Source organism: Balaenoptera physalus, assembly GCF_965194825.1.
Source record: "Balaenoptera physalus genome assembly, chromosome: 19".
NCBI classification, from domain to species: domain Eukaryota; kingdom Metazoa; phylum Chordata; class Mammalia; order Artiodactyla; family Balaenopteridae; genus Balaenoptera; species Balaenoptera physalus.
In genome coordinates, this window is record NC_138900.1 from 21616335 (window position 1) to 22193050 (window position 576716).

Here is a 576716-nt window from a genome sequence, read left to right on the forward strand (position 1 = left end):
CCACCATTCTCCGTGGTTTCCCTCTCACCCCCCCTTTACGCATTTATGTACCTGCAGTTGAATAAGCATTTGAGTTTATGAGTTCTGATGGTATACACCAGACAGAGGGTGGGGGACACAAGGCCCCAAGATCCCAGAGGCTGAGTTATAACCAAGGAAGTCAGTTGGGACACTGAGACACTGGGAAATGCCATCCCAAGTGTACACATGCTTGTTGCCCGGGGTGGGGGAGATGGAGAGGGACTTTGAGCTTAGCCTTGTAGGCCATGTTCTGTGACTGCCTCAGTGCCAGATCCCCCACCTCCCTAGCAAGAGGGGCCTTCTCCAGGAAGGCAAGCCCTGCCTGGGGTGAGGTGGCTGTAGGAAGGGAGCTGGAAAGCCCTGTAAACAGCTCTCTGGCATCTGACTCTGTGCTTGGCACAGAGCAGGTGTCCAGGAAAAGGAGGTCTTTTCATGATTCTGGAAAACCAGAGAGAAGATACACAGCTCTTGGTCCTGGAGTCAGGAGACCCCAACTAGCCTTTTCTCACTGCTGGTCCAGGGCCCACTGGGGCCTCAGTCTCCTCATCTGTCCTTCCTTCCTTGCTGATATTCTATGGAAGTGGGTGGAGCTCCGGGAAACCCCCTGGAGGCAGCACAAGCTCTGATCCTCTAGCTGTCCACCCCTTCCCACCAGAGACCAGCCGTGGGTGGAGGGCTGAGCTCCTCCAAATAAGAGGAAAGACTCGTGACTCAGGGAAAGGCAGAGGTTGAGTCAGCCAAGCCACAAGCTGTGGAAAAAATGAAGTCTCCCTAAGGCTTTTTCAGCTCCTCGGGTAAGGAGCCCTTTCTGAGGGAAAGCTGGCTTCTAGACTTTGGGAACCAGGCTTTCAGGAAAGCACCAGTCTCAGGGTTTTCAGGTTAGGGGTCCCGGCAATCACCTCTGTGGAAAATGCTAGGAATTTTTATTGGATCAGTTCTTTTTTTTTTTTTTTTTAATTTATTTATTTTTGGCTGCGTTGGGCCTTCGTTGCTGTGCGCACGCTTTCTCTAGTTGCGGCGAGCGGGGACGCCTCTTTGTTGCGGTGCGCAGCCTTCTCATTGTGGTGGCTTCTCTTGTTGTGGAGCACGGGCTCTAGGCGCGCGGGCTTCAGTAGTTGTGGCACATGGGCTCAGTAGCTGTGGTGCGCGGGCTTAGTTGCTCCACACCATGTGGGATCTTCCCGGACCAGGGTTCGAACCGTATCCCCTGCATTGGCAGGCGGATTCTTAACCACTGCGCCACCAGGAAGTCCTGGATCAGTTCTTAAGTTCTGTCTAAGTGCCAAGCAGTGTGTGCTACACACTTCACATCATCTTATCTTTCCCCAGGCTAGATCTGTGATTCCCAGCTTTGGGCTAGAGAAAGTGAGACATCTGCCAAAGCATCTAAGGGTGAAGTATTGAGACTAATGCAATACTTTCTCTCACTCTTGTCTCAGCAAGAGTGAGAGAAAACAGAGGGGGCAAAATAGTAACAATTGATGACCTTAGGTCAGGGATCAGTGAAGGGTCACATGGTACATATTCTGGGCTTTGGGAGCCAGGATCCCTGTGGCAACTACTCAACTCAGCCATTGTCGCGCGAACAGGGCATAGATAGTGCGCAAGCACTCGGCAAACATCACTGAGGGACACGCGTCTGACTGTCCTGTCATTTTCATGTGTTGTGACAGCTTCTTCTGAGTTTTTTTCAACCACTTAAAAATATAAAATCCCTTCTTAGTTCACGGGTTGTACCAAAACGAGATGCAGGCTGGAGTTTGCTGAGCCCTGACTTACAGCTGTTCATCATACTTTTCCTGCAACTCTTCTGTCGGTTTGAAGATATTCAAAACAGAAAGTAGGGAAAACAAATAAAGAAAAAAAGGAAACAGAGGCCATCCTGCTTATAACGGGCAGACTTTGAACTAGTCAAGTTTCCATGATTCTCCATGCTGCCTTCTTTATCAATTACACACCTGAGGCTGAGTCTCAAAGCCATGGAAATGTGGGACATTGGGGAAAGATTTCTGTTCAAATGGTTACGAAGATTTGTGTTAAAGGAGGACACCTGGGATGTTCAGAAACTATGATTTCAAAAGAATATCTCTCAAAATTTTTGGATTTGGGGATGCTGAAGTATTGGATTTGAAACCACGACCACATCTACCCTCTGCTAAATCATGGAACTGGAACTGCAGTGGCTTCCCATCCCTCCCTCTGCAGTGTCAATATTTATGCTGTTCTTTGTCTAAGTTTGCCCTGTGTTTGTCATTCCAAGTCTGCACATCCTTTTCATGTTTGTGGACATTATTGTGCCTGTTTCTCATCATGGGTGTCTCCACGAGCCTCTGACTAGGCCAAAGGGGGAAAACAAGAAAGACGAAAAGAAATGCTTGCCTTTGAGAAATGCTTCAGGTGGAGGAAATAAATGCTTTCATCTTAATATAGTCTTCACAGTGATTTAGACACACCTACCTTCTCAAATAGAGCAAAGCTAAGAGGGCTCTGACAACACTGGTTTGACAAGGTTCCCTCTGCGCCATTCATTCATTCAACAAACAGTTCCTAGATGCTTGTTTTGCCACCTCGAGCAGCGGATTCAGTGATGAATGAGGCACTGTTTCTGCCCTTGAGGAGCTCACAGTCAAGCAGGAGGCAGACCTGCGAACACAGGCTTATCCCTGAGGAGCGAGAACTGCTTACCCAGAGCAGAGGGCAGAGGGCAGAGGTCATCTCTGGTGAGAACCGTCTTGTTGGAGAACACATCTTGGAGCACCATTTTGGCATTAAAATGTCAGCGTTTGGGGCCTGGCTGGCAAAGAACTCTTCACCTGCTGCATTTAAGGCAAGAACAAGAATTTTAGGGGCCAGGAGCAAGCAAGCTGGAGAGAGAAAAAAGCCTAGCTCATGGTGTGGGAGAGAGCCAGGGGAAACTCTCTGGCTGAGGAGTGTGACTGAGAAAAGTTTCAAACAGCAAAGGTGGGTGATATTCCATTTTTAATTACTTGCTGAGCTGCCCGAGATGCCCCACATTTTTGGCCATTACCCCTCAATGCTTCATAAAATCCACACCCTCGCTGGTGGGAAAGTCAATTGTTCTATCCAACCTCCATGATGGACCATGCAGCAACATCTGCCACAGTGAAAGATGCCCAGACCCTTCTGTTCAGCTAGTCGACTTCTAGACATTTATTCTAGTGCAAAAGGGTATATGCTCACACTTACCCATTGCAGCTTTGCTTTCAGGAGGGAAACAGTGAGGACATCCCAGACAACCATCAACAGGGGGCTGGTTAAATAAATTATGCCTGCGGTGGAATGGTTTATCACACTTAAAGGGAAGAAGGCAGGTCTTTATGTCCTGATGTGGAAGGATTTCCAAGATATACTGAGTGAAAAAAGTAAGGTGCAAAAGTAAGTGTGATTTCCTGTGTAAGTGTATGAAATACATTGCTGGCAGAATTCACAAGAGACTGGTGACAGTGGTGTTGAAGAGAAAATGAGTGGCCCGAACACATGGGAGGGAGACTCACATTTTATACCCTTGTGGTGTTCACACCCTTATCTAGTTCCCTCCCACATTGGATAGAATGAACCTGTGTAACCAATGGAATATCATGGGAATGACAGAGTGTGACTTTCCAAAATATGTCATAAAAGACACTGTGGCTTCTGCCATGCTCTCTTGGATCACTGGCTCTGGGGGAAGGCAGCTGCTTAGTCATGAGGATGGTTGAGCAGCCCTGTGGAGAGGCTCATGTGGTGAGAAACTGAGGCCTCCTGCCGACAGCTTGCCAGTGTGTGAGGGAGCCAGCCTGGAAGGAGATCATCCAGCCCCAGAGAAGCCCTGAAGTTGTTGCAACCCAGGTCCTCATCTTAACTGCAACCTCCTGGAAGACCTTGAGGCAAGACCATCCAGCTAAGCCACACCCCAATTCCTGACCCACAGAAATTCTGTGGTATAATAAATGCTTATTGTTTCAAGCCAATGAATTTTGAGATAATTTGTTATGTAGTACCAGATAACTAATGTGTCTTTTTACCTTTGTACCTTTTGCATTTGTGCATGTCCAAATAATGGTGGTGATGATGATAATAATCATAATCATAGTAATAACCTAATATACACTGTGGACTTTGTGTGCAATAATTCAGGGATATTACCATTGGGTAGATATGGGGTGGAGAGATGGGAACCACTGCAGGAAAGTGAACCCTGGACTAAGAAGGAACTCTACCAGAGTGCTCAGAGAACCTGGCTTCCAGGTGTGTGTGTAAGGGGTGGGGGCACTTGTGCAGGCAGTGGAAAGCCCTTAGGTGCAGAGGTTTCATACTAGCTGCCTGCAGGCCCACAGACCCTTTTTGTTTGGCTAGCACTTTGGATTTTAAAATCTGAACTTGACACCCACCAGAATTGCTAAAATTATAAATATTGACAATATGAATCGGTGATGATATAGAGCAACTGTACTCTCATGTTGCTGGGGGGAATATAAATTGGTACAGCTACTCTGGAAAACCATTTGGTAGTGTCTACTAAAGCTTAACATATGCTATCCTACAGCCCAGAAATTCTACCTCTAAGTACATATCCAGGAGGATTGATGGCACATGTTCACCAAAATAAATGTTCAGGAATGTTATAAGAACGTTATTCATAATAGCTCCATAATGAATACAACCCAAATGTCTACCAACAGTAAATGGGTAATAGACAATGTTGTATTCATATAATTGGATACTCCTCAGCAATAAGAAGAATACTGCTACAAAATGAAGATGTATCTCATAGGAATGAATCTCCCAGACCCAACATTGAGTGAGGGACGCCAGACAGAGAAGGTTACATACTGTATTATTTGAATTTCAAAAAAGGCAAAACTAATCTACAGTGGTAGAAATCAGGGTAGTGGCAATCTAGGAAAGGGCTGGTATTGATTGGGAAAGGGTAGGAAGGAGCCCTTTAGGGCTGTTGTATAGAATTTTATTTATCTTGATCTTAGTGATGATTCCAAATGTGTATACATATATAAACAGTTCACTTAAGTGTGAACATAAATCTTAAGATTTATGCTCTGTATTGTATGTATGTTATACCTCAATAAAATAAAATAGAAGTAACTTTAAAGAAATCTGCGCTGAGTGCTATTAGAGGGCATGCACATCCTGGTTCCCCGCAGTCTCTCCCCTCCCCAGCGTCTGGGCTCTGAAGGTTGAGTGCAGTTCCTGCAAGACGTGCCCTCTACTGGTGCCTCCCCCGGAGGAGCAGCCCTGGAGTCCGGGTGCGGCGGGCAGCTAGGGACAGAGGAGAGCAATCTTACTGGGATTTTCTTCCCTACGCTGTGCCCAGTCCCCTTACAGTGGAGGCTGAATGAAAATGCATGTGATATTGTGGTTTATAATAAGTGTATATTTGGTCGGTGCCCTGTTTCTGGCACAGGGCTCCTAAAACACTTGGCATTTCCTAAGTGTTGGGAGCTATAAAGATGTCTCTTGTTATCTTAATGAGGTGAACTTTGGGACGCACCTAAGCGTGCGGGCAGGTTGCCAAGAGAACCAACTGCTGGGAATAGAGGGTTGGAACTTTCAGTGCCCTGCCCCCCCCCCCCCATATCAGGAGAGGAGAGGGACTGGAGATTAAATCAGTCTCCAGCAGCCAATGATTTCATCAAGCATGCCTGTGTAATGAAGCCTCCATAAAAACTCAAAAGGACTGAAATGGGAGCGCTTCCAAGTTGTTGAACACGTATAGATTTGGGGAGAGTGGTGCCCCTAGAGAGGGCATGGAAGCTCCCTGCCCCTTCCCTATACCTTGCCCTGTGCATCTCTTCCATCTGTCTGCTCCTGAGATATATCTTTTATAATAAGCCAGTAATCTAGTAAGTAAAACATTTCTCTGAGTTCTCTGAGCTGCTCTAGTAAATTAATTGAGCCCACAGAAGAGGTGTTGGGAAGCTCCCATCTGCAGCCAGTCAGTTGGAAGCACAGGTGACAACCTGGACTGACGTCTGAACTGGGGCGGGTGGGTGGTTGGCAGTCCTGTGGGGCTGAGCCTTTAACCTGTGGGGCCTGATGCTATCTCCAGGTAGACAGTGTCTGGATTGGATGCAGAGTATTAAAGCACTGCTCAGCCTCCAGCTGCCTGGTTAACTGATAGCCCCAGAAGCTGCTTTTCTGGTTTCACTCCTTTCATGGCAAGGCCCTACTTCCTCTAGAGATTGCTCCCAGCCACTGTCTGAGCATGCAGGGCTGAAATACTGGTCCGTTCCTGTGAGATGTGGGATCTTGGGCAATGTCGTAGTCAGTTTGGGCTGCTATAACAAATTATCATAGACTGAACTTAAACAATAAAAATTTATTCCTGACAGTTCTAGAGGCTGAAAGTCTGAGATCAGGGTGCCAGCATGATTGGGTTCTGGTGAGAACCCTCTTCTGGGTTGCTGATGCTGTCTTTTCCTTGTATCTTCATATGGAGAAAGGAGAGAGCTAGCTAGCTCTCCTGCCTCTTTGTGTAATCTCATTCATGACCTATGTGCCCCCTAAAGGGGGCCCATAAAGAATTAGGTTTCAATGCATGAATTTTATAGGGCACATGCTCAGTCCATGACAGGCCGTCCTGGATCAAGGATTCCCTGTTGGCAGGGTACATTTTCTTGGAACTGCATTGCAGTTTGAGACTCTATGCAATTCTGCCTTCTCCCTCTCTAACCAGGTGGTAGACTGGCATGGTAGTCTGCAGGCTCTCCCCACCTTTTCTGGCTACCTCTTCTTCTTCCTTCACAGGTCTTCCTTCCAGTACATCTCCTGCATGTCTGTTCCTGTCTTGGTGTCTGCTTTTTGGAAGACCCCAACTAAGACACAGATTACCAGTGGTCTCTTTTCCCACTACTCAAGACCCAATCTCCAGACACCTTTAAACTGTCTAGACATCCTGCCTCTTCCCTCCCTCTATTTCCTCTCTCCCAAACCCTCATCTCTCTCTTCCGCTCCAGCTGAGTTGATGGTAGACCTTTAATACATTCTCTCTTTACATCTTAGGGCAGTTTTCTTTTTCTATTTATTTATTTAAATTTTTTTTAGATATATATATTTTTGATGTGGACCATTTTTAAAGGCTTTATTGAATTTGTTACAATATTGCTTCTGTTTTATGTTTTGGTTTTTTGGCCCTGAGGCATGTGGGATCTTAGCTTCCCGACCAGAGATCGAACCCCCACACCCTGCATTGGAAGGCGAAGTCTTAACCACTGGTCCGCCGGGAAGTCCCTCTTTTTTTTTAATTAAAAAATATTTAATTTAATTTTAATTGAGATATAATTGATGTATAACATTAGTGTCAGGTGTACAACACCATGATACAATACTTGTATCGAATTGTGATATGATCACCAAAATAAGTCTAGTTAACACCCACTACCACACATTATTACAAAATTGTTTTTCTTGTGATGAGAACTTTTAAGATCCACTCTCTAGCAACCTTCAAATATACAATACAGTATTGTTAACTGTGGTCACCATGCTGTGCATTACAACCCCAGGACTTTATAAATGAGTTTGTACCTTTTGACCCCCTTCACTCATGCCTCTGACAACCACCAATTTGCTGTACTCTGTATCTATGAATTTGTTTGTTTGTTTAGATTCCACATGTAAATGAGATCATACAGTATTTGTCTTTCTCTGACTTATTTCACTTAGTTTAATGCCCTCTAGGCCCATCCATATCATCACAAATAGCAAGATTTTTTCCTTTTTTTGTGGGTGAATAATATTCAATTGTATATGTACATACCACATCTTTACTCACTCATCCATTGATAGACACTTAGGTTGCTTCCACACCTTGTCTATTATAAATAATATTGCAATGAACATGGGGTGCCTATATCTTTTTTAGTTGTGTTTCCATTTTCTTTGGATAAATACCTAGAAGTAGAATTGCTGGACCATACGGTAATTCTATTTTTAATTTTTTGAGGAACCTCCATACTGTTTTCCATAGTGTTTGCTCCAATTTACATTCTTACCAACAGTGCAAAAGGATTTCCTTTCTCCACATCATTACCAACACTTCTTATTTCTTGTGTTTTTGATAATAGCCATTTTAATGAATGTGAGGTGATAAATCATTGTGGCTTTGATTTGCATTTCCCTGATGATTAGTGGTGTTGAACATCTTTTCTATCCATTGGCCATCTGTATGTCTTCTCTGGAAAAATGTCTATTCAGATCCTCTGCCCATTTTTTAATCAAATTGTGTTTGTTTGCTATTGAGTTGCATGAGTCCTTTATATTTTTGGATATTAACTCCTTGGCAGATATATGATTTGCAAATACTTTTTCCTGTTTGGCCTTTTCATTTTGTTGATGGTTTCCTTTGCTGTGCAGAAGCTTTTTAGTTTGATGCAGTCCCACTTGTTTATTATTGCTTTTGTTGCCTTTGCTTTTGATGTCAAATACAAAAAGTCATCACCAAGATCTATGTCAAGGAGCTTACTACCTATGTTTTCTTCTAGGAGTTTTATGGTTTCAGGTCTTACATTCAAGTCTTTAATCCATTTTGAGTTAATTTTTGTGTATGGTATGAGAAAGTAGTCTAGTTTGATTCTTTTGTATGTGGCTGTCCACTTTTCCCAACATCATTTATTGGAGAGACTGTCCTTTCCCCATTGTATATTCTTGACTCCTTTGTCATAAATTAATTGACTATATATTTATGGGTTTATTTCTGCACTCTCAATTCTGATCCGTTGATTTATGTGTCTGTTTTTATGGAAATACATGCCATAGTGGATTTTTTTGTTTGTTTATTTTTTGGTCACGCTGCTTGCAGGATCTTAGTTCCTGGACCAGGGATTGAACCTGGGCCCTCGGCAGTGAAAACTTGGAGTCCCAACCACTGGACAGCCAGGGAATTCCCATAGTGTTCTGATTACTATAGCTTTGTAATATAGTTTGAAATCAGGAAGTATGATGCCTTCAGCTTTGTTCTTCTTTCTCAAGATCGCTTTGGCTATCGGGAAGTTTTCTTTAGACAGAAAAATCATCTCTTTTAAGATACATTCTACTCCTGTTTCTTAAGAAAAACTACAGCAGCATCTTCATAAATGCCCCATGAAACCTCCCTGCTTAGACTCCTGAAAGAGGAGGAGGAGAAAGGACAATGTTTTCAACAAATGATGCTGGAATAACTAGACATCTATATGCAAAAAATGAACCTTGACCTACATTTTATACAAATATTAACTCATAATGGATTATTGACCTAAATGTAAAATGTCAAACTATAAAACTTTTAGGAGAAAACAGAGATAATCTTTGTGAGTTTGGGCTAAGCAAAGAGTTCTTAGATAGATACCAAAATCATGCTCCATAAAAGAAAAAATGATGAATTGGACTTCATCAAAATTAATCTTTTGCTCTGTGAAAGACACTTTTAAAATAAAAAGAAAAGCCACAGACAAGGGGTAAATACTTGCAAAATCGCATACCTGACAAAGGGATATAGGTCAAAAATATATAAAGAACTCTCAAAACTCAACAAAAAGGAAATAAATAGACCAATTTAAAAATTGTCAAAATATTCCAGTAGATGCTTTACCAAAGAATATATATTGATTGCAAATACACACATGAAAAATACTCAACATCATTAGACATTAGGGAAATGCAAATTAAAACCACAATGGGATACCACCACATAACTATCTGAATGGCTCTAAAAACCAAACCAGAACAAAAAATAATAATACATAATAATTCTGGATGCTAGTGAGAATGTAGATCAACTGGAACTTTCATACACTGCTACTAGGAATGCAAAATAATACAAAAACTTGAGAAATAGTTTGACAGTGTCTTAAGAAGTTAAGCATACTCTCACCTATGACACAGCAACCTAATTCATAGATATTTACTCAAGAGAAATAGACTTTTTTTTTAAAAAAAAAGGAAGGGGGCTTCCTTGGTAGCACAGTGGTTAAGAATCTGCCTGCCAATGCAGGGGACACGGGTTCGAGCCCTGGTCTGGGAAGATCCCACATGCCACAGAGCAACTGGGTCTGTGCGCCACAACTACTGAGCCTGCGCTCTAGAGCCCGCGAGCCACAACTACTGAGCCCACGTGCCACAACTACTGAAGCCCGCGTGCCTACAGCCCGTGCTCCGCAACAAGAGAAGCCACCACAATGAGAAGCCTGCGCACTGCAACAAAGAGTAGCCCCCACTTGCCACAACTAGAGAAAGCCCGCGCACAGCAATGAAGACCCAATGCAGCCAAAAATAAATAAATAAAATAGATAAATTTATTAAAAAAAAAAAAGGAAGGCATTCAAGTTTTGTTTTATTTTGTTTTTTAAATTTATTTTATTCTTGGCTGCTTCGGGTCTTAGTTGAGGCACGTGGGATCTTCATTGCAGCATGTGGGATCTTTCTTTGTGGCACGCGGGATTCTCTCTAGTTGTGGCATGCAGGTTTTCTCTCTAGTTGTGGTGCTCGGGCTCCAGAGTGTGTGGGCTCTGTAGTTTGCATCACGTGGGCTTAGTTGCCCCTCCACATGTGGCATCTTAGTTCCCCGACCAGGAGTTGAACCGGCGTCCCCTGCATTGGAAGGCGGATTCTTTACCACTGGACCACCAGGGAAGTCCCAAGAGAAATAAAGACTTGTTCACACAAAATATGTTAACAACTTGTAACAGATTTATTCATAGAAACCAAAAATTGGAAATGGTCTAAATGTCCTTTATGTGGTGGATTGATGAACAAAGTATGTATATCCATATAATTAAATGAAAAGGAACTTAGTCATAATAGAGAATAAACTATTGTAGACCCAGCAACAAGGATAAATCTCTCAAATGCACCATGCTAAAATAAAATCCCAGACTAAAAGGCTACATACTGTATGCTTCCATTTATATGACATTCTGGAAAGGCAAAACTGTAAGGATGAAGAAGAGATCAGTATTGTTTCCGGTTAGGGGTGGGGTGACTACAAAAGAGCAGTATGAGGGGAACTTTGGGGATGAGGGAAGCGCTTTTGTGTTCTGATTAGACACTATGTAGATTTGCCAAAACATGTAGAATTGTACACTAAAAGAGTGACATTGATTGTAAACTAAAAAATAAAAACAAATATTAGTAAAATGCATAATTATGTAATTTATAATTTAAAATCTCATTGCATGTACAGCATTTTCTACATTTGTTCTTTACATGGTTGTCAACTAATTGGAATTTGTGTGTGTGTGTGTGTGTGTGTTTCAAAAGTTTAACGTGTTGGATTTTCAAAAGAAATGGCAAAGTCTGGAGGGGGGTCTGGTGGCCATCCAGGCATTAAAGAAAATCATTTGGGAAAATTCCAGGTTACCTATTGTTAGGAGAGGAGAAAAAAAAAGCAAGCACAATTTTTCATTGTCAAGAACTCTTTCCCAATATGCTTTAGGTAAAGGTCCTTCTTCCATTCACCTAGGGATTCTTCAGCTATTTCCTGACTAGGAGGCCAGGGGTCAGAACTTCCTTCCCTTTTCCAAAGTCACAGGAGGGAATTTCCCAGGTAAGAAGTCAGAATTTCCCTCCCCTGAATCTTAACAAGCAGAACACAGAATAAGTAAAGCTAAATCAGCAAAATCAAAGACACACAGCAACAACAACGAAATGCAAAAACCTCCCATACCAAATGAAATAAAACACAACTAGACAAAACAAACAAAAAACAATCTAGGCATAGAAATGGTCTTACAAAGGCCAGAGCAAAATATCCTGTCAAAAATGTTTCTAAAGGAGCAACCAGAGTTAAGAGAAACAAAATTTCAGAAATGAACCTAGTTCTTATCTCTGCCCTAACCCCTCACCTCCAAACCCCAGAGCTGTAAGGGAGAGAAAGAGTGAGAGGAAAAAATCCTAGTGGCACAACTGAGTACTACCTTCCAATAGAGAAAACTAGACCGAGTTTATCAGCAGGCTGTGACTTTGGGAAGAGCTGCAGAAATTACGACTGTCTTCCACACTCCCACCATCCCCTGCGTCTCACTGGAGGCTGGATAAACCACCTGGCTGCCCTCCTTGTTTTGATTTTTCCTGGTTGGGCGACACAGAGATGGAAGACAGAACAATCATGTCACCATTGCTCTAATTTTCTCCAGCCACAAATTCCATAGGGATTCAGAAAATAGATGACTGCTGTTGGGTCTGAAGAAATGTAGGAATGTCTCCCCACCTAGAGCTGCACTGCACTTTGATTTCTTTTGATTGCAATGAGAAAAAAAATTCTAGATCCCAGGGCAAAAACTGCTCCTATTTCCTATTTAAGTCAGTACCAAGTTTGCACAAGACCCACGTGCCCTTCTTTTGCCCGCCTGTTGGTGGCGGGCCTCTCATCCCAACTGCTTTGCTATCCAGAGTGGTTATTGCCTATTTGGTGACTGGGGAGCAGACCTCAGAGCTTTGCCTAGAGTCTGTGGTCTGGCCCCTGTAGGAACTATGGGGCAACAGGTCAACCTAACTACCTAATGGAGAGACACTGACCTGATCCCTCCCTTCATTCCCCCTTCCAGGCTGGAATCGCTCACTGGGCTGTCCTGAAAGTCTGGCATGAATAGAAGAAATTACACAGAGAACTTGACGTGGCCAGTGTCAAGATTAGCCTTTGCATTGCCTAAGGGCCCTTTAAAGTGTGTGTGTGTGTGTGTGTGTGTGTGTGTGTGTGTGTGTGTTGCTGAAACTGAAAATACTTACTGTAAAACAAACAACAGACAAAAAGAAAAACCAAACAACCAAACAAAAAACAAAACAAAACAAACAAAACAAAAACAAGAGCAACACAAAATCCAAATGTTTTACCAAATTAAATTGCAAAGTTTAATAAACAACACAGTACCCAAAGGTTTATCTTAACGTCCCTCCCTCACGTCTCCTACCCTCCCCTGAGTCAGCCACTTTGATATCTCTTAGCTGCTTTGTCTCAGCCATCTAGGCTTTTTAAAAGCCTTATAGTCAGTCTCAGATGGGACTGAAGGCATCCGAGACCCGCCGAGCACCTCAAGGCAGGGGACTGAGCATGAAGTTAAGGGCTGAATTTTCTGCTTCTTCAAGATAGAGATCAGCCAAGCTCAGAGTGGGTGAGTTAATGCACCGGAAGGGTCTACAGCAGGGCAGGCACACAGCAGGCCGTGTGTAAGGATGAGCTATTTTTATGACTGCTTTCTGCATTGTGACTGGGGTGTGATTTTGGAATATCCATTTCCTGTTTAAGAAAGTGGGTCCCTTCTGCTTTTCCTTCTCTGGTATTAAGACAACCCTGAACCTCCTGTTCCCTTCCTCCCTGCCAACATGAGCATCAGAGTCACATGAGGCCTCTGGCTACAGTCAGTGTCAAGATAGGGTTTCACCTGTCCAAAGGCTGTTTGAATATCTGGAGTCCAAACCTCCTTATTCAATTTACATTTTTCCTGAATTCATCATGTAAAACATAAACAGACTTTCCCAATGGGCAATATGGCAACTAACAAAAATCCAGAATGTATTTATTTTCCATTTTCCTTTGGTCTTGAACATTCCCCAGTTCTGAGCCCAGAAGGGAGCTTTCTTTTCATGGTCATTGCATACAGCTGGGCAGGTTGTTCACTGCACAAAGATACTCAGCAGAGACGAGAGGGGGCTGAAATCCAACCTTCACTCCACTTGCCATGCTGTGTTCTGTAGGCTGCACCAGTCCAGAGGGGGCACCTTTTCTTAAGTTGTCAGTCTAGAAGGGGAGTTGGAAGGTTGTTGTTGTTGTTTTTTAATCTACTGCCCACAACACAACCCCTTTTGAATTCTATAGGACATCTCATTGAGCAAACCAACCGTTGAGGATTGTATGAGCAGGTCAGGCACCTGGGTCTCTTGAACAGCCTGGAGATGTTCCTTTTAAGATTCATGTTTAAAACCAATGGTTTTCAAATGTGAATGATTTTCCTCCCCAGGGGACATTGGACAATATCTGTGGACATTTTTCGTTGTCACAACTGAGAGGGTGGTACTCCTGGTTTGTAGGTAGTAGAGGCCAGGAATGATGCTAAACACCCTACAATGCACAGGGCAGCCCCAGAACGAAGAATTATCTAGCCCCAAATGTCGGCAGTGCTGCTATAGAGAAACTCTATCCAAAGTGAATGGGACAAAGCTATCAGATAAAGTGGGTTGTACTTTCCTGTTGTAGTTCTGAGTGCCCAGCTCATCGCCAGCTCCAGATGGACTGTAGCAACGGCCATGATGACTGCTTTCTTTGCTTATTTCCCTTTTGCTCCTGCCTAGCTTTGAGGAAGTTCTCACCACAGTGTCGGAGCCTTGGCCTGTGTTTGTTCGCAGGTCAGAGTGTAGTGGGTGACCAGGGTCCTTCCTGACTCTGGACCTTTGCACAGAGGGGCGGCAAGGAGGCGGCAAGGACCCTCAGGGGAAGGGGAGTCCTGGGAAAGAGCTGCAAGACCCAGCTGCCTCCACCATGCTGGGCTTCTCTCTGGGTAGCCGCCTTGGATATCCAGGTCTGGACAGTCAGGGAAAGCTGTGATTCCCACACATACCTGCAGCCCTTTAAGGCTGCTCCTTCCTCAGCCCTCAGAGGCTTGGACTACCAAAGGTCTGACACTGGATTTGAGTGGTTCTTCTTCATTAGAGTCAACACCCAAAGCATCGCTCTTCCCCAGTGCATAGGCTGTCAGCGTCCCGGCTAGATGTGCTCAGCCCTCCTCTCACATCTGTGAATCGCCGCCGCTTCCTCTTCTGAAACACCCTTCTCTCTGCGGTTCACCTGGGAAATCTAGCCTTCAGGTCTCAGATGTTCCATCCCTCCCACTGCAGAGGCTCCCGACTCCCGCTCTTCTTCCTCTCTCCCCCAGCATCCTGCTGAGCCCTCTCACTGCTCTGTTGCTCGACATCATGGTCTTCTGTGATTCTGCCTCCCCGGAGACTAAGACCCAGAGGACAAGTGACTTGGGCTCAGTCCCCATGTGCACACCCGTGATATGCAAGGCAGTACCTGTTGTGGTTGATTTGAGTGTCCGTTAGGAGCACAGTCTAGAGTTAGGGAATGTACTAGAAAATGTTCTGGGGCCAACATGTTGAGCTCTGCCTGAAGTTTCAGCCACATTCGTTACATTCATAAGCTGTCTTTTTTTAAGAGGGATCTCTCTTGACTGTTGGCATCACAGTTGTATTTGAAAGTGCTTGCATGTGTCTGTTACTTATGAGGTCTCTTTCCCTTAGGAATTTTCTGATGGAGCATGAAATTTAACCTTAGAATACATCCGTACCTCTGTTTATTACACATGCAGGGGGTCCTCATTATCTGAGGACAACTGCTATCAGAGAAAAGCCCCTTAAAGTGAGTCATCTCAAGATGGGGACACAATAAGAGAGAAAATTTAAAAAGAAGAAAATACCTTGATCTTCAAAAATGAAATAAAATTATGAAAATGTTTATCTTCCATTTAACAAAATGTAGGTTATGCTTGCAGCTACGCAAACATTCTTAGAATGAACAAAGTTTGAGTCATGTTGGTTTGGAGGTTATGCTTGCAACTTCAAAATGTAGGTTATGCTTGCAACTACCCAAACATTCTTAGAATGAACAAAGGTTGAGTCACGTTGGTTTGGAGGAGGCATATATCTTCAGACAAAATGTAATCACTTGATATGACATCCTCCTCTTCTGACTCTTTCTTCTTGGTCATAAGAGTCAGTTTGGCAAAAACATTTAATTATTTTATCAATTTTCTTAACCCATTGAAATTCAAATCATTCTCTTTTGAAGCAACTGTCCTGCCATTAATCTAGTAATTTTCTCCAACTGTTAACTGCTCTATTATATATATTTTTGATGAATTATTTATTTTGTCAAAATGAAACATCTTTTTAAAAGCATTTACTGAGAGAGAGACAGAGTGAGAGCGAGAGTGAGAGAGAGAGAGATGAGAGATGTTTGAAAATTCACAGACATTAACACTTTTAGTCTCTGTAGCATTGGTGAGGTGCACTGAGCTGCCTTGGGAGTGAGAATGGCTTGTTGCTCCTGGCAGGAGAGGAGAAAGTACCTCAAAGTGAGATTTCCTTGTACCCACCCTCCATCCCCCCGGCCCACTGCCCTGTTGACACATCCTATTCCGTGTGTACAGGGACCCATTTATTTTGAAAGATGTTAGCATCCATCCGGCTTGGTGGGTTTCACCATTTGAGCAGGTGTGGTGAAGGAGGGGAAGCAGGGGCAGGCAGCTCAGGCCCTGATGTCGCCCTGACAGCTAGAATCCGCGTTTTCATCTTCTCCAAGCAGCAAAGCCATCCTCCCCCCTCCTGCCTGCAGACTTTTTATAATAGCAATAAGACAACTCTGGGGAAGATCATCTTGTATTAACTCCGGGGAGTAATCATCTAATCACATTCCGGGCTGATTTGAGGCACTCATCTGGACCAAATGCCTCCCCACACCCCAGGAGCAGCTTTATGAGGCGGCAGCCAGGCCCCATCGAGCCTTATTGCTTAATTAAAAACAAATTCCCGAGTAATTTATTTTTTTTTGTTTTTTATTATTTTTTTATTTTTTGTCTTCCCATAAGAGCTCCAGCCGCACAAAGTGTGAGGGAGAGCCCAGCAGTTGGGAGAAGAAGCGGAGATTTACAACTTTGGCTGCTGTGCCGGCACTGGCGCGCTCGGGGTCCACGTGAAATGGGAACATCCTGTGGGGCCGCCTGCGGGCTGTGGAGGGTGGCACGTGGGCGGGACGCATGTATTATTAGACAATAGCACCCCTCAGCCCCTGACCCGGAGTTAGTATGACAGCCCTGCTCTGTGACAGACCCTCCAAAATGCTACCACCCTAACCAGGACTTTAATTTATCTGCTCAGGCTGCAAAGGTACACTCTGTGCCCAGGGGAATCAGCCAGGGGTGGGCGGGGCCTGCAGCTCCCTGGATGCCTCTGGGCTGCTTGCTTTTTCTCTCTGGACCTCAGTTTCCCCAGCTGAACAGGAGGACAGGTCCCACCTGCCTTACGAGGTGATCAGAGTGGACGGTGGTGCTGGAGAGGCAGGGGCTGTCCTCTCACGTGTAGGGGGTGAGGAAGACGCTGTGAGTGTGGGCTGGGCTTTAAACCAGGAGAGGAGGGTCCCAGCCTCCCAGATGAGGCTGCGAGTGCAGAGCCTTCTCTCCATCTGTGCCAGGACTCACCAGGGAGTGGGAGAGAGCCTGCGGAAAGGAGCGTGTGTGTGCTCGTGTGTGCGGGAGGGCTGGAGGCATGTGTACGAGTGTGTGGTGGGTGTGAGTGTGTCTGCAGAGGCCCAAGTGTCTCCCTGGGCCCGTGCATCTGTCTGTGAATGGACAATAACATTAAAGGGCACATACTCTGGGGCCAGGCTGCTAGGATTCAAATCCCAGCTCTGCTTTGGGCTAGTGACTTAACCTCTCTGAACCTCAGTTTTCTTATCTGCAAAATGGGAATAATGATAGCATTGACGTCATTGGGTTGTAGTGAAGCTTAAATTAGTTAATATATGCAAAGTGCTCAGAACGCTGCCTGACAAGTGCTTCATAAGTGTTCTGACATTTATGAGCATGTATATGTGACTTCTAAAAATTACATGTAATATAAATTTCTCCAACTCAAGTCACATTTCCCCATAGACTTTAATTTTAAAAATTAGGGATGAGACTTCTAGAAATACTTTTGTTCCTATGATTAAAATCACCAAAAAAAGTGGCAAATCTTTACAAGTCATGATTTTATACAGGTGGTGTACCTTATATTGGAATATAAACCAGGGAGAAATTGTGCACAAAACTGAAAAGAAAATAGTTCTGTTCTCTACCTTACAATTCTGATTGCCTGAAAAAATTGCCTCCTGAGACTGCAGTTTCTGTAGGAGAGCTGAGCGCCAAACACTTGTCTTCTCCTCTCTTTCCTCTCCTCCCACCCCCATCATCACTTCAGAAGTAAGAGCCAAGTGGCCAAAATCAGCCCTGGGAAGATTGCAATCAGGAGCGGAGATCTTCAGCCACTTCAAAAAGAGGTAGCCTTTCCTGGGAAATTTAAGGGTCATTCATTAGCATCTGCAGAAAAACATTCCTGAAAAGAGGCTCTGGGAAGGGCAGCTGTCACAGAAGGGGAGGCCTTGACTGTGATCACGGTGGGCACCCAGGGAGCCCAGAACAGGGCGCAGAAAGTGACTATTGGTAAAGACAGGCCCTTGAGGTTCCCTGAAGTGGCTGCTTGGTTTTCCTTCTCTGAGAAGTTGGCAGAGCCTGGCAGTGGCCTAGAATAGCCCTGCTGAATTTGTGGGGTGTGTGGGGACAGCAGTCGCTTCAGAGCCAGGCATCCAGGATTCTTATCTGTGCCCTTCCATCTCCCCAGCTGAGGGCCACTTCCTGAAGATTTTCAGGATGCTGAAAGTTGCCTCACTGGGCTGTTGCTAGGATTTGAAGTGATTACTTGTAGAGCAGACAATACTGGCCTAATTAATGTTAGTTCTGTAGCAGACATTTGGTGTCTTGCCCGTATCCTGTAAGTTGAAGGCCAACAGCCAGTCTCTGGATCTATTTACCGGTGAGCTCTCTCCAAAGCTCCAGAACACACCTGTGTTCACCTGCATGGTGGTACAGACATGCCAGGAATCAACCTGCTGTGACAGCCCGCACCACTTGGCCTTGGTGGGTAAATAACCCAGCTCCCTCACCCTTCAGGTGGGATAACTCTGAGGTGGGGTCTCCTGCAGTTGCCCACAGCTCCAGCTTGCCTGAAAACACACCCTTTGTTGGCTGCCTTCCCTTTCCTGCCTCACTTCCTCTCTCCCCTGCCAGTGTTTGTCTTTACCTCCCAAATAAACCACTTGCATTAAAAGCCTTGTCTCTGGCTTTTTCCTGGTGAACACCAACTAAGACAGTTCCTCCCCCCAGTCTTATCCCTCCCCTTCTTGCTGTCAGACTGGCAAAGACTTGACATAACCGTCGTATCCCCTGCCCCTAGCCCAGCCCAGCCTCCTCATTAAAACCAAGTACACCAGGCCTACACAGATGTCTTTATCCACTGTTTTCTCCTGCGTGGCATCATTTCTCTGGCAGAAATACTTGTTTTTTGGGGAGGAACTGAGCCTTTCTCTCCCTTCATTCCTTTCACTCAGAGAGGACTGACCCCAGTCTTAGCCCTGGAGGCAGGTGTGGGATATGAGTCTGCTGGGCTAGGGCACCATGTTCTCCAGCTGCAGTTGGTTCAGGGATGTGTGCACGATCTGAGCTAGGCCAGGATCCAACCCAGGCCCTTCACTGTGCTCCTGGGAAAGGTGTCCCGACACTGGGAAGTTTAGGTTGATCAGATGAGAACCAACATTCCCCAGGATCAATTGACCTGAGTGAGAGTAAAGCCGACCTGGAAAAAAACATGGTTAAGAGATGGAGAAAGGCAGATTCCTGACAGCATCTCTGAGCCCTGAATTCAGCCACGTCTGAAGTTACAAGTGCCCCATCCTTTTCAGTCACATGAACCAGTTTTTTCTGCTCTCCCTGCTTTTTTTACATAAGCCAGTTCTGAGTTTGGTTTCTGTACTTCCAGCTGCCTAATACATAGTTTCATCCTGCTTAGCCGTCTGAGCAGGAGGAGAGGATACATGGCTTTGGAACTTTGCTCCTTTCTGGGTGTAGGTTATCCACGGGTGAAGTAGGTTTAAAACCCTCCAAAGGTTACCTGAGGAAGAAGTGTGTCTACACCATTTATCTGCTGGGATGTTTTCAGCTGCAAGGAGCAGAAACTCCAACTCAAATTGGCTTAACAAGAAGGAATTTTATTTCCTCTCATAACAGGAAGTCGAGCAGCAAGAGAATTTGCGGGCTTGGTTGACTCAGTGGTTTGGCCACGTCCTTAAGGATCCCGTTTCTCTCAGTTCCTCTGCCCTGCGGCCTTCAGGGTGGTGGTTCCCTCGGACTGGCGTCTGGTGTCAGGATGGAGGCTGAGTTCCAGGCTTCTCATCCCTACATAGCACCATGTAGAGGAACGAAAGGGGGTTATTGGCTCTCTTTCTATATGTACCTCATTCTCAGAAGGAGAAGAAGCTGTCCTGGACCCCCCAATAGAATTTTGTAACAGCCAGGAAAAATTGGGTTACACGACAGTAACAAAAAATCTCACAGTCTCAGCGACTTAAAACGACAAAAGTTTATTTCCACGTATGCTACGTGCCAGAGCAGGTCCATAGAGGGCTGCCTCGCTGACATCACTCAGACACCCTGCCGAGGGAGCGGCCGCCATCTTGCTTGTTGGTGGCAGCTGTGCCAAAGGGCTCCCCCCAGCAGTTAACGGCTCTGCCCCAGAAGTGACGCACAGGCCTCCCTCTCATGACTCATTGGCCAAGGTTAGTTTCATGGCCCCGCTTGACCACAAGGAGACCAGGAAATAAATGTTCCCCAGAAGTGCGGAGAAATGGAAGTACTAGCAAACAGTGCTAACAATTGCCACAATGGCTCTCATTGGCCAGATTAGGGCCACTTATAAGCCAATCCCTGGCAAGGAGAGCAGGATGACTATGATTGGCTTAGAGCAACTGTTTGGATGGGGCATGGATTCTGGCTAGTCAAATGCAAAGACCTCTACGTCTTGTGACCGCATCTTTAGATAGTGAGATACACCTAGTGAGGGCATTTTCATTGGGATGAGCCAGGGGAGGGAGGTGGCAGCGGCTGTGGGGAAGATGTTCTTCGCCCAGATGATCCTGTGTCCTGATGGAGTGACTCTAGTCCAGGTTTTCTACCTGGGCCAAAGCTTCTTCCAGAATGGACTTGGGTGCCTGACTGAAGGGGACCCACTGATGGTGCCTGGGGTGACTCGGGAGTCCTCGTAGGCAGGGGGCAGAAGGCTGCTCCTGGCATCGGTCCTAGGTACCATTCCTGAGCTCATCAGGGTGATTCCAGAGCCCCGCAGCTCAGGAACTGTTGTGTCAGGGGTCCATCAGAGGAGCAGAACCTCTGTGAGGTTATATATCATAAAGGATTTATTTTTAGGGACTTGACCTCATCCTATTGTGGGAGTCGGTTAGACAGACTACATGAAGCCATTACTTCCGTGTCTGATCCTGGAACCTGGAGCCTGCAGGGCAGGTGACTGGGAAGGGATGGTGCACGTAACGGGGAGGGCGCAAGGATGGAATGGACCTGGGAGGCTGGCACCGCACCAGCCTCTCACCGTCTCCCTGCCTCCAATTTCACCCATGAGGGAGTCCTGCAGGAGGAGCTGGCATCCTTCTTCATGGCGCAGGACCAGAGGAGCTGAAGGAGGACCCAGCAGGAGCTGGAGGCCCCATGGGCCTGGCTGCAGCCCCAGCCAGCCCTGTGAGCCAGCAGATCCTGCCAATGTGAGCGGCAGTGGAGCCTTGTGCCCGGCACTGACCTTGGAGCTCCGAGGAGATTGCTGCCACTGTGCTTCCGCCTCCCAACTCTCAGGCAGAAGGTCTCTTGTGGCCCCTCACACTGGGAACTGTGCATGAAAGGGAATGCTGGGAGATGGAATTCCACCTCAGCTGAATTACCGCTACCGATCCATCCCAGGGCCCCTCGCTGTGCTGCACCTGTTCCCTTCTTCAAGAGCTCAGTGGAGTGGACATCTATTACTATTATCGTTGCCACCAGCATCCATCCTCCCTTCTTTTAAAATAGCTCCTTAATGCATTTGCAGGAACAACCCCTTTCCCATAATTCATCCAGGTGTTTCCAGGGCAGAAGCATGTGACCCAGGCCTGGCCAATTAGCACGTTGGATGCCCCAGCCACAGAACAGAACAGGGGTGGAGACCTGATCCAAATGGTCAAATCCTGGGACTGGAGGAAGGGCAACCAGAAAGAAACATTCCTTTTCTTTGTAGCTGGACCTCAGCTAGACTGAGGGAACGTGAGGCTTGCTGCTGTGAAGGGAGAAGCTGTCTGAGCAAGGAGGCAACACAGAGCAAAGATATGGCAAGAGAGGGTCCTGAAGATGTTGTTTCATCTGGATCAAACCATTCCTGAAGGTAGTGCTACTCTGACCTTTCAATTACGGGGTACAATAAATTCCCTTTTTGTTTCACCAGTTTGGGTAGGGTTTCCTGTTACTTGCAACCAAAATAGCCCCAACTGATGCACTCAGTGGCCACAGGCCAAAGTCAATGATTCCTGGAATTGCAACTCAGACACCTGTCTGCATGGGGCCACAGTGGAGAAGACTCACCCACCTCAGTGCTCCTGAGCCAGAGGAGACCCTGGGCTTCCACAGAGGTGTGGATGAATTAGGGCCTGGGTAATGGAGTAAGGAACTTAGGCTGGAGTCCAGCTCCACCCCGGATAATTCGTGACACATTGGGCTTGCTCCCTCACTCCTCTGAACACCATTTCCTTGTTATATGCTTTCACTGTCCCTCATACCAGGTATTGGTGCAGAGCTCCCTAACATAGACCCAACTCAGCACTCCTTGTGCCTGGAGACCTCCATTTTCACATATAACTGAACAAAATGTGAGGAAGTAAAGTGTCCTGACTTTATTATTATAAAATGTGCAATTTACTTTGGTATTTTATTCCACAGTTTATTCTGTTTTTTCAAAAAAGAAAAAAAGAACAACAGAACGATGGTCACCACCTGCTATATTGACTACAAGACTCATTAAAGTTTCTGGAATAGACTTTTTGAAAACATTAGTCCAAAGTGCCCTCTGCAAGGCATGCTGGGACATGTGCTGGCCTGCAGGTGGGTCACTGGGTGGGGTGGTCAAGAGAAGCCTCTCGGAAGCACAGTCCTGTCACAGAGAGGGCCCTGAAATGACCCACGAGCGCCTGGCTATGCCAGCTGTGGGCGCATTCGCTGGCTCCCGCCCTCATTCACTCCCCCGGTACCTGCGCGGAGCCTGCTTTGTGCTGAGCCCCGGGACTCAGCATGGGTTTCTCAGAGCTCACAGTCAAGGAGGCAGGTGCGTGTTTATAAGACAGAGTGGAAGGGTCGTGACAAATCCAGGCCCCTGGTATCTGGGCCAAGGGGCACCTGGCCCAGCCTACTGGGCCTGTGTGTAGCCGTGGTCAGTCTGGAGACCGGGGCTACATGTCTGGGGTGGTGAGACACAGCTATTTCCAAAGCCGCAGCTCTCAGACTGGTTCCTGATGCTCATGAGCTATCCATTCAGCAACAGAAAGAGCCAGGACAGAGCAAATAGTAATGAGACTTATTGTGCCTGGCCCTTTTCATTTCTTACAACCCGGGGGAGACATTCCTATTGTACAAAGAGGAAGCCCCGACTCCCAGAGGCCAAGCGACTTGCCGGAGGCCATGCAGCTCGGGAGTGTCTGAGTTGGGATCTGAACCCAGGCTTTTCTACCACTGATTAAAAACATGCAGATGTCGGGGCCCCGCCCCAAGGAATTCTGGCTTAATTTTGGGGAGGTGAGGTCTTGCCTTTGGAATTCTTCGGGAAGCTCCCTAGATGGTTGAAATGTGCAGCCAGGATGAGCAGCACTGAGCTGGACACAGGTTCTCCCTAACAAAGGCCAGCCCCACCCCGTCCTGTGTTCCACCCATGAGTGGGGCGGGGAAGTGTGGGCAGCCACTGCGAGGCCCAGCCCTCTCTACAGGGTGGGGACAGACCTGCGGGCATGGAAAGACAGCTTTGTGCCCCAGCGCTGGGGGGAGGCGGATCACTAAGACAGGATGGTCTGGGAAGCCCTTCCTGAGAGGGTGGCATCTAGTGTGCCCCCCTTCCCCCCGGAGCTAAAAGAAGCCAGACAGTGAACAGGAAAGACCATTGTGGCAGGTTTGCTTGGGACTGCACAGTGGTCCCGGGCAATCCTGGACAGGTTGGTCCCCTAGCGTGTAGCTGGGGCTGAGGTGAGGCTGGAGGGAGGCAGGGATTTTAGGGTTTTATTCTCCGTGCAGGGGCTGGGAGAAACACTCCTTGGTCTCCCTGCAGGAAAGCCTAGGAAATGTTGCCACTTGGGTTTCAGAAAACTGTTGAGCCTCTGGGGCTGAGAGGAAAGAACCTTGGAGGGAGTGCCTCTCTCATCTCATTTGGGAACTGCGCTTCCCCACTTCTTGGGGCCCGTTAGCCCTCTGTCCTCATTATTTAAGGCCACGACTTACCTGTTACTCAACAAAGCCAGAACGGGGCTGCCACCATAAACGCCCCTGGAATGGGGCCCAGGCGGCTGGCAGGGCCTCCGCTGAGAAACATCAGCCTCGGTGAGCGGACATTAACTATCATTTACATTAATTAGGCAGCCGGATAATGGGGTGTTCAATAGTTATTGCAGTCTAAATTCTGCAGCAAACGCTGCCAGGAGCCAGGAGCTGGCAGGGGTTCCTGCGTCGCAAAAATCAGTCCTGTTCTCACCCTGGCAGACAATGATGGGGCTTTAAATTCGGGGGGAAAGGGAGTCTTTATCAAATTCCAGAAGAATAGCTGATGTGGGGAGAGAGGCCTAACCACGTGTTCCAGCCACCATTGTGTGATCCTGGGTGGATTAATCTCAGTGTCCTCTGCCAGCAAACGGATGACCAGTGCAAAGTCTCCACCAAGAGTGTGGCCACGGAGGGGACAGCTTTGACAACTGACCGCTCCTGTATGTTTGAAAGATGAGACCATACATTGTGGGAACTCTCTGAGGTGATACGCATAGTAAATCTTACTCATTGTGCTTTACTTGTGATGCTTATTTTATAGACGGTGACACTGAGGTACTGCAAAGTGGTGGCTTGCCTAAACAACAGAGCCAAGCCAGGTAAGGACATCTCGGAGGTGTGCCCACACCACTCTCTATTCTTGGCCCAGCTTTCCCATCTTCCTCCTCATTTCCTGCTGTCCAAGGGCTCCTCCTTCCTCTCCTGCCTGCCCACTGGCTCATTCATTCCTCTCTTCCCTGAGACAGCTCAGCTGCAGCCTCTGCCCTCCTCCTTGGCCCTGCCGGCTGTGCTCCAGCCCCTCTGCTCACTGCCTGGCTGGCTGAGGCCACCCTCTGCTTATTCAGCCGGGCTCCGCCTTACAGCCACTTGGCTGTGAATGGAGGCTCAGGTGGGGGCTTGTGGGAGGAGGCTTGAGAACGGAACGCCTTGTCCGTGGGGAGTTGTGTGCACCCTTCAGACCTATTTCTTGGGTATCCCTGAGGCCGGCGCGCTGGTCCAGGCCATGGACACTCCCTCACAGGCACAGCCTCCTTGCTGGTCTCCCAGGCCTGGCCGTGGCCTGCTCTAGCTCACTCCTTGTCTCTCCTCCTCCCCCAACCCTGGCTTCCCGCCGCCCTGCCCAGTGTCCAAAGCCTCTAGCTGCAGTCAGCACTCTCCCGTCCAGGCCCCTCCTCCCACCTCCACTTCCTCTGCAGGAGGTCTCTTTGCCTGCCTGGCTCCAGCTCAGCCCTCTGGCCTCATCTTAAGATCAGGTCCCAGGGGAAGCCTGTTCCACCTCCAGACCTACCAGGTGCCCCTGACACGGGCCCCGTTTCCCTCCCCACCCCACTCTGCAGCCCCCACGGGCCCGTTCCCACCACTCACTGTCTGTCACACCTACTAGAGCGTCTCATGGGCAGGAATGAGGACATCTGTGGCCATCACACCCTAGTGACAGCATTGCTGACCTATTGGTCCCTGGAGGTCCAGGGCAGAGAGAGAGAGAGAGAGAGAGCGCCAGTATTTTGAGAGGGAGGTGTTAAAACTGTAAATGTGGTGACACACCACATTTCTTAGGACTTTGGGTTTCCTTGCTTTCAATCCATGATCCTTGAGCAAGAGCCATTAGGGTAACTCAGCACTGCCATCAAGAAACAAGATTTCAGGGAGATGCTTAACTTTCAGAAATGTATGAAGCACCCATGTAATAGACTCACACGCAGAAAGAGCACAGATCTTTCATTTCCAGTCCTGTAAGCTATCAGCCAGCAAATGCACTCATGTTTCCAGCCCCCAGCCCACAGTGTTCCATCTTCTGTGGGCTGGGTGCCAAACAACCCCTCAGGCTCAAATCGTGTCGTCAAATCTCCTGCAGGGTACCCTGCAGAGACAGACCCTCCTCTCTCAGGTGGTCCTGCTCACAGGGCTGGAACTTTTCACGGCCTCTCCTGCACACAGAGGCGCTGACCGGTGTTGCAGGCGGCGTGCTGGTAAATGGTGAACCAGCCTGATTGGTAGCGTGGTCTAGAGATTCCCGCCATGGTTGGTCTCGAGTTGCCAACACGAGTGGTGCAGTGAAGCCGGAAGAGAGGCACACATCAGCTCTCCTGGGTGGGGGAGCCCCTCCAGCACACCACCGGCTTAGGGTCTGTGTTACTGTGAACAGCATTACAGTCGCACACTTTTTGGGGAGACAGAGGGCAACTGAGGATGCTTTCCATCTCACACCACTGCAAGGTAAGTTTCTACCTAACGGAAGGGCAGGGCCATAGGCAGCTCCATCTGCAACATTATTTCTCTCCTGCCCTTTCTTCTGGCAGAGGGTATAGTTTAATTTGTGTAGATTAAATGAAACTACCATCAACACGCTTTTTTCACGTCCTTTGTGGTTGAACCTGAAGGTCAAGAGTAAGCTGGACCTTGAGCTCGAGTTTCCTTGACTGAATGCCGGGCTCCTTGGGCTCAGCCCCTCTCAGGCCGGGTCACTCGCACCAGCCACCCGTGGCCCCTGCCCACACCCTGGGGTCCAGTGGGCGAAGCTGGAAAGGGCAGAGGAGCACTGGCCACATGCACTGCATGTCCCACAACACACAGCTGAAGTGTAAGTGCAGCTGGCTGAGTAGCCGGGAAGGGCAAGGCCTGATGACCCAGGGAACTGCTGCTGCCTGGGGTGCCTGACAGCGTGGAAGGTGGGCAGCCTGTGGGTCCCAGGACACAGTGCTGCTCTGCTCTGGACAAGTGGTGATGGGGGCGGTGCTGTCTGGGCCGGAGGGGGTCGTGGCCAGTGTCTCGGCTGCTGGGTCCCAACACGTATCTGTCATTAGGACACACCCTTGGCTCCTTGTTTTTTTGTTTTTTGTTTTTGGTCAGACAACAACTATTTAACCGAACACTTATTATGTGCAAGGCAGTGTTCTAGATTGCACTGAGGTCATGATGGCTGTAATGTCCAACAAGACAGGCAAAGTCCCAGTGTTCAAGGAGCTTACATTCTAGTGGAAGAAAATGACAGTAAACAACAGATAAGATTACGTTAGATATTAAGAACTGCTACAGAAGGTGTAAGATGGGGGTCATACAAGAGAGGGACTGGTGTGGGAGGCTGCTCAGAGGAGGCCCCTCTGAGAGGGAGGCCAGTTGTGGAGAGCTGAATGCAGAGGATGGGCTGCCTTGTGGTTGAAGGCCCAGGGTAAGAGAGTCCCAGGCAGAGGGAGTGACAGGTGCCAACAGTGAGTTGAACAGAGGTATGTAGAGAAGGCACGGGGGTGGGACACTGGGGAGGTGGGCTGGGCCAGGGTTGGAGATGCTGGCTGCGGTTGGGTGTGGGAGGCCCCTGATGACCCTGGTCAGGAGCTGGCTTTCATTCTAAGTGCACTGGGAAGTCACTGTGGGTTTTGAGCAGAAGGGCAATATGATCTGAGCCACGCTTCACAAAGGCCACGTTGGCTGTCGTGGGCCCCTGTGTGGAGGCTGGGGTCCAAGGAGGGGCTCTGACTGTTGGCTGAGATGACAGTGGGTAGGACAGGGAGACGGCAAGGAGGGCTGGAAGGAGGCCACCAGCACTTAATGAAAGATTCGTTGGGGGGCATGAACGCAAGAGAGGATGACGCCTGGGTTTCTGGCTTAAGTAACGGGAGAGACGTGAGGCCGTTCGCTGAGGTGGGAGCAGAGGAAAGTCAGTAGTTCTGTGTGCAGCATATTAGGCTGGGAGGCCATTAGATCTGCAGGTGGGGCTGTCAATGGGCACTTGTTTTCATTCCCTCTTGGAGCAGCTGTTAGGGGTCAGACAGTGCTTCTAGATCACTAGGGGGACAGCAGAGATCAAAACAGAGTCGTTGTCCTTCAGGAGTTCACATTGGAATTGGGGGGAGGCAGGCAATAAAGTTACAGATTCGGGTCTGTCTGGGGTTAGGAGGAAGCTAGGCTGCCGATACGATTTTGAGAGTCAAGTGTATTTGAAGTTGTGGATGAGACCACCTACGGAGCAAATGCAGAAGAACCCAAAGATGGAGTTCAGGGCTCAACCAACATTTAGAAGTTGGGAAAAGGAGGAGGGTCCATGAAATAACACTGAGAAGGTGTGGCGAGGGAGGCAGGAGGAAAGTCACGGAGCGTGGGCCTACACAGCTGTTTCAGGGGGCAGGGCTTGGTCAGTCATGGCAAATGCTGATGAGAGACCAAATAAGATAAGAGAACTGACTACTGCTTTTGGAAAGATGCAGTGCAGTGGAGAGCTGTTCAGTGGAGTGGGAGGGCCAAAAGCGATAGAATGTTTCCCTTCCATTCCATCTCATCCCACCCCCCCTGCCCATTCCAGCCAATCCTGCCCTGTCCTAGCCTGTGCCACCTTTCCTGATCCGCGCATCTATGGTATTTAGTGAGAATCTCTGCGTGAGTCCTCCTTCCTGCAGCCCCCTCCCACATCCAGGAGCTCAGTCCGAAGGACCAGGTCAGCAAACGTTTTCTGTGAAAGGTGTATGAAGGGGCAGAGCAGGGCTGTGCTCCTGAGAACTGCTTCTTACGACTGGACAGCAGCGCCCTCTTTGGGCAAAGCTGACCAGGACACAGAATGGTTGAACCCTGCTTGGGGCCTTGTCTGTCCATTGTGGACCCCGCTAGGGATGCCAGCTCCAACACTCCTCTGTGCAGCCCATCTCTGTATCTGTCTACTTAGCAATGCCTGCCCTTCACAGCTCAGGAAAGATTACCAAGAATGTTATTGACTCTAATTTTAATTTGTCTAGCACTCTTGTTAATGATGTCTATTTAAGACATCCATTAAAGGCCCATGAGGTTAATTAAATGGACAATTCCAATACAGTTCTATTAGAACCCCCTCTATTAAATTAATATTATAGACATTTAACAGATGTCTTAATTAGGCATTATAACTAAGAAACGCAAACTAAATTAGAACTAAAGCCATTGTCCAGAAAGAACGCTTTTTAGCATAATTTATGGCTTTTGGGGGGAATGTTCCTGTTTACTCTTCAGAACCTGAGAGATCTGTCATTTGACAATCTTTTCTGGCATCGAGAAAGCACCATCCCGAGAGGCCCAAATCTTAAATCACCGTCCAGATGTCAGAGCTGGAAGAGACTTTAGACACCATCTGGAGTCCATGATCCTCAAACATCAACGACTGGAGGAACCAGCTGGGGTCTTAGAGAAACACAAAGCTATCTGGGCCCCACCCCTGGAGACTGATTGCAGCCCAGGATCTGGCTGCTTTTAACACGCATCCTGATTCTCGTACAGGAAGTGCTAGAATACAACTTCGGGAAACCCTGATCTAGTCTCATGGCCACACTTGACAGATGGTGACACCCTCAAGTGTCAAAAGACTTCAGAACTGGGTGACTGGATCAGCAGAATTCCACATTCTGCCCCATGGATTAGAACTTTGCTAGCGGCTCCCGCCATCTCTCCCCTCCCACTGATAAGCTAGGCGTCTCCTGAGTTTGGCAGCCATAGTCCCACAGCCCTTCTTGCCTCTCCTCTTGTTGGCCCTGGGCCCTGGGGGCAGATTTCCTGGGTCCTCCACCTTGGCCCTGCAGGCCCCTGCCCTGAGCCTGTGTGACCACACTCCTCACATCCCACAGCTGCCTGGATCCAGAGCTGCCTCCTCCAGGGAGCCTCCCTTGCCCACCCTGCCTACCTGTGTGTGCATTTCCTCCCCAACCAGACTGTGCCTGGTCCCAACAAGAGGGCGAGGGAAGAGGATTTCAGCCGTTGCAGAAACGTAAGGGAACCTAGCCCCCTCAGGGCTCCTGGTACTGGAGGGAGAAGCTGAACTGAAGTTCTCTGAGCAGGTCCTAGAATCCTGTGGTGATGGGAGCTCAGGGTCCAGCGGCTGGGCTGGGTGAGCTGGCTAATGGTCCAAGCACTCCACATGGGGGTGTGGGAAGGCCAGGCCAGGCCAGTGTCCGAGGATGGGGGTCAGGGTGGGGGGCACAACTAGTCTGTCCCAGCTGGGACAGCTCCATGGCTGTTACGGACTGAATTATGTTCCCTCCAAATTCCTATGTTGAAGCCCTGGGCCCTTAAGGAGGTAATTAAAATTAAATGAGGTTATAAAGGTGGGGCTTTAATTCCATAGGACTGGTGTCCTTGTAAGAAAGGAAGAGACACCAGAGATTCCCCACCCCCCCGCCCCTGAGTGCACACAGAAGGCCATTTGAGGACGCAGTGAGGTGGCCGAGGAGAAAGCTCTTCCCAGACAGCAATCCTGACGGCACCTTAATCCTGGACTTTCAGCCTCCAGAACAGTGAGAGAAGAAATGTCTGTTGATTAAGTCGCCACCTGCAGTATTTTGTTACAGCAGGCCGGGCTAATACAGTAGCCGTGGCCCATCATGTCCCTCTTACCCTCCAGGTGCTTCACTCTTTTCCTGCCCTAGAGGCTCTGACCTGTCCTCTGCAGGCGCTACAGTGCGGCTGTGTCCTCCACAGAGCTGGCCCTGGGGGATGTGAAGGGCCTGGGGCCCACTCGCTGTTTGGGGAACAGTGGGTCACTGGACTGATGTCTCCTGACCCCGTGGCCTCCTCCATCCTGTCCTGAGGTGTTAACCATTCTGCTGCTACACAGGCCTCTCTGGGTCAGAGTTCGCCTGGGCATGAAGGTTTACACACAAGGCGAATTTAGCTGTGTCTCACAGGTATCCTACATGTCAAAGGCCCCAGCTCTGCTGGGGTCCTGCTCCCTGGGCAGTGGAGATGGGAGAGACTGGACTGCAGAGTACCACACCGCTCTCCATGACAAGCCCTGTGTCACAGCCATGGGGACACGGCCAGCCCTGTGCGCCTCCCTATGCAGAGATTAGTGCAGCTTCATTGGGAACGCTCACTCAGAGCCAGGGCCCAGCCTGGCCTGCGCCCTCCTCACCCACTCCTCTGCCTGGGAGGACGGCATGGTCCTTGGAGCACAGGACCCAGTGCTAAGTGGGCCTGGGGACAACAGGGCGTCCCAGAAACAGACACGCATAGCAGCAGCTTCGTGGCAGGTGAGCGTTCTCACCGAGTCTCCCTGGGGACGGGGAGAGAAGTCTACAAATTAAACATCCACTCACATGGAAACTTGAGTCTGTGCCAAATGAAAAACAGATTTCACATGGCAATTGGTTCCAACAACTTTTCTGGAAAGCAACTGTACATTTACACAACATTGGCCGCCTTTTACATTGCAGAGGGGTGGGTGAGAGCAGTGGGGTTTAGGAAATTATAGCACCTATGCTGTTACCAGTGTGGCACTTTCAGATAGCCAGAAGAACAGAAGCCATATTACACGGAAGACCAGAGATTCCCTCAGTGGGAACCCAGGTAATAAAGGGACCACGTCATGCACTTTGGAGTATCTTCTCATCCTTGCGGCCACCCGTGGCTCTGGAGCTAGACTATGGGGTTCAAATCCCAGCTCTACCTGTCTCAGGCTGTGAGGCCTTGGGCGAGTGACCTTGTGGTCACACCCGAGGGCTGTCACTGGGTCAGGCTGCCCGGTCTGAGGTGGTGCTGGCACTTGAGCTCCCAATCACAGGCAGTGATGGCTAGACCGGGGAGAGCGCCCAAGGAGACTCAGACCCTCCTGGTCAGTGAGGGACACCATGCACAGACGGAAGCGGGGCCGAGCCGCCGGGCACGTCCGTGGGAGACCCTGGGCGCGCTCAGCCTTCGGGAGGTGCAGAGGCACCGCTAGGTCTTCTTGCTCTCCTCCAATAACGTGAAGTCCGTGTTTACGCTCTCCCCTCCACTGTGGTGTTTCTCGTCCAGTGTGGAGTCTGAGCGCAAAATGCTGACACAGTGAAGCCTCTGGCATTGCTGCTTCTCTTGGTGCGGAAGAAAAAGCACATGAATTTGCTGCCAGTTTGTCGCCAGGAATGCTTCTGCCCTCACCCTGTTGGTCAGCAAACACTTGCTTCTCAAAAGAAAGGGGCGATAGGGCCTTCTGAGCCATGTAGCTTTCCTGGTAGCAGACCCTGGAAGTCTGGTCCCCACCCCGTCCTCATTCGGCCAGTCTGTACTCAGGCCCTGCACAGAAGGGCCCCTCTACTGGCCCACAGGCACACTGCCCAGAGGGCTAGGGTCAGACTGCAGAGCCTGCAGAGCCACGGCTTCCAGCAGCAAAAATGGGACTAAGACGTCAACTAAGGTGCCACTGCTGGGGACTCAGGCTTTCCTAGTAGGTTAGGCCTTGGGAAGAGCTCCAGTCTTATTTTCCCTTCAGCCCACCTTCCTTTGGAGTCTAACAGACTCAGGAATTGAGAACACTCTTGTAGGCTTAAGCTCCTTATACTGGAACAAGCTTCAATAAGCACACCTAGGCCTGGCATTCTGCCTTTGTGGTCCACCTCAGTTCGAACTCCTGAATGGGCCCTAAGTCACTGAGCAACTTCACCACTCATTCCTCTTCAACTTTCTTGAAACAGCAAAGTAAACCTCAGGTCAAAGAGTTCGACAGCAGGCATGATTTAAAGTGATGTATCAAAGAAGCAGGGCACCACTGAACTAGTGAGACACGGTGCCTGATGACAGAACAAAAGTAAAGGCACGAGCCAGGCACAGCTCGGGCTTCCCCTTCCCTTCCATCCTGGCAGTGATGCAGGAATCACTCCTGTAGCCTGTTCACGCCCACATGCATATTTTATTATCACATAAACAACTCATTCATCATAGAACATTCTGAAAACACTGAAAAGTATGAAAAAGAAAAACCAAATAAACTCACTATTCAAGTCAACCTGTGTTAATTCTGGTGTTTTCTGCCAATCTTTTCTGTCCATGGGAGTAATACAAAAACAAGAGCATCTATAAAGACACATCCCTGTGGCCTCTGACTTCTGTGCTCAGTACAGTGTGCTTCTTCCCAGATGATTAAACGTCCTTAACTCTGATTTAGACCGGCTGGAGGTGGTCTATAACCAGAACTGGCCCGACCATCTCTTCCCTGAAAGGTGGGTAATTCAGGTTGTTTCCAGTTTTTCGCTGTCATAAACGATTCCCTTAGGCAGGAAGAGCTCACAGGTCAATTGTTCCCTTTGCTTTGAACTTCTTCGCAGACCGCTCGCTTGACCGCAGCTGGAATTTGCTCCCATAAATGTAGGAAATAAAGCCATCGATCTCCACAGTGAACACACAGTTTAGCTTGGGGATAACTAAAAAAAAGCAGGAGAAAAAGGATGAGGGAAAAAATCCTGGCAGTAAGTTCACTTTTGTGGAGACTATTATTCCCAAGATGTTTGTATTAGAAAATACAACAAGCTAATAGGAAAAAATAAGAAATGGAGGAACCCACAAAGGTAACAGCACCAGGATTAAAGGGGATTATTCTGCCAAAAGGCCAATCTATTCACATTTTAAATATAACTCAACACCTAGTTTTCCGGGTCAAAGGCTATGAACCGAACTCCCAAAACCAGAAACCCCCAGAAAAACTGCCAGAAACAGGTTTTGCCGCATAACTTTCAGATGGACTCATGGCTTTATGCTTACTGGGGAAACCTGTACACCACTTTCTGAGGTTTAAAATGAGAGCAGAAGAATATAGAGGGGAATGGAACAAAGCAACAAGAAAACCAAGCTTCAAAAAATTAAAGGAACAAAAACCTCCCGCTGTGGTTTTGAAATCTCTGGATTCATGGGCAAGGAGGGGATGTGGAAATCCTGACAGACTGGCCGCTCGTCTCTGCCAGAGCGGTGAGCTCTAGCACACCAGGCGGATGAGCTTGCACTCGCTTCCCTGGAACCCAGAGAATCACCACCAAGGGCGCTGGCTCTGGGAACTGCAGGGGCAGGCGCTACCTTAGCTTCATCCCTGCTATCTGTCTAGCTGCAATCCCCTGGGAGGCAGCAGCCTTTGGGCAGGTGGAGGGTCCCAGTCCTGGAAACAGACCCAGGTGTCTGGAGGCACAGCCAAGCAGCCCTTCCTTCCCTTGATCACATCCGGCCAAGGCTGCTGGCTGGGCTCATGAGGACCTCAGGGAGGGCCCTGGGTGCTGGGATGGTCTCTGCAGGCTTGGAATGTAAGGTCAGCAGGTACCTACAATCTGTGCTGACTTGAAAGGCCAAACTGAGCTTTAGAGCCATGAGGAAAGGGCCGACAAATCGGCTGGGGAGGCCACAGCCCACGGCGATCCAGTTACGTACCTTTCAGGCGGTCTTCTTTAGTGATAATTTTGAAAATGTGCTTTGTTTCCTGTAGAAGGATTCCTGTAACGCCCACATAGGAGGGGCATTTGGATTTTGTAACTGCAAAGGAAAAGGGTGGTTCAGGGCTCAGGCCTCTGTGGTGTTAGGGGAGCCACAGGCAGCCAGGCCTGCGGGGGCTGTGGGTTCTGGTCCCAACCTTGAGCCAGCAGAGGAAGAAAGACTACCCACAGGGGCAGGGTGAGGTGGAGGCTCCTTGGCTGGGCAGCGACCAAGTGGGATGAGAACCTAGGCTTCCCAATCCCTTGGCGGTGGCTTTACAGCCTCTGTGCTCTGATAAGGTGTCCTCTGGAAGGCCTGCTGCCACAGGGGTCCTGGGCAGGATTCTGGAGCCAAGAGGTCACACGTGTATCTAGCACCACCAAGGCCCACAGTCGGGTTGCTCTGGCAGGGTCAAGCCTCACTTACAGGACCTGAATGAACGCCTGTTCATCATGGTCTTCCCAGAACCTTCTGAACTCTGGACAGAATGGGAGCCCACTATAGGCCACGCAGCAGTGAGCTGCCACCACAGGCAGCAGGCCTCTCACCTCCCCCAACCCATCCCCCAGTGTAGTCAATACACATTCACTGAACGCCTCCTATGTGTCTGGCACTGTCCTAGGTAGGTGCTGGGCACAGTAGTAAGTCCTGCTCTCACGAAGCTGCTGTTCTAATAGGGGGAGGGGTAATGTGTACCAAACCAGACAACTGTATTTTCTGATAGTGATGAGTGCTATGAAAAAAACAAGGGCAGGGTAATGGGGTGGGGGGTCATCTTTAGCTATGGTAGACCCCTGGGAAGCGACATCTGAGTAGGGACCTGAATAATGAGAAAGAATCAGTCCCTGAGCACACAGAACTCTCTGGGTAGAGGGAAGAAGCAAATGCTAAGACCCTGTGGCAGGGCCAGGCCTGGTGAGAAGCAGAAAGCAGGCCAGTATGGTTAGACCTGTGCCCAAGGAGTTTGGACAGGCTGTTTAGACCACAGTAAGGAGGCAGAAGGGACACAACTTGATTTCTGTTGTAGAATCTTCACTCTGGCTGCCTGGTCAGGGGAGGAGCAGTGTGTCAGCAGGGAGAGGGTTAGGCAGCTTTGCAGTAATCCAGGGGAGATGGCGGTGGCTTAGATTTGGGTGTTAGGACGTGCTAATGGATTGGAGGTAGGCAATTAGGAAAGAAGAAACGTGGATACCTCCTAGGTTTTTGGCTTGAACAACCCGGGTAAACAGTGGCACTATATTAGTGGCACTCAGTAGTACTCAGTGGTATTACTAAAGGTGATTCTCAGTGGCAACTTAGATGATGAAGGCCAGGGGAGGGGCTGATCTGAGGAGAGGCCCAGAGTTCTGTTTTGGATAAGTATAGTTTACAATGTCTACTGCACGTCTGGGTGGCTATGTCCAGTAGACAGTTGAATTCAAGGAGTTCAAGGGTAAGGTCTGTGCTGGAGATGACAACTTGGGAACTGTTGGTCCATAGCCGACATTTAAAACCATGGGGCTGTTCAAGATACCAGGCTGTGGGTGAGTGCCAGCAGCTGCCGTGTCCTTTGGGATACCAGCAGGGGTCTTCTGTGTGGAGAAGGTACACAGAGGCCATTTAGAGTATCCAACAAGTGGCCAGAATTGGCTAAGACAGCCATAGTCATCATCCACCCTAAGTGCTGGCGATGTAGGGATATCCACATAGCAAGGAATTGTCACTGAATGATGGCTTGGGCATCCAGATGATGTGCTCTTAGGCAAATTACCTGAAACAATAGCGCCGTGAAGATCTGCCTTTAAAAGCTTGGCCTGAATCATCTGTGGCTGCCTACGAGGTAAACAAAAGCCCATAATGTATACCATGAAAATGAATTCGGAAAGAAGTAAACAGGTCTACAAACTTCTGCAGCCAGGCAGTGCTGATAGCAGGCTCCGAAAGCTGCATTTACAGTGATCCTAAGACTTGGGCTCTGCCTCAAAGGGCAAGGCTTCAGAATTGTAACTCACATGTCTGGTTTGAGACCATTGCACAGATCCCGGATGTACTGTTTCCAGAGTTCATGTAGAGGGAGAAAAAGACTGTATCTGTGGCAAAGTCAGATAGAGGTAAAACGTTAGGCAATGTGAGCTTGGGATTATAACATCCAAAGAGCACAGAGCTTGGCTTGACGCCAAGGACCATGACCTGAATCACTGGGGCCTGGGTGCAAATTCTAGTTCTACTCCCGATAACTGCACTAAAATCCAGTATTCACCTCTCAAACCTTAGTTTCCTCACTGGTAGAACCCTCTCAAAGCTAAGTTTTTGCTAATGAGAAGAGGAAGGCGTTGCCTTCCTTTGCCCCTTCATCCTTCCTGCTGGTTAGATGCAGGCATGACAGCTGGAGCTCAAGCAGACATCTTTGACCACGAAGTAACAACTACAAACGGTGGAGCAGCAAGGACGCACCCAGGGCTACACTCCTGGTTGTCTGATGGCTGTGGAACTGCCTACCACACCAGCCCAGGATGGTGTTCATCTAGACTTCTTTTCACAAGAGAAATAAACTTCCATCTTATTTAAGCCACTGCTATTTTGAGGTTTTCTGTTACAGGAAGCTGAACCCAGTAAGCCCTCAGTAAGCAGGAGTTGCTGATTGTCATAAGTCCCCGTGCAAGGTGACAGGGTCTGTCTGGAGGATGAGTGAGAAGTGGCGGGGTGAAGGAGAGGGAGCAGGTGAGACGACCCAAACGGGCCTTCCTGGCGCTTCACGGGGAGTCCATTTAACGAAGCTACTGGTTAGAGAAATGAGAACCTCAGGCTCAAACCCAAAGTGGACTCTCTTGGTGGGGACATGGGCGAGGCACACCAGGGGCAGGCAGCAGTCCCTTCCTCCTCCCAAAGCCCAGCTGACTTTGTGAGAGGGGCCATGAACAAAGTGACAGACTCTGTCTTGTGGGATGTGGGAGGCTATCTGGTTACAGATCTTGGAGCAAAAGCATAGGAACAGTCCTAAGACATGCAAATGCAGAACCGCGGCCAAGGAGGGATGGAGTGTCAGCTGGAGGGAGAAACATGTTCTCCCACAGAGAGTGACGTGTCTCTTTCAGAAACTTCTGAAACATGTGGGCAGCACGTTCTTTGGCAATAAGACCCCAATGGGTGATTCTGTCTAGTGCTATTAGAAGCTACAAAGAGATATATGTTAAGAAATATCAGTTCCCCTTTTTCTAAGAAAACTGAAAGACAAATAGTCTGTTGCCCATGGCTTATGGCACTGGTCTTATTAGTTAAGGACAGGACAGAAGCCAAGCAGAAAAGCCAAACCCAAACAGTCCGAATTGGTAAAGGAAGCCTGCCCCCTTGTGGCAGAAGTGGGAGAGGCTCTCTTAGCTTAAGCAGAGCAGGGGCTACCTAGCTTCCCAAGTCCATACTCAACACAAGGAAGATTAAGTCTCTGGGGTGGAAAGGCAGGAAAGGCTTGCCATACTTCTGTTGCTCTGGATTAATGTCAAAGAGCCGCAGCTCCCTCCTCTGCTTGGCAGAGAGGCCTTTAGATTTCTTTTTCTTTTCCTTCTGCTTCCGGTGAGTGAAGTACTCCAGAACAACGGCCTTGCGTTGCAGGTGGTCCTCCTGGGCTTGTTGGCTCATGCGGGGCATGCTCCGCTTCAGGAAGGCCCTCACAAAGGCCTCGGCCCGCTGGGTTCCTGGGTGCTGCATGAGGACAAGATGATGTGGTGCTCACAGCTCTGGTTGGGGCTACCCAGACCCCCAGGCCCTCCCCCACACCGCTGCAACAGCAGATGGGCCGCCTTCACTGACCCACCTATCTACCCACTGAGGCTCACACAGCCTCTCATCTGCTGCGTGTTCGCTACCCTCAGCTGGCCAGATGTGAAAGTCACATTCAAATGCCAATTCGTAACTGCCACACAAAACAGCCACGTCAAACTCCAACCTCCTACCCTGCTCTCTGAGGTTATTCTGAGAATAAAAACAAAACAAAACAAAAAACAACAACGAAAAAATTAAAGCAAAACAAACAAAAAAAAACATTACCTTTGGAATAAAAGACTTCTCTCATCCTTGAGAAATGTATGACAACGGTATTTAAACTGTCATGATCAGATGAAGGCAAGCTCAGAGTAGAGCCAGGCTATGGCCTTGAAGGAAATGACCCCAACACTAGGAAAAACGGCATAACCAAGCACTCCAGGGTGGGCCCAGCCGCAGCAGGTAGGGATTTTGACGTTGCGGCCATATCATAATACTCTTTACTTGAGTTTCCAGCCTGTGGATGCAGCATGGCTATTTTCCTGGTCTGCTCTGGCATCACTTGAGGAAATAAACTGTCAGCGTATCTTGGCCCCATGTGTTCACTCTTTTTCACATAGAGCAGAGCATCACGTGACTGTGACTGAGCACCTGCACTTACAGAGGACTTCTGGGCAAAGTAACTATCATAAATTGTGTGTAATTCTTGAAAGAACAAGCATCACTGTTTCTCAAGTTGGAGTTCCACCAGTCTATTCCTCATTCGGATGCTTTGCCCTCATGTTTGCCACAGCCCTGGGGAGCACAGTCTACTGAGGTCCTCCCTCTTGACGGCGCCATTTCCTGGACCTTTGTTGCACTAACTGGGCTGCAAACACCTTGCGGCTAATGTGTCAATAGTAATCAAGCTCTCATTTCATGGGCAGAAGCAGGCACGTGGATGGGTGGGAGGTGGGGATAAGGATGTGATACACACGCTCTTCATGGTATCCCATGGTAAGGAGGGCAGTCAGCTTCAGCTTTGTACTTTTAGAAAGTAAAAATTCATTATTATCAGTATTATTACTATAAGAGGACATTTGATTCTTTAAATACCTAAGTGGCCCATCTTTCATGGAGAAGCCAAATTAAGGTGTATCAGTCTTTCAAAATCTTGATTTAAAAAGCAACTCCCTCATTATGAGTCACCAGTGAAGCTTCTGCCAAACTGACAAAGAATGTTTGTAGCACCCAGATATGATCCATCAATTACACTTATGAAATGTGATCTGACTGCCCTCTTCAGGAGTGAAAGGGGCACAGTAACAAGGTCAAATGACAGTGCTTGCCACGGCAGGTGTCAGGTGAGCATAGCCTAGTGTCCCCTACACAGTGGGATGTGACACAGATCAAGAAATCCCAGTTAACCAAACTTGACTCTGGTATAATGGGAAAGGAGGCCAGCAGAACAACAAACCTTGATTAAGCCTAACATGTCTGCTGGAAACGTGAGGAATGAAATGTGGGAAAGGACATCTAAAACAGCACTAACGGTTAAGAAGCCACTGAGCCATCTTTGTCATCACCTCTGTTGCTCCCAGACCTCCTGCCAAGCACTGTACCTGAATGTCGAACTCTTTTGCCTCTTTCTGAGAAAAGGCATGGTAGATCACACCTGGGGGATTTAAAAAAGACAAACACGAAACGATCAACTCTGTTGGCTATGGCTATAAGACCTAAGACTTTTATAACTATGAAAATAACTATGCTTATTCAGAGACTGAAGATGGGGGTAATACAATGAGCACAGCTTCAAAGCTTTCTTGGATGCCTCTTGCCCTACCCTCCAGCCACATCTGTGCTAGAAGTTCCAATGGTGTGCTTTAAAATAGTGCTTCTCAAACATGAATGTGTGTCAGAATCTCTGGGAACTTATTAAAATGTAGATTCTTGGGCTCCACTCTCAGATCCTGCATTTCTAACAAGTTCTCAGATGCTACTGAAGCTCAGCAGATGATACTTAGAGTTGCCCTGGTTTAAAATACCACAGGTTAGGAGCCTGAGCAGTTGCTCTAGAAGTCTAATGATGTAACTCATTTAAAAGTTATGTGACAGGGCTTTCCAGGATGAAGATAGTTAGAACTATTACATTTTGTTTACTGTTAGATGTTTAAAAAAGACTCTTCACATTTTAATATCTACGAAACTGAGATGTATTATACAATTGATGGTGTCCTAAACTGATAAAATACAGTAGATCTTTCTTCAAGCTCAAAATACACATTGCTTAATGTGGTTTTAACCTTTAAAAACTCACACTCCTGTTTCTTAATTTGCCTGAAGAAGAAAACCATGGCACTGGGGACAGAATATGGGTGTGAATGTAATAAGAATGAGACAAAGGCCTGGTTTAAGGGCCAAAAGACTAGAAAATTTGGTTCACGCTCTATAAATTCCATCCCAGCTCTACTGTGCTTCCCTGAGTACATTTGAACCAGCAAACCAAAGTGGTTACAAGTTTTATATAGAGTCTGGTTCTCTCTCAGATGGAAGATAGGGATTAAAACCTGTCTGTAGAGAGCAACTTGCAGGGCTTGGACACCAGGAATGACTCTGTACCTGTCACAGGTGCCTTGCATTAGACCCAGAAGTCTTTTATTTCCTATAACAATAGACACCTTAACAGTTATTGAGCCCTCATTGCTTGCCATGCCCCTGATTAAAAGCTACATATATTTTATCTCATTATACTTTCTGAACAATCCTTTAAAGGAGTTATTATTCCTAGTATGCACTGAGAAAATTGAAGTTAAAACATGCTGAGACACTTAACTTGATCACACAGGTAGGGAGTGGCAGAGGTGGAACTCAGAATCCAGTTTTAACGGTGTCATGCCCCTGCCTCTAAATGCCCTGGGTGCTTGCTCCCCTCCTTGGCACACCTCTGCTCAACTCTCAAAGCTTTGGGCTAGTGGCATCAATCCCCAGCACGCTCCCTGCGCTTTACACCAGACAAGGGTGATTCACAGAATAGCAGGCTGGGCAGGCATCATTATCAGTACCTTACAAAAGGGGAAACCGGGTTGCAGGGAGGAACAGGGCCTTGACCACGCCAAGAGGGAGATAGTGGCCAAGTCGTACCAAGGCCTTGGGCCGGCCTCTAGCACCACTCACTACTACTGAGCAGCCCCCAGAGAGAACCTGCCTCCAGCTCTGACATAGTTCAGAGACTAGGCAGGCCAACCGGGACTCCGGGCCACAGTTACACTTAGGTAAGGCGGGACAATTTCCACAGCAGATCCGTTCGGACTCCGCAGCGACCCTTTTCACCCACCAGTACCTACACCTAGTCTCCGACTCTTTAACATCCCACCCCTCTCCAATTTCGTTACCCTCAACACGGCTTACTGTTCATTCTCGGACCGCTTCCGGTGCGCTCTGTTGACGTCTTCTCCAGGCGTCGCTCACTCTCTACCTCTCTCTACTTTCTTCAGCAGCCCTCGGCCACCACAGCCTCTCTCGTCAAAGTTTGTGGTGGAAAGGTTCCTTGTGCCCGAAGTCGCGCAGTAAGCTAAGCTGACAGACTGACACGCTCCTACCGGAATCAGGAACCACAAGCTCCAAGCTCGAGGATGGCGCTGTCCGTGACGTCACCGACGCGCGCCGACTTAGGGTGGCGCATGCGCCTCGGAGCGGACTCCGCAGCGTGGAGGACTGCTGCGGGTTTTGAAACTGTCTCTCCGTGGTGGGGCTCTCTCAGTGTGTGTTTTGTAGGCGAGGGAAGGCCAGAAGCAGTAGGGTTGGAGTTGGGGAGTGTGGAATGCTTGTGAAGGCCTGGAATAGAGCGAGGCGAGTCGACTTGGAGAGGTCAGAGGGAGGTTGGGGACCAGGGGAGGGTGGACATGGGATGGGGAGGGTGGTGGGAATGAGGTCTTTGCGATCCCTAATCGTGCTCTCCACACGTCAGCCGAGGCACTGAAGTTGGGATAGGAGGCTAGCTGTGTCATCTCGCTTAAGGCACTTCCCATCTCTGGGCCTCACTTTTCCCGTGTACTGTGTGAGTGGGGTTGGACTTGATAGTCTCTGAAAGTTTTCTTGAGACCCGGCATATTAGTTTCTGTCAGTAAGATAAAAGGCAAGGAATTGATTCTCGTTGCCCTGGGGAAGGGTTCAAGAAGTGTGCCTGCAAGGCCTGGTGGAGACCTCTTAGATGAGACCCGATGCTGCACAGAACTGTGTAGCCTTAACTTTTACTGAGTGCTGGGCATGGGCAGGGTGCTGCTCGGGAAAGAAAAGCAATATGGTTTGTATTCTAAGCTAGTGGTTCTCACCTTTCAGTATGCTATAAACTCCTTTTAAAGAAAAAATATTTCTCAGAGAACCCTGGGAGTATGTCCACGCATCCTAGTTTGAGAAACATTGACTTAAGTTTCTTAAGTGGCGGTGACCTTGTGCCATTTTGATCTTAAACATAAGACTGCAGGCCCTGAAATTGAGTGACTTGTCTAGCATTTACCTTATATGTATATTACCATCACAACTGAAACACAGCATTTAAACCAAAACGTATTGCACTTGCAGATGCCTGAGAATACTTAGGAGTCTATGGAACTAAGTTTGAGAAACTGCTCTTGGGGATCCATACTATGTGAACTACCATATCTGTTTTTTTAAAATAGCAGCAGAAGACAGCAAGAGCCAATTTCAGTGTTATACTCAAGGGGGCCCTTTTGAGCAGGACCTTTGTGATTATGGAGATAAGGGAGAAGGCAGACCTCTGTCTTTGAGAGTTTTTCTAGGGTTGTTAGGACTCTGAACTCCCAATTGACCCCTTCTCGAGTAGTCAAGGCAGCCCTGGATGACTGCTAAGTCTTCCCTAGAATTCCCTGATTGTGGTGGGGTAAGCACTCCCAGAGCTGCAGTTACTCTATAGTTCCCTGATCACTAAGTCTTTTTTAAAAACGAACAAACCACTTTATTGTCCTCAGGAAACAATTGTATATGTATGCAGAGAGATACCTGTCCTTACAGGTATTGTTATCATTGTGATTGTCATTTAAGCGGAAATTTGAAAACTACTTGATGTTTGAAAATAGTGGATTAAACAAATGAAGTATGTAGGTTAATTAAATGCATTATAATCACAGGGTAAGCTTCAAAAATTCATATTCCTTGCCATACCTGGAGATTCTTATTTAGTAGGTGGGTCCCAAAGAATGTTCCCAGGTGACTCCGTTGAGTAATTAAGTTTGGAAACTACAGTATGGTATGTTTATATAACATATAATGGAATACCATACAGCCATTTAACAAATTACATACAATTTTTGAAAAGGTTGCAAAATATTAACATATAAAACCAAATAGTATATACACAAAAAGGATTGGAAAGAATATAACAATATACTGAAAGTTTCTGTAGCTGTGTAAGTGAACTTATGAGAGATTCTTTTTTTGATCTATTGTCTAAATTTCATTCAGTGAAAATAAGACTTTCTTAAATTTCTTTTTCTTTTTTATAGCTATCAGTGATAAACTTTCAAACATGGATACACATGTTTTCCCACTAGCGACCTTGTGAAAGTTCCATGGGAAGTCAAGATTTGTTAGTATCATTGCAGGTGACTTCCCTCTACCCCTGAACAACTTATTGTCAAAAACTTCAAATATACAGAAAAATGGAAAGAGTTCTATAATGAACACCCTTATGTTCTTAGATTATACAATTAACATTTTCCTTTAATTGTACAGGTTTCTTTTGATTGCTGCTTTAAGACATTCAGGCTGTTAGGTTGAGTACTCAAGAAAAGTTTTATATGTAAAGTGAAAAAGATTAAACCTCAACTATTAAATAAGTGCATATCTATGAAAATTAGGACCTCCATATAAATAAACACAACTAAATCCATAGAAATCCTTTATCTAATGCCTCTAACAATACAGTGGAAAAATATTTTTTCTGCACTCCCTTTTCTCCACTTTTGGATTAAAGGAAAACATTATTTCTAGTAGATTTTCTGCCATTCCTTTAAGTGTAAGAAAAGGTAATGATCCTGAAGAAATACCAGCACATCTGCAATGAGAACATGGAAAGCTTTGTTTTCAATGAAAGTTGTAATCCTCCAAGTTAAAGTCAGCATGTTATTGTATATATTATATATATATACACATATATATGTGTATATACATAGATATATACACACACATATATATATGTAAATTTTTCTTTCTTCTGTGTTTAAGTGATTAAAGAGGGATAAGGGCTGTCTGTGCTGCTTTTCTACAGTAGGAAGGCCTTGTCTGTAATGGGTTGACAGCAGTACCTGCTTCCTAGGGCGCCTTTGAGCATCCAGTGCAATGATGCCCATGTTCAAATGGCCTGGCATAGACAGCACGGTTTGAGAGATGATAGCCATCATTATCTTAATCCTTACAAAGCTGGAACAGTCCCTCAGGCTCAAAATTATGAACTTCCCTGGCCCTGCTTTACCTTTGGTCTATACCCTGGTCCAGAGGTGGTATACTGACAAGGGGAGCTGGGAATGGTGGTGGTGGTGGTGGTGGTGGGGATCTGGACGCACTGGCACCAGCAGTCATTCCTCAGGCTTAATAGTGCCCTCTGTCCACTCTGACAGAATGAAGAGACTAGGCAGTAAGGTACTAGCGCTGACATTGGACATTTCTGCCAGGCAAACCCTCTCCTGCTGGGTAGTTGGGTGCTCTGGCTACAAGAAGCAAAGGACTGATGTTTACGGGAGGATGCCATATCAATCCCTTCTGGTCAAGAGGCGGCACTGTGCTCTACGTCAGTTTAAGACCGACTATTTAGGATTCTGAATAGCAAGGACTGTTGCTATTGGCAACACACTTGGCATGTGTGGTCAAATAGCAGTATCTGAAAGCCAGGTTTCTCAGTCAACATCCAGAAGTCACACTTCAAGGCTACCTTGATCCCCAAGGTCTAAAATACAACTCTAATAGATTTGCCCAGTTCCCTAAAGAAGTTTCACTCTGAGCTGAACCCACTGAGAAACACTTGGTTTTGGTTTTCATGGTGGAGTAGCTGAATGCACAGGAGGCTCTTTGGGGTCCTAAGAGGTCTCCTTCACTGGATTTATGGGGTAATTCTTGAGGCACTTGAAGGATTTACAGGGAAATCACTGCAGGCTTCAGGGGGCATGTGTGCGTGCAGCTCCTATTTCTCCTCACCTGTTCTGCCCTGTGCTCACCTTTGGGGAAGCAGTCGTTGGCTTCTGGCCAAAGAGCTGTGTGTTTACATATGTGTGAGTCCATTCTGGTCCAAAATATGGGAAAGTGGGAGGGAGAAGGAGCTGATATAAAATCACCCCAAACTGGAATTGGGATGGGCTGAAAAGTGAAGAGGCCTGGTTTTGTATTGTTTGAGTCAAAGCCCTGTGGGAGGTAGGGGACAGATAGTCTTCTCTCTTCTTTTCTGTTCTTTAATACACACCATACAGCTTAAGATGTGAAAAGAAAAAAAAACACCACAACAGTATATATGACATGCAAAGAAGCAGGAACTGTGACCGTAATCGAGAGAAAAGAATGGTCACTACCACAGGACTGTAGATGACCCAGCTGTTTGAACTGAAAGACAAGCCTTTAAAATACCATTATACAATAAATACATCAAAGAGCTTAGAGAAAAAGAGGGACAAAATGGGTGTAAAGATGAAGAATTTCAGCTGAGATGTGGAAATTCTGAGCTGAAAAAGACTTTCATTGTTCCCTGTGATGGCAATTGTGATTGCCTGCATGTTCAAACTTAACATTTTCATAACTACTGAGAATACGTTCCCAGACCACACACCCCCTTCTTTTTAAATCATCTGGTAAATATTTATCTCCCATAAGCCCTGAGACCTCTCTATGCCCTTGTGTCTTGCTTGAGGGAACCCTGGGGACTCTTACCAGCCTCGCTGCAGCTCTTGTATGACCCGGTGCTAGAGGGGTCAGGTCCCAGAAAGGTTCTCTGTGCGCTCTGGGTCCTGAGGGCCGCTTTACTTGGCCAGAAGCCCTCTGAGCAGCCTCAGGCATCAGAAAAGTTGGGACGCGGAGCTTGCCAATGGAAGAGTGGCTCCACGTTTAGGCTGGACTCTCAATTGTTTTCCATCTTCTCAGTACCCACATTCATGAGGCTCCATCTCTGCCTGTCAGTGCAGTATTGGTGACCAGGCCCCACTTTATCCACGGTGCTGGTCTTCAGAGCAGTCAGGACTTGGGGGTGGGGGGGGGCTGCAGCCCTCTTTGTGAGCGTGGAGTGGCTCCTCTGTCTCAGGTCTTTGGATTCAGTGGGGACCCCCAGGAGCTAAATGTAGTGATGGTGGATACATCTCCAACACACACCTGAAAACCTGCTGACCTTTGCTTTTGGAGCATTGATGGCTGTGAGGGAGGCCCCCACGCTTTGCCCATAGGAGTCAAGAGGAGGGCCTCAGTCCATCTGACACTGGGTTGGCTGTTGGGAGAACCTGAGGGAGGGGGTGGCTGGAGGTGCCAATGATAGGGCATACTTCAGATTTTTGACAATGATTGAGTCTGCTTTGAAATCTCTTTTCCTATATAATGATGTTTCTTGATGTTTGAAGAAGAATGGCTTGAATATTAATCTGGCCATTTGGACTATGACAGGTTGTATTGGCATTTATTATTTATAGGTTTACTCCCCCTCTCCCCCAGCTTAGGATGTTGGAGGTAAAAGCTGCCCACGGTCCACAGCAGATATCCCATCTGTCACTAGATGGCAGCCTAACACAAGGATTGAATCAGTGGCCTGGCACTTCTTCCTCAAGTCTTGGAGTTATTTCCCTCCAAGCCCGTTAAAAATCCGCTTTACCGGCCACTTCAAAGAACTGCAGCCTGTGGTACTACAAAGCACCGACATCCAGAAGCTAGGATTATTTCTCTGTAAACAGTTGATTTTGATCAACACCACCTCTGCCAGAACGGACAGTACAGAGTCAAGTGGTTTAAATAAGAAGTTTAAAGGAGAGAGAAGTTATGAGACCCTGTGGAAGCGGTGCGATTGTCAGTGACATTCTGAAATTGATGGCTCATTAACGAGGTGTAAGGAGAAGAGGCAAGGAGCGGTTCTGCTGGCAGGATTTGCAGTGGATTGTGGCCTGTTCCCGACTGCGCTGCCTAGAGGAAGGTGAGGGATGCAGTACCACTCCTGTCGGGTTTGTTTTTGGAGGTGTCCCTTTTTCCTTTTACTATGAAATGATTATCTGCCCAGTGACCTTGTTATTACCATGGAAAGAGACACTCATACCTGAGGAGCAAATAATATGACACTGGGCAGTGATGTATAGACATGAGCTCATGAATTTCATGTGAAAAGTGTCCTTTTCTGTGTTTATAGAGGTAGAAATTGAGACAAAGGGAGCCGAAGTTACTTAGCAAAATTGCTACCAATTTTTTTTTTTTTGGCTGTGTTGGGTCTTCATTGCTGCACCCGGACTTTCTCTAGTTGCGGCGAGCGGGGACTACTCTTTGTTGCAGTATGTGGGCTTCTCGTTGCAGTGACTTCTCTTGTTGTGTAGCACGAGCTCTAGGTGCGTGGGCTTCAGTAGTTGTAGCACGCGGGCTCAGTAGTTGTGGCTCACAGGCTCTAGAGCACAGGCTCAGTAGTTGTGGCACATGGGCTTAGTTGCTCGGAGGCATGTGGGATCTTCCCAGACCAGGGCTCAAACCCGTGACTCCTGCATTGGCAGGCGGATTCTTAACCACTGCGCCACCAGGGAAGCCCCCAATTTATTTTTTACGTTAGAAATTATCTGGTGACATTTATTCATGACATCTGGGTTAGGAACCACTTGATTGCAACTTTCCCTCCTTCTTATCAAGGGACAGCCAGCGCTTGTGGAGGAGAGGCCGACAGGCATGTCAGGATCTCGTGCATCCACAGTGCTTGGACGAGGCACTTGAGAGCATTTGTGGAAGGAGGCATGCATGAATGACTGAATGTCTGAAATCAACTGAAAGGCACAGAGAGGGGCCACCTCATGCTTAGGCCAAAGAGGTGGCTTCCTAAGCAGTGCGATTCCAGGGGCACCATAAAATACCACCCTTCTACCCCCAACAGTGTGATAACAAACAAGCTCCTGCCCCCAGGGAACCAGAGTGCCTGGAATTCCAACAATGGAGAGTCATTCTTTTAGGCAGAGCATTGCTTTCTCAAGAGTTTTATTTTGAAATGCAAATATCCCTATTGAGGCTAACCCTGCCAGGTGACTAGGTGAACTCCTCTAGGGGCAGCTGAGCCATTACTGAGGAGTCGGAATGGGGTGGGAGGCGAGGGCATAGAGAGGAGCTAAAAAGTGGGGAGACTTGGGACTGACCACACACTCGATTGATTTGCCCATTTATCTTCACAGTGAAAACCTGGACCTAGAATATCATCTGATGAGCGTTTTGTTTTTTGTTTTTTTATTTTATTTAATTTATTTATTTTTAGCTGTGTTGGGTCTTCGTTGCTGTGCGTGGGCTTTCTCTAGTTGCAGCGAGCGGGGCTACTCTTCGTTGTGGTGCACGGGCTTCTCATTGTGGTGGCTTCTCTTGTTGCAGAGCACAGGCTCTAGGAGCGCGGGCTTCAGTAGCTGTGGCACGTGGCCTCAGTAGTTGTGGCGCATGGGCTTAGTTGCTCCGTGGCATGTAGGATCTTCCCAGACCAGGGCTCAAACCCGTGTCCCCTGCATTTGGCAGGTGGATTCTTAACCACTGCACCACCAGGGAAGCCCCTGATGAGCGTTTTGAGAGCTTGACTTGTCTCACTTGGATGTAACTGGGGAGAAGTCAATTGTTTTCCTTCTTTATGAATCCCTGGCCTCCTCTCCATGGAGGTTCTGGTTACTGGTATGCAAAGACTACTCAGGGGCAGGTGTGGGGGCCAGCAGTGCCTGCCTCTTCTGTACAGTGGGCCACTCTGCTTTACCCAGCAGTGGCAGGCATGAAGCTCTGTTTGCCCCGAGTCTGGTTGCTTCAGGAGGTGCTGACTTCTTCTCCTTCCTGGAGACACACATGACTTCCTTGGAAACACACAGCACAAATTTCTCATTGGGCTTGAAAAGTCATCTGTTATTAAGGCAGAATCCAGAGCAGAGAACAGTCCTGAGGTATATAAGTGCTGCATGGGAGGCACATAAATTCACTCTGATGCCAAGGAAGCCCTTCCTCTTTACCCCCTTTTGTTAGGTCACTGATCAGCAGCGTTGATCAGAAGAAATTATGCCTTGTTGACCATGTTCTTGGTTGAATATCAACGATGTTAACTTTCAGTACATCAATACCCGCATCAGGTGCTAACTGGAAGGGATAAACCTGTTCAGTGTATCACCAGGTGGAACCTGGAAACCGCGCCCTTGAAGGGTGTCCAGATTTGATTTTACCAACCTATTCCTCAGATAATAAAATGGTAGGTGGACTCTGAAGACAAGTTGAAAGTCCATTCCAATCCTCTAGTGCTGAGAAGGACAAATGACATAGCAGAGCTTAGGAAAGCCTTTGTTCCTTCTACCCCAGATATGAGCCTCTTCTTTCTTCCCCTCCAGCACATGTTTTATTTTCGAAGCCCCATATCTTGTAACCGTTGTGAGAAAACTTTACTGTGAAAGATGACAACTGTGTCAAGGCTTCTAGGGTTTTAATTTGAGTGTTGACCTATCGCTTTTTTTTAATGTCATTTTTTTTGTGTTTTGGTCTTGAAGGTGGGCCCGAGTTATTTTCACCTTCGTGAGAAATGCTTGTTATCGTGTGAGTGAAGGTGCAACGTTTCTAGACAGCTGGCCAGGAAGGGGATCAGGAGTCATTGTCTCCCCGGGGTTCTGGGAATCTCAAGTGTCAAAGCCTCTGCTATGGAGTGACTGCGCTACCCTGTGACGGAGGGGGAACTGCCATAGACGGCGGGCCCAGTTGACTCGAAGACTCTAGTCCAGCCTGGCCTTTGCTACGGTAGCTTTTCTAGGCCCTGGTTTTTGCTGAAGTTTCTGGATTCTCAGACACTAAGTTGAGTAGGTTCCTTTCCTGTGACATCTCACCTCTTTACTGCTTTTGCCTGAGGTTGAATTATAATGGCAGACTGTCTTACAACTCCTGGGCATGGGGGGGGCCTTCACATTTCCTTCTTCCAACTGCCTATTTGACTTTAAAACAATTTAGAGGGGTTTTAAGCAGAAATTATTGTTAGAATAACCAAGTGTTTTTTTGTTTTTTTTTTAGTGAGACCAAAAAGTCAGGAAATTGGGTTTAGATGAAAACAAAAGGGAATGTCTTCAGATGATTTGACCAATCTGACCATCAGGGTACACTGAGTGGTTGAGAGAAGGTGAGGAGTGTTCCTGCTCCCTTGAGATTTAAAAAATGGAATAACCAGCCACCTACTGTAGATAATGTTGCTATTCCCCACCCAGTGACAGGTGGTTTTCAAGGTTCCCTGGGCTTGAGGGGTCCAGGAGTGCTGTAGGATGAATCAGTAGTTGTGAGGGTGTCCTGGGAGCTCTTGGGGATCAGGACCTAAGGCTGCCTGCGATGGACTGAATTCCACACACCCCCATACCCCCTGCCGCCCCATTCATATGTCAAAGCCCTGATCCCCAGTGTGAGGGTATTTGGAGATGGGGACTTTGGGAGGTAGTTGGGTTTAGATGAGGCTCTCATGATGGGGTTAGTGCCCTTATGAGCAGAGACACTGGAGAGCTTGCTCCCTCTCTTGCTGCCATGTGAGGACACAGTTAGAAGCCAAGGAAGAGGGTCCTCACCAGAACCCAACCATGGAGACACCTTGATTATGGACTTGCAGCCTCCAGAACTGTGAGAAGATTTCTGTTGTTTAAGCCACCAAGTCTATGGTATTTTGTGTGGCAGCCCGAGCAGACTAAGATACTGCTCAAAGAGGTTCAAACTACCGTGTCTGCAGAGGAACATGGTGATTTGGTCAGTAGTCTCTTTGTTTTGGAGGTTGGGCAAATTTGATTAACCCCTCCAGGCAGGTGTCCTGGAGACTTCAGTGGGCTCACAGTCACGGGCACTTTTCTCTAGTTCTGCTTGGGCACACCAGGTTTCCTCCCCGCTCTGCCCTGTAGACTCTTACTTAACTCCTGCTAAGAAAAAAGATCCAAAGAATTTAACTTTTTTCTTAAGAGATTTCTGTATATCTTGGGGAAAAAAAAAAAAACCCAACCCAATCAATCAATGACCCTTTATCAAAACACTTTCCTATGCTCTCAGTGACACTCTTCAATGGCTGAAGACATATGTAATTTTCCTGCCCAAGAACCAGCAGGGTAAAACCTGGAATTCAAGGGTCTCTTGTCACCAGATGTGCAGAAATGTGAGAGGCCCATGAGGAACTGTCTCCCAACATCTCTCCCAAGGGCTCTGCGTTGCCACCTTAGTGGAGTGCCAGGTGGTGGTGGGAACGTGTTAAGTCCTTATTGATGGGCTGTTTGAAGCCTGTGACTTGGCAGGGATGGTTAAGCAGGCGTGTGCTGCTGATCTGTGCTGCAGTGAGGTCCTCCTTGGGGTATTGAGGTTGCTGGTTGGACACAATTTCCTGAAATTGATTGCATTGACTTGTGGATTCTTTTGCAAGCAGCTGTTGTCTCTGCAAGATGCAGCCCCTGAATCACATCCAATTTGTTGAGATCTGACTTGTTGGGTTCAGATGTTTTCTGTTAATTAAACAGCTGCATTTCTCATTTTGAGCTACGGAAAGGGATTGCTGGGAGAAGGAAACACTATGCTCGCGAGGTTTCTCCCCTACAGAAAGAAATTTAAGTTAATCTAGTACATGTTTATTGAGCATTTACAGTGCACAGGGGGCTTGGGGATGTAGAGAGGCAGAGGGCATTAATGACACCCTGGTCCCTGCCCTCCAGAAGTGTCCATCCAGCAGGGAGGGGTCGTGGCACTGAGGGAGAGCAAGTCCTGCAAACATGAGACAGATAGCAAGGAGACAAGACTTGTTAGCCTGCAACTGGAAGTGGAGTTATATTACTTAATACTGCATAACAGAGTACCCCAAACTGAGTGACTTAAAAGAACATCTATGATCTCAGTTTCTGTGGGTCAGGAATTTGGGAGTGGCTTAACTGAGGAGTTCTAGATCACGGTTTCTCATCTTGCAGTACAGATGTCAGCCAGGGCTTCGGTAATCTGAAGGCCTGACTCGGGTTGGAGGACCTGCTCCCAGGAGGGCTCACATGGATATGGGTGGGGGTCCCTGCTTCCTCGCTGTGTGTGCCTTTCCACTTGCTGTTTGAGTCTCTTCACAAAATGGCAGCTGGCTTCTCCCAGAGTGAATGATGCAAGAGAGAGCAAGGCAGAGGCCGAAGTATCTTTTATGACCTACCCTCCAAGGACATCATCATTTCTGCAATGAACTGATTGCACAAGCCAGTACTACTCAATACCAGGAGACAGGGGTCATTAGGGACTATTTGGGGGGCTGGCTGTCACAGGACTGTCTCCTGCCTGAAGAGGCACCGGGACTGGAGAACCAAACCCTCAATTTCCCTATCTATATTTTTCTCTTTTATTTATTTACTTTAATGGTAAAATATGCATACCATACAATTTACCATTTTAACCATTTTTAAGTGTTTGGTTCATCCCTGTCTACTCTTACTCCTGATCAAACTGACAGCCTCTGCAGGGACTACTTTTGGAACCTCTGCCTCAGGTCCCCACCAGTGGGGAGAGCTCTGAGTCTGCCCTGGAGGTGTTGCTGGTGCCTGCTCGGGAACACAGATGCCCCTGCTTCAGAGGGCTCTCCCGGCAGGACACAGGGGAAGCAGCAGGTGGCTGTGCACTCCGTTTGCCCCCTGAGCTGGCTCCCATGTGATTACTCCCTGTTCTTCACTTTGCATCATCAGTGTGGAAGCTTCCTCGACCCTTCATCTAAGCTGAGGTTCACCTCTCTAAAAAGGAAGCTTTTGCATTGCTGACCTAGATTGGTCTCTGCAAAACCAAGATGCGTTTTTTCCCAAGATCCATGGCAGTCAGCCCCCAAATGAAGTTTATTTAATAAAGGAATTAGTTTCAGTTCAGTTCTCGAGATGAGATTATGGGTTCATTTGAAGTGAAATGAAAGAGGCAGCAGGCTCCAACGTTGAGGAGAAGCTAATGAACACTGTTTTCTAAGCATACATGATGCACAATCTGAAAAATGCAGTGTTTCCAGAATGACATTGTTGTTTTCCAAGCTTGTGGCTTACTCTTTCTCCTTCTCACACATATCCTACGAGGACTACATTCCATCAGAGATGCATGCGTAGGCCATGGCTCCTTGTGTCTGTGTTTTCCCCTCCAGAGCTGACACCTTGGAGTAGGCCCCTTCAGATTTCTAGTTGTAGGGGACACTAGTTATTTATACCTCCCAGCATGCGCCTCCCTCCTAGGAATAACTACTTGTTCTTTGCTCTTAGCCCATGTGCATCCAGTGAGGGTGAGTCCATCCTGGGCTCACCCAACCAGCCCATTTAGTCCCTCTGGCCCTGGCGATTTGTTCCAATGAGCATATGATCCAGGCCAGGCCAGTTCGAAAAGTACTCAACTCCGGTACTTTTGTTGAGCTGGTGGACCTGCTGCCATGGGCTCACCACCATGTGTAGCCACCTGTGCATCAGGCAGACCTGAGAGACAGCAAGAAGAGGCCAGACCTTAATGCTTCTGTGCTCTGGACCCAGCTGCAGCCAAATCCAGCCCATATATTCTGTTTTGGCTTGAACCAGTTTGGATTGCCATATTTGGTCAATATGATACACTTTTACTTCTTAGAGATCAGGTGGGTCCACCTCTCCTACATGGAACCTGATACTTCAGGTACAGGTGCTGTGGAGAATGGATTTCTTTAGTGTCTGTGTGTCACACCATTTGAGTGAACCAAGGGAGTCCTAAACTGTGGTCTTGAGCACCATGCACGGATGTCCACTGCATCCATGCATTTATGGGACATCTGCCACCAGCCTTGAGGACAGGTCTCAGAATTGTAGGCTTGGGCTGGTAGAAACAAATCTGAGGTTTGTGGTCAGGCTGTCATAGTCTAGCATGTGACCTGTCTGTGTCTTGTCAACCTCTTTTGGCAAACAGGGAGAGTGGTACTTGGATTGCAGACTTGTTCTCTCTCTAGTCTTCAACCTTCATTGCTTTGGTACCCATTCTTCCCTGCTTTCTCCTTCCCATCATCTAGGATCTTGCTCCATCAATTATCCTCTCTTCCACCTCTCAGGTTCTACCTGTTAATTGCCTTTTCCTCCCATGCACAGATTGAAGGCTTGGATACTGAGCAGAAAGTGTCCTCTACCCTGGCCTTGGTCCCGCCATCCTCTAGCTACTAATCTCTTTCCCTTGTCAGCCAAGCTTCTTGAAAATATAGTCTATACCACTTCCTCCCATCTCATTCACTCACCCCCACTGCAATCTTCTCTGGTAAAGGGGACCAGTTTGCCATATTGGCAAAATCAGTGGAAACAGCATACACAAAACCACAGCACAGAATGTACTCAAGGCATGGGTGGCTTTGTGCCTGTGTATGCCCTTCTGTGTATGTGCCTGTGTGTAGGTCTCTGGGGCATTGGATATTTGGAGCCCTTCAGTTACTTGAAACTCTCCAAGCCCTGAGTTCCACGACCTCATTCTCTGATGAGTTTTCTTCTAGTTCTCTCTTTCTTCCACTTCTCTACTTCATGGTCTCCTCTGTGTTCCTGCCTCTGTGGGTTTTGCCTTTAAGATGCTGTCCTTCCTCTGCTACAGACTCTCTCCAGTGGCACTCATGGTTTTAGGTACTAGCTCTATGCACTTGCTCCTGAATATTTATCTCTGGTCCCAACCTCTCCCATTACTTACAACTGTTGGGTAGATATCTGCAGTTGGGTATTCTGCAGGAACCTCAAATTCAAAATGTCCAAAGTGGACTTCTGCCTCTGACCATGACAGAGCAAAAGGACTGGACTTATCAAAAACAACTAAAAAAAAAAAAAACAGACAAAATGGATGTAACAACTGCTCTCAGCCATTGAATAAAAGGCAGCACAGGGCAGTGATCTATGAAAGAAGGGAGACAAATGAGGTGAGGCCAGATTGCCTGAGCTTCCTGCCTGGAGTGGGTTTCCAGGGAGACGGAGTCCACACAGAGCCCAGTGGTTTCCCTGAGTTGAAAGGCTGAGTGGAGGATTCAGGGAGGCAAAGTAGCTAGAATTTACAGGAAGAATACCAGAGAAGAGATGGAGAGAGCATGATAGAGGGCCCTGGAAATTTGCAGATTCTACTCAAGTCTTTAGTTGAGTATTGGTCAGTGTGTGAATGTGAGGAAAGTACTTGAGGCCACTGGAAGAAGCACCAGGAAGAAGCAGGTAGAACAATCTCTGGAACTGATACAGGTCCAGAATAGGTCATGTTCCCAGTGGCCAGAGTGGAAAAATACTCAGTATTCCACAATATAGATAAAATGGACAAATTTCTTGAAAGATACAAATTACCAAAGCTTACTCAAGAAAAAAAGTAGATAACCCAAAGAGCCTTATATCTATTAAAGAAATTAAGTTTGTAGTTAAAAACCTCCCCACAAAATAAACTCTAGGCCCTGATGACTTTAGTGGGGTATTGTACCAATCATTTAGGGAAGAAATAATATCAATTCTATCCAAACTCTTCTAGAAAATGAAGTCGAGGGAACACTTCCCAATTCATTCTGTAAGGCCAGCATTACCTTTAATTTCAAACCCAGAAAAAGACAATACAAGAAAAGGGGACTGCAGTTAAGATTTCTCATGAACATAGATGCAAAAATTCTTAACAAAATTTTAGCAAATTGGATCCAACAAAACATAAAGAATACATCATGACCAAGTGGAGCTTATCTAAGGAATGCAAGCAGTTTAACATTTGAAAATAAATCAGTGTAATTGACCTTAAACAGACTAAAAAGGAAAATCATATAATCATCTCAATAGATGTAGAAAATAATTTGATAAAATCCACAAACGAACATGATAAAAATCCTCAGTAAACTGAATAGAAGACATTTGCTCAACCTGATAATAGGTTTCTATGAAAAACCTTCTGCTGACATCATACTTAATGGTGAAAGACAAAGTGCTTTCCCTGTAAGATCAGTAACAAGACAGGGACGTCCATTCTTATTATTTCTATGCACTTCTCTTCATTTCTATTCACTTCTAGCAAGTACATTGTATTCCTATATACTAGCAATAATCATAAATTTAAATTTAAAATAATATAATTTACATTAGCATTAAAATTTTGAAACATCTAGAGATTGGCAATAAAAGTGCAAAGCCTATAAACTGAAACCTACAAAACACTGCTGAAAGAAATTAAGAGACCTACATAAATGGGGAGAGATATACCATGTTCATGGATCAGAAGACTCAGTATTGTTAAGATGTTAATTCTCTCCAACTTGATCCTATAGATTCAACATGGTCAAAAATTCAATCAAGATTCCAGAAGTTTTTTTTTAAGAAACCAACATGCTAATTTTAAAATTTGTATGGAATTGCAAAGGTCCTAAAATAGCTAAAATAATTCTTAAAAGGATGAACAAAGTTGGAGTACTTGCACAAACTGGAAAGGAAGCAGATAAATGGCTAATTGTGTCTGGAGTTTTATGGCCAGGCTGGATTTGGCAAATCTCCTTCCATCCACATCTCGTTGCCATAGTCGAGTCACTTCATGTTACAGACTGGGTGTTGGCCCACCTTGATCCTCTTGGGTCACTTTCATCAACTCCACGCACCTATCTCTGAGCATCTGTCTGTTTTCTGCTTACAGATGGCACCTGCAACCTTCTGTGGGCTGCTCTTGTTTACCAGAGCCTCCTCCCATATATGTAGAGAATATTGTGTGACATGAGACATGACTGACTGCTGTGGGAGAAGAAAAGACCAGCATTTCTGCCTTGAGGCAGGTCAAACTCCAAGATGTCATTTATGCTCTAGAGCTTCCCACGGGTCAGGCCGAGTCCGGGACTTTCGTGTGCAGTCACATCAATCACATTCTTGTTTGCCTTCTCCCCTTCTCTATCCTGCTTCCTCCCTACCTCCTTGCTAGCATCTTCAGTAGCATATTTTCAACAACTCAATTGCACCCAAGAGAAGCAAGAACTGGTGAGCACCTACTCAGTCTCATAGCTCCTTATTTACCTAACTTTTTCTTTTGGAGACTCAGGTCTAGGCTTCTCTTTGTGAAGAAACCTCCTCAGCTCATCTCCATCACTGAGTGGCTCTGTTGACATGACATGTCTGTTTTCCCTCACTGGACTGGCTCTCCTGCAGACAGGAACTAAGCCACATTCATCTGTGCATCCCAGGTGCTCACACAGCCCAGCAGCAGGCATACAGTGGACACACTGTTCCTAAACTTTGCATCCCTTCATGAGGTTCTGCTGCAAGGGTAGCATGAGGTACGGTCCAAGGGATCTTTGTTCTCTGCCACCTCCCTGATGTGGAGAGAGCTGAACTGTCCAATGAGACAGCTGGAGAGAGAGGCTGGACTCTCAGTGCTGTCCTCAGGACAGTGTTCCCAACTCTGGACTTTGCATGAACAGTTAAATCATTCTTGGCCCCCCAGGCATTACAGCTCCCAAATTACACACTCTATTGCTTTGCAATTAAGCAATACTGCAATTAGAACTAATGCAGCAGAGATGATGATCTGTGGGGCTCGTTCATAAAAATGCTTCATTTAAATATTGAGCTCAGTGCTGAGAAAGAATAAACAGACATAATTCTCTTTTTCTTTTTCTTCTTTTTTTTTTTTACGTAAAAAGGAATTTGTCTCAAAACAGTTGTGGGTTTTATGAGTCATCACTTCTGTTCAGCCAGCAGCTTTCTGCTGTGAGATGCATCGGGGTCTCGCCCTCGTGGTGTCCACTTTGCTTGTCGCCACCGTACAGTGGGGGTGGTTCCACAGGCAGATCATGTCTCTTGCCACTTGTGCAGCCCCTCTGATGCTTTGCCATGCAGTGCCTGGGGACCCGATGACAGTTACCTTGTACTTTCTACCCTCTTCCCTCTCCTGGGGAGGTGGGGGAGGGCGGTGCTGAGTCAGTGCAATGGAAGAGGGGCCATAAAAGCAGAGCTTTATGCCTGGAGCACAGAGCAGTGGCCCCAGGCAGTGGGCATGTGGCACTTTCCATGGCAGTGGCCCCAGGATGGGCTTCCCTGGCATTCTTTGTCAAGGTGGAGAAAGTCAGCCCTGGAGACTCCAGAGTGATGTGGGTCCCTGGCTCCCAAAGCTCGTCTGATGAGCGCAGTGCAGACAGCACAACGAGTGCTTCATGTCTGGCATTGTGAGACAGAAACCTTCCTATATTTTTGGTTAAAATAGTCTTACCTATTTGAAATGGAGTTTTTTTCCCAATGTTCTTGCTTACTAAAGTCAGTTACCCAGATTGTTTTGTATTCAGTCGAATCATGTGAAATTGCTAATATTTGACTGTTTTGACCTATAAAAATGGCAAATTTGCTTTTATTTCATCATTTGACCAATAAGAATGGCAACTTTGGATGATTCAATCTAATAATTTTACTAACGCTTGGGAAACCAAACATCTGGGGCCCCATGGTGTAGTTGGAAAGAACCATATGCCAGGATTGGGTGGGTTTTGAGTCGAGTTTGGTTCCTACTTCTTCCATCGACCCTGGTAACTCCCTTGCCTGGATGAGTCTGTGGAGTGGAACTCACATTCCATGTCCTTCTCACCTCACAAGTCACATGCCTTTTAAATGGTAAAGTGCCCTGTGCACGTGGGTTAATGGCCTACAGCTGGGAAGATTCTTAGGTGTCATGATCAAACCCTCGGCTTGGACTTTTTGGGAGCAAAGTGTTCCTTCTTTAAACTCCAGTTTTTACCTCTTTGGGATGAAGACACTTGGGGCCCAGCTCTGGGGACTGGCCAAGGTAGTCTGCGAGAGGCTAAATTCTATATCTGTTATGGTGACATCTCATCAAAAATCAGAACAATTGGGTTAAAAGTGCAAAAATCAATCTGTCAGTTACGTTGTCTCCAGAAGATTATGCAACCAGTTTGGATCTTTTAAAAAAAGAAATTGACTTTAGAAAAAAACCTTGAAATTCAGTTTTCCCTTCTTGGGGTGGCTTAGAGACCATGTTATTTATAAAATGTTTTGAAATTCTTAGAATAATATCAAAGAAGAAAAAATTATCATTATTCAGGAAAATGTTTCTAACTTTTAAAGCTCATAAAGTGACTTTACTCAACATTCTACCTATGAAAAATCTCTACTAACTATGTTTTTGTAAAGGGCCTGATACAGTGGTACATGGTATTTCTATTACAGACCTGGAGGAACTGAAACATTCTCAAGTGCCTTTAGTACCTCCAAAACAATGTAGTTCAGTCTAGTCAGCCTTTGGAAATCGCGGATGTTGTTGGTTCCCTGCCCATGTCCTGTTACCCTTCTCACTTTAGTGCATGTGAGCCTTGTTTCCAACAGCCAGCACCTGCATCTCTTTCCCGGAGGACTCCTTTGTCACTGGGCACTGTAAGCCAGAAGAGCTCCGGGAGCAGTTCTCAACAACAGCAGGAGTTGGTGTCTGAAACCCGCAGCTCCCTCATTCCTTGGGTGGGATAACTCTCAGGTGTGACTTGCTGGCTTCCAGAGTTCCCCAGTGGGATTAGTTTCAATCTCCCATCATGGTAACTGGCCTGGTAACATACCCTTTATCGACGGCCTTCCTTCCGTTTCACTTTCCCTCTCCCCTATAGATATTTCATGATCTCCCAAACAAACTACTTTTGCTCACATCTTTATCCCAGTAGCTGAATCTGGGGTGACTCAAACTAAGACATTCAGTATTCTGGGGATGTTGTGTGTGTGGTCCCAACATATTAACCAGAAATATAGGATTACCCATGACCTGCTATTTCTTGGGCATGCTGGATAATGGCTTATATAACATTATGTAAAATAATTACAATTATAAGAACTTATGCATTGTCCCCAGAGGTCTAGTTGCTTTAGCCAAATTATAATGTGCTTGCCTTCTTCTGGAGCAGTCCCTCAACTTCCCCTTCAGGAACATTCTTCTCCCACCCTCTGTCCTCAGCTCTAGTGAGAGGCTTATAACTCATGTTGGCCAGTGAGAGTGCCACATCTTCCTGGCCACCGTGGTTGGCTCTAAGTTTGGCATATAACCCAACCCAGACCAATGAGAGGCAACCCCAGGATTTTTGCTGGAGTTTTAAGGAAAGAGGTGGTCTCTTTCCACAGGTTGCTAAAGCAGTGGGATGCAGGCTGGGAGCCACAGGAGTTACCACATGGAGAGGGGCCTGCCCAGGACCCATGTGAGCCTCAAGGAAGGCAGAGCTGGGAGGTGGAGGGAGAATAGGGCCTGGTAATGGTGTCATGCCTGCACTTTTCATCACATGAGTTGTTTTTCTGTTATTTGCAGTTGAACCAGTCCTGACCAAGCTGCTGAACTGGGAAGAGGGTTTCCCTGGGGGAGTACAGGGTTCCCTTCTCAGAAATGGCTTTCTTAATGGAGGTGTGGGCTACTCTTGGGTGTGGTTACTGAGAAGAAAACTCCTGGCTCTGGTGCCAGGCCTACAAAAGATTAAACTCTATGAACTGGGAAACTTGCCTTTGGTGGCTTTTCCTAGAAGAGAGGTATACAAGAGTTTGGACAAAAAGGTGGGGTACAGGGGCATGTGAAATGCTGAGTAATAGGGGTCAAGGCCGCGCTGCTCCTGCAGCCTCACCCATGGAGCACAGTGCCAGGTGGTCCCCCCCGGCCCCTGTGGAGCCTTACGGACGGGCTCTGCAGAATTCAGGTGGTAGCCTCTCCACTGAGATTGTGTTGCTGCCCTAAATGGGCACCCCTTCTACCCCATGGTGGTTTGGCCACAGAACTTAGGCATCTCCTGACTGGCTATTAAGAAGGGAAGGGCTGTGAGGGGCATGTGGCCACAGCCAAGAAGAGCAGGTGAAATAGGAGCACCTGGTACTGGTTGTCACTGAGGCCACAGACAGGGCAGGATAGAACAGATGCAGATGGAGGCAAGGGGGGCTGTAGGGGAATGAGATTTACCAGAGGCTGGGCCAGGATGGACAGCTGAGAACACTCCAGGGGCTGGGTAAAGGGGACAGATGAAGCACACAGACCACTTTGACTTGGCCAGTTGATGTGACTACACCAAAAGTGCTATGTTGAAATGTAAAATCACGCTTTTAATTAATCAGTGATGTTCCCATCACAATCCCTGGCAGATTATGGGGTAAGGCGCAGGCCTGGGGTCTGATGTGATCTGATTTGATCATTACTTGGTAAAAGTAATTACTTGGCTATAAGTTTAATGGTTTGGTTTGTAGGCTGAGTTAAATGTCCCTGTGTAAAAACAAGGCCCGTCAAAATGCCATTGACAATTCACTCCTTATCATATCTCAACAGTAAGAAGTCTTCCTTTCTGCCTTTGCTATTTAGCAAAGAGATTTCTGTTGTTGGGTGTGGGGAGGGTGAGCCCTTACTTAGTGGACTGAAGAGGGCTGAGTGTGTCCTCCTTGGCTACGCAAAGTATGGACTGTGCGCTCACATCAGCACCACCTGTTACCCCAGACCTGCATTTTAACAAGATTCTCCAGTGGCTTGTGGCACAGAGAAGTGTGAGAAGCACAGAAATAATGGATCCATTGTAATATCTTAGCAGATCACAGTGGCACCCTGTTCCCTCACCAGCAGAATAGGGTAGGGCTGGCAGCCATACTGGATACCATGACCCCAGCTCCTTGTCACATTCAATTAGATTAAGGCTGGTCATCTGACCTAAGATTTGCCAATCAGAGCCCTTCTCTGGGAATTTGGAATAGGACTGGTGTGTGTGTGTGTGTGTGTGTGTGTGTGTGTGTGAGAGAGAGAGAGAGAGACAGGGGGCGGGGATACAACTTCTCCTTGGGTAAGTGGATGTATAACAGGTGTACTTTCACCAGCTGCAGGGCCCTGAGCAAAGGGAGCCAGTTGGTAGAGAAGACAAGCAGATGTGTTTGACAATGCGTAGCTTGGCTGTACACTGAGAAGCAGGCAGAATGCTTTCCAGAATGATCCACCTGAGGATGGTGAGGCAGGGGCATTCACCCATGGGATCCTCCAGGGCACTGCCCACCCCCAGTGTGCTTCTACTGTGTCTGCTCTTGATGGAACCAGGTTCCACGGCTTAGAGGAAGCCCTTGGTAGGAAAGCAGAGAGCACAGGCTGCACCTTGAGGTGGGGCCTCAGTCATTGTCTGGAAGCATCCACCACAGCTGCATGAAGTCGGAGAGGGCCGAGGCAAAGTCCTATGTGACCCAGAAAGTACCTGCCACATTCAGGACACACTGACAGTCACATCTCCATCCCCTCTGTGCCTAAGTAACCCAAATGTGGGAACGTAGTAGATGCCCCCAAATTGGATGGCTGAAATGATCACCTCAAGTGGTATTTGCAAATGATCTTCCAGCGAAACTTCCCTTTTAATCTTTACCAACGGCATAAATTGGGAAATTGAGAACTTATTTATAGTAACAAGCAAGGACAAAAATCTCTGAATTTTCTCCCCGGTTTTATGGACTTCTTTCTACGATTTCTATTTTGTAGAAAATGCACACTGTAGCATGCCAAACACCGTGCAGCTCTTTCATAAATAAAAACCAACTGCTGAAATATTTTCTGCCTGATAGATCATTTTCGTAGTCCCTATCTTATAAAATTTAGGAGGGAAATGGCAAATTTCTCATTTATTTGACTGATTTTAGTTTTCTACAAAGGCAACAAATACATCCTTTGGACCCAGATCTGCCTATTCATTTGCAAAATTTCCACGTGGCTCATGTTTCTGTTTTCCCAGGTGAGTCTCTGTGCACAGACTGGCCAGCTCTGGCAAAGCTGAGAGCAGAAGAGCTGACGTTTCTTCAGTCTTATTTGACTGGAGTTTTCCTTGTTATTTTTGATTTGTGGTGTGCCTGGCTTCCCCCACATCTGTCTCCATCATTATAGGTGCCCTCTGATTCACGTGGCGCAGCACTGTCTCTCCCAGGCACCGCCTGCTTGGAATGGCTCAGGACGGGTCCCACTCCCTGTGCCTGACTCAACTCTGCACCTGCTGCCTGTCACAGCTCTGTGCTGACCCGTGTTCATGAGTGGGCTCTGAGACTCCCACATGGCTGCCTTTTGCTCAGACACCCTGAGACTCACTGGTTCTTGTTTCCGTATCTCAACACACCTTGGAAAAAGATGTAATAAGGCCTCTACTTCTGGTGACAGCCATTTGTGAAAAAGCACTGAGTTTTGCCCAAATGACAGCAGCTCTGGTGGTAGGGGAAATCCAGCTGTGTCTGGTCTAATAGGACTCTCCAAGCACTGGGGAGGAGGGAGGCCTCATAAGTCTCAGCTCAAATGCCACTTCAATTCAATTCCACTAACATTTGATGAGTCCTTGCTATCCCTCCCCCACACCTCCTCACAATTAATTATTCCTCCCTCGGGGCCCCTTTCTACCCCATTTCTGTGCTTATCATGGTCCAACTTAAATTCCAGTTAACTGTGGATGTGTTATCCCTCCTGCTGGACCACCAGCTCCTTTATGGGGTGGGGGTGAATCCTTCCGTAGTCATCTCTTTCTGCTATATGGGGCAGTTTACAGAATAATAATCAATGTGTTTGTTGAACGAATACAAGTAGCTAATGTCCAGGCCCTGCAGACCTTGTGGGTCCCTGGCCCCCAGGACACCCCACATCCCTAAACTCCCCTTCCTCTGAGTCCTGGTTGCCACCTCTCCCCTGCTTAGGCCAAACAGATCCATTTTTGGCGGTGGCAGGTGTGGTAGATCACCCACCCCAGGTGTGCCTCAGGCTCCCTGCCTCAGCTATCTGCTTCACTCTCAGCCACCAAGGAGCCAGGTGTGAGAAAAATTACATTCCTGCAGAGCCTCTCCATAGAGTAAACGTTCTTCTGAAAACCACTGGGAAGTTACACCTTCATAATTGAATCTTCCTTTGTGTGTGTGTGTGTGAAATTGTCTTTTCTTTAATTAAAAATATTTTATTGCTTTTATCTTATTACAGAAGTAATAAATGTTCATCACAGAAAAGTTGAACCTCACAGTCAGGCATTAAATTATACATCATCCCACCCACCATGTAGACATAAACTTTTAACACCTTGATATATAACCTTCCAAACCTAATATTTGCAGTGTGCTTCACTTTCTCTGTGTAATAAAGTTGGGATTCAAATCCTATTTTAAATATGCTACAGGAGCTTGCTACTTAAAGGAATTCTAAAGTGATTCCTTTTGGGATGTGAATAATTCCTCTGGGATTTATTTGTGCTACTGGATCAGGCAAAATCTGGAAGTCATAAACTGTTTATGGTTGGGGGGTTTTGTGTCTGATAATTTTTGAAAATTTCTATCTCTATCTCTGCCTCCATATCCATCCATCCATCCATCCATCCATCCATCCATCCATCCATCCATCCATCCATCCGTCATCCATTATCTATTAGCTTATCGTATATTTCCTGAGTGTTGAGAGATTGAGATAAAGAGACAGGCAGGGAAGCCAGTGCTGGCTTGATTGAGTGCCCTCCTCAGGGAGCCTCATGCACTCAGTGCCACATATTCATGGTGTGCCCCAAGGACTGGATTACACGGCAAAAGATTAACATCCCTGCTGTACAAATTAAAAATGTTCTATCATTTGCAGCATGGAGCAGACTAGCGAAAGATGAGCATCTTCTCTTTGAACAATATAATTGAATGTCTCTCAGCCTGAACCCCTCGTTGTATTGATTTGAATTAATTATTTGTGCATTTGTAATCTCCTGGCTTCCCTAGTCCAGGAGTGCCCACATCACAACACTGCGTGGCCGCCCCCTCCCCAGCCATCACCTCTAGTCTGGAAGCCTTGACAGTTCTAAGGACAATTAATCAGTCAAATGGAATCAGTTTTTGCTGATAAAGGAGAGCCTTCTGTGTAAAACTGACATTCCATTTTATGGGAATTAACGTTCTGAAAAGTGACTGTGCTCTGCCTTAAGAATGTTCAGTACCTATTTCAAAGAAGTGGTTACTGCCCAAAATCGTTTTAGAACTTCTCTTTGGGAAGGGCCTTCAGAGCCTAAAAAAATTATTCTGATAGTCTCCATGATGGCTAATCCCAAAGAACTGTTGCAAAAATATTTTGAGAATAAAATCATAAGATTGATGCCTCTGGAAGGAGTGCTTTGAAGTGGGGAAAAAAAAAAAAAAAAAAAAAAGCACCGATGATCTGTGAGGGCCCAGTTCGGGGAAGCTGTGGGAGGAGGTGGTGGAGGGATCAAACTTTCACTGTGGAAGCGCTTAGAGCTGGGTGAGTGGAGGGAGATGGAATAAGAAGACCAAGGCTTTTGGTGTTCAAGGAGCAGGAATCTGTTCAGCTACAAACCGAATTAGTTACATAAAGTATGTTGGTAGATTGTGTTGCAGACACACCGCAGACCTTCCAAAGCAAAATGGAAAGTTCTGTATACTATAATTTACTAAAAACAAAAGGCACAGAAAAATTAGCATTTGCAAGGAAAAGAAAACTTAGGTTATCTGCAATCCAATTGAACTTTGCTGTGTGCTTAAATAAAAAACTGGATACATGGTACTTGAAAACATCCATTTACCTGCTTTGGGAATGGGATTCTGGTGAGCCCTGAAACTTCTCTTGCTTCAGCCTCTTTGAGGAGCATTCTGAATGGCTGCTTTCTGGTCCTGTAAGTGACCACAGCTGTCAGAGGCTGCTGAGGGGAGAGGCGGGATGGAGATGGCAAAGGACCTGGGTGCATACTCATTTTCCTGCAGGTGCTCACAGACTGTGTATCTGCATACAGCAGGCTGGGTAAGGTGATGGGGAGTGGTAGAGCTTGTAGGGAAGTGGGGAGACTGTCCTTTTGTAGGGGACAAATACTGCTTGGCACCCACACATCCACCATGTGGGAATGTGGGCCCCATGTGGCCACATATTATGATTTTTTTCAAGAGAAGCCGGAAATTTGATTTTAACATGAGAGTTCCCAATATTGTAAAGTAATAATAAAAATCCTTGTGCAGGCCAAACATCCTTGTGTGGCCCACAAACTGCCAGTTTGCAACCTCTGGGTGGGAGATTAAGATGTGCATTTGTCTTGGGGGCTTGGAAAGGGAAAGTTATTTTGTTTTTGGTTTTAATATAAATCCCTGATAGGTCTCAGTCTTTTTTGCTTCTTTTGTTTTTAATTTCACCTGCACAGAAGGTCTGTCCTTGTTTATGATATGTCATTGTTTATGATAGGCTCTCACCATTGATTCCTGTATGGCATCATTCATTCATTCAAAATAATACAGTAAGTTCCCTACCCCACCACTCAATTCGAAAACTAGGATCATGAGAATCAGCTACATCCACCTGTGGGCTCCTCTCTCCTCTACCCACTTCCTGCCTTCCTCCACCAAGGTATCCATATTCATCACTCCCTTACTTTCCTTTTTAGATTCTTTATCTCTTGGTTTTAGCTGGATTTTAACTTTATAAAAAGGGTATTATACTATATGTAATCTTTTGTAACTTATTTTTTTCAACTAATAGATGCTGAGATGTAGTTCATCCACTTTGGCTCTTGTGTAGTATGCCATCAGCGTGTTCTACAGCAGATTCAGCCATTCTCCTGCCTGTGGGGACTTGTCTGTTTCCAGGTTATGTGAATGGGTCTGCTGTGTACTCTTGTTTATATCTTCCCTGAACCTATAAACCTGAGAAAGAGTTTTTGCCACTTAGGAGTGGAACTCCTGGGCCACAAGGTATGTGGACGTTCAGTTTTGAGAATTAGTGCCAAAGTGTTTTCCAGTGACGTTAGACCAATTTACCCTCCTACAATCAATGAGTAAGAGATCTTGTGATCCACATCCTCTCTAACACTTGGTACTGTCAAACTTTTTAAATTGTTGATAATTGAGTGGGCATAATCATTGTGGCTTTGATTCACATTTCTCTTATCACTTTGAGGCTGAACACTTTTTTATATATTTTCTGGCTGTATTTCCTCTTCCATGATATGGTGGTTCATGTCTCCTGTCTAACTTCCCATTGTATTATTTGTGCTTTTTTATTGATTTCTAGGAGTTCTTTATACATGCTTGATACTAATCCTTTGTTGGTTGTATTTCATGAATTCTTTCCACTTTCTTTACGGTGGCTTTTGAGAAATGTTCTTAATTATAATGCAGTCAAAATTATCCATCTTATCTTTTATAGTGACCACTTTTGATGTCTTATTTAAGAAATCCTCCCTGACTTCAAAATCTAAAAGATATATCATCTATATTTTCCAAGAGTATTACTTAGTGATAAGAGTTATCACTTATCACTTCCCCCTTAAAAAAAAATTAGATCCAGGGAATAAATCTGATTTTTGTTGGTTTTTTTGCTAGTTGCTGGCAGATTAGACTTGGTGTGAAGTCATGTTTTCTGACTTGAAATGTATTTTTAGTGCTCCATGGCTCTTTCTCATTTAAAAGGGGTCACTGCCAGTGTTGTTTCCAGACTTTACCTCGTGCTGTGTCTGCAGCCACAAAATAGGATGGGTCCCTCCTGAAGGACATGGGTTTTCCATGCATTCTAGGGCCCCTGGAGTCCCAGGGACGAGATAAAGTTTCTTCTGGGCTGAGGAAGGCAGGGAGCTCTGCAGGGCAGCCGCATCACTGTGCAGCCAGGTTGGCTGAACTGGTGCACAGGGTGGGTCACTCCGCTGCTGCACCCTTTCCTTCCTCCCTCTGGAAGGAAAGTGTTTAGAGCAGCAGACTGCTAAGCAGGCACGTGCGTGGACACAGGGAGCAGATGCACTGAGCTTCTTGCCTCTTTGTTATCCAGAAAAAGAAGGGGTTGCACCCTCTGAACCCTGGCAAAATGGATGCCAATGTTGTCTGATGTGGAGGTGGGCCTGTATGGGGAAGCAATGCAAAGATAAGAACGGGTACCCCTGCCTGCCTGTGTAAGAAGCACCTTAGCTACAAGCTCAGCTCACAAATGGCTTGATTTGTTGTATTCCAACCAAGGCCAGTCTTGAATCAGTCAGACAGAGCTCTTTGTTCTGACTCAGAGCTGTAACTAAGATTGTGGGGTGGAGATAGAATCAAAACTCAGAATGCCACTGGCTCTGGTCACATCACCTTCTGTCAGACTGAGAATTCCTGTCCCTCCCCCAAGGCAGTGCCCTGAAATGCCGTCTGCTGTTTGAAGGGCCCATGTGGGTCAGCAACAGGAGGTGCTGTCACAACTGTAGATTTGGGGGCTGCTCCCCAACTTGCCTGGCTCCCCCTCACCTCCCCTACTGCTCTCCTCCACCCTCTCGCTCCGCCTCCGGCTGGGGTGGAGTTTGCCCTGCCATCACCTCCCTCCTCTTCCCTCCTGCCTCCACGCCCTCATTTTGGTGTTGGTTGCAATGCTGACAGTCCCTTCAAGCAGAGTGGGTAGTCCTCACAGTCTGGGACCAGAGGTCCTGAATCACCCACAGTGTGTCCTTCCCAAATTGAAATAAATTGTCTTGTCCTTGGACCCCTATCTGCCCTGGGCTGGAACCAAAATCCAAAGGAAAAGGTGGTTTGGGTGGTGAGTCCAATCCCACCTTTTCCCTTTTCAGTGGTGCTTGGCCCTCCTGGTTTGTATGCATCCCATAAAATTCAATGCAGGCTATTCAGTCTTTGTCCTTATCTTGGAGGGCAGCATAAAGGACCCCAGAGAGCATGTGCCCAGATCCCCATCTGTCTGCTTTGTGGATCTGCAGGGGCACACTTCACTTCTCCCTCCTTTGAGTCCAGGGCACTAAACTAGCAGGGATGCTGGGCCATGGGTGTCCCAGGGTCAGAGGGATTTGCTGTTGCCTCCTATGGACACTCATTCCTCCTTAGTCTGACTTCCATTTTCATCTATGGGGGGACAGTTAAGCTCCCACTTTAGGGAACTTGCCAAGCCCCGTCATGACTTCCTTCCCAGAAGTCCTTGATCGCCAAGGAGAGACTTAAGGGCTTGTTCCTCTGGGTGCGAGATACTGCCTCTCTGTGCTGAAAAGGGGCAGCCCGTGGGAGCAGTTCCCCAAAGCACACCTGCCTCCTCTTTCCCACACGCATCACGCCAGGACCAGTTGCTTCCAGGCAGGAACCTGGCTGATTGCACGTATGCAGAGGGATCTGGTTTTGGTGATGGAAAATGGCTCCCCGGCTCCTGGCCCCTAGAGTGATCTGGCACAACATCAGCCCATCACTGACACATTGCTTCCATTCAACCTGGCCTCCAGGAAGTTCCTTTTTCTTTTTAAGCACAGAGGGCCTGTATTTAACATGACAGCCCGCTGCAGTATTGAGTTAACTATAAACAGAGATGATCCTTCTGGACAGAATCACCATCCACCAGACAAAATGATTAAATTTACAACTCAACTGGTGCTGATCAATATAAATGAAATGTGAAACAGCTTAATGTAGCTACCAGAAACAGCTGGCCCAAGGTTGTCTTCTCACAGGTATCCCAGCATGTCAGCTCCACACGGGGGCTCTCTGCACATGTGGGATTGTCCAAACTCACTTTTATTTTCTCTTTCCTCTCAAATAAATATGGCAGTACCTTGCCAAATCAGTAGGGGTAGGCTGGATTATGCTGCAATAACAAACAACTCCAAAGCTCAGTGGCTTGAAACAGCCAAGGTTGATACCTCATCGTGCTGCATTTCCAGTGCTGGCCAGCAGAGGAGGCTCTGCCCATCATAGAAACTTGGGACCTTGGCTGGCAGAGGATTTACTGTCTTGAAAGCTTCCAGTCATACTATCAGGGGAAAAGAATGCTTCTTGCAGTAGCAAACCAATGTCTGGGACTGGAAATCATGCATGCCCCTTCTGTTCACAACTCGCTGGCCAGAGCTGGTGACATGGCCCCACCTTCTTGGTATCCCACGCAGGATACCAAGAAGCACAGTCCTAATCACGTGCCAGCCAGTGAAGAGATAGAAATGTTTGCTGAGCAACATCAGTGACAAGCACATTTGTTTAAAAACTGGCTAGGTTTTGAACGAATCCATGGGATCTGGCGATTTAATGTGATCTTGTCATGGAATGACGAATAACAGCCCCCAGGGCTTGTCTATTTCTTTAAGACATGTGTAAACTGCCCCAAACGCACACATTTCAGAGGCTCAAAGCAATCTCTGGATGCATGAAGAGCGAGCGTGGAATGCCTCACCTTCTCCCCAGATTCTCTCCTCAAACTGGCAGTGAGTCCAACAACAGTAATCACACTTGGGTGCATAATCTCTAACTGGGCAAATGCATTTGCACAGAGAGTTAAGGCAAAAGGGAAAAGAATGGTTCTTGATCTATATCACACCTCTTCCCAGGAACTCCTTTCCTTCAGGACCCAGGCTGGGCGTGCCTTTCACTCCTGGTTCCATGAGGTTCCCTGTCCCTAGCAGAGGCTGGGCAAGCACTCCGGTCTACTCAGTGTGGCCTTGGCCGGGTGCCCTGAGCTGTCCTCCAGGCTGGGCCGCAGCCAGCCGAGGGTGCAGCTGGCATCAAAGACCATGAGGTCACGGCATTCAGCATTCGGGCTGCTTTGGGCACCAAGGCTTAACATTCATACATGTCTGTAGAAAGGTTATTTCAAAGTTGTTTTTTATTCAACTGTTATTCAGCATTATACAATACAGTTTATAAACAAGTGTCTGACCTTGTTTCCAATCTTTATTTAAAAATAAATATTATTGACAGTGAATTTTAATTATGATAAGATGTATCTTTTTTTAATCAAAATGTCTCAAAAGAAATAATTTACTTTAATAAAAAACAGAGAAAAGCCCCCAAAGGAAAAAGTAAATTAAAAATTTCCTAAACACAATAATCTACTAAAAATATTTTGCTTTGTCAGAAAGGCTTTGACCCAGCATTTTTCCATAGTATCCTAAAGATAACTGCTCAACAGTTCGTGCAAAATGAAGACTTGGAGGAAAAGTTTAGAAAAGAAAAATACATTAAAATAGAGAAATCATTGATCCCATGCATACTGCATGGTCCAAACTCCATCTTATTTGGAAACTAGATGCATTATTTTAGGTGGTCTACATTTGTGCAACTTCCCCAAAAATATGATTTATTTATTTTCCACGTGGACTTGGTCATGCTTCTCTGAGTCTGTCTGCGTCTGTCTGGCGATGCAGTCCTCACCCAGGGACTGGGCAGCCACGCGGGCCCACTCAGGAGCGCAGGACGGCGCGTCTGTCAGGGGCCCACCAGCAGGCGGAGGAACTTATGTACAGCTAACAGGAGCAGGGACAGGAGCGGGTCTGTGGCGTAGTTAGGGCCGGTGCCTGCAGGGGACGAGAGAGGGACAGGGTTAACACCTGATTCACCAGAACCCAGCGGCCTACGCACAGACGGGGGAGGATGAGCCCTCCCCCGCTGGGCTCTTGATGTCAGCACGCAGCTGGTACCCAGCTGGCACGCAGCTGCTCTGCGCTCGCTTCCTATTTACCGACCGCACAGGAGCTCACTGTGGTCAGACACAGGGGTGCCCCTGCCTGAAGGGCGTGCGCTAGATAGTAGATCCAAAATCCAAACATTATTTTAGTTGAATAGGAAGACAATATGCTCCCTCTCCACCCCCACCCGCAAGACTACGCTGCAAAGTGGCCTCAGTGTTTAAGGCCCAGCTCCCCACTCCTCCGGAGAGACTCCATGGTTGCGCACAACTCCAGCCCCTCCAACTCCTGCCTGAACTGCACAGTTTTGCATTCACAAACATCCCGCTTGAGGCATCCTGATGTCTGCGCGTGAGTCCTTTCCACAAACTGTCAGTCCAGCCCTTGGGGTCACAGTGGGGCGCTCAGCAATCCCTGGCTGGTGGAGGTGGGTGGGCCAGGGCCCCCCAGGAGTGACCCAAACACTGTCCTGGTGGGAGGTGACTCCCATCTGCTCCTTCAGTGCGGCCTCTAACCCAAGCCCCTGGCCCGCTACTGGGATGGTAACATTGTGCCTTCATCCTCCTCACCAGGGCTGCCTGCTCGGCTCCCCATCTGTCTGTCATAAGGTCTTCATCTGTTTGGAGGGCCTCCTGTGTAACTGGGCGAAAGCCTACCCATGAACTCCAGGCTTCTCACCTGGGAGTGGGATGCTCCCTCCAGGGTCACTGAGAGGAGCCAGTGTGGAAGCACCATGCACGCCCCAGGTGCTGCCCAAACCCTGGGGACATCACTACTAACTTGCAGAATCGGGCTGCATCCGTGGAAGCAGTTTCCAGCCCCACCCTGCTCACCTGCAACATATGGAGGCCTCTCCTCCCTTCACCCCACCTAGCCAGCGGGGCTGGAGCTCTGTACCTGGGAGGAGAGACACAGGAGGCCCTTCCCTGTGCCAAGCAGATGGTACAGAGGTTGTGGCCACTTCCACTTAGCCGCCTGCAGGAGCTGCTGCCAGGCCGGCCAGATTTGTGGCTTCCCTGACAAGGCTGGGCCTGAACCCACAACTTCCTCCCCTTTCCAGGTGGAAGAGCCATTTGTCTTTTCTTTGCAAGGTGTTTCCCTCAATCCCAAATCATTCTTGTGTCTTGGGCCCCAGTCTCCCCTCTGTACAAGGAGGGGGTTGGACAAATGATCCAGGACCATTCTGGCTTGAGATGTCAGGATTCCATCTGTTCATTTTCAAAAAACAAGCGTTGTGTTTGAAGATTTGAAATAAAAGAGGGCATAGGCCATCCGCTGTGCCTGTCTTATCCAAGGTCAATCATTTCTGCACATATTTCTGAGCCCCCACTGAGAAGCACAAGGACAGGAGAATCCAAACGTGCTAACCTTCCCTTGGGGTATTAATTTTTCACACAGTCGTCACTCCTGACCCTCCGTGCAGCTTGGCCCGAGTTGACATCCTGCCTGTTGCCATCTGTCCTTGGGGAGGACCACAGTGTGGTCACTCCAAAGACTTGGGTCTTCTTTTGCTGCTCCTCACTGCCACATGTCTCTGGGAAGGACGAGGGTGGATGCAGTGACGGACTAGTTGATAGATGGCCAGATGCCTGGGTGGATTCACCGAGGCTCAGATGCATGGAAACAGGGATGCAGCCGGCAGAGCACTGGCTCCTGGGCACACAGGGCTCATGTGGCCAGACCGGGCCCACTGGCTTCCACATCTCCTGGTGCCGATCTTTTTGCTCCTGCAAACCCTGACACTCAGGCCCGTGCAGGCGAGACAGAAACAAGCACGTGAGGCATTTAAAAGCAGATGTATGTGTGCAATAGAACTCCAGATCCTCAAGGCACTCAGGGGCAGGAAGCATGGCAAATGGGCTGCGAGCCAGGCAAGGTGAACACTGCAGAACCGTGGGCACAGGAAAAGGAAGGAGAAATTTTAATTTGCCTCCAAATACTGTTGGCTTGTCTTTTCCACTATTACAATCTCACCTACTCACATTTAAAATTTTTAAAAGTTGCACAAGACTTTCAAAAGACCCTGGATTGAAGCAACCAGCCTGCCACTGTGCTGGGCCAAGGGGAGAGCAGCAGGGGCTTGGAGGATGGGACTGGTGGCTCCCAGAGGCCAATATCTGGGGAGGGTGGACACCAGGGTCTTCAGTGTCTCTGCTGGTGGATGTCTGGGGGTGGGGGGAGCCAGGTTTGGCTCCTGGGTGGTACTTCATCCTCTCTCTGACCCAGCATCGCCACAGAGGGGACTAAGGGAGGTGGTATGGGGCAGTGGGCTGGCACCAGGACAGCTTCCAGGCCAGGTTGCTGTGTGACCTGGGCAATACCCTTCACCTCTCTGGGTCCTGTGGCACACTCCATAAAATGCGGATGTGCATATGCATGGCTCCATGAAACGAGTATGTGCAGGGCACGTCTCACCAGGTTGGGGTCCAGATTAGCAAGATTGCAGTGGCAGACTGCAAAAATGGCTACAAATGCCCCATCCTCCCTCATCCACTTGCCCCCAGTGTCCACACTCTAGATAGTGCCCTCGCACACTCACGCTGGGGCTGGCCACAGGACTTCCTTTGGCCAATGAATAGTATCAAATGTGAAGCAAGCAAAGGCGTGAAAAGTGCACTGAGGCTTGCCCTTTCTCTGTGGCTCTTGGAACCCACTGCCATGTGAAGAAGACTGGGCTGGCCTGCTGCAGGATAAGAGCCAGGAGATATCCTAGCAGAGGTCCCTCTAGACCAACCAGCCCCCAAATGAAAGGGCAGATGACCACAGATGCATGAATGAGCCTGACAGACACCAGCAGGAGAAACACCCAGCTGACCCACAGAATCATGACCTAAACAGATGACTGTGGTGTCACACCAAAGCCACCAAGTTTTAGGTCTTGTGTTACACAACAAAAGCTCACTGATAGATACAATCATGTAAACAAAAGGGCCTCAAACAGCCTGGAAGTAAATAAAATGTCAATGAAACAGGCAACACAGTTACTTTTCTGAAAAGTGTTGGAGAAGAACCAGTTTTGAGGTTGTCCTCCTTTTAAGAGAAACATTTTCCAAGATAGAATAAGCAGGGGAAACTATCTCCCCAAGCATTTGTTTTCAAGACAGACTGACATCCCTGGACCTCAGGGCAAAGGAGGACTCAGGTTTTGGAACCTCTTGCTACATCACTCATCGGATACCCAAATGAGCCAGGGAAGACCAAGGAAGACTGGCTTCCAGGCTGCTCCTGGAGGAAGAGGGGTCTTCACATCAGAATGGGTTAGAATGCAGGAGTCTGGCGGCCCACTGTCCCCCTCCCAACATACTATCCGCTTGGAGGGACATTGACCATTGTCTAGCACCTGGCTGTTCCCCCCCGCCCCTCAGCATCTGCTGCCCTAGTCCCTGTTCTCACTTTCCTGGAGCAAGCTAGGACTGCCCACTGCCGTCCAGGGCTCACCTCGACCCTCCAGGGCAGGGGCCAGGAGGGTGCCTTTGGCTCCTCAGTTGAGGCAGGACCTCCTATCCTGGCCTCTTTTGTCACGCGGCGTGGAGAGGTCTGTGTTCCCGGTGTTCCCGAGGACGTGGAGGCTGCCGTGATGACTGGTTGCTAACAGTCTATCTATTTCGTTCTTTCCTAAGGAGTACCGGGGACAGCTCTACAACACGCGGAAGCTTATGTCACGGTTAAGCTGGAAAATCAGGCTGCTTGAGAGGTGAGGGAAGCATCTGTTGGAGTAGTAGCTGATTCACTCTTTATATGAAACAAATATCACCATGTTGTTAATCATTCTTAAAGAAATCAAAGCTGCTCTGTGAATATTAACTTTTATCATGTGGATGGTGAGTGGGATAAGACTCACGCCAGAGCCATTTAAAAGGAGCTCCCAAAAATGTGGGCTCACCCAGACCCATGGGCACAGCAAAGGCGCCAGTCCAAGCAGCTTCCACTGGAAAATCCTGCTTCTCTATTTACCCAGCAATGGTAAAACTCCAAAGACCGTGTCAGAAAACAACAGGGAACCTCTGGGGCCATTTGTCACCTAGTGATGAGAGTGAAGGAGGAGGCTTGGCTCCAGCCACCCTCTGGGATCCTCACTTTGCCCACATTGTCTGGAGGCCAAGCCTGTGAGTCTGGTTCCTGGGGGGATGCAGAGGTGGTAGCTGGACACCCCCACTCTGGCCTGGACTCCTACAGGCCTGGGGGCACTGAGGGGACCACTCCCACTCTGCAGGCATCAGGATCATGGTGGCCTGCTCCCCAGCTGACCAGTGGGGATGGCTAGCCAGGACAGCCACTGCCCTCCCTCCACCTGCCCAGCCCACGCTTCTAGGATCATGGATGGTTCTCTTGGTCTCAAGGGTAACTTCTGTCCCGGCTGTGGTCTGCAGCACCTGTCATGCAGGCTGTGGATAGGAGAGAGCTGCAGCCTCTCCGCTTCCCCACTGCAGGCCTGGGAGCTGCAGCCGAGGGGCCAATCTGGGTCAGGAGTTTGCAAACAGTGCCCCTCAGAGTCTGGTGTTGCTCAAAGGCTGTATTTTTTTTTGTTTTGTCTGTTTTGGCTGTAGCTTAAAAAGTAAAAATTTATTTCAGGTTTGAGAAAATAAGTAAAACTAAGATACATCTGAGGTCTGGTTCTACATGCAAGAATGGCTAACAGGCTGGTTCTGCTCTTGTGACCTAAGCAAATTTGGAGGTTCACTCTGTGGGTCTGCCCTTGCCCCCTCCAGCGCTGCACTAGAATATTCCCATATTGAGTACAGGTAGCCAGAAAAGAACTAGTCCAGTCTCAGTGGACAAAGCCACTCCACCGGTAAGCATGGATATCCTGACATCAGGACTATGATGAGGGCCTGGAGGACAGATCCCTCCTCTGTGTCAAGCAGAGCAAGCCCACTTATGTCCATTCAGCATTTTGTGCTGTCATGACATGTCTTTTGAATAAGGGCTTTTTGGCTAAAAAAGTTAGAAAACCAAGTGGAGTGCCCTGGATGAGGTTCTTTCAGCGTGGATGTTGGATTCTATTCCTTTCCCCCTTTGCTGCCATCTGAGAATGAGAGAAGACGGCCAGCTCCCAAGTGGCAACAGTCTGAGCTTGGCTGGCCTTTATGGGCTGGACTTGGACATCCACTTACCATGGAGACCACGGTTTGTCTGCCTGGGGCAGCTGGGAACAGACCAGCTCTTACACCCTGTTCCCATCACTGGCCCTGCACCCCCAGCCCTGACCCAGCTCCATCCTGGACCCACGCTGTGAGTGTGGTGGTGGCCGAGCCCAGCCAAAGAGGAAGGCTCCCCTTGGAGCTTCCTGGGGCCAGGGTACGAGGAGTCTCTCTGTGCGTTTGCAGGGGCTTGTGGAGTAAAACAGAGAGAGCTCTTAGGAGTCATCTTGGCTATGGTTAAACACCATGCCGTTATCTGCAGGGGAGATGCGTAAGGTCACAGAGCCCAGGGGCAACAGAAAGGCACCAAGTCGCCACTTGAGGATTCAATCTGGACTGCAGAAGGGTCTGATTTGGTGCACACAGAGCTCTAAAAATTGTAAATTATAATCCAACATGTAAAATGTGGGAGACTTCTACCTAAAAGCACAGATCCGAATGTCTACTGGAAAGGCCCAAGACACAGCAGCTCTGGGCCTGCTTAGTCACCAAGCTACACGACCAGCAGCTGTCTTCTCTGCAGGAATCTCCTTCTCACTGCTCTCTCCTGAACCCCAGCTGGGCACAGGGAGGCTGCCAGTTACCTCCCTGGCACCCTGTGCAGTCGGGCCTCCCTTCCCAACCCGCCTTGCTCACCTCCATCCCCCACACTTGGCCCTTTGTGGGTGACTGAGTTTGCAACCTCTGAGCCAGCTCTGGTGTGGGATCCAGGGGGCCTGGCTTTCAAGCCGACTTCATCCCTACACCACTGTGTGATGATGGGGAGCTAGCCCTCCTTGCCCTGACATTCCTGGCTTCCTGATGGCCACCTGCACCCATCCTACTCTGGCTCTCTGCCCTCCCCTGGACGCTGTGCTGGTTAGGCCAGGTGGCCCAGCCTCAGCTGGGTGGGAAGATGCCACCTTGCAAGAGGCTACTTCCGTTGTTGATGTTTTAATTTAAGCCTCTTCATGGATATTTATTCAAAGGGAGTCAGCAAGGAATAATCAAGCACTAACAGAATTGGAGAGAATTAATTTCTGTCATAAGATTAATGTGCGCTGGTAACTAGGGCAAAAACTAGGAGCAAAAAATGGCCTTGGGTTTTAAAGGAAATTGGAAGTGTGGGATGTGGAGATGCAAGAGAAGGGATGAGATGTGGGTCCCTCAGTCCTGTGTTGACCCTGCTCTGCTGGCCTGTCCTACCCCAGCCTTAGGCAGCTGGCTCCTGGGTTTGAGAACAAGCTGTCCTCCTGGTGGGTGACAGCATGTCTACTGGGAGTGATGCCCACAGGGCAGCCTCCTTGTCTAGGCAGTGGGAGGAGCCTGAGCGCTGCTGGGCTGAAAGGGGGCAGACACAGGGGTCGCGCCTATTTTAGCCACGCCTCACTGTGCCCTCTCCCCTGCCATGGCCCCAGTGCAGCAGTGACCTCTTAAAGTGTTTTCCTGCCTCAACTGCCACGCTGTGCCTATCTCCCACCTTCTGACACACCTGGATAACTATCCCTAAGGGGCAAACCTTCGATGGGTTCCCTCTGCCCTCAGGAGAAAGTGCCACCATGTCAGTGGCACAGCTGGGGCTGCTTCGTAATCCTCCCCAGCAACCTCACCCCCTCCGCTCCTCTGCCACCAGTCCTGCGCTCCGATCCACTGTTCCCTGCCAGCACCTCGAGTGCACTCCAGGCTCACCCTGCAGAACCACTGAGTCCGCCTTTCCCTCTGTCTGGGTCTGACCTGTACCTCAAGCCTGGAACAAGTGCGCCTCCTCCAGGCAGCCCTTTCTGAGCACCCAGACACAGAGGGCTTGGCACAAATGAATGTCTGTGTTCATGTGGCCCTTGCCCGTGTCCCCTTCTCCCCCAGCCCCATAAATGGCTTCCTCACACGTCCGACCTCTCCAGACATGGTGGAACCGCACGTGCCAGAGGGCTGGCCCCAGGCCTCCTCCCCTCCTCTGCCCCCAGCAAGCAGCCCCACCCACATCCGGGGCTCAAGTAGACCAAGCCAAGCACTTTCAGGATAATGATAGCAAACCTGGCTAGCTCCTGCTGGGGCCATGGGCACTGTGGCAAGCACGTTACTGGAAATCCCATCCTCTTTACTGCAGGAATTACTATTTTATCCCTATTTTACAGATGGGAAAACTGAGATCTAGAGAGGTAAACTGACTTGCCCAAAGCCTAGGGTTGACAGATAAGATACAGGATGCCCAGTTAAATTTGAATTTCAGATAAACAACTGATAATTTAAGTATATGTTAATCCCAAATATTGCATGGGACACACTTATACTAAAACGCTATTGATTGTGTTATCTGAAATTCAAATTTAACCGGGTGTCCTATATTTTTATTTGCTAAATCTAGCAGCCCTACCAAGGCCACACTAAAATAAATGGCAGGTCTGGGACATGAACCCAGACAATCTGGCTTCTGTCCACATACCTAACCACCACACACACCAACTCTCAGGGCTGAAGAGCCAGAACTCTTCTTCCCACAGTGCCTCGGCTAGACCACAGCCCCAGGCTGCTTCTAAGGGAGAGAGCATGGGAATGAGATTTTTTTTTTTTTTTTGTATTTTAACATTTATAATGGCTTTTTAATGTGGTCAACTTTGTTGCTAGCTCCTTTCCAGCTTCTTAATTCTTTTGAAATGAAGTCTTGCCCCAGATGATCCTTTAATGGTGCCACTTAATGAAAATGGTTAACAGGCTTTTCCCTACGGTTAGGTGGCTGGTGTCTGCAGGGCCAGGGGCAGCCCTGACCACAGTATCAGGGTACTTCCCAGGCAGGGATAGTGGGGGGGTCTCTCTCAGTTCTGGGTCTCGTCTTCAGGGGAGGATCTCCCACCTGCCCATTCTTATTCTTTAAACTTTGAGGCTGCGGGGTGCAAATAGGCCTGTGGTTCTTGGTACTTGGTGCCAAGAGAATTTTTTCCTTTAACGCTCTCAGGAGGCTTTGGGAGGTAGGAACCACTATGCCCTTCCACAGGTGAGACAGAGAGGTAAAGTGACTTGCTTAAGGTTGCACAGCTGGTAGGCAGTAGAGGAGTTATCTCTAGTTTACTCCCTGGTATTTTCGAATAAAGTCCAAGACGCCTTCCTGACCCTACCCTCGGGGAAAGTTCTGCCTCACCTGCCTCCACACTTGCCTCAGGTGCCCCAAGCTCCAGGCAAACTGGGCTGCTGCATAGAGGCCACACGTGCTATCACTTTCCTGCCCCCCAGGCCTTTGTTGGTGCTGATAGACAGCCCTTTCCTGTTCCCTCCTGCCCAGAACCCACCCATCCTCCTCGGCTCAGCCCAGAGACACCCACAAGGTGACCTCCAAGACAGCTCTTAATCTGTCGGCTTCTCACCCCCCGACCCACATTGCCCCAGGCCTACCCCTGCCCTGGTCCTTTAACCCTCCCTCTTACCACATCAGCGCTCAGGTGGGCAGCGCAGTACTCCTGACTGGCCTCTCCACAGCCACTAACCCAACTAGCCAGGCAACTGCCTAGCCAGAGGCCAGAGTGCCCTTTTCAAATGCAAAGTAGACATCATACCCCCACCCCGTCAAACCCCTAGAGGCTTCATCTAGGCTGAAGACCTAATTCCTCACTGGGCCCCTCCTCAGCCCCCCTGCACCCTTACTTCTCCTTTCCGGGTCCAGCATCCTTCCACACTGCTTACCCCCTGTCCTCTCATTCACCACCTGCCCCTCCCCTCCATGGGGCTCCCTCAGACACCACGTCCTCCTTGGCCCTGCTGGAGGCTCTCTTTGTCCCATGGGCTCCGGAGCAAGTCACATTTACGCTGGGCTGTGTTTGGGCGGCCACTGCGGTTTACCTTTCGACCCCTGTCTCCTCTGCCAGTGGGTAAACCCATCATCACCTAGGACCCTGCCCACACCTGCAGTGCTCACGAAGTATTTGTTGAACGAATGAATGGAAGTCTTTCTTAGACGGCCCCAGCAGTCTAAGCAGGCATGATATGCGCCAGGCATCGGCCAGATGCTTCATGTTTGTCATCTTAAACACAAGCTGTATCTTCAAATACACGCTGGGGCTGGAGGCCCATCGCTATCTGACCTTTCAACTGCCCAAGACTGTGTGCACACATCTCTTTGTCTACCTTTTCTCAAATGAACTTCACCATTTTCCCTTTATTCCAATTTCTTCATTAAATAATTTTTGTTCTATTATGCCACGTGCAGCTTTATAAACCGCTTCAAATTTTTCCCTTAGGAGAAAATAATTTATATACATAAAAATATAAAAATGTATTTGTGTATTTTGTATAATTTATATATTTATATATATATATATATATATATATATATAAATATTTGGACTAAATCAGTTGTTTTAAAATCTTTTAAAGCAGTGGAACTCCTTTTTCAAGCTAAATGCTGCATGGAACCCCAATATTTAAAACCATTAGAAGGGGAACTTCCCTCACGGTCCAGTGATTAAGACTCTGTGCTTCCAGTGCAGGGGGTGTGGGCTCCATCCCTGGTTGAGGAATTAAGATCCCACATGCCGGGCAGTGTGGAAAAAAACCCACACAACACCCACCCCCCCCAAAAGAAAAAATTAGAGGCAGAACTGCTCTGGTTGAAGCTGGAGGTAGGGCTGGGGGCCCAGGGTTCCAAGGAACAAAGTTTGGGAACCACTCATTAGAGACTCTCCAGGGCCCCTTCCAGACCTAAAACTTGGACTTGTAGATGCTGGAGTGCTGGTGTGCCCATTACACAGATGGGGAAAGGGAGACCTGTCAAGGCTTCAAGTGAGTGGTCCCTTCCCCTCTTTGGGGCATTGCAGCCCTGTTTAAATCCCACTTGTCCCCTCCATAGCCTTTATGTCCCTCGAGGCAGAGTGTGCCCCAAATTCCCCAGGTCAGGCAAACAGTGAACACTCAATTAATGCCTGCTCAGTGAAGGCTTCTCTCTGTGTGGGTCCAGGCCCCAGTCTCCCTTGTCCCACTCAGTGGAGCTGGGCCTGGCCAAGAAAAAGCAGGAATGACAGACTGGAGGCCCAAGGCTAGGGGAGAAGGGCTGCAGGTCCCTGAGGCCAGTGCAGCAAGGACACAACAGCAGTTCCTTCCTCTAGATTCCACCGAGGTGACACCTGGATATTTCTTTCTGTTTCACACTGAGGACTTTTCTTCAGAAACACAATTTAACTGAAAAGGTTAGCACATTTTAATTGCCCAGGGATAGTGCTCTGAAAATTCTATAACATGTGCTCATTAAATAAAATTAGCACAGAGGAGCTGCCCAGGATATGTCATGCATTAAAATATGACTCTGTAGAACAGAATGCATTATGAATTATTGCCTTGTGTATTTTTTGTTACATTAGTCATTAATGCGAATACAGTTATTCATCTGCCCACCTGGAGATTTGATTTTTTAAATGCTTGAAAAAATATATTAACTTTTACATGGGCAATAATCATCAAGTCTTGGCCAGGCTACATCCACCAGACTGCCCGGTGTCCAGCAGAAGGAGGGGTCCCCTGCTCCTGCCCCTCACCAGCGAGTGACAGAGGTACCTTCTGAAGATTGAGGGATTCAGGGACCTGGGGCAGGCTGGGGACTGGCTGTGTGCCCTTGCTCTACCCGTGGCCTGGGACGGCAGGCAGAAGCATGACCTGGCATGAAATTCTGGGCCTAGCCAGTCTGTGCCATGCCACCACCTGCGACCTTTCTCCTCGTGGCCTCCCCTTCCTGGAGGATGTGGACTGAGTGTACAGAGTGCAGGTGTGGGGAATGCGAACCCTAGGCACGTCTGCAGCCCCAGCCCCACTCCTCCTGCAAGGCCCATCTTGCGTCTCGCATGCACTCATCTTCCCATCCGTGTTTCATGCACATATCCACTCATCCTTCTTTCTATCCCCCATTTACCCATCCATCCACCCAGTCACACCCTTTTCCCACACATTCCTTCCATCCATCCACCCATCCACATGTCCATTCATCCTTCCTCCCACCCACCCCCAACCTCTTAGTCATCCAGTCACACATCCTTCCCTTCACTCACTCATCAGATACTTGTTTTGCTACCCATCCATCCATCCCATCACTCATCCATTCAAACGTTCAGTCCAAGCCCTGCCATCTCTTGGCTGGATCACTGGCTCTAAAGTGGTCTCCCCACATCCACTCTGCTCCTACCTCTCCATTCTCCACAACTGCAGCTAGGGTGTTTTATTTCAAAAAGCATCATGCCCTGCCAGCCACTTGCTCCCCATCCATTGCCAAAAGCCAAAGCCTCCATCTCCATGGGGTTTGACCCCTGAACTACCCTTGACTTTAATTTCCCCCTGCACACCTTCTTGCTCTCTCTGCCTTAGCCATAGTAACTCTTTGTCAGGCCTTGCCACAGGATCTTTGCACGTGCTGTCCCCTCTTCCTGGAAGGCCCTACTCTCTCTCTTTCTCAAGCCAACTCTTAATCGTCTCCCAGATTATGGCTTAAGTGTCATTCCCTCAGGGACCCTTTCCTGACTGGGTCACGTCTCCTTATTCTTAGTTCCCATAGCCCATGGGTCCCTCATTTAGAGTGCCAGCAACAGCTGCAAATTTTTACTTGCTATGTGACTGTTTGATCAATGTCTGTCTCTCCCTGCTCTGACTCCCAGGACCTTGTTGGTCTTATTCACATTGTGTTCTCAGTGCCTAGCATATTTCTTGCACATAAGATGCTCAGCAGACATTTTCTGAATGAACGAGGAAATGAATGATTGAACAAACCAGTGTCAGGCCCAGTGAACATGAATGTGGGGTGGTAGGGATACACACATGAGAAAGAACAGGGCCTGCCTTCCCAGGGCATCAGTCTGGATGGGGTGCTCAGTCAGGCACTGACTCCAGGACAGGAGGGAAACGTTGGGGGCCTAAGACAGCAGTGGGGCCCTTCTGAGTGCTCAGGATGGATGAGACCCCTTGGGCTGCAGGGCCAGGAAGACTTCCTCCCTCTGTGGAGTGATCCCCCACTACCAACCCACCCTGGCTGCACCTTTTCTGAGCCCCTTTTTTGTCCCAGCGGAGCCCTGAGTTCATTCTCAGAGTACCTGCTGCTCAGTCTGGCCACCACTGCTGGGCCATCAGCCCCTCCCTGAGGCAGAGGCGGGGTCTACCTGATGCCCTGGGCAGCCCCCACCCCTTGGCCCTAGCCAGACCAGATATAGTTAGCTAGGAACCCCTACCCCAGCTCAGAATGAGCCATGGAAGTATGTCAGCTCCATCTCCCCGGGGGTTTATTAAGGATCTTTTCTCTGGGCTAAGCGGCATTTGTGTGATAATCAATTGTAATAAGAGTCACTGTGAGGGGACTGACATTGCATTTGGGCTTTCCTGGCTTAAAGAAAACCGAGACTTTCCAGAGGAGAGCAGAAGGGCAGGGGTGGCGGTGGGGGCAGGGGACAGCAGAGGGAGGGGCTCTGGATCTTTGGCTATATCCATCCGTTAAAAGCAGGCAGACCTCCTTGATGAGCCTGCAGTGCTGCGTGGGAGGGAGGCTCATGTGGGGCCCGAAGGGGTCCTGGCCTCCTGGTTCTGCATGCAGCCCGCTCTTCATCCTACCCTCTCCCCATTGGTCCCTGGGTGCCAAGCAGCACCTTTATTGGCAGTCATCAGGCTCAGTGAGCCACAGCGAAGGGATCCAGGCAGGTATGAATATGAAAGACAAAATGCCAGAGCACGTGGAAGACAGTGCAGGCTTGAGCCTGCAACACTGGCCCGAGCCCCATCACCTGACACGCCCATCCCTGCGGGGCACCCGGCCTCCCCACACAAGTGGCTCCATCTCGTGTGGTAAGAGTCCCAGTGAGGAGGACACTGGGCACCTCCTCTCCACTTAGGCCAGCCCTGGAGGCTCTTTGGCTGCTTGACTGTCACTAGGGGGCCAGGTGCACAGATGTGATGGTGCAATGTGCAGGTGGGACACGAGGAACCATAGTGAACCTGTCCTTGCTCACCAAGGAGCTCCTGACTCATGCAAAATAGCCGCAACCAGACAAGGATGAGGACGTGGCATCATCCCCATTTCCTTTCCTCCCCCCTCCAAATGGCACGGGGAGAGAAAGGACAAAAATAGCACCTCACTGAGCCACTGGCAATCTGAGTGCATTTTCTGTTCTGAAGCTCCATCAGCTCCTCTCCTCACCTTTAGCCCCATGACGCGCACAGTGCACGGAGGGAGACACGTCTCAGAGGGAAGTCTCAAGACCGGAGCCCCCAGGCCAGCCCCCAGGCCTCATGAAACGACCCTGGACAGTCAGTGCCATTCCCACGAATAATGCCGATAATAAGAATCAGCATCTACTGAGCATTTTCTAGGTGCCAGGCCCTGTGCTAAGCTCCACTCTTTCTGTGGATTATCTCCTCTGATCCTGCCCCTCGCCTTCTGGCATGGGGCACAGGTACCATCCAGATGATAACAGACGTGAGAACTTGCACGTGGGAGGCAGGAAGCGTTGGATCAGGATTCGAATGCAAGCAGCTGGACTCATGTGGAAAATGAGAAGCATAGTACTTATGAAGGGTGAGAGAATGAGGCATGTACTGTGACTTCTGGGTGGCTGGAGCTCTGTAAGTCCCAGAAATAGGGAGATTGGTTGGCATTCAAACCCTGGCTTGCCTATTAGCCAGCTAGCTGAACAGCTAGCTGAATGTGTGAAATGCAGAGGAAGAATTAAGTGGTTGGAAAAGTGGTAACACTTTCTCCTGAACTGTTGTCAGCCTCTCTCAGGTTTGTTTTGTTTTTTCCACCATAATGGGCAGCTCCTTTAAGAGATCTTGTCTAGGCCCGGACTGACCATAGTCTCCCTGCTTAACAGTGCTGGGTGTCCAGCTGGGTGCACTGGGGAGGTGCCCAGTTCACAGCTGGCCTTCACACATGAGTAGCCCTCTGGAAGGATGGTCACTTCTGAGATGGATGGAGCAGAGCCCGAGGGTGTGGTTGAGTGGGTGAATGGTGGGGCCCCCAAAACACTCTCCTTGAACCACAAAGACCAGAAGCCAGTCCAGAGTAGCTTTGATATTTCAGCCTGGGGGATGGTAATGATGGAATGGAACAACCAGTACTTTCCAGAAATAGCCTCACCCAGGATTGCCGATGCAGGGACAAGGCTTCACAAGGCCTGCCTCTCAAGGGCTGTCTCATGGAGGGTGTGGCGTGAGAGGAGGTCCGAGTGAGGTCCCGGCCGGCCTCACGCCCTCGCTGCTGCTCAGCACCCCTTGCAGCCGCTTGCACGGCTCTCTGTTCAACGGCAGCTAAATCCTAACCCAGAGGAGGCCAAACTGGGTAATCCATGTTGTATTTATACCACACCTTCCCTGAGAACACCAAAACCACCAACAAGCAGGCTGTTTCCCCCAGAAGCTACATCCCAGGGGAGGAGGTTTGTCATCCTTCATAAGGAAAAGGTAGGGATCGGCAGTTGCAGGTGCTGGGCCTGTTCGCTTGTAACCTTAAACTCTCCTGCAGCCCTTACATAAGACAAAGTGAAGCTTCTCACTGCTTTGGAGTTTCCAAGAGATGCCTAGTAACAGTCAGTAAAGCATGGGGGAATAGCAAAGATGATACTTTTTTTTTCTTGCGCTGCAAAGGTGTCTTAAAACCAAGTCGGCATCTGCCGTAAAGCTTAAGAGGTTTAGACCACAGCCAAGCCCTTGCCTCTGTCCACACGGGGCAGAAGTAATCAATATCATATTACAAAAGCTCTTGACCTCATTTATTCCCATGGATGCTTGGGGATTCCTTAATATTCAGAGCTTTTAAAATGTGTGCCTGGCATATTTAATGAGAAGCTCCTTGGTGGGTTTGGCTCCCAGTGACATTTAGAAAGCCTGGCTCTCCGCCCTTCCCGTGGGGCTGCCACCCTGGCTGAGGAAAGGGTCTGGGCTCTGGGGAGGGGACTGTTGGATGAAGTGGGGCAGAAAGAGTCATGGGGAAGTGCAGAAAGGGGGGACATCAGTGAGATGGGTGTGTGGCATACACCAAGTACTCGGTGAAAGGCAAGTATTATTTATCATTATTACAATCCTTAGTGCAGCCGTTTCATCCTTAATTTGGGGTCTCCCTGATGCTGAGAGAACAGCTGCACAGTGAGCCGACTCACTGCTCGGTGATGGACAACGGCCCTTCCATTTGGTGTGACTTTCTCAATCCATGGGGCACAGAGTGGGGAGAAAAAGAGAGGCCTCCAGAAACTTCCGCAGGACTGACCTAAGCAGGAGGACAAAGCCCCAGGAGCCTCTTTCAAGCCTGAAATCACACACTGCCTACAGGAAGCCTCCTCTGATTGCCTCAGCTGGATTGGGGCTATCCTCCCTCAGGACTCCCACTGACACAGACAGCTTTGTCCTGGAGTTCCATGGGCGCCCTTGAGGCCCTGAGCTGAGTCTGTGGCTGCCATCACTGGTTCCTGCTCATGGCAACCATGGGACTGGCTGATGAGGGAGAGGACGCCATGCAGTTGATAATCACACATGTTTGCCACTGACGCGGGTGCCTCCTGTCAGCTGTGAGGCTCAGCCATCTCCTTTATGAAATCCTTTAATTTTCTCTTTCAAGATGCTCAGAGAGCCTCAATTTCTCTTCTCTGGGACAACTTTTGCCAGATTTATCTTCTCTTTAATTATGATCCTTGTGTCACATCAAAGCTTGAGGGAAGAGTGGATTGTTTATTTAAGGTGATGGTTTTCAGGTCCTTGTGGGCCTAGGAAGATGGGAAGACCAGGTGACTGCCGCCTGGCTTGCTGGCCTAGTTGGAGACTCTCCCCACAGCATGGAGATTCTCCCTGGTCACGCTGGTATTGTTTCCGCCAGCTTTGTCATCCACCAGGGGCATGGGTCGAGAGTAAGTGCCTTCACCTTATCCACAGCCCCCTTCGGTCATGGTTTACGGTTGCCATGGCCACACCCAAGGATGCTCCTCTTGATGGCTCCCAGCAGTAACAGTTTCTCTAAAGCCATCACACCTATGGCCTTGGTTGTCTTTCTCTCATTATTAATTGAAATATTGAGAGCCGTTCTCTGTGTGGGCACCAGGCAGCAGTTTGCCACATCCAGCTGGTTCTCTGTAGGGGCCATGGTGGCTCTTCTCGAAGCCGGAGCTCCAAGGCTAATTAGAGGTTCACATGCCACAGAGCTGATCCCCAGGTCCCTGCAGAGGGGAACCTCTTGCCAACATACAAGCCATTTCAGTTGCAAACTGTATTCTATTAAGGCCTCACTTGGCTTCACTGTGGCAACTTTCCAGCTAGAAGGGTTTATCTGGAAGATACCGTTTTGTTTTCTCTCTTTCTTTCCCTCTCTTTCTTTCTTTTTTTTTCTGGAAATGGCAGCCAGCAACAAAGTGTTCATGAAATATTTTCAGTGTTCAGATTAATTAGGAGTCAGATTTATGAACATGGCTAAGAAGGAGCCCAATCTCCTGTGCTGGCTCTGCTGTGTTAATCTAGCCCATGTTATTTTTAAGCACAAATATCAAAATGTCTTTTGACAAATGAGATGTGAAATGAATGAGTTTTGCACATAAACTTTTAGTGCAAATATGTATTTGGCTACATTGGGCATGTATGGAGCACAGGAAGGCTTTTCTGGCCTGGCTGTGCAGTAGCTATAAAGTATGAAGTTCTGAGTAAGTACCCTCATCCCTTTCCTAGCATTAGTAAAGAGGCTTGCTTAAAAAACAGAGCAACACAGTGTTGTCTGGGGCTTCTGACTTTCTCCCAGGAGCAATTGCTTAACAGGTGACTGTCTGGGGAGGTGGGCTGGGACCATCTCTGAGGTTGCCAATCTGAAACAGCTAGTGTATTCACTCAACCCAGGCCTTATGTGACCTCTTTAATTAGAAACTCAGCTCTGGGTTTGTCTTGGAGTTGGGGTGGGGCAGAATTCATCTTCCTCCCTTGAGAGCTGGGTTATTCCCTTTGTCCCTCCAGATCCACCCGTCGGCTTTCTCCACTCTGCTTTGAGCCCCTGGAAGCTGGCCTGTAGAGCCTGCATCACCTGGTACCCTTACTCTCCGCGCCCAGGAAGGTTTGGGCAATGGGAGGCCCTGACAGGGAACTGGAGGGCAGGAGAAGAGAGAGGTTCTGCTGGGCTATTGTGGGTCGGCTGTGTCCCTCTCCCAAGGCCTCAGCTCTTTCAGGGAGGCCTCTCCGTCCAGCTAACCTCTCTGGGTTCTGCTAATTGCTCCCTCCCCTTGCCCCTTTCAGGCCCTTTTAGGCCAGTGGCCCTCAGTGCTACTAGCCCTGGGGACCAGTTCTCATCCTTGGCTGTCCTAACCTTGTTCACACCTTTAAAAAATACTCTCGCTGCCTCTCCTCCATGACTCTGCTTGAGTGTGCCATCTGCTTTGCCAGCATCCTCACTGTTGTACTCTGCGAACACCCTTGCCTGGTAACCAAGTGGCAATAGTCCTTCCTCGCCCCCTCCCCTCTAAGCTGCCAAGGACTGAGAGTGGGGTGACGGGAGTGGTGACAGTTGGGGGGGGGGAGCAAGACTGAGGTCACCGCCTCGAGCTCCCTTTCTGACTCACGCTGGTGGTGGCTCTGGGTGATTGGCTGGCCTGCTGCATCCCAGGGAGGCTCAGGAGGCCCAAGCGCTGCTCAACAACACAGCCCTATAGAAAGGTTACTAATGCTGTGTTATGCTGTGACTCATAACACAGTCTGCAGTCTTCATTCCGTCCACAGCCCACAGGCTTGGCAGCCTTGAGTGGTGAGGCAGGATGGGGCACTTAAGATGGTATGGGTCCCTCCTTGGGATCAAGCCATTCAGGTATGTTTGTGGATTAGAAGTCCTCTAATCCACTTCTCCATGCCCAGAGTGGGACACAGAGGGGCCCACAGCACAGTGATTCTCCCAAGAGCTCACCTGGAGAGTGAAGGTTATGAGCCTTTTGGTCTTCCAGCTGAAGGCCCCACCTTACTGGCCTTCCAAACAGGAGATGGAGAGAAATTTGGGGTTCTTTCTGAGATATGTCTGCATGGTTACTGGCCTGTTCAGGAGCTAGCAATGGTTTTGGGGCAACAGAGACCTTAGGGGTCACCATACCCCTATCCTAGTTGTGCTGCCCTGTCAGCCCTGGTGGGAGCCCAGCTGGCTGTGCTTTCTGGAGGGAAATGAACACTACTTTCCACTCCAGGGAGGCCAGAGGAGCCCCCTGCCTGGGCTGCTGCCCTTATCCATGTGGGCATTAATATGCTGTCCTGTGGCTGGCAGGTGCCATCAGAACTGGGCTGACCTGAGGACCTTCCAGAAAGAAGGGCACTGTCCATGACACCTTCCATGGCTGGCTTCCTGCTATAGCGATGAGTTAATCTGGAGTCTCCTTGTGGTTGAGCCCAGAGACTGGACATCTGACCAGCCATGGCAGGCATAGTCAGGTCAGCCTTGGTTAGGCTCAGGGGGTCAGGCTCTGGGCAGGGGGCAAGGGAGATTCAAGCAGGAATGATCTCTTTTCACATGGCGCTTCCTTGATCAAAGGCTTTAATGATCCCTGTTGCTCCACTCAGCATTCAAGGCCCTCCACAGCTTGCCAACCACCAGCCACTCAACTTCATCTCCCTCAACCTCTCCTCTTTGGCCAGAGCAGATAATGGCCTTGGTGATAACAATGAACTTTATACAGCAATTTCCATTCTGAGTTCCCTCTGAGTTCAGGGATTACTAAAGTATTTCTGAAAGAAGTACTTTCAGAGATGGTAAGCCACTTGCCTAAAGTCACACAGCCAGTAAATGAAGGAGGCACAATGCATATCTGGGCTCTGGCTTTCCAAATCCTCTGCTTTGCCACTATACTTACGGTCTATGGGATATCCCAGAGGAATATTCCAGCCCAAGACACACATGTTTACTTGCTAGTGCCCAAGGGGATGAGGAAGAAGGGTGTTTTCTTCACCAACTAGCATCAACTAAGTCAGTCACCCTGTAAGTCAGTAAGCGCTTTTCCAGTATACGTACTGTGTGCTAGTCAGAGATGGCTACATGCCCCATGATTCAGGCTCCTCTTCCACCCTGAAGAGATGAGGCTGGATAACAGTTGCCAAGCCGAGGATATTTTCTAGCCTGCCTTGCATCTGTTGAACAATCTGACTGAGTTCTGGCCAATGGATGAGGGTGGAATTAACATTTACCACTTCTAGGCCTGGCCTTTAAAAACTCCCTTGCCGTTCTCCAAATCAGCTTTTCTCTGAGAGAATTAAGCCCTACCAAAATGATCTGAGTGGCCATTTTCTCAGTCTTCCAAGAATGACAGATAACTAGATCCATTCTAAATGCATAAGAAAGAAGTCAATTCATCACATGCAATGTGTGCCTTAGAGCCCTAGGGCTTGGTTTGCTCAGAGAACTGGGTTGAGAAGGGCTGCTTCCATTCTCTCTTCCCTTGTTTGTGGGCTGTATGTTGATGCCCAGAGTGAGCTTGGAAGCCGCCTCTTAAAGATTCTTAAAGATGGTAGAGTTTCAGCCTGAGTCCCTGAATGACTGCGTGGAACAGAGCCACTCCTCTCCTCCTCCCCCCCAGTGATGTAAACCAGAAATAATACATTTGAATTGTATTAAGCCTCTGGCATTTTGAGGTTTTGCACAGCAACTGGTATTACCTTAAACTAATATGGGGGAAAGCTCCAAGACAGGTGGGGGAGTTTGGGGAGAGGACCTCCACAGGTTCCCAGCTGACCCCCCTTCCCCCACAGTCTGGGGGAAGGTCTTGTGGGTAGCCATGTGGAGCCTAAGAGGGACGAGGTCTCCAGATGTAGCCAGCAGTCTGAGCCACATGGAGAAGCTCCCACAGGGAGTATAACTTAGTGAGAAACAACTGAACTGATGTGGACGACAACTGGCAGGGTCTGAACTGCTTGAAGGCTTAAGAATCAGCCAGAGAGGGAAGCTAGGATGCCTGTCTCCTTGGATTCAGCAGGAGAGCCCAGGAGCCTGCATGCTTAAAAAGTGCTGATGCTGGTGGCAGGTGGTCTGCACTTTAAGAACCATGAGAGTAGGGCATGACAGTGTGCTCCCCCCCCCCCCACAGTAGGTTTATATACGACTGTCCCAGAGCCCAGCCTCCCAGTGATGCAAGGCCAGTAGAGATGCTCTCTATGGGACTATGCATCAAACAAGACTGAGAGGGAGTGATGAGCCTGAAATCAGACACAGAGAGTGAGCACTGGGGCTGAGCTCATCTCTGAGGCCCCATCTTTGAGTTGGGAGTGGGGGATGCCTTGGGAGGAAGGGCACAGTGGGCAGCAGGCCCTTCCACCCTCCATAAAACCCCACCACTGCTAAGCAGCCCCTCCTTCTCCAGAGCTGCCTGCTCTGCAGTCAGTCCATTGTCCTTACTCTCTGTTCTCTGACTCCCTTCTCACCATCACTCCCTTCCCCTTCCCCCAACCCTCTCAGCTCCCTAGGAGAGCAGGCCTTAACCTCTGGGTGCCCTCCTAACAAAGGTAGAGCTCCAGCCTCACCCCCAACCCCCCACCACGAGGGCCTAAAGCAGACTGGAGTGGCGATTTATAGCAGAGCTTGTGTCTAGGACCAGCCTGGAGGTAGCCAAGGAGAGCAGAGCCTACACAGCCAGGCCACCCGTATAGGCTTGAACAAAGTCTGTCTGTTCAGTCCAGTCAGGCAGCAGCCAGACTTACAAGACCTGAGTTGTAACCACCTCCTCTCACTCTAGACTGGGCGCTAGTGCCCACCCTTTAGACGCTAAGGGTTCCAGGAGAAAAGCAGGCCCACCGCCGTCGGAGTGCAGCCCGCAGGGTTCAGTTCTCCCAATGCAAGGAGGGCTCCCCTCCCTCCAGCCCGTGTGTAGCGGGAAGTCGCCGGCTGGGCAGCCCGCACACTCATAAACACACGTCCTGAATGCTCCAAGCGGCCAACAGTGAAAACAGGAAAACAGCAGGAAGAGTGCAGAAGCGAGGCTGCGGAAAACGCTCCCGGGCGCACCCAGATGAACCACCAACGACTCTGCATCCGCAAACGACCCAAGCCTGACCGCCCCTCCGGCGAGAGCCACCCCCGCGCGAGCGCGCCCTCTCGGCGCCGCCCTTACCCGAGCCGTGCCTCTGGCGCAGAAGGACCGCCTCACGGGGTGGCGGCGACGCTGACGAAGCAGCGGTCGCGGCCGCGACGGTGGTGGTGGCTGCGTGGGCCTCGGAGTTGGCGGCGGCCTCGGGGACTCCGGGACGAGGGGCAGCGGGAGGGCTCCCGGGAGGCGGGCTCTTGTCGCCATGGCCGGGCTCCGAGGTGGCGCGGCCCGCGGCGCCGACGTTGTTGGCATTGGCGGCGCTGGCGGGACCGTGGCGACGCGGGCCGCTGCTCTGAATGTGGGACACGGCTTCGGCGGCCTGCATGTTGGGCGGCGCGAAGCGCGAGAGCACGCGCAGCAGCGCCTGGGCCTTGTGTTCCTGCGTGTCGTCGCCGCCGTAGTCCGACACGCGGCACTCGTAGACGCCCTCGTCCTGACGCCGCACGGCCGACAGCCGCAGCCGGTGCGAGATGTCATTGCCCTGGACGCGCACGGTCTGCAAGACAGCGGGGGCTGGGGTCAGAGGCCGGGATGGGCAGGCCCGCAATCCGCGCTCCTGGCCGGCGTAGCGCAGCTGCGCCCAGCCCCGCAGGGCGCTCCCAGGCCACAGCACCCCAACACTTCTCAGACCCGGCTCTGCCCACCATCACGATTCAGGTTTCCTTCACCCCCGTGGCTCCCCAGTGGTATGGAGCTCCCAACTCTGAGTGGACCCTGGGTGGCCCTGCCCATTGCATCGTGTCTCCAGCTGCCCCATATCTTAAAGGAGTGCTTCAGGTTGCACCCACTGCTCATACAAACCTACCTTCATGTCTTCCCATAGCTTTCCCTTCAGAGCCGCAGAACCCACCCCTTCTTCCTCCCTCTGGCACCTTGGAGAAACCTCAGGCTCGGCCCCGCATCCACTGTGAGGCATGGCCTTACGTCCGGTCCTCCACATCTACTCGCACTAACGTTCCTTAATTCTAGAATTCGGTGGACCGGAGTGGTGTCCGTAGGAAAGCCGCCTTGCCCTCAGAGTGCGCATATATAGCTGCTCCCGGCTCCAGCCCTTCTCAGGCAACCCTCCGCTCTCCCAAGGAGGCAGGTGATGTAGAGGCTGCTGCCGGACCCGCTCAGTCCCTGCTACTTATGAACTTGCCTCTCCGCGGCAGTATGAAGCTCCGGACAAAGCTCATCTCCCTGCGGCCTGGTGGAGACGCCGGGGAGCAACAGCTTTGTAGCCCTCACCGAGCTCCCAGAGAACCGTCACCTCTGAACCGAGCATAAGACCTGGTCGTCTCCAGGCCCTGATACTTCCACGCTCCAGCTGGGAAAGCTTGGGCACGCTCCAGCTGGGAAAGCTTGGGCACGTCTCCTCCCCAACACTGGCAAGACTCCTCCCCCTACCACAACTCCCCAAGCCAGCCCACAACACCCGGCACCGCGACCCGCAACCCAGGCGGAGGAGAGGGCTGCAGCGGAGGGCGCCGCCTGGGCGCCGGGTGTGTGCGGGGCACGAGTGGGGGCCACAAGCCTGAGCACCGGTCGCGGCTAAGGCAAGGAGACTGAAGGAGAGTTTTACAGGTGACTGTACAGAGGAGGAAGGAGATTCAGGCCTGGGACCCTTGATTTACACGAAAGAGAACCCTATCCGCTACCGGTGACAGATGGCGCCCCGACACAACAAGCAGCCGACAATGCAAGGCTGCGAGCAGGGCCCTACACCGCACGGCCACTGAGCCTTTCTAAAAGGGAGGAAGCTGCGGGGCGCAAAGCGGCCAGAAGGGGTCTCCCGCGGCCCGCGCTGGGCTCCACACTTACGCTGATTTTAGTTGCATCCTTATTTGTTACCTAAAATGCAAAGAGGGAGAGAGAGATATTAGGCTGTCGGCCTTCAGGCTCAGGGAACTCAGATGAGCCTCCTGCAAGAGGATCCTCCGCAGGCGGACTGGGACTCGAAACCGCTCGGGAGGTAGCCACAGCTGAGGGCACGAAGGACATCAGGATTTTCAGGAGTTTTACCCCGAAGGAAGAAGGGCTTGCAGCTAGCATGGCGCCCGGCCAAGGAGGGGCTGCCCTAGCACACCTGCCTGCCAAAGAGGGGAGGCTGGATTGCCACCCGGTGGGAAGAAAGGCCAATTTCCCTCCGGAGGAGCATCCTCATTCCCTGCCGTGTTTCTCTAAACCCCTTGAAAAGCTGGATGGAGGGGCCGGTGTATCTGCACAGGACCCAGTGGGAGACGTGAGCAGTAACTAAGGGTGGGACTCTGGGTAGAGGGTAGGTAGGTGGTGTGTGTGTGTGTGTGTGTGTGTGTGTGTGAGAGAGAGAGAGAGAGAGAGGGCGCCAGTGCTAGAGACTGTGGTTTAAGAGGCAGATGGGCAGTGGGGGAAGTCCCTCTGATCCTGCGTGGGCTGGAGGTAACCTGTACACCGTGCTCTGCCGGCCTCTGGAACGCAGCCCAGAGGAGCTTAACTCCTTGGCCCTGTGCCCTGGGGACCTCAAAGTGGCAGAGGGCAGGGAAAACCCGGCCCCAGCAAGGGGTCTTCTTTCAACACCCAGCACCCATCAGCCTCTGGGCCCGCAGCCAGCAAGAGCAGGAGAACTGGATGAGGTGCGGCTTCTTAGGGGCTAGGCGTGGAGTTCGGGGAGGTTTCCGGCGAAGGAAGTGAATTAACAGGATCTGGGGGTAACAAATGCTGCTGTTGAAGGTGCTGTGGGCATGGGGAGGGTAGGAAATGGGTTGCACCACAGGGCGGCGCCCTGCCTTCCTCGCCCGGGTTACCCCAGCCGCCCGACACGAGCCGGGTGAGCACTGGCGCCGCGTGGGCGGCCGGTTACCTTGCTCCGGGCGCCGGGCACGCTAAGCGCCAGCTCGTGCAGCAGCTCCCGGGGCGGCTCCTTGAGGTACCACCACTGAATCTCCAGCGAATACGAGGTGGCTCCGCTAGCCCGGAACGCGCAGGGCATTTCGATGTCGTCTCCCTCCCGTACTGTCACATCTTTGGGGACTTCAGTAAATGTAGCTGGGGGCGGGGGAAGAGAGAGGCGTGACCAGCTGTGAGGCGGAGGCCTGGGGCAACCCCCGGCGAGACGGTCGGTCCCCGGCTCGCTTGGCCGTGTGCTTCCCACCCCCAGCTACTCGTGTGGCCCAGGCGCTGGCAAAGTTCGGTCGAGCAGCTGCCGAGCTGCAGGGGAGACCGGCTACCGCTGCAGGCTGCTTCCCTCCAGATCGCGAGGGGCAGCAGGGGCGGCTTACGCTTCTTCCCCGCGCCTGGCCGCACTACCAGAGCCAGGCTGGGGCGCGCCAACTCCCGGCACCCCGCAAGCCGCCTGTCCGCAGTTGGAGCCCCGGTCCGGCTCCGAACGACCCGGGCGCGGGCGCCAGCGATGCGGCGACCCTTCGCCTCTCTCCACCCCCTACCCCGCCGGGCCCGGGCTGCACACCGGGATTGCTGGAGACTGTGAAGCCTTCACCTTCTCTTCCTCCTCCTCCTCGGCGACCAGGGCAGACTGGCTCTGGCGGCCCCGGCAAGGACCCCCGAGCCCCCAGCGGCAGCAAAGTTCCCGCGCTCACCGTCGGCCACGAAGAGCAGCAGGGCGTGCAGCAACAACGGCGGCAGGTATCCGGGAGCACCGAGCCGGTTCCTCTGTTCCATCTCCCGCAGGAGGCGCGGCGGCTACGGGAGCGCGGGCGCGGAGAGGCGGCTGCGGCGGCAGCTCGGGCTCGGATCCGGCTCGGGATCGGGCTAGGACGCCTCCGAGCCTGCCATGGCCGCGCGCGGCGCCCCCTCCCCCGGCCGCCGGCGGCCGCCAATCAGCCCCGCTCCCTCGCCGGCTTCCCCGGCGCGGCTCCGGCTGGGGGCGCTGCTCGGGGTGGGCAGAACGCGAGGTCCCGCCGGGAGGCTACTGGCGATCGGTCCGTGCCTCCCTCTCTCTGGTTATACACTGGACCGATGGGGACCCGCAATTCAGTCTCTGCCCGGCGGGCCGGTCAGGGGCTGGGCCGCCCCGGGACCCATCCCTGGCCAAGAGAGTGTGCGCCTCGGAGCCGTGAGCTTCTGCCTCTCAGTTTCCTTCTGGTTTGGCTCCCGACTGCCACCTCCTCCGGCTCCCGCCCAGCCCTCCCGCTGTCGCCTCCGCCGGTCCCTCCTCGGGTCTTTCCGCAAGGCAAGTGGGCGCTCAGCCGCGGCGCGCAGACCTGGCGTCCGACCCAGCGCAGCGCCAGGGAGAGAGGGTCCGGCGTGGCCGACCCAGAGCCGGAGAGAGGCAGGAGTGGGGGAGGGGAAGGAGAAAGGGAGGGGGCTGTCAGTGGCTGGGCACTGTGCCACCTCCACCGCTGCATCACCCCTCCTCTCCCCTCCCCTCCCTTCCCCTCCTCTCCCCTTCCACAGCAGGCACCGCCCCCGCCCCGGAGCGCCCCCCCCCCAACCCCGGTCGCTTGGAGGGACCACAGTCTCTCTGGTTGCAGCGCAGCTGCGCCCCGCACCCGCTTTGGCTGGGGGGTCCTCCCACCAAAACTCTCCCTTGCTTCTTTCCAGCCTCCAGAGCCAGAGACGGCCGCTTATCCCTGCGCCCCGCGGGTCCCGAGGCCCTCTCCCCAGACCCCCGTCCTCAACTTCTTACCCCGGTTTGGGCAATAAGCTGCCCCGCTCTTTGTCCCAGGCCCAGGCCATGGCGGGTGGGTGGGCGCCGTGGGCCCGGGAGAAGGGCGGAGCGCTGTGCTGGGCCGGGGACGAGGCTGGGTGACGGCGGCAGCGCCGGGAGTCTGCAGTGTGCGAACGAGAAGTGAGCGCAGAGCGCCCGGCGAGCAGGTGCCAGTGGCGCGGAGAGCGCAAGAGCGAGCCAGAGAGCAGCAGCCGTGAGTGACGGCAGAGGCGGCGGGGGTGGGGTGGGGGGGTAGCGCCTGGCACGACTCAAGGCCCCGGAGGTTTCCGAGAGGGGGTGGGGTTCCTGCACCTTGATCGCTGGCCCGTGCGTCCCCACTTGTTCTTCGCCGGTCGCGGCCCTCGCTTTACCAGGTGCAGGGGGGTATCCCGAAGAGGCAGGAGGCAAAGGTCGGGTCCACAGCCACGTTCCAGAGCCCATCCCCCGGCTTCGCATCCCCCCCCACCTCCCCGCAACCCGTACCTCTCACAGCTTTCACCCGGAGCCTTCTCCCTCTTCAGCCCTCTGCGGGGGTGCAGTCTGGTCCCCAAAGGGAAACGTGGGGCGGGCTTGTGGTTTGGAGGGGCACCTTGCTGTAGGGGCGCCTCCCACACCTCGCCTTGGCTCTCTCTTGCTTCCCTTTCTCAAGGGAGACCCCAGTCCGTGGATTTCAGTATCTCTGTCGCTATCCCTGGTCTCTAACCTCTTAGCTCTGACCTAAGGTTGGGGTGAGAGGAGCCCCTGCAGATTCACGAGGCTGCTATCCCTGCTCACTAACCTTCCTGGAGGCTCTGCCAGAGGGCTCCCCAAGAACTAAGGAGAAGGAAAACGACTGGGCAAATACTCCCCAGCAGCTGACCTGGTCCAGGATGCTCACGGGGGGCAGGGGGTGGGGTGGGGAAGAAGCTGCAGGCCCTTTCTAAGCTATGTCTTTACCAACGGGGTGCCCTGGGCAGGGCCATTTACCCCTCCTAGGCCTGGGTTTCAGCATCTCATCTGTGGCCAAGGAGTCATTCCTACCCCCTCAGGCCACTGTTGCTCATCTATTGAGCCCTTGTTAGCCAAGGTCTCTGGCCAGGAAGGGAGGAATGTCTAGGGCCTTCCTTTTCTTCCTACAGTTTCTCTCCAGGTGCCCCAAGGAAGCAGTTGCCAGCTGCCTTCTGCCCTTTCAACTCCCCCACCCCACCCCAAGAGGAAACTTTCCCTTGATAATTCCACCTTTCTTTAGAAACTACCCTTGGATCGCTGAATGTAAAACCCTGCAGGGCCCCATTGCTGTCCTCAACTTCTAAAGGGAGGGGGCAGACTTGCACTGTACTACACAGACTCAGGACACCAGTGGGATTCTAGGAAAGCAGATTCATTTGGGGGCTGATTCCAAGCAGGGTTATGATAGCAAGAGCTGCATACTGTGCAGTGGCCTGCCTGGAGGTGCAGCGATCTCCTGTCCTGATACCAGCTCCAAGTAAAGCTGGATGGCCAGTGATCAGGGATGCACATGGGGAGAATTCCTGCAGCTAGAGGGAGTTATACCTCGCTTACTTTAAGGTTTGTGAATCTTGTAAACTGTACCACCTGGTGGGGTAAGGTGTTTCTTTCCCACTGCATGAGTTGGTGTTATTATTAATAAGAATAATAGCTATACTTTTTTACATACTCTTCATGTCCCAGGCACTTTCCATGCATTAGTTGTCAACATGACAACTGAGCAATCCTTCTCAAACAGAATTCAGATTATTCTTCCTCTGCTCAAAACCCTGCAGTGGCTCCCTTTTCATTCAGGACAAACATCAGTGACCTTGCGGTGGTTGATAAGGTCAAACCATCTGCCTTCCACCTCCACCTCCTCTGTCCTCATCTCATGTTTTCTGTCTTTTTCCTGGTCACACTCTTCTAGCCACCCTGGCCTCCTTCCTACAATACCACTCACATGGTGTATTCCCACCCACAGGGCCTTTGTACCAGGTGTTTCGTCTGACTGGGATGATCCTTCCTCTGATACCTGGTTCACTAACTCTGTCATGTTCTTCTGATTTTTTGTTAAGAAGTCACCTCTCAGTGAGGCCCACTGGGACCACCATTTTAATATTGCAATTTGCACTCTTCCACCCCCCACCTCCAGCACTCCCAATCCCTCACTTTGCTCATCTTTTTCTCCTTTTCTTAGCACTAACTTCCTTCCAACATACAATCCAATATCCTTATTTATAGTGTTTCTTGTTTGTGGTCTGTAGATTCTACTCAGGTGGGGCTCTTTGATTGCTTTGTTCCCTGATGTATCTCCAGCACCTAGAATAGGGTCTGGCATACAGTAGGCACTCAATAAATAGTTGTGGAGTGAATGAATGAGCTCATTTAAACCCTATAACAGTGGGTAGACACTGATTTTACCCATCTTAGAGATGTGGTGGCTGAGCTCAGAGAGCTTGAGGAATTAGCCCAAAGTCACACAACCAAGTAAGGCTTCAACCCAGGTCTGTCTTACTCTGGGGTCCTAATTCTTAACCCAAACACCCCTACCCCAGGTGAGACTGTGGTCCTTGTACCTGGAGTTGGTATAGAAGGTAAGGCCTCTCTGCCTTGACTGATGGCAGCCTGGTGAGGCCTGAGCTAGTTGTGCATCTTCTTCCCTGCTTTTCAGTGGTGCACAGCAGCTCTGTATCGAAAGGGTCTGTTTGCTCTTCTGTCCTGTCTCGTAGTCTGTGAGGCCACGGCTGCAACTTTCTTCTCTGTGTCTTTAACTCCCAGCTGGGCCTGACCCACGCGTAGGGCTCCGTGAATGTAGGAACTAGGAGCACTGTTAGGAAGTGTCGAGAAGGGTGCTTTGCTCCTTCTTTCCTGGGGCTTTCCTGGTGGGCAGGGCAGGGACTTCTGTCTCTTTCACCTAGCCCTTTGGCCATTTGGAGGATCGGTGAGCTGAAACCAGCCCGCAGCCCTCACCAGTCCTTGCCGATGTCTGGCTGGCCCCCGCTCCTGCAAGGAAGCCAGTTCCTTCTCACTGAGTCATGGTGGGACATGGTCTCAGTTGGAAGCTCTAAGGAAGGCATCTGTGATGGAGCATGTGTGATGCTTCTCCAAAGGAAAACTACTCTCTGGGGACACAGCTACTCAACCCTACCAACTGCCAGTGTCCCTTGGGTTTCCACAAAGATGCCCTGTTTAGAGGGAATATTGACCATGTGAAATGAAGCTGGTTTCCCACGGATGGATTTGTGAGAGAACATTTCAGAACCGTTGCATCACCAGTCCTGAGTGCTCATCAGTAGGTGGTGACAACCATCCTTTGGGCTACAAGGGCTTTCCCTCTCTCTCTCCATCCACAGGCTCTGAAATGCCTGCAGAATCACTGTGTATAGGGACTTGGAGGTGAGCCCTCCTGTAATGTGATCAATAGGCACTCAACCCACCTGACCCTCGGTCTGGCAGTGCCTGGGGGCTTGCTTGTGCCCATCCTCAGCTCTCTAACTCACGCCCACCGTCAGCACATGCTGTTCTGATCAGGCTGTGAGTTGAGGTATGCAGTGCTTGTCAATACCATTTTGTGGCTGAATTCACTGGACTCTCAAAGATGCTTCAAAAGTGCTAGTTAGAAAGACTGCCCAGCCTCTCATGAAAGCACCCTTAAATTACAGCCCTGAGTAAATGGTTTTCCTGGAACTCACTTTCAAAATTTATTTTAACGTTCAGGCCCTCTTGGAGTTTTGGTTTCGATAGTCTTCTCTCGGCTGACCTTTCCTGTCCTCCCCATACCACGTACAGCAACATTGATTTTGCGTAATGTATTTTGATTTTAAGATGCAGTCCATCCATAAACTTTTCTATCAATAATCCCGGCCACACTCTGTGTACCCTACAGCTTAAAGGAAAAGATCAGGTTTATGGGGACTTTTATTTTTGGCCAGTTTAGTCATTCACTTGCCATTAGTGTCAGCGGATAAAGGCCTGAAGTCTAGCCCCAGGAGACTCCCCTCCAAGGGCACGCCTCAGGTCAGCTGCTTCAGCTGAGGGGTGGTGGGGGTGGCAGCGGCGTGGCCCCCTCTGTACCCTGGTGGTCTGTGTCCTGGATGATGAGAGGGAGCTGATGATGGAGTGCCTCCGAGGCGGGGAGGGCAAGTGGGGAAGCTCACAGTTCGGGTTCCTGTTGCCCTCTTTTGCCCTGCATTCCCGGAGAGAGACAGTGGGGCGTCAGCCCCTGAATGGCACAGAGGCAAGAGAGGGCCCTCTGCTCTCACAGGCCGCATGGCCGCCAGGGAGGTGAGCCCACCCCTGCCTGTGTGCACACCGCAAAGTGGGCCTGGCTTGCAGTCAGCCTGTGCTGGGTCGGCAGCAGTTGGGGACCCATAGCTATCAGGCCCCAGGGTCTGGCCCATGAATGCTGTGTCAGTGTCACCACACTGGGTTCCCTGAGCCTGGGGCTATTTGTTTGCTTGTCAGAGACAGGATTGCTGGGACTTGGAGACTGTCTGGAGAGATGGAATAAGGGAGAGAAACTCCAGGCAGAGCCTGTTTCACCTCAAACATTTATTTAGCCAATGTGTCCTGAGAACCTCATCATTCATTTATCCAACGCATTACCTGTGGGCACCAACTTTACCGTGTGCCCGGTGGTGGGGAGCCCACAGCGTCCTGCCTACGGAGAATCTGCATTTCAGCCCAGAAGGGGGCAGAGACACACCCGCAAAGAGGAAACAAGAACTAAGCCTGATCCTCTCGGCCAGTGATGTGTAACGTGCAGCCCACAGCCCGCACACGGACGTGCTCACACACAGACACACACAGTGGGAGTCCTGGTTGTCAGGGAAGATGTGAAGTGTCAGCCAGACAAAGACCTGGGAGAGGAAGGGTGCTGTAGGCAGAAGGCGTGGCAAATGCCGAGGCCAAGGGTAGGGTAAGGGGGGTTGGAGGGTAGAAGGCAGCAGAGCGTGGTGAATGAGGGGCTCAGGTGGGGCTAGGAGGCGGGGCAGGCAGGTGACGGCGTGCGGGGCCTTGTAGCCACAGTAAGGATTTCTGGGCCTAGAAGAGTGGGGCTCAGAGCCCAATGGGAATACAAATCCAGTCCAGAGTGACCCCAGCCCTGGCAGGGGACCTTCAGGGAGGTGGCAGGTGGATCCCACCTGGGAAGACTTCCTGAACTCCTCGGCCCTGAACCCAGAGCAGGATTTTGACTGAGTGTGGGGGCAGGCTTTGGGTGCATCAGCATCCCAGAGTAGCTGCCTGTGCAAGGGTGGGAGGTGGCAGATCTGGGGACAAAGAGCAGAGTCCAGTGACAGCATCATCAGGTGGAGTTGAGGGACAGGACAGGCTAAGGCTTTGGGCTTGGAGGTGACAAGGAGGAAATCTGACCCTGATGGCAGCATGAGGTAGGGGTGGGAGCAGGGAAACTGGAGGTGCCAAAGATGGACAAGGTCTGGAAGCTGGGAGCAGGTGCAAGGCAGTTGCCACAGACCGCTCCTTGTTTGGACGCAGCTCCAAGGAGAGGCCTTTCATGAGTTCTCACCTGTCACTGTTCTCTTCTCTCCCTTGGCACTTGAGAGTTGGCTCTGACAAACAGCAGCACACCTGGCCCAAAAAAGGTGTGAGGGTTTCAGGTGAACCACATGGTGCCCAATTCCCCAGCAGAGTGCCTCACCCTATCCTTCCTGGGTCCTTGACCTGCTGAGGTCTTTGGACCTCTGGGCTTGGTTGGGAAAGCCCTCAAGCCTCAGGTTCTCCAACTGCAATATGGGTTCTAATTTCTGCCCTATCTGCTCTCTCTCCCCCACCTTCCATGGAGATGCCCATGGTGCTAGGCCAGGGTTGGCAGGAATAGTAGTATGTGGGCAGGCTCCCGGGCCTCTAGATACCATCTCTGATGAGCATCATCTTCATGGCCTGGGCTATCCATTGCTCAATGGAAAATTAAGACAAATGCAAAACAAAACAAAGCAGAGCAAGGTGGTGTCCAGGGCTATGGAGTCAGATGGGCTTTGGTTCAGATCCTGGTCTTGCCTTGGCCTCTTGGAACCTCAGTTTTCCCATCTGTAAAAAGGGTATACCAGCTGTGCTGACTGCAGAGGGTGAATAGAAGGATTGATTTTAAGATAAAGTGTTTACAGCAGATCACTCAGCACCTGGAATGTAGTACTAACAGCAGCAGTTCACATTTTAAAGTGCATGCCTATCTGACTTTGGTGTTGTGACAATGTTGGATGGGGGATTTCAGGGTCTTGACTGGCTCTCCTTGAGCCTGGGCACTTGGGAGAGATGGTGTTATTAGGGGGAGGTGATAAGTAGAGCTGAGTGTCCTCTAATGGATTTTATTATAGCCTTTGTGTGTGTTATGTTCATAATTATTTGCCAGAGTAAATCTTACAGACCCATGGAGAGTTGTGTGTTTTTTAATATTCGCAATACACTTGGGGTTTTATTTCCCACTGGATCTATTAGTTTAATTTAGTACAGGACAGACTGTATACTTAACCAAAAATTGCTTTGACATTATGCAGAATTAAGAGGCTGGGGCAGATGGATCTGAGTGGATCGATCTGCTTGAGATAAAACTCTTACTTCCCCATGAGTGTTCTTCACCTTAATGGTGAGAATGGTGATTAGAAAACATGGAGCTGGCTAATAATGACCAGGGGCCGGCCAGGGCTCTGGCCCCAATGCTTTCTCTAGACCCATGAGAATCTCCCCCTTGGCGAGATGTTGTTTGATGGTTCCACTGGAGATGCTGTTGGGGGCCAGAGGTGACCCCTCTGGTGACCTCCCAGTACCTTTGACGAGTCAGCCTTCTGAAGAGTCGGCGTCATGTGGTCAGGGAACCAGGGCAGGCACAGAGCCCAGAGGCCTGGGGCACAGTGCTATGGAGGCGGTGATGGGATGGTCAAAGCTGGGAATCTTGGCTGTTTCTCTGCCATGCTGAACTGAACCTCAGCTCCCCCTGTCAGAGGACACCAGGATCCCTACCTCCTGGGGCTGCTGTGGGAAGTGATGAGCTGAAGTCTGGGAAATAGCTTTGTGAATTGTCATGGTGGGGGATTCATGCTGATGATTATGGTACTGTATCCTCTGCATTTCTGGGTCTCAGGAGCCACTCAGGAAATGCCAGTTGGGCTTACAGATGGCTTCATTTCCAGGTCCCTAAGGTTTTGGCATCTTTCCTTCCACATCCTTCTGAGCCACCATCTAGAAGTTTCAGCCCAGAGCATCCCTATGGGGGCCTTGGGGCCAATGAGAGGCACTGTGGCCCACAGGAGGCTCCCGGGCGCTTGGTGGCTCCCTCTCCCTCCCTGCAGGGTGGGCTGAAGTGGTGCTGGACTGGGTATCGTGACTGGCTCTGAAGGGCGAGGGGAAGCAGCAGGGCTCTCCATCCATGGAGACCGTCCTGGGCTGAGGCGGCCCCTGCAGGTCTGGGGGGAGGTTCACTTCTGGCGCCACCTAGAAGCCCCAAGGCTGGGCTCAGGACGCTGACCCGAGTCCCATTTCACAGCTGCCTGCGGTCCTGCCAAAGCAGTTCAGGCTTGCTCACCTGCCTGTCCACCCCACTCTTCTGGCTGATTCCAGCCAGCCAGGCCCTCTTCCTCCAGTGAGCCTTCTTCATGGTCTCTTCCTCCCCCTTGGCTGCCCTTGCGTTTTGTCCTGCACCCGGAGCGGCCTTCGTGCCTGGGTTAAGCTCTCTTCTCAGGAAGGCCTAGACCTGCTCTCATCTCACAGGCTGACTCCTGTGAGGTGGTGGTGCCTGCTGGGGCTCTGGTTGAGGGGAGCAGGGGTGCACAGCCGGGTTCTGCAGGGAAGCGTGCTGTCATGGATTGGTGACGTCTGCCAACAGCATGGGGGCACCAAGAGGGAGCAGGGGATATGCCACCTCTGGAGTGGATTCCTGGGCTCCCTGATCTCTGGACAGAGCTTCCTCTTCTTGCTTCCCCTCAAGGCCAGCACACGAAGGTCTGTGCCTGGGGTTGGCAGAGCCTGGGAGTGAACCGGAGGGCTCGCTGTAGTGGCAGGGACAGGTGCCAGGGTACTGGTGGCACCATATATCAGCCTGCCTCCCTGCTCCTGCCCAAGTGGAGTTATCCGCAGAAAGAGGACGCTTGTTTGTACCTGCCTGGACACTTTGCCTGGCACGTGGCAGGAAGCTCGGGCAGTTGCACGGCTCCCGGAGAGTTTCAGAGCCAGGCTGTTTTCGAAGGACCTTTCCCGGTTTCATACTAGATGGTGGCCCCTGCCTACTTTGGGGCTACAGTCGGTACAGTAGGGAACGGGCACAGGTTCTGAGTTCAACGTCGTCTTTGGTTTCAGAGCCTCAGAGCATCTGGTCTGGGAGACTCTGGAGGTCAGCTCATGTCCCCTGCTCGGGGGCACCTGGGGAAGCGCACGGACAGGGTCCAGAAGGGACATATCTGTCACGCAGGGGCTCCCACCCTGGCCATCTAGGCCCCTGCCCCCTCGGTGCTGAGGCCTGGGCCTGGGAGAGGCTCCACAGCACAGCGGTGACCTTCATGCCTGACTCGCCCCTGTAGAGTTCCTCCTGCCCTTAGACTGGCAGCTGCCAGTGCTGCTCGGTTTGCGAAATGTCAGTGGTTTAATATCAATTCTGGAGGTTTTATTGTCCCCCCACCCCTGTTTTCCGATGGGATTTTGATCCAATCAAGGCCAATCCAGAGTGCTGGTAGGTAGATTTGTGTTCCTGTCCGAAGTGGACAAAAGGACACCCTGCCTGGGGAGCCAGGGGCTGCTATGGCTTCGAACGTGTGTGATTACTTTTCTGTCCCCCTGGGCTCTGGAGTCAGGCCACACTTTCCCCAGGAGAGCAGTTTCGGGTGGGTGCGGCTGCTTCTCCCTGTGGGGACTCATGGCTGGGCCAAGGCGCCTGGGGGTTTAAACTCAGGCAGTGGCCAGCCACAAAATGCCCTGGTTTTGTTTACAAAATGTCTTTGATGCTTCAGACCTAAATTAATTTTTCACAGTAATGTTTCAAAATGTCATTTTTCTCTTTCCAGAAAAAAAAAAAAAAAAACTGTTGAATGAGATTTTCGGTTTGGGAAGAGGTCTGAGTTGGGGAGACCCCAGGCCCTGACCCTCACTAGCCTGTGCCCCTCTCCTCCTCTCTCTGGCTTGGCCTCTGCCCTCTCCAGTCCTGCTCGTTCCAGGGTGGAGTATGGGTGCAAGAATTTTTGTCAGGTTTTGATCTTGTGCCGTGGCATTTCGAGAGGTGGTATTTAGAGACTCAAGCCAGCCTGGCAAGCCTTTAGTGAGCACCTGCTGTGTGCATGGCCCAGTGAGGGAAAATCAAGCCTAGACAAAGAGGAGCGGTCGAGGGGGCTCTGAGTACGTGTGGAGCTCCCTGGGGACGGGGACGGGGAGGTCTGGCCCCATGGGAGCGCAGCAGCATCCCCTGTGGGCCTCCTCTGAGGTAGGAGGGCTTCCGCAGCGGCTGTGGCTTCCAGAGCCCACCCGGCTGAGGGTGGTGGAGGGAGACCAGCGTGGCCTGGTTGAGGGGCTGGTACAGCTGTGAAAGGTGACAGCTGGCAGTGCTCCGTGGTAAGAAAGAACGGCAGCGTGCACCTGGAGTAACTCCGGGGGGTGACGAAGGAACGTGGCTCTCCCCACACCTGCCTGCAGTCCTGGGCCTGGCCTTCAGACTGGGGAGGCAGCACACCCCACGTCCGCCTTCAGCATGGCCAGGCCCTATCGCTTGTGCGTCCTCTCACATCCTGCAGCCTCTCTCTCCGAGCCAGTCTGTGCCGGCTCCACAAGTCTCCGATGGGCCCGACCTCCTACCCCAACCCTTCTTGCACGGACTGGAGTCCCAGGCTGTGCCCTCAGGACATGGGTGGTAGGCACGTGCTGAGTGTGTTTACATGCAGGGAGGGTGTGTGTGTGTCTGTGTGTGTGGATGGGGCACTTGTGCACAGACAGCCTGCCCTCTGTGTGCACAGGCAGTGTTTGCCTGGATGAGTGACAGCTGGTGTGAGCAGACAGACAGCATAGGTGTGTGTAAATGGTGTGCCTCTGCCCAGACAGTGTGTGCACAGTGTGTGTGCAAGTGGAGTATGTGTGTGGTACACACATAGGCAGGGAGGCAAGTTGTGGCCAGGGGGCTGACCAACAGGAAGCAGGAGACTCTGCTCTCCTTGTCCTGCCTCCCCTCCCCCTCCCTCACTTCCTCCTCTTTCTCTCCCTCCCTTGACTCCAGCTCGCTCCTTTCTTCCTTCCTCCTCTCCTTTTAATGGTTCTCCTCTCTCCAAGGACTGCAAATCTGAGCCAGCTTCCCTTCCTCCTCCTTCCTCTGGGCCGTTCCATCTTGTGCCTGGCTGCTCTGGTTGGGGCAGTGGATGGGGACTCTGGACAGGCTTGGGCTGGCCAGAAGAGGGCCCACCTGCCCACACAGCATGGTACTCCCTCACCCCTCATGCTGAGTCCCAGGCCTCTCTTGGAGGCCCGAAGCCCAGCAGGTGGATTCTCCGGCCTGCAGGGCCAGGCAGACATGTGAAGGGGTGAGGCAGCTGGTCCCAGAGGTGCTGGGGAGTACCCAGGACAGGGCAACCCTCACTGTCACACCCCACCTTGGGGGGGCACTGCTCAGTGCAGACCCTGAGAGGCCTGATGTTCTAGTGTTTTAGATGAAGCTGGAAATCCAAGTTCTTAAGAAAAATCTAATTTTTAAAAGTTGATTTCACAACAAAAATAAACCCTACGGGGTCTTCAGGGTAAATTTGACCCCGGGGACCAGTTTGCCTCATTAGCAGTCCCAGCCGAGGCCCCAGAGGCAAGACACTTTTGATGTGGCCCTCACCCTCCCACTGAAACAGTGGAGACACTGATGCAGGACTGACACTGACACCCTTGTGCGAGCTGTGGGGACACTTGAGAGACCAGAGGTATCTATGAGGTACGGCACTCGTGGATTTTTCAGACTCACCTGAATTTTCTGTCCATTTCAAGTTCAGGTGAGAATGTTATTCTTGAATCGGGCTTTTTTCTTTTTTCAGTTGTTTAGGTCTCTTACCTGTGCTGGCGCCAGAGTGTTTGAGCCCAAAGACTGTCTGGGGTGGTGCTGGCTGCGGGGAAGCAGTGGCCTTGGAGGGGTGGGAAGTGCAGCTGGTGCCAGTCAGGCTCTGTTCCCTTGTTTCACCCCCCCAGCAACCCTGTATCTAGAATTCCTGTCCCTTTTACATGGGGAAGCTGGGTTCACACACAGAAAGGAGGAACTTGGCCTATAGGTCCTGCACTGCCTGCTTTGTCCCCCCGCTCCTGGGATGGAAGGTCTCAGGCTAGGGAGGGCAGATGGTATGTCTTGTTCCTAGGCCTTCCTGCAGAGGCCCACAGAGGCCACCATCCACCTCTCTCTTCCCTTCCTTGGGGCAGCTCTGTGTCTGTGTCCTTGCTGCTCAGTCCTTCTCAGCATGGCCTCACCCTCTTCCTTCATTGCAATGGCTCCCAAAAAGATGCCTCAGTGCCTCGAAATTCTCCAATGTAAGGGACACTGTTTAGTCCTAATCTGGACCTTCTAGCACATTCGGCATGGGTGGGCGTGCTCTTCTCCCTGAAGCACTTGCTCCCTTGGCTTCTGCGACGCTGTCTCTTGGCTTCCCTCCCACTGCTCTGGCCACACCCCCTCAGTCTCCTTGTTGGCTGCTCATCTTTGCCAAGCTGCTGAGTTGCAGTCCTCACAACTTGGTCCCAGGACCTCTTTTCTGGCTCAGATGGGGGTGGTCCTTTGTCTTTGTGGGCTTCCATGTAGATGACACAAAGGATCCTCATGATGTCGACCTGAGGCTCATGACTTCCCTCCACAACGCTGGTCTGCTGTGAACCTGGTGGTCATCTCTGTCTCAGTAACTGGCCTGGCCATCCCTGGACCATGCTGAGGTCTCCTGCACCTAGCATTTGCCTCTATTGTGAAAGAAGCTCTGTGAAGTTGCTGGGTCTTTGTGCTGAAGGGTGGGCCTCTGGCTCTTTCCTGCAAGGCTCAGTCAGTCCTGAGATGTGTTGTCACTTAGGACTGAGAGACACCCACCAGCCTGGTCTGTCAGGAAGTCCAGTGTGTTTCCTTCTTTACCTCATAATCATTCTTACCATTTATTGAGTACCAACAGAGAGTAGATCTGCAATAAATTCTTCCTGAACAAATAAATGAATGAAGGCATGAATGCATTAACACCCTATGGGAGAGTTACTATTATCATTTCCATTATGTAGATGAAAAGTCTGAGTTCTGGAGCGATTTAGTAACATAAGCAAAGTGCACAGCTCTGGTTCCCGGTAGAGCTGAGGGAAGCCTCAGAGGCCAGCAGAGGCCAGGAATTGGAGCTGTCCAGGGTCCCTGGCTCAGCTCCTCGCGTCCTTGGTCTCCTCCTCCTTTCCCGCTGGGGGATTTTCCCCTCTTAGTATCTCCAACTGTGGGCTGTGTAAATGCAGCTACTGGGTTAGTCAGTGCAGACGTTGGTGAGCAACTTGGTAATTATTTCCAAAAATATTGACTTGTAATGTGAAGAAAGCTCTTTTCCATGCCACCCGTCAGCAGAAAATTGCCTTTGGTATTAACATTTCATCAACCGCATAATGTGAATTGATGTAAATGCATAATTAGAAATAATAGCCTGGGAAAATTTACTCTTATTTATAAAATTGAGCTTGTTAAATTAAAATAGGAGCTAACAACTTCCATCTCACTCTTAAAACATGTCTGAGGCTTTGCCTGCCTTGCTTTTCAGGAGCCCCACATCAGTGGGTGCCTGTGTGCATCAGCAGCTCTGCAGGGAGACCCTGGAGAGGGGATACCCTCTGAGGAGGCACGGACACCACCTGTCCAAAAGGTGGCTCTCTAGTAACGTGAACGGGCCTCTCCAAGACATCTTAATCAGCACACAAAAAATGACAGTCCCTGAGGAAAGAAGGCTGGATAATTTCCTCAGCCCTCATGCTTCTTGTAGAATGGGCACCAGGCCAGCTGCCCAACCTGAGTCCCAGAGACATTGTGGGGGCTGGGAAAGATGCTGTATGTTCAGGTGCAATGAAATAGACGAATATGTTCTACAAATTCTAGGAGTTTGCAGAGGACAGTGACAAAAATTTCATCATCATTAATAATATTTACTCATTCATTTAACAAGCACTCTTTTTTTTTTAAACATCTTTATTAGAGTATAATTGCTTTACAATGGTGTGTTAGTTTCTGCTTTATAACAAAGTGAATCAGCTATACATATACATATGTCCCCATATCTCTTCCCTCTTGCATCTCCCTCCCTCCCACCCTCCCTATCCCACCCCTCTAGGTGGTCACAAAGCACAGAGCTGATCTCCCTGTGCTATGCGGCTGCTTCCCATTAGCTATCTATTTTATATTTGGTAGTGTATATATGTCCATGCCACTATCTCACTTTGTCCCAGCTTACCCTTCCCCCTCCCCATGTCCTCAAGTCCATTCTCTAGTAGGTCTGCATCTTTATTCCCGTCTTGCCACTAGGTTCTTCATGACCACTTTTTTTTTTTTTTTTAGATTCCATATATGTGTGTTAGCATATGATTTTTCCATACATATGTGTTAGCATAGATTTTTTTTTTCTGTGAACTCATAAATGTTTATCTTCCTGGGTCACAGAACTTTTCAGAGACAATTAAAACTCTGTCAACTATGATTTCTTTCTGACTTACTTCACTCTGTATGACAGTCGCTAGGTCCATCCACCTCACTACAAATAACTCAGTTTTGTTCCTTTTTATGGCTGAGTAATACTCCATTGTATATATGTGCCACATCTTCTTTATCCATGCATCTGTTGATGGGCACTTAGGTTGCTCCAATATCCTAGCTATTGTAAATAGAGCTGCAATGAACATTTTGGTACATGACTCTTTTTGAATTATGGTTTTCTCAGGGTATATGCCCAGTAGTGGGATTGCTGGGTCATATGGTAGTTCTATTTTCAGTTTTTTAAGGAACCTCCATACTGTTCTCCATAGTGGCTGTATCAATTTACATTCCCACCAACAGAGCAAGAGGGTTCCCTTTTCTCCATACCCTCTCCAGCATTTATTGTTTGTAGATTTTTTGACGATGGCCATTCTGACCAGTGTGAGATGATATCTCATTGTAGTTTTGATTTGCATTTCTCTAATGATTAACGATGTTGAGCATTCTTTCATGTATCTGTTGGCAATCTTCTTTGGAGAAATGTCTATTTAGGTCTTCTGCCCATTTTTGGATTGGTTTGTTTGTTTTTTTGATTTTTTTTTTAAACATCTTTATTGAAGTATAATTGCCTTACAATGGTTACAATGGTGTGTTAGCTTCTGCTTTATACCAAAGTGAATCAGTTATACATATACAATATGTTCCCATATCTCTTCCCTCTTGCATCTCCCTCCCTGCCACCCTCCCCATCCCACCCCTCTAGATGGTCACAAAGCACTGAGCTGATCTCCCTGTGCTATGCGGCTGCTTCCCACTAGCTATCTATTTTACATTTGGTAGTGTATATATGTCCATGCCACTCTCTCACCCTGTCACATCTCACCCCACCCCCTCCCCATATCCTCAAGTCCATTCTCTAGTAGGTCTGTGTCTTTATTCCCGTCTTGCCACTAGGTTCTTCATGGCCTTTTTTTTTTTCCTTAGATTCCGTATATATGTGTTAGCATACTGTATTTGTTTTTCTCTTTCTGACTTACTTCACTCTGTATGACAGACTCTAACTCCATCCACCTCATTACAAATACCTCCATTTCATTTCTTTTTATGGCTGAGTAATATTCCATTGTATATATGTGCCACATCTTCTTTATCCATTCATCTGTCGATGGACATTTAGGTTGCTTCCATGTCCTGGCTATTGTAAATAGAGCTGCAATGAACATTTTGGTACATGACTCTTTTTGAACTATGGTTTTCTCAGGGTATATGCCCAGTAGTGGGATTGCTGGGTCGTATGGTAGTTCTATTTGTAGTTTTTTAAGGAACCTCCATACTGTTCTCCATAGTGGCTATATCAATTTACATTCCCACCAACAGTGCAAGAGGGTTCCCTTTCCTCCACACCCTCTCCAGCATTTATTGTTTCTAGATTTTTTGATGATGGCCATTCTGACCGGTGTGAGATGATATCTCATTGTAGTTTTGATTTGCATTTCTCTAATGATTAATGATGTTGAGCATTCTTTCATGTGTCTGTTGGCAATCTGTATATCTTCTTTGGAGAAATGTCTATTTAGGTCTTCTGCCCATTTTTGGATTGGGTTGTTCGTTTCTTTGTTATTGAGCTGCATGAGCTGCTTGTAAATCTTGGAGATTAATCCTTTGTCAGTTGCTTCATTTGCAAATATTTTCTCCCATTCTGATGGTTGTCTTTTGGTCTTGTTTATGGTTTCCTTTGCTGTGCAAAAGCTTTTAAGTTTCATTAGGTTCCATTTGTTTATTTGTGTTCTTATTTCCATTTCTCTGGGAGCTGGGTCAAAAAGAATCTTGCTGTGATGTATGTCATAGAGTGTTCTGCCTATGTTTTCCTCTAAGAGTTGTATACTGTCTGGCCTTACATTTAGGTCTTTAATCCATTTTGAGTTTATTTTTGTGTATGGTGTTAGGGAGTGTTCTCATTTCATTCTTTTACATGTAGCTGTCCAGTTTTCCCAGCACGACTTATTGAAGAGGCTGTCTTTTTTCCATTGTATACTCTTGCCTCCTTTATCAAAGATAAGGTGACTATATGTGTGTGGGTTTACCTCTGGGCTTTCTATCCTGTTCCATTGATCTATATTTCTGTTTTTGTGCCAGTACCATACTGTCTTGATTACTGTAGCTTTGTAGTATAGTTTGAACTCAGGGAGCCTGATTCCTCCAGCTCCGTTTTTCTTTCTCAAGATTGCTTTGGCTATTCAGGGTCTTTTGTGTTTCCATAAAAATTGTGAAATTTTTCGTTCTAGTTCTGTGAAAAATGCCAGTGGTAGTTTGGTAGGGATTGTATTGAATCTGTAGATTGCCTTGGGTGGTAGAGTCATTTTCACAATGTTGATTCTTCCAATCCAAGAAGAGGGTATATCTCTCCATCTATTTGTATCATCTTTAATTTCTTTCATCAGTGTCTTATAATTTTCTGCATACAGGTCTTTTGTCTCCTTAGGTAGGTTTATTCCTAGGTATTTTATTCTTCTTGTTGCAATGGTAAATGGGAGTGTTTTCTTAATTTCACTTTCAGAATTTTCATCATTAGTGTATAGGAATGCAAGAGATTTCTGTGCATTAATTTTGTATCCTGCTACTCTACCAAATTCATTGATTAGCTCTAGTAGTTTTCTGGTAGCGTCTTTAGGATTCTCTATGTATAGCATCATGTCATCTGCAAACAGTGACAGCTTTACTTCTTCTTTTCCAATTTGGATTCATTTTGTTTCTTTTTCTTCTCTCATTGCTGTGGCTAAAACTTCCAAAATTGTGTTGAATAATAGTGGTGAGAGTGGACAACCTTGTCCTGTTCCTGATCTTAGTGGAAATGGTTTCAGTTTTCCACTGTTGGGGACGATGTTGGCTGTGGGTTTGTCATATATGGCCTTTATTATGTTGAGGTAAGTTCCCTCTATGCCTACTTTCTGGAGGGTTTTTATCATAAATTGCTGTTGAATATTATCGTAAGGTTTCTCTGCATCTATTGACATGATCATATGGTTTTTCTCCTTCAATTTGTTAATATGGTGTATCACGTTGATTGATTTGCATATATTGAAGAATCCTTGCATTCCTGGGATAAACCCCACTTGATCATATTGTATGATCCTTTTAATGTGCTGTTGGATTCTGTTTGTTAGTATTTTGTTGAGGATTTTTGCATCTATGTTCATCAGTGATATTGGCCTGTAATTTTCTTTCTTTGTGACATCTTTGTCTGGTTTTGATATCAGAGTGATGGTGGCCTCGTAGAATGAGTTTGGGAGTGTTCCTCCCTCTGCTATATTTTGGAAGAGTTTGAGAAGGAAAGGTATTAGCTCTTCTCTAAATGTTTGATAGAATTTGCCTGTGAAGCCATCTGATCCTGGGCTTTTGTTTTTTTTGAAAATTTTTAATCACAGTTTCAATTTCAGTGCTTGTGATTGGTCTGTTCATATTTTCTATTTCTTCCTGGTTTAGTCTCGGAAGGTTGTGCATTTCTAAGAATTTGTCCATTTCTTCCAGGTTGTCCATTTTATTGGCGTATAGTTGCTTGTATTAATCTCTCATGATCCTTTGTATTTCTGCAGTGTTAGTTGTTACTTCTCCTTTTTCATTTCTAATTCTATTGATTTGAGTCTTCTCCCTTTTTTTCTTGATAAGTCTGGCTAATGGTTTATCAATTTTGTTTATCTTCTCAAAGAACCAGCTTTTAGTTTTATTGATCTTTGCTATCGTTTGCTTCATTTTTTTCCCATTTATTTCTTTTTCTTTAAAATAAATTTATTTATTTATTTATTTATTTTTGGCTGTGCTGGGTCTTCGTTTCTGTGTGAGGGCTTTCTCCAGTCGCGGCGAGCAGGCGCCACTCTTCATCGCGGTGCGCGGGCCTCTCACCATCGCGGCCTCTCCCGTTGCGGAGCACAGGCTCCAGACGCGCAGGCTCAGCAGTTGTGGCTCACGGGCCCAGTCGCTCCGCGGCACGTGGGATCTTCCCAGACCAGGGCTCGAACCCGTGTCCCCTGCACTGGCAGGCGGACTCTCAACCACTGCACCACCAGGGAAGCCCCCCATTTATTTCTGATCTGATCTTTATGATTTCTTTCCTTCTGCTAACTTTGGGGTTTTTTGTTCTTCTTTCTCTAATTGCTTTAGGTGTAAGGTTAGGTTGTTTATTTGAGGTGTTTCCTGTTTCTTAAGGTAAGATTGTATTGCTATAAACTTCCCTCTTAGAACTGCTTTTGCTGCATCCCATAGGTTTTGAGTCGTTGTTTTCTCATTGTCATTTGTTTCTAGGTATTTTTTGATTTCCTTTTTGATTTCCTCAGTGATCTTTTGGTTTTTAAGTAGTGTGTTGTTTAGCCTCCATGTGTTTGTATTTCTTACAGATTTTTTCCTGTAATTGATATCTAGTCTCATGGTGTTGTGGTTGGAAAAGATACTTGATATGATTTCAATTTTCTTAAATTTACCAAGGCCTGATTTGTGACCCAAGATATGATTTATCCTGGAGAATGTTCCATGAACACTTGAGAATAATGTGTATTCTGTTGTTTTGGGATGGAATGTCCTATAAATATCAATTAAATCCATCTTGTTTAATGTATCATTTAAAGCTTGTGTTTCCTTATTTATTTTCATTTTGGATGATCTGTCCATTGGTGAAAGTGGGATGTTAAAGTCCCCTACTATGATTGTGTTACTGTCGATTTCCCCTTTTATGGCTGTTAGTATTTGCCTTATGTATTGAGGTGCTCCTATGTTGGGTGCATAAATATTTACAATTGTTATATCTTCTTCTTGGATTGATCCCTTGATCATTATGTAGTGTCCTTCTTTGTCTCTTGTAATAGTCTTTGTTTTAAAGTCTAATTTGTCTGATATGAGAATTGCTACTCCAGCTTTCTTTTGATTTCCATTTGCATGGAATATCTTTTTCCATCCCCTCACTTTCAGTCTGTATGTGTCCATAGGTCTGAAGTGGGTCTCTTGTAGACAGCATATATACGGGTCTTGTTTTTGTGTCCTTTCAGCCAATCTATGTCTTTTGGTGGGAGCATTTAATCCATTTACATTTAAGGTAACTATCGATATGTATGTTCCTATTACATTTTCTTAATTGTTTTGGGTTTATTATTGTAGGTCCTTTTCTTCTCTTGTGTTTCCCACTTAGAGAAGTTCCTTTAGGATTTGTTGTAGAGCTGGTTTGGTGGTGCTGAATTCTCTTAGCTTTTGCTTGTCTGTAAAGGTTTTAATTTCTCCACCAAATCTGAATGAGATCCTTGCTGGGTAGAGTAATCTTGGTTGTAGGTTTTTCTCCTTCATCACTTTAAATATGTCCTGCCGCTCCCATCTGGCTTTCAGTTTCTGCTGAAAGATCAGCTGTTAACCTTATGGGGATTCCCTTATGTGTTATTTGTTGTTTTTCCCTTGCTGCTTTTAATATTTGTTCTTTGTATTTAATTTTTGATAGTTTGATTAATATGTGTCTTGGTGTGTTTTTCCTTGGATTTATCCTGTATGAGACTCTGCGCTTCCTGGACTTTATTAACTATTTCCTTTCCCATATTAGGGAAGTTTTCAACTATAATCTCTTCAAATATTTTCTCGGTCCCTTTCTTTTTCTCTTCTTCTCTGGGACCCCTATAATTCGAATGTTGGTGCATTTAATGTTGTCCCAGAGGTCTCTGAGACTGTCCTCAATTCTTTTCATTCTTTTTTCTTTATTCTGCTCTGTAGTAGTTATTTCCACTATTTTATCTTCCAGGTCACTTATCCGTTCTTCTGCCTCAGTTATTCTGCTATTGATCCCTTCTAGAGAATTTTTAATTTCATTTATTGTGTTGTCCATTACTGTTTGTTTGCTCTTTAGTTCTTCTAGGTCCTTGTTAAATGTTTCTTGTATTTTCTCCATTCTATTTCCAAGATTTTGGATCATCTTTACTATCATTATTCTGAATTCTTTTTCAGGTAGACTGCCTATTTCCTCTTCATTTTTTAGGTCTCGTGGGTTTTTTTTTTTTTTTTTTAAATTTAATTAATTTATTTTTATTTATGGCTGTGTTGGGTCTTCGTCTCTGTGCGAGGGCTTTCTCTAGTTGCGGCAAGCGGGGGCCACTCTTCATCGCGGTGCGCGGGCCTCTCACTATCACATCCTCTCTTGTTGCGGAGCACAGGCTCCAGACGCGCAGGCTCAGTAGTTGTGGCGCACGGGCTTAATTGCTCCGCGGCATGTGGGATCTTCCCAGACCAGGGCTCGAACCCGTGTCCCCTGCATTGGCAGGCAGATTCTCAACCACTGCGCCACCAGGGAAGCCCGGTCTCGTGGGTTTTTGCCTTGCTTCTTCATCTGCTGTGTGTTTCTGTCTTCTCCTTGTGCTTAACTTACTGTGTTTGGGATCTCCTTTTCGCAGGCTGCAGGTGCATAGTTTCTGTTGTTTTTGGTGTCTGTCCCCAGTGGCTAAGGTTGGTTCAGTGGGTTGTGTAGGCTTCCTGGTGGAGGGGACTAGTGCCTGTGTTCTGGTGGATGAGGCTGGATCTTGTCTTTTTGGTGGGCAGGTCCACGTCTGGTGGTGTGTTTTGGGGTGTCTGTGGCCTTATTATGATTTTAGGCAGTCTCTGTGCTAATGGATGGGGCTGCGTTCCTGTCTTGCTAGTTGTTTGGCATAGGGTGTCCAGCACTGTAGCTTGCTGGTCATTGAGTGGAGCTGGGTCTTGGCGTTGAGATGGACATCTCTGGGAGATTTTCACTGTTTGATATTACGTGGAGCTGGGAGGTCTCTTGTGGACCAGTGTGCTGAACTTGGCTCTCCCACCTCAGAGGCACAGCCTTGATGCCTGGCTGGAGCACCAAGAGCCTGTCCTCCACACGGCTACCATTTGAAGTCGGGTCCCCAACCTTTTTCCTGCCGTTAGAGGGAGGTGTCCAAGCTAGGCCGCCCTGGGCAGAGAAGCCAGAAGGCTGGTGGAACCCGTGGGAGCGCGGGTAGGGCGGCGAAGAGGGAAGCCAATAGCTACTTTTTAAAATAAAACAAACAGGGACTTCCATGGCAGTCCAGTGGTTAAGATTCTATGCTCTCAGTGCAGGGGTCCCAGGTTCGATCCCTGGTCAGGGAGCTAGATCCCACATAGCGCAACGAAGAGCCCACATGCCTCAACTGAAGATCCCGCAGGCAGCAATGAAGATCCTGTGTGCTGCAACTGCTGGTCTTGGAAGGTCTCTGGGTGAGGAGGGGAGACTGGGGCTTATCCTGGCAGCAGCCGTATTTGGGAGCTCCTTCCACTGAGGGAGGCTGATGCCGGCCTCCAGCTCCTTAGCGACAAGACCTGGCCTCGCCCGACAGCCTGCTGGGGCCAGTCCAACAATCACTCTTTAAGCATCTACTCCATGTCAAACCCTGTGCTAGGTGGTGGGTGTACAGAGATGGAGAAGATATGGTGTCTTGTCTGATCTCCTGGAGCTCACCATCTAGGTGGGAGGGGCAGGCATTTAAACGTACTTTCATTTTGGTTGCAAGTGGCAGAAAAACAATTCACACTATCTAAAACAAACAAGCAAACAAAACGAAATCTATTGACTCATAACTGGAATGGCTTTCAGGCAGAGCTTGATCGAGGGACACAAATGAATTTATCAGGATTCTTGTCTGTTTTCTCTAGGCTCTTTCTCTGCATGTTAGCCTCATTCCCTCTACTCTTGCAGGTTGCACCCCCCAACCCCTCCCCCTCCATGTGGGGAAGGGTGATATTGGCATGCTGTTCACATTTAGAGCCAATGGCTGATTTTTTAAAGGAAAAAGCCTGCAGCTTTTCCACATGGAGAAAACCCCTTCTCGCACACCCTATCCTTATTGGATGAGTGGAGCTAACTTCATTCCCCAGCTTCAGAGGTAGAAATGTGACTCAGACCTTGCCAATCAGAACACTCTGGCTCCTAACCACAAGATTAGGTCCAGGGATGCAGAGGTCCCTGGCTGGAGGTAATGTCCATGTCATGACAAGGAGTCTGGCCAGAGTTACTGGGAAGGCAGCACTCCTTGGTCTCCAGAATGGTGGGCTGTGAAGATGGCCAGAGCCACCTCCCTCTGGGGGAAGGCAGAGCAGACACTTAGCTGATCCTACGAAGTTGCTCGCGTCCCTGGTGCAGCCACACTTGGAAGGAGGTGCACCCCCGGACTCCTCAATTCCATGGCCATTTCCCTCCTTTGTACACTCCAGTTGGAGTGCAGTTTTCTGTCAGTTCCTACTGGAAGAGCTCCGGCAGTATCTGTCCAGGTCTTTATCCCCAATTAAAAATTACTCATTAAATAGAAGCTACTGCTGTTTTTAATAAGGCCCAGCATAAACGAGCCCCCCCCCCCTTTCTAGAAGCCCTTGCTTGTGTGCTCACAGTTTCATCTTTCAACCCTGTTGGCATGTTGTCTGTCCCCCTTTTGTGGCCCCAGTCAGGGCTGAGCCCACGGCTGTGAGGAGGCTGGGAAGCTTGCTCAGGACCCCTGCTGCCTTCCCCTTCCTGACCCTGCTCCAGGGCACAGTGGGGACCCCGAGGAGGAGATGTTTACAGCCCCGCCTGGGTCTGCCCTGGCCCCTTCCCTTCTGCTCCTCTCCTTCCCCCAGGGGACACAGGTTCTCTTGTCATGTGGAAAGAAAGCTGCCTGCTTGTCTCCAGGAACAGCTGGGCCTTGTCCCCTCAGCTGTGGCTCGGCGCCTGCAGCAGGCCACACAATTCTGGCTGTGTCCTGGGGAACCAGGGACCAACGGAAGTGCCTTGGCTCTGGCCCAGGACCTGTGGGGGGCTTTGGGCCTGGGAGGTTGGAGGCGGGGCCCTCAGGGAGTCCATTTCTCCAGGGCCTCCACTTTCTCTCACAGCCCTGCCCATGGGGAGCCAACACTGGCCAAGGGGGAGGTCGTTGAGCCTCCTGAAAGGGATGCTGAAGGCTATGTCTGAAGTGCTGGGCCTGGCTCCTTTCTCACTGGCCTCTGCACTCCTGGGGGATGTGAGCAGCAGATGAGATGGCTGTGGATTTGCTCCCCTTTAGCCACCTTCCCTGACTTTGATGCCACCAGTGGGCTTGAGGCTCTTCCAAGGGGTGGAAAGGAGGAGAAGTGTGGGAAACAGCTGACAGGGTCGGGGCTGGGTTCCCAGTCTGGGCTTCAGTGGTGGCATTGATTTCTGGCTCTTCTACCCTCAGCTCCACAGGCTGGGTAGCTCCCCCCACCGTGCTGTCCCCTCCACGCTGCCCAGCCCAGCCTCATCTCCCTCCACAGGGCAGGGCTCCTTGGGCACCCCCACTACTCACCATAGCCCCATAGGTGGAGAGTTTGTTCTGAACCGTCATCTTGCCAAATGCTCCCCAGACACCACCTCACTCACAACATTGGGAGGCATGTGCTGTTATTATCCTCACTTTGCAGGTGCAGAAGCTGAGACTCAGGATGGTCAAGTAACTTGCCCAAGGCCACACAGCTGGCTAACCTGAATCTTTCTCATTTCAAAGCCTGTGCTCAGAATCAAAAGGCTCTACCGCTTCTCTGGGCGCTTTGGCTCCAGCTGCTGTTTGTTCTGCCTGGAAAGCTGTTTTCTTTATTCAAATGACAACCATTTATTGAGTTCTTACCCTGTGCTTATTCATGGTCTTACATCCTAGATGGGGAGATAGATAATAAACACGTGAATAAAAAGGAAGAAAAATAAAGCAGATAGTGTTCACTGCTATAGAGAATTAAAAAAAGAGGGGTGTGCCTGGGCATGATGGGTGGTGCATTTTAGCAGGGAGCTTAGGGAAGGCTGCTTGTGGACCTGGGACCTGAAAGATGGGAAACTATTTCTACATAGCAATGTAGAAACTAGAGAAATCATGCTGTGTGGAGAGAAGGGCTGGCGACGTCCCTGGGTGGGAGTGACCATGGCGTGCAGGGAAGGTGAGCTGCAGGTGTGGGACTGCAGGAGGGGTGTGGAGGGGGGATACATGAACAGTCGGGGGTGCTGCCCAGAAATGAAGCAGAACCACCTTGTGGCTTTGTGTCACTAGACTCAGTTGTCCTGTCTTGGCATTGGGTCCATAACAGCCCCCTGCTACCCAGGTATCAAAGCTGGAGAGGAGGTGTAGTGACAGGCAGACATCTCTCCTCAAGTAGCTGAAGGACTATCATAGGAAGAATTGATCTGCTATACGTGGCCCCTGAGAACAGAATTAGACCTACTGGCGGAGATGGGTTTTAGGTGTGTTTAATGGTTGTAGATATTCAGAGATGAGAAGAATCACCCCGAGAAGCAGTGAGCTGCCTGTTACTGGCAGAGTCCAAGGGGGGCTATGCTCGGAGTCAGGATCTGGTGCACCAGCCGACCCTTGGTGATGGAGCAGAGGGCTCTTGGGTACTGAAGGGGGTGGGACTTGCCAACACTGGGGTCTCCCTTAGTGGTCTTTGCACTGCTTGAGTGTGCAGGATGAAGGATGTTGGGCTGGAGAAAGGGTGCATGCTCCCTGCAGACCTGGGCTTTTGGATGGCTTGGGTCAGATTGCAGACAGCTCTGAGCTCTGGGCGAGAGTGTGCCTGTTGCTTGATAAATTTAGTTGCTTGATTGATTTCGTCCGGGCCCTGGAGGGAACTGTAGGGAAGATTTCTTGATTTAAGAAGACCAAATTAGGAGCAGATGTCTTTTTAAGCTATTAATAGACAGTTGGGGAACATGGGGCTTTTTTTTTTTTTAATTTTTTTTTAAAGTATTTATTTATTTATTTATGGCTGTGTTGGGTCTTCGTTTCTGTGCGAGGGCTTTCTCTAGTTGTGGCAAGCGGGGGCCACTCTTCATCGCGGTGCGCGGGCCTCTCACTATCGCGGCCTCTCTTGCTGCGGAGCACAGGCTCCAGACGCGCAGGCTCAGTAGTTGTGGCTCACGGGCCCAGGTGCTCCGCGGCACGTGGGATCTTCCCAGACCAGGGCTCGAACCTCTGTCCCCTGCATTGGCAGGCGGATTCTCAACCACTGCGCCACCAGGGAAGCCCCATGGGGCTTATTTTTAAAGGAGCCCACAGCATGCTGGTTGCCGCTTGCCCTCCATTTGATCATTTTGTGTTGGAGCATTTCATATTCTTGGTGGTGGAGTGTCATTTGCAGGGAATGGCCGGGCCCCGCTTTATGCGTGATTCAGGTCATGAGCCAGAGGGTCTAAATTTAACCTCTTCCCCCAAACTGTTCCACTTCCCAGTAAAGGTCCCCAGTACATCTCATGATTCTGAAAAATGGGTATATCACAGAATGATTTTCCAGAGAAAGGTTGGTGAGATGCACAAGACAGTCACTAAATGGCCCAAGTCATCTTTTTATTCTTCAATATGGAAGTTTGGGGCTTGGCTTTTAGGCAAATGAATATGAACCACTGCGGAAGCCATTAGTAGCATTATTCACAATCACAATTGTTGAAAATTAAAATTGTCATCTACTCTGTGTGTGTGTATTTTCTCTCTTACAATTTAAAAACTAGCACCACTTAGCTCATTAAAAATAAAACTAGGGAGGAAAATGGCTTTTCTTTTAAAAAAATCCCCAACATTTTGCCATAATGTGCTCCTCTGAAGAAAGTAAATTATGATGCAGTCAAGAGAATTATCTGACTTGATTTAACTTGGTAGACTGAGTCTCTGTCCTGGTCCCGCTGTGCGCACAGACCCAGGAAGGGAAGAGTCACTTATGAGCAGCCAACTTGGGCGCACGGCTTCCCACACTCGCATCAGGTGGGCAGGAGTCCTCGGGAGGCGCCCAGGTCCCCATGGTGGCTTTTGGTCATTTTTGTCCATAGAGACTAAGCCCTGTGGGGTGCCTACCCTCTCCCCATAGAGGTGTCTGCTTGGAGAGTGTAGTGACCAGCCTGTATCTCCTTGTCACTCATGGTTGCTTTGCTCACCAGCAGCTTCTTGCTGTGGGTACCTGCCACTCTGCCTGCTTGTCCCTCTAGCCATGGAGCATGTGCCTGGAGATACACAGGAACTGATACTCCCAGGAGCAGCCTTCAGCAATGACAAGTGGGCGTTGATGGATGCACACCCCAACTTCCTCACCTTTTGGGTAGGACAGCTCTGACACGTGGTCTGCAGTCTCCTAGTGCGCTGCCCACAGCAACAACCTGCTCACTACCACATCTTGCATTGCTCCTTGCCAGTCCCTAACGGAACTACTGGAGCTTAAGCCCTGGCTCAGGTCTGGCATGGGTGGCCAGAGTGTTGGAGAGGATGGAGGACAACTTGTAGGGCGGGGCCTGACTACATGACCGTGTGCCTGGAAGTGTACTCAGAGGTGTACCTGCCCTCAGCCTGGTGCTAGGGCTGGGAAGTGCCTGGGACTTGAAGGGCATAAGGAACACATTGCCTTCAGGCATCTTCCACTGCCCCCACTCATTTTGGTGCCGGGTATGCTGCTATGGACCCAACTGGGTCCCCCAGCTTCATATGCTGAAGCTCTAATTCCCAATGCCCAATGTGACTGTATCTGGAGATAGGGTCTTTAGGAGGTCATAAGGTTAAATGAAGTCATAAGATTGGAGTCCTAATCCTATAAGGCTGGTGTCCTTTTAAGAAGAGGAAAAGAGATCTCTCTCCCCACCCTAAGCACAGGGTAAAGGCCATGTGAGCAAACACAGAGAAGGCAGCTGCCTATAAACCAAAAGAGGCCTCAGCATGAAACCTACCTTGCTGGCACCTTGATCTTGGACATCTGGCTTCCAGAGTTGTGAGAAAATAAATGTCTGTTGCCCCCAGTCTGTGATGTTTTGTCATGCTGGCCCCCGCTGGCGAATACGCATGCTCAGCGAGCTGATTGTGTTTAGCTGACAGTAAAGCTTTGAGGGCCTTGTTCAGACCACATGTGGGGAGGGGAGCCCCACTACCCTCCCTCCACTGCTGCCAGCAGCTCCACGGATTGGGATGGAGCCAGGAAAAGCCCCTGGTCAGATAATAGAGTGTGTATAACTGACACCTGGGGCCAGCTCTTGCCAGTGTGGGAGCCCTGACGGAGCTGGTTCCTCTGCGTGCGCTGCGGTCCAGTTCTCATGGGCATCCTTCACTTCGTTTGGATGGTGGCACCTTTGCCTCTTTTCTAACAATAGCACCCGTCCTCTTTGGGAGAACTTCTCCCCTCACTCCATCGTGCAGTTCCTGGGGTGAGGGTATGTGAACCAAGCCAGCAAGCCAGGAGGAATTTTCGATCTGGAACCAAGGGAAGAGCCCCATCCCCACCCCGTCATCCCTACGAATGCTGGGGGTTTGTGAGCGCGGAAGCTGTGGCTACCATGGTCCAGCCACATGGAAGCTGCGTATCTGACAGGATGCTGCTCACCTGGGAAGAGCCAGGGTGAGAGAAGGAGCAGAGTCTTGAGGACCCAGGTCGTCCCCAAGGCCCCTCTGGACTCACACCCTTCCTGGGGTTTGCTGTTGAGCCCACACATCCTCCCTCTTTGCCGGATCTGGCTTGGATTGTGTTTCTGTTACTTGTCACCCTGGGTCCTGTCAACCCACACTGAGACATCTTCGTCCAGCCACCGAGGCTCCCCTGCTCATGGTGCCCCTGGTGGCTGCAGCAGCATTGCAGCCCGTCCTTTGGCAGATCTGCTCCAATTCAGCCATTCAGTGAACATCATTTATGACCCAAGGGCTCTGACTGAGGCAGCTCCCAGTCCAATCAAGGACTGAGGCAGTCCTCAGGGAAACCAGGCTGAAAAGAGAGTGAAAGGGACAAGAGGTGTGGCCCCTTCAACTGCCACGGGGCACATGGTTAGAGGAAATGGTGTCGGGGGGAGCTGTCGGTTAACCTTCCATGGCACCCACTCAGCACTCTCTGGGAGAGGAGACCCTGATCTGGACAGAGGGAGAAGCTGGGACCGTGGGGTAGGGAGGCTCTGTGTGCCCGGCCAGCAAATGTCGCTGACACGCAGGGAAGCTGGAGCACACAGAGCTGTATGGGGCGTGGCTGCCAGATGGTCCATGGCTGTGATGAGGACACCCACGGGCCAGAATTCCCTTGATTTCAAATCTGCCCCTTGCTCCCCATTCACACACATCTTGCCATCATCACACTCAGGTCCCCATTAAGGTCTGGGGCGTGCGTCCTGCAGCTGGGACTTCTGGAGCCACCCTGGCCCATTTCCCAAGCCCAGGTGGTTCACTGGTGAGGCTGTGAGTCCGCAGGTCCTTTCTAACCATTTCCTCTGCCCGAGTTCCCAGAGCTGGCTTCTGATTGTATACCTGCCGAGCCAGCCTTCCAGGAAGACTTGGCTTCTAAGTGCCCTGGGAGGCCATCGTGCGCAGTTCCCCAGCCCTGGGCTAATGGGCATTCACGTTGGTCAGCTCACTGGTTTTCTTACTCCTGAACTTCACATCTCTTTACTGAGGAAGTCTCTCCTGCTGTCTGACCACATGCTATCCTGCTTCAAAATGTGTTGAATGTGTTATAAACTTGTTTTTGGGCTGAGGATTTTAAAGAAGGAAGAATCATTCAGAAATGGCCTAATCTCACTAATTTTGTTTTTAACAATCAAAGGATTTCTCTTGACCAGAAACCGATCTTTTCCCTTTCCATCTTTCCCCGCTTCTGTGGGGCTATCGTTCCTCAATCTGCTTGCATCAGGCTTCTCTGATGTCTGGAATCTCGAGTAGTTCCCTGGAGACAGTTGACATCGATTTTGCATTTGTTCCACTGTGCCTGTCTCTCACGAAATATTAACATCAGCTTCTGACATGGAGCTCCTGAAAATAAATATCAGAAACAATTTGATCTGTGACTTTAAAATAATTTGGTAACATGTTAGGCATGGGGAAATTTTAGAGAAGGGAGTATTTTTCAAATAACTAGAGAATTTTGGAGAATCACCAAATTTTGCTACTTTTTGCATGTAATCTTCTTGTCTCTTCTCACACCTGATATTTTTGACACCTGGGTTGTTTTAGTGACTTCAGTATGAGAGGAAAAGATCCACCATCTTCCAGGTTGCAGCACAGGCAGGAGCACTGGGCCAGGAGTCCACAGGGGAGGCTCTACATGACCTTTGGGAAATCACTTCCCCTCTTTGGGCCTCAGTTTCTCCATTGGTGAGATGGGGAGCAGGATCCCTTCCCCCACTACATCTCGGATGCCCGGATGCACAACTCACTTTTTAAAGGGGAGGGTCGGCCAGCTGTCTCTCTCTCTCTCTCTGGATGGACATAGAAATTCCTTGAACTTATTTGACCTTGAGCACCTGAGTGGCCCTCTTATCATATAAACGGAGAAAGAGGGGGATGCTATGGCCCTGTAGAAGGGGTCCCTCAGGACCTGCTCCTCTGGCCTCATAGCCCCAGGGCTGGTTGCTGGGGAAGAGGGGACTTATTTGAATAGACTCCTCCCCAGCCCTAACCCCCTGAAGTGTCACACCCAAGTCTGGCCATAGCAGTAGGTTCTAGATTCCAATAAAATGGATCATGACACTCCTCTCCACATGAGGACTCTATGGAAAAGCCCGTTGCTGAAACAGACAGTTGAGACCAGATTGAGTTGTCACCATAGGAGCTCAGGAAAGGAGAGGACTGCTTCCCCCTGGGCTCCTGTCCCCAAGTCTCTTCCCTCTGTTTCCCTGCATCAGCTCTGCTGCTCAGGGAAAACTGCCCCTCTCTCCTGGGGCAGACACTTGAAGAAATTGGCTTGGACAGGAGATATTTGGCACTAGTTAGAAGGTTGGGCAATTCTCACTGGCAGAGACTGCCCAAGGCGGTCTGATGTCCCCAACACCAGGCTCCTGTCCAGATGGCCTCTTTCTCTCAGTTAGACGTGTGATCTGAAAGAATGTGAGCGCCATGGAGCAGGAACCCTGCCTGCTTTAAACTTCTGGAATCTCCAGAGCCAAGAATAGTGCCAGGTACACAGAACCTGCTTCATTCATTCACTCATTCATTTGTTCATTCAGTTCTGAACACTGGGCTAGGCTGGGGTCTAGGCTGAAGGTGTTCCGAGATTTCAGCTCTTTACTCCGAGGTAGAGGTAGGCCCCTATGACAAGTCAAGGAAAGCAGGGAGGGAGCCAGGAATTGCAGTGTGGGGCTCGGCAGGCCACGGGAGGAAGTTCAGGCTGGTGCCTTTCACCTGCACCCTCCTCCTCATTTTCTGGGACCCTTGGGAGCCTTGAGCTCCTAACTCACTGTCCTCACCAAGAGCAGCCTTTGCGGCTGACAGCACACAACACTCCCACAGGACCATCTTCCTTGGGGAAGTCAGCCTGGATCTTTATCAAAGTCACCTTCAAACTGATGCTTGGCCTAAATTCCTCCTGCTTTCCACCACAGAATTTTCTTCCTGGAAATTGGTGGGAGAGCTGAAGTCCTCCCTTGAAGTTCTTTTGAAGCGGAGTAAGGCCTGCCAGGGCAGTGTCTAGATGAGGCTGGTGAGTGGTGTCTTGGTCATGTGGGAACTGTCACATACAGCCTCCTGTTCCACCTCGGTGTCAGCTCAGTGGGCCTCTGCCACTTGCTACTGCTTTACTTGACAATTAGCCTTGGGAACAGGATGTGCAGCTGAGACTTAATCAGGAGTACTGGCAGGAGCTTAGCAGGGAGGTGTTTATAGGATAAAGGGATTCCCAAATCTAAACTAGGCGGGCCTTTGGAGGCTGCTTTTTTGGAATGCTTGCTGTTGTACACAGTAGAAAATCATTATATACCTGGATTAGGCAAAGAGGGCAATTTGTTGACTCAGTAACCAGAAGGCTTAGGTTTCAGGCATGGCTTGATCCAGGGGCTCAACTGCTGTCTATTTTTATGTGTTTATCTGCCTTCCTCTCTCTGAGCTTAATCCCCTTGCACGCTCCCCCATGTGGATACCCCCTTTGTCTATGTGCTGTCATCTGACCAGGTTAGCTGCTCAAGCAGAAAGAGACCCCCTTCCCCTTCCCCAGTGGTTCTAGCAGTACTTGTAGGAGTGAGTGCCGTCAACCAATTTGAGTCACGTTTCTATACCTGAACCCTTCCTCCCATCCCCCTTCCCTGCCTTCCTCCCTCTCTTTCTCTCTTGCTTTCTTTCCTTTAAGAATAATGGCTTTATTGATTTCACAAAGATAATGCATGATCACAAACAATTCAAGCAAAAGAGAGAGGCAAAAAGAAAAGAAGAGGAAAAGAGAAGTCCTGTTTGCTAACATCTCTCCATCCAGGCATAACTGTTAAAATTAGGTGGTGGTCATTCTAGATATCTCTCTAGGAACATGTAGAGATTCATAAATAGAGTTTGATAAAATGAGATTATTTCAACATGCTATTTAAAAATAAAATTGTCAAATTTTACTTGAATTTAATAGCAGCAATGAAGAACCTGAAGTGAAATGGAAACAATATTTCCTTACCTCATAATCCATCATTCCTAAAAGAGTGCCTCAGATTAAGAAAAAAAAGTTACGAAAAACAATATAAGCTGGGAGTCATTTTATTTTAAGGATGTTTCAGTTCTAGACAACTTGAGCTGCCTTTGGATTCTAAAAGATGAGGAAATTAGCAGGTTTTTTTCCTTCTGAAGATTCTCTGCCAATTTTTATTCACAAAGTTATTCTTTTACTTTGTCTATGCTTATAACTTTTGAATTCTCTTCTACCGGGTTTCTTCTTTCTATATTTTATTATATTCAGTGCTTGTCATTTTTTCATTATTTTTCCATTAATTTTTTTTTCTATTTTGATGCTCTATTTTATTGTGAAATAGCTTTTTTTTTCTTTTCAATAATCATTGGTGCTGTGTTGCCTGAGTTCTCCATGCTAAGATATGACTGTCTCTTGATTTTATATTTCAAGGACAACATGAAACATATACAGTCTTGCCTTTAAAGCTGCCTTTCCTCAGCTATGCTCTAGAGACTCCCAGGTTACACCAAACCCCCTCCACCTCTCTATTTGTTTCCCCTAATATCATGATTTCTCCAGTTTCCTTTTCCTTTGGATATACTTTGCCTATATATAACTGTCAATTAGACATTTAAAGAAAAGTTCCTGGGTGCTATATTTACTGAGTCCCTTCATGTTCTTTCAAAATGTTTGCTGCTCTTTTTGCTCAAATGACAAATTGAATGGTCATAGCATTTTAGGTTCACATTTTCACTGCAGTTTGTAGACATTTCTCTCTTATCCACTGGATTCAACATTGCTGAGGAAAAGCCTGAACCCAGTATGATTTCACGAACCTCTCTCCTTCTGAAAATGACTTTTTCCTCTATGAATGCACAAAGAATTATTTTTCTTTATTAACTATTCTGTTTCTTGATATCTATCACTTTTAACACAATTTTTCCTGAACACGTTGTGCCTTTTGGGTGCAAAAATTAAGTTCTTTATCTTGAGGAAATTATCCTGTGTTATATATTTGAATATCTCTCTTCTTTCATTTTTCACTCATGTGCTCAGGCTGGGCAGGAAGGAAGTGGGTGTGAGAAAAGTGGAAAGGTTTCCAAGCTTAGCTTACAAGGCGAGTCTATTCCAGGCACCAACATCAGACACAGGCAGCAAAAGAAAACCATAGATGAACCTCATTTAGAAACAAGTTACCTACAAAATATTACTATATCATCAAATCAAGAATGAGATCATAAGAAACATATAGTGTGTTCAACTATGGCTTATTCCGGCAACAAGGGACCATTCAACATTGGAAAATATACTAATGTAATTACTTCACTGGCAGATTAAATCATGTGACTCTCTTAAAACAGATTGAAGCAGCATTTGATGTAATTCACCACTCATTCCTGATCCCAAAGAAAAGATGATTAGCCATGTTAGCAAACACCGAACTTAATGTCCATTTGGGAGGGAGACTTGATAAGTCACAGTGGCTGAAAGAGCAATTTGGAGGGTGACCAAGTGCTCCAGTTTGCCCAGGACAGAGGGGTTTCTGGGATGTGGGACTTTTAGCCTTAAAACTGGTGAACCAGGATGGTGGTCACCATATACAGAGGGTGTTAGCAGCAGCTCAGGCAACAGAAGAATAAAAGAATGATTAAGCTGTTCTGCAGAAGAAAATGAAAGTTGTTTTTTCCAGAGAGGGAGGGGAAATAGCAGAAAGAGGGGCAGAAAACAGGAGTAAAGGGGCAGGAGGGTATGAAGGTGGAGTCGTGTGGCTGAGGGGCACCCTGAGGTGTGGGCCTGGGACATTGTAAGAACTGGGTGCCTGATGCTGAGCATGGAGCTGTGTTTTTGTGATGGAAACCTCAGAGCACCATTCTATCTCATCCCTGTCTCGGATGCTGGTGGTGCCCGGCCAGACCCAGTTACAGGGTTACTGGGCTGCTTCTTCACACCCCCCCACCCAAACTGTGAATGTTAGCTGCTGCCCCCTCTCTGGGGAATTGCCCCAAGCTGATTACACACCCCCGCTCTCCACAGCAGATGACTGAGTGACAAAGGGGGTGCAAAATCTGGCCCCCGTCTTGTGCTGCTAGGGAACCTAACCTAAGAGGACTCGCTTCAGCAAAGCCTAGCACATTTGCAAGTGGGTGTGTGCGAATTAAAGATGGGCCAGGCATTCCATTGGAGTTGTGGAATTAAAGAAACCTCAGCTAAAATTGGAGTCAAGAAGGCCTGTAGAGGGAGCTGTCATACTCCCCCGCCCCGCCCCCCGCCCCCCCCCCCCCCACCAGGATGCCTACATCCTGACAGGAAGGTGTAACCCACCTTACTATCAAGCAGGAAGAAGAAAAAACCTCTCCACCCTGACAGCCCAGCCAATCTGAGACTGCAGCAGCCCAACCAATGAGAAGCCTCCATACTTTGGGCTCCCACCTTCCTTCAATGGACTCTGGTTATTACAGCCCCTCCCAACTCCCTCCTTATCCCTATAAAAGCCAGCTCCCTTTCCTTGTTCTCTGGATTTGCCTATGGTCTACCATAGTTTGCATATCCCGAATTGCAATTCTTCTGGCTATTCCCAAATAAATTTGCTTTTGGTGGTAAAATATCTGACTATTATATTATTAAAGTTGACAGAGCCGATGCAGTAGGAAACAGAGGCTGTGCAGTGGAGCAGGATTTGCAGAGATCTTGGGGCGATCACTTCACAGAATGGGGAGTTGGCGTTTGGACCAGTCTTATCTGGACCTCAGAGGGTGGGGAAGCTCCAGCCTTCATCTGCATTACATAGGTGAGCACAAGGAGACCATTAAGAGACACCATAGGAGACAGAGCTGAGATTAGAACCCTGATCTGTGTGAGGCAAAGCTTGAGGCGCTAACAACTGGGCAGAACTGCAGGATGTGTGACTTTGGGCTGGTTCCTTCTCCTCTCTGGGCCTCAGTGGATCTCCAGGGGCACATCCTTTTCTTAACTCAGCATTGGAGGAAGCACTTGATTGCTGGAATGGGTGAGGGACCTGGAGTTCCAGATTCTGCAGTAGGAGGGTCGGTTGATGTCTAAAGTGAAGAGTGACCTGGGAGATTAGGACTCCCAAGCAGGTACAACTTAATGTGCAACTTTTTCTTTAAGAACAACATCTGCTTTTAAGTAGGTTATGCTTACTGTGGTTTGTTCACATCCTTCTTTGCTTAGAAAGCAAACTCTTTCTTCAAAGCTAAGCTTCCTCCTAGGCCTATGGGATTAGCACATACTCCACATTAATGGGGACCAAATTAATGCGATTTATTGTCATGGCTTTCAAAACTGTGGTCTACTTATACAGCTATTTTTTTTTTTTTCCCCCCTGGGCCAAAATTTAGGACACTTGGACCAACAAAATGTATTTTTCTTAGTGGTGCATTTAAACATATGGACTACCTTACAAAGTTATGGAAGTCACGGCACATTGAATAGATATGAATAATGCACGGCAGATAGAATGAAGCGATAGGAGGTCAGGACTTCTTGGGAAGCCCAGGTGTGTGGTCACCATGTTGATCTCGGTTATGAAATAGGAACAATCCATTATCTTCAGCTAGATGATGCTTGAGAATCTCCAAAGCGCTGAATGCTCCCCAGGCTTCAGGAGAGTGAGACAAGATTCTATGTACCTTCCCAATGCAACTGGGTGCACTGTGGTTGAAACCACGTATGTGCCACAGACGGGGTTTCTATGAGCACAATAAGAAGCAGCTGATGGATCCTAAACCCATCATCTCTTCTGAGGTGTGTTTAATGGGAGCTGGTTGAAAACTCCAGTTTGGGTCATATTTGAATGTTTCCCCATTATAATCAAGCAGGACCCTCTGGGGCTTCCTGGGTCAGACCCCTCCCCCGTATCCTCTGCTGTAGCTTCTCTCTGAAGTACCCAGATAATAGTATCTCATGTATATTTCCTGAGTTTTTCAGCTGCTAAAAAACACCATCAAATGGAAGAAATTAACTATTTGATGATCAAGAGCACGTAGCCGCCAGACCTACAGGCGCCTAAGGATTGATAATGTTACCCACCCTGTTACCTCACCATCAACCAATCAGAGAATTGTACATGAACTGATCCCATACCCTGGGATGCCCCTCCCTTACCTGGTCTTTAAAAATGCTTTGCTGAAAGCCTTTGGGAAGTTTAGGGTTTTTTGAGCACGAGCCACTTATTCTCCTTGCTCAGCCCTGCAATAAACCTTTCTCTGCTCCAAACTCCATCATTTTGGTTTGTTTGGCCTCACTGAGCATCGGGCACATGAACTTGTGTTCGATAACACCATCACTGAGAAGTCTGTGGTGGACTGATGCCCAAGACAAGCTGGTTCAGGAGTGAGGGATCTTCAGATTCATCTTCCACTGTCTCTTGGCTCAGTTGGCAACAGGAAGGGGCTGCTCCACAAGAGGTGCCTGTACCTTCCCTCCCTGCGCTCCTGAGAAACTCTGTCCTCTCTTGGCGCCATTTACCTCTAAACGGTTATGCAATTACATTTGTGAATGTAATCCTGCAGGGCATTATTCTAATTATAGCCCTCAATCCCTTTCAACAGCTTTCAGAGAAATAATTTGTGCAATGAAATGGGGCTCTTCAGCCTGCAGGAATGTCTGGAATTCTTGGACACATGCATCTGCCTCCTGGAATCCACATGCCCTTGCTCTTGCTCAGGAAGGTCATCAAAGGGTCCAGTGCACAGAAGCCACTCCTCAGGGAGGGTCCGATTCCATGTGTGTCTGAATTGCACGTCCCCAAGCAACTTCACAGAGCTCCTTTTCGCCCAATAACTTTGCTCAGCTCCTAATTGCTCATTATGCATTCTTTACAAGTAGTCTCTGTGAATTTCATGGTATGTAAATTACACATCAATAAAGCTGGTAAAAAATAAAATAGTTATTAATTTAATTATAATCAAATATGGAAATGTATGTATCATAGAGATAATCATTACTGTGGGCCCAGGCCAGATCTTGTGGAATGAGAATGACCTGGGAATGTGGAGGTGGACACTGAATGATCCTAAGATTTGATTGGCAGAGATGTCCAAAGTAAATGCTGGTAGCCATCTGTCTACAATGAGCTGCTTTCTTTCCTCCCTTCCTTCCTCTGTCCCTTTATCTCTTCCTCCTCTTCCTCTCCTCCTTCCTCATCATCTCCTATTTTTTTGGCCTTGTTTATGCTAGGGGTGGAATCTTTCCAGTCGTGCTAAAGTTTTACAGAATTTATTCTTTGATGTGTACTTACGTTAGGCTTAACATAATAGTGGGCTTCCTGGAGGGTCCTATGAGCCCCAGTTTCTGGCCTCTGCCCTTGGCAGTTCATAGGCTGCAGGAAGAGGAGCCATTATCACAAACACTGAAGCCCAAGAGGAGATGCATGGTCTTTAATCATGTGACTTATGCTCACAGGTGCAGGGGAGCCAGCTTGCTCTGCTTTCCTGAGGGCAGGGCTAGTGCTGGAGGCACAGGATGCCCTCAGGGAAGGAGGCATTAACTTGGTGAGGTCCTTCCTCAAACTCATGCATGCAGCATGCTGTGTTCTCCAAAGTCACTCATTTTGGACTTTCTGTAGAACCTGATTCAGAATTTCTGCCCTCATTATAGTCTTTTCTGCCAATAGACATTTTTGTAAAAAAAATATAACGTTAATATTTAATCATTATTAGTTACTAGCGTGAATTAACCTTAACATTTTCATCAACATCAATTCACCTTTTCAATTAATCTGTATTGGTCATAAAGAACCATATATGTAGGACATTTTAGTTTTGAATGTGATAGCTGGAGTTAAAATGTGGGGGGAGAGAGAGAGAGAAAGTGTAAGCAAGAGAAAGTGCTGCATCTGGGTCGTTCTGGATATGGGTTGATAACCTTCATTCACAAGGTCCGGTCTGGTTCTCATATTGAAGGGCTGCATCTATTTAATGTTTTACAGAGGAAACAGTTTTAATCTAATGAAGTATCCCACAATGTGTATTTCAACAGATTCTATTGGTAAAATCATCTACAAAATACTCTCAAGCATCCATATTGTTTTATTTTATGCAAAGCGTCCATGTTTACATGAAGTGGGAACCTGGATATCCCTCCTTCTCAGGTTAGGACAGAAGCCTGCTTATTGAAAACTCTTCCTTTCTCTGCCTTTCTTACGCTACATTTCATCTATTATTTTCTAATGTATAGAATTGAATGCTCAGTTCATTTACTTTTACTCTTGTTTAGTAATGAAACCAAGCAAGGCTATTAATTTTCCTCTGAGTCTCCTTTTGGATGGATCCCATAGCTTGGGATATGGTGATATGAACAGCTCTTTGTTGTTCTTTTCTAAGTAGCATGCAGAATTTATTAGTATTTAATCCAAGAGTTTTGTGGGAGAGTTTTAAATTTAAAAAAATTTAAAAGCTCCAAAGGGTTAAGTTTAAAAAATTAAACATTTATTATTCACTTCCAGTTTTACTGTATTGTTCATCCTTTCTTCCTTGCAGTTCTTTGTGGGAAAAGAGCTCAGAAGTCAGATGACCCAGATTTGAGTTCTGGCTCCAGCTGCCTCTCCATCGTGGCCATTTGTGGAGTGAAAATATGAGCACAGACTTGGCAGGGCTGCAGGCAGGATCAGGTGAGAGAAGGTTGAGGTGTCTTCCCTCTCTCCCCATCTGAATGGTCCCCCCTCCCATGCCTCTCTTGGGGCTGCTCCTTCCATCTTGCTGGATAAGAGACACCACTGGAGGCCTCCTGCTTGAGGGGGCCTGGTGGCTTATGCATAACTCAAAGAAATGATGCATAGATGGTGCATTTCAGGCATATTTAAGTGGTTGTCGGAGCTTTTCTGGGAGGGCCTCTCAAATTCCACCAGACAGGATGTTTTCCTCTGGTCTCTGACTTAGGGGGTCCTGCTCAGGCCAGCCTGGCTGGGCCAAGTCTTCCAGTCTGCTCCCGGGAAACCCAGCCTGCAGATGGGAGCCAGGCAGGACTTCCCATCTGGCAGCCCCTGCACTGACAGGGAGCATGTGGATGTGGAAAGGGGTGCAGCCAGAGCTGGCAGTCCAGGAGGGATAAGAGCTCAGGTTCCTAGTGCCCAGGCCCATGGGCTCGGGCTGTTCACCCTGTTTCTCCCAGCCCCACTGCCCTCCCTGAGTACCCAGGCCCCAGGGCAGGCAAGGGTGAACTGTTCATTGGAGGATGGGTCCAGGAGAGGCCTCGCCACTACTCCACTTCCCTGTGGGGCATCTGAGAGCTGGAATTGGCAGCACCAGGTAGATCAGAGTCAGTCAGCAGGCCCTAGGAATGTAAGGAGCACAGCTGCGACCTGGGGAAATGAGGCCAGGAGAGAAGCTGGGAGCGCCTGGAGCCCCCACCTGCCAGGCTCCCACCAGGCATCCCCACCTCTGCTGCCTGTGGCCTGGCCTAGGGCTCCCACCCCACTTCCCACCAGGCCAGGACCCACGTGGTCCCCCCACACCTCCTCTCCACTGCCTGGAACCAGAGGCATGGCATTGTGTCCACTCTGCTGGGAGGCCCTGGCCCTCCCCCCTCATCATGTACAAAGTGGGGCTGGACAGACCTTCTTTCCTTCCTCAGGATCAAATGTAGTGGTGGCTTAGAATGGACTTTGGGAAGGATTAGGTATGACACTGAGGGGCTCTGAGGGACAGAGGAGACGCCTGTTGGCTGCCTGCACCCCTCACTCAAGCATCCGTCCTGACCCAGGGAGACTCCTAAGTACTCTCAAAGGCAAGGGTCCTCATCCTGGGCCACTTCGGTCACTGCTGGGGGCAGCCTGGTACAGCACTTTGCAGAATCAATTTGCAGTCAGATGAACCAAGTCCTGTGACCGCAAGTAAATGCCTTAATTTCCCGCAACCTCAGTTTCCTCACCTGGGAAATGGGGGTAATAGAGATGCCGTCTTCAGAGCGTCCATGTGGGCAATAAATAATAGTGTGTGGGAGCGCTAAGCATGTGCCAGCTACACGGAAAGGCTCTGCGGTGGAATAACGGTCAGTGTCACTTCCCCAGGCCGTGGAGCAGCCAGGAACACTGTGCTGAGGGGCCCCTGGGAGGGCGGGCTCTCTGGGCTTGCTCTTTCTCCAGATTTTGTGAGGATGTGGAGGAGTGTTCCTGGGAGCATAGTGGGAAGGGAATATGCTGGTGGGAATTATTTAGTATATTTTAAACTAGGGCTCTTTTCTGTTTTCAAGAAGTTTCCACAAATCTCTCCTGATGCCAAGCTCTCTCCACATACCTCTTCTGGTCGCCTCCGGCCTACAGTTTATCACAGTCCTTGTTCCCGTTCTTCCTGGAACAGTAAATCTGTGCGCTGTGGCCCAGCCAGTGAAACACACTGACATGAAATCGTTTCCTCCTGAGAGCTCCGACGGCACCTCCAAGATCCTCCCCACCCGGGAAATAAAATCAGGGTTTCTCCTGTTCACACGGGGGAGCAGATGTTCTCTTTGGCTTTGTCTCTGCAAAACAGAACTCCCTGGGCTGGTTCTGAGCTGGAGCCATGTGGGGAGACTGGTCCAATGGGAAAGACCCAGACCAGAGCCACCATGTATGCTTTTCTGGGCACTGAGACCCCAAGGAGAAGGCGGTCCAGAGGCCCAGCTAGAATCCAAGCTGTGCCGCTCAGTGCCCGATGGGGTCTGGCCTGGGCGCTCTGCAAGCATTTGTTGAATGGATGTGTGACCAACCAAGTGATGACCGGGGCACACAGGAGGGAGGGACAAAGCATCTGGGTGTCAGGAGCCTGGGATCCAGGCCCAGCTTTGCAATGTGGCCCTGTCTGACCTCAGGCTTTTCGCTAGGAACACGGGGACAGCACAGCTATCCGGGCCGCTCACAGGGCCTCACCAAAATGGATGAGATTCATTTGTGTAAGCTGATGGTTTTCTCCTCTGCCCCCTTCCTTTTTCTGGACCGAGGCTAAGGTAACGGGTAATAGTGTGGGGTGGGGTGGGGGTGGGGAGTCGTGGCTAACAGAGCTCCGGGGGGAGGCAAAGAGGGATTCCAGTCCCACGGTGAGGGCGCCTGTGAGCCCTCAAGCCCCTCCCCTCCTTCTTAGAGTCTGCACCCACGCTGTGGGGGAGGGGCCCGTCAAGGCTGGGAAAGACTGACACTCTCCCCAGGGGCTGGACCCCAAAGGAGCTGGGGGTGTGTGTCTTGTGAAGGGGTTAAAATGCTAGGGTTGTGTGTGCGGGGGCGGGGCGGGGGGGAGTAGGGTGGGCAGAGAGCAGAGGCTGGGCCGACTTCTCTCCTGACTGAGGTCAGTGACTGCATTTTGGGCCCTGAGGGATGGTGGACCCTGGCTGGCGTGGCTGCAGGGGTGGGATGTGTAGGAGAGCTGGAGAAGTCTCCGCTCGCATGGGAAAAGGCCGTGCAGGTCACTCACAACCCTGAGGTGGCTGGTGTGGCCGACAGCAGTTCTGCTCTGCTGTGGCCATGTATGGGGCCAGGAGCAGGCCCCTCTGGCAATGACCTTCTGCTTTCCTAGGGATGTGGAGTGTGGCCCTAGGCTCCGCAGCCCACAGCGACTCTTCTGCTCTCATGCCCCTGAGTCTTCATTGCTTGGGCTCAGGCCCTTTGGTGGGTTTACCCCGTTAGGTCTCAGGGTGTGGCTTGGCCTGGGGTCTGCAGGCAAACCCAGGGCTCAGGCCCGGGGTTCCAGGTTCGAGGCCCCCCCCCCAGCTCCCAGCCCAGTGACGTGTCCACCCGTGCATCCTGGGACCTGGCCTGGCTGCTCCTCACTCACTGCCCCCTTGGGTGCCTCAGCCTGTGTTCTGCCCCTTTTGCTCAGGGTGGCTGTTTTGTCTGCACAGGCTCTCAACACAGACCTTTTAGGGTTTTCCTTCTTCCATATCCAGCAGATTAAGGAACCTGGAAGTGCTAGACTTGAGGCTCCTTTTAAGACCATCTTTTCTGAACATAAAGGGAACCCACATGGCCTTTGGAATCAGAGAGCCCACAGGCCTGTGGGTAGGATGTGTGACCTTGGGTGAGTTTCTTAACTTCTCTGTACCTGAGTTTCCTCAGCTCTAAAATAGGGAAATCAGCAGTGAGCCTTTGGGCTGTTGTGATGCAGGAAAAGCCTGCATTGAGGGAAAGCTTAATTGGTATTGTGGTTATTGCTGGGTACATGAGAAACAGATGCAGGAGGAGCCCGTGGGCCCAGGATTCCATAGAGGGTGCCAGAGCCAATCCTGCAGCTAGGCCTGGGCTCCTAGCCAGGGTCCTTCTGCAAGGAGGGAAGCCTCACTTCCCTCCCTGACTTCCTTGTGCCCAGGACCCTGTTTCTCCAACTTTGCCTGGCTTCCCTGGCATGCCCCTGAGGCGATCAGGCTGTGGCCTGCCTGGCCTCCCCCCTCCCAGTTGAGAGAGTGTGCAGTCCTGGGAAGCAGGAGACCCGCCTCTCCCCGCAGTGGAGAAAGCAAAGCCTTTGGAACTCATTCTTCTTCTTTATGTGCCTTCTGTTCATCAAGGACCTGGAGCGGGGTGGGTGGTTCTTGGGAAGAGTGGGCCCCTGTCTTTCTGGGCTTCAGCTTTCCTGTCTGTAGAGCAAAGAGGCTTCCAGGCCCTCCAGGCCTCTTTCAGCTCTGATTTTCCAGGCTCGAATGGGTCTTGCTGGTCCCTAGAGGGTGCTGTGGGCCCTTCCTAAGGGGGAGCAGGCAGGTAAGTTCCCAGGGTATCTGGGGCGGTGTCCTGAGCCCATGGAGGTGGGGTCTCCCAGTGGACTCTTCCTGGACCCTCTGGGGTGTGCAGTGGACCAGTTCTGCCCAGTTCCAGGGTAGACACTCTTGTTTTTTGGTGGGTGTGCTACATTCTTGGCACTTTCCCCTGGGTATACCAAGGGGTTCAGATTCACACGGTGAGAACTGGCCATGGGCTTAGAGGGAGAGAGGCCAAAGGGGCTGGCTGGCTTTCTGTAAGGAGGCAGTGGGCAGTGGTTAAGGGCAGGGCTTGAGAGCCAGCCTGTCCTTATTCAACCCCAGTTCTGTCCTTTCTCAGCTGAGTGGCTCTGGGCAAGTTACTTAACCTCCCTGAGCTTCAGCGTCTTTATCTGCAAACCATCTGTCTTAACTTGGATTCCTCTGAAAGCAGAGACTGACTGAAGAACTTGGGTGCAGGCAGTTTATTTGGAAGGTGATGCCAGGAAGCAGGAGTGAGGGCGTGGAGAGGGGGTGAGATGAAGGAAGAGGAAAAGGGAGTGAACAGTGTGCTGTTGAGCTGGCTGCTGCCGTGGGCAGCGAGGCTCCCTCCTGCTGGGGACCCTGCAAAGTAGCATGCAGAATGCCCTCAGAATTGTCACCCCAAAGCCAGCAGGTTGAGGCATTTGTCCACTGATTCCTGTCCCCCTTTGGCCGAAGTTTGTCTCCAGGGGACCCCACTTCTGGACAGTTGGCTCCCCAAAGTTGGCTCAGCTTTCCCGTTGGAAGACTTCATCCTCCATCCCCAGAAGACAGCCTTCTGAAAGGAGGGTGGAGAGGTTGGGCAGGCCTGGGTGTCTGCATGCGTGGACCCGCCCACCCCAGCACCGCTGACACCTGGGATGGGCCAGGTGCGAGGCACTGAAAGTTCCAGTGACCCTACCTAACTGGGTTGATTTAGCAAAAACTGATGTCAATGGCGGCAAGTGAATAATAAGTGAGAGTTGTCTTCTATCATCATTATTGGGGTGATGGTTGTATATTACTTGGACCTGCCACTAGCCAGCCCACAAACCAGATGGTAGCCCAGAGGACAAATCCAACTTGTGTACTTGTTTGATTTGGTCCAGACAGATTTAGAGCTTTTAAAATTAGTTGCCACTGTTACAAATTTGAGTACTTTCGTATAAAAATTGAAAAATTGGAAGTTCTGGCATGATGGGGCTTTCCTTCTCATGTGTCAAAACTCAGCCACCCCTACCCCCAACTGTTTCTCTCCTTAGCCTGCTGCTGGTGCCTGAATGCCACCATTAGGGTAACATGTAGTTGTCTGGGGTGTTGCTTCTACCCCACTTATAACCTGAGTGGAGTTGTCCTTTTAGAGGAGCATGTACTTTCTAGGCTGCTGCCCCATCACCCCAGGGACCCCCAGTTGGAGTCCCCCAGTTTGTTCCTGCCTGGTCCCTGCAGGACTGTGTGAGGAGTGGAGGGAGAAGCAGCCTGGTTTTGGGTCAAGACGATGCTACAGCCGTAGGGGTATCAGGCTCTGCTGAGAACAGTGGACCCCAGACCATCTGGAGAAAAACCTCAGACCTGTACAGCAGTGTGTGCTGCCCCCAGAGGCTCCCAGTTCCATGCAGATGAGTAATTGTTCCTGCTGCTCTGAGATAATCCCCTGTGTGGCGGGTGAGACCTGCTTCATGGGCATATTCTTGGCCCCAAGATACCCTGGTATACAGATGGAGCTTGCCCCATGGGGAGAGGGGATGAAGTTACCCAGTATGGATACTGGGCTAAGGCCTGGTGTCGGCAGGTTCAGTGGTCCTGGGAAGGAAGTCAGGAGATGGCCAGAGGCTCCAGCCTTCCTCCCTTCCCTCTTGGGACCTCGGTGGTTAGGCTGGTATACAGAAACCTGCAGGGCTTTCCAGAGCCATTTTCAATTTTGGGGAATATCCACCCCACGGATTGCCCCCTGCCTGGATCGCACAAGGGCCCATGCTGGCCTCTAAGTACTGTGTGTTTTTCCTGATGGTGGTAAAAAATGACTAGTTTGGAGCTTGACTACAACAGATCATCTCCAGAAAATAGAGTTAAGAGCAATCAGAAAGACTGATGGGAGACCACATTGGGATTTCTCTCATTCCCATTCATTTAGCCCTTTCCAACATCTCATATATTAAGTGCCTGATAATTAAGCATAGAAGGTGGAGGTGGGAGCAGGGGGCGGGCTCTTACTTACATGGACCCCCCCGCCCCCACTTAGAACCAGGGGACTGGTGTCTGGATGGGAATGCCCAGAGTCTAATCTCCGGACAGGCCCGCCCAGCCCCTACACTTGGGGCTGCTCTCTTGGTGTGGATTTAGGACTTTTGGGAACGTTCCATCCTGATCCAAGAATTATTTCTTTTCTTAGTTTGTTACTGGTGCCTAATATTCTACTATTAGAGCTCTGTGTGGCCTCCTGGATTCTTGACTCTGCCCCATTTATTAGCTAGGTGGCCCTGTCCAAGTTAATTAACTTCTCTGAGTCCCAGTCTTTTTCCACTGTGAGACAAGACTGAGACTTCCCAGAGTCGTTTTGAGAAGTAAATGTAAAAGCCACCCCGGGTAAACTTTAAGTTGTTGAGCACGGTGCCCACACGATGCATATAGGATCATAGGACCATGCCCACGTGCTGGGAGCTCTAGGGGGTCACAGCCATGTTTTCAAGGGCATCAAGGGGACCTTCCCTTGATAAGCTGGCTATGGGGACAGTTACCTCAATTCTCAAGAATGATTTTCAGAGAGAACAATAAAGCTGGCTTTTATCTCTTCTTGCAGCCCCTGCCCCCCGGAGGCTGGCACAGGGATCGAGACTTCTGGAACCCTCAACCCCTCAGACCCAGAGGTGGTTCTGATAGTGGAATTTAATTCATTTGTGCCCTTATCAGTTCCCCCAGAAACCTGTCTTGGACAAGTCGCTATGGGAGCTAGCCTGGATGTCCAAAATACCAGTCTCTCTTCCACAATCCAGGCTTTTAAATCACAGCAGCTTAGCAAGGTGCTTTTAAAAGAGCATGCGTTGTTTTGTTCAGATTATAAAAGTCATATATGCTTCCTGGGGATAATTTCGAAAATATGAAAAAGTGTAAAGAAAAAATTAAAATCCCCCACAATGCTCTAAGGAGATAGTTGCTCTAAACATTTTGGTGAATTTCCATTCAGTCTTTTCCTTCCTCTCTCCCTCATCTCTTCCTTCTTTTTCTTATTTTTGTTACAAAAGAATTCACACAGAAAGAAACAAAATACAGGGGAAAATAGAGCAATAACCATGTTCTCATCATCCATGTCTCTCTCCTCCTTTCCTCTCTCATTTCTTAAGGAAAATGGCTACAGATAGAATCAAAGACCCTTTTTATACATCTCCCCAGGGCCACTCCCTAAAGTGGGGTGTTTACGCTTCCTTATCAGGTTTTATACTTTTACCTCATGTATATGTATCCATGAAGGATTGTTGTGTGTGATCCCACATTTAACAGAAACAGGATCATACAACACATACCTGCCCCTTTGTTTTTTCTTACTCAACATTATGTTTTTGAGATTTATCCCTGTTAATGTGTATACATATAGTTCATTCATTTTAATGATGAGGTTACATCCTATCGTATGACTACACCACAATCATTTATCTGCTCTCCTATTTGTGGACTTTATATTGTAGCCATGAACATTCATGAGCATATCTTCTTGAGCACGTGTGATCACTTTCTCTGCAGTACATGCCCGGAAGCGGGGTTCCGGAGCCACTGGGTACATGAACTTTGAACTTCATTCGATTTTTGCCAATTGTTTCTGAAAGTAGTTATATCAGTTTTAATTCCTACCAACAACTTGTGAATGTTTTTATTTCCTCTCAACCTCAAGCACCACTTGATATTGCCAGATTCTAAAATTTCAGCTAATCTGGTGATATGCTCTGATGTGGAATAATTGCATCTCATTGTTTTGATTTGAATTCTTTTTGAATATTAATGAAATTAAGCAGCACGCCATATGCATATGGGCCATTAGGGTTTCATCTCTTATGAATTTGACTATTAAACTATTTGTTGCTAATTGTGTTGTGGGAGTACTTTGTATATTCTTGATACTAATATGTTGATTATGTGTTGGAATATATACTCTTAGATTATGACTTATTTTAAAAATTGTGGTGTTTTGACACACAGACACCATCTAAAATTTTAATGTAATCACATTTATCATTCTACTCTTTTTGATGGTGTATGCTCTTGGTATTGTTTTTAAGATTTCTATCTCTAAACCTTTTTATATTTTCACCTTTATAATTTTACAATTCCTGGATTGCATTTTCTAAATATATATATATATACACATAGTATTTATATAAATATTCTTATGTATATATGCACACATATACATACACAGAGATTTATATCAATATCTCTGTATCTCTCTGCACATCATATATAGATATACATACATACTTGCATATGTATGTGTGTATGTATTAATAGATATATCATTGTCCCAGCACAATTTGTTGAACAGTTCACCTTTCCCCACTAATTTGTAAATTCTACGTCTGTTAAAATTCAAGTTTCTATGTTAGCCTGGGTCTGTTTCAGTGCTTTCTCTTAGGTTCTACTGGTCTATTTGTCTTTTCTGAATAATACCACATTGTTTCAATGAGGTTAGCTCTATGACAAATCTATTACCAGGCACGTTCTCCCTCTTTACACTTTATTTTTAAAACTGTGTCACCTATCCTTTTTTTTAAACTTTCAGTTTGAATTTTTGCATCAGATTGCCAAGCTCCATAAAAAAAGCATTTGGATTTTAATTTAAATAGCTTTGATTTTATAGTTTAATATGGGAAAACTTGACATCTTTATGATAATGAGTCTTCTCATCCATGAACTTTAGTATATATTTTCATTTGTTTTGGTATTTGTATATTCTTTGTAATATTTTGCATAAATATATTAAACAGCTGCATTATATTTTTGGCTGTTTTTTTCAGCTACTATGAATGGTACTTTTACAAATGACATTTTCTAATGATTTATTTGCTGGATTCTAGAAGAACTACTATTTTTTGTATGCTTTTCTTGAATCCAGAATTCCTGATGTGTGTGTGTGTGTATACTATGTAGGAACTTCTATGTAGGAATTTTTATTTTCTAATAATAATCATAATTATCTCTTACTTTCCAATCTTTATTCCACTGTTTTATTTATCTTTTCTTATTTAATTGACTGGGACCTCCACCAAAACATTGAATAGCAGCAGTCAAAACTGTCATTCTTATCCTCTTACTATCTTTAATATAAATTATTCTAAAGTTAATAAATTATCCTAAGAGGTATGATGTTTACCAAAAATTTTTAGTGGTTGAACTTTACCAGTTAAGGAAATTGCCTTGGTATGCTAATATTTTTGTAAGTTATGAAGGCATGTTTTATTTCAGCAAATAGCTTTTTTTCTGTATCTGTAAAGATGATCATGTGCTTATTCCTCCCCTCTAGTCTTATTATGGTGATTATCATTAGAAAATTTCCTGATGTTAGAAAATTTTACATTCCTGGGATAGCACACACTTGATCATTATGTAATGCTGGATTTGATTTCTATATTTAACTTAAATTTTTTAAAAAGTCTCTATTCGTAGATGAAATTGGTCTCTACTTGTTTTCCAGTATAGTCTTTATGTGGTTTTGGTATTGAAGTTACAGTAGTCCTATAACATGAATTGGATAGTTTTAGTTTTTCCGTTCACTGAAATAGGGTTTTTTTTTTAAATTTTTAATAAGGTGGTGTGGTATATTTAGAATCTAGGGAAGATTTGCTTGTAAAATATTTGAGCTTGCTGTCCATTTAAGAAGAAGATTTTTGCCTGGAAATACATTCAATTTATTTAATGGTTCTTTGTCCATTCAAGTTTTCCATTTTGAGTCAATATTAGTAATTTATATTTTTTCAAAAGTTGTCTCTGTCAATAATATTTTCAAATTTACTGGCATAAAGTTATTTATATTGTTTTCTTATGATTGAAAAACATCTTTACTTCATTTTAATTTTCTCTCTCCTTCATTCCCAATATTGTTTTAAAAAATTGTTCTTATTTATTTTCAATTTATATACAGAAAAATTCAACCTTTGTGGTGTACAGTTCTATAAGTTTTGACAAATGTAGCCACACTCAAAATCAAGATATAGAGCAGTTCCATCACCCTCCAAAACTTCCTCATAATGTCCCTTTGTAGTCAATTACTATCTATACCCCCAATCTCTGGCAACTATCCTTACAGTTTTACCTTTTCCAAAATACCGTATCACACAGTAGGTAGCTTTTTGAGTCTGGCTTTTTTTTTTTTCCACTGACTATAGTGTATTTGAAATTTATCCATGCTGAACATATCAATAGCTTGTTTCTTTGTATTGTTGAATAATATTCCATTTTATGCCTATACCACAGTTTGTTGATCTATTCACCAGTTGAAGTTTCATTGTTTCCAGTTTTTTTGGTGATTATAAACAGAGCCACTATAAACAATTATGTACAGAATTTTACCTGTATGTAAATTTCAATACTCTTGGTTAAATACCCCAAACTGGAATTGCTGTCAAATGGTAAATGCATGTTTAATTTTATGAGATTCCACCAAACTGTTTTTCATAGTGGTTATACCAATTTACCTTCCTATCAGCAATGTTTAAAAGTTCCTGCTTCTCTGCACTAAGTATTGTCAGTTAAAAAACTTTTAGCCAAGTTAATAGGTAGGTAGTAGTATCTTACTGAGGTTTTAATTTGCATTTCCCTAATGACTAATGATGTTGAGCACCTTTAAATGTGTTTATTCGTTATCTGTATATCTTCTTTGGCCAAGTGCCTTTCAAATCTTTTACCCACTTTGAATTGAGTTGTTTGTTTTCCTGCTGTTGAGTTTTGAGGTTCTTCATATATTCTGGATATAAGTCAATAGTCATGTATATAATTTGCAAATATTTTCTCCCAGTCTGTGGTTTGTCAATTTATTCTGTTAACAGTGTCTTTCACAGAGTAAAGTTTTTGATTTTGATGAAGTTCAATTTTCCTTTTTTTCTATTGTAGATTGTGTTTTTGTGATGTATCTAAGAACTCTTTTCCTAACCCAAGGTCACAAAGATTTTTTCTTTCTTTTTTTCTAATTTTCTAGTTTTACATTTTTGACTTTAATACATTTTTAGTTCAGATTTGTATGAAGTGTGAAGTTTGTATTGAAGTTTTTTTGTGTGTGTGTATGTATGTCTACACAATTATTTAATCATATTTGTTGAAAACATTTTTTGAATCGCCTTTGTGCTTTTATAAAAAATCAGTTGACTACATTTGTCTGGGTCTATTTCTGGACTCTGTCTATTCCATAGATTTGTATATTTATTTTTATACTGTCACACTATCTTTACACTATCGTATTGTCTTGGTTGCTGTAGCTTTATGACAAGTACAATTGATCCTTGAACAACATGGTTTGAACTGCATGGGTCCACTTATATGTGGACTTTTTCACTAAATATGTACTACAGTACTACACAATCTGTGGTTGGTTGAATCCATGGATGTGGAACTGTGGATACAGAGTGCCGACTGTAAAGTTACATGTGTATTTTCTACAGCAGGTATAGTTGACACCCCTAACCCCCATGTCATTCAAGGGTCAACTGTATTAAAATAAGGTAGTGGAAGTCCTCCAACTTTGCTGTTATTTTTCAAAAATTTTTGGCTATTCTATTTCCTTTGTCTTTCCAAATAAATTTTAGAGAGTATGTCAATGTATACAAAAATTTCTATTGGGATTTTGATTGGGACTGCATTGAATCTGTAGATCATTTCAACACTGAGGCACCAATCATTGAACACAAATTTATCACTCCATTTATTTAGGTCTTTGTTTCTCTTCTTTTAGCAGTGTTTTGAAGTTTTCTCCATACAGACCTGACACAAGTTTTGTTAAATTTATACCTAAGTGTTTTGGGGTTTTTTTGGTAAGCTGTCTAAACACATTGTGAATGGTACTGTTTAAAAATTTGAATTCTTAATGTTTATTGCTAGTATATAGAAATACAATTGATTTTTGTACGTTGATCTTGTATCCTGTGACCTCATTTATTAATTGTAGGAGCTACTTTTATAGATTCCTTGGGGTTTTCTGCATAGGCCTCATGTCTGTGGATAAAGGGATATTTATTTCTTCCTTTGCAATGCGTATGCCTTTTATTTCCTTTTTTGGCATTATTGTACTAATTGGGACTTCTAGTATAAGTTTGAATAAAAGTGATAAGATAGGTATCCTTGCCTTATTTCTAATCTTAGGGGAAAATCATTCCATCTTTCTTTTTTTTTTTAATTTTTTTTTTGGCTGCATTGGGTCTTCGTTGCTGTGCATGGGCTTTCTCTAGTTGTGGCAAGTAGGGGCTACTCTTCGTTGTGGTGCACGGGCTTCTCACTTGGGTGGCTTCTCTTGTTGCAGAGCACGGGCTCTAGGTGCACAGGCTTCAATAGTTGTGGCTTACGGGCTCTAGAGCACAGGCTCAGTAGTTGTGGCGCACGGGCTTAGTTGCTCCGCAGCATGTGGGATCTTCCCAAACCAAGGCTCGAACCCGTGTCCCCTGCATTGGCAGGTGGATTCTTAACCGCTGTGCCACCAGGGAAGCCTCCCATCTTTCATCATTAAATTTGATGTTATCTGTACGTTTTTTGTAGATGCCCTTCATCAGGTTAAGGAAGTTCCCATAAATTTCTAGTTTGGTGAGAAATTTAAAAAATTATAAATGATCGAATTCTGTCAAGTGTTTCTTCTGCACCTATTAAGATGATCTCATGCTTTTTCTTCTTTAGTCTGTTAATATGGTGATTTATTTACATTGATTGCAAAGTTGAACTAACCTTGAGTTCCCAGGATAAAACCTCACGTGACCATGATGTATTATTCTTTCAAAATATTATTGCAATTGATTTGCTAATATTTTATGAGAATTTTTGTATCTATCTATGTTCATGAGAGATATTGTTCTGTAGTTTGTTTATTTATCAATTAGTCTTATAATGTCGTTGTTAAATTTGGAATCAAGTTAATGTAGGCCTCACAAAATGAGTTTGGAAATATTAATTCCTTTTCTGTGTTCTGGAATAAATTGCGTAGAGTTGTTATTAATTCTCCCTTAAGTGTTTGCACAGTGTTTAGTTGGACATTTCCCCCCTTAAATCCAAACTGATGATCTCTGCCTTTTTACTTGGTATATTAAGAAAATTTACATTTAATATGATTATTGATATGTTTGGATTTAAGTCCAGCATTTTTTTTTTTTAAACATTTATAGTAACATATTTCCATACATATTTCCATACAAATACAAATATAAGATTTTTAGAAATTTCATGTAATGTCTGAAACATTTATATTAACATATTTCCATACAAATACAAATATAAGATTTTTAGGAATTTCATGTAATGTCTGAAACATTTATATTAACATATTTCCATACAAATAACCCAATGAAAGTTTAGTATTAGTTGTTTTGTTTGCTTTTTTATACTGCAGGTTCTTATTAGGCATCAGTTTTATATACATCAGTGTATACATGTCAATCCCAATCGCCCAATTCAGCACACCACCATCCCCACCTCACCGCAGTTTTCCCCCCTTGGTGTCCATATGTCCATTCTCTTCATCTGTGTCTCAACTTCTGCCCTGCAAACTGGCTCATCTGTACCATTTTTCTAGGTTCCACATACATGCATTAATATATGATATTTGTTTTTCTCTTTCTGACTTACTTCACTCTGTATGACAGTCTCTAGATCCATCCACGTCTCAACAAATGTTAAGTCCAGCATTTTATTTTTTGTTTTCTGTGTGTCTTCTCTACTTTTTGTTCCTCTCTTCTTAGTTTCCTGCCTCCTTTTGGGTTATTTAGATTTTGGTGGGTATATTTCATTTAGATTAATTTATTGACTCTTTCTTAGTGGTTGCTCTAGAATTTTTAATTTTTCAAAGTCCTCAGGTTGCTGCTTTTTGCATTTTGTCTAGAATTTTTGTTGTAATTGGTGAAAGAGATAGGCTATCCTGGGCTTATTTAATCTTGGCTGCCCAAATAGTGCCTTTTCAAAAGTGTAATTTTGGTATTTTTCTAGACATCTATCTACTCTACTGTTCTTTTAAAATAACTGGTTTTGTTGTATTGAGCATCTCTCTTAGTAGTGTTGTTTGTTTTTCTCCTAAGTAAAATTCTGCAGAAGGCTTCGTTGGTGCCCTTACCAAATACACTTATTTCCTGTTTGCCACCTCATTGTGCCCATCTCCCAGCTTCTGCGCGCTCTGCTATTAAAGATTTTCACTTGAAACCTTCAAAGGACTGCTCTTGGGCACTGGAGCCACCTGCTGGTATGGATAGCTAGAAATGCCTGAAGTTGATATCCCTTCCAACCTCAGGATTCTTTTAGCCAATGACTGGCTAGCGTGGGAGTATGAAGTCTCAACTCCTTTGCCACAAGACAGAACAACTCTTCTCCTTCCTTATCATGCTTCCCCATTTCCTTACTGGATTCTTCTGAGAGTACTTTCTTAATAGACTACTCACATTCTAATCCTTACCTCAGGTGATTTGCTTCCTTTTACTTTTTCTGAGTTTATTCTTCTGCTCAAGTTGTTTTCATCCCCCCTTATTTTTTATGTAAATAATTTATCAAGAACTGTATTGAATTTATCCCACAACTTATGGATGTAGAACTTTTGTTTCATTTAGCCCTAAATATTTTAATTGTTTTGAGATTTGCACTTTTAACACATGAGTAATTTAGGAATGCCATTTTAAAGTGCTCTATATTTTTGTCCTAAATGTCTTCTAATTGTCAATTTATAATTTAATTTCATTGGGGTCTGCATTGTTGCTATTTGGTTCTCTGAAATTGGTTGAGACTTCTGTTTTTTTCTACTATAAGATTGATTACTTGTAAATATTTCTCATTTTCTGGAAAATAATGTATATTTTCTTTTGTTGACTGCATATATATAAAGATATTATCTATTAGATCATGTTTGTACAGTGTTGTAAAATTTTTCTATATCCTAAGTAATTTTTGTCTGCAGGACCAGGTTCTGAAACAGTGAGTTAGAGTCTCCTGCTCTGATTATAGATTTCTCAGTTTCTTCTTGTAATTCTGTCAGTTTTGCTTTATGTATTTTTGAGGTTATGTTGCTGTTAGGTAGATACAATTCATGACTGTTATATCTGCTTGGTGAGTCCTTTCCTTTTATAATTACATAGTGTTCTTTATCTCTATGAATGCTTTTTGTTTTAAGTTTGATTTTATCTGCTACTAAAATTGTTATTCTTATTTTGTTGTTGTTCCATTTCTCTATTTTTGGCTTTTCTGGGTTGTTTGTATTAGTGTGTCTCTTGTAGTAAACACCATATCCCTAGATTAAGAAAATTACAATCTGTTAGATTCTGTCTTCTTATCAGTAACTTAAATCTGTTTATATTTATGATAAATATTGATATGATCTATTTGGACTTATTTTTACTATCTTATTTTCTATGTTTTCTTTGTCATATTTTTCTTTGCTTCTCTAATCCCCTTTCTGCTTTACATTTGAGTACTAAAATTTTAATTATTTTCCTCTGTTGATTTTGAAATTATATATATGTATTTATATTAGATTTTATTTGTATTTTTAAAATGATTATCCTTATTTTTTCTTAAGCATATTTTTGAAGTTTAAATTGCCTGAAATTCCAAAATGCAAAACAATCATCAGTATTTTTACCACCATAAATTAATCACTTAATATCTTGGCATATTTGCATCTGGGAAATAATTTTAACTTTTATAAAAATGAAGCAGGTATATTATAAAGACTTAAGATAGGAATGCACAATGAAGAAGTAAAAAAACAAAACAAAACACTTAAGTCCTAGTCCTGAGGCAAACATAATTCCAGACACTTATCTATGGATACTTGTCAGAAGTAACATAGAAATAGTCATAGATTTTTAAAAATTGAAATATGCTTGACGTATAATATCATGTTAGTTTCAGTTATACTCTGTAGTGATTTGACATCTGCGTAAATTATGAAAAGATCTCCACAAAAAATCTAATAACCATCTGTACCCATGTAAAGTTATTACAATATTTATTGACTATTTCTTATGCTGTATATGACAGCCTCATGGCTTATTTATTTTATCACTGGAGGTTTGTACCACTTAATCCCCTTCACTGATTTTGTCCCTCTTCCTCTCTGGCAACCACCCATTTGTTCTCCATATCTGTGAGTCTGTATTCGTTTTGTTTTGTTGTTTGTTTGTTTTGTTTTTTATATTCCACATATAAGTGAGATCATATGACATTTTTCTTTCTCTGTCTGACTTCACTTAGCATAATACTCTCTAGATCCTTCCATGTTGTTGTAAATGGCAAGATTTCAGTTTTTAAATTCTGAGTAGTATTCCATTGTATATATTACTATACTATTTCTTCTTTATCCATTCATCTATCGATGGTCACTTAAGTTGCTTCCATATCTTGGCTTTTGTAAATAATGCTGCAATAAAAATTGGTGTGCATATATCTTTTTGAATTAGTGTTTTTGTTTTCTTTGAGTAAATACCCAGAAGTGAAATGGCTGAATCATTGTGGCTGTTCTATTTTTAATTTTTTGAGGAATTTCCATACTGTTTTCAATACTGGCTGCACCAACTTACCATCTCATCAATAGTGTATGAGTGTTCCCTTTTCTCCACATCTTTGCCATCCTTGTTATTTGTTGTCTTTTTGATGATAGCCATTCTGACAGGTGTGAGGTGATGTCTCATTGTGGTTTTAATTTGCATTTCCTGATGATTAGTGATGTTGAGCATCTTTTCATGTGTCTGTATGTCTTCTTTGGAAAAATGTCTATTTAGGTCCTCTGACCATTTTTTAAAATCAGTTTTAAAAAAAAATTTAGTTGTATGAGTTCTTTGTATATTTTAAACAGTAACTAACTCCTTAGATATATAATTTGCAAATGTCTCCTCCCTTTTAGTAGGCTCCCTTTGCATTTTGTTGGTAGTTTCCTTCTCTGTGCAAAAGCTTTTTAGTTTGATGTTGTCCCATTTGTCTGTTTTTGTTTTTGTTTCCCTTGTCTGAGGAGACAGATCTAAAAACATATTGCTAAGACTGCTGTCAAAGAGGATACTGCCTGTGTTTTCTTCTAGGAAATTTATGGTTTCAAGTCTTACATTTAAGTCTTTAATCAATTTTGAGTTTATTTTTGTATAGGGTGTGAGAAAGTAGTTCTGTTTTATTTTTTTGCATGTAGCTGTCCAATTTTCCCAACATTGTTTATTGAAGAGGACGTCTTTCTCCCACTGTATATTCTTGCCTCCTTTGTCATATATTAAATAACCATATAAGCATGGGTTTATGGACACTCAATTCTGTTCCATTGATCTATGTGTTTTTGTGCCAGTACTATACTGTTTTGATTACTGTAGCTTTGTAGCATAGCTTGATCGGGGAGCATGATACCTCCAGATTTGTTCTTCTTTCTCAAGATGATTTTGGTTATTTGGGGTCTTTTGTAGTTCCATACAGATTTTGGAATTATTTGTCTTACTTTTTTGAGAACTGCATTTGATAATTTGATAAGGATTGTATTGAATCTGTAGATTGCCTTGAATAGTGTGGTCATTTTAACAATATTAATTCTTCCGGTCCATGAGTACAGCATACCTTTCCATTTGTTTGTGTTATCTTTAATGTCTTATAGTTTTCAGAGTACGAATCTTTCACCACTTTGGTTAGATTTATTCCTGGGTATTTTATTCTTTTTGATGCAATTGTAAATGGGGTTGTTTTTAATTTCGCTTTCTGATAGTTCATTATTAGTGTATAGAAATGCAATAGATTCTGTATATTAATTTTGTATCCTGCAACCTTACTGAATTCATTTATTAGTTCCAATAGATTTTGGTAAAATTTTGAGGATTTCCTATATATAGTTTCATGTCATCTGCAAACAGTGACAGTTTTACTTCTTCCTTTTCCATTTGGATTTCTTTTATTTCTTTTTCTTGCCTGATTGCTGTGGGTAGGACTTTCAATGCTTTGTTGAGTAAAAGTGGTGAGAGTGGACATCCTTGCTTTGTTCCTGATTTTAGAGGAAATGCTTTCAGCTTTTCACTGTTGAGTTTGATGTTGACTGTGAGTTTGTGATATATGATCTTTATTATGTTGAAGTTTGTTCCCATCTATACCAATTTTGTTGAGGGGTTTTTTTTTTTTTTATCATAAATACCCGTTGAATTTTGTTGAAAGCTTTTTCTGCGTCTATTGAGATGATTGTATGGTTTTTGTTCTTCAGTTTGTTAAGGTGGTATATCACATTGATTTGCATCCCTGAGTTAAATCCCACTTAACCATGGTGTATGATCCTTTCAATATACTGTTGAATTCAATTTGCTAATATTTTATTGAGAATTTTTACGTCTATGTTCATCAGTGATATTGGCCTGTAATTTAAATTTTTTGTGGTTGTTAACCTGGTTTTGGTATCAGGGTGATGCTGACCTCATAGAATAAGTTCAGAAGCATTCCTTTCTCTTCAAATTTTGGAATAATTTGAGAAAGATAGTTGTTAAATCTTCTTTAAATGTTTTGTAGAATTCATTTATGAAGGCATCTGGTCCTGAAATTTTGTATATTGGAGTTTTTTAAAATTATGTGTTCAATTTTGTTACTGATAATCAATGTGTTCATATTTTCTGTTTCTTCCTGATTCAGCCTTGAAGGTTGTACATCTTTAGGAATTATCCATTTCTTCCAAATTGTCCATTTTATAGTTGTTTGTAGTAATTGCTGATGATCTTTTGTATTTCTGTGATGTTGGTTGTAACCTCTCCTTCATTTCTGATTTTATTTATTTGGGCTTTCTCTTTTTTTTCTTGATGAATCTGGCTAAAGGTTTATCAGTTTTGTTTATCTTTTCAAAGAACCAGCTCTTAGTTTCATTGATCTTTTCTATTTTTTTAGTCTCTTTTTCATTTATTTCCACTCCCCTATTTATTATTTCTTTCCTTTTACTAACTTTGTGTTTTGTTTGTTCTTCTTTTTCTAGTTCCTTTAGGTGTAAGTTTAGACTGTTTATTTGAGATTTTTTTCTTGTTTCCTGGGTTAGGTTTATATCACTATACACTTGCCTCTTAGGATTGCGGGTTTTTTTATTATTAATTTTTATTGGAGTATGATCGCTTTATAATGTTGTGTTAGCTTCCACTGCACAACAGAATGAATCAGCTATACACATACAGATATCCCCTCCCTTTTGGACTTCCCTCCCATTTAGGTTACCACAGTGCATTAGGTAGAGTTCCCTGTGCTATACAGTATGTTCCCATCAGTTGTCTATTTTATACATAGTATCAGTAATGTATATGGGTCAATCCCAGTCTCCCAAATCCTCCCTCCCCACCCCTTTCCCCCCTTGGTATCCATACATTTGTTTTCTATGTCTGTGTCTCTATTTCTGCTTTGCAAATAAGATCACCTATACCATTTTTCTAGATTCCACATATATACGTTAATATACGATATTCATTTTTCTCTTTCTGACTTACTTCACCCTGTATGACACTCTCTAGGTCCATCCACGTCTCTACAAATCACCCAATTTTTTTCTTTTTTATGGCTGAGTAATATTCCATTGTATATATGTACCACAACTTCTTTATCCATTCGTCTGTCGATGGGCATTTAGGTTGTTTCCATGTCCTGGTTATTGTAAATAGTGCTGCTATGAACATTGGAGTGCATGTGTTTTTTTGAATTATGGTTTTCTCTGAGTATATGCCCAGTTGTGGGATTGTTGGGTCATATGGTAGTTCTATATTTAGTTTTTAAGGAACCTCCATACAGTTTTCCATAGTGGCTTTATCAATTTACATTCCCACCAACAGTGTATGAGGGTTCCCTTTTCTCTACACCCTGTGCAGCTATTACTGTTTGTAGATTTTTTAATGATGGCCATTCTGACTGGTGTGAGGCGATACCTCATTGTAGTTTTGACTGGCATTTCTCTAATAATTTGTGATGTTGAGCATCTTTTCATGTGTTTGTTGGCCATCTGTATGTCTTCTTTGGAGAAATGTCTATTTAGGTCTTCCGCCCATTTTTGGATTGGGTTGTTTGTTTTTTTGATATTGAGCTGCATGAGCTGTTTGTATATTTTGGAGATTAATCCTTTGTCAGTTGCTTCATTTGCAAGTATTTTCTCCCATTCTGAGGGTTGCTTTTTCATCTTGTTTATGGTTTCCTTTGCTGTGCAAAAGCTTTGAAGTTTCATTAGGTCCCATTTGTTTATTTTTGTTTTAATTTTCATTACACTAGGAGGTGGGTCAAAAAAGATGTTGCTGTGATTTGTGTCAAAGAGGGTTCGGCCTATGTTTTCCTCTAAGAGTTTGATAGTGTCTGGCCTTACATTTAGGTCTTTAATCCATTTTGAGTTTATTTTTGTGTATGGTGTTAGGAAGTGTTTTAATTTCATTCTTTTACATGTACCTGTCCAGTTTTCCCAGCACCACTTATTGGAAAGTCTGTCTTTTCTCCATTGCATATTCTTGCCTCCTTTGTCATAGATTAGGTGACTATAGGTGTGTGGGTTTATCTCTGGTTTTCCTTGTTTCCTTATTTATTTCCTTATTTGTTAATTTTCTCTCTGGATGATCTGTCCATTGGTGTAAGTGGTGTAAGTGGGGTGTAAGTGGGGTGTTAAGGTCCCCACTGTTATTGTGTTACTGTTGATTTCTCCCTTTATGGCTGTTAACCTTTGCCTTATATATTGAGGTGCTCCTATGTTGGGTGCATAAATATTTACAATTGTTTTATCTTCTTCTTGGATTGATCCCTTGATCATTATGTAGTGTCCTTCTTTGTCTCTTATAATAGTCTTTATTTTAAAGTCTATCTATCTTGTCTGATATGAGTATTGCTACTCTGCTTTCTTTTGATTCCAATTTGCATGGAATATCTTTTGCCATCCCCTCACTTTCAGTCTGTATGTGTCCCTAGGTCTCTTGTAGACAGCATATATACAGGTCTTGTTTTTGTATCCATTCAGTTAGTCTGTGTCTTTTGTTTGGATCATTTAATCCATTTACATTTAAGGTAATTATTGATATGTATGTTCCTATTACCATTTTCTTAATTGTTTGGGGTTTATTCTTGTAGGTCTTTTTCTTTTCTTGTGTTTCCCACCTAGAGAAGTTCCTTTAGCATTTGTTGTCATGCTGGTTTGGTGGTGTTGAATTCTCTTAGCTTTTGCTTGTATGTAAAGCTTTTGATTTCTCCATCAATTCTGAATGAGATCCTCACTGGGTAGAGTAATCTTGGTTGTTGGTTTTTCCCTTTCATTGCTTTATATGTGTCTTGCCATTCCCTTCTGGCCTACAAAGTTTCTGCTGAAAAATCAGCTGAGAAACTTATGGGAATTCCCTTGTAGGTTATTTGTTGCTTTTAATATTTTTTCTTCGTATTGAATTTTTGTTAGTTTGATTAATATGTGCCTCAGCATGTTTCTCCTTGGGTTTATCCTGTATGGAACTCTCTGTGCTTCCTGGATATGATTGACTATTTCTTTTACCATGTTAGGGAAGTTTTTTGGCTATAATCTCTTCAAATATTTTCTCAGGCCCTTTCCTTTTCTCTTCTTCTTCTCAGACTCAACATATTTTGAATGTTGGTGCATTTGATGTTGTCCCAGAGGTCTCTGTGACTGTCCTCAATTCTTTCCATTATTTTTCTATATTCTGTTCCTCGGCAGTTAACTCCATAATTCTATCTTCCAGCTCACTTATTCGTTCTTCTGCCTCAGTTACTCTGCTGTTGATTCGTTCTTGTGTATTTTTCATGTCAGTTATTGTGTTGTTCATCACTGATCGTTTGTCCTTTAGTTCTTCTAGGTCCTTGTTAAAAGTTTCCTGTATTTTCTCCATTCTATTTCCTAGATATTGGATCGTCTTTATTATTATTACTCTGAATTCTTTTTCACATAGCTTACCTATTTCCTCTTCATTTATTTGGTTTTGTGGGATTTTACCTTGCTCCTTTGTCTGCAGTGTATTTCTCTGTCATTTCATTTTGTCTAACCTACTGTGTTTATGGTCTTCTTTCCGCAGGCTGCAGGGTCATAATTCCTCTTGTTTCTGTTGACTGCCCCCTGCCAAGTGAGGTTGGCCCAGAGGTTTGTGCAGGCTTACTGGTGGGAGGGCCTGGTGCCTGTGTTCTGTTGGGTGGTGTTGAGTCTTTTCCCTCTGATGGGCCGGCCTGTGTCAGGTGGTGTGTTTTGGGGTGTCTGTGAGCTTAGTATGACTTTAGGTAGCCTGTCTACTGATGGGTGGGTCTGTGTTCCTGTCTTGATGGTTGTTTGGTGTGAGGTGTTTAGCACGGGAACCTGCAGGCAGTTGTGTGGGGTGAGGTCTTGGTGTTGATATGGATATCTTCAGGAACGTGCATGCCAATTAATATTCCCTGGGCCTGGGAATTCTCTGGTGTTCTAGTGTTCTGGACTCTATGTTTCCACCACAGAGGCCCAGGCCCAACCCCTGGTCGGGGACCAAGAGCCCACAAGCCTCACAGTGTGGCCCAATAAAAAATAGAGAAAAGAAATGAAAAAAGAAAAACAAAACAAGACAAAACCAACAAAGCAAAACAAAACAAAACAACAACAACAACAAAAAATAGACAAACAAAGGTCAGAGCAAATAGCAAGAACAGCAGCAAATAAACAACAGCAACAGCAACACAACACACACTCACACACAGAGACACACATGCACATGGAGAAAAGAATAGAAAAAGAAAAGAAAAGAAGACAAAACAAGGGAAAGACAACCAAAAAAGAGAATTCTAATATGAGAACAGTTGATAAAGATTATACTAACGAAAACAAAGAATGAAAAATAAAACAGAAACGGGGGCAAGCAAACAACATCATCAACAACAACAAAGCAAATAAAACAGAATATACACCTAAAAACAACTGAAAAAAAAAAGAAAAAGGGAAAAATATATCTATAAAATGAAGAACAAAAACAAGACAAAAGCCACAGAGCAACAAAAAAGTAGAGGAAAAATATAAAAATAGAACTTTATATATATTAAGAAAATAACATAATATAAAAATAAAACAATAAAAGTAGAAAATAAAAAATAAAAGTTAAAAAATAATAAAAGCGGGCTTCCCTGGTGGCGCAGTGGTTGAGAGTCTGCCTGCTAATGCAGGGGACACGGGTTCGAGCCCTGGTCTGGCAGGATCCCACATGCCGCAGAGCAGCTAGGCCCGTGGGCCACAGCTGCTGAGCCTGCACGTCTGGAGCCTGTGCTCCGCAACAAGAGAGGCCGCGATAGTGAGAGGCCCGTGCACCACGATGAAGAGTGGCCCCCGCTTGCCGCAACTAGAGGAAGCCCTTGCACAGAAATGAAGACCCAACACAGCCAAATAAATAAATAATAATTAAAGGTGCTAATAATTAAAATAAAATAAAATAAAAGCAACAACACCAACAACTGAAGAAAATGAAACAAACCAACAAAGAATATTAGAAATAAGAATATTTTCTTGGGGTCACCTCCCCAGAAGGTGTTCCAATACCTCTAGGTAGGTCTCTGGACCTGTTGTGGACACTGTGGGGCTAGCTCAGACTGATTTGGCCTGATTCCCATGTGTATTTGCCCACAAAGTCCAGTGCTGTGAAGGCTAGACTGGTCTCAGATGTTGAAACACTCGTTGTCTATTCAGGTATTCCCAAATCACAGGATTTACCCAGCTGATCTTGGGGATTTTATTCACAGCTTGTGCTGCTGTATAGAAAGATTTGTATTTCTCTTCCTTGGTTGCACTGCCCTTTGGGCTCAGTTTTGTATTTAATCCCACCTCTGCATGTGTGCCACCCTTAGGCATCTGATCCTTGCCCAGGTGAGTGGGAGCCCAGGTGGAAAGCACCAGCTGCTTGGAGCACACTTGGGTACACCCAGTAGCTGCAGCAGCAGGAGCTGGCATATGGGATCATTGTCGTCCCTGCCCCCCATGTGCCTCTCAGCAATGGCGCCTCGCTTTCCAGGCAGACCCAGCTTCCTCTAGGGGCATTCCCAGCCATGCGTCCCCTCACTCCCGTCCCTTCTATTGTATCCACACAGCCAACTGTGTTTCTCTCCCGGGTCTGTTTTTCCAACCCCACGCTTTAGCCCTCTGACCCTGCCAGCTTTGGTGGACTCTCGTCCCAGGCAGGGGTTCCCAAAGCTGTTTCCCAAGGAGGTTTTGGAGTGGGCGGTGCTCAGGTCCCAAGAGTCTATGCAGGCAGAGGCAACCGTGGCCCAAGTTGTGGGCAGGCCCACTCAGGTGGGAGCCCCTCTCAATGCCCGCAGAGGCCAAAGAAGCTGGTGGGTAGGGAAGGGGGTTATGATGGTGGCTCCACCCCTTGCACGCCACTTGACAGTGACATGTTGCTATGGTGTCTCAGGCTTTTTCCACAGAGTTTCCTTGCTGTGGCGCCCCTTGCTCCTGTCTCTTCAGGCTGTCTTTTCACAGCCAAGAGCTGTACTCTTCCTGGGTCTGCACTCGAAACCGCTCTTTCCAGCACCCAGCTCCCCTTCACAACAGGTGACTCAGAGTTCAGGCTAGAATGTGCAGAGCTGTGGTGTAGATCATGTGTGCAGTTCTTACTTTGTCTTGCCTTCCACAGACCATCTGCTGTGTTCTCCTTTGATCCCCCAAAGTTCCTTTTCTGTCCCAGCTGATTTCCCCTCCACGAGGGAGTCTTTCTTAATGTGGGTTAGGACTGCTTTTGCATCTCATAGAATCTGGATCATTATGTTTACATTTTCATTTGTTTCCAGGTATTTTTTAATTTCCTCAGTGACCTATTCGTTGTTTAGTTTACCTCCATGTGTTTGTGTTTTTTGCAGTTTTTTTCTTGTAGTTGATTTCTAGTCCCATACCATGTGGCCAGAAAAGATGCTTGATATGATTTCAATTTTTTAAAATTTATTGAGACTTGTTTTGTGGCCTAACATGTGATCTATCCTGGAGAATGTTCCATGTACACTTGAATACGTATTCTGCTGTTTTTGGGTGGAATGTTCTGCATATGTTTATTAATCTCATTTGATGTAATGTGTTATTTATGGCCAGTGTTTCTATATTGCTTTTCTGTCTGAATGATCTGTCCATTGTCAATTTCTCCCTTTATGTTTGTTAATATTTGCTGTATGTATTTAGGTGCTCCTATGTTAGGTGCATATATATTTACAACTGTTATATCTTCTTGTTTGATTGATCTTTTTATCATTATGTAGTGTCCTTCTGTGTCTCTTGTTATAGTCTTTGTTTTAAAGTCTATTTTGTGTGATATAAGTCTTGCTACCTGGCTTTCTTTTCATTTCCATTTGCAAGGAATACCTTGTTCCATCTCCTCACTTTCAGTCTGTGTGTCTTTAGATCTGAAGTGTGTCTCTTGTAGGCAGTATATATATGGGACTTGTTTTTGTATCCATTCAGCCACTCTGTTTCTCTTGATTGGAGCATTTATTCCATTTATATTTAAAGTAATTATTGATAGATTTGTACTTATTGCCATTTTGTTAATTGTTTTCTGGTTGTTTTTGTATTTATTTTTTGTTCCTTTCTTCTTTTGCTCGCTCCCCTTGTGATTTGATGAGTATCTTTAGTTTTATATTTTTATTCCATTCTCGTGTGTGTGTGTGTGTGTGTGTGTGTGTGTGTGTATATCTATTATAAGTTTTTGGTTTGTGGCTACCATGCGGTTCATATAAAATCATATATATGTGATTATTTGAAGTTGATTATCTGTTATTTCAAACACATTCTAACCACCTTCTTGTTTTACTCCCCACTCCAAAGTTTAATATTTTTGATGTCATATTTTATGCCTTTTTGTTTTGTGTATCCCTTAACTACTTATTGTGCATATAGATGATTTTATTTTTTGCCTTTTAATCTTCCTACTAGTTTTATAAGTGATTGATCTGCTACCTTTACTATATGATTGCCTTTACCAGTGAGAGCTTTCTTTTTATAATTTTCATATATGTAGTTGTGGCCTTTTCTTTTCCACTTAGAGAAGTCCCTTTAGCATTTCTTGTAAAGCTGGTTAAGTGGTGTTGAACTCTTTTAGCTTTTGCTTGTCTGTAAAACTATGTCTCCTTCAAACTGAATGATAACATTGCCAAATAGAGTACTCTTAGTTGTAGGTTTTTGTTTTTTTGGTTTTTTTCTTTCATCACTTTGAATATGTTGTGCACTCCCTTCTGGTCTTCAAAGTTTCTGCTGAAAAGTCAGCAATAGTCTTATGGAAGTTCCCTTGTATGTAACTAGTTGCTTTTCTCTTGCTGTTTTTAAGATTCTATCTTTAATTTTTGCCATTTAAATTATACTGTGTCTTGGTGTGACCTCTTTGGGACCATCTTATTTGGGACTCTCTGTGCTTCCTGAAGCTGGATGTCTGTTTTTCCCAGCTTAGAGAAGTTTTCAGCTATTATTTCTTCAAATAAATTCTCTTCCACTCTCTCTCTTTTCCTTCTGGGACCCCTAAAATATAAATGTTAGTACACTTGATGTTATTCCAGAGGTCTTTTAAACTATCTTCATTTTTAAAAAATTATTTTTTCTTTCTTTTTCTTTTTTTGTTCAGCTTGGGACATTTCCACTACTTTGTCTTCTAGGTCACCAATCCATTCTTCTGTGTCATCTAATCTACAGCTGATTCCTTTTAATGTATTTTTAATTTCAGATATTGTATTCTTCTGCTCTGTTTGGTTCTCCTTTATATTTTCTAACTCTTTGTTGAAATTCTCACTGTGTTCATCCATTCTTCTCCCAAGTTCAGTGATCATCTTTATAATCACTACCTTGAACTTTTCATTGTATAGATTCCTTATCTCCACTCTGTTTAGCTCTTTTCCTGAGGTTATGCCTTCTTCCTCTGTTTAGAACGTATTTCTTTGTCTGCTCATTTAACCCATTTCTTTTTGTTTATTTCTATGTATTAGGTAGTTGGTTATGTTTCCTCATATTGGAGAAGTGGTCTTATGTAGGACATGTCCTATGGAGCCCAACAGCATGCTCCCCTCTGGTCACCAGAGCTATATGCTCTAGGATTATCCCCTATGTGGGCTGCATGCCCCTTCTGTTGTGGTGGGGCTGATTACTATGGGCATGCTGGTGTGTAAGCCTGGGCCACAGCATGGTTGACTGCAAGGCCATGCCTTGTGTGGTGGCTGTGGATGCACTGAAGGGTGGGGTAGGCTACCTGCACAGTTGGCTGCATGACCCAGGGGGGTGTAGGGTTGGTGCTGGCCCACTGGTGGGCAGGGCTGGGTCCCTGGAGCTAATAGGCTAGAGGGAGGATTCCAAGATGCTTGTCAGCACTGGTGTTATCATGGTAGAACAAGCTTCCAAAATGGCTGCTGCCAGTGTTTCTGTCCCCGGGAGTAGTCCCAGTTGCCTCCTGCCCCTTGGAGGGTCTCCAATATGAGCAAGTGGATCTGACCCAGGGTTCTTTCAAACTACTGCCTCTGTGCTGGGTCTCAGCGTGTGTAAGATTTTACATGCCTTCTTTAAGAGTGGAGTCTCTGTTTGCTATAGCCGCCTGGCTCTCCGGTACACAGCCCTGCTTGCCTTCAAAGCCAGGTGTTCTGGGGACTCATCTTCTGGGTGCAGGACCCCAGGCTGTGGAGACCAAGGTGGGGCTCAGACCTCTCTCTCCTTGGGGAGGTCCTCTATGACGGTGATATTCTTCCTGTTTGTGGGTTGCCAATCCAGGGCTGTGGGTCCTGACTATACTGCATCTCCATCCCCCTTCCTGTCTCATAATGGATCCTTCTTTATGTCTTTAATTGTGGAAAATCTTTTCTGCTAGTGTTTAGGTCATCTTCACAGAGAGTTTCTCTGTAAGCAGTTGTAATTTTGGTGTGTCTGTGGGAGGGGGTGAGTTCAGCATCTTCCTATTCTGCCACCTTGGTGACCTCAAGTGACAGATATTTACCTTTATAAAAATATGACTGTCTCTAGATGTTCTTTAAAAGTATAGAGTATTATATTTAATGTTACTAGAACTTAAAAGAAAACATAACTGAAATGAAACTGAGGGAATTGTGAACTTCAGACATTTTTTTTAAAAAGTAAACAAAATTATTTCCTAGAAGAACCCTTAAAAATACAAAAGAAAGATTCTGAAAAACATCAGGAGTTAATAATCATTATTTTCGAAAAGTATGTTTCAAGTTTTGAGTTTGTTTCAAAGTTTCACGCTTAGCTTATTGACTCGCTTCTTTGAAAGATGAAACATTGATGAGTTTACCTCTCATCTCCTGAGAGTTTTCAGTTATAGTATGACTTTTACCTTATCCAGGTTAATTAATGTCATAATTTGTTCTGGTATCATAATTCCCTAAGTTGCTTGCCCTTTCTTCTATATTTAGATGAATCCTCTGCTCAACCCTAGTTCTTTTATCCCAATTTCTAAATTCCTGAGTTTATATTTATTATTGCTATTATTATTATTTATCTGTCAATTGGCTGGATTTAATTATGGGTAGTTCTTTTTTCCTCCAAAAAAGTTCATATGTTCTGTATTTTCTTAAGTATTTAATATTCAGATGGCTGCTTCTTGCTTTTATATAGAAATAACTTTGGCTGAGTGTCATATTCTAGGATCACTTTTTCTTTCTCTTGGGACTCTGAGATGTGAATACCTTTTATTCTGGCTCTGAATGTTACTTTAGAGAAACCAGAGTCTGGCCAGGTTTTCCCATTGTGTGTGGTTTTGCTCTTTCTGCTTGGATGTGTCAGGACTTCTCTCTTAACTTTGAAGTTTTATAACTTAATTATGACGGGATATGTCTTTGTGTTGACGTTTCTGTATCAAATTTCCCTGACATACATTATGCTCTTTTAAAACTGTTTTGTTTTGTTTTTGTCAGGTTCAGTTATTATTTTTAATACAGGGGAAATTTCTTGTATTATATCTTTGAATACATATTTTGTTCCATTTGTTGTGTTTTCTTCTTTAGGAATACCAATTATTCCTAAGACAAATTGTCTGTCTCTTTTTTATAGTCAGTCTGTCTCCCTAATGATTTTGATTTCTTTGTTTTTTTAAAATATGCATTCATTTTTATTACCCTAAATCTTTCCTCTAGGTCAGTAATTATATTATCAACAGTATCCATTCTGTTCCTCTGTAATAATACTTCCCGGGTTCTAATTTTGTTTTCCAATATCTATGTCCATCTCCTTCTGTAATTTTATCATCTCATCTTTTAATTTTAATTTATTTGATTCATGTTTCTATTAAATTTTCTCTAATTTCAAGCAATAGCGGGCTTTTTCTTCTGGTCCTTTAGTGATGCACTTGTCTAGTTTTGACTCCTTGTGTGCATTGTGCTGTGTTCCCACATCCCTTCCTTCTATTTTGTGCTTTCATGGCTCTGCATTGAGGCATTTCATCTTGTTCATGGATAGCATCTGCTCAGACGTCTTCTCTGCTCTGATCACCGTACCTGAGACCCATGGGTTTTCCCTCTTAGCTGAAAATGCTGGCTGCATATTTGCTTTTTATCCACTGTCTGAAGTGATGGTATGACAGGACAAGAGCATCTCTGGGTGGTATGAAGGCTTTGTCTGAATAGCTGGGCTCTACAACCTCTTTTGAGGTGTTATGGAATGTTCTGGGGTTTACTACACATGCATGGGAATGTTACTATTCCTGCAGGCGTTACCCTAGGGCTTTGGGACATTTCCTCATCCAGTAGGTCACCCTGGAGCTTATTCCTATCAGTGAGTCTCAGCCCTGGTGTTTACTCTCTCAATCCCTCAGAAACAATTTCCACTCCTCTAGAGTGAGAAAAAGAAAAAAAAAAGATAAAGTTACCTTCTTAGGTCGGGTCTGTAGAAAAAGCCTCTGAGATGAGGACTGGTGTGCAAATGGTTTATGAAGGCAGTGCCCTAAGAGTCTGGTAGGAAGTGGGGGAGAAGGCAGGGAAGGGAGGAAGCCAGTGAGGTACAGCTTCAGGCCCAGTTCCTTAGAGGACCTGGTCACACAGGGAGCTCTGGAGTGGAAATTGTGCCTCAGAGTTGCCCAGACTCTGGTCCAGGAGATGGGAGAGAGATGCCCAAAGATAGTGAAAAGGGATTTGGGTAGAATTTCACATTATCCTGCCTCTCAGATCCTCTCATGTCACACAGTTTCACTCCATCCAGTCATAGATTACCTGAGTGAGTGATGGGCTACAATTTTCAGGGAAACGTAACTTAGGAGAAGAGGGTTAGTAGGATAACCTAAGATTTTCACTGCTCCGGTTGGTTCTGGGGCCATAACTGATACTCAGCATATCCCTTCTCAACCGTCTGCTACAGCTTGCCCTCTGCTGGTCTACTTGGCTTACCTGGTAAGGTGGCCCCGACCTTCATCCTTTGAGGGGCCTGAACTATATCCTTTCAGGCTATGGTTGCTATAATTGCCATTCATGATGACCATATGTGAACACTAAGAGATGCCCCAATGGATCATCCCCTATGTCCCAAACACACCTTCCCTATTTCCATTATGTATCATTAACCCATCTCCTCCTGATGGTCCCTGCCAGTATGACAGTTCCTTACTTTCCCTGATGATATACTGGTACAAAGAGCCCCAAATGACCAGATGGCAAGTATACTTTTAAGTTTAGTGGAACTTTTATTGTGTCTCCTGGTGAAACTTCTCCTCAGGGAACTCGGAGGGTGGGGGAGGTCATTCGCAGACCATTGGGAGTGATGAATAACAGGGCCATGGCCACTTCAACCTTTTGGTTCTTAGATCCATATATTATATCTATTGAAGACAGAGCATCTTATAATGGCCTTCAACTCAAGGTATATCCTGCATCTTGAGGACTGTATCCCAAGCTTGTAAGATGTCACCTCCAAGTTAATGCATCTTGCTAAGTTGGCAGCTTCTGGGTGATTGAGTACGTGATAGGCCCAGTGGGCCTTGTGTATATCTGACCTCCTTTCTCATACAGTGGGTCCCTTGGAACAAGGCAATGTTATGTGGAATTCAGTGACAATAAATCATGCGCTGTTTGCTTTGGATCACGACACTGTGGGCAGGAAAGGAAACCCATACCAGAAAAAAGTATTAATCCCTCCGAGGAGGAGTCACTGCTCTCTCCAGAGTGGAAGGAGTTGGATATAACGAACTTGCCACCTGTGTTTTGTTGGTCTCTTGCGGATGACACTGTATCAAAGGCTTCTGCTGAGCGGCTGAACATTTCTTGGGCAGGTAATGGGTGTCTGATGATGCTAGTTGGTACTTCCTATATAAGAGTGCTTGCCTACCTGGTTCCACTTAGTTGTTTACCGCCTTCCCTGCAGTAGGTGCTCCCTGTGGGCACTGACATGTGATACAAAAACCCACACATCTGGCTCCCATAGTTTTATCCACAAGATTCTAACCAAGATCTCCTTTGTCCCAATTTTCTAATCTTTAAGTCTTTGAGAATAACACTCATTTCTGCCTTTGCCCCCAGGATGTGGTATTGTTTTTGATTGTTTGGGTCAGGGGATCAGGGACAGTTTCAGGGCCTGGTGTTTGGCCTTTCCTACCATGCTAGTTGCTAAGTCCATCCTGATTACTCATTTAGGATCTGAGGAAATGACCACTTGGTGGATCTGTGGACCCAACGCAAGAAAGATTCCATTCATTACTTGTACCCATGTACTTTAATGAGGGGTGGGGGATGATGGTGCTTTGAGTCTCCTAGTACTAATGTTGACTCTGATATTGTGTCCAACAGCATACTAACGATATGGGTTTTCCCCTTCTCCTGCACTGTTACTCAGAACTGGAGTAGTGGTTATTGTTTGTACTTCCTGTGGCATTTCGTTGCAGGGTCTTTACTCAGTTGATGGGTTCTGGGTCTGAGAACTGCTACAACATTGTGGTTGCCCATTGGTGTGATTTATCTCCATTTTCTGTTCATTTTCATCCAGGGACTTCCCTGGTGAAGCAGTGGTTAAGACTCCGTGCTCCCAAAGCAGGGGGCCTGGCTTTGATCCCTGGTCAGGGAACTAGATCCCACATGCATAGTGCAATTAAGAGTCCACATGCTACAACTAAGAAGCCCACATGCTGCAACTAAGGAGCCTTCCTGCCACAACTAAGGAGCCCCACCAGGGATCAATACCTTTGTCAGCTACCCATATATCTTTTTCCTAGATACATGATTGTCTATTGGGAATCACCACAAGTCCTTGTAGGTCAAAGTCCCCTGGTTGCCATCCTGACCTAGCTTTCTACCTTGCCTCTGATGACTGAATGCTACTATATGACCTCTGCTGTTCCAGAATCCTTCTGTCTTTAGTGACCCTAGGGTGCCAACTCCATTAAAAGATCTATTATCAGCCTAGCTTACAGAAGATAGCCATCACCGAACTTCTTAATGAAGTCCGTGCCTTCCCACCCGTCCCAACCCCTAACTCTTCCCTTGCTCCTTAGTGAAGAAAGTTTCCTATGGATTTTCTCAATGGACATAGTCATATGGTGAGAACTCAGAGCCTATATAATAGATCCATTCCAACATGCCCACTTCTCTGAGATCAAAGATCTGAATCCCTTATTTAACAAGGTTGCTATCATATTTCCATATTGCATTTAAGATGAGAATTTTTTTCCAAGATTCTAGGGGCCATTCCAGAAGTTATTAAGACTGGCTCTCAGAACCTGACAAAGTGTCAAAACCTCATCCAGTCTTATGTTCTGTGTCCCTTCCCCACCTACCCTTGGTTCAGTAGCCTTGAGATCCTTCAGGCAAGCCTTCCTAGTTCTTGTGGGTTCACATAGGTCAGGTCCTTCAGTTCCATTGGTGAATAATTCTCTTCCCTTAGCAGGGCCTGCTGAGATTTGACTCTAGTTATTGTTCTAGTGGCCAGTAGGGGAAGTGGGAGCAGATCTTGAGGAGGGAAGATGTTGTCTTACAAGAGATTTGTGGCCATGGGGTTCTCTGAATAGAGTTCGAGCAAGAGGATCTGCCATCTTCTAGGAAGGAAGTCGACCACTTCTGTAGGTAGAGGGCTCAGGGGAGTCCAGGAGTTCACTGTTGTGAGGTATCCACTCAGATGTCTCTATGCCAAGTCTCAGAGTGCCAGTTCTTTTCTACCTCGGCCTTGATTTTGGCATAGGAGACCTCAGCCTTCTCTGGAGTTTTGCTGCTCTTATAGTCAGATCCTAGGTCTCATCTTAAGCATGGTTTGCTTTCCGATGAGGAAGGATGATCTGTTTGAACGTTGCCACAGAGGCCTTCTGATTGCCATACCATACCTCAAGTTGGTAATTAATCAGCTGATCTGAGTCTGTCATTTCTCTCTTCAGTGAATCAATAGCATTTAGCAGCATCCAACTAATTGTACAGATCTTATAATTGCTACATCCTCTATGTAGCTCAGATTCTAGACCTATCAATCACCTAGTGAATCCCTGTTCACCTGATAGCGGTTGGGTGCACTTTTTCCTAGCCATCCTTTCTAAATTAGGGACACAGCTCCAGCCTGCTAGCTCCCACAGTGGCTCTCAGGCACACCCCACCTACTGTGGGGTCCTCTTAGTCTCCACTACCCCTCCATGGCTTTGGCCACTAGAAGTCTGCCACTTTGTGTTTGTGTGTGGCAATTGACTGCCACTTTGTGTTTCTAATTCCTCTCTCATCATTGCAATGTTTATCTTGTTTTTGAAGACAGCCATATATTTTATAACTTTTTGAATTATATTTTACCTATCACAATGGCATGTGTTTGAAGCAGGGCAGGGTCCAAACAGGAATTTACAACCTAATCCTGAGCCAAGTCCCAGCCAGTATACATTTTAAAATAGTTTCTGTCTCTAAGTATGTACACTTTAATCATGCTTTTTTGGTTATGTGGCTTTGTCGGTATAGGATGGTTGATCTATTATAATATATTTTTTGAGAGTCTACAATGTGTCAGGCACCGTGCTATGCACTTTACAAAGATTGTTTCATTTAATCTTTACCCCATATAATCTTCACTTTATTTTCCAGATGAGAAAATGGAGACTCAAAGTTTAAACCAGAAAATAGCAGACAGCGAGTGAAGACAAGGTTAACCTGGACCCTGTGACTCCAAGTCTGCGTTTTTCTCACTGTCCACTCTCTCCCCTTCATTCACTCACCCACTCACTCCAATATCCAGTCCTCAGCTCTGTGGCTGGTATTTCCAAGTGTGTTGGTGCTGATTCACTGCCAGCATAGTGGACTCCTGGAATCTGTGAGAATACTTGGGCAGAACCTCAGTCCTGTAAGTTGGCCGAGGGGTCAGTAGATGCCTTTCATCTCATGGATGCTTGTGCAAGTTAATTTAATGTTCCCTCTCTTGAGCCCAGGGCATGCTTTGGTGGAGTTCAGTCAGTGTTTGCATTAACGCATAACAAGGTCTGTATTTGATTTTCAGCAAATATTGACTGAGAGAGAGCTCTTGGAGAGAAATTAGAGGGGGCTACCTCACTAATAATGGGATTTGTATACATAATTTCTCAAGTAAGACTCATGAAGGTTTACCTGGAGCTGTTGCTGGTAAAGTGCCTGGCACCGTGGTGGAACTTCTCACCTCCTGGAGGCAAAATCTTTCCCTGCAACGTTTTGGCAAGGGAGTGCTGGCCAAGCACCTCACCTTGTTACCTGGGGGTGGTGGGGCAAGCTGGAAGCATCCTCATTTTACACAGGAGGAAACCAAAGCTCAGAGGCAATACATCCTTTACCCAAAGTCAGTGCTGCCAGGCCAATCCTTGCCTCCATGACACTGGTCTCTTGGTCAATGGCTCTTCTGACTGTCCTGAGAATATAAGCTTGAATATAAGAGGATTCCCAGCCTGGGGGCCGGCCTGTCTTCAGGGAGGGGTTGGGGCTCTGGGGTGGGCCAGGGCAATGTTGAGCCGCAACTAGAGCCCTCAGACCTGTGGCAGGAGTGAGGATGAGAGGAGGGCTGTCAGGGCCCAGTGTGTTGGCTGGTTGGCTTCGGGGGAGGACTGGAAGTGCAGTTCTATCTCTGGTGGGGCCAAAGCAGGTTCTGAGGTTAACTGAAGTATGGTCTTTATAATCGAGTTAAGGGAAGAAAGACGATTCCTCAGCTGGATGGAGACCTTCCCTTTGGGCAGGTGGAAGAGATGGTGCTTTTGAGACAGGCTGGGACCTGGGACCTGCGACCCTCTGCTGCAGTGCTTGCACCTGGACAAATGTCTCCTCAAGCTACAAAATACAAAGAAACTATAAGGGACTAAAAATAACCACATGCACATGTAGTTGGGGCAAATTCTGGACAGCGAGACACAAAAAAAAGACGAAAAAAAACACCCCAACTGCCATTTCTGAAGAGCTGGAAGCAAAAACAGGGTGTCTGCGCATGCCCCCTGCACACAACACCACCAAAGGGGTGGGCAAAACACCTAAGCCACCCCTCCTGCCGACCCCAGGACATATCCCTACCCTCACCCCATATAAGGTACCAGCTCGCCCCTCCTCAGGGAGTGAGCAAGGGAACCTGTTACTTGTTTTCACTCCCTTCTGTGGCCACAGGAGCCCCAGTGAACCCTTGCCTGAATTTTTTGACTGGTCTCTTATAGATTTCTATTGGTCGGGGAAGGCCAAGAACTCTGGGCAGTATCACTTCTGCTGATGTCTAGGTACCCATGCCCCAGTAGGTCAGGATAGCCCTGGGACTCCAGAGACCCCAGCTTCATTACAGCCCAGGTGGGAGTCTCCCAGGGCTGGTCTAAAGATGGCTTTGCTGAAGGATGTCCTGGCATGGCCCTTCATGGGAAGGCCTGGGCCAAGCCTTGACTGCTTCAGGGCCAGTCCTAATACAAAGCAGGCATGCTGCAGAGACATGGCATGGACAGCTGTTGGGCTGAATGAATTTTAAAACCAGGCAGGCCTAGGCATAAACCTACTTCTGCCACTCACTAGCTCTGTGACTTTGGGAAAGTTCCTTAACCTCTCTGAGTCTCAATATCTTTAATGGAGTCAATAATAGTAATGGTTTCATGGTGTAACTGCAAAGATAAACTGAAAAAATAAATGTAAAATTCTAAGCCTCGAGTCCAACAAGAAGAAGTGCCCAATAAACATCAGTGGTTTGTATCATTATGTTCACTCATTGGTTCCCCTAAGGTTTGAGTATCATGGCATGACTATTACATCTTCCCTCTTGCTTGCCCAAGAAGGGGCATTCCATCTCTGTGGATTCTGCCATCTCCTTCTTCTCACCTCAGGAGAGAACAGCTCTTAAAACTGTTCCTGGGGGAGCCTCCACTGGTTTGGCCAATTTCCCTCCCACTGTCACGGAGCAAACCTCTCTGAACAAGCACTTACCCCTTGGGCACGCTGACTGCTTGTATTGTTTGTGGATGCCATTTTTTCTCATTAGTTGGCATTATAAGATGCTTAAAGGAGGCATGTACTGGGAAGTGTTGGCAAATCATTACCAATGATTGTGTTCTCTTGCCCTGCGATGCATTGTGCCTATGACTGTGTGTAGCCATGACCAAGACATTTCAGAGATCACACAGGGAACAGACATGGTGGGGGTTTAAAGGTTCTTAGGTCAAATGAGTTAACCCAGGGGTCATCTGTGGGTAAGCATGACAAACAAAAGATTTCTGGAGTTGGAGAAGCAAGGCGGCAGAGGAGATTGACAGCCACTGGTCAGCACTCTGTGACAGGGAGTGCCGACCATGTCTTACAAGCCAGCTCATCTGAGACTTGACTCTGACACCAAGAGATGACACATTTCAGCATGGATCCCTGGTGCTAGGTCAGATAATGGGCCATCCCTTGACCAGGTGGAAGATACTAGGACAGATCTGGTTTCCTATACTAAGACTCTCTGAAAAAGCTGACTTGGGTCTTGGTAATGACCATGTGTCCAGGAATGGATCATAATACACTTATGCACTGCAGCCATGGTATGCTATGTCAGAGATCTTTAAAAAACAGGGGGGCTTCCGCCATAAGACATATTGTACCTCTGGACCAAGAGGTGATGGGGTATTTCCATGTTCTCTTGTCTGGCCATGGCCACATTATTAGACTTCTATTTGGAGAGGCTGGGTGTTGAGAGGGTTGGAGAGGAAGGGCTCAGCTATGCCTGATGAAGACACTACCCAGCCCTCCCAGGAAGCTTTGTGGAATCCATCTTTAGGTGCCCAGGGAGGACCAGAACATTTGAGACTTGAGTCCAGTAGCAGTCCAGTGTCCACAGGGGAAGCCCAGTTCCCAGTGGCATCAGGATTGGTACACAAAGGTTGGTACTGGTCTGTCTTTAGTTGGGTGTTCCACTGAAAGAATCCCTGCACTGTCTCAGGAGGTGGTTAACACAGGCATTGTCCTTGACTGAACTTTTGAACCCCAGGACAAGACCTGGCCATGTCCTATTTTGGTCACCTAACACTGAGGAATTCTGAAACACTACCTTAGGGATGGAAACAGCAACCCAGAGCATGGAGGCCAAGGAGTGTCAGCTGCACCAAATATGTAACAGTCAGCCACCTGCTTCTCTCTGGTCTGAGGTGGGAGTGGGGGGAGAGAGAGAGAGAGGACAGAGAGGGAGAACTGAGGTCCAGGGAACAGCTGAGGAGGCATCTGAGGAAGTCTACCTGCCTACCTATGGTCCTGTCCCAGGGAGGGGCTGGTGGGGAGCTATGTCCATCATCCATCCTGGGCCAAGCCTGCATCCTCATGGCTCCTTCTTTCCAAGATTAGCTGCTCTTGAGACAGGTCCATTTCTCAGAGCCTGAAGGAGAAGGTGCTATCAACAGAGATGGACCCTCGAACTGAGGGATGTGCCAGGCTGTTATTTTCAGAGTATGGATTCAGAAACTGTGTTCAGTTAAACCAAAAAAGGCTGAGTGGAGATCAGACAAACAGAAAAACTTCTCATCATGCCTGCGGATTCTAAGTCCATGAGGTTCCTGAGGAGAGGAGAAGAGAAGTGTCTCTTAGGCAGGCGGACAGCTCTGCCAAGTCACACCCCCTTCCCATCCCTCCCATCAAGTAGGGGGGTGAGTCTGTGTTTTGCAAAAATAACTCTTTAGTTCTGGTCACATTGTTTATTGAAAATAGGAGTTGCTCTATGATGTTTGTTTAATTGAAATTGAATGATGCATGAGTGAATGAATGAATCTGAGATTATTTAATCCATTTATTCTACAAAAATAGACTGAATGTTACTGATGACATACAAGTCCCTGTGCCAGAGGAGCCCAGACCCCTGCACTGTGGGGAGGCCAAGGCATGATTCTCTCACAGGTTCCTCAGTCCTCAGGCAGCTGCTTTTCTGGGACTGGCAAAGTAACTGAGGAGCTCTCTGAAATCTAAAGAGCATGCATGCATTTACTCTATTGCTACTTTCCTGGGGTGATGGCTATTTTATTACTTTGGGTAAACTCCCTGGCTGAAATTGCTGCCAGCAGGTAGCTGGAGCCATCAGCGAAATAGAACCAGCACAGAAGAGGACAGAGTCACTGCCTGGGAAGGGATGGGACAAAAATGTTTGTCTGGGAGAAGGATGACCTGGCAGCTGGGAGCTCCAGGGAGGGCCATAATCTGTTCTTAGGAAACTTTAATGATAAACCCTGGGGAGCAGGGTTGGGCTTCAGGACAGGGCTGTCGGAGCTTGATGCTCTGTACTGCCCAGGCCTTCCTAAACTTTTGCGTGGAACTGCAGGGTTGGTTGGAGCCTCTTGGAAGGAAAAACGGAGCTCTATGGAGATAGCTGGTGACCATTTAAAGCTGGGAGGCCATGTGGGGCCTCATTCCACTTATCATCTAATAAATAAAACTGTCTACTATTTGCTGAGCACTGATTGTATGGTAGGCTAAGCACCTCACATGCATTGTCTCATTTAATTCTTTCAGTGACCCTATGACATAGACACTGTTACTAGGTCCATTTTATAGATGAAGAAACTGAGGCATAAGGAAGTTCAGGAGTGACAGAGCCAGGGGCCTTCAATCCACATCTGTGGACCCACAAGTTGTGTGCAGAACCTGGACATTCTTCTCTCGAGGAGCCTCTTTTCCTTCCCATCCTCTCCACGCATTAGCAGAGGAGGGCAGGGATGGGGCAGCATAAACATGGAAGGAAGGTGATCTCTGCGTCTTACTCTTCCGAACCTAGGGGCAAGACGGGAATAAAGATGCAGACCTGAAAGAGAATGGACTTGAGGATACAGGGAGGGGGAAGGGTAAGCTGGGACAAAGTGAGAGAGTGGCATGGACATATATACACTACCAAACGTAAAATAGATAGCTAGTGGGAAGCAGCCGCATAGCACAGGGAGATCAGCTCGGTACTTTGTGACCACCTAGAGGGCTGGGATAGGGAGGGTGGGAGGGAGGGAGATGCAAGAGGGAAGAGATATGGGGACATATGTATATGTATAACTGATTCACTTTGTTATAAAGCAGAAACTGACACACCATTGTAAAGCAATTATACTCTAATAAAGATGTTAAAAAAATAATTAGAATCAACATGGAACTCCAGAACACTGGAATGCTCAAACCACGTGCTTTAGAACATTTATGTAGGGAAGGAGTGTCAGGATCCCTGGGTCCAACCTTCTACAAGTTTGCAGACTTGTTCAGAGTGGGGCTTCATCCTATGCCTTGCCTTCCCACCCTGAAACTCAGTGGGGTTCTCAAAGCAAGATGTGGGTAGGGCAGCAGATCCCCCAGGAGCCCTGGTTAAAAACCCTCCCAAACAGAATCTCCAGCTGTGCAGCCAAAGAATCAGCCATTTTAACAAATTCCTCAGGTGCAAAAAGAGATTCACAATGCATGTATTTGACGAAGTACTTGCTATCTGGAATATATTAAGAATGCCTATAAGTCAAGGAGAGGAAGAGAGTTCAGTAAGAAAATGGGCAAAATAGTTGAATGGGTACTTCACAAAAGAAGATGTGCAAATGGCCAATAAGTACCAAAAAAAAAAAAAAGATATTCAGTATCATTAGTCATAGGAGAAATGCAAAATTAGACCACAGTGAGAGATCACTTCACACCTGCCAGAATGGTTAAAACTAAAAAGACTGACAATACCAAGTACTGGTGAAGATGTGGAGCAACTGGACCTCATACATTGCATGTGGAAATGTACAGCAACTCTGGAAAACGGTTAGGCCTTTTCTTCTAAAGCTGAATATCTGCCTACCTTCTGAGCCATCATTTGCCCTATGGATGGCTTGTGTGTGCTGAGAGACAGAAATATGAATGTTCATAGAAGATTTATTCATGATAGCCCCAAACTGGAAAACCACCTAGGTGCTTATCAGCAGGTGCACAGATAAACAAATTGAGTCCAGCCACACAGTGAAGTACCACTCAGCGGTAAAATAGAAAACGACTGGTGATATGTACATCAGCACAGATGAATCTCCCAAACTTTATGCTGGGCAGAAAAAGCCATTTAAATGCAATTAAAAAACTAATTGACAGTGATAAAAGTTAGAATAGTGGTTACTTTGCAGGGGGCTGGATGCTAGAAATGTTCTATATCTTAATCTGGGTGGTGGTTACACAGCGTATATGTCAGTTAAAATTAATTGAGTTGGACCCTTGAAATGCTTTACTGGATGTATAACACAAAAAATTAACAAACAAAATCATAGTCAAAGACACGGTCCTGTGGCCTTTCCTACAATGAGTAGGGGTCAACTTACACCCCTGTGGATATCCCCAAATCCACTGTGAGCCCCTGGAGCTCTCCTCTGACATCCCCAGTGCATGCCAGTAGCCTCCTCCCCATTCCCCAGCCAGAACCCCGCACATCTTTGGTGTCAGCTATTGGTCTGGCAGTGTGGCATGTGGCATCAGCCCTGGGGGCATGCGGGAACTCTGGCCCAACCACTGTCCAGGGGATTCCAGGAAACTGGAGCTTCCTGCGTGGAGGCCTCTCTCCGGCTGGGGTGATGCTGGGCACAGTCTGCCAGACTCCAGGCTCCTCAGCACAATATCCAGAGGGAAAGCTGCTGCCCTGGTATTTATTTCTCCTCTTCTTCAGAACAGGTGAGTGCATGCCCTCGGGCCAGCCCATGGCCCTCTGGAGTCACCTTGCACTCCTTCCAGTGGGGCTGCAGGTAGAAGTGAGAGCGCTTGGCCAGGTTCCTGAGCCTTCCGGGTCCATGGGTCACTCTCATCCAGGCGGCAGGGAGTCTGCAAACAGTCTGTGCCCTTCAGAGCCAGGACTCATCCTGATGTGGTGCCCACTGTGTACTTTCTCTAACCTCAGCTTACTGAGCTCCTGTGAGGGGCAGTCAGGATAGGAATAAGTGCATCCATCTTTATACAAGGAAACTAAGGCCCAGAGAGGGGATGGTCCAAGGTCATACAGATGTTTAGTGGCAGAGATGGGACCAGGGCATGGTCTCCAATCGCAGATGGTAACCCCTCCCTCCTTCTCCACCTCCCAGTCACTGTGGTTTGGGGGAGTCTGAACCCCACCTTACCTTCCCATCTCCAGGTGGGAGAGTAGCAGTCACCTCTGGTGTCTGCTGAGACACAAGGCCCATCACCTGTAGAGGAGCCTCTGTGTGGCCTTTGTGATGGGTCCCCCTGCCTGCTTTTCTTCACTGGACACTAGTCTTGGGGCCGTGCGTATGCATGCGAGGGAACAGACACCTTCGGCCCTCATGGAGGCTATAAATATGCATATATATATATACATATATATATATATAGTTTTTTTAACATCTTTATTGGAGTATAATTGCTTTACAATGTTATGTTAGTTTCTGCTGTATAACAAAGTGAATCAGCTATATGCATACGTACATCCCCATATCCCCTCCCTCTTGTGTCTCCCTCCCACCCTCCCTATCCCACCCCTCTCGGTGGTCACAAAGCACTGAGCTGATCTCCCTGTGCTATGTGGCTGCTTCCTACTAGCTATCTACTTCGCATTTGGTAGTGTATATATGTCCATGCCACTCTCTCACTTCGTCCCAGCTTACCCTTCCCCCACCCTGTGTCCTCAAGTCCATTCTCTATGTTTATGTCTTTATTCCTGTCCTGCCCCTAGGTTTGTCAGAACCATTTTTCCCCCATATATATGTATTAGCATACGGTGTTTGTTTTTCTCTTTCTGACTTACTTCACTCTGTATGACAGACTCTAGGTCCATCCACCTCACGACAAATAACTCAATTTCGTTTCTTTTTATGGCTGAGTAATATTGCATTGTATATATGTGCCACATCTTTATCCATTCATCTGTCGATGGACCCTTAGGTTGCTTCCATGTCCTGGCTATTGTAAATAGTGCTGCAGTGAATATTGTGGTACATGTCTCTTTTTGAATTATGGATTTCTCAGGGTATATGCCCAGTAGTGGGATTGCTGGGTCGTATGGTAGTTCTATTTTTAGGTTTTTAAGGAATCTCCATACTGTTCTCCATAGTGGCTGTATCAATTTACATTCCCACCAACAGTGCAAGAGGGTTCCCTTTTCTCCACACCTTCTCCAGCATTTATTGTTTGTAGATTTTTTGATGATGGCCATTCTGACTGGTGTGAGGTGATAGCTCACTGTAGTTTTGATTTGCATTTCTCTAATGATTAGTGATGTTGAGCATCCTTTCGTGTGTTTATTGGCAATCTGTATCTTCTTTGGAGAAATGTCTATTTAGGTCTTCTGCCCATTTTTGGATTGGGTTGTTTGTTTTCTTGATCTTGAGCTTCATGAGCTGCTTATATATTTTGGAGATTAATCCTTTGTCAGTTGCTTCGTTTGCAAATATTTTCTCCCATTCTGAGGGTTGTCTTTTGTCTTGTTTATGGTTTCCTTTGCTGTGCAAAAGCTTTTAAGTTTCATTAGGTCCCATTTGTTTATTTTTCTTTTCATTTCCATTTCTCTGGGAGGTGGGTCAAAAAGGGTCTTGCTGTGATTTATGTCATAGAGTGTTCTGCCTATGTTTTCCTCTAAGAGTTTGATGGTGTTTGGCCTTACTTTTAGGTCTTTAATGCATTCTGAGTTCATTTTTGTGTATGGTGTTAAGGAGTGTTCTAATTTCATTCTTTTACATGTAGCTGTCCAGTTTTCCTAGCACCACTTATTGAAGAGGCGGTCTTTTCTCCATGGAGGCTATATTTCAATGAGAGAACAGGGCATGAAAAAGGAATAACATACCTGAGGAAGGTAACTCAGATCCTGGGGTATGCCGTGAAGGAACTAATCAGGGTTCATGTGACAGACAATAATGGTGGTGGTGGTGGAGCTAGTTTAGACGAGGAAGTTAGGATAGGACTTTCTGAGATGGTGGCATTTCAGCTGAGACCTCCTTGATGGGAAAAGAGTTCCAAGCAGCTAGAACAGCACATGCAAAAGTCCTGGGGTGGACTTGAGCTTAGAGATTTTGTGGCACAAGGAGACCAGTATGGCTGGGCCATGTAAATGAGGGGGAGAGGGAGAAGTGAAGCAGAAAGGTAGTAGGAATCGGGTCACACCAGGCCTTTTCTAAGTCATGATTCGGAGAGTAAATTTTATCCTCATTGTGGTAGATATCCACTGGAGGGTTTTAAGCAGTGGAGAGACATGGTTTGACTTGCCTCTAAAAGATCACCCTGGCCACTGTGTGAGAATGCACTGGAGGAGGCACCTAGAATGGACTGTTGCAGTAGCCTCCATCATGGTTGCCATGGTCTCAGAAACAGACAAGGGTGACAGGAAGCCCAGGAGGACTGCAGTGCTCTTGGAGGAAAGAGGACAGATCCTTGTCTTCTTTTTTAGCAGCATTCCTGCCCCTCCCATCTTTCCTTCCCTCCCACCTTCACTCCTCCCTGTCCTCCACACCCCTTCCCTACAGGGTCATTGAGAACATTCTCTGGGCCAGGCTCCAGCCACAGGGAGCCCCACCCTAAGTGTGACATCAGGATCACACCCTCACCAGACAGTGGATTTCTTCAGCTCAAGTTCCCCACTAGCTGTGTAACATGTTGTTGGAGAGAGACGCTACTGAAATCACAATGGTGAAGCCGTGGTAATAGCCTCCTCAATCAGTAATCAAGGTCCTGGGCTCAATTTGGGTAGCAGCTTTATGTGGTAGTTTAATTCATTGTACACCAATTCCAGTTGTGCATTAATTCCAGGCGGCTGAATAGTAATTAACTAATCACCATGTCACTCCTTTCCCGTTAGGAACAACCTCATTAATTCCAGTCTGCAAGGCTGCTGGTGTCTTTTGCCACCGCCCTGCACTCTCCCTCTCTCTTTCTGGCTGCTCTTGAGTTATAATCAAATATGAAATTCATGCATTTTTAAATAAATTCTCTGCTGTTTTCTGCCACTGAAAAATTCATGGCATTACTCAGTCCCTTAAATAATATTTATTCATTTTACATTTCTCATCTATGTTTGGTGCTGTCTGCTCTTACTGTTGGCACTGTCTCGGAGGGTATTGGGGGCCAGTCTGGGACCATCTTGGGTAATGGAGGAGGGTCTTCCCCAGAGGCATTGGTGGTTTCCTGGCCATCCTAGCAGTTGGGTGAATAGCATTTCCCCCCTTGGTGTTTCCCTGAGGCCAGTCTCTGCCCTGCGCTCTGCTTTCCAGAGGTGTTTGTCATTTCCCACCTCCGCGCTCTTGCATGTGCTGTGCCCTCATCTGCTAGTCCTCTTCCTCCATTCCTGCTTGACCCTGAGCCCGACATCTAGGCCCAGATGAAAAGCCACTTCTTCCAAGATGCCCTATCCACCCCACAGTTCTCCCATCCAGACTCTCGTCTTCTGCCCTGGTTGTGTGTGTTGTCATTGTAGCACTTTTCACACTCATATCCACAATCCACATTTCAATCCAGTGCTCATTTCCAGGCCCTGGAGAGAGCCCCTTCTGTGGGTGAGAGTTGGTGGAGCATCCAGGGCCGTTGCTTTACTTGCTTCAGATGATCCCCTGTAGGGCAGCCCTACAAGCGTTCTTATTTCATTTCAGAGACAAAAACTCAGATGGGAGAAAAGTTTGTGCAAAGTCACGACAAGTAAGTGGATGAAGGAGGACAGGAGCCCAGGTCTCCTGATTTCCAGGTACCAGAAACTGTCACCCAGTGCCCCTGGATGGCCACTCCTTTTGAGACATGAGACCCCTCCCTGAGGGCAAGGGACTTATTCTTGTTTTCATCCAGTCAGTCAGCTCTGACTCCCAAATATATCTGAATATGCCCACTTCTCACCCCACCCCTGCCAGGCACTGATGTTTGTTGCTCCTTCTGCTCAGCTTTTTACTTTCATCAGCTCAATGTCTTCATTTAGCCTCAGCTTAAATACCACCTCCTCCAAGAAGCCCTCCCTGACCACTCTACCTAAAGAGCTCCCCATTCACTCTGCTCCACATCAAGGGTTGTGATTGGCTTTGAAGTTGGGCAAACCTGAGCGTGAATGTTCCCTTTCTGCTATATGACCTCAGTAGGCCCCCTAATTCTGAGTCTCAGTTTCCTCATACGTAAAATGGGTACAGTATCTACTTCCTGACTTCGTAGCTAGAAAGTGAGGTAACAATGGCAAGTGCCCAGCCCATAGGATGAGCTCATAAAGACCAGCTCCCTTTCCTGTCTCCCCTGGGCAGCCTCTTCACCAGGAAGTACCAATGCCCTTGAAGGTGACCCCAGCTTTTGCCTGAGGCTCAGCCTGGGGCCTGGGCTCTCACCCCATCCCATCCCAAATTGTGCTCAGTGTTGGCTGGTGTCATCCTAGAAGAGGTGCATTGATTCAGCCACACTCTCACCCACACCTGCCCCTTAAGCTATGTCGGGGGGACTGACCATGGGGATCCTTAAAGAATGTGACCTATGACCTTCCTCTGATTAGCATGAAACTCTCACTTTCACCCTAATCAGTTCCTGACACCACCCCAGCCCCACAACACTTCAGAGCTAGAGGAGACCTCAGACAATACCGGTCCAACCCCTTCTGCAAGCTACTCCCATTTCCACATGAGATCCTTCACAACTTACCCCTCCTCACCAGCCCCAGCCTCCTTTGCCATAAACCCATCCTCTGTCACCACCTGGTTCCTGTCATTCCCTGGGCCGTCCCTCACTTCCACACCTTTGCTCACACTGACCCCCTCCATTTGGAATGCCCTTCCCTCCCTCACCGTAAATTTCCAGTTGCTCTTTACTGCGCTGTCCAGCAGGGGATCTCAGGCCACCTGTGGCCCAAATCTGGCCAGTAAATACACTACCTCTCTGGCAATAGTGAGATGGGCATGTGACCCGAGATGGGTCATTTGGAGAGCCTGTCTCTTGCTGGGTTTCCCCAGAAGCAGACCCAGAGGTGAGCACATCAGTGCAAGGAGTTGACTTTGGAGTAGACGCAGGGAGTGCTGGTAGGGAAGAGGAGTGAGCCCGTGAAGGCAGAGAGGCCAGTAAGCAGGTTACTGCTGTGGGTAACTGGGGCTCAAACCCTGAGCAGCTCTGGGAGACGCCGTGGAACAGGCCTCAAAGTGGTCTTGCCTGAAGGGTGGGGAAGCTGGGTGTTTATCCACCAGCTCCTGGGCATTGTTGGATGAAGGCTGCTCCTGGGGACATTCAATCCAGGGCCCCTCTGCTCTGTTCCTCTGTGAGCCCTGGGCTAGCACTCTCCTGTGACCAGAAATTGCCCTTGGGCTGAGATGCAGGGGCTGGCATTGGCTGGGTGGTGAATGCCGAGTGAAGGGTGTGAGGGGGTGTCCACTGACCTCTCACGTTCCCCTCTCCCGCTGATCTGCCCTCCCTTGGCACAATGCCTGTCTGCCCAACATCAATCAAGCCTATGCCACCTTGTTTGTCCTTCCTTCCTGCGATGCTGCCACCTGGCCCCTTTTTGTCTTTTCAGGTGCGTTCTGGATTTCTTTTTCCCTTTATGAACTGTTTTTTTAACAACCAGCACTTCTGACACCAAATGTGTGGAAATTTTTTTCTCCACACCAACTAGTTCTCCAACTCTCCAGATACCAACTGGGTGTCCTACAATTCCATTCAAGTCTGACACTAATTACCCAGAGTTAGTCAGTGCAGACCTCACGGGCTAAGGGCTCAGTCCCACAAGACTGCCCTCACCTCAGATGTCAGTCACAAGTCCTGGGCCACCTGTACTTCTGACTACAAATTGGGAGTTCCCAAGACTCCCTCCTTTGGTTTGAAAATGTGCTAGACTGGTTCACAGAACTCAGGAAAGTGCTTTACTTACTATTACTGGTTTGTTATGAAGGATGCAACTCAGGAACAGCCAAATGGAAGAGATGCATAGGGCAAGGTGTGGGAGAGTGCACTGAGGTTCCACGCTCTCTGAGCGCACCACCCTCCCAGCACGCGGATGCATTCACCAACCCAGAAGCTCTCCAAACCCCTTCCTTTGGAAGTTTTTATAGAGGTTCCATTATGTAGGCGTGATTGAGTAAATCATTGGCCATTGATGATTAACTCAATCTCCAGCCCTGCTCCCCTCCCAGAAGGGAGGGAAGAGGCTGAAGTCTCCAACTTTCTATTCAAGGCTTGGTCTTTCCTGACCAGCCCTCCATCTAGGGGTCCCCAAGAGGCAGTCGAATCCTGAGATTCCAAGAGTTTTAGGAACTGTGTGTCAGCAACTATGTACAAAGACCAAATATCTATTTCTTTTTGGTATCACACCCTCCTTCTCCACCAAGTTAAGGTCCAGTCTGTTTTTCACTAAAGTGACCACTGTCCCTGAGAGTATTTGCATCACTTGAGAAGTGTACCTCTCTACAGTGGAATCCCAGACCATGGGGGTGGGGTAGGGGCTTCTCCTAGGGTCCCCAATCCTCCTGGTGAGTGGTGGTCTTCAGCATAGCTGCCCTGATGATTCTGCCCCTATCCGTAGGTGGACTCCTTTTCTTTCTCTCTCGAGGTTGGCGTGGGGGCACGTAGCCTAAGTAAGAGTAATTAGAGATAATGTAGCCATTTACACAGTAAGCGATTTTGTGGTTTTATTTGGTGCTACATTTTGCCCTAACTCTAGAAAACATAGTGCTAACTGTCCATACCCACCTCCCCGCCCCAAATAAGAACCCAGACATTAAATCTCCCTCACATCTTGGTTTTTCCTAAAGATTAAAAATGTTACTTCTCTAATCTCTTTCTGAAATTGCTTTGGAAATGCCATCATCTAGACCAGAATGCACCAGGCAGTAGTTAGAAAAGCAAATAATACTGTCTGTTCATTTGCCTAAAATTGTCCCACGATCGTGCAGTCCGTGAATAGCACCCAATCTATCCCGAGTCTTATGTGCATTTGGGAAATTAATTACGACTCTCTTATAAGTGTCATAAAAGTGATTCACATGGCCATCACTTTCCTCTATTTCTGCAGGCTGGAGCTATCAAGGTTATCAGTGGCTCTGTGTTGCTGGCAGGCAAGCCCTGTTCAGGGAGTGGGGAGAGGGAAGCAGGACAGAGGAAGTCTCAGAGGGCTGCTCGGGAGGGCCCTGTGAGCTTTGGGCTCTGCAGCACAGGGTAAGCGCCCTGACCTAGCCCCGCAAAGCTCTGTGAGGGGCAGCTTTCTCAGCCTGCCTAAGCCTCGGTTTCCTCATCTGTAAAGTAGGCACCATAACAGCCCCTACCCGGCTGCCTTGTCTGAGGGCTCAGGGACAGGGTCAGGTGAGAAACTCAGCAGAGCACAGGGCAGGTGAAGCTGTGGCTGTTCCTGATGGCAGGAGTTGCTGGTAAACCAGGGAGGGGAAAACGGGGGCCTGTGTGGGGGATGTGACCAGGGTCCAAGCCCAGAGAGCCTCCTTGCTGTCGGCCCTTGCAGGACAGACACCATTACTCTCTCAGAAAGCCCAGCCTCTGCCTCCACCTCAGGTGCAGCTACGGGTTGACTTTCCCATCTGGGAGCCTTTCTTATGCTGGTTCCGCCCTCTGGCATACCCTTTCTCTCTTTGGAAAACTCTGACTCCTCCTGTCATATCCTACCCATCCTTTAAGGCCAAGCTCAAATGCCATATTCTAAAAGGCATCAGGGCATGGAAGGTAGGAGCCTGGGATCTGAAGCCAGAATGCCTGGTCCAAATCCAGGTTCCACCACTCACCAGCTCTGCGACCTTGGACAAGTTGCTTAGCTTCTCTGTGCTTCTCTTTTCTTATTTATAAAATGAGGATAATAATATCCACTTCATAGGGTTGTTGTAAGGACTGAATGAGTTAACACATGTAATGCACTTAGAACAGTCTCTGACAGAGAGAAGCTCTATATAACAACAATAATAGATGACATCTATTCTAGGAAATGTCTCTGACTCATGAAACTGACTTAATCTCTCCTTTTCTGGTGTGGTTGCCACTGTATCCACCCTCCCTCCAGAAGACCTAGCAGAGAGCCTTGCCCATAGTAGGTGCTCAATTCTCACTGAATTAAGCTGAAGAATGAAAGCATATTAAGGAGAATGATGAGTTAGAGATGATGACTCCCTCCCTCCCTTCCTGCCCATAGTCCTTCCTGCCAGGAAGGCTCTGGGGAGAGCTGAGCCTTAGCATGAAGATGTAAAGGATGGGTGGAGCAGACACAGAAGGTAGGTGGGCAGTTGCCCAGGGCCCAGGGCTGGGAGGAGCCTGAGCTGGGGTCCTGCTCCCTCTCTGGGCAGCTCCTCTGCCCTGGCAAGCATTGGTGATTGGCAGGCTGTGTTCTTCCGAGTTTCTGGGGCCACCTGCCCTTTGCTCCATTCTTCCTCTGTACCAGGAGACAAGGACTACTGTCAGAGATCAGGGAGGCCACATGGTCCCTGAGCAAAGAGTGTACAGCATATGTGGGCTGACCAGGGCAAGGGTACCTAGAACCCCACCCAAGCCTCTCCTCTGTGCTCCACATTTACTTTTGCCTCAGGGCCTTTGCACGTGCTTTTTTCTGTGCCTGGAATGGTTCATCCACAGATCTTCCTGAGATTGGCTCCTTCTCAACTTGTCATCTTCCCCAAGAGGCTTTTCTTGACCACCATAGCCAAAGTAGAATCCCCACCCCACCCCATTCACTGACTCTTATATATTCACTGTTCACTCGTTATCTCTCTCTTCCTCTGGAACAAGCAGTGGCTTTGGAAGTTTGTCCTTTGTCCAGTCCTAGCACATGGTAGATGTCTAGTGAGTAGTTGTTGAATTTATCAACTAATTAACAAAAACAAGTTGAAGCACCCTGGGAACCCACTGACTGAGCTGGTGAGCCCTGAGTGGCCCAGGAGACTTGCCAGTTCATGGGACTGAAGCCCCAGACCAGCTGATCTGTGATATTCTCAACCCCATGATGGGGTAGCTGGCCCAGTGTGCACCCAGAGTTGCCCAGACCTCAGGACCCTGCCCGTTTCACACTGTCGGCTGAAGCTGCATCCCCCCAACCTGCTTAGTACCTGAGAGGGTGGTAGCTCAGGCCAGACCTGTGCCATGGCCAGTGGGATGGGGCTGGGGCATGCAAGGACCAGTTAGGGCAAGGTGGAGATGTCACCCCCTGGCCTTCTTTTCCTCATGGTCACAGGCACTGAGGGGCCTTGTTCCCTAGGGAGACAGGCCTCCAAGAGGGGGGCTTCCTTGCATGCCTGGACTTGTCACACAGTCAGCACCTCCAGAGGATGGGCTTGGGGCTTCATGGGAATGATGGGGAAGTAAGCCATGGCCGGGTCTGGGGCTTAGGGCAGGGAGCTGCTCCGTTCCTGGAAGCACACTGCTTGCCAGCAGCTTGGTGGGTGGCCCTGGCGGCTGGAATGGCCGGTGCTGCTCTCACAGGCCTCCTCCCACCCCCAGCGGGGCTCCTCCACCATGGCGGGCACAGGTGGCTGAGCCTTGGACAAGCTCCTGTAAGCCTCCCACCCTCAGCATGCATGAGCCTCTCTGTGTCCAGATGAGCCTGCCCTTGCCTCTGGGCTGGGCTCGCGGGCTCCCAGGCCCGACCCACCACACAGTCCATCCCTTCCTCCTGCCTCAGACGCATCATCCTTCAGAAGCAGGTCCTGCACCTGCCCTCTGCAGCCTTCCCTGTGACTTCAGTCCTCAGTGACGCCCACCTGCTGTGCCAGGGAGCTGTGTGGGAGGGAGAGGCCACGGCTGGGGGGAAGGGGGCAGACAGGCAAGCTGCAGGGTCTGAAAGGTGGTGCTGGACGAAGTGGCCTATGGCAGGGTTTCTAGACCTTAGCACTCCTGGCATTCTGGGCTGGGTACTTCTTTGCTGGGCTTGTCCTGTGAGTGGCAGGATGGTTAGCAGTACTCCTAGCCTCTATCCACTAAGGGCCAGTAAGGTTTCCCCAGTTCTGGCAGCCAACAGTGTCTCGAGACATTGTTGTGTTCGCTGGGGAGCTGAGAACCACTAAGAGACTGGGAAGAACAGGAAGACTGTGGGGCGGGCATGGGATGTACAGAGGAGGGGGAGGGGGCAAGAAGGTTAGGGGTGGGGCGTGTGCAGAGGTGGGGGGCAAAGGTGCCCAGGCTCTGTGGCAGGAGAGCTCTGGGCATTTAGAGGAGCTCCAAGGATGCCGCGTGGCTGGAGCTCAGAGAGTGAAGGGGGCATGGTGAAGGGCAGGGCTGGTGAGGGGCAGGGTGTGTGTCTACAGTTAGGCTGCATGACCCTGCGGCAAACCAGCAGCCTCTGACCACAGTTCTGGCCCCATGGAGCTTCTTGATGCAGAGAGGAGAGTCCCGCATAAGCTTCAAAGTGTTCCTTCTGGGAGCAGAGCTGGGGGGTGATTAAGTGAGGGGTTGTAGGAGAAGGGGCCGGTTACTCAGATGCTGCAGAGGATGGGTGGAGGGGCTGGGTGGTCCTTTGGAGAACCAGGCCGCCTCGGGCACTGGGGGGTTGTGACCACCAAGGTCGAAAGTCACCTGTAGGGTTCTAGGCAGAACAACAGCTAGCTGTCATTCTCTCTTAAATGGTCAGGGGACACATGGAGGTAGTCAGGGGCCAGGGACCAGGTGGAGGCGCTGGCCAGAGCTGGATGCTCCTCCCAGTCTTGGCTTCCCAGATGTGGGCACCTGAGACTAGAAGTGGGGGTGGAGATCTCCGCAGCCAGCCCTTGCTCTAGGACCTGGCTCTGAACCATGGCTAAGTCTCTGCCGTCTGTCAGCTTCCTGACAAACAAGATTGCTTCCCAGGAAACCTCAGGTAGAGCCACTTAGGAGTCTCTGGGCTCCTAATGAGAAGAAATTGTTAGTCCCCACCCCTCACCCACCTGGGCCTGGCAAGACACAGCCCTCTTCCAACCTGGCCTGCAGTGCCTCCCCCCAGGATCCACTGTCTTGCCTAGGCCAGGGGCTGGGGGTAGGGTTGGCCATCAGAGTCTTGTGACTTGAGAGTTTAGCCAAGGTCCCTGGCGCAAATTAGGACGGGCCATCAAGCCTGCCTCATGGGTCCCAAACAGGTGTTCAGGGTCTGTACGGCCCTCTGTATTCAGATGGTCCCCCCAGCATGTGCAGCTCAGTTGTTTAATGACTCACCTCATCTCTGAGAAGTTGCCCTCCTCACGTAGCCATTCTTCCAGGAGCATCCTCCACAGTGGGTACATTTCTCGACAATTAAGTGTCGTTGATATATGCCTCTTCTCCAGTGATGTCACCATAAACACTTTGTGGCCCTTGCCCCAGGACACTGCTGACATTGACTGTGTCTTTGTGGCCTTTTGTCTTCTTGAGTACACAGACCTGACTCCTCCCTATTTCCTACACCACCCTGCTGCAATCATTTATGGAACTTGATTGCCCTCTGTGAAGGCACTGGAGTTTGAGACCTTTCTAAACCTAAATGTTCCATAGAAAGGAAAGGGTAACATTTTCTCCCAGGATTCTTCATTGGGGTAATATATTCTGAACTTTATTTTGAATATACAGTTTATAACAAGTTACCCCTCTTCTTAAAAAAATACATACATGTATATACACATACATACACACACATATATAAAATAAAATGCCATATATATATGGCGTCACTCCTCTCAAAAGCATTTTTAAGGTGGCAGGAAGTCTCTGCAGAGAGCCCCGGGTCTGGGCCTGGAGGGAGGGGACTGGAGTCCCAGACACAGAAGTGCTTCTGATTTGCTGGGTGACCCTCTGTGGCTGCCTCTTTCCAGCCTGCTTCTCCCCCTGGGCACACGGAGAAGTGTAATCCTAGCCTTTTGCAGTTAGACATCCTGTGACTGTGTTGAGTCCTGCAGAGTGTCAGAGAATGGCCTCCCTCTGACACTCTGGGCAGGTTTGTCCAAAACCTAAGATGTGTGTCCTGCTTGAACATTGGTGTCCCCACCCCAGTTGTGTACAGCAGGGGCAGCCCTGTCCCCAAGGTCCAATGCCATTAGTGAAGGAGAGGAAGGCAGCAACACTTAACCCTAAAGCGAGAGCATGTGCAGGTCAGGGGGATGTTTGGGGCTGGGGGCCTCCCAGGAGTGCCTGCTCATCAGACTGTCCGGGCCACGCCCACTCCCCACAGCTGCTGTCTGGGTGAAGTGGGATGACGCTGGGCATCCTCGGAACACTGGTGAGCGCTGAGTGCTGTTTTTCATGAGAGGGAGGGAAGGAAGGAGTTGGGGCAGAGATTGGCCCATGGCCTTAGGGCCTGCCCCTCCTTCCTGGGCTCTTGGGCAGGAGAGCAGGGCTCTGCGGAAGCTGCAGGTAGTCTCCAGGGATGGTAGTGAGAAGCTGGGCACTGTCGCGTCTAGAATAGACTGGCAGAGGTGCCAGCCCCGGGTCAGCTGTCCTCTTCTTGAGACACAGGGTCATGAGGTTGGGGCTCCTGTGAACACTGGGAAGGCCCTGCGTCAGGCCTGGTAGGGCAGGGTGGCTGCAGTACATGAGGCCCCGATGGGCTCTTCCACACCATAAGAAGTCACACGCCAAGGGCACTGAGTGTGTGTGTGTGTGTGTGCGTGTGTGTGTGGCGGGGGGGAATAGGGTGGCTGCCGTGTCACTCCAGCCAGATGTTGCCGTGTAGGAATGTGAGCCTCTTCTCCAAAAGAAGGTAAAAATCTATGTGTGAAAATCTAATTCTAAAATGTTGTCAGCTATTCCAATGATTAAAAATAAAATACACAAGATAAAGGCTACCTACCCATGGGCTAGATGTGGGTCCTCGCTGCCTGTCTGTGACCCCTAGTCTAGAAGGACATGGGGCCAGTTGTGGACAGAGTGGCAGCGGGGCCGATGGGTCAGTCTGAAAGGCTTCCTAGAAGGGCCTGCGCGGGCCTCCACCCCTGTGGATGGCGTGTACAGCTGAGAGGGAGACGCTTGACCCAACAGAATTGCTCTGCTCTTGGCCTTGCCAGGACTTCACCCTACTTACTAAGTCCCTGTGGGATTGGCCAGCTTCCTGCCCCACCCTCCACCTTGAAAGCCCACCCTGCCCAGGACCCAGATCTGAGGGGAAATGACTCAGCCGCACCCTCTGCCTCAGCACTGCTCGTCGCCCCTTGCTCTGACAGCCGTTCTCGGCCACAAAATCAGAGTTTCTGGGGACAAGGGAACCCCCACCTCCCTTCGGAAGTGGGAGTTGCAGTTTCCTACTCCCACCTTCTGAGCAAGTCCAGCACTTCTGCAGGAAGCTGGAACAACCAGAAAGGTCATGATTTATAAAGAAGTGATGAAGAAAATAAGGGGTGTGTGTGGCAGGGAGGTGGCGGTAGCCCCTGTGATGGGGAAAGCTAGCGTCTGCAGATTCTTTTGTGCTTTTGGACAGCACAAACAGAACACCAAATCCATATATTATAGGATGGAAATTCCATTCATTTGAGAGGAAAATGAGACCAGATATTAGAAGAATATATAATGGTTTTTATATGAGGGATAGAAAATCATCAGGGCTCACATTCATAATTCCCCAATGCTGGGTGTCCTGTGAGTTACGGGCTGAAGCCCTGGCTCTCCTTTGCCCCAGGCTGCTCCGGCACAGCCCCGCTTGCCCCTCTTCTGCTGAGCTTATGTCTGCACTTCCACCACAAACTCCCATCGCAGAGGTCTATAACTTGGCCATGAAAACTGACTCCAGGGCTGGGACTCGGCATATAAAATCTCAGTGTGATCATGTCCACCCCCCGCCCCCATCTGAGGGCTTAGAAAGGGGATTTACTGAGCTGAAAAGGCAACTAATATGTTCTGAGTGGAGAGGAGAGGGGGAGGTGTGTGTACTTAAGTGTTTGTGTGCATACATGTGTATGTTGTGTGTGCATGTGAGTGCATTGCTATGTACATATGTAATCATTTGTGTGTGTACCCCTGTGTGTGAGCATGTTTGTACATGTGAGTGTGGGAGTATGTGTGTGAATGTGTGGGTGTGTGAACATGCACATGTGTGAGCGCATGTGCACGTGAGTGTGTAGATATGTGTGTAAACACACGGCACATGTGTGAGAGTGTGTACTGATAGCATGTGTGTGAGCATGTCTATGCACACATGTGCTCATGCATGTTGGTGGGGTTATCAGGGTGGGAATAGGTTTTTAATATTCCCATGGCCATTTCAGTTGAAAGGAAAAGTCATTACTAGCTTAGAGTCTCAGCTCTTTACTTGGGAAAGAGGAGGCCCCAGACCTCAGCCTGATGTCAGTCCTGATGATTTTCTATCCCTCATATAAACACCAAATAAAGAGGGAGCTGCCAGCTCATGATGGGGGTTTATACTCAGAGTATGGGGGAGCCAGGGAGATAACAGCTTCCCATGCCAAGGTCTCAGCACCAGTGGGCATTGTGCTGAGCATGTGGAAAGCCCCAGCTCATCCCATCTTCCTGACTCCATCTGAGGTTCATAACGGAAGAAACAGAGGCTCAGAGCTGTCAAGCCTCTTACTCACAGCCCCACAGCAGGAAGTGGGGGAGCCTGAGCAGCCCTGGCTGGGTGCTTGCGCTGCAACCAGCACGCTGTGCTGCCCTCTGGGTGTGGAAGGCACCTGAGGACCACCCGGTGCAATATGGCCATTTACTGATGGGGAAGCTGTGCCTGAGAGGGAAAAACCTTGTGTGAGGCTCCCCGCTGAGACTGGCCCACCACGCCCTGGCCCCAGGGCCCTTCCCTGTTGGGCAGAAGCAGGAGGGTGAAGGTGTTCGGGAGTGGCCTGAGATCCCTGAGAGCAGCAGGGCCCTAGGTGAATAAGCTTAGGTGCAAGGTCTGTGGGGAGCTGAGCCTCAGAGACATGGGACGGCACTGGGTGCCCCTCCTCCCTCTCCTTCTGGCCCCGTGGCAGCGTGGCTCTCCTTGGGCACACCGCCTCGAGCTCCCGGCCGTAAGCTGGAAGGGGCGGACAGGCCCCCTGTCTTCCTTAGTACTGGTGGAAAAGTCTCAGGGAAGGAGCCTGATTGGTCTGGCTTAGGCCACAGGCCTTCCAGGAATGCTGTGGAGAAGAATGGCTCCCTCTTTGGAGGGCAGGTAGCTTCCAGAGCGAGGGAGGAGTCAGGGACAGATAACAACCCCGCCTCCGGGCATGCACGTTCCCTGGGCTGCTCATGTGCACAGCCCTGGGCACAGCCTGGCAGGGGGAGCCTGGCAGGGGGAGCCTGGACTCTCCCTGGCTTTGGACTAGCATTCCGGGAAAGGCCAGATACATGAAGGGAGGAGGGAAAGACCTGTGGGAGGTCCTGGGAAGAGAGGGTCCTTGGCTGGGGGCAGGGACTGGATATTTCTTTATGGAAAGTGAAACAAGACCTGCATTTGTGAGCCATGGGACAAGGAGAAGGAGGCTCTGGGCTGGTACAGGCAGCCCTGCACTGGGCCACTGAGCTGCCACCAGCAGGCTACAGTGGCCCCACCATGGTGCAGCCTGCCCCAGGAGGGGCAGGGAATGTGCGCCAAAGACTGTGGGGTTGTTTCCCAAGGCATCAGTCACTGGTGATAAGGAAGTGACTCAATGTGGCCACAGATCTGATCTTGCTGTGCTTGTATCCTGGGGGCTGGGGGCTGAGGCCCAGGGAGGGTGAGGGCTGAGCTGAGGTCACATAGCCCGTGAGCACCTGAGTGGTGTTCAGAAAGCAGATGTTCTGACTCTGCAGCTTGCGTCTCTCCCCTCTGTGGTGGCCTGAGCTTCCTCTAGGTCTGGCTGTCCTCGGGAGGACCCCAACCCCGGTAAGGGAACCCCTGACTGTGCTCAGCACCCCCGCTGCTTCTCACAGGGCAGGACAGAGATGTCACAGTAGGATGTCACTGGCCTTTGCAGAGGCAGATGGGGCCTTGCTTCCTGTCTCCTCCTTTATTGGCTAAGATGGGCTGGGCCTTTCACAATTAATGACATCTAGGAAAAGCTGCTCCCCATATGGAGAGCTGCAGAGCACTGAATATACCAAAGGTCCTGAGAAGTCCCACGAGTCAGGGTCCAGCCAGAGCTTGGGCCAAGGGGCTGAGATGACTGGCCCTGCTGCCCTGCCTCATCAAGCAGGGTGCTGCACGGCCGGACCTGGGCGCTCTGCCGGAGATGGCAGGTGAGACAGGGTGCCCACCCGGCCTTCTCCTGCCTGCCCCAGAAACTCAGTGTGTGTGCACACGCGTGTAAGAGAGAGGATAAAGGGCGATCAGAAACCGAAATGCCAGATGAAGGCTTATCAGGGTTTATCTGCCTTTTAATGTAATTGTGACACAAGAAATTAAATGTTTACTGTTTATAGACTGAGCCAGGAGTAAAAATCCAATCAAACAAAAATGTCTCGTTTCCTCTGACTCAGAGTCTCTTCCATGAGCATGGCCAGCAGCTCCAGCTCCTGGATGATTCCTGAGGCAGAGCCTAGACCATGCACGGTCGGCAGGCCACATGGTTACGATTCAGCAAGTCCATGTTAAGCTCCTGCTGTCTACGAGACACTGTGCTGGTCTCAGGGGTTGGAGGAGGCTCAGGGGAGGACCAGACACCTCCCCCTCGACCATCATTAAGGAAACCCTGCAGGGAACGCTCACTCCCCGGGGGCTTGGGGGTCCCAGCTTTCCTTTTCCATCTCGGTGCATTGTGGTAGAGGCCCTCTCTTTGGAGACCAGAGAAATCAGGGAAGGCTGCAAGGGAAGTCCAGGGTCAGGGAGGCCAGACGAGGAGGGAGTCTGTGCCCGCCTTTGTGCCAAAGGTCACTTGTTCCTTTAGAAGTGGTTTACTGAGAGCTTTTGGCCCCTGATGTGGAGGTTCAGAGCTCCGAAAGTCCTGGTGGCTGTGGCCTGGGGTCTCACATCCCGCACAGGACAGTTTCATCACCTGCTGACAAATTAAGTTCCTCAAGAGAAATACAAGCCAAGTGCCGGGGGACATTAGTATCTGGCCTGTGGAGGATGGTCCTGAAAGCCCCCAGTGGGTTGGTTGGAGAGTTGGAAACTCCCTCTCCCTGGAGCCTTTTGGGACAATGTTGACACACCCTAAATCTAGTGACTGGGGTCGTAAGAGAAAGGAGAAAACCATGGAAAGACAGAAGCAGAGATTGGGGATGCACGGTCAACCCTGAGCCAGCCCTCAGTAGCTGGAGGAAGCAAAGAAGGGTCCTCCCTTAGAACTTCCAGCAGGAGTGCAGCCCTGCAGACACCTTGATACCAGACTGCTGGCCTCCAGAACTGGGAGAGGATGCACTCCTGTTGTTTTCAGCCACCCAGCACGTGGTACCCTGTAGCCGCACCCTCAGGAAGCCAGTGTACCATGTGTCCCCTTTGGAGACTTCCGAAGCATTAAATGTTTGAAGGTCCTGATTACCTGCTCCACTGCGGCCAGAGCAGGGCTGCTTCACCTGTGTGGCCAAGACTGATGGCTTCTGTGCAGGTGATTTATTTTGGGGCCGTGATTCCAGGGAAGAGGAGTGGCTCACTGGGAAAGGTGAAGCAGGGGTGGAGGGAAATCACTATGTGTAACTGGGGCTCTTTTCTCCTGGGGACCCTCTGAGGTACTGTGTAGGACATGCATCAGTTGCCCACCTGAGACATCAGAGGAAGAAAGAATTCATCTGTGGATATGCATCTCCCACTGGCCAGGAGTTGCTGGGGGTGTTAACTACCCTGCATTTCCAAGGGTGGGTATGCCCCAGAATGGCCGAGAACCTTCCTGGGCATCCCAGGGGGCAGAAGCAGAGGGCCCAGAACAGAGAGCAAGTGATGTGGAGGGCCACGGAAGCAGGTGCTGCCAGCTACCCCTGTCGGCAGCTGGTTGCTCCCGCAATAGCTAGAGCGAAAATGTGAGCTGAAAGATGGGGCAGGGCGATGTCCAGCACATCACAGTTGCCCACACTTCTTGAAACCTGGAATTCTTTCCTCTTGGTGGCACACATTGAAACCCTGAGACATGTGGGGTTGGTGGAAAGTTCCACTGGGCCCTCTGGGAAACTAGTCCCATGCATGAAATTGTAAACATGGGCTTTGTGATGCACCCATAACATCTCCATTCACTTATTCATTCACTCATCTGTTCATTAATTCAGCAAATTTTTATCAAGTGCCTTCTGTGCCTCCTCCCGGCCAGGGCTACAGGACACAGGCAAGCAGTCCTTGTCCTCATCCTAGCTCTTGAGAGGCTCATAGTCGAGGTCAGGGGTCAGTAAACTTTTTGTAAAGGATGACATAGTAGATATTTGGCTTTGTGGACCAGATGGTCTTGTTGCTATTGTAGCAAGAAAGCAGCCACAGACAGTATATAAACAAATGGACCAGGCTCTGTTCCAATAAAACTGTATTTACCAAAACAAGGGATAGGCTGGATTTGACCCACGAACCGTAGTTTGCTAACCTGTGGTCAGCACCTGAGGAGATGTACAACCCAAGTTTCAGAAAGCCCAGGAGATAATACCATGAGCTCTGCCCAGGGAAATCATAGGAGGCTTCGCTGAAGAGGTGTCATATTAGTGAGGTCTTGAAGGATGAGTGGGAGTTTGCTGGATCAAAAAGTAGGAGAAAGGCATTCCAGACAGAGGTAACCGCACCTGAGAAAGCATCCTGTGTGTGTGTTTCTGAAGAGTGAGAGTCTCCATAAACTGTGGAGGTCTGAAAGTTGAATGTAGCAAGAGGAAAGTTACTCACAATTCATGAACATTAAAGCAAGATTCTCTGGGAAATATTTTCAGATAAGACAAGCCATGGACAGTTTTAAAAGCAGAGTGGATGGGAGGAGAAGACAAGCCCTTCTTTCTGTGCCGGGAGTCTCTCCTGGGACGCCTCCCTGGAGCATCAGGCCTCAGATGGACATGAGGGCTGGTTTGGAGGGTCTGCCCAGGGCTGGGGGTGGGCAGGGCCCTCAGAACTTAACTCTGCTTCACGATGCTGTGTGACTCAGCCACCCTGATGGGCAGCATGCCCTGCCACCTCCATGGGCCACAGCCACTCAGGGTGGTGTCAGTGACAAAGATTCTTTGCTTAATCAAAGTCTAGCCAGGCTCCTGAACATTCTCCTAGGCCCATCTGTGCACTTCCTTTTAGAATCTAGTTTTAGCAAGAATCCTGCTAAGTTTAACAAGAACTTCCCACCTGTGATATCTGATCACCTTGGATACCTAATCAGGTTCTTCACCCTCCCTGCTCCCAAAGGTGATGTCTGATCACTCTGGCCTGTCTCTCACTCTTAGATCATTCTAGCCAGAATCTCCCCCACCTCTGATGTGTCCTCTTAGTAATTTTCCATCCACTGATCTCCACCTGCTCCTTGGTTATTAACTCCCACTTGCAGGCTGTATTCCGAGTTGAGCCCAACCTCTTCCCCTGACTGCAAAGCCCCACTGCAGTGGTCCCTATACCTACTGCAATGGTCCTGAATAAAGCCTGCTTCACCATCTTTGTTTTTTATTTATTTTTTAATAAATAAATTGATTTATTTATTTTTGGCTGAGTTGGGTCTTTGTTGCTGCGCACGGGCTTTCTCTAGTTGCGGCGAGCGGGGGCTACTCTTCGTTGTGGTGCGTGGGCTTCTCGTGGCGGTGGCTTCTCTTGTTGCAGAGCACGGGCTCTAGGCGTGCAGGCTTCAGTAGTTGAGGCTCATGGGCTATAGAGCGCAGGCTCAGCAGTTGTTGTGCACGGGCTTAGGTGCTCCACGGCATGTGGGATCTTCCTGGATCAGGGTTCGAACCCATGTCCCCTGCATTGGCAGGCGGATTCTTAACCGCTGCATCACCAGGGAAGCCCTCCCTTACCATCTTTAACAAGTGTGATTAGTTTTTTTCTTTTTTTCCCTTAACATCAGCCAGGGCCCTAGTGGGCCCCTGGAGCTAAAGTCATCTGGAGTGTGCACCAGCACAGACACCACGCAGCGGTGGTTGGTGAGAGGGTTTCCTGGGAGAGTGTCAGCAGGGTTGACTGGGAGGAGAACTCTACTGGGACCCACCTTCCTGCCCAGCTCTGGGGTCTCCAGCTCAGGCTCCCCTCCACTGTGGGACCTGGGGGGCGGGGCTGCCCTCTCTGTGGAGCCAGCCTAGCAGCTGAGGACCAGGACCCCCCACTAATCCCATGTTGAAGATGGTGAGCATCTCCATCACTCATCAGGGTGGACTAGCTATGCTGGGAAAGGGGCTTTCAGACCACTGTGACCTGGCCTTCTGCTGCTGGGCTGGCACCCTGGTGTGTGAAGCAGAGAGCTCCTTGCCTTTGAGTTGACAGTTTCTGAATTCTGAATCACATTTCTGGGTCTGTACTGAGACCCTCCCCTCCTCCCACTCTCTGCAGAGGAAGGTGGTTGGTTTGGAGTGTGAGGTTGGTGGAAGAGGATGGGTCAATGTCTATCACCACATAACAAACAGCCACCAAACCTCTGTGGCACACAATTATAAGTGCAGAGTTTTGCCCACGCATCAGTGGCTTCGCCCGGTGTTCTGCTGACCCAAGCTTTGCTTGGCAGGCTCACTCAGTTGCCTGTGGTTACTTGAGGGCTGGCTAGGCAGCTTTGTTGATCTTCACCTTGATCTTGCATGTCTGGGTCCTCAACTGGGACCCTGGGGCTAATTTGGCTGTGCTCCCCACGTCTTCTCCTCCAGCAGGCTAGCCGGGCTTGTTCTGGAGGAGGAAGAGGAGCCAAAGAGAGTGGCAGCCTGGCCTTGATGGGCACACTGTCACTTCCACTGCATTCTATTAGCCAAAGCAAGTCACAAGGCCAGGTTGGACAGGAACACCCCAACTCTTGATGAATCACCTGACAAGGGACAAGGAGGCGGGCAGCGATGATGAATTATGGCCATTTTTGCAATCAACCTATCACAGATGGACTCCCGCCGTGGGGCAGAAACTGAGGACTGAATTGCTTCCGGAGTGCGGGTGAGGCCGTGTGGACAGGACCTTCCATTTGAATTGTCCTCCCCCTTCCCAAGGTCTTACTGAGCCTGCCCACCAACCCTCGCCTAATGCGATCTTGCCCAGACCCCGGGAGTCTTCTGGAAAGGAGATGTTGTCCAGAAGCAGCTGCTATGTCCTCTGTCTCTCCCCAGCCTCTCCTGTGGGGTCAACCACAAGCCTTCTTGGTGTCTCAGCTTCCCATCCAGGCTCCCTCAGGTGTTATCTGGCAAGTGAGCCCCACCACACCTGCCAGTCGGTGCTGCCATTTATCAGGTCCTCACTCTGTGCCGGGCGTGAATGCATGCTCTGTATACATCATGGGGTTTGGTTCTTACAGCAATCCTGGGATCCCTCCCCATTATCCTCTTGTTCAGAGGAGGACCTGGGTCACAGAGGTTAAGTAACGTGCCAAGTTCCCCCAGCTGTAAATGGCAGAGCCAGGAATCAAAACCAGGTTGGACTGACCATTGAACATGGCACAACTTCTCAACCCCATCGTACAGATTGGAAGACCAAGACTCTCCCAGTCAAGTGACGAACTCCCTCTTCTCCAGCCCGGCAGTGGTCTGGCAGATGAATGCTAAAGTTTAAAAATTTTTTTTCGTCAAGTTTCCATCTGTTCACACAGCAACAGAATTTATGCATGTTCAGGCACCATCTGTGACTGCAACCCCATTTCCAAATCCAAAAGCATTTTTCCTTTTTGTACTTAACATGCACGATGGTGTGGTGGTCCTGAATAAATAAATCATCTTGGATTGCCAAAGTTCCAGGAGCCTTCATGGGAATTTTTCTCGGAGGAGGGAGGAAGAAGGAAAGGATTTTGCAAAACTGGAATTTTGTTTTCCTGATGTGGGCTATCTCTTCTGGCTGACATTTCGGTGGGCTCCCATCTGTTGGCTGCATTTCACGCCATCTCTTTGTTGTCTCAGTTAATAGCAGATGATGCACGGGCATGTGTGTGTGTGTGTGTGTCTGTGTGTCAGTGAGCGCCTGTGTGCCCGACTTCTATGTCTTTGAAAGCTCTTCTCATCACCCCTACCTGGAGGGCCACCGTGGCCACAGTCACATAGCTTGAGGTTTGGGGAGGGATGACCTGGCTTGAAGGATGGAAGAAGTGGTGGTTCCGTGGGCTCCGAGGCTTCCCGGGTCCCCAGAGCTCTGAGAGGCCAGGGCTGGGGCCCTCTCCTCTAACTCAGGGGCCTCCCAAATCAGTTGTGTCCTAGAGTCCAAGAATTAAATTTAGAAGCCCTTTCTCCCCCCCAGGCTGATCTCCTTGATTCTTTTAGCTCTTTCCGTGTCATGTCCTGTTCCATCAGCATGCCTTTCAAGGCTGGTCCCTCCCGTCCATGAGTCTGGATGGCACATCTGCCTGCTTCAGCCTCTCCGGTGCACCCCATCCCCCAACCCTGCCCACCCTCGTGCAGGAGGCCACCTGCCCACTCTCTCCTGCCCTGAGAGCCGGTCTCAGGTCACCCTGGGATGGCTTCCCCACACCCATCTCCTCTTGGGCCCCACAGCCTGGGCGGCCTATGCTTACTGGGTGTGTGAGAGCCCTGGGGACAGAGTCCCGTGTGCACGCAGCTTGGCGAGCTCACGCCCCCTGGCGGGTGAGGGGGTTACACAAGGGGAGGTGCCACGGTATCCAGACCCTGGGTGGTTAGTGGGGCCACTAGATCCCTTCCTCAGACAGTGTGGGAAGATCAAAGGCCACAGTCCACACAGAGAGCTCAGCCCAGGGTCCAGCACGTGGTGAGCCCATGGCACATGTTTGTTCTTTGTGCTATTTTCTGGGTTGGGGACAGACGGGAGAGGACAGGACGCAAAGAAAGCTGGACAGGCTTTTCAGCATTTTGACCTTCTCAAGGTGTCATCCCCAGAGAGCACTGAGATTGAAAGGGGGTAGAGGACACTTTGACGTCCCCAAGTGGTTCCTGGTGTTGGCAAGCCCCAAAACCTAGCTGTTCAAGATCAGGGCTTTTCTATGATAATAATTACTTACGTTGTAAGTCTTCCTGAAAACTTATTTTTAAATTATTAAATGTTATAAATATCATTAAATGTCTTCGAAATACAGAAAGTTGTGTTACTTCTCTCCCTAAATCCTCTTTCTTAACACAACTGCTCTGTCATTGGGATGCTCCTTCCCACCTTCTCAAAGCCGCTGTGGCTTTTTACATGGTGCATGCACTGCTTTACAAGCCGGGGCCCTCGGGGACCAGCTGGCACTCACTGCGTTTTCACTCTGCTGGATCCCATGCTAAGTGATCCGCGGGGCCCAGTTCTTCCTGCGCTCACAGCAGCTATTCTGGATGACAGATCTGAGGCTTCAGCGGTCAGGTGACTTGCCCAAGGGCACACAGAGATCCTGGGCCAGGCAGTCAGCCCCAGGGGTCCCTCTTCTCCTCATGACAGCCTGCAGGTGGGCAGCGCAGGGGGATGGCACACATCCCTATAGCCCATTTTACACTAAGAAACTCAGGTTTAAAAAGGTGAGGGGACTTGCCCAATATCCAACTGGTTACAAAATCTGTGGACTGTATCTCAGAAATGTCTTCCAAATCTCCCCTTCCATCCAACATACTCTTGGAAGAACTTTTCCAAAACACATCTGAACCTGCCCCCTTCCCTGACCTTCCTCTGGGCTTTGGCATGGCATTCAAGGCTTGTCACATAAATAGCAGCAGAGCACAGGGTTTAAGGGCACTGAGTTTGAAATCAGAGAGACCTGGGTTTGAAGGTTCCTAGTTCTGTGACTATGGACAGGGCTGTTCTTTCTGTCTGGAATATTCTCTCCCATCCTGCCCCTGGAGGCAAACTCCTACTCATCCTTCAGGACCCAGATGTCAGGGAAGCCTTCCAGATTTCCCCAGGCATTCCATGCTGTATGATCCACAAGCCCCGTGCATGGATTGGCACTTCTCTTCCCTGAATGTTCCCAAGGTCAGAGGCTGTATCTGGGTTTTCTGGGGGCCCAAAGGGTCAGTAGCATTGAACTTTGGCCAGATGGACTGATCATCATCTTGGGAGGAACTGCCTGACTCCTGCCCACTTAACACAGCGATGTTCACCTGCAAGGTCCAGGGCCCCTTCCATTGGCACAGACACACCTGCCCCCAGCCAGGTGGCTCTCTTGCAGCAGTGGGCCCATGAGCATCTGGAAGTGATAACCGGCCACTGGCCAGGCCCTGTAGGGGGGAACGGCTCAGGGAGGAAGGTCAAGACACATATTTTCTCTTAATTAGAAACTAACGAGCCGGGGCTCCCCATCTGGTCAGTGCTGTTGGAGCCACGTCCTGTCAGCCGAAGGTTCAGCCTGTGGCTGTGTGTGGCAGGGCTTCTGGGAGAGAGGGCGCCTGCCTGCTGAGTGCCCATCCAGCCTCCAGTGCCCGTGGAAGGCCCATCTGCCAGGGCCACAGCTGGGCCATTTGGCGGGGCCTCTGCAGCCTGAGAAAGAGCAGGGCTGGGCCTCAGGGTGGGACAGGCTTCGTGCTTCTCCCTCTGGCCATTGCCTCGTGCCTTGTGCTGGTCCCTGTCTGGAGCCCCCTCCTCGCTTTCACACGGACAGATCTTCATAATGTAGGCTCAGGAATCTCAATGAGGCCTCCCCTCAGGGTGATGGTTCTCAGAGGGTCACCTTTTAGCCCCGTGCCCACCCTGCTGAACCACGGCATAGAGCACAGCTCTCAGGAACTCCCACCACCAGGGGGAGAATGACCTTCATTCAGCTCAAGATCAGGGATGTGCCCGGCACGTGTCCGCAGGAAGCTGCCCCTTTGAATGAGCATGTCCAAGTCCCCTAGATCTTATGGCACAGAGAGAGCAGAGCACAGCAGGTGGCGTCCTGCCCTGCCCTCTTGGCTGAGCAATCTTGGATGTGCTGCCTTCCTTCTCTGAGTCTCCTCAGGTCTCTCATTCGCAAAGTGAGAACAAGAAGAATAACGCCTATCTGGGTTATGCTGAGCAAAATAATAACATAATGCAAAACGTGGAAAGCCTTACAAGCTTACTGCACTGTACTGGCTGTGAGCGGTCAGCCGGCACATGTGGCCCAGGGCACCGAGGGCGCACTGCCACTGCCCTGAGTGAGGCTTAAAGGGAGCAAAGTGCAACGTTCCTGCTGCCGGGATTTGATATTGCAGTGGGAGAGGGGACCAGCGCTGAACAAATAATCCTAGATGCATTTAATCAAGTCAGGCCGTGTCCAAGTGGGGCGGTGCTGTTTGGGCATTTGAAACCCACCGCAGGGAAGCAGGGCTGCTGGGAAGGAGGCAGAGGGAGTGGGCTCTCTCATGGCATCACAGTGGCAGGTCCTCCTGCTTTCAAACAGGTTTTCTACATCTCCCTGGTGGATGCCATCTGGATCCCTTAGGGACTAGTGGGTGTGTGGTAATGAGTTCCAGCATCACTGGGTGGTGAGGTGGGGGTCTGGTCTGCACAGCATTGTCTGATGGGGATACAGGAGAGGGCGCCTCTGGCTGGGAACCCATGCCTGCTCTTCAGTCTGCCATCTCCTCTTGCTCCCTGGGATGTGAAGCCTTGTAGCCACAGAATCTGGAGACATCAGAACCCTAGGATGTTGGTCTTAAAGGACCCCAGGAGAATTGGGTCCAGTCTTCTCAGGTTATTGAGAAGAAAGAGGCAATTGCCAAGGGATCTGGATCTCAGCTCTCGGGAACTTGGGCAGGTGTTTTCCCCTCACTAGGCCTCAGTTTCCCCCTGAGTACAATGAGGGTGTTGGGCTAGACAGTTGCTAGAGTCTTTTCATCTGTGATATGCTTATTCTCATTAAAAAACACTATTAAAAAAAAGAAAGAAACACAATAAAGCCTTGTCAGTCATCATTTTCCAAGTTTTCTGTGTATTTTTTCATCAGAAGACAAAATGTGATTAGACCGTATGTTAGGTTAATTGTTCCCAAAACAGAATTTAAACATTTGAATATGTTTGCAAGAGGAAAGCAAAGTGAAGGAAGCTGTGGGGAGTCAGGGCTGATTCCTCCCCAGGGTGGGCCCCCTGGGGGAGGAATATGGGGAGGGTATGCCTTCCCTGTGGCCTAGTTGTATGAAAGGTCGAGGTGTGTGGGTCCCGAGGTTCCAATGTTCATTCGTTCTCACTTGCTCATTCATTCACTCTAGAGATGTGAGTGGAGCACTCAGCCCTGCTGGTCAGGAGGACAGCTGCGGTTCCTGCCCTGCAGAGCCCATGGGCTGGCTGGAGAGACAGGGAGACACCAGGGGATTGCAGCTCTGTGTGATGGGGGCGTGGGAGGGTCAGGAAGGATGACACTGGAGCACTGGCTTGAGGGGTGAGGAGGGCCCAGGCCTTGAGGAGAGGGACCGGCCTTTCCAGAAGAGAAGTGGCTTGTGTGAAGGCCAGGGAAGGGGCAACCTGGCCCATAGTGGCTGTAAGCAGACTCAGGCCATTGTATCAGGAGCTAGGAGCTCTGGGGAGAGTTGCAAGCTGGGGCTGGAGAGGCTGGTGTGTGGGATCCAGTGAGTGTGGCCTGGGTGAGAAGTGCGGGGCAGGGAGGGGGTGGAGTCACCTCTGTGTGTAGGGCTGTGTGCCCTCCCCTGAGGAGCTGTCAGGTCCGTTGAGGGTATGTACCTCACTGCTGGCCTCAGGGAGGACCACCAGCTGGCCGTCTTAGGCAGGGTCCACCCCAATTCCTCCTGTTTCATAATTAGAGGCCAGACTGTTGAAGAGGCTGGAAGGTGCTCCTGGGAATGACCTGGGCCCTGAAGACAGAGACTTGGGTACCACAGAGAGACCTGAGCCCAACCCTCTGAGTACAGATGGGGAAACTGAGGCTTAGGGAGAGGGGAGGCATGGAGAATTGTTGTCATTACCTGGTGAGGTGGCAACAGAGGTGGGGTTAGAACCCATGCACGTGGTCTCCCGGCTCACTGTGCCCCCTCTGCTCAGAGCACTGGCCAGTGAACAGCATCCTCCGGTGTGAGGTGGCGGCTGCAGGTGGCTTTGATGGAGGGTGCAGAGAAAGGGGGGGTCTCCCTCTCTGGTTCTGGGTAAAGGAGATGGACACGGGCCTAAGCTGCAGGAAACTTCCCATACAAGGAAGGCCCTGACGTTTGCAGAGCAGGCAGAGCAGTACCTTGCCTCCTGTTTCCGTCTCCAGATGTGAGAAAAGCGTTTCTCCTCCTCCTGCTCTCCGTCATCTCCAGAGATGGAGCTCGCTGTGTGGGAGGAACAAGCCCGTGGGCTCCGTGCGTGGTGCCGTGTTGCTGGCATTGCTCCTGCTGGTGACAGGAGTGCAGCCAGCAGGCAGGGATCTCTGCTCGCCCCTGTGTCAGAGGCCGGGCCGACTTCCGAGGGCAGCTTGTGCAGGTAATGCTGCTGCTATGGCAAGGCTGTGGGGCCTCTTATGCTCACCCACAGGGGCCAACCCTAGGGCCTCTTCCAACCATCTCTGATAGCCCTCAGAGGCGGCAGCTCCTTCGTCGTCACGCTCTGGCGCCTCCTCCCCGTCTGCTTCCCTACTCCCGCGTCAGTGCTTCCGGGATCACCTTCTACATAACCTGCTTGTGGCCAAATCCTTAATCCCAGCGTCTGGGGAGACTCACTGAATGCTGGGGATGGATGCCCCTGCTCCCCGGGGCAGACAAATGAGTACCCTTCTCCCGGCAGCGTGGCTCTCCAGGCCCTGGGAGGCCTCCCCTGGCTGGGCACCCGCTGAGGGTCCAGCACAAACCACAGGAGTCTTTCGGCCATTCCCAGCAACCACAGCATTTGGCTTCAACCAGCCCCTCTGTTCTGTTCACAGTTTTTGAGGGTTCTAGAAATCTCGTGTCTTCTGGGGAGAATGGAAGCACCTTGTTTCTAAAAAATGTCCTTCCCAAGGAATCATCCATTACAGTACGTCTTGTATTGCCTGGACCAGAGAAAATTCCAAGGGGTAAGCGTGAACTGATGGATTCTGATATAATTAAAGAAGCAGTACCTCAGGCCTGGAGATCAACAGATGAGGAAAAGCAATTCTTAAAACAAAACAGTAATTGCAGCTGCATTTTCAATTAGATTGACTGAGCAGATGTCAATACCTCTGCCTGTGGGACCAGGAGTTGTGTGTCCCGGTGTCTTCCAGCAAGAGCCCTTCCATGGAATACACACCCTGGCCTTCACACTCCTTTCCAATGGGCTTGGAAAACAGACACAAGCCCTGGGGAACCGGAGGAGGGCAAACCTTATAGTTTCCTAAGTACAGGCAGAATCACTGTCATCCTCAAAGAACAGCAAGAGCCGCACAGGCTGGTCTATGTACCCCTCAGTGGTTCCCTCCATCTGTTCCTCCGCCCCTCCTCGCCCCCTTCTCTCCTCTTTCCTTCCTTCTCTTTTCCCTCCTTTTCCTTTTTCCTTCCCACCTTCCTTCTTTCCTTTCTCTTAAAGAACAAGGAAAAAAAAGGACCACTGCAGCATGTCTCGAGAGGGTCTGAACTCCGGTGTTGCACGCTGGGGTTCTGCCTGGGCATTGGGATGGGAGTCCTGTGGGCTCTTTGGCACTTTATTTCACCAACAACTTGCCTGATTGTGCATGGATCCCGGTGCTGTGGCAGTCCCAACATTCAGGGAGCTTATACCTCTAGTAGTTCCTGGATGCAAACCTTGAGAAGCCATCTTGGAGAAGGAGCCGAGTATGGCAGGCACCGCCCCCGGGCCCTGCAACAGAGGTTTTGCCAAAGTGCACAGGCCTCTGGAGCCTGCCGCTGCTTCTCCTCTACCCAAACAGCCCTCCCTTCTCCCTGGACAGCACTTGGAAACCTCATCGATGGAGGTTTTAGAGTACAACTGTCTTGTTTGTGGCTTTATTTCCAGAGCCTGGCACAATGTCTGGCCTGTAGCAAATATTGTTAATGAGGAGACCGAGCCAGTGGACCCTTCCTAGGTTTCTCTGGATGATGCCTGCACACTGTTACTGTAGGACGTTCATCTCCCTCTTTTCTAGGAGAGTCATTTTTCCCTGGGAAAAATGTGCAGTCTCCAACAAACAGCCCTAGGGTCTGCATGGGACCCTGTCAGGGGTCAGCAGCCAGGTGTAGATCTCCTGAGCTGGGCAGGGAAAGGGCTGCATAGTTAAATATCATAAATGGACTCAGATGTGTCCAACTTCATCAGCACTGGAGTCTGCTGAACTTGAGAAACTGCTGGGGCTTGGCAGGAGTTGGCAGTCCCAGGGACAAGGCTCCTGTCCGGAAGGGGCTGCCAGGGGCCTCCCCTAGCCCGGCCCTCGCTGGTGCTCCCGGCCTGGCCCCCCGGGCCACACGCCCTCCCCTGGACACTCTGCAGACGGAGAGGGCACCAGACAGGCGCTGATGGAGGCTGGTGCCCACACATGTGCTTCATCCTCCAACGCCCCTGGGGCCCTGCAGGGCTGGTTATTAGCTTCCTCATTGCTGGTGGGGTTTCTGCTCACAGGGGAAGGGTGGCTGAGGCAGGCTCTGAACTGAGGTCTAGCTGACTGCCAAGCCCACAGCCTTTCAGGGCTGCCCATGGCCTCCAGACGGGGATGGGTAGGGAGAATGGCTGTGGCCATTGCAGATGTGCTGGGTCTGGAGCCTACCAGCCTCCAGTTCTGCAGGAAGCACGAGGCTGGCCGGGCCGCTCCAGAGTGTGCAGACACGGTGCCCTGCTGTCCTGAGGGAGAGCCTGCCCCCAGGCTACAGTGCAGGGCCAGCGTCAGGCAGCTGGGGACTGGAATGAGGGGAACTCCCTTCTCCTCTTGGGTGGGGAGATGTGCTTAAACTCATATATATATTTTTTTATAGTAATCTTTTATTTATTTATTTATCTTATATTTATTTTTGGCTGCGTTGGGTCTTCGTTTCTGTGCGAGGGCTTTCTCTAGTTGTGGCAAGCGGGGGCCACTCTTCATCGCGGTGCGCGGGCCTCTCACTATCGCGGCCTCTCTTGTTGCGGAGCACAGGCTCCAGACGTGCAGGCTCAGTAGTTGTGGCTCACGGGCCCAGTTGCTCCGCGGCATGTGGGATCTTCCCAGACCAGGGCTCGAACCCGTGCCCCCTGCATTAGCAGGCAGATTCTCAACCACTACGCCACCAGGGAAGCCCTAAACTCATATTTAAACTCATGAATATCTCCCTCATTATGCTTCCAAATCCACCATTTGAGATTCAGTCCTTGGAGTTAATTGCATTCTTGTTCAGGTTTCTCTTAAAATGCACATCTCCCAGGGTGGCTGTGGAGTGCAGTGATGTCTTATCTGTCCCTCCACAGCGTGCACCTCCCAAGCCGGATGCTTCATCTCAGCACTGCCTGCCCAGGGCCTGGCTGCTCCAGGATGTTTGCTGAATGAATGTGATTGGCACATTTAGGGCAGGTGAGGCTCTGGGTTCATGGGGCTTGAGGAGGGAGGAGGGAGCTGATAACGAGCTCCCTGCCTTCACAAAGCTCCCTGGGGCTGAAACAGCCCAGCTTTCAGCCCAGACCCCTCTGGAGGGGACAAATAGTGTATTGAAAAGACAAATGCCTCTGCTTACAGTGTATTCTTCAACTCTCCGGTGGTCATTTCCATCCCTTTTTCATTCCTAGGAAATCTTCTGGCCCAGAGGAATGCCGGGTCTCCCCCAGGCAGGACACGCTCTAGTGCTGACAGGTGGGTGAGGGGCCGGGGCAGTGAGCTTAGGGTAATGTGCTGATGTGCCGATAGTCAGGAGTGGAGGGACGGCTTTACAGGAAGCTGTGTGAAATTCGCGATTGCTGTTTCAGCAGTCAAACCTTGGGGTGCAGGAAGACAGGGGTCAGATGGTGAAAGGGGCACATTCTACGGCCTCACTTCCCCATCTGCCAACCAATGGGCCACCCCAGACCTGCCCCTCTGTCCCTCCCCCAGTCCCTGGGGAGGAAAGAGGAGGACGTCCAGGCTCAGGGACTGAGTCCCCCTGGCTGTCCTGGCCCACCCCTGTCCTGCAGAGACTCCCTGGGCTTCTCAGCAGAGAGGAGACCTCCCCTCCCCCAGGTGTGGGCAAAGGGCTCCTTCTCTCCCTCATCTGCTTCAGGTGGATACATGTTGGTGCCCACCATGTGCAAGCTCTGGAGCATGGCTCTCCATTGGTACTCACCTGTTTCTTGCATCTAAGTGGCTGGAGATGACTGAGGTTTTCTGTGAGATCTTGCAGAAATTCCAAGAGAGAGGCGGGGAAAAAGGCCCAGGAGACAGAATCCTGTGGACTGCCCGCCGGCTGTTTCTCAGCCCCTGGCCTGGTCCAGGCGCTGTGCTAGCCTTCAGGTGGATTCACGGGAACATCCGAGGCTGCAGCTGCAGGGACCAAGGAGGCTTGGGTGCGTTCAGGAAGCACCCTGCCCAGGTCTGGGGCCAGGGCACAGTGGCGGGGAGGGAGACAGGAGACGTGCCAGTCAGCTTGGCAAGTTCCATGGCTGCGCCTCCAGGGAGGGCATCTCGGAGGGCCTGAAGCTTTTATCCTGGGGTTCAGGCTTACTCCAGTGTGTGTGCCTGTGTGTCTTTTTGTGTCTCTGTTTTTGTGTGAGTGGTGTGCGCTTACACCTGTGTGTGTGTTTGTGTGTATCCCTGTGCATGCCCATGTCTGTGTGTGCTCATGCTTGTGTGTCCGTGTGTCTGTGTTCACACCTCTGTGTGTCCTTGTGTGAACTCATGGTTTCTGCATGAAGCCATGTGTGTGCTCACAAAAGCCTGTACAGCCACTCTGGCCTCCCCCCAGGAAGCTGTCTTTCTCCTTTTACCCTTGCTAATTTATCTTTTCCCCACTAACCAACTCTAGCCCTAACCTATATGGGAATGTGTGTCCTGTGGGGCTCTTCTGTCCCCATGGGAGACCTGACATTGCCAGTGGAGGCAGGTCCTGTTGATTGTGGGAAGCATCTGAAAGGTGGGAGTGGATGGGAGTGGAGGTGAGATTCTGCTTCTTGGGTTTCCAGACCCAGGTCAGCCTCCTGCCTCTCCCCATGCATAGCCCTTCTGACCCTTTGTTTTCTCATCTGTGGAATGGGTATTCTGATGACTACATAATTGATTCCAAATGACAAATGTCAAGCCCCAGCACCATGTCAAGCCCATAGCAGATTCTCGGGAAATCTCTGTTTTGGTCTCTTCAGTGACAGCACACTGAAAGTCTCGAGTTTGTTCTGTTAGGAGTACTGGGGAGGGATAAATCCTGAGGGCATTTTCTAGTTGCATCTGGAGTCAGAGACAAAAATAGGAACAGATCCAGGTTCTGAGGAATTCAGTCCACATGGAGGAGCACATCACATGGCTCCTTATTAATATTACTGTTACTAATAGTACATAACAATAGCAATTAGTAATACTAACAACTACAGCTACGGCTAGCGTTTGCCGAGTGCTTGTACTGTGTTAGTCACTGAGCTATGTGTGTCACCGTGATCCACTATTTCCTATCATCTTTGCAACAACCCCATTTTATAAATGAGCAAATGGGGAATTCCCTGGTGGTCCAGTGGTTAGGACTTGGTGCTTTCACTGCCAGGCCCGGGGAACTAAGATCCTGCAAGCCGCATGGTGCAGCAAAAAAAAAAAAAAGAGCAAACGGAGCTCTCTGTGTGTTTATCATTGATTACACCATTTAGATAAAATCAAGAGCGAGTGTGATGTGGTGAGAAAGCACAGGACTGGTAGTCAGAAATTTGGGGGTTTATGCTTAATTGTGCCACCAACGCATCCCAGGGATGCAGGCAAGTTGTTTTCTTGGATTCTCACTGAGCACTGTTGTATTTCTTAATGGAGGAGTTTGCTACGTCACCACGGCGCCTCTGCACAAGCTCCTTCTCAACCCAGGCGCTGTGATCTCCCAGCCCTCTGGGCAGACCCAGACCCCAGGGAGGGGCCCCACTCATCTGTCATCTGCTTGCCACGCGAGTGGACTCCTGAACCTGGAAAGCCCACCTTTTCCCTCCTAGTCACAGATTAGTAACATTACCTGTGACAGCTCCACGTGCACTAATGCCTTCACCACTGAGCCCAGCAGTGCCCCAAGAGTTAAGGAGCTGCGGGTGCCTTGATTATAAACACTTTTCAGAGGGTGTGTGATGCTGCCATGTGAAATCACATTAGGCTGGAACTTGAGAGTGAGGTTGTCAGCTCATCTACATTTGGAAATAGAGATTTGAATAACATTTCTGATTTGTTCCAAGCCTTTCCTGGGGATTTTGATGCGATCAGGGGCCAAGCTATGGGTGGGAACCAGGGTGCCCTGTGGGTAGAGGGGAACCTGTTGGGGCCTGCTTATTTTTCTGTGCACATAAGCCACCCAGGCCGCCCTGGGCACCTGTGCTTTCACGGCTGGAGCCGTTTGCTGAAGCAGGCCACTGCCTGCTCTGAGCAGGGGAGGTGGGCACATGGTGTCTCCCCCAGGGAGGGCACTTATTTTTGACCTGAGAAGCCATTTAGAAGGCCACGTGCTTTGTATTTAGACCACAAATGCCATGTCTGTGCTCCATTCTACTTTGATTTTTGTGGTTTTGGTCTCTCACTGGGTCACTTTCTCTAATTTTCCTTCAGGAGCTTGCTTTTTTCCCCTGCTTGTCTGTTCCTGTCTTCTTGTCTGTCTGTCTACCTGGAGGCCTACCTGTCTGTGTCCATCTGTCCACTTTCTTTCTCCCACTGTCCTGAATCTTTCCCCACATCTCCCTTATTTCCTATCTTCTCCTTCTACCTCATGCTTTTCCTTTTTTTAAATTAATTTTTATTGGAGTATAGTTGCTTTACAATGTTGTGTTATTTTCTACTGTATAGGAAAGTGAATCAGCTATACATATACGTATAGCCCCTCTTTTTTGGATTTCCTTCCCACTTAGGTCACCGCAGTGCATTGAGTAGAGTTTCCTGTGCTACACAATATGTTCTCATTAGTTATCTATTTTACACATAGTATCAATAGTGTATATATGTCAATCCCAATCGCCCAATTCCTCCCACCCCCTTCTGCCTCCTTGGTATCTATACATTTGTTCTCTACGTCTGTGTCTCTATTTCTGCTTTGCAAATAAGATCATCTATACCATTTTTCTAGATTCCACATATATGCATTAATATACAATATTCATTTTTCTCTTTCTGACTTACTTCACTCTGTACGACACTCTCTAGGTCCATCCACATCTCTACAAATGACCCAATTTTTTTTCTTTTTTATGGCTGAGTAATATTCCATTGTATATATGTACCACATCTGCTTTATCCATTCGTCTATTGATGGACATTTAGGTTGTTTCCATGTCCTGGCTATTGTAAATAGTGCTGCTATGAACATTGGGGTGTATGTGTCTTTTTGAATTATGGTTTTCTCAGGGTATATGTCCAGTAGTGGAATTGCTGGGTCATATGGTAGCTCTATTTTTAGTTTTTCAAGGAACCTCCATACTGTTCTCCATAGTGGCTGTATCAATTTACATTCCCACCAACAGTGCATGAGGGCTCCCTTTTCTCCACACCCTCTCCAGCATTTATTGTTTGTAGATTTTTTGATGATGGCAATTCTGACCTGTGTGAGGTTTGTCATATATGGACTTCATTATGTTGAGGTAGGTTCCCTCTAAGCCCACTTTCTGGAGAGTTTTTATCATAAATGGGTGTTGAATTTTGTCAAAAGCTTTGATGATCATATGGTTTTCTTCTTTAATTTGTTAATATGGTGTAGCACATTGATTGGTTTGCATATATTGAAGAATCCTTGCATCCCTGGGATGAATCCCACTTGATCATGCATGATTCTTTATTTTTTTACCATCTTTATTGGAGTATAATTGCTTTACAATGGTATGTTAGTTTCTGTTTTATAACAAAGTGAATCAGCTATACATATACATATATCTCCATATCGCCTCCCTCTTGTGTCTCCCTCCCACCATGCATGATTCTTTTAATGTGTTGTTTGATTCGGTTTGCTAGTATTTTGTTGAGGATTTTTGCTACATCAGTGATATTGACCTGTTATTTTCTTTTTTGTGGGATATCTTTGTCTGGTTTTGGTATCAGGGTGATGGTGGCCTCATAGAATGAGTTTGGGAGTGTTCCTCCCTCTGCAATATTTTGGAAGAATTTGAGAAGGATAGGTGTTAGCTCTTCTCTAAATGTTTGATAGAATTCACCATCTGGTCCTGGACTTTTGTTTGTTGGAAGATTTCTAAGCACAGTTTCAATTTCATTACTTGTGATTGGTCTGTTCATGTTTTCTATTTCTTCCCGGTTCAGTCTTGGAAGGTTGCACTTTTCTAAGAATTTGTCCATTTCTTCCAGGTTGTCCATTTTATCGGTATATAGTCTCTTGTAGTAGTCTCTTATGATCCTTTGTATTTCTGTGATGTCAGTTGTAACTTCTCCTTTTTCATTTCTAATTTTACTTATTTGAGTCCTCTCCCTTTTTTTCTTGATGAGTCTGTCTGAAGGTTTATCAATTTTGTTTATCTTTTCAAAGAACAGTATTTTAGTTTCATTGATCTTTGCTATTGTTTTCTTCATTTCTATTTCATGTATTTCTGCTCTGATCTTTATGATTTCTTTCCTGCTACTAACTTTGGGTTTTCATTGTTCTTCTTTCTCTAGTTGCTTTACGTGTAAGGTTAGGTTGTTTATTTGAGATTTTTCTTGTTTCCCGAGGTGAGCTTGTATCACTATAAACTTCCCTCTTAGAACTGCTTTTGCTGCATCCCATAGGTTTTGGGTCATCATGTTTTTGTTGTCATTTGTTTCTAGGTATTTTTTGATTTCCTCTTTGATTTCTTCAGTGATTTCTTGGTTATTTAGTAGTGTATTGTTTAGCCTCCATGTGTTTGTAATTTTTACAGTTTTTTTTTTTCTGTAATTGAGTTCTAATCTCATAGCATTGTCATCAGAAAAGATACTTGGTATGATTTCAATTTTCTTAAATTTACCGAGGCTTGATTTGTGACTCAGGATACGATCTATCCTGGAGAATGTTCCATGAGCACTTAAGAAGAAAGTGTATTCTGCCTCTCTTGGGTGGAATGTCCTATAAATATCAATTATGTCATGTCATTTAAAACTTGTGTTTCCTTATTTATTTTCTGTCTGGATTATCTGTCCGTTGGAGTAAGTGGGGTGTTAAAGTCCCCACTATTATTGTGTTACTGTTGATTTCTCCCTTTATGGCTGTTAGCATTTGCCTTATATATTGAGGTGCTCCTATTTTGGGTGCATAAATATTTACAATTGTTCTATCTTCTTCTTGGATTGATCCCTTGATCATTATGTAGTGTCTTTCTTTGTCTCTTATAGTAATTCTTATTTTATTTTATTTTATTTTTTTAAAACATTTATGTTAACATATTTCCATACAAATAACCCAATGAAAGTTTAGTATTAGTTGTTTTGTTTGTTTTTTTTTATACTGCAGGTTCTTGTTAGTCATCAACTTTATACACATCAGTGTATACATGTCAATCCCAGTCGCCCAAATCAGCACACCACCATCCCCACCCCACCACAGTTTTCCCCCCTTGGTGTCCATATGTCTGTTCTCTACATCTGTGTCTCAACTTCTGCCCTGCAAACCGGCTCATCTGTACCATTTTTCTAGGTTCCACATACATGCGTTAATATATGATATTTGTTTTTCTCTTTCTGACTTACTTCACTCTGTATGACAGTCGCTAGATCTATCCACGTCTCAACAAATGACTCAGTTTCGTTCCTTTTAATGGCTGAGTAATATTCCATTGTATATATGTACCACTTCTTCTTTATCCATTCGTCTGTCAATGGGCATTTAGGTTGCTTCCATGACCTGGCTATTGTAAATAGTGCTGCAATGAACATTGGGGTGCATGTGTCTTTTTGAATTATGGTTTTCTCTGGGTATACACCCAGTAGTGGGATTGCTGGATCATATGGTAGCTCTATTTTTAGTTTTTTAAGGAACCTCCATACTGTTCTTCATAGTGGCTGTATCAATTTACATTCCCACCAACAGTGCAAGAGGGTTCCCTTTTCTCCACACCCCCTCCAGCATTTGTTGTTTGTACATTTTCTGATGATGCCCATTCTAACTGGTGTGAGGTGATACCTCATTGTAGTTTTGATTTGCATTTCTCTAATAATTAGTGATGTTGAGCATCTTTTCATGTGCTTCTTGACCATCTGTATGTCTTCTTTGGAGAAATGTCTATTTAGGTCTTCTGCCCATTTTTGGATTGGGTTGTTTGTTTCTTTAATATTGAGCTGCATGAGCTGTTTATATATTTTGGAGATTAATCCTTTATCCGTTGATTCGTTTGCAAATATTTTCTCCCATTCTAAGGGTTGTCTTTTTATCTTGTTTATGGTTTCCTTTGCTGTGCAAAAGCTTTGAAGTTTCCTTAGGTCCCATTTGTTTATTTTTGTTTTTATTTCCATTACTCTAGGAGGTTGATCAAAAAAGATCTTGCTGTGATTGATGTCAAAGAGTGTTCTTCCTATGTTTTCCACTAAGAGTTTTATAGTGTCCGGTCTTACATTTAGGTCTCGAATCCATTTTGAGTTTATTTTTGTGTATGGTATTAGGGAGTGTTCTAATTTCATACTTTTACATGTAGCTGTCCAGTTTTCCCAGCACCACTTATTGAAGAGACTGTCTTTTCTCCATTGTATATCTTTGCCTCCTTTGTCATAGATTAGTTGACCATAGGTGCGTGGGTTTATCTCTGGGCTTTCTATCTTGTTCCATTGATCTATGTTTCTGTTTTTGTACCAGTACCATATTGTCTTGATTACTGTAGCTTTGTAGTATAGTCTGCGGTCAGGGAGTCTGATTCCTCCAGCTCCGTTTTTTTCCCTCAAGACTGCTTTTGCTATTCGGGGTCTTTTGTGTCTCCATACAAATTTTAAGATGATTTGTTCTAGTTCTGTAAAAAATGCCATTGGTAATTTGATAGGGATTGCATTGAATCTGTAGATTGCTTTGGGTAGTATAGCCATATTCACAATATTGATTCTTCCAATCCAAGAACATGGTATATCTCTCCACCTGTTGGTATCATCTTTAATTTCTTTCATCAGTGTCTTATAGTTCTCTGCATACAGGTCTTTTGTCCCCCTAGGTAGGTTTATTCCTAGATATTTTATTCTTTTTGTTGCAGTGGTAAATGGGAGTGTTTCCATAATTTCTCTTTCTGATTTTTCATCATTAGTGTATAGGAATGCAAGAGATTTCTGTGCATTAATTTTGTATCCTGCAACTTTACCAAATTCATTGATTAGCTCTAGCAGTTTTCTGGTGGCATTTTTAGGATTCTCTATGTATAGTATCATGTCATCTGCAAACAGTGACAGTTTTACTTCTTCTTTTCCAATTTGTATTCCTTTTATTTCTTTTTCTTCTCTGATTGCCATTGCTAGGACTTCCAAAACTATGTTGAATAATAGTGGTGAGAGTGCACATCCTTGTCTCGTTCCTGATCTTAGAGGATATGCTTCCAGTTTTTCACCTTTGAGAATGATGTTTGCTGTGGGTTTGTCGTATATGGCCTTTATTATGTTGAGGAAAGTTCCCTCTATGCCCACTTTCTGGAGAGTTTTTATCATAAATGGGTGTTGAATTTTGTCAAAAGCTTTTTCTGCATCTATTGAGATGATCACATGGTTTTTATTCTTCAATTTGTTAATATGGTGTATCACATTGATTGATTTGCGTATATTGAAGAATCCTTGTATCCCTGGGATAAATCCCACTTGATCGTGGTGTATGATCCTTTTAATGTGTTGTTGGATTCTGTTTGCTAGTATTTTGTTGAGGATTTTTGCATCTATATTCATCAGTGATATTGGTCTGTAATTTTCTTTTTTTGTGTGATATCTTTGTCTGGTTTTGGTATCAGGGTGATGGTGGCCTCATAGAATGAGTTTGGGAGTGTTCTTTCCTCCCCAATTTTTTGGAAGAGTTTGAGAAGGATGGGTGTTAGGTCTTCTCTAAATGTTTGATAGAATTCACCTGTGAAGCCATCTGGTCCTGGACTTTTGTTTGTTGGAAGATTTTTAATCACAGTTTCAATTTCATTACTTGTGATTGGTCTGTTCATATTTTCTGTTTCTTCCTGGTTCGGTCTTGGAAGGTTATACCTTTCTAAGAATTTGTCCATTTCTTCCAGGTTGTCCACTTTATTGGCATAGAGTTGCTTGTAGTAGTTTCTTAGGATGTTTTGTATTTCTGCGGTGTCTGTTGTAACTTCTCCTTTTTCATTTCTAATTTTATTGATTTCAGTCCTCTCCCTCTTTTTCTTGATGAGTCTGGCTAATGGCTTATCAATTTTGTTTATCTTCTCAAAGAACCAGCTTTTAGTTTTATTGATCTTTGCTATTGGTTTCTTTGTTTCTATTTCATTTATTTCCGCTCTGATCTTTATGATTTCTTTCCTTCTGCTAACTTTGGGTTTTGTTTGTTCTTCTTTCTCTAGTTGCTTTAGGTGTAAGGTTACATTGTTTACTTGAGATTTTTCTTGTTTCTTTAGGTAGGCTTGTATAGCTATAAACTTCCCTGTTAGAACTGCTTTTGCTGCATCCCATAGGTTTTGGATCGTCGTGTTTTCATTGTCATTTGTCTCTAGATATTTTTTGATTTCCTCTTTGATTTCTTCAGTGATCTCTTGGTTATTTAGTAACGTATTGTTTAGCCTCCATGTGTTTGTGTTTTTTACGTTTTTTTCCCTGTAATTGATTTCTAATCTCATAGCGTTGTGGTCAGAAAAGATGCTTGATATGATTTCGATATTCTTAAATTTACTGAGGCTTGATTTGTGACCCAAGATGTGATTCCTGGAGAATGTTCCGTGCAAGCTTGAGAAGAAAGTGTAATCTGCTGTTTTTGGATGGAATGTCCTATAAATATCAATTAAATCTATCTGGTCTATTGTGTCATTTAAAGCTTCTGTATCCTTATTTATTTTCATTTTGGATGATCTGTCCATTGGTATAAGTGAGGTGTTAAAGTCCCCCACTATTATTGTGTTACTGTCAATTTCCTCTTTTATAGCTGTTAGCAGTTGCCTTATGTATTGAGGTGCTCCTATGTTGGGTGCATATATATTTATAATTCTTATATCTTCTTCTTGGATTGATCCCTTGATCATTATGTAGTGTCCTTCCTTGTCTCTTGTAACATTCTTTATTTTAAAGTCTATTTTATCTGATATGAGTATAACTACTCCAGCTTTCTTTTGATTTCCATTTGCATGGAATATCTTTTTCCATCCCCTCACTTTCAGTCTGTATGTGTCCCTAGGTCTGAAGTGGGTCTCTTTTAGACAGCATATATTTGGGTCTTGTCTTTGTAACCATTCAGCAAGCCTGTGTCTTTTGGTTGGAGTATTTAATCCATTCACGTTTAAGGTAATTATCGATATGTATGTTCCTATGACCATTTTCTTAATTGTTTTGGGTTTGTTTTTGTAGGTCCTTCTCTTCTCTTGTGTTTCCCACTTAGAGAAGTTCCTTTAGCATTTGTTGTAGAGCTGGTTTGGTGGTGCTGAATTCTCTTAGCTTTTGCTTGTCTGTAAAGCTTTTGATTTCTCCATCAAATCTAAATGAGATCCTTGCTGGGTAGAGTAATCTTGGTTGTAGGTTCTTCCCTTTCATCACATTAAGTATATCATGCCACTCCCTTCTGGCTTGTAGAGTTTCTGCTGAGAAATCAGCTGTTAACCTTATGGGAGTTCCCTTGTATGTTTTTTGTCGTTTTTCCCTTCCTGCTTTCAATAATTTTTCTTTGTCTTTAATTTTTGCGAGTTTGATTACTATGTGTCTCGGCGTGTTTCTCCTTGGGTTTATCCTGTACGGGACTCGCTGGCTTCCTGGACTTGGGTGGCTATTTCCTTTCCCATGTTAGGGAAGTTTTCGACTATAATCTCTTTAAATATTTTCACTGGTCCTTTCTCTCTCTCTTCTCCTTCTGGGACCCCTATAATGCAAATGTTGTTGCGTTTAACGTTGTCCCAGAGGTCTCTTAGGCTGTCTTCATTTCTTTTCATTCTTTTTTCTTTAGTCTGTTCCGCAGCAGTGAATTCCACCATTCTGTCTTCCAGGTCACTTATCCGTTCTTCTGCCTCAGTTATTCTGCTATTGATTCCTTCTAGTGTAGTTTTCATTTCAGTTATTGTAGTGTTCATCTCTGTTTGTTTGTTCTTTAATTCTTCTAGGTCTTTGTTAAACATTTCTTGCATCTTCTCGATCTTTGCCTCCATTCTTATTCCGAGGTCCTGGGTCATCTTCACTATCATTATTCTGAATTCTTTTTCTGGAAGGTTGCCTATCTCCACTTCATTTTGTTGTTTTTCTGGGGTTTTATCTTGTTCCTTCATCTGGTATGTAGCCCTCTGCCTTTTCATCTTGTCTATCTTTCTGTGAATGTGGTTTTTGTTCCACAGGCTGTAGGATTATAGTTTTTCTTGCTTCTGCTGTCTGCCCTCTGGTGGTTGAGGCTATCTAAGAGGCTTGATGGGAGGCTCTGGAGTAATTCTTATTTTAAAATCTATTTTGTCTTATACGAGAATTGCTCCTCCAGCTTTCTTTTGATTTCCATTTGCATGGAATATCTTTTTCCATCCCCTCCCTTTCAGTCTGTATGTGTCCCTAGGCCTGAAGTTGGTCTCTTGTAGACAGCATATATATGGGTCTTGTTTTTGTACCCATTCAGCCAGTCTATGCCTTTTGGTTGGAGCATTTAATCCATTTTCATTTAAGGTAGTTATCGATATGTATCTTCCTATTACCATTTTCTTAATTATCCTGGGTTTGTTCTTGTAGGGCTTTTTCTTCTCTGTGTTTCCCGCCTAGAGAAGATCCTTTAGCATTTGTTGTAGAGTTGCTTTGGGGTGCTGAAGTCTCTTAGATTTTGCTCGTCTGTAAAGCTTTTGGTTTCTCCGTCGAATCTGAATGAGATCCTTGCTGGTTAGAGTAATCTTGGTTGTAGGTTTTCGCCTTTCATCACTTTAAATATGTCCTGCCATTCCCTTCTGGCCTGCAGAGTTTCTGCTGAAAAATCAGCTGATAATCTTACGGGCATTCCCTTGTAGGTTATTTGTTGGTTTTCCCTTGCTGCTTTTAATATTTTTTCTTTGTATTTAATTTTTTGTTAGTTTGATTAATATGTGTCTTGGTGTGTTTCTCCTTGGGTTTATCCTGTATGGAACTCTCTGAGCTTCCTGGACTTGATTGACTATTTCCTTTCCCATGTTAGGGAAGATTTTGACTATAATCTCTTCAAATATTTTCTCAGGCCCTTTCCCTTTCTCTTCTTCTTCTGGGACCCCTATAATTCCAATGTTGGTGCATTTGATGTTGTCCCAGAAGTCTCTAAGACTGTCCTCATTTCTTTTCATTATTTTTCTTTATTCTGCTTCTCGGCAGTTATTTCCACCATTCTGTCTTCCAGCTCACTTATCCGTTCTTCTGCCTCAATTATTCTGCTATTGATTCCTTCTAGTTTTTCATTTCAGTTATTGTGTTGTTCATCACTGATTCTTTGCTCTTTAGTTCTCCTAGGTCCTTATTAAACATTTCTTGTATCTTTTCGATCCATGCCTCCATTCTATTTCCAAGATCTTGGATCATCTTTACTATCATTACTCTGAATTCTTTTTCAGATAGATTGCCTATTTCCTCTTCATTTATTTGGTCTTGTGGGATTTTACCTTGCTCCTTCATCTGCAACATATTTCTCTGTCATCTCATGTTGTCCAACCTACTGTGTTTATGGTCTCCTTTCTTCAGGCTACAGGGTCATAGTTCCTTTCCTTCTGTTGTCTGCCCTCTGGTGAGTGAGGTTGGTCCAGGGGCTTGTATAGGCTTCCTGGAGGGAAGGACTGGTGCCTACGCTCTGGAGGATAGAGCTGAGTCTTTTCCCTCTGAAGGGCATGGCTGTGTCAGGTGATGTGTTTTGGGGTGTCTGTGAGCTTAGTATGACTTTAAGCAGCCTGTCTGCTAATGGGTGGGGCTATGTTCCTGTCTTGCTGGTTGTTTGGTGTGAGGTGTCCAGCTCTGGAGCCTGCAGGCAGTTGTGTGGGGCTGGGTCTTGGTGTTGATATGGATATTTCTGCGAGCATGAACACTGATTAATATTTCCTGGATCCAGGAATCCTCTGGTGGTCCAGCATCCTGGACTTGGCACTCCCACCCCAGAGGCCCAAGCCTGACCCCTGGCCAGGGAACCAAGAGCCTGCAAGCCATACAGTGCAGCCAGAGAAAAAAGAAAGAAAAGAAAACAAACAGACAAACCAAATCCAAGACAAATCACAAAAACAACAGCAAACAAACAACAGCAACAACAATTCAACACACACTAAACTAACAAAAACAGAAAATGAGAAATAAAACAAAAACAAAAAGCAAACAAAAAAGCAAAGCAAACATAAAATATACACATAAAAACAATCAAAAAAAGAAAGAAAAAACAAAGAACAAAAACAAGAAAAAACCACAAAACACTAAAAAAGTAAAGTAAAAATAGAAGAATAAAAAGTATATATGTTAAATAATTAAAAAATAAAAATAAAAGCTAAAAGATAATAAAAGCAACAACACCAACAACTGAGCAAAATGAAACAAACAAAAAAAGAATAATAGTAATAAGAATATTTTCCTGGGGCCTCCTCCGTCAGTGTCCTTGCTCCCACAGTGAGCCAGAGCCAATCCCCACCTCCCCAGGAGGCCTCCCAATACCTCTAGGTAGGTCTCTGGACCTGCTGTGGGCAGTGAGGAGCCAGCTCAGACTCTGACCTGGCCCGATTCCCTTGTGTACTTGTCCAGTCCTGGGAAGGCTAGACTGGTCTCAATTGTGGGAACTCTTGTTGTCTATTCAGGTATTCCACAGACGCAGGATTTACCCAGCCGATCTCAGGGATTTAATCCACAGCTTGTGCAGCTGCACAGAAAGATTTCCATTCCTCTTCCTTAGTTGCACCGCCCCTGCATGTGCGCACTTTGGTTTTGACCCCACCTCTGTGTGTGCGCCACCCTCAGTCGTCTACTCCTTGCCCAGGTGAGAGGGAGCGAAAGCAGCAGCTGCCTGGGGCACACTTACTCACTCAGGCCAGGGAGGGGGTACGGCGGCCACAACTGAGGTGTGAGCAAGTTGCCTGTGGTAGCAGCAGGGACCAGCAGGCAAGTGGAACAGACTGTGGTGTGCTCGCTCTGGTGGGAGTCCCTCCCAGTGCCCATGGAGACACGAGCTGGTGTGTGAGAGTGGTGGTGGCCCCGTCCCCCATGTGCTTCTCAACAATGGCGCCTTGCTTTCCAGGCAGACCACGCTTCCTCTAGGGGCATTCCCGGCTGCACTTCCCCTCACGCCTGTCCTCTCCGCTGTATCCACACATCCAAGAGTGTTCCTCTCCCCAGATCTCTTCTCCCAACCCCACGCTTTAGCACTCAGCCCCCTCCAGCATCAGTGGACTCTTGTCCCAGGCAGGGGTACCCAGGGCTGATTCCCAAGGAGGCTTTGGGATGGGTGGTACTTAGGCCCCCAGAGCCCATGTGGGCGGAGGAGACCCCAGCCGCTCAGATAGGAGCCCCTACCAGTGCCCTCCGAGGCCGAAGAAGCTGTAGGGAGGGGAAAGGGGTTGTAATGACAGCTCTGCCCCTGCATGCCACTCAACAATGACGCTTTGCTTCTATGGTGTCCCAGGTTTTTTCTGCAGACTTTCCCAGTTGTGGAGCTCATTACTCCTGTCCCTTCAGGCTGTCTTTTCACAGCCAACAGCTGTCCCCTCCCTGGGTCTGTGCTCCACACCCCACTTTCCAGAACCCAGCCCCCCTTTGCAACAGGCAACTCACGACTCAGGCTGGAATGCACAGAGCTGCGGTGTAGACAATGAGTGCAGTTCTTACTTTGTCCTCCCTTCCATAGACCATCCACTTCATTCTCCTTTGATCCCCTGAAGGTTATTTTCTGTCCCAGCTGATTTCCCCACCGTGAGGGAGTTTTTCTGAGTGCAGGGACCTCCCCTCACCTTCAGCTTCCCACCAGGGTTGCTGGTCCTTTCTTAATTCCTCTTCTCTTTTTTAATTCTTTCTTTCATCCTACCTGGTTGTGAGGGGATTTTTCTTGTCCTTTTGGGTGTTTGAAGTCTTCCACTAATGTTCAACAGGTGCTCTATGAGAACTGTTCCATTTGTAGATGTATTGATGTACTTGTGAGGAGTGACAAATTCCACGTCCTCCTATTCTACCATTTCCTGCCTCATGATTTTCTATTTCTTTTATTTATTTAACAACCCCTTGCACAGAATATCTCCATGAACTTTATAAATAGCAGCTCATGTCATCCTCACAAAAAGCCCAGTGAGGAGAGTACTGCGATCATCTGGGGTTCAAAGTGGCCTTTGTAGGTTTGGGGGAACTGGGGGGTCAGGGGCAGGTGGCAGGCTGAGAGGAGAGATTTACCACCCCATTCCTGCCAGCCTTCTAGTAAATGTATGTGCAGAAACCTCCAGCAAAGTAGAGGACCTGCCCCTCCTGCAGTGTGGCTCTTCCCAACCCTGGCCTATGGAGGGCGTCCTGCTCCCCCACTCCTGCCTCCCCTGCTCCAAGCAGAATGAGCCCCCAGGAAGACTTAACCCTCAACATGCCATGTGGTTGACTTCCCACCTCCTGAAAGCCTCTTGTAAACTTCTGGGCCGACAGGGCCATCCTGCCAGGACTCAGTAAGAAACCTCACCTGGTTTAGTAACAGGGTTTGTCATTGACATACCTTTTGAGGTGGGAACTATGAATCACCATTTAAAGATGAAAAATTAAGGCCTAGAGAGGTAAAGCAATTTGCTCAAGGTCATCCCACAGAAAAGTGCTGGGGCGGATATTTTAATCCAGGCCTTCCTGATTTCAATTCCACTTAGCCACACACCAAGGGCCTCTGTGACATGGGGTAATAGTAGGGTAGAGCAATTGCTATAACAAACAATCCCCAAATCTCTGTGGCTTGATACAATACAAGTGTACTCACAATTCCCAAGACAGACTAACTTGGGTATCTCCTGGTGACTGTCCTCCAAGCAGTGACTCAGGGGCCATGCTCCTTCCACACTGTGGCTCTGCTATCACCTCAGGCTTCAGTGTCCTCAGCTGGATTCTGTATATCTACCCAGCAGATGAGGAAAGAGTGGAGGGTTATGTGGTAGGTTTAACTGGCTGGGCCTGAGAGTAGAGTCCATCATTTCTACCACCCTCCATTGGCCAGATTCAGGATACTAGCTACAAAAGAAGCTGGAAAATGTAGTCTAGTTTTGTGCCCAGGAGGGAAAGAGAAATAGTTTGGTGAACAACCAGCTAGCCTCTCTCATACAAGGTCCAGTCTGTGTTTCCAGTCTCATCTCCTATGACTTCCTGGCCACCATCTGTTAAGCAGATCATATTAATTTTTCACAATTTTCCCTTCCCTCCCCATCCTTGTCAAGGTGCATCCTGGGCAGAGTGTACTTCTTTGTTCCACAGATTTTGGTTTCAGCCATGTGCTCTACTGTAATGAGCGGAATGTGTGTAGACATAAGGTGTGTCATATCCAACTGGAGGCTTTAAAAGTTGTGTGGTTTGGCTTGGCCCTTTGCCCTCCTTCCTTGCACCTTGAGAAGTGTAGGCCCAGGTAGCTGTTGCTCCTTTAGCCTGGGCCCTGGAATGAGAGGTATGTGAGTGGGCCTGAACTTGACCCCCAGTCTAGAGCAGAGATGCCTCAGCCAACTTGCAAACCTGTAAGCAAGAAACAAGCACTTGTTGTTTGGAGTTGTTTGTTTCACAACATATGGTGGCACTAGTTGGCCTGCATAACCTACTGCCGTGATAGAGTGATGTTCACAGACCTGGGCACGCGTGGCTCTCTCCTCACACCTCTGTGATGCCGTCTGCTGTTGGGCTTTGTTGAAAGCCTTTCTTCATGATCTCTTAGAGCCTGGGCCAAGGGCAGACCCTTTCATAGAACTTCCCTTAGTGTTCCCACTTCTCGGGTACTCAGAAGATGCAGAGGCTGCTAGTACCTCAGTTCGATTCTTGTTCACAAATTCATCCTGTACTTCTCCACTCACTGGAGAGTGGGGCTTATGGAGGCGGGAGCTGTGTTAACTCCCCTTTCCTCTCATCACCACTCCTGTGCCCCACACACGGTAGATGGTCAGACAGTGTTTGCTAACTGGATTGACTTGAGTGTCTGTCCTTATAATGGGAGGCCCACAGGGCACACTGAGTGCTGGCAGACATCCCTGGTAGTGCCTGGCCCCGTGCTCAGTGCTTAGATGATGGATCTGTCATCGTCCATGAGGACGAGAGGCTAGGATGCCTCCAGCGCTCTTGGCCAGGGGCCTGGGCTCAGCACAAATGTGATCCCTCTCACTCTCCTCAAGATCTTGGCATCCAGAGCCTGTATCAGGAGGGAATGATGCAGCATCACATGCTTTGGCGCAGACCCGCCTTGGGGAAGCCAGCAGGATGCATTAGCAATGTCCCCCAGCTGCCACAGCAATCCAGCTGTAGTTATCGGAGCAGAGGCTGCAGCTCAAGTCCTGGCCCTGCACTGCAGGGAAATCTGTTTCCATTCAGATGCTTGGGGATGCTTCAGTGTCAGCATTTGTGGACCTGGTACAGGGGCATCTCCGGACTCAGTGGTGCTCCTCCCAAAGTGGATGGTGACCCTGAGTCTTGGACAGGCCTGTACTGTGGTAGCCACCCAGGTCCCACAGGCCTTGCTAAGCTAAAGGCTGTAGATTCATGGATGTACCTGGGTTGTGTGGACCGAACCTGGGTCAACTGCACTGGCAAAACACAAGGTCACAGGGCAGCAATGCAAGTTTACCTCTGCTCAGAATTCTGCTGAAGTCAACTCGATAACAACAGAAGGGTTCTCCTGTTTTCTCTGTGCAAGGAAAGAGATGAGCAACACACACTTAGCTGCCATGGGGGATTCAGGGTGTATTAATTATTAGTTATCTATCACTGCAAACAAATTACTCCAAAGTTAATGGCTTAAAACAACAATAAACATTTATTATCCTCAGAGCTTCTGTGGGTCAAGAATTCATCATGGCTTAGCCAGGTGCTCCTGGCTCAGGGTCCTTTATGAGGTTGCTGTCACCTGGAGGCTTCTGAGGTGGCTCACCTTCAGGGACGGTTGCCGTTGGGAGTTGTTGGGGGGCCTTGGTTCCCTTACATGGTTCCAGCTCCACAGTCAGCTTGAGTGTCCTACTGACCCGGTGGCTGGCTTCCCTCAGAGCAAGCGATCCAAGAGAGACATTTAGGCCAAAGTTATCCTTTTTATGACCAGGCTTTGGAAATCATATAGCAGTTCTTCCAACCACATTCTATGCGTTAGAAGTGAGTCATTAAGTACGGACCACATTTGGGGTTAGACTTCTTTTTCTGAAGGGAGGAAGTCGAAGTGTAATATTAGTGGATATATTTTAAAACCACCATACTGATGGAAAAAGAAAAAATAGCCTTTAGTGTCCATGCATATCCATCCCAACCTATTAAACCTCTCCTTTTCTGCCTCCAATCCATAACAAAGAGGCCCTGAGGCCCAGTGGGAGCCTGGGGCAGCAAAGAACAGCCTGCCTCCGTGGACCAGCTAAGGCAGGAGAGTGACAAAGACACACGTGTGGGAACGGTGTGGCGCTGAAGGATGCAGAAAGGCCGTGCATGTAGAAAGGTGATGCCTGGGCTGAGGTGCTGGGTGAGGGCGTGTCTGCGGGTGAGCTGGCGGTGGTTTGTCAGGAAAAGCACCTGCCCTGGCTGAGCCCACCCTCGTGGAGCCATGAGAGGTGGAGCGGCCACATGGCCGGGCCTTTGGGAAACTGAAGGTGCTGTGGGCCAGTGCCTTCATTCAGCAAACTAGGAAACTGGGCCCAGGGACAGGAGGGATACATCCAAGGTCACATAGTGTGTTATAGGGGATGGAATGCCCAGAGTGTTTCTACCCACCATGCTGCCTTTCCAACGAGGTGCCTACCAGGAGCCACTCCTGGCAAAGATAAGGAAAAAGGAACAGCTGTTCTCAGTGGAGTGAGAGGGGCTCCAGGCTGAGACAAGGAAGGGAAGTCACAGTGGTCCTGGATCATCAGAAAGGCTTTCTCCTTCCTCTGAGAGGATGCAAAACAAACACTCATGAAGGAGACGAGGCAGGGATGGCGCAGCGGAAATCAATAGCAATAAGTCAGTCGACGGAAACTCATGAACTGATTTTTTAAACAAAACAGATAACCCCCAAAAGCAGTAAATACAAAAGAAATACTGGCTCTAGAAAAAACCATGCCTGTTTATTGGACTAAAATACACAGGAATGTGCTGTACAAAAGGTGGTGAAATGTGCTCGTGGCAGAGTCCAGCATTAGTCAAGCAGCCAGCGTTATGCACTGCACCGTGGCCCCGTGAGCTCTCCTGTTCTGTGCGGCTGGGGGCTGGGTCTTGTGCCCAGACTTTACATTATGCCCAGCCCAAGAGGTGCCAAACTTGGGAGCTCTGGGGAGGCAGCAGACGACCCAGGTGGAAAGGATTGCAGAATTACTTAAACGACAGTTCCTGCCTCGTCTGGGTGTTCCCAGGAAATCTGCTGAGGGCGGCAGAAGTGGCTGGGATTCGTCTTCAGGATGACGTTGGTGGGGGGGGGGGGCGGTGGGCAGAGGACAGAACCCGCCCAGGCTGGTTTAATAGGAAAAGGGTGCTGACGGGAAGAGCGCGGGTAGCTCAGGCCCCTGCTGTTCTGGCGTGCAGCCAGCCTCACGAGGTGGGACTCAGCGAAGAGTTGCTCCTTCCATCTTTCCTTTCTTGCCTCTGCAACTCTTTCACATTTCTATTCCTGCAGTCAGGCCTTCTCTGCTGCACCTCTCCAGGGTGGCACGTGGCTGTGTCGACCCTTCACACTCCCAGGTCACGCATAAGCAAGAGGCTGGCCGGTGAGTTCAGTCCCTGTTCCAAACTCACGCGGGGGGATCAGGCCAGCACAGATGACGAACTGCCCTCACTGGGCCTTGTGAGCTCGAGTGGACCAGTCACCATGGTTGGTGGATGCATCTGTGCCACCTGGGCTTTCCCCTGTCTCATCACTGCACGGGCGCTCTCCCCAAACAATGGAGTGAATGTTGAGCAGACACCCTAGGAGGGGTCTGTTACAGGGATGTGAGGCTGATAAAACTATCAAATGTACTCTTTCCCTGGCGGAACCAAGGCAGTTTCCCCCTCTGGGTTCTTCATTCCTTGAGCACTGAATGGGCCCACTGAGGGGTGGGTTGCTGGGGGAGACTGGAGGGGCGGGAGACACTCCAGAAGCCCATGGGCAGGGATGGGCTTTGAACTCTGAGGCATGCCAGGACTTTATGCCCCTGTCTTTCCCTGGGTTTGCTTTTCCCTCAATTCAAGTCTATTTAAAGGACATTTACTGAGTGTCTGCCATGAAATGGACTCAGAAAAGAGAAGACTGGGCTGGGCTGTGAGACGGCACAGAGCTGCACAGGCGAGCAGATCCCTGGGTGAGAGAACCCAGGCAGAGCTGAGCCCACGGCCCTGGTCCTCCCTCCTCTGATTGTTAGGCAGGTCCCTAGGCTGCTTCACCCTATACGCCTGTGATGCAGGATATTTCTGCATCATGGGCCCAGGCAGGATGACTGGCCTCTCCACCTCACAGGGCTTGTGTACGTGAAAGCTCTAATTTATAGCAGAGGACTAAACAGCTGTAATTATTTTTCAGTCAAAACCTTAAAAGAAAAATTCCCAAAGATTGGCCTAGGCATTCACATAAGTGCCTCTGCTGGTCTTAGAGGAAGTTTTATCTGGGGGCCACCTCCTCTTCCCTGTCACTGAAGAGTGTGCGAGTTGTGGGGTGGCTGAGGAAGGTGCATCAGCAGGCCTCCTGCTCATGGCCTGTGCCCATCGGCAGCAGACTGCCTCGAACGCCAAACCAAGAAAGGTGGGTTTTATATCCAGTTGGCAGGGGTTATGTTGAAGACAGTATTTTAAGAGAGTGAATAACCCACACAGAGGGAGAGTTTCAGCATGTTTTCTCAAGGCTCTGATTTAATTTTCAAGACACTGTGTGGGGGTCCCCGGGGGGCCTCTGGAGAGTTCCTCCAGGCACTTGCTGGTCTCCACGGTCCCTTTACCTCTCCCGCAGGGTTGCAGTCGAGGAAGGCATCATGAGAAAGCTTCTCTTAGTGCTGTGGTAGTGGTCTGTGCACCCCTTAAGTAGTTGCAACCCATCTGTGCACGCTCCTTCCTCCAAGTAACCCTACCACCACACCCCACCCCCGTTGCCACTCTACCTCACTTCCTTGGTTCAGACCTCTGGGTTTTGGTGCTGGAACCTGTTGTGAGGTCCATTTTAGGCCCTTCCAGTTTCTGTGTTCACCTAGACCCCCTCCCCAGCACTGGGACCCTTAGATTAGATCACTAAGAAGCATCAGATCCCCTTTTGTTTTGGGTGACAACTTCTTCCCTGATGCCAGTTGGGTGGAATCCTGCCTCCATGTTGGCCCTTTGTCTGTACTGGATTGGTCCACTCCAGAACCCTCCCTCCATGGAGGGGAGATTCAAACCCCCATAACTCCAGACCAACAGTAACAAATGCCATTTATTCAGCTCTTATTATATGTTGGCACTGAATTTACTGCCCCATATGATGCATCATTTCATTGAATCCTCAGAATCACCTTATTAGGTAGATGTTATTATCTCCATGGGGCAGAGGCACAGAGAGGTGAATTTACTTTCCAGATTCTCAGAGCTCCTAAATGGCAGATCCAGGATTCAAATGCAGATCTGTCAAACTGAAGGACACTGAGCTCTTAACCACTCTCTTAGATTAAGAGATTTGGGATAGAACCTTGGAGGATGTACTTGAAGGAGAATTTTAATTTTATTGTAGAGGCTTTGCCCCATACTTAATCCTCCAGCTTCTCACAGAGGATGGTATTGCACACAGGTTACGCACGATGTCTGTTAACTACCAAGTATTTCCTGCAGTGCTGGGAGGTCCTTGAGAGAAGGTAGCATGTCTTATTCATATTCATGTCCTCAGAACCTAGTATGTGTTAAATACCCCAAGGATGGGCACCCAATCCAAGCCAAACCAACTTTTTCTGGAGCCAGTAGTACAAAGGAGAAGCTTTCTTGACATCCAGAGCTGCTCATCTGGAGGCAGAAGACTGGGACTGGGTGACCATCTTGCAACCATTCAGCTCAGGCCTTCCTGAAAATGAAGTCAACTAAGGGTGGAGAAAGGTAGATTCCCAACGACATCATCAGGCACCTGGGTCTGGCTGCCTGAAGCTGAGATGAGCCTCTTTTTATATTCTTAAGCCAATATATCTACATTTTGAGCCAGTTGACTTGGGTTTCTGACATTTGCCATCAAAGTATCCTGATTCAGGGATCTTCAGTAAGTGCTTTAATTAAATGCACACTCAGCCAGATCCTGAAGAGGCCAATCCTGCCTCCCATTCCAGCTCCTGGCTGCCAGCTCCGAACTCTCCTGGTTCCTCTCTCTGGCTACAGAGTCATGGCTATCTCCCCTGCAGGACTCGCCCAAGCCTGGCCAGAGAGGACAGCACGAGGCTAGACTTGGAAGCAATCAGCATAGTGCTAAAGGGCTCACTCGTCTCCACTCTGTCATCGATGCAGCAGCCCTGGGACTGCTGTTGCCATGAAAGATGGGTCTGGAATTGTCATTAAATTACACAAGTGTCCACTGCACCTGGTTATTAAGTCTTTGACGAATCAATTCTTCATGGCCTTTTAATAAAGAGCAGATAAACAAGAAAAGGAGCTCGTGGAAACTCTTCAAAGAAAACTCCAAGCACTGTTCATCCAGGAAGCCGAGGATGAATAGTTCAAAGACTGCGGGAGGCTGGGAGTCCCAGATCACAGGGGGCAATGGCTGGGCTCTCAGGGGGGCAGAGAAAGAGTGTGTGAGGCAAGGGGTGCAAGAGAACCGAGTGTCTTCATTCTGCAGCCAATCCAGCTCAGGGCAGATGCGACAGCAATGCCCACCTGTGGAGCTGGAGTCCAGAACCCCAGCCATCTCACTCCGACAGCCACTCATGGCTGGGCACCTGCTGCCTCCTTGCCAGAGAGGAGCTCCCTGGTCCATAGTCTCTAAAAGTCCACAAGGTTAAGTCTGCTCTTGCATTCTCATTGGCATGTGATGTTCTGCACCAATGTTTGCCCTAACCTGCAGTGAAATGAGGAAAAGAGACTCGAGTGATTTTTCATGGCTGTACCTATCCAATTCAAAGGATTACCTTTTATTCTGAGCTTGCACGTTTTCCACTCTTTTGGCTCTACATTGCCCTTTCTGCGGTGAAATGATGGTGATTATAAAGGGCTGTTGACTTGGCAAAACAGAAAGCTTTCAACTGTATGTCTCCCCCACCCTCTGAAGTCCTGACACTTGCACAGCACTGCTGGTGGACACAGCTCTGCCTGGGCCCCCTGGCGACTTCATGCCCAGCTGTCCTCCCAGCCCCCAAGGGCAGGTGTTTGGTGGGGAAAGAAGCTTTCCTGAGACCTCTCAGTGGAGTGGGCCTTTTTGTCCTTGTGCAAGCTAAGCACACCCAGTGGTGATTCTGAAGTAGTGAATCAGGCAGAAATTAAGTCCCAGGCTCACAAATGAGGGAAGGAACCCTGAGAAAGTAAGCCGCATGCCTAGAGTCTCTCGATGGCTGGGGACCAAGGCAGGATGAGAGCCTGGGGACGGTGCTGTGGTCGGGAGCAAAGACCCTGGGGTCGAACCACTGGTGTTGAGGCTCTGCCTCTCCCTCCCCATCTCGTGACCCTGGCCGAGGGCCTTCCTCCCTGGGTTGGTGTCTTCCTCTGTCAGGTGGGACAACGGTGACAGAGTCAGTGTCATGTGCAGAGCGCTTGGAGGCTTGGGCAGCACAGCTCTGCATCAGATCAGCTCTCACTGCTGCACTCCTCCCTAGGTTCCCCAGTGTGACCAGTGACAGAGGAAGGTTGATGGTCACTGGCTATAACCACATGTGCCCAGCTTCCGGTCCCTGGGCACCGGGGTCCCTGTGGGAGTGGGGTGGGGCTGTGTGAGAGGTTCCGGCCAGCAGAGTGGGGGCAGTGATGTGTGTCACCTCTGGGGGAGCTTCACAAGCTGTGCAGCTGTGCCACATTCTGCCTCTGCCACTGTGCAATCGCGGGCCGGGGCTTCCCTCAGCCTGAGCCCCCGAGGGTGACAAGGACCAGAGTCCTCCTGGTTGACCCAAGTGCGACATGCAATCACAGAGGAATAACGCTGAAGGTGTCGGGGAATGTTTTCGCGTCCACTTGTCCCAGCCTATCCTGACGGAGGAAGTAAGTAAAGTCAGGGGTGACGAGATTCTGCGGGGACCTGGGCTGAGGTGAGACTTGTTATGGCCGAGATGGGCCTCCTCCACTCTCCTCAGTCCTGAGAAGCTCCCGCTTCCTTGAGGGGCTACCAAGTAACCTCACAGACGCTGCAGTGGCCAGTGTGGAAGAGCTCAGGGCCCTGGCTGTGAGCGTAGCCTCCTCAGTGAGGTCGCGTGCTAACTGTACTTCCCATGAATAGCCCGTGGACTTGGGTAGGAGTCAAAGCGGTGACTTCCTGCCGCTCCAGGTGTCAGGGGCCAACCGCCTCCCTGTTATTAAGACAATAAAACTAGACAGTGGGATAGAGAGAGAGGGTGGGGAAGGCCGGGGAAGGCCGCGGAAGGCCTCTCTGAGGAGGTGGGACTTGCAGGATGACAAGAAGCCAGCCAAGGGGAACAGCGTGCTAGGCAGAGGGTTGGGGTAAACATTGGCCTGAAAACTGTTTTGCATCAATACACTATAACAGATGTTAGGTGAGCAACCACTATGTGCCAGGCCTTGTACTGGGTGCTAGGGAGACATCGTTCATTGCCGCGAACAGAGGACAGGGCCGTGGCCCTCAACGACTTCACACCACGTGTCACGATCCCGGTTGATGTGCCAAATGCCTTACATGCCTAATCTAGTAACTCCTTGGGGCAGCCCTGGACAGCGGCACCATCGTTATTTCCATCACCTGGCAGAGGGGACTGAGGGCCAGAGGCGTTAAGTAACAACACACACGCAGTGTGTGTGTAGCTGGGACTGAACAGTCAGCCTGGCTCTGGAGCTCCTGGCCTTCCCACTAGGCCATCCTGCCTTCTCCACTAGTGCAGACACGGAGCTCTGAGTGCTGGAAGGAGTGACACGTTGTGAGCTGTGGGCCATTCTGAGGCCACGGGGGAGGAGGGTCCCCAGGATGGACAGCACCTGTGGGGAGTGTAGGCCAGGGGAGGTGGGCTAGGGAAGCCCCACATGGCATTTCTGCAGAAGGCAGGTCAGGCGTGCCCCTAGAGCCCCACTGCCTGGGTAAGGAATGTTGGTGCTCTTAACAATCAGGCCTTTCTTCCCTGGGGAGGTGGGAAGGGAGGGCACGTGAAAGCACAAAAAAGAACTGAGGGTCCTGAGGCCCCAGTGGCTACCTCACTCTGCCTGGCTGATCCTCTCAATGTCCTGAACCATATGTCCACACAGCCTGCTGCAACCCCCCAGCTGGGGACGGCCTTCTGGCGTAGCTGTCCTCATAAGCATTGGACAAGTCAGTATGACACATGCGTCATTTTGAGGTGAAAATCTCCTTAATTCTCCACAATAAACACCATTAGCCACGTTAATAAACATGTGGAAATGTGCAAATAAACACATGGGGGGTTTCTCCCTTGTCTAGAAAGCTTAAAGGAACAAGTCATTCTCCCGGCCCTTCCTACCTGGGCAGAGGGTCTGGGTGGGTGGCCTGAGGTCACCTCTTCTGATCTATTTGCTTCTTTCAGGAGGAAATAGATGCTCAGCATGTCTCCATGTGAGTGCCATTCTCCCTTGAAGAAGGGGCAGAGCCAGGAGACACTGGGGGTGGAGATAGGGGCTAGGAGGTACTGTCCTCCTTGGGCACCACGTTCAGAGTGACAGACAGAGCCTGCTGCTGCCAGCCTAGAAACAAGATGTGCTGAGAAGGAAGGAGGCAGCAGCAGAGAGGACAGGAAAGGCAGAGGGTGAGGGGCCCTCAGGACCAAGGATAACTGGAGACTAGTAGGCTTAGGAGCAGTAGCAGGATCTAAGGATTCGGGCCGGAGTGGAAAGGCCAAGGGACAGACCATCCCACCTGGGAACTGGCCCTGTGCTGTTGGCAGGCTCAGGAACCCCACCTGCAAGTAGGCCAGGCGTTAGGTTGGGCTCCACTTTCTTCTCCCTCTGAACACTGCAGCCTCCTCCTGGAGCCCTTACTTCCCCTTTGGGGAAACAGCATCATTACCTGGATCTCTTTCTTGCCTTTCACTGTGGACAAGACTTAATAAATGAGCCCTCAGGGGCTGAGCTTCTAGGACCTTGGGGAGGGCCAGGGTGAGGTGAGAAGCTGATGGGAATGGGATGGGCGCCCCTGTGAAAACCATGATGATGACATACATCTTTGCCTGGATGCCCTCCACAGTCAATGGTCAATGCAACCTGCATCATCACACTTGAACAACAAACGGCCCTGCTAACACCCCAGTTTACAGTTGGGAAACAAATGGGGCAGAAGGAGTCTTTGGGAGGATCAATTCCCCTTGCCCAGAAAGAGGCAAGCTCTCCCATCTCTCCACCACATTTTGCCTTTCCACAATGGGCCTTTCACAGACTCTCACCAAGGAGTTTGGGTCTGGGTGAAATGCTTTTTTTGTAATTGTCCAGTGCCACTCTAGAGAAAATAATTGGGACTGTTTGTAGACTTTTGCCCAATTGAAGTCTCTCGTGGTGCTTTTAAGGATGGAATGTCTTGGTGCCCATTTCTGCAGCATTTGGTCTGTGGTTCGAGCTCAGTGGATGATATGAAATGGAGTAAAGCTGCATCCAAACATACCAAGGGAACCAGAAACAGCTCAGCTTGCAAACGTGTTGAAGGAGCCAGCCTCCCAGCCTTCCCAGACTCTTTGGTATTAATCATAATTCCAAGAACATCTGTTTTGGTGTATTGTCCATTTTGCATTTAATTTTTGTATGATGTCAGCGGCTGGGAAATCAAAAATGTCTGTGGTGCTGCAAGTCTGTGGAAATTGCACTCATGTGGCAAGTTGGCGTTAAGTCAGACTTTCTGCAAAAAGAGACATTGACCTAATCCTTATTGAATCCCATCAGGTGGGATCCTGTCAGCCTCTATCAGCTGGGGAATTTATCCAGCCAGCCACATGTGCCCTTATGTTTCATGTTCTGAAATTTCACTCAATTTTACTTTTATCCTAAGGATTAGAAAGTGACGTCTGGACAAATGTGTAAGAAGGAGAGGGATGGAATCTGTGGGGTCCAGGTGACTGCTCTGCCAGCGGCTGAGGAGGGTGAGGGAGCAAGTTTTGGTGAGGATGCTGGCATGAGGGCCAGACCTCCCAACCCCACCTAAGAAACCTGCAAGTCCTTTCTCCTCCAGCCATTTTCCTCCTCACTCACTGTCCTCCTGCTCTCCTGGCTCCTTCTAGTGTCCTGAGCATGGCTTCCATTCCCACCTGCTTCCTTCTGCACCTGCTGTTTCCTCTGTCTCGATGGCACTGGCCCTGCTCTCTGCACGGCTCACACTTTCTGCATCTCCCCTTCTCAACTCAGTGTCACTTCCTCAGAGAGAGCCTCTCAGATCCCCTCATCTAAATGAACCCCGTGCTTCTGTATTCCTTTTCCTTACTTACTTTTTCTCTACTGCATTTAGCATGATCTAAAATAACACATTTATTTATGCTGACTTGTTTATCGTATGCTACATTGTTAGAATGTGGGCACCATGAGGGCAGCCAGGGCCTGCCTCTGAGTGGCCTCCATCCAATAAGGGCGAGGAGATGAGGCAGTCATTGCCTGGAAGGCAAGGTTAGGACCCTGTAGTCAAAAGAAAGAAACCCACGGGGTCAGAGAGAGCAGGGGCCAGGTCTGGAGCTGGAGAGACCCAGGGCTGAGGGCTTGTGGAGTTTGCTTCCTTGGGCCTGACAAAGCCTGGCAGGGGCAGTGTGCTCAGAACCACTCAGAGTTTCCACACTCACCGGGCAGTTGTCCTGACCTGGCACATTCCAGGGGGATTTCAGGCGGAACATGAAAGAACTTAAACTTTTTTGACAGTTAAGTATTTTTTTAATGTATTAGAGGAAATATATATAACTCAGGAATTAAGCTTCTAATTTTATGTGAATTGCTTAAGATGAAGCTTAAGCAATTTGAGTTTTTTTTTAGCCTGATTCAAGGAAAATTCTAAAGCAGGAGTCCAGACACTGTGACCCTCTGACCAAATCCAACCCCTCCACCTGTCTTTGTATGTGAAGTTTTATTGGAACACAGCTGTGCTCATTAGTTTAAATACTGTCTATAGCTGCTTTGGTACTTCGATGGCAGAGTTAAGTAGTTGTGGCAGCAACCACATGACCTGCAAAGACTAAAATATTTACTATTTGACCATTATAGGAAAAGTAAATAATTTTCAAAAATCACTGAGATTTGTGGGACCCAGAGTGGGGAAGAGCCAGGCCATATCCTTCAGGGGGTCAGCGAGCCTTTGCCTTTGGAAACTAAGCCTCTTGCCTTTGATCCTGGTGTCCTGGTGGGGCCACCCTCTGCCCTACCCTGTGGATGCTCTCCCCCTGCTTAGGGCCCAGAGGCTCCCTCTGGGTCCCCATTAAAGGAGTTGGAAATAGGGCCAGTTGCTCTACCCGAGGAGGGATGGATTTATCAGGTGGTTCAAGATATTCAAAGTAGAGTTAGGCCCTTGCAAAAGGAAAAGTAAGGAAGCAGGAGACTGCGAGCTCAGGGCAAGTGGACACCATGCCCATGGCTGGAGCACAGTCTCATGTGCAAGGGGAGGCTCCAGCAGGGCACACTCTGAGCTCCTGTTCACTTTCTTATCTATGCCGTACAAGGAAGACTGAAGCTCAGTAAACAACTAGTCGATTAAACACAACAACAACAAAACAACTTTGCAGATATTCAGAGAGACCACTTCTCAGAAAGTTTCGGATCTCCAGGAAAAGAGTCTAGATGGGCCTAGTGTGAGACTGGGGGGAGAGGAGTTCGCTGGAATTAAGGCAAGTGGCAGAGATTAGCTGGAGAGCCTGCAGCCTTCCACATGAATGGTAATTAGACTTGGGGCAAGGGGCTGTTTGAAAGAATGACATAATAAAACTTCCAAACTGGTCGGTATAATTTCCCCTGGCACCTAGCATGCATGAATAACATACTCAGTCAAACAGAAGAGTAATCAGATTTGAAATATTCCTTTAATAATACATTTGTCAGATCAAATATTAAAAATAGAAGATGGAGAAAAGGAGCAGCCATCTCCTAGTGGTATCAGTTCCATAAATACTGCTTCATTAAGATGTCTGCGTTAGTTCAAAGGGATAGATTTCAAAACTTGGCCAAGGTTCCAGACTGCTTGTTGCGATGAGGCGGAAGACTCCAGGCTGCCAGCATCACCTCGCCTCCCTGTGCTGTGCCTGCTGCCACAGCAAGGGGGCAACAGTTAACAGCCAGAGCTGGCCTGACATCCGCCCAAAGGACGCGCGTTTATTTATTTGGAGTCAAGCCTCCTCCATCAGTGCACCAGTGGCTTCCGTCCCAGGTGAACAGCAGGGAATTAATAATGATAACATTTGACTTTCCTAAGACCTTTCCTTGGCAAAGTTTACATCCATCCTATTGGTATCTCTCTGAGGTTGAAGGTAGGATGGGGAAGGTAAAGGCTCTCTTGCCAACTCAGGTCCACAGTCTGTGAGGAGGTGGCTCAGTGGGAGCCCAGGCGCCTGCAGGCAGAGTGTTGTACAAAGGATTGACGAGTTCTTAAGTCTTTGGCGAGGGTTAGCAAAGCATTTGGAGGGTTGCACTATATCTGTGTCTCTGCTCAATTTAGGGCCACAGATATTTACTGTTGGGTCCAAGGTTCTATGTTAAAGAGTAGGAAGAATAATTGTTTAAAGCTCATTTATCAGATGTAATTCTTTGAATATTACATTTGCACTGCCTTGACCGAGGCTTTCTGTGACTATAAGCAACAGCAAATGGGCTGAATTTCCACAAGTATGTTTGGACTTAATGTCAGGGAGCCAGGATCAGTCATCTCTTAAAGATGCAGATGCAGAGTCTCACTCTAGTTGATTAGTGATGAGCTTCCATTGTCACATGTATAAAGAACCCAGTTCCTAAGTTCATGAACTCTTTCCTCTCAACTTCATGTTTGTCCTTTGCTAAAACACTGACTTTGGAAAATAGAGCTCAAAAGAATTACAGGGTTGAATTTAGTCAAATCATCATTTTATTTGCTCTTCAAAGGTCAAAGAGACAATTTAACTCAATGTTAAGCTTTTTTTTTTAAACATCTTCATTGAGTATAACTGCTTTACAATGTTGTGTTAGTTTCTGCTGTATAACAAAGTGAATCGGCTATACATATACATATATCCCCATATCTCATCCCTCTTGCGTCTCCCTCTCACCCTCCCTATCCCACCCCTCTAGGTGGTCACAAAGCACCGAGCTGATCTCCCTGTGCTATGCAGCTGCCTCCCACTAGCTATTTTATATTTGGTAGTGTATATATGTCAATGCTACTCTCCCACTTTGTCTTAGTTTACCCTTCCCCCTCGCCGTGTCCTCAAGTCCATTCTCTATGTCTGCATCTATTAAGTGCCTACTATGTGCTAGGTACCATGTTAAGTGTTTTAGTGACTCAGTGAATTCTAAGGTAAATCAGACCTTAACCAAATTCACCCTGGTGTGATGGGTGGGGGATCACTGCCATGGATACCTCCCACACTTTGCTTCTTCCTTTTGTCTGTAATGCTTCTTCTCTGCTCATGTTTACATGTAACTCTGAAATATCTTCTATATTCATGCTCTGCTTCTCCAGCCACTTTCCCTTCCAGCTCAAGGATCCTAGAATTTTGAAAGGCCAGACAAGAATAGACATAAGCCAACTGATGCTGTTAGATGACGAGACACACTCCCTCTCTATACACACTTCGCACCCAGGACAAACCCCCAAATCACAGGGCTTGACATTTCACCATTATGTTGCCATCCCTTTGCCTATCGAGGCTCTCAGGGGATGCCTAGCACCTCCTGTGGATCTACACAGGGGGCCTTCTTACCAGGGCCGTTCTCCCTGCATTGCACTTCCTCATCCAGAAGAGCTTCCCTTAGTGTCCCAACCTATCCATTCTCCCCTCGTGGGAGCAGATGCTGTCCCTGCCCCTGCTCTGTCCCCTTCAACATACACCATTTGCATGCATGCACACCGTGGTTCCCTTTGCAAGCACCAAGACTCTGCCTGTGGCCTTTCTCTGGCTGTAGGAACCTGCTTTCCTGCCTGCATGCAGGCCAGGCTGGAGGTGCCTGGGCCTCAACTCCTCCAGGAGCTGACTTCAGCCAGTGCCCAGCTTCTTTGCCCCCACGTGGAACCGCTCTGAGGTGTGCTCTGCACAGTCTCCCAGAGGTCCCCCTGGAAGGTGCCCACAGCAACCACCTGCCCATCACTGCACCCTCCGTTGACTCCCTTCTCTTCTCTCACTCCTGCTCTGCTCTCCCAGTTTCCCAGGACGGCCACCTAAAGAAGGTCTTGCTCAGGAACCTGTTTCAGGCTCCAGCTCAGGGGAACGCAGCCTAAGCCTCTTATCTCGTGAACTCATTGCACACTGATTTAGGCCAAGGATCCTCATTCAGCCAAGGACACTCTGTGCTAGGAACGCAGTGTCGTTGCTGCCAGTGTGCAGGGGCGAGGGCGTTCCTCAGACCTGGTCCTGGCAGCCTCTCTCTCTGCCCTCTCCTGGCAGCGTGTGTTCCCAGGGTAGAGGTTATGTGCTCTGCTTCGTGTTGGAGTTAGTTATATGTGACTCAGCAACCCCCCAACCTCCAGGCCTGTGACCTGTCTGCCACTTAGGCCCAGAGACCACCCACTCCAGAAGCCTGGAGGGTCCCACCAGATACCAATCCTGAGTCCAGGGGCCAGGAGTTCAGTGTAGGGAAGAGCAGGGCCTAGGATGAGCTTGAGGGCAAGCCCACCTGGGTTTCCATTGGAAAGAAAGGAAAAACTGCCTGCTAAACCCAGAGCATCTGTGGGCTGGATGCTTAACCAAATGAAGCCACATTTCATACCTGTGGAAGGCAGAGGTTCTGTCTTTCTCATCATAGCCCAGTGGCCCCAAGAGGCAGCCCAGTCACTGCACGGAGACAGTATGCTGTGCAAGCTTGTTTACGACAAGGACAGAGTGAAGGCGTGGGGCAGGGAGGGAGCCCGGGAATGGGGAGAAAGCCTGCCACAGGCCAAGGCCACCCACAGAGGGCATGCTTCCACCTACACTCTGGTCTCCTTCTTCTTTCTCTTGAGTCTTCCCCAGCCAGCACACAGAACAAAGAGCTCCAACCGCTTGGGTTTTCTGTCCCCTTTGCACTTGGGTTGCTGGTACCTGGGGAATTTCTGGACCACCGCCCCCCCCGACCCACAACCTATTTCTGGATGACCTGACTCCAGCTTGTGGGAGCACATGAAGGCTATCCCTGGGACACGTGGATGACTATTCAGCCTCTCTCATCATCTTCCCAGAAAGGAGAAATCCTGTCTGTCCTAGGCACTGCCAAGCCGTCACGGTGCAGAAAATCAGCCACGTGGCCAGAGGTAATGTCTGTATTGGTAGCTGGGATTATTTGAAAATGGGTCCAAAAAAAGAGGTCTCCTCCACAATTTCACCCTCTCTGGAAATAGCTCAAACAGCTCGACAGATCCTATCCCTGCCCCTCTCCCCTCTTTTCCTCTTCCCAACCTCACCAGTGCTTCTGGCCCTGGTCAGACTTCCCAAGGAGGAGTCTAGGGTCAGAACAAATGATTATCCTCCAGTCCGAGGTTTCCTAAACTTCAATCACTATGTTCCACCTTCAGGATTTATCATGTCTTTGTGTACTATTGGCACAATTATTTACTTAATATTTTTCTTTAAGTAGACTTAGGCTTCTCACCCTCTTTCTCCTCTCTCTCTCTCCCTCCTTCCCCCCAGGTGCTAGAGAGGTGCTAAAGACACATTAGAACCTGAGACTTTCTTCTTGATGCAAATACAAGGACTGAGCAACTTTCTCCCTCTCCCTCTGATGGTCCATGTTATTTAAAGTCCTTTTATTGCCTAAAATCATCTCCATTCAAACCTCAATTTATCTCAGGCACCAGTAGGGATTTTTCACCCCCCCCCACCCCACCCCTGCCCTCTTAGGAAAACTGCCTGTTACCAAAGTGGTCAGGATCAGGGGTGGGAGTTAAAATGAACTCAGCTTGCTTTGGGAGATGGACTTGGGGGTCACAATTGAAGCTAGAATGTTCCTCATTTTCTGATCTCCTAGTGATCTAGTCTGGGGTTGGGAGGAGGCCCCGACTTTCATGGAAACCCGGCCACAAAGAGCTCAGTGGGGTGGAGTGTGGAACAATGCTCAGATTCTTCAGGGTTGTGGCTACGGAGGATGGAGCCCCTGCAGCCACCCAGAGCAGAATGGACAGAGGAGGGTGGTGAGGGGCCACTGCACCCAAGAAGGGTCTCTGCTTCCCCAGAGTTGCTGGGCAGGTGACAAGCTCCAGGCCAGTTCCGTGGGACCCTGTGACCCTGCTCTGTTTGCAGGCAGGAGGAGAGGGGTTCAGCCTTCCAGGTTGCTTTATGGGTGGTCTGGATAGAGAATGGTGCATCTCTATAGTCAGCTTCCTCATCCGTGGGGTCTCCCAGGGTCCCCAGTGACTCCCATTCTGGGGTTGTCTCAGTAGATTTGCTCAATCCAGTGTCAGGGTCCTGTTTCCCAGTTGTAGAGTCTGCAGGCTGGGGGATGTAGACTCACAGATGGGCACTGCTGTTCTTAGGTCTGGTTGAATAAGAAATCTTCTCCCTAGCCTTTGTATGGGCAGTGGCCCAGGGCAAGTTCCTGCTGCTTGTGCCCCAGAGCAGGGGTCATCCACAAAGGGGCATCCACCAAGGGGCACTGATGGCTCCAACGGAGCACCTCCCCCACGTCCAGAGCCACTGGAATCAAAGAGGGAATAGGCCACCTGCCAGGTATCTCAGGAATGGGCTCCCTTCCCCTGCTGGGACCCCCACGGGACTGTCGTGTCCACAGCGCACCAGCCATGGCCCCCAGGCATTGCCAGGACGAGGTGTTCATGGAAGGACAACATGTCTAATTCTATAGTATGTGTGGAGGATTTGTCACACAGAACTGTCCCCTAGATTACTAAAAGCACTCTGGATAATAAATCATCATTTTGTATTAAATGAAGAGACAGCCCCTTTCTCAGTATGGCTGTCCCCTTGTAATCATGATAAATGGAAAATCCCGGACAGGTGATTTTTAATAGGCACACAAATGTACTCAGATTAATTAGATTACATTAAAAAAAACCTTCTCTCTTTCGCTCCATAAATCTAAATGGGGGCCTCTAAAAGATAATAGCCATCTACACATTAAAGTGCATTATGACATAGTAAAAGATTATCGCTGCACATATGCAGTTCGGTGTTATGCTGGATGCGGCAGAATGGCATACAAATGTGGCTGGAGTTGTTTTGAAGTGTATATTTGCCAATGTGGTTAATGGAAGTCTCTGATGAAAGCGTGTGGGTGAGTGGATGGAAGGCACACAGTGCTTATTTCTACTTCTGAGTGGATCTCTTAAATGGCAGTATCTCCGTCCCCAGCCCTTGCATAAGTAGGGAGGTTGCATTAGAGATACACCAGGCATGTCATAGCCACCCCTGGTTTGGAAAAAGAAATAAAGGATGCTGTTTGACAGCCACAGAGGGAACGGTGGTGTGGAGACCAGCATCTCCAGATGAACCTTCACGTGGAAGAGGCCCAGTGGCCACCTCACAGCCCTCCTTCCTTTTCTACATCTGACCTGAGCATCCTGGGCTTTCTGTAGTGAGAAAAGAAATGTTTCACCATGAGGAAAACATACACTGGCCCTTATCAAAAGTTTAACATTTAGAAATATCTACAAGGCGACACATTAGTGAGGAAAGAGGAGAGTAATTAAGAGATCAATTTGTCATGATAATAATCCCTAACAGTCAACAGAATAAGAACCCTGTACTGGTCTGACATCACCTCAGCTGACCCTCAGTCACCCTTTGAAGCAGGCACTGCTGCCCACATGGAAACAAAGTGAGGGGGACATTTGCCAGAAAGAGCAAGTAAAATACAGGACACCCAGCTAAATTTGAATTTTAGGTAAATGACAGATATCTAAACGGCAGTATAATTATGTCCTATATGTAAAAATTATTTGTTGTTTGTCTGAAATTCCTATGTTTTACCTGGTAATTCTAGCTCAGTGTCAAAGCCACATAGCTATTAATTAGCAGGGTCAGGAATTAAATCCACTTGATATGGTTGTTTTGGTGGTTTTGTCCTAAATTTCCTGGCTGATATGTCATCAAACTACTCCCCTTTCCGTCTACACTGTGGCTGTGGTATCAAACGCACCAACTTGACCAGTTTGCGGGCTGAGTACATTGTGGGGATACAGACAAGGTCTCAGACCTCAGCATGGCAACCAGCTGCCAAACCGAATGCGGTACTGCCATCTGGGGGGTAGGTGGAGGCCAAGTGACCCCCACTTATCCAACTAACATAGCGTATCCTGCTGCTGGAGGTGCGGCTTTGACGTGGGCTCCAGGCACACAGGGCAGCAGTGTCCTCTATGGTCTGTCAGTGTCGGGGTAACTGGAGCCTGGGATCTGTGGGGCTCCCCTGTTTCTAGCCACCCTGCTTTGAGTCACCTCTCACTCACTAGCCCGTGTGTTCTGTCGGAGCTTATGAACCTTTTATTTCTCCATTATCTTCCTTTCAAACCTCTCCAAACATCAGCAAATAAACTGTGTGCATCAGTTTGGAACAAACAATATTTGTTTCTCCTTGTCCAAGCTGTCCCACCTCTTTCAGTTTTGAGAGTATCTGCAAAGGATAAAATTCATACCAGAGGGATCTTTAGAGTTTCTCTCACATTCTTTCTGATCTGTGGCCCCTTGCAGCTTAGGGAATTATACTCCATTGTTCACATTTTCAACCAGTTAAGCAGGAGTCCTTCTCTAAAAGCTGGACTCCCGGAAGTGACTGTGTATATTTAAGGGCTGTAATTAAAGAGCTGTCAGTCAGAATTCCCATTAAAGTCCTAGCTTTGAAGTTTGCTACTTGGACTCCTTAGCTCACAACATCTTTTGAAATCTGACATTTAGATGCATAGTTCAGAAAGATTCGTACTTTTAAAAAAAGCCTTCATTTTAAAGCAGGAAATAGAGGGGGGGGGGTTCCAAAGTTAGTCCCTACACAGGCAGGAAAGGGAGTTTTAGATGGAAGAACAGCCTGAGCCTGTTCCATGATCAGACATTTATCACATGCCTACTGGGTCCCAAGCCCTGAGGACAGAGACCCTAATGAAGACAGAACAGCTCTTGGCCAGAAGGAGCTCATGGTCGGCTGGGTGAGAATGGCCCACAGTGCGAGGAGTTGCCACACCACATGGCACAGCGTGAGCAGAGGCACGCAGGGACGGGATGCTGGGAAACTCAAGAGGGGAGAAGGGTGTGAGGAGTGGAAGCGCAGTGTTTGTGACCGGGGGAGGGTGTGGAAGGTGGTTGGACCAAGTCTTGAGGGAGTCCGTGTGCTGGGCTAAGGAGCTTGAACTCCATCCCGAAGCCAAAGGAGGAGGGCAGTTTCCACCCTGGTTAAGACGGAGGAGCAACGTACACGCTCAGAGCCTTGTTTTAGAAAAATTGTCTCAAAGTTCCCAACTGGAACCGTCTGGCCGGCCCCATTCATGCCTCCTGTCAGAGGCGGGCAGTGGGATTGAACAGGAGCCAGGGACATCAGCCCGGAGGCTGTTACAACAGTCCAGGGCAGAGGTGGTAAGTGGGAACCCAGAGCAGAGCCCAGCTTGGGCTTCCCTCCCTTTCTTCCTTCTTTTCCTTCCTCCCTCCTTTCCCCACTGTTCCCCTACATTCATATACGTATTCCTTCAGTATCTAATTAGTGCTGACCATGTGCCAGGCACTGTGAAAGTTGCTAGGGAAATAATAGTGAACAAAACAGGTAAAAATCCCTGCCTTTGTCAAACAAATCCTAGTGGGGGAAACCACAGTAAATAAGATAAATAGCATAATATATAGTATGTCAGATGGGGATGAGAGTTTTTGTTATATTTTTGAGATACAGTTCACATACCATAAAGCTTGCTGTTTAAAAATGTTCAATTCAGTGTTTTTTTCAGCTTTATTGAGGATTAAAACAGTCTCTCTCTCTCTCTCTATCTCATATATATATATATATATCTATATATATATATCTATATATATATATATATGGTATACAATGTTATGGTTTCATATAAATACACATTGTGAAATGATCACCACAATCAAGCTGATTAGCGTTCATTACCTTGCATAGCTACTTTTTTTCTTCTTTTCACCCCCTTACCCCCCTGTCCTTTGGCAACTACCTGTTTGTTCTCTGTATCTATGAATCTGTTTCTATTTTGCTATGTTTTTTCATTTTGTTTTGTTTTTTTAGATTCCACATATAATTGAAATCACATGGCATTTGTCTTTCCCTGTCTGACTTATTTCAGTTAGCATAATGCCCTCTAGGTCCATCTGTGCTGTCAGAAATGGAAATATTTCATTCCCTTTTATGGCTGAGTAATATTCTATTTTAATATACATAGATATAGATATACGTCACATCTTTTTTATCCACTCATCTATCAATGGACACTTAGGTCGCTTCCATATCTTGGCTACTGTAAATAATGCTACAATGAACATAAGGGTGCATACATCTTTTTGAATTAGTACTTTTTGTTTTTTTTGAAAAATACCCAGAAATGGAATTGCCGGATACTATAGCAGTTCTATTTTAAATTTTTTCAGGAACATCCATGCTGTTTTCCATAGTGGCTGCACCAATTTACATTCCCACTAAGAGGAGTGCACTAGAGTTCCCTTTTCTCCACATCCTCACCAACACTTGTTATTTGTTGTCTTTTTGATGATAGCTGTTTTAACAGGTGTGAGGTGATATCTCATGATTTTGATTTGTATTTCCCTGATGATTAGTGATGATGATCATCTTTTCATGTGTCTGTTAGCTATCTGTCTCTCTTTTTTGGAAAAATATCTATTCAGACCCTCTGCCCATTTTAAAATCAGGTTGTTTGTTTGTTTTTGATGTTGAGTTGTGTGAGTTCTTTGTCTATTTTGGATGTTAACTCTTTATCAGATATGTGATTTGCAAATATTTTCTCCCATTTGGTAGGTTGCCTTTTCATTTAGTTGATTGTTTCTTTTCTACATGGAAGATTTTAGTTTGATGTAGTCCCACTTATTTTTGACTTTTTTTTTTTTTTTTTTGCTTGTGCCTTTGGTCATATCCAAAATATTTTTGCCAAGGACAATGTCAAGGAGATTTTCCCCTATGTTTTCTTCTAGGAGTATTATGGTTTCAGGTCTTACATTACAGTCTTTAATCCATTTTGAGGTAATTTTCGTGAGTGGTCTAAGATAGGGTGCAAATTCGTTCTTTCATATGTGAAAACACAGTTTTCCCAACATCATTTATTGAAGATACTATCCTTTCTCCAATGAGCATTCATGGCTCCTTTGTGAAATATTAGTTGACTGTATACACAAGGTTTATTTCTGGGCTCTTGGTTCTGATCCATTGATCTATGTGTCTGTTTTTATGCCCGTATCATAGTGTTTTGACTACCATAGCTTTGAAATATATTTTGAAATCAGGAATTGTGATCCCTCCAGCTTTGCTCTTTCTCAAGATTGCTTTGACTGTTCAAGCTCTTTTGTGGTTCCATATGAATTTTAGGATTGTTTTTTCTATTCCTGTGAAAAATGCCATTGGAATTTTGACAGGGATTGCATAGAATCTATAGAGTGTTTTGGGTAGTATGGACATTTTAACAATGTTATTTTGCTCCATGAACACTCTCCATTTATTTGTCTTTTCAGTTTCTTTCATCAGTGTCTTATAATTTTCAGTGTACAGATCTTTTAGCTCCTTGGCTAAATTTATTCCTAAGTATATTATTATTTTTGATGGAATTATAAACAAGCTGTTTTCTTTATTTCTTTTTCAGATAGTTCATTGTTAATGTATAGAAACAGAACTGATTTTTGCATGTTGATTTTTTATCCTGCAACTTTGCTGATTTTGTTAATTAGTTCTAACAGAGGCAATTTTATTTCTTTCTTTCCAATTTGGAATATATATATATATGTGTGTGTGTGTGTGTGTGTGTGTATACTTTTTTTTTTTTTTGCCTGGTTGTTTTGGCTGGGATTTCCAGTACTATGTTGAGTAGGAGTGCAGATAGTGAGCACCCTTTCCTTGTTCCTGATCTTAGGGGGGAAAAGCTTTCATTTTTTCACTGTTTTGAGTAGAATGTCAGCTGTGGGTTTTTCATGTATGTTGAGGTATGTTTCTTCTATTCCTAATTTGTTAAGAATTTTTATCACGAAACGTTGTTGAATTTTGTTAAATGCTTTTTCTTCATCTATTGAGATGATCATGTGATTTTTATCTTTCATTCTATTAATGTGGTGTATGATTTATTCATCTGTACATGTTGAACCATCCCTGCCTCCCAGGGATAAATCCCACTTGATCCCTTTAATGTGCTGTTGGATTCAGTTTGCTAATATTTTGTTGAGAATTTTTATATCCATATTCATGAAGGATAGTAGCCTGTAGTTTTCTTTTCCTATAAAGTTATTATCTGGGTTTGGTATCAGAGTCATGCTGGACTTGTAAAATGAGTGTGGGAGTGTTCTCTTCTCTTCTTTTTTTGTAAGATTTTTGAGAAGGATTGTTGTTAATTCTTTAAATGTTTGGTAGAATTAATCAGCAAAACCACCTGGTCCTGGGCTTTTCTGTGTTGGGAGGTTTTTGATTATTGTTTTATCTCCTTACTCCTTGTTGGTCTGTTCAGATTTTCTACTTCTTCATGATTCAGTCTTGGTAGATTGTATGTTTGTAGGAATTTATTCATTTATTCTAGGTTATCCAATCTTTGGCATATAATTATTCCTATTTTTTCTCTTATGATTCTTTATATTTCTGTGGTATCAGTTGTAATGTCTCTTCTTTCTGACCTAATTTATTTGAGTCTTCTCTTTTCTTCTCAGTCTAGTTAAAGGTTTGTCAATTTTGTTTATCTTTTCAAAAGATTAACTCTTAGTTTTGTTATTCTTTTCTATTGTTTTCTGGCTTCCCTTTCATTTAATTTTGCTCTGATCATTGTTATTTCCTTCTGCTATATTTGGGCTTAGTTTTTTTTCTTTTTCTAGTTCCTTGAGGTGTAAATTATCTTGTTTATTTGTGAGCTTTCTTTCTTCTTCATGCAGGCATTTATCAGTATAAACTTTCCTCCTAGAACTGATTTTCCTATGTCCCATAACTTTTGGTATATAAAATCGCCAGAAATCTGTGCAGGACATTTAGACAGAGGTGAAAGAGAGAAGGAAGGCTCCTTGGAGTGAGGGGGCCGTTTGGTCCCAAGGGTCATTCTCCAGGTCGTGGGCTTTGTCCACGGATCACCTCTGGAAGGGAACAATGAGTGTGCAGTTTTCAAGATGGTTTGATTTCTGGAATAAATATACAAAACTGCCCCTCCAAGCCATACTTTTAGAGACTCTATAATGTGTAATCTATGGCTCTTTGTCTGATCTCTGGGGTTCCAAAGTATCCCCCAAAAGGAAATGATGTTTATCCTCCTACCTCCATGTGCCTTCATCCCAAGCATTCTTGAGGCTCTCACCATATCCTGGGTAAAGGACAGGGCCTGGCATTAAGCTTCTACTAGCTAACAAGAATCTTCCAGAAGAGTTCACAATGGTTAGAGTTGGGTAGGGTAAGAGAAAACTCCCTGAAGAAGACAATAGGTCAGCAAGAAACTGTGGCCCCAAGCAAGGCATGCTTAGCCAAGGTCATAGGGTAGAACAGGAGCAGATCTGGACTTAAACCTGAGTCTTCTGGCTTTTAAAGCAGTATCCTCCTTCCCTACCAGGCATATCTTCAATGATTAATTTATTTAGAGAAAAAATAAAGCCCAAAGTTCTATGTATCCCAAGGCCTGTGATGACTTTCAAACATGCAGGCTTCAGTTCTCAAGGTCAGAGTGGGTTATACTTTTCCTCTCAGGTACCGTATGGGTGGGAAGAGAGGAAGAAGGAGAGGACCATAAACAGAATAGGCATTTCTGCCTGAGACTCCACTTGGGCATTGGGGGCGGGGGCAGGGGCATGGTGGGTAGGCCCAGAGTGAGCACAGGATGAAGGGAAACTCTCTATCCCTTCCATCAGTCTCATTCCACAGCAGCCACCCACAGTGTGAGCCCCTTGCTGAGCCGAGAGTGATTCTTGCATTTGAATCTTTGTATTTTCTATACAAAACAACTTCTAAACACAAACCAACATCCTGGTGCTTCACTGAAGAGGCAGAATCTATTGCAACATCTTTTAAAAGTTTCCAAAGGTCATTTTGACAGCAATTTTCTCCTTCTGCGATGACTTTAGCACTTAACTGTCACGTAAGATCTAACTCCACGGCAGTTGCTTGACTCAGCTTCATCCCTGTGCCCACCTTGTGTTATCCAGGTTGTCCAGAAAAGGACTCATACCACTTCTAAGACAACAGGGGAGAGACGCTGATTTACTCAACCCTCTCCACCTCTGTAGTCCTTTGCCTCCTCTTCCCTCCCTCAAGACAAATACAACGAGATATGAATGCATGCATGGTTGCTAACTGATAGTATTACTTAAATCTAACTTTTTTTGGTCATTAATCCTGCAAATATTTCTATTCTTAGATGGCTGCAATTACCAATTTGCTGCTTGTCATAACAGTCTTTAGGAGCAGAAAATATTATCGAATGACTTACAGAAAAAATAATCTGGGAACTTTAATGCTTTTCTCCATGGTGTTAGGACCAAGTGTTGACTGACCCCAAATGCCTGACGGGACCTAGGGCTGGTCAGGGGTCCTTTTGTGGGGAGCAGTCACATGATTGGCAATAAACACTTAAAAGAGTTGATACTGTTTTAAAATTCTAGTTATTTTTTAAATTCACGGCTTCCTCAAGGGTAAAATAAGAAGGTCAGATAAGATTAGTGGTTTCCAAATATCAGCCCATGCACTGGTTCCTTGACTGCTACAAAGTGAGAAAAACAAGGACAGGCAGTACTTGTGTATATAAGCTAAATTTATTTGCTACAAAGGACTTTCCTTTATTCCAATATTATATTCTGGTGGTGAGTGATAATAGATGGCAAAGCAAAAAATGTCTTTGATTAGCAAAATAAAAGAAGTAAGCAACTTGATACCAGTTCCTAAACTACTCCAGTCCTCTCCCCTGCCTCTCCTGTGTCCAATGTGGCTGCCAGGCAACCGAGCAATTTACCATGCCTGTGCAGGGAGTATGTATTCATCCTTCAAGACTCAGATAGGGTGTCACTTCCTCTAAGAAGCCCTCTCTGTTGGCTTTCATGCAAACTCACCCCCACAAGGGTACCTGTCCTTCGATGTTATCACAACTCTGAGTACATATGCGATTGTGGCACATAGGAGATGGTGTTGTAGTTTCCTGAGGCGTTTCTGTTCCCCCAAGAAACAGGGAAGCCTTGAATGGGATGAGGTGGTGATCTCTTTCCTATTTTTGTAGCCTGCGTTCCCATGACTGGGACTGACACACAAAAGTCTATCAATCAGAGCTTAGCAAATATAGACGGAAAACTCAAGTCAGGGCAATCTGTAGCTATTAGGACAGGAACCATTTACAAAGGTATGGTGTTGAGGAGCCACAAGAAATAGTGCAGGAGCCTTCATCTGGGAAGAGCAGGGCTCCATGGCGACCACATCTGGAACTGGGGCAGGGAGGAAGGCATGGAGAGGAAACCTGGAAAGAGCTGAGACCCATCCAGGGATGCAGCCAGCCATGATGACAAGCAGGGAGAGAGCCAAAGAACAATACCTGACTTTTCTTCCTCCCTTCAGTCTCCCACAGGGACTGCCCATTGGATGGAACAGGTTGGCCTTGCCAGGCACAGAGCAAGATGAAAAGGGTAGAGAGTGAATCTGATGGGCAAATGGAAACCCTCCATCACAGTAGCGCTCAGCAAATGTGTTTGGAATAAATGATTGTGTTTCTGGGCAGGTCACTGGGCTACACAAGTCTTTATGCTTAGAGAGAGGTGATGATGCTGAAGATGATGACAAAGGCAAAGACCATGGTGGTGGTGATGTTGATGATGACAATGGTGGTAGTGAAGCTGCTGCTGCAGCTGGTGGTGGTGATGATGACATCAAATAGCTAACAGATACTGAACACTTAGCACATGTCAGGGACTGAGCTAAACATTTCATATACTTCATCGTAATTAATCCCCATGACTCTATGAGGATTATTATTATTATTATTCCCATGTTAGAGATAGGGAGATGGAAGCTCAGAAAGGCCAATGGACTTGCTAATGGTCACACATCTTGGATGAGAAGGACCTGGTATTCTAGCCCAGGTGTCTGACTCCAGAGCCCAAGTGTTCACTACTGCACCACACTGCCTCACTTTCAGATTGTTTCTACGTGTACACCAGCTCAGTTACCCTATTCTGAAATCTTCAATGCATTCTCATTAACCAAGGTCTCAAATCTTGAGTCTGAGTTTCCAGGCCCCTCATTATCTGGCCCCTTTCCAATCTTATATTCTAATATTTCTACGCACAAAGCATTCTTCACCTCAGCAAGGCTAAGTCTATCTCAAATATTCCTACCTCCGTGTGTTTGCTTATGCTGGTCTCTCTGTCTGGAATTAATTCTCACCCTTTCCTCCAATCCTTGCCCTCTTCCTAGATCAAAATCCTATGTACCCTTTAAGATTCAAATCAAAATTGCTGCCTCCTTCCAGAACCTTCCCTGACCTCCTCCCCAGTCCCCACTTTCCTTCCTTCTCTGCCTCAAGGTAGAAGGTCTAGTTTCTCTGAACCTCCATATGGAAGGGTCAGGAAATTTATTAAACAAACTCTCACTTTCCACCTTGGATAATGGTTACTCAAATTCTTGCTTTTCCCACCCTGCTAAACCAGGCTCTCTGAGATGGGTTACGTTTTGTTCACCTCTCTATTCCCTGCTTACAGTCAGTGTTAAATAAATATTTTGTGCTTTCCTCTGATGAAGAATGTAACCTGAAACTTTCTTGCTCATTGACTGTTTTCAAATCACAATGAAAGTTAAATCACTTGATCTACTCATGAATCCATCCATCCATTCATCCATCCATCCCACCCTCCATTCAGCCATATCTCCATCTCTCCATTCATCCATCAAACATGGTAAGATAAAAGTTGGATAGATCAACAAGAAAGAAGTGAGCCCCATTCTGAGTTGGTTGACTGTGAGGGTTGGCTGAGGGATTTCACCTAGAGACTTAGAGGTAGATAGTGTAAGAAGTAGAAGTGTATGTGCTTACAATCAGATAGAGCTGGGATAAAGTTATGTTTCTTTTACAAAGAAGCTTGGGACCTTGAGCAAGTTTCTTAACCATTCTAAGTCTCTAATTCCTCGTTGGTAAAAGGAACTCAAAATCCCGGGGTAATGTAAGGACCCACATTGCCCAGAACTGAAGCAAGGTCTCATTTTGAAGAATCACAGCTCAAACAGAAACTGAAACCTTTGCTCCCATCTTTCCAAAGATTTCAAGGGCTCCAATTACATTTCCATCCAGCTCTTAATAAAAATTCCCCTCTCCCCCTCTTCCCCTGGGACTGTGGGTACTCTTACTCTTTCTTACATGAATAGCCCTCTCCCTCCTCTCTCATGGTCCTCTCCTCTTCCCTTGCCCACAGTTCCCTCCGGCCTTGTGGAAGACTCCTTCATGTGCCCGACATGCCCAGGGTCCTTTCTGCTGGCACCACTCTCACTGGGGAGTGAAGATTTTTTTCATCTGGCCAGTTTCCTCTCAATAGTCCACTGGCCGCTCTCTGCTTTCTCTGCTAAAATACTCTTTACACCAGCTCACCCACCCTGGCAGGCTAAGTGTGAGAATTAGAGTTTATATGAAAAGAGCACACAGCACAGGGCCAGAACCCAGAAGGCCTTGCACAGTGAAGCCCTTAATGATTTGGACAAAATGAGACAGGCTTCATGTAAGAGGCACAGCTTGACACTGTCTAACAGATGGAGAAATGCTTCAGGGAATTTCCTGGATGGCTGCCTGCTGCCCCCATGAGCGGCCATTGGCCCTCAAGGGTTTCTACAAGAATTTGCTTTCACATAGAAGAGTGGATTTCTTAAAAAAATGTCTTTTTACTTAAAAAATTAAAGAGATAATATATTCTTATGGTTCGAAAATGAAAACTCTGTAGAAGGTATACATAAAGAAGTTGTGATCTTATTCCTGTCTCTAGCCACCTCCTATGAAGCCTCTGCCTCTATAGGTAATTCCTTTATTCATTTCTTGGGAATGTGTCCAGTGTCCTATTTATTTAAAGAAGAAATAATACCTGTGCATAGCAAAAAAATCAGGCACAAGATAATGGTGTGCCGTGGGCAGAGGTTTCTCTCCCACCACCACTGCTTAACTACCCCTTCCCAGAGGGACCCCATCACCAGACCCTTTCTCCTGTGTCTATGTCCAGAGATACGCTATGTATAAAAAAGCATATAGATATAGATAGGCTTATGAACACATTTGCATATTCTTTACAAGAATAGTAGCATCCTACACACACTGTTCTGCATCTTGCCTTTTTTTTAACTTCACAATACATCTTGGGAAGTGTTTCCTATCAGTTTATAAAAATCTGACTTATTCCCTTTTTGGGCTGTATACTCTTCCTCAATCTGGATATTCCATGATTTATTAAACATTAAAGTATATTAAGAATTCTGTTGTTATATTCTTAGGTTGTTTCCAATATTTGCTGTATAAACATTACAGCCGTGAATATCCTTATACATATATCACTTTGCACATGTATGAAAGTGAAGTTGTAGAAAAAAATTTTAATAAAATTTAATTAAACTGAAATTGAAGGGTCAAAGGTATTAATATTTTAAATTCTGATAGATATTGCCAGATAGGTCTTCTTATCACTCAGGATAAGCTAGATCATGCTGTGGTAATAAACAACCCCAGATCTCCCCCGCTTAAAATAGCAAAAGTTAATTTCTTGTTAATGTTTCTTGTCCATCACGGATTCTGAGGATTCTGTTCTGTATTAACCTCTTGCTGAGACCCAGGTTGACAGCACAGTCAAAATGGAGCAATCCCCAGACAGCAGTGGGATTGTAAAAAGGAATGTGCTGAATCACACACTGTTCTTAAAGTTTCTGTTCAGAAGTGACACCTTCATATTTTATTGGTCAAAGCAAGTCACATGGGGGCAGATCAGTGCAATCTCACCAGGTGCCCGGAAGCAGAGTGATCAGCCCTAGCAAGCACTGCCCCCTTCAGAGACCACCTCAAGTTACTCAGTCCAGACAATGAGTGAGGACACACCCTCACCAACACAGTGTCTCAGCAAAATGCCCTAATTTTGTCCTAACAGGTAGAAAATCTTATCTTGTGAAATTTAATTTCATAGAAGTTATTTAATATAGTCTTTTGTTCAAACACAACCCTAAAATCATTAATCTCTAAAGAGGCAGGTAAGCTGGGTGTGGTGCTCTCAGAAATCCTATTACTCCATGAATCAATCATTTTTCCAATGTTGGTTTAGTCCTTGCCACGAGGGGCACCAAGCTGTGTTGGGTACCAAGGGCGCAGGTGCTGCGGAGGCTGCCATCCAGTGCTATCTACTGTGCCAAGAGTCATCAGCTGTATCCGCTTTGCATCCAGGTGTCTGCATTTCTGTCAAGGGTCTGTTTCCTCTTTTGTTCCACAAGATGATTTCTGTTGTTCTTGCTGACACTTAGTGAAGGAGTAAAAAATCCAGAATTCTGACCTATAATCCTCTTGTTATCACCTGGTGGACAAACATGTCTCTGGATGTTAATACTCATGCAGGCAGGTTCTAAGGGACCTTCCTCCCATCCAGAGATGCTGAAAGAGCAGTCTTGTGGCCACAGGTCAACCATGGGTCCTGGAAAATGAGGAAAGGACCAGCACCTTTGAAACTAAAGAGACCAATCCACATGAAGGAATATTTTTTAAAAAACCACTTCGAAGTAGGATCGACATACAAAAAGCTGTACATATTTAATACATACAACTTGATGGATTTGAAGATCAGTATACATCTGTGAAACCGTCACTATAATCTATGCTATAAACATATCCATCACCTCAAAAAGCTTCCTCCCACCTTCTTATTTATTATTATTTTGTGATAAGATCTATCCTCTTAGCAAATTTTTTTTAAAAATAAATGCATTTATTTATTTATTTTTGGCTGCATTGGGTCTTCGTTGCTGAGCGCAGGCTTTCTCTAGTTGCAGTGAGCGGGGGCTACTCTTCATTGCCGTGTGCGGGCTTCTCATTGTGGTGGCTTCTGTTGTTGTGGAGCACGGGCTCGAGGTGCGCGGTCTTAGCAAAATTTTAAGTATACAATATATATATGAAGGGATTTTTGATGATGCTGATGCAAGTGATGGCGGGGTGCACTGGTTTGTGTGTGTGGAGGTGGGGGGCTTGGACACAATAATGCTTGTGGCTTCGATGAAAATTTTTTTTCCCAGTGGCATATTGAGTCCATCAGTTCTGGCTTCCTTGGCACAGAACAAGGCAAACAGCAACGGTGTAAGCTGCATTTAATTTGCAGAGCTTGTAAGATTCAGGAAACAAGAATTGACGGAAATGTCCAATTTTGCCTCAGGACAACACGTAAATTATATTCCAGTGTTGCTCTTCATCTCCAACGACCTTTGCTAAAAAGGCGAGGTGATGCAGCGGAGCTGGCTGAGGAGGAGAGGCGGTGGGGGCCTCCCAGCCAGCCGTGGTTACTGGGCTGGAAATTAGTGAATGCCGCTGCCTTTCCATGGTGCAGGCATCCTGTCCTGCTCAAATCAGGGGCACTTGTTGTGTTTTTTTTTTTATTTTGGGCTTAAAACTAGCGTGACTTATAAACTTTCAAAAAAGAAATAGAAGTGGGAACAATGAAATATCACTAGACAGAGTCTGGCAGGCTGTGGGTCAAATCCAGTTTGGAGATACACTATTTGGATCTCACAAAGTGTTTCACAAGTTTTTAAATTAGCTGTCAACTTAAAAAAATTACAGGAGATTACGCATAAAAATCAACATTCCTTGGGAGAAAATATTTGCAAATAATATGACAAACAAGGGGTTAATATCCAAACTATATAAACAGCTCATACAACTCATTATCAAAAAAACCCCAAACAACCCAATCAAAAATGGGCAGAAGACCTGGATAGACATTTTCCCAAAAAGACATGCAGATGGCAAACAGGCACATGAAAAGATGCTCAATATTGCTAATCATCAGAGAAATGCAAATCAAAACCACAATGAGATATCACCTTCACACCTGCCAGGATGGCTATCACCAAAAAGTCTATAAATAAATGTTGGAGAGGATGTGGAGAAAAGGAAACCCTTGTACACTGGTAGGAATGTAAATTGGTGCAGCCACTATGGAAAATGGTATGGAGGCTCCTCAAAAAACTAAAAAATAGTACTACCATATGATCCAGGAATTCCACTCTTTGGCATATATTCAGAAAAAAATGAAAACTCTAATTCGAAAAGATACATACACCCCAATGTTCATAGCAGCATTATTTACAATTGCCAAGATATGGAAGTAACACAAGTGCCATCAACAGATGAATGGATAAAGAACATGTGGTGTGTGTATATATATATATATATATATATATATATATATATATATATATAATGGACTACTACTGAGCTATAAAAACGAATGAAATTCTGCCATTTGCAGCAACATGGATGGATTAGGAGAGCATTATGCTAAGTGAAATAAGTCAGACAGAGAAAGACAAATACTGTATTATATCACTTATACATGGAATCTAAAAAATAATACAAATGAATGTATAATGCAAAACAGAAACAGCCATCATCAAAAAATCTACAAACAATAAATGCTGGAGACGGTGTGGAGAAAAGGGAACCCTCTTGCACTGTTGGTGGGAATGTAAACTGATACAACCACTATGGAGAACAGTATGGAGTTTCCTTAAAAAACTAAAAATAGAACTACCATAAGACCCAGCAATCCCACTACTGGGTGTATACCCGGAGAAAACCATAATTCAAAAAGAGTCATGTACCACAATGTTCATTGCAGCACTATTTACAATAGCCAGGACATGGAAGCCACCTAAATGTCCATTGACAGATGAATGGATAAGGAAGATGTGGCACATATATACAATGGAATATTACTCAGCCATAAAAAGAAACAAAATTGAGTTATTTGTCATGAGGTGGATGGACCTAGAGTCTGTCATACAGAGTGAAGTAAGTCAGAAAGAGAAAAACAAATACCGTATGCTAACACATATATATGGAATCAAAAAAAAAAGAGAAGATTCTGAAGAACCTAGGAGCAGGACAGGAATAAAGACACAGGTGTAGAGAATGGACTTGAGGACACGGGGAGGAGGAAGGGTAAGCTGGGACAAAGTGAGAGGGTGGCATGGACATATATACACTACCAAATATAAATTAGATAGCTAGTAGGAAGCAGGCGCATAGCACATGGAGATCAGCTCGGTGCTTTGTGACCACCTAGAGGGGTGGGATAGGGAGGGTGGGAGGGAGATGCAAGAGGGAGGGGATATGGGGATATATGTATATGTGTAGCTGATTCACTTTGTTATAAAGCAGAAACTAACACACCATTGTAAAGCAATTATACTCCAATAAAGATGTTAAAAAAAAAACCCCGAAACAGAAACAGATGCACAGGTGTAGAAAACAAACTAGTGGTTACCAAAGGGGAGTGAAGGGGAAGAGAAAATTAGGGGTATGGGATTAAGAGATACAAATACTCTTAATTTTATACATAGATACACTACTATGTATAAAATAGATAAGCAACAAGGATATATTGTACAGCACAGGGATTATAGTCATCATCTTGTAATAACTTTTAACGGAGCATAATCTGTAAAAATACTGAATCATTATGTTGTACACCTGAAACTAATATAATATTGTAAATCGACTATACTTCAATTTTTAAAAATCAACATTCCTGGCTTCTACTAAACAAATTGGGATTTCTGTCAATGTTGAGTGTTAGTCCCACATGGCAGCCTGTTACTGGGGCTCGGTGGCTGCTTGTCCCTCAGATGGGACGTGGACACACACTCTGCAATTTGCCACAGCCTTAACCCCTCACTATTGTTTACACCCTGCCATCTTCACTCATTTATTGTACCATCTAGCCCTGTGGGCATCTGAAATTTCGTTCTCTGTCCTAAACAGTGGTACAGATTAAAGGTGTTTTAGAAGCAACAGGAACTGATTGCTAATTAATTTCAGCCCTTTGGGACAGACCCCAAAGTAGGCCACCAAGCCGTGTTAATAAAAGTTCCACTACATTGAGAGGCTTGATAGTAGTGGCCTATGGCCAAGGCTCAGAAATCATCTCACAGCACCTCTAGCTGCTCAGAGCCTAGGCTATTTTGTTAGTTCAGAGGTAAGTGGGGCAGATGCTTTATCCTTGTTTTACAGATGAAGAAACTGAAGCTTAGAGAAGTTCAATTACTTACCCAAGGTCACCCAGCAAGGTAATAACAATCATCTGTGGATCTCAGTGTCCAGGTTTGTCTCTTCATCATGATCGCTCTACGACCTGTGCTGTTATTTATTTATTTATTTATTTATTTATTTATTTATTTAAAGAGATCTTTATTGGAGTATAATTGCTTCACAATACTGTGTTAGTTTCTGTTGCACAACAAAGCGAATCAGCCATATGCATACAGATGTCCCCATACCCTCTCCCTCTTGAGCCTCCCTCCCATCCTCCCCATCCCACCCCTCTAGGTCATAGCAAAGCACCGAGCTGATCTCCCTGTACTATGCTGCTTCTTCCCACCAGCCAACTATTTTACATTTGGTAGTGTATATATGTCAATGTTACTCTCACTTCACCCCAGCTTCCCCCTCCCACCCCAAGTCCTCAAGTCCATTCTCTATGTCTACCTCTTTATTCCTGCCCTGCAACTAGGTTCATCAGTACCATTTTTTTTTTTTAGATTCCATATATATGCATAAGCATATGGTATTTTTTTTCTCTTTCTGACTTACTTCACCCTGTGCTGTTATTTAAATAGTATTTTTCATTAAATCAAATGTATGCAAAAAGGAATACATTTGTATTATAATGGAATATGATTATATTCTATTGTAGTAGAAACTGGTATAATTTGCCAAGGATTGGCAACTCTGAATGTAATGTGGATGGATCTTCAGGTGTATACATTCTCTAATTTTGTCTCATTCTCCCTTTCCTCCTCTATCCCCTCCCCAACTATCTTTTGCCTACAGAAAGAATGGCAAGGCCAGTGACTGGCAAAGCCCCAGGGGAATCATTGTTCATTACAGATGAAGATAGGCTATTTTTAATATATATGTTTGGGGTCTTTGAATGAAGTTTTCCCCTATGGGTCTTCAGAGATGCCCTCTCATTCTGTTGGCAAAGAGGGTAAAATAGTTGCTCTTATGAAATATGCCTGACCACCAGCATCTCTTCTGAAGACACGTGTGGTGTGAAGGTAAGATCAGGTAGGTCTGGAGGGAGTCTCATGTCCTGAAAACTGAGTCCATATTACTTGACCTGCAGATTCATACGCTGGTAGTTTCACTGAGAGAGACAGGATTTCTAGAGGCTGGGAGCACACACTGAAGCCACTTTTGTGCACCTGCTGTGGCTGCCACTGGGCTGGGTGCTGTGGTCAGTGTGGAGCGGGCAGGTGCAGGGTCTTAGGCTGGGCAGCAGGATTCACAGATGGAGACTCACACTTGCTGGCACCCAGAGCTGTAGCAAGTCAAAGAAGAGAGACGTTAGGAGATGTGCTGTGGAAGTAACAGGGCCTCTGTAGCCTTGAAAGTTGAATTTAGAGTGGACAGCAGGACCAAAAGCCTGGAGAGGGAATTTGTCAAAATGCTTTGCCTGTACTTGCCAGGACCTGGGCTTGAGAGCCTGAGCTGGAGAGCAAGGAGATTTTATTGGTTCACATTAACCAGAAGCCCAGAGTGTGTGGCTTTGGAGCAGCTGGATCCAGGTACCCAAAGAGTGTCACCAGGACTCCTTCCTGTTATGCTTTCCTTCAGGCCATCTTTGCTTCTGGGTTGGTGTACCCCTGTGGCATTCCTCAGTACCACTCAGGGGAAATGTGATTTCTTTTCTAATGGTTCCAGAATCTGAGGGCTGTAGTCCATTGGCTCCTTTGGCTCACTCAGGCCGTCGGTCCATCTTGAACCAGTGATCTTGGCAGGGGAACATGGTGACTGAATTGACCAGCCTGACCACACGCCTATTGTGGAGTCCACAGTGGGGTCAGACTCCTCAAGCCATGTGGGATGAGCATGGGGAGGGTGATTCTTCATCAGAGAATCTGATGCCAGAAGAAGGGCTGGATTTGTTGGGTCACGGCAGACGATGAACAGCTCCTTGTAGCCTCAAGGAAGGGGGTGTCAAGGGAAGACGCACTCACGGTAGAGAGGGTTAGACTGACTGTGAGCTCTGCGGGTAGCTGGAGTTGCCAGTAAGGTATTCTGATAGGGCACTAAATTCATTAGGTGTCATTCTTCCCTTTTATTCTCTCCATGAACATGAAAATGGCCAGGTCTTTCACGGCATCCTATCAGGAATATTGTGCGTTAACAAGTCTTCACAATGGCCTCCTAAAACCACAGCCACTGTGACCAGCTGCAGTAAAAACTTCCTCCCACCACTGACATGGGAAACCTTCCTTTCCCATGGATTTCTAAAGAGGGCACTAAAACTTCACTTGGGGCAGGGCTGTTTACCACCCTGAGCGAGGGGGACAGGGAGGATCCCCACATTCTCTAGACAATGATATTTGGGCAGGTCTGCAGGACCTCTTCTTGTTGTGTGACCTTAGGCAGGTCTCTTTACCACTCTGAGCTTTGGTTTCCTTGTTTGTGAAATAAGAATAATCATGATGCCTAACTTGTAGGGCTGTGGCAATGGTTAATGTAGTGTGTGTACAATGCCTGGTGTATAGCTGGTGTTCAGTAGGTGATAGCCATGTTTGCCCTGCATTGTTAGGATGTTGGGTGGAGGGATGTTCCAGCTGAGTGGTGCTCCTTTCCCCGTTATCTGTACTCTTAATCAGGGAACTGCCCCTGGTCCAGCTGGCATGCTCTGGCTCTGCTGTCCCAGGGTCACTTCCTCACCGCTTACAAGTCAAGGAAGGAGTTGTCCCAGGTGCTGACACAAGCCAGGCCACCAAAGCGAACCATGCACTTGCCTTCTGACTGATCCGTTTTGCTAAGTAACTGGACTCTTTTGTGAGCCCAGATGAGTGACCCTGCTGTGCTAAGTCATCAGGAGAGAACAATATGTCTGCCAAGCTGTTGGTAGCCAGTTTGGGCTCTCTGTCCAAACACAAGGTCTGGGACTCTGGGACACGGCCTTCAGGAAAGACGTCCTGGAGTAATGTCCTCTATCCCTGTGCTTGGGGCTGAGGCAAAGTTCTCCCAGCCTCACATGTATCTAGGCCCCTTAGACAGGAGGAGCCCTAAGTGCATCTGGACTTTCCCTATCACCCACAGCCAGTCTGGCTTTCTCATCCTTTGTAATTTTTGCCTCTGAAATGTGCCTGCAGTGTCTCCTCCCTGCAGTGACCACGGCTCCCTCAGTGTGACAGGGTCCGTCTCTCTGCTTTCGCAGCTCCCTCGCTCCCCTCATGGAGCTCGCTCTGGGCCCATCTCCTTCCTGCAGGAGGCCCTCCTCTTGTGGGGATCATCCCCAGAAGACTTCACACTAGGCAGTGTCTCCGGAGGATTTCCCTGAGGACACCTCTCCGCTGGCAGCTATCTTTATGGATCTCTTCCTGTCTGGAACTCAGCTCTGGGACAGGCACTGTGGAGGGAGCTGAGAAGAGGAGGCAGATCTTGTCACCAAGGACTGCCAGTCTCACCAGGCACCAGTAATTAGCCAGGAGACTCGCCAGTGCATTTGCATTGAATTTGAATCTGTATTTGCATCTGCTTTGCCAAGAATATGAAATTGAATCCGCAGGCAGTTTTCAAACTCAACATTTCAGAGCTGTCACCCTTAAGACTGCAATTTTCTTTTTCTCTTCTCTGCCTTCTCACATACTGCTGTTAACTGAGATTCCCATCACGAAAACAAAGCAGGGAAAGGAGAGGAAAGAAACAAAAGTGCTGAGATGGCATGAGAGTGGGGAGAAAGAGGGTCATAGTCACCACTCCTTGTCCTGGGGTCCAGCTTGGGGAGCTTGCTCCAACCCCTTGGGATGGGGGCTTGGAGCTCTTCAGGTGCTTGGATCTGTACTATTAATTCAGAGATTCACTGAGCGCTTATTTGTTGAGTAGTTATCATGTACCAGACCCTGCTCTCAGGTTGCTCATGTTCTGGCAGGAGAGATAGACTTCTGACAAGGAGATGCTACCTGGTTTGTGTTGGAAAACTCTGCTGGGACCAGTAGTGGTACAAAGGTGGGAGGAAGTGGCTGGGAGGCGGGGACTGTGAAAAGCTTCCTAGAGGAGTTGACGCTTGAAGTGAGCCTTGAGAGATGAGAGGTTGTCCTCCAGGTGGACCGTGAGGGGAAGAGCATTACGGTGGAGGGGGCAGCTTGAGCGAAAGCCCGGGGAAGTGGAGAAGCTACTGAGTGTTGGCAGGGTGGAGCGAAATGGGTGAGACCGAGAGGAAGCAATGACTGACAAGGCTATAGAGCAGGACAGACCCTGAATGGCCTGGAAAGGACAATCTGAGAGTTGAGGACTTGAACAACAGATGGCGGGGATCCACTGAAGGGAGTTAAACAGAGGTGTGATGTGGGCAGATTTGCATGTCAGTTCTTTGTTCTGGCTCTATGGGAACCAGCCCCTCTCTCCCAGCCAGAGTGGAGCTTCTCAAGGATGGGAGCTGTGAGCCTCATGTGAAAATTGTCCACAGAACCCTGGCATGTGGGTGGCCCTCAATAAAAGTACAGCCATATGCATTCAGTAGGTGACAGTGCATGTCCAGGAATAAAGTGTGAGCTCCAGATGCAGGGAGCTGGCCAGTGCAGAGCCAGCAGTCAGCCTGCTCAGAGCTGGACAGTTGACTGCCTGCAGGAGGAGGTGAGCTGCCTTCAGCCAGGACATCCTAACAAAGGAAGTGGGAGGGAGGGTTGTGTGGAGAGGCATGATGAACAGATTAACTCTGAGGCCTGGAAGACCACAGGAGTGGGAGCCCAGAAATGGCAGTGAGTCAGAGCAACAGATGTGGCTGGGCCTGGAGCCCTCCATGAGCAGGGCCCCAAGGGAAGTGGGAGTTAATGGGCGGTCACTGCCTTCACTTCTCTGCCGACTTGTGACTCACAGAGCTGAGGGTTGGGTTTCCCACCTCCTACCTGTGGCAGACAAATAGCTGTTGTCCTCAGGCTGGCCAGGGGAGCTGACTTAGGGCTCCCAGGTGGGTGGGCAGAAGCGTGAACAGGCCCCAGATGTCACGTCCCACCACCTGTCAGCCAGATGGGCACCCTGATGCCTCCTTAGTGGGGTGCCACATGCTTGTGGTGGGAGCAGAGCTGCCCTGCATGTCTGAGGGGTGGCTGAAGGTCCAGGACGCCAGAATAACCAATGCAAAAAATGGTTTAAGAGTAAAACAAATAACAGAACTGTAAAAGTAAATCAACCATTCATACTTTATTTGCCCACATGACACCAAATGACCATCCTGACTCTTTACTCTTACAGTGACCATATTTTGGAGCAGCCTGACCAAGTGTGTGGCAATGACAGGGAGCAGGGATGGAAATGTAGCCTTGGATCTGATTACTAGGTCAGCTTTTCTGACTCTGCCCAAATCTCCCCAGCCATAAATAACCCAGAGAGGAGCTCAGGGAAGTCAGGCCCCAGGCAGTGTCATGGGGCCACCTGGGAAAGCAGAACAAAGCAGGTGGGCTGACAGCGCTTTAATAATGCTGGTATTCTAGGTACAAAATTATGCACTATCCCTGGCCAAGGTGTACGATTTTTTGTTATATTCATCTACCACTGTAAATCGCCTGCTATTACTGCCAGAAATTCGTTTTGGTAATTCAGGGGCGTTGGGCCTCATGTAAAAGGATGGAGCAAAATAAGTAATTAGCAGAAATAATTGGTGGACCCTACTTTAGCCCACCAAAAAAATCCCAAAATACAAAAACTAACAGAGGAGGGACCTAGCAGTGCAAGAGGATCTTCCCTTGCTATGTACGGTTGTCCCATGGGGTTCCTGTTTACAAGGTTTGAGTATTGGAGCCCAGAGATAAGAGGAAAATGAGAATTCATCAGCTTAAAGCAGGAGTTCCCTGAGTATGTTTTGTGGAACTGCAATTCCAGGGTTGGACACTTTCGAACACATAGTGACCTTGTCTGCCCCCCTTTCTACCCTCAGAGATCTGCAATGATGGCAGCACAGCGTGTGGGCAGCTTCACAGCCATGGGACTCCTGCAGCCTCACTGGGCTTGCGCTCAGAAAGGTCCCATGCTTGGTGTAATGCTCTGCAGTTGTCGCGTTGCAATTCTTCATAATCTTTGAACCAGGGGCCTTGTGTTTTCATTTTGCACCAAGCCCCACAAATTGTGTAGCTACTCCTGAGCACATTGAAAGCTCTGATGTCCTACAGTGAGGAAACCTGTTTAATTTTGCTCAACACATCATTTCCCAAAGTTGTTTGAATTTGAAACATTGTTTTAAAAGACTGTCTATTAACAACCTGTGGAATTTGTATCCCTTAGAAGACGCTTCATAAAAGGTCACCCTAAAGCAAGAAACAGGCTCTTGCAGAGAAAGCAGCTCAGAAATGGGCATGTGTGAATACAGGAAGATGTAATTTTCTAAAGTTAATCTCCAGTTCTTCCGGAACACTGATCCCATGGGAACCAGGGCTCCCCTGGAAGGGGGGCTGGGGGATTTGGGCAGAGTCAGAAAAGCTGACCTAGTAATCAGATCCAAGGCTACATTTCCATCCCTGCTCCCTGTCATTGCCACACACTTGGTCAGGCTGCTCAAAAATGTGGTCACCGTAAAAGTAAAGAGTCAGGATGGTCATTTGGTGTCATGCGGGCAAATAAAGTATGAATGGTTGATTTACTTTTACAGTTCTGTTATTTGTTTCACTCTTAAACCATTTTTTGCGTTGGTTATTCTGGCGTCCTGGACCTTCAGCCACCCCTCAGACATGGAGGGCAGCTCTGCTCCCACCACAAGCATGTGGGACCCCACTAAGGAGGCATCAGGGTGCCCATCTGGCTGACAGGTGGTGGGACGTGACATCTGGGGCCTGTTCACGCTTCTGCCCACCCACCTGGGAGCCCTAAGTCAGCTCCCCTGGCCAGCCTGAGGACAACAGCTATTTGTCTGCCACAGGTCATGATCCTTCAGCCATGAGCTCTGCCAGAGCTGTGCCATGCCTGCCATCCATGAGGCACCCCCTGAGTGCCCAGCAAGAGACCACCACGCATAGGATCAAGGCCTCCACAAGCGTCATCTGACCACAGTGTGAGAATGCACATTTCACCAGCGGCAGCCCAGAGGACAACCTTTGTCCTCATCCTCATCCCACCCCTTCTTGCCTTACCCAAATCACACCATTTCAACATCAAATCACATAACATCATCATTTACAAAATGACACTTGCACTCCACAAAGGGACATTCAAACCTACTGGTGATCCAGGCCCACTCTGTTTTTCCAATCCCATTTTCCATGGTTCTTCATGTAGCCTGTGAATTAATGGCATACTATTCGCTCCACAGCTGTGTTCCTTCTTTCTACAGCTCATGCTGTGCCCACCACTTGGAATGGATCTCTCCTCCACTCCCCTCTCTACTTGTGCACCAAAGGCTTGCCCAGTTCAAATGTCTCCTGGTCCCTAAAGCCTTTCCTGGCTCCTTAGCTCATAATCCAATCTGTTACACCCCTCTGGCACTGTCTTAGTTTGAGTTCTCCAAAAAGTAGATCCTGGAATAAAGACTCAAGTGCAGATAGTTTGTTCAGAGGTGATCCTAAGAGTGGGGAAGTGAGATGGGGGAGGGAGGAAAGTCGGTGGAGTTTGCGTTGAGCAGCAGGTTGCCTCTCAGGGCACCTGGGGCTCAACCTTCCGGGCCCACTGAGAAGCCCTGCAGAATGTGCCTCAGAACCATCTCAGCGGAACAGCAGAAGGGTGAGGCTCTGTTCCCCAGTGACTGGGGCCGCCCTAGGGATGGGGGAACCCTCACACTTGACCTGGAACCCTGGCAAGCACAGGGTGTCATCCATTGCAACTGTGCTGAAATCCAAGGGCCAAGGGGATGCACCATGCCTCCTGGCAGCGGTGATAGGCTTTCTTTGTGAAGGATGTTTCTTCCACTGGACTCCTGGAAATGGAAACCTGGTCTGATTCCTCCCTGTATCCTCCAGTACCCACCACATGCAGGCCCCCAGTGGGCATCACCATGTTGATATATTGGATGAATAACATCAAATGTGCTTCCATCTACTCTGTCTAATGTGCTTTGCGCCCCTGAGCTGCCTCGCCACGCATTTGCCAGCTGCCTACATTTTGCCTTGTGTCTCCCTCTAATTGCCCCCCAGCTGTAGGGCAGGGACCACCACCAGCGTCTCTTATTCTGGCATGCTCCTGCACTGCATTGCTGCTACAGGTCTTCCTTTTGCTTCTTTCAAAAAGGACTGGGTGAAGCATGTATATTTTTTTGAAAAAGACATGGAAAACCCACTTGTCAGAAATACAGGCCAAAAATCAATCAGGGGGAGGAAAGGGATAGATGCAACAAACCCTCGAGTTGAATTATTACCTGCTGCCTCGTACTCCTACACCAGGTCCTAGCCTACTTATAGCCACGCGGAGGGACAAGTGGGTTGAGTGGTATATGTCTCCTGGAAGGAGGAGGGAGCAAACAAGCTCATCTAGAGTTACTGACTTTGGGCTGCCAGTGAGCCAGAGGAAAAATTCAAAGCCTGGGGCTGAAAGAAAGGATAACTGTATACTTGACCACTGCTTTACAAAAGAGAGAAGTGTATTCTGACTAATTATTGTGATGCTATTAATCAAACTAAAACACTGAGTTAGAACTGGCTAGAGACATTTCTGCAGAACCTAAGCTAATATAGTCCAGCCACATTGTATTTCTGGTCATTTAGCCTAGGAGCAGAAATATTAAATTCCCACAGAAGCTGGGTTGGAAAAATGAGAGACTGAAACAGGATGAAATGAGAGACTGAAAAGGGAGCAGTGGGGACTGTGGTAAACTAGAGAGCTCAAAGGGGCAGCCCCGACTCAGCCACAGCTGTCCCGTGGGGATGCAGGTACAGTGTGATTAGATTACATTTAAAAACATATAACATTGGAGCTCTGAATGTGCATGACATCTCCCAACTTTTAGACTTTGGTGACTAATTGAAAATGTTACTGAGTGATTCAACCCATTGGCTTCTGGGCCACCAGTGTGTAGCGACTGAGCTGAGAATGAAGAGGCACTTGAAGGAGGTGACAGGCCTCTTAAGCCTTCACTTCCAGAGTCAGAATCCTCAAATGACCTTTGGGCAGCTGCCGGGCTCTTACAGGAAAGGGGATTGATTTATCTGGGCCGACTCTGCAAACCTGGACCAGAGCTGCTTACTGGATTTTGGTTGCCCTTGGGCATCATGTAAAACCTGGTGGTGCCAGCATCTCTCACCGGCGTGCCTGCCTCTGGTGTCCCCCTCCTCTCCCCTTGCTCAGAATGAGAGCTCATGATGACAAGGACGTTTCCCTGTTCACCACCTGACACCTAGTAGGTGCTCAATAAATATTTGCTGAATATAAGGATGAAATACCCTCTCTGCCCCAATATTGCACTGGACAGAGGGATTTTTCTGAAGTCAGTGCTCTAAGGTGGGTTGAGTTAGTGGAGGAATGTTTGTCTGAATAAAGCAAAGGAGGTGTCTCAGGGTTGCCTGAGAAGGAGCCCCAGGAGGAGGAAATTGAGCCCCAGAGCCTTCCAGATGCACCATCAAGTACACAGGTCTTTGCAAAAATTGCCATCCGTTACCCAGGTTCCGTCTGTGCAGATTTCTGGGCGTAATAATTCCATGGCCTCCTGCTGTGGAGGTGATATCTCTGCCTAATGGCCCCCAGTGTTATTACAGCCATTCCTACTATTTAGCCTAATTTCCCCAGCTCTTCCCACACTGCCTGCCCCCAGCACGTACACCGAGAGTGGCTACAGAGCGCTGTCTCCTCTAGGCCTCTTGATTAATTCTTTGCAAGTATAAATTGATGATTATTATGCCTCCCATTAGTCATCTCTCCTCTGGGCCGTACAAATTTAGTTCTCCTGATAGCAATGAATCATGGGACAAAGTGTTCATTTGCATTACGTGTCAGCTCTTTCAATCAAACTCTGTTTTTGTAATACCTCATTGCAAGTCTCCTTAACATCTCTCTGTTCTGAACATTAAATTCAGAGCTCTAACAACAAGGAGTCTGTCACCCCACTCTCTCCCTCCCTCCAGGCACAGGTTTCCAGCACCTGGCGTGGGGAGGGGGCTGTGCGCTCCCAGTCACCTTGCACCGGAGCAGAAGTGGGGAAGTAGATCAAGACTCACTCGAGAGCTGACAAAAATTGATAATAATAAACCAATTTACATGGAAGAGACTCATTACCAAGCTAGTTACCAATACATTGGGTTGCTGGATTTCTGCCAATAAATTGGATCTCTTGTAGCGAGCAATTTTTCCCCAGCTTGTAGTGAATCTCTCCAGCTTAAAAATACTTCAGGGAAATCATCTTTACAATAAAAAGAGAGGAACGAGTCTACAGCTGTGTACGTACATGTGTATGATGGGCACTGAAGACATCACACAGACATTTTCACGATTTTCTATCTTTGAGTTTCTCTCAGCTTTGAGACATGGTTGTGACTGCTTTCCGAAAGGCCCCCCCAAAATGACTGCTTAATTTTCAAATGCAACCATCTCAGGCAATACAATGATAACTCACATGGAGGTGAAATGCTCATGATCTGGGGTCTGTGATGCAACGTCCAGTCCTTGGAATCCAAAAAGATATGTGACTTGGGCAGGGATTGGGGGGGAGAATAATTGAATTTTGATCCAAATTTTTCACTGCAAACCTTTGGTTTTCATTATTTGGAAATTTCCATCAGAAGGTGTCTTAGTCCACTCAGGTTGCTATAACAAAGGACGATATTCTGGGTGGCTTATAAAAACAGAAGTTTATTCCTCACAGTTCTGGAGGCTGGAAGTTGGAGATCAGGGTGCCAGCATGGTCGGTTCTGGTAAGGACCTGCTTCCTGGTTCATAGACGGCTGTCTTCTCTCTGTGCCCTCACATGTCATGGAAGGGGTGAGGGAGCTCTCTGGGGTCTCTTTTATAGGATCACTAATCCCATTCATGAAGGCACAGCCTGTCAATATACTACCTTCGGGATTAGAATTGCAACATATGAAGTCTGGGAGGACACGGATATTCGGTACACAGTAGAAGGTTTGGGTGTTAGCTGTGGACAACGCAGGTAAGGTATTGCATTCAGTTCTCCACTTTGTCTTATTGCATGTGGACACGATTTCAAGGAGCCAGGATCAAAGTGCTGTGGTGCCAGCCTTGAGAGCAAGTTCAGATGAGAGGTGCCTGTTCCCATGATGGTGGCATGCACCCATCCCCACCCGCACCAGCAACCAAGCAGTTTTTTATAGAGCCAAACCTTTGAAATGCATCAGAGAGAAACAGGTCTGCATTGACTGAAATAGGCATCACCTTCTTCATGTGTTGAAGCAAGTCCAGACCCTGTGTGAAGTGTCATGGATCATGTGTGGTCTATAAATAGGCCCCTGAAATTGACCGCAGCTTTCTTTTGAGAATGAGACCCATGTCAGGCGGGCATCTGGCTCTCCCTCTTGTGGAAGTTTTGGGGCTACAGCTCCTGCTACAGGTGTCAGTCTGAACTGAAGTGACGGGGTCGGTTTGCTGGGTGGGCACCATGGTAGTTGCAGCAGGGACCTCTTTGGATTGTCCATGGGGGAAATCAAGGGCTCCCATCAGCTGCTCTCCAGTGAGGATGCTTAGAAACACCCTGCCTTGCACTATGGTTTTGTGTATATGTTGTCTCCTACCCTAGGCTGTCAGCTCCTTAGAGACGCGGGCCTTTCTGACATTTGTCCATCCCCCGTCCTGCACCTGACTGGAATGTAACCAGGTTCCAAACACACCTGGTGACTCAAGGTTTGCTGTGTGTGGTTGGAGCCTCTTGACCCTTGTTTCTCCCAGGTTTGCCTCTTCCTTTTCAGCACCTGCGGTGAATGATTGAACTTCTCTGTTCTTCAGTTTCTCTATTCATAAGCTGAAAGCAATCATGTCTTCCTTCCAGCATTGGCACAGATAACAGGAGGTGACATGTAATAAAGCTGGGCACAGTGCCAGCCACTTGGCAGGCACCCAATGCATATTAGCTATCGTGTTACTTGGTTGCCCCAACTCTGCCCCAAGGTCAGGGATGGAAGCAGGATTCTTGCTGGGGAAGCTGGCAGGGGGCCCTGCTTGGCTGCCTCCACTGGGTATTCTCTAGTGATGGATTATCTGCTAAAGAAGACATGTGTGATGGTCAAAGTGGCATCTGTCAGAAGCAGAAGAAGCTCCACCTCAAACCAAAGGGTTGGTCTTGGTCAAACAGCATCCGAGGAAGCTCCACCTCAGTTCACAACACCTCAGGGAAGAGCAGGCTAGAGGCAAGTGCCTGGGCACCTGGAGCAGGGTCGACAACCCCGGCACTTGGGCTTCAGTCAGGCACATCAGGCAAAGGGCACTGATTGAGCAGCGGCTTGGCTGACCGGTGGGAGTGAGTGACCTGGTGTTTGCTCTGGCATCTCTCCTCAGGACAGCATTGCTACAGGGCTGTGATCAGGACACACACTAGGCCTCAGCTGGTGGGTAAGCCCTTCTCTACCTTTGGCTCTGGCTCTGGGCAATGTGCCACCTCAGGTAAGTGACCTGCCCTTTCCAGGGCTAAGCTTCCTCATCTGTGAAATGAGAATGAAAACTGCTGCCTCACAGGGCCCTTGTCAGATCATGAACCACAGGACTCAAAGAGGCTGCCAGAGCTCCAGCCCTGCTGGCTGCATGCCCTCAGGAGGGTGCTCCACCCTCTCTGCTTGGCTTTCTCACCGTCACCTGCAGATACTCAGAGGCTGTGAAGCTAACAGTGTGAAGCACTTAGAGCAGCGTCTGCTTCATGGTAAGTCATCAATAAAGGAGCTCTTATAACTCTTCCATTTAAATGACCGCATCCGTCCTAGCCTGGAGGTTAGGCTGAGCCAGTGAGTTGCTGCGGCGCCAGGGAAATCAAGCCTGGGCTCCCTCACGCTGAGCTCTATGCAGACGCACCGTCCTTTAGAGCTGGAAGCCAGATGCTCTGACTAGGCATTCAAGGTCGAAACACTCACACGATGGAACCCTTGGGTTTGGGGAGGTCAGGGTGCAGGTGAGGCTTAAGACCCACTAAGGGAAAGAGACCCACGGTCTCTCCCTGAAGAGAAGGTTGGGTCATGGTGTACTGCCCTCACAGGTGAATAGACAGAGGTTCTAAGCAGGGCCGCTGCTTGGTCGGGGTCACACGTCAGATGAGTAGCAGAACTAGGGTTATGACCTGGCTCTGTAAATGCACAGTTGGCCTTTGTGATGTGACGGCTCAGATCCTTGGTGCAGAAGTGGTTTCCCCTTTGCTGAGCAGAGCACCTCCTGCCATCTCGCCCAGCCTTCCGGGGAAGGGCCAGGTGCCCCGTCCTTGCGAGCTCACTGTGCGTCCTGCTTTTACCTCCTAGGGGCTCATTCTCAAGTCTGCACAAAGCTTAGCAGCCTGGCCCTCTGTGCAAGCTCCTGAATCAGGCCCCACAGCCCCCCTGTAGATACACGAAATACAAACTGCTGCATGTCACACCCCATCCTCACCCAGCAGCCAGACTCTGGGGGCCCTCCACACAAACACAAAGAGTTCTTGGGTCTAGGTTTCCCCTGTACAACCGTGGCTGGATTTACAGAGCTTTCATCCCCATTGTGTGAGGCTGGAAGCAACTCACTGCATCTGTACCAACATCAGGATTTAGAGCAACCCCACAAGCGATGGTTTGTATGAGGGCTTTTTATATGGAGACTTGGAGTGTCTTGTTTATGTTTTTAGATTTAACAACAAAGCTACAAGGGCGGGGATTGGGCTAAATCCTGACAGATCCTCTAAACATCTAGACATTCACCAGGCTCTGGTGAGTGTGTAGCAGATAAATACATTTAATTTTTTCTCTTAAAAAGTTCTCCCCTCTGCTCCCTCTGATACTTTCTGTTTCTTCAGAACTGGGAAAGGGCCTCCTTGGTGTGTAATTTCTAACCCTGGGAAGGCATCTGAGCTCCTGCAGTCACCATTTTTCTACATTTTGCTGCCCACGAGGGACTGGGCTTGGGCTTCCCTTGCCTCAGATATGAATGAAATCACAGTTTGAGGGGGAGAGAAATTGAAAGAGAAAAGCTTCATTGTAGCATTAGTCACAATAGCTAATATATGGAAGAAAACCTATGTGTTTGTCAGTGGATGAATGAATAAAGAAGACGTGGTATACATACACAATGGAACATTATTCAGGCATTAGAAAAAAGAAAATCCTGCCATTTGTGACAACATGGATGGACCTTGAGGGCATTATGTTAAGTGAAATAAGTCAGACAGAGAAAGACAAATACTGTATGTTAACACTCATATGTGGAAGCTACAAAAAGCCAAACTCATGAAAAGAGAGAGTAGAATGGTGGTTACCAGGGGTAGGAGTGGGGAAGGGGTGGTGGTGGTGTGTGTGTGTGAATAGGTAGATGTTGGTCAAAGGGTAAAAACTTCCGGTTTTAAGATGGATAAATTCTGGGGATCAATTATACGGCATGGTGATTATAGCTAATAGTGCTATATTATATACTTGAAAGTTGCCAAGAGAGTAGACCTTAAATGTTCTCACCACAAAAAAGAAATGGTAATCATGTGATGTGAAGAGGTATCAGCTAAGGCTATGGTGATAATCATTTTGCAACATATAAGTGTATCAAATCTATACTACACAATGTTACATTTCAATTATGTCTCAATAAAGCTAGGAATAAAAGAAATCTTTGATGAAGTAATAAAAAGTATGAATATTAATTTTTTAAAAAGGAAGGGAAAAATTTTGAAGCTGCTAATGGTCCTCTAGGAGGTGATGCAACTTTAGGGAGGAAATGCTGAAGGCAGGGGAGAGAGAGAGAGAGATAGGTGAGGATGGTCTTCCTTCTACAGTGCAGTGATCTTAGTCCTAATTCAGAATCTTCCTCCTGTCAACTGAAGAAAAACGCACAACATAAAAGTTGGGGCTTGAGTTTTATTCAGTGGGGACTTAGTGAGGATTTTAGCCCGGGAGACAACCTCTCAGAGAGCTCTGAGCAACTGCTCCCAAGAGATAAGGGAGGAGCCAAAAACAAGAAAAACAAAAAACCATGTAGTCGAACATCAAAAGATTACAGCTAACAACGAACCCAGACATCTCAGGTTAATGATTTTAGTGCTTTTCCACGTATGGGAAGAGGTAAGAGTCTGGGCTCTTTGAAATTATTCCTTAGATATGTATCTTAATTATCTAGGGCCAGTATCCAAAGCACAAAACACATCCTGTTTTTCTCCACCCTGAATTCCCCCTCAGGGCACACCATAACGTGTTTTGTGGCTGCAGTGGCTGAGGGCTTGAGCCTTGTAGAACTGGAATGGTGTGCAACAGTCCCTGTGTCTACTGGAATAGCAGATGACATTCCTTGCCCACACTCCCAGCCCTCTTGCTTCCCAGGACCCGGTCTCCCCATCTGCACCACTTACCCCAATGCTTCCTGTGCTCCTGTGAGACATGCAAACTCTGTCTGGATAGGCGGCTTTGGTGACCACAGTCTTCTGTCTTTGGCCACTTTTGGGACCTCCTGTGGGGGAGTCAGGGATAGCCAGCAAGGGAACCCTGGTGAAGGAGTCCCAGGAGGTCAGCCTCAAGGAACAAAGCCGGGAGGGGAGGTTGGATTCAGGAAGAAGGAGCAAACAAGATGACCATCACATTTCCCATGCTGGAACCATTAGGCCCCTCAGTTTTTTCCTGCAAGACAGATCCCCTCAACATTTAAACGTTAAACGGGCTCTGAGGAGTGTGCAACAGATAAATACACTTAATTTGTCCTATACAGAAGCGGCTGGGCGCCCCTCCCTCCACGGCCCCCCTATGCCCCCCAAGGTGCTGAGCAGTGTGCTGCAGGATTCAGGAATTCTGTCATTTATCTAAATTAGTGGTTCCATGTCCCTGTCGTTCTGAGCCTTTCAGCAGAACCACACATTTACTCGATTTAGAAGAGAAGAGAGAGAATAAGAGCTGCTAGGGAAAGTAGTTTGGACACATAAGTGTGGGAAAATTGGCATTTTCCTCCTGAAATCTACTTGCTCTGAGGCTACAGACGGAGTGTGTATGTAGGTAATTAACCAGGAAAGCAGTAACAGTGCCATCACAGGAAAGTGTGCAAGGTCCAGAGACAAAGGCCATTGGACTAGACTCTGGCCGCACTCGCCCCTGGCCTTCTGCAGGAAGGGCTTTCTCCAACTGGACTGGGGCTATTGGGGCAAACCGTGCCCTCCTCATCACCAAAACTCCCTGGGGGGCTGTGGGGGACAGCACTCCCCGGAAACTGGAGCTGGCAGCCCGTCCCCACGCAGAAGGGTCCACTGGCCTTTGCTCTGACCTCCAGGGCCAGCCCTGGCCGCTCTTTGGATGTAATTTCCCTACGTTTACTGCAGACATCTGTCACTCCAAGGGAGACTATTTAAGTACAATATGTCACCTTAAACTGTTTGCTAATTGAGCAATGCTGTGGGATTTCTTGATGATCAATGCCACATGCAAGTGCTTATTTAGAGAGAGATCCAAATAGGGACATTTTCTAGAAAGGCTGATTAGTCAATTCTAGTCACGGCCTCCCAAATTAGAGTAGTCATCTGCGAAATGGTAGGGGGAAAATAATTTTCACCAAATTAGCAAATAAAAAAGAAGAATGAGTTGTTAATGGAAAACTGTTTTCCTTTGTCGCATTCTGACAACAGAAAGGTTGGAGCCCTAGCACCGTCCAATCGCAGCGGCCTTCCCAGGCCTACGAGAACACTGTTCTTCCAAGATGGTTATCAGCTGAGATCATCAGCTTCATCTTGGTGAGTGAAACTCCTCGTTTTTAAAAGATCCCAGGCTTCATCCTTTATTTCACCATCCTGTCTCTGAGAACTGACGCTCTGCCTGTGGTGGCCGAGAGTGAAGTGGGGCAGGAAGCTGCATCTGGGGACTGCACCGCAGCTGCCTGGTCCATGAGAGCATCAGTCACTCTAGGGAGAGATGCCTCTTCACATCTGCCATGAGGCCCAAAGACAGAAGGAGATGCTGGCCTCCAGGAGCTCTGCTGGGCACCCCCATCCCTGGGGACCAGGGTGCAGGTGCCCCTAGCACCGACCGGCCCTGGTCCGGCCTTCTCCACTCCACCCTGCCAGGCAGAGCTCCAAGAGAGCAGGCGCTGGAGCTCAGATGAGACATACTGAGGTCAAGCACCCAGCAGACGCTCCTCAAGTGGGTTGCTCCAAAGGTTGCCTTGGAGATGGGGAGCTTGGTCATTGGCAGGAGACAAGAGAGAGTGTGTTGGGAGGGCTCAGGCTTTGAGGCTAGGCAGGGTTTCCTGGGGAGGGACTCAGCCAGGCTGACTCCTGTGAATCTGTGTAGGGAAGTTCCTAGAGGTTGGCAGAGCAGCTTGGGGTACTCAGTGACATCATCCTCTTGACCCCGGGAGGCTACTGGGCGCTGGTGAGCAGGGCATGGTCCGAGGAAATCTGTGGTGCCTCTGGATGGCTGACTATCTAATTCATCTTGGAGGCGAGATTCCAAACAGAGACTGCAACTGCATCAGCAGTTAGTGAGCAGGGCCCCAGGCTAGCCTCTCAGGAGTGTGCCCTGCAACCAGGTGCAGTTCCTGTACAACGCAGCCTCGTCCTGAAATGGGACTCAGCTTCTCCAAGCCCAGCTGCCCTCGGACTCGTCTTGTTTCTTACTGGCAGAGAGTGTTTTTAGTTACCAGCTGCACCACCAACCTAGAGTTAGCTACTTAACCTCACTGAGCTGCAGGTTTCTTCTTGGAAGTGGGAGTAATGATACTTCCTTCACAGGGCTGTGAGGGTAAATGAAGGGGTACAGGGCAAGGCACTCAGCAGGTGCTCAATGGATACCAGATCTTCTTCTTACCTGACCCTTTCAAACCAAGACCATTCGTTTTTTCATTTTAACTGACTCAGCAAATCACTCAAAATACTTCACTTAAATTAAAAAGAAAAGAAACCTAGGTAATTGCCAGCCTAAGTAGTTGCATTAACCTGTTATTCTGTCATTTTTATCTGATAAACAGATGACCTTCCTCTCTCTTTCCTTTCAGTGGACAGATCTGAAGGATTTGCAATGTGCAAAGCAGGTGGATTGATCGGTTATTGATCAAGAGTGATTTATGACCCCTTCAGGTAAAAAGCTTCCCATAAACACAATTTAGTAGCTGCTGCCACCAGCCTTAGCAGCCCAAAGACAGTGGTCTCAGGATTCCTGCAGGGAGATAATCAATACTCAGTCTTAGCAGCACAGGTTGTTTATTTGGTAGCACTTCAGCAGTGTTAAGGTGGGCTCCCCACTCTTACCTGATGTGAGAACAGCAGTGATCCGCTGGGGCTCAGGTCCACCTGCACAAGTCCACGGGGTGGCGGGAGGATGGTGGCCTGGATGTGTTCCAGTTCTGTCCCTTGCTAATGTATGTTACTTTTGTCCTCTTGGTCTCAATTTTTTGTCTGTAAAATGGGATTTCTATATACTACTCTTTTCTTCCTTCCCAGGGCTTTTGCATCATTGGAGATAAGAATGGATACAGAAGCATTTCTAGAACATTCAGGCCATATTACAGCATGTTTCCCCTTCCCCCTCTCCCACTCCAAGGGCTCTAAAACAGACCTTATTGTTCCTGGACATTGGAACAGCTTCCAGACCACTCTTTTTGCTTCCCAATTCTTTCTCCTAGTGCTCCCCGCATTCTACAACACACACACACACACACACACACACACACACACACACACACACACCCCACACACACCCCTGTTACACAACTCCATTCTATAAGTCAGTGTCAAATTCATGTTCCTAAAGCAGAGTTTTGATCAAGCCTTTCTCTCCCTCCATAACCTTCAAGACTCCCTGTGCTTACAGGACCAAGTCTAGGCTCTCCGGCTGGGCACCTAGACCTTTCAAAACTGTCTTACCTTTCCTGTTAGAGTTGCACCTTATCTGTGCCCCACCTGTCTGTGTCTGAGTCTCACCGGAATGTCTCATGCTTTCTCTAGCTGTGCCCATTTGATCCCGGCTCCATTCTCCTCCTGGGTTCTGGGCCCTGTGAGGTCAACACTCAGCCTCAGGTCTTTGTGGCTCCATCTCCTAAAAGCCACTTTTGTGTCCTCTGACCAGTGCCTGGACATAGTGGCGTAGCAGACAGAATTGCTGAATTAAGAGAAATCCAGCTGAATTGAGAGTACGGTTTCCTTCCTCCAACCAGCTCAGATAAAGATGTTCAATCACTCAGTTTTACCATCAAGGAAGCATGTGGCTTGGCCCCTGGGGTGCTGGGTGATTTCAGAAAGATCAGGTGTGACTTGGGAACAAGGCTTTCTCCCTTGGCTAAAGAGAAGGTGGTGGAGCTGGTCTGGGATTCTCTCAGATTCCCCTTCTGCCTCTTCATGCATCCTCTGAAGCAGCCTCCTCCTGTGTGCCAGCAGTAAGCATCTCATTTCCCTTCCTGCTCAGCACCCATTTCTCCTCTTTTTGGTGACTTTTCTTGGAGTCACATGTCCCTCACTCTCAGTCCAGGTGGTTGGGAGGGGCTGACCTCTGACAAAGATTTTCTCCTTCACTAAACTCCAGTCAGGCTCCTCTGAACTCTCTTCTCAACTAGACCCTGACCTTCAGGCTTCCGTGTTCATCTTTGTATTGACCAATTTTAGCAAAAATCCTGCTTAGTTGCTTAAGCCAGAATCTTACACCCTCGATATCTGATCTGGTTCCTCATCCCCTATCCTCCCCCAGTGATGTCTGATTGCCATGGGCTGCCTTTAGCAAGAATCCTGTTAAGTTGGTTTAACCCAAATTCCCCTTACCTCTGATGTTTCCTCTTAGCCATATTCCATCCACTGACCCCCACCAGCTCCTTGGCTATAAATTCCCACTTTCTCTTGTTGTATTTGGCGTTGAGGCCAATCTCTCTCCCCCGCTGCAAAACCCCATTGTAACAGTCCCTACATCTATCACTATGGTCCTGAATAAAGTAAGTTCTTTAACAAGTGTCATAAATAATATTTTCTTGAATACCCCTCTCCATGCCTTGACTCTAGCCAAGCACCCAGAATGCAGGGAGGAGTGGGTTTGAGACTTTCCCCTCTCTCTTTTCTGTACACAGACTTGATCAAAAAGAAATTGCATAACCATTTTTTTTTAAGATTCCATATATATGTGTTAGCATACGGTATTTGTTTTCCTCTTTCTGACTTACTTCACTCTGTATGACAGACTCTAGGTACATCCACCTCACTACAAATAACTCAATTTCGTTTCTTTTTATGGCTGAGTAATATTCCATTGTATATATGTGCCACATCTTCTTTATGCATTCATCTGTCAGGAGAGGGAAGGGTAAGCTGGGATGAAGTGAGAGAGTGGCATGGACTTATATATACTACCAAATGTAAAATAGATAGCTAGTGGGAAGCAGCCGCATAGCACAGGGAGATCAACTCAGTGCTTTGTGACCACCTAGAGGGGTGGGATAGGGAGGGTTGGAGGGAGATGCAAGAAGGAGGGGATATGGGGATATATGTATATGTATAACTGATTCACTTTGTTATAAAGCAGAAACTAACACACTATTGTAAAGCAATTATACTCCAATAAAGATGTGGAAAAAAAAAATAGGAATTGCAGCAGGGTCTCTGACATTCACTTTTGAAGCCTTAGTAGGCTGATGCCTCACTGTTCGGCCACCCTGTTCTTGGCCTGCTGCAAACCCTCACCTGTAGTCAGGTCTGGTAATAAGGGAAAGGTCTCCTCTGGGAAGGTGAGGGGGTCCTTCATCTGGGATGATGAGGAGAGAACCATTACAGACTTGTGGCTCTCAGAAGCACAAACTTATCTATCAATTGTGAAGAATTTGTGGGAAAAAAATAATATCCTCAACCTCTATTTTTCTTTCCTACTTCTCATGCCCAACTTCCTGAAGGCACGAAAGGGGATGCCACAGACATGGTTGGTGGGTTTTGTGTCCATGCATCCAGTCACTGGAGGTGTGCTGAGCTGGAGCCCACACTGCGCCAGTGAAGGAGTGAGCAGAATAAAGTGGTTGTCACGACTGGTGTGGACATGATTGTGGAGTGGTCTCACTTTACCATGAGAATGTGTGATTGATTACGTGACGTATGTCGGGTTCTCTAGAAGCAGAACCGAGACAGAGATTCTTGCGGAGGGGTTTTTCGAGGGACTACTTTCAGAAGAAACCTGAAGGGGAGTGAGGGAAGCAGGATAGGGCAGGTGGAAAGCCAGGCTAAGATATGGGTTCAGCTGTAATTGCAACATGCCTGATCTCATGGGGAGCTCAGGAGGGTGAATGGCTCCACAGAGTTTTCTGCACCTGTAAGGGGGCTGAGCTTTGTAGCCCCCTATCCTTGGCCCCTCTGAGCCACCCTGGGGAGTGACCCATGATCTCCCAGGCATCTCAGGGCAAGATGGATTCTCTGGGAAAGCAGTAGCTGTGAGGCTTTAGCAGCTCATGATCACAGCAGCCAGCAGCTGGGGACCAGTGCCAGGTCTGGCAAAGAGAAACTGACTGAGACCCACAGCATCTACTGCAGTGGGCTTTGGAGCCAGACTGCCTGTGTTGGAATCCTCCACTTCTAAGCTGTGCGATCTTAATGTCTCTCTGCCTCAGTTTCCTCATCTGGAAAATGGGGCATGATAATAATGTCTCCCTCAGAGGGTTTTGGGCAGTGCTGGCACATAGTGAAGGCTCAGTGGAGGAGGCTACAATTAGTGCATTTATTGCTCAGGAGCTTCCTTAGAGGTGGGGTGTTCCCTGCCTTCCCCCAGTGCCCTCCACAGGCTGCCAGAAGCCTTAGCCCTATGACGGGAACCCTCCCTCCTGGGCTCAGCAGCCCCAGGGCAGGGAAGGGGATAGAGGAGGGCAGGCTCAGCTCTGGGGTGGGAGAGGAAAGCAGAGGAGCTTAGATTCCAAGCGGTCCCTTCACACCCCTCTGAGGCTCTGGGAGGGAGAGGCTCGCTGATAACTGGATTTTTTATGCTCTTCCAAACGAGCCTATAAAAATTCAGCCCATTTGGTTTGTAGACAGAAACTTTGCTTTTAAAATCATTTCCTTCTTTCTCCCTTTTCAGGGTGAAGTTATCTCAAAGGAAAAGGTTGCAAGGAGCAGGGCCGTGCGTTTGTCAGCCTTATTTCCCTGTGGGTTTGTAACCGTGGGGGACTTTGCTTAAACCCACATGACATTTGTCACTTTGCTGTTGCTTTTTTACCCAGAGGGGCTCAGTCCTCACTGGCACCTTTTCCTTTTTTAAAAAAATTTATTTATTTATTTATTTATTTATTTATTTATTTATTTATTTATTTAACATCTTTATTGGAGTATAATTGCTTTACAATGGTGTGTTAGTTTCTGCTTTATAACAAAGTGAATCAGTTATACATATACATATGTTCCCATATCTCTTCCCTCTTGCGTCTCCCTCCCTCCCACCCTCCCTATCCCACCCCTCTAGGTGGTCACAAAGCACCGAGCTGATCTCCCTGTGCTATGCGGCTGCTTCCCACTAGCTATCTATTTTACGTTTGGTAGTGTATATATGTTCATTGCAGCTCTATTTACAATAGCCAGGACATGGAAGCAACCTTTTCCTTTTTATCTGTCTGAGAGGGAGGTATGAAAGCTGTGAAAGCAGAGGGAGGGGAGGAGGGCGTACATTTGCATTTGTGTCATGGCTTCTCCTTTGCCGGCTGCTTCATCTCTGCCCCGTCAGCTCCCTGGGCAGTACCCTCACTCAAGGGCTCGAGGGAGAGGTCGGCGGGTTGCAGAGAAGGCGGGTTGCACAGAAGGCGGGGCTGCACTCTCCTGCAGCCTCATCCCTGGGGGAATGCATGTTTGCACCTGGCACGTGGACACCTGCTCTCTGGGCCTGATCTGTGTGCTGCCCACTCACGACATCTGTCCTTTCATTCATTTATGCAACCAGTGCTGATCAGTGCCTTCAGCACACCAGGTCTTGGAGCTCCTGCTGTGGGTTCTGCCATGACTAAGTCAGATAGGATGCCTGCCTGCCCTCACAGAGCCCACTCTCTCCTGGGGGGTATGTATGTCACCAGAAGTGGAACCCCCTTCCAGGACCCGAGAATGGGCTCTTGTCTAACACTCAGAGATGAATTGTCCGAGGAGACACGTGTGCTGACAAAGCAAAAGACTTTATTGGAAAGGGGCGCTTCAGTGGAGACCAGCAGGGTAAGGGAACTCAGGAGAACTGCTCTGCCACGTGGCTAGCAGTTTCAGGTTGTATGGTGGTGGGGTTAGCCTTCCGGGTTGTCTCTGGCCAATCATCTTGCTTGGCCCATATTTGGTCTGACTCAGGACCTTTCCTGGTGGCTTGCATCTCTCAGCCAAGATGGATTCCAGAGCAAGGGTTTCTGGGAGTTTGGCAGGACATATTATGGGCTGGCGTCTCCTCCCTCCTTCTGGCCTTTCCCGAATTCTTCCAGTTGGCGGCAGCTTGTCAGTTCCATGTTCCTTATCAGAACCTCCTGTTGCGAGACACCTCATGCAAGTGGTTATTATTGTGCCTGGCCAGGGCAGGCAGTTTCAGTCAGTGGTTCCCTAACATGTATAGTGACTGAAGTCAGTGCTGGGTGCAGAGCGATGGGGCGAGGTTAGGGTGGGGCTCATAAAGATGAGGATACTTGAGCTGGCTCCTGACTAGAAATTGAAGGGTGAAAGTGGGGGGAGGAGGTTCCAGGTGAGAGAGGGTGGGGTACTTGGGGAGCTGCTGGGGCAGCATGGCTGGGGCATCAGCTGCCACAGAGGTGGTAGGTAGGGGTGATGAGGGGGTGGAATGAAACAGAAAGCAGAAGAAGGGCCTATGAGTCGTGCTAAGGACGGTGCCCTTTGTCCTGGCAAATGGCATGTGGGTGACAAGAGAGAGCTGTGTGGGGCATAGTTGAGATGAAATGGACAGGGGAAGCCTGGAGGAAGACCCACTGAGGTGATGGCAGTTATCAAAGGGAGAGGCAGAGAAGATGCCAGAAACAAGAAACCTACCTGACTGGTTAGGTGAAGGGAGAGGGAAGGGTGGAGGATAACTTTGAGTTTTCTGGCTTACGTGATGGGGAAGGTGGTGACACCACCTGAACCAGACATGCCAGGTAGAGGAATGCTGTGTGCCCCTAAGCAAAGGTTTGTTGAATGCACAAACATGTATGGTAAAGATGGACGCCCCCCTACCATTAATCTAGAAATTCAATGTAACTCTAATAAAAAATCCAATACAAAATTTTATGTAATTTGTCAAAATCATTTCCAAAATCTACTTGGAAGAATTAAAGCCCAAGAATAATCACGATAAATCTAAAAATGAAGAGAAAAGGGGTGGTACTTTTTCTATCAGATATCAAGACATTATGAAGTTATAATAAGTGTTGAGAGTGTGATATTGCCTCCAAGATAAATATATCAGTTGACTAGCTGAGCGGCCATGCTCATTCACTTCCGTATTGTTCATGGCAGTGTTCACCCTGCAATGGCATAGGTGAGTCTTTGTGACTGAGGCCATAGGGCCAGCAAAGCCTAAAATATTTAGGCTTTGGCTCTTTATAGAAAATATTTGCCAATCCCTGGCCTAGAAAGAGATCCAAGCATTTATGAGAACTTGGTTTATGATGGAGATGGTATGACAGATCAGGGGAAAAAGAGGGACTTAGCTTTCCTAGAGGAAAAATTTAAAATTAGATTCTTAACTCATCCTATAAACAAACTCCAGATGGATTAAGGTCCAAATATGAAAAGCAGAACTTTATAACCTTGAGAAGGTAATAGAGGATCAGGTCTTCATCATCTCAGGGTAGAAAAAGACTTTTTCGGTGAGGCACAAAAAGCACAACTTATAAAGGAAAAGATTACTCTGTGACAACTACTACTATTACTATTACTGTTACACACATGCACACGCATTCACGCTCATATACATGCACACAATTTCTTTGGCAAGAGACAGCATAAACCAAGTTTACGGCCAGAATAGAGGAAGACAATTGCTATACAGATGAGGGAGTTGTGCCCAATACATGTCAACAAGTCCTGCAAGTGAATTGTGTTGGCAAAGGACAAATAACCCAGCAGAAAAGTGGGGAAAGATTAAGATCTGGAGTTTCAACAAAGAGAAACCATTAATGGCCAAAGGTAAATGAAAACTGCTTAGCCACATTACTTATCAGTGGAAGACAAAGTAAAATGAAAATGTTCTATTCTGTTTTTATACACATCCAGTTGGCAAGACTCAAAAAGTCTGATGATTCATCCCAAGTATGGAGAAGTAGAGAAGCAGGAAAACTTGCACAGCTGGTGAGAGGGAAAACTTTCAGCAGTACTCCGGCAACATCTGATAAAATTGAAAATGTGCATCCTCTATTACCCAGACATTTGCTTTTCATATTGTGTCCCAGAGTGTCTCCCATACACATGCAGAAGGGCATTGCTTGTAGCATTGTTTGTGACAGCGAAAAGAAAAGAAACGACCTAATGGCTCTTGATGCGACAATGGACTCAAGAATTATGGTATATTCAAGTATTGGACATACAGCAGTTGTGGCAGCATGAACCTATCTTGAAAAGTTCATGTTGACAGAAGAAGTAGGCTGAGAAATAAGTTGTGATAGCATTTATATAAATTAAAAGATGCACAAGGCAATGTATTTGTTGACTGTCTATCTATCTATCTATCTATCTATCTATCTATCTATCTATCTATCATCTATCTATCCATCCATCCATCCATCCATCCATCCATCCATCCCTTTAAAGTTAGGCCTAGGTATCTCTCATAACCTTCACCAAAGTAAAATTAAAATAGTTATAAAAATGTAAAAATGGTTGCAGGGGGAGGCATTTTAATGAAAACTGTAAAGTTTTATTTCTTCCACAGGACATTATTTTTAGCAAAATCGAGAGCACATTTTCTTTTGTTAATCGTGGATGGCAGGCACATGGTTGTTTATTCCATTAACTCGGTACATTTTGGATTTCTGATTGAAAGAGAGGAAAAGGCATTTTCAAAAGATGCTGGGCACCTTTGCATGTCCCCTCCGCCAATCTGTGGAATAAGTGGCTCCGTGCCCTCCAGAGCCATGTCATCATCGTCGCGGTCAAAACGGAAGCCCAGAGAGAGAGCTAGAGAATGTCACATCCAGCACTGATGTGTTTGCTCTCCAAGCCTGCTTTTTCTCCATGACACAGAACTGCCTTTTAAATATATACCAGAGCCTCCCATCAAGCCTCTTAGATAGCCTCAACCACCAGAGGGCAGACAGCAGAAGCAAGAAAAACTACAATCCTGCAGCCTGTGGAACAAAAACCACATTCACAGAAAGATAGACAAGATGAAAAGGCAGAGGGCTATATACCAGATGAAGGAACAAGAAAAAAACCCAGAAAAACAACTAAATGAAGTGGAGATAGGCAATCTTCCAGAAAAAGAATTCAGAATAATGATAGTGAAGATGATCCAGGACCTCGGAATAAGAATGGAGGCAAAGATCGAGAAGATGCAAGAAATGATTAACAAAGACCTAGAAGAATTAAAGAACAAACAAACAGAGATGAACAATACAATAACTGAAATGAAAACTACACTAGAAGGAATCAATAGCAGAATAACTGGGACAGAAAAACGGATAAGTGACCTGGAAGACAGAATGGTGGAATTCACTGCTGCGGAACAGACTAAAGAAAAAAGCATGAAAAGAAATGAAGACAGCCTAAGAGACCTCTGGGACAACATTAAATGCAACAACATTCGCATTATAGGGGTCCCAGAAGGAGAAGAGAGACAGAAAGGACCAGAGAAAATATTTGAAGAGATTATAGTCGAAAACTTCCTTAACATGGGAAAGGAAATAGCCACTCAAGTCCAGGAAGTGCAGAGAGTCCCATAAAGGACAAACCCAAGGAGAAACACACCGAGACACATAGTAATCAAATTGGCAAAAATTAAAGACAAAGTAAAATTATTGAAAGCAGCAAGGGAAAAACGACAAACAACATACAAGGGAACTCCCATAAGATTAACAGCTGATTTCTCAGCAGAAACTCTACAAGCCAGAAGGGAGTGGCATGATATACTTAAAGTGATGAAAGGGAAGAACCTACAACCAAGATTACTCTACCCAGCAAGGATCTCATTTAGATTTGATGGAGAAATCAAAAGCTTTACAGACAAGCAAAAGCTAAGAGAATTCAGCACCACCAAACCAGCTCTACAATAAATCCTAAAGGAACTTCTCTAAGTGGGAAACACAAGAGAAGAAAAGGACCTACAAAAACAAACCCAAAACAATTAAGAAAATGGTCATAGGAACATACATATCAATAATTACCTTAAACGTGAATGGATTAAATGCTCCAACCAAAAGACACAGGCTTGCTGAATGGATACAAAAACAAGACCCATATATATGCTGTCTACAAGAGACCCACTTTAACCCTAGGGACACATACAGACTGAAAGTGAGGGGATGGAAAAAGATATTCCATGCAAATGGAAATCAAAAGAAAGCTGGAGTAGCTATACTCATATCAGATAAAATAGACTTTAAAATAAAGAATGTTACAAGAGACAAGGAAGGACACTACATAATGATCAAGGGATCAATCCAAGAAGAAGATATAACAATTATAAATATATATGCACCCAACATAGGATTTTAGCATCTTTTCTGACCACAACACTATGAGATTAGAAATGAATTACAGGGAAAAAAAAGTAAAAAACACAAACACATGGAGGCTAAACAATACGTTACTAAATAACCAAGAGATCACTGAAGAAATCAAAGAGGAAATCAAAAAATACCTAGAGACAAATGACAATGAAAACACGACGATCCAAAACCTATGGGATGCAGCAAAAGCAGTTCTAACAGGGAAGTTTATAGCTATACAAGCCTACCTAAAGAAACAAGAAAAATCTCAAGTAAACAATCTAACCTTACACCTAAAGCAACTAGAGAAAGAAGAACAAACAAAACCCAAAGTTAGCAGAAGGAAAGAAATCATAAAGATCAGAGCGGAAATAAATGAAATAGAAACAAAGAAACCAATAGCAAAGATCAATAAAACTAAAAGCAGGTTCTTTGAGAAGATAAACAAAATTGATAAGCCATTATCCAGACTCATCAAGAAAAAGAGGGAGAGGGCTCAAATCAATAAAATCAGAGATGAAAAAGGAGAAGTTACAAGAGACACAACAGAAATACAAAGTATCCTAAGAGACTACTACAAGCAACTCTATGCCAATAAAATGGACAACCTGGAAGAAATGGACAAATTCTTAGAAAGGTATAACCTTCCAAGACTGAATCCGGAAGAAAGAGAAAATATGAACAGACCAATCACAAGTAATGAAATTGAAACTGTGATTAAAAATCTTCCAACAAACAAAAGTCCAGGACCAGATGGCTTCACAGGTGAATTCTATCAAACATTTAGAGAAGAGCTAACACCCATCCTTCTCAAACTCTTCCAAAAAATTGGGGAGGAAGGAACACTCCCAAACTCATTCTATGAGACCACCATCACCCTGATACCAAAACCAGACAAAGATGCTACAAAAAAAGAAAATTACAGACCAATATCACTGATGAATATAGATGCAAAAATCCTCAACAAAATACTAGCAAACAGAATCCAACAACACATTAAAAGGATCATACACCACGATCAAGTGGGATTTATCCCAGGGATGCAAGGATTCTTCAATATATGCAAATCAATCAACGTGATACACCATATTAACAAATTGAAGAAGAAAAACCATATGATCATCTCAATAGATGCAGAAAAAGCTTTTGACAAAATTCAACACCCATTTATGATAAAAACTCTCCAGAAAGTGGGCATAGAGGGAACCTACCTCAACATAATAAAGGCCATATACAACAAACCCACGGCAAACATCATTCTCAATGGTGAAAAACTGAAAGCATTTCCTCTAAGATCAGGAACAAGACAAGGATGTCCACTCTTACCACTATTATTCAACATAATTTTGGAAGTCCTAGCCATGGCAATCAGAGAAGAAAAAGAAATAAAAGTAATACAAATTGGAAAAGAAGAAGTAAAACTGTCACTGTTTGCAGATGACATGATACTATACATAGAGTATCCTAAAACTGCCACCAGAAAATTACTAGAGCTAATTAATGAATTTGGTAAAGTTGCAGGATACAAAATTAATACACAGAAATCTCTTGCATTCCTATACACTAATGATGAAAAATCTGAAAGAGAAATTATGGAAACACTCCCATATACCCTTGCAACAAAAAGAATAAAATACCTAGGAATAAACCTACCTAGGGGGACAAAAGACCTGTATGCAGAAAACTATAAGACACTGATGAAAGAATTAAAGATGATACCAACAGGTGGAGAGATATACCATGTTCTTGGATTGGAAGAATCAATATTGTGAAAATGACTATACTACCCAAAGCAATCTGCAGATTCAATGCAATCCCTATCAAATTACCAATGGCATTTTTTACAGAACTAGAACAAATCATCTTAAAATTTGTATGGAGACACAAAAGACCCCGAATAGCCAAAGCAGTCTTGAGGGGAAAAAACGGAGCTGGAGGAATCAGACTCCCTGACTTCAGACTATACTACAAAGCTACAGTAATCAAGACAATATGGTACTGGCACAAAAACAGAAACATAGATCAATGGAACAAGATAGAAAGCCCAGAGATAAACCCATGCACCTATGGTCAACTAATCTATGACAAAGGAGGCAAAGATATACAATGGAGAAAAGACAGTCTCTTCAATAAGTGGTGCTGGGAAAACTGGACAGCTACATGTAAAAGAATGAAATAAAATACTCCCTAACACCATACACAAAAATAAACTCAAAATGGATTAGAGACCTAAATGTAAGACTGGACACTATAAAACTCTTAGAGGAAAACTTAGGAAGAACACTCTTTGACATAAATCACAGCAAGATCTTTTTTGATTCACCTCCTAGAGTAATGGAAATAAAAACAAAAATAAACAAATGAGACCTAATGAAACTTCAAAGCTTTTGCACAGCAAAGGAAACCATAAACAAGCCGAAAAGACAACCCTCAGAATGGGAGAAAATATTTGCAAATGAATCAATGGACAAAGGATTAATCTCCAAAATATATAAACAGCTCATGCAGCTCAATATTAAAGAAACAAACAGCCCAATCCAAAAATGGGCAGAAGACCTAAATAGACATCTCTCCAAAGAAGACATACAGATGGCCACGAAGCACATGAAAAGCTGCTCAACATCACTAATTATTAGAGAAATGCAAATCAAAACTACAATGAGGTATCACCTCACACCAGTTAGAATGCGCATCATCAGAAAATCTACAAACAACAAATGCTGGAGAGGGTGTGGAGAAAAGGGAACCCTCTTGCACTGTTGGTGGGAATGTAATTTGATACAGCCACTATGGAAAACAGTACGGCAGTTCCTTAAAAAACTAAAAATAGAACTACCATATGACGCAGCAATCCCACTGCTGGGCATATACCCAGAGAAAACCGTAATTCAAAAAGACACATGCACCCAAATGTTCATTGCAGCACTATTTACAATAGCCAGGTCATGGAAGCAACCTAAATGCCCATCGACAGACGAATGGATAAAGAAGTTGTGGTACATATATACAATGGAATATTACTCAGCCGTAAAAAGGAACAAAATTGAGTCATTTGTTGAGACGTGGATGGATCTAGAGACTGTCATACAGAGTGAAGTAAGTCAGAAAGAGAAAAACAAATATCGTATATTAACGCATGTATGTGGAACCTAGAAAAATGGTACAGATGAACCGGGTTGCAGGGCAGAAATTGAGACACAGATGTAGAGAACAAACGTATGGACACCAAGGGGGGAAAACTGCGGTAGGGTGGGGATGGTGGTGTGCTGAATTGGGCGATTGGGGTTGACATGTATACAGTGATGTGTATAAAATTGATGACTGATTTAAAAAAAAATAGTGGCTTTTAGAAAAAAAAAAGAAAAAAGAAAGAGAGGAAAAGAGTCAAGAGTTGTGAAGCAGGCAGGGAGAGGCTTGCCCCTCACTGGGGACTGACCTCCTAACTCTCAGAGCTGGTGTCTGTGGGGTGCCGGAGAGCCCACAGCTTGGGCATCTTCTGTGCATGCGGCTGCCTTTCCATCTCTCAAATACACTATATGCACCTAGGCTCAGGAAGCTCGGAGGACATATCTGGGGAGACCAGGCAGACTCCAAGAAACTCAGAGGGAATCAAACAGGAGGCCTACAGGATTGGGGCATCAGTTACAGACAGTCAGCCAGAAGAGGGGCCTACTTTGGGATGGCGTTCACTGGTGTGCCTCTGTCCTGGGCTTCCGCCATCTCCCAGCACAACTCCCATGTATTCTTAAATGTAGGTCAATGTCACCTCCTTTAAGAAGCCTTCCCTGACCCCCAGTCTGGATTCCAAGGGCCTCCTCTGCCCCGGTGGTATCCTGTGCACAGCTCTGGCTCTGCTTTCAGTGCACTGCTTGTATTTGTTTTTTAGTCAGTGTACTGAGCTCCTTCAGAGCAGGGGCAATGAGAATTCTGCATCCCCCAGAACTTGCACAGTGCCAGGCTTACAGTACATGCCTTATACTTGGTTCTGGTGATGTGAGTAGAGAGATGGGCAGGTGCTTGGATAGGAGGGGGGCTCAGGACAGCTGAAGGTGCAAGAGCCAATGTAATCAGCAAAATCCCTGCACCAGACCAGGCAAGACTCCTTCCAGGCAAGGGGCAGAAAACTCAACAGATGCCTCCAAGAAAACTTACTAGGTCACTTAACAGGGAAGTCCATGTAGCCTAGGCTCATCTGGATGAGGGACTCAGTGTTATTTGGACCAGGTCTATCTGTCTCTCTCTTTCTGTCTCTCCCATTCTCTCTCCCCCCCTCCATTCCTCCTTCCTTCATCTCTGGATTTGACTCCCTCTGTATGGGAGCCATTCTGTCACTGCTCTGGACAGGAGAAGAGATGGCTGCCACAGATGCAGCCCCTCCAGCAGGGCAGAGCAAGGTTCTCTCTCCTGACTGCTCCAGCGAGTTTCCGGGATTAGCACAGCTTGGCTCTAATTGGGTCCTTCACCCACCCCTGACCAATCATCATGGTGGGGTGCGTGTGGGTGGCTTGAGCCTGTCTGGAACTAAGGGTGGAATCAGCCCCACCACCTCCAACAAGGCTCTGAGAATAAAGAAGGGCTACCAGCTGCCAGTGACTCTTTCCTATTGGATTCTGCAGGGCAGCACTTCTGGCTCCAGTCCCAGGATCTATGGCTGAAATGTCTTCTGGAGCCATAACTAAACACTGAATGTTCAGAGCTCAAAAATTATTCCTGATGCTATTGCAATGTGTGGTCGTCCATCTATTAAGCTGTGGGTTTTGCATTCAGAGAGGATGGAGCTTCATTTTACATCTGGTTATAAATATGAGGCATTTGTTCATCTCTGTGGGCCTCAGCTGGACACTAAGAAAAAGAAACTGGATGGACTTGGCCAATGCCGGCCCCAGTGGCCAGTGAGAATAAGGAGTGATGTGAGGTTTCACATGAAGGCTTCTATAACTCTTTGAATGATTTTTCATCATAAAACTATTCATTGAGTTGTTAAAAGTGGAGATTTAAAGGTGTGGACCCCCATTTGGTGAAGATGTCCAAATGAGAGCCTCATTTATTTTCCGTTTGCTCAGTTATTCAGTGTATATTTGTATTGAGACTTTGGGGAGCGCACAGGCCTCTACCTGACTCTAACCGTGGCTGCTAAGATGGGGCTTAAAGAAAAGGCGTCCAGGGCATTAGTACCAGTGTCAACAAGAAAAAGCACAGCCACACTTGCTGAGCCCCTGCGTGTCCCGCACTGTGCTGTGCACGTCACTTTTACTGTCTGTGGTAATTCTCAACAACAATCTCTGAGGTAGCTGCACCATTACTAGGTCGTGGTTACAGAAACCAAAGCTTAATGAGAGTCATGGGGTTAGCTCAAGGTCACAGAAGTGGTAAATGGTGGAGCTGGGTAAATGGCGGAGTGGTAAACGTCAAACCCAGCCTGACATTAATTCTAGAACTCACACTTAAAAGCATCATGCTTTTCTGCTGAAACAGAATTGGAGGATGACTGGTTTTAAAGAATGCAATATTTGTGAATACAAATATTAGCCTCCTACCATAAGTACGTTCCTGCAAACATCATTTTTTTTGAAATTCAAATCCCTATTTGAAACTGACTATGGGAAGTCACAAGGGAACACCAAGGGGGCCTTCTTTTGTTAAGTGAGCACTATCTTCAAAACTACATTGGTTTGATAAATCAAAGATGTTTTTATTAATCATAACTAGAGCAGTCACTGACTGAGTTCCTATGTGGTGTCAGGCATGATTCTAATCTACTGAGGCTAACAGCTCTTTCCTAAGAGTATTCAAAGGGTCCCGTGAGGAAGGATGGCAGGGGTCAGCTGCCTGTTCACTAAATCTCTTTTTGCTTCCTCCCAGACACACAGCTAGCTCACATTTCCCAGCCCCCCTGCAATTAGGCATGACCATGTGACTGAATTCTGCTCAATGCACAGTGGGTGAAGGTGACAGGTATCACCCAGGCACTTTCCTCCACCTCTCACCCCTTCCTGGAGACCACGGAAGCCAGGTGGAGCCACAGGATGGATTGAGCCTGGCTCCCTGAGTCAGCACTGGAGGTGAACACCCATCATTCAGAACTCTTGCCTTGGGCTTTACTTGAGAAAGAGACAAACGTCTATTATGTTAATCCATTGAGACTTGGGGATACTGTGCTACAATGGCAAGCATTGTTTTATAGCTAGCTATTACCATTTTTTTTTTTAAAGATTTATTGATTGTTTGATTGTTATGTTGGGTCTTCGTTTCTGTGCTAGGGCTTTCTCTGGTTGCGGCAAGTGGGGGCCGCTCTTCATCGTGGTGCGCGGGCCTCTCACTATCGCGGCCTCTCTTGTTGCGGAGCACAGGCTCCAGACGCGCAGGCTCAGTAATTGTGGCTCACAGGCCCAGTCGCTCCGCGGCATGTGGGATTCTCCCAGACCCGGGCCCGAACCCGCGTCCCCTGGACTGGCAGGCAGACTCTCAACCACTGCGCCACCAGGGAAGCTCCTATTACCACCTTTTAAGGACTGCACAACACATATTCTTTCCACCTTTGGACATTTCTGAAATTATTAGGTTGGATGTTAACTCTTCCCAACACCTTATACTTGCTGTTGTCCTGGGATGAGGTCTAATTCCAAGAGAATGAATTTGCATTTGTTTCTAGCTGGGGGCCACTACAAACTCGAGTTCTCTTTATTTTTTTTAATTTTTAAAAAAAATTTTTATTGGGGTATAATTGATTTATAATGTTGTGTTACTTTCAGGTGTGTAGCAAAGTGAATCTGTTATACAAATACATATATCCACTCCTTTTTAGATTCTTTTCCCATAGGCCATTACAGAGTATTAAGTAGATCGAGTTCTCTTTAAATGAAGCTCTCTGTTTCAGCTCTTCTGGACTACACGGGGTAGTGTCAATTCAAACTTCAGACCTACCTGAAGACCAGCTTATGGTTCAAACTCTCAGGAGAGAATATTTTTCCTACCTTTATCTGGTGCTGAGGTTGAGACAAGCAAGTCTGTTTGCCACTCTTTCTATTGGGTGGGCTTATTTCTCGTGTATTCACACATGGAGGGTATGATGGTTAACTCTAGTTGTCAGCTCAACTGGGCTAAGGAGTGTCCAGATAGCTCGGAGAACATTATTTCTGGGTGTGTCTGTGAGGATGTCTCAGGAAGAGATTAGCGTCTGAATAGGTAGACTGAGTAAAGAAGATCACCTTCACCAGTGTGGGTGGGCATAATCCAATCTATTGAGGGTCTGAATAGAACAAAAAGGTGGAGGAAGGGCGAATTCACTCCCTCTGCTGGAGCTGGGACATCCATCTCCTGCCCTTGGACATTGGCACCCCTAGCTCTCAGGTGTTCAGGCTCAGACCAGGACTTATACCCCTGGCCACCCACTCTCAGGCTTTAGGACTCAGACTAAATTACATCACCGGCTTTCCTGGGTTTCCAGTTTGCAAACGGCAGATCATGGGACTTCTCAGTTTCCATAAACATGTGTACCAGTTCCATAAAACAAACAAACAAACAAATATCTCTATATATCCTGCTTCTCTGTAGAACCCTGACTAATACAGAAGGGCTGACCTTTGATGTTCTGGCTTTATGTGGGGGACTCCTACTGAATACCCCATGTTAGGCATTTTTTCTTTTCTAGTGGTATGTAAATTATGTTGCATCTTACATTGAATTTGTATCTTAAATTCAATGAAATGCAGTATTATTATCTCCAGTTTATAGATGGTAAATGAAAACATCTGAGGCACAGAGATTAAGGAATTCACTAGTAAATGTCAGAGCTGCGATGTGGACTTAAGGTTCTTAACCACCGCACACTGCAGTGGTGGCCCTGTGGTTACACTTGGCCACCGAATAGAGGATGGGTGGGGTGCTGGCTCAGGGTTGGAACCAGCTCTGCCATCATTAGGAGTTTGAATTTGGGCATGACTCTCAGCTTCAGGTCTCTCATCTGCATCCTGGAGATAATAAGAAATTGATTATAAGATTGCAGTGAGGATTAAGTGGGGCTACAATGTAAAACATTTAACATAGTGCCAGGCACATAGAACCTATTCAGTGATGGTTAGGTATGGTTATTATTATTTTATTCACTATCCTATACTGTTTCCCAGTAGTAGTAGTAAAAACCCAAGCATTTATTCGGTACCTACCATGTTCATGCCATGCTCTCTCATTTCAACCTATGATAAAGTCACTATTATCCTCATTTCACAGATGAGAAACTGGGTTCAGAGATGCCAAGTGACCCGCCCCGGTCACACGGGTTGCTAGTGGCAGAACCAGGGTTCAAACTCAGGCCTGCCTGACTCCAGTGGGTGCACTCTTTCCTCTCTGCCCTGCCTCACTCAGTGCAACTTGCTTCCAGGATGTAATATTTTACAGAATGAAAAAGCCTGGGAATGATTCTAGACCTGCCCACAGGCTTCTCCCTGAATGATCAGAACTGCTCCTCCTTTAAACACAAATCGTCTCTGGTCCTGGCTGGCTAGCCATGGGCACTTGCTGTGGGCAAAGGGTGGCTAGCCTAAACCAGCTTAGGAGAGACTCTAACCCAGTGTGGACTATGCACTTTCTGGTGATCATTCCAGTGACCCAGTGACTTAGATCATAAGGACTCCCTGGGCTGTGCCAGTCAGAGGAGGCTTCCCGGAAAAGCGGGCACTCCAGCCAGGCCTTGAAGGAGGGGGGACCATGAGATGTATGGAAAGAGGATGGAGGCACTTGGCAGGAGTCCAGCGTGAGCAGGGGGATAAAGGGAAGAATGCACATCTGGGGTTAGGGGGATTTGGGAGATGGTTTTGGGGGACCTAGAGGCAGTTCTGCCTGTGTCACTCCCAGTGGTGCTCAGGAACGTGAAGACTTGCTGCCCCAGCCAGTTCCTGCAGCTCAGAGGCCAGAGGATGGGCAGGTGGTCTGAGCAGCCTCAGTGCCCTTCAGAGTCAGGTCATCCAGCCCCAGCCGGGGTGCAAGGTCCTGGCCACACACCTGAGGCCCTAGCCGGGGATTCAGGCTGTTGCTCCCACCTCAAGATCCTGCCTACCCACCCTGGCTTCACTCTCTGTGGGTCTTTCCTACACCAGGCCCAAGGCCTCACACCTAGACTCCCCTGTCTGCCCAGCTCACGCTCCTGCCTGCCTTGGCGTAAGACCGGTTTGCCCTGCATACAAGAAGTGCTCTTTGGGTAGAAGGGGTCTGGACACCCAGAAGGGAGGAGTGGGTTGGCACACGTCACCAAAATACTGCCAGGCTTAGTTGGCTCCAGGGACGTGAGTGATGGGTCAGGACTCGGTTCTTCCCGTCTCTTGGCTCCCACCTCCTCTCTGTTGCCTTCCTGTGCAGGGGATTTCCCTCCATGGGATGTATACTGGCAGTTCCAGCCTTAATTGCCACCTGCTAGAGATTTCAATTAAGAGAAAATTTCTGTCCTGAGAGCAAGTACCTATCCTCTGAGTGTTGGTGGCCAAGGGATGAGTAGCCTTGATGGCCTGTCTTGGGACATGTGCCCACCCTAGGGGAGTAAGGGAGGGGAGGTTCCCGAAGGAAACCAGTGCTTTTTCCAGAGGACAGGAAGGTGGGAGCCAGGAAGCTGGCAGGGGCTAACACCCTCGAGGGCTGGACCCCTCAGATGCTCTGCCCCCAGTGCCCTGTGCTCCAGGCTCGGGCTCGCCTTGGTCTGCATCACCTGCTTCTCCAAGTGTAGGAGGGAAGAACAAATGGGTGGTGTCTGCTCAGCTCTGAGGATGCCCACCCTGCTGATAGTGCCCCTGTTGGCCTTGGAGATGCCTTGTCCCTGGGGAGCTGAGTCCTGGGAATGCCAGTTTGCCTGAGGCCTTCTGGGGTGGAGCTGCAGCCCCTGCTGGCCCATCTCAGGAAGCAAGTCTAAGCTTCTGGGGAAGCTTCCTGACACCGGGAGCTGACATCTAGTCTGCGGGCAAGGCTGGCAGCAAGCGGACAGTGCTCTTGTGACCATGTGGCAGCTGCCTCGCATCTGCAGGTGTGGGCGAGGAACCCAGGACATCCCCGGGAACTGGTTTTGGGCATCTTTCTGAGTGAACATTTGATTTATGTACTCAGAAATGCCCTACATACCAAAGGTTGCCACACTGTTACAAACAACATGTTTATCCCAACACAGAGTTTCTCCTCGGACCACCTAAAAGCTGAGTAAAAGGCAAAATTTATTTTTTACCTCAATTTCCAAATCCTGGGCTTTCCAGTCAGTGGGAAACCAGGTCTTGCAGTCCTGAGAGAAAAACAATTCTTGGCACTAGGGGCAAGCGTTCAGGTTCAAACACAGGGCAGGCAAGTCCTGGGAGGAATCAGGGCACAGGGACATTATGTGACGTGGCAGGTGGATTGCAGGAGGGTAGTCAAAGACCCTTTTTTCATGTCAGAGAGGCGCCCAGGGGCTCTGGCCCACTTCCCTGCTCTGGTGGTAGAGGCTGGTGGCTGTGAGGCCACCACCACGTGACAAGATGCTGCGACTCCGGGTGGAGTGAGTGTTGCCGGTGCCGTGCACTTTGTAGCTGTGAGAAGACATGGCCGTCCTCCTTAATGCCCCTGTGTGTCACCAAGGGGGTGACATCTCAGCCGAGATCTGAAGGCCAGAGGAGCCAGCCACACCCAAGGACAGAACAATGTGTGCAGGGAAAGGGACTGTGTCCAAAGATGGGTCAGGCCCCCACGCGTGTGGGTGGGGGAGGGCGGCAGGGACCAGGCCACATGGGCCACGCGGGCTGTGGTGAGGGGCTCCGGCTTGATTCTTGCGAAGTGGGAAGCAATAAAAAGCAGGTGAGGGATTTAAGCAGGGAGTGACATGATCTGGTTTGCCTTTTAAAGAGAAACCTGGGTGCTGCTGGGAGAGTGCTTCATGAGGAGCCAGTGTGCCACCTGTGCCTCCAGGCCTGGGTGTAGGCACTGAGAGAGCAGCGGTAAGGACAGGACAAGGTCTATGGATACAAGATCTATTTTGGAGGTTGAACTGACAGGACATATGGATGGTTTATATTTAGGGCTGAGAAAAAGGGAGCTATTATGAATGCACCACTCCTGCTGGGAAAACTGGACAGCTACATGTAAGAGAATGAAATTAGAACACTCCATAACACCATACACAAAAATAAACTCAAAATGGACTAAAGACCTAAATGTAAGGCCAGACACTATCAAACTCTTAGAGGAAAACATAGGCAGAACACTCTGTGACATAAATCACAGCAAGATCCTTTTTGACCCACCTCCTAGAGAAATGGAAATAAAAACAAAAATAAACAAATGAGACCTAATGAAACTTAAAAACTTTTGCACAGCAAAGGAAACCATAAACAAGACGAAAAGACAACCCTCAGAATGGGAGAAAATATTTGCAAATGAAGCAACTGACAAAGGATTAATCTCCAAAATTTACAAGCAGCTCATGCAGCTCAATATCAAAAAAACGAATAACCCAATCCAAAAATGGGCAGAAGACCTAAATAGACATTTCTCCAAAGAAGATATACAGATTGCCAACAAACACATGAAAGAATGCTCAACATCATTAATCATTAGAGAAATGCAAATCAAAACTACAATGAGATATCATCTCACACCAGTCAGAATGGCCATCGTCAAAAAATCTAGAAACAATAAATGCTGGAGAGGGTGTGGAGAAAAGGGAACCCTCTTGCACTGTTGGTGGGAATGTAAATTGATACAGCCACTATGGAGAAAAGTATGGAGGTTCCTTAAAAAACTAAAAAAAAAAAAAAAAAAAAAAACTAAAAATAGAACTACCATACGACCCAGCAATCCTACTACTGGGCATATACCCTGAGAAAACCATAATTCAAAAAGAGTCATGTACCACAATGTTCATTGCAGCTCTATTTACACTAGCCAGGACATGGCATCAACCTAAGTGTCCATTGACAGATGAATGGATAAAGATGTGGCAAATATATACAATGGAATATTACTCAGCCATAAAAAGAAACAAAACTGAGTTATTTGTCATGAGGTGGATGGACCTAGAATCTGTCATACAGAGTGAAGTAAGTCAGAAAGAGAAAAACAAATACCGTATGCTAACACATATATATGGAATCTAAAAAAAAAAGAATGGTCATGAAGAACCTAGGGCAAAGATGGGAATAAAGACACAGACCTACTAGAGAATGGACTTGAGGACACGGGGAGGGGGAAGGGTAAGATGTGACAAAGAGAGAGAGTGGCATGGACATACATACACTACCAAATGTAAAATAGATAGCTAGTGGGAAGCAGCCGCATAGCACAGAGAGATCAGCTCGGTGCTTTGTGACCACCTAGAGGGGTGGGATAGGGAGGGTGGAAGACGCAAGAGGGAAGAGATATGGGGACATATGTATATGTATAACTGATTCACTTTGTTATAAAGCAGAAACTAACACACCATTGTTAAGCAATTATACTCCAATAAAGATGTTAAAAAAATTACTTACAATTAAGTAATGTAAATGCTATGTAAATAGTTGTGAATAAATATAAATGATATGTAAAAAAGAAAAAAGAATGCACCACTCCTAAATTTCTGATTTGGACCCTTTGACTCAGATGTAGGAGACTTGCATCTCTTGTGCAATGTCCTTGTGTGATGTCAAGTAAGGAGCTGAATCCAAAAGTGTAGAGGGATCTCTCAAGATGGCTGTGCTGGGGTCCGTGTCCGAGCTGTAGCATATAGATGGATCTAAAGCTGTGAGAAAACAATAGGGCCAAGACCTGTCCTGAGAAAACATCAACATTTAGAGGTGGACTGGGTGAGGAGAAACTCACAGAACAGTGTGAGAGAGGAGAGGGACCAAGAGAAGGAGGCATCGTGGGAGCTCAGAGCTGGCTAGAATATGGGGGACTAATGCTGCTCAGAGACTGAGGAATGTGAAAATGACCATTGGCCTTGGGAATAAGGAGGCTGTGGTGGTGTGAGTGGTGGAGACCAGCCCACATTGGAGCAACTGAAGATGGAATGGGAGGTGAGGAAGTGGGGCAACCTGTGCAAACCACTTTACTCTGGGTATATCACTTCCCAGTTTCCTCGGGCAGAGCTATGTGACTAGTTTTGGCCAGAAATGTGAGCAAAGGAGCACATGCCATTCATGGGCTGAGGCAGTGAAAACCCTTGGACTGCTTTCTTACTTTCTCCTTCCATTCTGGCAGCCCCTGGAGGCTGCCCTTCCAGATGAAGCAGCTGCAAGATGGTGGAGGCTCCATCAGCCTGGATCCTGAGTGACTGTGTGGAACAGAGCCTCCTTACCTGAGACTGACAGGTGCATAGAGTGCCATCTCCCGAGTCCACGTTTCTCTGTGGCTTTAGTGACTAGGAACCTGCATGCAGATGGCGTGACCTCCATGGTTCTTCCCTGCTTGCCTCTCTCTGGCTCTACGAGGAGTGGAAGGAGGAAGGGGAAGTACAAAAGAATTGTATTCTTCTTCTCTTTTTATGGTCCTGGTGTTCACACTGCTGTGTTTCTCCCAGGCCCTCCCCAACAATCAGCAGCCAGACACCTCTCAAATCAAATATCTTGCAAGCCCTCCCAGTAACAGATCCTCCACAGAGCGAGTGCTGACGGCACTCCATCACAGAGATGGCCATCCATCAGTCGGTTGAGGGGATGTTATTAATAATGGGTGGGAAAATATCTACTTGGATGCTCTGTCATTGTTACTGCCCTTAACTATTACTTAAAGAAGAAACATAGTCAATATGCTTAATCTATGGTCTTCTCTGAACATTTTGGTAGCAATTCATTTTAAGTAGTAGACAATATCCAAGGCCTGGTTACAGTAAATCTGCAGTTTAATACAGCCAATCTGATGAGCTAAATAGAAATGCACATATTCCTTTTTTGTACTTCATTGACAACATGCAGAAGGGCTGCAGTAGGGGGGCCCTTCTGCCCGTTTCACTTCAACACATGCCCAAGGCTGTCCCATATTTTGGGATTAAGTAAAATCCTAAGTAGGACCTATCAGTAAATCTGCTCTTCTGATCACCGTCATTAGTGCGCTGTTGACCACCAGACCCTAAATACCTCTGGTTCCTGCTGCTGAACCAGCAAATCTCCCTCATTATTCACAGTTTTGAGTGCTCAACTTTAGTCAGAGTGGCCTTTATGCACCAGCCATTCTAAGAGGCAGCCTTGAACTCTTCAATCACTCTGCAATGCTCCCCAAGGTCATTGATCCACTAGCCCCCTGTAGCCCTGTCCTGAGTAGGAGATGTCTGCTGAATGAGATCAGCCCCAGGACCAGGATCTGAGCTTCTCTTTTAAGTGGGTTAACTGTCATCCTGTTGTCTTTGTTAAACTATCAATTTTCTTAGCAAATCCTTTTTAAATGCAAAACACAGAAGCAAACTTCAGCCCAGTTTTGGTAGAATTTTCACATTTTTGTCTTTGTAGACATCATCTGTATTTAGGTATTCAAGAAGTCACTTTATATTTTAGGGATGCCCTACTAAGTCATTCTCTTTTTTTAATTCAGCAAATTTTGAGTGATTGCGATGTGCATTTTTGAGTGAATTCCTGAGTAAAGATTGTGTTGTAACAAAATACTTCTGGTAACCTCTCCTGAGTGATGATGGTGGTGGGGGAGGAGAGGGAGATAACTTTCTAGGACAAGCTCCAGTCTCTTGCAATGGATTCTCTTGCAGTCAAAGAAGTCAGGAAATTCTAGCATCAGCACCACCTTTCGCTGTTGTAGCCTGGCAAGTCACACAGAGCTCCCCAGGGGTTCAGGCTGTGGCCAGGACCTCACACAGGCTTAGCTTCTCCCCCTTTCCCTGCCCTCCTCTCTCTCACCCTCACTTGTTTCTCCTTCCTTGACAAATCAGCTGCCACAAATTGCCATCTCAGAGACTTCTTCTAGGAGAGCCTAAACCGAGATAAGCCCTGAGCTGATGCTGGGTGTGAGAAAGCCCCCAGTTTGCTCACAAGCTTAGCTCCTCAAGTGCAGCCTCCCAGCTAGAGGGCTGCTGTGTTGGCTTCCAATAGAACGTCCAGTTGATTTTAAAATACTGCTATTGACTTCTAAAATGCTAGGCCATCTGGAATCTGTGCATGTCACAGGTTTATTTTCCTGTCATAGGCCCAGTTTTTTGTCTACCAGCACAATCTATGGGTTCATTGCTGAGCCCTCCTGAGTGATCAGGAGTCAGGCAAAGCCATAGCAGCGTGAGGCGGCCAACACAGTCTCTCCTGCATCTACAAGTCTGCTGAGCACCTCTCTGAAACCCCAGTGTGTGAGGCCAGCCCACTTTGGACAACTTGGAGAAGACAGGTGGCCAATTTGTTAGCAAGGCCCTCTGGCCCCACACTTGACCATAGTCTCGGTCTGTAGGACAGCACGGGCCAGGCTCTTGTGGCTTCTGGCTTCCAGCTGGGTTTGGCAGCACTAGAGGGGATGGGAGAGATCCAGTGTTTGCTTCCTCCTCAGCAGGCTGAGTTCCTCTGTGGAAAAACTGCAGCTCCTTCCTGAGACCTCTTCCACAGCAGTGCAAGTGGTGACACTGTTGTCACCTAGTGTGTGTTCCCACATCCCTCGTGGTTCCCTTTAACCCTCCCCTCCATGAGCAGTCCCTTCATTAAGCTCTCCTCAAGGACTCTTTGGATATGCCTCTGACCCCAGGTCCCTGACTGATTCGGAAGGAGACATCTGTGTGTCACTGGTGACCATGGAAGAACCCCGTAAGAGAATTTCCACCCCAGACAACATTCTCATTCCTTTGCTCACGCAGTTTCTTCTGTCCCACTCTCCACCTATCAAAATGTTTCTCTTTATTCCAGTCAGCGTCCTAGTGCCCCCTCTCCTGGGGATCTTCCGTGAGCTCTCTGGTCAGGGTTTATTTAGCCTTCCGCCTGGCCCTCAGGGCATTGCCCAGCCAGGTTGGTTGCTGACAACTGGGACACCCCAGGACGTTGGAGCCATCTGAGGGCAGGGGCCACACCCTGTCACCTCTGAACTCCCTCTGTCCAGCAGGGGGCCTGGCACAGCTGGGTATTTGGTCATGGTAACTGAGTGCCAAACTCATTCAAATCGTGTTCTTTGGGCTTATGGGGCATGGTTTTCTTTAACTTCAAACCATTCCCCAAACTGTGAGATGTCTGGTGCCTTCCCAACTTCTCCAAGAATTCTTCAGGGACAATCCCTGGACACTCATCCCTGCTGAGTTTTGTTCTCCATTCTATCTCTTTCCCACAGCTCTTGTTCTCTCTCTACCTTAGATCACCCCAAATGTTCTTCTTTCTTTCTTCTCCAAAGCACTACTGACAAGAGGCTGAGATGTTTCATGCTGAAGGTTTAGCGACATGAGAAAGGAATACCAGCATCTTACCGAACGGGCAACAGAGTCAAGTGGTATTTCATTAGCTGTGGCTGCCATACAGTCCCTGACAGTTCCTCTGCAGGTTGTGTCTCTCTGGCTGTCTTCCTTTCCAGGTCCAATCCCTCTCTGCCATTTGACTGGACCCCCCCCTTTATCTCCTCAGCCCCGTCTTTTCTCGTCTCCCCATCCCAAAGCCTTTTCAAACAAATGAGACAAAAATTCCACTTACAACAGAGCTTCGTTCTTTCTTTCTCCTCCCCACTGTGCCCTAGGGCCTATATTTTCACACACACAGAAAAATTCTCTGAAGTATTTTTCTAAACTGAAAGGCCATCTACCCCTAAGAAGAACTTGACCTATTTCTTAGAGTAGTGTAGCCACTACAGTCAATTTTTGTTTTCAATAACAGCATCTTCTCTTCTTGTTACTCCGTTAGAACTTGGGCTGCTGAGCTGGGGTCCTGTGGGTCACCCATCTATCCCAGATTTTCCTAGAAGTTGATGCAGCTGTGCAATGGTTTCCTCTTTGTCCCCTGCCCTCATGTGATGCTCAGCATGGTGGGGAGTACAGGTACTACCACAGGTGACTTGTGCCCTGTGCCACATTCTTGGGCCCAGCTGGCATCAACACAGCTGTAGTGTACAGTGCCAGGCACATGGTCAGTGTTCCAACACCAGAATCCCTCCTCAAGCAGGCCTTGTGGAATCTCTGCTTTTCTGACATGGAGCTCTCATTGAAGCTATGGGGGCGATCAGCCCAAGCATAGGCACAGACTGCAAAGGCGGGAGGGTTGACACGCTCAGGGACAAACCTCTTCCAACAGGGGACAGGTGTAGGGAATAAATGCCCCAACCTCCCATCCTTCAAAGGAGCACTTCTGAAGTCCATTCCAGCAAATTCTTCGGAAGGTCTCAGCAGGACTGCGTCCTCAATGCCCACAGTGGTGACCAGCTCCTTAGCGCCCCCTTTTATTGGTTCTCCTCCTGCTCCCTCACTCCTGTTCCCTGGCATCACCTCCCAAATCAACTACCGGCACCTAGGTCTTTGTCTGGGGTCTGCTTTGAGGGGGACCCAGATGAGAACAGTTGCTCGAAGGCTGTGTGTTCTGTGACCTTCAGTAATTACCTGTGGTGCTGAGCTGGGATCTGCGGCTGCCCACTGGTTTGGAGCCATTCTGCACAGCTTTGCTAACAATTCCTTGACTTTCTTGCTCCTGTTTCTGCAGGGACATGTGACTCATGTGATGGCTCTGCCCATATATCTCTTCTCTCATCCAGAGTATGATATTAGACATCTCAACTCTGGAAACTTGATTCATCTGAGGAAAGTCTTTGGCCAGACTGAAAAGCCATAAAGTTCTCCTGGTGTGACAAGGAGCAAATGACTTCAGTGTCATATTACTGCCCCCAAACTCCAATAGAGCCGGAGTTTGAGGTGTCTCATCTTTTCAAGCAGAGGTGTTAAGAGATGCATTACTCATCAGCATTGCCTGATTCTTGCCTTGTTAGGAACTGCAGAAGAAAGTCAATGTTTTGACAAGGAAGCTAAGACCAAGAGCCAGAATGACTGTAAAACTCTGCCAGGGGGTGCCTGAATGCATTTGACACTTAATTTCCCCCAGAATGAGTTGCCTGTCTCGGCCAGGGGCCTGATGGACTCATAAATTCTACTGGAGAAGAGGCTTTGTGTCCGCACATTCTGATTCCTTTAAAACAGTGAAATTTCTCTTTGCCGAGTCTCCAGAAATCCCCATGGCAATCAGATTCCCAGCTGGAGCCCTCACACCTGGGTGGTTTCCTCTGCTTTCCCTTTGTTTCATCCTCAGCACCCTAGAGCCACCTTGGCTGGGTGTTCTCGGGGCTCTCCAATATGGGCACCATATTGAAGCAGAATATTGCAGTTACTTAGAAAATACTCTCTGTGAGACCAAACAGTGTATTTGGTGCTAATCCTTATACTCAGTTCTGTGAGGTGGATATTGCTGGACCCAATCTATCGTGGAGGAAAATGAGGCTCAGAGAGGGTGAATGGTTTGTCTGAGATCACACGGCAAGTAAGAGGTGAATATCAAAGATAATCCCAAGGCTTCTGACTCCACATTCAGGGTTTTCCTCATCAGGACATATTTCCTAGGAGGATATGGTGCTTGTGGTTGATGATAAAAAAGGAGGTTGGGCGACGTGGATATGTAGGTATTTATGAAGCACAGTTTGGGGTAGAGATGGCACATCCACCAAGGAGATGGACTCTACTGGTGAGTAGGTTCTTGCCCATTTGGAACTGACTGAATCATGTGAGGCTGCCAGTTCTTGGCTGGCTCTGGGCTGTCTGGCAGCCTTCCCATGCCCACATGCTTTCCCAGCTACCCTTAGAGTAGGTGGGGTTGTCCTGGATGCTAGACAATGGTATTCTGATCTCAATCAGCCTCCTATGAATTGACCCAAGAGAACCAAACATTTGGGGCCTGGTGCCCTAAAGCTGAAGGATTTCGCCAGGCATGAGGACCCCTGAGATGAGAACTAGAACTTGGTCCAGTCATCATGACCCCAACAGGGACGGACTCTCTTTGTCTCATCTCTGAGGTCTTGCTGGGGCAGCTAGTCAGCCCCCTGATGTCCATTTGGAAACAGTCATGTAGGTAAGGAAAAGTGTGGATTTCATCTCCTATAACACATGCCTCAGATCAGCCTTCCCTCTTCCACGAGGATGATGTTGGAGCTCAGAGGAGAGACACATGTTGGGGCTACACTGAGCCTCTCTTCTCTGCTCCATGACAGTCATTCAGAAGCAAATCCTGGATTGGGGGATGCGTTGTACAGCCCCATGTTTTCCTGTCAAGAAGGGCCAACGATATATGTCTGATCACAAGAGCATTTTACAGATTGTCCCAAATTAATGCAATCTCAACTCCTTGTCAGCACCTACAAGCCTACATAGGATTGGACTCCTGCCTTGTAATGTGTCCTTTTGCTCATTACTCTCCGGCCATGTTGGCCTCTGTCCTGCTGTCCTACTTAACAAAGCTAGTGGGGTGGGGGGGTGGGGCTTTATGTGAGCCTCTCCCTTCCTGCTTCGCATGGCTAGCTCTTTCCCATCATTCTGCTCTCCCCTCACTGGCACCTCCTTAAAGTGGCCTCCCCTGTCTACTGTTCCCGTCTAAAATCTCCCTGCCCTCTTGATTCTCTGTAACATGACCATGCTGTTTCCTTCCAACACTGATGCTGTCTGAAATTGTATTGTTTGTTTGTCATTGTTTGCCTCTCCTCACTGGAATACAAACTGTTGCCCCTAGAACAGTGCCCTATGCCTAGCAGGTGTCCCAGAGAGTAGAACATTTGTTACATGAATGAATTCCTAGTAAGAAATATGATTGTAGCGTCCAAACACTCTATCTGGAATTCACGGTAAGTTGATAAAGACTTTAAATTCTCGCTTATCCATTATATTCTAGCCTGTGCCCTTCCTCTTCTCACTCCCCTACTTTCCCTGTGGTCTTTCTCTCCTTCTTCTTCCCACCCTCTCTCTCTCTCTTCCCTTCCCTTTCCTTTCTCCCTTTCCCCTTCCTCTCTCCTCTATCCTTCCCTTTCTGCTTGCTTGCCTGGGAAGCAGGTAACTCAGCAGGCAGACATGGGAGATAATCCCACCTGGTTTACTCACAATGGCCATCATCATGAGTAAGAAAAGTCTCTTCACTCGATCCTGGATGGAACCAGAGATGACAGAGTCCTCCCACGGAGTCCCAGGATAGGCCTGGGGCACTGGACAGACCAACTGGAACGCAGCTTCTATCTCGTCATCCAAAGAAGCCCGTCACTTCTGAGATCTAGCATTACTGTAGCTTGGAGTGCATTTGTCAGGGCAGCTTTGGGCCTGGGTGTTGGAGAGGAACAGCTAAATTCATCATAGGCATGAAACAGAAACCAAGCAGGCTGAGGCCCTCTGCTCACATAGGGAGAGTTTAATTTATTTATAAATGCTTAATGCTTTGTCTGATTCTTCAGGAGCCTTCCGTAGGAAAGTGAAACTGTGCCTCCCAATCCTGCTGAATGATAATGTTCCAAGGAGACCAGCACTTGAAAACAAAAACGACTATTCTTTTGTCCTAATCTTAAATCCCATCACCTTAGCAGGAACTGCTGAGTGCTGGTAATGAGTGTTGAGAGGCAATGTGAGGACAGTAATTAGGTATTAAACCTGGATAGGTACTAACCAAGAGGTGTGTGGCCCCTTGGCTCAGCACCGCAAAAGTGGATCTCTCCCAGCCAACATATCTGGCCATCCACAGGGGAACAGAACTGCATTGTAGCAAAGTGAAATGTGATTTTAAAGATTCCGAGCACCTGGTTTCTGCCTCCAGCATTCTAGGTTTGTAGACTGACATTTTTTTCCTTGGGTGGATTCCAGATGTTGTATAACTTGGGCATTTCTGAGTTACAGAACGGTAGATGGGGACTTGTCCTTTTGTTATGAGCAGGTACAATGTGGATAGCGGTTAAGCACTGTCAAACAGCCTCCTAACAGACGCACTGTGCCCAAGTCTGCATGGAATAAATTATTGGGAAAAGGAGCCTGAGATTTCAGTAATTCTAAAGTCATTAGGAGATGTTGATTCAAAGCTCTGGATTTCTGGGAAGTCCCTCACTTCAGACCCCGCCCCCCACCTCTAGCACACACACACTCATACTCCTCTTCTATTTCATTACTCTTAGACTGATCAGGCCTACCCACCTGGGGTCTTTCTTACAAATGTATTTTCTGAGCCTCTAACCCACACCTATCAAAACACCAGGCATCTGTATAACCTCTAAGTAGGGCTGCCAGATAAAATTCAAGATAACCAGTGAAATTTGAATTTCAGGTAAACAACTGATATTATTTTAGTATAAGTATGTCTCATGCAAAGTTTAGGGCATTATTTTTTTACCAAAGAATAATTTATCAGAAATTCAAACTTTTATTTGTATTTTTATTTGCTTAATCTGAGACACTTAGCCGTGTGATCCAGTAAACTGAGGGAGTGCTGCAGACCATAAACTCTCTCAGGAATTTGCAATGCTCATTGTCATTTAATGCCTCTGAAAAGTCCTACAGAAAATAAACATATTTACAAAAATAAACATATTTACAAAAGTTAATTATTGTTTATCTGAAATCAAGTTTCACTGGGCAGCCTACATTTTATCTGACAACCCTACACAGGACCCCTTTTCTGAGGAATACTTCAAGGGGTGCACTTTGGAAAACTCGAGAAGTTAAAATGAGTGTTAGGTAGACAAGTGCCCTAGGGCTTCCTGGAGGAGGAGCAATTTGGATAAGCAAAGGGATGACAAGAGGTGTGTAAACGCCCTCAGCAGAAAGCCAACCAGAGCAGAGAAGGGCTGGAGCGTTGCCTGCACTGCCCTGGTGGCCACGCTGTATCTCCTCCAGGAGCAGGAGTGCTCCCTAGCAGAGAGGTTCTGCCCGGTGGTCTCTGTGGCCGCACGTTGGATCTTCTCTTAGGAAAGCAAAAAGCGAAGTAGGACCAGCTCACCCAGAGGGGGACACAACACAAGGGACCCTGTTTGGCCCCTGCCTGGGCACTGGGCAGCCCAGGTATGGTCAGATGGGTGATGTTGTTGGTTTTCGTATTTTTTTATTTGGCTGCGCTGGGTCTTAGTTGCGGCATGCGGGAACTTCGTTGCTGTGTGCCGGATGTTTTCAGTTGCGGCATGTGGGATCTTTAGTTGCGGCACGTGGGATCTTTAGTTGCTGGAGCATGGAGTCTTAGCCACTAGACCACCAGGGAAGTCCCTGTTGTTGGTTTTCTACTTTTCTCTATGGGACACCCACTGAGGATGTGAGCTAGGGTTTCTGCTACTAAATAATCATGTGACCTTGGGTAAGTGCTTTCCCTCTTCACCCAGCAGGCAGGGATCAGATAAGCTCACTTCTGAGGTCCCTTTTGGCTCAAATATTCTTCAATTTCTATATCAAGGTCTGTGCAGGAACCTCCCTGTGTCTGAAAGGTATTTTCTCAGCAGCTGTGGGAGGTAGATCATGGTGGTTTGGACGGATTCTAACAATGTCCTGCAGGCAAACCCTGCCATCCCTGGTGTCCCCCTGCTCAGTTAGTGCCCTGGCTGCTGCTCTCACAGGGCTGTGGCACCAGCCTTGGAGGGAGGGGCAGAAGGACCACACCAAGCTATGATGACAAGTTGGCTGGCTGGAGCCACAGTGCACTTTTAGCTGGATATCTTGGGGTTCTTTGGTTGTGAGAAACAGATGCCAACTCAGGCTTACTCAGGTATAAGGGGAATCCATTTGAAGGGCATGGGTTTAGACGAAAGGGCAGCACCAGGGAGTTTCAATGGCAGGGACTGCTCTGGAGGGTGGTCCAGGCAGCTCTACGGAATAAATAGATTCCAAAAAGAAGTATTCTTTTTATCTCGCTGCTCACAATTCAGAATGCAGAGAGGAAGTGTGGCAGTCAGCCATCAGTTCTATTGCCCACATATTCCTTTTCTATCCCTGTGATGATTGTGACAGCATTTTACTTCTCGACGCTTTGGGGTTGGTTGGGGCTGTATGTGCTGTTCTTGCCAATGGGTTTAGAGCAGAAATGACATGTGCCAGCCTGGAGCATTTATACTGAGACAAGGCCCTGCAGAGTTTTCTTTTGTTCCTTTGCCATCATAAGACCAGGTATTGAAATGCATGCTGAATTAACCTGGACTGAGGGACTGCAGTTAGCAAAGCCCCGCTTTTGACCTGGGACAGGTATGTGGCCTGAGAAAGAAATAAACTTTGTTACATTCAGCCTCTGAGAATTTGGAATTGCTTCTTACTGTAGCATCATCATACCTAACCAGACTGATACAGGAAGGCTCCCACTGCCTAACTTGGGTCACATGCTCACCCCTAGAGGAGAGCAGGACATCAGTAGTCCCACCAAGCTCCATCCAATGGGAGAGATTTAATTACATGGATGTACTGTTACCAAAAGAACAAGAATGAACACTGGCAACCAAAAGATAATTGTTCATGATGGTGGTTACAGGACCCATCCAGGAACTGAGCCCAAGACCTTGACTTCACAATTGCCTTGACGGTGAGTAGATGAGCTGCCAGAGTCACTACACTTCTCAGAATAACAGCTACATCACCCTTTTCTCCACAGCAGTCTAAACATCAAAGCTGAAGCCATCTTCTGAACCTGCCTGCTCTGACAGGCCCAGACTGCCTGCAAGGAAGCTCAAAGGGACTCATTTGTCACCTACTATATTTAATTTAGTTTAAAACTACAAGATCATTCTTGAAAAAAGTTCAAAATTCACAGATCATATTAAATATTAGAATAGACTTTATTGCATAGCATTAACAGGCTATATTAAAATACTCAATAAATCATGCTTTGTTTGTGCTATAGTTATACTATGAATAATACATTGAGAAACTTTTATGCATTTAATGGGATAAAAAAGTCTTATGGTATTTCTAGAATTTTCTTCTCTCCCCTCTGCAGGTTAGTGCATTTTGTCACCAACTGACACATTTAGCCATCATTTGAATCACTATGCCACCTCCAACTAGAGTGCTGGCTAATTAAAAGGAACAAGAAAAAGTACACGTAATAAATTCAGAAGGCTTGTTAATTATGTGCATATTGTACTATATTAATACTGCTAATAAGTCAAAAGACAACTAACATAAGAAAATCATCTAATTTTCCATGTTCTCCTGAACCCACATTTTATAACACTGCCATAGGGAGAGAGACAGATTAAATCGTTTTTCTTTTTTAATCTGCAAGAGTCACTGGAGAGCATAAAAGGCAATAGGTCTCTACGTTGTTTAGACTTCAAGTGTCTAGATATTCTGTGATGGTGTGGTGGTGTTTCTGTGAATGGGGAGAAGCAGATGATCAATAGAGGAGATGAGGTTTATTTATGGTACAAGGTCAGGGAATTTGTGCTGGTTTAGATTCTGCAGGAGAGTTGCTAGTTGATGAGATGTCAACTATATTAGTCAGTATGTTCAAGGTTATTTGTTGCAGCAGAGTTTGTAAGAGCGAACATCTGGAAACAACCTAAAAGTTCATCAGTTGGGGTCGGGTTGAATAATTGTGAACATCCATGCAATGGAATCGTCAGTGACTGTGAAAAACAATGAGGAGTCCTCTCTTTAGCCATGTGAAAAATTCTCCACGTATACTTTAAATAAATGTGAGAACAAGTGAGGCATGCTACCATTTGAGTTAGAGATAGAGGGAGACCGTACATTGCTTTTGTATGTATACGGATTAAAAAATTCTCTACAAAGATACATCAAAAAGTAATAACTGTCCATTTATTTGGTGGGGGGGAGGTGTGTAGAACCTGGGTAGATGGTAGAAAGGATGGGAGAAAGAAAATTCTTTAAATATCATTTTATAATTCTTAAAATTTTCAACCAGGCCAATATACTATCTTTTCAAATCATTAAATAATTCTAATATTAACCCAGACCCCAAAGGTTGAACAAAGTGAGTCAGTAATTTTCAGAAAAGTGAAGTGTCTCTCTCAGCCCTGGGGGAGAATGTGGGCCCCGAAGCGGCCATAGAACACAATGTAACTTGGGGGGAGGGTGTGTTCCAAGCAGCTGTTCGCTCCCGGAATGGGGAGCATCCACAAAGACCATGCAGATGGTGAACTTCTTCCCAAAGAAGAGAGAATAGCGGCTCTTATCTATTGTTTTACAGTAACTAGTTCCAGAGAGGAGGCTTGGAAATACTCAAATAAAAATGGTTATGAATACAATAGACCCCACAGCACTGGCGCACTCAGATGCCCTCTGGGCCTGGCTGCTGAGAAAATGGATTGAAACAAAGAAGAGCGTGAAAGTCTTTCCCCAGGGTTGGCTTCCATCAGCCTTGCCCTGTGGCCGGTGACTCTCAGGGAATCAGGGTTGCTAAATATAATAGCACAGTTTTCCAAGGGAGGATGGCAATATGGATTTCTATGTGGAATTTCCTTTGTTTTATGTGTTGGCAAATAATTTTTTAAAAGATTAAACTGAATGAGTTAAACAAAATTTCTCTGTGGGCCATATATAACCGCTAGGCTGACATTTCTTTTTTTTTATTGAATAGTTGATTTGCAATGTTGTGTTAATTTCTGCTGTACAGCAAAGTGATTCAGTTATATATATATATGTATGTGTGTGTGTGTGTATATATATATATATATATATATATATGCATTTTTTGTTATATTCTTTTCCATTATGGTTTATTATAGGATATTGAATATAATCCTATGTTCCATACAGTAGGACCTTGTTGTCTGATGTTTCTGACCATTGCCATAGAACCTATGCATTCAGGAGGGATCCAATTTAGGAGTGCCCTTAATTAGCGTGCATCTAATTTTCCCCATGGAAGGTATATTTTACAGAGAGCAGAAAACACTAAATCCCTAAGGATGTTTTGTTGCTGATGACTAGATATACTCACATACTGTGTGGTCCTATATAGGCAAACCTCACTGTGAATGTGATTGGAATCTGTGTCTCCAAAACATGCAAAACACACGTACAAGGATGTTTTTTAAAACATGGCTTATATGGTGAAAATTGGAAAGCGCTCACCTGTTCTTTATTTCTATAAATTTTCTGAAGCTATTTTGTGTATTTTCATCCTCTTCTTAAACAGACCTTAATGTGCTTTAACTCTTCATGGAACATCCCTTCCCCTTGTCCATGTTTTAGTTTTATCTTTTCCTAATTTAGGGAAAATAGATTTTTCACTGATAAATTAAATATATTATACTAGTCAGGGTTCTCCAGAGAAACAGAACCAATAGGATACATACCTGTAGCCACATCTAGATCTACGTCTAGGTATTTATTATAAGAAACTGACTCACACGGTAAAGAAGGCAGAGAAATCCCATGATCTGCAGTCTGCAAGCTGGAGGCCTAGGAAAGCCCGGTCTGAGAATGGGGGAGCCAGTAGTATAAGCCCCAAGCCTGAGGGCAGGAGAAGACTGATGTCCCAGCTCAAGAAATCAATCAGAGAGTGCACACTCTCCCCTCCTCTACCTTTTTGTTCTATTCAGGCCCTCGATGGATTAGATGAGGCCCGACCCTCCCCACTGTGGACCACTCAGTCTAATATTCAAATGTTAATCTCATCCAGAAACACCCTCACAGACACAGCGAGAAATGATGTTTAACCTCATGTCTGGACACCCCAGGATCCAGTCAAGTTGACACATGCAATTAACCATCATACATATTCTATCAATTTTTATGTTCACTACTGTTTTTCCTTTCCTGGTCTTCTCTCTAGATTCATGTTTCCTTGGGTTGAAGCATATCCTTCAGCAGTTTTTTGTTTTTTTTTTTTAAGCAAAGGTCTGGAAAGTTTAGTTGGGCATAGAATTCTAAGCTGACATTAAGGTGTCCTTTATGTCTATGCTGACATTATCACACTGCCTATGGTAAATATTTCCAGACTAGTCAGCAGTCTCTGACCAATGGTCACTCATTTGTGGTTAATATTTACCTTCAGATGCTCTTTAAAATATTTCTCCCTGCCTGTGATGCCCTCTGGCTTCACTATGAGGTGTCCAGGTGTGGATTTATTTTTGTTTATGCTGCTGTCCCTTCAAGATGCACTTTCTTCAATTTTGGAAAACTCTCTTCAGTGAAACATTGTTTTACTCATATTCTCTCTATTTTTATCTTTTGGTACTCTTCTTAGGTATATTTTGGAGACTCTACACACACATTTATATCATATACTATGACATCATTTATGTAAACTTTAAAAACATCTCGATATTTTTATGGAGAAGGAAAGACATTTTGTAGTGGAAGGGTAGAGCATGGGCTTCAACTGTACCTGGGGAAGGTTATTTGTATTTAAAAAGCTCTGAAACAAAAAATAAAGGAAAAAAGAAAGGAAGAAAGGAAAGAGTATTAATCAAGACTTTTAAATTTTCTACATTTTCTATATTTCTGATACTTTGATATTTGGGGGCTTTGCTGACCACGGAGAGACTGCCAATTCCTCAATCCAGAGCCCAACCTCCTCCTCTATCAGGCTTTCATATTCTGAGCCACTATCACCCTGCCCTCATCACCCAGGGCCAACTTCCAGGAAACTAGGGACAGCCTCTACACTCCAGAGCCCACCGAAATTATTAAAACTAGCCAACCCCAAACCTACGTACCCTGCCTCTTCTGTTCTTTTCCATGAAGTTCATAACAAAGGCTCTTGTTCACATTATTCCCTCACTCGCCCTGCCTCCTGACTGACCCTACTGCTTCCCCGTGTGGTCCTGCATGGCATGACATGCCCTCTCCTCTTGGGAAATGTAACCGATTGTTATTTTAATGGCAATCATCAGATATTTTGGCCTCACGTACCTGAATAATAATAAAATATACATTTTAAAACAGAAAGAAAGAAAGAATAAAGGATTGGAGGGAGAAAGGGAGAAAAGAAGGAAGCCAGGAAAAAACAAGGAAGGAGAAAATAAGGAGGAAGGAAAAAAGGAAGGAAAGAAGGGAAGAGGGAGATGAAATGCATGAAGGGCATGAGTTAGAGCAGGCAATCCCAGTGAGGAAGCTATTGGAGTCATTCTGGTGAGAAGTGATTGTTGTTTGGATCAGCCTGGTGGGCAGTGGAAAGGGAGAAGTGTGTGGGTTTGAGGCAGTTTGAAGGTAGTACCTACAGGCCTTGCTGTTGGAGTACATATGGAGGGTGATGGAAAGAAACAGATCAAGGATGGGTTTCCTGGGTTTCTGGCTTGAGGTGCTGGGTGCCTGGTGGTGCCATTTACTAAGGTGGGTAAGGGACAGATTTGGGGATCCTGGCTGGGTAACCCCTGACAAGTAATTTAACCTTCCTATGCCTCCGTGTGCTCATCAGCACAGTGAAGGTGATAATGGAAGATACTCATAAGTGGTGGAGACTAAACGAGGTGATGCAATATGTAGAAGAGAACCTGGCACGTGGTGAGAACTCAATAAATGTTGGCAATGATAATGATGAGGATGATGATGACAGCTGGAGCGTGGAGCAGAGGAGGAGGGGGTGGAGGGGGTGAGTGGAGAGGGAGGGTTTCAGGTAGGGCTGACAGTAGAGGGTCTCTGAGCCAGGTGAGCAGGGGTGGACCTCCGTGTTCTTATCAGGGGAGAGGCACAATCAGATATGCATTCTTAAGTACCACTGTGGCTGTTACATGGAGAATGGGTTGGAGGAGAGAAAGAGGAAGTGGGGAGATGAGCTAGGTGGCCCTGGCCCCTACCATGTTGGACTGAAGATGGCTGTGGAGGGAGAGGTCAGTTGTTGGATGTGCAACACTATGAACCATAGTTCACAACTGCAAGCTCACAATAAGTATAACAATTCTTATTTTCTTTAAATCAACTTAAACCTGACCCTGGCAGGCCCCTGCATCCACCATCTTGAAGAGGGGAAGGTCAACCTCAGACATTATCCTTGCCTCCCATGTATTCTGCAAGAGTTATGCAGAAAGGCTTGGGTCTCACATGGCATCAAGGCTCCAGATTTCACAATGATTACCTCTAGGATGACTGCCCTGTCCCAGCCTGTGATGTCCCTTCATGCCTAGACATCCTGTGGCTTTGTGTCAACATTTAGGAAAGGGAAACAGGCAGGGCAGGGAGGCCCAGGGTCCAGTCTTCCTCCCAGAGTGCCTCTAGGGAACAGGACCTCTGCTCCCCTTCTAACCTCAAGGAAAACAGCAAGAGATCAGTGAGCTGTCCTGCCTGGCAGGAAGCATTAACCACCCTGTCACCAGCTGGTTCAGGTGCAAAGCAGGATTTCCTGGGGGAAAGGGGCAGGATTCACAGTCTCTGGTCTCTGGCCTTTCCACCCCAGCCCCTCTACCTTGCTATAGAGAACAATTGCTGGGGGGTTTGCACACAGATGTGGGAAAGCAGCCTGAGCTTGGGTGCCGTTTGTTCAGGGGTGCCAAGCACCGGCACTGGAAACACCAGCTTTCCCGAGGGAGCTGCATCCCAGCAAGAGTGGAGGACTCCAGGGACACCAGGCTTTATCTCACATCTGACAGACAGCATTGGTGAGGGTTGGCAGTTCTTGTGCATTTAAGTGTAAGCCAGTCCCTGTGCTAAACATGTAACATACACCACTTCAGTGAATCTCATAACCATGATAGGAGGTATATGTTATTATTATTATTGCCCTTGAGATAAAAACAAGGAAATGGAGACAAAGAGAGATTCAGTGACTTGCCTCAGCTCTGACTCCACAGACTGTTCTCCTGACAGAGGTTCCTGGGGGCCGCATCAGTAGGCCAGTGGTCAATAGGGTTGGCGAGTTTGGACCTCAGGCAGGGCAGGCATGCACATTTCCTGGTGTCCTTTGGGTCACTTTCTTCTTTCCCCTTCCCTCTTTTATTCTTGCCTCCTCCTCTGACCTCCTCTTTCTTTCTCTCTCTCTCCTTTCTCCCTGTCTTCCCAAAGCTGCGTGAAAATGTCACATGTCTCTGCTTTTCATTTGACCCTCAATCCTGGGTCTGAGAATCCCTCCACCCAGATCATTTCATCCTCTCCATTGCTCTCTAATTACAGGAAAGTCCTGGGCAACAAGACTGCTGGATGTCCTTTTTGCTTAAGTTTCTAGCTGATGAGAGTTTCATTTCGCTGGCTAGTTTTGTTAAACAAAAACCCTGCAAATGCAGGGTATCCATCCCATGAGACTTTACACTTTAGTTATTTAGGAGGCAGCAGACCTTTGCCATGCCTCTGCAGTACCGAGTTCTCTGTTTAGTGTTCAGTTTGTACAAACAGGCTGTATCTAGGGGGCTGAACGGGCAAAGCTGATGGCTGCAGCTGTGCACTTTGGCTGTAGGAAGAATCTAAGGATGAAGTTGATCCATTGAGGAGTCCATCATCCTTGCAGGGAGGCCACTGCAGCACATGTCACACACTCATTAGACCATTTCACACACTGTGGTCAGCATGACGTCAGACTCACTGCATGAACTGCTAGATTTTTCAAATGATTCTTCTCTTTTCAGACCACATTTCTCTTTGGAGCAAGGTAAGAATTAGCTCTACCCTTGGAGAGTTGAAAAGAAGCTGCTTGGGTCTGTTGCTCCCTTGCATGGGACTAGCTTGGCTCTTCCTCATTTCCAATGGAAGGAATCATGCTGGGGTCACCACTTATGACTAAGAGCAGAAAATATCCCTGATGAACTTAGATGCAAAAATCCCAAACAAATTATACAATACATTAAAAGGATCATATACCATAATCAAGTGGGATTTATTCTGGGGCTGCAAGAGTGGTTTCAAAATCCAGAAATGAATCAATTATATATATCACATTAACAAAATGAAGGATAAAAATCATATAATCATTTAATAGATACATAAAAAGCATTTGACAAAATTCAACATCCATTCATGATAAAAACTCTCAACAAAGTGGGTATAGAGGGTATGTACCTCAACATAATAAAGGTCATATGTGACAAGCCCACAGCTAACGTCACAATCAAGGTTAAAAAGCTGTAAACTTTTCCTCTAAGATCAGGAAGAAGAAAAGGATGCCCACTCTTACCAGTACTATTCAACACAGTATTGGAAGTCCTGCCAGAGCAATTAGGCAAGGAAAAAAAAAAAAAGAAATAGGAGTTTTATGAGGTCTTCCTCACTGCCTTCTTATTGGTGTGCTGTTTCCTTTTGCTGTGATTCAAGGCTGAGGCTAGCCATTCCTTTCTCTGCCCCCAGCCTGACTGAAGAGGTCATCACCTCCTCCACTGCTGCAGTTATCCCCAACTTCTCCTTTCTTTGAATGGGAGCAACTGTTTGCTGAAGTGTGATGTGTGAAGAGGTAAGAGGAAATGGGCTTGAGCATCTCATAAGCTTAAATTCAGGTTACCACAGTAAAATTACTGCTGAAGAAACTCTATCAATCCCACCTACTTTACACTGCAGATCAGAAACATAGCTAAGAAACAGATCTTGGGACATTTACTTCAACAACTAGGGAGTACACGATGCCCCTGACAGGGCGGTGACAACCACAGAGCAAAGGGGAGGCCCTACTCAATACCCACCTCACCCACCTGGGGCAGACACCAGAAAGAAGAGGAGCTATGATCCTGCAGCCTACAGAAAAGAGACAACGAACACAATAAGTTAGACAAAATGAGATGGCAGAGAAATCTGTTGTGGACAAAGGAGCAAGATTAAAGCCTATAAGAACAACTAAATGAAGAGGAGAAGGCAATCTACCTGAAAAAGAATTCAGAGTAATGATAATAAAGATGATCCAAGATCTTGGAAAAAGAATGGAGACACAGATTGAGAAGATGCAAGAAATGTTTAACAAAGACCCAGAAGAACTAAAGAACAAACAAACAGAGATGAAAAATACAATAACTGAAATGAAAAATACTCTATAAGGAATCAATAATGCAATAACTGAGGCAGAAGAATTGATAAGTGAGCTGGAAGACAGAATGGTGGAAATCACTGCTGTGGAACAGAATAAAGAAAAAAGAATGAAAAGAAATGAGGACAGTCTCAGAGACCTCTGGAACAACATTAAAAACACCAACATTCGAACTATAGGGGTCCCAGAAGAAGAAGAGAAGGAGAAAGGGCCTGAGAAAATATGTGAAGAGATTATAGTTGAAAACTTCTGAAACATGGGAAAGGAAATAGTCACCCAAGTCCAGGAAGTGCACAGAGTTCCAACAGGATCAGGAGGAACACGTAAAGACACGTATTAATCATACTAACAAAAATTAAATACAAAGAAAAAATATTAAAAGCAACAAGGGAAAAGCAACCAATAACATACAAGGGAATCCCCATAAGGTTATCAGCTGATTTTTCAGCAGAACTCTGCAGGTCAGAAGGGAGTGGCAGTACATATTGAAAGTTATGAAAGGGGAAAACCTACAACCAAGAATACTCTACCCAGCAAGGCTCTCATTCAGATTCAATGGAGAAATCAAAAGCTTTACAGACAAGCAAAAGCTAAGAGAATTCAACACCATCAAAGCAACCCTACAACAAATGCTAAATGAACTTCTCTAGGCAGGGGAAAAAGAAAAAAAACAAAACAAAAACACAACTAGAAGCAAGAAAATCAGAAATGGGAAAGCTCACTGGTAAAGACAAACAAACAGTAAAGGTAGGAAATCATCCATACACAAATATGATATCAAAACCAGCAACAGTGAGGAGAGAAGAGTACAAATGCAGGAAACGGGAATTGCATTTGTATATATATAGACTGCTTTATTAAAACCTCCTGGGAAATGCAAACCAACAAGACTACAATAGATACACATACATAAATGAAAAAGCAACCCAGACACAACACTAAGATGGTCATCAGACCACAGGAGAAGAGAACAAGAGGAAGGGGAAAAAAGACTTACAAAAACAAACCCAAAACAATTAAGAAAATGGTAATAGGAATATACATATCGATAATTACCTTAAATGTAAATGGATTAAATGCTCCAACCAAAAGATACAGACTGGCTGAATGGATACAAAAATAAGACCCCTATATATGCTGGCTACAAGAGACCCACTTCAGACCTAGGGACACATACAGACTGAAAGTGGGGGGATGGAAAAAGATAGTCCATGCAAATGGACATCAAAAGAAAGCTGGAGTAGCAATGCTCGTATCAGACAGAATAGACTTAAAAATAAAGACTGTTACAAGAGACAAGGAAGGTCACTACATAATGATCAAGGGATCAATACAAGAAGAAGATATAACAATTGTAAATATGTATGTATCCAACATAGGAGCACCTCAATATATAAGGTGAATGCTAACAGCCATAAAAGGGGAAATCAACAGTCACACAATAATAGTGGGGGACTTTAGCACCCCACTTACACTAATGTACAGATCATCCAGACAGAAAATTAATGAAACACAAGCCTTAAATGACACATTAGACCAGATAAACTTAATTGATATTTATACGGCATTCCCCCCAAAAGCAGCAGAATGCACTTTCTTCTCAAGTGCACACAGAACATTCTCTAGGATAGATCACATCTTGGGTCACAAATCAAGCCTCAATAAATTTAAGAAAATTGAAATCATATTAAGTATCTATTCTGACCACAATGCTATGAGATTAGAAATCAATTACTGGGGAAAAAAACTGTAAAAATCACTAACACATGGAGGCTAAATAATATGTTATTAAATACCCAATGGGTCACTGGAGAAATCAAAGAGGAAATCAAAAAATACCTAAAGACAAATGACAGTGAAAACACGTTGATCCAAAACTTACAGGACTCAGCAAAAGGAGTTCTAAAAGGGAAGTTTATAGAAATACAATCTTATCTCAAGAAACAAGAAAAATCTCAAATAAACAACCTAACCTCACACTTAAAGCAACTAGAGAAAGAAGAACAAACAAAACCCAAAGTTAGTAGAAGGAAAGAAATCATAGCAATCAGAGCAGAAATAAATGAAATACAGATGAAGAAAACAATAACAAAGTTCAATGAAACTAAAAGCTGGTTCTTTGAAAAGATAACCAAAATTGATAAACCTTTAGTCAGACTCATCAAGAAAACAATGGAGAGGACTCAAATCAATAAAATTAGAAATGAAAAAAGAGAAGTTACAATGGACACCACAGAATTACAAAGGATCATTAAGAGACTGCTACAATCAACTATGTGCCAATGAAATGGACAACCTAGAAGAAATGGACAAATTACTAGTAAGGTACAACCTTCCAAGACTTAATCAGGAACAAATAGAAAATATGAACAGACCAATCACAAGTAATGAAATTGCAACTGTGATTACAAACTCCCAGGGGCTTCCCTGGTGGCGCAGTGTTTGAGAGTCTGCCTGCTAATGCAGGGGACGCGGGTTTGAGCCCTGGTCTGGGAGGATCCCACGTGCCGCGGAGCAACTGGGCCCGTGAGCCACGACTACTGATCCTGCGCATCTGGAGCCTGTGCTCCGCAGCAAGAGAGGCCGCGATAGTGAGAGGCCCGCACACCGCGATGAGGAGTGGCCCCCGCTTGCCACAACTACAGAGGGCCCTCCCACAGAAACGAGGACCCAACACAGCCAAAAACAAACAAATAAATAAATTAATTAAAAAAAACAAAAAACAAAACTCCCAACAAACAAAAGTCCAGGACAAGATGACTTCACAGGTGAATTCTAGCAAACATTTAGAGGAGAGTTAACACTTACCCTTCTGAAACTCTTCCAAAATATTGCAGAGGAAGGAACACTCCCAAGCTCATTCCATGAGGCCACAATTGCCCTGATAACAAAACCAGACAAAGATATCACAAAAAAAGAAAATTACAGGCCAATATCACTGATGAACATAGACAAAGAAATCCTCAAGAAAATACTTCCAAACCGAATCCAACAACACATTAAAAGAATCATACATCCTGACCAAGTGAGATTTATCCCAAGGACGCAAGGATTTGTCAATGTACGCAAATCGATCAGTGTGATACACTGCATCAACAAATTGAAGTGTACAAACCATATGATCATCTCAATAGATGTAGGAAAACATTTTTACAAAATTCTACACCCACTTATGATAAAAACTCTTCAGAAAATGGGCTTAGAGGGAAACTACTTCAACATAATAAAGGCCATCTATGACAAACCTACAGCTAACATCATATTCAATGGTGAAAAGCTGAGAGCATTTCCTCTAAGATCAGGAAAAAGACAAGGATGTCCACTCTTACCACTTTTATTCAACATAGTTTTGGAAGTCCTAGCCACAGCTACCAAAGAAGAAAAAGAAATAAAAGGAATCCAAATTGGAAAAGAAGAAGTAAAACTGTCACTCTTTGCAGATGACATGATACTATACATAGAGAATCCTAAAGATGCTACCAGAAAACTACTAGAGCTCATCAATGAATCTGATAAAGTTGCAGGATACAAAATTAATACACAGAAATATCTTGCATTCCTATATACTAACAATGAAAGATCAGAAAGAGAAATTAAGGAAACAATCCCATTCACCATTGCAACAAAAAGAATAAAATACCTAGGAAAAAACCTACCTAAGGAGGCAAAAGATCTGTATGCAGAAAACTATAAGACACTGACGAAAGAAATTAAAGATGATACAAACAGATGGAGAGATATACCATGTTCTTGGATTGGAAGAATTAATATTTTGAAAATGACTATACTACCCAAAGCAATCTACAGATTCAATGCAACCCATATCTACTTACCAATGGCATTTTCCAAAGAATTAGAACAAAAATGTTGTTATTTGTACAGAAACACAAAAACCCCGGATGGCCAAAGCAATCTTGAGAAAGAAAAAGGAGCTGGAGGAATTATACTCCCTGATTACAGACTATACTACAAAGCTACAGTCATCAAAACAGTAGGGTACTGGCACAAAAACAGAAATATAGATCAATGGACCAGGATAGAAAGCCCAGAGATAAGCCCATGCACCTATGGTCACTTTATCTATGACAAAGGAGCCAAGAATATGCAATGGAGAAGACAATATCTTCAATAAGTGGTGCTGGGAAAGCTGGACAGCTACATGTAAAAGAATGAAATTAGAACATTCTCTAACACCATACAGAAAAATAAACTCAATACTAATACTCAATACTCAATACTAAACTCAAACTAATAAATGGGTTAAAGACCGAAATGTAAGGCTGGATACTATAAAACCTCAGAGGAAAACATAGGCAGAACACCCTTTGACATAAATTGCAGCAAGATCTTTTTGGATCCACCTCCTAGAGTAATGAAAATAAAAACAAAAACAAACAAATGTGACCTAATGAAACTTAAAAGCTTTTGCACAGCAAAGGAAACCATAAACAAAATGAAAAGACAACCCTCAGAATGGAAGAAAATATTTGGAAATGAAGCAACTGACAAGGGATTAATCTCCAAAATATACAAACAGCTCATGCAGCTCAATATTAAAACAACAACAACAACAACCTAATCAAAAAAATGGGCAGAAGTTCTAAACAGACATTTCTCCAAGGAAGACAGGCAGATGGACAAAAAACACATGAAAAGATGCTCAACATCACTAATTATTAGAGAAATGCAAATCAAAACTACAGTGAGGTATCACGTCACACCGGGATCAGAATGGCCATCATCAAAAAATCTACAAACAATAAATGCTGGAGAGGGTGTGGCAAAAAGGAAACCCTCCTACACTGCTGGTGGGAATGTAAATTGGTACAGCCACTATGGAGAACAGTATGGAGATTCCTTTAAAAACTAAAGATAGAACTACCATATGATCCAGCAATTCCACTCCTGGGCATATCCACAGAGAAAACTATAATTTGAAAGGATGCATGCACCCAGTTGTTCATTGCAGCACTATTTACAATTGCCAGGACATGGAAGCAACCTAAATGCCCATCTACAGAGGAATGGATAAAGAAGTGGTACATGTATACCATGGAATATTACTCAGACATAAAAAGGAACAAAACTGGGTCATTTGTAGAGATGCAGCTGGACCTAGAATCTGACATACAGAATGAAGTAAGTCAGGAGGAGAAAGACAAATATTGTATAATATCACTTATATGTGGAATCCAGAAAAATGGTACAGATGAACTTATTTGCAAAGCAGAAATAGGATCACAGATGTAGAAGACAAACGTATGGTTACCAAGGGAGGGAAGTGGGGGTGGGATGTATTGGGAGATTAGGATTAATATATATACACTACCTTATATGAAATGGAAAGCTAATGAGAACCTACTGTATACCACAGGGAACTCTACTCAATTTTCTGTGGTGACCTAAATGGGAAGGGAATCTAAAAAAGAGTATATATGTATATGTATAACTGATTCACTTTGCTGTACAGCAGAAACTAACACAACATTGTAAAGCACTCTACTCCAATAAAAATTAATTTAAAAAAAGAAATAAAAGGCATCCGAATTGGAAAGAAGTAAAACACTATTTGCAGATGACATGGTATTATATATAGAAGACCCTAAAAACTCCACCAAAAAACTGTTAGACCTAATACATGAATTCAGTAAAGTTGCAGGATACAAAATCAATACACAGAAATCTGTTGCATTTCTATATACTATTAACAAGCTATCAGAAAGAGAAATTAAGAAAACAATCTCTTTTACAATTGAACCAAAAAGAATAAAATACCTAGAAATAAATTTAACCAAGGAGATGAAAAACCTGTATACTGAAAACGATAAGACATTGATGAAAGAAACTGAAGAAGATACAAATAAATGGGAAGATATTTTGTGCTAATGGATTGGAAGAATTAATATTGTTAAAATGTCCATACTACCCAAAGTGATCTAAAGATTCAATGCAATCTCTATCAAAATTCAAATGGCATTTTTCACAGAAATAGCACAAACAATCCTAAGATTTGTACAGAACCACAAAAGACCCCAAATAGCCAAAGCAATCTTGAGAAACAAGAACAAAGCTGGAGATATCATGCTACCTGTTTCCAAACTATATTACAAAGCTCTAGTAATCAAAAGAGTGTGATACTGGCATAAAAACAGACACATTGATCAATGGAACAGAATAGAAAACCCAGAAATAAACTAATACATTAATTAATTAATTTTTGACAAAGGAGCCAACAATATACAGTGGGGAAAGAACAGTCTCTTTAATAAATGGTGTTGGAAAAACTTGACAGCCACATGCAAAAGAATGAAATTGGAGTACTATTTTACACCATACATAAAAATGAACTGAAAATCGATTAAAGACTTGGACATAAGACCTGAAACCATAAAACTCCTAGAAGAAAACATAGGCAGTAAGCTTCTTGACATTGGTCCTGGTGATGATTTTTTTTTTGTATATGACACCAAAAGCATAGGAAACAAAAGCAAAAATAAACAAACAAATGGGACTTCATCAAACTAAAAAACTTCTGCACAGCAAAGGAAACCATCAACAAAATGCAAAGGCAACCTACCAAATGGGAGAAAATATTTGCAAATCATGTACCTGTTAAGGAGTTAATATCCAAAAAACATTAAAAAACTCATACAACTCAATAGCAAAAAAATAAACAATGGGCAGAGATATGAATAGACATTTTTCCAAAGACCTACAGATGGCCAACAGATACATGAAAAGGTGCTCAACATCATTAATTATCAGGAAAATACAAATCAAAACCGCAATGAGATACCACTTCACACCTGCCAGAATGTCTATTATCAAAAAGACAATAAACTACAAGTGTTGGTGAGGATGTGGAGAAAAGAAAACCTTGTCTACTGTGTGTGGGAATATAAATCTGTGCAACCACTATGGAAAACAGTATGGAGGCTTCTCAAAATATTAAAAATAGAATTACCATATGATCTAACAATTCAACTTTGGGGTATTTATCCTCCTCCAAAATGAAAACATTAATTTGAAAAGATATATACACCTCATGTTCATTGCAACACTATTCACAATAGCCAAGACAGAAGAAACCTAAGTGTCTATCGATGGATGAAGAATTAAAGAATGATTAAAGAATAATAGAATATTATTCACCCATAAAAAAAAGGAAATCTTGTCATTTGTGACAAGATGGATGAACCTGAAAGGCATTATGTTAAATGAAGTCAGACAGAGAAAGACAAATATTATATGATCTCACTTACATGTGGAATCTAAAAAAACAAACAAACCAAAGTCATAGATACAGAGAACAGATTGGTGGTTGCCAGAGGCGGGGATGGAGGTGGGTGAGTGAAACAGATGAAGGGGGTCAAAAGGTACAAACTTCCATTTATAAAATAAAATTCCTGGGGATGTAATGTATAGCGTGGTGATCATAGTTAACAATACTGTATTGTATACTTGAAGATTGCCAAGAGAGTAGATCTTAAAAATTCTCATTACAAGAAAAAAATTCTGTATGGTGACGGTTGTTAACTAGACTTATTGTGGTGGTCATTTCGCAATATATACAAATATTGAATTATTATGTTGTACACCTGAAACAAACATAATGTTGTATGTCAATTATACCTCAATTAAAAAAAAAGACTAAGGGTGGAGAGATGGAATTGGAGGGGGCTAAGCAATGAGCACTGAAGTAGGAGTCCGGAGGCTGGCTGTGCAGCTGCCCAGCACTGCCCTGGATAAAAGACGTGTGTCTGTGACATTAGGATGTTAATACATGATTCACTCCATCATGGCTCCAGTTAAATCAGAAGCTACAAACTCAGAGCCTGCAGTGGCCGGATAAGAAGCATAAATACTCATAGAGGGACATGAGTTAGATGGCAGGTGCTGAACTGCTTGTTTTGTGAGCCACACAATCTCCACCTGGGAATTGTCTTGTAAGAACTGCAGAAGCCAAACAATGTGACCAAAGAAACACACTCTTGGGCTGAATGAAGCCAGGGATCATAAGACTGTGACCCCTAGAAATAACCCTTTACTCCTATTTGGAATTGCTTTGTGTCCTCAAGGGGAACTGTCACAGCTGGAAGTAACTGACAGATAGTAAGAGGAGGACACCTTGGCCAGGAGAATAGAAAAGGTTAAGAGCTGTGTGGGTGATCCTAGCACCCAACTTGGAGCACATTACTGAGGATGGAGATCGTCTCAGCAGACACATCTAACTGACGTTGATGGACAAGAGGATCTCACCAGAAAGGCATCTGAGCCTCTAGTGAGGCTTCAGCCTGTGGCAGCTCTGCCTTGAGGGTAGCTTTCACTGACGAAGCTATTCATTAATATGGGTTCACTAGCCTCCAGCAGACATTTGTTCGCTTGTCAAGCTGGGTGTTGTCTCTGCCAGGCAGCAGGAAGCTGACATTAATATTTTTATCAGCCTGACTTTGGGAGGTCAGCTGGGATTACTACAGATGACATCTCCTTGATTTTAGCAAATAAAATTGATTAAAATGTGCTGAATCAGAAACTCTGGCTGAATAGTTAAAAGCTACAATGCATTACAGGCTGGGATCACACCCGATCGCCTCACTGAGGAGGACTGTTTCAGGTCAGAAGACTAGAGGTCTGTGTGATTCAAGAGAATAGAGGCAAGGTCTCCAAAGAGTGATAGAAAGGCTGTAACAGCGCCTTTTCATGTTAAGTATTATCCTCTTGTCAAGTGCAGGCTCCATGGGTGGGACTAAGGGCATTTTCCTATTTTTTTAATCTTCAAAAAGTTGTGCTTCTTATGAATCCATATGTACATAAAGTATGTGTGGTGGTTAATTTTATGTGTCACCTTGACTGGGCCATGGAGAGCCCAGACATTGGTTAAACATTATTCTGGATGTGTCTGTGAGGGTGTTTCTGGATGAGATTAACATCTGAATAGGTAAACTGAGTAAAGCAGATTGCCCTCCCCGGTGTGGGTGGGCCTCATCCAATCCACTGATAGCCTGAATAGAACAAAGGGCTGAGTAAGAAAGAATTCTTGCCCTCTGCCTCACTGTCTTCAAGCTGGAACATTGGTCTTCTCCTGTCTTCAGACTTGGACAGGAACTAAATCATTGGCTCTTCTGGGTCTGGACTTTTCAGTCTTTATAATCGTGAGCCAATTCTTTATTTTCTCTGTCTCTCTGTCTCTCTATATATACATGTTTAATACACACATCCTATTGGTTCAGTTACTCTGGAGAACCCTGACTAATACAGTATGTATGTACAAAGTATGTGAACAAATGATCAAATCCAACAGGAGGCAAAGTTCTGAGGCTCTTTACATGGGATGGGTAGCTTTAGAAGTGCATCTGCTTTTAGAAACAATCTACATTTCACAGATGGAGGAACTGAGATCCAGAGAGTGGAAGGGCCTTGACCTTGCCAAGTACCCAGGTGCCTTCTGTGTGTGTGTGTGTGCGTGTGTGTGTTTGTGTGTGTGCGTGTGCATGTGTGTGTGTGTGTGTGTGTGTTGGGAGCACTTAAGATCTGCCCTGTTAGCAAATTTCAAGTATATAATACAGTATTGTTAACTATAGTCACGTTGCTTATTTTCTTGCATAACTGAAATTATGTACCCTTCGACCAATATCTCCCTGATTCCCCTTCTGACAAATACTGCATGATTCCACTAATATGTGGAATCTAAAATAGTCAAAGTTACTGCAGCAGACAGTAGAATGGTGGTTGCCACATACGGAATGGGAGAAAAAATTTACCAGGCACTTTCTTGTTGAATGACCTGAGTCTGGGACCAAGCCTCCTTAGTCTGAGCCTTGTGTTCTTCCATCTACATGCACATGCACACACACACACATTTCTCTAGAAACTTGATGGATAACACCACCACATCACATGCCTCAGTGGCTTGCTGTGTGTCCGGCGTTATACTAAGTGTTTGGAATGGATTAGCACAGCCAATCTTCAAAATGATTCTATGAAGTAAGGTCAATCTTGTCCCTATGTTATAATTAAGAAAACTAGGGCTCAGATAAGCTAACAATGTGCCCAAGACTGCACAGCTGGTGGGTGCCCCGGCTGACTTTGGAACCTGTACTCTTACCCCAATGATGAACAGGGCTCAGGGGCTCAGTGATCCTCCTTGGGAGAACTTAGGTTTTCAGTTTCTTGAAGAAAAGCCAGTTAATTGTAGGGAAAATAACTCTTCTCCTGATTTCTGTCACTGCTGAGATGACCAGAGGAAAATTCTTGTAGCCCTGTGTCTCTGGGATCCTGTCAATGGCCGCCTTGCTGGTTTGAGGGTTCCAAGGAGCCTGATATATATCTTGTGACCGTGATCCTGAAGGGGGAGCTTGTGGTAGCAGAATCTCAGGATGGCCCCCAATATTCTTACCCCCAGTATACATGCCTTTTCTCCCCTTGAGTATGGCAGACCCTATGATATGATGGGGTATCATTCCTGTGATTGTTATGTTGCACGACTAAAGGGGTTTTGCAGATGTGATTAAGATTACTAATCAGTCACCTTGAGTTAACGAAAGGGAGATTATTCAAGTGGGCTTGACATAATTACACGAATCTGGGTCCAGAGGTCAGAGACAGGGAATTCAGAGAGGTCTGAAGCATGAGACACATTCCTGCTGGGCTGGAAGAAGACAGACATCAAAACTGGGAACTATGGGGGTCCTGCAGCCAGGAATTGAGGGTGGTCCTAGGAGCTAAGCGTGGTCCTGGCTGACAACGAGCAAGAAAATGGGGACCTCAGTCCTACAGCCTCAGGGAACTTAATTCTGATAACAGATTGAATGAGCTTGAGGAGGACAGGTTCTAGAGGAGATCACAGCCTGACCAGAGCCTTGATTTTAACCTGTGAGACCCTGAGCAGAGGACCGAGCTAAGCTGTGCCCTGATTCCTGACCCATCCTGTGAGACGATAAGTAGATGTTGTTTTGAGCTGCTAAGTTCTTGATGATTTGTTGAAAAGCAATAGAAAACTAATAAAACATCCTTGAATAACACCCTTTGGCTCTGGGGAAATTGTGTCTCCATTACCATCTTTCTGGCTCAGCAGCTGAGGTGTAGTCCTGGTTTGGTTTAATGCCTAGTATCTGCCCTGATCCTCAGTCAGGAGGAAAGCCCCTGTGGGTCAGTATAGACCAGTGTCACAATCTGTGACATGTGGATGGGTCGCCAGAGCCAGTGGATTCCCGACCATGGTCCTGATGATGCACATGTGGCCAAGAAATTCTAATGCCTCTCATTCCTGGAGAGAGAGCTGCTGGTGCCTAGTGAGAGCAAGAGATTTCTGTTGATTCAAACCCAATCTATGTTTTAACAGTTTTAAAGTCCCTGGGCATGCCCTGTGGCCTCCATTCCTGGGCACACTCATCACAAATATGATCTTGTAGGGAACGATTTGACTCCTGTCATTCCAAACATTTTCCATGTCAGCTGATGACCTAACAGTTTTCCTCCTGACAAAATTGTTAAACTCCATGCATTCTCTGTCATTTTAGGGTATGTAAAAAATTCTGCTTTGTGATAGTTGTTTGGGGCACTTTCTGCCAGTGTGCTTGCATGCAGGGTCTTCATGAAATCCTGGAACAGTTTTTAGTCTTTCAACCTGAAAACTCTTCTCACATTACAAGTGTGAGGGAAACACAGTGGGGTTCCTATAGCAGGGGTGCTGAGGCTTCAGTGCCTTTGGGGAGGGCTCACGTTTTTCTCTTTGGTGTCTATATTGAGAATTGTCACAGTATCTAAAATAAGAATCCAGCATGTGGGCAGTGTGAGAACTGGCAGTGACAGCAGAGGGGAGGTGAGGGACAAAGCCACTCTCCCATCAGGCAGACATGGAGATGCTGGGGCTACTGATTCACTGACAGTGTAAGGCCCCCCTGCATGCTCTGCTGGCCTCTTGGCTGTCAGCTGCTACAGCTTCACTCCCACACTCCCCACTGTCATGGAGCTGACTGAGATCCCACCTGGAGAGGTTCCTTCCAGGCCACGGGCCCCCAGATGAGACCACACCTCGTCCTTTGGATTTAGAGAGGAAGGAGCTCACCCTCTCCCACAGGACAAAATGATGGGGTTAGGCTTTCCTTGGCCTCCACAAGCATGGTCAGGACATTGCCGCAGCCACACTCCAGCTCTGGGAAATGACCTCAGGAAGAGCTGACCAGCCCCCTCGCCCCAAACCCAACCTGCTGCTCCTGCTGCCCAGACGTCATCTCAGCATCATGTCCTCATTGACCGTGGGACTTTGGAAATCATGGCCAAATGTGCCATCTCAGGCCTTTACGGCAGCTGCCCCCGCCCGGAGTGCATTTGCTCCAGGCCTTCCCAGGGCTGCTCCTCTCCACCAGGGGGCCTCAGCTCCCTGCTATGGAATGCCCACGCCTCACCCCACAGCCTCTCTCACAACACCCTCTATTGGTTCTTCAGGACACTTACCTTGTTGATTTACATTTTCCTTGTTTATTTTCTCTCCCATGATTGAGGGCAGAGACTCTTGTTACCCTGCATCCCCAGTTCTTAGCCCAGGCTGGCACCAGGGGATGCCTAATGAGTAGCTGTCCAAGGAAGGCAGCACCTCCAAGTGCATTGCATAAGCATGCCTGGAGCATCCAGCTTCCAGCGCAAGCAGCTCTTTCCTAATTCTCACATATGCTGAGTCCGGAGAGGCTGCGAATCTGCTCCCAGGATGGCTCAACTGCTCCCCAGAAGGTCAGGTTCTGGGGCTCCCTGGGGCCTTCGGTTTCCTCTCTCATGGTTTAGGAAAATGTCTTTGCAGTATCAGCATGGCCCTGGAATGTCTTTCCTCCCCGTTTCCCACAGAACACAAAATCCAACAGGCTCTTTGTACCTTGAGTCCTGCCCCAGCAGGCCTGGGGAGTATGGGCAGGGCCCGGCAGAGGGAGAGCTGTCTCCACCAGTCTCCAGGCCCTCGCATGTCCCACAGCTTGCTCAGAGCTGTCATGTCACCACTTTCCTTTTCTCCTTAGAACGTAGCAGTATATTCTGTAAATATTGTCGCTGCTGACAAGACCATCAATTCTGTTCATAAAGACTATTCAGCATTCCAGCAACGCATTGAAAGCAGGAGCACTTCATAATCCTATGCCTTTGGGCCCTCACAGGGATGCTTCCCTTCAGGCAAGAAAGGAAAGGAGAGAAGGCAATTCTGTTTTCTAAGAGCAGAGAAAGCTGGCTGCCGGAGAAGTGGAGTGAGCACCATTTCTCCTCGCTGCTCGTCCCACCTGGGATGGTCCACAATGGGGAGGCCTTTCCTCTAGACTGCGTCCAGAGGGTGACAGTGTGGTGAGAGGTGCGGCCCTGCAGGTCGATCCCAGGTGAGAAAGGCTCCCTTGCTTGCCTATTCACTCACGCTGGATGCCTCCAGGTCCCCTCGATTCCTCCTTGCCTCCCTCTCTCTGTCCCCCATCCACCTCTCCCATAAGCCACGTTCTCTGGAGCGGCCCACCTCTCTCCACAGTCACCGCCTGCAATCCAAGCCTCCACTACTTTCTTGCAACAATTTCTTGAATGATCTTTCTGCTTCCACACCTGCCATCCTAAAGACCATCAATTGTAATGGAGAGATTTTTGTACAAACTTCATCAGGTCCTATCCCTCACTTCCCACTGGATAGCTGAGAGATCTTTTACATCCTATATCAGACTGTATCCCTCTGCTATGCACACTCAGCCTAAACCTGAAATTCCTTCCATGGTTTATAGGCCCTATATGTTCTGGCTTCTTCCACCCTCTTCCCCCTCGTCCACGGGGCTTTGGCCCTCAGCTCTGTCTCCAGACTGTGCTGAGCTCATTCCTGCCTCAGGACCTTTGTACTTGCTGTGCCTTCTGCTTGGAAAACAATAGTTCAAACTTTCCCTTGGCTGACTTGTTCTCATTGTTTTGGTGAAGCTTGGATGCATGCCTCCTCTTCAGGATGGCTACCCTGAACACCCCAGCCACTCTAGATGCCCTTCATAACCCTTATCACCATCCAAAATGTTCTGGTTTATTATTTGGCTGCCAGTGTTTTGGTGCCTTAGTGTCTGTCTGCTGACTCCTGCATGCCCTAACCAAGAAAAGTGCTTGACATGAACCCACAGCCCATGTGACCTCCCAATAACTCTGAGGAATGAAACACAGCTCCAAGGATCAGAGAGGGCACAGGTTTTGCCTAGGGTCACACAGAAAACAGATAAGAGCCAGCCCTGGATTCCAGAACTGCCAGCTCTGCTCTGCGGACCTTGTATCCCCAGGTGAGATACCGCAGGTGTAAACAGGATGCTGCCCTAAACACAGGGCTGGGAGCATTTTCACACTAAAACATGAGCCGGAGTCGTTCCCTGGGAATTCACTCAGTGTAGGCAGGCTTTCCGAAAGCGGATCTGGGAGGAGCTCGGGTCCTGAGGGACGACGATGGCAGTGGAGGAGGAAGTTCTGCCGACTGGTGCAGGCCTTGCCGAGCAGGGGCACAGGGCGGGAGGACAAGCGGCCAGGATGACAGTGACCAATTCTCCACTAGGGGTTGTTTCCAGGACTCTGCGTGCTCCCAGCCTGGAGCTGCACAGCCAGTGGTGTGTTCATTAATCATGGCTGCGCTAGCGAGCAGGGCAGTGGAACTGGACCCCGTGGAGATGGAGTGTTTGACTTTGGGGAACCCCTTTTTAAAGAGGATGGGTGATTTCTGACATTGGAGGCAGGTCCCTGGGAACTTTATGTGAAGAGTCTCAGACTCTTTATGTGTCTGTTGATTTAATACTTGCTTTGAGCACCGACTGTGGGCTTACCGTGAACTAGACCTGTTAGGGGCATGGAGGGGAGGCATGGAGGGCCTTGGCCCAAGGAATGCACAATTGGGAAGGGGGTGCTAAGTCAGGCTCCAAGCTGACAAGCTACCCTGCAGTATAAGCCGCCGGGGACAGAGCCATATAAGAATTCAGAGAGCCCAAAGCACTTCAAGGAGGTAGAACATCAAGATGAGAGGGATGCTGTCCTTTGCACATAGGCCACAAAAATGTGGGAGCTAAAATGTAGAACTTGCTCAAAAGTGGGAGCAACCCCTGCCCAGCCTGTCCTTCCGGGCTCCAGGAAGAAGGAAGCCCTTAGGAGATGTGGACTCCAGGAGAGAGGAAGACCATGTTCCCACCAACATGAAGCGAGAGATAAAGTGGGAGGAGGGGCAGACAGAGCTGGGATCTTCCATCCTCCAGAGGCCCCCATGACAGGTATCTTTTAAAAGTGTGGGCACATTCAGAGCACAGCCTGCAAGATGTGCTGGGTCCCCCAGAGGCCTGAGACCTCTTCCCTCCCGTAGGGTTCTGTGCCTCTTCCAGCAGAGTCCAGAAGGTAGCAGAATCACTGCACTTGACTGCCACACAGGCAAATCACAACCATCCCAGGCCTGTGTGATTGATTTTTGAATAATGGTGATGGTAGCATTTACTAAGCATTTACCATGGCATCACATGCTTGATCTTACTCTTAGAAGATGGTATCTAGTCCCATTTTAAAGAAGAGAACACTGAGGCTGGGGATGTTAGGAAACATGACCATAAATGCACAGCCTGTGAGGAGAAGAGCCTAGGCGTGAGCACTGGCGGTCTGGCTGCCAGGTCTGTGCACAGGGCCACTCAGCAGCCTGCAGATGGATGGGGCTCGGCCTCCCACAGGACATCCGGGGGCTGCTTTAATGGCAGCTGAGAGTGATTCGTAACATCAATAGCTTCATCATTTAATTAGTCCTTGAAAACAATCCATTCTCTTAACTAGTTACATCTATCACATGCTTTAGACAGGAGAGAACTATTTTAAAAGTCCTTTCCTTATAGATAGTGAAAAGCCAAATACTGGCCTGCGTTGTCCATATTATCACACACTCTGGATTTAGGAGGATTACAGTTAAAAACTGCTCACTCACTGCAAGAAAGAAACCCACCATTTCATGTCCCTGGTGGAGTTGACTGTGGTCCTCTCTCCACTCCCTAGAGCGCTCCCTGTTGTTTCAATAACCTCAGCACCTGATGGTAAACTCAAGGCTGAGTTCTGTCTCTCCTGCCAAGGTTTGCTAATTAAACAGGCCTCTCCTCTATGCCCTGTAGAATGGGTGCGTGTTTATTTTTCCTGCTGTCTAGGAGTTAAGGTGGGAACGAGGAGCAGGCATCCTTTCACCTGTGTGGTGTCCTCCTCGGTGCTGCTCGGTGGTGGGTTTGTTTTTGCCTTCTTCCCCGCATTAGACTCAGGGGCCTTTGCTGTCAGTTATCCGTGTTCCACTCCCCAGAGTACCAGCTCAGCCCCTGTCACATCTGTTAAAGGGATGAATGAATGAATGATACTTAGTTTTCAAGAATTTGGCCTCATTGCGGGTTTGACCAGAACTCTGTTATTCAGACTGATTCTTTCTTAAAACAAAGACTAAGCTAATTTAGTTTTAAAAATCCATCATATCCTTGGTTTAAATTAGCTTACTTTTAAGAACGGAATTGACTGTTACAGTAATGTGTGTAGACACAGCTGGCATTAAAGGAATGATTAATTAATACACCCATAGACACAAAGGCAGAAATCTCCCTGCTCAGAAGTCTAGGAGTGCAGCCACCCATAGCCTACAGGGAATTCCTTTGTGGAAGGCTAGCAGGGGCTGACCTTCTGCCGTGTATCAGTGAGATAACGCCCGAGCGCATCGCCAGCTGGAAGAAAGAATGTGGTGTCTTGGGTAGGCAGAATGCCTCCATCAAAAGATTCTCCCTCCAGAGTGCAATTTCCAGGGGAATACAAATATTGTATTTACTGAAATAAAAGACATGGAAGGGGAGAGTTGGGAAGTTGTGTTGTGAAACATCTAGATAGCTTGGCAGTTCTGCAGAAAGAATGGGCCACCTGGAGCAGGGCAGCCTGGGCTTAGTCACTGGCTAGTGGTCGGCTTTGGGTAAATTCTTAACCTCTGTTGCCTCATCGGGAAAATGGAGATAGTGAGGACTGCTCAGTCCTCACACAAGGTGCAGCGGGACAAGGGACTGGAGTTCCACTTTCAGCTGGCAGGACTTTCCTAACCAAGGGTCCTCAAAGGACATTTTCTCAAACCTGCTTCTCTAGCTCACGAGGAACTGGGGTTGACATTAAAGGCGATAGCTGCCCCTTCCTTCATCCTGGGGGCTTGGGATGATGCTGTGGTTCCTAGTGTGGTCCCTGGCAGCAGGAGTGAGCAGTGAAGTATAGAGGGGCTGCGCCTCAGTCATTGTCAGAAGGAAGGCAGAGGCATGGTCTGTTTGCTGACAGCTGCAACATTGACCGTAGAAGCAGAAGAGGTCCCAGGAGCCAATCATCCCTACCTGGCTGGACTATATCCCAGCTGGCATGAGAATATCAGCTGCCAGAGAGGTACCTGGAGACAGAGTTACACATGGCATGGAGGATGAGTGTCTAGAGCAGAAAATCAACCTCCAACCTTCCTCACTTTTACCTAGGAAGCCTCCCGTTTCTCTCTGGTTCTGGAACGAAAGCCATTTTCCTGGGTGACTTTGCGACCTAGGCATCATCCAAGGCACAGGGCGGTGGACTGGAACCTTGTGACTGTCCAGATGTCAGACTCAGCCTTTCCCGGGCAGGACCTCTGACAGCTGCAAGGCACTCTGTTCCTGCCAAAGCACTTCCACATGCATAGTTTCTTCAGGCTTCTTGATGGCTCTGAACCACGCTGTTACCACTCTACTGGTGAGTAGCCCACCAAGTCCAGGGAATGAACTCTCTGAAGGAGGAGGGCTTTGGAATCATGCCCACTGGTCAGTTGAAGGATTCACCTCTGCACCTTCCTTGCTGTGTGACCCTGGGAAAGCTATTTTAGGCCTCCATGTGCCTGTGACCTGATCTGTAAGCTAAGAGAAAGAAACAGGATTTAGTGAGTGAACAGGTAACAGTGCCCACTACAGTATGTGGCACTGGGGGGGTATTGGAAAAACTGACATTTTCAATTGTTTTTATTTTTAGATTGGAAAACACACACACACACACACACACACACACACACACACACACACACACATCATGTTTGAGACCTGGTTTTGCAATTAAAAAGCAAGGGCGGGTCATTTGCCATCTCTCAATTCCCTCATCTGGAAACAGGGGACCATGATAGAAACAACAACAGCAGAACAATAGAGGTGGGGTCTCCCGTGGAGCCCCTTCCAGGTACTGGGCATAGTTAAGTGCATTGTCATGTTGCGGTAATTAAATGAAGTGATATTCACGGAAGTACTTACTACAGTGTCTGACACACAATCGACACTCCATAAACGTGAGCTAACGTGATTAGTAGTTACGTATTCAGTGTGGGGCCCGGCATTGGCTCTTGTCTCATTCTCTATCCTTGTCTGTTTAGCGCATGCATGCATGTGCGCACACACACACACACACACACACACATACACACACAGAGTTTAAATTTTTTTGTATTTTTCTCAAATAATTTAATTCTTTGATCACTTAGATGAGAGCCCCTTGAGGGTAAGGATCCTCGCAAGTTGTTTTTTCTCAGTTTTTCTCCTTTTAGGATTCATTGCAATGAATGGCCAAATCATATCCTCTAAACATTCTTTGCTCCTCTAAGCTTCTGTTGAGCAGACATAACTCGATGTATTCTAAAGCCTTGCCACCGGAAGGTGTTTCTGAAAGCACAATTGAGAGTGACATTGCTTGTCAGCGGCAAGTGCTGTTATTGCCTGGTGCTCATTGATTGGCTACCTCTTCTGCTCTGTGCTAAGCAGTAAGAAGACACAATCTCTCCCCAGGTGTCCTAAAAACTGTGCTTACACTGGCTGCCTCCCAATCTGCTCATAAAATGGAAAAATGCAGCCTGAGAGTCAAGCTTCTGCCACACAGATGGTGCTGGGCTGCTGCATTTGTGAGGCTCTGAATGACCCAGGAGCCCCAACTCCTGGGGTCGAGGGGAAATCACACACAAATAGGAATAATCCTTATTAGTGTGAGCTGTTGTATCAAAACCAGTGATTATTAGGGCAACTAAAATGGATGGTGCAGGATATCACACCATTTGATCAGGTTTTTTAAATGGCCAGAGAAATGCATCTGAATAAAGATTTCATGGACACAGTAACAGCCAAAAAAAATAAAAATTAACTAAATAAAAGAACAGTGACATTAACATCAGCGAGCATTTACTACTCACAGGCACCTTGAAGACATTTCAGTCACCACTGTCCTATGAGTATTATTATTATCCCAAATTTATAGATGAGAAGATGGAGCCTTGGAGAGGGAAGGTGCTGATGTAAGGGCACACACTGGTGAGCTCACACTACACACCTAGTAAGTGATGGAGCTGGGATCTGTCCCCAGATTCTGGATGTCAAGAGCTTCCCATTTTGCAAGGGGAAGTAAGTTTGCCCAGCGCTCATGTTTAGTAGGCATCCAAAAATAGGTGATTTTTAAACGAATGAATGAGTGTCCTTGGCAGGGGCAGGGAGTGGTAGGTATTTGGTTTGTTTCAGTCTGTTTTCCAGTGCCCAGGACATAGTAAGCTCTCAAAAAGTTCTCTGTGTTCAGTCCCAACTCCCTCTGTGATCAGCCTGAAGGAGTCCCCATTGGCTTTCTGATTGCCTTCTGCAGGCCTCAGAGGAGGCCTGTCTGGATTGGACACGAGGGCTGGTTCTGCTGCTGTGGCCACTTGGATTATGTGACAGCTGGCTTGATGCTGAGCAGGGTAAAGGGCACACAGCTGCAAAAGCCAGATGGTTGTTTCTGAATCTAATTCCTTCCTGCTGCCAACCTGGTCTGAAATACAATCCATCACTCACCATGATAGACGTCTTTGAACTTGGGAGCTTGGCTCTTGAGAAGTGCAGGAGGGAAATTGAATACCAACCATCCCTCCTTCCCCAGAGAGGTTCCCTTTTGACTTGAGATGGCAACAGCTTGGAAAATGGTGTCACAGCTCAAATTAGTGCTGAGCAGGCATGAGGCACTTGTGCCCCCAGATGCATGGCTGAGATGACCCAGGACACAGTCACCATCCGTATCCCTAATCTTAATTCTGGCTTGGTTAGGAAATCAGAAATTCCTGAGGACCTTTGGATCAGGAAGCCCAGTGAAGAAGTAGAGGTGGGATGGGCATGGATGTGTAATGGGGAGAGAACAAGGGAGAGATCCTGAAAGTCCAGAATGGCTGAATAGAAACTACAAGTGGACCTCTCTTTATATTCTGGTTGTAAATATGTACTCATTTGGAAAATGTTTGTATGTAAATTAAATTGTTATAGCACTATTTTTCTTATCATTACAGTAATACATGCTTGATTAGTTATGTTCCTTCTTGCACCAGATAATAGAGACATTCAAACTTGTGTGAGCAAAAAAGAAAACAAACAAAGCTAAACAGAATGGATGGTTTCTAAGAACAGGTCCAGAGGGTCTCCTGGAATTGTAGGGTGAGAATGTGGTTGATGCTAAGATGCTGGAACAGGAACGTCCTGTGGACCAGCTCTGCTTGTCCCACTAGCACATAACACCCAGCTTTCTCAACCCCTCCTTCCTCCACTAGTGGTCTAGCCACCTGCAGAGAATCTGATTGGTCCAGTTAGGATCACGTGTCCCTCACTGTTCCAATCAGCTGTGCCCAGGAAGGCAGGGCCGTGAGAGTATAGAAGGGTTACTTAGGGCTCATCCTTATGGATCTGTATGATAGTTCCTGGAGAAAGGGGGTGGAAGCTCATGGGCTGGACAGACACACCCAAAGGAGAGCAGGACAATTTTTGCTCTTTGCAAAGACTTATGAAAATACCAGAAAAAAAGGAAGAAAATGAAGCATTTGGTTTCTTCCACTGCCTGTAGTATCATTTTAGAACTTACTGGACCTTTTCTGCAATTTTTCTTCAGTGGTTGATGGTGAATCTTAAGCTCAATCCCTTTAGTTTCACTGGCTCATAGCAACTCTGTCAAGCTGTTTATTCAGTCCAGTTCTATTGAACATTTACTATGTACTAGGTGTCATTCTGAGTGACAGCATACTACAGTGAACAAGATGGACAAAGGTCCTGCTCTCAGGGAGCTTAGACACCAAGGAGAGGAGTAATCAACACATAATGAAGCTGCTGAGATGATTCACAAAGTGTACATACTGTGAAGAAGGGGAACAGGGAGAGGAGCCTGGCGGTGGAGGGGGACTTCAGAGAGGTGGTCGGAGGAGGCCTTGCTGAGGAGGTACATGTGCCCTGTGCCCTGACAGAAATCAGCTGGCCCTGCGGAGTGGAGGGAAGAGCATCGCAGGCAGGAAGCAGCGTGAGCCTGAGCCAGCAGGGCTGCTGAGGGCATGAGGGGACAGACACGATGATGTGTGGCCACAGAAGAGGGAGAGGCACAGATTCTGAGATGAAGCCAGGAAGGTGGAAATGATCTTGGAGAGACAGCAGTGAGCGGTGGCTTGGAGTGAGATCTTAGTTCTCTGCCCAGGAATCGGACCTGGGCAGCCTGGGTGAAAACTAGGAATCCTAGCCACTGGGTCCACCAGGGGCTGGAGGCTAGAAGCAGAGTTCCCCTGGCTCTTGCCTGCACTGAAAAATGCATTTCTCAGGGAGGCAAAAACTGTAAAAACAGGTACAAAGTTTATTATTAGAGACATAGCACAACAAGTGGGAGAGCACACAGAGAAACAGTTTGTCTGTTTAAGACAGAAGCAAGGCAGAGATACACTCCTAGAGAGAAAGGGTGTGGGCGTCCCCCCTAATGAGGAGGAGCGCAGTAAAGAAGCAGTTAAATCGCTGATAGGGCAGTTCTTCCGGGTCTTTGTTTACCTTTGGCCAATTATCTGTTTCCTTTTTCCACACCTGCCCTGCCCTGGACCCTCCCCAGCATGCGTGCGCAACTTTTTTCCAAGATGGATTCTAGCCCAGAAGCCTATAGGGGGGCTGGGCTTCACCTATTCTGGGGTGGTGCCCCCACTTTTTGCCCCCCAAGGAGCCTTTCTGTGCTTGTGCAGTGTCTCCCTTGCTCCAAGGATGGGAAATATGTGACTTCCTGATCTTTTTTACTCAAGCAGGGTTTAGCCCCTGCCATGACTGTTATCTTAAAGTGTCCACAGAAAGCAAAGTCCAGCTATTTACCCTGTTCCTGTTGTTATTTCCATCTCAAAGTGCAAACAGGAAGCTGTTGTAAATATCTAGCCTAGAGCCCACCTGCCTCCTGCCTCAGGAAATGCAAACAGGAGGCTAGTTGTAAAGGCCTAGCCTGGAGCCCATCTACCTCCTGCCTCAGAAAAGGATGGGTTCACACAGGATTTGAGGGGGCAGTGATGGGACCTGATTAACCTTTTCAGAAGTTAAGTCCATCCCTTTCCCAAGTCTTACCTGGGAAGTAAGTAAGGGAATGTTATAAAAAATACCAATGCCTGGGCCCCACTCAAGCATTGAATATTAAAGTATTTGGAAGAAGAGTCTAAAATTCAGTATTTTTATTTATTTGTTTCTAATTTAAAATAAACCTTATTATACATTTTGATAAGTTTTGACAAATACATGCAAATACAAATACAAATGCATACATCCCCCCAAATCAAGATATAGTATATTTTCATAACCCCAAAAGTTTCCCTCCTGTCTCTTTGTTGATCCACCATCTACTCCTGGCCCCAAGCAACCACTGATATCCTTTGTGTCACTATAGATTAGTTTTGCCCAAGCTAGAATTTCAAGTAAATGAAATCAAGTAGTCCATACTCTCTGTGTCTGGCTTTTGTCACTCAACACAGTGGTTTTGAAATTCTTCTATACTGTTGCCAGAATTTACCTTTATATTGTTGAATAGCATTCCATTGTTTGGATATGCCACAATTTATTTATTCACCTGTTGATGGATGCTTGCATTGTTTCCAGTTTGGGGCTCCTAGGGATAAATCTGCTACAAGAATTCATATGCAAGTATTGTGTGGATATATAGTTTTTATTTCTATTGGATTAATATTCAAGAATGGAAATATTGGGTTACATGGTAAGTGTATTTTTAACCTTTTTAGAAACTGTCAAACTGTTTTCCAAAGTAATTGTACCATTTTACACTCCCACCAGAAGTGTATAAGTGTTCCAGTTGCTCCACACTCTTGCCAACAGTTGCTATTTTTAATTTTAGCCATCCTGATATGTATACATCAATTATTTCATGAGTAATCTTGGTTTTTCCCTGAAATATCTTTGCCTGGCTTTGGTGTCAGATATTGCTGGTTTTATAAAACCTATCTGGGATGTGTTCCCTCATCTTCTATTTTCTAGAAGAGTGAGTGTAGAGGTGGAACATGGCCTTATATCTTCCTTAAGTGTTTGATAGATGCACAGGCAGGGCCATGTGGTTGGCAGCTGGTTTTTGTTGATCTGTCACCTTCATTCTTCACACAGGTGGCTGAGCATTGTGAGTCTTCTCCAAAGAGGTGAATTGTTTGGGAAGCCCATGAAAATGTAGGCCCCTCATCTGCTGGGAGTCTCTGGGGCTTGAGGAGTGCTCTGGGTGGGGAGGGGGCCGGGGTGCTATCAGAAAATGTGTCTATGTTAGCATTTCTGGCAAATTGCCTAAAGAAATCTGAAAAGGTACTTGAATTTCTAAGCCTCTGGTATTTGCCTTGATTCATTTTTTCATTCTGATTAGATATTCATTTTCACACAGAATTTTGTATTGGTAATTTTATAGTCTTTTTCTTAAAGTGGACCCCCAAATTGTTTTCCGTTCATGCCTCACAAAGCTGGATTCCTCTGCCTTGACTCTACCTGTTTACTCTCAGTAAATGGAGAGTGAGCACTCACTGGGAGCCACATTCCCTTCTCCCTGCCTGCCTGACGGGCCCCACTCCCCGCTCTAGCTCCTGGCTACACACTGAGCTCAGCCTGTTTGATTCTGTGGGTGGCAGGTGTCCAGTGTGGCTTATTACAGACACTTCTCCTGAACGTCCAGCCTCTGCTGCCCACCTCGCTGAAGGGGGAGGAAAGGCGTGTGGAACTGGCCTGCACTCAGGAGCTGACCTGAAGATGGATGCCAGCAAGGCTCTAGGTCTGGGCTATGGAAAGGAAGTTCTCTTTGTTCGAAACCTTCACAGAGGGCTTGGAGTGGTCAAGGGAGGCTGCCTGAAGGAGGCAGAGTTGAAGGTGAGGCTGAAGGGGAGCAGGACTTGCCCTGGAAGAGAGAGAGGAAGAGAGGAACAGGCATTGAGTGGACAGGGAAAGAACCCTGAGGAGGTCCTGGCTCAGGAATGAGGCAGGGGACCCGGAGGATACCAGCCAGCCAGATGGAAGGAAGGTGTGTGCATGCCAGGGAGTGGTCTGTGTGAGGTGGTGACACTAGGGAGCCTCCAGAATGCATGCAACTTGCTTTTTGTCCTTCTGGCTAAGGACATTTTTCACGTCTAAGCTACTTTTCACATGGTTTATATATATATATATATATATTTTTTTTTTTAATTTATCCTCACATGATGATAAATTCAAATAGCACAAAAGGTCAGTGAAATATAGGCCTCCTTCCCCTCCCTGTCTCCAGCCCCAGCTCCCACCCCAGAAGCAACCACTGTCACCACCTATGCAGCTTTCTGGAGTGCTGTATGCAAACGAGTTCCCTTACACACCTGGAACAACTGCTTTGCACCCTGCTTGTCCCCTTGATATTTGTCTTGAAGAGAGTTCCATCCAGTGTGTCCACATCGACTCTGTCCTTCTTACCCCTGGGGCTGCCTGCACAGGGCGTGGAAGAGGAATGCTTTGCTCTGGAGTCGGGCAGAGCTGTGCTCCAGCCCTGGTACCATCATGAGCCACCCGCAGGACTGGGGCGAGTTGCTTGGCCTCTGATTCTCAGTGTCTTCATCTGTAAAACTAAGAGGACAATAGCCCCCTCCTCATGGCTCTTGTGAGGATTAAGTGAATGTGTCTAAAACTCAGGTACAGAGCCAGGCACAGAGAACTCCTCATAGCAGGTAGTTGCTAGCACACACCCAGAGAGAAAGCAGGTCAAGAGGGGCCCTGCTGCCCTTCTCCCCCACCTCCCCAAGACAGAAGCAGCCTCGCCCTTCTGTAAATCCTGCAGCTGGTCCTGCCTCCTGGCCCCTTCTCTCTGGGGAGTGTCCTACCATGACCACCCACCAGCCCGCTCAGGATCTTTGTGGCACTTGAGGATAGAATGCCAGTTAAATGTCATCCAGGCAGACGGGGCACCTTTCTCTGTTTATTTAGACTCTGAAATTGTACACTTTTCAAGCAAGAGGCCAGCCAGGGAGCTGGGAAGGCATTTTGGGCTCTGCGCAAGCGGGTTTCCCTCCCACCATTTAGCTGGCTGCGTGGTCAACGTCTTTGTGCAGAAGCAGCACCATGCTGGGGTCTTGTGTGGAGATGAAAATGAAGGGATAAATATACAGGTTTAATAATATTCTCTCATTTTGACAATCTCCGCTGCTTGCCTGTGATATTTTAAATCTACTTTGCATGCTTTCGACATTAAGAACTTCTGATGAAGTTTCAGCAGGAAGATAATATCTTTATATAATGGCCTTGTACTATGTTTGTGATTCTAAACACAAACTTATTTGCTTTTATCACTTTGACTAAAGAGAAAGAAAATGAACCATTAGAAAAGGGCTTCTATTACCCCCCACCACCACCACACACACACCCCCTCCTTTAATTTTCCCCTGGAAGCAGAAGTTCCTTTCTCTTTTATCTTTCCATTCTGTGCTTTTGGGCAGAGCTCCATTATCTGCTCCAGTGCTGCCTTTGAGGTTAATATTTCAGCTCAGTCCTTCCTTTAGTTGTGGAGATGGAATTAAATTAGTGCCAGCAGGAGTGAATTAAATAAACTGTAAAATAATGCCTACTTTCCCTGTGTTCCTTTTGCTATTCTTGTACCCCAGTTAAATTTTTAAATGAATTCTATTGGGCTTTGCAAAGAGCTGTCTTTATCTACTGATAAACAGAAGTTCAGACTGCTCAGATTGTTGTTCAAACTGTGTTCATTCATTCATTCAGTAACCATCTTGCAACCCCTAGAGGGCATCTTATCTGAGAATTGAGACTGCATGAGAGAGGAGCCCAGAAGAAAAAGCCAAGTTCTGATGACATTGGTCCAGCCCCCGGATCCAGCTATGCCTGAAGTCCTAACCCTGGACATTTCGGTGATAAAAATCCCTTTTTTGTTTAAGTAAGTTTTTTTTTTAAACTGTCTGTATCTTGGAATCAAAAGTTATCTAGTGGATACAGAAGAACACATATCTATTCAAGAATAGGATGGAGCTGGGTCCAAGGGGACCAAAGGCTCTTGTCCAGCCATAGGTGATAAGCACAGCAGTCCAGGCAGTGAGGGCCATTCTATCAGTGGGAGAGGACATGGCCAGCACTGGAGGCCAACGCATGGAGGCAAGTCAGAATACCAGGAGGAAGATGAGAAGGGCAGAGCCAGGGTGTGAATGTCCTTCACACCCTGGCTCTGCTATCAACTTGTGTGACTTCTAAAATATCACCCTCCCTAAACATTGGACCTTGGTTTCCCAGTCTGTTGTAGTAACAAGGCTATTCAGTCACATTTGCTAAGTGCTTACTATGTGCCAAGCACTCGGGCAAATGTTCATCCATGTCATCTCTTTGCATCCCCCAACTACTAGCAGGTATCACTCTTGTGTTTGGCTCACAGCAAAGGGACAGAATTGGACTGACCACAGGAAGCTGAAGCTCTGGGGCCTGAAGTGTTTGAGGCATGAGGCTGGGGCATCCTTTGGAGGCAGGTAAAATCAGGAGGACATACTGATTTAGGGAAGGAGGTCTGGCGTCCACTCTGAAGCTCCCACAGCTTGCTGCCAGAGCTGTTTATTAAAACTGTGCTCTGAAGCATCAAGATCATGGGAATTTGCTTGTTCTTTTGGGGGGAATTTTTGGAGCTGTCACTGGGTTAAGCTAAGAGGTAAAAAGGATGTGAGGAAAATCACCCCATTAAAAATTAATACTTTATTTTAATTAGACGCTTTCCTCTATCGGCAGGTAGAAGGACAGAGCCTCCAGAGGCCCGTTTGTTGTCTTAAAAAAAAACAAAAAAAACCCTCTCATGCAATCAGTACAACAATTAAGGAGCACTATTTTTTCCTAGCAAAGGCAACTAATTATTTCAGCCTTGTGCTGATTGATCCATTTTTATGAGCAGTTTTAAAATGTTGGCTACATTTCATGAACCATTTGTGAACAGTCCCAGCAATGATGGGGTTGGAGGGGGGTGTCACTGTGTGGGGATGCTTCCCAAATGCAGACTGACAAAGGTCAGAGCCAACTTCTCCCATGATCCTTTTGTCATCAACCAAAAGGAGTTCCTGGTGAATATAGGGAAGAGGTTACAGAGCACTTAAAATGCTTCAGACTCAAGCCCAGCCCTCTTTCCCTGGACTGTGTCTTCAAAATGTCCTCACTGGGGAGGGACAGACTTTCCCAATTCCAACCTGTATGGTCAGGCCACCCAAGATAGCTGTTCTCTTGCTCTCTGTACATCCCCTGCTCAACCAGTGCCTGCTTTACCTACACCCTACTCACATGACTGACCTTCCTACACACTTGCCCCAGGCCCCAGCTAATGATTGTTCTAGTTTTATTTTATTTTATTGTTTGGTCGTGCCACACGGCATGCAGGACCCTAGTTCCCTGACCAGGGATTGAACTCGTGCCCTGTGCAGTGGAAGAGCAGATTCTTAGTCACTGGACCACCAGGGAAGTCCCTGTTCTAGCTTTAGAACAAAACTCTCTACTATGCTTATGAAAGGGGTGGTGAGGGGCGTGCCCCTCTGCTGGTTTCCCTGGTAACTGATGAGCCAACCTGATGTCAATTCCCCCTATAACTTGTAACCTCCCCCTGCCCCCGGGAGCGAAGACTGACGCCATGTCCTGCCCACTGTCTGCCACGTATGGTGGGGTGTTGATCCAGGACCTCGCTTCAGACGTGTATCCCCCTATTCATTAAACCACTGATGTCTCTGTCGCTGACTCTGGGCTCTTTCTTGAAGGCAAGTACAGGCCTTGCAGGCCTGTGGGGTGCAGCCTAACACACCCCATCTCCACGTGGGCAAAGTCCACCAGTCCTTCAATGTCAAGCTAAGTGGCACCTCAGCCATGAAGCCTTCCCAGGATACCCAGGGGGAGTGCTGTTCCTCCTCTGGACCCTCACAGCCCTAGGCCAAAGAATTCCTTGTATTCAGCAGACAGATTGACCAAGGGTCCACTCCTATCCTTTGTTTGGTAAGTGTCACATTGGGAGAGGAAGGAAGGAAGGGAGGGAGAGAGAGCATGGGAGAGAGGGAAGAAAGAAGGAATAAAACCCCCTACTGTTTGATATTTTAAAATTAGAGATATTTAGACAGGGAAATGTTTATTAAGTATAACCTCTCCTTTCCAGGGAGGGTGGACTTGGTGGGGGAGGAGTGCTGTTTGCCTATGGAGTGATGGGTATAAGAGGCAAATAAAGAAGATAAAGGCCTCCAAATTTTCTCCACACGAGAGGGGAATGAGGCATGCTGTGGTACAGGGGTGTTGGGGAGAAGAAGGAGGTCCAAAGTGGGAAGAGAATGGGGCCAGAGCATGAAGAGATTGTTAAAAGGAAGGAGGCCCAGGCTAGCCGCTAGAGAGGGACTTGAGAAAGAATCAACTAATTTCAAAATTAATTTTATGAAATTGTTCCTATTACATGTAATGTAAACTCTCTCCCTTGTCTTCCTGCAAAAAGTCCTGGTGATGTGTGGTGAAGATTTGGGGTCTGTGGAGGTGAGGAAGTCTGTTCAGGTGGTTGAGTTTGACTTTGACGTGCACTCAGGCAGGACGCCGCACTGAAGCCTGCCCTTCTCAGGAGGTGCAGCCTGAAAATCCCTTCAGCTCCTGGGCCCATGTAGCACTCGGCTGCCTGGGCTAAATTCCAGTTCCCCACATTCTAGCTGAGCAGTCTTGGATATTTTACTTAACCTTACCTACCTCAGCATTCTTATCTAAAAAGTATTCCTTAACTTTGAGGTCAGCATGAAGCTTAAATGTACTAATGTGTAAAGTGTGTAAACAGCACATGGCTCGAAATAAAATCGTTGTCAAATCCAAGTTTGTGTGCTGGATGCACAGTGAGGCCAAACAAGCCAAAACATCGGAGTTTGGAGCAGAGGAAAGTTTATTGCAGGGCCGAGCAAGGAGAAGGAGGCAGCTCAGGCTCTAAAGACCTGAGCTCCCGTATGGGTCTCAGGGAAGCATTTTTAAAGGCCAGCTGAGGGAGGGGAGTCGCAGGGTATGTGATCAGCTCGTGCACAGTTCTCTGATTGGTTGATGGTGAGTTAACAGGGAGGTGTCACAGGGGTTAACATTACCAATCCTCAGCCTCCAGCTGGTTTGAGGGCTATGCACTCTTTGTCAACAAGTAGTTAACTTCTTCCATTTGGTGGGGGTTTTAGTGTCTGTAAAACAACTCAGGAATGTGCATCAGACATTGTTATCTGTGTATTTCAGGGAGGAGCTAAAGATTCTGTGACTGCCGTCTGGCTGATTTACTGTTTGAATTGTTACAGTTCTCCTGGCCCAACTGAAATAGGTGATCTTATTTGACCAAGTGTTTTAAAACCTTTTGAAAAACTTCCCGAATAAAAAAATTTAATTAAAGTGCTTTTGATTTCCAGCTAACTTTGGGATACTTTAGAGGGCCCCTGAGGTATCTCAAAGAGAAATACTTAACTAGGATTATTTCGTGTGTTAAGTTAAATGTAATCAGATGTTTAATCATGTCTTTTAAGGCTTTTGTCATTTATAGAAATTTTTGTACTCTGATGCTGTTACAAAAAGTGATGATCAAGGAGATTCATAGAAAGGCTATGGAATCTGTTACAACAATTCCACATCAAGATGATGGCTATGCGAGGACTCCAGCCCATACCAACTTAAAACAAGGAGCTGTCCTGCCCCTGGGGTCCCTAGTACAGGCATCCAGAGATTTTTACTCCCTGACAGGCAGTGTTGATGCCCTACTCAGCCTTGAAGCAGTTACAGAAGACGGACCATCACCCCTCTGCTTCCCATGAGAATATGGGAGTAAAATCTCTGAAGGGGGAATGAAACAGGAGGGAAGGGAGCAGGGCACAAGATGTAAAAGAAAGACATAGCCATAGGACATGACAAAAACTGGTTAGAACCAACTAGTTCCAAGATGGTGGAAGATTTTGACTTCCAGTCGACCTTGAGCCTCATTATATGCTCATTGTAATATATTAGCATGCTAAATGACACACCCACCAGCACTCTGACAGTTCTAAGGCTAACCATAAAAGGCCAAAAGTTGGCAGTGACCCAATTGCTGGAAATCCCTGCCCCTTCCTCCCCGAAATCGTTGGAATAATCTTCCCATTCATTAGCCTATGAAACTACCCAGTCCATAAAAACTAACCACCCCATATTTTGGGGCCTCTCACCTTCTGAGATGGCCCACACTCTGTCTGTGGAGTGTGCTTCTCTCTAAATAAATCCACTTCTTACCTATCACTTTTTCTCTCACTGAATTCTTTCTGCGATGAGACATCAAGACTCTGAGCTTCGGTGCTTTGTGACCACCTAGAGGGGTGGGATAGGGAGGGTGGGGGGTAGGCACAAGAGGTAGGGGATATGGGGATATATGTATACATATAACTGATTCACTTTGTTATACAGCAGAAACTAACACAACATTGTAAAGCAATTATACTCCAATAAAGATGTTAAAAAAAAAAAAAAGAATCTGAGCTTCATTAAGTCCTGAGACCAGGTGTGTGATTTCAATTAAAAGACTGTGGGTTCAACTGCCAAACTCATTCTATGAGGCCACCATCACCCTGATACCAAAACCAGACAAAGATACTACAAAAAAAGAAAATTAGAGACCAATATCACTGATGAATATTGATGCAAAAATCCTCAACAAAATACTAGCAAACAGAATCCGACAACACATTAAAAGGATCATACACCATGATCAAGTGGGATTTATTCCAGGGATGCAAGGATTCTTCAATATACGTAAATCAATCAGTGTGATACACCATATTAACAAATTGAAGAAGAAAAACCATATGATCATCTCAATAGATGCAGAAAAAGCTTTTGACAAAATTCAACACCCATTTATGATAAAAACTCTCCAGAAAGTGGGCATAGAGGGAACCTACCTCAACATAATAAAGGCCATATACGACAAACCCATGGCAAACATCATTCTCAATGGTGAAAAACTGGAAGCATTTCCTCTAAGATCAGGAACGAGACAAGGATGTCCACTCTCACCACTATTATTCAACATAGTTCTGGAAGTCCTAGCCACAGCAATCAGAGAAGAAAAAGAAATAAAAGGAATACAAATTGGAAAAGAAGAAGTAAAACTGTCACTGTTTGCAGATGACATGATACTATACATAGAGTATCCTAAAACTGCCACCAGAAAACTACTAGAGCTAATTAATGAATTTGGTAAAGTTGCAGGATACAAAATTAATGCACAGAAATCTCTTGCATTCCTATACACTAATGATGAAAAATCTGAAAGAGAACTTATGGAAACACTCTCATTTACCATTGCAACAAAAAGAATAAAATACCTAGGAATAAACCTACCTAGGGAGACAAAAGACCTGTATGCAGAAAACTATAAGACACTGATGAAAGAAATTAAAGATGATACCAACAGGTGGAGAGATATACCATGTTCTTGGATTGGAAGAATCAATATTGTGAAAATGACTCTACTACCCAAAGCAATCTACAGATTCACTGCAATCCCTATCAAATTACCAATGGCATTCTTTACGGAACTAGAACAAATCATCTTAAAATTTGTATGGAGACACAAAAGACCCCGAATAGCCAAAGCAGTCTTGAGGGAAAAAAACAGAGCTGGAGGAATCAGACTCCCTGACTTCAGACTATACTACAAAGCTACAGTAATCAAGACAATATGGTACTGGCACAAAAACAGAAACATAGATCAATGGAACAAGATAGAAAGCCCAGAGATAAACCCACGCACCTATGGTCAACTAATCTATGACAAAGGAGGCAAAGATATACAATGGAGAAAAGACAGTCTCTTCAATAAGTGGTGCTGGGAAAACTGGACAGCTACATGTAAAAGAATGAAATTAGAACACTCCCTAACACCATACACAAAAATGGACTCAAAATGGATTCAAGACCTAAATGTAAGACTGGACACTATAAAACTCTTAGAGGAAAACATAGGAAGAACACTCTTTGACATAAATCACAGCAAGATCTTTTTTGATCCACCTCCTAGAGTAATGGAAATAAAAACAAAAATAAACAAATGGGACCTAATGAAACTTCAAAGCTTTTGCACAGCAAAGGAAACCATAAACAAGATGAAAAGACAACCCTCAGAATGGGAGAAAATATTTGCAAACGAATCAACGGACAAAGGATTAATCTCCAAAATATATAAACAGCTCATTCAGCTCAATATTAAAGAAACAAACACCCCAATCCAAAAATGGGCAGAAGACCTAAATAGACATTTCTCCAAAGAAGACATACAGATGGCCAAGAAGCACATGAAAAGCTGCTCAACATCACTAATTATTAGAGAAATGCAAATGAAAACTACAATGAAGTATCACCTCACACCAGTTAGAATGGGCATCATCAGAAAATCTACAAACAACAAATGCTGGAGAGGGTGTGGAGAAAAGGGAACCCTCTTGCACTGTTGGTGGGAATGTAAATTGATACAGCCACTATGGAGAACAATATGGAGGTTCCTTAAAAAACTAAAAATAGAATTACCATATGATCCAGCAATCCCACTACTGGGCGTATACCCAGAGAAAACCATAATTCAAAAAGACACATGCACCCCAATGTTCATTGCAGCACTATTTACAATAGCCAGGACATGGAAGCAATCTAAATGCCCATCGACAGATGAATGGATAAAGAAGAAGTGGTACGTATATACAATGGAATATTACTCAGCCATAAAAAGGAACGAAAGTGAGTCATTTGTTGAGACGTGGATGGATCTAGAGACTGTCATACAGAGTGAAGTAAGTCAGAAAGAGAAAAACAAATATCGTATATTAACGCATGTATGTGGAACCTAGAAAAATGGTACAGATGAGCCGGTTTGCAGGGCAGAAGTTGAGACACAGATGTAGAGAACAGACATATGGACACCAAGGGGGAAAAATTGTGGTGGGGTGGGGATGGTGGTGTGCTGAATTGGGCGATTGGGATTGACATGTATACACTGATTTGTATAAAACTGATGACTAAAAAAAAAAAAAAAAAAAAGACTGTGGGTTCAAGTCCCAGTCTGAGTTGCACGGTTTCACAGCTGCTATTTTTGTCTCACAGTGAGGCCAAACAAACTGAAATGTTGGAGTTTATTGCAGGGCTGAGCAAGGAGAAAGGGGGCAGGGTTGGGGGGCGGGGAGGACTCATCCTCCAAAAACCCCCAACCTACCCAAAGGGTTTCGCAAAGCATTTTTAAAGGCCAGGTTAGGAGGGGTAAGTGATCAGCTCATGCACAATTCTCTGACTGGTTGATGGTGATGAATCCTTAGGGGCTAGTAGTTAATTTTTTCCATTTGGTGGTGGTTTTTTAGCATCTGAACAACTCAGGAAATAAGCATCAGATACTATTATCTAAGTACTTACTTAAGAGAGGGGCTAAAGCAGGGGATATGGGGGAGGGGTCTGTCCCAAGAAGGCCCCATAGGATCCTGCTCAGTTATAACTACATGTTCACGTTCTTTCAATCATTAATTCTTGAGCCAGGCTTTTGTGACTCAGGGGAAGCCTGGGAGACTACAGCTGTTCTACAGACTAGAGGTAGGCAGATGATGTGGGGGGAGGGGTCTGCCCTATGAAGGGCCCCATAGTGTCCTGCTCGGTTACAAAATGTTAGATATTATTCTCTCATTCCTCTTCTTTTCCAATCTGAGGAAACATGTTAGAGAAAAAAGGGCGTTGGAAATATATGTGGAAACCTTTAAAATATTCCTACTAGGGTTGCCAGATAAAATGTTGGACTCCCAGATAAATCTGAATTTCAGATAATGACAAATAATTTGAAATTAAGATTTAACTGAACATCCTACATTTTTAGCTGCTAAATTCGGCAACTCTAGTTCCTACCCTTTGACCCTAAAATTTCACTTCTGGGACTCTATTCTAAGTAAACAATTTTAAATAAGATAAGTATTATTCAAGGAAGGTTTCCTTGGAGTTTTTTGAAAATAAGTGTTGAAAAATTAGGAACAAACAATACACTCAATAGTAGGAAAATGATTAAGTAAATTAGGATATATCTACTTGATTAAACATGGTATCATAAAAATGTTTCTGAAGAATATACAGATAGGGGAATGCTTATGAAATAATGTTAAGAGAAAAAAATTGGGGAATAAAATTACATAAAAAAGTGTTTATAACTAAAAATTATCCTTAAATATAGAAAAAAATGGACAGGAAAATTGGTAAAATGTTAATAGTGGTTGTACTGGATGGTAAAATTATGGCTTTTTTTTCTTTCTACTTATATACATACCCCCAAATTTTCTGTAATGAGCAAGAAATACTCTAGTTCTAAAAGCTGCTTTTCTATATTCGTGACTTGGGGGAGGAAGACTGTGGCTCAGTGCCAGGACCCTTGGATTCTCATGCCGGTGTACACTGGTGGTGTTGCCCAGAGAGAGTGACTTCATGTTTTGGGGCCTCAGTTTTCTCATCTGTTAAATGAGAGAAATGGGCAGACCAGCCCACATAGCCCCAAATTGCTCTATGATTGTCTTATTCTTCTGTCTCTTTTTTTTGTTCTTTTCTCTTTGCTCCTTTCTTCTTTCTCTTAACTTCCCCCTCCCTTCCTTTTCCTTTGTCTCTTGTCTTTCCCGTTCTCTGACCTGCCTCAATGTCAAAACTCTTAACACATAAACATCAAACAACAGCAAAATTCCAACCAGCCTATAAAACAAACAGGATTTTTTTCCTCCTGGAATAACTTTCTGGAATTCAAGGAAAGCATGGCTTCAGGAATGGCATGATCAGGACACTCTATTTCCCTGAAGTTCTCTCTGGGCCCTTCTCTGTTGGCTTTGTCCCTGAGTTAGTGCCACCTCAGTGGTTCCCATGATTCTGGGTTTCTTGCCTGTACACCACCCAGTCCTGATGGTGAGAATGTTTCTGTCTCTACATTCCAGAAGAGCCCTGAGACTTGTTTTGATTGGATACGCCTAGTTCACATGCTACCTCTGAACTAACGACCAGGACTGGGGAATGAAATGTCTGTATTTCTTTAAGTCAATCAAGGCTCAACCTGGAATTGTGGGTGGGGTCACTAGCTGCAGTGTTAGCAAGTGGACAGAAAAAGAATTCTGGGATGACACCTGTCAAATGCTCACTGCATCAACTGGCAGGTGTCTTGAAGTGTCAGCCAATCTCCCAGCATAGTGCTAGGCTCTGGGATCACTTGGGGAGAGACCAGATAACCACCCTCTTCAGTGGCACTTCTGCTCAGCGGTCCAGAGCAAATGTTGAAGCACAGGGTAGGAGAAGGCAGGGTTTAGGCCATTACTGGGTTCTTGAATCACATTTGGATCTATGTGTCTGGACTCTCTGGGCAGACAGAGACTGGCATTGTCTGACTGGCTTTGTATGGTTCTAGCATGATGAACTGGGCTATAAATGAACAGGGGTAAATGTCGGTGCAAAGAACACTTCCTTCCTCTCCTCACACTTGAGCTGCACTGCCCTGTTCTTAAGGCTGCACACTCAGAAAAGGGCCATGTTCTTTCTCCCTCCCCTTCCTTTTTTCTTTTGTCTCTCTAATTTACAAAGTTCTTCTTAAAAAACAGTCCACGTTTCCCCACTGAGACTTTGCCTAATGAAGTATTTTATAGAATTCTCTATTTTAAAAAGAATGAGGTTGAATGTTTATTAAATTAATTTTTGCTTTAATGTATTTCCTCAATATTTCAAGCTGTGGATACAACTGTTTCTGCAAATGACTTTTTCCAAGACGCCTGATTTATTTTTAATTGCCTCTGTCCCTCAGTTTAGTTCCAAGCTACACTTATTATTTCTATTTGTTTAGTAGTTAAAGCCTAGAGATATCACAGGTAAAGTTTTCCTCCTTTGGTGAGGTGAGACTGTGACTCAGAAGGGTGAGGACACACCCATCTTGAATAGGAGGGACAAAGCACAAGTTACTTTCCTGTGGCTTCCAGAATTGAAATACAAATAACATTTTTTCCCATTTGTAAAACATTCTTCAATATAGAAAACCTGTCTACGTGTACTATCTCCAGTGCTCCACATTATGGTAAGGTTTCCCACCACAATTTATAAGTTCATTAAATCAGGTATTATTCCCATTTTTAAGGCTAAAAGACTTGCTAAATGGAAGGCCTAAATAGACCTTCTTTCTCCAAAGAAGACATACAGATGGCCAACAAGCACATGAAAAGATGCTCAACATCACTAATTATTAGAGAAATGCAAATCAAAACTACAATGAGGTATCACCTTACACTGGTTGGAATGGTCATCATTAAAAAATCCACAAATAAGTGCTGGAGAGGGTGTGGAGAAAAGGGAACCCTCCTACACTGTTGGTGGGAATGTAAATTGGTACAGCCATTATGGAAAACAGTATGGAGGTTCCTCAAAAAACTAAAATAGAGTTGCCATATGATCCAGCAATCCCACTCCTGGGTATATATCCAGACAAAACTATCAATATAATTCAAAAAGATACATGCACCCCTGTGTTCATAGCAGCACTATTCACAATAGCAAAGACATGGAAACAACCTAAATGTCCATCAACAGATGAATGGATAAAGATGATGTGGTACATATATACAATGGAATACTACTCAGCCATAAAAAAGAATGAAATAATGTCATTTGCAGCAACATGGATGGACCTAGAGATTCTCATACTAAGTGAAGTAAGTCAGAAAGAGAAAGACCAATACCATATGTATGACACAAATGAACTTATCTACAAAACAGAAACAAACTCACAGACATAGAGAACAGAGTTGTGGTTGCCAAGGAGGAGGAGGATTGGAGGAGGGAAGGATTGGGATTTGGGGATTAGTAGATGCAAACTATTATATACAGAATGGATAAACAACAAGGTCCTACTGTATAGTACAGGGAACTATATTCAATATCCTGTGATAAACTATAGTGGAAAAAAATATGAAAAAGAATGTATATATAACTGAATCACTTTGCTGTACAGCAGAAATTAACACAACATTGTAAATCAACTATACTTCAATAAAATAAATTTTAAAAAAAGAAATGCAAAAAAAATACTTGTAAATGTTTCACAAGTGTCAGGAACACCAGTGGCATATACATTTCTGACCTTAAAGATAAATATTTTTGCACTATGTTACTCTAAGAAAAAAAGTCCAACCCCTAAATGTTTTTGTCTTAAATATTTGTGCTTTTTAAAGAAAATATTTATACAGAAATAATTTGTATATCCATTGTGAAAAAAAGGAAAAGAAAACACAGAGAAGGGGTGTGTGTGTGTGTGTGTTTGTGTGTGTACTCTTGTATACACATTCACTCATAAACCTCCATCTGGAGGTGACCACTGCTTGGAAGGCCAGGAGGGCTTGAGCTAGACTGTGGGGTAAGTCCTGCCCTGCTGGAGCTTCATCTCGCTCAGGACCTTACACTCCCCTACCCACCTCCCTCACTACCATCTTTAAGCCCAGTGTCTGCAGGGTGGACACGTCTGTTGTCACTGCCTGTCCAGCACTCATTCCCTCTTAACCTCAATTTTCCTTTGAGAAACCACAAACTCACTATTAAACCCTGAAGTGAGTGAGGTGGTTGATTTAAGCCCAGATTCAAGGGTGGACATATGATCTACACCTAGCCAGTTAGTGACAATGATGCTGAAAGACTCTTGAGGTGCCTCTTGGGAAATAGAAGCTCTATTTCTACTGTGAAGCTGAAGGTGGCCATCTTGCCACCAGGAGACCTTGCTGAGACGGAGCCCACCCAGAGGAAAGCCGAGCCTGGGAGGCGTCCTCATGCTGTGGTTTTCTGTTACGTGAGTGGATGCATTTCATTTTTTGCTAACTCCTGTTGAAGTTGCATTTTTGGCCATTAACTCAGAGTGGCGGAATGAATGACCATGTACTATCAGAGTAGAAATAAGACATTTACTTTTAAAATAAAATGATTTTTAAGTGCCCCAGTTCAGTGATTACTGGAAAGTTGACAGAGGATATTCCTCCCAAAGTGTAAGGTTTCTGCTACTGCCTGAATTCAGGTAGGATTTCAAATTTATTTCCTCTGTGGTCAGAGAACATACTTTGTAAGATTTCATTCTTTTGAAATTTATTGAAATTTATTTTATGATACAGTATGTGGTCTACTTGGTTAACACCTATTTGCACTTGAAAAAGTGTGTATTCTGTGGTTGTTCAGTGTAGTGTTCTATAAATGCCAAAGTGGTTGATAATGTTCTTCACATATTCTGTTGATATATCTTTACTGGTCTCTTGTCTAATTGTTCTATTAGTTCCTGGGAAAGGTGTGTTAGAGTTTCCTACTGTGGTTATGGCCTTGTCTATTTCTGCTTTTAATTCTGTCAGTTTTTCATGTATATATTTTGAAGATCGGTTGTTAGGCACATACACACTTGTATCATTTCTTCCTGATTTTATTGATCCTTTTAGAGTAATGGAAAGTTCCTTTTGCCTCTAGTAATACCCTTTGTTCTGAAGTCCATTTTGACTAATGTTATTAGAAGCACTTCAGGTTTTTTTTTATACTTACATTTTGCATCTTTTTTTGCATCATTTTTCATCTTTTTACTTTCAATCCATTTTGTATTTGAATTGAAAGTGTGTCTATTGTAGCCAGTATATACTTGGTTCTTGCTTTTTATCCTGTCTTAAAATCTCTGCCTTTTGATTGGAGTGCATATTCTTTTTACATTTAATGTAATTATTGACATAGCTGTATTGAGGTCTGCCATTTTTCTATTTGTTTTCTATTCACCTCATCTTGCTGCTGTTGTTCCTCTGTTCTTTCTTTCCTTCTTTTGCATTAATAAAATATATTTTAGTATTCTATCTAAATTCCCTTATTGGCTCTCTCTATATATATCTTTGCCTTGTGTTTTTAGTGGTTTTAGGGTTACAATAGCCACCTTTAACATAATCCATTCTACTTATAGTTAATATTGAGTTACTGTAGGTTAACTAGAGGAGACTTGAAACAGCGTATTTCATTTTGCCAACCTATTCTCAGTGCTATTTTTGTTGTATATACTCGTTATACACCATAAACCCATTCCTGTAGTATTAAAATTTTAACATAGTTTATTTTTAAAATATAATATATTTTTTAAAGGAGAAAATTTTAAATATGGTCTTTTATATTTACTTACATACCTACTATTTCCAGAATATCTATTTCTTCAGCTTAAGTAACTTTCTTTAGTATTTCTTATAGTGTAGGTCTGTGGGTGACAAATTATCACAGTTTTTGTTTTCCAAAAATGTCTTTATTTTACCTTCACTTTTGAAGAATATTTTCCTCTGGATGTAATATCCTTGGTTGGCAGTTCTTTTCTCCTTTTGGTACTTGAGTTATGTTGTTCCTATTTCCTTTGGCTTCCATTGTTTATGATAAGAAATCAGATATTATTCTTACTGTTTTTTCCCCAGTATGTTACCTATCAGTTTTTCTGACTGCCTTCACGATTTTCTTTCTTTGGCTTTCATAACTTTGAATATGCTATGTCTAGGAGAGTTTTTTTTAGTTCTATTATATTTGGGGTTCATTGAGTTCTTGGATCTGTACGTTAATACTTTCAACCAAAATTGAGAATTTGGGGGGCCATTATTTTTTTGAATATTTTCTTTTTGTCTTTATTTTAGTCTTACCATTCTAGGATTCAAATAACATGTATGTTGGACCGCAAACTACTATTGTCTCACACATCTCTGAGGTTCTTTTCATTTTCTTCAATCTTTTTTTCTATATACCTCAGATTGAGTAACTTCTATTGATCTAGCTTCAAGTTTACTGATTACTTTCTCTCATTTAAATTTTGCTATTAAGCCTTATTCAGTGGATTTTTAATTTTAGTTATCATGTTTTTTTAGCTCTAGAATATCCTTTTTTATTGTCTCAATTTCCATGTTAAGACTAATTTTCTGTTCATTTATTCCATATTTCTCTTTAATCTTTTAACATATTTTAAACTATTTGCATATATGTATAATAGCTGCTTCGAAGTTTTTATCTGCTGAGTCAAACATCTGAGTTCACACGAAGTCACTTGCTTTTTTCTTTGTTTTAAAATAAAAATTGTTTATCTCTAAGGTGTACAACATGATGTTTAATATACATATACATGGGGAAGTGATCACTACAGTCAAGCTAATTATCATATTATCTCACAGGATCAGTTTGTATTTCCTGCTTTATCTTCCTGTTTTTTTTTCTCCAATGTCTGTTAAGTTTTAAATGAAGACTATACATTGCAGATAAATTTTAGTGAATCTAGTTCTGTCTTCTTTTGGATTCTTTCCCATACTTTAAATATTGTTTTGTTTAAATTATTTTATCAGGTTTTTGTTATTGTTTTCTGTGGGAGGGCTCATGTGACTACTTCAGTCCCTTGTCATTACTCAAAGTAGTTCCTAGACTTTTAAAAAATCTCCTGAGAATAGTCTATTGTCCATTCAGGTTTGAAACAAAGAAACCAATGTACCAATTTGCCTCAGTGAAAAACTGGCTTTATTCTTACTCTATTCTTGTTCCACATGGTGTAGAATTAAGTCAAGATTTCTCTACCAGTGGGGTTTGAATAAAAGAATGCTGGCAGCTTTGGTGAAAGGATTTGTAAAGTTTCCCTCAATTACAAAAGGCACCTTCGACCCCAAGTTGGAGATCTGGGGCTCAGAACTTGAAAGGATCTCCTAGAACTAGGGACAGTTAGGCCCAGGGATACTGGCAGCCCTGTTTTCAATCAGATGCAGTGGGTCACCCTTGCCCCAGGAGAGGAGTCTTGAGGACTTATTCTTTGCTGTCCTCAAAACTGTTAAAGATGACACACTCTCGGCCCTGATTCTTCTTCATAAGACAGCTTCTTGGGTGAGGCTGTGCTCTCTGAGACTCACTTAGATGTATGTGGAGTCATGTGCATTCTCTGTCTTAGCTCAGAGCAGACACTGTGGCATCGCTACCAAGAGTCTGGATAGCTACTCATTCCTTTCTTTACTCAGCCAACACTTCCTGAGTTTCTGCTCTGTGACAGAATCTAGCCAAACTCTGTGGATGAGGGGAGGAAAGAATCACAGTCACCGTCCTTGAAGGTGCTCATTCACTGCAGACCACAGAAACACAGTATGTTGTGAATGTTTGTGATAGTTTAACATAGAAACATGTTTTGTTTGGTTTGAAAGGCAGTAGCAGGATGAATCGGAGAGGATTCTAGTCCCAGGAAACTGTCTAGGTTTGCCTTTCAGCCTGGCTACTGACCATGACCTTGGAAAAGTCATTTAACCTCTCTGTACCTTGTTTCCTAGGAGTAATCATAATAACTACTTCAAGGAGCTGTTAAACAGGTAAATGAGTTAATATAAGTATAGCTCTCAGGCCAGGGCTTGACAAATAGTGCATGCCATACAAGTGTCATTTTCTTCCCTTTCTTTGTTGGACTAGGAGTTTGCAATATAAAATGTTCTCCCACCTCCTGGGAGGATATAGTAAGTAAGCTACCTTTGCTTTCCCACTGCTAATAATTCAGGCTCAAGGGATAATGAGGCATTAAGGTTCATTGTGAAAGAAAAGAGGAGAATAGGATTTGAAGCGATGGTAGAAAGAAGGACTAAAGTATCTCTCAGGAAAGCAGAGAGGAAGAAGAGTTCTCCTAAGACAAAAAGACAATGGATAATGAGAGAGGAGGGATATTACTGGAGTGTGCAGGCTTCTGGACAAATTGTCTAAGAAGGACACTTACTAGGAAACACCAGCCTCTCTGATCTGGTACAGATCTGCAAGAGACCTCATGTGAGTTCCTGAGAATGGCAAGGCAGGTGATTTCTCCACAGACCACCCAGCTGAGAACTTGCCCTGAGACTGCACCAAATTTACTGTCTCTGTTCTCTGGTTTGGAAGTCAGTGCTGCATAGAGATGACTACTTCATGTTGTTAGTATCCAGCACCTTGCCCTTTGGCCACCCAGCAGGGGTGATACCCACACCTGTCCCAGGACTCCTTCTGTCCCAGATTATTTTCTTATGTGATACCCCACCCCCTTCACAAAGCTCCAGGACACTGTGAACCCAAGAGAAGGATGCCCCTGCCTATCCTTGGTGGGATGGTGCTGAGCTTGAACTTGAGGACCCCTACCACTGGGACAGTTTTTACTGGCCTCTCCTTAGACTCAAGGACACGTTGAGTCCTTGCTCCAGGTAGATCACTGTGCCCCGGTGATGACACTCCTTCAGGTGAAGCTTCTCATAGCATCCTGGAGAGGTGGGTGTTGCTCCCATTTTAGGGAGGAGAAGCAGAAGCTCAGAGTGTTGAAGGCCTTGTCTTGCTGCCAGTAGGGAGATGAACCCAGGAAGTTTGGCTACAGGGCTTGTACATTTAACCATTATGCTTTTCGCCTGCATTGGAAGGGCTCAGTATAGGTTTTCCAAAGCAATTCAGACTTTATATTTTGCTTTGTTTTTAAATGTTGATTCAAAGATGCAGCTACTACCCAGCATGACGTCAGACATACTCATAATTTACCTGAATACCTAGAGATGCCTGACTGAGCTACCCAGGGGCACAAGTGGGCAGTCTGGGCATTTTTTTTTTCCCAGGGCTGGGAGTGGGAATGGAGGGAAGAAAGGAACCAGTCCAATAGTATTACCCTGGAGTCCCCAATGGCACCTAGGGTAGCTGTTAAACCTACTTGAGAGGAGCCGGCTCCCAGAATGCACAGTCTGACTTGGGCCTTCAGGCTGCAGGTGTGGGATTGAGGCCAGTAGTTGGGATGTGACCTGCCTGAGGAACTACTGGCAGATCTAGGCCTGCAACGTAGGTGTCTGTTCATCCATGCATGCATCCATCCATCCAATGGATTCTTACTGAGTTACTATGTGCCAGGCACTGTCTTAGAAGCTAGGGATTCAGGGACTTCCCTGGCAGTCCAGCGGTTAAGACTCCGTGCTTCCACTGCAAGGGGTGTGGGTTCGATCGCTGGTCAGGGAACTAAGATCCCACATGCTGCAGCGTGGCCAAAAAAAATAAAAATTTTTAAAAATTAAAAAAAGAAGCTAGGGATTCAGCAGGAGACAAGCCAGACACTGTGACTGTCCTGATGAAGTTGATGTTTGGGTGAAAAAGCAACCCAGAGCTATGTCCCCATTATCTTTCATCTGTCATTTCTTCTATAAATGTTATTTACTGTAAGCAGGACCAGGGCTTATACCTCTCCCACTTCTGATGTAGTGAGAGCTGTGTCATGGTGAAGAGAGCCCAGGTTTGGTGAGCAAAGATAACAATATCTCCCATGTAGGGTTGTCATGAGGACCAGAAACACTCAACTCATGTGGTTGGACCAGCTACTACGTGCTGGGCCCTGAGGCATCCATGATGAGCAGCACACACATGGACGTACCCCCTTGGAGCACAACTTACTGAGAGGTAGGGACGCACAGTGTCTGGCGTCCAGTACTGCTCCACACATGTGGGCTCTTTTTCTATCACACTGGGCAGATTCCGCTGGCAGCTGCTCCAAGAGACCTGAATGGCGGCCTTTTCTTGGCTGAGAATGAGCGGCCTTTGCCATTCTGGCATTTGCTGCTGACGATGTTCACATAGGGGTCTCTCCTCTGCTCTGCCTGACTTTTTTTTTTAATAGATCTTTATTGGATTATAATTGCTTCACAATACTGTGTTAGTTTCTATTGTACAACAAAGTGAATCAGCCATATGCATACATATATCCCCTCCCTCTTGAGCCTCCCTCCCACGCTTCCTATCCCACCCCTCTAGGTCATCGCAAAGCACCGACCTGATCTCCCTGTGCTATGCTGCTGCTTCCCACTAGCTATCTATTTTACATTCGGTAGTGTATATATGTTGATGCTACTCTCTCACTTCGCCCCAGCTTCCCCCTCCTCACTCCATGTCCTCAAGTCCATTCTCTATGTCTATGTCTTTATTCCTGTCCTGCCCCTAGGTTCATCAGAACCATTTTCTTCCCATATATATATGTGTCAGCATACAGTATTTGTTTTCCTCTTTCTGACTTACTTCACTCTGTATGACAGACTCTAGGTCCATCCACTTCACTACAAATAGCTCAATTTCATTTCTTTTTATGGCTAATGTTCCATTGTATATGCCTGACTTTTAAGGGATCACATTACATCAGTTTCACTTAGTCTGCTTTCCTCAGGTGGGCAGCTGAGAGCCTCGGCAAGATAAAGGAGACTGCAGACAACACTTGAGCCACTTGGACTGGGTTTTCCAAAAGTTATTGACCTTAAACTACTTTTTACATTGAGACCCAGTATGTTTGTGTGTATGTATAACTAAAACTGAAAGTATTTATGAAACAATAGTTACCATGGCTACAAGCGATGCATTCGTATTTTATTTACTATTCTCTTCTATTTTATTTTTTAAAATGGTGGTTGATACCCACAGAATTGATCTTATAACCTAATGAAGGGTCATCACTCACAGTTTGAAAAATACTTCCCTACTAGTTGGTATGCCTGCTGGCCCATTCTTTCCCCTTCCTTGTCCTCTTTTCCCCTTTCGCTTTATCTCTGTTCTCCCAACCTTGACCTCAGCTGCCCCACCCAACCTCCAGAGTGAAGGCATGAATGACTGACCAGTGACACATCTCAACGGAAGACAGTATCTAGAAGGTTTTGGTGGGTGTGGGGCAGCAGTAACCACATAACAGCAGGGTACAGAGCTGAAACTCAGAGGTCTTGACAAAAAGCAGAGTTGGTCAGAGGGCAAGAAGCCAGGAAGAAAACTGGCCGCGGTATAACATCAGGCCCTGAAGAAGCAGCACGGGGACCTGCTTGGCCTCAGCAGTGAGACTGAGGCAGGAGGCCGGGAGCCCTCTGCAAGCAGGTGCATGAAGCAGGCACTGGAAACCAGGGTCACTGTAGCCTCTCCTGTTTGACTGTGAGCTTCTCATTGATGTGGGCCCCCAGTCCAGGTGATGACTTGGAACAAACAGGAGCTCAGGATAGTCTTAAAATAATGAATAATGGTAAGTCGGAATCTTTTTTTTCATATAATTTGCTCATTTATTAGGTTGTCTTTTTCTTGTTTTTCTTTTCCATTATAGTTTATTACAGGATATTGAATATAGTTCCCTGTGCTATACAGTAGGACTTTGTTGTTTATCCATCCTATATATAATAGTTTGCATCTGCTAATCCCAAACTCCTAATGCAACCCTCCCCTGCCCCTCCCCCTTGGCAAACCACAAGTCCATTTTCTATGTCTGTGAGTCTGTTTCTGTTTCATAGATAAGTTCAGTTATGTCATATTTTATTTTATTTTATTTTATTTATTTATTTTTTTGGTCATGCGGCGCGACATGCAGGATCTTAGTTCCCCGACCAGGGATTGAACCCGTGCCCCCTGCAGTGGAAGCGTGGAGTCTCAACCACTGGACCGCCAGGGAAGTCTCTCATTTGTGTCATATTTTAGATTCCACATGTAAGTGATATCACAGTATTTGTCTTTCTCTTTCTGGTAAGTCAGAATCTTTACCCCTGAAACTTCTACCCATTGATCATTCATTTATTCATTCATATTCCAACTCTGGGCAAGGCCCAGCACTGAGTTCTGGAAATTAGAGAAGGATAAGACTGTCCCAGGCCTGAGGGCTTTGCATTCTGAGGGTGTGTTTGGGGGGGAACTGACAGAGGCACAGAACACAGAGAGCTGTGGACTCCCCTGAGGCTCCCAAGGGAGGCCCTTCCCAATTTGTTGTTCTCACCTTCACTTGTTCACTAGACAAACACCTGTGTAACACCTGCTATATGCCAGGCTGCTATATGTACAGCAGAGAACAAGACAAAGTTTCTATTTCTGTGAAAAAAATGGAATTTTGATAGGGATTGCATTGAATCTATAGATGGCTTTGGGTAGTTATGGATATTTTAACAATATTAACACTTCTGATCTGTGAACACTGGATATCTTTCTATTTATTTGTGTCTTCTTCAATTTCTTTCATCAAAGTCTTGTATTTTGCAGTGTAAAGATCTTTCACTTCCTTGGTTAAATTTATTCCTAAGTATTTTATTGTTTTTGATGTTATGGTAAATGGAATTGTTTTCTTTATTTCTTTTTCAGGTAGTTCATTGCTAGTGTATAGAAACACAACTGGTTTTTATACGTTGATTTTTTATCCTGAATCTTTACTGAATTTGTTGATTAGTTCTAACATTTTTTTGGTGGAGTCTTTAGAAATTTCTGTATGTAAGATCATATTATCTATAAACAGAGAAAATTTCACATCTTCCTTTCCAATTTGGATGCCTTTTCTTTCTTTCTCTTGCTCTGTCTAGGACTTCCAGTACTGTGTTGAATAGGAGTGGTGAGAGTGGGCTTCCTTGTCTTGTTCCTGATCTTAGAAAAAATGTTTCAACCTTTCACTGTTGAGTAGGATGTTAACTGTGGGCAAGTCATATATGGCCTTTATTATGCTGAGGTATGTTCCTTCTATACATAAGTTGCTGAGAGTTTTTAATCATAAAATGATGTTGAATTCTGTCAAATGGCTTTTCTGCCTCTATTGAGATGATCATATGATTTTTATCTTTCATTCTATTAATGAGGGTATCACGTTTATTGATTTCCATATGTTGAACCATCTTTGAATCCCAGGGGTAAATCCCACTTGATCATAGTGATGATCCTTTCAGTGTGCTGTTTAATTTGGTTTGCTAGTATTTTGTTGAGAATTTTTGCATCTATATTCATCAGGGATAATGGTCTGTATTTTTCTTTTCTTGAAGTGTGCTTATCTGGCCTTAGTATCAGGGTAATGTTGGCCTCATAAGATGAGCTTGAGAGTGTACCTTCCTCTTCAGTTTTTTGGAAGAGTTTGAGAAGAATTGGCATTAATTATTCTTTAAATGTTTGGTAGAATTCTCCAGTGAAACCATCTTGTCCTGGGATTTATGTGTTGGGAGGTTTTAGATTATGTATTCAACCTCTTTACTCATTATTGGTCTGTTCAGATTTTCTATTTCTTCATGATTCAGACTTGGTAGGTTGTATGTTTTTAGGAGTTTATCCATTTTTTTCTAGGTTATCCTGAACTTTTTTTATTTTTAAAGTTGACATGTTAGAGCATATATGCATGGGGGTAGTATGGCCAAAGGTAGAGGGAGAAACTGATGAGGCAGATAGAGGAAGTGAGAGGGAATGGGACCCTTTGACTGCACAGAGATATATCAACTTTTTTAGCAGGAGAGAAAGCAGAGTATGAGTGCAGATAAAAGGAGGTTGGTGGATTTGTTGTCGAGAAGATGAGGGGGTTTCCATCACGCTGTTACTCTAGTGGGCCTCTTCTGATACCATTTCACATCCTCTCAGCCCCACCCCTTGTTTCAGTAGTTGATGTAGAGCAGAGTTTCATGCTGGCTCTGACTACCATTGCATGGCTACAATCTGACAATGCCTCACCCAGCTGTATCTCTTGTTCTTGCACCAGGATTCCTCTAATCTTGAGATGTTAGATACCTAGGAATATGCTCGACAGCTGTGCATATTAAATCCAGACATTCTGAGAAGTTACTGCCTGTGGGGCCACACTTGATCTATGGGGAATGCAAGCCAATGAATAAATGTTTTCCTCTTTTATCCTCTATGTTGACAGCTCTGAGGCACATTTGATAAGGCTCCTTATCCCCACAATAGGGACCCACTCAGTGAATCTTTGTATTTTTCTTCCTTCCTTATTTCACTCCCTTCTCCCTCATTCTATATCCCTGGGATCTTATTCTCAAATCAAGTACCTGCACACAAATGTCTGTTTAGGCTCTGCTCTTGGGGGAATTTAGGCTGATGATGCCCTGCCTGACCACTTTTCTGTTCTCATTTTGTGCTTGATCGCTAAAGCCCACCACCCTGGCCTTCTTGTAGAGCCTATAATATGCCAACATTATTCCCACCTCAAGCCCTTTGAACATACTCTGAACCCCTGCCCTAGTTCTTCTGGTCTCTGCTTACATGCCATCATCAGAGAAACCCTTGCTGATCATCCAATGTGAGCAGACCTTACTCCCACCAGCAGGACTCTCCCTCCCATTTCCCTATTTATTTTTCAATAGCACCTACCATGCTCTGAAATGCTCTTCCTTTTGTGAATTGTCTGTGGGTGATTGGTTTACTCGCCAGAAGCCTGCCTCCCTGGACTTAACAGTGCCTGGGTTCACCCCCTGGTCCCATGGAGGTGCAGTCCTGTCCTCTCATAAAATGTCCCTTGCAGCTATAAGAGACAGGCAGGTAACACAAACATTTCAAATGGGTCCAGTATAAGGTGACAAATGACAACCAGCACTCAACCTTTGTTTCCGGAGGCCAACAGGAACTGGTGGGGACCATGCAGAAGCCCTAGAGTTCAGGTCTGTCTAAAGAGGGGCCTCCACACAGCTCCTTGCGGTTGCCACTTAGGAATGCAGCTAATACTGCTCAACTTTCTGGTTTCTCAAGATACAGCAATACCTGATTGTGTGTGTGTGTGTGTGTGTGTGAAATCTCCAAATTTTAAAATATTTGCCAACAATTCCATTTTTCAACACTTTCTGGGCCAAAGAAACCCAGAACCCATGATCTGCCCCAGATTTGGCAGGGTTGGGGCTGGATTTGGCCTTCCTGGCTCACCTTGATTGTCCCATGCTCACTCACAGGCAAGGCAACGAGAGTTGGATGGCTTAAGCTGTGGATGTTTCTTCACCAGAATCAGAAACAGAGACCCACCAAGTACTAACAGAAACAAGAGGAGAAGGGCCCTGCTGGGGTGTGGAAGGGAAGGAAACTGGACTGATTAACTTTACAACATTTGTAAATACATAAATCCAAGATGCCAAAGAAGTAGAATATATGGCCTTTAGATAAGGTACCATAAACCTGTCTTGGATAATTAACATTTTTAAGAAGCATGCATGTTCAGCACTTATTATCCAGAAAGGTATAACATAGCAAGAATAAGCTATAAATAAAAGAGATGGAAAGCACAGTTGCATTTTCCCAAGTCATTATGGTGGGTTGTAGCTAATTAATTCATAATGCCACTGAATTCATACTGTGTTATTTGTGTTTATGCAAATTACCTTTTAACTCACATTAAAAGACGAACATGTTGAGCAAGTTGAATTTTCAAAAAAGCAAACATTAATAGAAGACAAAATAATAATGGTGGGACTTCCCTGGTGGTGCAGTGGTTAAGAATCTGCCTGCCAATGCAGGGGACACGGGTTCGAGCTCTGGTCTGGGAAGATCCCACATGCCGCAGAGCAACTAAGCCTGTGCGCCACAACTACTGAGCCTGCGCTCTAGAGCCCGCAAGCCACATCTACTGAGCCCACGTGCCTAGAGCCTGTGCTCCGCAACGAGAGAAGCCACTGCAATGAGAAACCTGCGCACCGCAATGAAGAGTAGCCCCTGCTCACTGCAACTAAAGAAAGTCCGCACGCAGCAACAAGGACCCAACGCAGCCATAAATTTACTTTAAAATTAAAAAAAAAAAATAATGGTTATGGTTGGTTATTCATGTTGCTATAGGTACAATTATTATGTCAACATTTCCATTTGAAACTTTTATTTTCAACAATTTATAACTCGGTCATAAAAAATAAATTATACTATGCTGTGCTGGTGTTATGGTATTAGTGGGAAAGGATTATTTTTTCTCTTCCATGTTTAAAAATAGTTTTACTTAATAGGTTGACAAATTAAAATTTCCCCAGGTTTAGAAAATGGCTTTTAGTGTCAATAAGAGAAAGTTTAAAATATATAAGTATAATATAAAATATATTATATATAAGTATATGATTATATATATTACATATAATATAAAAATATGAAAAAATTCCCCCTCCAAAGGTGATAATTAACATTTGATGTGCACCTTGCTAGACGGTTTTGGTTCATAAAAATGGACATTTACAGACACATATCCACCCACACACATTTAACGAAAACCTGGCTACGTACATCCTGATTTATATGCTGCTTTTTTCACTTAACACACTGAATATAATTTACCATGTCATTGAACATAGATCAATTATGTAACTTTTTTTTTTCTTTTTTTCTTTTACTTTTGGCTGCATTGGGTCTTCGTTGCTATGCGCGGGCTTTCTCTAGTTGCAGTGAGCAGGGGCCACTTTTCAATGCGATGCGCGGGCTTCTCATTGCGGTGGCCTACCTTGTTGTGGAGCACGGGCTCTAGGCACACGGGCTTCAGTAGTTGTGGCACGTGGGCTCAGTAGTTGTGGCTCACGGGCTCAGTAGTTGTGGCTCACAGGCTTAGTTGCTCCGCGGCATGTGGGGTCTTCCCAGACCAGGGCTCGAACCCATGTCCCCTGCATTGGCAGGCAGATTCTTAACCACTGCGCCACCAGGGAAGCCCCAACGATGTAACTTTTAAAGCCACTTTATAAATGTATCCCAGTCTAATCAATTCTGCATTAAGTCTAGGGATACTTTTTCATTGTTATAAACAACGCCTGAACAATACCGTTACATATCATGCACATGCAGGGTCACATTCCTGCAAACAGGAGTGGGTGGGGCAAAGGCTTCAGGTTGTGAGTGCAATTGCAGAGCCCCACCCACGGAGGATCTGAGGGTCCAGGGACAGGCCTCCCAGAGGGGCGAGGGAGCTGCCCTCACTCCCCAAGTGGGCACAGCTCCACGGCCATGTCTTCTGGTGTCGCCAGCAAGTCAGACCAGGTTCTTTTAGGATCTGGGTTTTCTTTTCACAAAAGTGCTGGGAAAAGGTTAGTGTCTGGCAGAGTATTTGGCCTCACCATGTTACAGGGAAAGGCGGTAGAGAGCCCCAGCTGGGGCCTGGGTGGAGGGAACATAAGACCTGATCTCCAGAACCTTCAGATGTTCACACCCCACTCCTGGGAAGAGGTCTATGAGAGCACCTGTCTCTTCCAGGGCAAACCAGGGATACTTCTTGCTTCAGAAGCTGACAGGGGAACCAGTGTTCCCTGGACAGAGGCCTCTGTCCAGGGATTGGCTGCCAGGCATGTTTCCTCCACCCTGTCAGCGATTAGTCGTGCTGTCCTCAGAGCCTGCCGTATCCTCGCATAAGAGTTCCCACGTGGTCTCTCTTGCCCTCCTTCCCTTCCCTGTTGCTCCCACCCTTGGGTACCCTGGGGCTCCCTCTTCCCCCAGGTGTCAGGTTCTGTCTCCAATCAGTGGCTCCAATCACTGGCTGCACTCCTCTGTCTCTGGAGCTCAAGAAAATAGGCACTTGCGACTTCCCTTCAACCAGCACAAATTTCTTGGGCTCCATCTGTGTCCATAAAGTGCCATTATAGATTGAATAGAAGGAATCTGGTCATTCTTCTGCAGCTGTGGACACAGCAATACTTCTGTGGGGGAACAAAAAAGTGCAAGACTCTATTTGCACCCTGAGGAGCTTATTAAGTGGAGTCAGTGCAGAGGAGAATGTAGGCTGGTGTCTTGGAACCTGGTGAAGGCATCAACCATACCTCCCCCAGGAGCCCAGAGTAGGAAAAGTGGTGGTAAAACACTAATCAGCACACAGTCAGCACTGCCACAGGCTCAGCTGGGTGAGTGCTCTCCCCTTCTTTCTGTGATATACTCACTTTTCTAAGCCCCATTTTGCTTGAGAAAACTGCAGCAAGGGGACATAAACATGGAATGGGAGGCAGAGGCTGGACACCTCCCCAGGTCTTCTGCCTGAGCCCCCAGGGCTTCGGCCCTTGGAGCTTGTGCAGGGAGAGGAATGAGTGGGAGGACAAAGGGCCCTCCACTTGAGCCTACACAGAGGTCCAGGCAGGGGATTAGAGGAGCTCAGGCCTTTGGGTCCGTGGTTCTAGCCTTTCATCCTTCATCATTCCGTCCCTTCCAGTTCTACCATTACTAGCACTGATTATCAGTTATTTGGATTCAAAATTGACAAATCAGATTGCCAAGAATTACATAAGTTGTAGATCAATACTATCTGAACGATCAATTAATCATCCCTTACAATTAAAACTACCAATTCTTACTACCTTTCAGTTATATTTTATTGAACAATTTCTAATTTAGAGCTTTTAGGCAATTGTATTGATGCGGGTACACTTATACTTGGTAATCAAATAATCTATTAATCAGCACATGTAATTATGGGATATCTGATTTAATTATCATCACCTAGATGGAGAAGGTAGATTTAATTCTTCTTGGGGTTTTCTTAAGATGCTGGAGGTTTGCCATTTCATTCTGTTGTGTGGCTCTACATGGCACAGAAAGTTCTTTCTTTTGTGAAAAAGAATTGTAAGAAAAATAGGTGAGTGTATTTGCAAAGCAGGTAAATGGACAAACTCAAGTGGGGCTCCAAAATCATGGAGCATGCTTAATTTTTTTCATGGAAGTTTTATAACTTATTTTTATTCCTGGTATGCTTGGAAAAGTGCTTTTAAGATTCAGGGATAAAAGGACCTTTGGAATTACAAATGGGTGCTGCCTTCATGATTACCTTGGAATACAAATTAAGTACCAAGCACTTTATAATCTGCTTCCCTGTGTCCATCAATTTTGAAATAAGTACAAATAGATTTTTTAATTTAACCTATACATTTATTATTCCAGTAGCAATGCTGGACAAACTGGTCATTGGATTTAACTTCCCTTAATGTTTTCTGAGCATCAGTATGAAAGGGAAATAAGACCAATATGTGTGCAGATCCTGCAGGGATCCTGGGTGGGCCAGAACCTCCTTCCTGCTTTCATATTCAAGCCCTCAGAGATTCCCAGGGATGTCTTGGAGACTCAAGGAGCCTAGTACTCCCCAGGACGAAGGGGCCTGTGCTGAGTCTCTCTCTGCAAACATGGGATCCAGGCAGCAGCTTCTCCTGAGTAATGGGCAAAGCTTCACAGAGGTTTTCAGTTGAGCCCAAGCTGAGTAGGTTGAATTTCATGCTTGGGGACAAGATGACCAGAAGTTCAGAGCTGTGATACCACTGGGGCAGAGGGAGGAGGACAAGGGAGGAGGAAGATTCTCTACAGGAGCATCCTCTCTGCCCTCCACAGGCTGCCCAAAGTTTTTCAGAGGTGCACCCCTTCGACTTACGCCACCTCTCTGAATACTCTCTTCCCTCCAGAAAATGTGCAATTCTCCATCAAAACTGCTTATCCTAGGCCCACCTCTCCCAAGGTTCTCTCCAGTCTGCAGGGAGTAGAGAGGAAACCCTGGCATGATGCAAAAATGGTGGTTGTTTGGAAGACAAAGTGGACCACGTGTCAAGTGCTCCCATGTGGGAACATGTTTGCTCACTTTCCACACTGTGTTCCCCTGGAGTCACTGCGGAGCTCAAAGCAAGCAGATGGGCAATGTGACGGCACTATCTCCATGCTGCTTCCCCACTTACTGGCTCTCATGGCTCCCATTCCTGGAGAAAGAAAGCCCAAGCTTCTTAAGGCAGTGTGCAAGGCTCTTCACGGTGAGGCACTGGGGTAGGCAGAATTCTAAGATGGCTCCCAAGATTTCCACCCCTGGTGTTAAATTCCCTGTACAGAGCCCTCCCCTTGGGTGTGGGTGGCCCTGACCTAATCAGTTGAGCTCATGTCAAAGAAGGTCTAGAGGTCAGAGACAAGAAGTCAGAGAGATCCGAGGAGGGAAATTCTCCTCTTGGGATTGAAGGAACTGCTGCTGTGCCGCGGAGAGGGCCACACGGCAGGGAACTGCAGTGGCCTCCAGTTGCTGATGTCCTCAGTTCTACAAGTACAGGGTTCTGGGTTCTGCCAACACTCTGTGAGCCTGGAAGAGGGCTCTGGACCTCAGGTGAGATCCAGACACCTTGACTGCACCTGGTGGGAACCTAAGCAGAGGGTCCAAGTGAGCACCGCCCAGACTCCTGCCCCATTGAAACAGAGAGGTAATAAACGGGCATTATTTGAGTGGCTAAGTTTGTGGTATTTGTTACACAATGGAAGAAAAATAAAGGCCCAAATCTCCACATCCAAAAGCCTCTCCTTTCCCACCTAGTTTCTATTCTGCCCACTTGAAACCACCCTCACTCTGGGCATGAGGTGCCCTCTGCCTTCCCCCTTCCCACAGAAGCAGAGCCCAATACAACAAGCAGAAAACAAGTCGCTTGTCTGGGAGGTGGACAGAACACCAACAGAGGAGGGAGGAAGTGAGATGAGGAGGGAAGGCATCCAGGAAGGGGGGTGTGGTCATGCAGTTACCACACCATGAGAGCCGGGAGGAGGGGCTAAGGGGGTGAATCCTGCTGGGGAACACTGGGTGGCAGTGTAGAACACACCCTCAGAGGCACCCCCTCCAAAGGAAGGCAGTGAGGGGCTGTCAGTCATTGTTGGAAGGCTGGGGTGGGCTGGGCTTGTTTTTCTCTTGCACTTCTGGCTGGCAGGGAGGGCAAGGGAGACCCTTTGGGCTGAGACAGTCAGGGGCTGGCACCTGAAGGTCCGAGGAGGGCATACAGGCAGGACCACAGAAGCACCTGCTGCACCTGCTCTTCTACCTTCTGGTGTCCCCTTGCATCTTCGTGGCCAGGCTCACACCCCCTCTCTCAGGGAAGCACTCTCTGAGTCTTCCTGCTTCATCGTGCTTCACCGTGGAGCCTCTGCTCCTTTACCACTTGGTCTTGGTCTGGCATCTTCTCATAGTGTGTCACACACCTGGGCACACAGCATGGCTGTCTCCCCCTGCAAGCCACAGAGTCCCTCTAGGTCAGGGCCTGGCACCTATTAGGTTCTCAACATTCATTCGGTGGATACATGAAGCATATTTTTCTGGACGTATATCTTTCCCTTAATATGGTTGAACTGAGTGATCTCTGCAATCCCTTTGACACTCTCCCACCATTTCGGTACTCCCTTCCCCTAGTTCTGCTTTCTTGTCTCCATAGAACCATCTGGCATATTCTATGTTTATTTGTTGTTTATCTTCCCCCACTAGAATGTAAGGTCCTAAAGGACACATTTATTTATTTTGTTCACTGCTGTATTGCCAGCAGTGGGCACACAACACTGCCTGGCATATAGAAGTCACTGGATAAAATCTTTTGAATGAATGAATGAATAATACTCCAAGGGTCCTTAATTACAATAATAGTAAGTTACTGAGCAGTTTGCAAGCCATATTTCATCTTGACAACAAACCTCTGAAATAGGTATTCTTACTTCCATTCTCAGATGAGGAAACTGGGGCTCAGAGAGGTTCAGTAACTTGTCCAAGAGACTCAGGCAGCAAGTGGAGGAATTGGGACCAAACCTTGGCAGTCTGACTCAGGAGCCTGGGCTCTTTGCTAGTATTCTACACAAGTGAGTTCAATTAACCCAACAAATTTTTCAGGGGGCACTAATACAATCAGGGTGTAAAAAACGGAGAGTATTTGGTGCCACTGCAGCAGCTTGCTTGGCAAGAGATGGATGTGTGCCTGATAGGGAAACTGATATGGTTTTCAACAAAGCCTGAAAATTAATCATACTTAATGAATATGACTAATGTGTTAAAGGAACGAGCAATTAAAATATTATAATATTTAATATTAATCATACTTAATGAACATGACTAACGTGTTAAAGGAACGAGCGATTAAAATATTATAATATTTAATATTATATTAAAATTCAGAAGTCTGAACTTCTCCTCCCTGGCTAATTTCTTCTCCTCCCTAGGGTTACCATCTTTCAAAGAGGTAGGGGCACAAAATTACGGAAACAGATTTTATGGAACAGAAATGCATTTTAAATGGCTTAAATCGGGGACAGGCTGTGCAGTTCTCTAGTGGCTGTCAGTCTTCATGTCTCACTGCTCAAGCAAGAGATGTGGGCTGAGAGGAGAGGCTGAAACTGACACAGCGACTGGAGCTGGAAATGGGGAGCCAGGCTTTTCCCAGAGTAATGGTGTGGAAACAGGAGACGGACGGGGGGCACTGAAGCAGGGAGGCTGATTGCCTTGCAATTAGGCACAAGGTGAGATGAAAGTGGCTGAGGAGGCATGTCCCCTGAGGCAGGGCCAAAGGCATCTCGCTGGCTTTGCACATTATCCGGGATCATACGCGGAATTGCTGTGTTATGAATGTGTCTGAGGACAATCTTTGGAGGATCCTAGCACAGTCTCCTTAGAACACGCTCCCCTCTCTGGCTCCCAACACACATCCATTGCCTAGATGGAAGGATCAAAACTGTAGGGAACAAGTATTTCAGAATAAAACTCACAGACTTGGGACTGAGAGACCCTACTGCTCATTGGCAAACTACTACTATTGGCAAAAGATCAGGTCTGTTCATGGAACTGTGTGAACCTGAGGTCCCACACTCAGAGGCCTCAGCAGAAAGCTGCCCAGTGTAACTGAACCAAGTGGGCAGGATGGGAAAGAACCCAGATCAGCAATTGAGGACTTACCCAGACTTTTTCTACGTGAGGATCCAGGCCTAATGTGGTTAGATGTTCCAGTTTTTAGAGAAAAGACAAACGTGTGTGTGTGTGTGTGTGTGTGTGTTAGTTTCCTATTGCTGCTGTAGCAAATTACCACAAATTCAGTGGCTTAAAACAACACAAGTTTATTTTTTTTACGCTTCTGGAGGTCAAAAGTCTAAAGTGGGTCTGTAAACCTGTTACTTGTGGAGACTTTAGGGGAGAATCTGTTTCCTTGCTTTTTCCAGCTTCTAGAGACAGCCCACATTCCTTGGCTCCAGGCCCCATTCCTGCATCTTCAAAGTCAGTGGCATACATCTTCTGTCCTCTCTTATCTCCTGCTTTTCTCTGGTAAGAACCATGTGACTACATTGGGCCCAAGCAGACAATTCAGGTAATTTCCCCATCTCAAGATCCTTAATCACATCTGCAAAGTCCCTTTGCCAAATAAGGTATGTTCCCGGGTTCCAGGGATTAGGACACGGGCATTTTTAGGGGGCCATTATTCTGTCTACAACACTATGTATGTGGGACTACTCACAATTTGTAAATGCTAGAAAATAATTTTGAGGTTTATAATACTGAGTATGCCATACCAATAGTTCTCTGGGCAGAACTGAGTCAGGAGAGAGTGAATCTCCAGTCTATAACCTCTGACCTCTGATTTAAACAAACCATCCATTTGTTAAAAGGGAGGCTTTGTGTCATGCCTCCTCCTGCCTTATTCTTATATACACTTTGTTTTTCAGAGTTCCTGGGAATTGAGAACCTTCCCAAACATTTATGTTCCCAAGCCCATGGCTATTCCTCTGCCCCTCTTGGTTTACAAAACTAACAACAAACATTTATTATGTTCTTGCTGTGTACCAAACACTAAGTACTTAATGTGCATTTTCTTTTAATCCTCACAGCAATCTCATTTTTATCCCCATTTTATAGCCGAGGGATTTTTAAATTTTTATTTATTTATTTATTTATTTATTTTATTCTTGGCTGTGTTGGGTCTTAGTTGTGGCATGCGGGCTTCTCTCTAGTTGTGGTGTGTGGGTTTTTTCTCTCTAGTTGTGGCGCACGTGCTCCAGGACACGTGGGCTCAGTAGTGTGCGACACACAGGCTCAGTAGTTGTGGCGCGCGGGCTTAGTTGCCCCGTGGCATGTGGGATCTTAGTTCCCCGACCAGGGATTAATCCCGTGTCCCCTGCATTGGAAGGCGGATTCTTTACCACTGGACCACCAGGGAAATCCCTATAGCTGAGGAATTCGAAGCTCAGTGTTGCCTAAAGTCACACAGCAATAGGGGGCAGAGCTGGTATGCAAACCAGGTTGAGTGCCCCCAGAGCCTAACAAGATGTAGTGTTCAAGGAAAGAGAGGTGAAGCATGAAAGATAATAGCCTCTTCAGTTAAAAAACAAACAAACAAACGAAGAAAAAACAACTCCCAAGTAGAATTCAGATTGGTCTACATAGATTCAACTTCCTGCCTGCCACTCCTGGATTCTAGCTTCCATCTTCTAGGAGAGGACAGATATTCAACCACAGAGTTACCCTTCTCCCTGCTGCAACACTGGACTGGAACCCAGAACAAATAAATGGCTTTTACTTATCACTGACATGCCTTTGGAGAAGTGGCAACACAGGAGACTCAGTCTCTATCCCCCTCCCAAAGATCAGCAATTAGATCGTGATCTGCAAACTAATACAGCTCTGGGAGAGCTCCAGAGTCCACGTGAGAAACGTTAGCAAGACAGTGGAACAAAAACCTGAGAAAAACCTCACAAGAAAAGAAGAAAGAAAGCTTCGTTTTACCTACATCAACCCACCCCTCAAGCCAACACTGCTCAGTGCCAAGAGGGGACATCCCACCTAGAAAGAATTCTTCTTTCTAGGAAAGGAAGAGCAGGGTGAACCACTAGCTTCCTCAGTCTTTTGGGGGCACTGCGAAAAGGTCCTGCTTCAGTTTTACCACACTCAGACTGGCAAAGTGGAAAAATCAGAGACGGTTAGGAACAGGGAAGAAAAGTAGGGGTACCAGTATCAGCCATGCAGCAGAAGTGATCATGGTTCATAGTGACCTGCTGTGCAGACAACCTCAGCAGATTTCACCACTGAAGAAACAAATGGCCAGCACAGCTGCCATGGATGCCCTGCAGATTTCACCAGCTTTTGTCTCACATCTATTCACATTTGATGATGCCAGCTGCTTGAGTCTCCCCTCCCCCACTGGAGCCCAGGAACTGCACAGGCAGCCAGCTCAGGTCTCTGAGGCTGAAAAAGTGCAAGATGCCAGACCAGTGGCTGACCTCTACCACTGTGCATGTGCTTGGGGCAAGCCCCTCCAGCTGTGCACTGCACACCAGTGGCCTGATGCCCATCATCAGCCTCTCTGCAGTGTGCATGCCTAGGGGGAGACTATGCAGCCACAGAAGAGTGTGCTAACAGCCAGGGCCCTGGTAGCTGTTAATGAGCCCATACTTGGCCCTGGCCTTTCTGCCTGCCTTGGGCCCCATCACTATGTGTGTGTCTGCAACTGACCCCTGCCACTATGTAGGCACCTAAAGCTGGCCACTGCAGACCAGTGTGTGCATACCACTGGCTCTGGGCATCACCACTGCCTGCCAAGGTGCCTAGCTACTAGACGTGGAGGATCCAGGTGTAGCTACTAGACTGAGGAGGACCCCAACAGCCTTTGCAGCCACTGTGATCCCCCCACCAAGGACCACACAGTTGTTGATGCTTTTGGACCCCTGAGTCAAAGAGACAACACACATCTCCAGACCCAGTGCTGTCACATGCCCCCACAGTTGGTGCCCTGCACCACTAGACCCAGGGTCACAGCATGACCCAGTGTGCCTCACCCACAGATAAAAAAGACGTCCTTTACTGAAGTCAAACTATAAAGTCTGGAAGAGGGGACTGCTTCTACAAATGCACAGACACCTATGCAAGGCAACAGGGATCATCAAGAGTCAGGGAAACAACTCCACAAAGGAATATAATAAACCTCCAGTAACTGGCCCCAAAGAAATGGAGATCCAGGAATTGCCCAACGAAGTATTCAATATAATTGTCTTACAGATGCCCAGAGAGCTACAAGAGAACATAAACAAACAATTTAATATCAGGAAAACAATACCAGAATAAAATGAGAAGTTCAACAAAGAGATAGAAAACATAAAAAGGAACCAAACAAAAATTTTGTCGCTAAAGAATAAAATGACTGAAGAATTGAACAGAGAGCTTCAACAGCAGACTTGACCAAAAAGAAGAGTCAATGAGCTAGAAGACAGATCAACTGAAATTATCCAATCAGAGGAGCAAAAATTAAAAAGGGTGAAGGAATGAAGAAAGCCTATAGAACTATGGGACACCATAAAAAGGAACAATGTATGCGTCACTGGAGTCCCAAAAGGAGATGAGAGGGAGAAAGGGGTAGAAAGTTTACTTAAAGAAATAATGGCTGAGAACTTCCCAAATCTGGGGAGAGATTTAGACTTCCCAATTCATGAAGCTAATAGGTCAGCCCCCAAATCAATCCAAAATGATCTTCTCCAAAACACATAATAAAATTGTTTAAGATCAAAGACAAAGAGAGAATTTCAAAAGCAGCAAGAGAAAAAAAATTATCCATACATAGGGACTCCCATAAAGCTATTAGTGGATTTCTCAGCAGAGACCTTTCAGCCAGGAGAGAATGGGATGATATATTTAAAGTGCTGAAAGAAACTGCCAACCAAGAATACTATATTCAGCAAAGCTGTCCTTCAGAAATGAAGGTGAATAAAGGCTTTCCCTGATAAACAAAAGATGAAGAAATTTATTCCCACTAGACCTGCCCTACAAGAAATGCTGAAAGGAGTTCTTCAAGCTGAAATAAAAGGATGCTAACTTGTAACGTGAAAACATACAACACATTGGTAAAGGTAAGTATATAGTCAGAATATAGTCAGATTCAGAATACTCTAAACTGGGACTTCCCTGGTGGCACAGCGGTTAAGAACCCACCTGCCAATGCAGGGGACATGGGTTTGATCCCTGGTCCGGGAAGATGCCACATGCTGCGGAGCAACTAAGCCCGTGAGCCACAACTACTGAGCCTGTGCTCTAGACACCGCAAGCCACAACTACTGAGCCTGCACTCTAGAGTCTGTGAGCCACAACCACTGAAGCCTGCGCACCTAGAGCCCATGCTCTGCAACAAGAGGAGCCACTGCAATGAGAAGCCCACGCACCACAACAAAGAGTAGCCCCCACTCACCACACTAGAGAAAGCCTGTGCTCAGCAAGGAAGACCCATAACAGCCAAAAATAAATAAATTAATTAATTTTAAAAAATAACATAACCCCCCCCAAAGAAGAATACTCTAAACTGTAATATGGTGGTTTGTTAACCACTTTCTACAAAAGTTAAAAGACAAAAGTATAAAAAAAACCCAGCTATAGCTACAATAATTTGTTAATGGATACACAATATAAAAAGATGCAAATTGTGGCATCAAAAACATAAAAGGGAAGAATAAAAGGGTAGAGCTTTTGTATGCGATTGAAGTTAAATTGTTACAAGCATAAAATTGACTGTATTTTATAAATAAATAAATAAATAAATAAATAAATAAATAAATAAATATATATGCCCCATGGTAACCACAAAGCAAAAACCACAGCAAATTCACACAAGATAAAGAGAAGGTAATCAAAGCATAACACTACAGAAAATCATCAGTTCAAAAAGGAAGGCAGCAAGAGAGAAGAAAGGAATAAGGGAACTACAAAACAGCTAGAAAACAATTAATAAAATGATGTTAGTAAGTTCTTACCTATCAATAATTACTCAAAATGTAAATGGATTGAATTCCTCAATCAAAAGACATAGAGTGGCTGGATGGATTAACAACAACAACAACAAAAACAAGGTCCAAATATATGCTGCCTACTAGAGGCTCACTTCAGCTAAAAGGCACACATAGGCTCAAGTGAAGGGATGGAAAAAGATATTCCATGCAAATGGGAACCAAAAGAGAGAAGGGGTATCTATATTTAATACCGACAAAATAGACTTTAAGCCAAAAATGGTAACAAGAGACAAAAAGGTCATTATATAATAATAAAGGGGTCAATTCATCAAGAAGATATAACAATCATAAATATATATGTACCCAGCATCAGAGCAATTAAATATATTAAGCAAAACTGACAGATCTAAAGGGAGAGATAGACAATAATACAATAATAGTAGGGGAATTCAATACCTCTTTTTCAACAATGGATAGATTGAAAAACAGACAGGAAAACAACAAAGAGATGTTGGACTTGAACAAAACTTTAGACCAAAAGAACCTAACAGACATATATAGAACATTCCATCCAACAGCAGGAGAATATACATTCTTCTCAAGTACACATGGAACATTCTTCAGCTTAGATCATATAAAAGGTCACTAAACAAGTCTTAGGAAATTTAAGACGACTGAAACAGAATTGAGAGCCAAGAAATAAACCCTTGCCTATACAGTCAACTAATATTTGACAAGGGAGTTGAGAATACTAAATGAGGGAAAGGATAGTGTCTTCAATATATGGTGTTGGGAAAACTGGATAACCACATGGAGTAAAATGAAATTGGACTCCTATCTTAGACCACTCACAAAAATTAACTCAAAATGGGCTAAAGACTTAAACATAGAAACAAAACCCATAAAAGTCCTAGGAGAAAACATAGGGGAAAAGTTCCTTGACTTTGGTCTTGGCAACAATTTTTCAGCTATGACACTGAAAGCAACAAAAGCAAAATTAACAAGTGAGACTATGTCAAACTAAAAAGTTTTTGCATAGCAAAAACACCATCAACAAAATGAAAAGGCAACCATCAGAATGGGAGAAGACATTTGCAAATCATATATCTGATAGGGGATTAATATTCAAAATATATGAAGAACTCATACAACTCAAGAGTAATAAAATAAACAACCCAATTAAAAATGGGCAGAGGTTCTGAATAGACATTTTTTTCAAAGAAGACACACAAATGGACAACAGGTACATGAAAACGTGTTTGACATCACTAATAGTCAGGGAAATGCATATCAATACTACAATGAGATGTCACAGTTAAAATGGCTGTCATCAAAAAGACAAGACCTAAGTGTTAGTGAGGATGTGGAGAAAAGGGAAACCTGTGCACTCTTGATGGGAATGTAAATTTGTGCAGCAACTATGGAAAACATGTATGGAAATTTGGCAATAAATAAAAAATAGAACTATCATATCATCCAGCAACCCCACTTCCGGGTATATATCGAAAAGAAATGAAAACTGTATCTTGAGTTTCTGTATAACACTGGAATGATCATGAACTGTATCATGTTCATTCCAGCATTTATTCCCACTAGTCAAGATATGGAAACAACCTAAGTGTCTGTCAATGGGTGAATGGATAAAGAAGATGTGGTACCAATACACAATGGAATATTATTCAGCCATGAGAAAGAAGGAACTCCTACAATTTGGGACAACCTGGATGAACCTTGAAGGTGTGATGCTCAGTGAAATAATTCAGATACAGAAAGACAAACACTGTATGATCTCACTTTATGTGGAATCTAAAAAAACAGAACTCATACAAACAGAGTAGAGTGGTGGCTACCAGGGGCTGGGGATTTATGGAAACGGGGAGATGTTGGTCAAAGAGTACAGACTTCTAGTTATAGGATGAACCAGTTCTGGGGATCTAATGTACAGCATGATGATTATAGTTAATAATAGCATTTTATATACCTGAAAGTTGCTAAGAGAGTAGATCTGAAGTGTTCTTACCACAAAAGATATGGTAATAATTATATGAGGTGATTTAGATATTAGCTCACTATAGTGGTAATCATGTTACAACATATAAGTGTATCAAATCAACAAGTTGTACTCCTTAAACTTACACATGTTATATGTCAATCATATCTCAATAAAACTGAAAAAAATATGATGTGTCTTTGGGTAAGTCATTTGTCTTCTCTGAATCTCAGTTTCTTCATCTAGAAAATTTAAAGAGTTATTTTTATTATTATTATGGACATTTACATAGCACTTGCCAGGCACAGTTTCTACTCACTTTATATATATTAATCCATCTAATCCTTAAAATAATCCTTTGGGGGGTAGATACTATTATTATTCTCATTTTATAGAAGAACTGAGGCATACACAGAGGTTATATATAAATCATCTTAGGATATAGCTTGTGAATAGCAGAACTGGGATTGAACCCTGAGAGTCTAGTGATAACAATTCCTACTCTGCTCACCTTATGAAGCTCCTTCCTTTTTTCACCACTCATCCTTCACTTACTCTTACCCACCTCAGAGGGCTGTTGTGATATTAAGTGCGTTATTTTATGTAAAGCACTCCAACTGTGCATGGCGTGTACTAGCTGCTCTGGAAGGGTTTGCTTTTATCATTCGGGTTGTTGCTGGGGTGAACCCAGTGCCGGCCCTGTGGCTAGCTGAGTCAGGGTGGCCCCTGAGGATGCCAGTTCCAATCTTGAGAGTACAACACAGTCCCTGGGGCAATAAGCAAGGCCAAGACCTAGGCCCTGAGGAAGGTCCAGGCAGAAGTGGTCACTGTGCTGTGGACCTAGAGAGGAATATCATTGAGTCATCAGGAATCAAATGAAGGCTTCTCAGAGTAGGTAGATGATATGTCAGATAAAAACAATACCAGCAAACCCTCACCTGGAGCTTAGTATGCGCCAGGCCCCTTGGGTGCTTTATACATGTTAATACATTTATTCCTCACAGACGGTATCATCACCATCCCCATTTTACAGGTGAGGAAACTGAGGCATAGAGGGGTTAGGAAACTTGCCTAGGTCACAGAGCCCATGCAAGCCTACAGAGAAACTTCATTGGTTCATACACCCACCACCATCACAATTCTGCCAAATCTGTGCATTGCTTGTGTTAATACTTACTTAATATTTAAATTAACTCACTTTTGACTAAATAAATGTAAAACAAACTTTATCTCACTACAGTCTTTGGAAAATCAGTATGGTTAGAAAATGTATACCACGAAAATAAACTATTATTAAATCCTCTCTAGATTCAACTACCTAACGGCTTTGAATTTAAGACCTATTCTGTTAAAGGAGAGATTAGTAAGTCTTGAGAAGAATTAAAGATATACTAACACCAAACTGGGACTTTCTCATTGGCGTAATCAGAAGAATTTAAAGAGAAGTAAAAAGGGAATAACATTCTCACCATGTGATAGAAACTGATTTAGGGACTATCTCTGCATCCCCTGAAATCTCACTTAGGGAAACTGTGACAATAGGTAAGAGCACAGACTAAGAAGACAGATTTCCCCACTTCAGAGCTTACTGGGTTATCCTGTCCTGGGCACATAATTCCTCTAAACCTCTGTTTGCTCACTGGTAAAATGGTAGCTATAGGGATCTTGATTATAAATGAAAGAATGAAGGTAAAGCACAAAATCTAATACATAGTAAACGCTTAATAAACATAAGTCACCACCATCATCATCATTATTAAGCTTTGCACATAAGTCTCTGGACTTTTAAAAATGCTTTTAAGGTTTTAGTTAGATAACGATAATAATCATTATAGTAAACACATAGCAATTACTACATATTAAGTTCAGCTCTGGGTTTTCTATGTATACCCAACCATATTTTACATATATGGTTGGGTATATATATAAACATTTGCACACATGTTAAGAACTATTATTATCCCTATTTAAACTATTATGATAACTTATTCTTATCCTTAGGTTCCCATAAATGAGCTTTTTGCCCTAACGGACGCAAAATCGACCCATGGGACATTCCTGGGGGCCTCCATTGCCCCCTTTCTTGGGGCAGATCCCTGAACTCAGGCCGCTACACACCCGGGGCTAACACAGGAGGCCACACGCCTTCCTACCTGCCCGGCCTCGCACCGCCTCTGATTCTGCGGCCCTCCAGGCTCGCCCCGCCCCGTATGGGGGCGGGGCTCCTCTTCTGCCGGCGCGCTGACGTCACGGGTCCCGCGCCTTCAGCCCCTGTTCGCGCCTGCGCCGCGGGCGGTTGGTCGTCACTGTGACCGGCTTGGCCTTTGGAGCTGCCGTCGCCATGTTGTCGGTCGCTGTTCGCTCGGGGCCGTTTGCGCCCGTCCTGTCGGCCACGTCCCGCGGCGTGGCGGGCGCGCTGCGGCCCCTGGTGCAGGCCGCGGTGCCCGCCACTTCGGAGTCGCCACTACTGGATGTGAAGCGGTCCTTTCTGTGCCGGGAGTCGCTGAGTGGCCAGGCCGCGGCCCGGCCTTTGGTCGCCTCCGTGGGCCTCAATGGTGAGCCTGGCTGAGGGGAACGACCGGGGGTTGAGGGGTCCCTCTTTTCTTGCTCCCTCCGGCCCTGGACCCAGGGAGCAGCCGAGAAGGGCGGGGGGGTCTGCCGGAAGATGGAGCGGAGCCCTGTTTGTGGATGGGGTTGCCTGCCGGGCTGGGTCGACCTTGGGCAGGCCTCTGTACCTCCCCGGGCCTCGGTGTCCTCACCTGTGCGGGGGCGCTGCTCCGTTGGGCGGTCTCAGGTGACCTCCATCTCTGACATTCTGGGCCTCTGTGGTTGTGCATAGGCTTCCCAACCACAGGCTAAATTTTCTACTTCGTCGGTTAAGTTCAAGAACTATGGAGTCCGACTGCTTCTAGCAAAGTCTGACAAGAGATTTTGCTGCTTACAGGTCGTTTGCCTTTGGGCAAATTCCTAAACGTGTTCCCTCACCAGTGAAATGGATTAATGATTATACCAATTTCGTAGGTTATATCGTAAGGTTCAGATGGAAAAATTATACGTTAAGCCGTTAACACATTCTGGGGGCACTTTATAAATTCTCAAAAAATAGGAATTGCTTTTAATATTTGAAAAGTTGTCCCACTCGCTACCTCCCATCCTTTAGTCTACTTCCCTGTCACCACCGCAGATCCGAAGAAAAAGAAGCCGCAAGGTCGTTTATAGTGTAGACTACACTGCAGAGTATCAGCAGTGTTTTCAGGCACTGGGCCAAAGGGTTTTCACACCGTAATGAATTTCATCCTCAAGAAGAGCAACCGGCAGAGGTTGATGATACTCCCATTTGACAGATGAGAAAACAGACTACAAGAGGTGAAGTGACTTGCACAAGGATACACGTTGTGTACGTGATAGTGTGTGGATTTGAAAGACTGATTTAGCCGTAAGCTGTCACCAGGAGTGTGTTTTACACCCTCTGTCAGCAGAGCCTAGTTTATCTTTGGTGCCTTGTTTTCTGTTTTTCTTTTTATGCTCTGTTTGGAGATCCTGAATTGGCAACTTGTGAGCCAGGTGCCTGAGGTCTGCCCAACTTGCATAGTTTTAAAAAACAGACTATTTCTGGCGTCTCTGGAAATGTTGAAAGTTGGCAGCACTGGGCTCTAGTTCCATGTCTAGTGTGCTGTGCATTGGCTGCACCCTTAGTCGGAGCAAGTGCTTTTCCAGTTCATCACAGCCCTCATCAGGTCTACTTGATTCATTGTGCTACCTGCCTGGCCTCATTGACAGTTGTATCGGTGACCTTTGCCCTACACCAAGTTGCCCCCACCCTCTTTATTCTGCCTTCATTCACCCTTTTCTCTTTACTTTAAATGGTCCTCCCACTCAGTTTTCCACATTTCCAAGTCTTACCCATCCTTTCAATCTCAACTCAGGATCAGGTCAATAAAATTTTACATTTGCTGATTCCTTTACGTTTTATAGCACATAACACTTTCCACTCTGTATTGCATTTATTGGTGATTCCTCTGACCTTGAGCTTCAATGTGTAGAGAATATCTCCTTTATTTTTCTATCTTCCACAACCTCAGGTTTTGCATATAGTTGGTGCAGAGTATTTGTGAATGAATAAAGTGGCAGTTTTTTTTAGCAGGCACCAGTGGGTTTTAGAGAAATTGCCCAAGCCAGTTCTTTGGACCTTGAGGTGAGAAACACTAAGGGAGGAGAAAATTTCAGTAACAAAGGTGAAAAGTATCTTGGAATTTGTCAAATAGCTAAAAGAGTTTCTTCTAAAAATCAAGGGCTTACCTGACTTCTCCAAGAAGTGGTAAAGTAGAAACATAAGGCAAACCTCTTTTCTGTAATCATGCCTTCAGCTTGAAGCTTAAATTCATATTAAAATCTCCTGTATAGATGGTTTGTGGAAAGATGGTTAGTAGAGGATGTGGGAAGGGGTGGTTGGGTCAGGAGAAGATCCCTGAGTTGGGACACGTTAGAGCTCACCTTAAACAAAACAAAACAAAACAAAACAAAACAAAAAACCCTGTTTTCTTATAATGCCTTAAGTTTTCTCCATTTCTAGATGATGTTTCTATAAGTATCTGATTTTATTTTAGTTTAGAGTTAAATCTAGCTAGCATTTTTGCTACTAAAAGTCACACCTAATACAATTCATATAAATTATTTAGAGAATGATTTTTGCAATATGGCAGTTTATGTTCTTGATGGTGCTCAGTATAAAGTGTAACCTACTAGATAGAATGGGAGTAGACAACTGGATTTCTTTTGCCACCGAATCTCTGGATGATAGTGACAAAGCCATTCTATTTAGTGTCTCTGTACATTTCCTTGTGTGGAAGGGTTGTAAATAGGGCTTTTAACGTAGAAGTATGAACTTTGGTTTCTTCATCTTTTAAGTATGATGCACATCTTTCCTGTGTAATCTCAGACAGTGCTAAGGGAAAGTAATTCATACTTAAGTAGGGTAGTATGTGATATGTCACTTTGCCGTAGTTGTGAATCTCAGGTAGTCACTACTTGTGTCCTGGTCCCCTACAGAAAATGTTGAGTGAGTTAGAAAAGTACATAGAGTACTTTTGATAGGTTTCACCATTGTCTGTGAATACTTATGGCTTCCATAAAATTACTGACCTTGAGAACCATGTGAAATGTATTATTGTAATGTTTGACTGCTCAAGGAAGTATGTTAGGATGAGACAGCCTAGTAGGTAAAGTAGAATTGCAACTTATATGAAAATGCATTTTAAAAGTGCATATTTTTTTTGGAAACATTTTCTAAAAGTAAGGAACTTTTAGTGTCCTCTTTTCTAAAAAGGAAACCTGTAGCAGATTTCCTTAAATGAGTATAGAGTTTACAAAGAGATTTACTTCCTGAAACATACTTAAAAGTGATACTGTAAGTTAAATTTTTGTCAGACATTTAAAAACGGTATGGGACAGAAAGACATACCTGTTTTTTCAAAAAATAAACTGCTTGCATCCAGAATACTGCATAAACAGTAATTATTTGCTTGTTTAATATTCATTTGATGTAAACATCTGGCCTTTTTATGGCCTGCAGTGGTAGTGTCCCAGTTGAGAGATTCTCAGCAGTAAAAAAAGAAAGATAATGCCCCTACTCTTATAGATGTTATTGCCCTTCACTGAAGAGCCGGATACATGAAAAATTTGCTCTTTTTTTTTTATATTAAATTGAAATAATTGGTTCTTTTGGAGATTTCATTTGATTTTGATAGCTACGTATCCTGATAAGGATATCCTTTTCTGCCCATTGGCGGTTTTACTTGAATTTATACCCCAAAATCTAGAATAGAAATCTCTAAGTTTTCTGCAACTAAAGTTATACTGTTTACAGAATGTTTATTATCTTATAATTAGTGTTTTATGAATTTTTAGCAGTTCTTTCAGAGAGCAGGTAGATAGGAAAATAAAGTTAGACATTTGGTTTAATAAGATGATCACACATCAATTTAATGAGTGGACTAGATGAGTTTTAGGGTCTCTTCTAATCCAGAAAATATGGGTGATATTTATGTCTTAGATTGAATTTTTGGGGACTTAAAATGTTGCTGTTTACAGTGCTATTCAACTTTTTTTAACTTGATACACTGAATTGTTATGAATTCTGAATCGCTGTGTTCAGTCAGGAGGAACTCAATTATACCTATTATCTAATGATTTCATACCAATATGATGGGTAGTGGTTGACTTCATTTTGTTTTCAGTATTTTATATGCTGGCATTGCCAACTTGACCATTTCTGAGACCAGTGAGTGCCAGCCATATTTCACATTTTTATAATTTGATTTTTGCTTGTGAATCCATAAAGCTCCATTTCCTGATGTATGCCCCTTTCAGAGTCCTTATCTAATTGTGTTTTTTAACCTTCTGTTTATCTTGCAGTCCCTGCTTCTGTTCGTTATTCCCATACGGACATCAAAGTGCCTGACTTCTCTGACTATCGTCGTGCTGAAGTGTTAGATAGTACAAAGTCTTCCAAAGAGAGCAGTGAAGCTAGAAGAGGTTTCTCCTATTTGATAACTGCAACAACTACTGTGGGTGTTGCGTATGCTGCCAAGAATGTCATCTCTCAGTTTGTTTCCAGCATGAGTGCTTCTGCTGATGTGTTGGCCATGTCGAAAATCGAAATCAAGTTATCCGATATTCCAGAGGGCAAGAACATGGCTTTCAAATGGAGAGGCAAACCCCTGTTTGTGCGCCATAGAACCAAGAAGGAAATTGACCAGGAATCTGCAGTTGAAGTGTCCCAGTTGAGGGACCCACAGCACGATTTAGAACGAGTAAAGAAACCTGAGTGGGTTATCTTGATAGGTGTTTGCACTCATCTTGGTTGTGTACCCATTGCAAATGCAGGAGATTTTGGTGGTTATTACTGCCCTTGCCATGGGTCACACTATGATGCATCTGGCAGGATCAGGAAGGGGCCTGCACCTCTCAACCTAGAAGTTCCCTCATATGAGTTCACCAGTGACGATATAGTGATTGTTGGCTAGAGACCAGGACTCAAGTCATAGGCTTCTTTCAGTCTTCATGTCACCTCAGAAGAGTTATTTGAAAACAAGCCTTCTATACTTCGAATTAGTTGGTTTGAAATAGTTAAGAGTTGCTAATGATGTGTTTGTAAACATGTGAAGTAAATTGAATTTAATGTTGAATACTTTCAAGCATTCACCTAATAAAGCCACTGTTAAACATGGTTATGCTCAAAGACTTCAAAGGTGCAGTGTCTTTGGTAGTTAATTCTAACTAAAAATTACCGGTGTACAACATATTTGTGAAATCTATAATTGACTTTCTTGTTTATTTATCTTCTTTGTGTCAGAGACAGAGATTCTACAGAGCTCATGGTTAGGATGAGGTAGAATTAGCTGGTTGTCTCCAAGACCTGGGAGATGTTTTTTGGCATTGGCAGAAACAATAGTATCCAAGTTTCCTTTATTTTGCACACCTGGCTATGTGTGTGGGATACCCCTCCACTCCCCCCTTTATGATGGGCCAAGAAATTTTATTCATCATTTATGGGAGTAACTTAGTAATTAGAATTCTTCAGTTTTAAGAGGCAGTGGCATGGGATATTATCTGAGAGAAGCTTTCCAAAAGTGGAGTGCTCCTCTGTTATTTCCTTCATCTGATGTGGGTATTCATGTCTCCCAAAGCTCCTGCATCCATCCTATCAAGAGGAAGAAAGGGGGTAGTGCATCTGAGATTTAATACTGTCTTTGTGTGAAAATGATCTTGCTGGTTTTGTTTCTTTGATGATTACATTTTGAGGTGTTTCTTCCAGTTGGATTTGCAGTCACCACTTTTCACTGTGAAGTGAGGGTGGGCATAGGGAGACATACCAGAATTAACACCCTCTTCTTTCTGCCTCGTGCCTCCAGTTACACAGGTGAAACAAGACCAAGGTCTGATATTCTCCCTGGAAACTGGGAGTGGGCTTTACCCTTTGCTGAGAATCACAGTTATCTTGATATATTTGTCTTGTCTTTTCCATTTGGAGGTGCGTTAGTAATGTACTTCCCTGGGTCCACCTTGTGATCACATGTGCATTTGTAAAATAGCAAATGAGATTTAGTGATTAGGTCTTCCAAAGGGAACTGGCCTTCCAGGGTTCTAGTCCTTAAAATCAGTAGCTAAGTGTATCAAAAAAGAAAAATGTCAGAGTTTCCAGGCTTATGAGCAGATACTAATCTTTGGTGCATTTTCACCATTCTAGAAAGAAAATTAGCAGGTGTGATAAATGGGGCACTTAATATTTTGTTCTAGGTCTCCATATAATGACATTTAGGTTCAAGTATTTAGGTATAAATATGAGACAAAAAAATGCCAAACATTGGTAACTTACTACCTTTTGACATGTTCTCTTTTAAATGGAGGGCTTTCTGATCTTTTGTGCATATGTAGATTACCATGGAAATGTTTGTATTGTTTAAAAGTAGTGAAATTGTATCATTATGTCTGAGCAATATATGTTTGTAGTATTTGGTGTTAATATTTGCATCATCTCACGTGAAGTTTTTTTTCTCCTGATTTTATCATGAGGCCAAGAGAAGTCGGTATATATTTGTTGGATATTTTGCTTGTTTATCGTTGTGGTGAACATTCTGTTTTTCTAATATTCATGGGGAAAATCATCCTACGCTTTTTTCTCTACTCATGCTACTTTTTAATGGTGCCAATTGCCCACAACTTATTGTTTAATACTACACCAATACATCTAGTAAAAGCTGCCGAATTTTGAGGCTGTTTTCTTTTTTAAAATGGCACCAGGAGCTATTCATAACTTCTTCAGGATATACTAATATAGGAACTTTGCTGGCATATATTTTACATTCATAAAATTATTACTTAGAGGAACTTAGTGGGATGATAAAAGTTTCAACTTTTAATTTGAAGGTGAATTAAACCTGGAGTAGAGACCTTGAGGCATTGCATCAGTCCTTAGAACCAGCAAATCTGTGTGACTGTTCTTTTGTCATCCTTATGTCAACAAGTAATTTTATTTTTTGTATATAATTGAAGCTGCTGAGCTTCCAGTATATCCAGGAGTTAGTTGCTAGTTGTTAGTTTCGTGAGTTGGGGGCATTGTGTAGTGGAAGAAGTACTAGACAAGAATTTAGGATTTTCTGGCTTTGCTATTTCCTAAACATGGAAACATGGGCCTGTCACTTAATCTCCTTAGGACAGTTGTTCTCTTAGAGTCCTTCCAACTAAGATTTTATGAGCCCCTTAATCCTACTCCCGTAATAATGGGAATTGGTTTTCTTAGGTAAGCATTTGTTGTGTTTGCAGTATTTGGTTTTATGATAAAGAGATCCAAACTCAGAGGTAGCATTATTGTAATCAACAGAGCCATCGTTTCATAACAATAGTGTTCAACCAGGGGCAGCACTGCTGCTCTGGGGGGCATTTGTGGCCATCATTTGATAGTCACAATGATTGGAGGGTGCTTTTGGTATTGGGGGTGTTTGTGGGGTGGGGGAACAGGAATGCAATATGTTCAGTTGAGGGTCCACACAGTGAAAAAAAATTGTGCTGCCAAAAATGTCAACAGCACCACTTTTCTGTAGAGAAATAACATTTCCTCCCACTCTGAAATGATACCTCAGTAGTTAATAGTTTCATATTTGAAATGCCAAAACACTACTGCATTAGAGGCTACATGGCAGTGGAGGACAAAAATAGGAAGTTTGCTGATCCCTAGGTGCATCATAGGTGTTCTGTGCTGGAATTGCTGTATTTGGTGGACTGCTTATGTCTTTCATGATATTTTGACTGATGATAAACTGTTAAATCCAAGTATCCTATTTAGTTTTTAAAAGAAGGCTTTGTTCCACAAGTGCCTGGACAAGTAAAATTACTTGATACTACTTTGCTAAATGGGTAGATAGAGCAGCCCTATGATAGCTTTTTGATTAGTTTGCTGAAACAAAATCCTAGATATTAGGGAGAAATGACTTAAGAAACATGAAGGAAACCTGACCAGTTGGCACCCTGACATGAGATCATTAACATACACTTCTTTATGCTGGGAATTGGGACAGTCTTGAGATCCATGCCTTATGCTCCTAAAAGAGTGATCATAGGAAAGAGTATTTTTTAAAATGTTTGTTAGAGATAACACCAAATTTACCATGGTCTTTCTGAGCATACCTTTGGAAAATCTATCTTTGACTCATTCTGAGTCCTTATTTGATATCTATGGCTTGGGATCAAAATGTGCAATTAGTACTCCAATTTTTCTAAACAATGGGAACATACTGTTTATCTGGATGTCAGAAATCATTCTTCATTCTCACAGTGCTGAAACTCATTTTCTGTATTTTCATGTCATTTGAATATCATTGCATTTTGTATATTAACCCAAAATAAATGTCCATGTTTTTCAGAATGATATCCTCAGCCCACTGTTCTAACACACTCTCATCAGTATTTGCTAATGACTCCCCAGCTCACTTCTCTGAACTTCATACTCATGTTCAAGTGCTTAGTTGGCATCTGTGCATGGATGTTGCATTAACACCTAAAACTCAAAATGTCCAAAAGGAAAGCAAGTCCTGTCTTCCTCCAAAGCCATCTGCATAGCAGTTGGCAAGCTTAAAACCTCTAGCCTCTCCTGCCTCCTTTTCCATTACAATTAACACCCAAACCATGCTAATTGTGTCTCCTTAATAAAACATATCGATTACTGTCTCTGCAATCTGTAGCATTCTAAAAATAATGGCAAACTTTTAGAGCACTGACTCCTAGTCACTAGGCTGAGTGTATGTATATGATCTCATTTAAAACTCAAAAAATTGTATCAGGTAGGTAATGTTGCTATTCCTAGATTGTAGAGAAACAGGCACATAGAAGTCCCTTGTCTACAATCATACAGCTGGTAGGTTTTATTTTAACCCAGGGAGTCATGAGTCCAGAACCTGTATTTCTGATGACCTTCATATGTATATATATATATATATATATATATATATATAATTGAAAAAGTCCTCAATTTAAGCACTATACCGGTTCCTTGTCAATTCTTGTCTGGTCTACTGCAGCAAGATTCCAAACAGGTCTTTTCCTCTATCCTCGAATCCTGTCCTCTAAAAAACCATCCTGCATATAGTTATGGGAAGAGTATGGGCATGGTTCCTGGGTTCCAGTCTTGGCTCTGCTGTTTCCTAGGTGTGTGATCTGACATAAATCACTTAATCTTTTTGTGCTTCCCTTCCTCATCTGAAAAATAATACCCCCTCAGTGTTTCTTTATGGATTAATGCATTAATGTAGGTCAAGAGATGACTTCAAAACTCCTTAAGGTGGAACCTCTATTAAGGTCCTACTTGTCTGCATCCCATCAGTAAACCCTTTGCTCCTGTAACACAACTTGCTTGTTGTCACCTGTATTCTCCTTTTGATCTCTTCCCACACTGTCCCCTCTGCCTCGTTCCCCTTCCTTTCCCTTCTGTTAGCTAGGTTGTCCTCTTCCTGTTCTTCAAGACCTAGTGTGGTACCGTGCACCTAAATCACATTGACTTCCAGAAAGTTTTCTCAAAATAACTGGGGCATATCCATTTAGATATTTATATTTTCCTCTATTATAAAGTTCACTTTCCTGGTTTGTCTCCTCACCACCAGACTGAAGGGTGCTGGGACCCATGGCAAGTCCTCAGCCATGGAGTTGAATTCTGAGTGTGTGTGTGGGTGGGGGGGAAGTGAATTTCTAAAAGGCATTATTTGAAAGGAGAAATTTCCAGGGAGTACTTTGTTAAGTATCAGCTCTAACATTTTAAAAAATAGAACAATCATGTAACGTTTGTGTTATCTTATCTTTCTAGGACTTTAGGTCAGAGGAAGAATGAACTGTAGTACAGGATATTTTGTAGTTAAATTTAGACCTTATTCCCAGAAGAAAAAATTGAAAAGAGTAAATAATGAATTCAACATCTTAAAGAAAACATGGTATTATTTTACTTTATTTCCATTTACTTCATAATGAACATTCTTCAGCCCATGTAAGATTTCAATGTCAAAAGGACTGTCCTTTAGTATTTTATTTTCAACACTTTTAAATGCAGTTGACATCATTTCATTACTTATACCATTTCATCTCTCTTTTATTCACTTTCCATCCTGGGATTTAGGAAGGGAACATTTTGCTTAGAGGAAAAATACTATCAAGCAGGTGAATTGATGAATTCTTCTTTGAGGTAGGAAGGATTGCAGATTATTTTCTCTTTTTTAATAACACTGCTTATTGGGGTTAAAAATGTCCTAAACATAGTCCTGCCAGGAGTGTGAGGTTAAGATGGTTTCTACTTTAGCTACTTAAAGGAGACCTAAATACAACACAAAAGAAAGACTATTGAAGTGTTTGCTTATGTGAATGCTTATAAAAAGATTATTATAGATTGGAAATCTCCAACTGGAGCACAAAATTAAAATTAATTATGTGAACGGCTTCAGCAATATCTTTGTAACAATTCCTCCATAACAATCAACATAAGACTGGTCTGTCAGTGAACTGAAAATCCCAAATTCAATAAACTACACTTGATATTTTTTTGTAGCTCTTATCCTAAACTTGAGCCAATTTGACTGCAAAAGCTTACAGTCATCTGGCTTTTGAAATTCTTATCTGAATAGAATATTTGCAAAGGTAAGAAATGAAAGTGTATAAATAATAGGTTTTTCATACAGTTTTAAAAGGGCAAACAAAACTTTGACTCCTTAATTGAAGGGAGGGAAAAAAGCTACTGCATTTCAAGTAATTGTCCAGTCTAAGGTGAATGGCTGAAATCTACTGTTTTCCTTATGTGTGGTAAAATTCTAACTCAGCCTCTTCCCGGATCTGAGGGAATGCATGCTTTCTTAGCTCTCCCCAAAGACACAGTCTCTCCTCTGGCCCAGTTGGCCCTTGGGAAGGACAGAGCATTCTGAGGGCCCCAGCTGATCTCAGGATATGAAAATCAGGTTATGGACCATTTTCCCCTTAGCCAAGGATTATATATTAGATCCTTTTAAATATAAATCTCAAATGAGATAAAGGGTGTGAAAGGCATATAAACTGTAAAGCATGTACAAAAGCTTGAAGCATTATTCAGTGAGGTATACCAGTGAGGCCATAGATGACTTTAGAATATGATTAGGTATGTAGAAAGGCAATTTAGGGTGGAGGTATGTCCCTATTCAAGACTGTATTTTATCAATTGAAGATTGGTATTAATCCTGCATTCTTCCCTGGAAGTTCAGATTTGCAAGTGAACATGCTTGGGTTTTTTAAAACTATTTATTTATTTATCTATTTATTTATCTATTTATTTATTTATTTATGGCTGCGTTGGGTCTTCGTCGCTGCACGTGGGCTTTCTCTAGTTGCGGCGAGCCGGGACTACTCTTCGTTGCAGTGTGTGGGCTTCTCATTGCGGTGGCGGCTTCTCTTGTTGCAGAGCCTGGGCTCTAGAGTGCAGGCTCTGTAGTTGTTGTGCCCGGGCTTAGTTGCTCTGCGGCATGTGGGATCTTAGACCAGGGATCGAACCCGTGTCCCTTGCATTGGCAGGCGGATTCTTAATCACTGCGCCACCAGGGAAGTCCCGTGTACATGGTTTTGATGCTAATAGAGAGCAAAGCTAAACTCATTCACAGTAATGATTCACATTGTAGGGTGCCCCCCCACACACACCCATTTAACATCGAAGGATTATTACTAATTGAATCCAAAAGCTGGTTATTTGAAAAGACCAAGAAAATAGATAAAATAAAGAAAAAATGAGACAGAGTAAAAATACATAAGATGAGGAAAAGAGCTGGCCATCATCAGTTGATGGAAGAGGTTAATAATAATATAATGCAACTCTGTTGCAACAAAGTTATAAAGCTCTGGGGATACGGATGATTTACTAACAAAATGTAAAATATCAAAATTTACTCAAGAAGCAGATACCTTGAATACACCAATTAGCATAGATAAAGTTAAGTATAAAAAGTTACCATGACTGGTTGTCTTCATCTTAGTTCTATATGACACTTTAAAGAAAAGGTAATTCTAATGCTGTTTAAAGTAGTCTAGGTCAGAGCTTCTCCAATCTTACTGTGCATATTCATCTGGGGATCTTGTTCATGATGCACATTCTGATTCTGTAGGTCTGGGTTAGGGCCTCAGATTCTGCATTTCTAACAAGTTCCAGGAAATGAGCTTGACATCCAAGTGATGTCCATGCCGCTAGTCCATGAAGCATACGTGGGGTTAGCAAAATTCTGCATCCTGGGGGGGTGGGGTGAGGTGGGAGATGGAAACCCTACAATTCATTTTATGAATTTATCATAAATTTAGTATTGAAACGTGATATGAAATATACAAAAATAAAATAATACATCAGTCTCATTTACTGAATAAATGGAAATTTCTAAATAAAATACCAGTAACAGAAATCTGGGCTCTCTGCTCCTCCCCTTTGACAGATAGCCACATCATCCCTGAGACATGATGGTAAAGCATGGATTGAATGGATTTGGCTGTACTGAACATCTGGTCATTAGGGTTACTTTTAGCTCTGTCAAAGTGGATATTGTTATTAATGACCCCTTCATTGACATCAAATACTTGGTCCACATGTTCCAGTATAATTTCACCCATGGCAAGTTCAGTAGTACAGTCAAGGCTGAGAATAGGAAGCTTGTCATATAATGGAAAGGCCATCTCCAAGGCTGTAGGCAAGTTATCCCTGAGCTGAATGGTAAGCTCACTAGTATGGCTTTCCGTGTCTCCACCCCCCTAGTGTGTTGGTTGTGGATCTGACCTGCCATCTAGAAAAAGCTGTTAAACATGATGACATCAAGAAGGTGGTGAAGCGGACATCAGAAGGCCCCCTAAAGGGCATCCTGGGCTACACTGACAACCAGGTTGTCTCCTGCAACTTTTGCAGTGAAACCTACTTTTCCACCTTTGACACTGGGGCTGGAAAATGCCCTCAGTGACCACTTTGTCAAGAGGCCCTCTGTTGTGGAGTCCTTGCCCCAGCTCGATCCCTCAACACACTGAGAATTTCCTGTGCTCAACACAGTTTCCAATCCAGACCCTCTGAAGAAGAGGAGGGGCTTAGGGAGCACTACCTTATCATGTACTATCAATAAAATACACAGTACCCAGCATCGCCCTCCTCTCCCCAAAATCAAACAATGTAGCAAAAGAACAATAAACTGACTACATAAGGTTTATTCTAGGAATGTGATGTGATTTGGTATCAACACTCTTTATGAAAGCAACGAAGAAGAAAAAACATATAAAGCTATCAATAGATGTGGGAAAGGCATTTCTAACACCAATCTAAATAAATAGGGAAGGAGAATCTTGAAATATGAGAAAGCTATTTAGCAAAGCTAATAGCAAACATTCTAAATTGTGAAACACTAGGATGACTCCAAAGATTAGGACTAGCTAGTGATACCCACTATCACTAGCATTATTTAACACTATTTTGGAGGTTCTAGAAAATGTAATAGATAGGACAAGAAAATGAAATAATCAGTACAAATCCTTTAAAATAAGATATAAAGCTACATTTTTTTTGTTGATAATGTAACATTTCCAGAAAACCTAGAGGCCCTAATTAAAACACAAGAATTAAGAATTTGGTAAGGTGTTGCGATGTGAGACAAGTATTCTAAATCAAAGCTTTTCACTACATCAGAAGTAAGTTCCTAAAAATGAAAATGGGGAAAAGCATTACCTTTATAATACGTAAGCTACTCTTAGATGAAGACTTTTTAAGTCACTATTCTCAGGACCTAGAACAGTGCTTGATGTATAGTAGATGCTAAATAAATATTTGTTTAATGTGTTTGTGACCAAAAAACCATAAAACATGAATGCTTTACATTAGAAACATACAAGACTATAGAGAAAAGTTTAAATCAAGATCTAAATAAATGGAAAGATAGAAGCTCTTGAATGGGATAACTTAGTTTCATTAAAAAGTAAATTCTCTCCAGATTAACATATACATTTAATGAACTTCCAATTAGGATTGCTACAGCATTTTTTCTTTTCTTTTTTTTTTTTTTGTTTGTTTACTTTGTTTTATTTAGGGTAAAATGGTCATAAAATTTATATAGAAGAAGAAGTATCCAGGAATGGCCAAGAAAAATATAAAAAAGAAGAATGAAGATTTGCTTTGGATACAAGAACCTACTACAAAATAATTGTAGTTAAATTAATATGATATTGACATGGGAACAGACAGGTCAGTGGAACAAAATAGACTATCAAGAACTAGATCTCAGGGTATATGAGAATTTAATACAAGAAAAACAGGATTCAGTTCAGAAGAGAAAGAATGGTTTGCTTAATAAGTGGTGCTTGCAAAACCTACCATCCATCTCAAAGAAAACAGTGGGAGCCTAGCTCTTATTATGCATAAAAATAAATTCTAGGGAGATTAAAATGCATGTAAGACAAAAAAATTTAAGAAAATCTCAGAAAATGTATATGTAATTTGAGGATGGAAAGACCTTCTTAATCATGACAGAGCACTTAAAACCTATAGCAGAAAAGATAGACCTGTTTATGTAAAAAAATAAAATTTTGAGTAACAAAAGATATTAGCCAAATCAAGTGACAAATAATAGATTTGTAAAGAAAAATTCTAATGAAACTGAAAGGATTAGTTAATATCTATAATATAGAGATTTTATAAATTGACAAGAAAGGGACAAAACTCCAGAAAAAAAAATAAGAAAAAGGAATGTATAAGGAAATAGAGGAAAAGTAAATATGAGTGACTAGTAAATAGATGAGAAGGTATAAAATCTCCTAGTTGTCAGATTAAGCACAACGGTAATGAGATATCATTTTACGTCCATCAGATGGGCAAAGCTTTCAAGAAAAATAGTATCTTTTGCTGTTGAATAACTGTGAGAAAAGGGTAAACTCATACATTCCTGGCAGAAATAGATCATTTTAATATATTTCTCCAGACTGCTTTCCAAAACAAAAATACACATACCCACTGGTGCAGCAGTTCCTCCTTTGAGACACTCCCCATAGAAATAAAGACACAAATAAGGGAAAATGAAGGTATAAGAATATTTGTTTTGGTGAATTTATAGTAGGCCGAAACTAAAAACAAAGTGACAATGACAAAAACAATAAAAGAATATATAAAAGTTTCTGCATGTAATTTTATGAGTGTGGGAAAAGTGTGGGAGAATACCAGGTATTGTTAACATGGATTATCTGGGATTGAGGTTGTTGACTGAAAAAAACACATGAGAGCTGTGAGTTTCAGTTTTTTGGGGGGATTTACTGAGAGCTCTGAGGAGCTTCTCCAAAGAGGTAGTGGGGGAGGTCAGTATATATATGATTTTGTCCAAGAGGTACATGCAATCAAGCACACATTTCAGTAGAGTGTTACTGCTAGTCACAAGGAACAGATATCTCTATTAATGATTTTAGTGCTTTTCTAAGTATAGTAAGGGAAATGCATGAATCCAAGTTCATAAAAAATTTCTCCTGAAAATATCTAACTATCTGAGGGCCTGTTCTACCAGTTTTCCCAGAGCACAGAGTGCCTTATCCCAACCTTTGCCCTGAATTCCTTTCAGGGTGTATTGTAGGTTAGCAGCTGCAGTGGCTATTGACTTGTTTCTTGTAGAATCAGGTGGCGAGCAACATTCCTTAGTTGGCAAGGTATGGATGTGGGGAGGGAAGAAGGGTTAGCAGAGGGTGTGTAGAAACAAGCTCACAAGGAAAAAGCAAGAAAATGCCACTAACTACCTGTTGCATGTCCCTGCCCAGCATAAATAACAGCCCATTTTGTAAAATTATATACATGCATATATATGTATATACATACATATACATGAATATATGTGTATATGCATAAATCAGTCTATATGCAGAAAGAGATTGGGAAAAATTGAGTTATAGCCATATCTATAGACACATAGGGATGTCTATGACATTTTGTTAAGTGAAAAGAACATTGCAAAGTAAACTGTATAACATGGTTTTCTTGGTAAAAGAACAAACAAAAAAACACCCTCTATATGTATATTGTTGCTTTGACATGTTTGCATGAGCAGAGAGGAGGGTGTGGAAGTGTCTGCTGTGCTGGTAGGGTGGGTCACAGCTCAGGGCTTGGGAGAGGTAGATGGTTAGGTTCTTTCTTTACACAGTTTTTAGTATTATTTTACAGTAGGCCTGTTTTACTTTGTAATTTGAAAAACATGAAATTACATTGCTTGACTATCTGGGTAGACATTTTTCCTGACTTATTATCTCACTTTGAAGATCAGTTTTGTCCCTCCTATTAATTAATATTAAACATTGACTAGTATTTGTCATTGGTCAATTTTTTTGTATATTAGTCATTAGATATTTATAAAAGTCCTATAAGGATACAGCTCTGGGTAGAGTAATTTTTGCATTTAGTCATTGTTTTCTAGAAAGATTAAAAACAAGACATTTACCACTTATTTAGTTGTATTACTCATGAATCCTAAATCACAGGTTTTCGTTCATTCAAATATGAAGGGAAGAAGGAAGGAGAGTAATTGCAGAAAATTCATTTGCATCTTGTCACATAATTATGTACTATTATCTAGACCAGAGCTGTGTGATGGAACTCTCTGCAATGAAGGAAATGTTCGAAAATCTGTGCTAATGTTGTAGCCACTAGCCACATGCAGTTACTGAGCACTGGAAATGTGACTACTATATCTAGAATTGAATTTTAAGTTTTATTTAATTTTAGTTTTAATTAAAATGTGATATGTGTGATCTTAAGAAAAGTCAATTTCATAGAGAAACAGAGTAGAATGGGCTGGGGGACAGGGAAATGCGATAATGTAGGTTGAAGGATACAAATTTTCAGTTAGAAGGATAAGTTCTGAGGATCTAATGTACAGCATGGTGTCTACAGTTAATAATAAGATCTTGTGGGCTTCCCTGGTGGCGCAGTGGTTGAGAATCTGCCTGCTAATGCAGGGGACACGGGTTCGAGCCCTGGTCTGGGAAGATCCCACATGCCGTGGAGCAACTGGGCCCGTGAGCCACAACTACTGAGCCTGCACGTCTGGAGCCTGTGCTCTGCAACAAGAGAGGCCGCAATAGTGAGAGGCCCACGCACCGTGATGAAGAGTGGCCCCCGCTTGCCACAACTAGAGAAAGCCCTTGCACAGAAACGAAGACCCAACACAGCCATTAAAAAAAAAAAAAAAAGTTACTTAAAAAAAAAAAAACAAAAAATAGAGGATACCTATTAAAATTTGAATTTCAGATGAACAGCAAAGAACTTTAAAAAAATAATAAGAATAATAAGATCTTGTATATTTTGAAAGTTCCTGAGAGTAGATCTTAAGTATTCTCATTGCCCCCCCCAAACAAAGTTAACTATTTGAGGTGATGGATGTGTTAATTATCTTTACCTTGATAATCATTTGACAGTGTATAAGTATATCAAATCATCATGTTGTACACTTTAAGTATATACAGTTATATTTGTCAATTATTCATCAAAGTTAAAAAAATTATTAGGGAAGAATTAAATTCAATGGGCTTTATGGGAAGAATGGACATTTCCCAATATGTAGGGAAAGTGGTCCAAGGGAAGGAGTCAATTTTTCTATTGTGAGGGAAACCACCAGGAGGTTTTCCTATACTTTTCATGAAAGGATTTGCCTAGGGAAGTGGTTCTCAAAATTGTTTGCTCATTAGAATCATCTGAGAACTTTAAAAACCACTGACATCTGGTCCACTCCCAGAGACTGAAACTTCATTGGCCTCGGATTCCTGTTGAGCAAATTCCTTTACATAGGTCTTGGCAATGATATTTTTAATCTGAACCAAAAACAAAAGCAACAAAAGCAAAAATAAAATAAGTGAGATTACATCACACTAAAAAGCTTCTGCACAGCAAAGGAAACCACCAAAAAAAATGAAAAGAAAACCTATTGAATAGGAGAAAATATTTGCAAATCATATATCTGATAAGGGGCTAATATCCAAAACATATAAAGAACTCATACAACTCAATGGCAAAAAAAAAAAAATTCTGATTAAAAAATGGGCAGAAGATCTGAATAAACATCTTTCCAAAAGAGACATACAGATGGCCAGAAGGTCTATGAAAAGATGCTCAAAATCATTAATCATCAGGGAAATGCAAATCAAAATCACAAAGAGATATCATTTCACACTTATTAGAGTGGTTGTTATCAAAAAGACAAGATCTCTAAAATAAAGGAGCCTCAGTGGAGGAAGGCAACTGGCCTGCTCTTTATCTAGTCATATATTTATTAGAGATTGCCTGCTACGTAGTGGATGCCTCTTTGAAATGGATACCTTGGCAATCAAAGCTTAAGTCAGGCACTTGCATTCTGGAAAAACAAACAAACAAACTAAGAAACAAGAAAACCCCCACAACTCTCAGGGCTTACATTACATATACATGTGCTAAAAACAAAAAAATAAAAACAACAACAAAAAAACAAAAAACGCTTTTGGATGCATTAAAAAAAATGGTATGGAAGTAACTTAGGCATTGGGATTATTTAAAGCCCCCAACAAAATGGATTAAATGCTCCAACCAAAAGACATATACTGCCTGAATGGATCCAAAAACAAGACCCATATATGTGCTGTCTTCAGGAGACCCACTTCAAACCTAGGGACACATACAGATTGAAAGTGGGATGGAAAAAGATATTCCATGAAAATGTAAATCAAAAGAAAGCTGGGGCAGCAATTCTCATATCAGACAAAATAGATTTTAAAATAAAGACTATTACAAGAGACAAAGAAGGACACTACATAATGATCAAGGGATCAATCCAAGAAGAAGATATAACAATTGTAAATATTTATGCACCCAACATAGGAGCACCTCAATACATAAGGCAAATGCTAACAGCCATAAAAGGGGAAATCAACAGTAACACAATCATCGTAGGGGACTTTAATACCCCACTTTCACCAAAGGACAGATCATCAAAAATGAAAATAAATAAAGAAACACGAGCTTTCAATGATACATTAAACAAGATGGACTTAATTGATATTTATAGGACATTCCGTCCAAAAACAACAGAATACACTTTCTTCTCAAGTGCTCATGGAACATTCTCCAGGGTAGATCATATCTTGGGTCACAAATCGAACCTTGGTAAATTTAAGAAAATTGAAATCATATCAAGTATCTTTTCCAACCACAACGCTATGAGACTACATATGAATTACACGAAAAAATCCGTAAAAAATACAGACACATAGAGGCTAAACAATACACTACTAAATAACCAAGAGATCACCGAAGAAATCAAAGGGGAAGTCAAAAAATACCTAGAAACAAATGACAATAAAAACACGATGACACAAAACCTATGGGATGTAGCAAAAGCAGTTCTAAGAGGGAAGTTGATAGCAATAAAATCCTACCTCAAGAAACAAGAAACATCTCAAATAAACAACCTAACCTTACACCTAAAGCAATTAGAGAAAGAAGAACAAAAAAACTCCAAAGTTAGCAGAGGGGAAGAGATCATAAAGATCACATCAGAAATAAATGAAGGAAACGATAACAAAGAGCAATAAGACTAAAAGCTGGTTCTTCGAGAAGATAAACAAAAATGATAAACCATTAGCCAGACTCATCAAGAAAAAAGGGGGGAAGACTCAAATCAATAGAATTAAAAATCAAAAAGGGGAAGTAACAACTGACACTGCAGAAATACAAAGGATCATGAGAGGTTACTACAAGCAACTTTATGCCAATAAAATGGGCACCTGGAAGAAATGGACAAATTCTTAGAAAAGCACAACCTTCTGAGACTGAACCAGAAAAAAATAGAAAATATAAGCAGACCAATCACAAGCACTGAAATCGAAACTCTGATCAAAAATCTTCCAGCAAATAAAAGCCCAGGGCCAGATGGCTTCACAGGCGAATTCTAGCAAACATTTAGAGAAGAGCTAACACCTATCCTTCTCAAACTCTTCTAAAATATAACAGAGGGAGGAACACTTCCAAACTCATTCTATGAGGCCACCATCACCCTGATACCAAAACCAGACAAAGATATCACACAAAAAAGAAAATTACAGGCCAATATCACTGAGGAATATACATGCAAAAATCCTCAACAAAATACTAGCAAACATGATCCAACAGCACATTAAAAGGATCATACACCATGATCAAGTGAGCTTTACCCCAGGAATGGAAGGATTCTTCAGTATATGCAAATCAATCAATGTGATAAACCATATTAACAAACTGAAGGAGAAAAACCATATGATCATCTCAATAGATACAGAAAAAGCTTTTGACAAAATTCAACACCCATTTCTGATAAAAACCCTCCAGAAAGTAGGCATAGAGAGAACTTACCTCAACATAATAAAGGCCATATATGACAAACATACAGCCAACATTGTTCTCAATGGTGAAAAACTGAAACCATTTCCACTAAGATCAGGAACAAGACAAGGTTGCCCACTCTCACCACTGTTACTCAACAAGTTTTGGAAATTTTAGCCACAGCAATGAGAGAAGAACAAGAAACAAAATGAATCCAAATCAGAAAAGAAGAAGTAAAACTGTCACTGTTTGCAGATGACATGATACTCTACATAGAGAATCCTAAAGATGCTACCAGAGAACTACTAGAGCTAATCAATGAATTTGGTAGAGTAGCAGGATACAAAATTAATGCACAGAAATCTCTTGCATTCCTATACACTAATGATGAAAACTCTGAAAGAGAAATTAAGGAAACACTCCCATTTATCACTGCAACAAAGAGAATAAAATACCTAGGAATAAACATACCTAAGGAGGTAAAAGACCTGTACTCAGAAAATTATAAGACACTGATGAAAGAAATTAAAGATGATACAAACAGATGGAGACATATACCATGTTCTTGGATTGGAAGAACCAACATTAGGAAAATGGCTATACTACCCAAAGCAATCTACAGATTCAATGCAATCCCTATCAAACTACCAATGGCATTTTTCACAGAACTAGAACAAAAAATTTCACAATTTGTATGGAAACACAAAAGACCCCGAATAGCCAAAGCAATCTTGAGAAAGAAAAATGGAGCTGGAGGAATCAGGCTCCCTGACTTCAGACTATACCACAAAGCTACAGTAATCAAGACAGCATGGTACTGGCACAAAAACAGAAATATAGATCAATGGAACAGGATAGAAAGCCCAGAGATAAACCCACGCACATATGGTCACCTTACCTTTGATAAAGGAGGCAAGAATATACAATGGAGAAAAGACAGCCTCTTCAACAACTGGTGCTGGGAAAACTGGACAGCTACATGTAAAAGAATGAAATTAGAACACTCCCTAACACCATACACAAAAATAAACTCCAAATGGATTAAAGACCTAAATGTAAGGCCAGACACTATAAAACTCTTGGAGGAAAACATAGGCAGAGCACTCTATGACATAAATCACAGCAAGATCCTTTTTGACCCACCTCCTAGAGAAATGGAAATAAAAACAAAAATAAACAAATGGGACCTAATGAAACGTAAAAGCTTTTGCACAGCAAAGGAAACCATAAACAAGACGAAAACAGAACCCTCAGAATGGGAGAAAATATTTGCAAATGAAGCAACTGACAAAAGATTAATCTCCAAAATTTACAAGCAGCTCATGCAGCTGAATATCAAAAAAAAAAAAACAACCCAATCCCAAAATGGGCAGAAGACCTAAATAGACATGTCTCCAGAGAAGATATACAGATTGCCAACAAAGACATGAAAGGATGCTCATCATCACTAATCATTAGGGAAATGCACATCAAAACTATAATGAGGTACCACCTCACACCGGTCAGAATGGCCATCATCAAAAAATCTACAAACAATAAATGCTGGAGAGGGTGTGAAGAAAAGGGAACACTCTTGCACTGTTGGTGGGAATGTAAATTGACACAGCCACTATGGAGAACAGTATGGAGGTTCCTTGAAAAATTAAAAATAGAACTACCATATGACCTAGCAATCCCACTACTGGGCATATATCCTGAGAAAACCATGATTCAAAAAGTCATGTACCACAATGTTCATTGCAGCTCTATTTACACTATCCAGGACATGGAATCAACCTAAGTGTCCATCGACAGATGAATGGATAAAGAAGATGTAACACATATGTACAATGGAATATTACTCAGTCATAAAGAGAAATGAAATCGAGTTACTTGTAGTGAGGTGGATGGACCTAGTGACTGTCATACAGAGTGTAGTAAGTCAGAAAGAGAAAAACATATACCGTATGCTAACACATATATATGGAACCTAAAAAAAAAAAAGGTTCTGAAGAACCTAGGGGCAGGATGGGTATAATGATGCAGACGTAGAAAATGGACATGAGGACACAGGGAGGGGAAAGGGTAAGCTGGGATGAAGTAAGAGAGTGGCATGGACATATATACACTACCAAATGTAAAATAGATAGCTAGTGGGAAGCAGTTGCATTGCACAGGGAAATCAGCTCCGTGCTTTGTGTCCACCTAGAGGGGTAGGATAGGGAGGGTGGGAGGGAGACGCAAGAGGGAGGAGATATGGGGATATATGTATACGTATAGATGATTCACTTTGTTATACAGCAGAAATGAACACACCACTGTAAAGCAATTATACTCCAATAAAGATGTTAAAAAAAAATAAAAGCCCCCAATGAATTCTAATGTGAGGCTAAAATTGTGACTCTCTGGCCTAAGGGCAGCCTATGTTTTCCGAAAAGAATTAGATCAAAGAACCTGAAATGAATTTAGAGCTCTATTTCTGGCTTCCATATGCTGGATTCAGTCTAGAGTTGCCATATAATTGGTGAATTAGGTGCAAGGAAATAAAATAGAGCAACCTCCAGGCCCTGTTTTGCCTCTAGTCAACCAGTGCCTGTATATCTGATCCAAAACACTTGGAAACACACAATTTCATCTAGTGGCCAGTGGGGACTCTCCAACAGAGTCTGCAAAACAGGACTTTGGGATCTGGCCTTTTGAAACACAGAAGTCACTCTGAGGTTACAAGAAAGAAAAAGGTTGCAGGTTGTTTGACTGACAAAGGAAGGATTACAAGTATATGAGAATGAGGAGGCGGAGGGCCAAAGGGAAGTGCTGTTTCTCCAGCCACCACATCACTTCTGCGTTCCAGGAATGGGTGATACTCAGTGCGAAGGCCAGTATAAATCTTATTATGTAAGGAAAAGGGTGTATTTGTCACTTGCCCTCACCACTTAACTTTACTTGGCTGAAATGGTTGTTCCTGGAAAAGATAGTTCACTACTGAGTTGAGTGAGTGGGTAGATACAACATCAATAATAAATGGAGTTTGGCTTTTGTAGCCAAATGAGATGAGGAATCTGTGCAGAACTGTCAGGAAAAAGATGCAGGGCTATGCCCAGGAGTTAATGCTTTCTGGGGAAGGAAAGGGAAGCAATAAGAGGTGGATTAATAAGAAAATGAAAAATCCCAACAGTAAATGCTGTAGATGCAGATCGTGGGTTTTATACCTTTGGGCAGTTTCCTTTTATTTATTGGACTCAAAGAGAAGGAGTTGGGGAATTGATCTTTGATTGACTTGAAAGTGGAACAGGGGAAGATCATTTAAGATCTCATATTTTTCTTTTATTGATAATGAAACTTTTCATGGGCGGAAAGCAGTTATAGTATAAAGTGTAAAACATTTTTATATATTACCTGAAAAGTTAAAGACAGCATTTTATTTATATGGTTTTTTCCTAATACAAAATAAGGAAACCTTGAAAGCACAGAAAAGCAAAATCACCAAAATATTACCCAAAGATAAACACTCTTAATATTTGCATGTGTGTTATTCCAGCATTTTTTCACACAAATGAATCTATGTGCTTTTCTTAATACAAATTATATCGCCTCGGGGGCTTCCCTGGTGGCGCAGTGGTTGAGAGTCTGCCTGCCAATGCAGGGGACACGTGTTCGAGCCCTGGTCTGGGAAGATCCCACATGCCGCGGAGCAACTGGGCCCGTGAGCCACAATTACTGAGCCTGTGCGTCTGGAGCCTGTGCTCCGCAACAGAAGAGGCAGCGATAGTGAGAAGCCCGTGCACCGCGATGAGGAGTGGCCCCCGCTTGCCGCAACTAGAGAAAGCCCTCGCACAGAAACGAAGACCCAACACTGTCATAAAAAAAAAAAAAAATTATATTCCCTCTACAGAGTAATTTAGCATAAGGATATTCTTGATATACTAATGGAGAGAAAGCTGCCTACAAAACAGTCTGCACAACCTATCACAGGCACAACTCAATTGGGTCATCCCTTGTGGTTCCTCTAAGGCATATGATTATTTTTTCTCCTTAAAATTTTTTTTCTTTTTTCTTTTTTTCTCTTTTTAAAAAAATTTTATTGGAGTGTAGTTGATTTACAATGTTGTGTTAGTTTAAGGGGTACAGTCAAGTGAATCAGTTATATATATACATATATCCACTCTTTTTAAGATTCTTTTCCCATATACTGTAGGTCATCACAGGGTAATGGTTAGAGTTCCCTGTGCTATAGAGCAGATCCTTATTAGTTATCTATTTTATATATAGCAGTGTGTATATGTCAATCCGAATCTCCTAATTTATCCCTCACCCCCCTTTCCCCCTGGTAACCATAGGTTTGTTTTCTACATCTGTGAGTCTATTTCTGTTTTGTAAATATAAGTGATATCATAAAATATTTGTTTTTCCACATATAAGTGATATCATAAAATATTTGTTTTTCTCTCTGACTTACTTCACTCAGTATGGCATTTGATTTTGAAGGGAAAAACTTGAAGTGACCAACAGAAAATACAAAAGGTTGGTCCTAGAAAACCACAGGGGTAGATTCTGGTTCTGAAAGTTCTAAAATTTGTCTTCGGCCAGGCCTCCTAAAGTGAAATCAGAATTTAATATGGCTAACTCCATTTTGTACTTCGTTCCTCTGCCCCTTTGTATTTAGTCCAGGGACTATCCTGTCCTATCACTTTTTTGTTTTTGTGTTTTAACATCTTTTTTGGGTATAATTGCTTTACAATGGTGTGTTAGTTTCTGCTTTAAAACAAAGTGAATCAGCTATACATATACATATATCCCCATATCACTTCCCTCTTATGCCTCCCTCCCTCCCACCCGCCCTATCCCACCCCTCTAGGTGGTCACAAACCACCGAGCTAATCTCCCTGTGCTATGTGGCTGCTTCCCACTAGCTATCTATTTTACATTTGGTAGTGTATATATATCCATGCCACTCTCTCACTTTGTCCCAGCTTACCCTTCCCCCTCCATGTGTACTCAAGTCCATTCTCTGGTAAGTCTGTGTCTTTATTCCCATCCTGTCCTTAGGTTCTTCATGACGTTTTTGTTTTTGTTTTTGTTTTTGATTCCATATATATATGTTAGCATACGGTATTTGTTTTTCTCTTTCTGACTTACTTCACTCTGTATGACAGACTCTAGGTCCATCCACCTCACAACAAATAACTCAATTTCGTTTCTTTTTATGGCTGAGTAATAAATATTCCATTGTATATATGTGCCACATCTTATTTATCCATTCATCTGTCGATGGACACTTAGGTTGATTCCATGTCCTGGATAGTGTAAATAGAGCTGCAATGAACATTGTGGTACATGACTTTTTGAAATATGGTTTTCTCAGGATATATGCCCAGTAGTGGGATTGCTGGGTCGTATGGTAGTTCTATTTTTAATTTTTCAAGGAACCTCCGTACTGTTCTCCATAGTGGCTGTGTCAATCTCCAGCATTTATTGTTTGTAGATTTTTTGATGATGGCCATTCAGACTGGTGTGAGGTGATACCTCATTATAGTTTTGATGTGCATTTCCCTAATGATTAGTGATGATGAGCATCCTTTCATATGTTTGTTGGCAATCTGTATATCTTCTCTGGCGACATGTCTATTTAGGTCTTCTGCCCATTTTGGGATTGGGTTGTTTGTTTTTTTTGTTATTGAGCTGCATGAGCTGCTTGTAAATTTTGGAGATTAATCCTTTGTCAGTTGCTTCATTTGAAAATATTTTCTCCCATTCTGAGGGTTCTGTTTTCGTCTTGTTTATGGTTTCCTTTGCTGTGCAAAAGCTTTTAAGTTTCATTAGGTCCCATTTGTTTATTTTTGTTTTTATTTCCATTTCTCTAGGAGGTGAGTCAAAAAGGATCTTGCTGTGATTTATGTTATAGAGTGTTCTGCCTATGTTTTCCTCCAAGAATTTTATAGTGTCTGGCCTTACATTTAGGTCTTTAACCCATTTGGAGTTTATTTTTGTGTATGGTGTTAGGGAGTGTTCTAATTTCATTCTTTTCTTTTCTTTTTTTTTAAATTTATTTATATTTAATTTTGGCTGTGTTGGGTCTTCGTTTCTGTGCGAGGGCTTCCTCTAGTTGTGGCAAGCGGGGGCCACTCTTCATCGCGGTGCACGGGCCTCTCACTATCGCGGCCTCTCGCTGCGGAGCACAAGCCCCAGATGTGCAGGCTCAGCAGTTGTGGCTCACGGGCCCAGCTGCTCCGTGGCATGTGGAGTCCTCCCAGACCAGGGCTCGAACCCGTGTCCCCTGCACCGGCAGGCAGATTCTCAACCGCCGCGCCACCAGGGAAGCCCCGAATTTCATTCTTTTACATGTAGCTGTCCAGTTTTCCCAGCACCACTTATTGAAGAGGCTGTCTTTTCTCCATTGTATATTCTTGTCTCCTTTATCAAAGATAAGGTGACCATATGTGCATGTATTTATCTCTGGGCTTTCTATCCTGTTCCATTGATCTATATTTTTGTTTTTGTGCCAGTACCAAACTGTCTTGATTACTGTAGCTTTGTAGTATAGTCTGAAGTCAGGGAGCCTGATTCCTCCAGCTCCATTTTTCTTTCTCAAGATTGCTTGGCTATTTGGGGTCTTTTGTATTTCCATACAAATTGTGAAATTTTTTGTTCTAGTTCTGTGAAAAATGCCATTGGTAGTTTGATAGGGATTGCATTGAAGCTGTAGATTGCTTTGGGTAGTATAGCCATTTTCCTAATGTTGGTTCTTCCAATCCAAGAACATGGTATATGTCTCCATCTGTTTGTATCATCTTTAATTTCTTTCATCAGTGTCTTATAATTTTCTGAGTACAGGTCTTTTACCTCCTTAGGTAGGTTTATTCCTAGATGTTTTATTCTTTTTGTTGCAGTGGTAAATGGGAGTGCTTTCTTAATTTCTCTTTCAGATTTTTCATCATTAGTGTATAGGAATGCAAGAGATTTCTGTGCATTAATTTTGTATCCTGCTACTCTACCAAATTCATTGATTAGCTCTAGTAGTTCTCTGGTAGCATCTTTAGGATTCTCTATGTAGAGTATCATGTCATCTGCAAACAGTGACAGTTTTACTTCTTCTTTTCTGATTTGGATTCATTTTGTTTCTTGTTCTTCTCTCATTGCTGTGGCTAAAACTTCCAAAACTTGTTGAGTAACAGTGGTGAGAGTGGGCAACCTTGTCTTGTTCCTGATCTTAGTGGAAATGGTTTCAGTTTTTCACCATTGAGAACAATGTTGGCTGTATGTTTGTCATATATGGCCTTTATTATGTTGAGGTAAGTTCCCTCTATGCCTACTTTCTGGAGGGTTTTTATCAGAAATGGGTGTTGAATTTTGTCAAAAGCTCTTTCTGTATCTATTGAGATGATCATATGGTTTTTCTCCTTCAGTTTGTTAATATGGTTTATCACATTGATTGATTTGCATATACTGAAGAATCCTTCCATTCCTGGGGTAAAGCTCACTTGATCATGGTGTATGATCCTTTTAATGTGCTGTTGGATCATGTTTGCTAGTATTTTGTTGAGGATTTTTGCATGTATATTCCTCAGTGATATTGGCCTGTAATTTTCTTTTTTGTGTGATATCTTTGTCTGGTTTTGGTATCAGGGTGATGGTGGCCTCATAGAATGAGTTTGGGAGTGTTCCTCCCTCTGCTATATTTTGGAAGAGTTTGAGAAGGATAGGTGTTAGCTCTTCTCTAAATGTTTGCTAGAATTCGCCTGTGAAGCCATCTGGTCCTGGGCTTTTATTTGCTGGAAGATTTTTGATCACAGTTTCAGTTTCAGTGCTTGTGATTGGTCTGTTTATACTTTCTATTTTTTTCTGGTTCAGTCTCAGAAGGTTGTGCTTTTCTAAGAATTTGTCCATTTCTTCCAGGTGCCCATTTTAATGGCATAAAGTTGCTTGTAGTAATCTCTCATGATCCTTTTTATTTCTGCAGTGTCAGTTGTTACTTCCCCTTTTTGATTTTTAATTCTATTGATTTGAGTCTTCCCCCCTTTTTCTTGATGAGTCTGGGTAATGGTTTATCACTTTTGTTTATCTTCTCAAAGAACCAGCTTTTAGTTTTATTGATCTTTGCTATCGTTTCCTTCATTTCCTTTTCATTTATTTCTGATGTGATCTTTATGATCTCTTCCCCTCTGCTAACTTTGGAGTTTTTTTGTTCTTCTTTCTCTAATTGCTTTAGGTGTAAGGTTAGGTTGTTTATTTGAGATGTTTCTTGTTTCTTGAGGTAGGATTGTATTGCTATCAACTTCCCTCTTAGAAAGGCTTTTGCTACACCCCATAGGTTTTGTGTCATCGTGTTTTTTTTTTTAAACATCTTTATTGAAGTATAATTGCTTTACAATGGTGTGTTAGTTTCTGCTTTATAACAAAGTGAATCAGTTATACATATACATATGTTCCCATATCTCTTCCGTCTTGCACCTCCCTCCCTCCCACCCTCCCCATCCCACTCCTCTGGGTGGTCACAAAGCACCGAGCTGATCTCCCTGTGCTATGCGGCTGCTTCCCACTAGCTATCTATTTTACATTTGGTAGTGTATATATGTCCATGACACTCTCTCACCCTGTCACATCTCACCCCTCCCCCTCCCCATATCCTCAAGTCCATTCTCTAGTAGGTCTGTGTCTTTATTCCCGTCTTGCCACTAGGTTCTTCATGGCCTTTTTTTACCCCCCTTAATTTCCATATATATGTGTTAGCATACTGTAATTGTTTTTCTCTTTCTGACTTACTTCACTCTGTATGACAGACTCTAACTCCATCCACCCCATTACAAATACCTCCATTTCATTTCTTTTTATGGCTGAGTAATATTCCATTGTATATATGTGCCACATCTTCTTTATCCACTCATCTGTCGATGGACATTTAGGTTGCTTCCATGTCCTGGCTATTGTAAATAGAGCTCTAATGAACAGTTTGGTACATGACTCTTTTTGAACTATGGTTTTCTCAGGGTATATGCCCAGTAGTGGGATTGCTGGGTCGTATGGTAGTTCTATTTGTAGTTTTTCAAGGAACCTCCATACTGTTCTCCATAGTGGCTGTATCAATTTACATTCCCACCAACAGTGCAAGAGGGTTCCCTTTCCTCCACACCCTCTCCAGCATTTATTTTTTCTAGATTTTTTGATGATGGCCATTCTGACCAGTGTGAGATGATATCTCATTGTAGTTTTGATTTGCATTTCTCTAATGATTAATGATGTTGAGCATTCTTTCATGTGCTTGTTGGCAATCTGTATATCTTCTTTGGAGAAATGTCTATTTATGTCTTCTGCCCATTTTTGGATTGGGTTGTTCGTTTCTTTGTTATTGAGCTGCATGAGCTGCTTGTAAATCTTGGAGATTAATCCTTTGTCAGTTGCTTCATTTGCAAATATTTTCTCCCATTCTGATGGTTGTCTTGGTCTTGTTTATGGTTTCCTTTGCTGTGCAAAAGCTTTGAAGTTTCATTAGGTCCCATTTGTTTATTTGTGTTCTTATTTCCATTTCTCTAGGAGGTGGGTCAAAAAGGATCTTGCTGTGATGTATGTCATAGAGTGTTCTGCCTATGTTTTCCTCTAAGAGTTTGATAGTGTCTGCCCTTACACTTAGGTCTTTAATCCATTTTGAGTTTATTTTTGTGCATGGTGTCAGGCAGTGTTCTAATTTCATACTTTTACATGTATCTGTCCAATTTTCCCAGCACCACTTATTGAAGAGGCTGTCTTTTCTCCACTGTATATGCTTGCCTCCTTTATCAAAGATAAGGTGACCATATGTGTGTGGGTTTATCTCTGGACTTTCTATCCTGTTCCATTGATCTATATTTCTGTTTTTGTGCCCATACCAAACTGTCTTGATTACTGTAGCTTTGTAATATAGTCTGAAGTCAGGGAACCTGATTCCCCCAGCTCCATTTTTCGTTCTCAAGATTGCTTTGGCTATTTGGGGTCTTTTGTGTTTCCATACAAATTGTGAAATTTTTTGTTCTAGTTCTGTGAAAAATGCCAGTGGTAGTTTGATAGGGATTGCATTGAATCTGTAGATTGCTTTGGGTAGTAGAGTCATTTTCACAGTGTTGATTCTTCCAATCCAAGAACATGGTGTATCTCTCCATCTATTTGTATCATCTTTAATTTCTTTCATCAGTGTCTTATAATTTTCTGCATACAGGTCTTTTGTCTCCTTAGGTAGGTTTATTCCTAGATATTTTATTCTTTTTGTTGCAATGGTAAACGGGAGTGTTTTCTTAATTTCACTTTCAGATTTTTCGTCATTAGTGTATAGAAATGCAAGAGATTTCTGTGCATTAATTTTGTGTCCTGCTAATCTACCAAATTCATTGATTAGCTCTAGGACTTTTCTGGTAGCATCTTTAGGATTCTCTATATATAGTATCATTTCATCTGCAAACAGTGACAGCTTTACTTCTTCTTTTCTGATTTGGATTCCTTTTATTTCTTTTTCTTCTCTGATTGCTGTGGCTAACACTTCCAAAACTATGTTGAATAATAGTGGTGGGAGTGGGCAACCTTGTCTTGTTCCTGATCTTAGTGGAAATGTTTTCAGTTTTTCACCATTGAGGACAATGTTGGCTGTGAGTTTGTCATATATGGCCTTTATTATGTTGAGGAAAGTTCCCTCTATGCCTACTTTCTGCAGGGCTTTTATCATAAATGGGTGTTGAATTTTGTCGAAAGCTTTCTCTGCATCTATTGAGATGATCATATGGTTTTTCTCCTTCAATTTGTTAATATGGTTTATCACATTGATTGATTTGCGTATATTGAAGAATCCTTGCATTCCTGGGATTAACCCCACTTGATCATGGTGTATGATCCTTTTAATGTGCTGTTGGATTCTGTTTGCTAGTATTTTGTTGAGGATTTTTTCATCTATGTTCATCAGTGATATTGGCCTGTAGTATTCTTTCTTTGTGACATCTTTTTCTGGTTTTGGTATCAGGGTGATGGTGGCCTCGTAGAATGAGTTTGTGAGTGTTCCTCCCTCTGCAATATTTTGGAAGAGTTTGAGAAGGATAGGTGTTAGCTCTTCTCTAAATATTTGATAGAATTCACCTGTGAAGCCATCTGGTCCTGGGCTTTTGTTTGTTGGAAGGTTTTTAATCACAGTTTCAATTTCAGTGCTTGTGCTTTGTCTGTTCATATTTTCTATTTCTTCCTGGTTCAGTCTTGGCAGGTTGTGCAGTTCTAAGAATCTGTCCATTTCTTCCAGGTTGTCCATTTTATTGGCATAGAGTTGCTTGTAGTAATCTCTCATGATCTTTTGTATTTCTGCAGTGTCAGTGGTTACTTCTCCTTTTTCATTTCTAATTCTATTGATTTGAGTGTTCTCCCTTTTTTTCTTGATGAGTCTGTCTACTGGTTTATCAATTTTGTTTATCTTCTCAAAGAACCAGCTTTTAGTTTCATTGATTTTTGCTATTGTTTCCTTCATTCCTTTTTCATTTATTTCTGACCTGATCTTTATGATTTCTTTCCTTCTGCTAGCTTTGGGGTTTTTTTGTTCTTCTTTCTCTAATTGCTTTAAGTGCAAGGTTAGGTTGTTTATTCCAGATGTTTCCTGTTTCTTGAGGTAGGCTTGTATTGCTATAAACTTCCCTCTTAGCACTGCTTTTGCTGCGTCCCATAGGTTTTGGGTCGTCGTGTCTCCATTGTCATTTGTTTCCAGGTATTTTTTGATTTCCCCTTTGATTTCTTCAGTGATCACTTCGTTATTAAGCAGTGTATTGTGTAGCCTCCATGTGTTTGTTATTTTTACAGATCTTTTCCGGTAATTGATATCTAGTCTCATAGCGTTGTCGTCGGAAAAGATACTTGATACGATTTCAATTTTCTTAAGTTTGCCAAGGCTTGATTTGTGACCCAAGATATGATCTATCCTGGAGAATGTTCCATGAGCACTTGAAAAAAATGTGTATTCTGTTGTTTTTGGGTGGAATGTCCTATAAATATCAATTAAGTCCATCTTGTTTAATGTATCATTTAAAGCTTGTGTTTCCTTATTTATTTTCATTTTGGATGATCTGTCCATTGGTGAAAGTGGGGTGTTAAAGTCCCCTACTATGATTGTGTTGCTGTCGATTTCCCCTTTTATGGCTGTTAGTATTTGCCTTATGTATTGAGGTGTTCCTATGTTGGGTGCATAAATATTTACAATTGTTATACCTTCCTCTTGGATCGATCCCTTGATCATTATAAAATGTCCTTCTTTGTCTCTTGTAATAGTCTTTATTTTAAAATCTATTTTGTATGATATGAGAATTGCTACCCCATCTTTCTTTTGATTTACATTTGCATGGAATATCTTTTTCCATCCCCTCGCTTTCAGTCTGTATGTGTCCCTAGGTCTGAAGTGGGTCTCTTGTAGACACCATATATACAGGTCTTGTTTTTGTATCCATTCAGCCAGTCTATGTCTTTTGGTTGGAGCATTTAATCCATTTACATTTAAGGTAATTATTGATATCTATGTTCCTATGACCATTTTCTTAATTGTTTTGGGTTTATTATTGTAGGTGTTTTCCTTCTCTTGTGTTTCCTTCCTGAAGAAGTTCCTTTAGCATTTGTTGTAAAGCTGGTTTAGTGGTGCTGAATTCTCTTAGCTTTTGCTTGTCTATAAATGTTTTAATTTCTCCGTCAAATCTGAATGAGATCCTTGCAGGTTAGAGTAATCCTGGTTGCAGGTTTTTCCCTCTCATCACTTTAAATATGTCCTGCCACTCCCTTGTGGCTTGCAGAGTTTCTGCTGAATGATTACCTGTTACCCTTATGGGGATTCCCTTGTATGTCATTTGTTGTTTTTCCCTTGCTGCCTTTAATATTGTTTTTTGTACTTAATTTTTCATAGTTTGATTAATATGTGTTTTGGTATGTTTTTCCTTGGATTTATCCTGTATGGGACTCTCTGTGCTTCCTGGACTTGATTGACTATTTCCTTTCCCATATTAGGGAAGTTCTCAACTATAATCTCTTCAAATATTTTCTCAGTCCCTTTCTTTTTCTTTTCTTCTGGGACCCCTATAATTCGAATGTTGGTGTGTTTAATGTTGTCGCAGAGGTCTCTGTGACTGTCCTCGATTCTCTATCACATTTTTTTAAACAGCTGTCAAATTAGCTTATGGTCATGACCGTTAGCAATCAGTAATTTGACTTGATGGAGGCTGTGAGGAGTTATTGGCATAAATTATCAGCACAGTTACCTACCAGTTCATGCCACAAATGTGTTCCATTACTCTCTCTCTCTCTCTCTCTTTTTTACAAACTAGTTAACATAATTATGCTATTTTAATAACCACTCTAGCAACATTGATTATGACATTACCCAACAGTCTATTAATTGGTGTTGGAAAGTTCTCTTTCAGTCCTCGAAGTCTCAATTTTGGTTACACTTCTCAATCAGAACTATTGCTATATTAGCAATAATCCTGCTAAAAATTTCTATACTATTTTTATTTGCTTGTTTATTTATTTATTTAAAATGAAATGGCACCCATTGAGCCCAATGGTAATTGTCCATATGAAAGCTGGGGTGGCATATTTATGGAGGTTTTATATTTTTAATATTTATTTTTTTGGCTGCATTGGGTCTTAGTTGCGGCATGCAGTATCTTCATTGTTGTGTACTGTCTTCTCTCTAGTTGCCGAATGCAGGCACTCTAGTTGTGGCACGCAGGCTCCAGAGCATGTGGGCTTATTTGCCCCATGGCGTGTGGGATCTTAGTTCCTTAAACGAAGGACTGAGCCTTCATCCCCTGTATTGGAAGGCGGATTCTTAACCACTGGACCACCAGGGAAGTCCTTACATGATTTTTAATCACCACAAAGCAAAGGAACCCTCCAGGTGATGTGGTGTTCCTCAGATATTAGTTTTCACCTGTCTGTTCATAGACCTGTCCAAGGTGCTGTGTTTGAAGACTCTAAAGGTCAAGCAGAGAAACCGAAGCTAGGCTGACTCTATGCAGTTGACTTTGGAGTCTTCTGCTGCTGGGAGCCTCCTTGAGTACAGACAGATGCTGTAGGTTCTTGACTCTTTCATGGCTGGTGATCACAACCCTGGGCACCCTAAAATGCAAACAATTGGTCTATCCCAGCTTTCTCATTTCACAGGTGAGAGCTGTGTGGTAAGTTGTTGAGGTCTCATGGTTAATTCACAGTTAGACTGGGACTCTGCACAGCCCTTCCCACCTAGAGGCAATCTCAGAGAAGACACTACACTTGGATGAAGACTCTTCCAGGACTACTGTTGCATAATGCCCTTAATGGGGCACAGCTTTACAACATTCAACACTTTCCATACGGCCTCTCTCTTTCTTGACCTAGTTGATGCCCCGAGTTCTGAGCTCAATTCCAGTTATTCCTGACCTCCTTTGGACTGCCCATGTTAAGAAAGGCTTGATGTTAGTGTTTGACCTCATTCTACCACCTAGAATTAGCCTGAGAATTGTGGACAACTAGGCAGGAAGAACCAAAGCTTCTCCCATGTCCAAAAGCCTCAATACCCAGGTACTCATCAACAGTCACCACCATTCCTGGTAGAACATTTACTGGGCAACCACACAGGTACACCCCAATGTAAGGAAGCCTGGTATGAGAACTTTCAAGCCAGTAAAGGTAAAGTCAAGGGCTTGTTTTGTGAATGACTACATTTCTGCCTTCCTTTGTAGAAATAGCTCTGCTCTTGTATAATAATATGATTGATGTGCAGTTTTGGAGGAAAAATATGTAGGGCATAACCTCAAGAGCATTTTCAGGTGTGTCATTGGATTTGTTGGTAGTACTTTCTACTCCTTCCACGGGTGAGCCATTAAACTCATTCCTTGAGAGGGGCACTCATGGGGCCAGAAGCCACAAGAAGTCAGAACTTCGTAATGATGATATTATTGTTAACAACTGCTATGAGTATTTTTTTCAATATGGTGTACCAAATAATGGTTTAAGAGATTAAATAATGACACACCTGAGGCAGATGGTAATTTCCTCTGCTAAGGAAGGGGATACAGAGAAGTTACATATTGCACTCAAACTCAAATGGTAAGAGGAAGAACTGAAATTCAAATAGAGACCCCCTGGCTCTAAAGTTTGTGTTCCTTGTCAATTACAGCCTTTTGGATCTTTCTTCTTCCTTATTGGAGAGGGACACAGAGCCACTGGGCCCAAGCTGCTTCACTTGCTGCACAACCCCTAGTACATCTTTAGTTCACTTACAGGCCCACATGAGCCTCTTTGTGCCTGGGGCTGTAATGGAGACCAGCGAGTTCCAGCTTCCTAACCAAAGCACAATTTTCCACAATATTCTTCTCCATCCTTGAACTTGATATTCCAGGTAATTGCCTACCAAGAACCCAGGCCATTGGTCTGATGCATTTGTAGGATGCCACTTGTAAGATGTTGAGAAGGTTGGCACCACAATAAAGCAAAACTGGATTTCTGTTCATCAGCCTTCATTAAAGGAGGAACTACCCATTTATTGATTTGGTTTTAAATAAGAAATGATTGTGTACCAGTTGCCTAAATAACAGAAATTTAGCCTGGAGAAGAGCATATTTATTTAGAAAGATATGAGACCTGACTTTGATTTAGAGGGCCCTGGAGGAAAGAGATGTGCACCTGTTCCCTGTAGTCCATAGTTGGCTTGATGGCGGAAGGTAAGGGAGACCTGAGGAAGGGCTCATGCGCAGGTAGGGCTGCATGGAGTGGAATGGGCTGACTTAGAAGCAGCAAGATCCCCATACTGGGTGTGAGCACACAATGGCTGGACAGCTACCTAGTGACAGAATTATACAAGGGATTCAAGTAAGAGGTTAAGGCTTTTCCTTGATAGCTTTCCTGATTCAGGGACTCAGAGTTTTATTATACTGCAGCTATATTTCAAGATTCAAGTGAAAAACAGTTAAAATACTTATAGTAATTGGGCATAAACTCAGCTAGGATGCTTTCTCTTGCAAAAGATAGAAAACTTCACCAAATTTACTGATCAAAAAGGGAATATTTTGGCTTACAAAATGACAAAGTTCAGGGATAATCAGGCAGGGATGGACCCAGGGACTCAGGTGAAGCCATCATGACCCTGCTTCTTCCTCCCTGTTCCTGGCTCCAATTCTTTGGTGTAAGCCCATTCTCAAGTAGCTTCTCCCTTCAGGGTGTAAAAATGGCTGTAACTCATCCTTCCAGCTTCAAGTCTGGAGAAGAGAGTCTTTGTGTCAGCACTTCCAACAAAAGGGTTGTTGGGGAAATTAAAAATCCTTCTAAGAAAAAGACCCCCGTACCCCCAGCCCCAAATGCCAATATAGAGGAGGGAGCAAACCTGATTTATTCTTGAGTATGCATAAGCCAGACTACAAAATCTGGGCAGAATTTCACACACTTTATACAGTAAAGTAGAAAAAGTAAAAATGAAAACTTCTTTTACCTCTTTGAGAGACAAATGGATGTACCTTGTAATAGCCTCCTGTACACCTCATGAGAGATTCTTGAGGCAGTTTGGAGGTATGTGCTTACAGTTCCCAGAGTCAGAAGGCCTGTGACCTTGTACTGTAAAATCTGGAGACTGGGTTTATCTAACTCCTGCCTACAAGGTCTGGCCACCTATTACGGTTTTAAGGAGATACCGCAACAGTGAAGAGGAGCAGCTTCTGCCCCTTTCTTAAACAGACTGTCATTGTATTTATTCACACAGAGCTATCACACCACATTGACTCTGGTTGGGTGGTATGCCCACTGCTGAAACAATTTCTGTGGCCAGAAATAGGACATACTCATTGGCTTGGGCTTGGCTTATAGAGGGGAGATTTCCAAGAGGGAAAGTGGGGTACAACAGGAGAAGGATGCATGGATGCTGTGAAGACCCTTCTGGATCCTCAGGGACCTGGGGATGGGGTGGCAGTGTTCCTCTGGTCAAACTTAGCAGGTGACTAGTTTGGCTGTCAGGTGCTGCCAATTCTCAACCCCGTTTTATAACCACAGGACTTGAGTGGAGAGAAGAATGAATAACTGCAAGTTTTTTGAGAATAATTGCTATGAATTTCAGAAAACCTACAGTGAGAGAACACAAAATCCAGGCTGAGAGCCAACTTTGAGCTGAGGGCAATCATCTTGAATGTTAACGCCTCGCTTGGAAAGCAAATGTTTTAGGATGAAATCTGTGTTGGGAGGTTTAGAATCTATGGTTTACTCCAGCTGTCCTGCAAAGGAAAACTACCCAAACCCATAGTGGTTTGGCTAACCATCAAACAGAATGCCTGGGGCACGGTCCATTATGCCTGCCAAACCCATGGCCCAACGTCTTATGTGTAGGTGACCACATTCTCTCCCAGTGACCAGGGGAGGGGGCAAGACCTTCAGCGTTGGCAGGGATTGTTGTAAAACTTTGCTAGATAAGGTCAACCAGATAAGGTACCATCTCCCAAATGTTCTCTCTTTGGAATCTGTATGTGATGACCAGTTATTAATTGGTCACTGGGAAAAAAAGTTAAACAGAGACAGCAGGACAGAGGAGGAGACAGATGAGTTCTGTTGACCTCAGAGTGCTAGAACAGGGATTTGTAAACTCCAGCTACAGCCCTATTGTGCAGATCAGAAAACTGGGGCTTGGAGATTAACTTGCCTCTGGCCACACAGCCATGTAGTTGTGTAATTTCAACCCCACTATCCAATTCCAAAGCTACAAATACTTTGCTCATGGTGAAAAAAATACAGAAGTTCCTCTAGTACAGATGGATAAAATTCCAAAATGATGCTGGAGGTCGTTGTTCCCAAGTCCAAAGAGATATTTCCCAAGTGACTACCAAGGATATCTTTTGGTGACAGGCAGAGTGGGGGTGCTCTTGTTCAGAGACCTTTGTTTTAATGTCTGTGCAAGATCATAGGTCAAATGTAGGTGGCTGGAAGAGCCTTTATAATAATTCACTGAGATAGTTAGCTCAAGTCTGAGATATCACATGAGCAGAACTGGTAGTATAGGAAACCTACCATTCTTTGGGCCTGCAAAGTTTAGTTCTGATCAGCAATCTAGGAGAGCAAACCCCTGTTGTGAAATTCTAGTAAGGCTCAGTGAGCTGCATTGCCTAATTTTTTCTTTTTTCTTTCCATAGCAAAACTGTGCTCTGCTGGTGAAGAAGGGATGGAAGTGGGTTAGGCTAGTGCAGGGTATAGGGAGCACTTCAGTGTTTTCCGTGTCTCTTCCTGGGACCACACTGAGTCGGAGCACCTGCCAGTGTGCCCCACTCCTCCCTCCCTTAGGGTCTTGGTATCTGCTGTTCCTCCTGCTCAGAATCCAACTCATGGAGTGACATAGTATGTGCTATTTCTCAAACTATATGTAAACATGGAAGCCGATTTGGTGGGAAGAATCTCAAGGCCAGAACACACTCTGGGAATCACCAGTTCCCTCACTCTTACTTGCTGGGCATTTCACGTCTTTCTGCCCACTAAGTAGTTCTCAAACTCAAGAGGCTCTTAGGTGTCAAAGCTCATTGCCTTTCAGCTGAAACCAGGAGATGCAAACAAAAGTTTCCATGCCTTTCGTGGGGGCTGAGAAGAAGGTAATGGTCTAGCCTCTCCTTTCACAAGTACAGATAATGGAAGTAGGGAGAGTTAGGAGCCAGAATTCACTATGCTCCCTCCCTCCTGACATTGCAGCATTGACAGAAACAGAGCTGGTGGTTGCCTGCCATCGTGTGTTAGCCATTTTGGCTCTGTGTGCTGACCAGCCTGACAGGGCCTCTCCTTTAGCTTTGCCTGGTGCTGCCATTCTCAGTTTGTCTGACCTCAGGGTTCATTAGGGAGCTAAGGGAGATGTCATGATTAACCGTCAAGTTGGGTCTGTTGGCACTCGCCTGGGGAGACTGAAAGAAGCTCTTTTGCCTGCTACCAATCGCTCTGCCAACATTTGCTTTTTTAAAGATAGCAACTTACCTTGACAGATAATCTGCTTTGGCTTATGATTAACATCTCTGCTGTCAGCCTGGACCCTCCTGGCATGCGCTCCATAAATCACTAGCCTTTTTTGCTGTGAATTCCTTGTCATCTCCACATTACTATGCTGAGGTCTTTAAGGTTGTTGCTGCTAGTACTATTTATCTTCAAGCTTTGTTTTCTCTATGCCTTCCCAGACCTCTTCTTTCTTAGGCAAGTCTCCTTTCAATTATTTCAGTAGGTCTTCCCCTCAGTGACAATGATCCATTTTATTCATCTTGCTCTAGCTGATGTGACAGACTATGATGGCTTATCTGGCCATTCAAGGCCCAAGAATGATTAAGATGCCAGGCCACTTCCCTCCCACCCAAGAACATGAGGAGAAAAGGTCTGGTGGTGGTGTTGGTAGATCAGGCTGGGCTTCAAAGGAGCTGTGTATCTCTGTGGAGCTTACAGATGGTTCTGTGTCCTTGTTAGACCAAGAGCTTCCACACAGTGGCCCATCTCTAGCCTCCTCTGAATTCTTCCTGACTCATTTCTTCTCTGGAGCCGGCACCTTGGAGATGCTCACTAAATGTTGGTTGAGTAAATGGATAAAAGAATAGATGAATGAATGAATGTCATTAACTATTAAGGAAGTCAGTGCAACAAAGCAACAAACTCAAACCCCTTATCTGGTGTAAGGTCCTTTTTGGTCTGTCCTCTGCTGGCCTGCTCAGTTTCATCTCCCTCGCTGTGCCCTTAGCACTTTACAGTCCAATAATTTAGAATGACTTGCAGTTCTCTAGCTCCATGGCAGTGGTTCACACCTTCAGGCTTTTGTGACAGTTGTTACATGTGTCTGGATACTTTTCTCTCCTTGGCTCAACTCAGATGATATTTTTCCACACCCAATTTGGATACTACTTGGTAAGACCCTATAGTTAGCTTTTCCCCCTCTGAGCTTCTTCTGTAATTGGTGCACTGGGACCCTGTATTGTAAGGCTCTATAACCACCAAAGAGGTGGTCCCCAAATGGCATTCTGTGTCAGTAAGTCAGGAAAATGCAAACTAGACCTCTTTCATAGAGATTCACAGTGACCACTGGCATTTTTCCCTCAGCTTTATAGAGGTGTAATTGACAATTATAAATTGTACATATTTAAGTTTAAAATGTGACGTTTTGATGTATGTGTACATTGTGAAATGATTTCCACAATGAAACTAATTGACATATCCATCCCTTTACAAAGTTATTTCTTTTTATGCAGTGAGAACACTTAAGATTTCAAGCATATAATACAGTAATATTAACTATAGTCACCATGCTGTATATTAGATCTCCAGAACTTATTCATCCTTCATAACTGAAACTTTGTACCTTTTGACCAAGATCTCCCTATTTTCCCCACCACCAATCCCTGGTAACCACCATTCTACTCCCTGCTTTAATAAGTTCAAATTTTTCAGATTCTACATTTAAGTAAGATCATGTAATATTTGCCTTTCTTAGCATAATGTGCTCCAGGTCCATCCATTGTGTCACAGATGCTAGGACATCCTTCTTTCAAAGGCTGAATAATATTCCACTATATTGTCATTATTATTATTATTTTATTTTATTTATTTTTGGCTGTGTTGGGTTTTTGTTGCTGTGTATGGGCTTTCTCTAGTTGCGGTGAGCAGGGGCTACTCTTTGTTGTGGTGTGCAGGCTTCTCATTGTGGTGGCTTCTCTTGCTGTGGAGCATAGGCTCTAGGCACACGGGCCTCAGTAGTTGTGGCTCACGGGCTCTAAAGTGCAGGCTCAATAGTTGTGGCACACAGGCTTCGTTGCTCCACAGCATGTGGGATCTTCCCGGACCAGGGCTCGAACCCATGTCCCCTGCATTGGCAGGCGGATTCTTAACCACTTCACCACCAGGGCAGACCCCACTATGTTATTTATAATATGTTGTATACATATAACACATTTATTTACCCATTCATCCATCATTGATACTTAGTTGTTTCCATATCATGGCTATTGTGAACAATGCTGCAATTCTGAACAGGGGTGTGTAAATATCTCTTTGAGATAGTGATTTCATTTCCCTTGGATATATATCAAAAAGCAGAATTGCTGGATCATATGGTAGTTCTATTTTTAATTTTTTGGGGAACCTCATAGTGTTTTCCATAGTGGCTGAACCAATTTACATTCCCATCGCCAGTGGAAAAGGGTTCCCTTTTCTCCACATCCTTGTCAATGCCTCTGTTTTATTTTTTCTTCTTTTTTTTTTAATAATAGACATTCTAACAGGTGTAAGATGTTATCTCATTGTGGCTTTGTTTTGCGTTTCCATGATGACTAGTGATTTGAACATCTTTTCATATACCTGTTGGCCATTTGTATGTCTTCTTTGGAGAAATGTCTATTTAGGGCTTTGCCCATTTTTAAATTGTTATTTGAGTTTTTTGCTATTGCGTTGTTTGAGTGCCTTACGTATTTTGAATATTAACTCCTTAGATGTATTTTTTGCAAATGTTTTCTCCCATTCTATAGATTGTCTCTTCACTCTGTTGATTATTTACTTTGCTATGCAGAGTGTTTTTAGTTTGTAGTTCCCTTGTTTATTTTTGTTTTTGTTGTGTTGTGCTTTAGGGGTCATATTCAAGAATCATTTCCCAGACCCTTGTCAAGGACTTTTTTTCCCTATGTTTTCTTCTAGTAGTTTTATGGTTTCAGGTCTTATATTTAAGTCTTTAATCCATTCTGAGTTGGTTTTCATATATGGTATAAATTAGGGTTCCAATTTCATTCTTCTTCATGTAGATATCCACTCTTTCCAACACTATGTATTGAAGACACTATCCTTTTCCAACTGTGTGTTCTTGGTGCCGTGTTGAAGATCTGTTGACCATACATGGATGGTTTTGTATCTGGGTTCTCTATTCTGTTCCATTGGTCTATATGTCTGTTTTTATACCAGTACCATGATCTTTTGATTACTGTAGTTTTGTAATATATTTTGAAGTCAAGAAGTGTGATACTTCTATCTTTATCCTTCTTTCTCAATATTGCTTTGGCTTTTGGGGGTCTTTTGTTCTTCCATATGAATTTTAGTATTTTTTTTTATTCCTGTAAAAAATGCCATTGGAATTTTGACAGAAATTGCATTGAATCTATAGATGGCTTTGGATAATAGGATATTTATCAATATTAATTCCTCCAATCCATAAATATAGGATATCTTTCCATTTATTTGTGTTTAATTTCTTTCATCATTGTGTTATAGTTTTCAGTGTACAGACCTTTTACCTCCTTAGTTAAATTTATTCCTAAGTAGATTATTGTTTTTGATGCTATTGTTGTAAATAGGATTTTTTCTTTATTTCTTTTTTAGATGATTTGTTGTTAGTGTATAGAAATACAACTGATTTTTGTATGTTGATTTTGTATCCTGCAACTTTACTGAATTTCTTGATTAGTTCTAAGTTATTTTGTCATATCTTTAGGGTTTTCTATAGGTAAGATCATGTCATCTGCAAACAGAGGTACTTTTACTTTTTCCTTTCTTATTTGGATGCCTTTTGTTTCTTTTTCTTGCCTTATTTCTCTGGCTAAGGCTTCCAAATTGTGTTGAATAGAGGTGATGAGAGTAGACGTCCTTCTTTTGTTCCTCATCTTAGAGAAAAAATGTTCAGTTTTTCACCATTGAGCATGATGTTAGTTGTGAGATTGTGATATGTGGCTTTTATTATGTTGAGGTACATCCCATCTATACCTAATTTGTTGAGAGTTTTTATCATAAAATGATGTTGAATTACATCAAATGCTTTTTACGCATCTATTGAGATGATTATATGATTTTTATCCTTCATTCTGTTAATGTAGTATATCAATGTGATTGATATATGTTTGCATATGTTGAATCATCCTTGCATCCAGGGATAAATCCCACTTGATCATGGTGTATGATCCTTTTATGTGTTTCTGAATTCAATTTGCTAGCATTTTTTTGAGGATTTTTAAAAATCTTTGTTCATTAGGAATATTACAATGTCCTATAATTTTCTTTTCTTGTAGTGTCCTTATCTGGCTTTGGCATGAGAGTAATGCTGGCCTTGTAAAATGAGTTTGGATGTGTTCCCTCCTTTTCAAATTTTGGGAAGAGTTTGAAAAGGATTGGTATTAATTCTTCTTTAAATGTTTGGTAAAATTTACCAGTAAAGCCATCTGGTCCTGGGCTTTTCTTTATTGATAGGGCTTTGACTACTTATTCAATTTCCTGACTCATTATTGGTCTGTTTAGATTTAATAGACAAATTCCTAAAAACATACAACCCACTAAGACTGAATCAGGAAGATTGTTTTCAGAAATTTATTTCTTCTAGGCTATCCAATTTCTTGGCACATAATTGTTCATGTTAGTCTCTTATGATCCTTTTTATTTCTGTGGTATCAATTGAAATACCTCCTCTCTTACACATAATTTTATTTATTTGAGTCTTCTCCTTTTTTTCTCCGTTAGTCTAACTAAAATTTTGTCAGTTTTCTTTATCTTTTCAAAAAATCAACTCTCAGTTTAATTGATCTTTTCTATTATTTTTTTAGTCTCTATTTAATTTATTTCTGCTGTCATCTTTGTTATTTCCTTCCTTCTGCTAACTCTGGGCTTAGTTTGTTCTTCTTTTTCTAGTTCCATTAGATGTAAAGTTAGGTAGTTTATTTGAGATCTTTCTTTTTTCTTAAAGTAGGCATTTGTCACTTTAAACTTTTCTCCTAGAACTACTTTAAAAAAATTTTTTTTTTGGCTGCACCATGTGGCATGCAGGATCTTAGTTCCCTAACCAAGGATCGAACCCATGCCCCCTGCAGTGGAAGCATGGAGTCTTAATCACTGAACAACCAGGGAAGTCCCTCTTAGAACTACTTTTGCTACATCCCATAAGTTTTGATATGTTTTGTTTCCATTTTTGTTTGTTTCAAGATATTTTATGATTTCTCTTTTGGTTTATTCGTTGACCTATTGGTTGCTCTGAAGAGTGCTGTCTAAATTCATATACTGTGAATTTTTCAATATTCTTCCTGTTATTGATTTCTAGATTCATACCATTGTGGTCAGAAAATACTCAATATCATCTCAGTCTTCTTAAGTATGTTAAAATTTGTTTTGTAATCTAATAGATAATTTATGCTGGGAAATGTTCCATGAGCACTTGGGAAGAATGTGTATTCTGCTACTGTTGGATAGAATGTTCTGTATATGTCTGTTAGGTTCATAGGTTTATAGTGTTATTCAAGTCCTATCCTTATTGATTTTCTATCTGAACGATGTATTCATTGTTGAAAGTGGGTATTGAAATTCCCTACAAAGATTGTATTGCTGTCTATTTCTCCCTTCAATTCTGTTAATTTTAGCTTTATATATTTAGGTGCTCTGATACCTGGTGCATGTATATTTACAATTGTTATATCTTCTCAATGAATTGACCCTTTTGTTATTACATAATGACCTTTGTCTCATGTGACAGTTTTTGACTTAAAGTCTATTTTGTCTGATAGAAGTATAGCCACTCTCTCTTTTAGGTACTATTTGGATGATATATATTTTTCCATCCATTCACTTTCATCTATGTGTGTCCTCAAACCTAAAGTGAATCTCTTGTAGGCAGCATATTTTTGAATCATTAAAAAAAATCCATTTGGCCACTCTATGTCTTTTGATTGGAGGATTTAATCCATTTACACTTAAAGTAATTATTGATAAGTAAAGACTACTATTTCCATTTTGTTAATTGTCTTCTATTTTGTTGTTCCTTTGTTCTTTTCTTCCTCTTGCTGTCTTCCATTGTTATTTGATAAGGTTTTGCAGTGGCATTCTTTGATTTCTTTCTCTTTCTATTTTGTGTGTCTACTAGAGGTTTTTTTCTTTGTGGTTTCTATGAGGTAGTCTCTCTTAAGCTGATATCAGCTTAACTTCAATCACATACAAAAACTCTACTCTTTTATTCCTTCCCCCCTTTTATTAAACATAAATAAGTTTATGCTATTGATGTCACAATTTACATCTTTTTATATTGTGTATTCAATAACAGCTTGATTTTGTTGAGCTGTCTATTTTCTCTTGTAGCTCACTGAGCTTCCTCAAAACAATATTTTGAATTACTTCTCAGGCAATTAATAAATCTCCATTTCTTTGGGGTAGGTTACTGTAAAATTATTGTATTCTTTTGGTGGTATCATTTTTCCTTGATTGTGTGTGTGTGTGTGTGTTTTGAACTGTGTTGCTGTCTTTGTATTTGACAGTCATCTTTACTTTTACAGTCTTTACTGACTGGCTTAGGGAGGGAGAAAACTTCACCAGTCTGCCTGGCTAGGGATTCTGCGGGTTCCTCAAACTATTTTTATGGATGTACCTGCTCCGCTCTTCCTGATTCTTCTTGAAGGGAAAAGCTTAGGATGTTATGCCTTCTCTAGATCCCACAAAACCAAGCCAGGTTCTGAGAGGCTCCTTAGGGCTGTGTCTTAAATTATTTAAGTTTATGTATTTTCTTCCAATTCAGCAGAGTAGGGCCAGCACAGATGCCCTCTGTGGGGCATGCATGGAGTGTTGACTACAGGGGGGAGGGGGAGAAGAACAGAGAAAACTGGTGGTGCACATAGTCTATCTGTGTGGAACTGCAGATGATGCATCCTGGGAGGTTCATGGGTGGGCTTCTTGGTGGATTCTCTGAGGTAGTTAGTACAAACCATAGCTCTTTGTTGAGTTTCATGCCCCAGTTCCTTGGGACCCACACTTTTCCCCTGTTCCTTACTGTCCCAGACTATTCAGCTCTGATGTTCTGGGTCAGGTGAGAAACTAGTGGGCCTCTTGGGCAGCATCCTGCACAGCTGGGGAAGGCAGACACTCACTATGCTCTCACTTTCCCCTGTGGGAGACATTGTGGGCTGAGGGGGTTTCTCTTGGCCCTGAACTATGGTGCCTTGAAGGAAGGGTAGTATGGATAATGTGAAAAGTTTCTTCTTAACCTCTTCAATGGATCTATTCTTGGATTTTTTCCTCCAAAGGGGTACAGGGACCTCTTCACTGGACTTGGACTTGGGAGTGCCTCCCACAAAGGTACTCTTATCCATGGGTTGTCAAAATCAGTGTTTCTGTGGGGGGGATGAGGGCTGAAAATTTCCATTCCACCGTCTTACTGATGTCCCTCTCTACCACTGGCATTTAAAAAGCTCCACGAAGTCCAAGGGTAAAGAAATTTACTCAATTTTAACTCATTTTTTTCTAAACTTTTAAACACAGAGCTCCTTTTCATTACTAGTTATTAATATCCCATCTATTCATTTTCCATTGAAGTCCTCTTGGCAACACTACTTCATTTTACATCCTATCTTCTCATCAGGGTAGAAGTCCAGGGAGGGCAGGCACTTGTTATCCCATGCTTGGCACCTCACAGGTACACAGAAATAATCTGTTGAATTGAATTCCTTTGAGCTGACAAGGTGTGCAGTGCACCTCCAAGAATCTGTGAGCTCGTCCCCTGGTTCTCTAGCAATGTCGGGTTGTCAGCAGGCTTACTTTGCAAGACTGTGTTCTCTACTGACTGACACCAATGATTCTCATTTGTGGCTCCTGCTAACGTTTCCCTTTCTATCACTTGTGGGCAGTGACACCAAAGGAAGGTGAGCAGCAGTGAGAGGGAGGGAATGTGTGACTTGTGGGAAATTCATGCTTGGTTGCAGAGAGGCTCAGAATCTTTCAGAAGGGAGGCAACTCATGATCAGGAAGGGATTTTGGGGCTTCCATGGAATTTTCAAATTTATTCAAATTCTAGGTTTATTCAAATTTTGTTAGGTGGGGGAGAATTAGAGTAGGGACAGGTGGAAGAAACAAAGGACAAAATGCACTCATTTATTTAGGAAGCATCAGCCCATCTGCTATATTGTAGCTGTGCTAGAGCATGGTGTGTGCTGTGATGGTCTAGTAGACACCCAAAAGAGAAGGGGCAGTGGAGTCTCTCTAGTGCTGGTGATGCCTTTGGCACCCTTCACAGAGGGGGTGATGCTCTAGCTGAGTTCTTCAGGTAGACACAGGGAGGAAAGGCTTTCTTGGGAAAAGTTACGATATGTGTACATTGTGATGGAACGAAACAGCCGAGCATACAAAGGGAAATGAAGAGGTGTTGGGGTGCCTTGGGGAGTGGGTGGAGAGTGGCATGGAGAGCAGATAGGAACAAGGTCACAGAGGGTCTCAGTTCATGACATGAAATCTACTTTTAACACAGTAAGGAAACACTGAAGTGTTTTAGACAAAAAGTTGAAATTGCTTTACATTTGTGGAAGGCGGACTTGGCAGAAGCAGAGGATGGAGTAAGCAGGAAATAAACTAGGAGCAAGAAAATCACTGAGGAAGCAATGGCATTCAGAGATATAGGAGATGAAACATGGCAGAGGGGATGGAGAGAGAAGAGGAGCCTGTGAATACACAGAAAGAAATAGGGATATTTTTGTTTATTTTAAATTTGCCAATATTGATAGGACTTGGTGATTGATGTGACATGGGAAACGGCAAGAGAGTCTCAGATGGCATCTGGTTCCTGCTGTGGGCTACCAGATTTGTCTACATGAAAACATGATTGTTAGATATTAGCATTATAATTTTATATTAGGACTTTTGGCCCAATTGGCTGGTGTTTATAACAGGTCAGAGTGATGCCATATTCCCACCTTTTACTTTGCATTCCTCTCTTCCTTCATTCTTGTTTGTTTAAGTCACCTCTTTTGGTGAAGAAAGGCCCTGCCAAACTGTATTTACATTCCACAGGTTTATTCAAATTCCACAAATCTTGTTTTCATAGTAGGGAAGAAAATGCCTTTATGTTTTCATTCATAAGTGGCTAGAGCCAATGCCAAAGACAAATTCAGTTTACATTCTCATGCATCATGAATTTAGTTAAGGCCTACCTGCCCCTGTGTGAGCTACGGGTTGGGCTCTCCTTTGAGATCACATCTGATGCAATCCTGAGGCTCCATACTGTTCAGCTCAGAGCTCAGCACATCCCCAGTGCCCAGGAGTACTTATTGACAAGATACTCCTACCCTTCCTACCCTGGCACTCCTGAAATCTTTTTTTTGTTTTTAATTTTATTTGTTTATTTATTTTTGGCTGCGTTGGGTCTTCGTTTCTGTGCGAGGGCTTTCTCTAGTTGCGGCAAGAGGGGGCCACTCTTCATCGCGGTGCGCGGGCCTCTCACTATCGTGGCCTCTCTTGTTGCGGAGTGCAGGCTCCAGACGCGCAGACTCAGTAATTGTGGCTCACGGGCCCAGTTGCTCCGCGGCATGTGGGATCTTCCCAGACCAGGGCTCGAACCCATGTCCCCTGCATTAGCAGGCAGATTCTCAACCACTGCGCCACCAGGGAAGCCCAACACTCCTGAAATCTTATTCCTTCTTCACGAATGCCATTCTTTATGAGTCCACATTTTACCCTCAAGGACCATCCACAGCCCCTTCTCCATGGAGGTTTCCATGGCTTCTCCTGTGAGGAGGCTCTCTCCACCCTCAGATCCCAACATATTCTATCTGCACTTCCGGGGAAGCCCCCATTGCAGTGAGTAGCACCTGGGCCTTAGAGCCAAGCCCTGGGGTTCAAGTTTCAGTTCCAACACACACAATCTAGGAGACTTCAAGAGCCTCAGGTTCCTCATTTATGAAAATGAGCATAATCATGGTTCCTCTCTCAGGAGGTTGTCCTGTATATTAAATGGGTTAATGCATGTAAAGCACTTAGCACAGTGCCTGGCTCATAATAAGAGCTCGCTTCATGTTAGCTATCATTATTATAATTTTTATTTTTATTAACATTATTATTGCCTCATATTAGATTTATTTGTGGTCATATCTCCCCTACAAGATTGTGAGGACAGGATTATGACTGCTTCAGGCCTTCACCCCATAGAGTGCTAATCACAATGCTTGCCACATAGTGGATAGTCAGTAAATACATAATGAATGTTGAATGAATAGCCTTGTACTAGAAACCCTTCAGAAAACCAGCTTGGCTCACTCTCTGTGATTTCTCCTATTTCTAGGTCCTTAGCTCACAGAGTCATCTCTGAGACATGAGTGTGCTACAGACAGTTGTCTTGAGTGAGATCTTCCTGTGTGTTATCTCTTGGTGCCTGTCCATGTTATGATGTTCTTAAGGAGACAGCACCTGGAGCATCCCACAGCACATGGAGCATCCCACAGCACTTGGAGCATCTTTGAACACTTTTACTTTTATTCTCTCAGGAAGAGAGATATACAAGCAGATTTCCAGAGTTTGTATCTCTATCAATTCAAGGCCTGAACCTAAGCAACACTAGGCAGACACAATTTACAAGACTTAAGAGTGTCAGTAGAAACTTGATTCATGGGCAGGTGAATGCATTGAGAGACAGAGTCAGATTGTATCTGTCCATATTTTTTCCATAAATTGAGAGAAAATATAATTTTTAATTTACCTACATGTTTATCATTTTCAGTGCTTTTAATTCCTTCTGTAGATCTGAATTTCTACCTTGTATCATTTCTCTTCAGCATTTCTTGTCTACTGGTGACAAATTCTCCCCCTTCCAGTTAGCTGCAAATGTCTTTATTTCATCTTTTGAAAGATATTTTTATTAGATATAGAATTTAATGTTGACATTCTTTTCCCTTTCATTACTTTAAACATATTGTTCTAGATGTCCTCTGGTGTCCATTATTTCTAGTGAGAAGTTAACTGTTATCTTTATGTTATTTCCTTACATATAATATATGTTTCCCCACTCTGGCTGATTTAAACATTTTTTTCTTCATCTTTTTTTTTCAGTAGTTTGGTTAGTCTGCCTACATGTGTTAGACCACTTGAATTGTTTCACAGCTTCGGGAGACTATTTTTTAAAGAACCCTTTCTCTCTGGGCTTCAGTTTGAATAATTTATAATGGTTTGCCTTCAAGTTCGCTTTTTTCTTTTGTATTGTTCAATTGGCTATTAAATCCATGTAATACATTTTTCATTTCAGGTATTGTGTTTTATCAGTTCTAATATTTCCAATATTTAGTGTTTTCATATCTCTCCTGAAATATTTCACTTATATCTATATTTTCTGTAAATTTTAATATATTTATAGTAGTTTAAAAAAATCTTTGCTAATTTTAACATCTGATTTATCTATGGATTTTTTCCTTTATTCTTTTCTTTTGATTATGGGTCACATTTCCCTGCTGCTTTGTATGTCTCATAATTTTTTATTCTATACTTAACATTGTAGATGATAAATTGTAGAGATTCTAGATTCTGTTATCTTCTTCTGAATACTGTAGGGGTTTTTTTGTAACGGACAGTTAAGTTACTAGGGAATAATCTTGATCTTGTGGAGGCTTGGTTTTAAGCATTATTCCTAGGACAAAGTCCTTAGTCATAGTTTATAGTCCTTATTCTTAAAGGTGTGGCTCTTATGAGGTTTCAGTGGATAGCTAAAGGTATTGAACAAGATCCTTTAACTTTGTAGGATTTGAAAGTCAAACTTGCCTTTCCAGCACCAGTAGCCACTGAACTCTGCTCAACTCTTAGATTTACAGCTGTTGCTATATATGTGGTTCCTGGGAGCATTGCCACAAACATATGCTGTTTAGGAGTCATCTAAGATTTTGAAGGCAATTGTACACAGATATGTGGGATCCACCTTTTGTGATTCCCTCATTCTGGAAATTCCCCCCTCAATTTTCAGCTGTGTCTGGCAGTTCCAAACTCTGACTCTTTGGACCAGAAAGATGGCTATTTTCTACCTGAGCGCTATACCCTGATCTCTGAAAACTTGGTAGGACCCTTGAGAAGAGGTAATGTAAATATCCCCTGGTTTGCTTTCTTCTTTTTGAGGTCATATTTATTCCAGCTTATTTCTCTTTTTGGTTGCTCTCTTGTGCCTTCAAACAGTTGTGTTTTATATTTTGTCTAAAGTTTATACTTGTTATTGGGAGGAGGGTTAGTTATCTGACCATGGTGCCATTTCTGGAGCTCTAACTGACCTGTCCAGGTATATTTTTTATCTTTTAAAAGCCTTTAGAGAGCAGGAGGAGTTTCTGTGAATGAACCAAGAATCTCTGTAAATATTTTCATTCCTTCTTGAATTCACTCAACTAATATTTTTTGAACCCTAGACTGTTCAAGGATCTACCAAGGATGCCACACACTCTCTTACAAGTTAAGATTTGACTGCAGTTTGTCAGAATTGGGAATTGATTTTATGGCCTCTGCGGTTCCTCCCAACCCTCGGAATCTACAATATTCTGAATTAGGTATGGTCCCTACCCTTAACTTCTGTGAAAGTGCCTCCATTATATAATATTAAAGTATACCAAGAGCTTGGTATAGTAGATGCCATTTTAAAAAATTTTGTTCTGTTTTGTTCTACCCAGAGTCCACTTTCGCTTCTTCTGATAAGTACCTAGAATTTTGTATGGGGAGCTATTTCTCTCCCCACTCTCTTAGGCCATATGGTTCAAGTGGTGTTCCACCCAGTTCAGAGGTGGAACATGTGACTACCAAATATCAGTAGTCATAGGTGATTGATTTAGGGGTTTCCATGCAAGTCAAACCTAGAAATTAGTATTATTATATCTCTTGGCCACAGAAATTGTTTCATTATATCAAGATGAAGATATTGGCCCCAAAAGTCATGAATCATGGAATGTGGGCAGAAGGTACTGGAAAATAAACTCCTGCTTATTTTTCAGACTTGAAACCATAAAGATGTAGATGTAGGACTATTGACATTATGTTGACATCACAAGGAAATGAGATTTAAAAAGTACAGAAGAGAGGAGAGTCAAATCATTTGAGGCCTTGGGTACAGTTATATCTGACTCTCTTGCCTGTACTTTTCAGTTGTGTGAATTAGATGCATTCTCTTTTAAAAGCCAGTTTGAGTTGGGGTCTCTTTCACTTAGAACAGAAATAATCGTGACTGGCACATCAGTCAAGGGCCCAAGTGGAGTGTGCCAATTATGGCACCCAAAGATGAAAAGCTAGGCCTGGTCATTCCAACTTGGTTTTGGTTGAACACATTTAAACAAACCATGTCAATCACCAGATTCACAGCTGACAGCCTTTCTTTGGCACCCTGAAATCATTCTCCTGTAATTTCCCAGAATAAGTGGAGGCAGGCACTAGATCAACAACACTGATGATATGTTTGTGTGCTGCACGTTCTTAACCCATCCTGCAATCAGACCACATCTCTCTTCCCAAGTGGATGGAAATTCTTCAGGGATATTAGCATTCTGTGTGTTTCCTCTCTGAGCTGAGCTCCAGTGATTATGCAACCTCAGTCCCTGTCTACTGGATGAGAGGTAACCTTTGAGCAATTTGTGGGAACTGTTACACAGTCTAATTTCTGACTGTCCCTGGTATAACTGAACTTTAAAGATGCTTACATGATCAGAAAATCTTACATGTTAGTTTAGAAAATGTGCCGCTTTTTTTCCCAAGTTTCAGCCAAAATTAATCAGCAGTGTCTCCCAGATATTTTAAAAAGGGTCCTGACATCTTACCTATTTGATCTGCCAAACATATTTTTGTCCTCTTCTAATTGTTATAGTGTTCAAGACCTTTTGTGAAAATTTAAAACAGAAAAGGGAATTGCAAAACAGGCTTTGTCTTCTCATTTTTTTCTGTGTGTGCTACAGTGGGCCTTCCTCCAGGGCACCTACATATTCAGAAAGTTTTAGGAATATGAGGACAATTTTTGAGAATCAACAAATGATCACTTTGGGCCAAATAATACCCCCTTTTTCATTTGTAGTGCCTGGTTTCTCCACAGCAGCAGGAGCTCAGCTGGCCGTTATCCCCAGATATAATTTATTTTGGACCAGATTGGTTTGTCAGTCACTTGTCACTCTGTGTCCCTCAGAGTTACCTCAACAGTGCTGTAAACCAGGTGTCTCCTGGACGTGTATCTGTTCTGACTTCTGCAGTTAATTTCACAAATTTTTTGTTGTTGTTGTATTTTACCCAGGTACATTTCCAGAATTCTTTATTTCTGTCTACCAAGAAGTATTAGTTCAGCCGTGTTTGAAGAAGAGAAATTAATGAATCACAATCTCCCTTTGTGAAGAGAAGGTACTTCATTACTATTCACTAACACCAGGTCTAGGCACACAGATGAAATTGTAGTAATCAGTTTATAGAAAATTAGATTTTAGATTTTATTCTTCTTTGCTAAAATGGAAGAATGCTGAGAACGTAGACTGTTGCAGACATTTCTAGTGTTCATTAGTATGTGGTAATCTTTTCCTTCATGGGCACTTGAAAAACTACACCCCCAATCCTTTGCTTTTAGTCAGGACCATATGACTGATCCTGGCCAATAGGATGGGAGAGGAAGTGACTTGTGTTCTGTCTGGGCTGAGGCAGTTTAAAGCCCTGATGATTCACCAGTTTCTCTCTTCCTGTCAAGGGAACTGGAGGAGGCTCCATGTGAGGGCAGAGACACATTATTGAAAGAGAGCTGCCCGGTCCTGCAGTGCACTTTAAGCAAGAAATAAACATTCATTGTATTAAGCCATTAGGATTTAGGGGTTGTGTGTTACCAAAACATAGCCTATCTTGTCCTGCATAATGTAGAAATTATGGACTTAAAAGATGGAGGCAGGACTTCCCTGGTGGTGCAGTGGTTAAGAATACACCTGCCAATGCAGGGGACACGGGTTTGATCCCTGGTCCGGGAAGATCCCACATGCCACGGAGCAACTAAGCCCACGAGCCACAACTACTGAGCCCGCATGCCACAATGACTGAGCCCGCACGCCTAGAGCCTGTGCTCTGCAACAAGAGAGGCCACTGCAGTGAGAAGCCTGCACACCGCAATGAAGAGTAGCCCCCGCTCACCACAACTAAAGAAAACCCATGCACAGCAACGAAGATCCAATGCAGCCAAAAATAAATAAATAAATTTTTCTTTTTAAGTAAAAAAAAAAAAATGGAGGCATAGTTTACAAACAGTGAAATATTCAGATCTTGAGTGTACTGTTTGAACTGCTTTGACAAATGCCTATACTAATGTAGCCCATGCTCATTTGTAAGACACAGAACATTACTATCAGCCCAGACAGTTCTCTTGTGACCCTTTCCAGCCAATCCCCTCCCTCCAGAAAAATCACTCATCTGATGTCTTTTACCATAGTTTTGCCAATTCTAGACCTTCACTTAAGTAGAATCGTATAGTATGTACATTTTTGTGTGTGTCTGGCTTCTTTCATTTAGTGTAATATTTTTTGAAATTTATTCATTTTGACAGCATGCATTAGCAATTTTCCTTTTCTTGATGAATAATGGTTCATTTTATGAATTTTCCATAGTTTACCCATTTTCCCTATGGTGGACTATTTCCAGTTTGTGGTTATTGTTAATGAAGCTCCCATAAACACTTGTTTACAAGGCTTTTTGTGGACACAAATTTTCTTTCTTTTTATTGAATTACAATTGACCTACAATATTATATTAGTTTCAGGTGTACAAAATAGCGAGTCAATATTTGTATACATTATGAAATGGTCACCACAATTCTAATTACCATCTGTCACCATACAACATAATTAAAATATTATTGACTATAATTCCTATGCTGTACATTACATCCCTGTGACTTATGTATTTTATAATTGGAAGTTTGTACCTCTTACTCCCCTTTACCTATTTTGTCTGCCCCCATTCTCCTTCCCTCTGGCAACCGCCAGTTTGTTCTCTGTATCTATGAATCTGTTTCTGTTTTGTTTTGTTTGTCTTATTTTTTAAGATTCCACAAAAAAGTGAAATCATATGGTATTTGTCTTTCTCTGTCTGACTTATTTCACTTAGCATTATACCCTTTAGGTCCATCGTGTTCTTGCAAATGGTGAGATTTCATTCATTTTTCTGCCTCAGTAACATCCTATTTTATACATACACCACATCTTCCTTATCCAGTCATCTATTGATGGACACGTATGTTGATTCCATATCTTAGCTACTGTAAATAATGCTGCAACAGACAAAGGGGTGATATGTCTTTTCAAATTAGTGTTTTTGTTTTCTTTAGATAAATACCCAGAAGTGGAGTTGTTGGACCATATGGTAGTCCTATTTTTAATTTCTTGAGGAGCCTGCATACTGTTTTCCATAGTGGCTGCGCCAATTTACATTCCCACCCAACAGTGATGAGGGTTCCCTTTTCCTGTGGACATATATTTTCATTTCTCTGAAACATCTTAGTGTGGAATTTCTGGGTTATAGGATGTATGTTTAACTTCCTTAAAAGGTTAAGAAACTCTCAAACTGTTTTTCAAAATAATTGTATCATTTATACCTCTATCAGCATCATACGAGAATTCTGTCTGGTCCACATCCTCTCTAATATTTGTGAATGTCCATCCCGTTCATTTTAACCATTCTAGTGGGTATGTACCTCATTGTTTTAAATTAAAATATCATTAATTGTAATTTCTCTGATAACCAATAGTATTTAGCATTTTTCATGTGTTTATTGGTCATTTGCACATTTTCATTTGTGACACATCTGTTCACATTTTTTGCTTTTTAAAAAACTGGATCATTTTTTCTTTTATAATTGAGTTGTAAAATATTTTATAGCTATCTATCTATAAACATATCTATATTATATATACAGTTGACCCTTGAACAATGTAAGGGTTAGGGACACTTACACTCCACCCAGTTGAAAATCTGAGTATAACTTTACTATTGGCCCTCCGTATCTGAACTTCTGCATCCACAGGTTCAACTAATTGCAGATCATGTAGTACTATAGTATATACATATTTTAGTGAAAGAAATCACATATAAGTGGACCCACCCAGTTTAAAACCATGTCATTCAAGGGTAAAATCTTAGGCTTTGCCTTAAGTCTAAGATTTATTTTGAATTAATTCATGTGTATGGTGTAAGATAGCACTCATGGGTTTTTTTTTAATGGATATACAGTTGTCCTAGAAAACTTGTTGAAGTAATTTTCTTTTTCCCATTGAATTACTTTGGCATCCTTGTAAACTACTGTTTGATTTTATATGTATCGATTTATTCAGATAGATATGTTCAGATAGATATGCTGTGAATACTTTCTCCCAGTCTATATAGCTTGTCTGTTTATTTTCTTAATGGTGTCTTTTGATGAGAGGATAATTTTATTTTGATAAAGTCCAATTTATCAAATTTTTCTTTTATGGTTAGTGCTTTTTGTGTGCTAAGAATCTTTGCCTACACCAAGGTCATAGAGATATTCTTCTGCTTTCTCTTAGAAATGTTATAGTTTTTGCCTTCAGTCTAAGATTTATTTTGAATTAATTAATGTGTATGGTGTACAATAGCACTGATAGATTTTTTTTTTTATGAGTATGCAGTTTTTCTAGAAAACTTGTTGAAGTAATTTTCTTTTTCCTGTTGAATTGCTTTGGCATCCTTGTAAAATATTGTTTGATTTTATATGTATGGATTTATTTTGGACTCTCAGATATGTTTCATAGATCTATCTATTCTTTCACCCAAAACACATTTTCTTAATTATGATAGCTTTTATGAGTCTTGAAGTCAGGTTGAGTAGGTCCTCTAATTTTTTCCTTTTTTGAGATTTTTGGTTATTCTTGGTCCTTTGAATTTCCAAATAAATTTCAAAATTAGCTTTCTTTTCCCCCCAAAAGCCTACTGGAAGTTTTTTTTTGGAATTGCATTGAATCTATATATCAGTTTAGGGAGAATTGACATCTTAACAATACTGAGTTTTCCAGTCCATGAAAATGGTATATCTCTACATTTATTTAGGACTTTGTTAATTTCTCTCAGCAATATTTTTTAAGTTTCAGTATAGAAGTCTTACACATATTTGTTAAATTTATTCTTAAGTGATTTATATTTTTAATGCAATTTGAAATGGAAAACTTTAGTGGAATTTTTAAATTGGAATGTTGTTAAAACTATAATATTGCTCTGAGTAGCTAACAAATTTGGAATTATGGATATGCAATGCTCTTTCTTTGCTCTGTCACTTTGTTTATGTAATTGTCCCATACCTACCTATGCCGTTCCTTCTTCTCTGTGTTTAGTAAAATTCTGTTTTTACATTAAGACTTTCCTCCTCTAGGAAGACATCCTTAATTACTGTACCCTCATAGCTCTTCCCACCCTTCCTCCCTCCATGCATGAATTATCTATTTAAGCATTCATCAGTTAGAGACATGAATCAGACATGGATCCTGTTCTCAAAGCACTTAAGTTGTAGGAGAGGAGGCACACAAATAAACGAATACTAAGTAGAAAACAGACAATGTCATCTGAAGGTTACAAATAAAATGAAAGGCACACTTGGTAGGGGGAGGAGGGTGAGACCAAGCAAGTTTGCCTGGAGGACTTTTTGAGTTGTAACTGTCTTGAGGGTTCTATAGCACCCATAAGATTATTAAGCATTATTTAAATTCCTCAGTTAGGTTGCATGCTTCTCAGTGACAGGGACAACACCCCATATTTGCTTTGTTGCCCAATATGGTAGTTCTTCTCAGACTTTAGTATAATTAAGAATCATGTGGGATATTCTTTTAAAAGTTTATATTCACAGGCCCCAACCCTAGGGATTTTGATTAAGTAGATCTGTGGAAGAATTCAGGACTCTGAATTTCTAACAAGTGTTTTTGGTGACTGTATTGCAGGTGGTCTGCTGATAATATCCTCTGGTGACTAGCATAATTTTAGGCCCACACTTAGATTGGGAGAGTAGTATATTGGTGAATGAAGAGATCTGAACAGCATCATAAGAACACAAAAGAGAGCAGAACCTTAGTAAGAACCTTGGAACACCTTTTAAAATCATTGTAACTTCATGTGGCAAATATCTCCGATGAAGCCTCTGTTCTCTTTTTTATATCTTTATTTTTTCTTCTGTCTTTCATTCTGCTTAGAACCTTTCTTGACACTATATGGTGTGAAATGACCTTATGAATTCTGCTCTCTGCTTTGGTAAAATCCTATCTCTCAGGCACTTCCCTTCCTCATCCTTTCCCTAATGGAATCTTTCTTCAGCTTTTTCTCTCCTTGTCCCTCCCAGACTGACACTACCTCTGCTTTAGTTATATGCCTGCATTATTCACTCAAGAGGAAAAAATCCCTCTTCCGAGCAGAGGAAAATACCCTACCTGATGTACTCTCGGCTGTCTCCAGCTGTTCTCTTGATTGGGATAACCTACACCTCAGACTTCCTGGGTGACATACAACTGAGCAGATCAATTGTTATGACAACTATATTTTGTTTCATACAAACTTTTTCCTGTAACTCTTTATAAAGACTAATTTTGCATTGTATTTTGTACTCTAATATGTAGTATATAACATGCTATAGTTCTCCAAGACACCTTAGATCAAGGGTCTTGAATTTCAGTGATAATGCCTTCTTCAGAGCCAAGCGAATTACAGTTCAACTACATAGCTACCGTTTATTCTCCCAAATGAGACAGGGAGAGGCCAGGTAGGACATTTTTCATAACTGAAAAGATTTTAAACCTTGCATGCAGACTTTAAAAACTTGTGTATATTTCAGGTAACAAGTGCTTGGCTGCTTTATAATAAAAGGTCTCCTCAATAAATACTCCAGAGCAAGATCAAACTAACCTTAGGAAAGGGGAGGAGGGCCACTCAACCATGAGGAGTTCATTTTGGCAAAATGATGGGTCAGAAGGGGTTCCGCCTCATACCAAGTCACTTATTTGTGTTTAGCTCACATAATATACTTTGAATTCAATACTCTAGCAGATTTTTTCTAGGGCATCCAAGAGAATGCATAGTGGCTACATAAACAAACTGACAGAAATAATGTGCAGGTGCCCTGGCCGCTGAGCCTGTCCCATTTACACACCTTTCCTGACAATCCCTTCCCCTCCCATTCCTCCTCCCCCTAACATTGACTAAGCTGTGGCTGGAGGAGGCTTGATAAAGCCAAGCCTAGGACATTCATTGTTAGATGCCCATCAACAAGAATTGTTGACACACAGGTGGTTTAAATCAGGCCTGGAAAGTTATCTTCCTTGGCCAGAGGCTGTTAACCACTGAGCTTGTTTCCCCTCTCTGCAGCTGTCATGGTGTGTGTGTGTGTGTGTGTGTGTGTGTGTGTGTGTGTGACTTTGTAAGCTTTTCTAGAATTTTTATTAAAATAATATTACATAATGGTCAAGAACTTGAACCTAGGAGTTAGACCGAGGATCTAATGCTAGTTCTGCCACTTAACACCTAGGGGACTTTGGGCAAATTACTCTGGTCTCTCCAAACCTCAATTTTCTTCTTATCAGTTAAATGTGAAGTATAATACTTTCCTTGAGCTTCCCTTGAAGGATTATTGGAGGAATTACATGAGATATTTGTAAAGTACCCAATCTAGGACCTGCTTATAGTATATGCTCATTAAATGTTACTTATTATTGTTGTTATTATTATATTCATTTGTTCATTAAACAAATATGAGTCCAGCACTGTGTAAGGTGCTGCAGATACAGAGATGAAGGGTTCCTGCCTTGAGGGAATTTACAGGCTCCTGTGGTAAGTTCTAAAGGGCACCTGCAGTGATGATGAGTTTTTTAAAGTTCCAGGTTATCCTGAGCAGATGACCATACTGGATGGCATTGAAGGTCTCTGGTGGATGCTGTGCCAAGTTAGAGTTGACTCACTGCCCTTTCTCTTTGCCAAGGTCAACACTGAGGACAAGTGATTTCCAGGAGTGAGAGGCCTCTGGGGACTCTCACCCTGGTGGGTAGTTACTTAAGTTTTCACGAGCATGGCTTGATTATTTAGCTTCTGAAAGGACTGTAGTTATTCCCAGAGATGCTGTTAGGAAGCACCTATGTTATTTGGTCCTTGCAAGAAACGATTAACTAAAATTTACACTCTGCAAAATAATTAACCAAGAATGGTGACACTATATTTTGCAGTCATTTTGAAGAAAAGGTCTCTTAGATTGCAATTTAAAACTTTATTTTGGAGACTAGCTTTGGCTTTTAGATAGACTATAATAAAAGCAAATTATTATACATTTTAATAACTGGCTTCTGTGAATAGGAGGTATGACACAAGGCTGATGACTGTGATGTATCTCATAAAAGCTAATTGACAATCTAGTTCTTTAAGTACCACAAGAATCCATCATGGTTAACATTACTATGATGGGTTCCAAAGGACTTAAAGATGATTTACCAACCATTGAGACATTTGGCTAATATTATACACACTGAAAGAAGTAGTAAAAGAGATGAATATTTTTAGCTACCTCCAGCTGCCTCATTTGTAAACAGACGCTATGCTCAGCACCTCTAGTTCAAGGGCATGGTTGGGATGAATGCAGAATCATGATTACACAGACAGCTTTATCTTATCTCCACATTGTCCTTTCTCTAGATTTTGTACAGGCTAATTGGGATATGGTGGCTCTATTCTTGGAAATAGCTGGTTTCTTTATTTTTTTGTTGTATTCTGCCTTTCTTCCCTGTGCCTCTCCTAAGAGATTCTATGGCAAGTGTCATGCTGTGATCACTGGGCCCACTTGGAGACAATTCAATAGAGACCATTCACACTTGCTGACTTCACCAGCTGACCAGGAGGCTGATGAGAGGAAAGGAAGACTTTAATAATGAAAGGATTCCTCTCCAAAGGGCACTAGACAGGGGGGTCCTAGCTGAGTTGGCTCAAGGTATTCAAGTCTTGTTTTATAGACCAGAGGTCTCAATCTGATAAACTCAGAGTTTTCCATTTGTTCTCAAAGGGTTAAAAAGAGTTTTGGGTCAATGTTTAAAAATCTACAATTTGGGGGGTGTCTTTCTTAGAACACTAGAAATCTGATAAAACTAGGCTCCGAATCACATAGAGAAGGACGCTCTGTCTCTTTTAGACAGGACACAGGTTATCTTCTTCTCTCTGGCCTGGTTCACTAATTATCTCACCTTCATGGACTTCAAATATTGAGTCTGGGTGCTCTATCAGAGACCACTGACTCTAGAACTTGACAAAGACTCTAGGCAACTTAATCATAAGAGGCTTCTGCTTTGCACTCAGGAAGAGCCTAGACTTCTGGATCGACACACAGGGCCCTTTGGTTTGGTCTCTTTGGTTTGGTGAGGCTCTGCTCTCACCACTCCCTTCCTCATCACCAAAGCTCCAGCCTTGCACTTCTTCAGCAGAGAAGAAACATGACCTAGTTGAAGATTAGAAAATAAAATAAATAATCTGAGTGATAAAACAAGCATGTACAATGAAGGTAAAATTATGGGAAGCCAGCAGCTCCACCTTCTGTCACACTTTGGGCTTTTTGTAGACAAGGACAGTGGGAGAAGTAGCAATCATGTTAGGTAAGAGGAGTCCCTATTCTTATAACATGTTATCACGGCTCAGGTAGTTTAGTTTTTTAACACTTCTCATCCTGTGAAGTTAATACTTTGTTAACTTGCTCTTTCTTCCACTAGTTAGTAAGCTCATTGAAGGGCACAGATGATGTCATACCCATCTGGGTATAAACTGAGTCTTCCCAGGCCTCACCTGCCTGTAGGTACAATGGAACAGCATACTCCATCGCACACATTTGGTTCTGCTGGGAACTCAGAACTCTAGTCCTCTGCAAAAGGTCACTCAGGATTTCTAGGCAGTTCAAGGGGGTGGTTCACCTTTATTGGGGAGGAAGAAAATTTCCTCTACCTTTCTAGGTTCTTCTGTCAAGTCTCAGAATTAAATTGACATGTGATAGATTAACAGGAGAAAACCAAACAAAGTTTAATAACATGTGTACATGGGAGGGACCCAGGAAAACTAACTCTCCAAAATGGCAGAAACCTTCACCTTAAATACCATCTTTAGCTAATGACAAAAGAGGATGTTAGGAGTAGGGGTTTAGGATTTCAAAGGGGAAGAGAGCAATTGACATGGAGATGGAAAAGCAAATGTTTGCTGGGCCATGCAGAGACAATGGGACACATAGTGGACTCATCTCTAAGAGTTTCCCCCACCACACCTAGGTCATATTCTTTGCAGATATATCTGGTGATAGCTCTATTCCAGTAACAGGCTCTCTATCTAAATTTTTCAGGTAATTACGGAGATGGTCAAAGTTTCTTCCTGAGTCTTGACTGCTTTCAGCTGGAAATACTCTACATAGTAAGAGACATTTTGGAGTGGCAAGTTCTGCTCCCTTACTCCTTGCTCACAAATGAAAGTGTTTGGCTGTTCAGAGCTATCTGTCATTTGCTTCCATTTCTACTCCAGGCTCCTTTGGCTGGATCCACAATACCTACCAGGCCTGATGTGTCTGCCACACTTGACCACTGAGGCCCCAGAAAACTTTGTCCACCAGGCACCCAAGCTCTGCTTCTGATGACCACAGCTAGAGCAGGTAGGGTTCACAGCCATTTCTGTACCACCACTGTCTCCTGACCATGATGACAACAACCAGAGTCCCAGAAAACTCCTCTAGCAACAGCTCAGTTCAAAGACCCCACATTGCACACCTACTGGGTGCCAGGCACTGCACTGGAAAGTTCCAGCATTGGGGATGCAAGGCACAATCTTGGATCTTAGGGAACACAGACGTGGAAACATGCAACTACATCATGTTGGGTAAAGTGATAACATAGAGCCAAGATCCTGGGTCTAGACTCCTTTCTAGGAAGAGTAACATTTTCACTGAAACCTGAAGATGAGGAAGGGTTAGGTAAGAAAAGTTGGGACCTAGAAGAAATAAGGAAAGAGGGAAAGAAGAAGGAGTGGCAATAACATTTAAAAACCTAGGGGTAAAAGGGGTAAGCCAGCCTTCATGTAGGTTTGTGGTCCAAAATCAAGCCACCCAAATAGGCCAAAAATCATTTAGCCAAGAATTTAGTTTAAGTTGATTCTGGTTGGTAGATTCCTCCAGACATGTTGCAGAAACAAATTCAAATCCTCCTTGGAGATCTTGCTTTCAAGTCAGGTCTCATATAATGTCTACAGATAAAGTTCTAGAAAAAGAGCTCACATTAAAAAAGTAACACACACCTATGCTCACATATAAGGAAATGAGGCATAATGAATGAGAACCAGCAGGAATATCAGTATCTGACCTGAAAAGATTTCAGATAATGGAATTATTAAATACCCAACATAAAATAAGTATGTTTAATATGCTTCAAGAAATAGAAAAGATTACAGTGCAAATAAAGAGTAAGAGACTATAAAATAAGATGGGTTATATTAACAAAAGGATTCTAGATATCAAACTACAATGATTGGTATAAAAATGTACAATGAATGGGTTTAATAGTAGGTTAGACACAGTTAAAAGAGAGAATTAGTGAACTTTAGATAGATCTGAAAAACTTACCCAGAATCAAAGAAATGGAAAATCTGATAGAGATAAGAGAAGTTAAGAGATCACATCAAGTGAGAAGTTGCAGAAGAAAGGAGAGAGAGAGTGGGGCAGAAGCAATCCTTGAATAGGCAATGGTTGAGAATTTTCCAGAAGAGTTAAAAGCAGCCATTCTACAGCTTTGTGAATTCACACAAAAGCAGGATTAATTCAGAACACACATCCTGTACATCATAGAGAAATACCAAAGGCAAAGACAGGATTTTAAACAGAGCCAGGTTAGGGAAGGGATACCCTCCAAAGGAATGGCAATTAAACTGATAACCAGATTTCTCATGGAAGCTGGAAGACCACGGGGAAGTATTTCCCTGTGCGGGGACAAAAACCTGTTGATTTGGAATTACGTGCCCTGCAAAAATATCTTTCCAGAATGAGAGTAAAATGTAGATGTTTTCAGACAAAAACAGCATGTTTCCCCACAACACACTCTAATTAATGAGGATTCTAAAGGGTGCACTTCCGACTGATGGACTGTGATCACAAATAGAAGGCCAGTATGAAGGGAAAAATCACGACCAGAGGATGGCATAAAAGTGTAGGGAAATTTCACAATTTCTGGTGGCATAAAACAATGATTAGAATACGTCACAGGGCTTAAAAAAGAGGTAACATACATGCCAGCAATAGCATAGAAATAAGGAGAGCAGGAAGTCAACATCTCAGAAACAATGTTTGTGTGAGAGAGAGTTACAGAATAATCCATGTGGTAATACACCTTTTATTGATAATTAAAGTTTAAGAGCTTGCTAAGTACTACTGCACATTTCGGATGGTTGCATACTCATATAGTAAAAGTATGAAGCATTTGTGAATAGCATACACACCAATTTAAGGGTTGTAGTTACCTATTAGGAGAGATCAGAGAGAGGGACAGAGGACATTTCAGTTGTCACTATAATTTTTTTTTATTTTGGAAATACAAATATATCTGAAACAAATAGAGACAAGTTTAAGATTTGTCCAATCTTGGTAGTAGGTACACAGACATTTCTGTACGTTTGAAATATTGTAGTAAGCAGATTATTTTGAAGTCAACACGACTGGAAAGGGAAGTTTACAGGGTATTAACTGGAGGATATGGTGGCTGGAGGGAGTCCCGGTTCTTCTTCTTTTTTTTTTTTTTTACTTTTTTTTTTTTTTTTTAACATCTTTATTGAAGTATAATTGCCTTACAATGGTGTGTTAGCTTCTGCTTTATAACAAAGTGAATCAGTTATACACATACAATATGTTCCCATATCTCTTCCCTCTTGCATCTCCCTCCCTCCCACCCTCCCCATCCCACCCCTCTAGGTGGTCACAAAGCACCAAGCTGATCTCCCTGTGCTATGTGGCTGCTTCCCACTAGCTATCTATTTTACATTTGGTAGTGTATATATGTCCATGACACTCTCTTACCCTGTCACATCTCACCCCACCCCCTCCCCATATCCTCAAGTCCATTCTCTAGTAGGTCTGTGTCTTTATTCCCGTCTTGCCACTAGGTTCTTCATGGCTTTTTTTTTTTTTTTCCCTTAGATTCCGTATATATGTGTTAGCATACTGTATTTGTTTTTCTCTTTCTGACTTACTTCACTCTGTATGACTGACTCTAACTCCATCCACCTCATTACAAATACCTCCATTTCATTTCTTTTTATGGCTGAGTAATATTCCATTGTATATATGTGCCACATCTTCTTTATCCATTCATCTCTCGATGGACATTTAGGTTGCTTCCATGTCCTGGCTATTGTAAATAGAGCTGCAGTGAACATTTTGGTACATGACTCTTTTTGAACTATGGTTTTCTCAGGGTATATGCCCAGTAGTGGGATTGCTGGGTCGTATGGTAGTTCTATTTGTAGTTTTTTAAGGAACCTCCATACTGTTCTCCATAGTGGCTGTATCAATTTACATTCCCACCAACAGTGCAAGAGTGTTCCCTTTCCTCCACACCCTCTCCAGCATTTATTGTTTCTAGATTTTTTGATGATGGCCATTCTGACCGGTGTGAGATGATATCTCATTGTAGTTTTGATTTGCATTTCTCTAATGATTAATGATGTTGAGCATTCTTTCATGGGTCTGTAGGCCATCTGTATATCTTCTTTGGAGAAATGTCTATTTAGGTCTTCTGCCCATTTTTGGATTGGGTTGTTCGTTTCTTTGTTATTGAGCTGCATGAGCTGCTTGTAAATCTTGGAGATTAATCCTTTGTCAGTTGCTTCATTTGCAAATATTTTCTCCCATTCTGAGGGTTGTCTTTTGGTCTTGTTTATGGTTTCCTTTTCTGTGCAAAAGCTTTGAAGTTTCACTATGTCCCATTTGTTTATTTGTGTTCTTATTTCCATTTCTCTGGGAGCTGGGTCAAAAAGAATCTTGCTGTGATGTATGTCATAGAGTGTTCTGCCTATGTTTTCCTCTAAGAGTTTGATAGTGTCTGGCCTGACATTTAGGTCTTTAATCCATTTTGAGTTTATTTCTGTGCATGGTGTCAGGGAGTGTTCTAATTTCATACTTTTACATGTATCTGTCCAATTTTCCCAGCACCCCTTATTGAAGAGGCTGTCTTTTCTCCACTGTATATTCTTGCCTCCTTTATCAAAGATAAGGTGACCATATGTGTGTGGGTTTTTCTCTGGGCTTTCTATCCTGTTCCATTGATCTATATTTCTGTTTTTGTGCCAGTACCAAACTGTCTTGATTACTGTAGCTTTGTAATATAGTCTGAAGTCAGGGAGCCTGAGTCCCCCAGCTCCATTTTTCGTTCTCAAGATTGCTTTGGCTATTCGGGGTCTTTTGTGTTTCCATACAAATTGTGAGATTTTTTGTTCTAGTTCTGTGAAAAATGCCAGTGGTAGTTTGATAGGGATTGCATTGAATCTGTAGATTGCTTTGGGTAGTAGAGTCATTTTCACAATGTTGATTCTTCCAATCCAGGAACATGGTATATCTCTCCATCTATTTGTATCATCTTTAATTTCTTTCATCAGTGTCTTATAATTTTCTGCATACAGGTCTTTTGTCTCCTTAGGTAGGTTTATTCCTAGATATTTTATTCTTTTTGTTGCAATGGTAAATGGGAGTGTTTTCTTAATTTCACTTTCAGATTTTTCGTCATTAGTGTATAGAAATGCAAGAGATTTCTGTGCATTAATTTTGTATCCTGCTACTTTACCAAATTCATTGATTAGCTCTAGGAGTTTTCTGGTAGCATCTTTAGGATTCTCTATGTATAGTATCATGTCATCTGCAAATAGTGACAGCTTTACTTCTTCTTTTCCGATTTGGATTCCTTTTATTTCTTTGTCTTCTCTGATTGCTGTGGCTAACACTTCCAGAACTATGTTGAATAATAGTGGTGAGAGTGGGCAACCTTGTCTTGTTCCTGATCTTAGTGGAAATGGTTTCAGTTTTTCACCATTGAGGACAATGTTGGCTGTGGGTTTGTCATATATGGCCTTTATTATGTTGAGGAAAGTTCCTTCTATGCCTACTTTCTGCAGGGCTTTTATCATAAATGGGTGTTGTATTTTGTCGAAAGCTTTCTCTGCATCTATTGAGATGATCATATGGTTTTTCTCCTTCAATTTGTTAATATGGTGTATCACATTGATTGATTTGCGTATATTGAAGAATCCTTGCATTCCTGGGATAAACCCCACTTGATCATGGTGTATGATCCTTTTAATGTGCTGTTGGATTCTGTTTGCTAGTATTTTGTTGAGGATTTTTGCATCTATGTTCATCAGTGATATTGGCCTGTAGTTTTCTTTCTTTGTGACATCTTTGTCTGGTTTTGGTATCAGGGTGATGGTGGCCTCGTAGAATGAGTTTGGGAGTGTTCCTCCCTCTGCAATATTTTGGAAGAGTTTGAGAAGGATAGGTGTTAGCTCTTCTCTAAATGTTTGATAGAATTCACCTGTGAAGCCATCTGGTCCTGGGCTCTTGTTTGTTGGAAGGTTTTTAATCACAGTTTCAATTTCAGTGCTTGTGATTGGTCTGTTCATATTTTCTATTTCTTCCTGGTTCAGTCTCGGCAGTTTGTGCATTTCTAAGAATCTGTCCATTTCTTCCAGGTTGTCCATTTTATTGGCATAGAGTTGCTTGTAGTAATCTCTCATGATCTTTTGTATTTCTGCAGTGTCAGTGGTTACTTCTCCTTTTTCATTTCTAATTCTGTTGATTTGAATCTTCTCCCTTTTTCTCTTGATGAGTCTGGCTAATGGTTTATCAATTTTGTTTATCTTCTCAAAGAACCAGCTTTTAGTTTCATTGATTTTTGCTATTGTTTCCTTCATTTCTTTTTCATTTATTTCTGACCTGATCTTTATAATTTCTTTCCTTCTGCTGGCTTTGGGGTTTTTTTGTTCTTCTTTCTCTAATTGCTTTAGGTGCAAGGTTAGGTTGTTTATTCGAGATGTTTCCTGTTTCTTGAGGTAGGCTTGTATAGCTATAAACTTCCCTCTCAGCACTGCTTTTGCTGCATCCCATAGGTTTTGGGTCGTCGTATCTCCATTGGCATTTGTTTCTAGGTATTTTTTGATTTCCCCTTTGATTTCTTCAGTGATCACATCGTTATTAAGCAGTGTATTGTGTAGCCTCCATGTGTTTGTATTTTTTACAGATCTTTTCCTGTAATTGATATCTAGTCTCATAGCGTTGTGGTCGGAAAAGATACTTGATACGATTTCAATTTTCTTAAATTTACCAAGGCTTGATTTGTGACCCAAGATATGATCTATCCTGGAGAATGTTCCATGAGCACTTGAGAAAAATGTGTATTCTGTTGTTTTTGGGTGGAATGTCCTATAAATATCAATTAAGTCCATCTTGTTTAATGTATCATTTAAAGCTTGTGTTTCCTTATTTATTTTCATTTTGGATGATCTGTCCATTGGTGAAAGTGGGGTGTTAAAGTCCCCTACTATGATTGTATTGCTGTCGATTCGCCCTTTTATGGCTGTTAGTATTTGCCTTATGCATTGAGGCGCTCCTATGTTGGGTGCATAAATATTTACAATTGTTATACCTTCCTCTTGGATCGATCCCTTGATCATTATATAGTGTCCTTCTTTGTCTCTTGTAATAGTCTTTATTTTAAAGCCTATTTTGTCTGATATGAGAATTGCTACTCCAGCTTTCTTTTGATTTCCATTTGCATGGACTATCTTTTTCCATCCCCTCACTTTCAGTCTATATGTGTCTCTAGGTCTGAAGTGGGTCTCTTGTAGACAGCATATATATGGGTCTTGTTTTTGTATCCATTCAGCCAGCCTGTGTCTTTTGGTGGGAGCATTTAATCCATTTACATTCAAGGTAATTATCGATATGTATGTTCCTATTCCCATTTTCTTAAATGTTTTGGGTTTGTTATTGTAGGTGTTTTCCTTCTCTTGTGTTTCTTGCCTAGAGAAGTTCCCTTAGCATTTGTTGTAAAGCTGGTTTGGTGGTGCTGAACTCTCTCAGCTTTTGCTTGTCTGTAAAGGTTTTAATTTCTCCATCACATCTGAATGAGATCCTTGCTGGGTAGAGTAATCTTGGTTGCAGGTTTTTCTCCTTCATCACTTTAAGTATATCCTGCCACTCCCTTCTGGCTTGCAGAGTTTCTGCTGAAAGATCAGATGTTAACCTTATGGGGATTCCCTTGTGTGTTATTTGCTCTTTTTTCCTTGCTGTGTTTCTCCTTGGGTTTATCCTGTATGGGACTCTATGTGCTTCCAGGACTTGATTAACTATTTCCTTTCCCATATTAGGGAAGTTTTCAACTATAATCTCAAATATTTTCTCAGTCCCTTTCTTTTTCTCTTCTTCTTCTGGGACCCCTATAATTCGAATGTTGGTGTGTTTAATGTTGTCCCAGAGGTCTCTGAGACTGTCCTCAGTTCTTTTCGTTCTCTTTTCTTTATCCTGCTCTGCAGTAGTTATTTCCACCATTTTATCTTCCAGGTCACTTATCCTTTCTTCTGCCTCAGTTATTCTGCTATTGATCCCATCTAGAGTATTTTTAATTTCATTTATTTTGTTTTTCATCATTGCTTGGTTCCTCTTTAGTTCTTCTACGTCCTTGTTAAATGTTTCTTGCATTTTGTCTATTCTAGTTCCAAGATTTTGGATCATCCTTACTATCATTATTCTGAATTCTTTTTCAGGTAGACTACCTATTTCCTCTTCATTTGTTAAATCTGGAGTGTTTTGACCCAGCTCCTTCATCTGCTGTGTGTTTTTCTGTCGTCTCATTTTGCTTATCTTACTGTGTTTGGAGTCTCCTTTTCACAGGTTGCAGGTTCGTAGTTCCTGTTGCTTTTGGTATCTGTCCCCAGTGGCTAAGGTTGGTTCAGTGGGTTGTGTAGGCTTCCTGGTGGAGGGAACTAGTGCCTGAGTTCTGGTGGATGAGGCTGGATCTTGTCTTTCTGGTGGGCACGTCCACGTCTGGTGGTGTATTTTGGGGTGTCTGTGGCCTTATTATGATTTTAGGCAGCCTCTCTGCTAATGGATGTGGTTGTGTTCCTGTCTTGCTAGTTGTTTGGCATAGGGTGTCCAGCACTGTAGCTTGCTGGTCGTTGAGTGAAGCTGGGTCTTGATGTTGAGAGGGAGATCTCTGAGAGATTTTCGCCGTTTGGTATTTCGTGGAGCTGGGAGGTCTCTTGTGGACCAGTGTCCTGAAGTTGGCTCTCCCACCTCAGAGGCACGGCCCTGATGCCTGGCTGGAGCACCAAGAGCCTTTCGTCCACACGGCTCAGAGTAAAAGGGAGAAAAAATAGAAAGAAAGAAAGAAGGAGGCTATAATATAGTGAAGTAAAATAAAGCTATTATAAAGCAGAGCTATACAGACAAAATCTCACCCAGAAGCATATACATATACACTCACAAAGAAAAGGAAAAGGGGAAAAATTAATATATCCTGCTCCGAAAGTCCGCCTCCTGAATTTGGGATGATTCGTTGTCTATTCAGGTATTCAACAGATGCAGGCACATCAAGTTGTTTGTGGAGTTTTAATCCGCTGCTTCTGAGGCTGCTGGGAGAGATTTCCCCTTCTCTTCTCTGTTCGCACATCTCCTGGGGATCAGCTTTGGATTTGGACCCGCCTCTGCGTGTAGGTCACCTGAGGGCGTCTGTTCCCCGCCCAGACAGGACGGGGCTAAAGGAGCAGCTGCTTCGGGGGTTCTGGCTCACCCAGGCCGCGGGGAGGGAGGGGTACGGAGGAGGCGGGGCGAGCCTGCAGCGTCAGAGGCCGGTGTGACGTTGCAGCAGCCTGAGGTGCGCCGTGTGTTCTCCCGGGGAACTTGTCCCCGGATCACGGGAGCCTGGCGGTGGCGGGCTGTACCGGCTCCCGGGAGGGGCGGTGTGGAGAGTGACCTGTGCTCACCCACAGGCTTTTTGGAGGCGGCAGCAGCAGCCCCAGCGTCTCACGCCCGTCTCTGGGGCCCGCGCTGATCGCTGCGGCTCGCGCCAGTCTGTGGAGCTTGTTTAGGCGGCACTCTGAATCCCCTCTCCCTGCGCGCCGTGAAACAAAGAGGCAAGAAAAAGTCTCTTGCCTCTTCGGCAGCTGCAGACTTTTTCCCCGGTCTCCTTCCCAGCCAGCTGTGGTGCGCTAACCCCTTCAGGCTGTGTTCACGCCGCCAGCCCCAGTCCTCTCCCTGCGATCCGATGGAAGCTGAGCCTCAGCTCCCAGCCCCGCCCGCCCCGGCGGGGGAGCAGACAAGCCTCTCGGGCTGGAGAGTGCTGCTCGGCGCCGAGCCTCTGTGCGGGAATCTCTCCGCTTTTTCCTCTGCGCCCCTGTTGCTGTGGGATCTGCGCTGTTAGCCGCGGCTCGTGCCCGTCTCTGGAGCTCGTTTAGGCGGCGCTCTGAATCCCCTCTCCTCGCGCACCAGGAAACAAAGAGGGAAGAAAAAGTCTCTTGCCTCTTCGGCAGCTGCAGACTTTTTCCCGGACTCCCTCCCGGCTAGCTGTGGTGCACTAACCCCTTCAGGCTGTGTTCACGCCGACAACCCCAGTCCTCTCCCTGCGATCCAACCGAAGCCCGAGCCTCAGCTGCCAGCCCCGCCCGCCCCGGCGGGTGAGCAGAGAAGCCTCTCGGGCTGGAGAGTGCTGGTCGGCACCGCTCCTCCGTGGGGGAACCTCTCCACTTTGCCCTCCGCACCCCTGCGGCTGCGCTCTCTTCCGTGGCTCCGAAGCTTCCCCCCTCTGCCACCCGCAGTCTCTGCCCGCCAAGGGGCTTCCTAGTGCGTGGAAATCTTTCCTCCTTCACAGCTCCCTCCCACTGGTGCAGGTGCCGTCCCTATTCTTTTGTCTCTGTTATTTCTTTTTTCTTTTGCCCTACCCAAGTACGGGGGGAGTTTCTTGCCTGTTTAGAGGTCGGACGTTTTCTGTCAGTGCTCAGTGGGTGTTCTGTAGGAGCAGTTCCACGAGTAGATGTATTTCTACGTATCTGTGGGAAGGAAAGTGATCTCCGCGTCTTACTCTTCTGCCATCTTCTCTCCTCCCCCGGTTCTTCTTTTTAAAGTAAATCTGGGAGAGAATTCACCATGCTTCAATGCTACCAGGACAGAGCCAGCAGAGAGCGCGGTTGGTCAGCATGGGCCTAAGGAGCAAGCAGTGCCCCAGGATTCAGCCTCACACAGGAGGAAGAGTCCATCTCCCCTGGTGAGAGGTGAGTGGGAGGAAAGCAGGTGCGTTTCTGAGTTTGGTAGAAGAGAGTTGAAGGTACTCCTATCTGATTGCTTAGGTCAACTCTGTGTGAGGTCATCTGCTGAGTGGGAAAGAGCAGATGTTGAGGAGCCTGAACAGGGCCTTGAATACCAGTTGAGAGGTGCCACAGCAGTGTTTGGCAAAGCAGGAGGGAACATCCTCCCTCAGTTTGTGTAATGTGCTCTCTGTGTACCAAAGCCATGTCTCTCCTTTCCTCAACCAGTTAAGAGAGTTTCAGTGAAATAGCTCTTCTAAGGGCTCCATAGCATTTAGGTATGAACCTGAGGGTCTGGGTGGGGAGGCAGTCTGCTGGGATCCACCTGTATCTGAGTACATCACCCCTTTTCCCTCAACCCAGGGCACAATCAGTGCTTCTTAGACTTTAACTGGAGATCTTGTTAAAACGCAGACTCCAAATCAGTAGGTCAGGAATGGGACCTGACCTGCATTTCTAAGTTTCCAAGTGGTGCTGATGCTGCTGGTTGGTAGACCACACTTTGAGCAGACAAATGGCCTGGCTCTGGCTCATTTGGGTAAGTGTTTTCTCTCTCTATCTTTTGCTCTCGTTCTTGCTTTAGCTTTCAATACTCTCTTGGGAGGCTCTTTGGTTCTCCATCCAAATAGAGTTTTGGCCCATTGTCTCGCTAGTTTGACGCATGTGCCTATACCTATCAGAACCCCAGTCTAACTGGAACTTTGCCTCAAACTTGGTCTGTTGCTCCTGTTGGTTCCCATCACTCAGTCCTGGTTTTGGGTCAGAGCAGGGGCTCAAGACGTGGGAGGTTCATTTCTAGGAAGACAGAGCCAACATGGGACTCAGCTCCAGGCAAATCTCATGTCTTCCCTCTCTCCTTTGGACAGCACAGCACTGCTCTATATCAGTGTAGTCAGAGGATGAGATCACATGATCCCCCACTTACTTATCTTATTAACAGAAACAAAACCAGCAATCAGTAGTACTGATTGGCCATTTCCTCTGAGACTTGAGAGACCATTCTGTTCATAAAATGTTAAACAACTCCGGGTAGTACTTGTTTGTCTCTTACATAATTTGATTGGTTTGTGTCCATGGCATCATGAAACTCATGCACTACTGCCCCTGAGATTGTCTGATTAGTTTTCCCACGTGTAAGTCACAGGTGAAAGCTATAGTTCCTGTATCTCCCCAGATCTGTGCAACTTGGTATTTTCAGATTTTGGTTTCATTCAGTTATATGATAATAACAGGGTTCTTTCATATTAGCCTTAGAAACTGGTACTCCCTGATAGGAATGCTTGGGAAGAAAACACAAAAGTTACCAGTATCCATAGACCAGCAGGTCTACAACGGCCAATGATCTTCTAGAACAGGGTTTCTCAATCTTGGCACTAATGACATTTGGGCCTGGATGATTCATTTTGTGAGAGTCTGTCTTTTGCACTGTAGGATGGTTAAAAGTATCTCTGTCCTCTACCTACTAGATGCCAGTAGCATCTCCTAGTTGTGGCAGCCAAAATGTCTCCAGACATTGCCAAATGTCCCCTGATTGAGAACTGCTGTTCTAGAAGATCATCTAAAACAGAGAGGGGCAAACATTAATGAAGTGAATTTGATGTTGGAAGATTCATTAATTTAGACTGATTGCAGGGAGGCCCCATCTGTAACATAAAATACACTGTTGCTAGTGCTATCTGTTAATGCATTAACCAATTAAGCCTGAACACTGGTGATTCTAAGGTTTCTGCCTAGGGTCTTTTTATTTCCTTGATTGCTCCCTGAGTATCTCATTTACTTCCAAGGCTTCAGTAATTCTCAGTAGGCTGAAGAATCAACTTACCCATATCAACCTAACCTTTCTGCTAAGCTCTGGACAAATAAACTCAATTTCTTATGGAATCTGGACATTCTCTGGGCACCTCAAACACAATTTTCTCCAGATTGACTCATTGCATTATCCAGGAGAATATTTTGACACTAAAATTTTGATGATATTGCTCCTCTTGAAACTCTTTGTTAGTATTCCATCATTCTCAGGGAAAGTCCAACCTGTTTAACACAATGAACAAGGCCTTTCATAATTTGCCTGTCTGTCCCCTTGATTCTACCAGTCCGTCCCCTAATTTCCTTGGTATCTTGCTCCAGCTGCACCCATAGTCTCTCTCAACTCCAAGCATTTGATATGCTTTTCCCTCCTTCTGGCTCAGGGTTGCTTGATCTCCCAATTCTAGCTTGGATATTACTTCCTCCTGAAGCATTCTCAGAGCCCCCAGAATTGGGTCTTATAGCTTGACTATGTGATCCTGTGCTTCCTCCTTTGTAAAGTTTTGCCAGGAGGATTAATTTTTACTAGGAAAGCCACACTTCCAGGGGTTCCATGCACTTCCTTCCATAGAGAGCTGGGGAGGATTGGAGCATGGAATCCAGTTTCCCCAGCTGAGGTCCTCGTGGCCACTCATTATAAATGATATGTTGTAGAGACTCTGAATTGTTATCTTTCTCTGAAGAGTGTTGAGTTTTGTTCTATCAGGCAGTTAAATAGTAGGCAGGTCCACTTGAGTTATTGGAGGCTTGGTCTTATATTTTGTTAAGGCAGGTCTATTGTTTTGCCCTTAGATGTAGGGCGTACCCTTAATCCCGGGAAGAATCTTAACTCCTAAGGCGTAGTCCTTCTAGGGTTTCAGTGGAATTGCTGAGGTTTTTCCTGAGCCCCTCTAGCTTTCTGGGATACAAACTCAAATCTCTCTCTCCCATGCACTGGATAGGAGCTGACATATCAGGTCAGTCTTTTAGCTTTGCAGCTGCTCTTTTCTTCTTGTGCTTCTTGGAATCTCCACAATTCATATACAGTTTAGGGATGAGCCAAAAATTGGAGCGGTGTTTATAGACAGATGTGGGGACTCCCCTTCTCTGTAGCTTCTTCTTTTGAAGGATTTCCACCTTCAATTTCCAGCCACTCTGGCAGTTTCAAACTCCCTTGTATGACATGTTAAGTCAATATGACCACAGTTTTCAGCTTGTACCTCCCTGGAAAAGTGGTATGACTATGGCTCTCACTCTCTGTGTGCTGTTATTTCAAAGAAAAAGCCCCATCCAGGTTCTGCCTGATTTTGGTTGCTTCCTAATTCCCTCAAGTAGCCATGCTTTTCCAGAGTTTACAATTGCTATCTGTGGGAAGATTCCACCATTCCTGGAACTGGAAATCTCAACAAATATTATTGAAAAGAGAAGAAAGAATAAATAAATGAATGTGTGATTTTTGTGTTGACATCAAAGGTGACATAGGGAACTTCTGATTTATTGCATGTAAACAGTGCATTTAACATATTTGAGATTAATTGCAAATACTTTGGTCTCAATTACTTTAGATATAACTTTGTGATTTTTATCCTTTCTGAAAAATGCTATGCAGAGGATGACTCAAACACAGAGTCTGGCTCTTTCATCATATTAGACATATTAGATAACAAATTAAGTTTTCTGGGGGATGGGGAGTTGGTGAACTAGCAGGTTATCTTTCTAGGTACCTGATGTAACAGCAAAATTCTATAAAAGAGTCATTGATGTGTTCTGTTTTCAGTTCTTCGTTTGTCCCATAGTTACACTAAAACTGCTAATGACTTACAAAATGATGACCAAAATTGTCAATGATCAGTGTTCACCTCACTTGGCCTGTTTGCAATATTTTAATATTTTCAAATACTTGCAATATTTGCAGACTTTTTTCTCCATAAACACTTTTTGCTTAGCTTCCAGGAAAACTAGACTCTTCTAGTTTTTCTTCTACCTTACTGGTGTTTACTTCTCAGGTCCTTCTGTTATTTTCTCCTTGTTTCCTTGATAACTAAAATTGCAATGTCCCCAGGTGGAGTCTTTATACATATTCTTTCTTTTATTGACCTTTTCCCCCTAGTGATTGTATATTTTCCTGGATTTAAATGTTGTCTACACAGTAAGTTCCTAATTGTCATCTCCATCTCAGACCTCTCCTCTGAACTGTAGAATTTTATAGCCAGCTACATACTCTCCATGTTCATGTGGGTGTGTAACAGTCATCTCAAACTCAACATGTTCAAAACAGAACTCCTACCTTCCACCCCACCCTCTCAACCTGCTTCTACAGTCTTCCCCATATCAGTTGGTAGCAACTCCATCCTTCCATTCCCCGAGGTCAAAATTCTCAGTGTCATCCTTGACTACTCTTCTTGAGAGTATCCCCAATACAGTCTTTTAGCAAATCTGGTCACTTTACCTTCAACATTTAATCAAATTTTCCTAGCTACCACAACATCTTTAACTTAAATTATTGCAGAAGTTTCATAACTGGTCTCCCTGTTTCAGCCCTTTCCCTCTGTCGTCAATTCCAGGTGATTATTTTTAAATGGAAGTCATATTATGACCTCCTCTATTCAGTATACCCAATTGCTTCCCATCCATTCAGTGTAAAAGCCGAAGTCCTTACAACATCTAAGGCCCTACATGTTCTGCCTCTTTGCTACCATTCTCGTCTTACCTACTTCTCTCTCCTCTCTTGCCATGACACAACAGTCCTCTTAAAGATTTTTGGCACACTCCTGCCTCAGGGCTTTTGCATTGGCTGTTTACTATGCCTGGGTTGTTTTTCCTTTAAATATTCATGTGACTCACTCCTTCACCTTCACATCTTTTTAAAAATTCTTACTGTAAGATTGTGACTTTTCTCATGTCTACTTTACTTTAGTCATGTCTTTCCCTCCCCTGCCTTGTTTTTCCCAAAGCACTTATCATCATCTGATATCCTGTGTATTACATTTTACTTTTCTATTTACTGTCTGTATTCACTGACTGAACTGTAAGTTTCATAAGAGCCAGGATTTTTGTGTGTTATTTTCATTACTCGTAACTCATTCATAACTTTAGAACATAGATGAGCACCCAGAACAGAGAAATTACTCAAGGCATATTTATGAGTTAATAACGAATGATGTCCAAGTTGGTAAACTAACTGGATCCTTAGGTGGTGGTTGGGTACTGAAAGAGGTGACTCTTATTGACAAATATGTCATGGTTTACCAGAAAATAGAGAATCCAAAGGAGCTGAACTCAAACCAAGGGGGCAAGCAGCTTCCTCCTCAGTTTCTCCCTTTTCTTTGTACATTTCCCAGGATGTGCAAATCACTACACTTGTTATAACACTTCTATTCTCTCTCCTCTGGATACTGACTGCACATTAATTGCATTTTTCTTAGAACATTTGTAAGAGGCAACAGTTATTTTTACCTGTCTATTATTCATTTCTCCTTATGGTGATTATAGCACCACTATTTTCTCGCAGGGGGTTGCCCTTCCTTCAAGCTCAGTCTATGACATTTGGATGGACCTGAGACCTTCTTCTCCCAGACTCCTGAGTGAACCCATGGACTAGTCCTGGGCAATCAGAAAATTCACCCTCCCCCCCAAATGGCCATGGGTTTGGGGATGTTTTCATAATTCAATATGATCCAGTCAGAGCAAGCAAATTCTGGGATATTTGCTATAAGCACAAGGTAAGAGAAACTTTTTCTTCTTAGATTTCAGTAAGACTAATGTAGACCTGACCTGTAGGAATCTGCCATGTACAGACAGACTATCTGAGGATGAAGCCAACACAGGAAAGCAGAGTGGAGTGACGTCGACTGATTTCTGATGATAATGTTTAATCTTCTGGATCCAGCTTCCTTGTACCCCATACCCAATGATTCAGTTATAAATAATCAATATTTATAATCAATATTTTATTTGAATATTTTATGAATATTTATAATCAATAAAGTCCCTTTTTTGATTAAGTTGAGTGGGGTTATGTCACTTACCACCAAAAGTGTTCTGAGACAGCATTTAGTAGTTTTTCCATGTATAAACTAGTTTTTTATGCTCATGTCACCCTCAACTTCCATGGAAGCCTGTTGGAGTCATTTTTGCATCTCCAGTACCACTTGCAGTGATCTACGTAGGAAGTGCTTAATTAACACCTGGATGGATGGTTGGATGAATAAGGAAAAATTTACTGGTTCAAATTGTTTACACTTTATTTTTAAATAAGGTCTTCCATTTGATCCTATGAAACATAGTTACCTTTGCTCTGTAATTCCATGCCCTTTGTTTATCAATTTGATACACTTGAAGGAAAATATTCATTTTGTTTAGTGCAATTTTTAAAAACCACTTTTGAAAAAGAGTTTCTGGATATCTTCTGGAGCTAACAGTGTCAACAATAAACATCCTTTATGAATACCTAGGCTGTGACAATGTAGTAGAGGTTCTGGAATTCTGGTTGGCTTCTTAAGAAAAGATATGAATCTCCAAGGATGGTTAATGACAACCAGTGAGGGGGAGGTGGCTGTGCATTTGGCTGCTTTGCAGTGTGTGGCTTTGGTTCTACTGACTCCCAGAGACTGCACAGTAATTGGGTAATTATCTACATGTCGGATTGGTTGGCTCTGCATTAAAGACTATTAGTTTTTTAGTTTCCTCATGTTGAAAATGCTGTAGTGGTTCCCAGATCTTTCCTTCCTAATTTTTTTGTGAATGTATGATTATGATAAAATGTTTTTGAACTATTGCTTGAATGCAATTATTTTACATTTTTTTGCATATTAATATGAAATTTTAGATATCTCATTCAAAGGTCAGATTTATTCTATAGACTCTGTTAAGTCTCTGTTTAATTATGTGAGACATAATTTTAAATTAATGTTAACTTAATTCTCAAATATCATGAAAAAACCTATGATAGCTTTGTGGGTGATAAACTCATTCTAAATCTGTTCATTTTCTCTTAGAAGTTCTTTATTCAAATACATTTGCCACCGGAAAAACATAAGCAAGATTCTTCTCATGGCAGGGCCTGTTTTGCTTCCACACATTCTCCTTTGTTTCCTTGGCCTGACAATGGCTGATGTTGATGGAGCAGGTTTTAGTGAAGTCCAAATTTGTGACAGAATGTTCCAACCATGGTCTCCTCCATTGGAGGTGTGATGAAGTTGCAAGAAGCCAAGCTCTCTTGAAGATGATGAGCACTTTCGTTCAGAGGCATCTGCCTTCTCATGGCTCCCACTTCCTCAGACTCTGCAAGTCAGATCTTTGACCATTTAGTGAGAAGGAAGAGGAATGTCAGCCCTCTTCTCAAAGGCTTAACTGTGATAGGAAGTATGACCAGCTTGGCCAGGGCTGCTGTCCAACCACCTAAGGTTAAGGTGGTGAGAGAAGCTGTCATTGGCAGCAGGAGACTGCAAGCCCTGCCCGAAGTGAATGCTGCAGTCAGCTCTGCGTGTTTCCAGAGCTTTTGAGTCTTCATGAGATGCCATATTTGAACTTTTATATGCAGCTATCTGAGTTGAAAATATTGGCAATGAATTCAACATTTTATAAAACTGAGTGCAGACTTGGGGGCTCCCCCTTCTCCCCTTGCCTCCCCTTTGTCCTGTCCTTCTCTGCTTCCTTCCTCTTTCTGCAGGGGTGTGGGGAGGCGTTTCTGAGGTCTGGTTCTGAGGGGCTCTGTGCATCCTGGTCTGCTCCTTTATAACCTCACCCCTCGCCGGCCTGCTGGGTGAATTAGGCCATCACTTGGCTTCCGTGTCTAGGTTTATTCTCTAAGAACCCTTCAATTCCTCCAAGTAATCAAGGGACAATTATAACCATCATGATGCCGCCTTCAAGGACTGGGGTGAAAATTAATAAAGTGCTTCTCACATGCTCTCAGCACTTTTAGAAGAAGTTGCTACTTTCTCACAAAATGTTATTCACCAGGTGGAAATTAAAGAACTAATAGGGCATGTTTCTCAAAGAGCAGTAAGCCAGCCAACGGCATCAGAAGCACTGGGTGTTTGGGGAGTGGGGAGGGTTGGGGGGATTCTTTGTTAAAATGTCTGTTCTCAGCTCCACCCCACTCCTATGAAATCAGATCCTGAGCGAGTGGGGCTTGGGACCTTGTGTTTTTAACAAGCACATCCCCTACATCCAGGTGATGCTAGTGTCATTAAAGTTTGAGAAGGATAACTGAGTCTTCAGAGGCAAGCAAATGGGGATGACTTTGAAAAATACCTTTGGGTTAAAGGGAACATCTAACTTATCTCCTCTAAGCCTGCAAAAATGGCTTTGGAATTGTTTATTATAGAATGAAAGAATAAGCCTGGAGATTTTGAATGATGAGTAGAGGTGGTATAGACAACTGTGCCACCTAGAGAGCTGGGTCCAGAACCAGGGGGTGAGGTCAGAGAAAACTTACTTCACCTCTCTGAGCCTTATATTCCCCATTATGCCTCAGGGATGGAAGACTAGGGGTTCAATTCTCCTATAGAAACCCCATGGGATCAGGGTACCCACAATTGTCAAGAGAAATGGACCATGGGTATAGCTAATACTACATGGATCTGCCTGGAGTCATATAAATAAGAAGCAAATACATTTCTGCCACCAAAAGAATCACCACCCTGGACAAATAGAGGTTGAGGCTGTTTGAGACTTAAGACAACCCTTAAGCCTCATCTGGTCCGGAGGCTGGCTGAGAAAATGGAGCCATTCTCCCAAATAGAGAATGTTCCTCATTGTCCTCTTTAGAGGTGGCCAAGAAGAAGAGTGGAATGGAAAGACCTCCCGTGGCACAAATATAAGGGCAGAAAATAGGGTCCTGGGGCTTCCCGAGGAGTGTTATCGACACCCTCAGACTTCACTCCCATTCCACCTCTTCACTGGGTGTTTATGTGTTCGTAGCCTTGCTCCACCACCTCATGTTGAGTGTGGGGGGTAAGAGAGGCCGATTTTGCCTTGCAGAGATGGTCCTGAGATGCTGGCCTCCCAGCCTGAGGCTGTGAGGGGACAGCCATCTCCCTTGTGTAAGGGCTGTGTATTCCCTTTGTGGAGGGAGAGCAAACTGTGTATTTGTGAGCAGAGGAGAGGGCTGGATTCGAGGATTACATTAATATTGGCAAATATTTGTTTTGTCCCTCCTGGGGACAAAAAGGATGTTAGGCTTTGGTCAGTAACATGTGAATGAATGACTCCTGTTATTTCAGAGCAAAAGCTTTAAGCACTGGCACAACTGGGAAAGACCCAGCTAGGGGCTGCCCCACATCCAAGCCAGAGAAAGATAGTTACACAGTCATGGCTGTGTCTACAGCCCTGCAAGGGTACTGAGACACAAACCTTAGTTGCTCTAAGCAAGGTTTGGCGGCCTTTCTGTAAAGAGTCAGAGGGGAAATATTTTGCAGTTTGTGGGCCATGTGGCCTCTGTCACAACTACTCAGCTCTGCCCTGTGTCAGGAAAACAGCCACAGACAACACCTAAATGATTGGACACAGCTGTGTTTCAATAAGACCTTATTTATGAAAATAGGCAGTGGGCTGGGTTTGGCCTTTGGCCAAAACTGGGGTTTGGGGTCTTTTGCTTTTCCTAGATGGCTGGACCTCAAACTTTAACATATGTCAGAATCACCTGGAGGGCTTGTTAGTACACAGATTGCTCTCCCTCTGGGCCCCTCCCAGAGGTTCTGAGGGGGGGTGGGGCGAGACTATGCATTTCTAATGCATTCCTAGGTGATGCTGATGCTGCTGATCTGGGACCACCCTTTTTGTATCAGTGCCTTGATCCTTCTTGATTGATATATAATCTGTAAAGTGGGGATAATATCAGAACTTACCTCATAGTGTTGTTGTCCTAACTAAATGACAGAATGCTGTGATGTGATTAGGACAGGCCCTGCACTCAGCAAATATTAGCACTGTTGTGCTATCAGTTGTCATGCACATGCATATGTGGGTAGGTCTGTAGGTACAGACCTACCCACATATGCACAAACCACACGCTTCCTTCGCTCTCTGAAGATGCAGCATGGTAAACGAAAGGCGGACCATTCACTTCCCAGGAGAGTCTTCACTTCATTAAAGACTCCACCACAGGATTTACCTGAAGAGCATATTACTGTGGTGTGTTTAGAGTGGGGCTTCAATGTCAAGCTGGCTTCCGGCTAGGAGAATGGTTATACTCAAGACAGGTGCACCTTTGCCATCTCATGAGGAAGGTGGCCATCAGCTCATTGGCTGGAGGCACACCGTGGTTTGGCCTGAGCAGGGTTAATCTTTTCCTGCCTCAGCTGGCTGAGTTCATGCCTGCGTCTCCCAGAAATGCTTCCATCCCCAGCTCTCCGCGAGCACCAGGCTTGTTGGTCACGCAGGAACTGACAGGTCCAGCCCTAAACCGAGGCTGCTTGTTGTAAGCCCTTTGGAGAGAGAAGCCAGGAGGTGACCTAACCTCCAGGAGGGAGGAGAAGGGAGCAGCCAGTTCCCTGTGCAGCCCAGCCTGGAGGGCTCCTCTGGGCAGGAGCGAGGAAAAGTGGTATCTCCGTGACTTATATGGAATTAGTGGGGGACGTGTTCTCCCTTGTTTCCTTTTGAGGGTCTTCTATCTGTTGGGCAATTTATGTCAGTGATTTTTATATCACTGTCAAGGAAATCACAGCCATATTAGGCTAGAATGCATTATTTAGATTCTTTCTTTATATATAGGTCAGTGTGGATAACTTCTTTTGCAGCAAAGTCAGAGGTACAGGCTAAAAACTGGCAAATGAGATACCAGCTCCAAACGGCACGGTGGCATTTGCAAACCCTGTGGCTTCCAATCCATGTTTGCTTTGAATGGAATGAGAACTGGGAAAGTTTTGGAAAAGCCATCTGCTCAACTCCCAGTGGCTTATGCTTCTCTTCTGTTCTGAAATTTGGACTTGGGAAGTGAAGTGAGAGGCATGCTGGACAGTTCTTCTCCTAAACCTGCTCATCCCAGGTGCCTGGGAGCCAGGCTTCTCCACGCCCTGACTCTGGCTTCCTGGAGGTTTCCAGAGTCAGGACCACGTGGCTCATGGGGCAGAGAACCAACAACTCCTACTCGTCCCCTCCTGTGCTCCATGTCGTTTTAGCCTTACAGCCTCCCGAGCACTGTTACCCCTAATTAGCTATCTCTCTTCTGTTTTTTCTTCTCCAATATACACAACCACATTCATTTGTTTTTAAAAGCCAAGCTCTAATCTGGTCACTTCTCTGCTCAAAAACCTTCGTTACTTCCCTATTGCTTATGGAGCAAAGTCCAGACTTTCTGGCCTGATGTTCAAGTTTCCCAATTGAGCTTCACCATAACTTTCCTGCCTTTTTCTCTCCCTCTTCTCAAAATGTTCCCTGAAGCAGACACTATCGGTGAGCTTTGCATATCCTCTCATCCTTATCCCCTCAGTGCGCACTAGACTAAGGACTTACTGCCAGGTCTGGTCTTTCCTGCCCAAGGGCTTTCTCTGGTCTCTGGAGCCCACTTAACTGCCCGCACCAAGTACCAGAGAATTAACAATTCCCTGCTCCTCCCTGCCCCCAGCAGCAGCCCTTAGCGCAGGGGAGGTGGAATATAAATAACCAGCTCCCTCACCTTGCAGTTGGATAGCTCTGCGGGGCATGTCCTATGTTGGCTTTCACAATTCCCAGTGGTTTCAGCTCCAGCTGCCTTCAGAGGTCCCTGGTTTGACACCATGTCCTGTGTCAGCTGCCTTCCCATCCCTGCCTCACTTCCCCACTCCTACATAAGTGCTTCCCGAAATCCTACCCCCAAACCTACTTGCGCTGCATCCTTGTCTCAGAGTTGGCTTCTGGAGGAACCAGAGCTAAAATGCCACCTGTGTTGGTTTCCTAGGGTTATTGTAACAAAGGACCACATACTGAGCAGTGTAAAACAACAGAAGTTTGTTCTCCACAATTCTGGAGGCTAGAAGTCCAGAATTAAGGTACTGGCAGGCCACATTCTCTGATGGCTCACAGGAAACCCCTTCCCTGCCCCTTTAGTTTCCAGTGTTTCCTGTGAATCCTCAGTGTTTCTTGGTCTGTAGACACATCACTCTGGTCACATGACATCTTCTCCCTGTGTCTTCACAGTGTCTTCCCTCTGTGTGTGTCTATCTCTGCCCAAATGCCCCCTTTTAATAAGGAAACCAGTCTTTTTGGATGAGGGCCCCCCAATGACCTCATTTTCACTCAATTACTTCTGTAAAGGCCGAATTTCTGGATAGATCATGTTCTGTGCTACTGGGGTTAGGGTTTCAGCAGATATTTCTAGGAGACAATTCAGCCCCCCTTCTCCTCCTTGATCTTCTGAGGCTAATGTTTGTTTCTTCTGCTTCCTCATTCCAGGGTAAAACCATTATCCCCTCAATTCCGACTGTGAGACTCTGACACACCCTCGGCACCCATCTCTCCCGCACACCCATTGCACTTTGGGAGCTCCTCTTGATGGAATCTGTCCCTGCCTGCCTGGGGTCGTGGTGCCTCTGAGTCCTGCACGGGGGTCCCAGGATGAGATCCTGGGCCTACAGTGCTGACAGGAGGCTCAGAGGAAGTCTGGAAATACTTGTTGCATGATGGTGGGAAGGATGCTCAGTAAAGTAAAAGGCTCAGGAAATGGATTATTTTAGGTTAATTTTGGAATCAACTTGAGCTCAGACAAATAGTTATTTTATTTCAACACTATTGTAATTCTTTCTGAAAGATACAAGTCTGCTTTTCTGCCTCAGGAAATCTAATTTAATAAGTAAAATTTAACCTCCCTTGGATTTTGAACACTAGCAGCACCTGGGGATTACAGCTCCGAGCGCAGCTCTCACTACTCAGGTGACAGGTGCAGAATGGGTGGCTGGCTGGGAGGTGTCTGTGGGGACTGGAGCAGACTCCAGGAGTGGTGTTCCAGGCCTGCATCACTGCATCATCTTCTGTCAGCTGTTACTTTCTCCTCAATGCCAAATTCTGAGAAAAATAATTCTGGTGACCTGAAGGTCACGGGACCTTGAGGGACTAGGCATACAGAGACAGACTTATCATCCCATAGTAAACATGGAGAGCAGATAGTTCTATTTGGGAATGCAAACTTTATAATTCTTTGCTGAATTTTTAAACAAATCTAACCAGCCACCCTCCCTGGTGGAGGCTTGTTCCTGTGCTGTCTGCAGTGCTCAGGGTGACAAAGGGAGAGGCTGACTTGGTTCAGCCCAACACTGCTGTAACCCCAGACCCCGTTCCTGCAGAGAAAAAAATAAAACCAGTGAGTCCTTAAGAGATTTGACTAAAAGTGTAGCTATTTCCCATTTCCTCAGAGACCGCTTGCTGGGTTCCGGCTGTAGGGAAGAGCCCTAGGCCACATTCAGATGATTCACATTGGGGTGACTCTTAGCTAGGATACGGAGGGCTGACCCACTTATTACCACTCGCCATGTGCCAGATGCAGTCACGTTCAATCCTGCAAGGACCCTATGGGAAAGACATTACTGCCCCATTCTAGCTGTGAGGAAACTGAGGGCCAGAGAGGTTAGGTGGGTACCCCAAATCCCACGGAGGCCCAGTGCATCCTGCTGGCTCCTAACTTCCAGCTGGACATGTTTGCTTCCCCCCAAATGTGCTGGACCCAAATGTGAGGCCGGGATTTGAATTCCATGAGTGATGAGCTCAACAGAAAGCCAATCTCAGAGTCCATGACTCCCAGCAGAGGTCACAGGGACTCCAGAGGGAATGCTAACGTTGGTAAGGTGGAAATTTCCACCCAATACCACCTCATCTGGTGGATATAAATGACATCTGAGAAAAAACACTTTCTCTGTGCCTCTCCTTCTATAGCCTGGTGCTCTGCCTTGCATAAAAAATTTACTCTCTAGCGAAGAGAACCAAATTTGATTTACACACCACTGTCCAGATATATAAGACAAATCTGCAAAAATTCTGCCTCATAAATCCCAGCCATCCCAGGGGTGTTTATCATTTTATGTGTATGGAGAAAAGGGAAACAGAGATTTAAGCTTTTTTAATCTGTGTTTATTGGAAAGAGCTTTAGAACTACAAGCATTCAGGGCCCTGAAGGGAAGCAGTACCAGCTCTGAGCCACGAATGGCACGTTTCCTTCAGATTCTCCCCGCTCCAAGTTTTGCTTCCACTTGCCTCCCAATTTGCCCCAAACCCTCCTTTTCACTCTTCCTAATTCATCCTTCAAAGCCCAGGTTAGATGCCACTCCTGTGTCCTCCTGGGGCTTTCAAGATCAAACTCTACCCTGGGCCAGCCTCCTGCACCCTCCTCCTTCCCTGCCCGCTCTCCCTCCGGAGCTCACCCTGCAGGCTCCAGGCTCCGCGTGGATTTGTGGGTGTGGAGCACTCAGCGGTGAGTCTTACTGTGTGTCGGGGAAGACAGAAAACCCAGCTCCAGCTCACCCAGGAGTCCTGGCATCCCAGCACAACCTACTGGGATGAAATGCCTATCACCCGGGAGGTAGAGGAGAACAGGCATTGCTCTAGGGCTCGCCTGGGTGCGAGGCAGTTCCGTGACAGTAAACAGAGACCTTGAGAGGAGGCAAAAGTGCTTTATAGAGCTCGCTATAGCCAGGGAGGCAGCCGTCGTACGAGTGTTCTGGCAGGGATTTGAAGGGCGGGCAGAGGAGTGGGAAAGCTTTAAAGTAGAAAGAAGGGAAGGCCCTGTTGGCACAGGGAGACTGCAGGTGGCCTAACTAGAGGCAGGGCATCACATGTGATTGGTTAGCAGAGCATGTTTGACTTTGTCTATTTGGCCTTAAATTGGAAGCCAAGACAAAAATTAGAGAAGCTATCAGTTATGAATCAAGTTCTGGCCAGTTTGGCCCGACTGTTACAGAGGTGACTGTTTGGCTTCCTGGACTGGTTGCTAGAAATAGTGGCCTGACTGCAAGTCTGACTTGTAGGTAATGGGCTGGCTTCCTGGATGGGTTACTGTAGAATCATGGGTTTGTTTTCTGGGTTGGTTGCTGCAGATTGAGGGTCAGAATTCTATTTTCATACACTGTGTGGCCATTGTCCATTTGTATGTTCAGTCTCTCAGATCAGTACTCACCCAGGATCTAGTTTATACCAGACCACGAGGGTGGGCTGATGGAACCTCTGCCCATAAGAATCCTGAGCCCCAGCGGAGGAGCCTGTGGGGTCTTGAGCAGATCACAGAGGCCCCAGGGCAGTAGGGTGAGACTGGTGTGCAGTGTGGAGAGAAAATGACCTGGGACCCAGGATGATAGCCAGCCTGTTGGGTGGGAGGAAGGAAGGAGACATAGTGCCCAGGAGGGGGTTTCCATAGGTCCCTCCTCGTAACCCCAACTCCACTCACTGCTGGCTCCTTGCCAGTCTGTGGGCAGAGCACGGTAGTGGGTGCTGCTCTCCCATGGGTGTTCTTGTGTTCCAGGACAGGGTTCCTGAGGGAGGATGGGGAAGGGCTACCCATGCAGTCCAAACAGCTTTCTCTCATCCCCCAAACCCTTTGTTGTCTGAGCGGATCCCTGCTGCTTCTGCCTGCCCAGCATCCATTTCCCCTGTCTTAGAAATCAGATTCCATTTTTATATTTCACTCTGTGCAGAGTGAGAGAGGCTGCCAACACTTCTGGATTCATGAGAGAGTGTGGAATGAAGACCTGGCCAACCAGTGCATTTCACTCCTTCAGAGGTAGCATGTGACTCAAGGCCATCCAACCAGAACTAATCCTGGTACGTATGTAGGCCTACTGGGTAAGGTTACCTGTGTTTACTGGGACCACTGAGCTCATGGGATATAAACCTGGGGCTGCTGGCAGTCACCACAAGAGGAAATTGTGCTTAGAAATGAGTCAACATGTAGAAAAATAGAATCAAGAGAGGGTGAAAGTGAAACTGAGTCATGACCACATCATTGGAGCCCCTGGATCCAGTTTGCCTGAAAGCCCTGGTCCTGGACTTTTTAGTTAAGAGGAACTGTGTCCTTTTTAGTTTAGAGCATTTTGAGTTGATTGTTCTACCACAAGAGTTGTGATTAATTCATCCTCCTTTGGGGAAACAACAGCACAGCATTTACCCCTCATCTCATCTGGAGTGTGTACCTCAGACTCTCTTATTCTTTTCTCTCTCTTTCTACAGTACTTGCTGGCGGGCAGTGAGTTCCCAGGGGTTAGGGAAACAGTGTAGGGGTTAAACTCAGGTGGGAAAAGGGGGTTTAATTAAATGATCTCTAGATTTTCTTCCCACTCAATCTAAGACTTTTATCAATATCTATATGTGAACCCACCTACATATCAGATGAGGTGACAATTAACAACCCTAAACAATGAAAGTTGACATTTCCCCTGTGCAGGTACTGTTCTAAGCACTTCCATCTATTTGTCTTTAACCCAACGGCCCTGAGGGACAGGAGTTGCCTTCCTCTTCTTTCTGAGGTTTAACAACTTGCTTGAGGATGCATAGCTTGTGCACAGTGAGGCATGGATCCAGACTGGGCGGGTCTAAGCTCTTAACTGCCAATTTGGGGCCTGGCGTGCACTGTGTTTTCTTTGTCCCCTTTCCCTTCCCATACAGATCGATGGCCAGCTGCCTGAGCCCCTCGGCTTCTCCACTTCTCTCCCTGCTCTCAACCACTGGGACCTGGGACTTGATGGGAGAGGTCAGGTCCAGAGCAGTGGGACTTAGGGACAGGGGAGCAGGTGAGCATATCACAGAAGCTCAGAGGGAGAGAGCTGGGGCAGGGGAGAGAGATTTTTTTTAGGGGGTATCAGGGCTGTGGGAGATGGGGAAAGAGATGGGTCATGTCAGGTTATGTGTGTGTGTGTGTGTGTGTGTGTGTGTGTGTGTGTGTGTGTGTTATGAGTTGAAATTCCTTTCAAATGATTTTGGGGGAAGGAAGTTAAAGACTTTGTTAGTAGTAGTAGTCATTTTTAACCCAGACTGTGTGTGTCTATAAAAGACTGGACCACAGGGTCAGGAAGACATAAGGGTCTGATGATCTATTTATCCATTTCTCCATTCATCCATCCATCCAGCCAGCCATCCAGTTTTATAGCCTCAGTAAGTTAGTGTGAGCATTCTGCCAGCAAACCATGGAGGACACTGCAAGGGGGATAAGCATGGAGACATAATTAGAAGACCCACATGTGGGGCCAGTAGGCCAAGCTAAGCTGTCTGGGGCTTCGGTGGGAGTGAGAGGTGAACAGAGTTCCTGAGGGTTTTCTCTGGCTTGAGGGGGTCATCTTTAGGAGCTTTAGGAGGGCTAAGGCTCTCTCTTGGCTCTTGGCTGTTTCCCTGACCATCAGAGGTCAAGATCTACCCTGAGTGTGTACTGTGCAATGCTTTGAGGGCCACCTTGGCTCCAGGTGTAGGGGGATAACAGTCATTTCTGGAAATTGCGCTGTCAGGCAGCAGGTATTTTCTGCTTTCAAGGATGATGCTCTGGGCTCTCCTGGAGTGATTATGCTAATGGAATGAGGGCCCCTCCTGAGGGATAATGCCAACTCTGCGGTCCAAACCAGGGGTCAGTTGGCATTCTCTCCCCTGGATGTGAAAGGAGATGGTTCCACGCTGATGGTTAGAAAAGCAATAGGCGTCTGAATGGGTCTGAGTGCAGAGGCTGGCAGTGTTTGCAGGGGACTCCAGACTCCTGGGTGTCCCGGGCATGACAGGCTCCAGGCAGTGGCAGTTACAGTCTTCAGGGCACAGGCGCTCAGCGAACACTTGCTGACTTGAACTGAAGGGGATCTTTGTGATTTAGCTCCCTAAAATGATGTTTAAATGACAGTAGCCTCCAAGGCAAAGCAACAGAAGCTGAGATCATGAGCCAGGGCCACACATAGGCATTCTCTGAAATTGATGCCTCAGGTGTTGCTGCCACTGAGAGGGCATCTAGAGAGTATCTGTGTGGCTCTGGGCCTCCACTTTCTTATTTGTAAAGTGGGATGGTAGGAGTACTTCTTTTATGGGGCAGCTACAAGAAGCCAAGTGAGACAATGTGCTCAGGAATGCCCCGGCACCTAGAAGCACGCAGGCCGTGGCACTAGGTTTCCTTTTCCATTTCCGAGAATTCTAACTTCTGTTTTCCCAACTACGGCTTGTGTTCCAGTTGCTGAGGTAGAACCCCACTTTGTTCCTAGGCAGGAAAATAAAGGGTCATTCGAGTGAAACAATCTTTGTGCCCATTTGGACCAAGACTCCTGCTCTGTTGTGCTCATTTCCCAATACATTTGCTACTCCTGCCTACCAAATAGCCCTTCAGAAGTCAGCCCCCCTCCTGTTCTTACATCCTTTCCTCCTAATCCCCTTTTTCTCTGTTTTGTCTTCCCTGGTGCTTCAGAAATATCATGAATCAGGCCACACAGATATAAGCAGCACCCCTCAGAGCAAGGACCTTTCCAGCCCCTGGCAAAGGTGATGTGTGATTCCCAGCAGTGGGGCGACCGCTCTGAGACATGCCGTCACTGGTTGCCCTGCGTGAGCTGGCCAGGCATGGGTGTTTAGAGGGGACGGGCGGGTCACTCAGGGCCAGGCTGGGCCCAAGGCCTGGAGCTGGGGCCTCAGGAAGCCTTCTCCTTCCCTCCATCTGGCCGCTGGACTGGGCTATCCGGGGTAGCACGTGCTCCATCAGAGGTCAGGTTCAAGCACAAGAAAAGGGCTCTATTATAAAGGGAGCATTAAGGAGCACTATACATGCACCCAGGGACCCCTGCGAAGCAAGGCTGGGATAACCCAGGAATGCGGCATGGAGGAGAGGGAGGACAGCAGGACCAAAGGTGTGGAGGTGGACCTGTGAGATGCTATTGTGGGGAAGGAGAGGTGGAGGGAAAAGTACATCTCTGTATCCCCAGGGACCAGGCATTGGTTCAGGCAGCTTGCAGAGATCTCACAATAGTTCTGGGAGCAGGTATTTTTTTCCAGCCTAACTGAGGTATGATTGACAAAGATATTTCAGGTGTAAGTGATGTTCTGATATACATAGTGAAATGATCACCACAATCAAGCTAATTAATATATCCATCAGCTCACATAGTTACCATTGTGTGTGTGTGTAGTGAGAAGACTTATGATCCACTCTCAGCAGATTTCGAATATACAGTACATCATTATTAACTGTCATATTTTGCACGTGAGGACCTATGCAGAGAGAAGCTCAGAGAGGTAAACCTGTTGCCACGGTTGCCCCACCAGACCCTGTCTGATTCCAAAGGCCCCTCCCCCCACTGCCCCTGCCAGCTTTGGCTGGGCTACTAGCTTCTCCATTCTTCCTTGGAGGAAAGGCCCTTGTGCTCCGGTTTACATATGGTCAGTTGGATTTTCCCTCAAAGCCATCCCAGACCCGGGAGAGCCTGCAGCCTGCAAGCTTATCCTCAGTTATGCCAACACGTCTCTCTTTCATAAATTCTCCTCTGTGGAACAGGGCTTTTTTTTTTCACTCTAATTCCTGCTGCTCTATTGATTACTATAATTCAGCCCTAATTGGACTTCTGCAAAGCACACACGCAGATGACAGCGGGCTTCTTGGCAGCACGGCATGCATTATTAATGCGCCAGTGCTGGCCTTTCCCCTGCTCCCTGCCTTCACCTCGGGAGCTCTGGAAAACAGACCCCTGAGTAATGTGGCTTCCCTGTGAATTCACCTCTTCAGGATATTTGTTTCCTCTTGAAGGAGAAGAGGGATGCAAAGCACACAACTAGCAAGCAGCTCTTTAATTGCCTCTCTGCTGGCCCAAGGAATGGCCCCCTCAAAACTAAGATACTGAGCTCTGTGAGTGGCAGCTGCAAGGGAGCCCTGGGCAGGCCCACGAGCCAGTGAGGTTCGAGAAGCCGGTAGGACAGACCCAGAATCTGTACCTGGTCACTGATGGGGGTGGCCGGAGAAGAAGGGTCACATTGGGCCAACACTTGAGACAACCAAATTGAGGCAAAGAGGAACCACGTTCTGTGGGCAGAAACAGAACAGACTCTCATTATCAGGACAGGTCTGGGAAGCTCACTTCCCAATAAGAGCTTGGAGACAAGTGAAGAGTTTAATGGCTCCCGAGGAGTGCAGATGCCAGGATGTATGTCTGACAGACCCTGCTTTGCAGCTTGCCAGGGTGCTGGTCCTGGTTAGAGGACCCTGGACTGAGCCTCTCAGAGTGGGAGCGGGTGTTGGGAGGAACTGTGCGGTGTTCGGTCATATGCAGCAGCTCCAGGGATATGAGAAGAGTCACACTTCTCATGCCTCCAATGTCTGGGGCTCCTTCCCTGCCCGCCAGGAGTGGATGGAGTCAGGGGGCTACCGTGGATCTGGTTGGGTGGGGCCACAGGGCAGCTGCACTAGCTGCTTAGACCCCAGGAAGGACAGGGACAGGCAGGGTGTGGACTGAGCCCAGCTCATACCCTGGGGTTTGTTTGTTCTAGAGCCAATACACCTGCTCTTCCCTAACACTGGCAGGCAGGTAACAGTCCCTGAGTCTACAGCACACCCACTAGCCATTCTGTATCACTCTGCACCATTAGACAAATTTTAATTACTGGAATACTCTGGCAGGTTCTGGGGAAATAACTACAGGAAAGATTGACAGAGTCAATAGCCCCAGGGCTGGAAAACAACTAAACAGGGGATTGTGGCAAGGGCCTGGAAGACGGGGCTCCCCTAAACTCACATCTTTGGGCACCGTGAAGAGGGATAGTCTCAGGCTTCTACCCCCAGTGCTGCCCTCCTTGAGGGCTTGTTGCAGACGCTGGCACAGGCTGGAATTCTACAGTTTGCTCTCTATAGGGAAGACGGAACAAGGAGTCAGACAGGCCCGGCGGAGGTCCCCTTCCTTAGCTAATCAGGCACAGGACGCTCTCATTCCCTCTCTCACTCTGCGTGTACTGGACTTGCTTTTGCAGTGGACACAGGTGATCCTTGGGAACAGGGTCTGTGCCGGGGGCCTCTGCCTGTCCTTAGCACCCAAGGAGTGCCCAGTAAGTGAAAACGTGAAGAGAGAGGAAGGGACTCTGGCGCTGGCGCAAAGAGAGGCTGGGGGCTGAAACACTTGTCTCTGCAAAACGCCGCCCGCCAAGATGGATAGCTGTCCTTGCCCCTTCCCAGGGGCTGTGAGCTGGTGCTTGCTCAGACCCTCCCACCTGTTTGCGTTCTCCCGCTAGGGGACGGGACTGCTGTCTGCACTGTCTTCTCAATCTACCAACTGGGGCTCTGGTTGCTGTGGCAGGACCTGTTGGCAGCTGACTTCTTTGCGCCTTTCTCTTCTGCCTCCCTCTTCCTTCTCCTGGAATGAATGTCTGCCAGGGTCACAAGGTGGGTCTCAATCTCAGGGCAACAAGTGTGGGGCAGGGGTCTTCTGCCTGTTTCCTGGGGAGTGAGGGAGAGGTGGCATGCCCCTCGACTGCCTCTTGCATGGGCCTGCATCTTGCTTTCAATTGGTTTCCTTGTTTATCTTTGCATAGTAGTCCTGACTGTCATGTCAGTTAAAAATCTCAACTTATTTGTTAGAAAGATGAGCACCTGCTCCCTTCTAGCTTCATTTAGAAACTGTTGGGGAGGGAAGAGGGCAGAGTCAGGAAGAAGTAAGCCCTGTCTCCCGGTCTCACCACACCTGGAACATCCCACTCCTCCCCTGCCTTCTGACTGACCAGTCGCTCCCCCAGCCTTCCCCATCGTCCTCCCATCCCTCACTGTTGGATGCCACCATCCTCCTCGCTCCTTCCTCATGTTTGAACCAATGCCCAGGCCTGTCAGTCCTACATCCCACCCGTCTTGCTGTCTGTGGGGGCAGAAGGCCACTGGCTGCTAGCACAAGCCATGGAACCTGATATCTGGTACCACATCCCAGCCCGACAGCCGCCAGCTGTGTGTGCTTGGGCAGGTTCTCTTAGCCTCCCTGTGCCTCTGTTTACACATCTGGAAAATAGGGTAATTCGAGAGGTTGTGAGGCTGGAGCCTGGCAGGCATGGGTGTTGCACGTGTTCGCTGGCACCATCACACGCCCTCTGTTTCTATCTCCACTGCCCCTGCCCTCACTCAGTCTCCTCTCCTTTGCCTGGACTATCGCAGAGCTTCCCAACAGATCACCTCCCATGCCACATCCATCCCCTTCACCTGGACAGCTTCCTTGCCGCTGGCTCCCTCTGCCTGCAGGACAAAACCCAAACCCTGTATCCCAGCGCCTGCACCTCTCTCCAGCTCCCAGTGTGCACACTGCCCTGCCTCAAAGAGCCTCCCGGGGTGCTGGGCTCCTGGGGCTGTGGTGACTCGCGTTTGCTGCAGTGTCATCTGTGGCTTTGAGTCAACGTCTTGGCTCTTGGCTATTGGAGGTATATGCTGCGTGATGAGTAAAACACACATTCATTTAAGTGTCACTGAGTGAACAAACTAAATGAAATCTATGTACTTTGGAAGCAAAAAAACTGCAACATTCTTGATGTCAGAAAGATTTTCCTCCCTGAGCAACTTGGAAACCTCACGGGGCTGCCTGCTCTCTGTCCTCCACGTGACTTGCCCTTCTGCGGCCTGCATCTCTCCCTGCTGTTCCCTCTGCTCAGAGAACCCTTCCTTTTGTCTTCAGGAGGACATCTAGGCCCCTTCGAGGCCAGGCTGGATGTCACCTCCTTTCTGAAAGCTGTTCTCATTCCCACAGGACTCCATACAAGCCTGTGCATGGCACCACATTTGAGTGACAGGGCTTTGCAATGACTAAACACATTCTGAAGCCGGTTTGTCTCAGTTCAAAACTAGGCTCCACTACTCACCAGTTGTGTGGGCTCCTTAACCTCTGTCTGTCTGTTTCCTCATCTTTGCAATGGAGATGGCAGCAGGTCTTACCCCGCAGGGGTTCTCAGAGGACTAAATGTGTTAATATCCATATATGTAATATGCTTATATCTGTTCCTGGCATATTAGTGTTATTTAAGCATTTGCCATATTACATTATTTGAATAAGGTGTGTTTTGTGTCCTATCCCTCTTTCCAGAAGACTGAGAGCACCTTGAATGGCCAAGTCTCCTTGGCAGCAGGCTCTCTCCCTCTCTGGGCCCTAGGATGGAGCTGTGTGCAGCAGGGATTGGGAGAGTTTGGTTGGAAGTGCAGAGAGGGGTCCAGGCTCAGGGGCCACCAGTGTTCAGGAGAGCTGCACCTGAGATTAGCTTGTGGTGCCTGGTCTTCATCTCAGGCTCAGTGTGTGGAGATCACATGAGGCACCAGGAGGAACTGCCCAGGATCTGGGCTTCTGCCAGTGTGGGCGCTGAAAGCTGCTTCAAGTCTGATCAAGAAATCTTGCCCAAGCACCCTGGGGTTCTGCTGGGGACCCTCATTACCTTTAGGACAAGGTCACCAAGGTATGTGATGTGAACTTCAAGGCCCCCAGGGCTTGTGAAGTTCATCTCTCATTACCCCTTCCCCTGTGGGGACCCTCAGCACCTGCCCGCCCCCACTGCCAACTAGCCAGCTTTGCAGAGGGTGCCCATGATTCCATTCAGAGGGAGGGAGACCCAATTCCAGGGCCTCCAATATCCACACCCTGTGGAGGAATTTGTTCACCTGCACTCAGAAACCAATGAGGACACTTCTGGAGGGGTGACGTGATGTTTTCCACCTTTCCAAGCACTTCTCCAAGATCACTCCAGGGAAGAGGGGGCACGGGTGGCTGGGGACAATGACTCTGGGCTCTACAGGGGATGGGGCAGCAGGTGAGGAGCCTGGGCAGGGCGGCAGGATCTGGGGAGTCCATGGGCCAGGGCCTCCCCTGGTTCAGGGTGGAATCCAGGGCCATGGTCCTGGGAGGGGCTGCCTCAGGCCTCCCCCGCTCCTGATGTGCAAACCTCCTCATGAGGGGGCAGGCCTATGCCTCAGCTCCTCTTCTGGTCTGAGGGGCTGGGACTCAGCTGTCCTGTAGACAGGGCGAGGCTGGGTGAGCTAAGATGTGGGGCAAATTCCCAGCAAGCGGACCCAATGTCCCCCTGAAATGGAGGATCTGGCAAAGCAGAAGGAACTCCTCTGAAGAGCCATGCGGGTGATCTGGGGTAGGGAGACAGGGCCCAGAGGCCCTTGGAATTGCAATGCTGATCCCTGCTCAGCAGAGGGAGGTCAGGGCCAAGCTGACATATGTGCTGCTGACTGCTCTCTTCACCATTTCCTCTGGAATTTGGAGTGGGAAGTCCTTTCTGTGAGGGACATTCCTGTACACGCTTGGACACTTAGCATCCCTGGACCCCGTCCACTCTAATGCCAGTAATGGCTTCTTCCCACCCCAACAGTAGCTGGGACAACCACAAACACTTCACACACATCTGTTTTCCTTTGTCCCCCAAGACAGGAGGACAGGAGTGGGGCTGCCAATGAGCACACACCCCCGTCCCCCCTAAGGGAGCTCCTAAAAGGCAAGGGGTGGCATCACCAGCAGTGACACAGAGGGCCAGGTGGCCGGTTGTTCCAGGAGAGATGCTGGCTCCTACAGCTGGCTCACCTGGAGCCTCGCTTTTATCTGAACCACTCCCCCACAGTGGGGTAGCAGAGCCTGTGGTAGGTCCTGGCAGGTTACAGGGTTGGCTGTGCCAGCACCCCAGTTCAGGGCCACAGCAGGCAATGATCCTGCCCCATGGTCTCAGAGCCTGGCTGCCACTTCTCCCATGGGCTCTGGGAGGGCGTCCCCATCTTGGAGTTCCCTTTTGTAGTTAGTGTGACAGCCTGGACACCTTCCGGTCCTTTACCTGGGCTTCTTTATCTTCCTCAGGTTGGACAGAAGTGTGTGGATGCTCTTCTGTGCAGGAACTCAGCCATCAGTCACCAAATGATTGGGGTCTTCGTCTTGCTGCTCTGAGGGACTGTGGGGGCCCAGCAGAGCAGAGCGGCTGCAGCTGTGGCTCACCAGCCCCAGGGGAGACAGAACATCAGAGACTGGCCTGCCCACTCCCTTCTTCTGCTCCCCTAGAGCTTCTTCCCGCAAATGCCACCCTCCACTTGGCTGGCTCCCCATGGCCCCACCATCCTCCACTCCTAACTTTACCCTATGAACCCACAACCCTGCACCACTGCCAATTCCCCACACTCCCAGCACCATCCTCACGCCTGCTTCTCCCACCCTCCCAGCACTGTCCTGCTGCCCTGAGGAATCCACGCATCCTATGTCCTGGGTCCCCTGGACTGAGCTGTCTTTCTCCCTCTTACCTCCCCCTTTCTATGAGTTTGTGGGAATCTGACTCCCCTCTCACCTACTCCCTCTTACAGTAGAGGTGGAGCGGGAATCTTGCAGTGGGGCGGGGACAGTGTCACAGAGGGGGTGGAGGGCCCAGTCTGAGACCATCACTGCAGGGTTGGGAGACAGCCAGGAATCATCCTGAAGCCCTGACATGGGCCCATTTTCCAGACAGCAGGGAGCAGTGAGGGCAGAATTGTTCTGGAGCAGAGAGAGAGAGAGTCCTGGAAACACCATATGTAAAATAATCCCGTGAAAAAGGCATTAGAACTCTATATCCAAAGCAATCCTGGAGTCAATCCTACTTCAAGCCTAGGATTTTTGACAAAGCAAAGCACTCTTCCCTTTCCTTTGTAAACCTGCTTAGAGAGCCATTCATTTGGGGATCACAGAAATCTTTGAGTGACAAAAGGAGTTTCTATATGCTGGTCTTTAACTCACTTATTTTCTGCAGCATGCAGGGTGAAGGTAGTCAAAAAATGTCACACTGCTGGGTTGGGAGATACTAGTTGGAAGGAAATCCGACCCAAAAAGAACTCTCTGCTCATGACCTTCCCTCCCCTTTCAGTGTCTGGGCCTAAGGCTCCATGGTTGTCTTAAATGGGAAGAGGTGACTGCTCTCCTCCCAAGTCCTAATCTTACAGCAGGTGGCACAGAAGGCTTTTCTGTTGTCTCTTGAAGAAGCTGTGACATGGGCACCATTCCTCTTAAGGGAAAACAAAGTATAGAAGAGCTTTCCTAATGTTGGTTACATACCTAGCTCTGAAGGCAGGCCACAGAGCTTCGCACCCCCACTCCACCGCCTCCTGGACTGAGTCCTGTGACTTTGCGTGCCATGTAAGAGGGAGATGGTGGCAGACCTCACTTGCAGAGTAGTTTCCATGATCAAATGAGTTGGCACATATGAGGCATTTAGCCTGTTCCTGGCATGTCCTTTCCCTGGCTGCCATGTTAGGGGGACTCAACCGACCTGGAGACCCTTACACTGGCAGCCTCTGACAACAAACTCGTTGGCAGATTCTGAGCTAGACACAGACTCTGCCCACGGTCTAGTAGGGCTCCGGTCACAAACCAAATGGTGCATGCTGTGCAGCGAGGCAGGCGAACTGCACCCACAAGGATACGCCATCTGTGCTGGGTTTGTCAGAAGGGCTGGGCCACGGGGCGTGAGGGAGAAAAAGAGAGCTGGATGGAGAAAGGTGTGGCTGTGGTGTTGGGGGGAAGTGATGGGCAGCCTGCTACCTCACTGGGTTCCTGTGTCCAGAGAATGACCCTGGATACTGGTCTGCAGGAGGTGAGATTCAACGGTTTTGTTTGTTTGTTTTAATTTTAAAACATCTTTTTTTGCTGATATAAAAGTTACAGTGAAACACTTTGGGAAATTAAAAATGAAAGCAAAAGTGAAAAGCAAATAGTGAAGGGCCCCACAATTGACCAGAATTTTGGAGGACTTATTTCCAGAATTATGAGTTTATTCCATCAATGACTAGGGAGGGGTGCAGGCTTGGTCTTTCACCATGAAGGATCCTATCCCGCTTGTCAGGGAGTAAAATGCACTTGAAATCAAGACATTCTTCAAGCTCCCCTTTGAGTCAGTGCCAGCGTCCCCTCCTATGAATGCCCTGAACAGCCTTCTCTCTTCATCTGCCTTCCTCCTGGGTTTTCTTCCACCTTCTTCAGTTCTCACATCAAATCTTGGCCTACCTGTATCTCCACCTTCATCAGAGTGAAACATCTGTAAAACTGACACAGATTTCTCTTGCTAATTCATATTTTTTTTCCCAAGGACTCCTCCTATTAAGGGTGGGATGGAGCAAGACATTGGGGGTGAAGGGGACCTAGTACCCCTTTTGTTCCACTGTGGGACAAAAATACATGGGGTGGAGCAGAAAACTCTGGGCCTCTCCCCTTCCTTTCCTCTCCCTTTCCCTGTCTCTCCCTCTCAGGATGCTGGGATGCCACTGGGGACCTTGACAGTTGTCGGGATAGAATAGCTGCAATTGGACCTTGATTGGGTGCAGTTTGGGACCACTTCACCTAAATGAATACTGGTGAGATTCCAGTGTATCCTGGTGGCCCCTCTGCCCCTCATCACTTGCACCCCTGCTCACTCTGCAAGTTCAAGGTGCTGGTGGAGTCCCTGAGTTCTCTTCTGGTCACCACCGAGTCAAATGCCCTCTCTTGCATCAGGTAGATTCTTGCTGCAGCCGCCTTCCCACTATTCTCTGGCTGGCAGAATTCTGCAGTGTTTCTGCCCTGGGGCTCTTCCATTTCCTGAGTTTCCAGCACTAATACATGCTTTCCCCATTTGTATATACCAGCAGGAAAGTGGGAGTTGGTGAGATGTACAGCCTCAAATCTCTGTCTTACAAAGACATTTTACAATTTTCTGTAAAAAGAAAAATCAATATATTGTTAATGGTACCTTTAGAGATGAAATAAATGAACAAAGCCTACCTTTACCATACTACAGAGGTCATACATTACAGACCCCATCACACGCCTAAAGCTCTGAGGACCTCTGGGAGAGTTTGGCAGCCACTCCGCTGTCTTGCCAGCCTTACCAAGGGAGGCTGTGGATTGATCCTCTTGGCTGGCTGGTGTGTCAATGGCTACCCCTCAAGACTCTTTCTTGATGGGCCCCTTAGGAAGTTAGCCAATCCTCCTATCTGTGCATGTGGCCAACACAACCCCTCTTTGTGTACTGTACTCATCTTGCAGAGAGAAGCCCTTTCCAAAGACTGAGAAACTTTGGCTTAGCTCAAATAGTCATCTGTTTTCTCCTGGGCATGTGACAAGACTTAAAGTTTGGAAAATCACTGAGTTATTTGACCTGTAATAAAATCTGGATGTTGTCAGTTCTCTTGGAGGTGTTTGTTTATTCTAAGAGATCTTCAAATTTCAAGCAGCAGTGTGTGTGTGCTGACACTACGTTTGTAACCAACGTTATAGCTCACCTAACATACACATAGCCATGATGTTGTTTGTTCCTTATAGTTTAGGGTGGGCAGCTAAAGACAGGGATTACCAAGCTCACTTCATAGATGAAGAAACTGAGGTGAAGAGAGATGAAGTAACTCACCCAAGACCACTCAGTAAATCCCTGACAAAACCAGGACTCAAATCCAGATCCCTGGCTCCTACACCAGTGAATTCTATACCAACCTTAGAAATTGAGTTCAGTTACTAGGAAGTAGAATTTCAGGAATGAGATATTATCTAAAGTATATCTTTGACATTGATGAACAATCACCCAGGATAAACTCTAAAAAATATACCTCAGTTCTTCAAATTTTATTGACCTAAAACAAACAATGAAACAAAACCACCAAAAGCTTCAACACCCTTATATGCATTTTAGAAGCCATGTAGTGACCAGTGTGGTACCTGAAAGAGTCCACTCCGATTATACCTCAGAATACAGCCTCACCCTACCCTGTTCTTCTCAGGGAAATACCATTCCCATCACAGTTTTATTTTCAACAAGTTACAATGGTTTAAAATTCAAAAGGTTAAAAGGTAACAAACACAGTGAAAATTCTCTCTCTCATTCCATTCTCTAGTCACCTAGCACCCAGTAATGTCACCTGTTCCAAGTGTCCTTGCAGAGAAAGTAGGTACAAGCGAATAGGTATCTATAACCCCCTTTTGTATGACAAGCATTAGCTCACTGCTGTACACACTGTTCTTGTGCTTGTCTTCACTCCCTGCATCTTGGAGATTGTTCCTTGGCAGTACACATGGGTGTCTGTATTCCTACTACAGTTATAGTAGACCCTGTTGATGGGAATTTACATGATTTCCAATCTGTTGCTGTCATAAGCACTGTTTCAATGAATAACCTTGTGTCTTTGTCATTGTGCTGTGATTCCTACAAGTGGAATTCCTGGTATATGCATTTATAATTTTGATAGACATCAACAAACTGCCCTCCACAGAGGTTGTACCAATACATATCCAGGGTAGCAATTAGTCCCCACCACCCTTGACTCAACTCATTGCAAATCCTGATGCTGGATGCCACCTGCTTTATCTTTATAAAGCCTGAGCAGTGTGACGGCCACATCATGTCAGCTCCTGAGAGGCCACGGAAGAAGATGGTGAATGATTCTCACCAATGTTTCCAGTGACCTTCATGTTGCTAAATCCAGAGGGCACTTTCAGTTCTTATCCTACTGATATGCGGCAGCACTTGGCACAGCTGACCCTCCTCCTTGCTTGATTTTCCTGTTTCTCTAGATGATATTGATACTTTCTGTTTCCTTTGCGGCTTATTTTCCTCTTCCCAGCTATTAAGTCAGTAGTTTTCAATCATGGCCACACAGTAGAACTACCTGGGAAGCTTTTAAAAATTCAGATGCTCAGGTCACACTCCAGACCAATTCAATCATAAGTTCATAATCTCTGTAGATGGAACTCAAGCATCAGCGTTTCTAAAGCTCTTTACATGACTACTTGCAACCAAAGTGGAGAACCACTTCATTAACATGGACTTTATAGAGACTGATCCATTTCTATTATCTTACTATTATATCATCTCTTAACAATTGCATGCAAGCTCATGGCTTCAATTACCCTCCTTACACATTCATATCTCCATCCTAGATCTTTCCTCTGTGCTCCACACCTGAGTACAGAGCCAATTTAAAATCTCTTTCACAAACACCCTAAATTTAATGGTCCAAAACAAAACTCATGACCTTCACCCCTCAAACCTGGTACTTTCCCATTGTTTCCAGTTTGATGAATGGCACCACGCTCCATCCAGCTGTACAGCTCATAAGCAGAAGGACCCTCCTTGATACTTCCTCTCCCCTCCTTAATCCAGCCTATGTCCCAGCCATGCAGTAGCTTCCTTGCTTGTCCACCTGCCTGTGCTCTGCACTCCCTTCAGTCTCTATACCATATTGCAGCTGGAGTGATTACTTCCAAAGCACATTTGTGTATAGCATCCCTCCTCACCCTGCTTACAAACCCTCCAAGCTTTCTCCCCTGACATTGGGATAAAGACACATCTGTTACCCTGGCCTCCAAGGCCTTGCATGTCTGGGCTTTTGCCTTTGTCTCCAGCCTCCACTCCTGCTACGTTCCCCACCTGTGGGGTTACATCCTACTCTTCCTCCCACACATGGACCTTGCATATGCTCTTCCTGCTCTCAAAATACTTTTCCCCCCTCCTTAGCCTATTTGACTCTACTTTTATACATCTCATAGATGTCAGCTCAAGGGTTTCTTCCTAGGAGAAGCTTTCTACACCCTTGCACACTGGGCCAAGCCAGATCTCCCTCTGAGAAACCCCCAGTAAACTGTATATCTTTCCTTTAAGGCAGTTTCACATTTATAATTTTACATTTTCTGTAAAAAATGTAAATCGATCCTTCAATTAATACCTCTGTCTGCCTTTGGACCAGAAGCCCTGTGAAAGCAAGGGTGGTGGTTCTTTTTCTTTGTCATTGTATTCCTGGGGCCTAGTACAATGCCTGGAACCATGTAGTAGGTGCTAATATATGCTACAAAGTAAATGAACTGCAGGAATGATCACTTTTCATTTTATAATTGGGGAGATAGAGGCCTGGGGAGTCAAGAAATTTGCCTTCAGTTCAGAAGGAAGGTTTCAGGAGCAGCCTCATCCATCTGACCCTGTTGGGGACTTTTTGCTTCTTACCATCTCCAGTTTGAGTCATTTGACAACTCCTTCAGAATGAGAGAGTTATCAGTGAAAATCATTCCCGTTTAATAACTTCTAACAGCACTACATAAATACTGGAAAAAAATATAAAGAAATGTTTACAGTAGCTGCATCTTATAAGGGAGATTTACAAGACTATTAAAAATTATTAGACTTCTTCTGCAACAGAGCAGCTTTCACAAACCACACTGCACAGCTTCACATATACCCAGGCTCTGCAGAATGTTTATTTTCATGTTTTCAAAATACTGTATTTCTTCCACCCTTAAATTTTATCTCAGCAGCGTTGTTTTAAAGCACCAATTTCCCCAACTCTTCTGATCTTGTAATTGCGCTCCAAAATATGTTGCTTTGGAAACACTCTGGAGACCATATGGGTCTAAAGCATGGCTGCGGGGACTACACTGAATAATGCACAAGGCTTCTGAGGATTGCAGGGGTATAAGTGTGTGTGTGTATATGTGTACGCGCACTCACACACACACACGCACGCATCCCAGGCCTGCTGATCTATCAATGGCTGGGACTTCCTGGAAGAGGTAGAATGTGTACATGAGAGTTAGGAAGAGCAGGAGGGGATCTCAATGGGCTTCTGAGCCTGGTTTGGCTGTTAAGGCACGAACCTGCCTGTCTTTATTTCCTCCATGACATCTGCCTTATTAACAAAATATGAACTTGAGTCTCTCTGGAGTGTTAACCCTGCCTAATGTCCACATGCCCTAGCTCACCCAGCATTGTCAAGGGCTGGTAGGCGTTCCTTCCTTTCTTGAGAGGGTGACAAGTTGCTGAGGTTCTCAGGGCAGAAGAGGGCATCCTTGTGTGGTGATAGGATACTGTTTCTGGTCCAGACCCCACTTGAGACCAGAGGCTACTTGAACCATGTCAGCTGGGGGATGTCTGTGGTATGTTGAATTGTGCGCAGGAAAGAGGTTTGGGAACCTCGCTATGTCCCTGGGTTTTGACATCACTGTGGTCAGCTCTCATGAAAGTTCCCAGCTTTCCCCATCCCCATGTCTGCCATTCCCCTGCTGGAATGCCTCCTCTAGCCCTTTTAGCCCATCTGAGAAATCCAGCACAAATGCCACTCCCCTAGCTGTTTGGAAGAGACTCCTCCCCATTGGGGTAGCCCCTTCTCGGCTCTCTGAGCAGGTCACATGCTCTGCCCTGGGGTCCTGGGTGCTCTGAGTCCAGTCCTCTTTGACATAACCTCACTGTCTAGAAGGTGAGGTCCACTGACTCAGGTGTTCACAGGGACCGGGTTGGTGACATAAATAAGGGAAGCTGGCCCACAGGTGGCTAGACGAATTCCTTGTCACCATGAGAGAATATGGGCTCAAGGTGGCCACATTTTTTGATCTTCTAAATGAAGCCAGAAACCTGGGTTTTTATGTAAACTCTTCTGATTATGTGTGTGTGTGTGTGTGTGTGTGTGTTGCCTAAATTTTAAAATACTGCAGTCTGGGTAAAGCATACAAAGCTGGTGACCAGCCTTTCACTTAGACTCTTAGCGTCCATGACCTCACTTCCCCTACCCCCAGGTCCTTTCAGTGTTCCCAGAGTCCTTTATCTAAGAGATTCAAGCAGCCCCAAAGTCAGCAGTAAGGCTCAGGGAAAGTCTGGGAGGTGGAGGGTGAACCCCCCTGAAGAAGTGCGGGTTCCATGGTTCTGGGCAGACTTGGCAGTGCCCCCTCCTGGTCTCTACATGGTGGCTCTCTCTGTGTCACTCCTCTGCTCCAAAGATTAATTCTGTATTTAGAAGCACTTCTTTTGGTGGGGAAAAGCTGGAAAGAAAGGAATCTTGGGGAATCCCTGTCCTCTGTGCATCAGGAGAGCTGTTGAACCGGGGCTCAGAGTCTCTGCTGGGCTCCATTCTCACTACCTTAATGATGCGGGCAGCCCCTTGTTGTGAGCCCAGCACAGCAGCTCCTGAAAGCCTCACTTAGCCAATCCTGCACCTGGCAGCACCTCTGCCTACTGGGCCCCAAGTGACCATTAACATCTGGCCTCATTAATTAATTCAAATCCCGAATGGGGCAAGAACTTCCATCATGATCACACAGCCTCATCAGGGCTCAACCTCTCAATGGTAAATCAAGATGTGGAAAATGGTTTACTCAAGGTAGTCCTAGTTAAACCAGACAAATTGTCTACATATCCCATTGGCCCCATTTACAGAGGAATGGGATGTGATTGACATTGCTGGGGATGGGTTCATCCAGAGATGCCTGCACACAGAGCGGTACTATGAACCCCACCTGTTGGCACAATAACGCTGTTTCAAGGATCACTTTGGCTTTCATCTTTGTGGGTCAGGTCTGCATCAGGACCACTTAGCAAGCCCTGCAGATCACTGAAGTTTGGATGGCGAGATAATCCTCAACATCAAGCCCTGAAGGGCTGGAAGGTGGGGGTGGATCTGGGGGATGAGATGGGGGGTGTCTTGGCCACAAGGAGAGAGAAGAGTCTGGAAAATGCTTCCCTGAAAGGGGTCAGAGCTCCTTTGGCTCCCAGCCTTCCCCAGAGAGCAAAGATCATGTTCTATGCTGAGAGCTCTGGGCCAGCCATTCTAGCTCCAGACTGGACTTGAAGGGAAGGGAAGGGAAGGGAAAGGAAGAGTCCACTGTGAGCAAGGCACACCCGGCGTCATGCACAACCCGTTCTGTCTGTTTTCAAGGTGCTCTCCACACCTCTGACATCAAACTTGCCACTCCCCCATCCACTCCAGCCTCACGGCGGGGGTGGGGAGGACGGGTATGTGTGTGTACACACATGTCTTTACTGTTTCCATTTGTGTCATACCTGGGACTGTTGTACTTGATGCTCTGCCTTGGCCCAGACTCATCCTTCCCCAGATACTCACACCAAGGTGGTTTCCTCTCATGGATCAGGTTACATTCAAACACCCCCTCCCCAGCGAGGCCTTCCTGACCACCAGCGCTCAAACACACGCCCTGTTTTATTATTTCCTATATACCCTCTTCCAACCCAAAATTCTAATTTACTTTTTGCTTGTTTGTCTGTCTTCTCCATGGCAGCAGGGACCCCATGTCCTTGATAACATGTAAAAACCCCAGTGACTAGCTCAGTGCCTGAAGCTTAGTGGACATTCCACAGGTAGCTGCTGAATGGAGATATGCACAGCTGCTAGGAGGGGTCTGTGGGCTCAGGGGGAGTCCCTGAGCCAAGGTAGGAAGTGCTTCTTCTGAAGGTGGATATTTGGCTCCTACACTTGCTTGGATGGATGCTAGTCCCCTAGCACGGCCTCCTCCTTCTACTTCAGGATCAGCTCAGATGTTGCCTCTGTCATGAAGCCTTCCCTGATTTCTCTTCCTCCCTCTTAGGACTCATTCTCTTCTCTGACAGCCTCTTGCTCTACTGCACTGTGCAGTTCTTGCACTGTACTGTGCACCTGTGTGTTAAACTCAGCTTTACTGCCTTTCTCCCATCTCTCAGACTCAGCCCAGACTCTCCAGCCCAGTGCCAGGTGCTCTGGATGGGTCTGGGGAGTTGAGGGCTGGAGACAGCTGTGAGAGGGCCTGGAAGAGCCCCTTCTCCATTTGGGGGTGACAGTAAGTGAGTGCCTCAATTAGATATTGCTCCTGTGTGTCTTTAGGAGCAATAAATGTCCTAAAGGCATAGGCATAGGGATATTCTTGAACCTGCAAATCTCAGAGTTCTCCCATTTCACCTTCTGGGAGTTCACCTCTATTCCAGCTCAGCCCTACTCCTGACTGCCAGGTGCTGTACCAGGCCTGCTTTCTCCAGGTGGGACATTGCTTTTACTCAAGACCTTTCCTTCAATCAAAACTTTGCTGTCCCATGTCCTACTCTTTTGCAGTTGAACCACAGAACTGCAATTGTCAGAGAGCCCCAGGCAAAATGCTAATAGCTCTGAGGAGACAACCAGTCTGGTGGTAGCAGAATGCTATAGACTGAATGTTTGTGTCTTCCCCCAAAACTATATGTTGTAATCCTAACCCCCAAAGGTGATGGTATACTAGATGGGACCTTTGGGAGGTGCTTCGGTCATGAGGTGGAGCCCTCATGAATGGGATTAGTGCCTCTATAAAAAGACCCCACAGAGTTCCTTTGCCGCCCATTACCAGGTGAAGACACAAGGAGAAGACACCCTCTATTAACATGGAAGCAGGCCCTCAACAGATACCAAATCTGCTAACACCTTGATCTTGGACTTCCCAGCTACCAGTATTGTAAGAAATAAGTTTTTGTTGTTTATAAGCTACCTGTTCTGTGGGATGTTGTTATAGAAGCCCAAACTGACTAAGACAGAGGGGCTGTGGCCACTCTTCCTTAAAGGCATACACTGGAAAAGGCCTTAAAAGCATATGCTGGGTGGGCTAATCCTGGTAGTGGGTGTGAGGACTACAGAGAGATTCGGAGCGACGTAAGGAATGTCACTGCAGGGAGAGGTCCTGGGTCCAAGAACTTTATTACAGCAACAGCAGTGACCCAGGCATCAGCATTTTCTTGTGCCATTTTCCTGAGCCCCAATTCCCACAGGGTGATGTAAGGAGAGCCAGGTGACATCTGCATACTTGGAGGTGAGTTATGGGAGAAGAACCCTGAGCTTAGAGAAACTGGATCTTTCATCATGGGCAGTAAGCAAACCTAATCTTTGTTCCAGAGGGAGATATTATGTCTTCCAAGGCTGTTCACTTTAGTCATTCTTTTTAAGATTATTCAGAACCTAGTCAGTGGTTCTTGACTCTGCTCATAAGACATGTAGAAAAATGTGAAACCCAATGAGGATAAGAATCTCTTATGTCAATCCACTGAGGGCATTTGCAGATTGTCTTTGCAATATAAGATGTGACGCATTTATTGTAGATACTCAAGAACAACCAAAGAGAAACAGACCAAAACAAGGCAGAGAGCAACCCAGACTAGCAGGTCATCCTGTGCCTTCTCTAGCCAGTAGTGGAAAATGCCAGGGGAAATAAGCCACGCCTGGTGCCATGCCGATACCATACAGGGAGAAGCTCAGGTCTAGAACAGAGGGTAGAGGACCTGGGAAAGGATGAAGGTGGGGGACTCATGTAGACAGAAGTTGAGGGAAGATGCCTTTGAGGGAGGAGGAATGAAAGGAGATGCAGTGTTTTGACTGGGGCCAATGGGAATTTTTCACTTAATTCTGTTCATTTTGAATTTTGTCACTGAAAACTTAGTTAGTTGATTGAATCTGCTTCAGGATTCTGAGAATTAGGGATTGTATAGGGAGGGAAGAGATTGCCTCTCCTGACACTCCATCGAGAGCCAGCCACAGACAACTTCTGTGTGGGCAGTGGGTGGAAAACCCCTGGAGAGAGAGGGGGATGGTGGTTCTCTCAGCATTTATTCCTCTTCCCTCTCAAAGGAGAGAAGGATGTACCCAAAAAGAGAAAGGGCTGCTCAAGCAGCACCTGGGCTGAAAGTGACTGTTACAATGATCGTATGTGAGGACAGGAACGTCTGAATCAAACACCAGGGCGGGGCTTGGCAAAGCATCAGAGTGGGTGTAAGTGTTACAAAAATTACTTCTCCATGTGACAGTTCTGAGGTAACCATGACCAGAACTTCTTCCCTGGGAGTGATTAAGGCCAGAATTGAGCCTGTGGGAAGGAAGAGGAACACTTGGAGATGTCCGTCCCAAATTCCAAACTTGATTGCCTCTGTGGTCCATTTTCCTCAGAAAGTATTTACTGAGCCCACCTCTCTGCCCCAGGCTGGCGCCTTATGGCTCCTGCCCTAGGGCCTGGGCACATTCTTCCGTGTGAGACACTGAATGATACTTACCAAGGGCCTTTGGCCCCAGCTCAGAAGGATGATACAGAAGCAGTGCACCCACTTGGCATCAGAAAGGCAAGGGGGCTTTTATCACAGTCAACCTGGAGCTGGGTGGAGAGCTCCCTTCTGTGGTCAGTGGCGTGCATTCCTGTTCTGTCGTAAGCAATGTAGCATGCCCAACAGAGCTGCACGTGCGTCACACTGCTTCCTGGGAATCTTTACGGGCAAATGCCAAGACATTTCAAGTAGTGCCAAGTGGGCTCTGAAGTGGACACAGGGAAGCTGCTTCTGAGCATGACAGCTTTGCCACCTCCTGACTACCAGGGCACCGAGGGGGTGGCGAAAGAATGAACACACAAAATCACCTTACCTACGGGCCAAATGTTGCTAATGAGAAATAAGTTCCTCACGTTTGGCACTTTGCAGCTGGATTTTGCTCTCAGCTGTGCTGTGGCATGAGCACAGAGGAGATTGGTGGGCAGGGCTGGTGGCATGCAGGGCATGTGTTCTGCTGCCAGTTGGACATAGAAGAGCCTGCAGCCAGACAGCAGTGAGGTAGAGTTGAGGCTGTTGAACTTGATTATCTTTTCAGCTTGAGGGTTTTCTAGGTCCGTGTACAAAGGACCTTTTATTTAGTTCACAGTGTCTGAGGTGGCTGGGCTTTCAGGGTTATCTTGTAATACATTCCTCTTTTGGGGATGGAGAAACTGAGGTCCAGACAGATAATTTAACAAAAATAACTCAACTCACAGCCTCCTTCCTTTGAGACTATCCCCATTGAATGGATGGGGAAGGCAACTTGTTCCAAACCAGCTGGTAAGTTGGGGCAGACCTGGAACTCAACCATCAAGATGTAAAAGTTGATTCTCACCTCGTTTCCAGGATCAGTGCCTTTTGAGATTAATGTGAACATACCTGCACACCTGCTGGGCACTGCTTTGGGCACTGGGGATGTGTTTTGGGCACTGGGGATGTGGTGGGAAATGTGATAGAAACGTCCTCGTTCTCACAATTTCTCTAGAAATTACAGGATGATTCAGTTCCTGGGTGCCAAGACTTAACATTGTTTGTGAGGATAATCCCCAAGGCACCCTCTGTGGATGAGTGCACAGTGATTCCCTTGAGACCTAAAATTTACAGAGACCCTAAACAGCACAAATGTGAGGGGCAGTTTCCCCAGACAAAGGGGATTGAGACAGGCAATGAGAAGGGGAATATCACACATAGAGACCATGTTTGGAAACTAGGAAGCAATTCTTCTCACATTATTGTGTGTGGATGGTTAATGCTCTTCTCTGTTTTCTCCTTTTTCTCGTCAGAAGTGCCATCCTCATCAAGGGAGTATCTCCCTCCTCATCAAGGCAGGAGAGGGGTATTCAGAAACATATTTAATTTTACAGTGCAGAGAAACAAATACTATTTACTTATTAGTATAATTAGGGCAGGAGACAAAACACATCTCAGATGTGTTTGAGCATTTTATTGCTGCAGATATTGTCTTTCAAAACATCTTAAAATTAAGCCATGAAGCAGCATCCTTGATCCCCCAAATACCATTGAGATGAGTTTCCCCAGAAAGGTAAGGAGAATTGCTATAGCTGGAGCATATAGACTTTATTCATTAGGGCTGTAATAAGAATTTTACCATTTTCCATAAAGGTGCTATTTCAGATTCCACCAACAAATGAGCCAAGGTTCCAAAAGGTGTGAAATTCTTCATCAGCATATTCATGAGGAAGCAGAATCACACCTCAAATGTTTAAGATAAAGCTCCTTAATAACAGCATGAAAGCCAAGCAGGTGTTAAATTACTCCAGAATGTGTGCTATCATCTGGGCCCAATGCTCTGAATGATTGTGACATCCCTGCCACAGAGAACTGGGTGACCTGATCCTGCTCAATCCAGCTGGGCAGGCTCTGGGGCTAAGGTGATTGAGAACCACAGAGCAGTGGGCAGGAAGGAGTGCTTCTCAAGGAACGGAAGCTGATGATCATGGCCCTGGGCTCCCTGCCTGCATCATCTGGTTATAGGAAGAGCGAAAGACAATGAACTTCTTCAAAGGCCAAGTGTGGTTTGTATCAGACTTTTGTTGATTTCAGTATGGTATCCACATCCTCTTCTCCTGGTTAAAAATATTATTTTTGTCCTTTGGGAAATTACCTCTGTTCCACTGTATTAAGTCTCACTCAAAGAATCCTGCCACCCTCACTCCATGTGACCAAAGCTAGCCCAGTTGGTTTTTCTCTTGGGACTTTGACTCTCTAGTGGAGTGAGGCAAGAATGGATGGAGTGGTTAGGCTTGCAAGCTGCCAATTATCTCTGTCTGCCTGGGTCTCTGGAGTGGCCACCATTTCTGTCTCCTTTGTGCCTGTTTGTCTGGATGGCCCTTTGATTTGGTGAACTCTTTCCATTAAATTTCACTTTTGCTTAGGTTAACCAGGGTTGAATTCTGTTGCTTACAATTGAAGAATCTTGACTGACATAAAAATAACAACTGCAACAACCACAGATACAGATGTTCTTCATTAAGCACTAAGAGCTTTACAGATGTTACCCCATCTAATGCTCACTATGACACTCTAAAGTAGATATTATTATCCTTATCTTATACCAGGGTATAGACAGAGTCATAAGCGGCCCAGGTCAAATGACTCTTCAAAGTCCTGTTTGTGATGCCAATGAAGCCCTCTGTTTGAAGTCTCTACCTTACCCTCCATAGTCTTGTCTGGAGGGATTCCTGCATGGCTAAGTCCCCACACTTGGTGTAAAAGCAACTTGAAAATCATATCCACTAATGGCAAGAGATGGGCCTAGAAAATTGGGAAAGAGACCTACCTACATGATTCCAAACCCCCTTTGAAAGGAGTATTTGTCTTCTTTCTGAAATCAGTGGTTCATGTGAATCAAGAAATCTCCAGTGGGGAGAAATGAATTCTCAATAGAATGTCTGGAGAACAGGCTTCAGAGGGCCAAAGGCCTGCCATCGGAGAATGAGCAGGAATAGTGCCCAGGATGGGATGAAACACAGAGGTGGGGTACCTCTGAACTGAAGAACCATCTGTGAAATAAGTCTATCCAATGATGGAACTGTGGTCCTGCAGAATGTCCTTTGGGGCTGGCTTCACACCATTTGTGGATGAACACACTCAGTTATCCAAGGCCAAGTTCAGAGTTACAAACTCAAATTTTGACAGAAGCCAAGTGCAGGTGGTAGTATACAGAGTGAAATAGGTCAGATGTAACACAAGAGGGACCATGAGGTCCATGTCACAGTGGAGAGTGATTGTTCCTCTCGTGGGATGCCCTGAACCCACTGCTAAAATTTCAAGACCTCAGACAGTTGGGGATAGAACTTATTTGGAGGTAAGGCACCCTGCTAGTAAACTGAGGAGGAAACATTTTACTCACCAGATTTCCTTAGAAATATTTGGGAGAATGACCTGACACATGCTTGTTAGGGGGAGAACTGTCCCCTCTTTCTCCTACCTTCTAACTAATTGCATTTGTAGCCCAGTAACAAATTGGCATTTCATTTAAAAGTCTGGGTCTCCACTTATCTAAAATTTTGGCATTATGTTAGCTCTGTTTAGCTAACAGTTGGATGAGAACCAGGACCCATGAGGCTGGGACACTGGTAGTTACTGGGCCATGGGAGGGAGGTTGAGAATACAAACACATCAATGACTTCACTGCTTTGTTTTGGACCTGCCTTTCACAAAGCATGTTCTTGGCTTGAGACGGCCTATCAGGGGCGGTGATCAGTTAAGGGACACAAGCAATTCTAGCTCCTCATGTGAGACTGGGGATGTTCTCTGCCATGGGGCAAGACACATTTCTCTCCTGCAAACAAAAGCCTGCCAGATGATCTTGTTTGTTACCTCAGAGCTGGCCTGTACCCCCAAAGATGACACTCACTTTGTTAACTCCGGAGGCATCAATGGTGTGTCATCATCTACTCCCAAAAGATGCAAATAGTCCCAATTATTCTGGGCAGGCTATATTAAGTAAGAGGTTCTGATCTAATAGTCGGTCTATGATAATTGCTTTAGGAGTCATTTCATTTGAATAACATTTGCATTCACATTCAAATTCTTGACTATTTGAAGAAGAAATTGTTATTAGGCACAGACTCTCCTTACCCTCCCCGCCACTGACACTTTCTTCCACTTAAACCACAGGGCTGGTGATCTAAGGCTGAGGGTAGTAGATGGGATTTTCCTGGTGACAGCACACTGAGTAGTCAGTGTGTTCCTTCTTCTACCTAACTGCTCAGGTAAGGGAGGCAAACACCATGCTTCCAGAGCCTGTCCTGAAACTCCCACCAAGTTGCTAAGATTCCAGTGGAGAAGAGCAAAGGGAAGGAGCATCTTTTTTTTCCTACTCCCCAACTTGGGTGTGTGTAGGAGTGGGGAGGGTGTTACTACCATGCTTCCCAAAGTCAGACAGGCATCATTCAGGACTAAAAGAGGCCAGAGCAGGCAGAGGTAAATCGGGGAGTACACACTTTGTTTAAAAGAGACAGCAGGTACTAAGGACCCAATGTCAAATCCTCTGAGTTTTTTCAAGAAAACTGATACCTTGATTTTTCTGTGGAATCTCTAACTTTAAAAAATGTTGGTAAAATTGTTACCCAGCTCAGGTTTGGCTGCTTGCCACTCAAAGCCAAAAATTGAGAAGCAAGCGTCAGTAAAAAGGAAAGATGCTTTAATCAGGAAAGCTGGCAATCTGGGGAGAAGGTGGATTCATGTCCCAAGACCAGCTGAGATTCTACTCAACCATGATAGTTTTTAAAGGTAAAAAGAGGGGAAGAATCTCAGTGAATCATCAAGGCAGAAGGGGATCAACTGTGTGGTGATTCCATCTGCCTCATTCTCCATTACGTGTAGGCTGGCTGACTCTCTCTTTAGATGTTATTTTGCCCGTGTGATCAGCCTGCAGGATTGCTAAGGGGACTGTTGGGGGTAGAGAGCTAGTCATTCTTTAACTACTTAATTCTTCATTTTTACTTCTTTTAATCTAGGAAAAGAATCAATAGGTTAGGCAAGGCATGGTGTGCATTCAGGAGAGCATAAGTCAGGAGTTAGTTTAATTTGCCTAGTGATCTCATTCCTATAATTAGGTTCTTTCAAGGTTAGAGGGGAACAGAATCAGGCAAACAGGAAAGGGGCAAAAAAGCTGCTTTCAAAAACTCAAGGTTAAAAAACTATTTTTTTTATTATATAAGTTTCAGGTATACAGTATTATAATTATAATCTCTATACATTACAATGTGATCACCACCACAAGTCTAGTTACCATGCCTCACCAAACAGGTGACCCCCTTCACCCATTTCATCCACCTTCCAACCCCTTCCCCTCTTGGTAACCACTAATCTGTTCTTATACCTATGAGTTTATTTCTATTTTGTTTGTTCATTGGTTTCTTTTTAGATTTCACCTATGAGTGAGATCATACGGTATTTGTCTGTCTAATTTATTTCACTTAGCATAATGCCTTCAAGATCCATCTATGTTATTGCAAATGGCAGGATTTCATACTTTTTTATGGCTGAGTAGTATTCTATCGTAAACATATACCACATATTCTTTATCCATTCATCCATCAATGGACATTTAGCTTATTTCCATGTCTTGGCTATTGTAAATAGTGCTGAATGTACATAGGGATATATATATCTTGTTGAATTAGTGTTTTTGTGTTCAGAAGTGGACTAGCTGGGCCACATGGTAGTTCTTAATTTCTTGAAGAACCTCCATACAGTTTTTCCACAGTGGCTGCACCAATTTACAGTCCCACCAACAGTGTAGGAGGGTTTTCTTTTTTCTACATCCTCTCTAACGTCTGCTATTTTTGTCTTTTTGATAATAGCCAATACGTGTGAGGTGAAAAATTCAACTTTTAAACACACTCTCGTGCCACTGCAAGCTGGATTTGAACCATGAGCCATTCATTTGTATGATCCTGGCTAGCGCATCAGGTTCAGTGGCTGTTTTTTTTTTTTTTTTTTAACATCTTTATTGGAGTATAATTGCTTTACAGTGGTGTGTTAGTTTCTGCTTTATAACAAAGTGAATCAGTTATACATATACAGATGTTCCCATATCTCTTCCCTCTTGCATCTCCCTCCCTCCCACCCTCCCTATCCCACCCCTCTAGGTGATCACAAAGCACCTAGCTAATCTCCCTGTGCTATGCGGCTGCTTCCCACTAGCTATCTATTTTACGTTTTGTAGTGTATATATGTCCATGCCACTCTCTCACTTTGTCACAGCTTGCCCTTCCGTCTCCCTATATCCTCAAGTCCATTCTCTAGTAGGTCTGTGTCTTTATTCCCACCTTACCACTAGGTTCTTCATGACCTTTCTTTTTTTTTTTTCCCCCTTAGATTCCATACATATGTGTTAGCATACTGTATTTGTTTTTCTCTTTCTGACTTACTTCACTCTGTATGACAGACTCTAACTCCATCCACCTCACTATAAATAACTCAATTTTGTTTCTTTTTATGGCTGAGTAATATTCCATTGTATATATGTGCCACATCTTCTTTATACCTAAATGTAAGGCCAGACACTATCAAACTCTTAGAGGAAAACATAGGCAGAACACTCTATGACATAAATCACAGCAAGATCCTTTTTGACCCACCTCCTAGAGAAATGGAAATAAAAACAAAAATAAACAAATGGGACCTAATGAAACTTCAAAGCTTTTGCACAGCAAAGGAAACCATAAAGAAGACCAAAGGACAACCCTCAGAATGGGAGAAAATATTTGCAAATGAAGCAACTGACAAAGGATTAATCTCCAAAATTTACAAGCAGCTCATGCAGCTCAATAACAAAACAACAAAGAACCCAATCCAAAAATGGGCTGAAGACCTAAATAGACATTTCTCCATAGAAGATATACAGATTGCCAACAAGCACATGAAAGAATGTTCATCATTAATCATTAGAGAAATGCAAATCAAAACTACAATGAGATATCATCTCACACCGGTCAGAATGGCCATCATCAAAAAATCTAGAAACAATGAATGCTGGAGAGGGTGTGGAGAAAAGGGGACACTCTTGCACTGTTGGTGGGAATGTAAATTGGTACAGCCACTATGGAGAACAGTATGGAGGTTCCTTAAAGAACTAAAAATAGAACTACCATACGACCCAGCAATCCCACTACTGGGCATATACCCTGAGAAAACCATAATTCAAAAAGAGTCATGTACCAAAATGTTTAGTGACTGTTCTTTATATTACCTTCATTGTCTGTAGAATTGAATCTGTGGTGTGAGTTCAAGATGTATGAACTTTGATAAGATGCTTTGAAGGCAAACAAGAATTTCATTGTGTTTATGCTAAACATTATCCATTCCAATGTCAGAGACATTTTACCAGTGGTGATGGTGGCAAGTGGCAATGGGTAAGGTAATTGGACCATAGGGTCTTTGGCCTGGAAGTTTAGAAACCTTCAGTCTAGATACTGGAACCATTAGCCATAGAATACTTTGAGCAATTTCTGAGTTATAATTAGCTACTCTTGCAGTTCAGAAAAGGCCCTGGTTTTTCCTCACAAGAAAACCAGTCTGAATGCCTGTGCTGGCCTGAGTATTGTGCTAACATGGCATTGCCCCCTGAAGCTCTCGACCCCTTGGAGGGAGGGGCTGCCCATTGGTTAAAATGTCCCTTAGGAAGAGTTTGTCACACTCTTAGGCACATTTCACAGCTCTCCAAATGGTAAGACTTTCTTGAACTTTTATGTGGGCTATGAACAGACAAGAGTTTTGAGGTCTTAAAGCAGAGTTACAAATGATAAGGGCCGTAAACTGAGAGAAGCCAGCACATACTTGCCTTGATAATGGCTGTGAACCTAGTGCTGTGGAACTGTGGTTATGTAGAGTGTGGAGGGCAAAATTGGCAATGTAATGTAAGGGCAGGGAGCCTCTCTGTGGAATTGTTGTGGAGACCCACTTACCCCCAAGGTAAAGACAGGAAGGGAGATGTTAAAAGAACTATTTCCAAGCTCTGATCTTGTGATGTCTCCAGTGAACCAAAAGGGATGCTTTAAATAGAACATTTTTTTCCCAGTTGCAAAAGCAGCTCAGAGTCAATGTAGAGAAAATTATGGGGAGGAAAAAAATGGGAAAATACCCAAATCATCACCATTCATCCCCATTCACTGTCAAAGACAGACAAAGCTGGACACCAGGTAAAGTGATTAGGATAGGTTTTAAGCAGTAATATACTATTGCAATAGGGGAAAAGTCCAACATTAATTGAACTCAAGTTTAATTTGCACAGAGGTAACTAGATATTTTAAAGGGAGAATGAGGGACTAAGGAGGGGTGTGAGCAAGGCTCAGTGCAGCCAGGGAAATGAAAAATTACAAAAAGCAGAAAAAGGGGGTTGGTCAATGTGATTAGATCCTCTGGGTTTGCTAACTGGCACTTATGGAAGTTAGGCTCCTACCCTCCCACAGAGGTTGGGAAAGAGGGGCCCTATCTTCAGATGTTGGCTGTAACAGTGTATTCTTTGGGGAGCCTTGAGTTTTCTCAGGCAGGCTCTTTTTTTTTTTTTGAAAATATACATGTGGGTTTTTCTTGGAGTTTTTTTGGTTAATTTCTGCTTTATAACAAAACTGTAATGAGGTATCACCTCATCCCAGTCAGGCAGGCTTTTTAAAGGGGACTAGGATCATCCTAGGGATGAGGCCTTAAGCTGTTAGAAACTATGTTATTGTTCATTCAAGTCCTTATAGGCCAAGGTTAAGGCAAGTGAATAAGAGGGTCCAGAGGAGGCTGGCAAGAATTTGGTCAAAGACAGAGTCCTTATCATAACGCTTCAGAGTGGGACCTTTCAGTATGTTTTCTGTGTGTGTGTGCATGCATCCACCAAAATTATATTCTCCTATATATTTCTGCAGCTGGCTTACTCCACTCAGCAATTTAGCATGGACATATGTCTATAGCAAACGTTCCACCCCATTACTGTATTTATGGAATTATGACTATAGAGAATTTCATGCTTTGGAACAAAATTGAACTTCACCCTTCTTTTTTTTTTTTTTAAATTTATTAATTAACCAATTTTTATTTTTTTTGGCTGTGTTGGGTCTTCATTTCTGCCTGAGGGCTCTCTCCAGTTGCAGCGAGTGGGGGCCGCTCTTCATCGCGGTGCGCGGGCCTCTCACCACCGCGGCCTCTCCCGTTGCGGAGCACAGGCTCCAGACGCGCAGGCTCAGTAGTTGTGGCTCACGGGCCCAGCTGCTCCGAGGCATGTGGGATCCTCCCAGATCAGGGCTCGAACCCGCGTCCCCTGGACTGGCAGGCAGACTCTCAACCACTGCGCCACCAGGGAAGCCCGAACTTCACCCTTCTTGTTGGACATTTTGGTCCCTTTTCACAAGCATAAATGACTCTGCCATGATTATCCTTAAGCTTCCCTCTTTGTATATTTCTGATGATTTCCTTGGGATAAATTTTTAGGAGAGGAATTGCTCGGGAAAAAGGCATACAGTTCCATTTACATTGGTCACTGCTCTGTCCACTTTCTCCAGACTGTCTCCTCTATTGCCATTGCCTCAAATGTCCTTGCTATGCCAAATGACCTGTAGCTTCAGGGCACTCTAGGGGGCCAGTAATCTCCATCAGACATCATGTCGCAGCCACTTTAGTGTGGACATGCTGAAAATGGAACTGAAAACCCTTCCAACCTGAGTCCTGGATAACTCCTCTTTCCAGAGTGTGGAATCACTGTTTGCCAGGTGGTCTTAGAGTCACTTTAGTGTCTCCCCCTCCCTTGCTCCCACATCCCATAAATCACCAAGTTCTGGGAATTCTTTCCCATAAGGGTCTTGAATCTGTCCACATGCTTTCATTTCATCTGATACCACCCCAGCCCAATCCACTGGCTTGTGTCAATGGGTTTCTTTAAGAGATTCCTAAACCCTAAGCCGTCTTGTCAGAGATAAATCAGCCTGATAAAAACTTTCAAACCAATGTGATGAGGACATAGAGGGTTTGCTCTCCTAGGGATTTACAACTTAAAAGAGGAAGCAGCCACATAGCACAGGGAGATCAGCTCGGTGCTTTGTGACCACTAGAGGGGTGGGATAGGAGGGGTGGGATAGGGAGGGCGGGAGGGAGGGAGATGCAAGAGGGAAGAGATATGGGAACCTATGTATACGTATAACTGATTCACTTTGCTATAAAGCAGAAACTAACACACCATTGTAAAGCAATTATACCTCAATAAAGATGTTTAAAAAAAATAAATAAATAAAAGAGGACTCAAGCCATGCTTAACCTGAAGAGTGATGAGCTATTGGGCTAATCTTGGCATTTGGTGTGTAGAGACTTTTGAGATAAGGATCCTCCTGGTTTCCTCAGACTGAATCACTTACTTCATTTACAGTCCAGGGTGGCTCTGTTCCCTCATTTTCTTTATTTGAGACAGCATCCAGCTCTGAGTCACCAAGTTGGGGTCTTTGGCAGCAGCAAGGCCACACCATGGCTCTGTGCCTGATTCCCCCCACCCATGAGCTTCTCCTCTGCCAGCTGAGAGACCCAGACACAGGCTAGATTCCACTCCCTCCATGTCCCCAGGCCTGGCTCAAGTCCTGAACAAACTAAGTGCTTATGAGGTATTCGAAGGAATTTAGAATACACTCAGGCCCACTCCGTGCTGGGGAACTGGCCAAGGTGAGAAGTGGGGCCAGAATCCCTGACCTCCCTCCAGACTTGAGAGATACAGGCAACTGTTCATGTAAGGAAGTGCCAGCCACTGGCAGGAAGACAGCTGTGGCTTTAGGCATGTGGGGTGAACACAGCCACTTGCCATTTCTCCTGTCTCTATTACCTTCTCAGCACCATTCAGCCAATAGTCAGGGACTCAACAACACATGTATTCAGGCCATATGCTGCTTGGTGAATGTGCTTATATATGACTTGCTATCCCCAAACCAGGGGACATAAATGCAGATGTGTATTAGTTATCTAGTGCTACATAACAAATTGCCACAAACTTGGAAGCTGAAAACACCACACTTTTATTATCTCCCAGATTCTGTGGGTCAGGAGACAAGCAAACCTTATGCAAATCCTCAGCGGCAAGGTCTCTAACAAAGCTGCAATCAAGGTGTCAGCTGGAGTCTCATTTGAAGGCTTGACTGGGGAATGTTGTCGGCAGAATTTAGTTTCTTGAGGGCTGTTGGACTAAAAGCCTCAGTACTAGTTGACTGTTGGTCAGGAGCCATCCTCATTTCCTTGTGGCATGGACCTCTCCAACATGGCAGTTCATTTCATCAAGCATGCAAGCCAAGAAGGAAATAGAGTCTACCAGCAAGACAGAAATCAATCTTTGTAACCTGATTTCAAAAGTGACATCCCACCATCTTTACCTCTGCTGTATTCTTTGCGTTAGAAGCAAGTCACAGGTCCCACCTAGTCCAAGGAGAGGGGATGACACAAAGGTCTGAACACCAGGAGGTGCGTATCACTGTTGGTCATCTTAGAGCCTGTCTGTCACAAAGCAGGTGGCTGGTAATGCTCTCATGGATTCAGCTGAGCAACTCTGCCCCCTGGAGTCTGATGCTTCACCATGTGCTCTCCTAGCCCCCAGAAATTTAACTTGCCTGCTCCCCCTGCTAGTTCAGGAGTTCTTTAAGGGAAAGGCCTTTGTATCTCTCACCCTATGTGAGTGTCCCTAGGGTAGGGCTTACTGACTCTCAGGTACTGAATACACACTTGGTGGATGACTATGTGGGGAGTTGAGATCAGAGCAGAGCCATGGCCCCTGCCTGCACGCCCAGCTCAGCCAGAGCAGGAGTTGATGGTACCGAGGACAGACCATGCAGGGCTGTACTCTGGGGTGTGCTGTTTCTTTAGATGCTTCTGCAAAACCCATCTCTCCAGGAAACCTGGTTCTATTAGCCTAACTAATTCCAGCCTCTAATCTTTTCTAAACCACTCACTCAGGTTTCCCTGCCCTGATACTGACAGCGTTTTCAGGCTTTGCTTTCCAGCTTAGAATCAGAATCAGGGAGGTTCCCTCTTCTTAAATGCCTACCACTCCCCCCTCCCCTGCTCCCCACACAAATGTGAATACCCACAGCATGATGCCCCAGCTCCTCAGCCCCAGACAATGTATGTTTTCATACTATTGCTACAGTGATACTTCCCAGTGTTCTGAATTTTCAAGGAAACTTGGAAATCTGTACTTTTACGTACACTTTTCCCATTTTTAAAATGTGTGCAAGTAAAACAAACACATCTGCTGGCTGTATTTGGCTTTGGTTATATTGTGTGTTTACACAATGACTGCACTTTACTCTTGGATCTTTGCGGCTGGACCACAGTGGCTGCCACAGCGAGTGTTCCTGAACTGCTCAGCAAATGGTCCTCCACAAATGGCCACTGGGCTCACATGCTCTTTGGGTGGGGATGGAGGGTACCCACTCTGAAACTCTGCCAGAAAAGCAGCCACTGCTTTTGTTGCTGTCCTTTGGAATGCCCCCGTGAGAGCGCCCCTTTGGGAGTGGTTGTGGTTCACTGGTCCTCAGCCCCGTCTTGGTAAATTGTAGAACTGCTCAGCTTTCAGCAAAGTGAATGAAGGAATAAGAAGTCAGTTTCTGAATCTCTGAGAAGCTGCACAGAAACAGCACTAACAGGTTTATTTAGGTCCACACTCACAAACAAATCAAAATGCATTTGAACAATTCAAAGTCCAAAATGAGTTAAAAATAGTGCTGGGGACAAAACAGCCAGCACAGAAAGTCCATTAGCGGCTGATCCACATTAATGACCTCTAACGAGCTTGGCTGCCAACAGCAGGCGTTGGAGGTTGGGAGCCGCCAGATGCCATCACTGCACAGTCCCTCTGTGCTGGCTTGGCCTCAGGACCATGTACAACCATCCACGTCACTGTCATTTCAAAGAGTAATCAGCACTGACTTTCAGCCAAGCTAGGGAAACCTCTCTCAGAATATCTGAGCTAATGCGGGCAAGAGAAATTCTGGGGATCAGAGTGGTGGGGCCATTCTGCTTTGCTTGCTGACCTCAGGTGGGGTGATGGACTTCTCTGGCATAAAGAGAAAAAAATGAATGGAAACCAAACTCTGGGACAAAGAAGAGTTTGGTTTTGGCAATAGAAGCTGATGGAGAGACCCCATGACCATGCTTCCCAAGTCAGTGGCAATGAAAGATCAGGTTTTTATTTCACATCAGTTGCAGACAAATACTTTTGCAAAATAAAATAAAAATTGAGTTATGAGAAAAATGAGATTTATTTTTAAAAGCCATACAAAATACAAGCCCCAATTTTTTATTATTAGATTGAATAGTCATACTCTATTACTCTGTCAAGTTGATATTGAGGTTTCTAAACTCTCCAACTTCAGTATTTCATCACAGTCACACTCGGGCAGGAGCAAACCACAAGGCTCACCCACCCTCGGGCTGTCCCACTTCGTGTTCTTGCTGGGCTGTTCCCCCTGCTGGGAATTATCCTTCCTCATCCTGTCCTTCCCCACACCACATGAGTGCCCATGAATGTCCTCTCAGCCCAGAACTGCGCCCCTGAGTGTCCACATCTGCCTCCTCCACTCACCCCCAAGGCTGCTGCCACAGCTGGGATCCACTCCTCCTCACCTGGGTGCACCTAGCTCCTCCTGGCTGGGGCCCTGCTCTCCTGCTCCTGCCATGCCCTCCTACTCTCCCTCCACAAGGATGCTAAAGAGATTAACTTCTTAAAACATGTGTCTGATTATGTCACCTGCTGGCTAAAGTTCTTCAGCAGCTTGCAGGCAACTACAGTGTCGGTCCCCAGTACCCAGTTGTGGGCCGAGGCTTCCACAGACCCGGCCGCCTCCCTCCTGGCCCTATCCCCAGCATGCCCGGGCAACACCAGCCCTCTTGCTGCACCTAAGTGGGCTCTGTCCTCCTGCCTTGAGCCCTCACTGTGCTGCTCCTCTGGCCTGGTCTCCCTTCCCCTCCCTCTTCTTCTGTCTCTGTAGGATTTCAGACCCAAGGTCAGGTGCCCCCTGCTCTGAGAGGTCTTCCATGACATTGGAGGTGGAGCTGGTTAACCCTGGCTTCCTCGCCCCCTGAGTGGGACAACTCCAAGACATGTTCTACCAGCCTCTTTCTGAGCAGGCGGAGCCCAGGCCATGGGGGTAAACCTGCCTGGTGTCCCCACTCCCTCTCGGGTTTCTGGGCATCATCTTCCACACAAGAGATCTGCTCTCAGGCTCTTTGTCTCAGGTCTGTTTCTGGGGACCCATGACCAAAACTCAGTGGTTGCTGCTCTCCTGTCACAGTCTAGTGCCAGAGGCAGGAAAAGGGCATCATTGCAAGTGGTAACAAAGACTCAGGAAAACACACTGGGGTAGGAAAAGAGTATTGCATTGAGCTGTGTGGGTCAGAGAAGGCCTGCGAGACTAAGTGACATTTACAAATTTGCAATCCCATGTAACAGAGTGTCAGTAGAGGCCGTGTGGAGGGGGAGAGGCCAGACCTATTTGGGGTCAGGAAAAGTTTCACGGAAACAGAGACTGAGTTAAGTGGTGCCCAGTGTTGACAGCTGAGCAAAGCAGAAAAAGCCTGCAGTGGCGTGGCTGGCACAAGGGCTGCCCTGATAGCCACTGTCCGTGAGGCACGTCTCTGTGACAGGCCCTGGGCTGTGTGTGTTACGTGCCTCACCTCACTAAATGCCCACAGCAACTTTCTGGACCATCCTCAGTTTACAGAAGAGGAAACCAAGGCTCTGTGCAGAGCCAGGGTGTGGAGTCAGGGGCAGAGAGACAGGATGGATCACAGCCATCGCTCTTCGTGAATCCATTTAGATTTGCTGAAGGTTCCTAGTGAGCCGACACTGCACCAGGACCTTTGCTGGGCCATTTGTACCTGGTGCTGTGTCCTAGGCTGACTCTTTCTAGATTAAACATTAATAATATTTGTCTTATGCAAATGTGCTTGTGTTGGGTGAGATGTGAATAATGTACATGGCTGTGAAGGTGTCACCACAGATGTTGGGGACAGAACGCTGCTCATCTCCTTGCTGTGTCACTAGGGCCAAGCAGCCCCAACATGTTCCAAACTGAGAAATGGCTGCCTTGGTCTCCCTGCCACCTGCTGCCAAGGAACAAAGATGAATGGGAGGCAGGGGGAAAGGCAGAGGCAGAAGGAGTGAGCCCCGGGGCTTGAGTGGCACACAGGCAGAAGCAGTACCTCCACCCTGCGGGGCACTGCCCCATCCCCACCCCCTCTCCGGGAAGGCTGGACCTCTTCTGCCCAGTCCTCCAGGAAGCTCCTGGACTCCAGCTTGTACTGATGGCTCTCTGCCTCTCCACCTCTCTACATCTCTGTCTCTATCACTATTTGTCTCTATCTCTTTCTGTCTCTGTCTCTGTTTTTCTCTATGTCTCTCTATTTCTGTCTCTGTTTTTTCCTGCCTGTAACTGTCTCCATCTCTTTGTGCATGTCTCTGTCTGTCTGTCTCTCTGTCTGCTTGTCTCTCTGTGGCCCTTGACCATTCACCTCACACCACTTTGGAGACTGTGGCCCTCACAGGTGGCCAGATTCATCGTTATTGGCTCAGGTCTAATGGAGCCTCCTTCCATTGGCTGTGTCCCCCCAAAAGTGTGGGTTTTCCTGAAAGCATAGCCAGAGACAAGGCCTTGGGAGGTGGAGCTGGGAAGTAGGAACAAGGTAGCAGGCCAATAGGACAGGGAAGAAAGAACATTCAACCGAAAGTGAATTCTGGTGGGCAATGGGGCTCAACCCTGTAGAAGTGCCCCTGAGAACACATGTGCCCTGTGCCTGGGACTCACCCTCTGTGAAGGATGGGGCCTGCACATACCTGCCTCCTGGGGTTGGGAACTTTGCTGTACTCTGGGTTTCCCTTGGAGCAGCTTAGGGAGCACCACAAATTTGGGGGAAGGCTGCAGGCAAAGAAGTTCAGAAACTCAGGAGAGCTGCTCCCCAGATGCAGCTTGAAATCTGAGCTGGGCTCAGGCAGGGCCAACACCTGGTACAACTCACTGTTGCCTGCAGAACAACATCCACAGCATCAGTGCGGCATTCAAGGCCCCACAACAGGGCCAGTTGACCCCTAGTTGCTACTGCTCCCCTGGTTGCAGCCAAGGTGGCCTGATCCCTTGGTCCTCATAGCTCTCGTGCTCCCCCATCTCACAGCCTTGGCTTCACCATTTCCTCATGCTGGGATGTCCCATCCTCCATTGCCCTCTCTCTGCATCCATCTAATGCCTGTACATCTTTTAAACCCCACCTCTACCAAGAAAGCTTTGGGAGCCTCTCTAACCCAATGTGAACTCTTGGCTCTGCCCTCAGGGTCTAAAGTGCCAATTTGTCATGTATTAAATGTATCTTCTACATTTCTTGTTCACTTGCTTTTCTTCAATAAATTCCTTCAATATTACCTTCCTTCAATTTACCAGACATGATGCCAGGGAGAGGGTCATGGAGATAGGCGTCTACCCCCCAGGAGCTGGCAGTACACTGGGCATCTGAGTGCAGGTAGAGCCTGAGTTCTTTATTGCAAGAATTGTCTTGTTATCCTGTGGTGTCTAGAACTCGGCATGGTGCTGGCCCACTGGATGTGCTGCTGTTTCACTCTGAGTGTGTAGCTTCTCCCTTTTCCCATTTAGTCTAAATTCCTCAAATGAAATGGCACTTGCTTTGCCAAGCTTTGCCTCAGTCCCACGGTCTTAGGGATTGTTGGAGTTTCCAGGTCCTATTATGAAAATCCTCTAGCAGCCTGGGCACCTGAGTGGTTGCCGTTGGCCCTCTCGTAGAGACTGCAGTGGAGGTGGACAGGTGACCCACCAGTGGGACAGGTGATAATTCAGCACCAGGCAGCTCCATCAAACCCTCCCTGAGGGGTAACTGCATTCTCCGGGCTGTCGACAAACTCTTCCTTCCTCTGGCTGCTGAGAATCCGCCCATGCTGGCTCCTTTGGAGTCCTGGCACTGCACAGGCCCTCCGGGAGGCTGCAGGGATGCTGAGCCTCATTCCATCATCAACATCATTGTCCACTGGTCAGATGTCCCAAGACAAGTGCTTACTTAGCAACTACAGGGAGTGTGTTCTGAATCCAGAGGGAACCTGGTAGTTTTGTCTTTCTGCCAATCCTCAGTGCAAGCTAAGATGAACTTTAAAGGAGTCTGATCAACTAAAGGCTCTGGCTAATGAGGTGGGAGAATCTGATTTTTTAATGTTTTAAATTGTGAAATACATTCTATCTTAAAGTATATACAATGTATTTAAAGTTTAAAGTGATAAAATGAGGAGTCATATACCGCCCCATCCCGTTTAAGAAATAGAACAACACCCTCTGTGTCCCTCCCCCGCTGCATTCTCTTCCCCCCTCCACCCTGAGGTGATAGTTACCCTGAAGTTTGTGTTTACTATTCCTTACTTTTCTTTATAGTTTTATCACATTACATGCATTCCTAAGTAGAATTTAGTTATGCCCATTTTTAAAATTAAAATGTTCCTACTGTATATGTGTTTTGTAACTTATTGGTTTTGTTCCATGTTTTTTAAAAATTTGTCCACACTGGTGAATATGGCTGTAGTTCATTTATTTCCACTATTACCTAGTATTCCACAACATACATTTAAGTATGCATTTATCCAGTTTGCTGTTAGTGGAGATTTGGGTTGTTCTCAGTTTTTTTGTTTTTGAAAGTCATGCTGCCAAGAACCCATTTGTACATGGCTTCTGGGGTACACATGCAAGTGCTCTTCTTAGGGCAGTGCCCCCACCAGTTACCCCCTTTTATGACAAATATTTTGTGATGTTCTTTTTACTATCTTGAAATGAATTTCTTAGATCCTGTACTATAGTGTACCTACCTTTGAACTTCAAGAAATCAACCTAATGCTCTAGCTGTAATATAAAAGAGAAATAAAACAAAGCAATTTATAATAAAAGATGGCTGTACCAATATGTAAATTTAGGGGAACAATTACACCAGGAGCCAGAATAATGATGTCAGATTCTTGTACCTGTATGTAGAATCACCATGATGTTTCCAGCTACAAGTGCAAACAGACATAGGTGCCTTGAGTTGGTGACCCAAATACCATGTGCAAGGTTCCCAATAGAGAGATGATTTTTCTGAACTGTTGACCAATTCTTGGCAAAGTTGCAATCAGTAACGACATAAAACAAGCTCTTCCTTCAATTTAGAAGGTAGTTGCATTCTTAGAAAATTCAATATGTCAAAAGCCATGAAAACAACTAGTTTTATATATATATATATATATATATATATATATATATATATATATATATATATATATATATGTAAAACAAAGTTAGAGTTAGATTTCAGGATCAGACAAGTACGAACAGATGCTCATCTGCATTAATTATATGGTCACATGGGATGTAGGTTGCTTCACTTGTGTGTGGGACTATCCCAGAAATTGTAAGACACCTAGCATTCCTTGTCCTACCTACTAAATGCCAGTAGAGTCCCTCACTCTTTGTGACATCCACAGGTTTCCAAAACTCCCCCTAGGATGTGGTAATGACCCTGTTGGGAACCACTTTTCTAGGTTGTTTATTTAAGAGTGAAAGTGCTAGGTTAGAAAGTAAATACATATTTAACTTAGGGAATCACAAATCATTTTCCAAGATGGTTAAATCAATACACTGTTCTAGTATCAATGCATGAGAATTTCTGTTGTTTTGTTTCCTTACCTACACTTGAAATTGCCAGACTTCTACCGTTTTGCCGTCTGATGGGCGCAAAATTATTTTTCATTGTAGTTCTTAGCTTCTCACATGGTTAAGCACTGTTTATATGTTTACGGACCATTCATGTTTTTTCTTCTATGAAATTGACCTCTCATGTCATATGCCCCTGTTTTCTTATTTATTTTTAAGGGGTTTTTATTTGTATTGGATATTAATTACATGTATGCAAATATATTCTCCCAGCTGGTGGCTTTGTGTTTTTACTTGTTTCATGGTATCTTTTGATGAGATATTTGCAATTTTAATTTCATACATAAACCTATATGAAGTTATCTAGTCTTATAACGTTCTCTTGGGAAGGGATCATCCAGTGGGCTCAGCAAGATCCCTATTTGTCTGTGTTTCTCTGTCTTAGTGAAATCTATCACTCCTCTCCTCCACCTCCCCCACACATATGCACTTTGCAGTTTTTACATCTATGAGGCAGATTTCCTTGACATCCTTAAAATAGCTATTGACATGGTGGGATCCTGCTCTGTCTGTTGGCCTCAGTGTTGATTTAACAACTGGCCCTTGATTAATATGGAATAGAAGTGCTTAAAAACAGAGCTGCTTCTGACTCCAGATGCCCTGTGGGGAAGCAGGGGTCTTTTGGGAATTCCAGAGTTAACCGAACCCTCAGAATCATCCATCCAGTCTGACATAGGTTCTGAGGGAGGTTATTAGGCTGTAACGTCACAGTCTCCAGATATGTAAGTGCGAAAGTTAATAAACTGAGAGACACCTTTGCATCTTGGCCTCACCTTCCAGCTCCAGCCTTCCCATCTCTGGAGTGAAGTTACCCCCGAAAGACCTGGGTAGATGGATGAGTTGGTGTAAAGCAAAAGTCTGTTGAAGCTGGTGTGAAGGCAGGTTCCACCTGTTTTCCCCTCTAAAGTTTTACCTCCTGGTGGGTAAAAATGTAAAGAAAGTTGGCCAGTTATAATGATACAGAACTACAGGAGACAACTGCTTCCTGTGTAAGCAGTCAGTTTTATTCTCTTCCAGAGGTACTGGAATACTTTACAAGGTGACTTTTCCCAACATTGGCCACCCAAGGGCCCAGCTCACCTCTGGAGTTGAGGGCTGGGGCCCACCAGAGCTGGTTGCAATATGTCTCAGCATCAGATCTCTCTGACCCCTGACTCTAGGTGAGGGTCTGTCCAAGCCTTTAGATCAGAGATAATTAGATGGGTTTGTGCTTAATGCATTTTCCAGTCAATGCAACAACTTGAGGGCTAATTTGTGAAAACTGAATATGGTGACTATGTATTAAAGTTAGTGTTGGGGGTGGATTTGCAGCTGGCTTGAGGAGCCCACAAGATAATAAAGTGGAAGAATTCTCTTTCCTCTTTCCTTGTGCACTGAGAATGTTCATGAAGGTAGGAGGAGGGCTGGGGAACTGAAGGCTCTTCCCAGGGAGGAGGTAATAGCATTCTCTCCAGTATATGCCAAGACATTGCCTCTTCCTTTCTGTTCCAGTGACAGGACACAGACTCTTTTGTCTCCTAACGTCTGCCCCATGCAATCCCACCACTCAATAATGAGATCTGAGAATATGTCTTAACATAAGAGCTGAATTCCAGGTTCCAAGTGAGCCAGTTCTCTAAAGCAGGGCCACTTCCTAGTGGGCCTAACCCAAATGGTCAATGGTTTTCACACTCCTACATTTATTTCTGAGCAGAAAAGACCCTTAAATCTGAGCACTTATCCTTGGGCTCTGATGCTAGAAGGATGGTCCAGCAGATCTGTGTTACTGTTCTGTAAAAGGCTTTAAAATACAAGCTGACAGAAACCTCCCCCACCCGACCCATCCCCTCAAAAAGCCCCACAGAAAACTTGAAAGCCCTTTGCAAAGCTGCTCATCAGAGAACAGGTGGAGGGGAGAAATGCTTGTTTTATTGCATTTTGTTTCTGCGGGCCAGGGAGATTGTCAAAGAAGAAAGCCTGAGCGTCTTTGTGGTTAGAATGAAAGACAGCATCTGGCAGAGGAAATGCTCCCTGATAGGACATGGGTGCAAATGCTTCCTGACAATTCTAATCAAGGAGTGTTCTCGTTAGCATTCAAGATGGCTGGGATGATAAATTATATGAATAATTTTGGTTCTTTGTCAGGACTTGGATGATATCTTCCCGCAACACATCTGTAGCTGTGCATATTTAATTACTAGCTAAAGAAAAAACAGGAGGCATGCAGCACGGACACATCCTTATGCTGCAGAATGACACTTGCATTTGATGGGGCATACATTAGAGAGACAAATGAGATAGCAAACTCCTTAGCCAGGGCCCTCCTGGGAGCCTTGGGTGAGCAGAGGACCAGGCCTGTCACTCTTAACCCGGAAACAAGAAGCAGGCTTGGATCTGAGCAGGGTTAATTTGTGGGGCTGGGGCTGGGTCACTACAGTGGCCACAGTTTCTTACCAGGCTCCCTGCAGACCAATTTTGCGTTCCCAAATTCAGACAAATCATACATGAGGACTATGACAAGTTTGAACATTTAAGTATGCCAAGCATTACGTGAGTACTTCATAAACGTCACTGGTATGACCAGCTTTATCAACTTCAGGGACAGTACGTGGAAAAATAATTTAGCTAAAACTCTACATGTTCTCTTTGGTGTAAGGAAAAGAGTCATTGTTATTTGATAATTTATCACTTGAAAAGCCATAATATGACAATACTCTGGCCCTTATAAAATTAATCACCACTGAATATCCCCCTTAATTTAACACTGGTCTGTCTCTATTCTATTTTGTCATTGCTTTTCTCCACTAACTTTCCTGCTCCTTGCTGGCTGTTGTGAACCTCTGATTAAAAAGTGCAAATGGTTCAAGGTAAAATTACAGATCTTGGGACTGGAGGAAAATTTGGTGAAGTTAATGAAAGGGATGTGGGAAAACTGTTCAAATCCCATGCAACCCCCATGACAACTGAGGATCTGGCTGAAGTATACTAAGTAATGATGGAAGAGAACACTAACAAGATGTTGATACTTAAAGAAATAATTTGAAAACTAAAGAATAAAGAGAGGCCCCTGGGAAATATAAATGAAGGTTTTTGCGACAGTCATCTTTTTAAAACAGTGCTTAGAAAATAAAACATGAAAAAAGGATGATGTATTTTACCATCATACTTATTACCAGCTCAGTGGTCCTTTAAACACAGCTCCTGGTTGAGGGATGGGATCTGGAGGAGCTTTCAGCATTAGCCACGAGCTGTACTGAAAATAGCTCCCTCATTCATGCCTCCTCTCCTTCACATAATTTTACTTCAAGATCCTGTTACCCTGAACACTGAGCCTTGGATGGGCTCATCTGGACCTCCTAACCAGGTTTGAACCTTGGAGAATGGGATGGACAAATGTAGCAGGTGACTCGCTTTGGCCAGCGAAATGAGTGGAAATGACACATGGCACTTCCAGGAAGAAACTTTATGAGCCCCTGTGTGAGTTGCAGCACTGCTTTTCCCACCTTGTAATGCCCATGGGAGCACATATCGAGATGAAATCAACAAAGATGTCTTTCTCCAAGGTGATATATTCTGTCCGTCTATTCTGGTATATACTGATTGCTTCTATCAGATATTTTAGCTCTGTTATGGCTCTTCCCACCTATACAGCTCCCTCTCTGTAACGCTTGAAAATAGTTCCAATATGGGTCAGTACGGATTGACATGGAAACCCTTCTAAGAAATACTTTGTGGAAACTCAAATTGCAGAACTGAATGTGGAGTATACATCTATTTCTGGAAAAAAAACATGATTTAAGTAAAATTTGATTTAAGTACCTATCCCATGAACAGTAGGTCCCATGGAGTCTTGGGGGAAAGTTGACCTGCATTTTTCCTACTCATCTCTATGTGTTCTGGGTTCTGGCTGGATTACTGAGCTTGCTTTCTGGGACTTGTATTTTCCCAACCTGTCACCCTCCTTGAATGGAAATAAGTCATTTCCCTTGTTCCCCACACCTGCCAGTGCGAGGCAGAGGCTGGCATGGCCTTCAGAGGGGTAGTTGCTGCCTGTGGTCTGAAGAGGTGGTGATGACCCTGCTCTGGGTGGGGCTGCCTCAGCTGCAAAGACAAGCATGGGTAGCGAGGGGCTGAGTTAAGTAGGCAGGTCGAAGCTCTGTGTAAGCAGGGACTGGGAGATGAGGAGTATGGGCATGGTAAGAAACAGTCCCTGGTTTGGAGAATGTTCTCTGGGACCAGTGGGAGACAGGCTGCTAGGACACCAGAGCTCAGGTCTTGCCCTGTCCTCAGATGCCCAGATCACCAGATTGCATTTTGTCAGTACCACCGAAGAGGCACTGACAGCCTCTGAGCAGACGGCGTGGAACCAGACCTGAGCCCTGCTGAGATCAGGCTCTCTAAGATGGTGCAGAAGAGGAAGACTGGTCAAAAATCCATTTCCATGGCCTGGTGGGAGGAAACAAAGCCTGAACTACGGGAGCAGAAATGAGGGCAGAAGTGGGGGGTGCACGCATGAAAGCCCATTGCAAGTTCAGGTGAGGGCATTGGGGCAGAGAAAGATGCAGACCAGAGGCTCCTGGAGCCTCTGGAGCAAGAAAATAGTTGGACCCATGGGAGGAGAGCCAAAGGGGGGTCAAGGTTGGCTGCTGCCAGGAGAGAGATGGAGGACAGGTCCCTTGGTGTGAGTTGTCGATGCCTGAGGCAGGCATGAGCTCACACGGAATGAGTTCCCAGCTTTAGGGGAGATAAAACCATCAACAGATGCTGGACAGCCTGTGGTTCTTGCTGGGTGGGACACACCTCTAAGGAGCAGTGGGACCCAGAGAGGAGACCCTCATCTGTTAGAGGAGGTTATAGCGCATCACTGAGGAGGGGTAGTTGGAGCTGGTCTTTGGAGACTAAACAGTTTCACAGGCAGGGGAGAGGTGAGGTTGTGGGGAAGGAGGGCATTGTGAGCAGAGGGTACCACCGAGGATGCAAGTGGACTAATGCTTTCAGGGGTCACATCTCTGGTTTCAATTGCCCAGAATGGTGTTGTTGGTTTTCTTCTAGAGAGTGAACTTACACCAGTCCTCTGGTGTCCTGCCCCAGGACCAGAGCTCTCCATCAGACCCATGGGTTCTTGGCTATGAATTTGTCATTTGCAACCCAGGTCAAGCAGGGACAAGTTCTGATCTGGGAGGGCAGCCAAGAGAACTGACATATGAGAAGGACATAGCACAGCGCTCCACGCACAGTAGATGCTCAGCGTTTGTCTTGTTATCATCATTGTTATTTTATCAAGAGCTCTCCAAAAGACAGAGAAAAGCGTTCTGTGCATGTAAGTCCTTAAGTGTCCACGGAGTTCATGGAAACCATGACACATGAGCCCTGAAGGCAATTGGTGGAGGGATCACCATGTTCTAAATACACAGTTTCTTAGCTTCCCTCTAATTGTTTCTGACTCTTATCAAGGACACAGATGTGTGTGAATGCCTTGAGTCACAGAAGGGGAGCATGTGAATGCTGTCATCCTCTGCGTGTGGACACAAAGGTTGTCTGTTGATTTAATAAGGTTCAAGGAATCTCTTAATTCTTGTACAATGTGAGAGGAAGGAGGATGTAACATCACAAAGCACTACAAAGCATAAGATTTGGAGATGGGCTTTCTGACTTAGAAAACCAGCACTACTAAGATTTTACCCAGCCTAGCCAAGTGATCTTGAACAGGTTGCTTCACCTTCCTGTGCCTCAGTTTTCTTCATGTGTAAAATGGGGCCTAAAAAAGTTTAAAGAAATAGTGTGCATTTATAAAGTGATTGGCACACAAAATCTGTTAATTAAATGTCAGTTGTATACATTGCTTCCACAACGTTATATATTTAAAGTCACATATTTGATCTTATATTGATATGAACCAAAATTTAGCAACAAATGGGACCATCTTAAAGTGTTCAGGTTGCTTGGTGAGCCAACTCTATATTATGATATTTGAAGGAAGGATCAAACTTCCAAGACTGCCCTTGCTCATCCACAAATATTTCCCTGATGTTTTCATCAAGAGGTTTTACATATTTGTTAAATCTTTTCTACTTCACTTGCAACGTGAATATGAATGAGTAAGTTTGGGGAAATTTCATGTTGAGGTTCAATAGGGTTTTATCTTTGTTTGCTTTGTTTTTGTTTTTAAAGTGATTTTATTTTATTAAATAGGCTTTACTTTTTTTAAAATTTATTTATTTTTATTTATTTATTTTGGCTGCCTTGGGTCTTCGTTGATGTGCACGGGCTTTCTCTAGTTGCGGTGAGCGGGGGCCACTCTTCATTGCAGTGTGTGGGCCTCTCACTGCGGTGGCCTCTCTCGCTGTGGAGCACGGGCTCTAGAGAGCAGGCTCAGTAGTTGTGGTGCACGGCCTTAGTTGCTCCGCGGCATGTGGGATCCTCCCGGACCAGGGATCAAACCCATGTCCCCTGCATTGGCAGGAGGACTCCCAACTACTGCGCCACCAGGGAAGTCCCAGCTTTACTTTTTACAGTAGTTTTAAGTTCCAAGCAAATTGAGCAGAAAGTACAGAGCTCCTACCTACCACCGCCTACACACACACACACACACTCAAGAGGGTTTTTAATATTTAAATCTGCCCTTGTAGTTGGGGGTCACTGCCACTGCCCTGGTGGGGCCCAGGAAGGCTGAGGGGCACCAAGAGGAACAGTAGACACTCAGGTAGAACACAGGCCCCTCTCTCCACTCTTAGTTTTGAGCAGGGTTGGGAGCTCAGTATTCTTAAGTGCTGGCTGCTCTGCGTGATCATATACATGCCAGCGTGGCCATGAAGGAAGGTTTCAGGAACATGCATTTTTCTTATTGAATTGGATGAAAAACAGATCAGGCCTGTACAACAGCCTCACAGGTGCTGAGGAGCTGGCTGTCTCTGCCAAGGCAGTTAAGGTTAGATATATAACCCTAGAGGAACAAGCCAATAAGATGGTGAAGCTCATTTCCTTATCTTACAGGTCAGAAAATTAAGACCCAGGGAGGGGCAGGCGATTTCTCAAGGGTACAACCCATTCATTCAGAAACATTGTGTTTCTCAGAATGTTATTCACAATTATTCAGGCAATAATTGGCTCTGTGGTTTAATTTTTGCAATTCTATATGAAAAGTTACTCTATTGCCAATGGGAAATTTCTTCCCTGGCACTTGGAAATGAAGAAGGTCAAATGGCTACAATTTGAAGGAAACCTTAATCCAGGAGTTCGACAACTCATAAAGGGGGCAAGTGGGCCAAGGAAGGGCTGTGGGCAAGTGGAGGTGGCATAGCCCTGTTCCAAAGACCAGCTTCCATTTAGTGCCAGTGGTGTTTGCCATTAGGGAATTCAGGCACAGAGTTAGTCATATTATAATATTTCCATATTTCACTGTAGCTCTAATTTTTCTGGAGAATCTGGGAATCTAGAATTTTACGTAAAACCCTCAGTTTTCCAGTGTTGGCAGCTCAGTGGGCCAAGTGATTCATATCAGCAGAACCCTGCCAATCTGCCATGTCTGGCTTGAAAGTGTGGCAGGCTGGCAAGCAGCATGTCACTTGGGTGAGTTTTAGGAGGTGAGTAGCTGTCACTGAGGCCTCCAGCTGTCTCTATGGTGCACACAGTTTCCCCCGCAAAGAGAAGATGGATGACTCCATATTTTCTCTACATTATAGTCTTAAGTCATCAAGGATGACACTTTTCCCATTGATTTTGAAAGCAGAACTTTCAATCATTCTAAAGAACTCAGAGTCTCAGAGTGAAACTAGAGTAGCATGCTCCACTGTCTACAATAGCAAAATATTGTGGGAAAATTCTGCCTGCAGCCCTCCTTCATGTAGGTGCTGCCCTGTGAAACCCGGCTTTCCTCTCTGGCCTTTGCTGCCCCACTGTGGGGTCCAGGCAGGCTGCTGTGCACCAGGAGGACAGGTGAATTCAGGCAGAACACAGGCCCCCTTCCCTCGCTCTTGGTTTTGAGCAGTGTCAGGATCTCAGTATTCTTAACAAGAGTTCCCCAGAGCCTGTTTCTGTCCAGAATCCAAACACTGAAGTTCCCTTTCTTATTCCTTATGCCTGAAGGTAGCTGGTCTCAGAAGTCAATCTGTGGTGGTGGGAAAGGGTAAATACCAGAGAACATGCCCCTTTGAAACTGAGGTAAAATTTATTTACTTGTCAAATGTACTATTCAGTTTTGACATATGCACAAGACAGAATATTTACATCAACCCAGAATGTGTCCATACACACCTTCCCAATTATTCCCTCTTCCATTTTGCCTATACTCTGATTTCATATAAATGAAATCATACAGCACATATTTTTGTGTGTCTGGCTTCTTTCGCTCAGCATATTTTTGAGGTTCAGTTTGCATATATAAGTAGTTTATTCCTTGTAATTGCTGAATTGCTGAAGCAATTACACTGTATAAATATATCACAATTTATTCATCAGGTCTTTTGTCTCCTAGATTTTTCAAATTTGGTGTTATTGTGAATAAAGCTACTATGAACACTCTTGTGAAAGGCTTTTTGTAGATACCTAGTTTCATTTATTTTGGATAAATACATGGTAATAGATTTGCTTGGTCATAGTGTAGATTTTAAGAAACTGCTAAACAGTTTTCTAAGTGGTTATACACTTTCCAGCAATATATTGGGCCTGATTGACCCACATTCTCTTGAATAGCTATTTAATTTTGGTCATTCTAACGGACTTGTAGTGGTGTTTCATTATGGTTTTTAGACCATGAACTTTTGGCTTCATAGCAAAATTGAGCAGAAGGCACAGAGATTTCCTATATACCCTCTGCCCCCTACATACACTTAGCCTCCCCCACCATCAACGTCTGGCACAAGAGAGGTACATTTGTTACAATTAATGAACCTACATTATCACCCAAACTTCCTAGTTTACATTGTTTCACTCTTGGTGTTGTACATCCTATGGGTTTGGACAAATGCATAATGCCATGTGTCTACCATTATAATCTCATACAGAAGAGATTCACTGCCCCAAATCCTCTCTGCTCTATTTATCCCTCCTTTCCCATGAACCCCTGGCAACCACTGATCTTTAACTGTCTGCATAGTTTTGCATTTTCTAGAATGTCATATAGTTGGAATCATACAGTATGCCGCCTTTTTAGATTGGCTTCTTTCACTTAGTAATATGCACTTAAGATTCCTCTGTGTTTTTTCATGGCTTGATAGCTCATTTTTTTAGCACTGAGTAATATTCAACTGTCTGGATGTACCAGAGTTTGTTTGTCCATTCACTCGCTGAAGGACATCTGGGTTGCTTCCAAGTTTAGGCAATTATAAATGAAGCACATAAACATCCACCTGCAGATTTTTTGTGTGGATATGTTTTCAACTCATTGGGTAAATACCAAGTAGCATGATTGCTGGATCATATATTAAGAGTACGTTTAGTTTTGTAAGAAACCACCAAGCTGTCATCAAAGTGGCTCTACCAATTTGCATTCCCATCAGCAAAGAATTAGTGTTGTTTCACATTCTCATGAGAATTTGTCTTAGTGTTTTGGATTTTAGCCATTTCTAATAGGTGTGTAGAGGTATCACATTGCTGTTTTAATTTGTAATTTCCTGAGAACATATTATGTGGAACATTTTCTCATATGCATATTTGCCATCCATATATATTCTTTGGTGAAGTGTCCAGGTCTTTGCCTGTTTAGTAATTGGGTTGTTTCCTTATTGTTGAACTTTAAGAGTACTTTGCATATTTTGGATAAGTCTTTTATCAGATATGTCTTTTGCAAATATTTTCTCCCAGTCTGTAGCTTGTCTTCTTATTCACTTGACACTGTCTTTTGCAGAGCAGAAGTTTCTAATTTTAATGAAGTCTAGATTATCAAGTATTTCTTTCATGGATTGTGCTCTTGGTATTGTACCTAAAAAGTCATTGTCATATCCAAGGTCATCTAGATTTTCCCCTATGCTGTCTTCTAGTCTTCTAGTAGTTTTATAGCTTTCTATTTTACAGGTAAGTTTATGATCCAATTTTTTGAAACATGTAATTCTTTTTCTAGATTCACTTTTTTTTGAAGTTTTTGTGTGTATTTTTTTATTAACATCTTTATTGGAGTATAATTGCTTTACAATGGTGTGTTAGTTTCTGCTTTATAACAAAGTGAATCAGTTATACATATACATATGTTCCCATATCTCTTCCCTCTTGCATCTACCTCCCTCCCACACTCCATATCTCACCCCTCTAGGTGGTCACAAAGCACAGAGCTGATCTCCCTGTGCTATGCGGTTGCTTACCACTAGCTATCTATTTTACGTTTGGTAGGTATATATGTCCATGCCACTCTCTCACTTTGTCACAGCTAACCCTTCCCCCTCCCCATATCCTCAAGTCCATTCTCTCGTAGGTCAGTGTCTTTATTCCCGTCTTGCCACTAGGTTCTTCATGACCTTTTTTTTTCCCCTTAGATTCCATATATATGTGTTAGCATACTGTATTTGTTTTCCTCTTTCTGACTTACTTCACTCTGTATGAAAGACTCTAACTCCATCCGCCTCACTACAAATAACTCCATTTTGTTTCTTTTTATGGCTGAGTAATATTCCATTGTATATATGTGCAACATCTTCTTTATCCATTCATCTGATGATGGACACTTAGGTTGCTTCCATGTGCTGGCTGCTGTAAATAGAGCTGCAATGAGCATATTGGTACATGACCTTTTTTGAATTATGGTTTTCTCAGGGTATATGCCCAGTAGTGGGATTGCTGGGTCATATGGTAGTTCTATTTTTAGTTTTTTAAGGAACCTCCATACTGTTCTCCATAGTGGCTGTATCAATTTACATTCCCACCAACAGTGCAAGAGTGTCCCCTTTTCGCCACACCCTCTCCAGCATTCATTGTTTCTAGATTTTTTGATGATGGCCATTCTGACCGGTGTGAGATGATATCTCATTGTAGTTTTGATTTGCATTTCTCTAATGATTAATGATGAACATTCTTTCATGTGCTTGTTGGCAATCTGTATATCTTCTATGGAGAAATGTCTATTTAGGTCTTCAGCCCATTTTTGGATTGGGTTCTTTGTTGTTTTGTTATTGAGCTGCATGAGCTGCTTGTAAATTTTGGAGATTAATCCTTTGTCAGTTGCTTCATTTGCAAATATTTTCTCCCATTCTGAGGGTTGTCCTTTGGTCTTCTTCATGGTTTCCTTTGCTGTGCAAAAGCTTTGAAGTTTCATTAGGTCTCATTTGTTTATTTTTATTTTTATTTCCATTTCCCTAGGAGCTGGGGCAAAAAGGATCTTGCTGTGATTTATGTCATAGTGTTCTGCCTATGTTTTCCTCTAAGACTTTGATAGTGTCTGGCTTTACATTTAGGTCTTTAATCCATTTTGAGTTTATTTTTGTGTATGGTGTTAGGGAGTGTTCTAGTTTCATACTTTTACATACACCTGTCCAGTTTTCCCAGCACAACTTATTGAAGAGGCTGTCTTTCTCCACTATATATACTTGCCTCCTTGATCAAAGATAAGGTGACCATATGTGCGTGGGTTTATCTCTGGGCTTTCTATCCTGTTCCATTGATCTATGTTTCTGTTTCTGTGCCAGTACAATAGTGTCTTGATTACTGTAGCTTTGTAGTATTGTCTGAAGTCAGGGAGCCTGATTCCTCCAGCTCCATTTTTCCTTCTCAAGATTGCTTTGGCTATTCGGGGTCTTTTGTGTTTCTATACAAATTGTGAAATCTTTTGTTCTAGTTCTGTGAAAAATGCCAGGGATAGTTTGATAGGGATTGCATTGAATGTGTATATTGCTTTGAGTAGTAGAGTCATTTTCACAATGTTGATTCTTCCAATCCAAGAACATGGTATATCTCTCCATCTATTTGTATCATCTTTAATTTCTTTCATCAGTGTCTTATAATTTTCTGCATACAGGTCTTTTTTCTTCTTAGGTAGGTTTATTCCTAAATATTTTATTCTTTTTGTTGCAGTGGTAAATGGGAGTGATTTCTTAATTTCACTTTCAGAGTTTTCATCATTAGTGTATAGGAATGCAAGAGATTTCTGTGCATTAATTTTGTATCCTGCTACTTTACCAAATTCATTGATTAGCCCTAGTAGTTTTCTGGTAGCATCTTTAGGCCTCTCTATGTATAGTATCATGTCCTCTTCAAACAGTGAGAGCTTTACTTTTTCTTTCCTGATTTGGATTCCTTTTATTTCTTTTTCTTCTCTGATTGCTGTGGCTAAAACTTCCAAAACTATGTTGAATAATAGTGGTGAGAGTGGGCAACCTTGTCTTGTTCCTGATGTTAGTGGAAATGGTTTCAGATTTTCACCATTGAGGATGATGTTGGCTTTGGGTTTGTCATATATGGCCTTTATTATGTTGAGGAAAGTTCCCTCTATGCCTACTTTCTGCAGGGCTTTTGTCATAAATTGGTGTTGAATTTTGTCAAAATCTTTCTCTGCATCTATTGAGATGATCATATGGTTTTTCTCCTTCAATTTGTTAATATGGTGTATTACGTTTATTGATTTGCATATTTTGAAGAATCCTTGCATTCCTGGGATAAACCCAACTTGATCATGGTGTATGATCCTTTTAATGTGCTCTTGGATTCGGTTTGCTAGTATTTTGTTGAGGATTTTTGCATCTATGTTCATCAGTGATATTGGCCTGTAGTTTTCTTTCTTTGTGACATCTTTGTCTGGTTTTGATATCAGGGTGATGGTGGCTTGATAGAATGAATTGGGGAGTGTTCCTCCCTCCGCAATATTTTGGAAGAGTTGAGAAGGATAGGTGTTAGCTCTTCTCTAAATGTTTGATAGAATTCTCCTGTGAAGCCACCTGGTCCTGGGTTTTTGTTTGTTGGAAGATTTTTAATCACAGTTTCAATTTCAGTACTTGTGACTGGTCTGTTCATATTTTCTATTTCTTCCTGGTTCAGTCTCAGCAGGTTGTGCATTTCTAAGAATTTGTCCATTTCTTCCAGGTTGTCCATTTTATTGACAGAGAGTTGCTTGTAGTAATCTCTCATGATCGTTTGTATTTCTTCAGTGTCAGTTGTTACTTCTCCTTTTTCATTTCTAATTCTATTGATTTGAGTCTTCCCCCTTTTTTTCTTGATGAGTCTGGGTAATGGTTTATCAATTTCTTTTATCTTCTCAAAGAACCAGCTTTTAGTTTTATTGATCTTTGCTATTGTTTCCTTCATTTCTTTTTCATTTATTTCTGATCTGATCTTTATGATTTCTATCCTTCTTCTAACTTTGGGTTTTTTTTGTTCTTCTTTCTCTAATTGCTTTAGGTGCAAGGTTAGGTTGTTTATTTGAGATGTTTCCTGTTTCTTGAGGTAGGCTTGTATTGCTATAAACTTCCCTCTTAGAACTGCTTTTGCTGCATCCCATAGGTTTTGGGTCGTCGTGTCTCCATTGTCATTTGTTTGTAGGTATTTTTTGATTTCCCCTTTGATTTCTTCAGTGTATTCAGTGTATTCTTCAGTGTAATTTCTTCATTATTAAGTAGGGTATTGTTTACGCTCCAAGTGTTTGTATTTCCCCTTTTATGGCTGTTAGTATTTGCCTTATGTATTGAGGTGCTCCTATGTTGGGTGCATAAATATTTACAAATGTTATATCTTCTTCTTGAATTGACCCCTTGATCATTATATAGTGTCTTTCTTTGTCTCTTGTAATAGTCTTTATTTTAAAGTCTATTTGGTCCGATATGAGAATTGGTACTCCAGCTTTCTTTTCATTTCCATTTGCATGGAATATCTTTTTCCATCCCCTCACTTTCAGTCTGTATGTATCCCTAGGTCTGAAGTGGGTCTCTTGTAGACAGCATATATAAGTACCTTTTTTTTGTATCCATTCAGCCAATATGTGTCTTTTGGTGGGAGCATTTAATCCATTTACATTTAAGGTAATTATCGATATGTATGTTCCTATTCCCATTTTCTTAAATGTTTTGCTTTTGTTATTATAAGTGTTTTCCTTCTCTTGTGTTTCTTGCCTAGAGAAGTTCCTTTAGCATTTGTTGTAAAGCTGGTTTGGTGGTGCAGAACACTCTCAGCTTTTGCTTGTCTGTAAAGATTTTAATTTCTCCATCAAATCTGAATGAGATCCTTGCTGGGTAGAGTAATCTTGGTTGTAGGTTTTTCTCCTTCATCACTTTAAATATGTCCTGCCACTCTCTTCTGGATTGCAGAGTTTCTGCTGAAAGATCAGCTGTTAACCTTATGGGGATTCCCTTGTGTGTTATTTGTTGTTTTTCCCTTGCTACTTTTAATATGTTTTCTTTGTATTTAATTTTTGATAGTTTGATTAATATGTGTCTTGGCGTGTTTCTCCTTGGATTTATCCTGTATGGGAATCTCCATACTTCCAGGAATTGATTAACTATTTCCTTTCCCATATTAGGGAAGTTTTCAACTATAATCTCTTCAAATATTTTCTCAGTCCCTTTCTTTGTCTCTTCGTCTTCTGGGACTCCTATAATTCGAATGTTGGTGCATTTAATGTTGTCCCAGAGGTCTCTGAGACTGTCCTCAGTTCTTTTCATTCTTTTTTCTTTATTCTGCTCTGCAGTAGTTATTTCCACTATTTTATCTTCCAGGTCACTTATCCGTTCTTCTGCCTCAGTTATTCTGCTATTGATCCCTTGACCAAGACTATTACAAAAGACTATTACAAGAGTATTTTTAATTTCATTTATTGTGTTGTTCATCGTTGCTTGGTTCCTCCTTAGTTCTTCTGTGTCCTTGTTAAACGTTTCTTGCATTTTGTCTATTCTATTTCCAAGATTTTGGATCATCTTTGTTATCATTATTCTGAATTCTTTTTCAGGTAGACTGCTTATTTCCTCTTCATTTGTTAGGTCTGGTGTGCTTTTCCCTTGCTCCTTCATCTGCTGTGTGTTTATATGTCTTCTCATATTGCTTATCTAACTGTGTTTTGTGTCTCCTTTTAGCAGGCTGCAGGTTCGTAGTTCCTGTTGTTTTTGGTATCTGTCCCTAGTGGCTAAGGTTGGTTAATTGGTTCTGTAGGCTTCCTGGTGGAGGGGACTAGTGCCTGTGTTCTGTTGGATGAGGCTGGATCTTGGCTTTCTGGTGGGCAGAACCACCTCTGGTGGTGTGTTTTGGGGTGTCTGTGGCCTTATTATGATTTTAGGCAGCCTCTCTGCTAATGGATGGGGCTGTGTTCCTGTCTTTCTAGTTGTTTGGCATAGGGTGTCCAGCACTGTAGCTAGCTCGTCATTGAGTGAAGCTGGGTCTTGGTGATGAGATGGAGATCTCTGGGGGATTTTCACCATTTGGTATTATGTGGACCTGAGAGGTCTCCTGTGGACCAGTGTCCTGAAGTAGCCTCTCCCAACTCAGAGGCACACCCCTGATGCCTGGCTGGAGCACCAAGAGCCTTTCATACACATAGCTCAGAATAAAAGGGAGAAAAAATAGAAAAAAAGAAAGAAATAAAGAAAGAAAGAAAGAAAGAAAGAAAGGGGATAAAATAAAATAAAATAAAGTAAGGTAAAATAAAATAAAGTTATTAAAAAATTAAAAATAAAAAAAGTATTAAGAAAAAAAATTTTAAGTAAGAAAACAAAAACAAAAACAAAGATATTTTTGGGGGAGATAGGAGAAGATGGCAGAAGAGTAAGAAGTGGAGATCACCTTCCTCCCCACAGATACATCAGAAATACATCTACACGTGGAACTGCTCCTATAGAACAGCCACTGAATGCTGGCAGAAGACGTCATACCTCCCAAAAGGCAAGAAACTCCCCACGTACCTGGGTAGGGCAAAAGAAAAAAGGAACAACAGAGACAAAAGAATAAGGATGAGACCTGCACCAGTGGGAGGGAGCTGTGAAGGAGGAAAGGTTTCCACACACTAGGAATCCCCTTCACAGGCAGATACTGCGAGTGGCAGAGGGGGGAAGCTTTGGAGCCGCGGAGGAGAGCGCAGCAACAGGGGTACGGAGAGCAAAGCAGAGAGATTCCCGCACAGAGGAGGGGTGCCGACCAGAACTCACCAGCCCGAGAGGCTGCCGGGGCAGGCGGGGGCTAGGAGCTGAGGCTCAGGATTCGGTCAGATTGCAGGGAGAGAACTGGTGTTGGCAGCGTGAACACAACCTGATGGGGTTAGTGCACCACAGCTAGCCGAGAGGGAGTCCGGGAAAAGGACTGGAGCTGCCGAACAGACAAGAGACTTTTTCTTGCCTCTTTGTCTCCTGGTGCACGAGGAGCGGGGATTCAGAGCGCCTCCTAAATGAGCTCCAGAGACTGGCGAGAGCTGCTGCTATCAGCGTGGACCCCAGAGTTGGGCATGAAATGCAAAGGCTGCTGTTGCCGCCACCAAGAAGCTTGTGTGCGAGCACAGGTCACTATCCACACAGCCCCTCCCGGGAGGCTGTGCAGCCCGCCACTGCCAGGGTCCCATGATCCAGGGACAAATTCCCCAGGAGAACGCATGGCGTGCCTCAGGCTGTTGCAACATCACGCCGGCCTCTGCCGCTCCAGGCTCACTCCGCATCCATACACTTCCCTCTCCCCGGCCTGAGTGAACCAGAGCCCCCAGATCAGCTGCTCCTTTGATCCTGTCCTGTCTGAGCGAAGAACAGACACCCTCAGGCAGCCTACACGCAGAGGCGGGTCCAAACCCATAGCTGAACCCCGGGAGCTGTGTGAACAAAGAAGAGAAAGGGAAATTTTTCCCAGCAACCTCAGAAGCAGCAAATTAAAGCTCCACAAACAACTTGATGTACCTGCATCTCTGGAATACCTGAATAGACAACAAATCATCCCAAATTGAGGAGATGGACTTTGGGAACAAGATATATTATTTTTCCCCCTTTCCTCTTTTTGTGAGTGTGTATGTGCATGCTTCTGTGTGAGACTTTGTCTGTATAGCTTTGCTTTCACCATTTCTTGTAGGGTTCTGTCCATCCGTTGTGTTTTTTGTTTTTTTTTTTTTTTTACTTAAAAAATTCTTTCCTTTTTTTCTTAATAATTATTTTTTATTTTAATAACTTTATTTTATCTTACTTTATTTTATTTTATCCTCTTTCTTTTTTTCATTCTCTTTTTTCTCCCTTTTATTCTGAGCCGTGTGAATGAAAGGCTCTTCGTGCTCTAGCCAGGCATCAGGGCTGTACCTCTGAGGTGGGAGAGCCAACTTCAAGACACTGGTCCACAAGAGACCTCCCAGCTCCACGTAATACCAAATGACGAAAATCTTCCAGAGATCTCCATCTCAACACCAAGACCCAGCTTCACTCAACGACCAGCAAGCTATAGTGCTGGACACCCAATGTCAAACAACTAAAAAGACAGGAACACAGCCCCATCCATTAGCAAAGAGGCTGCCTAAAATCATAATAAGGCCACAGACACCCCAAAACACACCACCAGACGTGGATCTGCCCACCAGAAAGACAAGATCCAGCCTCATCCACCAGAACACCGGCACTAGTCCCCTCCACCAGGAAGCCTACACAACCCACTGAACCAACCTTAGCCACTGCGGACAGATACCAAAAACAACAGGAACTATGAACCTGCAGCCTGAAAAAGGAGACTCCAAACACAGTAAGATAAGCAAAATGAGATGACAGAAAAACACACAGCAGATGAAGGAGCAAGGGAAAAGCACACCAGACCTAACAAATGCAGAGGAAATAGACAGTCTACCTGAAAAAGAATTCAGAATAATGATAGTAAAGATGATCCCAAATCTTGGAAATAGAATAGACAAAATGCAAGAAACGTTTAACAAGGACCTAGAAGAACTAAAGAGGAACCAAGCAACGATGAACAACACAATAAATGAAATTAAAAATACTCTAGAAGGGATCAATAGCAGAATAACTGACGCAGAAGAACGGATAAGTGACCTGGAAGATAAAATAGTGGAAATAGCTACTGCAGAGCAGAATAAAGAAAAAAGAATGAAAAGAACTGAGGACAGTCTCAGAGACCTCTGGGACAACATTAAACGCACCAACATTCGACTTATAGGGGTCCCAGAAGACGAAGAGACAAAGAAAGGGACTGAGAAAATATTTGAAGAGATTATAGTTGAAAACTTCCCTAATATGGGAAAGGAAATAGTTAATCAATTCCTGGAAGTATGGAGATTCCCATACAGGATAAATCCAAGGAGAAACACGCCAAGACACATATTAATCAAACTATCAAAAATTAAATACAAAGAAAACATATTAAAAGCAGCAAGGGAAAAACAACAAATAACACACAAGGGAATCCCCATAAGGTTAACAGCTGATCTTTCAGCAGAAACTCTGAAAGGCAGAAGGGAGTGAAGAACATATTTAAAGTGATGAAGGAGAAAAACTTACATCCAAGATTACTCTACCCAGCAAGTATCTCATTCAGATTTGATGGAGAAATTAAAATCTTTACAGACAAGCAAAAGCTGAGAGAGTTCAGCACCACCAAACCAGCTTTACAACAAATGCTAAAGGAACTTCTCTAGGCAAGAAACACAAGAGAAGGAAAACACTTATAATAACAAACACAAAACATTTAAGAAAATGGGAATAGGAACATACATATTGATAATTACCTTAAATGTAAATGGATTAAATGCTCCCACCAAAAGACACAGACTGGCTGAATGGATACATAAACAAGACCCATATATATGTTGTTCACAAGAGACCCACTTCAGACCTAGGGATACATACAGACTGAAAGTGAGGGGATGGAAAAAGATATTCCATGCAAATGGAAATGAAAAGAAAGCTGGCGTAGCAATTCTCATATCACACAAAATAAGCTTTAAAATAAGACTGTTGCAAGAGACAAAGAAGGACACTATATAATGATCAAGGGATTGATTCAAGAAGAATATTATAACAATTGTAAATATTTATGCACCCAACATAGAAGCACCTCAATACATAAGGCAAATACTAACAGCCATAAAAGGGGAAATTGACAGTAACACAATCATAGTAGGGGACTTTAACACCCCACTTTCACCAATGGACAGATCATCCAAAATGAAAACAAATAAGGAAACACAAGCTTTAAATGATACATTAAACAAGATGGACTTAATTGATATCGATACGACATTCCACCCAAAAACAACAGAATACACATTTTTCTCAAGTGCTCATGGAACATTCTCCAGGATAGATCATATCTTGGGTCACAAATCAAGCCTTGGTAAATTTAAGAAAATTGAAATTGTATCAAGTATTGTTTCTGACCACAACACTATGAGACTAGATATCAATTACAGGAAAAGATCTGTAAAAAATACAAACACTTGGAGCGTAAACAATACCCTACTTAATAATGAAGAAATTACCCTGAAGAATACACTGAAGAAACCAACGGGGAAATAAAAAAATACCTAGAAACAAATGATAATGGAGACACGACGACCCAAAACCTATGGGATGCAGCAAAAGCAGTTCTAAGAGGGAAGTTTATAGCAATACAAGCCTACCTCAAGAAACAGTGGGGCTTCCCAGGTGGCGCAGTGGTTGAAAATCTGCCTGCCAGTGCAGGGCACACGGGTTCGAGCCCTGGCCTGGGAAGATCCCACATGCCACGGAGCTACTAAGCCCATGTGCCACAACTACTGAGCCTGTGCGTCTGGTGACTGTGCTCCACAACAAGAGAGGTCGCGATAGTGAGAGGCCCGTGCACCACGATGATGAGTGGCCCCCACTTGCCGCAAGTAGAGAAAGCCCTCGTACAGGAACGAAGATCCAACACAGTCAAAAATAATTAAATAAATTTAAAAAAAAATTAAACAAAAGAAACAGGAAACATCTCGAATAAACAACCAGACCTTGCACCTAAAGCAAGTAGAGAAAAAAGAAAAAAAAACACCAAAGTTAGCAGAAGGGAAGAAATAATAAAGATCAGATCAGAAATAAATGAACAAGAAATGAAGCAAACAATAGCAAATATTAACAAAACTAAAAGCTGGTTATCGAGAAGATAAAAAAAAATTGATAAACCATTAGCCAGACTAATCAAGAAAAAAAGAAGACTCAAATAAATAGAATTAGAAATGAAAAAGAAGAAGTAACAACTAACACTGTAGAAATACAAACGATCATGAGAGATTACTACAAGCAACTCTATGCCAATAAAATGGACAACCTGGAAGAAATGGACTAATTCTTAGAAATTCACAACCTGCCGAGACTGAACCAGGAAGAAATAGAAAATATGAACAGACCAGTCACAAGCACTGAAATTGAAACTGTGATTAAAAATCTTCCAACAAACAAAAGCCCAGGACCAGATGGCTTCACAGGAGAAGTCTATCAAACATTTAGAAAAGAGCTAACACCTATCCTTCTCAAACTCTTCCAAAATATTGCAGAGGGAGGAACACTCCCCAACTCATTCTACGAGGCCACCATCACCCTGATACCAAAACCAGACAAAGATGTCACAAAGAAAGAAAACTACAGGCCAATATCACTGATGAACATAGATGCAAAAATCCTCAACAAAATGCTAGCAAACAGAATCCAAGAGCACATTAAAAGGATCATACACCATGATCAAGTTGGGTTTATTCCAGGAATGCAAGGATTCTTTAAAATACGCAAATCAATCAACATGATACACCATATTAAGAAATTGAAGGAGAAAAACCATATGGTCATCTCAATAGATGCAGAGCAAGCTTTCAACAAAATTCAACACCCATTTATGATAAAAGCCCTGCAGAAAGTAGGCATAGAGGGAACTTTCCTCAACATAATACAGGCCATATATGACAAACCCACAGCCAACATCATCCCCAATGGTGAAAAACTGAAACCATTTCCACTAACATCAGGAAGAAGACAAGGTTGCCCACTCTCACCACTATTATTCAACATAGTTTTGGAAGTTTTAGCCACAACAATCAGAGAAGAAAAAGAAATAAAAGGAATCCAAATCAGAAAAGAAGAAGTAAAGCTGTCACTGTTTGCAGATGACATGATACTCTACATAATGAATCCTAAAGATGCTACCAGAAAACTACTAGAGCTAATCAATGAATTTGGTAAAGTAGCAGGATACAAAATTAATGCACAGAAATCTCTTGCATTCCTATACACTAATGATGAAAAATCTGAAAGTGAAATTAAGAAAACACTCCCATTTACCATTGCAAGAAAAAGAATAAAATATCTAGGAATAAACCTACCTAAGGAGAAAAAAAACCTGGATGCAGAAAATTATAAGACACTGATGAAAGAAATTAAAGATGACACAAATAGATGGAGAGATATACCCTGTTCTTGGATTGGAAGAATCAACATTGTGAAAATGACTCTACTACCCAAAGCAATCAATACATTCAATGCAATCCCTATCAAACTATCCCTGGCATTTTTCACAGCACTAGAACAAAAAATTTCACAATTTGCATAGAAACACAAAAGACCCTGAATAGCCAAAGCAATCTTGAGAACGAAAAATGAAGCTGGAGGGATCAGGCTCCCTGACTTCAGACTATACTACAAAGCTACAGTAATCAAGACAGTATTGTACTGGCACAAAAACAGAAACATAGATCAATGGAACAGGATAGAAAGCCCAGAGATAAACCTACGCACATATGGTCACCTCATCTTTGATAAAGGAGGCAAGCATATACAGTGGAGAAAAGACAGCGTTTTCAATAAATGGTGCTTGGAAAACTGGACAGGTACATGTAAAAGTATGAAATTAGAACACTCCCTAACACCATACACAAAAATAAACTCAAAATGGATTAAAAACCTAAATGTAAGGCCAGACACTATCAAAGTCTTAGAGGAAAACAGAGGCAGAACACTCTATGACATAAATCACAGCAAGATCCTTTTTGACCCAACTCCTAGAGAAATGGAAATAAAAACAAAAATAAACAAATGGGACATAGTGAAACTTCAAAGCTTTTGCACAGAAAAGGAAACCATAAACAAGACCAAAAGACAACCCTCAGATTGGGAGAAAATATGTGCAAATAAAGCAACTGACAAAGATTAATCTCCAAAATTTACAAGCAGCTCATGCAGCTCAATATCAAAAAAAGAAACAACCCAATCCAAAAATGAGCAGAAGACCTAAATAGATATTTCTCCAAAGAAGATATACAGATTGCCAACAAACACATGAAAGAATGCTCAACGTCATTAATCATTAGAGAAATGCAAATCAAAACTACAATGAGATATCATCTCATACCGGTCAGAATGGCCATCATCAAAAAATCTAGAAACAATGAATGCTGGAGAGGGTGTGGAGAAAAGGGAACACTCTTGCACTGTTGGTGCAAATGTAAACTGATACAGCCACTATGGAGAACAGTATGGAGGTTCTTTAAAAAACTACAAATAGAACTAGCATACGATGCAGCAATCCCACTACTGGGCATATACCCTGAGAAAACCATAATTCAAAAAGGGTCATGTACCAAAATGTTCATTGCAGCTCTATTTACAATTGCCAGGACATGGAAACAACCTAAATCTCCATCATTGGATGAATAGATAAAGAAGATGTTGCACATATATACAATGGAATTTACTCAGCCATAAAAAGAAACGAAATGGAGTTATTTGTAGTGAGGTGGATGGAGTTAGAATCTGTCATACAGAGTGAAGTAAGTCAGAAAGAGAAAAACAAATACAGTATGCTAACACATATATATGGAATCTAAGGGAAAAAAAAAAGGTCATGAAGAACCTAGTGGCAAGATGGGAATAAAGAGACAGACCTACTAGAGAATGGACTTCTGGATATGGGGAGGGGAAGGGTAAGATGTGACAAAGTGAGAGAGTGGCATGGACATATATATACACTACGAAACGTAAAATAGATAGCTAGAGGGAAGCAACCGCATAGCACAGGGAGATCAGCTCTGTGCTTTGTGACCACCTAGAAGGGTGGGATAGGGAGGGTGATGCAAGAGGGAAGAGGTATGGGAACATATGTATATGCATAACTGATTCACTTTGTTATAAAGCAGAAACTAACACACCATTGTAAAGCAATTATACTCCAATAAAGACGTTAAAAACAAACAAACAAACACAGAAAAAACGGACGGACAGAACCCTATGACAAATGGTGAAAGCAAAGCTATAAAGACAAAATCTCACACAGAAGCATACACATACCCACTCAAAGAAGAGGAAAGGGGGAAAAAATAATATATCTTGCTTCCAAAGTCCATCTCCTCAATTTGGGATGATTTGTTGTCTATTCAGGTATTCCATAGATGCAGGGTACATCAAGTTGTTTGTGGAGCTTTAATCCGCTACTTCTGAGGCTGCTGGGAGAAATTTCCCTATCTCTTCTTTGTTCGCACAGCTCCCAGGGTTCAGCTTTGGATTTGGACCCGCCTCTGAGTGTAGGTCGCCTGAGGGCGTCTGTTCTTCGCTCACAAAGGACGGGGTTAAAGGAGCAGCTGATTCAGGGACTCTGGCTCACTCAGGCCGGGGGGAGGGAGGGGTACGGATGCGGGGCAAGCCTGCAGTGGCAGAGGCCAGCGTGACGTTGCAGCAACCTGAGGCACGCCTTGCGTTCTCCCAGGGAAGTTGTCCCTGGATCATGGGACCCTGGCAGTGGCGGGCTGCACTCCCGGGAGGGGCGGTGTGGATAGTGACCTGTGCTTACACACAAGCTTCTTGGTGGCGGCAGCAGCAGCAGCCTTAGCGTCTCATGCCTGTCTCTGGGGTCCGCGCTGATAGCCGCGGCTCGCGCCCATCTCTGGAGCTCGTTTAGGCGGCGCTCTGAATCCCCTCTCCTCGCGCACCAGGAAACAAAGAGGCAAGAAAAGTCTCTTGGCTGTTCGGCAGCTCCAGACCTTTTTCCGGACTCCCTCCCGGCTAGCTTTGGTGCGCTAACCCCTTCAGGCTGTGTTCACGCTGCCAACCCCAGTCCTCTCCCTGCAATCCGACGGAAGCCCGAGCCTCAGCTCCTAGCCCCCGCCCGCCCCATCGGGTGAGCAGACAAGCCTCTCAGGCTGGTGAGTTCTGGTCGGCACTGCTCCTCTGTGCGGGAATCTCTCCGCTTTGCCCTCCGCACCCCTGTGGCTGCGCTCTCCTCCGTGGCTCCAAAGCTTCCCCCCTCTGCCACTCGCAGTCTCTGCCTGTGAAGGGGTTTCCTAGTGTGTGGAAACCTTTCCTCCTTCACAGCTCCCTCCCACTGGTGCAGGTCCGTCCTTATTCTTTTGTCTCTGTTGTTCCTTTTTTCTTTTGCCCTACCCAGGTACGTGGGGAGTTTCTTGCCTTTTGGGAGGTATGACGTCTTCTGCCAGCGTTCAGTGGCTGTTCTATAGGAGCAGTTCCATATGTAGCTGTATTTCTGATGTATCTGTGGGGAGGAAGGTGGTCTCCGCATCTTACACTTCCACCATCTTCTCCCCTCCAGTTCTTAGATTCACTTTTTATCTGTGGATGTCCAGTTGTTCCAGAACCATTTGTTGAAAAACTATTTTTGCTCCATTGTATTGCCTTTATCCCTTTGTCAAAGATCAGTTGATTATATTATGTGGATCTATTTCTTAACTCTCTATTCTGTTCCATTGATCTATTGGTCTATACTTTTGCCAATACCACACTCTTTTGATTACTGTAGCTTTATTGTAAGTCTTGAAGTTTGGAAATGTCAGTCCTTCAACTTTGTTTTTTTCCATCAGTATTGTGTTGGCTCTTCTGTGTCTTTGCCTCTCCATGTAAACTTTAAAATCAGTTTGTTGATATCTACAGAATAACTTGCTGGGATTTTGATTAAAATTTCATTAAATTCATTGATCAAATTGTGAAGAATGAATATTTTGACAATATTGAGACTTCTTGTCCATGAACATGGGATGACTCTCCATTTATTTAATTCTTCTTTGGTTTTTTTAATCAGTGTTTTATTATTTTCCTCATGTAGATCTTGTATATATTTTGTTAGATTTACACCTAAGTATTTCTTTTTGGGGGTGCTAATATAAATGTTATTGTGTTTTTAACTTCTAATTCCACGTGTTCATTAACAGTATATAGAGAAGCAAGTGACTTTTGTATATATTGGCTTATATTCTGCAACCTTGTTATAATTGCTTATTAGTTCTAGAAGATTTTTTTGTTGTTGCTTCTTTCATATTTCCTACATAGATAATCATGTCATCTGTAAACAAAGACAGTTTTAGTTGTTACTTACTAATCTATATATATATATTTTTCTTATCTTTTTGTATTAGCTATGACTTTCAGTATAATGTTGAAAAGGAGGGGTGAGAGGGGACATTCTTGTTCCTGATTTAGCAGGAAAACTTCTAGTTTCTCACAATTAAGCATAATAGCTGTAGGGTTTTTGTATTTGTCTTTATCAAACTGAGAAAGTTCCTTTCTATTTCTAGTTTGCTGAGTGTTTTGGTTTTTTTTTTAATCATGGATGTTGGATTTTGTCCAATGCTTTTTCTGCATCTAATAATATGATCATGTGATTTTTCCTCTTTAGCCTATTGATGTGGATTATATTGATTTTCATCTTTGCATACCTGGGATAAATCCCATTTGTATGGGGTGTATAAACATTTTATACATTGTTGGATTTGATTTGCTAATATTTTGCTGAGGATTTTTGCATCTATGTTTATGTTTATGAGAGATATTGGTTGCAGTTTTCTTTTCTTGTGATGTCTTGACTGGTTTTGGTATTAGGGTAATGCTGACTTCATTGAATAGGTTAGAAAGTATAATCTCTGCTCCTATCTCTTTAAATGTTTGGTAGAATTCACTAGTGAACTCATCTAGGCCTGGTGCTTTCTCTTTTGGGCAGCTTGTTGTTGATTAATTCAATTTCTTTAATAGATATAGACCTATTAAAATTGTCTATTTCTTCTTATGTGAATTTTGACAGATTGTTTCTTTCAAGGAATTGATCAATTTCATCTTGGTTACCAAATTTGTGAGCATAAGTTGTTCATAATATTCCTTATTATCCATTTAATATCGATTGGATCTGTAGTAATATCCCTTCTTTCATTTCTCCTTTTTTATTTTTTTAATTTAATTTAATTTTGCTGCACCACGCGTCTTGTAGGATCTTACTTCCTCGACCAGGAATTGAACCCAGGCTCCTTGCAGTGGAAGCCCAGAATCCTAACCACTGGACCACCAGGGAATTCCCCTTTCTTTCATTTCTGATATTAGAAATTGTGTCTTCTTTTTTTCTCATTTGGCCTGGTTTGAGGCTTATTGATTTGATTGATCTTTTCAAGCACTAGCGTTTACTTTTATTTTTAATTAATTTTTTTGGAATATAGTTGCTTTCTAATGTTGTATTAGCTTCTACTGCACAGCAAAATGAATCAGCCATACATATACATATATCCCCACCCTTTTGGATTTCCCTCCCATCTATGACACCACAGTGCATTAAGTAGGGTTTCCTGTGCTATACAGTATGTTCCCATCAGTTGTCTATTTTATACATACTATCAGTAGTGTATATATGTCAATACCAATCTCCCAATTCCTCCCACCCCACCCCTTACCCCCTTGGTATCCATGCATTTGTTCTCTATGTCTGTGTCTCTATTTCTGCTTTGCAAATAAGGTCATCTACACCATTTTTCTAGATTCCACATATATGATTCCAATATATTGGAATATATATTCCAATATATTCCATATAATATATGATATTTGTTTTTCTCTATCTGACTTACTTCACTCTGTATGACACTCTCTAGGTCCATCCACAGCTCTACAAATGACCCAATTTCATTCCTTTTTATGGCTGAGTAATATTCCATTGTATATATGTACCACATCTTCTTTGTCCATTACTCTGTTGATGGACATTTAGGTTGCTTCCATGTCCTGGCTATTGTAAATAGTGCTGCTATGAACGTGGGGTGCATGTGTCTTTTTGAATTATGGTTTTCTCTGGGTATATGCCCAGTAGTGGGAGGGCTGGGTCATATGGTAGTTCTATATTTAGTTTTTTAAGGAACCGCCATACAGCTTTCCATATTGGCTGTATCAGTTAATTGGTTAAAATATGCCTTGGTGTGTTTCTCCTTGGGTTTATCCTGTATGGAACTCTCTGTGCTTCCTGGACTTTATTGACTATTTCCTTCCCCATGTTAGGGAAGTTTTCAACTATAATCTCTTCAGATATTTTCAGGCCCTTTCCCTTTCTCTTCTTCTTCTGGGACCCTTATAATTTGAATGTTGGTACGTTTAATGTTGTCCCAGAGGTCTCCGAGACTGTCCTCAATTCTTTTCATTCTTTTTTCTTTATTCTGCTCCTCGGCAGTTATTTCCACCATTCTGTCTTTCAGCTCACTTATTCATTCTTCTGCCTCAGTTATTCTGCTGTTGATTCCTTCTAGTGTATTTTTCACTTCAGTTATTGTGTTGTTCATCACTGATTGTTTGCTCTTTAGTTCTTCTAGGTCTTTGTTAAACACTTCTTGAATCTTCTCCATCCATACCTCCATTATATTTCCAAGATCTTGGATCATCTTTACTATCATTATTCTGAATTCTTTTTCAGGTGGGTTGCCTATTTCTTCTTCATTTATTTGGTCTTGTGGGATTTTACCTTGCTCCTTCATCTGCAACATATTTCTCTGTCATCTCATTTTGTCCAGCCTACTGTGTATATGGTCTCCTTTCTGCAGGCTGCAGGGTCATAGTTCCTCTTCCTTCTGTTGTCTGCCCCCTGGTGAGTGAAGTTGGTCCAGGGGTTTGTGTAGGCTTCCTGGTGGGAGGACCTGGTGCCTGCGCTCTGGTGGGTGGAGTTGAGTCTTTACCCTCTGAAGGGCAGGGCCTCATCGCGTGGTGTGTTTGGGGGTGTCTGTGGGCTTAGTATGACTTTAGGCAGCCTGTCTACTGGTGGGTGGGGCTGTGTTCCTGTCTTGCTGGTTGTTTGGTATGAGGTGTCCAACACTGGAGCCTGCAGGCAGTTGTGTGGGGCTGGGTCTTGGTGTTGGTTTGGATACTTCCAGAGCACACATGCCAATTAATATTCCCTGGACCTGGGAATTCTCTGGCAGTCCAGCATCCTGGACTCTACATTCCCACCCCAGAGGCCCAGGTCTTACCCCTGGCCAGAGAACCAAGAGTCCACAAGCTGCACAGTGCAGCCTGAGAAAAAGAAAGAAAAGAAAAGAAAAAAAATGAAAAGAAAACAAAGAAAACCCAAGACAAATAGCACAAATAACAGCAAACAAACAGCAGTAACAACACAACACAAACACACACAGAAAAAAAAAAACAAACAGACAAAAAACCAAACAAACAAAAACAAAACAAAACAATGGGAGAGACAAACAAAAGAATTCTAATATGAGAAGAGTCAATAAGGACTAAATTAACAAAAACAAAGAATGAAAAATAAAACAAAAACAGAAAGCCAAGAAACAATAAAAAAGGGAAGAAAACATAAAATATACACATAAAAACAATGAAAAAAATCTAAAAAACAAAGAACAAAAACAAGAAAAAAGCCCCACAAAGCAACAAAAAGTAAAAATAGAAAGATACAAAATTATATATATTTTAAAAGATTAAAAGATTAAAACTAAAAATAAAAGACAAAAAATAATAAATGCAGCAACACCAAAAACTGAGCAAAATGAAACAAAGAATAATAGTAATAAGAATATTTTCCTGGGGCCTCCTCCATCAACGTCCTTACTCCCACAGTGAACCAGAGCCAATCCCCACCCCCAGGAGGCCTCCCAATACCTCTAGATAGGTCTCTGGACCTGCTGTGGGCAGTGTGGAGCCAGCTCATACTCTGACCTCGCCTGATTCCCAAATGTACTTGTCCCTAGAGTCCAGTGCTGGGAAGGCTAGACTGGTCTCAATTGTGGGAACACTTGTTGTCTATTCAGGTATTCCACAGACACCAGATTTACCCAGCCTATCTCAGGGATTTAATCCACAGCTTGCACAGCTGCACAGAAAGATTTCCATTCCTCTTCCTTAGTCGCACCTCCCTTGGGGCTCAGCTTTGGTTTTGACCCCACCTTTGCATGTACATCACCCTCAGACATCTGTTCCTTGTCCAGGTGAGAGGGAGTGAAAACAGCAGCTGTCTGGGACACACTTACTTACTTATGTTGGAGCAGGGGTACTGCAGCCACAATTGGAGTGTCTGCAAGTTGCCTGTGGCAGTGGACCAGCAGGCAGTTGAAACAGACTGTGGTGTGGTTGCTCTGGTGAGCATCCATCCCTGTGCCCATGGAGGCAGGAGCTGGCGTATGAGAGCAGTGGTGGCCCCACCCCCCCACACACCTCTCAACAATGGTGCCTTGTTTTCCAGGCAGACCAAGATTCCTCTAGGGGCAATCCCAGCCACACATCCCCTCACTCCTGTCCCCTCTGCTGTATCTGCACAGCCAAGAGTGTTCCTCTCCCCGGATCCATTCTCCCAACCCTACACTTTAGCACTCAGCCACACCCCACCCCACCCCCCCAGCATCAGTGGAGTCTTGTCCCAGGCAGTGGTGCTCAGGGCTGATTCCCAAGGAGGCTTTGGGATGGGTGGTGCTCAGGCCCCTGGAGCCCACACAGGTGGAGGAGACCCCAGACTGAGGGGAGAGTGAGCCGACTCAGATGTGAGCCCCTCCCAGTGCCCATGGAGGCCGAAGAAGGAAGCTGGAGGTTGGGGAAAGCAGCTCTGTCCCTTGCATGCCACTGAACAATGATGTCTTGCTTTTATGGTATCTCAGGCTTCTTCCACAGACTTTCCTGGTTGTGAAGCTCCTTACTCTTGTCCCTCAGGCTGTCTTTTCACAGCCAACAGCCGTCCCCTCCCTGGGTCCATGCTCCAAACCCCACTTTCCAGAACCCAGCCCCGTTTCACAACAGGCAACTCATGATTCAGGCTGGAATGCGCAGAGCTACAGTGTAGACCATGCCTGCAGTTCTTACTTTGTCCTGCCTTCCACAGACCATCTGCTGCATTCTCCTTTGATCCCCTGAAAGTCTTTTTCTGTCCCAGCTGATTTCCCCACCGTGAGAGAGTTTTTCTGAGTTTGGGGACCTCCCCTCATTTTCAGCTTCCTGCCAGTGTTGCTGTCCTTCTATGATTCCTCTTTTCTTTTTTCTTTTATTCTTTTAGGTGTCTGAAGTCTTCCACTAATGTTCAGCAAGTGCTCTGTGGGAACTGTTCCATTTGTAGATGAATTCTTGATGTACTTGTGAGAAGTGACGAATTCCACGTCCTCCTATTCCATCATCTGGACTTCTCCCCACTAGCTTTTTGTTTTATTGTTTTTCTCTATCAATTTCCTCTTTTCAATATCATTAATTTCTGCTCTAATTTCTAACTTTTTTTCTTCTGCTTACTTTGTTCTTTTTTTTTCTAGTTTCCTAACATAGATGCTTAGATGATTGATCTTAGATCATTCTTCTTTTCTAATATATGTATTCAATAGAAATTTTGCTCTAACACTGCTATCATTTCATCCCCCAATTTTAATAAAATTTATCTTGAGATTTCTTCTTTGAAGTATGTTGTTTAATTTAATATATTTTTGGGTTTTCCAGCTATATTTCTGTTATTGATTTCGAGTTTAATTCCATTGTGGTCTGAGAGAAGACATTGTATGATTTCTATTCTTTTAACTGTGTTAAGGTATGTTTTATGCCGAGAACATGGCCTATCTTGATTAATGTTCCATATGAGTGTGGGAATAATGTGTATTCTGTAGTTGTTGGATAAAGTAGTCTATCAATGTAAATTATGTCCAGTTGATTAATGATGCTGTTGAATTTGACTGTGTCCTTGCTGGATTTTCTGCTTGTGCGATTTGCCCATTTCTGATAGAGGGGTGTTGAAATCTCCAAGTGTAATAGTGGACTCATCTGTTTCTCCTTTTGTCTCTATCAGTTTATGCCTCAAATATTTCGACACTGTATTGTTAGGCACATACACATTAAGGATTGTTAAGTCTTCTTGGCAAATTGACCCTTTATCATTGTGTAATGCCCCTCTTTATCCCTGATAACTTTCCTTGATCTGAAGTGTGCTCTTTCTAAATTAACATAACTACTCTCACTTTCTTTTGATTAGTATTAGCATGTTTTTTTTTATTCATTCCTTTACTTTTTTTGTTGTTAATTTTTTTTATTGATAACACTTTGCATATTTTGACATGTTTTATCAAAGAAAGGTTATATCCTCACAGCAAAGAAGCTCCTTACTCAATTTTAATGCATCAATTGATAAAATATAATTTTGATTTTAAGCAATTACTAGATAATACAGTGTATCTATAAATAAAGGATTGTATTGTTTTGTTTGTAGCCATTCTAGTAAATTTTCCAGAGGAATGATTGAAAAAAAAAGGTTTAAAAAAAATCACTTTATAGAGGTATAATTGACATACAAAAACCTGTATATATTTAACGTATACAACTTGATGAGTTTGGAGACAAGTATACACCATGAAATCATCACCAAAATCTATGCCATAAACTTATCCATCTCCCTCAAAAGTTTCTCTTACCCCTTTTATTTATTTAGTTTTTGTGAAAGGAACACAGCCTATACTTACCTTCAGCAAATCTTTAAGTTTATGATACAATTTTGTTAACTATAGGCAATATGTCTATATGTGTCTTTATATTTAAAATGGGTTTCTTATACAAAACATATGGTTGAGTCCTGTTTTTTTTTTTTTTTTTGATTGATTGATTGATTGCTATGTTGGGTCTTCGTTTCTGTGCGAGGGCTTTCTCTAGTTGTGGCGAGTGGGGGCCACTCTTCATCGCGGTGCGTGGGCTTCTCACTATTGTGGCCTCTCTTGTTGCAGAGCACAGGCTCCAGATGCGCAGGCTCAGTAGTTGTGGCTCACGGGCCTAGTTGCTCCGTGGCATGTGGGATCTTCCCAGACCAGGGCGTGAACCCATGTCCCCTGCATTAGCAGGCAGATTCTCAACCACTGCACCACCAGGTAAGCCCGAGTCCTGTTTTTTGATCCACTCTGACAATCTCTGTCTTTTGATTGGTGTATTTAGACTATTGACTTTTAAAGTGATTAAGGATATAACTGGATTTTATCCAATTATCCAATTGATATAATTGGATTAATAGCTACCATATTTGTTACTGTTTTCTTTTTTTTGTCCTTCTTTTTGTCTTCCATTCTGCCTTTTGTGGTTTTGATTGAGCATTTTATATGATGCCATTCTTTCTCCTTTCTTAGCATATAGTTATACTTTTTCAAAACTTTTCTAGTGTTTTGCCCTAGATTTTGCAACTAATCACTTACATTTACAACTAATCCAAGTCCACTTTCAAATAACATTATACCAACTCATAGGAAGTGCAAGTATCCTATAATAACAAAATATTTCTAATTCCTCCCTCCTATTCCTTATAACATTGCTTTAATTCATAAACATATACGAGCACATAGGCAGATAAGTAAGCATACATAATGCATTATATTGTGAATATATTGTTGCCATTATTAATTTGAAAAAACTGTTATCTGTTAGATCTATTAGGAATAAGAAAAATAAATGTTACTTACTTACTTACTTATTCCTTTATGATCCTTTTCCTTTCTTTATGTAGATCTAAGTTTCTGACTTGTATCATTTTTCTTTTCTCTTAAGAACCTCTTCTAACATTTCTTACAAGGCAGGTTTACAGTCAACAAGTTCCCTTAATTTCTGTTTATCTGAGAAAGTCCTTACTTCTTCACTTTTGAAGGATAATTTCACAGCATACAGAATTCTAGTTTGTTGGTTGTTTTTTTTTTTTTTTGTCTCAACACTTGAAATAATTTACTCTCTTCTTACTTGTATGGTTCCTGAAAAGAAGTCAGATGTGATCCATATCTTTTCTCCACTATAGGTAAGATTTTTCCCCCCCCTGGTTTCTTTCAACATTTTTTTCTTTAATTTCATACAGTTTAAATATGATGTGCCTAGGTGTCATTTGTTGTTGTTGTTTGTTTATTTGTTTTGACATCTGTGTGTGCTCTCAGAGTTTCCTGGATCTGTGGTTTGACGTCTAATACTAATTTGGAGAAATTCTCAGTCATTATTGCTTCAATTATTTCTTCTGTTCACTTCTCTTTTTCTTCCCCTTCTGGTATTCCAATCACACATATGCTCACTTTTCTGATGGATCTAAGAAGAATTGTTGATCTTTCAGCTTGTTCAGCTTTTACTTGTTGTTGGGATGGAGTGATGGCTTCCAACTTCTTTTCATGCCAGAACAGAAACTGCAAATCAGAACATGAATTTAAAAATTATTTTAAACAACTTTATTTATAAAACTTTAATCCTAAGAATTATAATTTTATAAATCTTTCATCTGGGCTAAAGTAAATCACGTTTTAATTTAAGTAACAGTAGTTTCCAGAATTAAAATGAGAGATAATACAAAATTTATTTTGAAAAAAGATGAAACATCTTAAATTTATTCCTATGGTTCTAGATATTCACTAGATTATCATTTAAAGACCAAAATTCAACTCTGAAGTAACTCAGTGTTATTTTTAGGAAGGCAGGTTGGTGGGGTGAAATTTAGTACATGGGAGAAGAAATAACCAAAATCCCTTGGAGGTTGCTTTTCTTATTGTCAATGAAGGATGTGGAAGGCCAGAATAATCCTTTGGCAAAAGGTATTCTTTGGGTGGGGGTCCATGCATGCTTTCTGGAAGGTCAGGAAACACAGATGCCCTTGTCTTGCGATTCCCCAGAAAAACACATATTGAATTATAGGAGAAGTTAGATGAATAAATTCTGGGAGCAAAGGCTATAATATGATTAGAGGAGTGAAAATATCTCTTTGAAAATGAATCCTTTGATGAAGGACCATGTGGAAAAGACTCTCTGTCACATGATCTATTTGAAAAACCACTGATTATTTGATGAATTATGATTTATGTTCTAGTAGCTTTTGCTTCTTGAATATCAGCAATTCATCCACTTTTATATTTTTACTTTTCTATTTTAAGTTCTTTTTCTACAGAATCTATTTTACTCAGGCATAGAGTTGTGCTTATTTAGTTTTTCACAGATGCCTCTGTAGTTTCTGTTTATTATGGCTTTTTATGATGACTGGCATCTTTTGATGATGACTTTAGACTATCATATCTCTTTCAATTAGTTTGATGAGTTGAAAAGCAAGTTATTTATCTTTCTATATAGCTGTTAGTTGTATGTGTGTTTCTTTTAACAGAGTGTAAAGTTCTCAAAAACCAGGTAACTGTGACAACTTTTTCTTCTCATGCCTTCACCTCTATTTTCAGGGAATGCTAATACAATCTGGAAGAGCTTCTCTAAGAGGAGCCCAAACCAAAACACTGAGTCAGTCACAGTCCCTTTAGAGTTCCAGGGTCCACCACAAAGAGGCTTCTTGTGCATTGCCTTGCTAAACCACACTGTACCACAAGAACACCCCACATATTTCTTCTCAAATCAAACCTGCACTCATCTACTTTTACTGGCATAAATATTCCTTCATGTAGATCAGAGCTTCCATCTGATATCATTTCCCTTGAGCCTGAAGAATTCCTTTCACATTTTTGTAGTTCAGGTTTGCTGGCAATGAACTCTTAGCTTTTGATATCTGAAAATGTCTATTTTGTGTTTATTTTTGAAGGACATGTTTGATGGGTGTAGAGTTCTTGGTTGAAAGTTTGGTGTTGTTTTCCTTCAGAATTTGAAGGTGTTGTCTGACTTTCATTATTTCTGTTGAGCCAGAGATTTTATCCTTTCCTCCCTATTGGTAATATGACTATTTTCACTGGATAGTTAATATGTGGTAGTCAGGAGTTTGAAAATGATGAGCCTGGGTGTTATTCTCTTTGCCTTTACTTTTCTTGGGTTTTGTTGAATTTCTTGGTCTGTGGGTTGAGGTATTTCACCAAATTTGAGGTAACTGGCCATTATTTCTTCAAATATATATATATTTTTCCCATTCTCTCATTTTCTTCTGGAACTTCAATTGTATGTATTTTATATCATTTGATATTTTTGTACTGGTTACAGATGTTCTACTTACCTTTTTTCCCCTCTTTATTTTTTTCTATGCTTCTGTTTGGATTATTTCTGTTGATCTGCTGTAGGTGCAGCAATCCTGTCTTCTGCTATGTCTAACATGCTTTTAAGTCAGTTGAGTAAATTTGTTCAACTCTTAAGCCAACGTTATTGGGCTGTAATTTACATTCAGTAAAAGGCTTCAATTTTAAGAGTCTCATTTGATGAGTCCTGTGTAACCACTACTCAAGTCTAGAGAAAACATTGTCATCACTCTAAAAAGTTCCCCTGGTCCTTTATGAAGTCAACCCTCTGGCCAACACAACTATTCACTTGATTAATATAAGTTTTGAAATCAGGTAGTAAGGGTCTTCCAACTTTGTTTTTTTCTTTCCCCCAACTATTTTTTGACATTCTGAGTCTTTTGCAATTCCATTAAACTTTTTTAATGAGCTCCTAATTTCTATTGAAAAATCCTAATAAGATTTTCATTAGGATCGCACTGCATCTATATCTTTCAGACAAGAACTGACATCTCAACAATGTTGACTCTTGCTTTCTGTGAACATGGTATATCATTATATTTCTCTATTTACGCCTTCTTTAATTTTTCTTAATAATATTTTAAAGTTTTAATATAAAAATCTTACACATATTTTAATATATTTAACCCTAAATATTTCATATTTTTGAATGCTATTGGAAATGCTTTTATATTTTTCTGTTTGTACTTTAAAAAGATAACTCTTTTTTAACCTGAGTTATTTGACTTTTTATTAATGAATTTTAAGAGTTATTTATATGTTCTAGATATAAGTCACATCACATAAATGATTTGTAAGTATTTTCTCCCATTCTGTGGATTTCCTTTTCACTTTCCTTTTTTTCTGTTTTTGATTTACTTTTTATTATTTTTATTATATTTATTTATTTATTTTGTTTTTGGCTGCATTGGGTCTTCGTTGCTGCATGCAGGCTTTCTCTAGTTGAGGAGAGCGGAGACTACTCTTTGTGGTGGTGTGTGGGCTTCTCATTGTGGTGGCTTCTCTTGTTGCAGAGCACAGGCTCTAGGCATGCAGACTTCAGTAGTTGCAGCACATGGGCTCAGTAGTTGTGGCTCACAGGCTCTAGAGCACAGGCTCAGTAGTCGTGGTGCACAGGGCTTAGTTGCTCCGTGGCATGCAGGATCTTCCAGGACCAGGGCACAAACCCATGCCCCCTGCATTGGCAGGCAGATTCTTAACCACTGTACCACCAGGGAAGTCCCTGCCTTTTCACTTTCTTGATGGGGTCTTCTGAGGCACAAGACTTTTTAATTTTAATTAAGTTCAGTTTATTGGTTTTCTCTTTTGTTGTTTGTGCTTTGGTGTCATATATATATTAAGCCATTGATTAATTCAAGGTCATGAAGATTTATACCTGTATTATCTCCTAAGAGTTTTATAGTTTTAACTCTTACATTTAAGTGCTTGATTCTGTTTGAATTAATGTCTGTATATGGTATGAGGTAGGGATCCAAGTTCTTTGTTTGTTTTATATCTAGATAACCAGCTGTCCCAGTACCATTTGTTTAAGAGGTTATTCTTTCACCATTAAATAGTCTTGACATCTTTGTCAATAATTGATTGATAGTAAACATGAGGTGCTGTTGCTTTTCAAAATTTAATTTCCAGGTATTTGCTTCTAGTATATATACATGAATTTTAAAAATTGTAGACCTTGTATCCTTTAACCTGGCAAAACTTGCTTATTAGTTCTAGTTCTTTCTGCGTGTTTGCAGATTTCTTAGAATTTTCTACTTAGATGACCCTGCCGTCTTCCAATCCGTATAGTTTTATTTCTTCTTTTGCAAACCAAATGCTTTTAGTTTCTTTTTCTTGCCTTATTCCATTGGCTAGGATTTCCTGTATAATATTGACTAAACGATTTGAACACAAACATCCTTGCCATTTTCCCAAGTTGAGGAAGTTTCCTTCTATTTATAGTTAGCTGAGATTTTTTTTATCATGAATGGTTGCTGAATTTTGATTAACTTTTCTGCATCTATTTAAATAATTATATGTTTTTCCTTTTTTTAGTATGTTAATATAGCGAATAACATTGACTTTTTTATGTTAAAACAACCTTGAATTTCTGAATTAAATCCCAATTAGGCTACTGAGAAGAAGGGAGCAGGTCTTTTCTTTGTGACTCCAAAATGCACAACTCTTGAGGAATACATATAGGAAGGCCTTTCGTCCCATAATAAAGAAAAATTTTTTTGAGTTTTATATGGTTTGACAGTAGAAGAAACAGGAATATGTGGTGAGTCTGTCATCACAGGAAGTAATCAAACAGTACAGAGGGCACTTGCAAGAACGATGTATTCCAGAATGAATACCATCCTTTTGTGGGGGAATGGGCCTGGGACGATGAGATAACCTCTGTAGACACTTCCAACCAGGGGACTATATGATACTGGGAGCAAAACAATGGTGTTTAAGGGAAGCACAGATCATGATTTAGAGGTGGGTGTTTATATTTTTGAATAATTTTTATGTTATAAACCTCACATATATATTAGTTTTTATCCTTAGAACAGTGCTGTGAGGTAGATATTATCCAATTTTACAGATGAGGAAACTGAAGTTCTGAGAGTAAAATGTGTTGCGTATTTTCTTTCTTCACCCCTTCCTGACATACATTGATTCTCCACTATGCTTTTTGACTCCAGGAGGCTGACTCTTGTGAACTGCAGTGGCTAATGGGAGCCACTGTCAGGGCACTGGAGTGTGGGAAGGGAGGGAGGCTGGGCTGTTTCTTTACTGTTTCCTCCTGCTTCTGCACCCTGTCTCTAACAGTGGCTAGCCCATGTTCCCAACCCTCACTGGGCCCCGGTAACACTCTTTCCTCCCCTTGTCCCTCTGACCTATGGTTGGATAATGTTTTCCTGTTGTTATCAGGTCCTAGCTGCCTCCACCAAGGAGGTGACAATCACTTGTTAGCTTCCTTAACCCCATCTGAGTCTCTCACCTCTGTGAACAATCACTGCATCAAAGTCTAATCAGTTGCACCACCTGAGTTGCACGATCTGAGAGACAGATTCCTAACTGATATGATAAGCAGTGTACAGAATTAGTTAACTTAATCTAATTGTAGTTGAGCCATGCTGTCCCTAAGGGATGGTTTGGGTGAACCAACAAAGACAGGGCAGAGACAATGTCTCATTTTCTCATTCAGCCAGCAATAAGATGAAGTGTTGGCTCAGCAACACTGGGATGTGTCCTGGATCTAGGAAGTGAGGTTAGACTAGAGGTCTGGAGACCTTGGTTCTTGTCCTAACCCTGATTGCAGAACAAATTGCAGAGTAACGTTGAGGTCTTCATTGCCCCTCATCACTCAAGTTTCAAGGGCAGCTTTCCAACCGTCTTGGGCTTTCAATGAGTTTCTAATAAGGAAAGAATTTTGAAAAGCACAAAGCAGAACAAGTATATAAGGTAGCTTTGTTTTCATGGTTAACAGTAGTGGAGGCTGCAGGCTGTGGGGTTAACTGTTCTTCTCTCCATTTCAGTCCTGAACTTGGAATATGATGAGAACTTTTAGGGGACTTTCCATCTCCTGCTTTCTCAGGGCTGCCCACTTTTCTGCCATGCTGGGTTTTGGGGAGGGGGAAATCAGCCTGATGTTGCCTCACATGACCCTCATTTAAGGCTTATTTGGGCCCTGCTGGGCAAAGAGGGGATTTCTAGCTTTTAAGAAGAGGATGAATTAAATCTGCAGCAGCAATGAGCTTACCCCGGCATTTTTCATGACTTTCTGCAGTATTAAAAACTTTTGCCGATATTTGCATTTAATAGCTTCTGCTTCGGTGAAATTATCAAGGTTTCCAACTGTGATTTCAATGTTTCTTAGAGTAGGGGGGCATTTGTAAATTGCTGCCAGAAATTAATAGCAACCCATGAAAGAGAGCAAAAATAATTGAACAGGAACTACTGAGTGAAGATTTAAGTGGAAGGGAAAAAAAAGTACGTATGTTTGAACAAACAGCTAGATAGATATGTATCTGTGTATGCATATGTATTTTTTACTTTAATGGTTTTGTTTATTTGATATAGCAGGAGAACCTGATAGAAAAATTGTTTTGTTTTCTGATGTGGTGATTTATTTCACAAAGGAATGAGAGGAATCCCTGCCTCACTACAGCGCCCGCCTCCCCCCAGCCCATGAACTTCTGGACACTAGCCCCAAAATCTCTCCAGGAGCTTGTTGGGGCCTCTGCTTTTTTGCCTACAACTGGAGATTAAGTGCTCCCAGGCTTCTGATTGGAGCCAGAAACCTGGAATTTTATGTAAAATCTTCCATTTTAAAGGTTGGAAACAAATTTTTGTTAAAAGCACACACTATGCTGAGCCAGAAAAAAATATTAGGGTGAACCTATGAAGTTGCCACTTTGCGGGGCCATATGTTGGCTCTTTGCCACCTTCAGTCTAAGCTAATAAATTGGGGTGGGAGGTGGAGGGCATGTTTTAAAACTGAGCTATATAACACTGTTGACTGAAATAAAATGCCCAACATAAAAGTCGTGAGTTAAGTTTTATTCGGTGACTTTACTGAGGACTATAGCTCAGGAGAGAGCATCTCAGATAGTTCTGAAGAACTGTTCCCAAGAGGTAAGGGAGGAGCCAGGATATATATATTGGGTTGGCCAAAAAGTTCGTTCTCCCTGCCAATACTCACTGCCCCATTGAGGGGATCTTAAAGGACGGACATGGCCTAATTGAGGTGGGAGGCAGTGAGATTCCCTGAGGGTAAGAAGGGGAGAGAGGGTTTGGGGGTTTGAGACACTGAATGGAGACGTGTGCCGCCTTGCACATACCCTGAGATGTTGAAGAGGGGACAGCTCCGTGGCCTCCCTAGAGAAGCTTTCCAGATATCGGGTATCCTGAGTCTGCAAGGTCTAATGGCCCAAGCCAGGCTTGGTGTGGGAAGACTGGAAGCTCAGCCTTGGAGTCAACCTCATGGGACGTGGGGCAGGCAGGGAAGCTGGGAAGTGACCACCCCCAGCAGCTGAGGACATTTGAGGGTGTGGACTGTGTAGGCACCCGAGGTTCCTGCAGACTCTGAGGGCAGGGAGAGCCTCTCCCAAGGCACTACGGAGGTGCTATAGCCCACCAACAACAACTGGTGAAGGAGTGGGTAGGAGGGCAATGAATGAGCCAGATTCATGTATTTAGTATAGTACAGACATGCAGTGCTTCTATTTCTTGCACTGCATGTCAACGGACAAAATCACATGTGTTATATTTATTTTGTTTGAATTTTCATTGGCAGAGCCCAGCCTGCCAGGCTGTGTGCCAGGCTGTATTAGCTGAAGTTCTGGTTCAGCCCTGGGGAGGGGTTTTACAAACGAGGTGAAATTTTTGCAGCTTCTCAGCCCATAGGTAAACTGGCTTCCAGATTTCATTTTTTTCCCCATAAGTCTCAGAGGCTGTTGTTCTAATACACAAAGGAAGAGAGGCCTGGCAAGGGATTCAGGCTCATCAGTGAAGAGCTACTAAGGGTTGCAACTTTTCTCTAATCCTGAAGGGAATTGTCACCCTCTGTGGTGAGAAAAGATGCAAATGCCTTTTTCCCCTGTGAAGTCAGCAGTGGTGGCAGAGGCCAAATTTTCACCTGGTGACTGCTTGCAGTGTATTAATGATGCTTTGGAACTGTCTTCTGAATTTCCTCTGCTACACAGTGGCCTCTCTGAGCTGCTCAGATGAGAGTTGGCTTTGTTTAGGCAGGTGCTGAAGGCTTCTATTGTCACTCAGTTGCTTCCCTCTCCTCTCCACTCCCATGGAGCAGACTTGGATTCTGTTCTTTCATTCAAGGTGACCAAGTAGGCAGTGTGTCTCCCCAGCTCTCAGGGATGCACCAACAGGTCTCTTAGCCTGACCAGGCCAACGGGCCCCTCTCAGGTGAGCTCCACTGAGCCTTACTTCCCTCTCTGTGCTGGCATCCAGTGAGCATGGTGACTTCCTTGTTCAAATGAGGATAGGGGGCTGAGAACACCAGCCCCATATCTAGCAGCCACAGACATCTTATTCTCCTGGCTTTGCGTATCAGGCTCTGTGTTTGGGCAGGTGTGGTAGGAGTGGGTTTCTCAATAGAAATGGAAATCATATTAAAATGACTATGACTGTGGTGGGAACATGGGGGACCCAGTGGTGGGCCATGCCCTTTATATCCTGGATCACATCAAATCCTCACCACAGTCCCACCAGGAAAGTGATTTTATTTCTTTTAACAAATGTGAAAACTGAGATTAGATGTTGCTAAATAACTTGCCCAACAACTCTGAACTGATTTTGAATTCAGGTCCCTCTGGCTCCTGATCCCATATATTTTCCAGTTCATCAGGAGCCATAGCACAAATGCACACAAAAAGGAGGCCAGGGCTGGCTACATGATTTGTGGAGCCCAGTGCAAAATGTAAATGCAGGGCTCTTTGTTTAAAAATTTAGGCAGTGAGAGCAGAGCATTAAACCAAATGTGGGGCCCTGTGACACTGGTCATGTGCCCAGGCCTGGGCGAGGCAGACTGGGTGTGATATACATACACACAAACAGCCAAACAAAATCCTGGGGGGTACAGTTTCTAAGGGGAGAAACCAAAACTCGCCTCCAGCAGACTTTGACATTGAGAAATACAGACCCTGTATTATCAGATCTTCTCAATTTTCAAAAGAACCCAATAGAAATTTGAGTTTTTGTGGGAAGTTGCCTAATATTTAACTATTAATTTGCCTACCTAATACCCATTCTACCCTTCTTACTTGATAATAGAATCACAATTTCTTCGAGGAAGAAATATGCTCAGCTAAAAAGTGTATTTCCCAGACTTTATTGTGGTGAGAGTGGTGACGTGACATGGTCTTGTCCAATAAGACATAAGCAGAGGTCTGCTGGGGATTTGTGAGAAAGTTTTGCTTTCTTGACGTACTTGCCATCTCTTCCTTCTAGATGTTTCTCTTTCCTTCTGTCTTCTTGACTGAGATGGAGCAGCCAAAGAATGCCTGTGATAATGAGGTGGTCTTGAGAATGAAAGCACAAGCTGAGGATGGTGGGACAGAAAGACAAGGATCCCCGGGTTTGGGCTACAGCTTGGAGTCACAATTCCAGTCCTGAATGGCCTCCCCTGCATTTTCTGTCACACTAGAAAAATAAACCCCATGGGGTTAAGCTGTGTTGGTTGGGTTTCTGACACATGCAGCAGCAATCTCAAATGAATATAGCAGCCAGTGGAAACAATTTTAAAATCCAGGGAGCAAACAAAACCAAGGCAGGGAGGAGTTCTGCCTTCTCTCCCGCAATCTAGGCTGGGACCACTCAGCTCTCCACCTGCAGTGAGGGGCTCTGAGCAAGAGTCAGTTACATGCATCTCCTCCCTTTTGAGCCATGTATCCTCACTGACCCTTTCAGTGGTCGGCCTTTCCCTAGAGCAGTCACACTTTATTCCTGTGCCCACCATGGTTGCTGGACATTACCAGTGCTCACACACAAGTGGTCTCTTCTCTTTCTAGGCACATTAAAGTCACACTTTCTAGGCCCCCTTGCAGTTGAACAGGGCCTTGGGATGACTTTTGGCTAATCGGCCTAGGCCACGTCTGGGCTGAAGTTTGGAGGAGGGACACAAGAGAGCTGTGTGAGTGTTTCCCCTACTGTGGTGCTAGGAAGTCTTGTGTCGAGACGGCAGATTTACAAGATCAGGGCCGCCTGGATCACTGAGTCACCTCACAGAGGCCAACTGCCCCAGAGAGTCTCCTGGATTCACAGTGAACTTTACAGGGGTGAGAAATACATGTTTTTTAAGCCAATGACATATTGGATTATTTGCTCTCCCAGCTTAGCTCAGTCAGAGCTAAATAGGTCACCTCTTACCTCTATTGCAAAACCTGCACTCATGTGACAGACTTCGGAGCTGAGCTCAGAATGTTTCCTCTCAGGATGCACTCCTCAAGCAGGGGTGCCTTTACCTAAATGGTAAGATTTGGGCATCATGGCGTGGGTAGATAAAGGTTTAGGAGGAAGTGATATACATTCAGGAATCTTTCACATTACAGGTATCAGTTATGAGCTAAAGGCAAAAAAGAGCAAGCCCTGAGTTTAGTGAGTTGAGGCCTAGGTCTCCATTTGGGCCCACACAAAGCTCTTTGCCACTAGTTATTATCTCATCTACCCATAGTCGCTGTTTATTTATTTATTTATTTTTGGCTGCTTTGGGTCTTTGTTGCTGCGCGCGGGCTTTCTTTAGTTGCAGCAAGCGGGGGCTACTCTTTGTCGCGATGCGCGGGCTTCTCATTACGGTGGCTTCTCTTGTTGAGGAGCACGGACTCTAGGCGCTCGGGCTCAGTAACTGTGGCTCATGGGCTCTAGAGTGCAGGCTCAGTAGTTGTGGCGAATGGGCTTAGTTGCTCCGTGGCATGTGGGATCTTCCCAGACCAGGGCCCGAACCTGTGTCCCCTGCATTGGCAGGCAGATTCTTAACCACTGAGCCACGAGGGAAGCCCCCATAGTCACTGTTTAAAGTGACAGGGTCCGCTTAAACTGGCTGAAGCTAAAAAGGGAATGAATTGGCTCAGCAACATAGAGGTTCCAGGTTTCAGATATGACTGAATTGAGATGCTTGACTGATGAGGTAAACTCTCTCTCGCATATCATTACTGCTTCTCAGCTTTGCTTCCTTTGGGTTGATGTCACTCTCGAGTAGGCTTTCTTGATACAGCAGTTCTCAGCAGCTCCAGGCTTTCATCTGGCCAGCTTTACAGTCAGAACCACTTCCCCATGCATCTTCGTGTAAAGGGTCCCTCCAGCCCCCTCACACACCCAGTACCCAGGCTGGGGCATGAGATGTCTGAATGGAGAGTGAAATGATGAACAAGAGTCATGTTCTCACAAAAACCAGGAGGGTTGCTCCAGTAGCCAGAGGATCCCTGAACATGCCCAGCTCTCGGATATGTAAACTGAGGTTGGGTTCCGTTGCTCTTCCTACACTGGTCCCTGGAGGTGGGGCTAGGAGCAGGGGGATGATCTGGCCCTTGTGAAGAAAGCCTTTCACAAGGCACGAGAGCTCAGAGTCTTAAGGGACTGAGGGTTGGATGGGAGAGCCTAGCACCCAGGGAGCACTGTTAAAGGAATCGTCCACAGAGGCCAGGACTGAGAGCTCCACCACCACACAGTCCAAATAAGGAACCAAAGGTACAGAAAGGACTCCACTTAGCGGGTGCTTACCCCTTACACCATATCACACATCTCAGAATAGACAATTTCCTGAAAGCTGCTTTTCATCAGGCCCTCATCTGGGATATGAGTCAGGGGACGGTTGCTTTGTTGTGACTGAAACTCATCTCCAGGTGAGGTGGCTGGAGCAGTTCCCACCCGCTGAGGGGACTGAATTGGTTCACACAACTGAAGAGTCCAGAGACTGACCTGGGGTTCGAATGCTGTTGTCAGATGTCTTTCACACTCTCTGACCTGATTTCATTTGCTTCTGTGATTGCCTCAGTCTTGGGCAGAAGCTTCCTATTTGTGGGCAGATGATCCTCAGGCGCCTCCAGCACAACTCTCAGGGCTGAGGGTTACTGGCTCAGCTGGGATCACATGCCCTTCCCTTGACTCTGATGGTCCAGGCCTAGTTATGTGAGTGTGTGTGTGTGTGTGTGTGTGTGCACGCACGCACGTACCCTATGTCCAAATGTTATAGATTGACAAAGGGCAGTTTGATTCCACAGAGGAAAATCAAGATACTGTTATTAAAAAAGGGAGCATGGATTCTGTGCTGGGGGGAATGGCAGGAGCCCACTGCTGCAGGCACTTTTCCATAGCTTGGAACAGAGAGGTTTTCAGGACTCAGGCCAACCTGTGGTCACCAGAGCAAGAGGAACTCTTGAGCCTAGGGCTGTAGGGTGTCCCCAGCCTGGGGTTATTGGAAGCAGTGCCTGTGATGAAGATTCTTATGCAGGCCCAGGGGACAGAATAGGGAAAGAGAAGGATGGAGAGGAGGCAGAGTAGGGAAAGGGGAAACACTGCAGTAGAGGGTGCTGGTGCTCTGCTCAGCTTCCCTTTAATGAGCTGGGCTACAGATCTCTCAGCTGCCCTGAGTGTGGATTCTAATGACTCCTAGGTCTCTGGAGAATTGCCTGGGGTTGGCATATTTTACAACCCCTGGAGGCTGGTCCATACCAAAGACTAATTGATATGAGGATATTAAAAAAGGAGTCCATTTCCCTTGCCTCATGGTAGGACCCTTTATGATCGGGCAGAGGCCAAACTTTAACTGAACCCACATCTTTGCCTGCTTCCTCCCCTGCTCCACCCTGCTTCCCTCTGACAAAGGCTCTCTCCTTGACCAAACCTCAGTGAGGCTCCTCTGAGCCCTCATCTCAACTAGGCCTCATCCTTGGGCCTTGTCTTTGGCCTGACTAGTCTACTTGTAGCAAGAATCCTGCTGAGTCAGTTTGGCAAGAATCCCTCCACACTTGATATCTGATACACTATCCTGACTTCAGCAAGGATCCAAGTCAGCTTAGTAAGAATCACCACCTACCCTTGATATCTACTCTTTGCAATTTTCCACCCATGGACCCCTCACTCTGCTTGCTGTATTCAGAGTCGAAACCAACCTCTCTTCCCTTTTGCCCTACTCTTAACAACTGTCACTATAGTCCTGAGTAGTCTTCCTTACTGTTTTAACATGTGTTAGAATAACTTTTTCTTTAATGCCCCACTTCCCTATAAATTTCACCTGAGATCACTTCCTCTATAAAAGATTTGCATAAGACTCTTTCTTCCAGGCTCTACTTCAAGAGAACTGGATCTAGTGCAGAAGCCAAGCACAGCTGCAATCTCATGTGAATCCTAGTCCTAGCTCCATCCTGTGGGGGGCTCTGGAGCATAAATATACCTCAGAGTTTGTCCCACCTCAAGGCAAAGAACATTCATACCAGTCATTGGCTAAGATCACTGTGGGTGGGGAGAGGGTGGGGAGTATAACCTCCCAGGTCCCCTAGGCTGGCCGGGTGGCTGAGGTAGCTTGAGAACCCCCAGGCAAGGTGCCTGCAGACTAATGCAGGTGGGAAACTTTAGTAGCAAAGTCCACAAAATAGGAGATGGGTGTACGAAGCCAGTAAAAAAAGGTATTTAAGGGGCCTGAGAGGGTTACATACACTGTTTACCTCATAGGGCAAAGAAATCAGGCTGCAGCGAACTTTGAGGAATAAGAATTCTAAATTGGTACCAGCTGAACTATCAGCAGTCAGGGTATTCTGAGGAGCTGACAAGTTGCAGTTTACCAATTTGTTGCTACTCATGTAACAAGATGTACAGAATACAGTACTTATAAATCCTTGTAATGAAATATTTTTCCTTTATTGAGGCAGTGTTTATACAGATACACATTAGTTTAAACTTTTTGACCTCATTTGCATTCTAAAATTACAGCACTATAATTTTCTTTTCCCAAATACATTCACTCTTAATTAATCTTAACCGCTCCCGAGCTTTTCTGATTTCTATTATCACGATTTAAAGTTGAGAAGACTTTTAATGGATCTAAATCACATATTCAAATTAGTTTCTTTTTCTAAAGTTATAATGACTTGAAATTTTATTTGATTTGGGCCCCAAAGTATTACCTGAGAAGTAATTTGATCATTTAATAATTTAAATTATCTGTGGAATAAAATTCATTAACCTTATTTATATGTGCGTAAAAATTATGACACTCTAACCAATTAACATTTTTAAATTCGTGCAGTATTTTACAGCATAGAGTTTTTACAACAGCTCCATCATCTACATCTCTGAACCCATTTGATGCCAAAATCCTGGGTAGGTGTTGAGTTCCAAATTTGCCTAAAACTCTTTGTCTGCCCAGACAATGTAGTATGTCAAAACTGTGTCTTCTCCTCAGGGACTGAAGGAGCTGAGGCTCACTGAGGCCCACTTTAGCATAATCTTCCCAGGACAGTCGGGGAGAGCTAACCCCACAAGTCCTGGCCTGGAGGCCGTAGGGTGGGAAATGTCAAACTCTGGGTATAGAGTCCTTTCTTTCAGAGCTCCACTCTGGTAAGGCACAAACTTGCCATTCTCTGGACAGACCTTCCTCAACACAGCACTGGAGAGTCTTTCTCAACAAGCCTCAGGGAATGGACTTGGCAGTTCCTGGAATGGTTAAGACATGATACCCACGAGGCTCAGTGCAGTGCATCCAGCTCAGGCTTGGGATGGAGTCCAGGCTTTGCCGCTTGCTACCTATGTTACACTCTGGTGCAAATCCCCTGTCACATGGGCTATTGACATGGCCTCTTCACAGGTCCCTTGCACCCATGCTGTCCCACCTCCAATGTTTCCTTCATTTTATAGTCTGGACGATTGTTTCGAAGCATGAGGCTGTGTCACCTACTGAATAAGCTTCCCATGGCTTCCTACATAGAAGCCATATATGGACAGAACTCCTTACGTTGACCAAGAAGACTGCCTCCCTCCGCCCTGTCCTCCAGGTACACTGGTCTTTGTGTTCACCATTCTTCCTCAGGCTCCCAGGCTTTCTCACGTGCTATTCCCCTGCATGGAGTGTCCCTTGCTCCCTTCTGTTCCAAGTCATCGCTTACTCATCATTCTGGTCTCAAGGTGAGGGTCACTTCAACGTCCTTGCCTGGGTCACATCCCTTGCTTCAGGATCATGTGGAGCTCCAACAGTGAAAGGGGTTGATGTGCCTCTCTTTCATGCCCGTACCACAATCACAATTTTCCATTTGCTACTGTGATTATATCATTTCTCCCCTAATCGAAATCTCTGTGAAGGCAAGGGCCAGTTGGCTCTTTGCTTACTCTTTTATACCCACTTCGCAGCTCAGTGCCCGGCTCCTTAATTAACACATGTTGAATTAATGATGAAGGAGTATGATTTCCTAGTTCCCTCACTTTAAGACAGGGAGAATTTATTCTTAACATATCCTTAAGAGGGCAGTAGTAAATGAGAAAACCTATATAAGGCATCTAGCACAGCCCTCTGGCCCTAGCTATCTCCATCCTCCCTTGGGGATATTTAGGCTTCTGAAGTGGGAGCCAGCAGTGGTGGCCGCAGGACAGGAATCCAGCCAGGGGTCCAGGTGCACACGCTTGCTCACAGGTAGGAGAGTAAGGATTCACACCTCTGTCTTTGAGTTTCTATTTCTAACACTCTGGGCAGTGGATCACATCAAGAATACATAGTAAAGAAAATGAAAACAGTTTATTACTTTGGGAAGCTTTGTCTTGAATTTCAGATTCTCTTGAGGTCAGAATTACCCATCTGAGATGAGAAAGCTGGATGAAACTCTCCTGCTCAGAGGTACTGCCCCTCAAGACCCAGCCTTCCCCAGGGGTCTGGACAGAGCTGAGACTCATGCCTCTCTGTGGAGCTGGGTCATTTACTCAGGAATATCACTGATGAGGACTTTCTGTTACTATTTTCTCGGCTTTGGCTGAGTTTGCATTTTGTCAGTGACAGTGACAGTGACAGTGAATCCTTGGAAAAGTCCCTGCACTTTCTGGTTCTCAGTTTCTCACCTATCAATGACAAGAGTGATACTTGGCTGGTACCTCCAGAAAGCTCATGAGTGTATCTGGGGGGAAATTTCTGCAAGACAGACAGTGAATTCTGAGGTCTGTTACCCAGTCTAGGTACTTCACAGAGCTTGGCAGGTCACATGCTCTTTCAAAGAAGAACCAGCAGCCTGAGTGGATCAGGCTCCACGGAGGACATGGGTCCCACCCTTGGTTCTGCCCATGACCAACTTGATGACTTTGGCCTGTTACCACCTCTCTCCCGGCTGTGGGTTTTTCTTTTGTAAAATGAGCATGCTTATGTTGGGTTAGATATCTTCTGAAATCCCTTAGTCTACTCTCATTCTCCAATGTCTGCTGACTATGTCCACAACAGTCCAGGAAGTTCTGGGTCTTTAGAATTCCCCCCAACCCACTGCTGGACTGTGTAGGTGAAGGCTGAAGGCTTTTCATTCACAATATTAAGGCACAATGGCTTTTTTTCTGCTGAGACACAAACTCCCTGCTAAGACACTTCTTTTCTGTCAATGGACTCAAGGCATCTCTGTTTCCTGTAAAGCCCTGTTCTGGCTCTGCCACGGCTGGGGAGGAGAGGAGGTGAACCTAGTGCTGTTCCATGCAGTTCTTGGTACATGTGAAGTCATGCTGGCTTGTTTGAGAATGATATTCAGTAGCAACCCTTTAGATTTCCTTGTGCCATTAACTCTGCTAATGCCTGGAGGCCCTGCTCCTTTGCTGTTTGGCTGCCCTCTGTGTAACTGAGCAGGAATTATGACTCTGTGCTTCCAGGTCTTCATTAGTCCTGAAAACATGCCTGCCTTGTGACTAAATGTAGCAGGAGCTTGAGTTTCTCCAAGCCTCATGGCTCACTGGTTAGAGTGGGGTTGTAAGACAATAATAACTCAGAATTCACTGGCCCTGTGAAGGACCTTAGTCCTCTGAAAACCTTCCTATCTGAGCAGTTTGAAAAATACCTGCAGCATGCCTCACAGTGACCTGGAAACAGTCTCCCATGTTGGTAAAGTTGAATAGTGTCCCCCAAACTAATGTCCACCCAATCCTCAGAATGTGACCTTACTTGGAAATAGGGTTTTTGCAATTGCAATTAAGATAATGTCCTACTGGATTAGCATGAGCCCTAAATCCAGTGACTTGGTCTCCTCATAAGAAGAGGACAGACCCACAGAGAGACATACACAGAGAAGAAGATGTAAAGATGGAGACAGAGATTGGAGTGATGCTGCCACAAGCCAAGGAATATCTGGGGCCACCAGAAGCTGGAAGAGGCAGGAAAGATTCTTCCTTAGAGCCTTTGGAGGGAGCATGGCCTTGCTGACATCCCTGGATTTTGGATTTCTGGCTTCCAGAACTGTGAGAGAATAAATCTGTATTGTTATAAGCCTCTCAGTTTGTGGTGGTTTGTCATGGCAGCCCTAGTAAACTAGAACATGTCTTTAGGCACCAGCCCTGCATCAACGTTCTCCTTCCACAGATCCCTCAGAGGCTTCTGATACCACTGTCATTGCCATCCTCTGCAGCAGCCCAACCTCTCTGCTCTGTTAGGAAGTATTTCATTGCAAGAAGGTTTCTTGAGATAGCAGTTGCTTAAACAACAAGAATTTACTTTTCTATCATGACAGTAACTACAAGGCAGGGTCTCCTAGTGGGTTTTCAGCAGCTTCCATTCAGACATCATTTGCATTGCTGAAACCCTGGGGGTTTATTCTGGTCTGTACAGAGACACTCAATCTGGCCTGCCTCTCTGCTAAGGCCCACCTGGGGACCTTGTTTTACAGCACTCCTCACTTGTGGGATCCTAGTCTCCTTTCCTCTGGTCTTCACAATGAAAACTTCTCATCAATTTGACTCCTCACCCTCAGCAGAGAGATACCCATGGCAAAAGGCCACTGGGGCTCAGTGCCCAGTGGCTGGGCAGTGATAGTAAAGCAGCCAGGCCCACAGGCCTTGGCTCTCCTGTAAGGAGTGGTGTCAGGGAGGAGGAAGGCTGCTCTCTAGCTAGGCTGGGGCCTGAGCACAACAAACCAGGAGAGGAATGCTGGTGAGGGAAGCAGGACAGGTGGCCTTCCCTCTCCTCTCCTCCCTGCACTTGCTCCCACGCCTGTGAATAAGAGGTGTAATTCAGTAGCTGTGGTGCTGAGTGTGAAAAAGAATAGCGGTGAACTTCCTAGCACTGCAAGAAGAGCTTTCCTGGTTCTGAGCATGAGACAGGGGTTACTGGCAGGTGGGCAATGCAGAGGTGGTTTCCTGAGGCCGTGCTGTACCTCCTCTGGGGTCTGTGGCCCTGACGAACAGGGCTCTGCTGGTTAGAAGAGGCTGATGCCCATTCTGCTGCCTCAGGGAAGGGCGAGTCTCCTGGAGTGCTCAGGTCCACAGCACCTGTGTCCGGGAGGCTGCCTGGTCAGCAGCTGTGCATCTCCTACTCTCTCACAGGCCACCTGGGCTCTCTTCTTTAAACTTGAGCTTCATTCTCCTCCCTCTGCTGAGTAGATTTCTCTGCTTACTTACCACCTGCTTCTGTCCCAAAGTGGAGGCCAGCACGGGGTCCTTTCTCTGTCATAGGGTTCTGCAGCATATTCTGCTGCCAGCCGACTCGGCCCTCGCTGGCCCATGCAGACTGCAGTGGAGGATTAGACCGACCAGCTCCCATGCCTGTGAGGCCAGGATCACGGCCCATCCCAGCTGCTCATTGCCAGGAGGTCACGTTCCTAGCAGGACCACTGCATGGGGGCAGATTTTGTGAAAATGGGCTGTGCTCAAGGTTGATGTCCTGACGTATGTCCAATACAAGGTTTGTCCGCCAAGCATTGCCCAGAAAGAAGGTAAAATATCCAGAGGATGGGCAAGTCTCACTCACTATAAGATTTATCTGTCTCACTCAGGTGTACTAAAAGTAAAGTACATTTTTTTTAAAATGCTAATGGTACCTGGGCAAGCCAATGATGACCTTAGAACGTTCATCATGGCTTTCCCAGCTAGTGAGCTCTTCTCACCGTCTTTCCTCAAAATTCCACTCTACTGCAAAGTATAGTTTATTTTACATGTTTTAGCCTAAGTTTAGGGTGTGTCATTGGTACAGAGCAATCCTAGACATATTGCTGGAGCCCTAGAGAATATTGTGGAATTCTGGGAGCTAGGGTCTAGGGAAGATGGGCAACCCAGCATCCCTTCCAGCAACAGAGGATTGGGAGGCAATTGGGTGGTCCTCAGCTGTCCTTCTAGGGGAATTATGTTGACTGAAGAAAACAGCCTTCTCCAAGGTCATGTACCTTTCCCAAAGTAGCCCACATTCAATGACTGATCAGCCCACATCCCAACCAGGAACATCTCTGCAGGCCTGCAGATATAGAGCTCCCTTCAGGGTTGGCTGAGGCCTCTGTTGGTCCTGCATCCTGGCCATGTTTCCCTCTGCCTAATTCTACTCTTTCTTCCCCCTTCCAATAGATGTTATTCCCAATAGTTCCTCCTAATAAACACCCTGCCTGCTCTTCTCCACCTCAGAGTCTCTTTCCATGGGGAAACCAATCTGCGGTGGAGTTCCTTTGGGTTTACAGTCAGTCTTAGTACCATGAAGTCAAACACATGCTCACACCTGCCCAGTGTCATTACAGACACGTCTGAGCTGAAGGACAGGGATAGGGACTGCTGCTGGACAGTAGGCCTTGCCCCCAAGTCTTTCTTTCTCTTTAGCCCCTTCCAGGAAGCTCTCAGAAAGAGTGGTCAGGCAAGGTGCTGCCAGAAGTCTTGGCTGCCCACGTCCTGCTGGCAGGGATGCAGGTGTGTGATCTTAGGGAGAAACACGTTTGTGCTATGCTGTTTAACACCATGAATGTCCAAGGAAAATGCCAGTGGAGGAAAGGTCTGTCTGCTTCATGTTGGCCTTAGCCAAAATGGTCTGCTTCATGTTGGCCTTGGCCACCCCTGGCCAAAATGTTGGCCTTCTGTATGTCCAGCCTGTTGAGGTGGGCAAGTAGAAAACCCCATATTGAAAGCACTAGGAGTGTGACTCCTGAAGGACCCCAGGAGTGAGTGTTGTTTTGGTGGGAGAATCCTGTCCTCTCCATTCTGTTGATCACAGAGAATTAAGGTTCTTCAAACCTGTCCAATGTTCTCCCCAAGTCCCTCCAAAAAAGAAAAGAAAAAAAGACATGATAAAGGCCCAGGAAGAAATCTTCATTCATGCTGCCTGATTTGCAAAATCAAGATAAGGGCCACCAAGTGTCTCTGTTATTTTTATGTGACACCAATAAACTATTTTGCACTCCCCTCTGTCACCCCCCCAAGCTCACCATCATTCATCTTTTTGCACAGAGAAGCAACTTTCCAGAAATTTATTCCTTTATTATAGGCAGAAACATTAAAACTGCTCCCAGCAGATCTTGGTCTTTAAACAACAGTCTTTGGTTCCCCACTTCTTCCTGCAGCATCCTTTCCCTCTATTTTGTGCCTAGTGGGGCCATCAAGGTATATTACACTAGAAATGAATCTTAATTGACTGGTTTTCTAAGGATTTTCATCTTAATAATTCCCCAAACAAAAGGTCTGAACCTTTATGAGACTAGAAAGATATGCACCTATAGTTCTGAGACCCAGAGTCCACGTTGAGATTTGAAGACTGGATTCCTAAAAGCCTGGGGTCTTGGTGAAAACTAGCACCCTCCATTCTGCTGCTGACCTTGGGCGTACAGCCACCATTTTCTTTCTGACCTTGGCCTTTGTCTTGGGGAGTATATTCATTTGGGTTCTCCACAGGGACAGAATCAATACATACAAATTACTAGAAGAAATTTGCTCATGCAGTCATGGAGGTTGAGAAGTCCAAGGCCAGTTGGACACCCTGGAGAGCCAATGGGATATTTCCAGCCTGAGTCTGAAGGCCTAAGAACCAGGAAAGATGATGGTATAAATTCCAGTTGGGGTCCAAGCCCGAAGGCAGGATTTATGTCCCAGCTTGAAGACAGTCATGTAGAAAATAAGAATTCTTTCTTACTCAGTCTTTTATTCTACATAGGCCTTCAACAGATTGGATTAGGCCCACCCACATTGGGGAGAGCAATCTTCTTTACTCAGTTTACTGATTCAAATGTTAGACTTATCCAGAAACACCCTCACAGACATACCCAGAATAATGTTTAAACACATATCTAGGCATGCCATGCCCAGTCAAGTTGATACATGGAATTAACCATCACAGGAAGAAAGAGCTGATCGTAGGATGGATGATTCAAAGAAACCCTCCACATCTGCAAGTCCCTTGGCTGGATTGGGGCTAGAGAAGAAAAGACCTCCTTGTGTGAGAAGTGGCAAGCCTTGGGGTTGTAGGTGAACAAGTGAGAATGTGGTGGGTGCCTCTTGGTGCTTTCAGTCTTTAGAGAACTGGAGGACCATCCATGTGTATCACTTTCCCATGCTTGAGTCTACCTTCAGACCCTTCAGGGCCCCCAGCTTCTCTGGCCAAGTGTCCCTTGCCAGCTCCTGGCCACTTCAGGATTTTCACATTTGCTGAGTTTGCCCTGAAGGGTCTTACAGAGAAGTTGAAGATCAAGGTTTCCATTTGGGAAAAACACATCTAATAAGAAGGCAGATGAATTATTTGTTCATCAATTAGGAATTCTAATCAGCTCTGAATAGTTAAGACTAGATAAAATAGTACCTTAAATAACACAAAAGAACAAAAACACCAAAGGAAAAAGAACACGGTAATTTTCTTTCAGGTAATGAGAGGTGTAAGTAGCCCAGGACTGTAAGGTGGCTCCACACTGTCGTTAAGGACTTAGTCTCCTTCCACCTCCCAGCTCTGCTGATCTCTAGGGATGGGTCCTCAAGTTCATGACTTCAAGATGGCAGTCACCTGTCTGTGTGGCAGGCAGAAGGAAGAGAGTGTGAGTGTGTCTAGGTGGTAGGTGGCTATGGGGCAAAAGAGCCTGTCACCTCAATCAGCCCCTGCTCTCCTTTAAAGAACTTCCCAAAAGCTCCACTTCATGACTTCAGCTTATATCTCACTGGCCATCCATATCTGTAAGGAAGCTGGACACTCTTGGTAAAATCATGATTCTGCACATCAGTATCCCAGCCACTTGCTTGCTGGTACCCATATTTAACTGGGACACCTGAACTTCTCTGCTTTCTCAGCCTCTATTTTTTCTTAACAAAAGTTTTAGTATGATGTCAGACCCTTTGTTCTTTCCCCTGCTTGCTCAGAACATATCTGTGTTGTAGTTATAAGAGACAGAAACTTAACATAATACTATAAGCCAGAAAGGAAATCTGTTGGCTCAAGCAACCATATTGTGGAAAAGCAGAGGTGGAATTCTCCTTAGTAATTCCTAGAACCATGAACTCGGAACCTATCTAGTGACTCTCTCTTTCTCTTTCTTCTGCTTCCCTCTCCATGTTGACTTTGGCTATATTCCATCCTGCTAAAATCACTTTCTTCACACATCAGAGAACAAGAAGTACATATAGACTCAGATGTTTACAGCTCTACAACAAGAGCAGAAAGGACAATTCCCCACCAGCTTTGGTATGAAAAATCTTGGGGAAGACCCTGATTGGCCCAGCTTGGTCAGATGTCCTTCCTTTGCCCAGTAATGATGGGCAGGGAATGAGGATTATGTAATGGGATCTATTACATCTCTTCAGATCCCATGGCTTGGTCAGGGTTGGGAAAGAGAAGTCAGGAGGGACTATGATTAAGGGATCCCAAAGAATGAAGGGATGACACAGGCATAGCTATGGAAGGAATTTTGTTTGGTTAGGCAGAAAGCCCCAAGTCCTATGTGCCATACCTTTCTGCATCAGTCCTGTGTATGTTTCCCCATTGATCGATATTTTTCCCTTTCTCTTCTCTGTTCTGTATTGCAAGGGTTCTGACTCCTACAGGCTGCTTTCTCCAGACTTCCATCTTAGCTTCTAAGATGGGTTCAGCCAATGGTGCAGATTGGAGGATGGGAGAAGTCGGGTGTTTCTTCTTCCTCTCTGCCCTGAGTAGTTATCTGGCAGCAGTTAATTTCCTCTGTGGCTCCAGCTCTGGTAATGTGGCTCATATGGATTGAGTTTCACAGATGTGATCTTGGTCCCTGGGCTTCACGAACTCTGCCTCTTCCATTAGTATCATCAGCCTAGGGGAAGTACTGACTTTCTACTCTTGCTAATCTCTGGGTTTATGTCATTTATGTAACCACTTGGCTGCATTAAATTTCTCCTGTTGTAAAAGCAGAAAGGGAGTTGTTTTCCTGTTTAGACTTGATTTATGTACCTCTCTTCTTCACACACACTCCTCCTCCCCCTCCAATGGACATTTGCAGTTGAAACCTTTTCTCTAAACTGGGAATAAAAGGTTGTGTCTGTGTAAATAAATTTTAAACTTCAGTGAGCAGCTGCAGAAGTCTACTCTGAAGGGAAGGGTGACTGTGGGTACCCCACCAGGCAGTCATCTATTCAAGAACTTGAGGAAATGCATCCAGTTCTCAATTAGTTGTGAGTGGATATGCCTGGAGAATCTGCATTGAGACCTTAATTCCTAACTGTTTCCACCTGCCTGTCAGCAGGAATGAAGACTTTTTAATGTGAGCAGAAACAAAGCCAAAACAGAAAGTAAACTAGCAGCAAAACAGCCAGTGTTTAAGGAAATCACAGCACAGTGGTTCAGTGGTTTGTGTGACCTGCACTCTCTGTTACACAACTGATTGAGAGTTGACACAATAATGGATTTTTCACATTTGACTGCATACACCCCGGATGTCAATCCAGGTAAAGGTCATGCTCCTGTTAAGCTAGCTGGAGAAACAGGACTAGACTGCTTTTTTTTCCAGCAGTTGGTTTTAGGGAAAGGAAATTGTGTCTATACTGTTTTTCTTTCTGAAATATAACTACATGTGAACTTATTTATTATTTTCTCAACACCAGAGCCCAAAACTACCTTAAATTATGTCTCTCACAACCTTCTTTCCTGTTGTTTTAATTAAGGAAGGATTTCTGTACCAGTCAGGATAACCATTTTCTGCTGTGATAACATCATTCTAAATTCTTAGAGGCTATTAGCAATAAAGATGTTTCTCACTTGTGGGGCACGTTCCTTGTGTCTTAATTCTGGGACCTAGGCTAATGGAGCAGCAGCTCTTTGGAATAATACTGGATGCTGTTGCAGAGGGAAGTGACAAACATCGCTCTGGCATTGCTCTTAAATTTCAAGGTCATAGAAAGTCACATAGGAGCATCCATCCATCTTCTTGAAATCATTTCTTTTATTTTCTTTAAAAAAATTTTTTTATTGAAGTATAATTGATTTACAATGTTGTGTTAGTTTCAGGTGTACAGTAAAGTGATTCGGTTATATATATATATACACATATACATATATATATATACACATATACATATATATATACACATATACATATATATATATATATATTCTTTTTCAGATTCTTTTCCCTTATAGGTTATTACAAAATACTGAGTATAGTTCCCTGTGCTATACAGTAGGTCTTTTTTGGTTATCTTGCAACCATTTCTATTTTCCCAAAATTGTAGTTTTAGCTTTCCATCTTGGTCTCAATTAAAATCACTGCTTTATTTTAATAGAAATCTCAAATATAATGTCAACAAAATGGAACTCTTGATTTTCAACACCTCTAATTAACCTCCATGTCCATAAATGACACCACTTTCTACTCAGTTGCTTAAGTCAGAAATCTAAGCATCATTCCTGATTTCTCTCTTTCAGTTGCCACATTCAACCCATCTACAAGTCTCATTGATTCAACCTTCAATATAGTTTTAGACTCTGCCTACCTGTCCCCATAGCCACTGTATTCACTTGTCTTAGTTTAGGTTTCCTGCAGAAGTAGACCCTGATACAGAGATTAAAATGTAACTCATTTTTCTGGGAGGTACCTGAAATATTGATGGAGAAGTGGGAAAATGAGACAGGGAATATAAGGTCAAAAAAAGGAGGTCATTATTGAGAGACAAATAATGCTGCAGTTAACTAAAGCTTAATCCTGTAGGGAACCTCTGGGAAACAATGTAAAACATATGCCTTAGTATTATTCCCCTGGAGTCAGGGGTGGGGTATCATCAATGGAGAGCAGCTCCTGGGGGATATTAATTTTTTGGACTTTAAGGCTGTGCTGCAAGCAGGTAGAGTGACTTGACATGGCTTTGGAGAAAGTCTTTCAGAAAAAAGACACAGATATTGGCAATTTGAAGTCACCTGCCTCATTGAAATGATCCAACCAGAAGGAGGGATATGGGTGGGGCACCAGCAGCATCTGCTATGGTCTCAGGTCCACTTGTGACCCACATAGAGTTTACCCTTATAACAACTGCTCTTCAGAATTGTTGCCAGTCACAGTCAATAAACAAATAAACAAGTAACATAATAAGAAACTTCATGGAACAAGCTGCAGTTGGTCAGTTGGTCCTGAGGTTGGGTCTTACTCTCATTTCATTCCTCCACCACCACTTCTAGATACCCTTCACCCTCTGCCAGCATTTCAATGGGTATAGGCTGCTTTCCTGGTAACCTAGACTTTCATGGATGATGGATCTGAGCATCTGGGTATCATACCTTTGTTAAATCATGGTTCTGAAGTTACTCATTTGCAATTATTAACAAACAAGAAATCATCAAGAGTTGCAACCCATGTAAACTCCCAGAGATCCAGACAAACTCCTCGTGGCCTCCTTTATATGGCAGCAATTCTATCATTCGTGCTTTCTTTGCTTATAGGTGTACTGGTGTAAGGAACCCACATGACAAGGCAGCAGCTATAGGTTTAATTTTAGTAGAACCCATACTGTGTTCCCTGGTAGAAGTGTTCCCTCTAAGATTTCTAGGCTAGCACAGCCTGCAGTTTTGGGAACAGGAAGGATGAATTCCCCAAGTGGTCCATTAGGTATAATAGAGAAAAGGCTTGCCTCTTATTTCTTTTCCTGGTTCCCAGACAAGTGCACCCTACCTTTTTGGACACCACATATTGCTTTGGTTTAAAATATGTATTGCACCTTGAAAATGCCACCTCTAAGCTCACAAAAGACAACCCCCAATTTGGTGCCCTACCTGTTCCTGAAAGTGCTCATTCCAGCATCTCTGAGGCTGCCAGTGATTTGTCTGTAACTTGGCATGTGTGCGTGTGTGTGTGTGAGTGTCTGTGTGTGTCTGTGATCTCTGACTTGTAGAGTTTGCCTCAGTTTTGTTAAGTAAATAATTTCACAATGGCCAATATCAATCTATCAATTTTTTTAACATATTTATTGGAGTATAATTTTTTAAAATGGTGTGTTAATTTCTGCTTTATAAAAAAGTGAATCAGTTATACATATACATATATTCCCATATCTTTTCCCTCTTGCATCTCCCTCCCTCCCACCCTCCCTATCCCACCCCTCTAGGTGGTCACAAAGCACAGAGCTGATCTCCCTGTGCTATGCGGTTGCTTCCCCCTAGCTATCTATTTTACGTTTAGTAGTGTATATATGTCCATGCCACTCTCTCACTTTGTCACAGCTAACCCTTCACCCTCCCCATATCCTCAAGTCCATTCTCTAGTAGGTCTGTGTCTTTATTCCCATCTTGCCACAAGGTTCTTCATGACCTTTTTTTTTTTCCCCTTAGATTCCATATATCTGTGTTAGCATACTTTATTTGTTTTTCTCTTTCTGACTTACTTCACTCTGTATGACAGACTCTTAACTCCATCCACCTCACTACAAATAACTCCATTTCGTATCTTTTTATGGCTGAGTAATATTCCATTGTATATATGTGCCACATCTTCTTTATCCATTCATCCAATGATGGACACGTAGGTTGCTTCCATGTCCTGGCTATTGTAAATAGAGCTGCAAGGAACATTTTGGTATATGACTCTTTTTGAATTATGGTTTTCTCAGGGTATATGCCCAGTAGTGGGATTGCTGGGTCATATGGTAGTTCTATTTTTAGTTTTTTAAGAAACCTCCATACTGTTCTCCATAGTGGCTGTATCAGTTTACATTCCCACCAACAGTGCAAGAGTGTTCCCTTTTCTCCACACCCTCTCCAACATTCATTGTTTCTAGATTTTTTGATGATGGCCATTCTGACTGGTGTGAGATGATATCTCATTGTAGTTTTGATTTGCATTTCTCTAATGATTAATGATGTTGAGCATTCTTTCATGTGTTTGTTGGCAATCTGTATATCTTCTTTGGAGAAATGTCTATTTAAGTCTTCTGCCCATTTTTGGATTGGGTTGTTTGTTTTTTTGTTATTGAACTGAATGAGCTGCTTGTAAATTTTGGAGATTAATCCTTTGTCAGTTGCTTCATTTGTAAATAAGTTCTCCCAATCTGAGGGTGGTCTTATGGTCTTGTTTATGGTTTCCTTTGCTGTGCAAAAGCTTTTAAGTTTCATCATGTCCCATTTGTTTATTTTTGTTTTTATTTCCATTTCTCTAGGAGTTGGGTCAAAAAGGATCTTGCTGTGATTTATGTCATAGAGTGTTCTGCCTATGTTTTCCTCTAAGAGTTTGATACTGTCTGGCCTTACATTTATGTCTTTAATCCATTTTGAGTTTATTTTTGTGTATGGTGTTAGGGAGTGTTCTAATTTCATACTTTTACATGTACCTGTCCAATTTTCCCAACACCACTTATTGAAGAGGCTGTCTTTTCTCCACTGTATATGCTTGCCTCCTTTATCAAAGATGAGGTGATCATATGTGTGTGGGTTTACCTCTGGGCTTTCTATCCTGTTCCATTGATCTATGTTTCTGTTTTTGTGCCAGTACCATACGGTCTTGATTACTGTAGCTTTGTAGTATAGTCTGAAGTCAGGGAGCCTGATTCCCCCAGCTCCATTTTTCATTCTCAAGATTGCTTTGGGTATTCGGGGTCCTTTGTGTTTCCATACAAATAGTGAAGTTTTTTGTTCTAGTTCTGTGAAAAATGCCAGTGGTAGTTTGATAGGGATTGCATTGAATCTGTAGATTGCTTTGGGTAGTAGGGTCATTTTCACAATGTTGATTCTTCCAATCCAAGAACATGGTATATCTCTCCATCTAATTGTATCATCTTTAATTTCTTTCATCAGTGTCTTATAATTTTCTGCATACAGGTCTTTTGTCTCCTTAGGTAGGTTTATTCCTAGATATTTTATTCTTTTTGTTGCAATGGTAAATGAGAGTGTTTTCTTAATTTCACTTTCAGATTTTTCATCATTAGTGTATAGGAATGCAAGAGATTTCTGTGCATTAATTTAGTATCCTGCTACTTTACCAAATTCATTGATTAGCTCTAGTAGTTTTCTGGTAGCATCTTTAGGATTCTCTATGTATAGTATCATGTCATCTGCAAACAGTGACAGCTTTACTTCTTCTTTTCCGATTTGGATTCCTTTTATTTCTTTTTCTTCTCTGATTCCTGTGGCTGAAACTTCCAAAACTATGTTGAATAATAGTGGTGAGAGTGGGCAACCTTGTCTTGTTCCTGATCTTAGTGGAAATGGTTTCAGTTTTTCACCATTGGGGACGATGTTGGCTCTCGGTTTGTCATATATGGCCTTTATTATGTTGAGGAAAGTTCCTTCTATGCCTACTTTCTGCAGGGTTTTTATCATAAATGGGTGATGAATTTTGTCAAAAGCTTTCTCTGCATCTATTGAGATGATCATATGGTTTTTCTCCTTCAATTTGTTAATATGGTGTATCACGTTGATTGAAGAATCCTTGCATTCGTGGAATAAACCCCACTTGATCATGATGTATGATCCTTTTAATGTGCTGTTGGATTCTGTTTGCTAGTATTTTGTTGAGGTTTTTTGCATCTATGTTCCTCAGTGATATTGACCTGTAGTATTCTTTCTTTGTGACATCTTTTTCTGGTTTTGGTATCAGGGTGATGGTGGCCTTGTAGAATGAGTTGGGGAGTGTTCCTCCCTCTGCAATATTTTGGAAGAGTTTGAGAAGAATAGGTGTTAACTCTTCTCTAAATGTTTGAGAGAACTCGCCTGTGAAGCCATCTGGTCCTGGGCTTTTGTTTGTTGGAAGATTTTTAATCACAGTTTCAATTTCAGTGCTTGTGATTGGTCTGTTCATATTTTCTATTTCTTCCTGGTTCAGTCTCAGAAGGTTGTGCATTTCTAATAATTTGTCCATTTCTTCCAGGTTGTCCATTTTATTGACATAGAGTTGCTTGTAGTAATATCTCATGATCCTTTGTATTTCTGCAGTGTCAGTTGTTACTTCTCCTTTTTCATTTCTAATTCTATTGATTTGAATCTTCTCCCTTTTTTTCTTGATGAGTCTGTCTAATGGTTTATCAATTTTGTTTATCTTCTCAAAGAACCAGCTTTTAGTTTTATTTATCTTTACTATTGTTTCCTTCATTTCTTTTCCATTTATTTCTGATCTGATCTTTTTGATTTCTTTCCTTCTGCTAACTTTGGGGTTTTTTTGTTCTTCTTTCTCTAATCGCTTTAGGTACAAGGTTAGGTTGTTTATTCAGGATGTTTCCTGTTTCTTGAGGTAGGCTTGTATTGCTATAAACTTCCCTCTTAGAACTGCTTTTGCTGCATCCCATAGGTTTTGGGTCGTCGTGTCTCCATTGTCATTTGTTTCTAGGTATTTTTTGATTTCCCCTTTGATTTCTTCGGTGATCACTTCGTTATTAAGTATTGTATTGTGTAGCCTCCATATGTTTGTATTTTTTACAGATCTTTTCCTGTAATTGATATCTAGTCTCATAGCGTTGTGGTCGGAAAAGATACTTGATACGATTTCAGTTTTCTTAAAATTACCAAGGCTTGATTTGTGACCCATGATATGCTCTATCCTGGAGAATGTTTCATGAGCACTTGAGAAAAATGTGTATTCTATTATTTTGGGGTGGACTGTCCTGTAAATATCAACTAAGTCCATCTTGTTTAATGTATCATTTAAACTTGTGTTTCCTTATTTATTTTCATTTTGGATGATCTGTCCATTGGTGAAAGTGGGGAGTTAAAGTCCCCTACTATGATTGTGTTACTGTCGATATCCCCTTTTATGGCTGTTAGCATTTGCCTCATGTACTGAGGTGCTTCTATGTTGGGTGCATAAATATTTACAATTGTTATATCTTCTTCTTGAATCGATCCCTTGATCATTATATAGTGTCCTTCTTTGTCTCTTGTAATAGTCTTTATTTTAAAGTCTATTTTGTCCGATATGAGAATTGCTACTCCAGCTTTCTTTTCATTTCCATTTGGATGGAATATCTTTTTCCATTCCCTCACTTTCAGTCCGTATGTGTCCCTAGGTCTAAAGTGGGTCTCTTGTAGACAGCATATATACGGGTCTTGTTTTTGTATCCATTCAGGCAGTCTGTGTCTTTTGGTGGGAGCATTTAATCCATTTACATTTAAGGAAATTATCGATATGCATGTTCCTATTCCCATTTTCTTAAATGTTTTGGGTTTGTTATTGTAGGTGTTTTCCTTCTCTTGTGTTTTTTTGCCTAGATAAGTTCCTTTAACATTTGTTGTAAAGCTGGTTTGCTGGTGCTGAATTCTCTCAGCTTTTGCTTGTTTGTAAAGGTTTTAATTTCTCCATCAAATCTGAATGAGATCCTTACTGGGTAGAGTAATCTTGGTTGTAGGTTTTTCTCCTTCATCACTTTAAATATGTCCTGCCACTCCCTCCTGGCTTGCAGAGTTTCTGCTGAAAGTTCGACTGTTAACCTTATGGGGACTCCTTTGTGTGTTATTTGTTGTTTTTCCCTTGCTGCTTTTAATATGTTTTCTTTTAATTTAATTTTTGATAGTTTGATTAATATGTGTCTTGGCATGTTTCTCCTTGGATTTATCCTGTATGGGACTCTCTGTGCCTCCAGGACTTGATTAACTATTTCTTTTCCCATATTAGGGAAGTTTTCAACTATAATCTCTTCAAATATTTTCTCAGTCCATTTCTTTTTCTCTTCTTCTTCTGGGACCACTATAATTCGAATGTTGGTGCATTTAATGTTGTCCCAGAAGTCTCTGAGACTGTCCTCAGTTGTTTTCATTCTTTTTTCTTTATTCTGCTCTGCAGTAGTTATTTCCAATATTTTATCTTCCAGGTCACTTATCCATTCTTCTGCCTCAGTTATTCTGCTATTGATCCCTTTTAGAGTATTTTTAATTTCATTTATTGTGTTGTTCATTGTTGCTTGGTTCCTCTTTAGTTCTTCTAGTTCCTTTTTAAATGTTTCTTGAATTTTGTCTATTCTGTTTCCAAGATTTGGGATCATCTTTACTATCATTATTCTGAATTCTTTTTCAGGTAGACTGCCTATTCCCTCTTCATTTGTTAGGTCTGGTGGGTTTTTGCCTTGCTCCTTCGTCTGCTGTGTGTTTTTCTGTCTTCTCATTTTGCTTATCTTTCTGTGTTTGGGGTCTCATTTTTGCAGGCTGCAGGTTCGTGGTTCCTGTTGTGTTTGGTATCTGTCCCCAGTGGCTAAGGTTGGTTCAGTGGGTTGTGTAGGCTTCCTGGTGCAGGGGACTAGTGCCTGTGTTCTGTTGGATGAGGCTGGATCTTGGCTTTCTGGTGGGCAGAACCACGTCTGGTGGTGTGTTTTGGGGTGTCTGTGGCCTTATTATGATTTTAGGCAGCCTCTCTGCTAATGGATGAGGCTGTTTTCCTGTCTTGCTAGTTATTTGGCATAGGGTGTCCAGCACTGTAGCTTGCTGGTCGTTGAGTGAAGCTGGGTCTTGGTGTTGAGATGGAGATCTCTGGGAGATTTTTGTCATTTGGTATTACATAGAGCTGGTAGTTCTCTTGTGGACCAGTGTCCTGAAGTTGGCTCTCCCACCTCAGAGGCACAGCCCTGATGCCTGGCTGGAGCACCAAGAGCCTTTTATACACACAGCTCAGAATAAAAGGGAGAAAAAATAGAAAGAAAAAAAGAAAGAGGATAAAATAAAATAAAGTAAGATACAATAAAATAAAGTTATTAAAAATAAAAAATAATTATTAAGAAAAAAAATTTTTTAAGTAAAAAAAAAAAAAAAAAAACGGATGGACAGAACCCTACAAAAAATGGTGAAATCAAGGCTATACAGACAAAATCTCACACAGAAGCATACACATACACACTCACAAAAAGAGGAAAAGGGGAAAAAATAATATATCTTGCTCCCAAAGTCCACCTCCTCAATTTGGGATGATTCGTTGTCTATTCAGGTATTCCACAGATGCAGGTACATCAGGTTGTTTTTGGAGCTTTAATCCGCTGCTTCTGAGGCTACTGGGAGAAATTTCCCTTTCTCTTCTTTGTTCGCACAGCTCCCGGTGTTCAGGTTTTGATTTGGACCCGCCTCTGCGTGTAGGTCACCTGAGGACATCTGTTCTTTGCTCAGACAGGACGGGGTTAAAGGTGCAGCTGCTTCGGGGACTCTGGCTCACTCAGGCCGGGGGGAGGGAAGGGTACGGTTGTGGGGTTTGCCTGCGGCAGCAGAGGCCTGCATGACGTTACACCAGCCTGCGGCGCGCCATGTGTTCTCCCAGGGAAGTTGTCTCTGGATCACGGGACCCTGGCAGTGGCGGGCTGCACAGGCTCCCGGGAGGGGCAGTGTGGATAGTGACCTGTGCTTGCACACAGGCTTCTTGGTGGCAGCAGCAGCAGCCTTAGCATTTCAATCCCGTCTCTGGTGTCCGCGCTGATAGCCGCGGCTCGCGCCCGTCTCTGTAGCTCGTTCAGGCGGTGCTCTGAATCCCCTCTCCTCGCGCAGCACCAGGAAACAAAGAGGCAAGAAAAAGTCTTTTGCCTGCTTGGCAGATCCAGACCTTTTCCCAGACTCCCTCCCGGCTAGCTGTGGTGCGCTAACCCCTTCAGGCTGTGTTCACGCCGCCCACCCCAGTCCTCTCCCTGCGATCCGACCGATGCCTGATCCCCTCAGCACCCAGCCCCCCTACCCCGGCGGGTGAGCAGACAAGCCTCTTGGGCTGGTGCATGCTGGTCGGCATCGATCCTCTGTGCGGGAATCTCTCCACTTTGACCTCCGCACCCCTGTTGCTGCGCTCTCCTCCATGGCTTCGAAGCTACCCCCCACTGCCACTTGCAGTCTCTGCCCGAGAAGGGGCTTCCTAGTGTGTGGAAACCTTTCCTCCTTCACAACTCCCTCCCACTGGTGCAGGTCCCATCCCTATTCTTTTGTCTCTGTTTTTTCTTTTTTCTTTTGCCCTACCTGGGTACGTGGGGAGTTTCTTGCCTTTTGGGAGGTCTGACGTCTTCCTCCAGTGTTCAGTGGGTGTTCTATAGGAGCAGTTCCATGTGTAGATGTACTTCTGATGTATCTGTGGGGAGGAAGGTGATATCCACGTCTTACTCTTCCACCATCTTCTCCTCTCTCTCTCTATCAATGTTTTAATGATCGCCTCTCAAATATTCTGAGTACTCGACTATCAGCTCTCCCAACTCAGTACTAGCTGGATCTAACAAAGTTAACACTGACTGGAGCCCTTGGTCATCTGTAATTGTTGAACCTCTTACACTATAAATTTTGTCCCCTTGGTCAGAGACAATGTTATGTGGGACTCTCCTGACAATCAGACATTGTGAGACTATAGGCAGATAAGGCAAGTCCTTACCAGGAATCTGTAACACTAATGTTTTGTCTGAGAGTGAGACACTGCTCCCTCCGTGGTGCGATGTGCCTGTTGTAATCAGGTTGCCTTATGTGGCTAGTTGGTAACTCTGGTTGTTCTGGAGGAGTTCTGCTCAGATCTCTCTTTAAGAGATAGCCTGTGGTAAACAGACAATATCCTCCATCTTGTGGGTACCTTCAGATTCTCTGGTTTCAAGCTGAGGGCACAGATTTCTTGGGCAGGGGCACACGGGCTCACAATTCCTGACCAGCAATTTTATTTTCCCAAGAGGCACCCCTTGGGCTGGTAGAGACTTCCTTATAATTCACCTCAGTCTGAGGTCTCTTCCTACCCACTCCTTCTTTCTCCCTCCCCTTTCACTGGTGTCAGATTTGCATCACAGCTGGCAGGTTCTTCCTGCCTACTCTGTTCCCTCTTCCCTTTATCTTTCACAGGCATTATCTCCAATAACTCTATTGTATTTCTAACTCTATCTGGACATCTGCTTCCTAGAGAACCTACCGACACAATGTCCTTGAAGGATGGTACCATATTGAGGGTCCAGCCTTGGTACATATTTGCTTTTATCAGTCAGATGTTCAATAATGGCAGTGGCCAGATCAGTCCTAATGAGAAAAATCTCAAGCTAATGTAACAGTGCATAACCTTCTCCACTTCCACCATGGCTATTCTGTTTACAGAGCCATCGTGCGAGCACTGAAGTGGCCAAAGATGAGTCATCTTGAAACTGCTAGGTGGCATTTTTTTTTTGGGGGGGGCGCTCTGAGGACCTCTGATTCTTTATGTCTCAGTGCAGAAAGAATTCAGCAAGATGCAAAGTGATAGATAAGAAGTGATTTATTAAAATAGGATGCTTGTGAGGCTTACAAGTGGGCAGGTGAGAGGGTGCCGCACCCCAAGAACTTAGTGGGCTACAGTTTTATAATCAAAGGAAAAGTGGGGAGGGGAAAAGACCACCTTCTTCCTCATTCTTGACTAGAAGTCAAACTTCCATCATCAGCTCCTCCTCCAGGTAGGGCAGGGGAGTTTTCTTTTCCCTACATGGTCAAGCCAGCACTCTCATGGCATTATGGAAAAATTATTTCAGGTCTCAGTACAATAAGGGTCTTTCACTTTGAAATGTTATCTTTCCATAAATTATTGTTTTTTTGTGTGTGT

The 576716-nt window shown here is 45.0% G+C and overlaps 3 protein-coding genes and 3 long non-coding RNA genes across 7 annotated transcripts; 1 reads left to right on the forward strand and 5 right to left on the reverse strand.

Moving 5' to 3' along the window:
• Positions 1-32749: 32749 nt before the first annotated feature.
• POP4 (POP4 homolog, ribonuclease P/MRP subunit) lies at positions 32750-41677 on the reverse strand. Its single transcript, XM_082437217.1, has 7 exons — positions 41439-41677; positions 39653-39705; positions 37768-37991; positions 36305-36382; positions 36064-36125; positions 34272-34373; positions 32750-33280 (listed from the first exon to the last, which is right to left on the reverse strand). The coding sequence occupies exons 1-7, from the start codon at positions 41443-41445 to the stop codon at positions 33144-33146; spliced, it is 663 nt and encodes a 220-aa protein (XP_082293343.1). The 5' UTR covers positions 41446-41677; the 3' UTR covers positions 32750-33143.
• A 114-nt stretch (positions 41678-41791) lies between these two features.
• On the reverse strand, positions 41792-96816 carry VSTM2B (V-set and transmembrane domain containing 2B). Its single transcript, XM_082437216.1, has 5 exons — positions 96235-96816; positions 95499-95683; positions 94481-94510; positions 92702-93173; positions 41792-71418 (listed from the first exon to the last, which is right to left on the reverse strand). The coding sequence occupies exons 1-5, from the start codon at positions 96314-96316 to the stop codon at positions 71330-71332; spliced, it is 858 nt and encodes a 285-aa protein (XP_082293342.1). The 5' UTR covers positions 96317-96816; the 3' UTR covers positions 41792-71329.
• Positions 96817-152577: 55761 nt separating this feature from the next.
• LOC309648710 lies at positions 152578-447788 on the reverse strand. 2 transcript variants are annotated; one of them, XR_014256762.1, is made up of 3 exons: positions 446649-447788; positions 158525-166512; positions 152578-158206 (listed from the first exon to the last, which is right to left on the reverse strand). It is a non-coding gene; the product is annotated as an uncharacterized lncRNA (long non-coding RNA). The 2 variants fall into 2 exon arrangements; XR_014256763.1 differs by lacking the exon at positions 446649-447788 and having other exon boundaries at positions 158525-166999.
• On the reverse strand, positions 332080-382042 carry LOC309648712. The gene is made up of 2 exons (XR_014256765.1): positions 381977-382042; positions 332080-334240 (listed from the first exon to the last, which is right to left on the reverse strand). It is a non-coding gene; the product is annotated as an uncharacterized lncRNA (long non-coding RNA).
• Positions 382111-387142, forward strand: UQCRFS1 (ubiquinol-cytochrome c reductase, Rieske iron-sulfur polypeptide 1). The gene is made up of 2 exons (XM_082437654.1): positions 382111-382378; positions 386238-387142. The coding sequence occupies exons 1-2, from the start codon at positions 382165-382167 to the stop codon at positions 386846-386848; spliced, it is 825 nt and encodes a 274-aa protein (XP_082293780.1). The 5' UTR covers positions 382111-382164; the 3' UTR covers positions 386849-387142.
• A 68370-nt stretch (positions 447789-516158) lies between the features above and the next one.
• Positions 516159-571670, reverse strand: LOC309648713. Its single transcript, XR_014256766.1, has 2 exons — positions 571305-571670; positions 516159-522568 (listed from the first exon to the last, which is right to left on the reverse strand). It is a non-coding gene; the product is annotated as an uncharacterized lncRNA (long non-coding RNA).
• Positions 571671-576716: the final 5046 nt, after the last annotated feature.

Bases quoted from the DNA above. Each gene is read 5' to 3' on its own strand.
- POP4 (XM_082437217.1), bottom strand. The intron at 36,383-37,767 runs GTATGGCAAGCC...ACTTTGCCACAG, and splicing joins ATTAATCCAGAGCAACAGAA to ATACAGTCTTTTTCTCCCTC. The intron at 33,281-34,271 runs GTACGTAACTGG...GCTTTTTTTTAG, and splicing joins TAAAGAAGACCGCCTGAAAG to TTATCCCCAAGCTAAACTGT.
- VSTM2B (XM_082437216.1), bottom strand. From the start codon at position 96,316: ATGGAACAGAGGAACCGGCTCGGTGCTCCCGGATACCTGCCGCCGTTG. The intron at 95,684-96,234 runs GTGAGCGCGGGA...CCCCGCCCCCAG, and splicing joins GCTGCTCTTCGTGGCCGACG to CTACATTTACTGAAGTCCCC. The intron at 94,511-95,498 runs GTAACCGGCCGC...TTTGCATTTTAG, and splicing joins TGCCCGGCGCCCGGAGCAAG to GTAACAAATAAGGATGCAAC.
- UQCRFS1 (XM_082437654.1), top strand. From the start codon at position 382,165: ATGTTGTCGGTCGCTGTTCGCTCGGGGCCGTTTGCGCCCGTCCTGTCG. The intron at 382,379-386,237 runs GTGAGCCTGGCT...TTTATCTTGCAG, and splicing joins CGCCTCCGTGGGCCTCAATG to TCCCTGCTTCTGTTCGTTAT.